Genomic DNA, 576,716 nt, shown 5'->3' on the forward strand with positions numbered 1-576,716 from the left:
TTTTGCTACTGGTATACAGTGCCATTGTCTCACTGGGAATTCCACAAATAATTTGGGGATTCATTCACCCTACATCTCAGGCTCTTGCCATATTCACCCAGGTTGTCAGTGCTGCACCAGCTCGTTCCCAGACAGCTCGGCCCGAAAAACACGTTACCTATATAGAGGATTTGGACAATGAAGACAACATGTTCTAAATCTAATGTCTGCACCTTCTCCAGATTTAAAATAAAGGCAGCGTTTAACTTTCAAATAGCACTGCACAAAGGAAGAGCTTATCAGCTTGTCTCATGACATGCTACTGAAAAGTTTCATTTGTGTATCTTAATGTAAATATAGTTGTATAAGCTTTTTGGGTTTTAGGCACTGCCAAGTTATTTATTACCACCCGCTCCCTTATAATGATGATGACGCCAAAGTCACTGTGGGTGTTCAGAGCTCACAGCTTTGGGTGACATTTGTCTTGCTCTCTGTCGGTACCAGCTGTCTTTTTGGATACCGTAAAGTTATGTTGACTTTATTAACAGCTATAGAAGCTTTAGCCAGGTTGTGACGGTGTGTAACCCTAACAACACTAAGTGGGATACACATTAATAGTCAGTCTATGTACGCTAAACGTATCACTGAAGTAATTTTTTTTCCCTCTCCCCTAATATAAGAAAGGAACAGACATTAGACCTAGACCGGGGTTCGAGGCTTGAAAAAATCCAGTATTATTTGTTCTTCATGATGTGAAATATGTGTTGAAAAGCAACCCAAGATGAAGTCAGCCATGTGTGCCAGTGTGTTACTTGGCATGCCTTTGCTGGCCCCAACTGTAAGGGTCACTCTCCATTTCCTCCATTTTCCACTCCCCTTCACACCATTTGTGGTGAAGCAATGGGATGCACTGAAGTGCACCCTCTAGCCTCGTGTAGGATAGGGACATCAGATGCCACTCCAACCCCCTCGTCTTCCTCCGCCAGCCAACGGTGCGAAGATGAGAGGAGTGTGCTCTGAATGTTTTCTGCCTAGCAGAGGCTAGTTCTCACTTACGAAAATGGCCCCACTTTGACCTGTATATCAGGCACAATGGTGTAGGTTTCAAAGAAACATGGCACCAACAAGTTGGAAAACGTGGGCCATGCGTGGACCGTGTTTGAGTCTGGCAAGCTCCAGATCTGCTACCAGGTTCCAGCCATTATCACAGGCGCAAAAATGCCAGGCCCCAGGTGTAGCAGGGGAAAAAAAATGCCATCTCAGCCAGGATGGCATCCCTGACCTCGGAGGCACTGTGCTGTCTGTCCCCCAAGCTGATCAGTTTCAGCACGGCCTGCTGACATCTCCCCATGCCAGTGTTACAGTGTTTTCCGCTAGTAGCTGGGGTGGAGGTTGCAGCTTCGTAGGGTTTCAGTCTACTCCTGCCATGAATTTTGGCCTGGGAGAGGAGATAGGCCACCCCAGTTTGCACCCGGGGAACAGACTCCACCACATTCACCCTGCCTGTCATTAAAGATAAGCACTGCAGCATCCCTGACCACAGGCGCTTGTCCAAGTGTCGGTGGTCAAGTGGACCTTGCAGCAAAGCGCAGAGCTCTGGGCCCGACTGATGTTATGGGACACATGCAGGCGCAAGGCAGAGACAGCACACCAAGAGAAGTAGTAACGGCTAGGCCCAGCATAGGGAGGTGCCCCAGCTGCCATCTGCTGACGGAAGGCCTGGGTCTCCAGAAGCATAAACAAACACCAACATCTCCAGGGCCAGCAGTTTATCGATGAGGCTGTTACAGGCTTGGGCATGGGGGTGGGTTGTATTGTACTTCTGCCTGCAATGAAAAGCTTGGGAAATGTGGAGTGGCTGGGAAGAGGCGCATGATGGTGCAGGCCAAAAGGGCGCATGAGGGTGAACTCCCCAATGTGTCAGAGATAGGTGTGTAGGTGTCCTTGCATCATATACTTGCACCATATTTGGCTTTGGAAGTTAATTTTGTGCCAAAAAGTGGTTAAGACAGCGATCCCTCAGCTACTCCCGTTACACTGTCTATTGAAGTTACCATCTGTGGAAGTGGACCACCATTTCTAAGATCCCAAAGGAAGCAGGCAAGAGATGTGCAGTTCAGAAAAAAAGATGAGAAAATAAGTTTAGGCTGTAGAGCACAGAGGGATCGGAGAGGACAGAGCTGGTGTCGGCCAGGTATTCCCACAACATGCACCTATACTTGTCCCTCCTGGTGACACTAGGCCCCTGAGTGGCAGTAATTTGTCCAGGGGGGCCATTAACGTGTTCCAGACCTAGGAATAAGTCTTCCAACAGGGTAGAGTTTTGCATGCCTTTGCTTCTACCCACTGTTTTTGCTGCTTAGCTTCCCTCCACATCTACTCTGCTTTCACCCCTAAACATCACCCCAGTTTATGCCTTTGCTTCTACCCAGGTTTTTTGTTGATTTAGCTTCCCTCTACATCTACACTGCTTTAGCCCCTAGACATCACCCCTGTCCATGTGGGGTCGGTGGCCTCGTCATCCACCAACTCCTCTTCCAATTGCGCACTGCCCCCTTACTGCAAACCGCACATGACCACAGCTTGCCTTGATGGCAACTGTGTCTCATGATCCCCACTTAGGTCCAGACAAGTCGGTGGCGGGTCCAAAACCCCAAAATTGGAAGGAAATGGCAGATGCTGCAGTATTTCTAACACCTGTTCCTGGTGCTCGGGCCTGGTCTGTGTTGTACCCTGCACCCTGCTTAACGCATCTGCCATATCCGAAGTTGTGCTGAGCGCATGCTAATGTTTCGTGTCCAGTGCAATGGATGGGATGGGATTTCACATAAGTCTGCCACCCATGGCCACTCATGGTTGAGCAACTGAGGGAGTTGACTTTGATGAACCCGAGGGTTTTGGAGTTGGAACTACATCAAAGGTCTGTGCTGCTCACACACTCTGCTCAACACATGATATGTTTAGTGCCAGCAGTGTGGAGACGTCGCACAACAGCCGTTGTTCCAGCAGGTACAGGCGTTGTAGGAGTGCATAGAGGCTAGCAGCGGCAACTATACACTTTAAAAACTATCCGCACAAGCACCACACTTTCACCAGTAGCTCAGGAACATTGGGGTACCTTTTTCAAAAGATTAGCAGCAATGAGTTAAAAACGTGGCCCAGGCATGGAATATGTTGCAGGCTGCCAAGCTACAGAGCCAATCCCAGGTTACGGCCATTATCACACATGACAACATGCCTGGGCCCAGGTGCAGTGGCAAAAACCACATTGCCGTCTCATCGAGGATGGCATGACTCACTTTGTAGGCAGTGTGCTGTCTGGCCCCCAAGCTGATGAGCTTCAGCACGGCCCGCTGACGTCTCCCCACACCAGTGTTGCAGCGTTTCCAGCTCGTAGCTGGGGTCAATTTAACAGCGGAGGAGGGTGGTGTTTCAGCCCTCCTCCCAGGAATGTTGTGTGGGGAGACAAGTCAGGCCACCACATTTTGCGACCCGGTCCACGCCTCAACTACATTCAACCACTGTGCCCAAATTGAAAGTTAGCGTCCCTGTCCGCATGCACTTGTCCATTCGTAACTGGTCACATGGAACTTTAGGGCTAAGCGCTGAATTTAGGGACCGCCTCATGTTTGGGGGAAAGTGCTGGTGTGGACGGCACAGTGCGGTGGCGCAGTAGACACTCTGCCCAAAAAGGGCAGAGTGTCCCCCAGCCGGGATTCCAACATCTCCTGGGCCAGATTTCTTGAGATGAGGCCGTTGAAGCCTTGGGCATGTGGGTGGGTTGCGCTGTACTTTAGCATGAAATGAAAGGCTTGGGAGATGGGGAGTTGCTGGGAAGAGGCGCATGATGGCGCGGGCAAAAGGAGAAATGGCAGGAAAAGGTGAGGATAAGGGTGAACTCCCCAAAGTGTCAGAGGCAGATGTGGAGGTGTCCTGGCTCCTGGTCTGGACTGCAGCGCCAGCCCTGTCAACAGTGGAAGAGGCAGTGGCCGCCAGGCCAAACGACGATTATCCTGCGCTTGCTCTCACCCACTGAGCCCAGGGCTTGCCTTCCAAATGATGGCACCCGCAAGAGGTGGTGAGATTCCTCTCCGCAGATCTCCAAACCATCTTGGACTTGCAAATTGCACTAAATTTGTCATGTAACTGACATGTATATGATGAGTCTATCCATTGTCTGTTCATTTTGGTGAAAGTCAGCCTGTCAGCTGACAGACAGCTGTGCTTGTCAGTGATGATGTCACCGGCTGCTTGTACCCCCAGTTTTTGCTGCTTAGCTTGCCTCCACATCCACACTGCTTTTGCCCCTACACATCACCCCTATCCATGCCTGTGCCTCTAGCCATAAGTCTGCCACCCATGGAAACTCATGGTGCAGAAAGTGAGGGAGCTGACTCTGAGGAACCCTTGGGTTTTGTAGCTGGTACTCCATCAAAGGTCTCTGCTGCTCACACACCCTGCTGAACATACGGTATCTAGGGTTAGAGCTTGTGGTGACCTCGCACAACAGTAGGTGCTTCAGGCAGATGTAGGCCTTGCTGGAGTGTATTGCGGCTAGCTCCAGGTACTGTAGACTTGGGAAAGTGGGTGTCCAAGTGCCGCACTTTCACCCTTAGCTCAGCTAATTTGGGGTATGTTTTTAAAAATCATTGCACCACTACATTGAACATGTGGGCCAGGCATGGAACGTGTTGGAGGCTGGCAAGCTCCAGAGCCCTCCAACAAGCTAAAAAACCTGGCCCCAGGGGCAGCGGGGATAAACAAATTGCCATCTCATCCAGGATGGCATCCCTGACCTCAGAGGCAATGTGCTGTCCGTCTCCCAAGCTGATGAGCTTCAGCCCAGCCTGCTGACGTCTCCCCACACCAGTGTTGCAGCGTTTTCAGCTCGTAGCTGGGGTCAATCTAACAGCGGAGGAGGAGGAGGGTGGTGTTTCAGCCCTCCTCCCAGGAATGTTTTGTGGGGAAACAAGTCAGGAAAATTCTTGAAACGGGAGAGTTTTGCATCTTTGCCCTTGCTGCCTATGGACATCCCTTTGCCTCTAGCCACCATTTTCCCTGCTTTGCTTGCCTCCACATCCACACTGCTTTTGCCCCTAGACATCACCCCAGTCCATGCCTTAGCTTGTACCCCCAGTTTTTCCTGCTTAGCTTGCCTCCACATCCACACTGCTTTTGCCCCTAGACATCACCCCAGTCCATGCCTTAGCTTGTACCCCCAGTTTTTCCTGCTTAGCTTGCCTCCACATCCACACTGCTTTTGCCCCTAGACATCATCCCTATCCATGCCTCTTCCCCTAGCCATAACTCTGCCACCCCTGGAAACTCATGGTGCAGAAACTTTGGTTGCTGACTTTGAGGAACCCTTGGGTTTTGTAGATGGAACTCCATCAAAGGTCTGTGCAGCTCACACACCCTGCTCAAGATATGGTATTGTAGGGTTTCAGCGTGTGTGAATGACGGACAACAGCCTGTGTTTGGACAGATGTAGGCCTTGCTAGAGTGTTTTTAGGCTAGCAGCGACTCCTGTGCACTTGCAAAAGTGGGCGCACAAGCGCCGCATTTTCAACAGTAGCTTCGGTACATTTGGGTATGTTTTTAAAAAACTTTGCACCACTAGGTTAGACGTGGGCCAAACATGGAACGTGTTGGAGGCTGGCAAGCTCCAGAGCCGCTACCAGGTTCCAGCCATTATCACAGGCGTAAAAATGCCCGGCCCCAGGTGTAGCAGGGAAAAAAAAATGCCATCTCAGCCAGGATGGCATCCCTGACCTCGGAGGCACTGTGCTGTCTGTCCCCCAAGCTGATGAGCTTCAGCACCGCCTGCTGACGTCTCCCCACACCAGTGTTTTAGCGTTTGCTGCTAGTAGCTGTGGTGGAGGTTGCAGCGTCGTAGGGTTTCAGTCTACTCCTGCCATGAATTTTGGCCTGGGAGAGGAGATAGGCCACCCCAGTTTGCACCCGGGGAACAGACTCCACCACATTCACCCTGCCTGTCATTAAAGATAAGCACTGCAGCATCCCTGACCACAGGCGCTTGTCCAAGTGTCGGTGGTCAAGTGGACCTTGCAGCAAAGCGCGGAACTAAGGGCCCACCTGATGTTGAGTGACACGTGCTGGTGCAAGGCGGGGACGCCACACCGGGAGAAGTTGAGACGGCTAGGGACGGCATAGTGAGGTGCCACAGTTGCCATCAGGTCCGGGAAGGCGGGAGTTTCAACAAGCCGGAACGCCAACCTCTCCTGGGCCAGCAGTTTAGCGATGTTGGCGTTCTAGGCTTGCGTGGGTGGGTGGTTAGCGGTGTATTTCTGCCGGCGCTCCAATGTCTGAGAGATGGTGGGTTGTTGTAAAGAAGTGCCTGATGGTGCCTTTGATGGTGCAGGAGAAGGAGATAAGACAGAAACAGGGGAGGATGAGGGAGAAGTCAACAAAGTGGCGGAGGCAGATGAAGTGATGTCCTGGCTCGTCCTCTGGAGTGCATCGCCAGCACTGTGAGCAGAGGCAGTGGCATGAACGGCGGGCGACGTTTGTCCTGCCGTTGCTGCCTGCCACTGATTCCATTGCTTGGATTCCAAATGACGGTGCATTGAAGTGGTGGACAGGTTGCTCTTCTCAGGGCCCCTACTCGATTTCGAGAGGCAAATTGTGTAGACGACACTATATCTGTCCTCGGCGCATTCCTTGAAAAAACTCTACACCTTCAAGAAACGTGCCCTCGATGGGGGAGTTTTTCTGGGCTGGGTACAAAAGGGAACATCTTCGGACATTCCGGGTCTGGCCTGGCTTCGGCAAAGCAGCTGACCTCTGCCTCTGGACATGTCTCTGCCTCTAGCTACCCTTTTTGGTGCTGCACCTGCCTCAACATCCACACTACTTTCCCAGCTTGACATCTGCCTTGTCCAGGTGGGGTCGGTGTCCTCGTCGTCCACCACCTCCTCTTCCAACTCCTGTCTCGCCTCCTCCTCCTGCACAATGCGCATGTCAACTGGCTGCCCTGACAGCAACTGCGTCTCATCGTCGTCGATGAGGGTGGGTTGCTGGTCATCCGCCACCAAATCGACCGGAGATGGAATGGAGGAGACTCTAGTGTTTGAGCATCTGGACACAGATACTCGTCTGTTAGGTCAGTGGAATCGCGAAATGGAGGGGCAGGTTGCGGTACAGTCAAAGGAAGGGAGAACAGCTCTGGGGAGCAGGGACAGTTGGGGTTATTGTTCTGGGAAGATTGGGAATTTTGGGTGGAAGGAGGACAAGACTGTTGGGTAAGAGGAGGTAGAGGCTGACTGGCTGGTGGACAATGTGCTTTAAGCGTTATCCGACAGCCATTGCAAGACCTGTTCCTGGTTCTCGGGCCTACTAATCTTTGTACCATTCAGCCTAGTTAATGTGGAACTTTTGTGCAAAGCGCAGAACTTAGGGCCCACCTGATGTTAAGGGACACACGCTGGTACAAGGCTCAACTCACCCTAAGTGCCAAAAACACTGCTGGTGCAAGGCTCTACTCATGCCAAGGGCCTCAATCTCTGCTGGTAGCTCAGCTTAAGGTCATGTAACTTTGTTTGGAAGGGCTCATGTTAAGGGCTAGAAAAGTGAATTTTGGAAGGTCTTACCACATCACACACACACACACACTCAAAATGACAGTTAAGGGTGAGGGCTTTTGGAATTCCCATTGCCTATTCCATTTGTGGTTGTCATGGGGAACGTGATTTAAAGGGGTGGTTGTTACTGTTTGTTGAGCTTAAATTGGGGTTTGTGTCCATCCATTTGGGGAGTAAAGAAGGTTTCCAGGTATTTTCCCACTTTGATAGAGGTTTTTTTGAATGTGGAAAGTGTGTAGTTGTTAGGCAGTGATGTTGGGGTAATAGAGGGTCTTTGGTGTGTTAGATGCCCCCAGACATGCTTCCCCTACTGTCCCAGTGTCATTCCAGAGGTGTTGGCATCATTTCCTGGGGTGTCATAGTGGACTTGGTGACCCTCCAGACACGGATTTGGGTTTCCCCCTTAACGAGTATCTGTTCCCCATAGACTATAATGGGGTTCGAAACCCGTTCGAACACACGAACATTGAGCGGCTGTTCGAATCGAATTTCGAACCTCGAACATTTTAGTGTTCGCTCATCTCTAATTATTATAAGCAAACGGATATTTTTGACTGGTTAACTCAAAAATGGTATTAAGAATGACTAGTATCACACCAGTATATAACATAGAAAGTGTTCAATGAATGAAAATGGATAATATTGCAGATACAAATGATGCAATAGAATTTGGGATTCCCATGTATATCAGATAGGCTCGGTTCACATCTGCGCCCAGTCTCCATAAGGTCATTCCGTTCGCCTCTCCTCATGAAAAATGCGGAGAGGAAAGCGCTGCAAGCAGCACTTTTCTCTCCACATTTTTCACCCAAATTGAAACCAAACGACCCCATTATAGTTTATGACGTCCACGGGTTTCCTAAACTTTTTTATGCAGATTAGGTTTCCGTTTCCAAGTGGACCCCTTGAACAGAAACCCGTGCACAAATGTGAACTAAGCCACACTTCTATACACCCACCGTTCGATGACTTCCAAAGTTGCTTCCCATGATTCCAGCTTTTTTTTTTAGTACCTTTGGGGAGGGGGCTGTATGAGTGGTCAATGTTTAGCTACTGATCAGAAAGTAACAGATTAGTATACAAAAATATGGAGTGATCAATGACAAAAATTATTTTATGGATGGACAACAAGAAATACTTACAGACTGATCAGTAAGACATTAACCCTGTCAAAATTTTATATTCATTTTCCTAGGAGGAAAATTGTTATTTCCACCATTCTAACAACTTGGGTAAGGATGAAAACCACCCATTTGGACAAACCTCATGTCTTTAGCCAAGTTTGGGAACTACGTTTGGTACCATGTTATCATTTATTTACCGTCTCTCTCTCTCTCTTTATATATATATATATTTATAAACAGAGCAATGTCAAAACAAAGTCAAATATACGTTTATTCCTTTAAACCAAAGTTTGTGTCCATTTCAAAACCTTTGGCCTTTACTGTAGAGTAGTAAATATCATCTAGTCTCTAGTGTTAAAATGTATATGTACAGTGTCATGCAAGCCAAGAGTCTTTCAATTCTTTTTTGAGGGATTTTCACCCCTAGTCTTCCTTAGAACGGTCTTCCAGTTCTGTGAGATTCCTGGATCGTCTTGCATGCACTACTTTTTTTGAGGTCTAGCTACAAATTTTCAATGATGTTCAGATCAGGGGACTGTGAGGGCCATGATAAACCCTTCAGTTTACGCCTTTTAGGCAGTCTATGGTGGATTTTGATGTGTATTTAGGATCATTGTCCATTTGTAGAAGCCATACTCTTTTCAGTTTCTGCTTTTTTACAGATGGTGTCATGTTTGCTTCAAGATTTTGATGAAATTTCATTGAATCCATTCTTCCCTTGGCCTGTGCCATTGGCTGTGGCACAACCCTAAAGCATGATTGCTCCAGCCCCATGCTTAATGGTTGGAGAGATGTTCTTTTCCTGAAATTCTGTGCCCTGTTATCTCCAAATATACCTTTGATCATTGTGGCCAAACAGTGTTATTTTATCCTCATCAGTCCACAGGACTTGACCCCCAAATGCATCAGGTTTGTTTAGATGTTCTTTTGCAAACTTCTGATGCTGAATTTTATGGTGAGGACGCAGCAGAGGTTTTCTTCTGATGACTGTTCCATGATTACCATATTTGTACAGGTGTCTCTGAACAGTAGAACAATGTACCACAACTCCACAGTCTGCTAAATCTCCCTGAAGGTCTTTTGCAGTCACGCGGGGGTTCTGATTTGCCTCTCTGGCAGTCCTACAAGCATCTGTCTCTGAAATTTTTCTTGGACTTCCAGACCTTATCTTGACCTCCACTTCTCCTCTAACTGCCATTTCTTAAAGGGGCTATATCAGCAAAATTATGCTGTATGAGCCCCACATATGCCGGAATAGCCTTTAAAAAGGCTATTCAGGCACCCCCCTGTTTTAAAATAATACCCTAAAAATGATTATTCAAATTATACTTACTGTGCACAGTGGGCGGTCCTGCACTGTCCGACATCATCTTGCTGTCACACCTTCCTCTTCTTTCTTCTTCCAGCGACGCCCTCCTGTCCTGGCTCTTCCACACCTTGATCTTCTTGTCTTCCGGAATGAAGAAGTTCACGAGCGTACTGCGCATACGCAGTACGCTCGCGTAGTTCTAAGGGGTACTGAGAACTACAACAAAAATGGCACTGGCATGTGCGCAGTACTGCTCCGGAGGGAGCGATACTGCGCATGCGCGGGATTTGAACACAACCTGCCGGAAGAACAGAAGATCAAGGTGGGGAGGAGCCAGGACGTCGCTGGAAGAAAAAAGAGGAAGGCGTGACAGCAGATGACGTTGGACAGTGCAAGACCGCCCACCGCGCACGGTAAGTATAATTAGCATATTCGCTTTTAGGGTATTATTTTAAAATGGGGGGGGGGGTAAAATAAGATTAGCAGTGCCTGAATAGCCTTTTTAAAAGCTATTCACGCATATGTGGGGTTCATACAGCATAATTTTGCTGATAGAGCCCTTTTAATTGCATTTCGACCTGGGGAAAGAGTATCTTGAAAACGCTTTGCTATCTTCTTATAGCCTTCTCCTCCTTTGCGGGCCTCCACCATTGTCATTTTCAGAGTGCTAGGCAGCTGCTTAGAAGAACTCATGGCTGCTGTATTTTGGCACAAGGTTAGAGGAGGTTGTGTTTTTATAAAGCTGTAAAATTTGCATCATTTGGCCTTTCCTAATGATGATAGTGAACAAGCCATAACCGTAACTGGCTAATAAAGGTCTGAAACCTTAAAGTTATCTGAGCACACAAATCTACAAATGTTCCCAAACTTTTGTAAGGTACTGCTTTGCCTTATTCACTCTAAAATTGTACTGAAACATAATAATACACTGATATTGCTTAAAGTTATAGACAAGTGTGTTTAATCTTTAACTTTATGCCTTTTAAAGATCATTTAATCTTCAAATTGCTTAAAGGGGTTGGCCACTTTCAGACCAATACTGACAAACAAATGTACAATAAAAAGATATACAATTTTCCAATATACTTTCTGTATCAATTCCTCACAGTTTTCTAGATTTTGGCTTGCTGTCATTCATTCTGTTACTTCTAGAGGATAAAACTCTGACCAATAAAACTCTGTATAATATAAAGAAAATAATATTTGGAAATTCAGGTTGAGGCCATACATTGCCCTAAGGCTGCGTTTTTTATGGTGCAGATTTTGCTGTGTTTTTAAGCCAAAACCAGAAGTGACTACAAACGGAATGGGAAACAAAAAGGAAGCTCGTATATTCCCTTCTGCTAAATCCACTCCTGGCTTTGGCTCAAATCGCAACAAAATCTGTTACAAAATATGCAAAATGTGTCCTCAGCCTAAGGGTATGTTCACATGGCAGAATTTGCATTCCGCGTGTGAACACTGCGCGCTAATGAATGAATGGGCCTAATCAGGAGGGAGTCTTGTGCTACGGACGCCGTGGCTGATTCAGCTGCAGAATCCGCGGCAAGAAGGATCATCTTGCTTCTTTTTTCCGCTGCTAGTGGAAAAAAGAAGCGACATTGAAGTCAATGGGAGCTGGTTTTGGCAGCAGATTTTGAGGCGGATTCCGGGTCAAAATCCGCTGCCAAAAACTCTGTATGAAATAGCCCTTAGAATTGACAAAACTGGAAACTTTTCCCAACTTTTTATTTATTTTTTAATTCAAATCCCAACTTTTTCTTTTAACCTCCCCCAGTCTATCTTTCTTCCTTGCAAATACAATGATGACAATCATTTGAAATCTTAATCTTTTTGGAAAATCATGTTTGAAACAATACTGACATCCACCCACAGAAATCATTTAACCTTGGTATTTCATGGAAACTGAAAGCGAGCAATTGGAAGGTTTTACAGACAAATACAGTATGTGTTTGGGTGGAGATGTGTAATTTCTTAAATCTAAAATAAACATTGTGTTCAGTTTAAATTAAACTTGAGATTTTAACCTTATTCCTATAAAACTCTGCCAGGAAATTGAATGGAAGAATTATAGATCAGGGTTTTTTTTCATAGACATTAAGCAGTTATATATATGTATATAAAATGTCATATCCTGTGGAAAATTACCCACATTCATTACATGCGAACATTTTATAATATTTTAACAATAAGTCTGGGTTAATTTACTTGAGATATAGACTGTTTCTTAGTCTAGGAGTAGAGTTACCACTGTAGCAGCCACAATAACTGTTAAAGGCCGTGGACCCCTTTGCATTGAATATGTTTTACCGCCTACATGAAAATTAAGCAACATTCTTAATCATCTTCATTAAATATTTCCTATTTTGCTGTCTGAGTAACTCCTTCATGTCTGGTATTCTGCTGATTGAAATAGATAAAACCAATGCTACTCACAGCCCACTGATGAGGCTAGACTGTCAGGAACACTCTTCTGACATTGGGGAGAGTTTAGTGCCGAAATTAACCCCTTCCCGGCATCCTCCATACTAGTATGGTGGATGTCGGGTGTTTAAAGATGGCGGCTGCTCGGGAGCCGGGCGGCCTCCATGGCCGAACGGTGTCTGCTGTTTTCCCGGGCGGCCTCCATAGCCAAATGGTGTCTGCTGTTTTAGACAGCAGACACACAGCGCTAATGTGCGTGAAAAATATATCTTTGTACCGTATTAGCCAGTGGATATGAAATCTAAAGATTGATAGTCTTCAGTAGTTGATATCTTTTTAGTGGCTAACAAAAATGATGACAGATTGCAAGCTTCCGGGACTGCTAGGTCTCTTCATCAGGCATGGTATAACACAATTTCTGAAGGCAAGCACATTATACACAAGATCCCAGGTACCTTCACCTGCAGCACACCTAATGTGGTGTATTTAATAATATGTACCAAATGCCCTACAGGCAGTGGCGTAATTAGGAATGATGGGGCCCCGTGGCAAACTTCTGACATGGTTTCCCACCCATCCCCAGAAGACCCCGACTGACCGCACCCCTGCCCCCCACCACCACCACCACCATTCCTGCACTCACTATTATGCCCCATAGTGGCCCCTGCACACAGTATTATGTCATGTAATACATAATACTGTAATAGATTTTCTATTTGGAAAAGAAAGGGTTACAAGAGCCACATTCAGTGTCAGTGAAGTGGTCTCACAGTTCTCACTTAAAATAGTCTTCACAGTCACTGAATGTGGCACTTGTAACCCCTTCTTGCCCAGGCAGCAAGCTTATTATAATTATTGGAAAGGTGAAAGTGCAGCAGGCAGCTTCCAGCACTCTACTGTGTGCTGTACAGCCTGCCCTGCATGCAACTCCGCCCCCTCATTGTCGGGATGCACGCTGCTGAGGCCTTACCCTGCCCGGAAATCGACACCTTAGGGGGCCTCGGGCCTCAAAAAGTAAAGTTTTTATTTTTGGCATATTAGTGAGGGGGCCTGGGCCCCCTAAGGTGTCGGACCCTGTTGCAGCTGCTACCACTACATAACAGGTATATAAAACTGTGTATGCATGAGGACATGAAAAGTCCTCTTTAGGTAAGATAACAACTGTATTTTCGTTTTTCCCTCCCCAATCACTTTTTCATTTTTCAGGTCACAGAGTCACATGATGGTTTATTGTTTGCGGGACAAATTGTACTTCAATATGCTGTGCAATATACTGGGTAGCTGGGAAAAATTGAGAATGAGGTGTAATTGGCGAAAAACCTAATTTGCACCAATTTCATATGGGTTTAATTTTTACAGCGTTCACTGTTTGGCAAAAATGATATGTTACTTGTATATTGCGTGTCAGTATGAACATGATTTATATAGTATTTGTAATTAGAGATGAGCGAACACTAAAATATTCAATATTCGTTATTCGTTTCGAATAGCCGCTCAATATTCGACTATTCGATCGCGTATCGAACCCCATTATAGTCTATGGGTAAAAATGCTTTGTTTCAGGGGAACCCACCATTCGACTCAGGAGGGTCACCAAGTCTACTATGACACCTTAGGAAATGATGACAACACCTCTGCAATGCAACTGGGACAGCAGGGGAAGCATGCCTGGGGGAATCTAAAAAGCCCAAGTCACAGTTTTACCCCAACATCACAGCCTATCAACTACACACTTTCCACACTCAAAAAAACCTCTATCAAAGAGGGAAAGTACCTGGAAACCTTCTTTACTCCCCAAATGGATGGACACAAACCCAAATTTAAGCTACAGAAACATTACCAAGCACCCCTTTAAATCACATTGCCCATGACAACCACAGATGGAATAGGCAATGGGAAATCCAACAGTACCCACCCTGAACTGTCATTGTGGATGTGTGTGTGATGTGGTGAGACCTTCCAAAATTCACTTTTCTGGCCCTTAACGTGAGCCCTTCAAAATTAAGTTAGATTCCCATAAGCTGAGCTACCAGCAGAGATTGAGGCCCTTTAGGTGACTTCAGCCTCTTGCCAGCAGAGTTTTAGGCCCTTTAGCTTAGTTCAGCCTTGCACCAGCAAGGACTTTTTTGCCCTTGGAGTGAGTAAAGCCTTGCACCAGCAGAGTGTTAGCCCTTTTAAAACTCTTTGCCCCTAAAACAGTGGTTCCAGAACCATCACTCTCATTGTGTTGGATTGATGCAGTGGATTGGACTGAGGACCCAGACGTTGACCTTGATTTGGATTGGGAAATTGATAACATTTTGGCATCAAGTCCTGGGGGTAACTTTTATTTAGAGGACCGCAAAGGTGGAGAATTGGCTGCAACCCCTACTACCAGTAATGGTCCTTTAATATCGGACTCTACATTACCTCTACAGGGTTCTGTTCTATTTGTTAGTAAAGAGAAGGGGACCATTTGGTTAGAACAAATTGATGACCTGGCATACCCTCTCTTTCATATACTGGTAGTTTTAATTCACTAGTTTTTGACATGGGTCACTTTATCATAATTTTTTTTTGGTTTTTAGCTGACTTAAAGGTTATATTTTATTATTTATGTGCTAATGAAGTTTGAGGGTTCTGATCAGGTGTTAATAGTCCAAAGTTCTACTTGACCACCGACACGTGGACAAGTGCATGCTCTCAGGGTCGTTACATCTCAATCACGGCACACTGGCTGAATGTAGTTGAGACTGGGACCGGGTTGCAAACTGTGGCGGCCTGCTTTGTCTCCCCACCCAATATTCCTGAAACACCACCCTCCTCCTCCGCCGTTAAATCGACCACAGCTACGAGCAGTGGAAGTCAGCAGGTCATGCTGAAGCTCATCTGCTTGGGGGACAGACAGCACAGTGCCTCCGAGGTAAGGGATGCCATCCTGGATGATATGGCAATATGGTTTTCCTGCTGCACCTGGGCCTAGGCATGTTTGCGTATGTAATAATGGCCGGAACCTGGTAGCAGATCTGGAGCTTTCCAGACTCAAACATGATCCACACATGGCCCACGTTTTCAACTTGTTGGTGCAAAGGTTCTTTGAAACCTACACCATTGTGCCTGATATACTGGTCAAAGTGCGGCCATTTTCATAAGTGAGAAGTAGCCTCTGCTAGGCTGAAAACATTCAGAGCACATTCCTGTCATCTTCGCACCGTTGGCTGGCAGAGGAAGACAAGGGGGATGGAGTGGCATTTCATGTCACAGTCCCACATGAGGCTTGAGGGTGAAGTTCAGTGCATCCTATTGCTTCAGCACGGATAGTGTGAAGGGGAGGGGAAAATGGAGGAAATGGAGAGTGACCCTTACAGTTGGAGGCAGCGAAGCCATGCCAAGTAACACACTAGCACACATGGCTGACTTCATGTTGGGTTGCTTTTCAAGAGACAAAGGCATAGTTCAAATTATGGAGAGCAAACAATACTGGATTGAACAAAAAATTGGATTGAGTTTATATAGCTTGACTGAATTACTGTGTATCCCAGGTAGGTTTTTTATTTTTTTTTTTAAATTCAACGGCAAATAAACATATATGTGAGCGTGAGATACAATAAAAATGGGGGAACTCAAGCAAGTAAATCAAAGCGAAGTGCAATGTTGTACATTACAACTTAAAATATGAACAATAATAAAGTCACGAAGTTAAGCGCTTCATGTCTGACAAAATGAAAAGAGGGAAGGGAAGGGGGATGTAGGGAAGGACGGAGGAATAGCGGGGAAGGGAAGGAGAGGGTGGGGGAGTGGGAACAGGAATTTATAGAACTAACAAATATTAGAGCCAGGGGAGAAAGAAGCAAAACAGAAAAGGCTTAAAGAAGAAACAAAAAGAACATGGAGAAAGAGAACTAGAAACAAGGTAGTAGGGATAGAGAGAGAGAGAATAGAAGGAAACAACAGTCATCCCAGGTAGGTTTTGGGGGGTACAGCATTAAAAAATTGGATTGAGCTTATATAGCGTGACTGAATTGCGGTGTATCACACTTAGCTTTTGGGGGGATAGACCCTTAAAAATTGGATTGAGCTGATATAGCGTGACTGAATTGCTGTGTATCACACTTAGCTTTTGGGGGATAGACCCTTAAAAATTGGATTGAGCTGATATAGCGTGATTGAATTGCTGTGTCTCCCACTTAGCTTTGGTGGGTACAGCATGGGAAAGCTGGATGTTGCGTATATAGACTGACTGAATTGCTGTGTATACCACTTAGCTTTGGGGGGTACAGACTTAAAAACAGGTTTGACCATACATGGCCTGACTGAATGGCTGTGTCTTCCACTTAGCTTTGGTGGGTACAGCATTAAAAAACTGGATTGAGCTTCTATAGCATGACTGAATTGCTGTGTTTCACACATAACTTTTGGGGGATAGACCCTTAAAATTGGATTGAGCGTACATAGCCTGACTGAATTTCTGTGTCTCCCAGGTAGGTTTTGGGGTTACACACCGTGAAAAACTGTATTGAGCGTACATAGCCTGACTGAATTTCTGTGTCTCCCAGGTAGGTTTTGGGGGTACACACCGTGAATATCTGGATTGAGCGTACATAGCCTGACTGAATTTCTGTGTATCCCACCTAGGTTTTGGGGGTATACACCATGGATATCTGGATTGAGCGTACATAGCCTGACTGAATTTCTGTGTCTCCCAGGTAGGTTTTGGGGGTACACACCCTGGATATCTGGATTGAACATACATAGCCTGACTGAATTTCTGTGTCTCCCAGGTAGGTTTTGGGGGTACACACCATGGATATCTGGATTGAGCATACATAGCCTGACTGAATTTCTGTGTATCCTACTTAGGTTTTTGGGGTACACACCATGTATATCTGGATTGAGCGTACATAGCCGGACCTAATTGCTCTGTATCCCTGTTTTGGGGGGACACCGCCTGGAAAGCTGGGTTGAGCGTATATCGCTGGACTGAATTGCTCTGTATCCCACTTTGGCGTTTGGGAACACATACCTTGCAAAGCTGGATTGAGCATCTATCGACTCCTCTCCCTTCAGTATAGCTCTGAGAAGAGCTGTTGTTGTTCTTCCATTTTTCCCTGCCTATCTGAAGCTAATCCTTATGTAGCCCTCAGCAGCACCTCTGTCCCTATGTCTCAAAGCCGGAAAATAAATTGAAGATAGCAGCCGACACTATTCTTATGAATCAGAGATCACATGTTTTCGGCAGCCAATGGGTTTTTTTCAATATTTTTCACTGCCTACGTTGTCGTAGTTCCTGTCCCACCTCCCCTCCACAGTTATTGGTGCAAAAAAAGCACCAGGAAAGGTGGGAGGGGATACGAAGTTTTACTGCGTATGCCGCGTGGTATTCGTTTGCAAATGAATACCTCGAACGGCCTGATATTCCATCAAATACCTATTCGATCGAACGGCGTTCGCTCATCTCTATTTTTAATGTTTTGATACCTAATAAAAAACGAAAAACTTTGCAAAATAGAAAAAAAAAATTGTGTCGCCATGTTGTGACACCTGTATCTTTTTCATATTTAGATGTATGGATATGTATACATCTTTTTATGAGGGATAATATTACATTTTTATTGATACCATTTGGGGAAAGATCTGATACTTTGATCGCTTTTTATTCAATTTTTTATAGGAGGAAAAGTGTTGAAAAAAATGCTTTGGCTATTTTGATTTTTTTTCCCCACTATGCCGTTCGCAGTATGGGATAAATATTTTAATAGTTCGGCCATTTTGGAGCGCAGGGATACCTAATGTGTTTACATTTACCGTATTTTTTGGACTAAAAGACGCACTTTTTTTCCCCAAAATTTGGGGGGAAAAGAAGGGTGCGTCTTATAGTCCGAATGTGGCGTACTAGTGTGTACTAGAGAGACGGATGCCGGCAAGGGATAGATGCAGGTGCCGGGGCCTGAGACATCGCTGCGCTCCTCTGCCCTCCTCTGCCCTGCATGAAGCCAGCAGCGGCAGGAGTGATGCTATTCCGCTCCTCCGTCCCCCCGCCGCTGGCTTCATGCAGGACAGTGGAGCGCAGCGATGTCTCAGGCCCGGCACCTGTGCCAGCGTCTATCCCTCCCCGGCATCCGCCTCTCTAGTACAGCGGATGCCGGGTCAGTATCGGTGGCCCCTTCTCCCCCGGGGCCGGTCCCCACCGGCCCCGTACCTATGAAGTTGCAGGCCGGCTCCTGCGCGGCGATATCGCAGGAGCCGACCTGTTCGGGTGACAGCCGGGAGCCTAATGAGGCTCCCCGGCCTGTCACGGCTATATTAGTATTGCGGCTGGTCTCTATGACAGTTGTATTGCCGTCTATGGGACTTGCAATCAAGTGACCACAGGTTCAAGCCCCCGGGGGGGAATAAAATAGTTAAAAAAAAAAAAAAAAAAAAAAAAAAACGCTTTAAAAATATAAATAAAAGTTCTAAATCACCTCCTGTCCCTAGAAAAAAAAAAATAAAAAAAAAAAAAATATATATATATATATATCATAAACCACCGGGTTTTTTTTCAATACAAGGTGATCTAAGCAATAGATATTCCCCAAAATGGTATAACTAAAAAGTACAGCTGGCCCCGCAAAAAAAACACTCTATGCGTCCCCGTACAGCTGCAGGGTCACCTGTCAATGTGGCCTTGCATCTGTTGCAAAACTACAACTCCCATATATTAAATATTTTACCATTTTTTGCTTCAAAATTTTTTTTCCCTATTTTCCTCCTCTAAAACCTGGGTGCGTCTTATAGTCCGAAAAATACGGTACTTTTCTTTATTTAATTTTATATCTGATCTAGGGAAAGGGGGGTGATTTGAACTTTTGTATTTTTTATACTTTTAAAAACTTTCTTTTTTTTTATTTTACTTTTATAATCAGACTCCCCTAGGGACCTTGAAACCTAGGAGGTCTGATCACTTATACTATTCACTGTAATACTACTATATTGCAGTGAATAGAAAAATACCATCACTTCTATTAGATGCTGCCTCTGGAATCGTGCAATAGAGCTAATGCAATGACAAGCCTGGAAGCCTTCAATAGGCTCCCAGCTGCCATAGCAACTGATGACGTTCAGGAGGGTGTCAATCGTTGAAAAATGGCAGCGCACGTGGCACCTGCACAATTTAGATGCCGTGGTCCCATTTGACTGTGGCGTCTAAAGTGTTAACAGCTGCAATCGGTGCGGGCACCGACCGCTCCAGTTAGCGGCGGGTGCTGGTGCCGGCATCTACCCTGTATGGAGAGAGCTCAGCTCCTGAGTTTTCTCAATAAATCCCCATGTGACTCAGGACGTAGTATTATGCCCTGGGTCGCTAAGGGGTTAAAAGCTTGGGAATGTATATGAATGGAGAAAAGGATGTTACTCAACATTTTCTGCAGCCTTATGTGGAGAATTACACCGTAAATGAAATATAAAAAACAATTGTTTTTTATATTTTATAACCACTGGCTAACACGGTACCAAAACAAACATTTTCCTTTTACCGTAAATGAAAGCAGAGCCACAATAAGGTTACAAATACGTCTTGGCACCAGTTGATATTGGCATTTTGCTATTGCCATTAATGATCCAAAGGTTTAGGAGAGCTAAGTGCAGAAAGTGCAGACTGCTCAAAGGCTGGAAGTATTTGGAAGTATGTGAGTGAAAAAATGCTCCGAGTCTAAGCAGCCTATTTTTAGAACAGTTCCATCCTGCCCACTGGCACGCCAGCCTTTCTGTGAAAAACAAGAGTTTTCAGCTATCTACTGCACGTTGGACCTTTACTACAGCACAAAGTATATAACTGTACTGTAAAGTCCCAATCGGTGGGGGTTAAGGATCTGAAAGAACATACCGTAAGAATTGCCATTATCACTAAAAACCAAAATGAAAACTTGGACATTCAATGTAGACAACTGAAATACTGTACTGTATGTAGATGAGACATATTGTTGAACAATGACTGGGGAAACCTTTGCTTTTGTGTTATTATAGAGACAAAATATTTTTCCCACAGTTTCCGGTACATGTTGAAGTCTGTATTAAAGCCAATCTGTTGTCCTTTCTATAATACTGCAGGATAAGAGACTGAACTGGACATTTTATTGCATTTCTCATATAGCTCCTTGGCCAGTTTTGCCCAAGTAGTGTACCCCATCATCGAGCAGTCACTTCCCCTTATACCAACCTCTGTTGGCAGCCGAGGAGAATGCTAGTTATTCACTGTCTACAATAGCTTTATTATGCAAAAGAATTCCAAGTCCAAGAAGTCATCCCAGTGAAAGTGGAAACAGAACAGCACCCAAAATCTATGACGGATCTAACTTATGTGCAGAGAATGAAGACCAGCAGGAACCTGGTAAAATAAGGATTTCTTAACTCGCTTTGAGCTATTTACCACAAATGTACCCGTACTGGACAGTCTCTTATATGAATATACAGTATATGCTTACCCAGAGACCAATATAATTATTAATGTCGTGAAAGTAAATAATAGCAAGGTCTAGGCTTGTAGTCTGTTGTAATAAAAAAAAATTAAGTTCTTAGGAGGGGTAAAATTCTACATATGCATTAGACATAGCCCAATAGTGTGGGTGTTAGCGTGGGTGATTAATTCTTCAGCATAGATGTTTATTAGAAAGATGACATATCTAGGAAAATAACACATTTCACATTGACCATGCGATTTGGCAGAGTATACGAGATACCACTCCTAGACATTCATGAGAAATTTACAGAAAATGTGGTAACCAGGGGCAACGGGCAATGTAGTGTTGTCACGTTCGGGCAGAGTGGTGTCCCGTTGTATCCCTGATTATCCACAACCCTTTCCACTCTTCCATTCACCCAGGTGCGATGTGCAGGATAACAGTCGACCACACAGGGTTAGGGTGAACAGGTTAAATTTACTGAAGAAACCGACAGTCTTACAGTGCTTTGCAGCAGCAGGTTCACAGTGCAATGTGACAAAGTCCAGTACAGGCACTGAAGAGTTAAGTGAGGCACCAATCACCAATCCTTATGTCCCTTAGCAGTAGTTGGGAGGACGGTTGCTATTAGCAATGTGAAGGTGTACAAATACAGTAGGAAGGTAGATGATAGGACAGGCCAGCCCTTGTGGGAGACAACGATAACTGCGGCTTCGTAACTTGGCTCGTTACGGATAAAGACTCACGTTTGGTGATGTCGGGGTGCAGTGGCTCGGGGACCGATGAAAGGCCACTAGCAAGGCAGGAGGGTCCTTGAAGTAGTTGCCCCTCCTGGCAAACAGTATGCACTGGCAAACAGTATGCACAATACTTTAGGGAGGTAGGAGACCTTGGAGAGTTTCCGCAGCTCGCGGGGCTCTGTCCGGAGAGGTAGAAGGTGCAGGAGTTGATTTCAGGGGTGCAGGCACTTCAGCCCAGCTGTACCGGCGGGCTATATCTTCCAGACCCGGATTTCAGCTTGTCAGGGGTCTCGGCTGAGACCTGCAGTGTCACTGCAACTTCAGAGAAAACAAGTAGGCCTAGACCTCAGGCTTGAGGCCTACACAGGAGCTAAGAGCTGGTGGCAGGTATCTGCCTTCCCTAGACTCTAGGTCTAGACTCCAGGACCTGAGAGGAAGGAAGCTCCTCCCAGGGAGAGGACTGGATAGGGATTGGTGCTCACAACTCACATGTTTAGCAGACACAGGAAACTTAAAGTGACAGTACATAACAATACATTTATAATGCAAAGTACATCAGAACCTATATAAAAGAGATACATCTGCCTAAATACTGACAGGGGTGCCACAGAGGTGCTGGGGAGCAGTGCCCAGGAGTAAGCTACTGGCCACAGGCGCACAAGGGCCCTAACTCACTATCAGTGGCCGCTATGGGTCACTGCACACCCCCGGGCTTTGACAAAAGCCGGCCTCGGCGCAGGGCTCGAGGGCGACTGGTGGACAGTCTAGTCCCCAAACTAGAAGACAGGGGTTCTGGGTCACCTCGACTCAGGATTTACTGCAACCATCAGGCCCCTAGGGGTCCTGCAGGCTAGGCCTAAGAGAACCTGAGGAGGGAAGAAGTTAGGCACTCAAATATATGCAAACAGGTGTAGTGCAAACAAGGTATACATCTTTAAATATCAAAAATATACCTATTGGCATAGATGTGTAAACAGTAGAAAAATACATAAAAGCATAAAAATCAAAGTGCTAATCCAAGGGGGCTCATAGTCTTTAGAGCCCGTGTAAAAGGGGGCAAGGTAAGTAAATTTATAACGTTCATGGCAGAGCCAGGCACACAGCTTAAACGTTGCATAACAAAGAAACAGTCCATAACAAGTGCAAGTCTTTGCAGGCTCAGATGCATTAGAGTCCATGCAGGAGATAAAGAATTTAATCCTTGTAGCGGGCAGGAGGCACACCTCTTGTGCTTCTCTCAGACCTCCTGAGAGCAATCTCGGCAGCAGGGGGAAGTCCGTGAGGTTCTGCAGCAGGCAGAAGTGGTTGTGTAGCTGGCAAGGTTGGTGCAGCTGGAGGCATGGCTGCAGGCTGTAGAACAGATGGGTAGTACCCTGTCAGGAGAAAAGGGGTTTCCTGACACAGTTCACTGATGGGAATGATAGTTCTGAAGGCGGTAGAAGGAGGATGAGGAGGAGGTACCTCTGGAGCAGGAAGAGGGTACCTGATAGGAGCTTCACTCGGTGGCAGCACCGGTGCAATGTACAGTTCTTCCCTGTGACAGGGCTTTAGCCGGTTTCGGTGAACGACTTGGGGAGCTCTTCCTTCTTTAAAGATCTCACATACATCAGGGTAAGGCACAGCTGTGAGGATATATGGTTCTGGTTCCCACAGAGGTTCTAGCTTGTGGCTACGGTGCTCCTTCTTCAGCCAGACCTTGTCTCCAATCTGGAGGGGAACAGCATGCGCTCGCTGGTTGAAATCTTCCTCCTGACGTCGGCGAGCTTCTTCCATTCGGAGATTAACAATTTCTTGTGCCTCTGTTATTCTCCTCTGATGTTCCGTAACCCAGTCATCCCTTGGCAGGGGATTTGTAGAGTCGGGTATCTGTATCCCAAGAGCTCGGTCTTTTGGGAGTTGTCCTTGTCGCCCGAACATCAGGTAGAAGGGCGTGAAGCCAGTGGAACAGTGGACGGTGTTGTTATAGATTTCCACCAGCTCAGCAAGGAGATTAGGCCACTCTTGTTGTTTTGCCACTGAGGCTGTGCGCAGCATGTTGATGAACACCTGGTTAACCTTTTCGCACAGCCCATTGCCTTGGGGATGGTAGGCAGTTGTCCGTAACTTCTTGCACTCATGGTACTGACATAACTCCTGGAACAGCTGGGATTCAAAGGCAGAACCACGATCTGTCAGGACTTTCTCCGGGCAGCCATAGTGCTTCACGTACTCATGGTAGAAGACAGCAGCTGTTGTGCGGGCGGTAAGGTCCTTGACAGGGACAACTGCGGTCCATTTGGAGAAGTGGTCTACCATTGTAAGAGCGTGGGAGTAGCCAGACCTAGTAGGGGCCAATTTTACATGGTCCAGGGCAACGAGTTCGTTAGGCCTTTGAGTCTGGATGGGGTGAAGTGGTGCACGCTGGTCTCTTCTTCCTGCCTTGGTCAAGTTGCAGGCGGTGCACTCCTGGCACCACTTCTCGATGTCGAATCTCATCCCAATCCAATAGAATCGGTGGCGGATTGTAGCTTCGGTCTTATAGACCCCGAAGTGACCAGACTGGTCATGGTAGGCATCCAGCACCATGTTGGCGTCTCTCCTGGGGATAATAATTTGATGAAGTCGTTGGTTGGACACTGGATCTAGGGTGTTTCGGAGGATCAGCCCCTTTTGGAGGAAGAGACGCTTTCTTTGCCGCCACAAACGAAGGAGTTCTAGGTCTGGACAAGATTGACGTAGGCGGACAGGAGTTCTTCCGGTGAGTAGGTAGTCGTGTATCTCACCTAGGCTGCGGCTCTCTTGCTGCAACAGCAGCCACTTGGAAGGTTCCTGTAGAGGATCAATTGAGTTAGATGGTGACCTTTCTGCTTCTACAGCAGCGGTAATGACGTTTTGCTGGGCGAATCTGTTATAGAAAGGCGGCATCTCGACTTCTTCCCATTCATCTGGGACAGCAGACTCTTCTCCATTTTGGAGTCGTGACAGGGCATCTGCGTTTGTGTTCGTCTTTCCGCTTCTATATTTTATAGTGAAGGAGTAGTTCGCCAGCCTAGAGGCCCATCTTTGTTCAAGTGCACCCAGCCGTGCGGTGTTCAGGTGCGCCAGGGGATTGTTGTCAGTGTAGACTACGAAGGACGATGCAGCAAGATAGTCCTTGAATTTTTCAGTGATAGCCCACACAAGAGCCAGGAGTTCGAGCTTGAAGGAGCTATAATTGTTATCGTTTTTCTCAGCTCCTCGGAGACTTCGACTGGCATAGCCGATCACCCTTTCACGGTTGTCTTGCACCTGAGACAGCACAGCACCAAGTCCTTGGAAACTAGCATCAGTATACAGCCGGAAGGGTTGACTGTAGTCCGGGTAAGCTAGGATAGGAGGCTGGGTGAGCAAGGCCTTCAGCGCCTGGAAGGTGGTTTCTTGTCTCTGGGACCACTCTACTGGCAGCTTTCTGTTGTAACTTTCTTTTGGGCACCCCCGAAGCAGTTCTGTCAGAGGCTCAGCAATCTGTGCGAAGTGGGGGATGAAGCGGCGATAATAGCCAGCGAAACCCAGAAAACTTCTGACTTCTTTGACAGTAGAGGGTGTCTTCCAATCCGTGACAGCGGAGACTTTGTCCGGGTCAGGTGATACGCCTTCTGCGCTGACGATATGGCCTAGGTAATTGACATGAGGTTTCAGGAGGTGACACTTGGAGGGTTTGATCTTGAGACCGTGCTCTGTGAGCACGTGGAACACTTCAGCAAGGTGGTGTAGATGGTCTTTGTAAGACTTGGAATAGATGATGACGTCATCCAAGTAGAGCAACACATGTTGGATGTTCACATGCCCTAAGCATCTCTCCATCAGTCTCTGGAAGGTGGCTGGTGCGTTGCAAAGCCCGAATGGCATGCTATTAAACTCATACAGGCCCATGGGAGTAGTAAAGGCAGTCTTTTCGCGGTCCTCCGGAGCCATGGGGACCTGCCAGTAGCCACTTGTCAAGTCCAGAGTGGAAAAGTAAGCAGCAGAGCCCAGTGCAGTCAAGGATTCCTCTATACGTGGCAGAGGGTACGCATCTTTGTGGGTCACAGCATTCAATTTTCTATAGTCCACACAGAATCGGATAGTCCCATCCTTCTTTTTGACTAGCACAAGAGGAGCGGCCCAGGGGCTCTGACTTTCTCGGATGACATTGGCCTCTTTCATTTCCCGCAACAGCTGCTTGACAGGTTGGTACATTGCAGGAGGAACAGGCCGGTGCCTCTCTTTGATGGGAGGATGATCGCCAGTGATGATGCGATGCTGAATTAAGGAGGTCTTTCCATAATCAGAGGGGTGTTTGCTGAAAGCGTGGTGATGACGTTTGGCCAGGTTGATGACACCATTGATGTATTCTGGAGGTGTGTTAGCGTCCCCCACGTTAAGCTCCATCCACCAGGGTGAAGGGCTGGTCCTATCTGTGTAAGGTGTGGTGGTAGCAGCCCGTTGTTTTGCCGTAGCTGTGTCAGCAAGGATATCTGCAGGGCACAGCTGGTGCAATTGGCCAACTGGTGTGAATTTGTAAAGGCTCACAGGTGTGTCACTCATGTTGATGAGGCGTACTGGAATCTTACCGTTGGTGACAGTCACAAGACTGCGTGCAGCTTTAACCAGAGGTTGAGTCTCCAGCTGGATGGGTTCCAGAAGAGCCTGATAATCTTCGTTCTTTACACCAGGGCGTGCGTGGCACCAGACGATCGTCTCAGAGTTGGCAGACAGAGTCACAGGGTGAGTGTCCCGGATCCAGACACGGCAGATCTCTCCGTTGCGGTTAGCGAACCGTTGATGTGCCACCAGCACCTTGACATGGTGTTGTATGGCTTTCCTGTGGGAAGAAGAAGCAGTGGAGAGAGACACGTGCAAGGCACTGATTATTTCATCAAAACAGTTCTTAAGGACATTCATGCCTAGCACTAAAGCAGCGGAGCCCTCTTCTTCTACCCCTGTGACAATGACACCTTCCCAATAACCCACTTGAGGAATAGGCTGACCGTTACTTGCTAAGAGATCAAATCCTTGGCTGCCAATGTCTTTGGATAGGTCTCTGAGGTCCCAGTGTTGAACATAAGCAAACTTCTTTAGGGTAGTGACTTGAGAGCCAGTGTCTATAAGGGCCTCGAATGGGACTCCATTGATTCGGACAGTGATGTACGGACAGGGTGCAATGAATTTGGGCGCCTTGGAGGGACCTCTGTATATTCCTCCCGAGGGTTGGTCCTCTGCCTCGGGGGCATCCCGTTTAACTGAAAGCATTGGTTGCGATGGTGGCCAAATTTCTTACAATAAGAGCAAACAGTTCTATTAGCAGGTGGTGGCCTGTCAGGTGGAGGACGCCTGGGACGTGGATAGTACTGTCGTGGCTCAGGTGAGGAAGAGCGGGACAGGGAAGGCTCCCTAGAGGGAGGCACGGCTTGCACTGTCAGTCCCTCTAATTTTTTAACAGCACTTTCAACTATTCTGTCCATGCAATCTTTCAGACAGGCCACCAGATCAGGTGTAGAAACTTGGGCAGCCTGAGTAACAGCAGGAACAGCTGGAGCGGCAGGTAACAGAGGTGTAGGTGCGACAACCGGTCCACTTTCTAAGTTGGAAGGGTGAGAGTACAGGAGGGGGCTGTAATGGCTAGCGACTTGAAATCTGCAAATGAAACGTCCTGATTCTGCACCGCTAGCATGCGGAGTTGGCTTTGCACTAGCCGGGAGTCTACGCCTTCAATAAATCTGTCCTTGAGCATCTTATCAGCTTCAACCGCACTAATGGAATCAATTTGCTGTACAGCCCGGAAAGCAGTTTGCAGGGCTAAGGCATAGTCTCTCAATGTCTCACCTGGTTGTTGTCTTCTATTGAAGAATCCCAGTCTCACCTCTGTAGAAGATTTTGGTTCAAATTCCCGCTTGAGCCGGGTGAAGATCTTTTCAACAGAGTCTTTATCAGCTGTGGGCCAGGAGCGAGCTTCTTGGAAGGCGACTCCTTCCAGCTGGCCCAGCAGTACGTTCACCTGCTGCACTGGGGATAAAGGTAACAAGTGAAAAGCCCGGAGTATTTGTTCCTTAAAGTCTGTTAAAGTGTGGGGGTCCCCCCGATAACTGGGTAGGTGCGGAGCCCCCAGAAGAATGTTCACTCTGGTAGCTGCAGCAGCTGGTCCATCATCAGGAATAACATTTAATTGAGCATTGTCCGCGTCAGACATGATAGTAGGATAATGTGGTACTGTCTCTTTAAATTTTTCTCGTGCTTGCGGCACTGCGCCGGGTGGTCAACCAATTCACGCTTTCACCCTCTCGCCAGCGCTGCTGGTGTACTCACTGCGCGGCTGCAGAGGCAGATGTGGACGCTCCGTTGCGGTCCCTGTAGCTGGGCAGAGCTCCGAAGCCGTCAGCGGCTGGTCGTGACGTCACTCCTTTTCCAGGAGTGCACTGCGGCCGGCTGAGATGAAGGCACGCCTCCCAACACTAGAGGGGAAGTCCAGGGCTTCAGCAAGATGGCGGCCGGAGCAGAGGCCACAAGAGGAGGAGTCAGCAGAAAGCAAGTACACAGTCTGTGGAGGGGGCGGAGACACTCTGGGGCTTTTGGCTCCAATCCAGGGGGCGGTTCTGGCGCAGCCTGAGGATTTTGGCGCCCGCGGCAATACAGTCCACAGACACACCGGCCACACACCAATGGCGGCGGTTTTAAAGCACAGTACCCCTTTATACACAACAGTTCGTTACTCACTCTGAGATGGCTGGTAGTCCACAGGAGGGGTAGCGATGATGGAGTATAATGTCCAGCAATAAATTGGGGCCCAATTTTCACAAAGTTCAAATCCTGTTCGTGACGCCAGAAAAAGGGGTCTTGTGGTAACCAGGGGCAACGGGCAATGTAGTGTTGTCACGTTCGGGCAGAGTGGTGTCCCGTTGTATCCCTGATTATCCACAACCCTTTCCACTCTTCCATTCACCCAGGTGCGATGTGCAGGATAACAGTCGACCACACAGGGTTAAGGTGAACAGGTTAAATTTACTGAAGAAACCGACAGTCTTACAGTGCTTTGCAGCAGCAGGTTCACAGTGCAATGTGACAAAGTCCAGTACAGGCACTGAAGAGTTAAGTGAGGCACCAATCACCAATCCTTATGTCCCTTAGCAGTAGTTGGGAGGACGGTTGCTATTAGCAACGTGACGGTGTTCAAATACAGTAGGAAGGTAGATGATAGGACAGGCCAGCCCTTGTGGGAGACAACGGTAACTGCGGCTTCGTAACTTGGCTCGTTACGGATAAAGACTCACGTTTGGTGATGTCGGGGTGCAGTGGCTCGGGGACCGATGAAAGGCCACTAGCAAGGCAGGAAGGTCCTTGAAGTAGTTGCCCCTCCTGGCAAACAGTATGCACAATACTTTAGGGAGGTAGGAGACCTTGGAGAGTTTCCGCAGCTCGCGGGGCTCTGTCCGGAGAGGTAGAAGGTGCAGGAGTTGATTTCAGGGGTGCAGGCACTTCAGCCCAGCTGTACCGGCGGGCTATATCTTCCAGACCCGGATTTCAGCTTGTCAGGGGTCTCGGCTGAGACCTGCAGTGTCACTGCAACTTCAGAGAAAACAAGTAGGCCTAGACCTCAGGCTTGAGGCCTACACAGGAGCTAAGAGCTGGTGGCAGGTATCTGCCTTCCCTAGACTCTAGGTCTAGACTCCAGGACCTGAGAGGAAGGAAGCTCCTCCCAGGGAGAGGACTGGATAGGGATTGGTGCTCACAACTCACATGTTTAGCAGACACAGGAAACTTAAAGTGACAGTACATAACAATACATTTATAATGCAAAGTACATCAGAACCTATATAAAAGAGATACATCTGCCTAAATACTGACAGGGGTGCCACAGAGGTGCTGGGGAGCAGTGCCCAGGAGTAAGCTACTGGCCACAGGCGCACAAGGGCCCTAACTCACTATCAGTGGCCGCTCTGGGTCACTGCAAAAACACTGGGAGCTAAGCTGTAATGAAGCCAAGCAATTAACTGGAAAGAAGAAGGGACTTGTAAACAACCTGTAAAGCTCACTCCGATTATAGTGGAAGTTCCAGCGTAACTTCTCTCTCTTGAAGGAACATTCTTTATTGAGTTGTTCCTATTTACCAACTCCATGGCAAATAAGTGTACGGGGTTCAGTGAGACAAGTATGATACTGTCATGATACAAAAGACATTTGTTTCCAGGGCTTGTCTCAGGGGAGCGGCCTTTTCCTAGTGAAGAGGGCTCCAGAGCAGCTTTTCATATGAAGTCAGGGCCACTTTAAGACATTGGTGAAAAGGTTTTATACGTGGACCCCACCATCACCACCAATTAAGATAATCCTTTAATAGTCCCACATTGGGGAAATTTCAGCATGTTACAGCAGCATAGTAATACAGATACAGGATAATACACAGTAATATTACAGACGTAGAAACACATAAGCTGAGAATAGAAGATATACTAGGAGTCCATAGCAGCTAAGGAAAAACGGAAGAGAAAGAGGAAGACCTCATGGTCATCGTCATAATCATTATTAGACATACATCCCAACTTTCAGAGGATATAAAGACAGATTACTGTAGCACACAGCAACTTTTAATGTTAAGGTGTGTCCCTAACCCTGACCCCATCCATTTCTATCATGCCCCTTTGTGCCCTAACACAGTTATAATGCTTTTCAATGTAGAACTTACAATGATGATGCCTCTATTACATAGTAAAAAGTCCCATAAATGGCCCACACAAATAATAATGCTCCCTCAGTGGCCCCAAATAGTATAATATCCCTTAGTGCACCTCTCACTGTATAAGGCTTCTTAGTGGCCCTAACACAGTCAAATATCCTTGCAGTGGCCCCTTAAAACTTGTCCCCACCCACAGTGACACATAAAACTGCCCCTCCAGTGACCCATCACAAAATAAGTTGTGGCCCATCACACAATAATCTACCCCCCAGTGGTCCATCACACAATAAGCTTCCCCACATTGGTCCATTACACAATAAGCTGGTACCAGTGGCCCATCACAAATTATTCTGATCCTTGTTGACCTCTCATACAATAATATGTCTCTCCAGTGGCCTCTCAGACTATATAATACATGAAAAAAACAAGCATACTCTCCAAGCCCCATTCCTACAATCTTGTTTGCAGGCTCCAGCTCTAGTGCTGTCTGTGGCTCAATGCTCATCACACCTCCCTGCCTCATACAGCACTACTCGAGAGCTGAATGGTGGAGCATGGAGTTGATAGATGGAGTTGGAGCAGAACTCCACTGCTACAAAGACTATGACACTGTATGGGTAGACGGATTCTCAGCAGAGGTTAACAGATATGTTATATATTATAATAAGCAGTTCCTATATACCTATCTCTCTAAATGAGCATACACAAGGATCATATCTACTGCTCCAATGCCACCAATAGAAGTCATCCAAAGTTAAATCTGAAGCCCATGTGGTTTGATACTGTATAACCATAAGGGCTATTGCAAAAGGCTGGAATAGCCAGAGCAGTAATTCTGTATCCCCCTAATCTGAAACAACCCTATGCATTTCAACAACATCATCCAGTGTTAGATGTTAAAGCAGTTAAGTCTGCTAATTCTATGCACAAAGAATATCATATAAACTTTGCTGGTGCAGTGTTACCGCTGAGTATGACGGTGGTAACTAGACTGAACACTCGCCAACCTTCTAAAGAGCCTAACCTTACCCCCCAGAGAGCATGTGGACAAGGATCATCCTATGCACATGACGTATTAGACAAAACCCTGTTTAAGCTAGTAGTGGACTTGAAAGGAAACCCTGTCTAAATCTAGAACAATCCCACAATTCGGGGCAGTCTGGGACTATGTTCATCGCCCTACCGATACCTGAAGTGAGTAAATAACCAAATGAACAAAGAACGTCATGTCAATTATACCTACAGATATGCTGGCATTTTCCTTATAGGTAAGATAGGTACACATTGTCCGCAAAGGAAAATTCTGCTGACTTTCTGTGAAAAGCGCTATGGGAAAAAAAATGCAATGCTTTTCTGCTGCGGTCTTTTCTGGAGCACATTTTGACTGCTGCTCACCACATGGGCTTTAGCCTAAGCAAAAAAGGTTGCTTAATGCAAACATATATGGGTGTGATTATTTACCCAGGTGCATAGGACGTGTCTTCTGATGTTATCAAGGTTTACATTACCCTTCCTCTAAGATAACAACTCCTTATGTTCTCTAAGGTCATACATACGATTAATTGTTTTACTCTTAAGCTAGATTCATATGACAGTGATTAATGTCCTTTAAAATAACATTCTATTCAATGTCAGTGAATAGGCCACAGACCGTTAAAATATGGATCATCTTTTTAGCCATTTTCACAGATCTCTCCATTCACTCAAATATATGGCTAATGCTACATTCACATAACAGTGATTAATGACCGTGTGACATCCGTTTTTCTAATGGGCGTCGTCACATGACAGCATTGAATTCAATATCAGTGAATGGGGGCTATTCACATGACTGTTATTTTAGTGGTCTGTTGTAACTGACTGTCATAAAATAAGTCATGTCCTTTTTCTGCCCGTTTTCACAAATCCCTCCATACACTCAACTATATGAGAGATCTGTGAAAACGGATGCCTCTTGTCTGCAAGATGGCTGTTTCATAGCCGTGTTGCACCTCAGTGAATGTAGACTAACAGTTATCTGTATGTTTTATATGCACAGGTACCAAAAAAGTGTAGCACAGAATTATGACCCTGTTTTATAGTTTTAAAAAGGGAAAAAGGATCTCAATGAGAAAAAAAAAAAAACATATTTTTTGTCAAAGAAAAATTAGGAAGCAAAAGAAAAAATGAAGACTAGAGATGAGCGAGTACTGTTCGGATCAGCCGATCCGAACAGCACGCTCGCATAGAAATGAATGGACGTAGCCGGCACACGGGGGGTTAAGCGGCCGGCCGCCGTCAAAGCGGAAGTACCAGGTGCATCCATTCATTTCTATGGAGCGTGCTGTTCGGATCGGCTGATCCAAACAGTACTCGCTCATCTCTAATGAAGACATAGTACTTTATATTGAATAATTATAAAACAGACTTACTTTGCAAGCCTAACAAACCCTTCAATAAATGTAATAGGTCAAATACGGTAAATAGAAAAATTCATAAAAACATAGAAATACTATGCAATACTTTTTTCATGTGGTTTGCCATTATAAAAATTATATTATAATTATATACAGGAAGTATTCAGACCCCTTTAAATGTGTCACTCTGTTTCATTGCAGCCATTTGCTAAGATCAAAAAAGTTCATTTTATTTCTCATTAATGTACACTCAGCACCTCATCTTGACAGAAAAAAAACTGAAATGTAGATATTTTTGCAAATTTATTAAAAAAGAACTGAAATATCACATGGTCATTAGTATTCAGACCCTTTGCTGTGCCACTCATATTTAACTCACATGCTGTCCATTTCCTTCTGATCCTCCTTGAGATGGTTCTACTCCTTCATTGGAGTCCAGCTGTGTTTAATTAAACTGATTGGACTTGATTAAGAAAGGCACACACCTGTCTATATAAGACATCACAGCTCACAGTGTATGTCAGAGCAAATGAGAATCATGAGGTCAAAGGAACTGCCCAATGAGCTGAGAGACAGAATTGTGGCAAGACACAGATCTGGCCAAGATTACAAGAGAATTTCTACAGCACTCAAAGTTCCTAAGAGCACAGTGGGCTCCATAATCCTTAAATGGAAGAAGTTTGGGATGACCAAGACTCTTCCTTGACCTGGCCATCCAGCCAAACTGAGCAATCGTGGGAGAAGAGCCTTGATGAAAGAGGTAAAGTAGAATCCAAGGATCACTGTGGCTGAGCTCCAGAGATGCAGTAGGGAGATGGGAGAAAGTTCTACAAAGTCAACTATCACTGCAGCCCTCCACCAGTCATGGTTTTATGGCAGAGTGGCCCGAAAGAAGCCTCTCCTCAGTACAAGACATATGAAAGCCCACAAAGAGTTTGCCAAAAACACATGAAGGACTTCCAGACTATGAGAAATAAGATTCTCTGGTCTCATGAGATGAAGATTGAACTTTCTGGTGTTAATTCTAAGTGGTATTTGTGGAGAAAACCAGGCACTGCTCATCACCTGCCCAATACAATCCCAACAGTGAAACATGGTGGTGGCAGCATCCAGGGGTGAACCTGCCCCTTTCGCCGCCCGAGGCGAACTACAGAAAGCCGCCCCCCCGCCGGGAGGAGGGGGCGGAGCGGAGGGGGCGGGGCTCAGCGCCGTTCGCCGGCAGAGAGCAGGCACGGAGATGACCTGCTCTCTGCCTGAGCGTGAGGGGAGGCTGCTGGAGCAGTGCTGCTCCAGTGGCCTCCCCAAACCACCACTCGATGCTAAGCCAGTTCAGGACAGCTTTTCCTGGACTGGCTTAGGTAACCAAAAATGCCGCCCTCCCTGAGGCCCTGGCATAGCGCCGCCTGAAGCGCTTGCTTCAGGTCGCCTCATGGGAGGTGCGGCGCTGGCAGCATCATGCTATGGGGGTGTTTTTCAGCTGCAGGGACAGGACGACTGGTTGCAATTGAAGAAAGATGAATGCGGCCAAGTACAGAGATATCCTGGCAGAAAACCTCTTCCAGAGTGCTCTGGACCTCAGACTTCATATGGTTCTCTAATATTCACCATAGAAATGTATAAATGATTTGAAAGATGGGTGTTAGTACTCTCCTTGTCAATAGATTGTGTCCCTATAAAATCTAACAGGCATCTCCATCTCTGGTTGGACAGTATCAGACATTACAGAGGAACAGTAAGATACTGTTCTAAAAAAGGGTGCGACATGATTATTTCATGGAGAATACAATGATTTGATAGGACATATGCATCAGGATAGACGATAGGTACAATTTAAGGCTAATTATTGTGGTACTTAAGGAGTCAAAATTAGAAATGTGATAGACACGATGAGTTTCTTTTGTCGTGTGAAAGGCAAATCCATATCCAGTCAATACCTCATTGACTACACAAATGTCTCCTAAGTTACACTTACAGGCCTTTTTCTAATAACCACAAAGAGGTCACTTAAGGGAAGTGATCAGATACTGTATGTACTTAAAAGTTTATATCCCCCTGTATAGCTACTAAACGAAACTCAGGGAACAAGGGGGAGCTAATACACTTCATGTTTTCACAAGCATCTTATACACTTAAGTACACAATGATCTCCAAGGGTCCGGCTTTCCTTACAAGTCATGTCACATCTCACACAGTTGTTGCAGCATTATTGACATGTGCGTATAAAGCGGAATGGCTTACAGTTTTCCATCTGTACGTCCATTGTACCCACTCATGTGATTAATTTTTAATTCATTCAAAACGGAAAGCTTTGGAAACAAAGGTCCTCTTACAAAGTGTGACTTATCTGTCGGGAACAAAGCAGTAGTGAGCACCAAATCAGAAAACCAAAGACTATCTCATACATTACAGTCATATCAGTTCCTGTTGAGCTTGTGGGTTTGGTTGTATGTTCATCTATTTATCAGCCTTTTCCTGTAAATGTTTTAACGCTTGGACTTTACAATGTGTCTTATCATTTCTGTGGAGAGGTTTTCTGGAAATGGCATTATATTTTATTATTCTGGAAAGAATCCTAAATAGGCCGATCAATTATTTATTGTAGAAATCTATTCGCCACAAGCGCATTGACTGTACTTGACATTGTGAGGAGCTCTGCATATACTGATTATATTATATGTATGTTGTATAGCTATAGCTATATGACATATACACTCACCGGCCACTTTATTAGGTACACCTGTCCAACTGCTCGTTAACACTTAATTTCTAATCAGCCAATCACATGGCGGCAACTCAGTGCATTTAGGCATGTAGAAATGGTCAAGACAATCTCCTGCAGTTCAAACCGAGCATCAGTATGGGGAAGAAAGGTGATTTGAGTGCCTTTGAACGTGGCATGGTTGTTGGTGCCAGAAGGGCTGGTCTGAGTATTTCAGAAACTGCTGATCTACTGGGATTTTCACGCACAACCATCTCTAGGGTTTACAGAGAATGGTCCGAAAAAGAAAAAACATCCAGTGAGCGGCAGTTCTGTGGGCGGAAATGCGTTGTTGATGCCAGAGGTCAGAGGAGAATGGCCAGACTGGTTTGAGCTGATAGAAAGGCAACAGTGACTCAAATAGCCACCCCTTACAACCAAGGTAGCCAGAAGAGCATCTCTGAACGCACAGTACGTCGAACTTTGAGGCAGATGGGCTACAGCAGCAGAAGACCACACCGGGTGCCACTCCTTTCAGCTAAGAACAGGAAACTGAGGCTACAATTTGCACAAGCTCATCGAAATTGGACAATTGAAGATTGGAAAAACGTTGCCTGGTCTGATGAGTCTCGATTTCTGCTGCGACATTCGGATGGTAGGGTCAGAATTTGGCATCAACAACATGAAAGCATGGATCCATCCTGCCTTGTATCAACGGTTCAGGCTGGAGGTGGTGGTGTCATGGTGTGGGGAATATTTTCTTGGCACTCTTTGGGCCCCTTGGTACCAATTGAGCATCGTTGCAACGCCAAAGCCTACCTGAGTATTGTTGCTGACCATGTCCATCCCTTTATGACCACAATGTACCCAACATCTGATGGCTACTTTCAGCAGGATAATGCACCATGTCATAAAGCTGGAATCATCTCAGACTGGTTTCTTGAACATGACAATGAGTTCACTGTACTCCAATGGCCTCCACAGTCACCAGATCTCAATCCAATAGAGCATCTTTGGGATGTGGTGGAACGGGAGATTCGCATCATGGATGTGCAGCCGACAAATCTGCGGCAACTGTGTGATGCCATCATGTCAATATGGACCAAAATCTCTGAGGAATGCTTCCAGCACCTTGTTGAATCTATGCCACGAAGAATTGAGGCAGTTCTGAAGGCAAAAGGGGGTCCAACCCGTTACTAGCATGGTGTACCTAATAAAGTGGCCGGTGAGTGTATATGATAACAGGTTAACAAACAACATTGAAGCTACAGGAGAAGAACAAGACTCAATGATTTTCTCACCTAGTAATAATGTGGTGGATTGTATGATAAAGTGTTTCTGTATGAGGTCAGAACTTCAGGGTGACGATAGTAAAAATATTAGTCGATAGAGATGAGCGAACACTGTTCGGAACAGCCGTTCCGAACAGCACGCTCACAGCACGCTCCCATAGAAATGAATGGAAGCGGCCGGCACGCGGGGGGGTTAAGCGGCTGGCCACCGGCAAAGTCTGCGTCACAGGTGCTTCCATTCATTTCTATGGGAGCGTGCTGTTCGGATCGACTGATCCGAACAGTGTCGCTCATCTCTATAATAGTTGACAAAAGTATATGAGTTGTCGTTGTACTGATGTGAGACTGAAAGAAAAAAGACAAAACAAACAATATTGGAGGTTAGCGGGATAAGCCGCCCTAAACTTCTGATGTGTTTGATTTTTCCCTATATGTGTACCCACTGGTACATGGTACATTGTATATGGATACAATTACTATTATTCTGTATACTCATTTTCAACCAAGAATATTAGAAGTCACTGTAAGACCAAGGTGACTTATAACATAAGGAATGGATGGCAGCCTTGTGTAGTCCATGCTTCACAAGAACCCATACACTCGAATGAATCAACAAACCGGACCGCAAATTGGACAGGAACAGGGCCTGCTCATGGAGCCAGCACAGACCTGTGTGAATGAAGGCATAGAAATTAATAGGTCAATGTGCTATCCAGTAATAAAACGGATAACATACTGACAAACAGAACAACTGTGTGCATATTGCAATAGAGCCAGCCACGTCCCTTGAAAATATATTCAATACTTACCTTCCTGTTTTTCTATGGCATTTATAGGCTCAGGCCACTCACATGTCGCTTCCTTTGCCAATATTCATCAGAATGGATGGAGGAACTCATGACAAGAGTCATCTATAAAAGATCATTTCTGCCAAGAGAGATGAGTAGCAACTGTGCATTGCCGCTTTGTCAGATCCAGTTGGCTCCCAAACCAATAACAGTGCCATGCAGGGGTCTTTAATAAGAGCAGGAATTTGCCATTCGTGCCCAAAACCCAATGAAGAAATGCAGAAACATCTTTAATGATTATGCAAATTAGTCCGCAGAGAGTGAAAATGTAGCTCACAGTAATGGGGCAAATGTTTGTTTTTGTACCGTGTTAGCCAGTGGGTATGAAATATAAAAAACAAAAAACTTGCAAGTAATGGGGCAGCGATTCTATTGGAAAGCTCGAGAACTTGTGACTTGTCTGTAGGCAAATGGTATCCACTGTTGTGCAGGCACTAACCATAAAAACCATCACTAGTTTGTGGTCACAAAAGGATGTTTCTACTTCTAGGAAATACCCCTACGCAGCTTTATCGGTTTAGGAATCATTTTGGACCTCACCTTTAAGGCATAACTAATCTTTCAAACACCTTTTGCTCTTCTGGCAGTATTTGTGACATTGATACATTTTGTAATAAACTTTATTAAGAAAAACTTTGTGTCCTTTCTGTGAAATCCTGCATTTCTTCCACTTGCTTCTTTATTGAGAGTTGAACAATGCCTATCACTGTGTAAAGTGTATGAGCTTGTGTGTATAATGAAGGGAAAACAATGGGGGCAGGCTCAGCATGGTCCTCAGGTGAACAGGAGAAACCCTGGTAGGCCCATGACCCATCTGGGCCCCCGGCCCACCATGGTATGGCACAGTACTCTCTTGTGATTCATAAATATACTCATTGTATATTCCTGGCTCACAGAGCTAAAGGGGCCCTAGTCTTAGGCAAGAGTGAGGCAGCAGGATACTGCTAGGTTGTTGGTGATGTTTGGCAATATTTGTATGTAGCTGTATGGTGGTCCCCAAGAATTCATTGTACTGGTGGGACCTAGGCACCTCAGTCTGACACTGGGTGGGTGGGTCATTTCGAACAGTTATCTTGGGCATTATAAAATGTTGAAATGAGTTTATTGCAGTTCTAACCGTTCTATTTCTAGAGATATCACTATTAGAGATGAGCGAACACTGTCCGGATCAGCCGATCCGAACAGCACGCACCCATAGAAATTAATGGAAGCACCTGTGACGCTGACTTTGCCGGCGGCCGGCCGGCGTCACAGGTGCTTCCATTCATTTCTATGGGAGCGTGCTGTTCAGATCGGCTGATCCGGACAGTGTTCGCTCATCTCTAATCACTATGATATAGATATATATGCAACTGCAGTTGTGTTTTCAATGGGTAATATCTCTGAAATATTAGCATCTCCTCATTCACATGACATCATAAGAAAGTTTCTGCATTTTATAGTGGACTAGACATCACCGAAGTTCCCCCTCCCCCATCCTCATTTTCTCTTCACCACACTCAAGCCCATACACATTGAGAAGCAGGAACAGCTCTCAATACAGAAGCAAGGGAAAGAAGAAACGAATGCAGGATTTCTCAGAAAGGAGCCAGAATTAGAGATGAGCGAACAGTGTTCTATCGAACACATGTTCGATCGGATATCAGGGTGTTCGCCATGTTCGAATCGAATCGAACACCACGTGGTAAAGTGCGCCAAAATTCGATTCCCCTCCCACCTTCCCTGGCGCCTTTTTTGCACCAATAACAGCGCAGGGGAGGTGGGACAGGAACTACGACACTGGGGGCATTGAAAAAAATTGGAAAAAGTCATTGGCTGCCGAAATCAGGTGACCTCCATTTTAGACGAATAGTGGATTTCAAATCCGGGTCATATGAGAATGTGAACTTTGTGACTATGAGACAGGGATAGCTGTACAGGCAGGGATAGCTAGGGATAACCTTTATTTAGGGGGGAATGTTATTAAAAATAACTTTTTGGGGCTCTATCGGGTGTGTAATTGTGATTTTTGTGAGATAAACTTTTTCCCATAGGGATGCATTGGCCAGCGCTGATTGGCCGAATTCCGTACTCTGGCCAATCAGTGCTGGCCAATGCATTCTATTAGCTTGATGAAGCAGAGTGTGCACAAGGGTTCAAGCGCACCCTCGGCTCTGATGTAGCAGAGCCGAGGCTGCACAAGGGTTCAAGCGCACCCTCGGCTCTGATGTAGGAGAGCCGAGGGTGCACTTGAACCCTTGTGCACCCTCAGCTCTGCTACATCAGAGCCGAGGGTGCGCTTGAACCCTTGTGCACACTCTGCTTCATCAAGCTAATAGAATGCATTGGCCAGCGCTGATTGGCCAATGTATTCTATTAGCCTGATGAAGTAGAGCTGAATGTGTGTGCTAAGCACACACATTCAGCTCTACTTCATCGGGCTAATAGAATGCATTGGCCAGCGCTGATTGGCCAGAGTACGGAACTCGACCAATCAGCGCTGGCTCTGCTGGAGGAGGCGGAGTCTAAGATCGCTCCACACCAGTCTCCATTCAGGTCCGACCTTAGACTCCGCCTCCTCCGGCAGAGCCAGCGCTGATTGGCCGAAGGCTGGCCAATGCATTCCTATGCGAATGCAGAGACTTAGCAGTGCTGAGTCAGTTTTGCTCAACTACACATCTGATGCACACTCGGCACTGCTACATCAGATGTAGCAATCTGATGTAGCAGAGCCGAGGGTGCACTAGAACCCCTGTGCAAACTCAGTTCACGCTAATAGAATGCATTGGCCAGCGCTGATTGGCCAATGCATTCTATTAGCCCGATGAAGTAGAGCTGAATGTGTGTGCTAAGCACACACATTCAGCACTGCTTCATCAAGCCAATACAATGCATTAGCCAGTGCTGATTGGCCAGAGTACGGAATTCGGCCAATCAGCGCTGGCTCTGCTGGAGGAGGCGGAGTCTAAGGTCGCTCCACACCAGTCTCCATTCAGGTCCGACCTTAGACTCCGCCTCCTCCGGCAGAGCCAGCGCTGATTGGCCGAAGGCTGGCCAATGCATTCCTATGCGAATGCATACTTAGCAGTGCTGAGTCAGTTTTGCTCAACTACACATCTGATGCACACTCGGCACTGCTACATCAGATGTAGCAATCTGATGTAGCAGAGCCGAGGGTGCACTAGAACCCCTGTGCAAACTCAGTTCACGCTAATAGAATGCATTGGCCAGCGCTGATTGGCCAATGCATTCTATTAGCCCGATGAAGTAGAGCTGAATGTGTGTGCTAAGCACACACATTCAGCACTGCTTCATCAAGCCAATACAATGCATTAGCCAGTGCTGATTGGCCAGAGTACGGAATTCGGCCAATCAGCGCTGGCTCTGCTGGAGGAGGCGGAGTCTAAGGTCGGACCTGAATGGAGACTGGTGTGGAGCGATCTTAGACTCCGCCTCCTCCAGCAGAGCCAGCGCTGATTGGTCGAGTTCCGTACTCTGGCCAATCAGCGCTGGCCAATGCATTCTATTAGCCCGATGAAGTAGAGCTGAATGTGTGTGCTTAGCACACACATTCAGCTCTACTTCATCAGGCTAATAGAATACATTGGCCAATCAGCGCTGGCCAATGCATTCTATTAGCTTGATGAAGCAGAGTGTGCACAAGGGTTCAAGCGCACCCTCGGCTCTGATGTAGCAGAGCTGAGGGTGCACAAGGGTTCAAGTGCACCCTCGGCTCTCCTACATCAGAGCCGAGGGTGCGCTTGAACCCTTGTGCACACTCTGCTTCATCAAGCTAATAGAATGCATTGGCCAGCACTGATTGGCCAGAGTACGGAATTCGGCCAATCAGCGCTGGCCAATGCATTCTATTAGCCCGATGAAGTAGAGCTGAATGTGTGTGCTAAGCACACACATTCAGCACTGCTTCATCACGCCAATACAATGCATTAGCCAGTGCTGATTGGCCAGAGTACGGAATTCGGCCAATCAGCGCTGGCTCTGCTGGAGGAGGCGGAGTCTAAGATCGCTCCACACCAGTCTCCATTCAGGTCCGACCTTAGACTCCGCCTCCTCCAGCAGAGCCAGCGCTGATTGGTCGAGTTCCGTACTCTGGCCAATCAGCGCTGGCCAATGCATTCTATTAGCCCGATGAAGTAGAGCTGAATGTGTGTGCTTAGCACACACATTCAGCTCTACTTCATCGGGCTAATAGAATGCATTGGCCAGCGCTGATTGGCCGAATTCCGTACTCTGGCCAATCAGCACTGGCTAATGCATTGTATTGGCTTGATGAAGCAGTGCTGAATGTGTGTGCTTAGCACACACATTCAGCTCTACTTCATCGGGCTAATAGAATGCATTGGCCAATCAGCGCTGGCCAATGCATTCTATTAGCGTGAACTGAGTTTGCACAGGGGTTCTAGTGCACCCTCGGCTCTGCTACATCAGATTGCTACATCTGATGTAGCAGTGCCGAGTGTGCATCAGATGTGTAGTTGAGCAAAACTGACTCAGCACTGCTAAGTCTGCATTCGCATAGGAATGCATTGGCCAGCCTTCGGCCAATCAGCGCTGGCTCTGCCGGAGGAGGCGGAGTCTAAGGTCGGACCTGAATGGAGACTGGTGTGGAGCGACCTTAGACTCCGCCTCCTCCAGCAGAGCCAGCGCTGATTGGCCGAATTCCGTACTCTGGCCAATCAGCACTGGCTAATGCATTGTATTGGCTTGATGAAGCAGTGCTGAATGTGTGTGCTTAGCACACACATTCAGCTCTACTTCATCGGGCTAATAGAATGCATTGGCCAGCGCTGATTGGCCGAATTCCGTACTCTGGCCAATCAGCACTGGCTAATGCATTGTATTGGCTTGATGAAGCAGTGCTGAATGTGTGTGCTTAGCACACACATTCAGCTCTACTTCATCGGGCTAATAGAATGCATTGGCCAATCAGCGCTGGCCAATGCATTCTATTAGCGTGAACTGAGTTTGCACAGGGGTTCTAGTGCACCCTCGGCTCTGCTACATCAGATTGCTACATCTGATGTAGCAGTGCCGAGTGTGCATCAGATGTGTAGTTGAGCAAAACTGACTCAGCACTGCTAAGTCTGCATTCGCATAGGAATGCATTGGCCAGCCTTCGGCCAATCAGCGCTGGCTCTGCCGGAGGAGGCGGAGTCTAAGGTCGGACCTGAATGGAGACTGGTGTGGAGCGACCTTAGACTCCGCCTCCTCCAGCAGAGCCAGCGCTGATTGGCCGAATTCCGTACTCTGGCCAATCAGCACTGGCTAATGCATTGTATTGGCTTGATGAAGCAGTGCTGAATGTGTGTGCTTAGCACACACATTCAGCTCTACTTCATCGGGCTAATAGAATGCATTGGCCAGCGCTGATTGGCCGAATTCCGTACTCTGGCCAATCAGCACTGGCTAATGCATTGTATTGGCTTGATGAAGCAGTGCTGAATGTGTGTGCTTAGCACACACATTCAGCTCTACTTCATCGGGCTAATAGAATGCATTGGCCAATCAGCGCTGGCCAATGCATTCTATTAGCGTGAACTGAGTTTGCACAGGGGTTCTAGTGCACCCTCGGCTCTGCTACATCAGATTGCTACATCTGATGTAGCAGTGCCGAGTGTGCATCAGATGTGTAGTTGAGCAAAACTGACTCAGCACTGCTAAGTATGCATTCGCATAGGAATGCATTGGCCAGCCTTCGGCCAATCAGCGCTGGCTCTGCCGGAGGAGGCGGAGTCTAAGGTCGGACCTGAATGGAGACTGGTGTGGAGCGACCTTAGACTCCGCCTCCTCCAGCAGAGCCAGCGCTGATTGGCCGAATTCCGTACTCTGGCCAATCAGCACTGGCTAATGCATTGTATTGGCTTGATGAAGCAGTGCTGAATGTGTGTGCTTAGCACACACATTCAGCTCTACTTCATCGGGCTAATAGAATGCATTGGCCAATCAGCGCTGGCCAATGCATTCTATTAGCGTGAACTGAGTTTGCACAGGGGTTCTAGTGCACCCTCGGCTCTGCTACATCAGATTGCTACATCTGATGTAGCAGTGCCGAGTGTGCATCAGATGTGTAGTTGAGCAAAACTGACTCAGCACTGCTAAGTCTGCATTCGCATAGGAATGCATTGGCCAGCCTTCGGCCAATCAGCGCTGGCTCTGCCGGAGGAGGCGGAGTCTAAGGTCGGACCTGAATGGAGACTGGTGTGGAGCGACCTTAGACTCCGCCTCCTCCAGCAGAGCCAGCGCTGATTGGCCGAATTCCGTACTCTGGCCAATCAGCACTGGCTAATGCATTGTATTGGCTTGATGAAGCAGTGCTGAATGTGTGTGCTTAGCACACACATTCAGCTCTACTTCATCGGGCTAATAGAATGCATTGGCCAGCGCTGATTGGCCGAATTCCGTACTCTGGCCAATCAGCACTGGCTAATGCATTGTATTGGCTTGATGAAGCAGTGCTGAATGTGTGTGCTTAGCACACACATTCAGCTCTACTTCATCGGGCTAATAGAATGCATTGGCCAATCAGCGCTGGCCAATGCATTCTATTAGCGTGAACTGAGTTTGCACAGGGGTTCTAGTGCACCCTCGGCTCTGCTACATCAGATTGCTACATCTGATGTAGCAGTGCCGAGTGTGCATCAGATGTGTAGTTGAGCAAAACTGACTCAGCACTGCTAAGTCTGCATTCGCATAGGAATGCATTGGCCAGCCTTCGGCCAATCAGCGCTGGCTCTGCCGGAGGAGGCGGAGTCTAAGGTCGGACCTGAATGGAGACTGGTGTGGAGCTATCTTAGACTCCGCCTCCTCCAGCAGAGCCAGCGCTGATTGGTCGAGTTCCGTACTCTGGCCAATCAGCACTGGCCAATGCATTTCTATGGGGAAAAGTTAGCTTGCGAAAATCGCAAACTGACAGGGATTTCCATGAAATAAAGTGACTTTTATGCCCCCAGACATGCTTCCCCTGCTGTCCCAGTGTCATTCCAGGGTGTTGGTATCATTTCCTGGGGTGTCATAGTGGACTTGGTGACCCTCCAGACACGAATTTGGGTTTCCCCCTTAACGAGTTTATGTTCCCCATAGACTATAATGGGGTTCGAAACCCATTCGAACACTCGAACAGTGAGCGGCTGTTCGAATCGAATTTCGAACCTCGAACATTTTAGTGTTCGCTCATCTCTAGCCAGAATGTGTTAAAGTATATCACAAAATGTATTAGTGACACAAATACTTCCAGAAAATCTGACGTATGGTAAATCTGTCTGAAAATGCTAATGAAAGAAATAACATTTCCATACATGCTGCCATATATTATATACTTATAACACTAGATTATATTTTAGGGGTGGAAAAGGGTGATGAAAAATAGCTATTATTCTAGATCATATATTTTATCCTATTATGTCCATGTTGCTTGTTTTAGTGACTGATCACTAGACATTCCCTGATACTGTCATTTGTCTTATTTTATGTCTTTCTGTTTGAGACAAGGAATCACAGATGAGGGGACGATTTATAAGCTTATATGAATACAGTATTTTTCTTATAATACAACAGGAATTTGGAATCTCTCTACTGGACCCGCCAAGGTCTTGTGCAGTGGGGCATGAATCTTTGATGAACAGCATGTGTCTGGGAGACTACTTGTGGTTAGAGCTACAGCACATTAATGGCCGCACTAAAAGCATTGCAGACTGGCCCGCTCCTCCACCATCAATAAAGCCTGGAAATATTTGTTTTGTCTACGTGAAAACCAACAAAAATATTTTTTGCTACCGCATTAAGCCCTCATTTTCAGGGTTCTGCTTACCGACGCTCAGGAGGAAGCTAAATAATAATAGCCGATTAGGTGCTAAATTCATTATAGGTGCAGGGTCTGTGTATACATTCTTCTTATAACTTGTGTACTAGTTAGCATTGTGGAGATCCATTCTCCACCAAATGTTGCTACATCTCCCAGAAACGAGAACAGAAACCTTTCTAAAGGGGTACAGGATAAGTGACAACCAGCAGATCAGTGGGGTCTGACTGTTCCACCAACCTAAAGAATGGGGGGTTTGTGTCCCCTTTTCTGTTGGGCAGTGCACACTCTGCTCCATTCATTTCAATGAGAATGGGAGAGATACCTGAAGGACCTCCGCTTCTCTGTAACTTCTCCTATCCTTCCCCTGACGACAAAATCCTTTTAAATATTGTTGACCTATCCTTAGATAGGTCATTGATATCAGAACAGTGGTAGCCGAAACTGCAGGTATATGGCCTATTTGCAGCTGATCAGTGGAGGTTCCTTTTCAATCCGCTGATCAGTGGAGGTTCCAGGTATCAGACCCCCGCTGATCAGTGAAGGTTCAAGGTATTGGGGTTGTTTCGGTGGCAAGCACACGGGGTATAGCTAGCTCAGTTTGGATGCATGACACAGGGTTTCTTTTTTAGACAAATCTGCTGCCCATGAATATATGCTAAATGTGCTAAACATTGCTATTTACAGCCATAATTGACATCCTAACATACACCTAACTGCTGGGAATGTCTAACAAGATTACAGGCAATGTCCAACCACACTTTCCTGACAATGATAGGAGGAGCAGGGTCATGTTTAATAGGAACAGGGCTTTGTGAATATACCAATAAGTCAATTCCTGTCTTTTTACCTGCACTTTGCATTGATTTACAGAAACATCCTTTTCAAGCCTTTCTGGTATATGCACTTACTGCAACATACATAAATGGATGATTTCCTGAGCAAATGTCCATGGCTGAGAGAACACAAACAAAATAAAGACAATGTAATAAGGTTCTGTCTTCAGTTTTGTTCAGAATAAGAAAAATTGAATTACTTAACTATGTTAGCAAGAAATGGTTTACATTATCCATAGCAACATGAATCCAATGCTTTACAAAATGTAAATGAATGGCCATTAACAAATACTAGGGCTACCAGCCATTAGCCTTGTTCTATATTGCATTTTACAGTAGCCATACAATACATATGTGGTTATGTTCACACAGGGCCCATCCATTCTACAACTGAAAGAAACTCTTTTATGTCAATGGGAATCAAATTTCTGATCCTTGAAGCTAAGGCCTCACGAGATGATCTGGTTCTTCCCGCAGCACTTTAAACAGAAAGTTCATGGAGTTTTCCTCTGCGGACTTTCTGTTACCATTATAACTATGGTGAAGCCGCCGGCATTTCCGTAGATATAATTGACATGGTGCTATTTCCAAAACCACACGAGTTTTGTAAATTGCAGCGTGTCGGCACTGCGCTTTTTACCGCAAAGTGGGCATGGGATTCGCATGAATCTCATCCACTTTGCAATTACTGTAAAACACTGCATTTTTTCTAGTGGCATTTCTGACCCATGGGGTCCCGGTCTGAAGCTGTTTTCCAGAAAAAAAAATGCTTTTATTCATATGCTAATTAGTCTTCAGGAAGAACAGGGGGCGTTACCCCGAGCACACCCGCGGCATCAGCCTGGACCTTTCTTCTCTGCCCCCTTCATGCTTGAAGATTCCTCCTGCTCCTCTTCACTGCTTCCATGAACAGCTAGTCCTATTAGTGCGTACAGCTCATGTGTGAGATTTTATTATGACTAAAATTACCCATTTACACAATTCCCTCTGCAACAATTTTTTAATTCAAATTTTTTTAAATTTTCTTCCCCACCATCCAGGGATCATAACTCTTTACATTTCTTAATGATCATTTGCTTTCAAATGGTACCTCCTGCTGGCACAATATACCACATAATGTACTGAGAAGACAGAAAAAAAAATCTAAGGCCCCACGTAAAGAAATGCAGATAAAATGCTGTGGAAAAAAAAACATTGCATTTTTGCTTAGTTTTCCTCTGTGGACTTTCCGTCCCTATTAGGAAATAACCAGTGTTTCTGTAGTTATAATTGATATGTTGCAATTTTCGAAAAATCAAGTTTTTTTTATTTTTTTGAAGTTGCAGCTTTTTCGCAGTAGATTTTTTTTCTGTAATGTGTGGATGTGAGTAGCTATAATTCTCATTCAATTTGCAGGAACTGTTAAACGCAGCTGTTTTTTTTTCCATGGTGCCAAAAGCGCAGTATTTCACAACATGGGGCTTTAGTCTAAAGGTATTAAATTGCTTTATTTTCTTCTTTTTACTTTGTGATAAAAGTGATTATTCTGTAGAACATAACGACCACAATGATTCAAAATTTTATTTCTTGTTATATTAAAAAAATTTCAAACTTTTCTAAAACAATATTATCCTTGCATTGCCATATTCTGACCTCTATAAAAAAAAATTTGTTTGCTGGATGAACCGATTTTATTTTGGTTCCATTATGGTATGTCTATGACTTTTTGTTCAAATTTTTGCTGTTGAGAGTGGCCACTTAGATTTTTTTTTTTTATTACCACATTTACTGCATAGGACAAATATAAGTACACTGTGTGTGCGGTGCCACATTTAGCTCATATTGTTTATCATTGCTGACTTTTTTTGTTGCATTGTGCATTCGGCAATATGGCTGACTTAAATTTGGTCGTGCACACCTCTGGTCTGCCCAAGGTTGATTTTAATATGGACTCCCCATTAATTCATTTAGCGTCTCAGCTGCGGAGAGAGGAGGGTATTAGGGTGTATGTACAGCATGACATGGCTGAAATACACTTGCCCTGAATTCACTGGAGACCAAGGCTCAAACAGATGTAAGTCAATGTAGTCTTGGATCCATCTAAAGAGGTTGCCTTGCTACTGGCAGATGAGCTTATACATTTTGATCAAAATGTTAAGAACCTCATTTACATGTCATTTATATACAAATTATGCATAGAAATAATGATCTTGGCACTAATAGTGCTGTTGCGACTTTGTGTTTGTGTGCAGTGCAATTTCCCAGACTTATTTTCAAATTTATTTATTTATTTATTGGTGTGCGTCTTTAAAGTTCACGGGCAAGTCAAGATCATTATTGGCAGTACATCAGAGGAGATGATGAGAATTTATACTTAGATCCCCAAAAATAGTCCAACCGTCTGGCTATTTTATGCAAAGATTTCCATAGTTCACAAAATGCAGAAAATGTAAAACTAGAAGGGTTGTCCAGCCAGATAAAGTTGCTTAAGATTAAAGATCCACCTTGTGGAAATGCAGCTTTTTTTTGTTGCAGATTTTGCTGTGGTTTTTTGAGTCAAAGCCAAGAATGGCTACAAAAGGAATGGGAAATATAAAAGGCAAGTCTTAGGGCTAGTTCACACGTGGGCAAAGGGGAGGTTTTTGACAGCGGAATTCGCTTCAAAAACCTCTCCTTTAACATGGTGGTCTATGTAGACCACTAGCTTTTTTTTTCCTCCTAGCGTTTTCCGCCTGAAGAAGCAACATGACCTTTCTTCAGGCGGAAAACGCCTGAAGAATTGCATAGAAGTGAATGGGAGGCGAAAACCGCGCGGTAAAAAAACGCGCGGTTTTTTGCACACAAAACCGCGCGGTTTTTTGCAAAAAACCGCGCGGTTTTCGCCTGCAGTTTCTATAGCACATATAGGAAAAAAAAACCCTAGCGAAAACCGCTAGCGAAAACCGCGTCAAAAACCTCGTCAAAAACCGCGTGGAATGCAAAAAACAGCGTCAAAAAAACTCCTCGAGGTTTTTTACCTCGCACAAATAAGCTAGGCGGTTTTCACGTGTGAACTGACCCTTATACGTCTACCTTCTGCTCAAATCACACCTGGCTTTGACTCAAAAAACTGCAGCAAAAAAAGCTGCATTTCCACAACATGAGGCATTAGCCTGAGGTACCATAAACAGTAGATTAGCCAGCACAAACGTATTGGTGATTGAGGTACATTACCGTATACTAGATGAAATTGTCTGAATATATTGCATATGCAAGTTGCTAACATTTACTGATATACTTTCATGATAACTCTGCTTCTGGTTTCCCTGGGGTAGAACATGGTAAATTCATGGTAGATTCAGAACCAGAGAAGGGTTCTAGATTAGCTACTGCACACAGTAGCTAATCTAGAACCCTTTTAGAGAGTTTACTTGCCAACACTTTACACTTCTAGGCTGGCCCCCACGTTGCCAAAACACAGCATTTTAGCCATGGCTAATCTCACCCACAGAAAATAAAAACCACAGCGGAAAAGCTGCGATTTCATAATTTTGAAATTTTGCGTTTTGAAATTTGCAGTTTGTCAATTATACCTAGAATAACTCTCGGACGAGCATTTCCATAGTTATATTTGACATACTGTGATTTGCAAAAACGCTTGCGTTTTTGAAATCGCAGTATTTCCGCTGCGGACATTTTTCTACAATGTGTGGGTGGGATTAGCCATCCAATGTAAAACACAGCAGTTTTGCCACAGCATTTCTGCTGTGGCCACCACACTGTGTTTTCGCAACGTTGGACAATGGCCTTAAAGGGTTTTGCCATGTACAAAACAGGATAAGTGTCTAATTTCTGATGGTCCCACCACTGGGCCTGCCAATGAGCGCCGGGGTTTCTTGTACCCTGTATACATCAAATGACAACATGCATGTATTAGGAGTACCGAAGGTAAGCGAAGTACAGCTATACTAGGAAAAACAACTGAAGCAAATGTAAAGTCTCATTTATTTATTGATTATTGAATTGCAGGGAAAGGAGAAGAAAAGGATGACATGTAAAACCTAGACTGTAACTGTAGCATGGGAGATGCGCAGATTGCATGGCATTTCTGGAAACCTAAACTATTATCAATCTAAATAGTCAGAGAACATGAAAAAAAACTTTCCACCGAGAACACACAGCACAAAATATCTTCACATGTTGATAATCCTGCCATTCATGTTCCTAAAAAATATCCTATAAATGTTGGAAGCCTTGCGGATGAGAAGGAACAGATGGGATGGCTGTACTCTAAGCATATGACTCCACTGCTCCCCAATGTAGTAACACAGGAAGGGCTATAGTTTCCAATCATTTATAATTAATACAGTTAATTCAACGTAATTGTTATGGGAGCATACTGAATCCCAGATGTATGGAATTGGTTATGCTTTATGTGAACATAACTTTAGTCTATATCTGTTTGAAACCTTTGAATAATATATTCCGTCTCCTCCACAGGTTGCAAATACTGGGTAATAACTATTAATGGCAGCCATTCCAGTTACAGAATGCACAATGATGTAGATTTATATGTAATTCAACATAACCGAGAAGTGGCTGCATACAACCCAGCTTATAAAAAGTGGATTTTCGAGTTTTGCTACAATTTAATCTTTGTTTCTCTTGTGGGTTATGATGCAAGAAACACAAATGTCAAATGTAAACTGTTTATTGGATGGTTTGAAAGCCAAACAGTGAGCAGGTCTATCAGGGAGGGGTTAATCGGAAATTCAGTTTTGTATTCTTGCCAAGATCTGTTGTCAGCTGAGGCTTTCAGTACGCTCAGGAAATGATCTTAAATTGCATGGAGTAAAATGTTATAATCTGATTTGTGCTATTAGCAGACATGTCCAAACTCCATACCGGATTCAGTCTGCACTTCCAGAAAATAAGTCAATTGTTGTCCATTAGTCGGATAAGAGTTGTACATAAAACAAAGCAGACAGAATGCAGCCTATGTAACCAGTTAACCCTCTTATGACTTGTGCGGTAACACATCCTTCCTGCACACAATGGAATGACGTCCATGCAACATTATTTACCTAGAAAGCATTGTTTGCCCTCTTCTAATTTTAATGTGCATGACTGCCACGTACTATGATAGCTAAATGTCCCCCGGTTATGGCTGCTGAATGTTTAATAGGGGGCACAAACACATAATCTGCTCTTTGATGGGCCCAGGCAATGAAACCCTACTAGCCAAAGGCTGTTATAGAAGTGCATAGTAATAAAAATAAAGAAATCCTATGTACTCTTTCCTGCAAGGGGAAATTAAAGCATTTATGACACAGATCGCATGCAGACAGGCAATGTCCTGGAGAAAGATACAAATTCTGTAATTTTTTTTTTCTTATTGCTAATTTACTAACTCTTACAAACTCTTATAAACCATAATGTTCTGTAGTAAGCATAAACAATATACAAAAATACACAGGAGAGAACATGACTGTAAACCCAGAGGTTAATAATAATAATATATGTATAGATAGATAGATATAGAGATATATATACACACACAACGTTGTGCAAAGGTTTTAGGAAGACGTGGAAAAATGCTTTAAAAAATGGAAGTAGAAACGTAAATAATTACCAATTAATAAAATGCTAACTGAATGAATAAGAGAAAAATCTACATTGGTTTCTGCCAGTTCTGAGTTGATGGCCCTATGAGACGGTTTCAGATTTCGATGGAAAATAAGCATAATGTGTCTGTCATTTGCTGCTACTTTCATGTGCTTGGCAAACACAGAATTTATGGTCCTCCGTGTCGCCTGTTTTTTGGTGCTTCATCAAATTTGGCTGCAACAGAAGGCAGTCTGTACCATCAGAGAGGCGTCTTATGTCTCCATATTTGTTCTGCAACAGGACAATAACCCCCAAAATACAACCAATGTCAAAAACTCTCTTAAGTGTAAAGAAGAAAGAAAAGTCCTGGAATTTTTGATATGGCCTATAGAAGATCTGAGATTAGCTCTCTAAAATGTCCATCCACTGATCATATCAGGTTAGTTCTCCAAGATGTTTGAAACAATCTCCCTGCCAAGTATCTTCAAAAACCCAAAACCAGTTAATGCTGTTTTGAAGGCAAAGGGTGGTCATACCAAATATTGATTTCATTTTAATTTTATTTCATTCGCTTTGTATTCTGTTAAACTCTTAACACTTCTATATCTAATGTAAGCAACTGGACGATAAATTAAAAAAAAAATAAAATCCCCAGACATGATGTTCCGTTCATACAACATTTCTTCAAGTGCATTTACGGGTAATATTTAAGCTCCTTCACTTATAGAGTATACTGTGATTCTTTTGTCCGGTGGCAGCATCAATAGAAAAATGCTAAACCAAATAGACATTTCTAAAATTCAGTAGGGGACATTTCTACAGAGGTGCGGGGGTCACGTTTTATTTATTTATTAAAAAATAAAAATAAAGGGGGGGCAAAACGTGAGCCTAGAAAAGACTTAAGTGGTTTTTATGGCAAAAATATTTCAAAGTTTTCTTAAAGGGTTTAGCGAGAGACTAAATTTAACTTATTTCCAGTCCATGTCGTGTCAGTGCTGCTCCTGTCAGGTTTTCGGACTGGTTCCAATTCAGGGTCAAGTGATCTGAACCAGCACCCAGTACTCAAGTCAATCCTCCTCCTCTTCCATGTTCAGTATTACTATTGAGGGCTGGCAGAATAGATAATATAATAGTTATGTCTGCCCCTTAGTATTGGTAACACTTGTAAACAAGGGAAAGAATATAGGTGGATTGATAGGTGCTGGTTCCAATCATATGACCCAAAGTCAGAAATTGGATATGAAGCAACATTAGAAGATGACCCAGAAATAGGTAAATTATAGTCCCCAGATAGCTCCTTTAGGCTAAGGTTCCATGATGTGGAAAAGAAGCATTTTTTTTTGTTGTTGCAGATTTTACTGCAGGGTTTTTGAGCCAAAGCCAAGAGTGGCTACAAAAGGAATGAGAAATATAAAAGAAGTTCTTATACTTTTCCTTTCTGCTTAATCCGCTCCTGGCTTTGGTTCATAAAAAAACAAACAAACAAACAAACAAACAAAAAAACACAGCAAAATCTACAACAACAACAACGCTTATTTTCCGAACGTGGGGCCTTAGCCTTAAAAACAATGCAAAATGACCTTTTAACCTAGCGTTTACAAGGATCGGTCTTTATAAGCTAATTGGCTTGTATGAGAAGGTAAGGTTTTAGACTGGACCTGAGAAAGGATGTAGATGTTGTACATCCCGATATTTCAAAGGTGTTTGATACAGTACCACAAAGTAAGATTGCTGGAACTAAGGGGATATACTGTATATGCAATTGGATTTATAACTGACTCATTGATACAAAACATAAGGTGCTCATTGACCCTTTCCTACTACATGCATTTTTCGATTTTATTTTTTATTTCCCACCTTCCAAAGCCTGCCAAGGACTTAGTTTTTGCAGGACAATGTACGTTGTACAATATTCCATACAATGTACTGGGAATCTGGGAAAAATTCAGAATGGGGTTTGTTTTTAGGCTAAGGCCCCACTGGGCGGAAACGCAACAAAAAAGTGCAGCATAAAAAAAGCAAAGAAAACGCTGCATTTTCTGTTGCGGAAAAAACATTTTTCATCACGTTTCAGTTTTGTGCTGCGGAAATTCATATGAGTTTTCTGTTGAGTTTTTGCTCGAGTTCCTCATGTGCAATAAAGGTAATTGAAAGGCTATGTTGAAAATCCTAAGGAATTATGGTTCTCTTCTATGTAGGCCAGGGCCGCACATACCGGAAACGCCATGATTTGGCGGCGGCGAAAACGCTGCGGGAAAAATCGCGGCATTTTACAGTACTTGCAAAGTGGATGTGATTCGTGTGAATCCCATGCCCACTTTGCGGAAAAAATTGCAGCGTGGACACGCTGCGATTTCCAAAACTGTTGCGGTTTTGAAAATCGCAGCATGTCAATTATATCTACGGAAACACTGGTGGCTCTCCCATAGATATAATTGTAACAGAAAGTCCGCGGAGGAATACTCCATGAACTTTCTGTTGAAAGAGCTTCAGGAAGAACTGCATTGCGTTCACGTCGTGGGGCCTTAGCCTCAACCAAGCAAAATACTGAGTTTTTGTCTGCGGATTTTGATGCTTTTCTGCAGCACATTTATCATGCTGTGTTTTTCACACTCTCCATAGAAATCTATGGAGGGAAAAACTCAGCGTTTCCGCAACTATGATTGACATGCTGCATTTTTCAAAAACATTTGCGTTTTTGAAAAACACAGCTTTTCCGCAGCGTGGGGCTAGGATTAGACAAAATTGCATTCACTATGCTGGTACTGTAAAATACAGCGTTTTTTTCCACTGTGTTTCCGCCCAGTGGGGCCTTAGCCTTACGCTGGGTTCACACCAGCGTCTGGACTCCATTATCAGGTTTCCGTCATGCCGAGTCCAGCTGTGAGCGCCGGGGAGCGTTTTATGCTCTCCGTGGTGAAACAGTTTCGGACATGCAGTACTCTATCCGGTTTAAAAAAACGGTTTCGCCATGGAGAGCATAAAACGCTCACCGCCGCTCACAGCGGACAATTTTCAAGCCCTGTTTTGTGCAGGAAACGGAAACCTGAAGAACGGAGTGCCAGGCGCAGATGTGAACGAGCCCTTACCTAGGTTTTGTAGGTTGGGACAATTACAGCAATACAAGTTTATATAGTTTTGGGTAAGTTTTAACAAAAAAAATTCTTGGAAGTTCCATATTCTCACACCCATAACTTTTCATATTTTCAAACACAGGGTTGCATAAGGTGTCATTTTTATGCAGAGCCAAATGTATTATTTATTTATACCATTCTGGGCAATGTCTAATGTGTTGACACTTTCAATTTTAATTTACTTTTGGAAGGCAAAAGCGGTAAAAATACATTGGTTTGGCCATTTTGATTTTTTTTTCCCCATTATGGTGTTTACTGTATTTCTTTTTTTCAACTCAAATTTTTATTGCAATTTTTTTTTTACAATACAACAAGATCTGAAACAGACCAATAGTACAGAAAAATACTAACAAAACAAAGCAGGCTGGGAAGTAGTTACATCTCTAAAGCAAGCCTGGGAGACTTCACAAGGCTCTCGGCTGTCATTGATAATGGACAACTGCCATCTTTATTAACACGACATCTGCCTTGCTACTATAGTCAGGAAGGAGTTAATAGTACACCCTCAGTTTGGCTTAGACTTAACAGTGGGTTATCACAAAGGTAAATATTGGGGCTTTTTTTAAAAGATGTTTATTAATGACCTTGTAGAGGGTTTTCAGAGATATTTATTGGATATTTTCACGTAACACCAAGCTCTGTATACTAATCCACAGTGAAGGATGAAATAAATATTACTGAGGGTTAAAGGGAAAGTGGAAACTTGGGTAGAGAAAGAGCAAATAAATTTTTAGGGTAAATATGGGCTAGAAGAAACAAAATTCACAAGACGTCTGCCAAGAGAAGAGGATCGCTGAGGCAGCAGGAGCAGCAGCAGCGCGATCGGTAAGTATAATAAAAAAAAAAATTGTTTTATAATAGGCCACTACCTGCTGGAGTATCTCCAACAGGTAGCGGCCTATTTACCAACCTCCCCGGACCTGATCACTGCCGCCCCCGCTTCCCCTTGTACTATAGGCCGCGGAGGCCGGCAGTAAATAGGCCCAGGCCAGGCCGCGATCCCACTGCCGCTTTTCAGACACCCGAGTATAATAATTGGAGCCCCAGGGGAGGTGAGGGAACATAATAAACAATGTTACTTACCTCTCCGGGATCCGATGTTAATCCTAGCTGGCTTCGGGCCTATATGGTAATGCCCAGACGTCACGTGGTCTGGTATATTACCAAGTAGACCCAAAGCCTGTGCTAGCAGTACCATATAGGCCCAAAGCCTGCTAAGATTAAAGAGGACCTTTCATGGGTTTGGGCAAAGGCAGTTCTATATGAATTCAGTGCACTGTCGGCTTTCCAGCGGTATTTAGAACTGCCTTTGCCCAAACCCATGAAAGGTCCTCTTTAACATCGGATCCCGAAGAGGTGAGTAACAGTGTTTATGTTCTCTCATCTCCCCTGGGGCTCCGATTATTATACTCGGGGGTCTGAAAAGACCCCTGAGTATATAATAATAAAGCTTGAAGGATCCACTGTGGCCCCTGTAACCTCTATTATGCCCCATAGCGGCCCCCCTGCAACCTCGATTATGCCCCACAGTCTACTGTGCCACTGTGGGGCATAATATAGGCTGCAGGGGCTATATATATATATATATATATATATATATATATATATATATATATATATATATATATATATAGGGGTTGGGTGTGTGGAGAAGTGAAGAGTCAAAGATGTCTGTTTCAAACTTTACAGAGTCAAGTCACAGCTGAAAGAAGTGGTCATGGCGGTCCAAAGGGAAGAGACGGGAAATGTGGGGAGACGTCTCCTTTGAGTATTACTGCATTGTATTTATTGTAATGTCATAATGTAATGGCAGAAAATATGAATCACATTTGAAAAATGCATTTTTAGGGCTAAATTTTTTTTTTAGAAAAATCCTGGGTGGGGACCCCCCAGTAAGTAGGGCCCCGCCAAAGTCAATTGCCCAGGGCCCCGCAGAGCCTCAATCCGTCACTGCTGAACACTGAATGAAAAGGTTAATAACTTCCAAGTTAAACACACTGAGGGGCAGTGCAGAAGTATTAAAAACAAAAAACACACTTAAAAAAAACCAAAAAACATTTTATTCCTAAGATCCCTACTGAATCCCTTGTGCCAAAAACATTTTAAAAACTTGAATCCATCATGCTCATCTTCACTAACTTTTAGAAATCTAGTTTCAGTGCCGACAGGTCATATCATAATGGCATATAATGCAATCCTTTGTCCGTTGACCATTCTAAACTGAAGATTTTTGACAACAGTTCATCAGTGTGAGAAACTTGGAAACCTAGAAAATGTTGCACCCCTCGACAAAATTATTAAGTTTCCACTTTGTTAGATGCATCATTTTATAATCCCACTTTTATTATAGGCTTATGGTCTAGATCAGGGGTAGACGACCTTTGGCACTCCAGGTGTTGTAGAACTACAACTCCCAGCATGCATACTTGCTCTACTGTTCTTAAAACTCCCATGGAAGTGAAAGGAGCATGTTGGGAGTTGTAGTTTCACAGCAGCTGGAGTGTCAGAGGTTGCTGACCTCTGGTCTAGATCCAAATAATGTCAGCAATGTCCATTTCAGAAGCCATAATGCCATGAATTAATCCATTATTGAAAATTCTTGGTAATTATGTTATTCATAGAAAAGTCAATATCAAAATTGTTTTGGTACAATTACATTGAAATGAAGTAAAGGAAATTTTACGCCAGTATTTTATTGGAAAGTTCTCTGAGTCCCCTTGCATTGATGTCTATTTAGTCACCAGCATAAATGTGATAAAAAAATGTAAAAGGATTATAAATGAGCCTGAATCTGACTAAAAAGTTTTTTTTTGTTTTTTTTAAAAAAAAGTCCTTTATGCTTGTTTTCTGTAAAACTAATGGCTTATTGCTTACTGAGGTGAAGCCACAAGGGTAATAGAAAGCAATGATAAAGGTTAAAAAAGGTCACATCTTTTGAGAGAATTTCTGAACCAAATCAAAGGAACAAAATATAAGCAAAGTCCTGGCATATAGAATATCGGGATGTGGGACAGTCCATTGTTCATTCCAATTTTCAGTCCTGTACTGAGATCTTTTAATTCTGATATTACATGCCCTGAATAAATAAGAAGTACTGGCAGACCAAAGCAATCTACAGAAGCTTAAAGAAGATTCAAAGAACTTCAAATTAGTGAATAATGAATAAGAAAGTCACAGCACTAGAAGATGTCCTAAAGGGTTTGGCCACTTTCAGACCAATATTGAGAGACAAATGTTATGGTTTGTATAATAAAAAGATATACAATTTTCCAATATACTTTCTGTATCAATTCCTCACAGTTTTCTAGATCTCTGCTTGCTGTCATTCATTCTGTTACTTCTAGAGGATAAAAGTCTGACCATGGTCATGTGACTTACAGTCCATGGTCATGTGATGAGTACACAGGTGCACAGCTGATTACCAGGCAGATGTCTGATTATTGTGCTGTGACTATAACGAGCGACACCTGTGTGCTCATCACATGACCATAGACCGTAAATCACATGACCATGGTCAGAGTTTTATCCTCTAGAAGTAACAGAATGAATGACAACAAGCCGAAATCTAGAAAACTGTGAGGAATTGATACAGAAAGTATATTGGAAAATTGTATATCTTTTTATTGTACAAACAATAACATTTGTTTCTCAATATTGGTCTGAAAGTGGCCAACCCCTTTAAATTCATTTATACTAACGAGTGGCAGTTTTCTATTGTAAGAAACACAACCAATTAAAGAGCAGACTTACTATACTCCTGACTTATGGTTACCGATTGTTAGTTAATATCACTCCGACATTACATGTACACACCACATTTCTTCTATGGCACTAAATGATCTAAAAGATTCAACAATAAAAATTTTATCAAATTTTATTATGCAAATAAAATAAATGCAATTATAAAATAAAAAAGAAAAATGTCAATATGGTATGTATTTTATGTATCAGCAGAGTATTTTGTATTTACAACAGAGCATTTGCAGTGCATGAAACAATATTTATGTACTGCATAGAAACAAAGACAGTATAGTAATGAAAATATAGAACATTCATTAAACAAGGTTGTATATTCTGGTGGTATACTGGAACAGATGCTTTATTGCTCAAGGGCACGACTCCTGTTCCTGCTGAACTGAGCCAGTGTGTAGGTTAGAACTGATATCAGTTCAGTAGGCACAAGAGGACGGGTCCATCATATATGCAGGACAGCAGGAACTGGAAATTGTAGTACGGCTACTAATGCACTATAAATGATCCAAGATAGATCTCAGAATGTTGTTGGAAAAACCTAGATGCCATGGTATGGTTCCACATGTATTCCCTGATGTCCAATATCCAGTGGTATAATTTCTGAAACAAAAGGGTCACTTCCTTGCATTTTCTGTCTCCTGTTTCTGGCAGATGCCCATCCGGTAGTAGCATTTTTTTTTTTTATCTCAGAAATAAAGTATAGTACAGCACTGTCATCCTGTGCCGGCTCCATCTCACCCTCTCTTCAGGTGCAGAACTTAGCCACTGTGAACAAAGAGGAAATTAATCACTGTTCACCAATCAGCTAAGCTCTGCACCTTGCTAGAAAGGCCAACGCCGTGTGTGTAATGCACGCTCTCATGCTCTGCCAGCGAAGATTTGTAATATTCCTTTCCTTTCTTCAGTATATCTGTGTTTATGGTCCCAATTTGTGAAGAGAGTCGGTGTTTCCATTGCAGCCGCCAAGGACATGGCTGTGTGGTAATCCCTGGCAATGTGATTTTAATCTTAACTCACAAATCAGCATGCCAGGAACCCAAACAACCACATCACTACTACAAAACAGCAAATTATACAAACTATTTCCTTTCATCTTCCATGGTCATAATTCCACACACTACATGCAATCATGAGAATAAAGTACTTGGAAGCAGTTGCTATTTTGTGTCAGTTATGGCAATGCAAAACTGATGGGATCTGCTGAAAAGTAGATATTAACTGTATAAAGGAAAAGTTTTAGTATGCTCCTAAAAAGAAAAGACACGTTAGACACATGAAGTGTTAATTATGTGGTGTTCTCAAGTTTCAAGACTATTGTATCATTTGTAAACCCTACTTATCTTCCCTTCCTTCCATAGTGTGATATAACCCCTCACCTCTACTTTGTGTATTGTGGTTTTAGTAGCTGCTGTTAGTCATTGATACATTTTATTGGCTAACTAAAAAGATCAGGAGCAAGAGTAAGCTTTTCAGACTACTTATGTCTCTTCATTGGGCATGGTATAGCACAATATCTGAAGAGTCACATATTTTACACAAAATTTCAGGAATACATGATATAGAACCATCAATATTAGAAGGATACTAAGCGAATTTCAAATTTCAAAAACAGAGGAGAGTCTGGGAGTACAAGCTTAAATCTCACATACATTTATATAATTGGCCATCACTTAAAACATTCTTCCAATTACAAAATATTTTTTCAGAAATTAATATTACAAGTGAATAGAATATATTTTGTAATTTATCCTATTAAAAATGCTTCTTTCTCCATTTATCAGGCTTCTTCCCCTCTCCTTTCACTTAGTCTGTTAGGACTCATAAGTATCTGTTCCTTCCTCACTCTAGAAGTCTACCCCCACCCTGAGGATGACAGTCCATATCTGCTCTATGAATATGGGTTATTATTGATAAAAATCCTAGTGAAGAGAGCAATTAAATAAATGGAGAAAGAAGCATTTTTGTTAATTAAGATATATTACAAAATTTGTTATACTCATTTATGAAAAATTGTTTCATAATTGAAGGTGTGCTATAAAGAGTGGGCCAAATGGATACTCAGCCTCTCAAATATATACACTATTAATATCATTTAAAATGGTCAGTTTACTACCAAGCTCCAATTGACAGCTCATTACATCCATTTATGTAACATAATAATCAACCATAGTTGAAATGAAATGTTAATAGGTTAAAGCAATGTATTTAGCATCTCTGTCCCTCCATATGACCGAACCATACTCATCATGTTGTCTGTGTCCAATGTCAAAGTCTGTAGATAAGAGGAAACTTCCACAAAGACATGCGGACAGCAAGTCTGTCAATTGTGTTCTTTCATTAGGCAACTATCTGAAATATGCTGAACTACAGAAGACCTTCATACCAAACCAAATTGAATATGTGTTAAACTTGCATGTGCAAACAGGGCTGAGGTTACCTCGGGGTATTCAAATATTGCTCCAATGGAGAGTGACTCCAGAACTTCATTTCACAAAGTGACTTCATAAAACTACTTGGAGTAAAGAGCTTTCTTCACAATGCCGTTCTGCGTCTGTATGCAGTCATTGTATGCTTAATATCAAGAACAGAAGTAGATCCTGTCAGGGAGACCTTTCCAGAAAGTGTTTCAGTCCAGTATTTGGTACTAAATATAATACAATGACCACAGATGCATACTAAAGCAGTGTGAATTAAACCTTGATCTGACATCTATACAAAACTAATGTACTATGACTATCTGTTACATAAACAGCCCACAATAGCTGTTTAAGGTAAAAGCCCAGAATACTGTAGTAGTACACTTTAGTATCTCAGGTTTTGCTGTACAGGATGGGAGACACAAAGATATGTAGGCACGTATTGCTTCTTTTTTTTTTTTTTTTTTTTTTTAAAGGTTGTAAATGGATTTTATTTTTAACTACTGCATAGAAGACATTACAGACAGTCTGAGACTAGGATTACTATCTTTTAACTTACACTTGAAATATGCCACACAGACTTCTAGCATTGCGGTAATATGCTGGAGGCCAGGCTCCTACTATGGCCTTGTTCTAGAACAAGTAATCCACCCATAGTTCGCTACTTAATCCTATCCAGTTTAACTTGCATTAACATGACCACACTGAGAGCTTGGCCGTTTCAGTCACAGTATTGTTCTATGGAAGCCAATCCATTAAAACAACATTTCTCCCACCACTTTTACACAGGATACATCCATTTGATCTCTGACAGCAGCAAAGCATCTGTGTGCAAGTTCTTGCTGTTTGGCATCCTCGTTCACCATTAATTCTCCATAGAGATACACACCCATGGCCTGTTGAGAAGAAAAGAACAAATAAACACTTCTATAACAAGAAGATTCTGTAGTCATATACACTTATAAAGTTCCCATCCCATTCACACCCCATTAAGACTACGCCCTTTATTACTCACTATGGTGACAAAATAGTCAAGACTTTTTATGATTTCCATAAAGTAATCCAAGATACAATGTTATACTGTATAGAGCATAACAATCCAAAAATAGCTCTGTGCTTGTATGCTTCCACTAAACACTGTTTCATGCGGGGTCTTCTATGGACTCAGAAATAGCCCACATGGTTTATGAAGCTCTTAACATTTAGCAATGCCTTTCACAATACATGAGTATATTGCATACACAGTATCTGCCTACTAAGATATGTAAGGCAATCGCAAATGTGATGATGCCTGTATGAGGTCAAAGGATACAAAAATGCAATTCCTCTCCTATGTAGGTTACAGTCATGTAATGTTATGAAGTGATAAGGATAAGCCAGTTTCTTTCCTGTGCATTCTTTCAGACACATACTTAGTAGGTTTTGATGTATATCCAGGTCCAGAAGAAATGACAATACAAGTCATTTAGATATAATCATTTTTTAAGGGTTACAAAACCATTTGTAAAAATATGGGACCCTATCAGCATCAAATCCAAAACATAAAGGGCGACCCACAATTGAACATTAGTGCAAGATTTACACAAACAACCCAGAACTCACATAAAACATCTGGAGGAGAACCAAATTGTAAGACTATCTAGTCTCAACTATTGTCCATGGTCATGACTTTACAATAAAGAGGAAACTATGACAACTTGAAGGTGCTGTCTCTGATAAAATGGACTGTCCTAAAGACATTTGGCTAGACTTCAGTGGTCACAAGTTGTTTTCTTTAGACAACACAGACGCCTTTGTTTCGGCCATAAAGTAAATATAGCACTGTACAGTAAGACGCCATAACACCGCTAGTTAAATATTAACGTGGTAGTGTGATGCTAAAGGGATACTTTATTTTTTTAGGACCTGGGAATCTGGTTACTATTAAACAGTTTGTGTTAAGTTTACAACTTATCATCCACCCACAGGATAGGTGAATGGAGCAGTGATCATGCAGGCGCACTAACTCAAATCATCTCTGTGATTGCTGAAGGTAAGTACTGGAGTTGCCAATGTCCAGCAATCCCCCAGAGTTTATAGGACTGTCCAAGCACTTGCATGACTACCGCATCGTTTAGACAGGGGTGTAGGGGACCATATTCATATGATCATTAAGGGAACCAGAAAAACAAACATTTATTAAGTGTCAGTGGAGTAGTTGACAATTTATAAACTTGGCACAACCCTTCCAAAACTGTTCGGGTAAGTTTACACTGAGTTTTTTGGTCAGGGTTTTGAGGCCGTATCTACCTCAAAACCATGACCAAAAAGATGGCTCCCAGTGAAATCAATGGGAGCCGCTCAGGTCTGTTTTCCGGGAGCCGTTTCTTCCGGCTCCTGGAAAAAAGAAGCGAGGTGTTCATTCTTCAGGCCGAGTCGCCTTGCAATTCGGCCTGAAGACACAACCTCCTCCGGACTAGTCCCATTCATTGCGCCTAATCTGGAGCAGAGTGCACAGCTGGATGATGGTGCAGTGAAGCGGCTTTCAATTGTGGCTACCCGGTTTTTGGATCGGTCTCCACCTCAGGTTTTCGATCCAAAAAACCCTGTGTGAACTTACCCTTATGTTTCAGAAAATGTTAGTCAGGGAGTTGCCTGGCGTTCCAAGTAATCGCATTGCGTAGAATTATAAAAGAAATATAGTTATTGTCTTTCACAAACAGCTCCATACTTGTCCATTGGTTGTGTCTGGTATTGCAGCTCAGGGTGGAATAAAATAACCTCTACAAGGAGGCAATTGCTTTCCACGTACATAATATAGATGATGGTTAACAGTTTTCCTTAGGCAAATGCAGCAACATTTTCAACAAGTATATTTAGGCGCCCTATGCCTAATACACCAATTTGTTCAAAGGTCAGAAGCTATAATAGTATTCTGCATACAAAATAATAGGTAGTATCAAAGCACTGATCGTTTCAGTCATGCTTAAAACTTCCCAACCAAAATTAATTTAGGGTGCTGCTTTTTTGCCAGTGATTCAATGTAACTTCTTGTGCAGTGCCTCCTCTACAATTATAGAGAACGTATACATAAAAAACCTCATCTGCCACAGTAATACATGCAGGATTTAAAGGGAGTCTGTCAAATACTTTATGGCTACTAAGCTAAACTGAGTACTGGGTAGAGGTCTGAAAGACACGTGCAAACATATTGCAGATTGACTTAGCAATGCAAGGAAAAATAACTATTATCCCATATACAAATGAGGTGGCAAGAGCCCCAAAGCTGGACCCAAATTATTATATTTAAAGCTGGCCTACATATGCTCAGTGTAGGTAAAGATGATAGACCCACAATGAGGGTACAATAATCAAACTGCTGGTACTACACGATTATGGGACTAGGATGAAATTGTGAAAGATGAACAATACAACTGAACAGATACTTTACATACCTGGTCCTGGAGCAAGAATGTCTCTACATCCTTGTAAGAAGTGGTATACTTATGTTTTATAACCAGCTCACACCATCTATGTCGGACCTGTGCAATAAATTAGTCATTATTAGTATAGAATATTAATATTATACAAATATATACAGTCAAGGTCATAATTGATGGCACCCTAATATTTTTCCAGAAAATGAAGTATTTCTGCCAGAAAACTATTGCAATTATACATGTTTTGTTATACCCATGATTACTTTCTTTGTGTGTAATAGAGCAACACAAAAAAAAAAAAAAAGAATCAGAGGAGCAAAAAGGGAAATTGGACATAATTTCAAACAAAATTCCAAAAATGAGCTGGAAAAAATTGTTGGCACTTTTTTTTATAATTATGGGTAAAAAATTTAGTTTCAAGCAGGTGATGCTAAATCAAAATCATCTGTGGCAAGTAACAGGTGTGGGCAATATAAAAATCAGACCTAAAACCAGATAAAAAGAGATATGTCGACTCAGTCTTTGCATTGATTGTCTATGTGTACCATGCTAAGCACAGATAACAATAAGAGTAGATGAGAACTGTCTTAGGCAGCATTCACACTGAGTAACGCTGGCGTTTTTTGTGCTTATTTTTGCACATAGCGCCGCGTTAACGCCGCGTATACGCCGCGCTATTTTGCGGTCGCGTTAAACGGCGCAAACGCGGCGTATACGCGGCGTTAACGCGGTGATATGTGCAAAAATAAGCACAAAAAACGCCAGCGTTACTCAGTGTGAATGCTGCCTAAGAACTTGAGAATCAAAACTGTGAAATATCAATAATCTCAAGTTTATAAGTCCATCTTCAGAGAGGGTGCTCATCATCTTCCTGGACATAGACAGAAGAGAAAAACTGATGAAATGTTGCAACACAGGATAGTCCGTATGGTGGAAAAGCAGCCCCAATCAAGTTCCAAAGAAATCCAAGCTACCCTACAGGCTCAGGAGGCATCAGTGTCAGTGTGAATTATTCGCCAACATTTGAATGAAATTAAACACTATGACAGGAGATCCAGAAGGTCCACACCGACAAAGCTAGACTGCAGTTTGCCAAAATATACATGAGTAAACTAAATCCTTCTGGGAAAACGTCTTGTGGATAGAGGAGAACAAGATAGAGCTTTTTGGTAAAGTACATCATTCTACGGTTTACCGTAAACAGGGAGAGTCCTACAAAGAAAAGAACACAGTACCAACAGTCAAATATAGTAAAAGTTCAAAGATGTTTTGGAGATATTTTGCTACCTCTGGCATTGGTTGCCTTGACTGTACACAAGGTATTATGAAAACTAAAGATTACCAAAGGATTTTGAGTCTCATTGTGGGGCCCAGTGTCAGAAAGATGGATTTTCATCCTAAGTCATGGGTCTTCCAGAGGGATAATGATCCCACACATTCTTCAAAAAGCACCAAGAAATGGATCGAAACAAAGTACCGGAGAGTTCTGAAGTGGCCAACAATGAGTCTGGTTCAAATTCCACTGAATACCTGTAGAGAGAGCTTAAAATTTCTGTTTGCGAGAAGGCACCCTTCAAATATGAGAGACCTGGAGCAGTTTGCAAAAAAGTGTGGTCCAAAATTCCATTTGAAAGGTGCAAGAAGTTTGTTGATGTTATAAGAAGCGATTGGTTTCAGTTATTTTTTTTCCAAAGGGTGTGCAGCCACACATTAAGTTGAGGGTGCCAGAAATTTTGTCTGGACCATTTTTGGAGTTGTGCGTAAAATTATATTATTTATTTCCTTTGATTTTTGTGTTGCTCCATTACACACAAATATCTGTTGCAGGCTATTACCCACTCTGTAAAGATACATTATAAATTAACCAGCACAGACCTAAAATTGACATGGTGTTAAAAAGTGTTCATTCACCCCAAATTACAGTCAATAAGTTGTTTTTTTTTCTTTGTAACTAGCCTTGTCCACTGTAGTAAATTCTAAGTTCTACTGAGACAACTACATAGAAAGAGAAGCCACAGATAAATGTCACAAAAGTAAAAAAAAATGTCACTTTATAAAATGAATACTCATAAGCAAAAACGGTTTGAAAGAGTCTGCATTAAGCACATTTCATACTGTGAATTGGTCCACGAATTGCCATTTATTGGATTCAGACTAGGAAGCATACTATGTGTCCATATTAAATAATAAAAATGTACTGCACATACCATTTGCTAATGGATTCGGCAAGGATAGGAGTGACGCTAGGTTCACACCTGCGTTCTCCTGTCCGTTCTGAGCTTTCCGTCTTCTGCATGCCAGAAGTCGGAAAGCTCAGACCGGGTCCGGCAGTGAGCGGCGGTGAGTGTTTTAGGCTCTCCGCCGCGAAACCGGATTTTTTTATCCGGACACAGAGTACTGCATGTCCAACTCTGTGTCCAGATTATAAAACCCGGTTTTGCGGCGGAGAGCCTAAAACGCTCACCGCCGCTCACGGCCGGACATCTCTCTCACCCATTCAAATGAATGGGTGAGAGAGACTCCTGCAGGTTTCCGTCTCCTGCCTCTGTTTTAGGCAGGAAACGGAAACCTGAACTACGGAGACCCGAACGCTGATGTGAACGAGCCCTTATTTGTACATTTTATGCACCATATCATATGTATGCAGTATCAGGTCTACATTAATCAGCTTGAATTGACTACCTACATTTAAGATCTATATATTATATAAGCTAGAATGTGCAATGGTTTAATAACCAAGGAAAGGTTGGTAGTATTGACAGCACTGTGGTAAAACGTACCATATACAGCGTGGCTGCACACAGTCTAGTGACATAACTTGAGCCAATTGCATTATGTTATATTAATATACAATGATAGCAGTACATTACACACGTCTGGATATCAAGGTGCATATCCTTAAGCTTGACAGGCTAAGTGACTACCATTACAGGGCATTTTGAGGCAATGAACAGGGCTCTGGAATTAGGAGAGAAGCTACATCAGTGTTTGCCATTATGCTATGTTTAAAGTAAATAGTGCAAGTCATTCATCTTGTAAAAAGGGCTGCGGAGACAGTTGTGAAGGATAAACAAGATTAAATAAGCATCTAACATAAACACAATGTCAACATCCAGAGTTTCTCCTAATGTATACTAACTGCTTAGCGTTCATCTAGCCATTTATTATGTTTGAATGGAAGAGCATCTTGTTGGCTTTGCATGTGGAGTACCTGTACTTGAACAGACCTGCATAGTGGAGTTATGTAGACGGCCATCACCAGCTGTACATTAGCTGGAGCGCACTATGAGCTTAGCTCATGTATTCATATGAATAAAAACGGACTTATGCTCGGTTCACACCTGCATCCCGATCTCCGTTCTCAGGTTTCCGTCTTCTGCAGATGGAAGACAAAAACCTGGTAGACCGTGTCCAGCTGTGAGCGCCAGTGAGCGTTTTGGGCTCGCCGCGGCAAAACCGTTTTTTTTTTTTTAACCGGACACAAAGTTCTACATGTCCGACTTTGTGTCAAGTTAAAAAAAAACAAAAAACGGTTTCGCCACGGAGAGCACAAAACACTCACCAGCTCTCACGGCCGGACACTTTTCAAACCTATTCATTTGAATAGGTTTGAAAAATACCTGCAGGTTTCCGTTTCCTGCCCAGTTTCAAGCAGGAAACTGAAATCTGCATAACGGAGACCAGGCACAGATGTGAACGAGCCCTTATTCAAACACTACTGAGGCAATTTACATGCAAAAGGTACGTGTGGAATAGTCTTTCTAAAGGCTATGCAAGTATGTGCTCATCTAAAAATGACTTTTTAGAGCCCCTATAAAATGTTCAATGAGTGAGAAATTGATTTTTTTCTGTATTAGAAAGCTGTAGAGTAAAGAAAACTTGTCATAGCAGCTGTTAATACTTGCTAGGTCTATACTAGGTCATCACTATCAGATCAGTGGAGCCTCAGCTCCTGTCATACCAGGCAATCTGCAGCATCTTCATTGTATACCAGGCATAGTGCTGTACATCAGATGGAAGCTGCAACTAATTGTATATTGATGATCTATCCCAAAAATAATTCACCAATGCAATCCCCTTTAAACTGGATTTTAACTGGACACAGCCTAATGTCAGATGTGAGAGAAGGATCAGGCTGCTGGGTTTCAACATGTCTGATCTTATTGTTCTCAGAGGAGATAAGCTACCACTAGAGTTTTCTGGCAGTGGCCTTCTATCTCCCCATTCAGAATATATTCAGCTCTATCACGCCAAAAGTGTATGTGAGAGGAGAGTCAGAAGAATAGCTATCATTTTTTATGGCCTTAGAATTCATGTTAAATGGACATGAAAACCATGCACAGTCTTTGAGATTTTAACACCAAGGTCCAATGTCCTGTGCAGTTGAGAGTACAGGCACATACAACCCCATTGTCATACTAAACATTCAACCCGATTTAGGAAGTTCACTACAAGCAATTTTAAAGAGCTTTATACTTAAAGGGGTTTCTCCAGACAAATGATAATGATAACCTCTTATTAGGCTTGGTTTTCAGTATTAGATTGGTGGGGGTCTGAGGGCTGGGACCCCTTCCTTTCAGCTGTTCTCATTAGCTACTAAACAGAGCTGGAAGCACATAGCTCTGTTTTCTGTGTATGTAGTGGCTTTGCTGAATTATTTCAGCTTGGCTCCCATTCACTTACTCCTCCAAGATCAGAGTTATCCTAAGGATAGATTATCACTTTCATTTGTCCAGAAAACTTTTTTAGGCTATGGCCTGACGTCGAGGAAATGCAACTTTTTTGTTGCAGATTTTGCTGTGTTTTTTGAGCATAAGCCAGGAATGGCTACAAAAGCAATGGTAAATATTTAGTAAGGTCCTATACTTCACCCTTCTGCTCAATCTAGTCCTGGCTTTGACTCAAAACCCCCAGCAAAATCTACAACAAAAAAAGCTGTGTCTCCGCAACGTGGTGCCTCATTCTTATAAGGTAAAGCTGCCTGGGATGGGCAATCCTGGTTGGGTACGATTCATTAATACTAGCACAGTGTAGAAATGTGAACCAGTCTTATCCCCCAGGAGCAACGTCAGGGCACGTTAATAGATTATATTAGACAGTACATTTAAAAAAAAAAAATGTTTACCCCGCTGTGGCAAAAAAAGCAGTGAATTGTCAATAAGTGATCATGTAGTGATCTGTGCTTGAAGCTCTTGTAAGGTAAAAGCCGATCCGAGGCATGTGTCTACAACTTGATGCTTAAAGGCACATGATGTGCTTTTCTTTGAGCTGTTACACTCCCCCATGAAGCAGTTTTCCAGCATTATGTTAGCTTTTCTTTGGATACAATAGGCATAATGCACATAATACAACAGAGGTTTTTGCGCAGCCTGAAAGATCCCTCTTTAGGTGCTAACAGTTGAAATATTGCCATATACAATTCATATAAAGGCATCTAGCACGCATAAAACCTGTTTTAGAAATTCCATCTTTCCCTCAAGCACTTTTACTTTAAATTCAAGGCACTTAAAACAAATATTGGAAATTCAGATGCTAAAAACGATGAATTAAAACAAGATCTCCAAAAATCTCCCTGTGGTTTGAAGGAGTATTTTTTTTTTTTTTTAATACAAAGGCACTTCTTGTAAAATGGTTGATGCCATAATCTCTACAACAACACAGGAAATGAAAGCGCTATAAAATACACATATGTCTTTTTCTACATCTAATACACACAGGGAACATAAATTGTGGACGCAATATGAAGACTGGCGTTGTTATTACATCTATATTCAACCTCTTGATACTTCAGGGACAAGTATATCTTTCGAGTAGCCTTTCCACCTGAGATTTGTAAACATATTTATCTAGCTACCATGTATTCTTCAAGCGATTGCTAGCCGGTTACTCCACGAAGATGCCTCCTTTGTCTCGCTTTATTGGACATAAAAAGGCAGGTGGTCTGTTTCACGCCTCCGACTCATATTGGTTCATGACAGGAAATAGTAATGGACATGTCAAAGACTCACATCCACAAATAACATCCGGGGGAACCTCTGTCTATATGGGAACTATGCACGGATAACATCAGACTGGTTCATGCACCATTAAGTTACAGGCCATCTGAGCAGCTAGTACAAGCCTTAAAATGGGATTTATTTTTGAGGAACAACACAGGTCACAGGTTCTAAACAACAGTACACTAAATATTCTCCCTTAACCCATCACCCAAAACTGGTTTACTCTAGAGACCCTACTAAACTGAAAGGCACCAGACATGAAATAGAGTTCAAGTCTCGCTGTTACTGGAAAATGCACAATTTATATGGAAGTTCCACAATCTATGTGAAATAATATATAAGAATATGTAATAAGTTCAGCTCAAAATTGTGTCAACAGGCCGACGACGCTAGCAAACTGCTTTCTGGGAGACAAAAGGTTAAGTCTATCAGGCAATGCCACACTATAAATGTCAGGGCAACTAGTTTGGCCTCATTCTACTCGGCAGACTCATTGGTTACATCATACATAATTTGTCCCCTGTTATCAGACAGTGCACACTGGTACTGAACGGATGTATGCTGCTGGAATAAGGCCTTCAGTTAATGCAAGCTATTTCCTCTGTCCCACACTTGATGGGCTGTCAAGAAATGATGAGAATGTCCTCTCATCTGGCAGCTGGAAATTAAATTACACTAAACCAGTCACTGGTAGAATTTTTTCACAATAAAAAATTGTGAATACAAAAAAAAGTGTGTTCAGCTTACTTTTCAGGGGTTAGAAATGTGCCACGTATGGCAATGAGGACTAAATTATTCTGAACCTATTCATATGCCATTTCTTACTGTGTATAGTATTAGCATATTCCTCAGCAGCGTACAAAGTACTTGTACTACAGCAAACATCACGGAAATTAAGATATTTACGTGGATGGAGGAAGATCTCCATATATACACATTACGGTGCTTGTTTTTCTCATTTGCTGACAGTTATTAATACCATAAAAATCCAGAAAACTGAACTGATACAGAATTCTCTAAGGGCTCGTTCACATCTGCGTTCTCCTCTCCGTACTGCAGGTTTCCGTTTCCTGCATAAAACAGAGGCAGGAGACGGAAACCTGCAGGACACTTTCATACCCATTCATTTGAATGGGTGAGAAAGCTGTCCGGCCGTGAGCGGCAGTGAGCGTTTTATGCTCTCCGCCGCGAAACCGGGTTTTATAATCCGGACACAGAGTCGGACATGCAGTACTCTGTGTCCGGATTTAAAAAAACGGTTTTGCGGCGGAGAACATAAAACGCTCACCGCCGTTCATGGTTGGACATGGTCTGGTTTCCGTCTTCTGGCATGCAGAAGACGGAAACCACAGAACGGAGACCCTGAACGCAGGTGTGAACCTAGCGTAAGATGTTCGACCCCGTCTTTCATGTAATAAGCTGTGTCTAGTGTATATGTAATATCTAATGACCAGTTATAACACAGAGGAAGCAGCTCATGATAGGCCCAAATAAGAAAAATTTGGTAGAAGCAGCAGTCTAAGGCAAAGGAACCACATTGCGGAACACAACTTTAAAAATGCTGGTGAAAAATACACAGTGGAAAGGCATCACATGTTTTTTCTGCAGGGTTTTTCATTGCCTTTTTCTTTGCAGTTTTTATTCCCTTAGTAAATCCATACACAAAACATGAGTGTTTCTGCAAGTAAAATTTTTTCTTTTCCACACTTTGTATTTTTTTTTTATTTTTTTTTTTTTTGGGGGGGGATGTGTGGATGGGACTAGCCAGAATCTCATTCACTTTGCTGGTACTTTATAAAACAGCATCTTTTTCTGTTGTGTTTCCACAATGTGGGTCCTTAGCCTAAAGAACACCACAGGCACCTGTCTAACACCAGTTTCTTCCAACTCCAAAGACATACTTGCTTTAATAGCCTTAGCAAATCATTGTCATAAGAGAAAGAAATAAGCTGCTGCCTGGACATATCTCCTGTGAACCAACACAAAGGTTCGGGCATATCAAAAATACAGATTTGTCTGCTGCCAGGGAACAGTTGTGTTGCCCTAAAATCATTGGATATATTGAATGTGCATATCCACCTTCTGGCCTGCTCGAGCCTCCATGAACTACATGTTTCATCAGATGCCATATGTACAGACCACTCTGTCCATATGGTACAGCACAAGATAGAACATGCCACATCACTGGAGGTATATGGGCATATAACTGAATGGGAGCCCTGTTACAGCTCACGTGCATAACTCATAAAATCTGAAAATATGGTATCAATTGGAAACAAAATGTTACGTCCTGACAGAAATGAAATGGTCATCTCCTGTTGTCCAGATTCCAAATTCTGACTGGAGATCAGTAAAGTCAGTATAGACGGGATTCTGCTTTATTGTATGGTTTTTTTCATTGCTTGTTACCAGTATTCTTAGGTACTATTAAACCTAAGCTACAGATTAGTATGGTGAGACCTCACTCCACATGCTCCTTTGTATATAAAAAAGGGCTGGTCATTCAGGCCATGGCAGCCATAACCAGAGACTGAAATGTCTCACAGCTCTTACTTTCTAGAACTTTCCTGTCACACAGTTTTGCTTTGCCAACAAGCCAGCATATAAAAACCTATCAAGCTGCCAAAATATTTAATGCATTAAAATGCCAGACAGCGTGACAGGATACACATCAATGTTTCCAACTACTCGTGATTCTCCATCACTACAGTCGCACACAAACATCTGCCGCCATCTAGTCAAATGAAGGACCAGGAAGTGTCCGGCTCCTGTTTAGTATGAGGTCCGCTTACTGACTCATACTGTCACATCTCGCTGCCATGGAATAAAGGCAAAAAGAAATGACCTGACACTGGACGTGTAAATGGTAACTGGTGCCACAAGTGCTGTATGAAGGACAAGATATAGATTCCCTTTCCCATTGCTCTTTAAGGAGGAATGAATAAGTGATAAATTCTGTGAAAATCTAGTCACCGTCATTGAAATGGAAAAGTAAACCAAAAGACACGTTCAAACCACCTGTTGCGGGCCAACTTGTAAACATCTTGCCCTGTCTCACCCACCCAATCTTGATTTCATGCCGCATTCATACTGAAATTCTGGAATTCGTATCAATTACATCTGAAGAATCTTTGATTTTATAGGACATGTCTGAAGGCTCACTTCCCAGAATAGACTGTAGTCTAATATATACTGTGTATATACATATATATCTGTATATACACACACATTTATAATACAATACTCATGTAACGCAGAATACACATGATAATTCATTATGCTCAACATTACGTTTTTGTTTTCATGCACATTGTTTATATTGCTTCATCTTTTTGTACTGACACAGTATTAGTACATTAAGCCACAACACAGCAGAGGATGGGACTGTATATTACTGTGCTCAGCATGTACAATAATATAGTATTACATACTGGGCAATTTTTACCATGTCGGCCACCCTGAGATTTAACCCCATGGCACACTATTAGCCCTTGTAAGAAACGCTTTTTATGAATTATATCTCTGCTTAACTAACTATATTTCTAGAATCCAGACAAGTAATAAGAATGGTACAAACAGGATACAAGAATATGCAGAGGAGAAAGAACTCTGTAAAGATGTGAGAGAGAAAGAGATCTGTCATATTGATAAACTGCCCCCGCTGTGTGGTAACTGCCGAATTACCTGGCATTACATAGAAAGCTGGATAAACAACTGCTGTGCCACTACTCTAGGTTCACACCTGTGCTTCAGTTTCTGCTCTTCGGGTCTGCTTGGGGACCCAAAAAATTGGAAACCCAATCATCCTAAAAAGCGATTACCCACAGAATCCCATGGACCCCATAGACTAAAATTGGGTCCGCTAGGTCTCCGCACAAAAAATGCGGAGAGAACAGACCTGGTTGCAGGACTGCAACTGCATTTTTCAAGCTGATTCAAGGACGGAATCCCCAAATGTAAACTAAGCGTTGGTGTGAACCCAGCCTTAGAAAAACAGTAACAAACACTTAAATGGAGTCTACCACCTCCTCTCAGCTTATTCAACTGCATCACCATTTTATAGAGCACATTCAGTGATAAATAACATACCTCTATCATGTATATCACTTTTGATTAAAAAAAAAATTGGGGGAAAAAACATTGAAGTTTTATGCAAATGAGTCAATTGGTGCACTTAAAGTGGACACCTTCAGCCCTTGGAGCACTGTTCCTACTATCTCCTGCCTGTGCCTCTCTGGCCAGTGATAGGCAGTAGCAGTTGAATGTACTTGTGGACAGTGTCATACTCCCGACTCCCTTTAATGTACCACTGCCATCCATAAACACTCAATAGTGTACCAGTAACCACTAGAGACTAACCATTTAATGTATTGTTGCCAACTAGTAACCATGTATTGAGTAACATGTCACTGCCACTTTATGGTAGTTATTCTATAAGATTGTAGCGCATATTGCAGTTATATGTTGTGTTATATGCTATGCTTCCAGGAATATATCGCTTTACAAATAATATACAGGTAGTAGGCTAAGTATAAATTTCATGCAAAAGTATTTGCTGCAGATTTTGCTGCACAATCCACAGTGATTTCAGGGCAAAATTTGCCCCTATACATGGTAACATAGTAATACAGTAGATGAGGTTGGATGAACAGACACGTCCATAAAGTCCAACCATGATTCAGAGGAAGGCAAAAAACCTCATGAGGCTGATGCCAATTGCCACATTTCAAGATTTTTAAAAAAAATCATTTTCCAATTCCAAATCCAGTATGAAACCCTGGATCAACTTGTCTTTATCAAAATCCATACCATTTTTTGCGACAACATAAACTTCACAGCATGCTTGTTTTTCCACACTGAACATGTGGAAAGGGTTTTGAAATCCACACCTAAGTATCGTATGTGATTTGCTGAAAATTTGCACCGTAAATCTGCAATAAATTCACAGAATTCACTAGAAGATAAATGAAAGCTGAATTTTTAACTCTTCTACTATTGCCAGTCCCAGAGATCCCAACTATTTCACATTCAGCAATGCACAGTATCTTATAAAACCTATACCTTTGTATCAAAAACCTGATAAGCACCTAGATGAGCTTTACTAGACATTTTCATTGTATCAGCATAGAAATGTATGAAACACCTACAAGCATCATCTCATATTACAGACTAACAGCAAACAATTACAATAAATTGAAACAAGAGGGTAAAAAATGGGATAATGCACATTACTTTGCTAAATAGCAGATTATGATTGCTTTAAAACTATTAGGCTTCATGAGCCATATCTTTGGCCCCGAGCTAAATAAACAGGCTTGATCCTTTGGTCTTTAAGCCTTCAATATATGAAACACATTCCCAGAATCTGAAAAATCTATGAGAAAAAGAACTTGGCACCAGGAACAGAGAACAATTATGGGGATATTTACCCAACAAAAATGAGGCTGCATAATTCTATTAAAATTTCTTAAGAAGTCATTTATTCTTTTGCATTAGACAATTTGAACTGCCCAATCTGCTACTATTCCCAGTGGTTCTACCAAACAAATCCACAGCATTGCGGTCTTCCCTTATGTCTTCTTAGTAGACATTTACATTATCTATTACACAAGAGAGATTGGAATTACTCTTGCAATGTCAAAAAAAAAAGAAGCTACAACTGTAATTATTTTTATAACTAAACTATATTCTAGATATGTAATATAGTATAATAATAATCTATGAATATATTCTAATTATGTAAATAGTCAAAATGATCCATCATTTCCAATTATTGTCCCAACTACAATGAAATCTTTCAATCTGATTGCAGTTAATGGTGATACAATGATGGGGAGAAGAATACCAACGATTTACATTGCCCTCCTAACAAAATGTAGGTCTATATAAATGGAGAGCTCAGTCCAACATATAGATAATTGATGATTTTTTATATTTTATTTTTTTTTGAGGTATTTAATCTAGACAGGAGACAGGCTCTGAACGTGCGAATCCTCACCCAAAATGGCCTGTAAAGTAAAAAAACAATAGGTATTGTGTCTATTTGCTACAGGAAACACATCCTGTGATAAAATATTTTATAAATATACACAAAACTATAAATACCCACATCACTGAAACTGTGGCAGAAACGTTATGGAATGGTTGTAGATTTCTGGCTGGGAGTGTTCTGAGAGTGGAGCGAATTACGTACACATTTTTTTTTTTTTTTGGCATGAAAGGATGAAATCGGTTTGTTATACAGTATCAGTGCTCCCAATGTGTTGTTCTGGCCCTGTAAGTATACGTTATTCTAACAGTATATTCCTTTTAGTTACTATTATACCTAACACTACATATCAGTCTAATGTGCTAGTGTATATCATAAAGTGAAAATGATTGTGTATTCCTTCCACATAAGGCTGGGGACAGATGTGTTATACTCACAATGGGTAGCTGACACAAATCTCCAGTGGCTAAGAGCAGTTAATATACATAAAAAAAAAAGTCCAGGTTTTCAGATACAGTGCTTGAAGTCAATACCTGAAGTGAGTTCAACAAAAGAGGATAGAAAAAGAATTCTCTACACTATGGCTCCCTTTACGAACCTGGTTTTGGCTTCATAAATAGCACCTGAAATCCTGAATTTGTAAACTCCCCCTGACGCTCTTTCACGTTTACACCAATTTTCTGTATAGTCACTAACTCTTATTTATATTGAGGTCTGGACTATACTTTGGCCACTCCCTGACGCAACACTACTGTTTGTAAGCCATGCTTGTTTGGATTTGTTTTATCTTTGGGGTCATTGCCATGCACAAAAAAAAACAACCTTTTACTATGTAAGGCCGGGTTCACATCTGCGCCCCAGCCTCTGCTTTCATGTTTCCGTCTTCTGCCGACAGAAGACGGAAACCTGGCAGACAGTGGCCAGCCATGAGCGCCAGTGAGCGTTTTGTGCTCTTCATGGCGAAACCGTTTTTTTTTTTTTTAACTGGACACAAAGTCCTGCATGTCCGACTTTGTGTCCGGTTTAAAAAAAACGGTTTCGCCGTGGAGAGCACAAAACGCTCACCGGCGCTGACGGCCGGACACTTTCCAAACCCATTCAAATGAATGGGCTTGGAAATTGACTGCAGGATGCCATCTCCTGTCCAGTTTCTCGGGCAGGAAACAGAAACCTGCAAAACGGAGACCGGGCGATGGTGTGAACCCGCCCTAACAGACCAGCATTAATCCAGGCAAGACAAACTGTCCTTGGTCATTTACTTAAACATGTGGATCACCCCTAGATATTCTTAGAAAATAATATTTACAATACATATAAAACATAACACTTCTATGAATTATAGTTAAATGTATGTTGGACCTGGTTAATATATGACATATCGCATATGAAGTTTACCAACAAAAGAGACAGGGGAAAAGCTAAACCAAGAGGTATAATTGGTGGTGGTCTGCAGAACTGTTATTTATTAGCGAGATAAAGGGCAGTACAATGGTCTGGTTGATGAAAAGAACAACTTTCTTTCATATACCATATTTGTATGGCTTTATGAGTGCTTGTAAATTACAGCTGTGAAATACAATGCCACTGTTTTATAGTGCAGCTCTTTTTATAGGAGGACTACAGGCACAATGAGACATTTGTGTGCATGGCTCCATTCCACCCACACCATTGTTTAAGTCACACAGTCTGGTATACATTGTACACTGCCCTCCAGCAGGCTACACGTACATTCACATTAATGCTGGAAATCTGCTACTCTTACATAACTGCCCCATTTGTACATGCAGTGTGTGTAGTGTAACTCTAGAACTAGAAATAAATTATTTACAAGGATCAAAATTAGACTGTGTTCACATGACACATGAAGTGCTGTTTTTCCAATAGAACAATGAACACTTAGGCAAAACCCAATTATTCTGTAGAAGTAGCAAAGTTTATAAACCTTACATATTAACTATAGTAACAGAACCTTATAAATACTGTATTTAGAAAAAAAAGCCAAACTGCAAGAACTACCGTATAAATAGGCTATTTGTATGTGGAACAAACTCATACAGCACCAACAGTATACCAGTTCCTTGCTGAATTCTTGCATGTCATTTTGGTGCAGTTTTCAGTGGATCCAGAAGTGAATGACTGGTACTTGCTTCCACGTTTGAGTGGGTCATAAAACTGCATTACAAACCACATGGATCCAGCCTTATGGGAAAAAGAGAACTATAACAAGAGGAGGAAGGCGACAAGGATAATATTAAGACATAATCATGAGAAAAACAAAGTACACCCTCTTTAAATTGTATGGTTTTATATGAATTTATATTTTTGGTAAAGGCAAACTGATCCAGGGCTTTATACTGATCGATATGGAAAAATTGGCATCAGACTCATGTTTTTTTGGTTTTTTTTCTTTCCCCTTACTCTGGATCAACACTTGTAGGGGTATAGATAGGACATAATGGACCTGTGACTTCATCCAGCCTCATCTACTATGTTATATTGATATTGTCAGTCACTGTCCCATATAGGGCTCACAATCTAATTCCTTATCAGTATGTCTATGGAGTGTTGGAGGAAACCGGAGTACCTGGAGCACACTCAAGCAAACATGTGAAGAACATACAAACTTCATGCAGTTGAAGTCATTGGTTGGATTCCAGCCTAGGACTCCGGAGCTGCAATGCATCAGTGCTAATAACGGATTATTTAAAAAAATAAAAAATAAAATCCGGTCGTTAGGTTTTAAAATTAGTTAACTTCAGATTAACAACAATTTACAGCACATTCCACCATTTCACTATTTATTCCACATTATTTCATGATTTTTTCATGGTGTGCTTGTTGCATAATCCAGGTTCAGTTAAGTTTTCACTATTGAATAGATAACCTCACATTTGACTCTAGAATACATTGGTATACAGGTACACAGGACCTGGGAATAAACAAAGCAAGCTAATTCACTATGCTTGACATTTGGTATGAGGTATTTGTCCTGATATTTTGGGTTTGGTTTTTGCCAAATTTGGCACTGTACATTATGGCCTAATGGCTCCATTTAAGTCTTGCATGTCCATAGGATATTGTTCACTATGTTCCGTGGTTTGTTCAAATACAACTTTGTAAATGTAAGATATATTACCATGTTCTATTTGGAAAGAAGAGGATTTCGCCTGCCAATCCTTCCAAACAAGCCATACGTGCATAGTCATTTTCTAATTGTACGGTCATGAACTTGAACATTTAACATACCACCTGAGGCCTGAGTCTTAAATGTTACTCTTGGGTTTTTGCAATTTATCTCAGCATGGTCTGACCTTGGGATGTGTTTGTTGGGATGTCTGCTCCTGCGAAGATTGTCAACCGCCCTGAACATTTTCCACTTGTGAATAATCTTATTCATAGAATGATGAACCTCAAATTGTTTGGAAGTGACCTTATAATCCTTCCCAGACTGATGAGCATCTACAATTGCTTCTCAAAAATCATTGCTGATGTCTTTCCTCCTTCCTTCCTTCCAACACACCTGAATGTTCCTGAACAGTAAACTGCCAAAACATTTGCTTTCATAGAGGTTACGTTTAATGAAAATCAATTAATCAAGTGTATTTTATTAATACCTTGCTGCTCATTGCTTTCTTAATCACTGTGGAAGCAATAAAGGTGTACTTTACACATTGCTTCTGCATTTTGGTGTAAGTTTTGTTAAATAAATAATGACCATGCAATTTGTCTTGTATTTTTGTTCATCTAAATCTTTATCATTAAATCTGATTTTAAAACCTTCTAAGGAATAGATTTATTTTTTCATTATGTTGTGATGCATAAAAACATATTATTTAAAGATTGTGTACTTTATCTCATGACTGAAAGGGCTTAAGGAGGCATTATGTAGCAAAATAAGCAAATAAACATACAGATGTCTACATGTGTCATGTTTGGAGCACAGGCATTATTTATGAAATCAGTTAAGATCTAGTGTTTGGGGTGGATACCAGATAATCTCAGAGGCAATACTGCACAAGACTTCCTGCACAATCCATTCTTGCATCAACTCCTTTCCACACCAGGAAACTGCTGAAGGCCTCACAATGACTTGTACAAACTACATAAGTGATCTGTAAGTTTCCATCTGTCTATCACTCTACAACCTCAATATTCTACCTCTTTACCTTCATCCTACAGTACGCTGCCTAAGCACAATACTATGAGTAGCTTTTGTTATTTAATAATGTGTATTTCTGATATAGAGATTGCTACCTAATATTGGTTAGATGATAGAATAGTCCATTAACTATGCAGAGCTCACAATTTCTGAGTTCACATCGGAGTATGGTACTTATGGATGAAGTCAGGTATAAAATCAGTACATTCTTAACTAGACCAAAGCAAAGATCAATTCCAAAAGATCGTGCAATATGTCTGGCATTGCAGATACTGTACTTACAAGTTGTATTCAGGGCAAGATGGCAGCCCTCATAATCGTGTATAGAAAATAGAATAAAAAAATAAATCTGACATAAAAAATAGATTAGATAAACATGGCATATCTCACTATCTGGTTTCAAGAAATGACTAGAAAAAAGGCAACATATTCCTTTTAAGGGAAGCAATATTGTCTCAGACTTAATATGTAGCACACAGTGTTATCCTTCTAGAATAACAACATTAGTGTGCAGACTGAAAGAGCCATAATCAGATAAACTTATTAAAGAAGTCTATGCGAGCCGAGCAGCTGTGTCAGCTGGACCTCTCTGTGATCTTCATTTAGATTTCAAAACCATTATGTAGATACCATATTCACACACAACTCCATTGTGCACACAAGGTTTGTTCACTAGAATTGTGTTCTTGAACCTAAATTATTTCTTGAAAAGATACAGATATTGAATAGATCTAGGGAAAAATATACTGTAGAGTTATAGAGTATTATAAAAGTACAGTTAGTTATAGACCAGGACATAGACAGTGGAGGACCCCGTGGAAGAAATGTTTGTGGGCCCCACTTTGTTGGCAGTGAGCTGTCCCTTATAGCATTATAAGAAGACCTTCACTGTTATTCCAGTTATATCTACCAGTTATTGTAAACCATGGAAATCATTATCAAAGTCCTTTCTAGGTCATCTGGTAAACAGTAGAAAGTGCTGCTATTTTTATTAAGGCTGTGGCAGGTCCCTTCACCTACAGGGCACCTGCATGATGTGTCTGCTCCTGCAATAATTATTTGATCTATTCACAATACTTACATTTACAATATATTTGTGTGTGAGTCAATAATCTGGTTGTCTCTATTAACAAAATTATTGTTTTTCTAATCTACATCTATTTGCATATGGCCAGGTTAAATATGTTTTCCTATCACAATTCATCCCCAATCATATAGATAGGGACTCCAACTGTTGGAACCCGCACTGATCTGATGAATGAGGGAGTTTTGCTTCCCATTCTGAATGAATCAGTGGTGGGCAGACCCCCCTTCCCCCCACCATATTACCAGTGCGGGTTCCTAATGGTTAGCCCCCCACCAGTCTCCATCTTATTACCTATCCTGTTCTAGGAGCTCTTAATCACACGTACATTTTTGGCCAGACCTTTTACACAGTTGTCATAGAACAAGCATATGTACAGTACGTGTTTGGGAGTGTGCAGGTATTTTCAAAGAACAGGCATATTGAAATCCTGGTTGGCCTACCATTGTTCCTGTGGCATCTGCTATAAGGAAAGTTAGTCAGCTGGTTAAGTGTTAAACTGAATTGTTTAGCATTCTTATGATCAAAACAGACTTCAGAATGTCAGCAAATCTGTCATCTGCCAATTATATGCAGAAACATACAGCATATCATGCATATGGCCAGCTTAAATGTTGCCCAGACCTACTGCATAAATATACATTATTACATACAAGCACTTTAGCAGTGATACAAAAGTGGTGAAGCTCACTGCACTGTTTCAAGCTGTTAAAATAGAACTTGCAATATCAGTCCAATCTGAGTGTTACAGACAGTACTTTAAAATGGACTGGGGGCATGGATGGGCTCATATTGGTAGACTAAAAGACCTGTCAATTATATTTGTTGCACAGAGCTAACAATGTTATCTCCACCTTAGAGAAGTCTATGGAGTCCTTGATATCCCCTTGACTGATAAGATGAGAGTGGACGATATGGACTTAGTAAAGGTCATAGTATCCTATTCTTTGGGGGAGCGCACATACTTTATTGACAGTCGAGACTGATCTTTTCTCGTCTGTGTCTGGGATTGTTTTTTGTGTAGGTAATGAAACACGGTGACTTGTAAGTCTTACTTCACTGGCCTGACACACCAGAATGAGATCTGTCCTGCTTTATTCGCTCTTCTCCCTGTTATAGAACTGACATTTCACTGGTATTCAGCTAGGATGAAAATACATTCTAATTACTATATATAGTGAAAGTATGTTTGCATACTAATTAAAAATAACAGTCTGGCAACTGTAAATGTGCATAAACAATGTCAAAACGGCTGGAATAAAAGGAGACAAATCTCTATTGCCCTATAAGGATATTTAGTGCTCAGTTCTTAACTCTACCATATTTGTTCTTTCACCCTTTTTAAGTATCAGAGGATATGAAAAGTCATCAAAAAGAAAAGCTCCTGCGGAAAGGGAGTGAAAATACCTAGTTACGTAAATAAACACATTCCTACATGTCTACATCAGCAGACTATTACAATAGCGTTGTATGCAGTACAAGGCTGACAAGGAGGTTCTTACACAGTGCTTAAGAGCCATTACAGAGTCACCCTTTAGAAACTGGGAGGATATGTTATATATAGGAGGACTCAAACTATTAATTGTTTGAGTAGTAAGTGCATGAAGCAAGGCTTCACCTATATAGCTGGAATGGACCAAATGACACAGAAGAGATTTCACATGATCGGTCGGCATAGCATCATAATCCTACAAAATCTATGTCCAGTCTATTTGGTTTCTTTAGCAATTCCATATGTTTGTTGCCAGAACTCTCCTCAGTGTTGATGGTGTCAATGAACTGTGTGAAATTCATTATCATGCAGTGATCTACAAGAATAACAGCGGGCTATTTGACCCGATGGACATTGCCTGCACCCAACATACAAGGAAAAGCTATGAACCCTCCAGCTGATAACTGACCTGGGTAAATGTGCCTGTGATCACCCCACAAATGAGAAAATGCTTTGCATCTTTATGTGGCACAAATATGCAGTGATATGCTGCCGCCAACAATAGAAGTGTAGTTTGCATCATCCTATATAAAAGATCAATCAGCATGTTGTAAGATGGATCAGTGCTAATTTTCCCTTGCATCAGCCCACGTGATAGGGCCTTAATACTCTAAATAAAAGAAGAAAGCAGCAATTCAAAAGGTGTCTGAACATGTAGACTACCTAATAAAACAACAGAGAATGGTAGAGAGTAATAAAAGATTGATCATCTTTTGCAGCTATTTACACAATCCCTATTTTGTTGTCAATGTAAAGGAAATGGCTATTGACACAGATAATGGATGTAGATTGCCCGAATCTGCTTATGTTGTCTGTGATTTCTAGATTTGATAGCTATTACTCAAGGTATTGTATACATATTAAAGTATACTAATGTACTGTATTTTTCCATCACAACACTATAACAAAAGCAGGAAAACTTGTAATGCGACAATAGAAAGATTTCTTATAAAACTGCAGATCCTTATTGCCCCAAATATCTTTCCAGCTACATTGGCTGCAGGACTACAAGAAAATAGCCACATGTTCGAAACAGAACTCAAGACAGTCCTGAACTCACTGCCTGAGAATATCTGAAAATTCCAAAGCAGTTACTCGAAATTCTCTCCTTGCCTTATTTGTTCTTCATACTCAGTCCAGTTTCTTAACTCCTGCTTCTCCTTCTACACTGCCTACTGTAGTTCTTTCTGGTATTTTAGACTGCGACTCTTTCCAATAGGGCCTATTACATCGCCTGATTGAGCAAGTTATTGAGGAAAAGCCTTTACTGGAGCCCTTGTTTTCACAGTTCCCTGTGAAATGTTGCTGCCGATATGAACAAATGCTAGTTGATCAGCTGATATAATCTATTATGCAGTATAAAAGATTTAAGGGCTATCGCCAGAACATCCCCCTGTATACAAACCAACATACTGCTGAATAATCGATGAAACTGTATAGGGGAGTCCAAACCCACTTATACACCCACATGAGGTCCACCACTAGCAGCTCTAACCCTATCAATAACAACCCCTGCTCTATAATATTATACAACTCATTTTACTTTCTTTAATCCCTCTGTTTATACCTATTTGTCAATTTTATGGAATCGTGAAGTTCAAATATACCAATGAGCTAGCGGAAGATGGAAATGGTTATTAATAGTAATTATTAATAGGAAGAATGACAATTATTCTATAGCATAGATCATGTGAAACTATACATACCTAAAATGCCCTGAAGCCTTTAATCTTTTTCATAGGTCTTTACCAATATATGGCGATTAGGCCTCAGTAGAATGCACAATTAATATTACATATGGCATGTGAGGTTTCAGTTATTTATATCAACAAAATTTTACCAACTAGTAATATGAAGGCATTTATTTATGATACAATCCATTTTTAGTGATAACGTCTGATTTTCACCCTTTGTTATATAATTAATGCTATTTTAGAAAATATTCTGTACCCAATTTTTCAAAGTTATTTCAACTTTGAATCACTTGGTGGTTGCTAATGACATGTCTCAATAACTAGACAAATTCTTAACAAATTACAAATAATTTCATTTTTACATACAGTAACAATACAGATAGATACTTGTAATAAATTATGTAGACACGTTTGCTAACAATTGTCCACTGCTATTTCTACCTTAAGGATATATTAAGAAACAGCTGAATATGACGGACCTTCTGAAATATATACCTATAGCTTGTGACTCATTTCACTGTAGATTTGACGCTGTGGACAAGGACTAAATAAAAATTGGGGTTTTGTACATCCAGAAGGCGATATTAGTCAGTTGGTTCTCACCTCTGCATCTTGATCCTGCAAGCTGTATGTCTTCTTCAAGCATTGCAGTGTCTTTACACATAATGTATTCTCCTCCAACAGCAAATCCAAAAGCAAAACCAGTTGATCAGGAACAATCTGTGAACAAATAAAAGAGGTTACTGCACTAGCTGGTAAAAGCAGCGTAACCATTCATATTCTACTATTCCATTGAAAGTCTGTATACTGTAAAACAAATCAATCACATACATTGAAAGAGACTCGGAACAACACCAACCCATAGTATAATCCATCATACAATAAAAATCACTCATCACTGCTATCAAAAGCAGCGCTGTCTGTTCTATTGAACATATGCGATTAAAAACTGGTATTATACGGTGGCCAATGTTCTGGATGTGTAATGCAGAGGCTCTGGATTCAGGGAAAGAAGTGGAAAGTGAGAAAAATGTCTAGGTCATAACCCAAACATACACTGCTCAGCGTCTTGTCACTTGTTTCCAGAATTGAAGTGACTAGGCCTTGTAATTCAAGGTGAAGAGTGTCTGCAAGTCTTCAGCCTAGAAAAGACAGCTCGCTGTAAACAAGTATGCTATACCATAAGATAAACATATAGATCAAATAAAGATATTTTTCTAAGTATTCATTTAAATAATTTTCAGATTTTTCCATTCATGCTCGTCTCACCTAGGATGAACTAAAAAAAAAACAAAAAAAACACCAGACTTTTCGTGCATATAGAGCATCCGTTTTATGTCAGAATTTTACAGAACCCAGAGATATGTTTCTACAAGGAAGACTTTGAAATGTTACACTGAGGAAATGCCTCACAAACAGAGAGAAAGGGAGCGGTAGATACAAGTACACAATTGTTTTACACATGAGAAGATCCCATCCTCAGTTTCCCATAAATACGCATTTCTTTCCAATGGTCTTATTTTATCCATTACAGGTCTGACGGCTTCATGTCACACTCTCCTCTTGTAAATCTCTGCCAAATGTATGTTCTATCATTGTGAAGGCCAGGTGTTAGAGCCCAATATAAATTACCTAGTTGCAGACAGCCTATGACAGCTCGAACTTTCGTAACAACAATGGCTGCCCTCAGGCTTCCATAATCTTATCTTACCGCCACAACTGACTTTTAAATTATATACCATTTACATCATACTGTAAGAGTTTCAGTTTCTAAAACCATTGTTAAGATTCTGCCCTCTAGGAACAACTCCCTTTTTATTCCATACAACGTAGGTTTAAGATATCAAGAAGAAAAGTTACTGATATCGTTCAGGCCAGATGTGCCCGGCGTATCTGAAGGAGATCAGATATCTACAGTCTAATCTGAGCACCATCACACACAAAAACACAATGTACTGCAAGTGCTACAATTCTTGTTTCACATACGACGTGCTGCCATTTTATCTTACAGAGGATATCATTTTAAGGACTGAAACATGCAAAAGAATGTCAAAATCTAAAAGGAAAACGTTTATTACTTTGCTATTGATAACATCTCTAAAGATACTTGAGACTATAGGCTATATTTTTATGATTTTTCCTCTCACGGATGAAAGATGAGGTGTGCATGCAAGATTATTCTGAAGAAATGTATTTATTGTGATCTGACTAAGTCTCTTTTCTGCACTGGCAATGTATTTCTAAAACTGGATATAACTCATAAGAAAAGAATACTGCAAAGTATGTATTATTTTCCAATAAATTCAATCAAGTATACATAACATGCAAAAAATTACAGAATGAAGAAATTGTCAAATCTGGGGACATAAAAAGTGAAGCCAAATATAATCAGAACTTGGAATATTCTAATCATATTTAAAAGCTATAAATTTAATAATAACTGATGAGTATCATCCGGTTTTATACAAATTTACTCCACTGTTTTTGTTATAGGTCGGCTTTATAGTGCTACAGTCGTACAGGCTTTACAGTAACAAGAAGAAAAAAAAAGTTTTAAATAATATGGAAATAAATTATAATCCAAAGTATTGTTAATAGAAATGAATGGTTCACATTATCATACTCCATTTATTTATTTTTATTAAATATTAACCACAATGAGGATGACGTTCAAACCTCCCCAAGACGTGACTTATCAAGTGCTCTAATACATACACATTATTAGTAAAGTAATCAGAAGTGTAAAGATGATCTCCCATATTACAGAAAAATACGTCAGCAGCTCACCACACCAATATTTCTTCTGTATTAAATTGGAATCAAGTAACTTTAATAGAGAATATCTACCTGTTGCACAACATAAACTTAAAACAAAGATACCAATGCGCTATAACTATAGTCTTACACGGTGAGATATATATATATATATATATATATATATATATATATATATGCTCTATCAAAACATAAATCTAAATTTTTTTTAAAAAAATTCTCTAACTTTTGAAAATACGTAATATTTGGCTTGATCTTTTAGCGTGTAAATGTGTGACGTTATCAGGCGGGAAATTAAACCTAGCAATTGTGAAGAGAATTGAAACAATATGAAAGTTAAAGAAGAAACCTCCCTGTATTATACAAGAAGAAAAAAAACCTGTGGCTGCCGGACACGGCCCATCTGTCTCACAGCATAAAAAAAAAGCAAGACCACCCACAAGTCCCAGGCATGATCTGTCAATCCATACATTACAGCAGGACAATTAATAGCAGGTTCTAGGTCTGCACTAGAGACAGTTGAATACTGACCTTTCCACAGGCATGAAATGTGACATAATTCTGCACTTGAACATCCCCAGCTCCAACCCAGGAGTGGAGATCATACACATCGCACTACAGCTGGCATGCTGAATATCCCATTTGGTTCAGGCTGCACTTCAATGAGGGTATTGAAATCCTCCTCTGAGAGAAAATGTGCTATGGACTAATGCAGCGAGCGATTGATAGTGGCGTGTTTTCTATTATTACTCCATTATCACGCTGGGATCTGTGCCTAAATGAGGCATACTTCCTCCCTGATGCCATTTCCTTTTATCCTGCCTGTAGTCTAAAAGCGGATCAATGGGAGTAATACATATGATGTCACTTCAATTTACAGACACTGCCTCCCTCTTTCTCATAGTTCAGATAGATCAATTCTTCCCAAAAATGGTTAAGAAATGCTTACGGATCTGCTTCTACCAGAAAAGGGTTCTCTGCTATATTTATCCAAGTTACTACAGCGAAAACTGTTTATACTGAATTAAAGGAAGAAAAACGAACATGAAAAGTAGCACGAAACAATGACAGCATAACAATCGCATAAAACAACTAACACACATCTTAACCATTTGTATACCATAAATAGACTATATGCAACTATGTAGACCATGCATAACCCTGCAAGAGATATATATATATATATATATATATATATATATATATATATATATATATATATACACACACACACACACCAACAGTAACCTCTGCCATTTTGATGTTTTTATACACAAACCAAGCCCTCCATTAGCGCTAAGTGAAAGATACAGAACATGAATGATTCACAGCCTACTTTTCCAGTGGGGTTGATGTGAGTTTTTTTATGAATAATCTCTCACTTTGACTACGTCACACTACAGAAAAGTATCACATTTGCTGCAGAAATGTTTTCAACTGAAAATCAGGTCCATTCATGTGAATGTGGTTGTTTCTGTGGTATGGATTTCTGCAATCTTCATTAAGATGTGTGGGACAGTTGCAGAATTTTTACAATAAACTTGCCACATATGAACATACACAAAATGCCGCAGTATGAAAAAAAATATAGAGTATACAACTACAAATAAGATATATTTTTAATATATACATCATTTAATATAATAATTTTTGTGATATACAATATGTAACAAGATATAAAATCTTATATTTAACATACAATATGTCCAAGAAAGGTTTTTCGTACATAGTGGAAAACTAATTACTACATAAATTCATTACAAACACCTCCCATATGTCCCCGCATAGTCCAAGCAGGAACCCTAACCCTACAGTTCTCATATCAAAGTAAGTCTTAGTAAAACTTATATTAGGGACATATAATATACACACATGTGCCATATGTGTATTTTCCTATTTTCATTCTTTTTCTGAAAATAAAATATAATATTAAATAATAAAAAATTATTTGAATAGACCGATGCGTAAACAATTTTAGTAACAAACGAAATCCACTAGAAGCCCCAAAATACCCTAGTCACAGAGCAGTGTAACATTTTGTCTATATGAACATGATAACAACTTGATAATTTTGATAAAGATATTTCATTCATGTTCACTGCATATTGCCATGGTCATGTTATACAGCACATCTTCTGAATATTTGTTTTCTGCTATGGAATTTGGCCCATCACCTAAGAATTGCAACACGAATCTAAAAGGTATAACATCACTTTGGGAAAATATAGTTTATTAGAAAATTTGCTATAATGGAGACCCATGTATACACTGTAGAAAAAACTACACTATGATGGTACCCATGCAAGTTACAAATAGCTAAACTTTATTTTAGGTTTCCTACCCTTTAACAAGGGGGAAAAATATCACACAAAAAGCACCGCGCCTATAAATCACTTAAATACAGTATACTTTGCAGTAGTATGACATTTGCTATCTATTACACCTATTATTCAGTGCTTCTGTTTTGTACTTGTACATTTCTTTGTCCTACCATTTCTACAGTACTCCATACTAGAAAGACTAATGAAGCTTCAAGATGTTCTGTATAGACACAAGTGGACCATCATTCCGGTCGCATGCGAGTACGGTCCCAAACACTGCCTTCGCGAAATAATGAGTTTTGAAAAATACGTTTATTCCATGTAAAAGTTATAATAGAATGTTTAGAAGCAGAACCCAGGGCATGACGATGAAGGTTCTTGTAGTTTGGTTACAAGTGCAGATAAAAGGCTATACAGCAAATACTACTAATGGTCCATTCTACAACAAAACCGTCTGAAGATGAGCTGCCTTGTAATGCCCATGTAATGCAAGAGTTGAATATTATACATATTAGTATTAAATGATTTCCAAACGATAAATGAAAAAAAAAATTGTCTTAATATTTTCCAGTTTCGCATTTGAAAATTGTTTGGGGTGTATTCCAGGACAAGGGACGTCTGGATGAAGACAAGTAAAAGCTGCAGTTTCTGGGTAGTGTCTGGGTTGGAATGTTAAGTACACAGTATCCCTTAGGCAGGCACCAAATTTCATTTTATGGTTCGCTGACTTCAAAGTTAAACCTTTCTACAAATACTCATTAATCTCAATCTTATACTATCATTGTGATTTACAAATATATAAAGAATAAGCCGTCTTCATGGACAAATCAAGCTAGCCTCGGCCTGCCTGTACATGGATTCAAGTGGGCATTCATGCAAGCCAAAGAGCATCACCTACAATTATTGCTGTCTAGATTTTTTGTGTGCAATTTAACTTGCTGAATGATATTACAGTCTTTTATTCAACATCTCAGCAATCAAATTGCAAGAATATATAAATATTTTTTTTTTTTTTTTGGGGGGGGGGGGGCTGGAGGGTTATCACAAACACACATAAAATCTTGGCAAACACAAAATCTTTCCTGAAAAAAAAATAAGAAAAATATTAAGTAATAATACTAAGAAATATAATGATATGTTAATATGTACTATTTCAGTCACTTACACATAAGGGCAAAAGGGGGCGGATTTTGACGCCAAATCCACCTCGAAATCCGCTCCCTCACAATAGAGGTCTATGTAGACCACTAGCGTCTTTTTTAAGCAAGCTGCCCTTTCATCAGGCGGATTCTGCGGCTGATTCACCCCCGGCATCTGTCTAGCGACAGCACCGTCCAGACTAGGCCCATTTATTTGGGCCTACTCTGTAGCGGGAAGCCACGACACCCGCGGCGGGTGCATTTTGGTCTTATTCTGACATGGCTTCCCGTGTCAAAATCAGGACCAAAATATGCAGTCCCTAGTCCCATGTGAACTAGCCCTAAGATTGAATGCCATAGTAAAGCTGGACTCACACTTACTTTGGAGTTTCTGCAGGTATCCACATATAACTGCTTTTTGAGTGAACAGGGTTCTCTATTGGGTTCCAATGTTGATCCAAAGGACAAAAATCCAAAAGCTAGTGTGAACTTAGTGTATACTTTGCCAACAGAAAGGAACAATGTGTGTGTCCAAAGGTATCATAGGGTCAATACACCAAGGCTGTATATTGGGTGTGGATCATGGTTAAGGTCATATCATGTTAAGACTAGCCCAGAAAATATTTTCCATTTGTTTACAACTGTGCTAACCACAAACATGGACAGGGTCATGCTTAAAAGCTTCTATTCAGCCAGTGTTAAAAGTAAGTTGCCTTTATTCTGCTTGTAGTAACAGTTTGCACTTGTAGACTGGTAGCGGTTGTACAGATATCCTTTACAGATGCCAGTCAAATCACAAAAGGCTTTGTTCTACAGGCTAGACTTATTATGTGGCAGTAAGCTAAGACCATTGTAGGCCAAGAAAGCTGCAGCAGGCCTACAGGCTACGTGGCCCTGTATAGCACCTGTAAGGAAAGCATAAGGAGGCATATGTCTTTCTATCTTCATCTTGCTGTCATAAAAATACAATGTTAGTTTGTAGTAAATAATTTGAAAACAAAAAACCCACTCCTGGAAGTCATGTCAGCGCTATCATATGAAGTGTTTTTGGAATATGGCCATTATAACCTTTCAATAGTTAAGAGCTATTCTGTTCTACTCCTCCATACATATGCACACTTGGCTTAACTGACCATGCTTGTGTTCTCTGTATGCAGAGGGGAATAAGATACTTCTAGACATGTCAAGCTTATTTATCTTGAGAAAAATAGGTTTGAGCAAGTTGAACTCTAACTAGCTAACCCATCTTTTTTCTAATATCTGCAACCATCAAGGGAGAGTCAGGACACTGCCATCCACATTAGATGATGAACTCTTATTCATTTCATATATGTTCACCTTTAGGTCATTTGCTGTATCTTATTACAAATAACCAGACATTTGGTTCATGTGTTACTAGTAAAAGTTCTGAAGGTTTATTATTAACTATTTGTTATTCAAATCCATTCATGCATTTGTATATTAGCAGAATGCCATTTTTATTAATGTTGTGACATTGCTTACTCTTTGATCTACATGCACTATGTTTCTTCGTATGTGTATACATCAGTTAGATGATGCGTATGTCTATTGATATATTCTTTGTTCACCTTTATTTGGCACAGATGTAAAAAGTTGCACAGTATAATTTATTCATTCAGTTCATTCCCTGCCCATAATGGAGCTTGCAATTTTCTTACCACAAACACTCAGTTTCATCGGAACCTGCTATCACAGAATACAACAAAAAAAAATAACATTTCTATTAGATGTCCATGTTCACAATAAATGGCTATCCTCTCTCTATAACTTGTAAGCCAGTTTTATACATTTATGCATGACAGAATGTAAGTATATAGTCTGAAATAATAATTTACAAAATGCATAAAAACATATAAAAATACGAGGTACTAATGTCCCTTGAACGTAGGTACAAGTTACAGGACAAGGAAGAGCCTGTTCTTTTGTGAGGAATAGTGTAATGCTGTGGGAAACACTTCAGTCGTCATGCAGACAAACTAAACATTACAATATTTGTTAATCCTATCTTTCGACAATACAGCATTCTTTGCGTTACGTTATGTGTGTGGTCTACAAAGAACATCCAATCCGGGAACAGGTATTAGGGGCTGTTCCTGCAGGTGAAGAAGCTTAAACCACATATAGTCACAATAGTTTCTACCGTTTCAAGTGCCATCTATGATGGAAGCCTGTAAGACTATCCATGGCCGTGAGAGTTATTGAGTACACTGAGTGCTTGCTCTATATTCATTTAGTGCGCTCACATAATACGAGCAACTGTTGGTTAGTCCACAACACTGGAAACACTTTACTGTAGTTTATATTACAATGCACACCTGGAGGCATTTTTAAAGTTAGTTTTTCTGAAGTCTGTGGTGTTGTAATATGAATTAAATTGATCAAATGTCACAGAACCACGAATGGTCTGAGATTTTCTATGGTCTGGGACTTGTCAGGAACCCAGCTATGATTTTCTTATTGTAGCTGGGTTATCAGGCAGGGACACTACATGTGTCAGAAGATATCCCGGCCACAATAAGGAAATCATGGCTGATTTTCTGACCTTAGGAAGGTCCTGTATTCATGATTGTATCCACTGGCAACCGATCAAGACAACTTGTGGCCACAAGATTTTTAGAGAAAAATCTCTGCAAAATGTTTACTTATGTTTGAAAAAAATGTTTAACTTTTAATTACCTACAAATTTAAAACTAGTTATGTACATGGGAATACCCCTTTAAGGCAGATCAGTCTAATGGGCAACAACATATACCAAGGGACTTCATTGACTATAGGAGGGTCTGTCTGGTATCCATTGCTACTATTATTTTTATTACTTGTATAGTGCCAACATATTCCGCAGCGCATAACAGACATTATCAGTCACTGTCCCATATAGGGCTCGCAATCTATCTGTATGTTTTTGAAGTGTGGGAGGAAACAGGAGCACAAATTCCTTGGAGATGTTGTCCTTGGTCAGGTTTGAACCTAGGACTCCAGCACGGCAAGGCCACTACACTAACCAATGAGCCATAGCCCTACCCCTTTTTCCATGATTTCCTGGACAAAAGAAGTTGTGGTTGTAGGACTTGGGGAGCAATTCAGATGAACTCTACCAAAAGGTCCAGATGGTGCCTAATATTAACGTATTTTAAGCCACCATTTACCGGATACCCGGGATAAATTAAAGAACTTCCATGGACTACGATTACAGCATCCTTTTATTGATATTAAATCATTACTCTATACTGAATATATATATATATATATATATATATATATATATATATATATTTTTATTTAACCAATATTCAAATGAATTATAGATTCAGAACATTAATAAAGGCTATATTATAAATCCGAGCAAATTAACATAACAGTGTAGTGTTAAGGTCAGAGGTCTGGTCTTGAATTATTCCCTTTTTTAAAATAAAGGATATTGGATTCTTCAGAATTTTGCATTTCATTCATTTTTTTTTGCATCCAGAGAAGTAGCACTGCTTGCAGATTAGAAAGTCTTGGCAGACTAAACAAGCATTTTTCTAATGCAATATATTTGATGTTATTACTATATTGGGCTAAACCCATGTGTACAATAATGAGTTTTTTTTCCAGATTCTCTATTTATCCAGCACATTACATGTTGTCTAGCTTACATGCTTTACAAGCTAGTATATTATTTCATACTACATTACTCAGCTTCATATGCTGTGCAAAATCTTTGGACCATTACTATGAAGAATTTAATATTATAAACTAATAACATACAACAATGTTCGAGTTATGAAAATATCAGTGTATAAGGCGTTGGCCATTACTGAGCGTTTATAGTAAACCTAGGTAGAACATATACAAGATTCACAACAGCAGAAAGGAAAAACAAAAGTCAGAAATCCAACTTCACAAAGGCTAACAAACTGTTCTATGAGCCTACACAAACTGAAGGAGTAATAAGTATGTCCCATGCACAGAAAACCTTTGTAACCTACAAGCTAGAAAGCAGAAGAGGTTAAAACACGATAGTGTTATCATTGACTATGGCCTTACAACAGATTAACAATTAACATTAAGTAAATGTGTGTCCCTTGCAGTATACGGTAGAATATATTTCAGTGCAGACATTAAAGTTACCTTATTCTGTAAAGAGACTGAAAATGCTCCTTAGATGTGGACAAGACTGGATTTCCTGCCTATGCATGTGTCCTCACCTGGTTCTACCTTTTACGTCGGCACAATATTGTGCGCTGCTGTCAGACCAGGTGTCCACTCCCTTTACATCAGACCAATGGCTTTATAGCTTTGAACCTGCCCCACCTTAACAAAAAGGAAAAAAAAAACCTTCACAGGTTTAAATTTTCCACCCTATAGTTCCCATTATTATAACAGTGTCTACAGACTTTGTTCTCTGAGCCATCAACTCTCACCATGTAATTACATTAATGAAAAGATTTCATTCCCGCGTTAACCCTTATACTCCCGAAAGCCGAAGCAGCAGCTCGCAGCATAGCAGTGATACAAGTAGAGAATAATATGCAGCTCCGATATAAAGTATTGCTATATCAGGACTTCTGTAACCTCAGAAGAATTTCTGCAACAAAGAATTAATGCTGCATCACATCAACACTGGCTAAAGCCTTAGTATATTTTGATTTTGAAGGCTATCCCCTTATATCCACAGGGGAAAAAACATGTTGTGTCCCTTAGATCCTTTGCCAAGTAGAAGCCTGCAGTTTATTAGGGACTATATAAGCTAATACCGTGACACAAAACTCCAGTTTATAATTACATGGCACCAAATACCTTATCAAAAAGGCAAAAAAAAAAAAAGTTGCTTTTCCTGTTTTTAAAATAATGATAACCAGAATACAGATGTACTGTACAACTTCATTGCTGGCTGAAATATACTGGAGAAAAAGCACCAGTGTAATATGTATTTTTCATTTAATGCTGATTTAATAAAAATGTAAGTATGGAGGACCACTGACAATGAAAATAGACATTGTGATTTTCTTTACGTTTCAAATGAATTGACACACCTAACCTAGTGAATACCCAAAGGAGGATCCATTAAAAAGCAATAACAGAGGTTAGAATTAGAGATGAGCGAACAGTGTTCTATCGAACTCATGTTCGATCGGATATTAGGCTGTTCGGCATGTTCGAATCGAATCGAACACCGCGTGGTAAAGTGCGCCATTACTCGATTCCCCTCCCACCTTCCCTGGCGCCTTTTTTGCTCCAATAACAGCGCTGGGTAGGTGGGACAGGAACTACGACACCGGTGACGTTGAAAAAAGTAGGCAAAACCCATTGGCTGCCGAAAACATGTGACCTCTAATTTAAAAGAACAGCGACGCCCAGCTTCGCGTCATTCTGAGCTTGCAATTCACCGAGGACGGAGGTTTCCGTCCAGCTAGCTAGGGCTTAGATTCTGGGTAGGCAGGGACAGGCTAGGATAGGAAGGAGAAGACAACCAACAGCTCTTGTAAGAGCTAAATTCCAGGGAGAAGCTTGTCAGTGTAACGTGGCACTGACGGGCTCAATCGCCGCAACCCAGCTTTCCCAGGATCCTGAATGGAATACACTGTCAGTGTATTCCCGTATACCCGATATATACCCCGATACCCGTTCCAACGGTGTGCCCCCCCACCTTCACCCCAGAAATACCCTGCAAGTCCCCTAGCAATAGAATTGGGGCTATATACACCCACAATTTTTACTACTGGTATACAGTGCCATTGTCTGACTGGGAATTCAAAGAATATATTGGGAATACAAATACCCTCATTTCTTGCTACTGCCATATAGTGCCAGTTTCTGACTGGTAATTCAAAGAATATATTGGGGTTACGTGCACCCACAATTTTTACTACTGGTATACAGTGCCATTGTCTGACTGGGAATTCAAAGAATATATTGGGAATACAAATACCCTCATTTCTTGCTACTGCCATATAGTGCCAGTGTCTGACTGGGAATTCAAAGAATATATTGGGGTTACGTGCACCCACAATTTTTACTACTGGTATACAGTGCCATTGTCTGACTGGGAATTCAAAGAGTATATTGGGAATACAAATACCCTCATTTCTTGCTACTGCCATATAGTGCCAGTTTCTGACTGGGAATTCAAAGAATATATTGGGGTTACGTGCACCCACAATTTTTACTACTGGTATACAGTGCCATTGTCTGACTGGGAATTCAAAGAATATATTGGGGTTATAAATACCCTCATTTCTTGCTACTGCCATATAGTGCCAGTTTCTGACTGGTAATTCAAAGAATATATTGGGGTTACGTGCACCCACAATTTTTACTACTGGTATACAGTGCCATTGTCTGACTGGGAATTCAAAGAGTATATTGGGAATACAAATACCCTCATTTCTTGCTACTGCCATATAGTGCCAGTTTCTGACTGGGAATTCAAAGAATATATTGGGGTTACGTGCACCCACAATTTTTACTACTGGTATACAGTGCCATTGTCTGACTGGGAATTCAAAGAATATATTGGGGTTATAAATACCCTCATTTCTTGCTACTGCCATATAGTGCCAGTTTCTGACTGGTAATTCAAAGAATATATTGGGGTTACGTGCACCCACAATTTTTACTACTGGTATACAGTGCCATTGTCTGACTGGGAATTCAAAGAATATATTGGGGTTATAAATACCCTCATTTCTTGCTACTGCCATATAGTGCCAGTTTCTGACTGGTAATTCAAAGAATATATTGGGGTTACGTGCACCCACAATTTTTACTACTGGTATACAGTGCCATTGTCTGACTGGGAATTCAAAGAGTATATTGGGAATACAAATACCCTCATTTCTTGCTACTGCCATATAGTGCCAGTTTCTGACTGGGAATTCAAAGAATATATTGGGGTTACGTGCACCCACAATTTTTACTACTGGTATACAGTGCCATTGTCTGACTGGGAATTCAAAGAGTATATTGGGAATACAAATACCCTCATTTCTTGCTACTGCCATATAGTGCCAGTTTCTGACTGGGAATTCAAAGAATATATTGGGGTTACGTGCACCCACAATTTTTACTACTGGTATACAGTGCCATTGTCTGACTGGGAATTCAAAGAATATATTGGGGTTATAAATACCCTCATTTCTTGCTACTGCCATATAGTGCCAGTTTCTGACTGGTAATTCAAAGAATATATTGGGGTTACGTGCACCCACAATTTTTACTACTGGTATACAGTGCCATTGTCTGACTGGGAATTCAAAGAGTATATTGGGAATACAAATACCCTCATTTCTTGCTACTGCCATATAGTGCCAGTTTCTGACTGGGAATTCAAAGAATATATTGGGGTTACGTGCACCCACAATTTTTACTACTGGTATACAGTGCCATTGTCTGACTGGGAATTCAAAGAATATATTGGGGTTATAAATACCCTCATTTCTTGCTACTGCCATATAGTGCCAGTTTCTGACTGGTAATTCAAAGAATATATTGGGGTTACGTGCACCCACAATTTTTACTACTGGTATACAGTGCCATTGTCTGACTGGGAATTCAAAGAATATATTGGGGTTATAAATACCCTCATTTCTTGCTACTGCCATATAGTGCCAGTTTCTGACTGGTAATTCAAAGAATATATTGGGGTTACGTGCACCCACAATTTTTACTACTGGTATACAGTGCCATTGTCTGACTGGGAATTCAAAGAGTATATTGGGAATACAAATACCCTCATTTCTTGCTACTGCCATATAGTGCCAGTTTCTGACTGGGAATTCAAAGAATATATTGGGGTTACGTGCACCCACAATTTTTACTACTGGTATACAGTGCCATTGTCTGACTGGGAATTCAAAGAGTATATTGGGAATACAAATACCCTCATTTCTTGCTACTGCCATATAGTGCCAGTTTCTGACTGGGAATTCAAAGAATATATTGGGGTTACGTGCACCCACAATTTTTACTACTGGTATACAGTGCCATTGTCTGACTGGGAATTCAAAGAATATATTGGGGTTATAAATACCCTCATTTCTTGCTACTGCCATATAGTGCCAGTTTCTGACTGGTAATTCAAAGAATATATTGGGGTTACGTGCACCCACAATTTTTACTACTGGTATACAGTGCCATTGTCTGACTGGGAATTCAAAGAGTATATTGGGAATACAAATACCCTCATTTCTTGCTACTGCCATATAGTGCCAGTTTCTGACTGGGAATTCAAAGAATATATTGGGGTTACGTGCACCCACAATTTTTACTACTGGTATACAGTGCCATTGTCTGACTGGGAATTCAAAGAATATATTGGGGTTATAAATACCCTCATTTCTTGCTACTGCCATATAGTGCCAGTTTCTGACTGGGAATTCAAAGAATATATTGGGGTTACGTGCACCCACAATTTTTACTACTGGTATACAGTGCCATTGTCTGACTGGGAATTCAAAGAGTATATTGGGAATACAAATACCCTCATTTCTTGCTACTGCCATATAGTGCCAGTTTCTGACTGGGAATTCAAAGAATATATTGGGGTTACGTGCACCCACAATTTTTACTACTGGTATACAGTGCCATTGTCTGACTGGGAATTCAAAGAGTATATTGGGAATACAAATACCCTCATTTCTTGCTACTGCCATATAGTGCCAGTTTCTGACTGGGAATTCAAAGAATATATTGGGGTTACGTGCACCCACAATTTTTACTACTGGTATACAGTGCCATTGTCTGACTGGGAATTCAAAGAATATATTGGGGTTATAAATACCCTCATTTCTTGCTACTGCCATATAGTGCCAGTTTCTGACTGGTAATTCAAAGAATATATTGGGGTTACGTGCACCCACAATTTTTACTACTGGTATACAGTGCCATTGTCTGACTGGGAATTCAAAGAGTATATTGGGAATACAAATACCCTCATTTCTTGCTACTGCCATATAGTGCCAGTTTCTGACTGGGAATTCAAAGAATATATTGGGGTTACGTGCACCCACAATTTTTACTACTGGTATACAGTGCCATTGTCTGACTGGGAATTCAAAGAATATATTGGGGTTATAAATACCCTCATTTCTTGCTACTGCCATATAGTGCCAGTTTCTGACTGGTAATTCAAAGAATATATTGGGGTTACGTGCACCCACAATTTTTACTACTGGTATACAGTGCCATTGTCTGACTGGGAATTCAAAGAATATATTGGGGTTATAAATACCCTCATTTCTTGCTACTGCCATATAGTGCCAGTTTCTGACTGGTAATTCAAAGAATATATTGGGGTTACGTGCACCCACAATTTTTACTACTGGTATACAGTGCCATTGTCTGACTGGGAATTCAAAGAATATATTGGGGTTATAAATACCCTCATTTCTTGCTACTGCCATATAGTGCCAGTTTCTGACTGGTAATTCAAAGAATATATTGGGGTTACGTGCACCCACAATTTTTACTACTGGTATACAGTGCCATTGTCTGACTGGGAATTCAAAGAATATATTGGGAATACAAATACCCTCATTTCTTGCTACTGCCATATAGTGCCAGTGTCTGACTGGGAATTCAAAGAATATATTGGGGTTACGTGCACCCACAATTTTTACTACTGGTATACAGTGCCATTGTCTGACTGGGAATTCAAAGAGTATATTGGGAATACAAATACCCTCATTTCTTGCTACTGCCATATAGTGCCAGTTTCTGACTGGGAATTCAAAGAATATATTGGGGTTACGTGCACCCACAATTTTTACTACTGGTATACAGTGCCATTGTCTGACTGGGAATTCAAAGAATATATTGGGGTTATAAATACCCTCATTTCTTGCTACTGCCATATAGTGCCAGTTTCTGACTGGTAATTCAAAGAATATATTGGGGTTACGTGCACCCACAATTTTTACTACTGGTATACAGTGCCATTGTCTGACTGGGAATTCAAAGAATATATTGGGAATACAAATACCCTCATTTCTTGCTACTGCCATATAGTGCCAGTGTCTGACTGGGAATTCAAAGAATATATTGGGGTTACGTGCACCCACAATTTTTACTACTGGTATACAGTGCCATTGTCTGACTGGGAATTCAAAGAGTATATTGGGAATACAAATACCCTCATTTCTTGCTACTGCCATATAGTGCCAGTTTCTGACTGGGAATTCAAAGAATATATTGGGGTTACGTGCACCCACAATTTTTACTACTGGTATACAGTGCCATTGTCTGACTGGGAATTCAAAGAATATATTGGGGTTATAAATACCCTCATTTCTTGCTACTGCCATATAGTGCCAGTTTCTGACTGGTAATTCAAAGAATATATTGGGGTTACGTGCACCCACAATTTTTACTACTGGTATACAGTGCCATTGTCTGACTGGGAATTCAAAGAGTATATTGGGAATACAAATACCCTCATTTCTTGCTACTGCCATATAGTGCCAGTTTCTGACTGGGAATTCAAAGAATATATTGGGGTTACGTGCACCCACAATTTTTACTACTGGTATACAGTGCCATTGTCTGACTGGGAATTCAAAGAGTATATTGGGAATACAAATACCCTCATTTCTTGCTACTGCCATATAGTGCCAGTTTCTGACTGGGAATTCAAAGAATATATTGGGGTTACGTGCACCCACAATTTTTACTACTGGTATACAGTGCCAATTTCTAACTAGGAATTCAAAATGCGCAAGGCTCCCGGAAAGGGACGTGGACGAGGCCGTGGGCGAGGTCGGGGGAATGGTTCTGGGGAGCAAGGTAGCAGTGAAGCCACAGGGCGTCCCGTGCCTACTCCTGTGGGGCAGCAAGCATTGCGCCACTCCACAGTGCCAGGGTTGCTTGCCACATTAACTAAACTGCAGGGTACAAACCTTAGTAGGCCCGAGAACCAGGAACAGGTCTTGCAATGGCTGTCAGAGAACGCTTACAGCACATTGTCCAGCAGCCAGTCAGACTCTGCCTCCTCTCCTCCTATTACCCAACAGTCTTGTCTTCCTTCCTCCCAAAATTCCGAAGCTTTACAGAACAATAACCCAAACTGTCCCTGCTCCCCAGAGCTGTTCTCCGCTCCTTTCATTGTCCCTCAACCTGCCTCTCCACGTCACGATTCCACGAACCTAACAGAGGAGCATCTGTATCCAGATGCTCAAACACTAGAGTCTCCTCCATCTCCGTTCGATTTGGTGGTGGATGACCAGCAACCCACCCTCATCGACGATGATGTGACGCAGTTGCCGTCAGGGCATCCAGTTGACCGGCGCATTGTGCGGGAGGAGGAGATGAGACAGGAGTTGGAAGAGGAAGTGGTGGATGATGAGGACACTGACCCGACCTGGACAGGGGGGATGTCAAGCGGGGAAAGTAGTGTGGATGTTGAGGCAGGTGCAGCACCAAAAAGGGTAGCTAGAGGCAGAGGCAGAGGTCAGCAGCTTAGGCGAAGCCAGGCCACACCCGGAATCTCCCAAGATGTTCCAGTTCGTACCCAGCCCCGAAAAACTCCCACCTCGAGGGCACGTTTCTCGAAGGTGTGGAGTTTTTTCAAGGAATGCGCCGAGGACAGATATAGTGTTGTCTGCACAATTTGCCTCTCGAAATTGATTAGGGGCTCTGAGAAGAGCAACCTGTCCACCACTTCAATGCGCCGTCATTTGGAATCCAAGCACTGGAATCAGTGGCAGGCAGCAACGGCAGGACAAAGGCCGACTGCCGTTCACGCCACTGCCACTGCCTCTGCCTCTGCCACTGCCACTGCTGACTGTGCTGGCGATGCACTCCAGAGGACGAGCCAGGACACCACTTCATCTGCCTCCGCCACTTTGTTGACTTCTACCTCATCCTCCCCTGGTCCTGTCTTATCTCCTTCTCCTGCACCATCAAAGGCACCATCAGGCGTTTCTTTACAACAACCCACCATCTCTCAGACATTGGAGCGGCGGCAGAAATACACTGCTAACCACCCACACGCGCAAGCCTTGAACGCCAACATCGCTAAACTGCTGGCCCAGGAGATGTTGGCGTTCCGGCTTGTTGAAACTCCCGCCTTCCTGGACCTGATGGCAACTGCGGCACCTCGCTATGCCGTCCCTAGCCGTCACTACTTCTCCCGGTGTGCCGTCCCCGCCTTGCACCAGCACGTGTCACTCAACATCAGGCGGGCCCTTAGTTCCGCGCTTTGCACAAAGGTCCACTTGACCACCGACGCGTGGACAAGTGCATGCGGACAGGGACGCTACATTTCACTGACGGCACACTGGGTGAATGTAGTTGAGGCTGGGACTGCTTCCCAAACTGGCCCGGTGTACCTCGTCTCCCCGCCTAACATTCCTGGCAGGGACACGAGAAGAACACCCCCCTCCTCCTCCTCCTCTACCGCCTCCTCCTCCGCCACCGCCTCCTCCTCCGCCACCGCCTCCTCCTCCGCTGTTAGATTGACCCCAGCTACGAGTTGGAAACGTTGCAGCACTGGCGTTGGTAGACGTCAGCAGGCTGTGCTGAAGCTGATCAGCTTGGGGGACAGACAGCACACTGCCTCCGAGGTGAGGGATGCCCTCCTCGATGAGACGGCAATATGGTTTGAGCCGCTGCACCTGGGCCCAGGCATGGTTGTTTGTGATAACGGCCGGAACCTGGTAGCAGCTCTGGAGCTTGCCGGACTCCAACATGTTCCATGCCTGGCCCACGTCTTCAACCTAGTGGTGCAACGTTTCCTAAAGAGCTACCCCAATGTTCCAGAGCTACTGGTGAAAGTGCGGCGCATGTGCGCCCACTTTCGCAAGTCGACAGTAGCCGCTGCTAGCTTAAAATCTCTCCAGCAACGCCTGCATGTGCCACAACACCGGCTTTTGTGCGACGTCCCCACACGCTGGAACTCAACGTTTCAGATGTTGAATAGAGTGGTTGAGCAGCAGAGACCTTTGATGGAATACCAGCTACAAAACCCTAGGGTGCCACAAAGTCAGCTGCCTCAGTTTCACATCCATGAGTGGCCATGGATGAGAGACCTTTGTGACATCCTACGGGTCTTTGAGGAGTCCACAAGGAGGGTGAGCTCTGAGGATGCGATGGTGAGCCTTACAATCCCGCTCTTGTGTGTTCTGAGAGAATCCCTGATTGACATCAGGGATAACTCAGATCACACAGAGGAGTTAGGGATAGCATCCGATCCGTCACAGCTGGAGAGTAGGTCCACACATCTGTCCGCTTCACTGCGTTTAATGGAGGAGGAGGAGGAGGAGGAGGAGGAAGAAGAGTTGTCCGATGATGTGATGGTGATACAGGAGGCTTCCGGGCAACTTCGAATCGTCCCATTGTTGCAGCGCGGATGGGTAGACATGGAGGATGAGGAGGAAATGGAGATTGAACTTTCCGGTGGGGCCAGAGGAGTCATGCCAACTAACACTGTGGCAGACATGGCTGAGTTCATGTTGGGGTGCTTTACAACCGACAAGCGTATTGTCAAAATCATGGAGGACAACCAGTACTGGATCTTTGCTATCCTTGACCCCCGGTATAAAAACAACATCTCGTCTTTTATTCCGGTAGAGGGGAGGGCCAATCGCATCAATGCTTGCCACAGGCAATTGGTGCAGAATATGATGGAGATGTTTCCAGCATGTGACGTTGGCGGCAGGGAGGGCAGTTCCTCCAGTAGGCAACCAAGTTCTCACCGGTCCACACAAACGAGGGGCACACTGTCTAAGGTCTGGGACACCTTGATGGCACCCCCTCGCCAAAGTGCCGCCACGGAGGGTCCTAGTGTCACCAGGCGTGAGAAGTATAGGCGCATGTTGCGGGAATACCTTTCCGACCACAGCCCTGTCCTCTCCGACCCCTCTGCGCCCTACACGTATTGGGTGTCGAAGTTGGACCTGTGGCTTGAACTTGCCCTATATGCCTTGGAGGTGCTGTCCTGTCCTGCCGCCAGCGTCCTATCTGAGAGGGTGTTCAGTGCAGCCGGTGGCATCATCACTGACAAGCGCACCCGTCTGTCAGCTGAGAGTGCCGACCGGCTCACTTTGATAAAAATGAACCACCACTGGGTAGAGCCGTCATTTTTGTGCCCACCTGTGTAAAGCACCCCAACATGAAACTCCATGTCTGTACTCAACCTCTCCAATTCCTCCGCATCCTCATACTCATCCACCATAAGCGTTGCACAATTCTGCTAATACTAGGCTCCCTCCACCCTGATTTCCCCCAACTCTGCTGGTTAGAGGCTCCCTCCACCCTGATTTCCACCAACTCTGCTGGTTAGAGGCTCCCTCCACCATGAATTTGCCCAAACTGGGCTGTTTAGAGGCTCCCTCCACCATGAATTGGTCCAAACTGGGGTGGTTAGAGGCTCCCTCCACCATGAATTGGTCCAAACTGGGGTGGTTAGAGGCTCCCTCCACCATTAATTGGTCCAAACTGGGCTGGTTAGAGGCTCCCTCCACAATTAATTGGTCCAAACTGGGCTAATTAGAGGCTCCCTCCACCATGAATTGGTCCAAACTGGGTTTTTTAGAGGCTCCCTCCACCATTAATTGGTCCAAACTGGGCTGGTTAGAGGCTCCCTCCACAATTAATTGGTCCAAACTGGGCTAATTAGAGGCTCCATCCACCATGAATTGGTCCAAACTGGGTTTTTTAGAGGCTCCCTCCACCATGAATTTGCCCAAACTGGGCTGTTTAGAGGCTCCCTCCACCATGAATTGGTCCAAACTGGGCTGGTTAGAGGCTCCCTCCACCATGAATTTCCCAAAACTTGGCTGTTTAGAGGCTCCCTCCACCATGAATTTGCCCAAACTGGGCTGTTTAGAGGCTCCCTCCACCATTAATTGGTCCAAACTGGGCTGGTTAGAGGCTCCCTCCACCATGAATTTGCCCAAACTGGGGTGGTTAGAGGCTCCCTCCACCATTAATTGGTCCAAACTGGGCTGGTTAGAGGCTCCCTCCACCATGAATTTCCCAAAACTTGGCTGTTTAGAGGCTCCCTCCACCATTAATTGGTCCAAACTGGGCTGGTTAGAGGCTCCCTCCACCATGAATTTGCCCAAACTGGGCTGTTTAGAGGCTCCCTCCACCATTAATTGGTCCAAACTGGGCTGGTTAGAGGCTCCCTCCACCATGAATTTGCCCAAACTGGGCTGTTTAGAGGCTCCCTCCACCATGAATTGGTCCAAACTGGGGTGGTTAGAGGCTCCCTCCACCATGAATTGGTCCAAACTGGGGTGGTTAGAGGCTCCCTCCACCATTAATTGGTCCAAACTGGGCTGGTTAGAGGCTCCCTCCACAATTAATTGGTCCAAACTGGGCTAATTAGAGGCTCCCTCCACCATGAATTGGTCCAAACTGGGTTTTTTAGAGGCTCCCTCCACCATGAATTTCCCAAAACTTGGCTGTTTAGAGGCTCCCTCCACCATGAATTGGTCCAAACTGGGCTGGTTAGAGGCTCCCTCCACCATGAATTTGCCCAAACTGGGCTGGTTAGAGGCTCCCTCCACCATGAATTTCCCAAAACTTGGCTGTTTAGAGGCTCCCTCCACCATTAATTGGTCCAAACTGGGCTGGTTAGAGGCTCCCTCCACCATGAATTGGTCCAAACTGGGGTGGTTAGAGGCTCCCTCCACCATTAATTGGTCCAAACTGGGCTGGTTAGAGGCTCCCTCCACAATTAATTGGTCCAAACTGGGCTAATTAGAGGCTCCCTCCACCATGAATTGGTCCAAACTGGGTTTTTTAGAGGCTCCCTCCACCATGAATTTCCCAAAACTTGGCTGTTTAGAGGCTCCCTCCACCATTAATTGGTCCAAACTGGGCTGGTTAGAGGCTCCCTCCACCATGAATTTGCCCAAACTGGGCTGGTTAGAGGCTCCCTCCACCATGAATTTCCCAAAACTTGGCTGTTTAGAGGCTCCCTCCACCATTAATTGGTCCAAACTGGGCTGGTTAGAGGCTCCCTCCACCATGAATTGGTCCAAACTGGGGTGGTTAGAGGCTCCCTCCACCATTAATTGGTCCAAACTGGGCTGGTTAGAGGCTCCCTCCACCATGAATTGGTCCAAACTGGGTTTTTTAGAGGCTCCCTCCACCATGAATTTGCCCAAACTGGGCTGTTTAGAGGCTCCCTCCACCATGAATTGGTCCAAACTGGGCTGGTTAGAGGCTCCCTCCACCATGAATTTCCCAAAACTTGGCTGTTTAGAGGCTCCCTCCACCATTAATTGGTCCAAACTGGGCTGGTTAGAGGCTCCCTCCACCATTAATTGGTCCAAACTGGGCTGGTTAGAGGCTCCCTCCACCATGAATTTGCCCAAACTGGGCTGGTTAGAGGCTCCCTCCACCATGAATTTCCCAAAACTTGGCTGTTTAGAGGCTCCCTCCACCATTAATTGGTCCAAACTGGGCTGGTTAGAGGCTCCCTCCACCATGAATTTGCCCAAACTGGGGTGGTTAGAGGCTCCCTCCACCATTAATTGGTCCAAACTGGGCTGGTTAGAGGCTCCCTCCACAATTAATTGGTCCAAACTGGGCTAATTAGAGGCTCCCTCCACCATGAATTGGTCCAAACTGGGTTTTTTAGAGGCTCCCTCCACCATGAATTTGCCCAAACTGGGCTGTTTAGAGGCTCCCTCCACCATGAATTGGTCCAAACTGGGCTGGTTAGAGGCTCCCTCCACCATGAATTTCCCAAAACTTGGCTGTTTAGAGGCTCCCTCCACCATTAATTGGTCCAAACTGGGCTGGTTAGAGGCTCCCTCCACCATTAATTGGTCCAAACTGGGCTGGTTAGAGGCTCCCTCCACCATTAATTGGTCCAAACTGGGCTGGTTAGAGGCTCCCTCCACCATTAATTGGTCCAAACTGGGCTGTTTAGAGGCTCCCTCCACCATTAATTGGTCCAAACTGGGCTGGTTAGAGGCTCCCTCCACCATGAATTTGCCCAAACTGGGCTGTTTAGAGGCTCCCTCCACCATGAATTGGTCCAAACTGGGCTGGTTAGAGGCTCCCTCCACCATGAATTTCCCAAAACTTGGCTGTTTAGAGGCTCCCTCCACCATTAATTGGTCCAAACTGGGCTGGTTAGAGGCTCCCTCCACCATGAATTGGTCCAAACTGGGGTTTTTAGAGGCTCCCTCCACCATGAATTGGTCCAAACTGGGGTTTTTAGAGTCTCCCTCCACCATGAATTGGTCCAAACTGGGGTTTTTAGAGTCTCCCTCCACCATGAATTGGTCCAAACTGGGGTTTTTAGAGGCTCCCTCCACCATGAATTTGCCCAAACTCTGCTGGTTAGAGGCTCAATCCACCCTGATTTTCAAAACAAATGTTGGTGCCAACCTCAACTTACTACAAGGGCCAAATTCACTGCTGGTGACAAGCTCTCCTCACTGCAAGTGCCAAATACACATGTTTCAAGGTGTTTTCCTACTGTCAGAGAGGTGGTATTGAGTGTGTAAAGTGTGTAGTTGTTAGGCTGTGATGTTGGGGTAATAGAGGGTCTTTGGTGTGTTAGATGCCCCCAGACATGCTTCCCCTGCTGTCCCAGTGTCATTCCAGAGGTGTTGGCATCATTTCCTGGGGTGTCATAGTGGACTTGGTGACCCTCCAGACACGGATTTGGGTTTCCCCCTTAACGAGTATCTGTTCCCCATAGACTATAATGGGGTTCGAAACCCGTTCGAACACACGAACATTGAGCGGCTGTTCGAATCGAATTTCGAACCTCGAACATTTTAGTGTTCGCTCATCTCTAGTTAGAATCTCTTACTAAGGCCATGCTTAGCGGAGTGAAAAATTAGCTCTTTTCTTTCAATTCTGACTTTATTGATGTTGTCATTGAGTCCTCACAATAAACAGCGGTATTCCAATGAGCCTCTACTGAAAGTCACCAGCTGTTTTCCGTCTCTAAAAAACACCATTTATTGCAGTTTATACATAAGGATGGTATACAGCCCTCATCCCATATTATATGCATAATAAGTTGCACATAACACATGGTCATCTGGATCACTACAGGTACGGATCTTTAAGTATATCCCTTGTTACTTCCAGTGCAATGCTTATAGAAAAAAGAAGCCCAGAGCCACATTCTTTACCTGATCTTTAACCCTCATCACCTTGGCTTCTCTTTATAAAAAAAAATCTCTGGCAATAACTTATTTCCTGGCAATGTTATGGTTTACAGTGCTACACAGAATGACTGCTGGAAACAGTGTGGTCACCAATAAAGGGAAAATACAGTATTATCTATGTTGTCAGAGAAGACTGGGCCAGCGAAAAAGGATGACATGCAAAGGAGGATTGGAACAGAAAATGGATAGGGGCTCATTGTCCTTTATTATTATAGTAGAGGTTTCATGTAAAGAGGTTGTATATAGCCAACCCCTTGGTCAGAAAATAAAACTGTAAGCTTCTTAAATAGACTTTTTGCCTTTGGTGGATCATTTTTCAGTATCATAACCGCAATGTAATGTTAATGCTAAAAATGTTTACTTATCATTGCAAACATATTTCTGTGTTGATTTTGTGAAGAAGCAAAAGGTGATCAAATAAAGAACGGAACACCAACCATTCCTCTAAAACTTTGAAGATGTGTACTTTTCTTTTGGAAACATGGTCTCTGGGTCCAGCACCATGCCAGGGAGCATATCATTTGTTACCTTCTTATATTAAAAGGGTTGGTCATGATTGGATAATATATGGCCCAGCTAGATGGCATAAAATAACAAAGGCATTAACCATTAGGTTCCAGCAGCACCCCTTTGGGACTCCCCAACCAAATTTTTGTTTACTTGGTTGAGAAAATGACTTGTTTTTCAATACACATAAGTGCTACCGCTATTTAGTGATCTTAGGAGTTCCGAGACATGCATTGCTGAGGCCAGTGGCCAGTTGGGCTGTTATCAAGTATAGACTGTGGGCAGCACGGATGCTCAGTAGTTAGCACTGTGGCATTGCAGCACAGGAGTCCTATGTTCGGATCTGACCAACTTTTCAAGGAGTTTGTATGTTCTCCCTTGTGTTTGCATGGGTTTCCTCCCACACTTTAAAGACATAGTAATAGTGTAAATTGTAAGATGGTAACTGACAATGTCTGTAAAGCCCTGCAGAATATGATGGCGGTATATATATAAGTAAGCAAAATAAATAAATAACAGTCAAGTCTTCACAGCAACAAAGCAGGCAGCATTAGTGAGGTGGGGTTATTTATTTTAAGTGACTGGTCTTGTATTATCTTATGTCACTTTGCCCTCCAGGCTAGATTTTGACTAATCTCAGATAGCCCCTTTAAAATATTGTTTATCCTGCTATAAAATGTATGACATGCTGGTTGTTTTATGAAATGTGGTCATCAATCATTTGTTCCTCCTCTGATCGCATGCTCACAGTAGAAGTGACCCTAAGACCCTAAATGAATGGGGGACACAGGAACATTGATGTACCATAAATGTTAATAGTTAGAAACCCCAGTAAGTGATGTAGTTTGGTAAAGGACTTAAGAAGGGACTGACTCGCTTGGAGTTTTTTTTTAACAAGTGTTAAGGGTTGCTGTTCATCTTCTCTAGATCCCATTATTGTCCTTATACGTGGTTTTTCTAACAATATGCCTCATCTAAACTGAACTAATGGCAAATGTCAAAAGCTGGAGTTTGTAGATGAGAAATGTTTGCATACTCAAAGGGGTTGTCTGGGAATCAAAAAACATGCCTGCTTTCTCCCAAAATGCAATGCCACTTTAATGGAGCTGAACTGCAATACTGTGACCCCTTCGTGATCTGTCAAGGAATGTTCTCAATATATGGCTAGTAGATTTTTTAATTTTGGCCTGTGCCACTTTTGTTTCTAATACATAGTTGGATGTATGTACTTGGGTCAAACCTCATTGTCACAGACATAAAACATTGTCCATTTTCAGATTTATTTAGCAATTTAGTATTTCTTCACAGAAATGAAAGTCTTCTAAAAAGAGAGTTGAATATTGTGACTCAGATCTACTGGATGACTCATTTTCTCCCTGAAACATTTGAAAGCACGCCCTCCCATTGGAATCTCAAGCCTGTACATTCCCATTTCACCTCATTCTCCTTCTTGCCAGTTGTTCTTAATCAGCAGACGTTGCCTTTTACAGGACTTTGCACCCCAAGGGGGAAAATAGGAAGGGAGTAGCTCAGTCAGTAGCAGAGCACGCTATGGACCTGGCTCCACAAGTTTCTAGGCTCTTACTGCTTCAGGCGTCAAACGTACAACTATGGATAACGGAGCAGAACAATCCTCAAACTATATTTACTGACAGCTGTATATCCCAATAAGTATAACCAATGTTCTGGGGTACTGTAATTCTAAAAAAGTAAATGAAAATCAATACAGCAGCTAATAAATGTAAGCAGAAAAAAAAACATGTGAACTAGTAGTTTACTTTACAAAGAGACTGTCATATAAATGATGTCCAATAACCCATTCCAGCAGCAGGTAGGAGACAAAGTACACATGTACTAAAAAACATACCTTAGTGGATGGTGATAGAGCTATTACTGCGAAAACGAGCTTTATTCTTATATGCAAATTACCTTGTAAGTGCTCAGTGGGGGTTCCCAAGCAATTGAGACCTTATCTGCATACTAATTGCTTTATTAGGTACAATTAATCTGACTTTATTATACTTTTGTTTAAAGGCTAGTTCACACTGGGACATGGAGGAGGATTTTGACAGTGGAATCTACGTCATAATCCTCCTCCATACAATGTTAATCTATGTAGACTGCTAGCATTTTTTTTTTTCTGCTAGCAGAGAAAAAGAAGCGACATGACCTTTCTTCAGGCGTTTTCCGCCTGAAGAAAGCAATAGAAGTGAATGGGAGGCGAAAATTGCGCGGAAAAAAACGCAACACGGTTTTTTCAGCCCATTCATTTTACAGGAGGGGAAAACAGTCTGACTTTTTTTTTTTACGCTGATTTTACATTAAAAAAGCTCCAAAAAAGCTTGGCAAGGTGCAAAAAAAGCTTCCTAATTAGGAAGCTTTTTATTCCAGTGCCAAAATAAGCCACATGTTATTTACGTGTGAGCTAACCCTAACAATAGTAGTTTTTTTTGTTGTTTTTTTTTTAAAGCATACAGAATTTGCAGCAATTTGAAGCAGAATAGTCTTCTACATACAACAATGCAGTAAACAGTATCTATATTGTCTGTATAAATGTACTGCCATATGATACCTAATTGAGACACGGTTTGATACAGATTTCATAAGAGGAAACCTTCCCATATCTCTGCATAGAATTTGAGACATAGCAACATACAGTATGGACCTATACAATTCTTTGCACTTTATTTTCTGGATCTGTACCACACTCATTCATACAATGGCAGAGTTTCCACAAACTCTACATCATAAAGCATCAAAACCCTCATTTATAAATCAGAGCAATATTCTGTAAGTTGTTTAATTGAAACAAGTAAAAAAAAAGAGTTTCCAGAATCTACAAACTGACAGATCATTATTAATAATAATAATAATAATAATAATAATAATACAAAGGCCAGTATGAAACCTGCGAAAGAACTACAAGTTACTTTACGGTATTATATTTTTGTCACAAAACTGAAAATCAGCTTTTTACAACTAGTTGAATAATTTATTTGAAACTGGTAACACGAACTCCTGAAAATGTGCATCTACAAGGACACAGCCAGACATAGCCATATAAAGCTGCCTTCCTCAGTGACCTCTACCTCACAATACAGGCTTGCACATACAACGTTGATAGCTCGTGCCAAGTCCTTAATCATTGTTGCAAAAATCTGCTCTGATAAGTCAGCCAGTTTTATCATGACTTATGCCACAGCCACTCCTTTGGCATCTTTCCCCTCCAAATAAAGGTGAATTTCAGCTTCATTTTTTTTCCATTATTTTAAAGAACTAATAAATATATAAGAAGAATTACAAAATCTCTTAGTGGCTGCACACTTATACTTAACCCTATTAAAAGTACATTGGATTGATACTCTCATGAGGAACAGCTGGCTATAATATGTATATATAAAGGTTTATTTGAAACGTGTGTTATGTTTTCATTTCTACATTGTAGTTAATATCACTTAGGAAGAAATGAAGCATGAAAAAAGAAAAGCATAGATTAAACATTCATTCGATGTAAAAGTGAGTGGACTGAAAATATCGATGGGTTTTAAAAATAATTCTACTGAAGCATTTAATATAAAAAAAACCTATAATATATGATTGCTGCCATGCAGTCAGAATGGAATAAAGCACCATCCATGGCAGCCTTCTAGGAAGAACATTCCAGATACAGACTAAAAGGGGTTGTCCCATCACAAGGATCCTATCTATACTGCTAGTTTATGTGGATTTAAGACTTTTCCAAAATGCATTGCTTTATCAAAACTGCTTTGTTTGGCCGGTATCTTAATTTATTCACTTCATTGTTTACACTCCGTTTCTATGGCGCTTGGGATTATCTGCTCATTTGTCAAGTGATGTAGCTGCCTGCTCTCAGGGGGGGAGAGAGGGGCTGGGAGCAGCTCTGAGCTGTTTGAGAAGCTCCGCTACTTAAATGACACAGATAGGGGAGGTGAGAGCTCTGGGATTTCTAAGCCCTTATCAGTCAGTTTAATTGAATTTGGCTGATAAGGCCTGAGATAGGGAGTCCATTACCTCTGACTCAAAACCAGCTGTGCTACATCAGCTTCACACTGTGTTAATTCATTTACAACCAATCCCGTGCAAGTGAAACCCCGCCCACCTATGTGCCGAGAAAAGCAGGAAGTGAAGAGAGCACAACTGCCTGCAGGTTAGTAAACAAGCGTCATCCCATAGACAAGGTTAAATCTGTCCAATTGAATAGGCCTGTCCTGAAGACATACTTTCTTCTATTCTGACTGCTACCAGTGCCCAAGGATATAGAAGAAAACTTTCTGGCTTTTCTATTGTGTTAGGAATCTCCCCCCTCCCTTCCATCTCTGTTGAAGTCTTTAACAGGCTTTACGGCAACAGCTATTGTAGTTCCAGAGATGGGAAGTTACATCAATAAAAGCTCACAACAGACCGTCTATCCTTAGCACAACATGACCTGGCGGATAGATCATATTTATTAACCTTTCGGATACATCCTTTGCTGGTGTATGATATAGTATTGTTAAGGCTCTGGTCTCATAATAATTCTGGGAGGTCCCGTGTACCAAAATTTAAATTGAGACCAGCTGGGAACATGTGTAAATTTCAAGTATAGTTTTTGTCAGTTTTCTCGAGCAAGTCATAGTAAATATGATAGGCCAATGCATCCCTGTACTGCACACTTTTAGGAAAATGGACGAAGTGGAATTTTTGAAGCAATATGACCTTGTGCAAAAAAGTTTTACTTTTACACTTAGTTTAATACATTTGGGCCAGTGAGTCCAGATATCTCTTTAATCCCTATAAATAAAAAATATCTCCTACAGTTTCCTAACCTGCAACGACAGAATGAAGCATCATAGATAATATTTTATATTCTAAATTAAAATACTTCATTAAAATGTAAATTATATGTTGCGTGGGGCTCCACTCAGTCTATACTTTTCAATAGAAAAACACTTTCCTCCTTTGTTCACCCAGATTTACTCCATGCACCAGTCTGAGCTTTGGTCACACGCATGTCAGGAGAAGAGAACAGAAACTGCACAACTCCCTCAGTGCTTACCATTACCAGTTCTACTCACTACCCTGATGAAACCAAAATGGCAAAACCAGAAGGGAGGATATGGAGAAGAAGACCAACGGTACATACATTATAAACATGGCACTGTTGGCTGCTGCTACATTTTTCCATGAATGGGACAAATAAAGGTGGTTTAAACATAAGCCTAGATGGTCCTGTGTGAAGTCTGTTCTTCTTTCCTGACTCAAGCTCCAATAACTTGGTAAAGTTCAATCTAATATGCTATAGATTAACATTAGCAATGTTTATAGGAGGAGTGTATTCTCCCGCAGCAGAACATAGACCAGAGTTGTCAATCACTACAGCGAACCCACCCACACCTACTCTTCACATTGTGAACAGTACAAATATCCCAGCAGTGGCTAGTGCAGAATACATGGCATGCAATGTGTCCTTCTTTTATTAAAAGCATGCGTAATTCAATATTACCACATATTGATGGCTGTGTTCTCTCTGTGTTTCGAAACAGATTTTCAAAAGTTTGCGAAAAGTCCAAAAACAACACTCACATGTTATAATAACTATTAGTGGGACTGATGTTCTGATGTAGCAACAGCAAAATACATATCAAACTGAACAGATGTAGTTAGCAAATTCTATGAGCTGAATGGGAGACAGAAGCATAATTTATATTTACGTGAAGCTCATTAGTATGATTTGTACCTGTCCCTTCTGGGATTTCTCAAGCCAGACCGAAAGCACACAAGATCCCACATGCCAGGAATCCCACAACCTGATTTATGCTACTGTGTCCTTAAAGACATACATTTACATTACAGCATTCACTGTCTGCTCCATGTACAAATATGGGCCAAATGTAACATTTCTATTACATCTAAAGCCTAGTTACAGTCTCTCTCTCTAGACGCATCAAGAAGGAGTTGTTGGGATTGAACTAAACTTTCTATGTGTGAATGTAATGATTATATAAGTAAGCAATTACAATATTAGAGCAAACAGATGAGGTTATATGAGAAAATTGTACAACTGAATGAAGACTCGAGCTACCTCTTCCAGCCTGGATGTGGTTGGACTTGAAAGAATATAGGTTCTAAATGGCAGATATCACTGAGTGGTTAGTGTCCCTCGTATCACTGGCAGGGGTGACCAAATGTTTTATGCAATGGCTCCTCAGATCATCAAACCAGCCATTTATCACTCTACATTGACTGCAGGATTGAGGCCTTCTTGCATGAACCTGACATCATCAGATTGTAATCTTGCTAAAGACAATAATCCAGGTTTCTTTAGAACACCAGTGCAAACAAAGGAAACTGTGGCTGGTTGACAATGGCAGGAAACATAGTGGGCACCATGATACTAAATTTCCTTCAGGTATGAACCTGAATATGATCCGGGCATAAAAAGAGGTGTTTAATGAATGTGCCACCTTTTTCAATGGATTTTGTTGTGTTCTGTGATAAGATATTATAACACAGCAAGCTACATTTAGCTAAATTTGTACAATGATACACAGATGTAGCAAAACTGAATTTATCTGTTACTTGTACCTGCACAAGTAGTGTAGTGTGATAACTGTAAAAGATTTGTCTAATCTGCCTTAAGGAACATCGTAGAGGCCTTCCTACCCAAAATAGAAATTCATTGGAAGAGTGGTTTCTTCTTGGGTAACATGGAGGGACTATTTATTTTGACAGTTTATTTTTGACTGACCTTTTTGTAACTGATGAAAACTACAAGTTTTACGAAGCCAAAAGTTTTCTGAAGTCTGCAACATAATTGACAGGCCCTTGTGGGCTCACCATATATCAGTCATTACATACAAAATGGCTTGCTTCTGTGCGATTAACATTTTAACATTGTGCAAATTAATGAAACAAAGCAATTACACTAGAAATTCTTTTTAACAACAAACTCCTCAATGAACAGACAATGCAGAATTAACGTTACTATACCGTACTTCATACATTGTGTAGAGCTCACTGGTTTGTCACTCCTTTCCCTTGCACACAAATCCATGCAAGCTTAGAAAATCTAGAAGTTGTCCAAGGCTATATACAGTTTAAACTTGCTTCCAGAGCTACAGCAAACATGAATAAAATTCTAAATACTAAAAGAATATAACATGTATTTTGTATACTACTAATGCTATATTCATACTGTAGTCTGTATTAATATATAGACATCAAAATTCTCTATAATGGTTTAAACAATGATTACCCAGAAAAAAGTGTTAGACGTGGAGTAAAGTCATGGAGTGTAGACGTGGAGTGAAGATGTGGAGAGGAGACATGGAGCAATGCTTTGATTCTAAACAGCATGCTGAAATGTTTTGAAATGTCTTTTGACTCAGACCTTTTACAGAAGACTATGCAGCGAGCAGGAAAAGGTTGTATTAGCTAATGTCTGTAAAGTAATCTGTGGAAAATAGCTGTATATGTGTGTACTCAAGGAGCACAAGATCTATAAAAAGCATCAATCAGCTATATTTATTGAAAGCATGCATTCCTGGGATAGGTAGAAAGTGATTTTATGTAACATTTCTACTGGGGATTAAAACCGACATCGCATCACTGTGAACTATTCCTGGTAGCCAGGACTCAAATTGGTAAATGAACTATTGGTAGTCCAAAGACACATTACAAGGGTCATTACTATGCTGTAATACAACTTCTGACCTTCCAATGTTACACAGAAACGTAAACATATGATAGCACAGGCAAAAAAGGAATGCATGTATCTCATCATGAAAGTGAACCGCAGAAAGAAGATACTAAAATGAGATTAATTTGAACACTAACCCACATAATGTATGTAATTAATATATATATATATATATATATATATACATACACACACACACACACACACACACACGTATTTCAGTTATAAGAAAGCCAAATAAATTATATGAACTTTTACATCAGGTACGCATAATACCGTATATATTGAAGAATACAAACAATTCCTAATATTTACAATAATAAAAACAGACGGATACCGGTCAGACACCTCTATTTGGGACCTAAGAATATTATGATACTAAAATATGTTGCTCCATATGTTACCACCATATAAAGGCTTCTAAAGATCCAGGCCACTACCAAGTAATCCCTTTCTGCATAACATTTGTTCAGTGGAAGAGATTTACCAAAACTAGTGCAGGTGAATCACGTAGGAATCGGCCACAGGAACCATTCAACTTTTCCAGAAACCCTTTAGATCACAAAACCAGCATTAGCTTTGCTAAATCTGCCTTGTGTGCTGTATGATGATATCGATAACCCTTATGGGCCACAGAAAAGGTTAAATTCCTTTTATTTGATAAGAATCAGTCTATATTTTGTGTAACTATCTTGTTCCATTACAAGAATTAGTGCAAATAATACCACGGATGTTCTCGTCCCAGAGTTTTTACTTTCTGCATTGTGCCCAATGATTGCCCGAGACATTACGACAATGAGTGCACTTCCAACACTGACAAGCGAGGGGAGGAGAACATATTAATGTGGTGATGAATGTACATGAACAGTTGCAAGATCAAAGAGCCTATAAATGGAACAGAGTTAAGTTACACACTGACAGTACAAAAATATGACTTCCTTTCATCCCATCATTTCCCAAATTTCCATCACTCTTCATCTCAGTCCCACACTATAACCTTATAAAAGAGGAAATTCAGGAAGACAGTAAATAGTTGTTTTTCCCTTAGCCAATGTGACCTAGTAAGTCTCACATAAAATATTTATTGCAAGTTTTTTTATGGCTGCTTCTAGGGGGAAAAACACGCAATCAAATGGTATTCACATTGTGATACATGCAAAATGTACATCACATGCAATGACATTCAGCATTGCATTTAGTGATGAAGTACAACTTTGTACAGCAGGTCATTTGTTGGCAATGCTACAGATGTGCCTACCCTTACATTAGCTTGAATTTGGTTATGGACTCAATGGATTTGATCTCATGTTGCCATATAGTGTATTAACTTCAAGGGGGTCCACCACTTTCAGACCAATATCAAGAGACCACTATTATTGTTTGTATAATAAAAAGTTGTAAAACATTCCATGATCATATGATGTACAGTCCATGGTCATGTGATAAGCAAACAAGTGCACAGCTCGTTATAGTCACAGTCCAGTAATCAGACATCTGCCTGGTAACGAGCTGTGCACCTGTGTGCTCATCACATGACCATGGACTAAATCACATGACCAAGGACTGATTTTTAGCCACTGGTAGTAACCAGAATGATTGATAGCAAGCAGAGATCTAGTAAACCGTGAGGAATTGACACAGAAAGTATATTGGAACATTGTATAACTCTTTATTATACAAACAATAACATTAGTTTCTCAATATTGGTCTGAAATTGGCCAACTCCTTTAAGGCTTAACAAGCTGCAGTTCATAAGACAACCACTCGATAGATACACACTTAGCATAGCATAGATATCTCTGGTGAATTTACTAATCCATCTACGTAAGTTTTCTGGTGTGGTGCATCTTTGACACGCAGACCATTTCTTGCACCAATGATCCAACACATTGTTCCTTCTGTCATCCGTTAAACACTTTTTATAAAAGTGGAGGCAATGTGATGGAGACCAAGGCTGGCGAGAGTACGGGAAGCCTCAGCTTGACAAATTTAATAAAAGGCATGTCAGAAAGCTGAAATCTATATGTTGAAAAGCTGGTCATCTTGTGACACATGTATCTGGTCATGTCCAGCCAAGAGGCTCAGTAGGAAAGGACACATGTTTATTTATATATCGTCAGTAGACAGACTTGTTTACAAGCTACATTTGCATCTGTAATCCAGGGCATATGTATAGAAAATCCACAGTTCTTGTGAATCACATGCTGAACAAATCTCCTCAATGGGAATATAAAGTATTAAATGGATATATCTTGCAATGCAAATATATTGGTTCTTTCTGCTCTGTCAAACTCTTATCACAGCAAATTGACAACACAGAGACTATCAACACAGTGGATGCAATTATTGATGCATGACTGCAAAATATTGTCATTTTCATATAGATATGAGGAGCATTTCATTTGGATTTTATAGAGATTGCTGTAATTATTTTGCTAAGGAAAATATATTACACTTGAAAAATATCTTGTGCTGTATTTGTTTATACAGGAAGGCAACATTGACTTAATTTGTACTGAACAGCTAACGGTCAGTTCACACTAGCGTTCGGGAATTACGCCCCCCCCCCCCCATGCCACTTAAAATATGTGAAGAGAAAAGTCCTGCAAGCATGACTTTCTTATCTGCCGATCTCGGGTCGAAACCATATGGAAATGGACCACATGATGGTCTATGGAGTTTCCGGGTTTCTGCGGGTAACTGCTTTTTAAGTGGATAGGGTTTGCCAAGCGGACCCAAAGAATGGAAAACTCAATGCTAGTGTCAATCTAATGTAAGCAATCAAAGAGCAAGGAAACTTGTCAGCAGGCTTTGGAACACTTAGGCCTTATTCAGATGACAGCGTTTGTAAATCAGCTCTGAAAAACAGATGAAACAGTCTTTTTCCATGGCTGATTTGCATCTATGGGACACCTATTTTGATGGCTCCATCACAGACTCGAATCTAACCAGTGATGGCATATGACTATCCTTGTTTTGAAATCTGCCATCACAGAATGGTTTTTTCACATTCATATGAACGGCGCCTATACCATTATCATCCCTTTATGAGCTGGTGGTTTAGTGTCCCATGGACCACTGACAGGTTCTCTTTAATGCTCAAGGAAAAACTGCTAAGTGTCAGGTTGTTGTTTTTTCTCCATAGTGTACAAGTGTTACAGCTGATGCATTCAACATCTATACACACACACTGGCTGTCCTCTATCTTGACCATCTAAGAGGCCCCTGTCTTGGATTGCACTTTATTAAATTAAATGATGACGTTTACACTTTGAAATTCTTCAAAGTTATCAAGTATGACGCTTTTTGGCAGCGAAGCACTCAGTTACATGCCGGCATCACATGGACTGGTGCTTATGGAAAAAGCAAACAGAAGGCGCTTCAGAAGCAGCCATTTGAGTCTGAAAATATAAACCACTTCAAACGGGGCATAGCAGGTCTGTGAAGTGAAATAACATCCAGCACAGAGGAGAGTAGCAGAACCCATCCCTCCTCTATACCCATATCAACTTACCTACATCCTATAGCCTCCATAAATGCAAAGTAGGAGCCCAGCATTGGCAGACTTTAATGCAGTTGAACTCAACTATATTCCATTTTTGTCTGTGACTATTAGGTATATTTTTTCATTTAAATATGTATTTTGTGCGTAACCCATTGAAATTGTGGCAAAGGACCAAAAACATGAACAGACCACATATATGGGAAGGGTTCTTGGATTGCCATCACAAATGATTGACTCTACTGAAAAATTAAACTGCGCTCCATATTACAAGGTCAGGAAAAATCCTTACTATACTATAGCACACAAAGACACCATCAGATATAATATGTGCCTGTATTTCCTTTCTATAATCTATTATTGTAATGCAAAATAGTATAAGGGTCCTATGGGATTTCCACTGTGTAATATTATTTAATGTACTATATAAGCTATATGTCAGGATTCTCTATCCAGTTGCTGCACCTTTAACATTACCATGCCAATCTGGGAAGCATTTGCAGTTTGAGAGGTTTCCTGGCTTGGTTCGGTTAGCAGCTGAGGAGGCCTATGTAAGACCACAACCTCGTGACACAAGCGCTGACTAATTTAGTTTGCTATTCCTAGTTTGGCTCTCCATTTTATGTGTGTGTACCAGTTTGCTTTGACCTTTGGCTTTCTCCCTGGGTACCCTATTTGCCTCCTCATTTTGCTTAGATATGCCCATTTGGATTTGTAATCCTTGGGTTGTTTTCTGAATATTGCTTTCGTCTCCTGATTCTGCCTATTACATTCTCTTCTAGTTAGATAACTGGTGAAGGCATCAGGGAGTCTGTCTTGGCTTGGCTTGCAGATGTGTACTAGTTTTAAATAGCTGTCTCTACTGCTCACAGAGATCATCCAATCTCCTGCGATTGCTTTTATTGTGGCATTGCATCTTCAACCATAACACACATAAAAAATAACTATTGCTAAAAAAAAATGAATTGTAGTGTTCCTTCTATTGACAAACTCCTTTGTCCCCTCCATGATCATATCAGAAGACACCCGGTTAGGTATTATAACCCATTATCCTGGTTTCTGTAATGAAAATCTTGCCTGTCTTTAAAGGGATTCTATCTTTAGAAAGGCTATTACAGACATACCTTCTACTTGTTAATCCCCTCAGCCGTTTTTTAATTTCCTGCTTTTCTTGATATGCTAATTAGCCAGCAATGAGCATCGGAAGTTCACTGAACACTGTCTGATGTGTGTAGAGGTGAGAGCAGGGAGGCTGCTGATGATGACTCAAATTCAATAATAATAATAATAATAATAATAATGACTCATCTGTCTTCCCTGCTCTCACCTCCCCCTGTTTACACACAGCAGACAGTGCTCAGCAAACTTCTGGTGCTCGTTGCTGGCTAATTAGCATATCAGTAAAAAGTAATTCAAAAATGGCTGAGGGGATTAACAAATAAAAGGTATGTCTGGAATAGCCTTTCTAAAGGCTATGCAAATATATGCTTAGTTAAAAATTAGTTTTCCCAATGATAGAGCTCCTTTAAAAATATAATTCTACTATTGACTAGGAATATTGAGTCTAACATTACATGGAAATGTATTTTCTGCCATACATAGCATTCACTTCTTCACAGAAACTTATTACAAGTACTGTATTTTTCACAATACATACAGTATACCATATGCACAGATCTTTAACCTGTAGACTTTCCTAGTTTATTGATTGTTCTGCGTGGACCTTTACAAGCCCGTAAATGCAGAGTGTTTAGTTTTCAAAGTAGTTGTTGATCATATATAACCCATGATCATTGCTAAAAAAATTCTACACTTACACTTCTAACACTTAGTTTTGCTAAAAGAATTCTACAAACAAATAAAACTTATATAAGAAACATTATGTAGAGTGTATATTCATGCCTGCGGTACCTCGTCTTTATTGTCCACATGTAACAGAATGCTAAAAGCAGTAACAGAATACCCGCCATGTAAAACTGATACCATACACTACTTTAGTATTTCACACCTTCTCATACACTCCCAAAAGTGCACTGTTAATGATGTAACCAGGTTGCCTCATGCACTCCAATTCTTCAAAGGTGCTTTGCCAAAACAAAAAAAACCAAACCCTATATACATTTCACCAATTTGCTATCATTCCTTCCTGCTCCAACCTCAGCACACGAAACGTCTGACAATGCTCAGTCAAGCAGTCACTGTCTGGAGCAAGTCACCAATAAGAAATAGATACATGCAGATAGGATACCTGTATGTACAGGCTAGTCCGGGCTCCCAAAACTAACTGTGGGAGCAATATGGGAGCATGGTACTGGATGTTGCCTTATTACAAGGCAGAAATACAAGGACTGCAATATAATGAAGACACTACTATGAGCCTTGCCTGGGTTAATACTATAAGTAGTGTCAGTATGGTTTTAAGAGTAGGGTTATGTAACTATGAAAGTATGACCAGCACCAATCCCACAATCTCACATCTTGTATGTGCCACCTGATCCAATCCCTTTTCTTAATACAAATTTGTATAGCATGGGAGACACTAAAGAAAAGCGACAACTAAATTTACCCAATGCATAGTATATTACGTTTACAACTACAGTATTATCACAAATAATGTTTGTTCATGTTGGTAAAAGATATACCTATTTTCCCTGTGGGATGGATGACTGCATTTAACACTAAAAAAAAGGGAAAGTGTATATGGAGGTACAATTCATAAATTCATTTCCCATACTCTTCATATTTGGCATTCCGACTCCATTTGTTAAGTTTTACACCTGTTTCTGTTATGTCTGGGATTTTGTAATGAATTATGCTGGTAGGGCAAAACGTCAAAACACTGATATTTTAGTCTCAATATTTTTTTTATCCTTGGGGCACAAAGAGGCGTCCTAATACAGGTGTGCGAGCAAACACCACAATCGTTTACGACATATTAAAAGTCACAAATACTCAACATTTTTTTCTTGACTGAACAGATGCAACACTGTTCAGCTACATATTCTTGATCATACGTAGGGCATAAACTACATAGTAAGCTCCTTGCTCCTGCGTTCATTTACTATGTACTAAAGGTTCCAGTTATCATAGCACAGGCAGACTAGTTTAGTTACATACATAGTTGAGAAGGATGAAAAAAAGACCAGGTACAGCAGGGCCAACCTATTATACTATCAGGTCGATCTGAGGCAAGGCGATTACCACAAATAAAGATATGTTCACATGGCAAAATTTGGCCTCAAATTTTGAATTTGAGGTGGATTCTGCCTCAAAATCAGCTCCAAATTCTGCCTGAAAGCGGCCTTCATTCATTTCAATGGGAGGCGAAGGCAGATGCAGATTTTTCCTCTAGCTGATTCTAGCAGAAAAAATAAATGTTATCCACATGATAACTCCCATTGAAGTGATTTGGGAACAGAAGATATCGCCTGGCAGGTGCAGAATTTGAAGAAGAATTTGGTCAAGTGGTAGAATTTAGCTTTAAATTCCTTAAGCTAAATTTTTCAGCTAGGAAATATTCCTGAGGCTGAACAAACCCTTAGAGGGGAAATTCCTTCTAGACTCAGAATATATATTGCCTCTCTTTTCTTTTCTTTTTTTTTTTTTTAAAACAGGGCTCTTTGCCTTGAACATTGCTCTTTCCTTGAACTAGGGCCCTTTTAGTAATGTGAACTAGGGATACGTACCCACACAACAGAAGACCTAAGACAGTTGTAGGATGCTGCAGGATGATTGGTTATTGGGGTACCTGCAGTGTAATTGAAAAGATGAGTCTCATGGTGGAAAAATACTGGTTGGTCTGACTCTGCACCTAGCTGTCATCTCAGCCGTCCAATGTGTCTACAGTACATAAAAATAAACTGGGTAGTTTCTTAAATAATCCACCCAGTATATTATACTGACACACAGCCTGGTTGAGATGAATATCTATAAGAAAATAATGTGTGGACTTTGCCATATCCGGATGTGCTGGGATCCCACCTGGCCCACCAGGGAATTCACCTATGGGCTGATCTGAGCCTGTGTGCAGCTAACCAAAAAAATCTGTATCTGTACACTGATCATGTAAGCACATAATGTAAAGGGAATTTGGTAATTCCCTTGCTTTCTATGTAGCCATGTTAATAAATATTTAAATACCATCAGAATGAAAACGTCTTTCATATCAAGGTCATTTTTTATAAAAGTCATCTGATTTTAATCTTCCAAACCATTAACACTGCTGGGTAGAGTAAGTGACAAAAAAATAAGTTTAAACAGAACTACAGTAACTTCCCATTCATAGTGCTAGCATGCTGTAGCTGATAAAATGAACTGTACAAAGATTATCCAGGCTTTCAAAATCGATGGCCTATCATTATTGTCATCAATTTTAGTTTTTGTTGACATTCGACTGGCACAGTCCAGTAGATAAACTGTTTGGCATTGTTCACATGTCAGGCACTTCACTGTATGCTTGAAACAGGACTTGAATAAGACACTGCTGCAGTACCTGTAACCACCACTATCAGGAATATGGCGAGAGAGCAGTGCAGTGCCCAGCATGCAAGCAATGTTGGGCAAATGCAAACCTGGGCAAACAGTTGATCTATGGGGATCCTAACAGTCAGACCCCTGACGATCGAATTTTAAGGATAGGCCATCAGTTTTAAAATGATGCATAACTCATTTAATTTTATCTCGATCATGCTAGCACGTGTTTGCTGTGGATTTCTAAGCCAGGAAAACATACTAGTAATCCTTCTCCAGTCCTTCCTCATTTATCTTGACTGACAGTTCCAGTGTTACCGTTTGTTATCCTTTGTCTTACTAAACACTGGACATGTCATTGAAGAAGAAAGTGGTGAGGGATTATTGACAAAAAGCCAGGACTCTTCCCTGGCTTGGCAATGCCCAACAGACACTTTCCAGCATGGCATCAGGTATAAAGAAAGTGAATTCCCTCCATTACTCTGCCATCATAAATGGCAACATATATGTACCGTATTTTTCGGACTATAAGACGCACTTTTTTTCCTCCCAATATGGGAGGAAAATGTGTGTGCGTCTTATAGTCCAAATGCAGCGTGCGCAGCGTCTGTGCGAATGAAAAGAAGAGCAGCACGGTGCCTGCCTGCTCTGCCCCTCCTTCCCTGTCTGTGTCGCGTGTTTGCAGGAGCGAGATCTGAGAGGCAGGGAAGTAGGGGCGGGCCAGACAGGTGAAGGAAGCGTGGTTTCAAGCTTGCAGAGAAAACCACGCCTCCTTCTCCCGTCTGGCCCGCCCCTCCTTCACTGCCTCTCAGATCTGGCTCCGGCAATGAAACCACACAGACAGGGAAGGAGGGGCGGGCCAAACGGGAGGAGGAGGCGTGGTTTTCTCGGCAAGCTTGAAACCACGCCTCCTTCACCCGTCTGGCCCGCCCCTACTTCCCTGCCTGTGTGGCTTCATTGCAGAAGCAAGATCTGAGAGGCAGTGAAGGAGGGACGAGCCAGACGGGTGAAAGAGGTGTGTTTTCAAGTTTGCTTAGAAAAGCACACCTCCCTCACCCGTCTGGCCCGCCCCTTTTTCTCTTCTTACATAGCTTCACTGCAGGGTGTCTCTTTCCATCCATGGATGAGATTAGATAGAATAGATAGATAGACAGACAGACAGACAGACAGACAGACAGACAGACAGACAGACAGATAGATAGATAGATAGATAGGATAGATTAGATAGATAGATATGTTCAAATCACCCCCATAGCCCTACAATACATATAAAACAAAAACATTACTGTGAAACACATACACATTTGGTATCCCTGTGTCCGAAAGCCCCCGGTTCTATTTACATTGGTGAAATATTATATTATTAGGTTATTAAATATTTCACCAATTTTTTTTCCTTAAAATTTTTTTTTTCCCTATTTTCCTCCTCTAAAACCTTAGTGCGTCTTATGGTCCGGTGCATCTTATAGTCCGAAAAATACGGTATTTAAACTTGTTTTTATCTCACCGGTCCGACTGAATTAGTAGTTTGAGAGACTCCCTTAAACATCTTCAAGAGGACCTTATGTCCTCTAAGATAGGGCGTGTTATATACCATTGCAAAGCTGATGGTGAGTCAGAGATGCAATAGGAAAGTAGAGGAATTACACATAGGAGCCAGTTTCAAGCTCTACAGTCAGATTACTTATAAATAAAAGGTACAACCAGTTTCCCTGTCAATTGTCTTTACATCTAGTTTGTAAATCAAACAATGTATTGAAAGAATGTCTTACTAACATTAAAATGAATTCAATTAAGAGTATGTTTACATGGAGAAATTTTTGTGGCAAAATCCACTGCAAAAAATTCACCTGCTAATTCATTTCAATGGGAGGAAGACACTTTTTCCACCACCTGAAAAAAAGAGGTGTACTGCCCAATCTTTGAATGGAATCTACCTGAACCTCCCATTGATGTGAGATGGAGTAGAACAGGGGTCTCAAACTCAACTCAGCATGTGGGCCGCAGAGCAAGATCCCAGCCAGTCGGCGGGCCGCACTGCGGCAAATTTAGCTCCACCCACTTTTATGTTGACTCCACCCATTCATTTTTCATGTGCCCCCACACTGTATAATCCTCCTACAGTCACCCGTAAACTATATGTCCCCCCTCCATCTTTCCCCCAGTTACATATACACCCTTCATCTGCCCCCAGATTCATGTCCCCCCATCTCTGCCCTCAGATTCATGTCCTCCCATCTCTGCCCCCAGATTCATGTTCCCCCTTCTCTGCCCCCAGATTCATGTCCCTCCATTTCTGCCCCCAGTTTCATGTCCCCCCATCTCTGCCCCCAGATTCATGTCCCTCCATTTCTGCCCCAGTGTCATGCCGTTCTCCCCCCTCCCTTCGTCTGCCCCCAGTGTCATGAGCCCCTTCATTCCACCTCAATGTTTAAAGAGGACCTTCCACCATTTTGCCCACAGGCAGTTCTATATACTGCCGGAAAGCTGACAGTGCGCTGAGTTCAGCACACTGTCGGCTTTCCCGATGTGGGCCCAGTGTGAAGAGCTTACGGTCTGGTACCGTAGCTCTTCTATGGTCAGAAGATCCATCTCTGACACTCAGTCAGAGACGTCCTTCTTCACAGCACAGCCAATCGCGCTGTACTGAGAGAGCCGGGAGGAACGCCCCCTCCCTCCCTGATAATGCTCGTCTATGGACGAGTACTGCGAGCAGAGGGAGGGGGCGTTCCTCCCGGCTCTCACAGCACAGCGTGATTGGCTGTGCTGTGAAGAAGGACGTCTCTGACTGAGTGTCAGAGACGCTCTTCTGACCATAGAAGAGCTACGGTACCGGACCGTAAGCTCTTCACACTGGGCCCACATCCGGAAAGCCGACAGTGTGCTGAACTCAGGGCACTGTCAGCTTTCCAGCAGTATATAAAACTGCCTGTGGGCAAAATGGTGAAACGTTCGGATTCAACTTGGATCCGGCGTCCCTAGGCTTGTGCGGGCCGCACAAAATTGTTTGGGGGGCCGCATGCGGCCCGCGGGCTGCGAGTTTGAGACCCCTGGAGTAGAAGATCTTTCTGCTGATGGCAAGAAGTTACCCACAGAGGATTTTTCATGGTGGGTCTTGTTATGTGAATTCACCCTAACTAACTCAAGCCCCCTCCCCCATCATACTTACTTTTCTTCCTGTCCGGACCTTCTGGGCCCAGCACCTCTTCTTCTGGGCCTTTATATCTAGGAGGTGTATTCAAGCAGCTAATGGAACAGGTTGCTGCAAAATACTCCATGCAAGATGAGTATAACAGTGATCGCAACCCAAAGTGCACTATATAAATGCAATTGTTAGAAAAAAATAAAGAATACGGTAGAATAGTTTAAAGTGTAGCCCTATATCTACATTCAGTACTTTTGACTGTAGCTATACAAGCAGCAGTCTGTATATTATAGCTTACAAAACTGAAAATGATAAAAACTGAACTGTATATACAGCCACGTATGAATATGGCAGTATATAATACATCGCCAAGATAGGATTGTGTGTTATGAGGTTACAGTAGTGAATCACATAACTGGTGTCATGAGGATCAGTCAGCCCCTAAAAGGTTTCAGAAGTTGAAAGTTACTGATGACAGTTCCTTGGTGTTAGAACAAAGCTAGTAAATGAGAAGCAGGCTGCAGGAACAAACAGAAGAAGCGACAGAGGGCAGCTACAAGGAAATGTAGAGTGTGGATAAGATTCTAGTGAAGAAGACCCAGCACTGCGCAATAACATAGTTTCATTAATATTATAGTATATCAATGTGTCCATTTAATGGGTCAGTTAAAATAATGGCACATTAACATCAGCTAGTGTCTGGTAATGTCCATTATTATAGCAAACAAACAAACAAAAAAAAAACAGACAGTATATTAGGGATTGTTAACGGATCTTTTAGTTTCTGTTAACTTTTTTTGACAAACGGGAACAATGGACAGTAACAATGGTAGTGTGAACCCCCCTAAATACTACAATTACATCAGATTTATCCTCTAACACATTATACATCTCCAACTCATTTATAGCAGTCATGCTCTGCCTGTGGAGCACCAGACAAAGCCATAAAATATATAAGGAATTGCTGTTTATGCTCTTTATAAACTTTCAATGAAAAAAACCCATAAACTTCAGAGTAATATGAAAGCCTAAGAGGATAAATAGCATGACGGGTCTGCTGCCTAGCTCCTTCATTCCATATTCTGCTTTTAGCACAGTAATACCAGCTTAAAGTTAAACAGCCAAGTCACCACTGGTATTTTGGTCACCCGGCATACACTGACTAGCAACTACTGGAACATGACCTTTGTAACCAGCCTGCCTCATCGGTCAACCACTCAAGCCTCAGTTTCCATCTAACTGACATGCTAAGAATGGATAAAATGGGCATAACTAGAATGGATGCAGAGGTTGTCAAGAGGCCCTCATACACATGAGGTTGTCAGTGTAGCTTGGTCTCATTATTTGCTCCATTGTTTGTTTCAGCAGTCACTGTATGGAAACCATTTACAAAATACCTTGGATGTAAAGGGATGGTCTCCAACAATGATGTCATAATGTGATAAATTTATTTAGCGTTTTATCATAACAGCACAGAAGGCATTTTGGAAAATAAAGTGCCTACATCCAAACAGCGTCCACCCCATAATGTATGTCAACATTTGACTCTGTACAGTTATAAGCCTAGGGGCCAAATATCCCATTGTAAGACAGAGAGCGCAACAAAATCGTAAGCATAAATACAATAGGATTATCTGGCAAGCAACGTAATAGGAGCTCCTAGCACCCGCTCTCTTCATCTCAGTTTACTTCATGGACTGACATAATCAAATAATGTACGGTAAATGACTAGACTATGAGACAACCACGGATCTTAGGGAGTCAGCTGAATGTCCTATGAATACTACTGCCACAACAGTGAACGACAAGATCCTACAATAGGTTATAGTGAATAATGTATATGGTAAAGATAGTCATGTGCAAGTGCTAAATAAAACATGCTAATGTAGATATGTACAATAGCTAAACGCCATGACCATTTTTTTTTTTAATATGTAAGAGACGTAACTACAGAATAGATGTTGTGATGTCCGGAGCTTTACTTACTTTACATTTTGGAACCTGAGACGATTTCAGTACAAGGACATGAACGATAATTATACCGACTACATAAAATACACTACATCAATAAATGTAAAATCTTCATTTCATGTATTATAATAATTTCACCGCCAATTTCTTATAGTTTGTTGTTTGTTTGTTTTTTTGTTTTTTTTTTTATGAATGGTCAGTCCTCTATTTACAGTGTAAGGGCTAGTTCACACGTGAGTATAAGGGGAGGTTTTTGACAGCGGATTTCGCGTCCAAAACCTCCCCTTATAATGGTGGTCTATGGAGACCGCCGGGCTTCTGTTCTCCGCTAGCGGCGAGCTGCTGCTAGCGGAGAAAAGAAAGGACATGTCCTTTCTTCAGGCGGAAGCCGCGCTGTCTCAGTCGCGCGGCTTCCGCCCCCCGCAGCTCCCTCCTATGTCGGCTCATTCATTTGAGCCGACAGCAGAGGGTTAAGCCGCGACAGCGATGGTCGCGGCGGGCGGGTTTTGACAAGAGAGAGACGCGGCTCGCCGCGTCTCTCTCTGTGTCAAAACCCGCGCGGGCAGTTCACGTGTGAACTAGCCCTAAAGGGGGCAGGAGATCTACATCTACAGGTGGATAACATGCCCAGATTTGAAGATATTTGACAGCAACAAAGTGTTTTCACACGTAACAATTTGTTGTGGGAAAAACAAAAATCAAAGCAATTTATTTAACATTTTTTTGTTGTGTTTTCTTTTTCTTTTTTTTAGCCTAAACCATAACTGGATGCAAAAGCATTGGGAAATATAAAGGAATTAGTAATACTTCTTGCTGCTAGATTCTTTTTTATTTGTAGCTCAAAATATTGCTCTGCAGTAGTTTACTTTTTTTATACTATTGGCCTCAAATCCACATATTCTCATGAACTATGGTAAATATAGTTCAGGGGGATTGTACTTGACATTAGATTTTATTGTTTATATAAGTATCTTCCTAAAGATGAATTGGACTAGTAACTGTGAAAAAAAATGTACACCACTAGGCTATTATTGAAAGGGCAGGACTTGGTTTTTCACCCTACAGAAGCATTATGGCCTTTAAATGGAATCACTCTGACATTAAAAAGCAAGACCACACAGATTCACTTGAAGCCACTTAGCTTTGGGAGGGGTCTATGAGACTAACCAGGCCTAAAGTGCATTCACTGAAGTAGCCCAAGGGAAACAATTAAAAAGAATCCTATACTAAACAGGAAGAATGTTTTATTTCAAAGAAGAGGTACGTATAGACATATACCTGGAACAGTCCCCCAGCATGTCACAAGACCAACAGGGAATGCCTTCATTTTATTGTCGTCAGATCGACGTATGCACATGTGCAGTCGACATGCATTTCAGATGGTTACTTAAGACACAAGTAACACAAGCCAAGATTTATAAACCTGAGGCTGACAATCTAGTAAACTTTACTCTCCACACTGTATATAAATGTTCTATAGGGATCAACACATCACACCTAACTAAATATTTCCAAGTTAAAATAAATGTCAGACTATATAAAGATCTCTATTCAAAGCAGAAAAGACATACTGACTAAGAAAAAAGGTGACGATAAGTTATCATAGTCTATAAGGCTTAGTCTTCAACTAATAATCTAGGTTTCTATAGGTGGTTTTCTTCTTTTAATCATTTTATACTGTGTGGTCTAGAAAAACAACAATACTTATTCTTTACAGTGACTCTACTTTCCTTCCTGGCAGAACTGTAAGATATGTTGAGTTAGGCAAGGATAACACTATAAGATAGTGGTACCCCAATGGAATAGCGTGTATAACTTTCCTGAAATTTCTATGAAACTGTCGAGCTACAAATACATGAAAGAGAGAAACATAGGGTGGAAAGTTTATGACTTATGAACTTAAGCTCTGACATAAAAAACCTAAATGTATTCCCAGTCTTACTGTTTCTTGCCAATAGAAAACACAAATGCATTCAAAGAAGGTCTGCAAGTATTAGTAAATGTGGATCTAACAACAATTGTTTGCCGATATGCACGAATCCATAAGTTTGCTTTATGCAAAAAGCACTGTAGTCATGTCATAGCTTTTCATGGATGTATTTCATGACCTTTAGTAACTTTACGTTGCTGGCCATAGAAATTTGTCCTCATTCTCACAGCATGCCTTCCACATAAACGTGTATGCTCAGTTTGGTCAAGCATATTTTTGCTACAGAAGGAGGGGAGGAAAGTAGCCACCTTCGCAGAGCTTATCCCACAAGAACAAAAGTTGTAGGCATCTCGTTTTCCCAAACATGTGGCATCACAGGATTGTAGGGTAACCCTCTATACACCTCTGACTGTAGGAAGACTCAGTTTTGTGGACAAGCTTGTGCAAATAAATATTTCCCTCTTCGAGCTGCCATCCAAGAGACCATCGCTGTAGAAGTGACGGTAACTATTTGGACAGTTACAGCAGATTTTATTTACTAAATGATATTGGAAGCCTTTCATATTGTTCTATGTACTGTACTTTACTATGCTGCTTCTTTTACTAGAAAGGATGTTTTTCACAGACGTAATGATAACAGAGAAAGGTCTATGTGTACTCACTCTGTTTTCAATGAGGGATCACATCAGACAGTTTTACTATTATTTTGCTCAATTGCCAAAAACATTACTTTCTTCTGCCTAGTTGCCAAAAGTGAAAATTTCCAAAAGCAATTTAAACCCTCAGCATTAATGATATATATATATATATATATATATATATATATATATATATATATATATATATATATATATATATATATATATCTCAAATGGCAATCTTTCACCTAATTGGTGGTCTCATACATATATTTTGTAAACCATTATTCTTTTACCAAACTGCATTAACAATAAAGAAAATAAAACCAAAATCAATAAAACTAAGCAATCTTCATGACACAGCCCATTCAGCATGCTTAGGTGTTTTATATAGCCAGATAAAGGCATGGGCTTATCCATATAAATCACAGCCATGAAAAGGACCTTTATATGCAATCCTCTGTGACTGAATAGTAGCCAAAACTGTTGTTCCCTTGTAGAATGTAACCTCATTCTATTCTGAAATCACTTAGGCAAATGTTCCTGTTCCTGTCCTGCTTAGATAGCTTCTAAACTGTAATCTAAATCATGTCTTGAATGGTCCCTTTGCATAAATAAATAATACAATCCATTTAATGGTAAAAGGATAGATTATACAGCGAGTTCACTCTTCACATCCGTCATCGTACACATTGATGTATGTTAATGTGGAATATAACTAAAAAAAAATATTGATCTCTGTAGCAAGGAAATAATAACTATTCAACCTCTTCCAGTCATTTGGATACTTATGTAAAAAGGTTTTGTGGCAAATGTGTCTTTTTTCAGAATGGTTTATGTGTATAAGTATAGGAGTAACCAAACACAGGAGTGGTCTTCAAAGGGAATCCCCGTCAATGTGATTGACAAAAGCCAATGGTTGCAGCTAACGCATTTTGATGCGACAAACTAAATTTCATACAATAATACTTGGCAAAGCAAGCTTATAATGGTATATAAACACTAGGACAGTAGAATGCCATTGCTGTTTGTATTCACTGAACACACAAATTATTTGATTTTTTATATTATATTCTTATTACTTTACATTGCCGCTATTGTGCTAGGACACAAGAAATGGGAAAATGTAATAAAAATATCAGATCTGAAATCTCATTGAAATGATCAAGACGGTGAAAAAGAAAACAAAATGAAGCATAAAGCCAAGAACTACTGAATAGTGATTGATGTTCCTCATAATCGAATTACTATGATAGACCATGGACTATTGGGCTTTACACAACACAGTTCCATGGTAGTCGTCTGCAATATCCTAAGAGCCAACTATATTATAATCAAGACGTGGAAGCAACCAGTAAAGACCAAGGGAGGCATGGTTAAGGACAAAAACCATGGGTATAAAGTATAGATTCACCACATGTAAACCTACATGTATAGGGACATTAATGATGAGTAAAGTGTTGAGAAAATAAAATTCCTTCCATTTACCTGTCAAATGATCAGCAGGAACAATCTGTTTTACAACAGGCATAGGCTGCTTTATGGCTACTACACAGGCTACAGCATAGACTCTGGTTTTCCACCACTGACTTTCATTGATGGGATGCTCATAAAAGAATATTTACAAACAGAGTAATGTAAAAGAAATAGGTTACCAAATGTAGAGTTTCTATTTAAAACATATTATAAGAATATCATAATTTGGTACAGAGAAATTCTTTATTATTATATTTAATTTTGGTTTCTTAAAATCCACACAGCAGTATCGGCTAAACGTCCAAAAAAACACTACTGCCATTAAAATTCTAAGTCTGTAGTACAACATACTGCTATATTCTTTTATTCTCATCATCCTATTGTACAGAAAAAATGAAGATATTCAATGTGATATTCTCAAATACTAAAATACCAGCAAATTGTCTTCTTGATATGCACTCCGGCTGTTTGCAGCGCCAGACACTCTTTTGTCTGCGTACTTAAAAAAGCTTGGAGCCCTCACAAATATGATCCTAAAATCTTCTTAATACCTCCTAGACTCCCTTAAAAATAATGAGACAAGTCCTTTAAATCTGAAGCCAAATATCTCCATTACATGATTGCCATGAAGTCTGAGTGCACATACCTAAAATAACACCCTACATACAGTAATCCATTAAAACTTTACCAACTGGTTAAACAAAGACAACATTGTCCAGATCATTGTGTGACTGCTTGGTGTTCCCTCTTTACTATGCACACTATGGAACGTACACCACTAGCCAGGCATGTAAACACACACCAGATGCTTTATTAATGGATAGCCATACAAGTCTTTTTAGAATAAAGGTTGAGCGATTTAACAATATCCGAAACAAAATAACCCCACAAAGTAATCCTAATAGGTACAGGATAATGTTCATTTCTTGCCATCTCAGAAGGAAAGCTTATATAGCCCAGGTTTCATGCATAAGAAAAATCACATCTGCCATGATAAATATATTGCTATGGCACACCTAAGGGTGAGTTCACTCTTTATATAGTTTTTTAAGGCACTTTTTGAAGTGAATTCCAAAAAATTAGAAGAGTATAATCCTTTCCATATAATTCTCCTCCCTTTACAGCCCACTCCTGACATTGGCTGCATTAGAATAGACATGACTGAATGGAGCCATAGTAACTAATAGATATAGTTTAATACCATTTTTGTACAAAATCTATATATTAGGATATTGTATGCATACCATCACTTTGTATGTGTGTGGAATGTTCCATTGTCAAGTCAAATTTTACAAATTCCACTAGAAGTTGTGATTACCCAATTTAGGCAAAACTTTTCCAATTGTCCAGATTAACCTTTTGCTTGGCCAAGTGTTGTGCACCAGTTAAAGTGGGGAAATGCTGTTACTGGGAATTATAAGAGGTGCCTGACTGAAAGGAGGGATGTTAGAGAGTGATAAGAAGTAAAGTAAGACAGATGTAATTATTGCGGCAGAGGAAATGGCTTAGACTGGGAGTAAGGAAAGGATGTTAGAAACTTTTAATTGCACATCTTTGAGCCTGCTTTGGACCAGAAGCACTTCATTATGTCGCTTTAATCTACGCTGCTCTGTTCTAGTGCTCGGGGCAGCAGACCAGCCTCCCTGTTGTTTTTGATTCCACAGCAAACTGACCAACTACAGATGGCACTGGATGACTGGTAGGAGTGTTAACACCTTCATTGCCCTGCACCAACGCCATATCATATAGTACTAACTACAGCTCTATAAAAGATACCTATAGGCGTAATATTGCGTTCAGATTTCACTAACATGAAACAACTAAAAATCCCATTTCTGTAGGTGCAACAGGAAATTACTAAAAACTTAAGAGTGTAAAAAAAAGAATATGGCTGGGGACAGACACTACGGCAAAATGGAGCAAGTCAACAAGCCTGAGTTTTAGTGATGGAAACATTTGTACTCTCCTTGTCCAGAAGCAAATAAGTTATTGACTAATGCTAATGGGGACAGTACAAGATACACAAAGTCACAAACTAATAGTAAGTAACTTTTGAGATTCTGTAAAGCATAGGATAAGCAGCAATGCCCCAGGCTTAAGTGGTCTATGTAGATTTTGGCGGCAAGGAAGCATGGACAGTAGTAAAGTGGCATGTCCTCATGAGCATAAATTACAGCTTCAAACTCTTATACCACAGTCACGCAACCTCATGGCATATTACAGGTATATTCTGAATTCATAGAAATTCATTTATTTCATTGGTTTATAGTATTTGCACCAGGATAACATCAATATACAACTTTTTAAAACACAAAGCAAATGTCAGTTCGTGAATGGAGCCCATTGATAACTGTTGACAAAATATGATTTCCTAAAACATCCATATTCTCGATTTATAGAGTCAAATTAAGAGCAATAAGGGATCATATAACATAAGACTAACAGATCACGTATGTTATATATGTTGTATAGGGGGTGGGAAAAAATATAAGGTTTCCACTAAACAGTGGTAATATTATTCATAACCTCAAAGGGCCTTCTAACCTAACCCCATTATATCAAAGTCTGGATGCAGAAAATAAATCTACTTTATACTTGTCAGAAAAGCTGAAGCATTAGGTGAAATATTATCGTACTCTGTCATATACATTGTACAACAGCCACTAAATCACACAAGGCAAAACTTGAGGAAGGAGCAGTTATTGTTTAAGAAAAAAATATGCAATCTAAAAGAACCCTAAAGAATCACATGAAACCTTAACAGTTGCTCAGTCCTTCGCTTTCAGAAGAACGGATGTCTTTATATTTTCTTGGCTAATCCAAATACACAAGATTTGGTTGCTATAGAAAAAGTTTGTTGGGCGGCCTGCCATTTTTTGGGGGCGCCAGTGTATTTGAAGGAAACAACAATCTATGCAGACTCACCTTAGTGATTATATTAAGAAGATCAGTACTTATGTGAATAGTATAAACCCCATTATACGGTCCTATTACATGATACATCATATAATTGCACAGTTCCAAACTACATATCTATCTGTGGCTATGTAAGGTAGTTTTATTTTACCATGCAAGTCAAAAGGTATACAGTATATATAAGAATGAATTATCACACGGCAAACATTTAATCACAGATTCTAACAGTTTTACTGCTGTAGATTTAATAAAATTGTTTAAAAGGTAAGATATCTAATGTGAATTTACTCATTCAGGAAATAGAATGCTTTAATATACACACACACACACACGTATTATACGGCACAAATGCAACCAGCGACAGCAGAATGCACAAAAGATAGAGATTTGTTTAGGTAATAGAAACAACTTCACTACAAAAAAAAAACAACAATAATATTACATAAAGGAGGGGGGAGTTGTTTTTTTTGTTTTTTTTAAAAAAGAATACGATATACGGCATCAGATTTTTACCTTTTCATTAAATTCTTTGTTCCGTTGTCGTTTGCGTCCTGTTCCTCCTCGTCTGTTTCTCTGGTTTAATCGAATCCACTTTGAGACCTGGGTTAGAGATTACAGAGTTTGTTTAGAGAGATACTCTACTTGTGTGCAGATGGCCCATGTGCGTAAGAAACTATAAACAGACGCTACACACATTTTTCCATTGCTTCACTGGGTGGAAAAAAAAAAACTCTTATCCTCTTCAGCCTGAAATTACGTTCCTAAAATATGCATACTTCATATACTTGATAAGTGACAGAATGGAGCCTTATCTCTGGGAAAAGCTGCGCTGAATAAAGAGGACAGTAATCTCAGTAAACTTTGCATTCTTCAGTGAAATCATTCACAACGTATGAGACGAGAATGCAGTCTCTGTTTCCATCCTGTACTCTTATTCTCTAAAGTGTAGGCACGAGATTGTCTTAAAGAACGTTAAGTCACAGGTAGCAGCTGAAAACTTTTTCTGCTGAGTTCTAGAAATGAAGAGACATTCTAATGAGTGTACAGGCATCTACATGGTAACACTCCATGTCATTTATGTCTTACTACATTACCTTGTTTGTCAACTTTACTGACCTTGAAGGGTTAATACGCAGAAATGCTCAAAAGAAATTTTGCTAGCTAGAAGATTAAAAAAAAAATGATGTCTTACTTTTCCAGAGTTGGGATAGGACTTGGAAGGCAGGGAGGAAATTACCTGCATTCTTCTGGAAGACAAAGGATGTGGCTCTGCTACCCCTGGCACTAGGTCTACTCTAACATTTCCTTTCTTCACTGGTTAAGCATGCTTATTACAAGCCTGGTCACCTTGAGACGTGTTAGAAACTGTACAGAAGTGTCTCAGTGACTACAATGTAAAGTTCCCCCTCACGTCTTCTTTTAGTGTTGAAGACAAAGTACATTCCATGTCGCTAACAATTCCACAAGGCACGTCGTCCAGTCCCATACACTTGGGAGAAGTCTCATTACTATAGTTTAGGAGAGGTTCTGTGTGACAGCAACAGGTACAGGACAAAAGCTACAGGAATACAGAGTAAAGGCATCCTCTTCATGATGTCCTTACCTCTTGCTTGACTTGCTGCACTAGTCCATTTCCTGTCCATGTCTGGCTTTCCTCCAGCAAGGGCTACATAAGGAGACACAAGTAAAGAATAGCAATCTTTTCGTCATGAAGGCAGCCAATCAGCAGCACAAATAATATCATGAGGAATGTGTCTAAGACTGTCGTTCATCTTGTGTCTACACAGCCAGCAGTCACATCTTCCCTCATAGCTGACAGGCTGCTCCAGGCTGTGCATCCCAGCACTGAGGAGAGAGATGAGGCCTCCCGCCCTCCTTCCCTCAGCTGCCTGTCTGTCTGCAGGGAAGAATGGTGAGGAGAGTGTACAAACGTGTCTTGTTAGGAAATGAAACACCTCCAGCTTGTGCTCTGTCTGCTGGGGAGGAGCCTGCACACTACAGTGGGCTGGAGGTAGAGGCTTTCCCGGCAATATTTGTTCAGTGTCAGCCTTAAATACTTTACTTGCATGACTGCACTCTCACATTCAAAGTTTTTTGTTGTTTTTTTTTTCTATCTTTCCTCTCTTCTTCAGAGAAACACACTGCAGGATTACTTGTGGAATGCACAGGGCGGCAATGTTTAGACTAGCAGCTATTAAATAATCCGCAAGCTCATCACAGCTCATACACACCTCATGCGGCTAAATACCTAGAGGAAGACACCTTGTGCTGCAACACCCTGCCTCCCAGCTACAGTCCAGACACCGCGCTATGTGGCCTGCTCTTCACACACCTTACATGACTTTCTACAATGTACCGAGGAAAAAATAATGGAAAGGATCAGAAATTACAGAAAGATCACAAGATCGAGCAAGTGTTTCTGATCATTGTCCAGTATAAATAAGTCCAGCGATCAAAGGATCGGAGATTCATAATTCCCTTGATCGCATATGTTATTGATGATCTAAAAATTATTTTTAGTTTGCAGTACATGCACTCATGTAAACCGGCATCGTAAATACAGAAATGAAAAGCAGTCTCATAAGCTACTGCAGGTACCAAAAGCACACAATTTTGGCGCCATATAAATGTATGCCTAAGGGCCGGTTCACACCTGTGTCCGGTCTCTGCTTTGTGGGTTTCCGTCTTTTGCCCAAGAAACTGGACAGGAGACGGAAACTGGCAGTCACTTTTCAAACCCATTCATTTGAATGGGTTTGCAAAGTGTCCACCCATGAGCGCTATGAGCGTCTTTGGTCTCTGGCTTTGTGGGTTTCCGTCTTCTGCCTGAGAAACCCTGACAAGAGACGGAAACCCGGCAGTCTGTGTCCACCCGTGAGCGTCTTCTGGTCTCTGTGGTGAAACCAGTTTTTTTTTTTTAACCGGACACAAAGTTGGACATGCAGGACTTTATGTTTGGTTAAAAAAAAAAAAAAAAAACTGTTTCGCCATGGAGACCAGAAGACACTCACAGGCGCTCACTGACTGCCGGTTTCCGTCTCTTGTCAGGATTTCTCGGGCAGAAGATGGAAACCCACAAAGCGGAGACCGAGTGCAGGTGTGAACCCGCCCTTACATGTCTAAAAGACTTGCTAAACACTAAAAAAAGACTTTACAAAATACTTCTTTGGTGCTCATTTTTAACAATTTATTTTTTTATATAAAAGAATCCTCAGCTCCAATTAAATTTAGATACATAAATACATGTTATATGTAAGATAGATAAATAATATAACATCAAGTATTTTATCCACTCAAAAGATACACAAGTAATTAATTTCCTGAGAGCCTCAATAGAAAACCAAAATAAAAAATCTGACAGTATTTTGAAAAAGATGTGACAATGACATCTATCCAATATCTAAGTTGGTTAAATCTGACTCTTTGGTTACTCTACAAGCACAAACTAGCAAAGGCGGATCCATATGATGACAGACATCAATGGTTTACATTAGAAGTAATGGCCAGTGCGATAGTTAAAAAGCACACATAGAAAAGTTATATCTGGTAGATGTAGTTTTTACTAGTAAGCAGGAAGTCACATGCTCTATAGCAGGGGTGTCCAATACGTCGATTGCGATCTACCGGTCGATCGCAATGGACGTATGGGTCGATCACAGGATGCAGCCAGGCATCCCCGCTGTCTGTTTCTTCACAGCGCAGGCTGAGAGTTATCTCTGGACACTGGCAGGCTGGGGCTGCAGCAGCCCCGCCTGCCAGTGTCCGTAGATGACTCTCAGCCTGCGCTGTGAACAAGCACTTGCAGGCCGCTCTTAGGGATGGAGGGGGCCGGGGTGCTGCTTCTTCACAGTGCAGGCTGAGAGTCATCTACGGACACTGGCAGGCGGGGCTGCCCGGCGTAGCGGCAAAAAAAATAAAAACAGCCAAAAAGCGTTTTTTTCAACACTTTGCCTCCTATAAAAAATTGAATAAAAAGTGATCAAACCATCAGATCTTTCCCCAAATGGTATCAATAGAAACGTCATCTTGTCCCGCATAAAAAGACACCACAACCAGCTCCATACATGGAAATATGAAAAAGTTACAGGTGTTAGAACATGATGACACAAATTTTTTTTTCTATTTTGCAAAGTTTATCATTTTTTTAAAAGTATCAAAACATTTCAAATACTATATAAATTTGGTATCACCGCGTTCGTACTGACACGTAGAACACAGGTAACATGTCATTTGTACCAAACAGTGAACGCTGTAAAAATTAAACCCATAAGAAAATGGCGCAAATGCATTTTTTCTCCAATTGCACCTCATTCTGAATTTTTTTCCAGCTTCACAGTACATTGCACAGCATATTGAATGGTGCCATTACAAAGTACAATTTGTCCCGCAAACAATAAGCCATCATGTGACTCTGTGAACTGAAAAATGAAAAAGTTATGGCTCTTGAAATGTGAGGAGGGAAAAACGAAAATGCGAAACCAAAAAATGGCCTGGTCCTTAAGGGGTTAAAGGGGTTGTCCCATCACAAGGATCCTATCTATACTGCTTGTTAATGTGAATGTAAGACTTTTCCTAAATACACTGCTTCAGCAAAACTGCTTTGTTTGTCCACTATCTTACTTTATTCATTTCTCTGTTGACACATCCCTTGACTTATCTGGTCATAAGTCAAGTGATGTATCTGCCTGCTCTCAGGGGGGAGGGAGGAGGGGCTAAGTGCACAGGAGCGAGCCTGGAGGGGGGGTAGTTTACACTTTGGGGGGGGGGGGGAGGGGACGCCAATACAGACCCGACATCTGCTGTAATAGAGAGGCGGATGCCGGGGAGTGTAGACGCCGGCACAGGTACCTGCAACATCGCTACGCTCCTGCCCTGCATGAAGCCAGCAGCGTCAGGAGCAATGCTGCTATTCCGGAGGGGGGGGGACGACGACGCGGAGGAGCGGAATAGCAGCATCGCTCCTGCCGCTGCTGGCTTCATGCAGGGCAAGAGCGTAGCGATGTTGCAGGCACCTGTGCCAGCGTCTACACTCCCCGGCATCCGCCTCTCTATTACAGCGGATGCCAGGTCTGTATTGCATTGTGAAGGCTGTACGTCCGATGCCTAGCTGCATTAGGAGCGCACACGCACGGCCAGCGGCATAGAAGGGACGACTTCTCGCCGCTGGCTTTGCATATGTAACCCCGCCCACCAATGACGCAACAAAGCCGGAAGAAAGAAGAATTTACAGCAGCGAAGACTGGTGAGTATGCGACGTTGGAATACCGCTTTAGGGTGCATGCAGACTACGTAACGCCGGGCGTGTATGAGAGCCGTACACGCCGGCGTTACAGCAGGGCTGCCGAACACTTCCCATTCACTTCAATGGGAGCGCTCGTAAATGCCGCTGTTACGAGCGCTCCCATTGAAGTGAATGGGAAGTGTTCGGCAGTCTGCCGTAATGCCGGCGTGTACGGCTCTCATACACGCCCGGCGTTACGTAGTCTGCATGCACCCTTAAGCTGCGGAGTGGTTAAGTTAAACTGGAGTCCAGGGGGCATAATTCATTGAATAGAGAGGATACGGGTCTGCTGATATTTGGATGCGTATGCACTACATTACTATATGGCTTTATCCAGAAAGCAGAATGTTGGCATTTTATTTAAAGGCATTCTACCATTAAAATGCTTTTTTTCTCGATAACACATAGTAATAGCCTTAAGAAAGGCTATTCTTCTCCTACCTTTAGATGTCTTCTCCGCACAGCTGTTCGGTTGAAATCCCAGTTTTCTTCAGTATGAAAATGAGTTATCTCGCAGCACTGGGGGTGGTCCCCAGCGCGCAAATAGTCTCTATCTTCTTCCGGAACCCGCCTCTCTACGCGTCTTCTTTCGGAGCTGGGTTTCAACCTTCTAGGCCTCGGGCAGAGCAGACTGCGCATGTCCACAGGCCACGAGAAAATGGCCGCTGGTACAGTATTGTAAACGACCATTTTCTTGTGGCCGCGGGCATGCGTAGTCTGCTATGCCCAAGGCCTAGAACAGGGGTAGGCAACCTTTTTTGTTCGGCGTGCCGATTTAAATAAAAAAATCAAAGATGAGGTCCTCGGAGTGCCGGTCAATAATTGTAAAGCTGACGACACCTACACTAAAGTCATATAGCACAAACCACAACATAGAGGTGCTGTCATACTGTGCTCCAAGCCACATGCGCTTACCACTATTTGCCTGGATACACATGTTCTTTTCCATTAGAAGCAATGTAACATATGTAACCCACAATTAGAGGTAATGTATGTGACTGGGAGCAGAGTGAGGTCATACCTGTAAAGCACTGACACACAATGTACTTGGATGCTCCATCCAGTCCCTTGGCCCTTCAGTTTTCTGTAAGTGAAACACAGATTAATTTCAGTCACTTTTAGTTCCTGGTGGTGCAGTAACCGCAAAACCCTTGCCAGGAATTAATGGGTGTCACACTTACACCAAAGTGGCCGCACTGGTGCCCAGGAACTGGATTTGTCTATAATTGCATCTAGTTACAGTGTCACCACCCAATAGAATCACACTAAGGCTGAGGCCCCACATTACAAAAATGCAGCTTTTTTTATTGCAGATTTAGCTGCGTTTTTTTTTCCGTCAAAGCCAAGAATGGCTAGAAAAGGAATGGGAAATATATAGGAAGCTTCTTATATGTCTCCCTTCTGCTCAATCCACTCCTGGCTTCGACTCAAAAAATACAACAAAATCTGCAACAAAAAAAAAGCTGTTTCTGCAACGTGGGGCTTTAGCCTAAGGCTGAGGCCCCCACGTTGTGGGAACACAGCTTTTTTGTTGAATATTTTGCTGCGTTTTTCTGAGCCTAAGGGCTCGTTCACATCTGCGCCCGGTCTCCGTTCTGCAGGTTTCCGTTTCCTGCACAAAACAGAGGCAGGAGACGGAAACCTGCAGGAGTCTTTCATACCCATTCATTTGAATGGGTATGAAAGATGTCCGGCCGTGAGTGGCAGTAAGCGTTTTATGCTCTCCGCCGCAAAACCGTTTTTTTTTTAATCGGACACAGAGTCAGACATGCAGTACTCTGTGTCCGATTTTAAAAACCATTTCGCGGCGGAGAGCATAAAACGCTCACCGCCGCACCCGGTCTGACAGCTTTCCGTCTTCTGCATGCAGAAAGCTGAGAACGGAGATTGACCACTAGTGTGAACCTAGCGAAAGCCAGGAGTGGATTGAGCAGAAGGGAGACATATAAGAAGCGTCCTATATATTTCCCATACCTTCTGTAGCCATTTTTAGCTTTGGTTGAAATAAACTGCATCAAAATCTACAACAAAAACGCTGCGTTTCTGCAACGCAGGGCCTCAGCCTTACATCTCCTGCACACAAATGGCACAGATGTGGTTTTCATTGACCTATATGTTAAAAATGAATTGACAAGGCGGAAAATGCAGACAGATATAGGGTATGTATAGGACAGATCTAGGACCTGCTCCATAATTTTTAGCTCTTCATTTTGGCCCAGATACACAGCCACAAAAAGAATGGTTGTATATATGGGTCAATTGAAATGTATAGGTCTGTACTCTTATCCAAAGTTGTGGATAAAAAGTCCGGTCATGTACATTACAGCTTGGTAACTCCATGTGCCTCATATTAATAGCAGTTAACCCCATCATGTCCCTCACATTAACCCCCTGTGCGCTTTACATAAGGGATACTGATATGTGAGGCATATGGAGGTAATAAGTGAATATCTTCATTATATAGGTCCTTCATTAGTACCCCCATATGTCTCACACATCAGTAACCCTTATGTGAGCCACACAGGGGTTAATGTGAGGGACATGATGGGGTTAACTGTTATTAATGTGAGGCACATGGAGTTACTAAAACTAAACTAATAACCCCAAATGCCTGACATTAATAAGAATAGTTAGTAACACACGTACCTGGTGTTGTATTTGCTTTCACTTTGCTTCCCGGAGCTTCCTTTCCTCCTCTGGGCTGCAGACGGCAGGAGCTCCTCCTCACACGTAGCAGCAGGTCCAGGGAGCCCTTATCCTGTGCAGTGAGAGGCTCACCTCTGATTGGTGGGCAGTGAGAGAAGGGGGCATGTCCTACACCTCGGCTTTAGCAGAGCTTCTGAAGTGACGCTCTCTCTTAATTTACTGCATGAAGGTTGAGGGCTGGCTGGCGTGCCAGCAAAATATGCCTCGCGTGCCACTCTTGGCACGCGTGCCAGGGGTTGCCGACCCCTGGCCTAGAAGATTGAAACACAGCTCTGGAAGAAGACCCGCAGAGAGGCCGTTCCTGAAGAAGATGAAGGTGGCACTGAAGAGTTCTCTCGCAGCATTGGGGACGCCCCCAGTGCTATGTGAGCGCTGGGGACCACCCCAAGTGCTGCGAGAAAACTTATTTGCATACCGAAGAAATACGGGATTGAACGGCAGCGTGGAGAAGACATCTAAAGGTAGGCGAAGAATAGCCTTTCTTAAGGCTATTACTACGTGTTATCGAGAAAAAAAGCATTTTAATGGTAGAATCCCTTTAATAATTATGAAATAGGAGAATGCTTATTAAAATTAACGATAAAAGGTTCAGCCCACATCTATCAGATAAATATGTTATTCAATTATGAAATTAAAACATAAAAAAAGTATTAAGAAAGTCAATATACCTTTATCGTTATCGATTTATTACAGAATAAAATTTATATACTGTATACTCCCTTGAGAATCAGAACTGGCTATGAAACCGACACAAATGCCTTGATCTTTTCTTATTGTATTTTTATACTACAGTATTTCAATGTGTAAAGAATATTAATACAAATTCTTAAAAGGTCTTATGTATAGAACCATCAAATTGAAGTTCTGCCTTGAAGACTATGTATCGATTACACTATACAATTGCTACAACTCTAATGTGTGTTTTTCCCAGTTATCTGAGGCCCAATGGCTATTTCCCACTTGTGACAAAAAGTACCAATTCTAATGTAACCAGAGACTGGTGGCTCTTAACGGACTTCAACCTGTCATTAACAGCTGCCAGCGATCTGTATCCATGCACAGGATGGACAGCTGTGGGAAATATCAGTTCTAGCTGATGCCAGTTCACAAGGGGATAGATACACAGCCACATGGAGCTGTTACAATGTGAAGATGTCTTACTAGAGAATACAGGCTGCTGTAAATCGCCTCTGTATTCTGTTAACTGTACTCTTTAACTAGAAAAATGCCAGCTTGTATCATACCATAAGAGAATGGAATAACATACAGTATTATGTTTAAAGATTTTTCAAATACAAGAAAGGATGAAAACAATGAGAAGGAACAAATGGCGCAAAGGCACGCAGGCCACGCCCGTGTACCGGAGGCTAAGGGGGAGCCCCGCCCAACATTATAGAACGCAATATAATAACAAACTGGCAGTAGGCCCAGGTGCATGGGACCATAAAACATCGTATTCAAATAAGTGGGGACAAACAAACAGACAAAAGGAACACACAATGGAAATAGTAATTAGGAGGACACATAAGGAAGGGAGGGGGACTCAGGACAACCAGTAACCTCCTAAGAGGAAAAAAAATCAGAATAGCAAGGTAATTCTGAATCAGAAAAAGAGAGAGGAGAACTATGTCAATTCCTGGAACAACACCCAAGGCCACCAGAGAGCGTCAAATTTGGAAGGATCAGGGTAAAAACCAGAGAACCAAGTAGACAATGCACTTCGCCAAACTGGTTCTGTGACATAATGAGGATACACCCACAGCACGTTCCATCCATCCAAATAATTTTGGATCTTCTGCAGAACCATGAATGAGGTGGACTGTGGCTAGAAACCCATTGTCATGAATCTATCATCTGGAAAACAAAGAGGTCACATAGGGTTGTTCAGGGGCTTTATACTGTATTTAGTGCTCACCTAATCTGCCCTTGCTTGACAATACTGCCATTGCTCTCCTACAGTATACATGTCCCCATCCATAAGCGCTGTTCTAGTCTCACCTGCCAGCTACAAGTTGTCAGTACCATAGATACACATTTAAGAGGAACGTGAGATCAGCTGGTACTGTATGTAGTGTTCTCAGCAGACGCACTAACTACCGTATTTTTCGGACTATAAGACGCACTTTTTTTCCCCAAAATTTTTGGGGAAAAGAAGGGTGCGTCTTATAGTCTGAAGGTGGCGCCTGGCATCCGCTGTAATAGAGAGGCGGAAGCCGGCAAGTGATAGACGCCATTACAGGTGCTGGGGCCTGAGACATCGCTGCGCTCCTCTGCCATGCATGAAGCCAGCAGCGGCAGGGGCTCCTCCGTGCCCCCGCCGCTGGCTTCATGCAGGGCAGAGGATCGTAGCGATGTCTCAGGCCCCGGCGTCTATCCCTCCCCGGCATCCGCCTCTCTAGTACAGCGGATGCCGGGTCAGTATCCGTGGCCCCTTCTCCCCCGGGTGGGGACCGGCCCCGTACCTGTAAAGTTGCAGGCCGGCTCCTGCGCGGCGATATCGCAGGAGCCGACCTGTTCGGGTGACAGCCGGGAGCCTAATGAGGCTCCCCGGCCTGTCACGGCTATATTAGTATTGCGGCTGGTCTCTATGACCAGCCGTAATACTAATAGACAGAATGTCCCATAGACGGCAATACAGTTGTATTGCCGTCTATGGGACTTGCGATCAAGTGACCGCAGGTTCAAGCCCCCGGGGGGGGAATAAAATAGTAAAAAAAAAAAAGCTTTAAAAATATGAAATAAATAAAAGTTATAAATCACCTCCTGTTTTTTTTTTTCAATACAAGGTGATCTAAGCAATAGATATCCCCCAAAATGGTATTACAGCTGGCCCCGCAAAAAAAACGCTCTATGCATCCCCGTACAGCTGCAGGGTCACCTGTCAATGTGGCCTTGCAGCTGTTGCAAAACTACAACTCCCATATATTAAATATTTTACCAGTTTTTGCTTCAAAATTTTTTTCCCCTATTTTCCTCCTCTACAACCTATGCGTCTTATAGTCCGAAAAATTTCATTTATTATTATCTGCTTAGTGTCTCCTAGAAGCTCTTTGATGAATAGATACTGTACGTGCAAAATTTCACGTCTTGGCTTCTCTGTTTATTTGCACAGATCCGATACATGAAAATATACAGTATTAGCATCACCACTTTTATTTAATATGAAATAATACATTTTAGTCGGGAAATGTAAAATCTAAGATCAGAATCTGCAATTTAAAAAAAAAAAATAATAATTGGTACATACCTATTTTGAGCTTGTTTTCTCTATGTGCAAAGTAGAAAAAATGTGTTTCTACCTGGAAACCATCAATATGCAAATAAATTGGTGCGGTGAGATTTTACATAGCGCTGTGTAACTATGAGGGGCCCCTTTCCATTCTGTCAGCAATAGCTTAACTAGTGGGTCACTTGTAGCAAAAAATCTTTCAGCTTTCTATAGTGCAAATGTAAATTGGAAAATAAATTAAACCAGTATTAATAACAATTTACTGACTATATTAATATTATCAGAGGTTTTACAGGAATAGAAAAAACATGACTGCGTTTTCCTAGAAACATTTCCACACCTGTCTATGTTACACTACAAACAGCCCATAGATAGGTGTGGCACTTTTATTTTTGTTTGTAAAACAGTATACGTGCACCTTCTCAGAACTAAAACCCTAAATTGCTTAGGCACCTTCCCATGGAAGACAGCAGTTTTTTCTAAACAATGACTAATGGGGATTGAATGGGGAATTATTATGTACTGTGTATTCTAGTTCATTAAAGGGATCCTATCACTCAGACACAATTTTTTTTAGGTACCACGTTGGAATAGCCTTAGAAAGGCTATTCTTCTCCTACCTTTCATCGTCTTCTCCGTGCTGCTGTGTCTGAGTGATAGGATCCCTTTAAGAGGCATTAAAGGAGTGCACACCCTACAAGTGGCAAGAGGAGGAGAACAAGGATGGCATGAGTGGCAGCAGGAGGGACAGTACCTGTAAGTAACTCAGTATAATGTCTGTTGTCTGCACCCGCTGAATACTACATCACCCAGCAGGAGCAGGAACAGGTTTCTTTTGCTACATGTCATGCAGTGCTTGCTTCTCCTACTGCTGTTGGACCTGCCCATAGGGCATATGCAAACTCTCCTTCTATTTCTGAAAGGGACATACTCCTGCAATCCTTACCAAGATTATCCCATCAGTCTGAGAGCTTAAAGGGGTTCTCTCATCTCAGCCTTTCAGCCAGGCTGTAAGCAGTGTCTGCTTCTCACTTCCTGTATTTCTCTCCAATCCCCTCCCTCCTGCTGAACAGGACACCCAATACTTCTGCATTTCAGATAATCTGCAGATTCTTGTACAGAAGGGACTCTGTGTTATCTGTGTGTTTACTTAGAGAGATAACAGACTCAGCTTTATCAGCAAAGTGCTATTAGCTGAACAGATTGTCCTGCCAGCACTGAGTAAGTGACGTCACTTGTCTTATTCTCCTAGGAACGTGGTTATGGCAACACAGTGTAAACAATGGGAGGAATAAATTCACATACCAGGCAAACAAAGCGGCATTTCTAAAGCAATATATTTAGAAAAAGGCTTCAATTTACATAAGGTACCAGTATCACTTCACTAGCCACACCCTGCCTGAACAAAGGTTTCTAGCTTTTTTCATTACTGCTGTATGGTGTACTTCTTTTAATGTGACATCTCTGTCAACCAAACTCCTGTTGTGCTTTTGACCTCATTTCCTAGTATACTGAACTATAAACATTACTTGATTTTTAGTCGCTGACTCAGACTGCACCTTACAACCGATCCTTTGTGGACTGCTTTGAAAGTCTGCTGCGCCCCAAGTCCATCTTTGACTACGCTAGAAATATACCCATACTGACCTTTTGCCTTTACCTAACTACGCTATTGATGATCCCTTCAGAGCTGTGCACTTGTATCCCTTCATGGCCAGCAAGTACCAATACCGAGATTACATCAGAAGATGTGCAACCTGGCAGTTTCCCCACAGCAAAGTCTAGATCCCTGTTCAGGGGTTAAAGGGTGCATACTGGAAAGGCTGCTTACACAATGCCCTTAGAGGTGGCCCATAGTCAATGAAGTTTGGTAGAGCAATAGATCCACAACTTGTTGACTGTTGTATATGGACCCTGATGTCTCCAGCATGACAAAAGAAAATATAAAGCACATTTTTAATTTTTTTTTATGTAGCAGTGGGCCTAGTTGCCTGTAGGATTCCTATGCAGCTTCACAGCTTAAAGATATACATATACGATATGTTTGGCCCTGAGATGTAGTAGAGCACAAAGAGAACATGAAATCCCATAGTACATATGGGCCAACCTAGAAATACCTCTTTTTCCAACTCTCCATGGCTCTCATAAAAGTTTCATAGGGGGCTCTAACACAAATGCCCTTTAATACATTATTTGAAATGCAGCATATACCAAAAGTACAGCTGTGCTCATCCTTAATTTAGCTTGAATTACTTCATGAAGCCTATTGAATACAAGATCACAACATGCTAATAGAGATGAGCGAACAGTGTTCTATCGAACTCATGTTCGATCGGATATTAGGCTGTTCGGCATGTTCGAATCGAATCGAACACCGCGTGGTAAAGTGCGCCATTACTCGATTCCCCTCCCACCTTCCCTGGCGCCTTTTTTGCTCCAATAACAGCGCAGGGTAGGTGGGACAGGAACTACGACACCGGTGACGTTGAAAAAAGTAGGCAAAACCCATTGGCTGCCGAAAACATGTGACCTCTAATTTAAAAGAACAGCGACGCCCAGCTTCGCGTCATTCTGAGCTTGCAATTCACCGGGGACGGAGGTTTCCGTCCAGTTAGCTAGGGGTTAGATTCTGGGTAGGCAGGGACAGGCTAGGATAGGAAGGAGAAGACAACCAACAGCTCTTATAAGAGCTAAATTCCAGGGAGAAGCTTGTCAGTGTAACGTGGCACTGACGGGCTCAATCGCCGCAACCCAGCTTTCCCAGGATCCTGAATGGAATACACTGTCAGTGTATTCCCGTATACCCGATATATACCCCCGATACCCGTTCCAACGGTGTGCCCCCCCACCTTCACCCCAGAAATACCCTGCAAGTCCCCTAGCAATAGAATTGGGGCTATATACACCCACTATTTTTGCTACTGCCATATAGTGCCATTGTCTCACTGGGAATTCAAAGAATATATTGGGGTTACGTGCACCCACAATTTTTGCTACTGGTATATAGTGCCATTGTCTCACTGGGAATTCAAAGAATATATTGGGGTTACGTGCACCCACAATTTTTGCTACTGGTATACAGTGCCATTGTCTGACTGGGAATTCAAAGAATATATTGGGGTTACAAATACCCTCATTTCTTGCTACTGGTATATAGTGCCATTGTCTGACTGGGAATTCAAAGAATATATTGGGGTTATAAATACCCTCATTTCTTGCTACTGGTATATAGTGCCATTGTCTGACTGGGAATTCAAAGAATATATTGGGGTTACGTGCACCCACAATTTTTGCTACTGGTATATAGTGCCATTGTCTCACTGGGAATTCAAAGAATATATTGGGGTTATGTGCACCCACAATTTTTGCTACTGGTATATAGTGCCATTGTCTGACTGGGAATTCATAGAATATATTGGGGTTACAAATACCCTCATTTCTTGCTACTGCCATATAGTGCCAGTTTCTGACTGGTAATTCAAAGAATATATTGGGGTTACGTGCACCCACAATTTTTGCTACTGGTATATAGTGCCATTGTCTGACTGGGAATTCAAAGAATATATTGGGGTTACAAATACCCTCATTTCTTGCTACTGGTATATAGTGCCATTGTCTGACTGGGAATTCAAAGAATATATTGGGGTTACAAATACCCTCATTTCTTGCTACTGCCATATAGTGCCAGTTTCTGACTGGTAATTCAAAGAATATATTGGGGTTACAAATACCCTCATTTCTTGCTACTGGTATATAGTGCCATTGTCTGACTGGGAATTCAAAGAATATATTGGGGTTACAAATACCCTCATTTCTTGCTACTGGTATATAGTGCCATTGTCTGACTGGGAATTCAAAGAATATATTGGGGTTACAAATACCCTCATTTCTTGCTACTGCCATATAGTGCCAGTTTCTGACTGGTAATTCAAAGAATATATTGGGGTTACAAATACCCTCATTTCTTGCTACTGGTATTTAGTGCCATTGTCTGACTGGGAATTCAAAGAATATATTGGGGTTACAAATACCCTCATTTCTTGCTACTGCCATATAGTGCCAGTTTCTGACTGGTAATTCAAAGAATATATTGGGGTTACGTGCACCCACAATTTTTGCTACTGGTATATAGTGCCATTGTCTGACTGGGAATTCAAAGAATATATTGGGGTTACAAATACCCTCATTTCTTGCTACTGCCATATAGTGCCATTGTCTGACTGGGAATTCAAAGAATATATTGGGGTTACAAATACCCTCATTTCTTGCTACTGGTATATAGTGCCATTGTCTGACTGAGAATTCAAAGAATATATTGGGGTTATAAATACCCTCATTTCTTGCTACTGGTATATAGTGCCATTGTCTGACTGGGAATTCAAATAATATATTGGGGTTACGTGCACCCACAATTTTTGCTACTGGTATATAGTGCCATTGTCTGACTGGGAATTCAAAGAATATATTGGGGTTACAAATACCCTCATTTCTTGCTACTGCCATATAGTGCCAGTTTCTGATTGGTAATTCAAAGAATATATTGGGGTTACGTGCACCCACAATTTTTGCTACTGGTATATAGTGCCATTGTCTGACTGGGAATTCAAAGAATATATTGGGGTTACAAATACCCTCATTTCTTGCTACTGGTATATAGTGCCATTGTCTGACTGGGAATTCAAAGAATATATTGGGGTTACAAATACCCTCATTTCTTGCTACTGCCATATAGTGCCAGTTTCTGACTGGTAATTCAAAGAATATATTGGGGTTATAAATACCCTCATTTCTTGCTACTGGTATATAGTGCCATTGTCTGACTGGGAATTCAAAGAATATATTGGGGTTATAAATACCCTCATTTCTTGCTACTGGTATATAGTGCCATTGTCTGACTGGGAATTCAAAGAATATATTGGGGTTACAAATACCCTCATTTCTTGCTACTGCCATATAGTGCCAGTTTCTGACTGGTAATTCAAAGAATATATTGGGGTTACGTACACCCACAATTTTTGCTACTGGTATATAGTGCCATTGTCTGACTGGGAATTCAAAGAATATATTGGGGTTACAAATACCCTCATTTCTTGCTACTGCCATATAGTGCCAGTTTCTGACTGGTAATTCAAAGAATATATTGGGGTTACGTGCACCCACAATTTTTGCTACTAGTATATAGTGCCATTGTCTGACTGGGAATTCAAAGAATATATTGGGGTTACAAATACCCTCATTTCTTGCTACTGGTATATAGTGCCATTGTCTGACTGGGAATTCAAAGAATATATTGGGGTTAAAAATACCCTCATTTCTTGCTACTGGTATATAGTGCCATTGTCTGACTGGGAATTCAAAGAATATATTAGGGTTACGTGCACTCAAAATTTTTGCTACTGGTATATAGTGCCATTGTCTCACTGGGAATTCAAAGAATATATTGGGGTTACGTGCACCCACAATTTTTGCTACTGGTATATAGTGCCATTGTCTGACTGGGAATTCAAAGAATATATTGGGGTTACAAATACCCTCATTTCTTGCTACTGCCATATAGTGCCAGTTTCTGACTGGTAATTCAAAGAATATATTGGGGTTACGTGCACCCACAATTTTTGCTACTGGTATATAGTGCCATTGTCTGACTGGGAATTCAAAGAATATATTGGGGTTACAAATACCCTCATTTCTTGCTACTGGTATATAGTGCCATTGTCTGACTGGGAATTCAAAGAATATATTGGGGTTACAAATACCCTCATTTCTTGCTACTGCCATATAGTGCCAGTTTCTGACTGGTAATTCAAAGAATATATTGGGGTTATAAATACCCTCATTTCTTGCTACTGGTATATAGTGCCATTGTCTGACTGGGAATTCAAAGAATATATTGGGGTTACAAATACCCTCATTTCTTGCTACTGCCATATAGTGCCAGTTTCTGACTGGTAATTCAAAGAATATATTGGGGTTACGTGCACCCACAATTTTTGCTACTGGTATATAGTGCCATTGTCTGACTGGGAATTCAAAGAATATATTGGGGTTACAAATACCCTCATTTCTTGCTACTGCCATATAGTGCCAGTTTCTGACTGGTAATTCAAAGAATATATTGGGGTTACGAGCACCCACAATTTTTGCTACTGGTATATAGTGCCATTGTCTGACTGGGAATTCAAAGAATATATTGGGGTTACAAATACCCTCATTTCTTGCTACTGGTATATAGTGCCATTGTCTGACTGGGAATTCAAAGAATATATTGGGGTTACAAATACCCTCATTTCTTGCTACTGGTATATAGTGCCATTGTCTGACTGGGAATTCAAAGAATATATTGGGGTTACAAATACCCTCATTTCTTGCTACTGGTATATAGTGCCATTGTCTGACTGGGAATTCAAAGAATATATTGGGGTTACAAATACCCTCATTTCTTGCTACTGCCATATAGTGCCAGTTTCTGACTGGTAATTCAAAGAATATATTGGGGTTATAAATACCCTCATTTCTTGCTACTGGTATATAGTGCCATTGTCTGACTGGGAATTCAAAGAATATATTGGGGTTACAAATACCCTCATTTCTTGCTACTGCCATATAGTGCCAGTTTCTGACTGGTAATTCAAAGAATATATTGGGGTTACGTGCACCCACAATTTTTGCTACTGGTATATAGTGCCATTGTCTGACTGGGAATTCAAAGAATATATTGGGGTTACAAATACCCTCATTTCTTGCTACTGCCATATAGTGCCAGTTTCTGACTGGTAATTCAAAGAATATATTGGGGTTACGTGCACCCACAATTTTTGCTACTGGTATATAGTGCCATTGTCTGACTGGGAATTCAAAGAATATATTGGGGTTACAAATACCCTCATTTCTTGCTACTGGTATATAGTGCCATTGTCTGACTGGGAATTCAAAGAATATATTGGGGTTACAAATACCCTCATTTCTTGCTACTGGTATATAGTGCCATTGTCTGACTGGGAATTCAAAGAATATATTGGGGTTATAAATACCCTCATTTCTTGCTACTGGTATATAGTGCCATTGTCTGACTGGGAATTCAAAGAATATATTGGGGTTACGTGAACCTACAATTTTTGCTACTGGTATATAGTGCCATTGTCTCACTGGGAATTCAAAGAATATATTGGGGTTACATGCACCCACAATTTTTGCTACTGGTATATAGTGCCATTGTCTGACTGGGAATTCAAAGAATATATTGGGGTTATAAATACCCTCATTTCTTGCTACTGGTATATAGTGCCATTGTCTGACTGGGAATTCAAATAATATATTGGGGTTACGTGCACCCACAATTTTTGCTACTGGTATATAGTGCCATTGTCTGACTGGGAATTCAAAGAATATATTGGGGTTACAAATACCCTCATTTCTTGCTACTGCCATATAGTGCCAGTTTCTGATTGGTAATTCAAAGAATATATTGGGGTTACGTGCACCCACAATTTTTGCTACTGGTATATAGTGCCATTGTCTGACTGGGAATTCAAAGAATATATTGGGGTTACAAATACCCTCATTTCTTGCTACTGGTATATAGTGCCATTGTCTGACTGGGAATTCAAAGAATATATTGGGGTTACAAATACCCTCATTTCTTGCTACTGCCATATAGTGCCAGTTTCTGACTGGTAATTCAAAGAATATATTGGGGTTATAAATACCCTCATTTCTTGCTACTGGTATATAGTGCCATTGTCTGACTGGGAATTCAAAGAATATATTGGGGTTATAAATACCCTCATTTCTTGCTACTGGTATATAGTGCCATTGTCTGACTGGGAATTCAAAGAATATATTGGGGTTACAAATACCCTCATTTCTTGCTACTGCCATATAGTGCCAGTTTCTGACTGGTAATTCAAAGAATATATTGGGGTTACGTGCACCCACAATTTTTGCTACTGGTATATAGTGCCATTGTCTGACTGGGAATTCAAAGAATATATTGGGGTTAAAAATACCCTCATTTCTTGCTACTGGTATATAGTGCCATTGTCTGACTGGGAATTCAAAGAATATATTAGGGTTACGTGCACTCAAAATTTTTGCTACTGGTATATAGTGCCATTGTCTCACTGGGAATTCAAAGAATATATTGGGGTTACGTGCACCCACAATTTTTGCTACTGGTATATAGTGCCATTGTCTGACTGGGAATTCAAAGAATATATTGGGGTTACAAATACCCTCATTTCTTGCTACTGCCATATAGTGCCAGTTTCTGACTGGTAATTCAAAGAATATATTGGGGTTACGTGCACCCACAATTTTTGCTACTGGTATATAGTGCCATTGTCTGACTGGGAATTCAAAGAATATATTGGGGTTACAAATACCCTCATTTCTTGCTACTGGTATATAGTGCCATTGTCTGACTGGGAATTCAAAGAATATATTGGGGTTACAAATACCCTCATTTCTTGCTACTGCCATATAGTGCCAGTTTCTGACTGGTAATTCAAAGAATATATTGGGGTTATAAATACCCTCATTTCTTGCTACTGGTATATAGTGCCATTGTCTGACTGGGAATTCAAAGAATATATTGGGGTTACAAATACCCTCATTTCTTGCTACTGCCATATAGTGCCAGTTTCTGACTGGTAATTCAAAGAATATATTGGGGTTACGTGCACCCACAATTTTTGCTACTGGTATATAGTGCCATTGTCTGACTGGGAATTCAAAGAATATATTGGGGTTACAAATACCCTCATTTCTTGCTACTGCCATATAGTGCCAGTTTCTGACTGGTAATTCAAAGAATATATTGGGGTTACGTGCACCCACAATTTTTGCTACTGGTATATAGTGCCATTGTCTGACTGGGAATTCAAAGAATATATTGGGGTTACAAATACCCTCATTTCTTGCTACTGGTATATAGTGCCATTGTCTGACTGGGAATTCAAAGAATATATTGGGGTTACAAATACCCTCATTTCTTGCTACTGGTATATAGTGCCATTGTCTGACTGGGAATTCAAAGAATATATTGGGGTTACAAATACCCTCATTTCTTGCTACTGGTATATAGTGCCATTGTCTGACTGGGAATTCAAAGAATATATTGGGGTTACAAATACCCTCATTTCTTGCTACTGCCATATAGTGCCAGTTTCTGACTGGTAATTCAAAGAATATATTGGGGTTATAAATACCCTCATTTCTTGCTACTGGTATATAGTGCCAGTTTCTGACTGGGAATTCAAAGAATATATTGGGGTTACAAATACCCTCATTTCTTGCTACTGCCATATAGTGCCAGTTTCTGACTGGTAATTCAAAGAATATATTGGGGTTACGTGCACCCACAATTTTTGCTACTGGTATATAGTGCCATTGTCTGACTGGGAATTCAAAGAATATATTGGGGTTACAAATACCCTCATTTCTTGCTACTGCCATATAGTGCCAGTTTCTGACTGGTAATTCAAAGAATATATTGGGGTTACGTGCACCCACAATTTTTGCTACTGGTATATAGTGCCATTGTCTGACTGGGAATTCAAAGAATATATTGGGGTTACAAATACCCTCATTTCTTGCTACTGGTATATAGTGCCATTGTCTGACTGGGAATTCAAAGAATATATTGGGGTTACAAATACCCTCATTTCTTGCTACTGGTATATAGTGCCATTGTCTGACTGGGAATTCAAAGAATATATTGGGGTTATAAATACCCTCATTTCTTGCTACTGGTATATAGTGCCATTGTCTGACTGGGAATTCAAAGAATATATTGGGGTTACGTGAACCTACAATTTTTGCTACTGGTATATAGTGCCATTGTCTCACTGGGAATTCAAAGAATATATTGGGGTTACATGCACCCACAATTTTTGCTACTGGTATATAGTGCCATTGTCTGACTGGGAATTCAAAGAATATATTGGGGTTATAAATACCCTCATTTCTTGCTACTGGTATATAGTGCCATTGTCTGACTGGGAATTCAAAGAATATATTGGGGTTATAAATACCCTCATTTCTTGCTACTGGTATATAGTGCCATTGTCTGACTGGGAATTCAAAGAATATATTGGGGTTACGTGCACCCACAATTTTTGCTACTGGTATATAGTGCCATTGTCTCACTGGGAATTCAAAGAATATATTGGGGTTACATGCACCCACAATTTTTGCTACTGGTATATAGTGCCATTGTCTGACTGGGAATTCAAAGAATATATTGGGGTTACAAATACCCTCATTTCTTGCTACTGCCATATAGTGCCAGTTTCTGACTGGTAATTCAAAGAATATATTGGGGTTACGTGCACCCACAATTTTTGCTACTGGTATATAGTGCCATTGTCTGACTGGGAATTCAAAGAATATATTGGGGTTACAAATACCCTCATTTCTTGCTACTGGTATATAGTGCCATTGTCTGACCTTGAATTCAAAGAATATATTGGGGTTATAAATACCCTCATTTCTTGCTACTGGTATATAGTGCCATTGTCTGACTGGGAATTCAAAGAATATATTGGGGTTACGTGCACCCACAATTTTTGCTACTGGTATATAGTGCCAATTTCTAACTGGGAATTCAAAATGCGCAAGGCTCCCGGAAAGGGACGTGGACGAGGCCGTGGGCGAGGTCGGGGGAATGGTTCTGGGGAGCAAGGTAGCAGTGAAGCCACAGGGCGTCCCATGCCTACTCCTGTGGGGCAGCAAGCATTGCGCCACTCCACAGTGCCAGGGTTGCTTGCCACATTAACTAAACTGCAGGGTACAAACCTTAGTAGGCCCGAGAACCAGGAACAGGTCTTGCAATGGCTGTCAGAGAACGCTTACAGCACATTGTCCAGCAGCCAGTCAGACTCTGCCTCCTCTCCTCCTATTACCCAACAGTCTTGTCCTCCTTCCTCCCAAAATTCCCAAGCTTCACAGAACAATAACCCCAACTGTCCCTGCTCCCAAGAGCTGTTCTCCGCTCCTTTCATTGTCCCTCAACCTGCCTCTCCACGTCACGATTCCACGAACCTAACAGAGGAGCATCTGTGTCCAGATGCTCAAACACTAGAGTCTCCTCCATCTCCGTTCGATTTGGTGGTGGATGACCAGCAACCCACCCTCATCGACGATGATGTGACGCAGTTGCCGTCAGGGCATCCAGTTGACCGGCGCATTGTGCGGGAGGAGGAGATGAGACAGGAGTTGGAAGAGGAAGTGGTGGATGATGAGGACACTGACCCGACCTGGACAGGGGGGATGTCAAGCGGGGAAAGTAGTGTGGATGTTGAGGCAGGTGCAGCACCAAAAAGGGTAGCTAGAGGCAGAGGCAGAGGTCAGCAGCTTAGGCGAAGCCAGGCCACACCCGGAATCTCCCAAGATGTTCCAGTTCGTACCCAGCCCCGAAAAACTCCCACCTCGAGGGCACGTTTCTCGAAGGTGTGGAGTTTTTTCAAGGAATGCGCCGAGGACAGATATAGTGTTGTCTGCACAATTTGCCTCTCGAAATTGATTAGGGGCTCTGAGAAGAGCAACCTGTCCACCACTTCAATGCGCCGTCATTTGGAATCCAAGCACTGGAATCAGTGGCAGGCAGCAACGGCAGGACAAAGGCCGCCTGCCGTTCACGCCACTGCCACTGCCTCTGCCACTGCCACTGCTGACTGTGCTGGCGATGCACTCCAGAGGACGAGCCAGGACACCACTTCATCTGCCTCCGCCACTTTGTTGACTTCTCCCTCATCCTCCCCTGTTCCTGTCTTATCTCCTTCTCCTGCACCATCAAAGGCACCATCAGGCGCTTCTTTACAACAACCCACCATCTCTCAGACATTGGAGCGGTGGCAGAAATACACTGCTAACCACCCACACGCGCAAGCCTTGAACGCCAACATCGCTAAACTGCTGGCCCAGGAGATGTTGGCGTTCTGGCTTGTTGAAACTCCCGCCTTCCTGGACCTGATGGCAACTGCGGCACCTCGCTATGCCGTCCCTAGCCGTCACTACTTCTCCTGGTGTGCCGTCCCCGCCTTGCACCAGCACGTGTCACTCAACATCAGGCGGGCCCTTAGTTCCGCGCTTTGCACAAAGGTCCACTTGACCACCGACGCGTGGACAAGTGCATGCGGACAGGGACGCTACATTTCACTGACGGCACACTGGGTGAATGTAGTTGAGGCTGGGACTGCTTCCCAAACTGGCCCGGTGTACCTCGTCTCCCCGCCTAACATTCCTGGCAGGGACACGAGAAGAACACCCCCCTCCTCCTCCTCCTCTACCGCCTCCTCCTCCTCCTCTACCGCCTCCTCCTCCGCCACCGCCTCTTCCTCCGCCACCGCCTCCTCCTCCGCTGTTAGATTGACCCCAGCTACGAGTTGGAAACGTTGCAGCACTGGCGTTGGTAGACGTCAGAAGGCTGTGCTGAAGCTGATCAGCTTGGGGGACAGACAGCACACTGCCTCCGAGGTGAGGGATGCCCTCCTCGATCAGACGGCAATATGGTTTGAGCCGCTGCACCTGGGCCCAGGCATGGTCGTTTGTGATAACGGCCGGAACCTGGTAGCAGCTCTGGAGCTTGCCGGACTCCAACATGTTCCATGCCTGGCCCACATCTTCAACCTAGTGGTGCAACGTTTCCTAAAGAGCTACCCCAATGTTCCAGAGCTACTGGTGAAAGTGCGGCGCATGTGCGCCCACTTTCGCAAGTCGACAGTAGCCGCTGCTAGCTTAAAATCTCTCCAGCAACGCCTGCATGTGCCACAACACCGGCTTTTGTGCGACGTCCCCACACGCTGGAACTCAACGTTTCAGATGTTGAATAGAGTGGTTGAGCAGCAGAGACCTTTGATGGAATACCAGCTACAAAACCCTAGGGTGCCACAAAGTCAGCTGCCTCAGTTTCACATCCATGAGTGGCCATGGATGAGAGACCTTTGTGACATCCTACGGGTCTTTGAGGAGTCCACAAGGAGGGTGAGCTCTGAGGATGCGATGGTGAGCCTTACAATCCCGCTCTTGTGTGTTCTGAGAGAATCCCTGATTGACATCAGGGATAACTCAGATCACACAGAGGAGTTAGGGATAGCATCCGATCCGTCACAGCTGGAGAGTAGGTCCACACATCTGTCCGCTTCACTGCGTTTAATGGAGGAGGAGGAGGAGGAGGAGGAGGAAGAAGAGTTGTCCGATGATGTGATGGTGATACAGGAGGCTTCCGGGCAACTTCGAATCGTCCCATTGTTGCAGCGCGGATGGGTAGACATGGAGGATGAGGAGGAAATGGAGATTGAACTTTCCGGTGGGGCCAGAGGAGTCATGCCAACTAACACTGTGGCAGACATGGCTGAGTTCATGTTGGGGTGCTTTACAACCGACAAGCGTATTGTCAAAATCATGGAGGACAACCAGTACTGGATCTTTGCTATCCTTGACCCCCGGTATAAAAACAACATCTCGTCTTTTATTCCAGTAGAGGGGAGGGCCAATCGCATCAATGCTTGCCACAGGCAATTGGTGCAGAATATGATGGAGATGTTTCCAGCATGTGACGTTGGCGGCAGGGAGGGCAGTTCCTCCAGTAGGCAACCAAGTTCTCACCGGTCCACACAAACGAGGGGCACACTGTCTAAGGTCTGGGACACCTTGATGGCACCCCCTCGCCAAAGTGCCGCCACGGAGGGACCTAGTGTCACCAGGCGTGAGAAGTATAGGCGCATGTTGCGGGAATACCTTTCCGACCACCGCCCTGTCCTCTCCGACCCCTCTGCGCCCTACACATATTGGGTGTCAAAGTTGGACCTGTGGCTTGAACTTGCCCTATATGCCTTGGAGGTGCTGTCCTGTCCTGCCGCCAGCGTCCTATCTGAGAGGGTGTTCAGTGCAGCCGGTGGCATCATCACTGACAAGCGCACCCGTCTGTCAGCTGAGAGTGCCGACCGGCTCACTTTGATAAAAATGAACCACCACTGGATAGAGCCTTCATTTTTGTGCCCACCTGTGTAAAGCACCCCAACATGAAACTCCATGTCTGTACTCAACCTCTCCAATTCCTCCGCATCCTCATACTCATCCACCATAAGCGTTGCACAATTCTGCTAATACTAGGCTCCCTCCACCCTGATTTCCCCCAACTCTGCTGGTTAGAGGCTCCCTCCACCCTGATTTCCACCAACTCTGCTGGTTAGAGGCTCCCTCCACCCTGATTTCCCCCAACTCTGCTGGTTAGAGGCTCCCTCCACCCTGATTTCCACCAACTCTGCTGGTTAGAGGCTCCCTCCACCCTGATTTCCACCAACTCTGCTGGTTAGAGGCTCCCTCCACCATGAATTGGTCCAAACTGGGCTGTTTAGAGGCTCCCTCCACCATGAATTGGTCCAAACTGGGGTTTTTAGAGGCTCCCTCCACCATGAATTGGTCCAAACTGGGCTGTTTAGAGGCTCCCTCCACCATGAATTGGTCCAAACTGGGGTTTTTAGAGGCTCCCTCCACCATGAATTGGTCCAAACTGGGCTGGTTAGAGGCTCCCTCCACCATGAATTGGTCCAAACTGGGGTTTTTAGAGGCTCCCTCCACCATGAATTTGCCCAAACTGAGCTGTTTAGAGGCTCCCTCCACCATGAATTGGTCCAAACTGGGGTTTTTAGAGGCTCCCTCCACCATGAATTGGTCCAAACTGGGCTGTTTATAGGCTCCCTCCACCATGAATTGGTCCAAACTGGGGTTTTTAGAGGCTCCCTCCACCATGAATTGGTCCAAACTGGGGTTTTTAGAGGCTCCCTCCACCATGAATTGGTCCAAACTGGGGTTTTTAGAGGCTCCCTCCACCATGAATTGGTCCAAACTGGGCTGTTTAGAGGCTCCCTCCACCATGAATTGGTCCAAACTGGGGTTTTTAGAGGCTCCCTCCACCATGAATTGGTCCAAACTGGGCTGTTTAGAGGCTCCCTCCACCATGAATTGGTCCAAACTGGGGTTTTTAGAGGCTCCCTCCACCATGAATTGGTCCAAACTGGGCTGGTTAGAGGCTCCCTCCACCATGAATTGGTCCAAACTGGGGTTTTTAGAGGCTCCCTCCACCATGAATTGGTCCAAACTGGGGTTTTTAGAGGCTCCCTCCACCATGAATTTGCCCAAACTGGGCTAGTTAGAGGCTCCCTCCACCATGAATTGGTCCAAACTGGGGTTTTTAGAGGCTCCCTCCACCATGAATTGGTCCAAACTGGGCTGTTTATAGGCTCCCTCCACCATGAATTGGTCCAAACTGGGGTTTTTAGAGGCTCCCTCCACCATGAATTGGTCCAAACTGGGGTTTTTAGAGGCTCCCTCCACCATGAATTGGTCCAAACTGGGGTTTTTAGAGGCTCCCTCCACCATGAATTGGTCCAAACTGTGCTGGTTAGAGGCTCCCTCCACCATGAATTGGTCCAAACTGGGGTTTTTAGAGGCTCCCTCCACCATGAATTTGCCCAAACTGGGCTGTTTAGAGGCTCCCTCCACCATGAATTTGCCCAAACTGAGCTGTTTAGAGGCTCCCTCCACCATGAATTGGTCCAAACTGGGGTTTGTAGAGGCTCCCTCCACCATGAATTGGTCCAAACTGGGGTTTTTAGAGGCTCCCTCCACCATGAATTGGTCCAAACTGGGGTTTTTAGAGGCTCCCTCCACCATGAATTTGCCCAAACTGGGCTAGTTAGAGGCTCCCTCCACCATGAATTGGTCCAAACTGGGGTTTTTAGAGGCTCCCTCCACCATGAGTTTGTCCAAACTGGGGTTTTTAGAGGCTCCCTCCACCATGAATTTGCCCAAACTGGGCTGTTTAGAGGCTCCCTCCACCATGAATTTGCCCAAACTGGGCTGTTTAGAGGCTCCCTCCACCATGAATTGGTCCAAACTGGGGTTTTTAGAGGCTCCCTTCACCATGAATTGGTCCAAACTGGGGTTTTTAGAGGCTCCCTCCACCATGAATTGGTCCAAACTGGGGTTTTTAGAGGCTCCCTCCACCATGAATTTGCCCAAACTGGGCTGTTTAGAGGCTCCCTCCACCATGAATTGGTCCAAACTGGGGTTTTTAGAGGCTCCCTCCACCATGAATTGGTCCAAACTGGGGTTTTTAGAGGCTCCCTCCACCATGAATTTGCCCAAACTGGGCTGTTTAGAGGCTCCCTCCACCATGAATTTGCCCAAACTGGGCTGTTTAGAGGCTCCCTCCACCATGAATTTGCCCCAACTCTGCTGGTTAGAGGCTCCCTCCACCATGAATTTGCCCCAACTCTGCTGGTTAGAGGCTCCCTCCACCATGAATTGGTCCAAACTGGGGGTTTTAGAGGCTCCCTCCACCATGAATTTGCCCAAACTCTGCTGGTTAGAGGCTCAATCCACCCTGATTTTCAAAACAAATGTTGGTGCCAACCTCAACTTACTACAAGGGCCAAATTCACTGCTGGTGACAAGCTCTCCTCACTGCAAGTGCCAAATACACATGTTTCAAGGTGTTTTCCTACTGTCAGAGAGGTGGTATTGAGTGTGTAAAGTGTGTAGTTGTTAAGCTGTGATGTTGGGGTAATAGAGGGTCTTTGGTGTGTTAGATGCCCCCAGACATGCTTCCCCTGCTGTCCCAGTGTCATTCCAGAGGTGTTGGCATCATTTCCTGGGGTGTCATAGTGGACTTGGTGACCCTCCAGACACGGATTTGGGTTTCCCCCTTAACGAGTATCTGTTCCCCATAGACTATAATGGGGTTCGAAACCCGTTCGAACACACGAACATTGAGCGGCTGTTCGAATCGAATTTTGAACCTCGAACATTTTAGTGTTCGCTCATCTCTACATGCTAACAAAACATTATTGTTTTGAAATATCAAAGGACAACCATGGCACATTTCTCACTGTATAATTTCACCCTATAAATTGTACACAGTGCCACAAAGAGTAAGGTTAAGGGTTTCTATGATCTTGTCAATCCCAAGTAGACATTACCATGTGTGACTGCAGATGATTGCATTAGCAAATCTACTGTGTCTGCATGATCAATAGGACTTGAATTCAATGAATCTGAATACTTACAAGCAAGGAACAGTTCACATGAAGGATATCAGAAATGGCACAGAGGTATAATTACTGTAATGCTTCTCAATGGGGGAAGCATTTCCACAAGTTAAATATGTAGAAAAAAATGTTACCTGTTTTGCTGTGTTATTATGAATTAATCACCTTTCTTTCAGCTTATCACTTTATATATTTTCTGCTTTGAAATACAGTTATTATACATTTAATATGTCCATGGCTTTAAGGTGTGATAATCTTCCCACACTTTTCACAGTGCATTCATTTCTCTGTCACTGTGTGTTGTACAACAGCAGTACAACAAGTCTGATTCTTGAGCAATGTTTGTACATGCATAATGTATGGATATCTACAATAGTAGATCAAGCCCTGCAGGGTTTCTTTTCTTGATATGTTGCATTGTGCTGATCAAACATGAACCAATCCTGTCACGCAGTCTTAATCTTAAGTGACAAGGATCAACATCCAACACATAGATAGACAATTTGGCTGGGATCCAGATATTTGACTCAGAGTGTATGGGTGTTTTGAGGCATTGATAAAAGATGACAACATATGAAATTAAAGGAGCTCTATCATTGGTAAAAGTCATTTTTAACTAATTACATCCTTGCATAGCCTTTAGAAAGGCTATTCCACACCTACCTTTTGTATGTAAATAGCCTCAGAGCTCGTTCACATCTGCGCGTGGTCCCTGTTCTGCAGGTTTCCTGCACAAAACAGAGGCAGGAGACGGAAACCTGCAGGACTCTTTCAAAAACATTGATTTGAATGGGTTTGAAAGATGTCCAGCCGTGAGCGGTGGTGAGCGTTTTATGCTCTCCGCCTCGAAACCGTTTTTTTAAATCGGACACAGAGTCGGACATGCAGTACTCTATGTCCGATTCTAAAAAAATGGTTTTGTGGCGGAGAGCATAAAACGCTCACCGACGCTCACAGCCGGACCTGCTCTGACAGGTTTCCGTCTTCTGCATGCAAAAGACAGAAACCACAGAACGGAGACCGAACGCTAGTGTGAACCTAGCATCAGTAGAATTTGAATAAGTTCGTTTTTATTCACATGCTAATTAGCCTCCTCCGTGCACAGAAAGTTGTCAGCCAGCTCGCCTCTCCCTGCTGTGTGCTGTGTGTGAGAGCAGGGAGGAGGAGTCAGCAGCAGCCTGTGCTGTATATACAGAAGACAGTGCATGAAGAGACTTCCGGGGGTGCACGGAGAGGTTAATTAGCATATGAATAAAAACTGACTTATTCAAAATCTACTGAGGCAATTTACATACAAAAGGTAGGTGTGGAATAGTCTTCCTAAAGGCTATGAAAGGATGTGATTAGTTAAAAAATGACTTTTTCCAATGATAGAGCCCCTTTAAATCTGCCTGAGACTAGGTACCCAATAAGAAAACGTCTAGAAAAACCTAAACTTTTGGATAACTTTTTAGGATATGCCATGTCTGTACATGACAAATAACGTTCCTTCTCACCATTATGTGACTTGTATTCTGCATTCAGTCCAATTTCAGAACAAGCCAAGAGTTTGTACTGTTAATTTACTTTATATATAGGTGATAAGTATTTGATCCATGAATGGTCTCATTGTCCTACTACCTGGCGCCGCTTTGTGTGGCTGCCTTGATACAGTGCTCGAAGCTGGGAGCAACCTTTATCTTTCCTTTTTTCACTCTTTTTCTCTGTATCTTCAAGAATCCTGTAACTAAGCAAACTAGTACTATGAAATAGCAATATAAATCGAATGGAAGATCCTGTGGAGTATTTTGTTCCTTTTGTTTCTATTGTTAAGCATGGACAATGACTCAAGACCTAGAGTTTTTCCTGTGCACATGTGCCTGTTACCATCCCCCCAGGAGCTAAGGACAGCATGGACACCATGTGGCATGGAGGAGAAACCTACATGGAAGTGTGGACTTCTTCTTTTCAAGGAGATGATTTTTTTGGAGTCTATTGCTGATGTGTGAAGATGCTACAGCTGACTGGTATTTCCTTCTTTTACTGCGGACACGTGGGACTCTGTTACAACCTGGGAACCTACCATCACCCACCTACCCCATGTGTTTATGGAAGCTTGGCAAGAGAGCAGCACCCTGTCTACCTGGATGGCTTCAGACCTCTCTGGGCAGTAGAACACAGTGGTAAGAAGAAAGGAAGAGGAGGGCTTGTGATGAAGGATATTTGGGGCATTTTTTTGTGGTTAATGGACAATAGTGCTGATACAACATACCGAACTATCAGCTGTGAGCAGGAGATCTCACCACCTACCAAAGGAACTGCCACATATTATTATGATAGCTGCATATGTCCCCCACCTCTGCAAAAAAAACATTTTTTGCCTGTTATATCTACATGCTGCGACCCCCCCTCCTCATGTCCTCCAACCACGGTCGGGCTGTATTATTAACATTACTTCACACAGAGAACTAAATGATCCTGCAGTGTGTCTGTGTTTCTTTCTTTTTTTAGTTGCTATGATTCCTAGGATTTCTCTATCTGCCATGAGCTTGTGTGTGTTTTATCTCTTGTTATATACTACTGTACCATCTATGAAACTGTATCACTGAAATTTCCCCATTGTGGGACTATTAAAGGATTTTCTTATCTTATATTGCAGGGATCCCCACCTGTCACAAGAACAGGGACCCCAAGTTGATCTTTGAATGATGCTGTCATCACACAAATGCACTACAGCTGTACTCAGCTAACTCCTTCCGCCCCTTAGAGGTTGAATTTAATAGCAGCATGAACGTACATTTACAACCCTATCTTTTCGATCGCTAACACATTTCGATCAAGCCCTCTAATTTACCCAGATTAATTAGGTTATTTTGCATTAACACAAGTTTTTCTTAGTGTCTGCGAATATTCCAAAACCCAAATGGTGAAGTGGGAATGATATTGCTAATTTGGCAACCGTTTTGAGCAGTCTGCAAAATGTGTAGATCCCATACGTGAAACTTGTATAAAACAGCAAAGGAAAATATTGAAATAATGGAAATAATGAGTTGTGTAATGTTAAGAAAGAAAATACTGCTAGAGTGCAGGTGTAAAATTTTATTGGGGCTGCTTCTGTTTTATTGCACTTATTACAGAACTTCATGTACTTAAATGTGGCGTCACTGTTTTTGGAAAGTATTGTGGACCCAACTGGGAGCTGGAACACTTACATAAAACTGCTTTGATATACTGAATTCTTATTTAAGAAGCCTCATATGCTTCTCTGTGGTACATTAACTTTTGCTAAAGAAAAACTACAAATTGTAGTAAACATAATGCCACAGGACATTCCCTGTAGAACGTTGCTGAATTCTGCTCCATTACATACAGCTCTTACAATCTTTTTTAAGCTGCAGAACTTCACTAAATAAAACTAAATGCGATGTTTCTAGTAAAACAGAAAATGTATCTATTTAAATGACCAATATTGCGCTGACAAAGGAAAAGCAAAACAGGTAACTATGCGGAAAGTAAAAGGTTTTATTGTTTATTGCATATTAAAACTTATTAGGCCAGCCATTTGCATTGGAAAATTATGCAAAATTACTTTTCCACAGAATCAGTGTCATATACAGTATAGTACCTATACCGCAAGATAAAGTGCTACTCAGACAGCTGAGATGATTTGACGGTTTCATGTTTTACTTTAAGGCCCCGTTCCCGCAGAGTAATGTGTCGCTCACGTAAACACGTGTCAGAGCAAGGCGCTTCAAAACAGATCCCATTGACTTCAATGGGTGCCGGCTTACGCGCGCTACACATGGCTTTATAACCCATTGATTTCAATGTGTGGCGCGCGTAAGCTGGCACCCATTGAAATCAATGGGATCTGTTTTGAAGCGCCTCGCTCTGACACATGTTTACGTGTCTAAATGAACGGCGCGTTACTCCGTGGGAACGGAGCCAAAGAGGTTGTCCAGGATAAAAATTATTTTTTTTTATATTAGGCTAGGGAAGGTGGAAAAAAAAACAAAAAACCCCCCACAACCTCACCTGTCCCCATATACTCTGATGCCTCCCAGTGCGGTCTGATCCTGCTACTCATCTGTTTTCTTTTTGGCAGATGTCCTCGCCAGCTGTACCGGTTGCTGACACCAATCCGGAAGAAAACACCGGAGCAGCAGGACCGGATCATGTTTTTTTTTTTTTTTCACCTTACGTAGCCTAAAATTAAAAAAATATATATATATTATGGGCAACCCCTTTAATATCCAGATCCTGGGCCTATTTTTAGTGGTCCCCTTAGCTCAGATCTTTTCTGCTCAATCAGTTCCATTTACTTTATGTTCCAAAAATGAAATCATCCACCAAAGATGTTCTTGATAGAACAAGGACTCCATGGATCACTAAATCCTTCTCGTATCTCTAGTTTACACATGCTTGTTGACGTTCTCTTGTATGTAATTTGAAGATAAATTCATACAGAATAGCAAACATTGGAAAATAATTGTGAATGTGACATTGGTGGTTTTATTGTATCTGCTAATAAGTATATTTTATTACCATATCCGTTACATTAACCCCTTAGCAACTACCCTATAGCAGTTTTATAGCGACCATTAGGGAACTTCTTTGGCAGGACTGTAATGACACAGAACTGCAAAAATGGCCTCTGCGCAGAGGATTAGGCAGTCACAGGTTAGGTTCTCTCAGACACAATTAGGCACCCAGAGGGGAGGGCAGAAATATTTTTACGGTTTCTATGACACCTACAGAGGAAATATACAGTGTAAAAATATATCAATAATGCCTCCACCTTCCAAAAATTTTATCTGGTGAAAAGTTAAATAACAAAAATTCAACATAAAACAAAAACTAATAATATGTTAAATTATGATAAACCATATAAAAAAAAACCTTAATTATACCATGCCAGCACAAAGCACTATTCCCACTGAAATTCTACTAACTCGGTCATATAATATAGCAAATGCAAACATATGCTACAGGATACCAATATAAATTCAATTTAAGGTGCTTCTATGTGACTAAAACAGTTTAAACTTGAAAAATGTCATCTTTCTTACACTCCAAAAAATATGTTTTATAAATGAAAAAAAAATCCAAATTCTAGAAGTATGAAAATGTAAACATCATTGAAACCCATGTCTGTCACAAAATAAAATACTAAAATTTTAACACCATAAAAAAAACTATGTTCAATATTAAGGGGTAAAAGTGGCTTAGTATTCTGAATGAGAGAACATATACAGTGTACTAAATATCTTTGTACCGTGTTAGCCAGTGGATATGAAATATAAAAATAAAAAATAAAAATTTGAGAATCTTCAGTAGTTGATACCTTTATTAATGGCTAACTAATAACGATGACATATTGTGAGCTTTCGGGATAACTAAAATATTCCCTTCATCAGGCTGGTATAACACAATATCTGAAGGCAAGCATATTTATACATGAATAGAGTGTTAGAATAGAGTGTTCTAACACTCTATTCCTGTACTAAATAGTAAGAAAACACAGAATATAAGTACATAAGCAATAATATTATTATTTAGAGTGCAAAGTGAAAAGCAATAAATATTTTACACAAGATAGAAAATATCTAAATTTATGTAACACAATATGTTTGATAAAGAAAATGAAGGTTTATCAAATAAAGTTAATGAAGTGCATTAAAGAGGACGGCCATTTCCTAATAAATATCATGTCATAAGATAAAAGTGATGACACGAATGTCATGTTCACAGTCTTCAATTAGAAGAGTTATAACATTCTGTGAGGGACAGAGGCACATATGAAAACAATTGTGGGTAAAGTAATGGAGGCTGAGAACATGTGATGTATCACTGTTGGGTCCACGTTTCCACTGTTTCTGCATGTGTAATAATATACAATTACTAAACTAGTGGTAGTCTATTTGTGCATATACACAGGCGGAGGTGCTATATTGACCAGCCTTATAAAGTAGGCTATAAGTGTTTACATGCATCCCCATCCCAAAGCATGTTACAACAACAAATGGCATTAATATGTGTCTTATTTTTTAATTTTATTACATTGAACAGCTATTAGGAATTTGCCACTCCCTTCAAGCATATACAAAGTTTGAGATGTCTGTCAGCAATAGCTATCAACAAATGTACAGCAAAGTTTCTAATAGCCAAAGAGAAACCATACTGCCTTATAACCCATCTTCAATCACATTGACATTGCAACCCCATAAATAAGGGTATCTGATGAAGCAAATGGATCATTACTACTCATGGTATTATCACCAATCTGATTGGATTATTGACTTTTGACCTGTACTGTAGCTTCCTTACTGGAGGAACCAAATGTGAGTAAATAAAATCTGCATTCAATTTTGTGAACATTTTAGTTTTTCATTAAATAGCTATATAAACAACAGATAACTTGTACTCTCTTCATTGTATTATTCAGAAGTCTTACAATTATATTCTAAACAAAAATCCTTAAACAGTTTCTGATTAACGTCAAGGTGTCTTCCGTTCCCCTCGCAATGGCCATATCCCTGTGTTAGTCTTCAGTGCATAGGTCTACTGAACAGATTTATTGCAGAAATCAGTCCTGAAAATCAGGCCTATATGTGTGAATGAGGATTTTTCCCAGATAGCACACTGACCCATTCATTTCTGTCGGCCCATGCACATGATCATACATTACACGGATCAGTGTACAGGCCACAAACAGACAGGACAGCTGCTATTCCTACCCGTTTATGTGTCTGTGCATCCGCAGACCCAAATCATTGAATGAATGGGATCGCGAAAGCATGGCCGGTGTATGGGCGGCATAAGGATGACATCTGTGTGCTGCCTGTGCCATTCAATCACACACAAGTCCGTGTCCAAGGGGCCGTAATGAATAGAGATGAGCGAGTACTATGCAAAATGGCCGTTTCGAATAGCACGCACCCATAGGAAAGAATGGAAGACTTTGCCGGCGGCCGGCCACTTAACCCCCAGCGTGCCGGCTGCATCCATTCATTCCTATGGGTGCGTGCTATTTGAAATGGGAGTTTCGAATAGTACTCGGTCATCACTAGTAATGAACACTTTTTTCATGCCCTGAATTATAATTTAGCCCATTTTTATTTTACACAAAGACACCTAAAAAAACTGTAGATATCAAAACCACAACCTACTAAATATATGTAAAATGAGATACTTTTGGAAACCTGTAACTCATGGTAAAGTTCAGTGACTTTCCTTGCACACGCTGAACCCTTTATATTGTTCCAGTCTTACTATTAGTCACATACTTTATAAACTACATTTTGCAAAGGTAAATATTCCTGTCACATTTCTAACAAGCCGAAAAGTAAAGATAATGGAGCTGCACATTGTATCATTCACATTATTTCTGTAATATTCACTATTTTTCGTACCGTAACCAGAATTTCTTGAAAATTTCAAGCAAAACTTTTTCCTAAGGAAAATATGACTGCTGGTATTTGTCATAGCTGAAAGCATTAGATTGGAAGGACATGCTACAACACAGTAGTTTTTTTAGGACTAGAAGGAGCTAAAGGACCTGATTTCTCTTTGAACTAAAGCTTCTAAAAACACTAAAACTAAAGAAAAAAAAATCTATCAAATGGCTTCTAGTTCAATTAATTCTTAGGCATGCCAAGGTCCTCTCCCATTAATTCTACAGTTTATACTATTGTTGAATTAAAAAAAAAATAGAAAATTACATGTTTTAAAAATAAATGGGCGTTTTTCTAGTTTTCTCTGTAACGTCTATATTAAAAATATACAATTTTTTACACCTACAGTCTCACAATATACACTATTGTAGAGATCTTAATTCAGCCATCATCTCATTATCATCGCAGGCAGGATTACAATAAAAGGAATCATATATGTCTATCTGACTAAAAAAATTGTAAGAAAAATTCTAAGAAAAAACAGCATCTCATAAAAAAAACGTTGCAGAGAAAATTACAGCAGTTTTTTTTTTACCCAATGTTTTCCAGCTGTAATTTGCAACATTGGGCTTTAGTCTAAATAAGATCTGAAATTTACCCTTGCCACTAGCTGGTATAAACTTTAGTTTGTGGAGAATGGACATCCCAAGACTCTTCACAAATATTAATTGCGGGAGAGCCGATGCCAGCGGCTCCAGAGTACAGAATCCAGTTCTTAATAAATTCTTCTTATTGAATTATCTCCAAACTACAGTGCCATAAAGCATCTCTCTAAATGCTGTTAGCATCAGTTTATGCAAAGTGGCATAAGAATGTACAGGATACTGATTTACATACAGAAAAATTTTGGGCTTCCCAAAGATTTCAGAAAAGATGGTGAACAGGATTTAAGTAGTCCTAGTAAGTCCACCAGGCTGGCTAGTATTGAACTACAGGTGCCACCAACTATGGCTTGGAGTATCTTATGAAAATGTCTGTGTTGTAAATCATACAAATTATATCATCTTCAGAAAATAAAGCCAGACAACAAACGTTTGCATTATTTTGCAGGGTTGATTAGTAAAGGATGAATTCACTAACAGGTTGGTGCTAAGCTATAACGCTACATTACCATTAGAGATGAGCGAACACTGTTCGGATCAGCCGATCCGAACAGCACGCTCCCATAGAAATGAATGGAAACACCTGTGACGCTGACTTTGCCGGCGGCCGGCGTCACAGGTGCTTCCATTCATTTCTATGGAAGTGTGCTGTTCAGATCGGCTGATCCGAACAGTGTTCGCTCATCTCTAATTACCACCTTGGAGGGAAGGTCAATCGCCACAATGTTAGAATTTATGTCTCTGAAAAACCATGTGCCTATACCACAAATGAGGGAGTTGCCCAAAGTAAATGTGTTCAGTACAATGAGCAGGTGCAAAGCCTATGTTGCTATATTTTTTGCCAAAGATACCATCACTGGTCACTCCTTCCTGGGCATGTTAAAGGAATAGCTTATAACACAGATGATACAGAATAGGGCACCTCCACATTTCCATTTGGATGTTTACCCCTACCCATACATTGTTGGATCAGCCCTGCCAGAAACAAAGATTCTCCACAATTGCCAGACCTAACACCTTGCAGCTTCTCTGTATGGAGATACATCAAAGACTCCCTCAACCACATTACTCTAACAGCAGAGTCCATATGTGAGGATATGCTGGCAAACGTCTGGACAGAACCTAGGCATCTGCCATATCACCAATAGAAATGACATCAAACCTTTGTAGTGTATAAATAAAATTTGGATAGATAGCGTGTCTTTTCATGTTAATAAATTTGTGCTATATTCTCCTGGTTATAAATACAGAGGCTATAATTTTGCATCACCCTGTATTACAGTGCCTTGTTCTGATGAGTTAGAAATTTAGGTGACAAAGCAAAGATGGCGGCTCTTGTTTCTCCACAACGTACAGTATGTCAGTATTTTTCTGCTTCAATCTTGAGTAGCTCTCTTCTTAAATCCTCCACTGTGGCAGTAGCAGATATAATTTAGTATACTTACTAATAGATTCGTTCAGAGGCTTCAAAACTACTTAGAATTCATTTTCTTTAACCTAGTTTGCAATTTTTATGATATATTCCCCAAATAAACCCATATGATTCAATTAACTTTGACATGCTATACTTACATGTATCTGTTCAACCCATCTGTATTATCCATGTTTAGGATCAAAAGACCTTGATCAAAGTCAAGCCAAATTCTATTCTTATAAGAAAAGTCATTTTTGAGGAAAGAAATGCTACAATAACCAGGCAGCTCATATTCTAATCACACTATTTTAATACAGCTGTTTTTCAGTATGGCAAGCACCTTTAACTAAAACAGATTGCTCAATCTTAGCATATTGTCTTCTGAATATACTCTTGTAATGTAATATGCACTTTTGTGTGGTTTACTACTGCATACATAGTTAAACGCTTTATAAACAGGTAACACTTAGTATATATGTTGTTTTTTGATTTCCAAATTCAGTTACATCAGAAATACACACATTTTCTGGAAAAAAAAATGTATAATAGATTAGCATCTGCTATCTGCAATTGGTTTAAAGGGGCTCTATCAGCAAAATCATGCTGATAGAGCCCCACATATGCGTGCATAGCCTTTAAAAAGGCTATTCAGGCACTGTAAAAGTTAAATTAAACTACCCCCCCGTTTTAAAATAATAACTTAAAAAAAGAATGTGTTCTACTTACTGAAGGTGCACGCTGGGCGGGCATTCAGGGTGCGCCATCTTCTTCTTCCCCGACTCTTCTTCCTCTGACGTCTTCGGGTCCCGTCCTCCTCCGGCGCTTGCTCGCGGACACTGATAAAAAAAAATAGCCCGGGCGCATGCGCAGTAGCCGTAGTAGAAGCCGCGTGCTACTGCACATGCGCCCGGGCTATTTTTTTTTTGTCAGTGTCCGCGAGCAAGCGCCGGAGGAGGACGGGACCCGAAGACGTCAGAGGAAGAAGAGGCGGGGAAGAAGAAGATGGCGCACCCTGAATGCCCGCCCAGCGTGCACCTTCAGTAAGTAGATCACATTCTTTTTTAAGTTATTATTTTAAAACGGCGGGGTAGTTTAATTTAACTTCTACAGTGCCTGAATAGCCTTTTTAAAGGCTATGCACGCATATGTGGGGCTCTATCAGCATGATTTTGCTGATAGAGCCCCTTTAAGACTTGGAGATATATCTATGTATGTATGCATGTGTACTTTCTTTGTCTGAAAGATCAATTCATAATAAAGGAATTTCTTCAGTGCACATGGTACACAAAATAACCACACGACTAGACTGGCACCAAAGGAAACAATCTGGATTGCTTAGGTAAGGCTAAGGCCTGGTTCACATCTACGTTTGGTATTCCATTCGGGAAGTCTGCTTGGGGACCGCCTGAACGGAATACCGAACACATTGACAAGCGGTGAACAATGAAAATACATGGACCTCATAGACTATAATGAGGTCTGTGTGTTTTCTGCTTGGTCTCCGCATGCGGAGAGGAAAGTAGTTCATGAAGTACCTTTCTCTCCGTATGTTTCCTGTGGACACCACGCGGAAAACACACGGACCCCATTATAGTCTATGGGGTCCATGTGCTTTCATTGTTCACCACTTGTCAATGCGTTTGGTATTCTGTTTGGGGGGGTCCACATATGGACTCCCTGAACGGAATACCGAACGCAGTTGTGAACCAGGCCTAAGCTGTAACTACATCCAGTATTAAAGTAATACAGAACAAAAAAGCTTGATCATCTAAGAATGTGTGAGGAGAATCCATGAAATGGAAGAAATAATCACTCCTACCTTATATCTACACCTTTATATATACAGACATTTATATAGATACACATTCCTTTATATAAGCTAAAACACAAAATACATTCAGACTAAATACGTATATACTTTACACTAGTAACCTTTAACACCATACATAAAATAGGATGTGTGAGTCTAGACAGTTCAAAACTTCTGATAATGTCAAGGAATGTATTTATATATAGTAGTCTTGACAAAATGTCTATCACTGAAGGATAACATGTGTCTAAAGACGTCAATGGAATGTCTGTTAACTGGGCCATGGATAATCTGGATAAGAAGGAAGTACTCGTCTGAGGGAGAAAAAGTGGTTTGACACTTTATGTTGACAGTGACTGGAGACCTATAGATTAATAGGATTATGCCTAGGCTTGTAGAGAAAGCTTGTAGCTCAGGGATCAACTTTGATCAATCAGATCAAAAGTGACTTTCACCTTCCCTGAATTCTTCAGTAATTGCAGCCTATACAAGAGTGAAAAAATAAATGATAGAAAACTGATCATCTAAAGGGCTCATTGACTACACCTAGATTCCCTTACAAAACACTACTGTAAATGTGACATTCATTTTCTAGCAGAAAAGTCTCTTCATAGATTTAAATGGATTTTTTCTAACAATTGACATTTATCACCTTCCCAACTGGTAAGTGATCAGAGAGATATTATCCCCTGAAAGCAGAGTCCCTAACTACTCACATCTACACCTTGTACGACCACAGTGAGGATGACTTTGAATGAAGTGAATTCAGGGTTGAACATGCTTGCTGACCCTACATTCAGTGTCTAGGGCAGTCTTTTGCAAAGTGGGCGATAACGCCCCCTTGTGGGCACTGGAGGCCTATAGGGGGGCAGTAAAGGGCACAGAGAAGATTGGGGGGCGTTGAAGCGGTTTAGGGGGGCGATGGCTAATTTAAAGGGGTGGTATCATAACAATGATTCTATCTATACTGCTTGTTAATGTGGATTTAAGACTTTTCCTAAATACACTGCTTCAGCAAAACTGCTTTGTTTGTCCACTATCTTACTTTATTCGCTTCATTATGGACACTAGCACCTGGCCCCCTGCTCATTGCTGAGGGAGCCACATGACGTAGCTCCCTGCTGTGTGGGGGGAGAGACGGGGGGCCGAGTGTACGGAGCGAGCCTGTCTCTGCACCACCATACACATCACATACACATCACCTAGCTCCCTGCTGTGAGATAGAGGGGGGGGGGGGTGTGGAATAAGTGCTGCTTACTTATATAAAGCAGTCTAAATCCTACTGGGCTAAAGGACCTGGTCTCTCTGTTCACTAGGATAAAGCTTTATTATATAGAGCAGGCTGCTAGTGGGCAGAGGAGCCAGGTCCTTTAGGAAACTCCGTACAAGGTAAATCCAAGTCTACAGGACCTTTTGATGACATCACAGGCCCTTCAGTCATCCCATAGGATCACGCTATGTGGTGGGCGGAGCTACACGCTAATTTGGGGGGCGCTAGAAAATAATTAATTCTCGAAGTGGGCGGTAGACAAAATAAGTTTGAGAACCTCTGGTCTAGGGGATTGACAACAGACATCAGAGTAAAGTGTTTCCATCATCCCTATAGACATTGGATATAAGTAGTGAAGGAATTGAACTGAAGGCGTTGGTAAAAGGGGATTGCTGATCAGACATTTATCACCTCTGTGGATAGGTGATAAATATCAATTTTGGGAAAACCTATTTGTAGGCACCTTTTTAAAACTGATCTGATGAGCTGTTGCCCCAGGAGTACAGCCCTCAACATGTTTAGTACTGCCAGTTATGGGTACTGCAGTGGTGTTCTATTCAAGTCTATGGGATACTAATGCTGTACCCACAACCAGGGTTGGACAGATGAATTCCCTAGTTTCCCTCCTCCACCCAGCTCACCCTGGCATGGCAAAGTGCACTCATTGTACTCATCATTTTCTCAACCAGGTTATTTGCCAGTATAATATACTTGGAAGATTACTTGAGAAATGATACACGTAATTTTATATACTGTAAAGACACGGAGCAGCTGAGATGACATCTAGGTGCAGAGTCTGGCCAAGCATTAACTTTCCCGGCCCCATCTTGTATCTTGCTACTGCCTGAGGGCTGCTTCTGTGTAGGGTCCTACTTCAAGACAAGAGACAGGCAGCAGGCTACTGAAAGTACCCAAGACAGAAACAATCAAAGGTAAGGGCTAACAGGCTACTTCCAGAGAAGAAATTTAAGTTGGCAACATTTTAGGAATTTGAGTGTCAGATAATATTTGCATTTAGATGTATAGTGCGCCTCTAGAATGAATTTTATTGGTATGCAGATATAACTTTATAATTTCCAAAGATGGATAATTCGCTTTAAGGCTAATACACAGTGGAAAAAAGGCAGCAAAAACGCATTGCATTTTTTTCACAGTATTTTTAATACTTTGCCGTGTTTTTCTCTGCATTTTTCTTCCCCTATTAAATGTACAGGGAAAATGCTTGCAATTCCGCAGCTAAAATGAACATGCTGCATTTCTGAAAACAGGTTTTTCTAATTGTTTTTTTGTTTCTGCTAGTTCATGCATTGAATGTAATATGTATCGCTGCATTATCCCATAACATAATATAATTAGCAGGAAGATGTTTGTACCCTGACTTTTCACTCCTTAAAGTGTACTTCCAGTTATAAAACAGCATTCATAATGAATAGTACAGGGCAATATAAGAAGCTTTACACTGCATTCCAAATTATAATGTAAATCGATTTAAGTGTCATAAATATTTTATTTTTTAATTGTTTTTCAATTGAACTCATGGGTGGTATTGTCTCAGGGCTTTTGGATCACTCAAATCAGTCCCAAACACCTGTGATAATTAGTTTGCCAGGTGAGTCCAATTAACCCCTTCCCGACATGCGCCGTAATAGTACGGCGCATGTCGGGTCTGTAACTATGGCGACCGCCCGGGAGCCGGGCGGCCGCCATAGCCGCCGGGTGTCTACTGCTTTAAGCCATGGGCGCCGCCATTTTGGCAGGGATCGCCGGCTCCTGGAGCATGCTCCAGGGCTGACGTCCCGTTGCCATGACAGCCGGGAGCCTTGTACAGGCTCCCAGGTTTGTCTGCAAATCCTTTCTTTTGCAGGCTGGTCTATGCAGCCTGCAAAAGAAAGGATGCTTTTTTACAATGCATTGTAATGCATTAGCATTGTAATGCATTGCATTACTGATCAGACCCCCTGGGGTTCAACACCCCTAGGGGGTCTAATAAATGCAAAAAAAAATAAAATAAAAAAAAAGTTAAAAAAATATAAAAAAATATAAAAAGAATTAAAAGTTCAAATCACCCCCCTTTCCCTAGAACACATATAAAAGTAGTTAAAAACTGTGAAACACATACATGTTAGGTATCCCCGCGTCCGAAATCGCCCGCTCTACAAATCTATAAAAATATTTTTCCTGTTCGGTAAACGCCGTAGCGGGAAAAATAGTCGAAAGTGCCAAACCGCCGTTTTTTCACTGTTTTGATTCTGATAAAAATTTGAATAAAAAGTGATCAAAGCAATAACATTTCCCGAAAATGGTAGAACTAAAAAGTACACCCGGCCCCGCAAAAAAAGACGCCCTATGCATCCCCGTACACTTCTGTATAAAAAGTTACGGCCGTCGGAATATGGCGACTTTTAGAAAAAAAAATTTTTAACACAGTTTTGGAATTTTTTTTAGGGGTCAAAATGTAAATAAAACCATATAAATTTGGTATCCCTGGAACCGTACCGAAACACAGAATACAGGGGACATGTCATTTTGGCTGCACAGTGAACGCCGTAAAACCAAAGCCCGTAAGAAAGTCGCAGAAATGCATTTTTTCTTCAAATCCACCCCATTCTGAATTTTTTTCCTGCTTCCCAGTACATTATATAGAATAATTAATGGTAGCATCATGAAGAAAAATTTGTCCCGCAAAAATTAAGACCTCATATGGCTCTGGGAGCGGAGAAATAAAAAAAGTTATGGGATTTAGAAGGAGGGGAGTCAAAAACGAAAAACGAAAATCAAAAAATGCCATCGGCGGGAAGGGGTTAAAGGAAACTACTTAAGAAGGACGTTCCACATTATTAAGCAGTCCACAGCTTTCAAGCAATATTGGAAAGAAAAAGGATATCTCTGCTCCTGGAAAGTGTAAAATAGTCCAAAACCTTGCACTATGTATGAAAACATAATATATTTCATGAAAACTTCAATATGTTCATTGTACTGTAAATATATGTTTGGCTCATTCAGAGCACAGATGGGTTTGTGCAGATAAAGGCATAATGAGAAAGGTTTCTGCCAGACAAATTCATCTGATTAAAAGAAAAGCTGCTAAAATGCCATTACAAAGCACCAAACAGGTATTTCAAGGTGCTCAAGTCTTTCAGGATCTTTCAGAGGTTTGCAGCTGGGCATAAACCTACTATTTGGAAACCCCTAAAGTGCTCACAAGCAAAAATGGTTGCAGTGGGCCCAGACATGCATGAATACTAATTTTAAAACAAACAGTCTTTTTTACTGAAGAGTGCCATGCAACCCAAGATGATCCAAGATGGATGGAGTGGTGGATGGTTAGTGGATGGTCACCATGTCAAATAAAGAAACACTATACCAAGAAATCCTATTAATATTATAAATGTGAAAGTTTGAGAGTTTGGATGTTTGTGTGTTTGGATGTTTGGATGTTTGTTCCTCAATCACGCAAAACACGCTCGACCGATTTGGCTGAAAGTTTCCACAAACTAGTTAATACACCCGATTGCGCAATAGGCTACTTTTCGTCACAATAGCACACATACGTTTGTGCCAGGACCCCCACAAAACCCAAACTCACACCACCATGTCTGCAATCTCACACACTTTGGACCATAGCAAGCCACAAAATTCATATTGCCCTCTACAGCCTAGCCCCTAACCCCACACAATCTTATATACATATACTTTACCACTTTGCCCCTCACCTTACCGATACTCCAGGAGGCTCTCTTTAACGCTCCGGAGCAGCCATGTTTGCCGACCCCCACCGCTCTGACAATCCGCGACACCGCCCACCCATGTCAATACCCCTAGGAGGTCTAATAAATGCAAAAAAAAAGTTTTAAAAAAAGTAAAAAAAATATAAAAACAAAGGATTAAAAATTCAAATCACCCCCCTTTCCCTAGTACACATATAAAAGTAGTTAAAAACTGTGAAACACATACATGTTAGGTATCCCCGCGTCCGAAATCGTCCGCTCTACAAAGCTATACAAATATTTTTCCTGTTCGGTAAACACCATAGCGGGAAAAATGGTCAAAAGTGCCAAACCGCCGTTTTTTCACTGTTTTGATTCTGATAAAAATTTGAATAAAAAGTGATCAAAGCAATAACATTTCCCGAAAATGGTAGAACTACAAAGTACACCCGGTCACGCAAAAAAAGACGCCCTATACATCCCCGTACACGCACGTATAAAAAAGTTACGGCTGTCGGAATATGGCGACTTTTCAAAAAAAAAATTTTTTAACACAGTTTTGCCTTTTTTTAAGGGGTCAAAATGTAAATAAAACCATATAAATTTGGTATCCCCAGCATCGGAACGAAACACAGAATACAGGGGACATGTCATTTTGGTTGCACAGTGAACGCCGTAAAACCAAAGCCCGTAAGAAAGTCGCAGAAATGCATTTTTTCTTCAAATCCACCCCATTCTGAATTTTTTCCCTGCTTCCCAGTACATTATATAGAATAAATAATGGTGGCATCATGAAGAAAAATTTGTCCCAGGAAAAATTAAGACCTCATATGACTCTGGGAGCGGAGAAATAAAAAAGTTATGGGGTTTAGAAGGAGGGGAGTCAAAAACGAAAAACGAAAATCAAAAAATGCCATCGGCGGCAAAGGGTTAACTTCAAATACTTCTGTCCCAAAGTCACTATGTAAAGTTTCTCACAACACCGTATAGCAGCTCTAATACAAATTAACTTCAACACAAAAGTCTCACGTATTCTCTGAATTACAGAAACAACAAGATACAAAGTTACATTTCATATCCCATACCTTATAGACACTACGAAAACCTTACCCACGCCTGTATCTACCCACTTCTACAATCACCGCAGACGAAGTCACGGGTACCAGCTAGTGAATAATAAAAATTGTAGCAGATGATCTGTCCCCTATTGTTTGTTCCATGAACAGCCAGAAAATGTGGAAATCTTGAGGAAGATAAAGATTTAGGCTCTCAGCGTGATATCCGAGGTGGCATCTGATGGTCCATTCCGATAAAAATACAGCAGGTCCTATTCTGTTTTGTGCCATTGAAACAGAACGGATCAGATGCCCACTTAGAGGTATGTGCATCACGGAATACACTCTGATGTCACTCCGAATATTGTCTGAGTGTATTCCACTGCAAAATCATCCCCACCTCAGATGCACACTCTGTTTGCATAGGTTCCTAATCTGCTGTTTTCTGCTAATGACATAAGTTGACCTTCAAAGTTGTGCTTCAATTGGCACTGACTAACCCAATTTGAGAATATAAGAGATTCCCTAGGTTTGACTATTTATTCCCTACATACTGACCACGGACAAGATAGAGATACCAAACTCTAACAGGGAATATAAAATCCCAGGTACATTCACCTGTAACACACCTAATGTAGTGTATTTAATAATGTGCACCAAATGTCCCACTGAAAATCTGTATGTTGGAGAGACCGGCCAGAAACTCAGAATGAGAATCAATTCACATCGCCATACAATTATAGAACAAAGAATGGATCTTCCCGTGCCAAAACATTTCTGCCAAGAAGATCATAATATCACCAATGACATGAAAACTTTGATTTTAAGAGGGAATTTTAAATCAAGACAACAGTGACTGATTTATGAGTACAAATGCATGACCCTATTCAAGACTCTGGATAGTGGAATGAACCTTTCACATGGGTTCATGTCTTTCTATACAAATCACTGAACTAAGACAGCCATAAAGATAAAGAACCTGGGAACTGGGAATTGATTATTTGTTTTTATATGTACAGTATATAGTAATAAGCCTCTTCCCCCTCCCTCCTGAAATCCTATCCCTGTGTCCCGTTATACATAAATATGCAGCCTGCAGAAAGTGTTTTTAGATATATCAGAAGAAGAAGCCAGAGAAAGCTTCGAAACGTCATATTCTGTCATCATTATGAGTTAGCCATTAAAAGAGGTATCACCTACTGAAGACTTGCAAGTTTTTTTTATTTTTTATATTTCATAACCATCGACTAACACGGTACAAAAACAAACATTTTCCTTATATTTATTCCCTGTACAGGGATTTTGACCTCACTGGTGGAAATCCTCAAGTCACCGTTGTAGAGTAGTTTTGGATTAGCAGTAACTATACATTGTAATAAGAAAATGTAGTCTGAGCCTAGGCAGGAGAGATCAATGGTAGTCAGCAAGCTAACAGAAATAGAGACTTCAGAGTTGGGAACATAGCAGGGATCAATTACTATAGATGTTTATCAAGAACCAAGTTTAAGTGCAAGGCAAGAAACAAAATAAGAGTCAGGTCAGGAACTTGATCAGAAATGTACACAGAAACAAAAAGGTAACAAAACAGGCAACAAAGTGCCTTACCGGTATACCAAGTATATATAGTAGATCTATTACTGCATGACAAGCTAACAATATAATGTAAATGGAGATGCACTATACTTTTCCCTGATGGTATACAATCAACAAAATTACTTTTACAAGGGAGATATGCTGTCACTATAGTCTGACAACAGTTTACTCTGCGCTTTCTATTGAGAATACATGAACATTTGTGTATATAGGGAAATTGTAAAGAATAGGAATTACCCAGACAAGTGTTCAGTTATGGAATTAGTATGCTAATCTTAAAGGGGCTCCATCATTGGGAAAAGTCATTTTTAGCTAAGCACATACTTGCATAAGGTGGCTACATGCCTTCGACTGTCAAACAAACCATTTCTACAGACCCACTATACACATATACACTCAGATTGGCAAAGCATGTACATAGTCTCATAGGGAAGACTTATAACCCTTGAGTACCATGCTGTTGGGGACAGTTGGTACATCTCCATAAATATTAGATGGTCAGCCAATCCTGCTGAAATTAGAAAGCTCATCTGATGTTCATCTAATGTTTACAAATATTAAGTATGTTTACTATATATATTTTTTTTTTTATTAACGCATCAATTATAAGACAAATGAAGAAAAGTTTATTTATAAGTTACTTCTTTGTCTTGTCTCACAGAACTCCCCAAAGATTTCTAGATTCCATTACCTATTGTCCTATACTAGGTCACAGTTGAAGACTGTACATGACAACTGCACTGCACTCGTGCCAGACCTTTGGCAGGTAGCAGTTGTAGTAGTTGCTATACTGCCTGCTAGGTGGGTCATGCCAGTGCTGTAGTGTACAAAGGTATATTGAAATAAACCAGGTGGCATTGACTCCCACACCTACGATAGTACTGATCCCCTCACCAGCCGCACTTCAGACTGTCCATTCTCATCTTTTGAACCTGTCACAGAAGAGGAAGTCTCCCAGCTACTTTCTTCATCTCGCCCCACAACCTGCAGTAGTGACCCCTTCCCCTCATACCTTCTCCAATCTCTGTCCCCTGATGTCACTACTTACCTTACTAAAATATTTAACCTCTCTCTCTCTTCTGGAATCTTCCCATCCTCCTTCAAGCATGCTGTTATAACCCCGCTACTGAAAAAACCCTCCCTGGACCCATCCTGTGCTGCTAACTATCGACCCGTCTCTAACCTCCCCTTCATCTCTAAATTTTGGAACGCCTGGTTTATTCTCGGTTAATCCGTTATCTCTCTGCTTGACCCCTTACAATCTGGTTTCCGTGCTCTGCACTCTACTGAAACAGCTCTCACAAAAGTCTCTAATGATCTACTAAAGGCTAAATCCAATGGTGACTTCTCTCTTCTTATTCTTCTGGACCTCTCTGCAGCTTTTGACACTGTTGACCATCAACTTCTCCTCACTATGCTCCGCTCAGTCGGCTTCAATGACACTGCGCTCTCCTGGTTCTCCTCTTATCTCTCAGACCGCACTTTCAGTATATCATTCGCGGGCTCTGTTTCCTCCCCTCTTTCCCTTGCTGTTGGGGTTCCTCAGGGCTCGGTCCTCGGCCCCCTGCTCTTTTCTCTCTACACAGCCCCCATTGGACAAACCATCGCCAGATTTGGCTTCAGGTACCATCTTTATGCTGATGACACCCAATTATACACATCTTCCCGTGACATCACCCCTGCACTCATACAGAACACCAGTGACTGTCTCTCTGCTGTCTCTAATATCATGTCCTCGCTCTATCTGAAACTAAATCTCTCTAAGACTGAACTACTACTGTTTCCACCATCTAACAGATCTGTCCCTGATATATCCATTGCAGTCTCAGGCCTTACTATAACGCCTAGGCAGCATGCCCGCTGCCTCGGGGTCATATTTGACGCAGACCTTTCCTTCACCCCTCATATTGAATCACTCGCACGTTCATGTCACCTCCACCTCAAAAACATCTCCAGAATACGCCCTTTCCTTACCAGAGATACACTAAAGACACTTATTGTCTCTCTGATTCATTCTCGCCTTGACTACTGTAACTCCTTACTAATCGGTCTTCCCCTCACTAAACTCTCTCCTCTACAATCTATTCTGAATGCAGCGGCCAGGCTCATCTATCAGGCTAGACGCTACAGCGATGCCTCCGGTCTGTGCCAGTCACTACATTGGCTGCCTATTCATTATAGAATAAAATATAAAGTTATTACTCTCATCCACAAGGCTCTCCATAATGCCGCACCTCCCTACATTTCTTCCCTCATCTCTGTCTACCGCCCAACCCGTGTTCTCTGCTCACTCAGTGATCTAACACTTACATCCTCTATTATCAGAACCTCCCACGCTCGTATACAAGACTTCTCCCGAGCTGCACCACTTCTCTGGAATGCTCTACCCCGGACAATAAGATTAACTCCCAACTTCTACAGTTTCAAACGCAAACTAAAGACGCATCTTTTCAGACAAGCACAATGCACAAAATTGTCTGAACACTGTATAAGCAATGCCGCCCCTGCTACCTCTTGTGTCACCCCCTCTACCTCATAGATTGTAAGCTCTTTTGAGCAGGGCCCTCAGTCCCATTGTGTGAAATGACGTTCTTTGTTATGTATGTCTGTATCTGAACCCTATAAATTGTACAGTGCTGCGGAATATGTTGGCGCTATATAAATAAAATGTATTATTATTATTATTATTAAATAAACATTTCTAACATAGTCCAAATAAATTTCACAATTATTAAATGTATGACACTTGATACTATATAGCTTACTACATGGTAAATCTCCCCGGTATGCAGACTCCCTGCAAGATACAAATTCATTGCCAGTCTGAAGAAGGATTCAAAGTGACAAGCATGAGTAAGGTAAATGAAATGTCATAGGCAGGCATGATCATTTTAATGACATCTTAATCGCACAACATCAGAGGCACATCTACATCCCACATTATAGAGCCTCAGCTGCCAATAAGTAAAAGAGAAAAAACGAGTTAAAAGAGAAGCAATCCCATATACTAGTGTTAGGTGGCCAACATTAAATAAAACTAATCCCAGTATTGAATAACAATTAAATATGTAGCCTATTCATGCTCCTATTTGACAAGATCTTTTATTACAGACACGGTCAATTATTTATTAAAACAGAATTCAATTGAAAGTAGGAATTTCCATGAACAACCTGCTAAACATGGAGGACAACTAAATCTGTCATGCTAGCTAAACCAAACAAACATGTTATGAAACCTTAAAGGAAAGGAAAACTCTACACTAAAAAAAAATTCTGAAGTGGTCACTTCAGTATGATATACAAGGCTTGGTGGGTTTATGTACATTATGGCTGTTGGGAAGAAAAATACCTTTTCCACGTAATAAAAAAAAAAAAAAAAATGTTTAGAGAGAAAGATAAAAGTTGTCCTGTTTGAAGTGACGCATCACAGAATGTCGCTTTCTACTTTAATAGCTAAGAAGCTGCAATACTGACCACTGAGTTTCACCCTTTCAACCCTTCTTGACTAAGATCTTCAGGTACCTCCAACATCTATTCCATATTTTGACCTTTTAGAATGACACAAGTTGAGACAAAAATTTTCGTCAGCTATTTTCTATTTTCAGCTTCTTTAGGGATATCATGAAAACTGGGGTACATCATTTCCCAAAAGTGAGTGTAACTTACAAACTCCGCACCAAAATGGGCAGGCCACCACTCTAAGGGTAGGCCATTGGGGTTGAGCCGATCTTGAGATTTCAGGATCGATTTCAAAATCCGATTTCCAATCATTTTCCAGCCGATCCCGATTGTGAAATTTGCTCGATCGCTGATCGAGATCCGATCTTTTCCAATCCCGATCCTCAACCCTAATCAATGCTTCTCTATGGGAAAAGTCACGTGAGGGTTGAGACGATCTTGAAATAATCTCCGACCTCGATCCCGCTGGAAAAGATCAGGTCGGAATTCCAATCGCGATCGGAAAAATTTACTCGATCTCGATCTTTTCTGATCCCGATCGCTCAACCCTATAGGCCATCATTATGTAGCCTTACCCCACATTCACACAACTGAGTTTCATCTTTCATCATGCCAGAAGAGGGACTCCTGGCATTGTAGCTATCTATGATACTAGTAGTCCCTTCCTCCCAGCAACATACTGTCTCCTACCAATTATAATAGAGTACAGTATGTCACTGGGAGATGGGGATAACTATATTGCTACGAGCTGTTCCAGCATACTGTTCAGACTGGTAAATCCAGCCAACACAGGGAGAGCTGGTTGTGTGAATATGGGGTTAGACAACCCCGTTATTGGCTCAACAGTGGTGTGAATAAGGCCGAACAATTCAATACTTATTGCTTATGCATGAGGTAAATGTTGCTTTAATAAGATTTCTGAAAATTATAGGTTCCTATATTCTACCTAATGGAAGGCACATTTAGAATGCACATTGGAGTCTCCTTTGAAGAATAACCGTTATGGAACTTTACAATCAATAGATCCAGACTTTCTGTCTCTGCAGATCGGTTGAAATAGTCTTAATATTAGGTGCCATAGTGTTCTTCCTGTATTGATATTGTAATGTCTAAATTATCTAGCGAGCGTCTTGTTATTAATCTTGTGTTGTTTTCTACTGAACTGCGGTTAGGTTAAAATCTGTTGTCTTTATTTTTAACCTGCCCTTCTATTTATTAAACAGTGTACTCCAGTACATCTTATACCATTTCTTTTATGTTGTATTCAGATAGTAATTGTGCTAGTAAAGTAGTATAGAGGAGGATAAAACTATATGGTGTAATACCTGAAGTCATAGTAACTGAAGCCAATGCTGATCTGTGTCGTGTTTTGCTACAGCTATATGGTGTAATTTAGAGACCGAGTGCCCAAACTGCAACCCAGAACCCACTAATTTATCGCAAAGTGCCAACACAGCAAATTAACTTTAATACTTTGCAAATCCACAATTGCGAACAGTTACGAACCCGCAATATATGGTTGTGTAAATGAGGCTTTACAGAGCTTTCATTAATACAAACAACTTTGCACAGAAAGGTAATAGTTTGCATTTGGTATACTTTAGAAAAATTCATGTTCACTATTTACAATGCACAGGATCTGTTTTATAGTGACAGTGCAATGTTATTACAGCCTGTACTAATATCACATCTGCTATAAAACAGATATTGTGTGATAGAAATAATGAAGGGGCCCCAATATAGTAAAATCTGCCACACGGTGGCACCCATGCTGTATAATCTGCTCCACAGTTGTCCCCACGCTGTACAATGCGCTCCACAAAGACACCCAGACAGTATTATATGCTCCACAGTGGGCCCCAACACAGTATATATGCTGCACAGTTGGCCCCCACACAGTATTATATTCTCCACTTTGAACCCCCACACAGTAGTATATGCTCCACAGTGGGCTCCCACACAGTATTATTATATGCTCCATTTTGGGCCCCCATACAATATTACATGCTCCACTGTGAGCCCCCACACAGTATTATACTTAGCTGTAGTCCCATTAAGAACAGCTAGGCTTCCTCCTTCTGCAGGCACTGGTGACTTACGTCTGGCACTTGCATAGGGGCAGAGGTCCCACGGCCCACAGTGACAGTTTTCAGCTGTATGTGCATTTGCACATACAGCTGAAAAAAAACAATTGCTCATTAATGGGGAATCTTGTATCGGATTCCCCGTTAGTGAGCAATCAGGGTGATGGCGCGAATGCCAACAGAGAGGGCTCCGAGTGCCCCCTCTAGCACAAGTGTCATAAGTTCACCAACATGGGTCTAGACCACTAAAGTCCATGGAAGCATTGTGTGACAATTAAGGGCATAGCTATAAGGGTGCAGACGTAGCATATAAATGTAGTGAATAGGCAGGCAATAATCAGATTTCCTTGAACTGTTCTTTTCTGATCATTGCCCCATATTATGGTCCATGTAAGGCCACGTGTAGAAAAACTCAGCCATAAAAAAAAATAAATAAAAAAAAATGACAACACCAAACACATAAGCATAATACCAATTTTTTTTGCATTTTTCAGTGTGTTTTGCATCTTGGCTTCTCCCCATATAGGAATATAAAGTTTCTGCAGCACATTTTTCAGCAATGTGGGGATAAGATTAAATAAAATCTCATCTCAGTCAATAGAAATAATGTGCTGACCTGCAAGAGTCACTGGCTCCATGTGAGAGTAAGTGTAAGCGAATCAGTGGATACATATTTAGCTAACCCCCTATACAAATAGTGATGTCACAGTATACAGATAATGCGTATAGTAATGTCATAGTGCAAAGAAAATCTCAGCGAAGTTACAGTACATGAATTATACTAGTAGAGATGTCATGGTATGGAGATAATGCATACAGTGATTTCATAGTGCAAAAATAATCCCAGTGAATTAGAGTACATGAATTATACTAATAGGGATGTCATGGTACAGAGGTAATGCATACAGTGATTTCATAGTGCAAAGATAATCTCAGTGATGTTATAGAACAGGAATTCTACTATTACACCATGTTCCAAATTCAAATTATTATCCAAATCAGAGTGTCATGGAGATTTAAATTTTTGTTTTCAATTAAACTCATGGATGGTTTTGTGTTTCAGGACTTTTTGAATCAAATTCAGCGTGATCATCATACTTTGAAGAGATTTGTGGCTGATTCAGAACAAAGATTGATTCCTGCTAGAGATAAGCAAGTAGTATTCGATCAAGTAGGTATTCGATCGAATACTACGGTATTCTAAATACTCGTACTCAATCGAATACTACTAGCTATTTGCAGTGAAGATTCGATTCAGAACCAGCGTTGATTGGCCGAATGCTATACAGTGTATAGCATTCGGGTAATCAATGCTGGCTCTGCAGGACGAGTAAAAGCAAAGTGGAAGGAGTAGGACACGACGCGGGGAGAATGATAGAACCGCAGGATAGTATTGCAGCATCCCTCCTGCAGAACCAGCGTTGATTGGCTTAATCCTATACAATGTATAGCATTCAGCCAAACAACGCTGGTTCTGCTGGAGGCTCATCTTTGAGGAGGCGGAGTCTAAGATCAGACTATTAGGAGCTATTATTCTGCTCCTCCGCCCCCCCCAAGAGCAGCATCGCTCCTGCCGCTGCTAGCTTCATGCAGGGCAGGAGCATAGCGATGTTGCAGGCATCTGTGCCGGCGTCTAACCGTCCCCGGCATCCGCCTCTCTATTACAGCAGATGCCCGGTCTGTATTGGCAGCCCCTTCCCCCCAAAGGGTAAACTACCCCCCCTCCAGGCTCGCTCCCATGCACTTAGCCCCTGCTCCCTCCCCCCTCAGAGCAGCAGATACATCACTTGACTTATGACCAGATAAGTGAAGGGATGTGTCAAAAAAAATGAATAAAGTAAGATAGTGGACAAACAAAGCAGTTTTGCTGACGCAATGTATTTAGGAAAAGTCTTACATTCACATTAACAAGCAGTATAGATAGGATCCTTGTGATGGGACAACCCCTTTAATTTTTGATTAAAAAAATTGTTAAAAAAATAGTTGTACTAGTTTATACTACATAATATGTATGTATTGAATATATAAAATCAATAAAAATGTGGAAACGAAAAAAAAAGTTGTTCACATCAATGTTACGACAAATTAGTAAAATGACAAAATAATAAAAATTTAAAGTGGAAAAAAAGATTTACTGTAGCTCTGAAAATATCAATTTCAGTGTGACACTGAAAATTTTACTTTAGCATAACCAATAATTTAACATATTTTCTGCGACCGAAGCTGCAGGTATTCTACTAGTCTAATATAAACGCAGATCAGATAATATGCATATGCTTGTAGAGAACTCGGTTATCTGTTTGTTTACATAGAGAGATAACAGATAAGGCTTCATCAGCAAACTGCAATTAGCTGAACTGATTGGGCAGAGCTGTAGATAACAGTGAGAACAGTGAGTGACTTGTTCTATAACACAGGTGCTGCATTATGGAAATGCTGCGTGAACAATGGGAGGAATAAGTTCACATTGTAGGAAAACAAAGCAGTATTTTTAAAGCAATATATTTAGGAAAAGTCTTCAATTTACATAAGCTACCAGTATACATAGGATCCTTGAGATGGGAATAACCCTTTAATACTGTCAGTACTGCCCCCTCGGGGACTCATCTCACCTCATGGCAGATGCGGCCCTCCACACAGAGGCTGTGCACCCTGTAGGGGTGCATATTTTTCCTCTTTCTGATAATGCATAAAATAACACAATGGCATTGGAATAATGCCACAGAAGAAGGAAAATGCATACAGGCAAGGGGTCTTCATAGCAAAATTTGGAATGGCTTCTTAATGACATTTCCATCACATATACTGTAGGTGTCACTAATTATTGATTATCTCTTTGTGTAGAGAGATACGGCCATGAATATGGGAACAAAGGTATGTCAACTTCTAATAATAATATAATATATACAGTCCTATGAAAAAGTTTGGGCACCCCTATTAATCTTAATCATTTTTAGTTCTAAATATTTTGGTGTTTGCAACAGCCATTTCAGTTTGATATATCTAATAACTGATGGACACAGTAATATTTCAGGATTGAAATGAGGTTTATTGTACTAACAGAAAATGCGCAATATGCATTAAACCAAAATTTGACCGGTGCAAAAGTAAGGGCACCCTTATCATTTTATTGATTTGAATACTCCTAACTACTTTTTACTGACTTACTGAAGCACAAAATTGGTTTTGTAACCTCAGTGAGCTTTGAACTTCATAGCCAGGTGTATCCAATCATGAGAAAAGGTATTTAAGGTGGCCAATTGCAAGTTGTTCTACTATTTGAATCTCCTCTGAAGAGTGGCATCATGGGCTACTCAAAACAACTCTCAAATGATCTGAAAACAAAGATTGTTCAACATAGTTGTTCAGCGGAAGGATACAAAAAGCTGTCTCAGAGATTTAACCTGTCAGTTTCCACTGTGAGGAACATAGTAAGGAAATGGAAGACCACAGGGACAGTTCTTGTTAAGCCCAGAAGTGGCAGGCCAAGAAAAATATCAGAAAGGCAGAGAAGAAGAATGGTGAGAACAGTCAAGGACAATCCACAGACCACCTCCAAAGAGCTGCAGCATCATCTTGCTGCAGATGGTGTCACTGTGCATCGGTCAACTATACAGCGCACTTTGCACAAATAGAAGCTGTATGGGAGAGTGATGAGAAAGAAGCCGTTTCTGCACGTACGCCACAAATAGAGTTGCCTGAGGTATGAAAAAGCACATTTGGACAAGGCAGCTTCATTTTGGAAACAAAAATTGAGTTGTTTGGTTATAAAAAAGGCGTTATGCATGGCCTCCAAAAAGAAACAGCATTCCAAGAAAAACACATGCTACCCACTGTAAAATTTGGTGGAGGTTCCATCATGCTTTGGGGCTGTGTGGCCAATGCCGGCATCAGGAATCTTGTTAAAGTTGAGGGTCGCATGGATTCCACTCAGTATCAGCAGATTCTTGAGAATAATGTTCAAGAATCAGTGACGAAGTTGAAGTTACGCCGGGAATGGATATTTCAGCAAGACAATGATCCAAAACACCGCTCCAAATCCTCAGGCATTCATGCAGAGGAACAATTACAATGTTCTGGAATGGCCATCCCAGTCCCCAGACCTGAATATCATTGAACATCTGTGGGATGATTTGAAGCGGGCTGTCCATGCTCGGCGACCATCTAACTTAACTGAACTTGAATTGTTTGTCCAAAATACCTTTATCCAGGATCCAGGAACTGATTAAAAGCTACAGGAAGCGACTAGAGGCTGTTATCTTTGCAAAAGGAGGATGTACTAAATATTAATGTCACTTTTCTGTTGAGGTGCCCATACTTTTGCACCGGTCAAATTTTGGTTTAATGCATATTGCGCATTTTCTGTTAGTACAATAAACCTCATTTCAATCCTGAAATATTACTGTGTCCATCAGTTATTAGATATATCAAACTGAAATGGCTGTTGCAAATACCAAAATATTTAGAACTAAAAATGATTAAGATTAATAGGGGTGCCCAAACTTTTTCATAGGACTGTATAATATAATAGTAATATAATTTTCTGTTTTCCACACTAGATGTATTCCTTTTTATACCTGACTCAGTCAATGTAAAAAACATCTATTACTGTACCTGTGTTGATCAAACAGGTTTAATATACTTCTGGGTATTAATTAGACACGGTTGTTTCAACAAACTTTGCATAAATTAATAGCTTTAAAAGAAACTTTGTAATGTATCTTATTAGAGAAAAAAAACCTATTTCTACTCTTATGAAGCTGCTTTCTTGCTTTAGTCTCCAAGCTAAAAAACAACTTTTACTGTGAAAATCACTGTTCTATCCATCTGTAGATGGATTGCAGGTAACATGATTTGGATAAATCATGTCTATAAAAGTCTATGGAGCGGGGAGGGGAGGGGTGCAGGAAATAAAGAGAAGAAATACAGGCTTAGTCTGATGCTAGTCCTTTCTAACACAACCAATTCACATCAATGTAGGTCAGTACTTCTCTGTATATGTCCTGAATGGCCCTTGAGCTGTTTATGGTTAAGAGAGAATCACTTACACAGAAAATTCTTCCTGTACTTTTTGCAGTGTATAACAACTAGTCACAAGTTCAGAGAGGAAAGAAAACAACCAGTGCAAAATGCATAGGCAGAATAATGCAAAATATAGATCATAAAATAGTCAGAAATACTCATATTCCGCATATTCACACATATGGTATGCTATCCAGAAAAGCCAAATAGAGATGGTAGTGGTCTGAGTGACAAGAGCAGTGGTCCCAGGGCTGAAGGTCCACCACCAGTACACCAATTGCCTGAAAGTTGTTTTTCTCCAAATCTACAAAATATATAATAAAGCTATACTATAGCGACAGCTGAATATGCTTGGGGGAGATGGTATACTCCCTTTAGGTATATATCCTAACCCCTGGTTCACATTAGAGTTTGGATTCCATCTGGGGAGTCCGCATGAGGATCCCCCCGAACGGAATACCAACGCAACTGCAAGCGCTGTGCAGTTAAAGAACACTGACCCCATAGACTATAATGGGGTCTGTGTGCTTACCGCGCACTATCCACACAAATGATACGTGTGGGCAGTGCACGGCAAGCACATGGACCCCATTATAGTCTATGGAGTCTGTGTGCTTTAATTGCACAGCGCTTGCAGTTACGATTGTATTCCATCCGGGGGGTCTCCATGCGGACACTAACCGGACGGAATACATATGCAAATGTGAACTGACCCTAACATGGGTTCCCTAGTTAACTGTACAGAAATCTAGAGGTACAAAGTTCCTGATGCCATATACACACTGATAGGCTGCCATGAAACACTTTCTGTACGTGAAGTAGCATTAACTGCTGTATATGCTGGAGTGGGCAAAACCAAGGCCATATTTGGAAAGCATCAAATCAATGTGTATAAAATACCCAGCCTCTCATCACATTGCAGAAGTTTCCAGCCTAATATATGTAGGTGGGAGAGTGGGAGCTTGGGAATGTGAACTTGATCCAACACTGATCAGTGAGGCAGCAAACCCTCATTGTTCTTTAGATACCACACATAACTCAGCTCAAGTAGGGATAAGCACTGTCTTTTACATATAACACAGCTTTTGTATTCTGCAGCCCTGCAACTCACTAAAAACATGAAGGATTTACAAACAATACATCACAGGCATTTGAAAAGGCAAATGTTCCCATCAGTCACACCTGCCTGAAAATAAGCCTAAGAATAAGTGTGTATCTCAATTCTAAGTGATACATTGCAGCATGAGATACTAGGTAACTATGGTGAAAACACTATTGTGTATCACAGTTTATCATGTCATGCAATAGTGGAAGGAATAATCTGAAAAGTTGATCTTTACAGTACTTTATGTAGATAGTACTAAGTCTAATGACAAGATGGTTTGCCATCCTTGATGGAACAATGATTTTTGCATTATATCAACAAATTAAAAAGTAAAATGCCAGGACATCTACCTGTGAACTGAATCTCAAGAGAATGTGGGTCATGGAAGCAAGATGACTCCAAGCATACAAGTCACTCTACCAAAGAATGGTTAAAGAAGAATGAATTTGAAATTTTGGAACTTTGAAACTACTCCCTCCTAGAAATTTTGCGTGAGGACCTGTAGCAAGTAATAGAGTTGAAGCTGTATTTTGTGAATGGGCTAATATTCCACCAAGCTCATGTACAGGATAATCAACAATTACTATAAATATATGCAGCTATCGCAGCAAATCAGAGTTATACCAGATACTGAAAGAAAAGGTTCCCATAATTTTGCCATTCACAGACATGATATATTGGATCATTATTTCTTATAAACAAATGACCAAGTAAAATATTTTTGACATATTTCTTTGATTTGGTTCTTTACTTTCCGCTTTACATGTATGTCAAATGTCAGATCGAGTTAAATTATCCAGTAAACAATGAATAATAGATTATGGCAGACTTTGGGAAAATATCTGCAAAATGATTTTTGTACAATACCTCTAAAACTTTTACTATGATACATAAACTGCATACATAAAGTAAAAAAGAAAATGCATATGAAGAGTCAGATGGAAGAACGATCAAGGTCCCAAAATTTTTTTTTTTAAGTAAAGTCAGTTAACCCTTCTCGGCTGAGAAACTAACTTAAAAGTAAGGAAACTTTTCCATGACTATACAGGAGACTGGCTACCAGTCTCCCACCTTGGCAATAACAACGGATGGCACAGTACCTGCTTTGGAGGTCCGTTCTGGACAGGTCAGCTCTGTCAGTGTGGTGCCACACTTCTAGTCCTCACACACAGACTATTATCAGGCCTTGATTACCCAGCTGACCTCCCTGGTGTGGGTCTTTACCATACACCCTTTAGGAGCCTGGCTGGGATATATCTGTCTTCCCAGACCACACCCTTCACTCTCTCACAATATGAAGAGTCAGATGGAAGAACAGTCAAGGTTCAAAAACATAAATTTTAAGTAAAGTCAGTTTTAATACTTGGAAACTTATAACTCTACTTCTTATCAAAATTTATTGTTGAAACTTTTATATATTGTCACAAAACATACAAAAATGATGTTTTTAAAGTTTCTAGGCTTCATCCTCAAAACTGCTGTTCTTAACCTTGTCACCAGAGGGAAGTTTGCTGAAGAAGTCCTGCGCAGCCTGACCACAGAATTTCTTCAAATCTTGCAAATCAGTATATTTGGCTTTGCTAATGGGCAAAAAGGAATTGTATTTCGCCCCAAGCTTGTGCCTGTGCATGCAGCTGACTTTTTTCCTCTTGTAGTTTTCTTAAGGCTCTCCTGCTCTTTTTTTTTTTGCCAGAACAGGACTTGTTGTCCAAGGACCATTGTAGGAAGTGCGGTACTTCATTAGTCCTTCATTCTGTGTCGCAGGACTCTGATCGCTTTTCCATCTTACGCTATATTTGCAAGCCTAATATAAACATGGATTTTGATTGCTTTTCCAACTTTTAACTGGCAGCCTATAAGTTCAACCACCATACACTACAGGGCACCATCATCTCAATTTGACAAATGTTAGGACCTTAATCGTTCTTCCATCTGACTCTTCATATATATGTATAGTTTACATATTTACAGTTTTCTGATTCATCCCCTGTTACTGTTAAAGATGATAAAATTGAAAATATTTAATATTCACCTGTGGCATCCCTGGAGGGTTGAGCCAGATTTGGTAGATGACCTCAACAGACAAGACATTTCTATAAGAGCAGAGGAGAAAAAAAAAACAACTCAGCATTTTGCACTTAGAATCATGACACATGAGCAGCTACAGCTAGTTGTGAAAGGGATCCTATCATTCAGACATGATTTTTTCTAAGTACCACGTCGGAATAGCCTTAAGAAAGGCTATTCGTCTCCTACCTTTCGTCGTCTTCTCCCCGCCGTTCGCCTACAATCTCGGTTCTTGTCAGTATGCTAATGAGCTCTCTCACAGCACTGGGGGCGGACCCAGCGCTCAGACAGCACTGGGGGCATCCCCAATGCCACGAGAGAACTCTCTCCAGCGCCGCCTCCTCTTCTTCAGCAGCGTCATCTCCAGCCTCTTCTTACGGCAGTGGCTTGTAACTTCTAAGGCTTTGGGAAGTGCAGCTTACAATACTGTGCAAGCGGCCATTTTCTCGTGGCCTGTGGGTATGTGCAGTCTGCTCTGCCCAAGGCCCGAGGCCTTAGAAGTTATAAGCCACCGCCGGAAGAAGAGGCTGAAGGTGGTGGGTTGGAACTAACGCTCAACCTGACATCAACCTGACGCTCAATTACTCCTTCTCTGAAATAAATTTCCTAGACACAGTCATCAAGTTACAGGACAACAAAATTGAGACATCACTGTATCGGAAACCAATTAACCGCCCTACCTACCTAAGATGGGATAGCTTTCATCCGAAACACATAAAGAACTCCATTGTCTACAGCCAGGCCATCAGATACCATCACATATGCTCAAACCCTGCAGATAGAGACAAACATCTTGGAGGCCTCAAAAACACATTCTTGAGGCAGGGTTACCATCAAAGAACAATTGATAAACAAATCACCAGGGCCACGAGAATACCAAGATCGGCTTTATTAAAATACAATACCAAACAGGAAAACAACTGGGTGCCCCTGGTCATCACATAACCCCCACCTGTAGACGCTGGAATCACACGCAAATTACATCCACTACTGCAAAAAGACAACCGACTAAAATCCATATTTCCAGACCCCCCTCTCCTGTGCTATAGACAGCCACCAAACCTCAGGAATATGGTTACTAGCAGCTCACTGTCACCTCCAACTAACACAGGAACATTTCCATGCGGACAGAAAAGATGCAAAACCTGCCCTCACATACTGACCACTGACAGGACAGAGATACCAAACTTTAACGGGGAATAGAAAATCCCAGGTACATTCACCTGTAACACACCTAATGTAGTGTATTTAATAATATGTGCCAAATGTTCCATTGAAAATCTGTATGTTGGAGAGACCGGTCAGAAGCTCATAATGAGAATGAACGCACATCGCCATATGATTAGAGAACAAAGACTGGACCTTCCTGTGTCAAAACATTTGTGCAATGAAGATCATATCACCAATGACATGAAAATTTTGATTTTAAGAGGGAATTTTAAATCAAGGAAACAGAGACAGATTTATGAGTACAAGAGCATGACCCTATTTAACACTCTGGAGAATGGAATGAATCTTTCACATGGGTTCATGTCATCTTACAGAAATCACTGAACTTAGACAGTCATAAAGATAAGAACCTGGGAACTGTGGAATTGTTTACGTGTATATACAAATAAGCCTCTTTTGCAACATGTAGGTTTTTGCTGTCCGCTTGAAAAGTCGGACATCTTTGGGAACGGACAGTTAAGGACACCCATGGACAGTAAAAGAACGCACCCGATGTCCATTTAAATCAATGCAAAATGTCACGGACACAGCTAGTGTCCGCTGCTAATGTCCACACAAGATTTTGAACGGACATTAGCAGCAGACACTAGCTGTCGGACACGATGGTAGTGTGAACGTTCCTTTACAAACGTAATTTTGCCTATCATTTGCATTGTGCTCAAAGTAATACTTTATTATAACTGTTAGAACTGGGGTTTCAACACTCATCCGAGACATCTTAGGAAGTCTTTGAGTTACGCCGTAAACAACATGCATTTACTATCACAATATGATCAAAAAACAAGTTAAATGTTTTGGGTTTTTTTCCACTAAATCAGGAACATTCTCTCTGTTTCAGGAAATGATCATTCATTCAATGTCTGAATATTATGGAAATAGAATTTCCACAAAGAGCTAGCAGTGAAATTTAAACCACAAATTCCTAAAGCTGGCAACAGACTACACATAGCTTGGCAACATAATATCGGAAAATGGCTCTAGCCAATCATGGGTCTTGGTAAGTGGTTACAGAGCATAGAGTGTAAATATAATAGTATTAAAGCCGAGGCTGACAAAATGAGAACCAGGAGTTCAGTGTATAAAAGGATAAAGTATTCTATTTTAGCAGATGACACAGTTTACTACTAATTGTTAGATCACATTTCAAAAATGAAACTATGGCCTTTTATTTCTAAATACATGTTTTTGCTACTATAAATGACACTAATAATTATAGTCATAGATTCATTGAAGAGTAATGTATTACTTTTAATAAATATTCCAGTGGTGGCTAATATGACTCTACAGTATTCAATATATCCTATGTAATGTGTACATTAAACCTTTTGTCTTTTTTTTTTCTTTAATAGAGAACATGGTATGCTGATTAAAAGACTATGCAGAATTAGTAGGAATCCACAAATAAGTATTACACATACATATATGAACTACTGTAGTTTACTCAGGTGCCAACTTATGATATACCACTTCTATGAGTTATCGTTGCAGGCCTAAATTTCCTTGGCAACTGTACTACTTGACTTCTGGTAACACACAGACTGTGTTGTTATTGTTTCTAATTGTAGCCCTAACACTTGGCTTGACTCTTAAAATGTTTGCCTGTATCCTGTTACGGCCTCTGACCTTTCTCCCAATATAGTTTATTTCCCCTTTTCACCTAACCTCCAGTGTGATTGACCTTGTCAACAATTTTAAAGTGGTACAAGAATAAAGAACAGGCTGAGCACTAACTCTCAAATCACATTAACATGAGAATTTGGTACAATAAAGCAGACTTTAAGGATAGGTGCCCTCCTAAAACTCAATACAAAATTAAAAACAAAATAATTCTTTCAAAAACCCAACATTAAAAAGGATAGTAAGGAAACATTTGAAAGAAAAAAGTACAATTACACCTATTTCAGATTTATCAGAGATCAATATGATTAAAGGGGCTCTATCAGCAAAATCCTGCAGATAGAGCCCCACATATGCGTGCATAGCCTTTAAAAAGGCTATTCAGGCACTGTAAATGTTAAATTAAACTACCCCCCCCCCCCGTTTTAAAATAATAACTTAAAAAAGAATGTGCTCTACTTACGGAACGTGCATCCTGGGCGGGCATTCAGGGTGTGTCTTCATCTTCTTCCCCGCCTCTTCTTCCTCTGACGTCTTCGGGTCCCGTCCTCCTCCGGCGTTTGCTCGCGGACACTGATAAAAAAAAATAGCCCGGGCGCATGCACAGTAGCTGTAGTAGAGGCCGCGCGCTACTGCGCATGCGCCCGGGCTATTTTTTTTTTATCAGTGTCCGCGAGCAAGCGCCGGAGGAGGACGGGACCCGAAGACGCATTAATGCAATAAATAAATGTTTCTGCTACAAATATTTATGTCTGAATAAAATTTAAAATAAAATTAGAAAACCTAAAAGAACTGTCCCACAAACTTTTAGTAGTCTCATAGAAGTGCCCTTGGTAGCAGTAGACAAGTTTGACCACTGCTCCATTCAAATGGGAGGACACAAGACCCCTATTCTCGTGAATGATTGGTGTCCTAGTGGTGGGATTCCCGGTGGTCAGATACTTATTCCCTATCCTGTAGCTAGGGTGTTGTATAGCCAACGGGCCAGAAATGCAGCGTGGACACTGCAGCGCTTTGAAGAAAGAGGTCACAGAGTTTTCCTCTGCGGACTTTCTCTTACCATTATATCTACGGGAAAGCCACTGGCGTTTCTGTAGCTATAATTGACATGCTGCGATTTTCAAAATTGCAACGGTTTCGGAAATTGCAGCGTGTTTGTCCTGTGATTTTTTCTGCAAAGTTAGGATAGGATTCGCATGAATCCCATCTACTTTGCAGTACTGTAAAATGCTGCGATTTTTCCTGCAGAGTTTCCGCTGCGAGCAAATCACGGCGTTTCCGGCCCATGGGACCCTGGCCATAAAGAGTATAATACCAACATAATAGGTAGGCATACAGATACATAATTTAGATCTTAAGGTTAAAATTAACTTGTCACACAATTAGTGATAACAAAATTTGTTAAAACTTAGAAACTAATTTTCTACAAACAAAAAATCTTTATGTGTTTGGGTCCATTTAGATGAGCCAATGACCAGCTGAATTAGCATTCACAAGAAATCATTGTCAGCCAACCCTCCCGTGATTGAACAAGTGCAGATGTGTATTAGTACGATTGTTCATTATGACCAATTTTTTGTGCAACTATTACAGGTAATTGCCTTGTCTAAAGACATCTGAACAAGCACCTTAAAGGTTAAATAGGGCAATACTAACTATGGTTAATTCCAGTTAAAAACAGGGATACCTGTTTGACTAAAAATTTTATTTTTAGTTTTGGTTGGAATTGCTGCAGCCCAACAAGTGCTACCAAAATCTGTCAGCACAGTGACTAAATTGGCTCTTTGAAGAACATATTTCATGTATTCAATCCCACTGGAAATTAAGAGAACTTTTATTTTCAGCTGCAGTCATAAAATTAACAACTCATGTCAACTGTTTCTCTTGCCGCATCCGGTCATGAAAGAGCAAGACAGTGGTGCACATCTGTAAGACATCATCTTCCTGAGAGAAAGCAAAGAGCAATGCCAAGCAAAAACCCACTCAAAATTGCTTTTAGACATTTTGAGAAATGGAAATTAACTTTTTATTTGGATTTTTATCAAGCTAACATTATTAAACACTGATTTTCTAAGATGATTTTTTTTGTAATGAGACTTTTAAGATATGTGAATTTCTTAATGCAAACATTTAAAGTTGCTAGAAAGGTTTCTTTAGGCCTCATATGGAAATATGTATACTGTGTAGTATTTAGCTTGCACATCTGTTCCTGAAAAGTACTTGGCCATAACTGTAAGACTATCCTTGGCTTTGAAGGTTAGTGTTTGAAACCATAGCAAGTATAAACAGACAGCATTTTATAGTGAAGCTTAACTCAATGAAAGATGCAAAAATTGCAAATGTGGACATGTCCTTTTCAATTCTCTTTTATAGTGAGCCTTTTGGCGTCTGCCCAATAGTGTGTGGTGTTTAGTTGACTTATTTTACAACACCCCTGTATGTTTATTTCTGTCAGTCTAACATTTATCCAAAACTGCTCAAAGTTTTGCATTTACTACTCTGAAAATACAATGGTCATATCATTTTAGATGAGATAAAAAAAATAACGTTGTTAACATTCAGATGACACATACTAGATACAAATTCATCTTAGTGTCGGAAATCCGTTCGGGGAGTCCGCATTGGGACCCTTCCAAAGGGAATGCCAAATGCATTGGCAAACGGTGTGCATTGAAAGTACACGGACCCCATAGACTATAATGGGGTCCGTGTGCTTGCCGCAAGAATTCGGCATGAGTCATGCAGACAGTGCGTTTGGCATTTCTTTCGGGGGTCTCCATGTGGACACTCCCGAACAGATTACCAAACGTAGATGTGACAAAGGGGTAAGAGTACATAGACATGCCCTCCTCCATAACTAGTGTGCTCAGGTGTTTGTGTCACACCCATTGGTAACAGGTGTATACAACTTGTAACCTAGATAGATAAACATCTGTAGTAGTAGTAGTACAGGTCATAATAAAGAGCTCAGTGATTATCATAGGACACCACCTTTACCACATTTAATTTACTAAATCTGCCTTATCTGTAAGTGCTATTTTTGGAAGTACCCAGGAGTAACAACTGCTCAGTCATAAAGCAATAGACCTGACAAATCCGCAAAGTAGATCTTGACTGTAAAAAAAAAATTCCCTGTGGTCTGCTGTATTACTCACAATGTTCTAAACTGCTTCGGGAAGTAACATTAGCACAAGAACTGATGCTTGAAATGTAGCAAATATTTGATGGAAGAATTACTAAAAACATTAGAAATATTGCACCTGCTGGCATATTGTTAATGCCCTTTATGCTTGCCTGAAGGGGAAGTTTTACACTCATGACTGTGCATCCAACTTGCACAGAGTTCTGACCTCACCCCATTGAACACCTTTGGGATGAACTGGAATGCTGATCACGAGTCAGATCTTCTCATCCAACATCACAGTCTGAGCTTGCAAATGCTCTTTTGACTGAATGGGCACAAATTCCTTCAGACACACTCCAGAACCTTGTGGGAAACCTTCCCAGAAGACTGGAGTCTGTTAAAAGGAGGCCCAACAGCACATTAGCGCTCATGATTTTGGAAAGGGATGCCCAACAAGCTCATATGCTGTAGGTATGATTTTAGGCTATAATGTGTATCACATCACAATTGACTATACAGTAGTAGTATTACTTACTTCAAATGTTCAGGAACAGTTTCCAATAACATATGTAAAAAATCCTAAAAGACAAGAAATAAATATAATTGAGGACAGTTTCTATAAAACTTCTAGAATACAACTAACAACAGAAATACAGGCCTCATGCACTTACAGCTTCATACAAGTTTTGGTTTTATAGAACCTTAACAGCTATTGGAATCTTTGGGCGCATACTGATTTTCTGGTCTTGAAAACCATGAGGTATTGTTACTGAAAGGTCAGAACCTTTTCACATTTCAAAAGATTTTAGTTACAGTATAATGTGTTAGTAGTTAGAAATTCATGATACCATTTATTATCTAGAGCCTTAGTAGTGAAGTAGTTGCAAAGCATTAACCCTTTCCCACTTTGCGCCAAAAACCCCTTAGATTCCATGATCAATAGCGATCATGAGATCTGGGTGACAATGACAATCAATGGCATTCTGGCTGCCTTTCAATACAGCACATTTCCTATTGCAATGTATTGCAGTACATTGCACTGAGGATTTAGAGATCTTATCCCCTTGTGGAACAAGAAAATTAAAAAAAAAGTTTAAAAGTATAAAACAATGTATAACATTACGGGCACACCTGCATTTGGTGACCGTTCGAGGATTACGTCCCCTATTCTGCATAAAAAATATAATCTATGGGGTCCACGGATCCGAAGAATGGAAACTCCAGCACAGGTGTGAACCTAGCGTAAAAGATGATAATTAATCTGCGTGGTAATTGGATCCCCCTTTAGCCTTAGCACTGATAGGAGAATATCCACACCCCAGGGACAGGAAACAACAGGAATCCATGATTTTAGAAGGCCCTTCCTCTACTTGCCTTCAGTAATTTCAGAGGATCAGGTGACTTTAGAATGCAAACACACAACATCACAGTGAAAAACGGTGAAATAATAAACCAACAATGGGTGGACCCTGGTGCTGCTGAGAAGGTTGAAGGGAAATCCAATTACTGGTAAGATTAATTATCTTTCCCCCACACCTTCACAGTGGCATCAACAGGAGGAGTAACAGGAAAAAACTATTAGGGTTGGGCTGCAGCGGATAGCACCTTGTGGTGAAAGACAATTTATTGTTAGCAATGGAATCTAATTTATGGATGATCAGATATTCTCAAAGTTCAACTTTGGCAAAAGGAGGGAAGGGCAATTTCTTGAAGACAGTAGAATTTAGACACTACTTTAGATAGGATAATTGAACTGGTGTCTGTAGGAATTATGAGTTAATTGGGGTCTCCATAACACACCCTTCTGAAGGTTCCTTTTCACTTGCCACCAACATAGGGAGTTCTTTATTCTTAGGTATTACCATGAGCATATAAGTCCACACTATGCAAAAGTAGTAAAGTAGTGTTATCTATCCTGTATGGTGAATGCCATAAAAAAACAGTAAAAACAGTAACACATAATAAAACAAAGGTTAATATGGTATTGTACAAATATGGTATTGCTATATTCGTTCTGATACACTGGACAAAGGGTGCAGAGTGAACACTGTAATAACAAAATGCAAAAAATAATGAGTGGATTGTAGTTTTTCACATGGACCCCTAAATAACCTAATCAAAACATTATTTGTACCCCGAAATGGTGCCAAATTAAAGTAAAACTCATCATAAGTCCTTACATAGCTATGTTGAAAGAAAAATAAAGTTATGAATTTTGGTAGATATAAAAGTTGCCGAGCATTAACATCAAAACTACCCTGCATCATTAAAGGATTAAAGGGGCTTTCCAGGACCATGATATTGATTATTTATCCTTAGGATAGGTCATCAATAGTAAATTAGTGGGAATCCAATACCTGGCACTCCAACGGCCAATGAGAATTCTCTCTCAGGCCAGAGGCACTATGTTCACTAGTCACATGGTCATGTAGCTACTATACTATGGTATTTTTATATGTAAGCAGTGCAACGGCTACAGCACCAAATGATGTGACCTCTTAAAAAAAAAAAAAAAAGATTATCAAGGGTGTGGGTGATGGATCCCCACTAATCTGATATTGATGTCCTAGGCTAAGGCTCAGTTCACACCTGCATTCAGGGATTCCATTCCCCTTTCCACATGAAAAATGTGGAGAGAAGAGCACTGCAAGCAGCACTTTTCTCTCCACATTTTTTTGTGCGGAAACCACACTGACCCCATTATAGTCCATGGGGTCCATGGGTTTCCTAAGGTAACTGCTTTTTTATGAGGATTAGGTTTCCATTCAGGGAGGTCCGCGTGGGAAACCTGAACGCAGATGTGAACCTAGCCCAAGTATAAGATATCAATATCATAGTCCAGGAAGACCCCTTTAATGATCCAATTGGCAGTAGCATCAGGTGCTTCCCTTTGCATGTAGACTTTTTTTTTTTTTACCAAATGTGATATGTAATGTGATGTGATGTATTATTATTCGATCAAATATCAGGCTATTCGACATATTTGATTTAGAACGAATACCAAGTGGTAAACGCAGTAAAAATTCGTAACTCCTCCCACCTTCCCTAGCACTTTTTTTTGCACCAATAACTGTGCAGGGGAGGTGGGACAGGAAAGAGGAAAACGTAGGCATAAAAAAAAAAATAGCAAAAAGTCATTGGCTGACGAAGTCACTGGGGAAAGTCACAATTGAAAGAAAGGGGTGAAAGAATGACTACTGGGGGTGGCAGGGCTGAATTGGCAGAGAGGGGCACAAAAAAAATCTCTGCTTGTGGCCTGAAGCAACAGAATGGGGCATAAACTTAAAATGCAGTTGCCCCAATTTATCTAGAACTCAAAAGAAAGCATAGACACACAGGTTCTATCATGAAGTTACAAGTAGAAGAGTGGCTCAGCAAGTAACAGTTGGGGTTCATTGTGTACACTCTATGCCACCAAAAAGGCTAACTGAGCCGATAAGGTTTTGTTTTGTTTATTTGTGCCTTTGCAAAGGCAATTAATGCACTACAAGTGAATAAAGCCTGAACTTGTGTGCAACCCAGTGTCTGTGTCCCTGTTTCCTGCACGGCTACCGAGCATCTACCTGAGCGATTCCCCACACTCTCTTAATATCCTCCTCACTGAACACCATGTGGGTGCAATACACTCATGCATATACTTCTTGGCAGTTTTTCAACTATTCCATCCTTTTGAGCTGTTTTTAGCTTTGACTTGCTTGGGATCAGGCTAATTTCGACTAAGTACTAGTTTTATAGCAATTCCATGATCATAAACAGTATCACAACTTCTGTCTCATTTGCATTGACAGATTGATGGCTGACAAAGCAATTTTCGGTGAAAGAAGTCTTGTATTTATATCCCAAGGAAACAAGACATAATCATAGCAAACAGTGGAGTTCCCCGAGACTAAAAGGAATAAAAACAAAGAATTTTGTAGGCCCAAAGATGCTTGTTTCTTTTGTTTTATTTCAAAAATTCCTCAGGGGTGGATATAATTTCATAGGTTTAGGTTTTTAAAATAATACACCAATACTCAATCAGAAAGGATTCCAACTATAACAGGTAAGCATTTTTTTTAATACTTTATAAGTCTTTTTTGTCAAGATTCTTGAGGGATGGCAATAGATTTGAAGTGGACTGCAGTTTTTCAGATTTCCATATGTAACTGTATCAAAGTTTGAGAATTTCCTGGCTTAACCTGTAATATATTTTAAAACTGCACATCTAAGCATTACCACATCTTTGACCATAGTGCGTCATATTCATGGAAAGAAAAATATTAGTACATATTTGAAGCTAAAGCAACCGTCAGTATATACTGTAATTGAAAAAATACTTCAAAGTTTTTTTTTCTTAGAAAGAAAACTTGCAGTTAATTTTTTTAGCACATCACAGGAAAAAATGATATGTATGTATAAATATATATATATATATACATACACACTGTATATATATATATATATATATATATATATATATATATATATATATACTGTGTATATATATGACTGTATTTATAGAGTGCAAATAATTTTAATATTGCATGTGGTGCTTAACCGTCTAATGGCTTGTAATAACACACGGAAATAAACTGCTTGCTGAAGTAGTCAACCAGGTTTTTACCATAATCTATTAAACCCAGGTTATAACAATTTGGGAGAAATATGTTTTTTCCTGATATATTACCCTGGTGTATTAAAAGTTATGTGTAGCCTTTTGTAAATGAAGCTTACAATATTATCTGATCTGGTCAACCTACATATTCAAAAGGAAAGCTGTCCTTTGAAGAAACTGGTTAATAGAGGGATTCCAAAGTTGTGGATTTCTTTATAAAGCTGCTGCCTAAATGTGTCTTACGTTTCAGATCAACCATGGCACCACCTCAAGCACCAAGTCTAATTGCTGTATTTGCCTCCTCTATTACTATGTCTAGCTACCCACCAGTCCATTATATTTTCTTAGCCTGAAAGGACAGATAAATCTTTAAAGGAGTTTTCCAATGCCGAATAGGATAGGTGAAAATTGTATGACTGTTGGGGGCATGACTGCTGGAATCCTCCACCATCACCAGAACAGAGATTTTAGGTCTGCTGTTCCAAAGGCATTTGAATGGTGCAATAGTTTTGTAGCACTATTCAAGGTCTATGGAAATGAGGAAGATAGCTAATGCCTATGACATTATATAGGGCAAATGTGACAGTAAACAGATTTACCATTCCAATATAGCTTGAGACACTTGTTAAGTTGAAGCATAGCCAATAGAAATAGTGACATTTTTGCATATGAAAAAATAGCAAACATACACCAGATGTGAAGTGAAATATAAAATGCCATTATCAATTGCTCAGAGGTATACACCTACAGTATTTCTCTTTTTGCATGTTAATTTATACATAAAATGAAGAATAACTAAATTAGATAGAAAGATAGCACAAGTGTCTTTCAGCAGCTCTTCCTTTACGTAACATGTAGAGGTTTGCCCAGGCAGCAGCAAACAGACTTCAGCAACATTTCTAATTTATTACATCATTTGTTGTTAAGGTTATAAAACTTGTTCAGTCTGAAAAAATCATGCAGTAGAAGCTCTAAATATAAGCTTGACAAATACCATCACCACCCAAACTATAGTTTTAGCAGAGAGGGTGTAGGCACAACAAAGCAAAAAGAACTAATACGTTAAAATAAGTGAAAAAGTGAAAAAAGAAAGTACTTAGCACTATGTTGTAAGACAACTAAACATAGAAGGTTTATTTAAAACATACTTTTTTCTTTTTTGCTACAGTGATGACTTCTTGACACAGGGACATGTGACTGCTACAACCTATCATTGCCTGTAGTGGGTCACTGCTCCAGCTAGGCTACATCAGTGGACAGTGAGATGAGAGTACACTATTGTGCAGTATATCATTAATAATCCCTTTTGCTGTAGAACCCTTCTAACATGCTTTTAAATTTGCTGTAAAAAGTGATTTTCTTTTGCTTTTAATAGATTAGAGTGATGTTAATGTTCTTGAGTTGATATACATATGAGACTATACAGTTAAAACACGTTAAGGTTGAGGCAAACAGAAACACTGCTTTTTTTTGTTGAAGTTTTTGTTGTGGTTTTTTTGAACCAAAGCCAGGAATGGATTGAGCAGAAGGTAGAAGTATAACAACTTTGCATATATTTCCCATTCCTTTTGTAGCCATTCTTGGCTTTGGCTCAAAAAATTTCCACAACGTGGGGCCTTAGTCTAAGGCTAAGGCCCCACTGGACGATCCACAGCACTAAAGCGCTGCGGGAAAAACCACGGTGTTTCCGGCCCATGGATGAAAAACTAAACATGAAAGCTTTATATAAAATGTGCTGCTATTATATTTTTAGATTTAGTGGGTCACTGACCCACTGTAGCCAGTGAAATGTTGCAGCAGTCACATGTTTTTATGTTAAGATGTCATAGCTGCAGCAGAGCGACTGGGTATTGGGAAGCATTAGAATAGGACTAGCAGGGGATCAGTGAGGAATTAGGAGAGTATGACTTTTTATATTTTTGGACCCCATTCTGAACTTAGTTAACAAAAATATGTTTTGTAGGAAAACCCATTTAATACACTTGTAAATTTGTGAAAAAAATATATATCTAGAGCTCTGAAAGTCTTGTTAAAGTTGTTGTATTTGGAATACATTTTATGATATTACAGTGCCAAAAAGTAGATAATTTTTCTATTATGACAATTGCTCTTTTCTTGACTTGCCAACCAAAGTTCTCTAGAATACTGAGATTCCTTGCATCTAGGTAGGTGTTCCCCAGAAGGAAAACATATGAAAATATGAAAATCTTTGCCCACTTCTATACATTTTTATTCTAAGTTAAAAATGTGAACCCAGTTTTTCTGGAAGTAGAAAACATTTTCATGGGCTCCTCCTACGGTATAATGTCAAGACTCATTGCCCTCAAGTATTGTAAACATATCATGTATGTATTTTGAGTACATAAATGTACTGTATGTGAGTGCAGAGTAAACATACGTTTCCCTCATAAGAAGTTGGTGGTACTGGGCCTTACATCTCCTTTACACAATGTTTTTTGTAACAATCTTTTAAAAGCACGTAAAAAAACCCCCCAAAGACCACAAAACACTGAAGTTCATAAAAATGCTATTGGTATAAGACACCAACCTTACAAACAAGCAGTTTTTCTCGACTCTAAAAAATAAATTTATTTTTTTTGGCAGGGTAAGCGTGCCAGGCTGGCGCGTACCATCCTGACGCTCCCAAAGACTCGGGGCGGCCTGGGTCTTCCGGATCCTCGCCGCTACTATGAGGCTGCCCTTTTGCACAGGGTCCTTGACTGGTGCCGTCACTCTCCCTTCAAGCAGTGGATATCTTTGGAGGGTTCCTTTTCCCATGTCCCGTTGCATCTGCTCCCCTGGCTTGACTCGGTCCCTGTCCCTGCCCTCGCCTCTCACCCCACGATTGGACCTACCCTTCGGGTGTGTCGACTGCTCTTTCGCAAGGACGGCCTTTCTCCCTCTCCTTCCCCCCTCCTTCCTGTTTTGGGCTCTCCGTCTTTCCCTCCGGGGCTTTCTCCAGGCCCTTTTCGATCATGGTTGAGGGCTGGGGTGCAGAGGGTGTTCCATTTCCGGGCCAATGGTCAATGGCGCCCCCTGAGTGACATTCAATTGGACTTGGCTCTCCCTTCTCTGGGGCCCTGGGGAGGCCTGCAGCTTACCCATTTTCTCTCCTCCTTCGCCGACTCGTCCTCCTTTGATAGATCTCTTACGGTCTTTGAGAAAGCCTGTGTTGGCTCTGGTCTTCAACGCCACTCCCTGTCGGAGTTTTATGCCCTTTTGGTCTCCCCTCCTCCGAACCACAGACCCTCTTTCCTCTCCAAGTGGGAGGCGGATCTTAACCTCTCCTTCTCGGATGCGGACTGCTCTAGAATCTTGGAGCTCGCTCACAAAAGTTCATTGGCCTGCAAATACCAAGAGGCGGGCTACAAGATCCTTACCAGGTGGTACCATGTCCCTTCCCTTCTACATAAATTTTTCTCGTCTGCCTCTCCTCTTTGCTGGCGGTGTGGTTCAGAGGAGGGGACGCTCCTCCATGTTTTCTGGAGCTGCCCAGCTCTGAGGGAGTTCTGGGATGGTGTTCATCGCTTGACTTCCCAGATCTTTCAGATCGACCTGCCTAACTCCCCGGCCTGCTTCCTCCTTCACTTGTCTGGGGTCGCCCGCAAGACCTACCGGAAGTCAGCTTATAGGCACCTGATTAACGCAGCTAGGGCCTGCATCCCGGCCTTGTGGAAGTCCCCTCATCCCCCGTCTCTTTGCCATTGGGTTCGCAAGGTGGAGGACCTCCAAGCTATGGAGGATCTCACGGCGTCCTTGCGCGATGCCTATGACGCCTTCCTTGGAGCTTGGACTCCTTGGATCCTTTTCCAGGGCTCTGACCAATACAGGTCCATTGTGGGCAGTGGGTGAGGTCTTGGAGTGGGTGTTTCCCGGGACTCCTCCCCCCCTACCCCCCTCTCTTTTTCTCTTCCCCTTCTTTTCTTTTTCTTTCTCCTCTCTGTTGACTTCCCTCTGTTTCTCTTTCCCCTCCCCCCTTCCCCCCCCTTGTCTACCTCTCGTCCCCCCCCCCCCTCCTCCTCAGGCGGTTTTTCTCCCGCTTTGTTGTCCCCCCCCCCCTTTTTTTTTTTTTACTCTCCCTCATTTTTTGTATTGACTCTGTGTTGGCCCCTCCTCCCCCGTATTGTTGGTTGTGGTGAGGTTTGGCCTCTGATTTTGTCGGGCGACCCCGCTTTTGGTCGGGTCCCCCGTGTTTTGCTATGTGTTTGTTTTGGATTCATATATCCTTTATTTCCTCTTTTATGTGACCTTGCTTTCATAAATAAAGAATTTATAAAAAAAAAAAAAAATAAATTTATTTTCGTACTTTACAGATGTCTCAGTGAAGTGACTACTGGGCTTATACACCTTGGTCAATATGTATAGTAAGAACCTCATATTCAGTTTTATAGATTTTACAGCGAAGAATAGATCAATGTAAGATACTGGAATGTGCAGTCCATGTCTTTTTTTTCCGAAAATGTTGGTGCATAGCAATTCTGATATTTTGTATTGCCTTTGCACCAGAACGCCTCCCATTTGGTCCATCTGTTTTTAATTAGCAGTAGACTGCATAAGGGAGCCCTTTGACTATTTCTCAGACCTTTGACTGAGGCCATATGGTAAGGTGAACTTTTTGAGTGTGATCTGCCATTGCTGTGGTGTTGTCCCACTGGGGTACTGTGGCCCGGTGACCTTGCCTAGTAGTAAGGGTGTTGCTGAGCTGCTCCCCCTGTGAGTGCTGTGTTGCAGCAGTGGTTGCTGTGCAGCGTCCCATCCAGTAGAGTAGGGACTAGAGATGAGCGAGTAGTGAAATAATCGAAATTCGATTTGAGTAGAACCTCAATATTCGACTATTCATCCGAATATCGAATCCCATTATCATCTATGGGAGAAACATGCTCGTTTCAGGGAAACCAAAATTCGACCAATTGGAGTTGCCAAGTCCACAATGACACCTCAGGAAATGATGCCAACACCTCTGGAATGCAACTGAGACAGCAGGGGAAGCATGCCTGGGGGCATCTAACAGGCCCAAGTCCCAGGATTATTATTATTATTGCTGCTGCTGATTTAGCCAGCCAATGACTGTATACATTTTTTTTCCCAATGCCTATGTTGTCCTAGTTCCTGTCCCACCTCCCCTGCATAGTTATTGGTGTAAAAAAAAAGCGCCAGGGAATGTGGGAAGCAAATTGAATTTTTACTGCATTTACTGCGTGGTATTCGATCGAGTACGAGTATTTAGAATACCGTAGTATTCAATCGAATATCTACTCGATCGAATATTACTCGCTCATCTTTAGTAGGGAACCATTATCTGTAAGGAGAAGTGGGTTTATACATATTGATCAATATGTATACTAAAAAACTGGTGTTCATTTTTTGTAGATTTTGTTGAGAATCAAAGATCAACGTATAATATTGAGATATGTGCCATGTCTTTTTCTGTAAAATGCTGAGACAAAGTTATGTTTATGTTCTTGAATGCTGAATATGTAGTGGTACACTAGGGGTTAAACTTCAAGATTGAAAAAAAAAAATCTAGCAATATGGACATTTGTTTTCTTTAGGTGGCAATTATTATTATTTTTCATTATAAAAACATAAAAAGGTGATATTTATGAATACCACAGCTCAAATCGTAAGGAAACCAATAGCCAAGTTAAATCCTCCCATGGGTTCCATTATTTTCCACAAACTCTACAAAAACATAAACTGGATTCACTACTGAAATAAACCATTGACACTTATTTGTGTTTCACATATAATCAGTTTAATTCTACTTATTATGAACCTGAAAAAGAAGCAACAAAGAAACTATTGAAAGGGCAGAGAATGGAGCATGTGTGTTTTTGAAGCCTCCCGCTTGTGGCCCCAAAGCAGAATTTATACCAAGCAAGCAGGACCTAAAATTAGAAACATGCCATACAATTTAAATGAAAAAAATAAATGCAATTGATTAATGTATTACATCTGAAGTCATTTCCTTTGCACCTGCAGTTCACATCTAGAGAAAAACCAAAGCACCACTTAAAACAAAATGTGTATTCACGGAGTGGGAAGATTCTTTTTTCCAACCATACAACTGCAGTATAATATACACATGTAACCACTCCCTTATAATATTGCATCTTCTCAAGCAAATTACACATATACAATATCTGTAGAAAAGCCAAGGGAATGTTTCTACCTTCTAATCATTCAGTAAGGTATAAACATATTTTAAAGAAACTACAGTTTTTAATTAACAAAAAAATGTGTTATAAATAGAGATGAGCGAACACTAAAATGTTCGAGGTTCGAAATTCGATTCGAACAGCCGCTCACTGTTCGTGTGTTCAAACGGGTTTCGAACCCCATTATAGTCTATGGGGAACAGATACTCGTTAAGGGGGAAACCCAAATCCGTGTCTGGAGGGTCACCAAGTCCACTATCACACCCCAGGAAATGATGCCAACACCTCTGGAATGACACTGGGAAAGCAGGGGAAGCATGTCTGGGGGCATCTAACACACCAAAGACCCTCTATTACCCCAACATCACAGCCTAACAACTACACACTTTACACACTCAATACCACCTCTCTGACAGTAGGAAAACACCTTGAAACATGTGTATTTGGCACTTGCAGTGAGGAGAGCTTGTCACCAGCAGTGAATTTGGCCCTTGTAGTAAGTTGAGGTTGGCACCAACATTTGTTTTGAAAATCAGGGTGGATTGAGCCTCTAACCAGCAGAGTTTGGGCAAATTCATGGTGGAGGGAGCCTCTAAAAACCCCAGTTTGGACCAATTCATGGTGGAGGGAGCCTCTAAAAACCCCCAGTTTGGACCAATTCATGGTGGAGGGAGCCTCTAAAAACCCCACTTTGGACCAATTCATGGTGGAGGGAGCCTCTAAACAGCCCAGTTTGGACCAATTCATGGTGGAGGGAGCCTCTAAAAACCCCAGTTTGGACCAATTCATGGTGGAGGGAGCCTCTAAAAACCCCAGTTTGGACCAATTCATGATGGAGGGAGCCTCTAAACAGCCCAGTTTGGGCAAATTCATGGTGGAGGGAGCCTCTAAAAACCCCCAGTTTGGACCAATTCATGGTGGAGGGAGCCTCTAAAAACCCCAGTTTGGACCAATTCATGGTGGAGGGAGCCTCTAAACAGCCCAGTTTGGGCAAATTCATGGTGGAGGGAGCCTCTAAAAACCCCAGTTTGGACCAATTCATGGTGGAGGGAGCCTCTAAAAACCCCAGTTTGGACCAATTCATGGTGGAGGGAGCCTCTAAAAACCCCAATTTGGACCAATTCATGGTGGAGGGAGCCTCTAAACAGCCCAGTTTGGACCAATTCATGGTGGAGGGAGCCTCTAAAAACCCCAGTTTGGACCAATTCATGGTGGAGGGAGCCTCTAAACAGCCCAGTTTGGACCAATTCATGGTGGAGGGAGCCTCTAAAAACCCCAGTTTGGACCAATTCATGGTGGAGGGAGCCTCTAAAAACCCCCAGTTTGGACCAATTCATGGTGGAGGGAGCCTCTAAAAACCCCACTTTGGACCAATTCATGGTGGAGGGAGCCTCTAAAAACCCCAGTTTGGACCAATTCATGGTGGAGGGAGCCTCTAAAAACCCCAGTTTGGACCAATTCATGGTGGAGGGAGCCTCTAAAAACCCCAGTTTGGACCAATTCATGGTGGAGGGAGCCTCTAAACAGCCCAGTTTGGACCAATTCATGGTGGAGGGAGCCTCTAAAAACCCCAGTTTGGACCAATTCATGGTGGAGGGAGCCTCTAAACAGCCCAGTTTGGACCAATTCATGGTGGAGGGAGCCTCTAAAACCCCCAGTTTGGACCAATTCATGGTGGAGAGAGCCTCTAAACAGCCCAGTTTGGGCAAATTCATGGTGGAGGGAGCCTCTAAACAGCCCAGTTTGGGCAAATTCATGGTGGAGGGAGCCTCTAAAAACCCCAGTTTGGACCAATTCATGGTGGAGGGAGCCTCTAAAAACCCCAGTTTGGACCAATTCTTGGTGGAGGGAGCCTCTAACTAGCCCAGTTTGGGCAAATTCATGGTGGAGGGAGCCTCTAAAAACCCCAGTTTGGACCAATTCATGGTGGAGGGAGCCTCTAAAAACCCCAGTTTGGACCAATTCATGGTGGAGGGAGCCTCTAAACAGCCCAGTTTGGACAAATTCATGGTGGAGGGAGCCTCTAAACAGCCCAGTTTGGGCAAATTCATGGTGGAGGGAGCCTCTAAAAACCCCAGTTTGGACCAATTCATGGTGGAGGGAGCCTCTAAAAACCCCAGTTTGGACCACTTCATGGTGGAGGGAGCCTCTAAACAGCCCAGTTTGGGCAAATTCATGGTGGAGGGAGCCTCTAAAAACCCCAGTTTGGACCAATTCATGGTGGAGGGAGCCTCTAAAAACCCCAGTTTGGACCAATTCATGGTGGAGGGAGCCTCTAAAAACCCCAGTTTGGACCAATTCATGGTGGAGGGAGCCTCTAACTAGCCCAGTTTGGGCAAATTCATGGTGGAGGGAGCCTCTAAAAACCCCAGTTTGGACCAATTCATGATGGAGGGAGCCTCTAAACAGCCCAGTTTGGGCAAATTCATGGTGGAGGGAGCCTCTAAAAACCCCCAGTTTGGACCAATTCATGGTGGAGGGAGCCTCTAAAAACCCCAGTTTGGACCAATTCATGGTGGAGGGAGCCTCTAAACAGCCCAGTTTGGGCAAATTCATGGTGGAGGGAGCCTCTAAAAACCCCAGTTTGGACCAATTCATGGTGGAGGGAGCCTCTAAAAACCCCAGTTTGGACCAATTCATGGTGGAGGGAGCCTCTAAACAGCCCAGTTTGGGCAAATTCATGGTGGAGGGAGCCTCTAAACAGCCCAGTTTGGGCAAATTCATGGTGGAGGGAGCCTCTAAAAACCCCAGTTTGGACCAATTCATGGTGGAGGGAGCCTCTAAAAACCCCAGTTTGGACCAATTCATGGTGGAGGGAGCCTCTAAACAGCCCAGTTTGAGCAAATTCATGGTGGAGGGAGCCTCTAAACAGCCCAGTTTGGGCAAATTCATGGTGGAGGGAGCCTCTAAAAACCAAAGTTTGGACCAATTCATGGTGGAGGGAGCCTCTAAAAACCCCAGTTTGGACCAATTCATGGTGGAGGGAGCCTCTAAAAACCCCCAGTTGGGACCAATTCATGGTGGAGGGAGCCTCTAAACAGCCCAGTTTGGGCAAATTCATGGTGGAGGGAGCCTCTAAAAACCCCAGTTTGGACCAATTCATGGTGGAGGGAGCCTCTAAACAGCCCAGTTTGGGCAAATTCATGGTGGAGGGAGCCTCTAAACAGCCCAGTTTGGGCAAATTCATGGTGGAGGGAGCCTCTAAAAACCCCAGTTTGGACCAATTCATGGTGGAGGGAGCCTCTAAAAACCCAAGTTTGGACCAATTCATGGTGGAGGGAGCCTCTAACTAGCCCAGTTTGGGCAAATTCATGGTGGAGGGAGCCTCTAAAAACCCCAGTTTGGACCAATTCATGGTGGAGGGAGCCTCTAAAAACCCCAGTTTGGACCAATTCATGGTGGAGGGAGCCTCTAAACAGCCCAGTTTGGACAAATTCATGGTGGAGGGAGCCTCTAAAAACCCCAGTTTGGACCAATTCATGGTGGAGGGAGCCTCTAACTAGCCCAGTTTGGGCAAATTCATGGTGGAGGGAGCCTCTAAAAACCCCAGTTTGGACCAATTCATGGTGGAGGGAGCCTCTAAAAACCCCAGTTTGGGCAAATTCATGGTGGAGGGAGCCTCTAACCAGCCCAGTTTGGACCAATTCATGGTGGAGGGAGCCTCTAAAAACCCCAGTTTGGACCAATTCATGGTGGAGGGAGCCTCTAAACAGCCCAGTTTGGACCAATTCATGGTGGAGGGAGCCTCTAAAAACCCCAGTTTGGACCAATTCATGGTGGAGGGAGCCTCTAAACAGCCCAGTTTGGACCAATTCATGGTGGAGGGAGCCTCTAACCAGCAGAGTTGGTGGAAATCAGGGTGGAGGGAGCCTCTAACCAGCAGAGTTGTGGGAAAGCAGGGTGGAGGGAGCCTCTAACCAGCAGAGTTGGTGGAAATCAGGGTGGAGGGAGCCTCTAACCAGCAGAGTTGTGGGAAAGCAGGGTGGAGGGAGCCTCTAACCAGCAGAGTTGTGGGAAAGCAGGGTGGAGGGAGCCTCTAACCAGCAGAGTTGTGGGAAAGCAGTGTGGAGGGAGCCTCTAACCAGCAGAGTTGGTGGAAATCAGGGTGGAGGGAGCCTCTAACCAGCAGAGTTGGGGGAAATCAGGGTGGAGGGAGCCTAGTATTAGCAGAATTGTGCAACGCTTATGGTGGATGAGTATGAGGATGCGGAGGAATTGGAGAGGTTGAGTACAGACATGGAGTTTCATGTTGGGGTGCTTTACACAGGTGGGCACAAAAATGAAGGCTCTATCCAGTGGTGGTTCATTTTTATCAAAGTGAGCCGGTCGGCACTCTCAGCTGACAGACGGGTGCGCTTGTCAGTGATGATGCCACTGGTTGCACTGAACACCCTCTCAGATAGGACGCTGGCGGCAGGACAGGACAGCACCTCCAAGGCATATAGGGCAAGTTCAAGCCACAGGTCCAACTTTGACACCCAATACGTGTAGGGCGCAGAGGGGTCGGAGAGGACAGGGCTGTGGTCGGAAAGGTATTCCCGCAACATGCGCCTATACTTCTCACGCCTGGTGACACTAGGACCCTCCGTGGCGGCACTTTGGCGAGGGGGTGCCATCAAGGTGTCCCAGACCTTAGACAGTGTGCCCCTCGTTTGTGTGGACCGGTGAGAACTTGGTTGCCTACTGGAGGAACTGCCCTCCCTGCCGCCAACGTCACATGCTGGAAACATCTCCATCATATTCTGCACCAATTGCCTGTGGCAAGCATTGATGCGATTGGCCCTCCCCTCTACCGGAATAAAAGACGAGATGTTGTTTTTATACCGGGGGTCAAGGATAGCAAAGATCCAGTACTGGTTGTCCTCCATGATTTTGACAATACGCTTGTCGGTTGTAAAGCACCCCAACATGAACTCAGCCATGTCTGCCACAGTGTTAGTTGGCATGACTCCTCTGGCCCCACCGGAAAGTTCAATCTCCATTTCCTCCTCATCCTCCATGTCTACCCATCCGCGCTGCAACAATGGGACGATTCGAAGTTGCCCGGAAGCCTCCTGTATCACCATCACATCATCGGACAACTCTTCTTCCTCCTCCTCCTCCTCCTCCATTAAACGCAGTGAAGCGGACAGATGTGTGGACCTACTCTCCAGCTGTGACGGATCGGATGCTATCCCTAACTCCTCTGTGTGATCTGAGTTATCCCTGATGTCAATCAGGGATTCTCTCAGAACACACAAGAGCGGGATTGTAAGGCTCACCATCGCATCCTCAGAGCTCACCCTCCTTGTGGACTCCTCAAAGACCCGTAGGATGTCACAAAGGTCTCTCATCCATGGCCACTCATGGATGTGAAACTGAGGCAGCTGACTTAGTGGCACCCTAGGGTTTTGTAGCTGGTATTCCATCAAAGGTCTCTGCTGCTCAACCACTCTATTCAACATCTGAAACGTTGAGTTCCAGCGTGTGGGGACGTCGCACAAAAGCCGGTGTTGTGGCACATGCAGGCGTTGCTGGAGAGATTTTAAGCTAGCAGCGGCTACTGTCAACTTGCGAAAGTGGGCGCACATGCGCCGCACTTTCACCAGTAGCTCTGGAACATTGGGGTAGCTCTTTAGGAAACGTTGCACCACTAGGTTGAAGACGTGGGCCAGGCATGGAACATGTTGGAGTCCGGCAAGCTCCAGAGCTGCTACCAGGTTCCGGCCGTTATCACAAACGACCATGCCTGGGCCCAGGTGCAGCGGCTCAAACCATATTGCCGTCTCATCGAGGAGGGCATCCCTCACCTCGGAGGCAGTGTGCTGTCTGTCCCCCAAGCTGATCAGCTTCAGCACAGCCTGCTGACGTCTACCAACGCCAGTGCTGCAACGTTTCCAACTCGTAGCTGGGGTCAATCTAACAGCGGAGGAGGAGGTGGTGGCGGAGGAGGAGGCGGTGGCGGAGGAGGAGGCGGTAGAGGAGGAGGAGGAGGGGGGTGTTCTTCTCGTGTCCCTGCCAGGAATGTTAGGCGGGGAGACGAGGTACACCGGGCCAGTTTGGGAAGCAGTCCCAGCCTCAACTACATTCACCCAGTGTGCCGTCAGTGAAATGTAGCGTCCCTGTCCGCATGCACTTGTCCACGCGTCGGTGGTCAAGTGGACCTTTGTGCAAAGCGCGGAACTAAGGGCCCGCCTGATGTTGAGTGACACGTGCTGGTGCAAGGCGGGGACGGCACACCGGGAGAAATAGTGACGGCTAGGGACGGCATAGCGAGGTGCCGCAGTTGCCATCAGGTCCAGGAAGGCGGGAGTTTCAACAAGCCAGAACGCCAACATCTCCTGGGCCAGCAGTTTAGCGATGTTGGCGTTCAAGGCTTGCGCGTGTGGGTGGTTAGCAGTGTATTTCTGCCGCCGCTCCAATGTCTGAGAGATGGTGGGTTGTTGTAAAGAAGCGCCTGATGGTGCCTTTGATGGTGCAGGAGAAGGAGATAAGACAGGAACAGGGGAGGATGAGGGAGAAGTCAACAAAGTGGCGGAGGCAGATGAAGTGGTGTCCTGGCTCGTCCTCTGGAGTGCATCGCCAGCACAGTCAGCAGTGGCAGTGGCAGAGGCAGTGGCAGAGGCAGTGGCAGTGGCGTGAACGGCAGGCGGCCTTTGTCCTGCCGTTGCTGCCTGCCACTGATTCCAGTGCTTGGATTCCAAATGACGGCGCATTGAAGTGGTGGACAGGTTGCTCTTCTCAGAGCCCCTAATCAATTTCGAGAGGCAAATTGTGCAGACAACACTATATCTGTCCTCGGCGCATTCCTTGAAAAAACTCCACACCTTCGAGAAACGTGCCCTCGAGGTGGGAGTTTTTCGGGGCTGGGTACGAACTGGAACATCTTGGGAGATTCCGGGTGTGGCCTGGCTTCGCCTAAGCTGCTGACCTCTGCCTCTGCCTCTAGCTACCCTTTTTGGTGCTGCACCTGCCTCAACATCCACACTACTTTCCCCGCTTGACATCCCCCCTGTCCAGGTCGGGTCAGTGTCCTCATCATCCACCACTTCCTCTTCCAACTCCTGTCTCATCTCCTCCTCCCGCACAATGCGCCGGTCAACTGGATGCCCTGACGGCAACTGCGTCACATCATCGTCGATGAGGGTGGGTTGCTGGTCATCCACCACCAAATCGAACGGAGATGGAGGAGACTCTAGTGTTTGAGCATCTGGACACAGATGCTCCTCTGTTAGGTTCGTGGAATCGTGACGTGGAGAGGCAGGTTGAGGGACAATGAAAGGAGCGGAGAACAGCTCTGGGGAGCAGGGACAGTTGGGGTTATTGTTCTGTGAAGCTTGGGAATTTTGGGAGGAAGGAGGACAAGACTGTTGGGTAATAGGAGGAGAGGAGGCAGAGTCTGACTGGCTGCTGGACAATGTGCTGTAAGCGTTCTCTGACAGCCATTGCAAGACCTGTTCCTGGTTCTCGGGCCTACTAAGGTTTGTACCCTGCAGTTTAGTTAATGTGGCAAGCAACCCTGGCACTGTGGAGTGGCGCAATGCTTGCTGCCCCACAGGAGTAGGCACGGGACGCCCTGTGGCTTCACTGCTACCTTGCTCCCCAGAACCATTCCCCCGACCTCGCCCACGGCCTCGTCCACGTCCCTTTCCGGGAGCCTTGCGCATTTTGAATTCCCAGTTAGAAATTGGCACTATATACCAGTAGCAAAAATTGTGGGTGCACGTAACCCCAATATATTCTTTGAATTCCCAGTCAGAAACTGGCACTATATGGCAGTAGCAAGAAATGAGGGTATTTGTAACCCCAATATATTCTTTGAATTCCCAGTCAGACAATGGCACTATATACCAGTAGCAAAAATTGTGGGTGCACGTAACCCCAATATATTCTTTGAATTACCAGTCAGAAACTGGCACTATATGGCAGTAGCAAGAAATGAGGGTATTTGTAACCCCAATATATTCTTTGAATTCCCAGTCAGACAATGGCACTATATACCAGTAGCAAGAAATGAGGGTATTTGTAACCCCAATATATTCTTTGAATTCCCAGTCAGACAATGGCACTATATACCAGTAGCAAGAAATGAGGGTATTTGTAACCCCAATATATTCTTTGAATTCCCAGTCAGACAATGGCACTATATACCAGTAGCAAAAATTGTGGGTGCACGTAACCCCAATATATTCTTTGAATTACCAGTCAGAAACTGGCACTATATGGCAGTAGCAAGAAATGAGGGTATTTGTAACCCCAATATATTCTTTGAATTCCCAGTCAGACAATGGCACTATATATCAGTAGCAAGAAATGAGGGTATTTGTAACCCCAATATATTCTTTGAATTCCCAGTCAGACAATGGCACTATATACCAGTAGCAAGAAATGAGGGTATTTGTAACCCCAATATATTCTTTGAATTACCAGTCAGAAACTGGCACTATATGGCAGTAGCAAGAAATGAGGGTATTTGTAACCCCAATATATTCTTTGAATTCCCAGTCAGACAATGGCACTATATATCAGTAGCAAGAAATGAGGGTATTTGTAACCCCAATATATTCTTTGAATTCCCAGTCAGACAATGGCACTATATACCAGTAGCAAGAAATGAGGGTATTTGTAACCCCAATATATTCTTTGAATTCCCAGTCAGACAATGGCACTATATACCAGTAGCATAAATTGTGGGTGCACGTAACACCAATATATTCTTTGAATTACCAGTCAGAAACTGGCACTATATGGCAGTAGCAAGAAATGAGGGTATTTGTAACCCCAATATATTCTTTGAATTCCCAGTCAGACAATGGCACTATATACCAGTAGCAAGAAATGAGGGTATTTATAACCCCAATATATTCTTTGAATTCCCAGTCAGACAATGGCACTATATACCAGTAGCAAGAAATGAGGGTATTTATAACCCCAATATATTCTTTGAATTCCCAGTCAGAAACTGGCACTATATGGCAGTAGCAAGAAATGAGGGTATTTGTAACCCCAATATATTCTTTGAATTCCCAGTCAGACAATGGCACTATATACCAGTAGCAAAAATTGTGGGTGCACGTAACCCCAATATATTCTTTGAATTACCAGTCAGAAACTGGCACTATATGGCAGTAGCAAGAAATGAGGGTATTTGTAACCCCAATATATTCTTTGAATTCCCAGTCAGACAATGGCACTATATACCAGTAGCAAGAAATGAGGGTATTTGTAACCCCAATATATTCTTTGAATTCCCAGTCAGACAATGGCACTATATACCAGTAGCAAAAATTGTGGGTGCACGTAACCCCAATATATTCTTTGAATTACCAGTCAGAAACTGGCACTATATGGCAGTAGCAAGAAATGAGGGTATTTGTAACCCCAATATATTCTTTGAATTCCCAGTCAGACAATGGCACTATATACCAGTAGCAAGAAATGAGGGTATTTGTAACCCCAATATATTCTTTGAATTCCCAGTCAGACAATGGCACTATATACCAGTAGCAAGAAATGAGGGTATTTGTAACCCCAATATATTCTTTGAATTCCCAGTCAGACAATGGCACTATATACCAGTAGCATAAATTGTGGGTGCACGTAACCCCAATATATTCTTTGAATTACCAGTCAGAAACTGGCACTATATGGCAGTAGCAAGAAATGAGGGTATTTGTAACCCCAATATATTCTTTGAATTCCCAGTCAGACAATGGCACTATATACCAGTAGCAAGAAATGAGGGCATTTATAACCCCAATATATTCTTTGAATTCCCAGTCAGACAATGGCACTATATACCAGTAGCAAGAAATGAGGGTATTTATAACCCCAATATATTCTTTGAATTACCAGTCAGAAACTGGCACTATATGGCAGTAGCAAGAAATGAGGGTATTTGTAACCCCAATATATTCTTTGAATTCCCAGTCAGACAATGGCACTATATACCAGTAGCAAGAAATGAGGGTATTTGTAACCCCAATATATTCTTTGAATTCCCAGTCAGACAATGGCACTATATACCAGTAGCAAAAATTGTGGGTGCACGTAACCCCAATATATTCTTTGAATTACCAGTCAGAAACTGGCACTATATGGCAGTAGCAAGAAATTAGGGTATTTGTAACCCCAATATATTCTTTGAATTCCCAGTCAGACAATGGCACTATATACCAGTAGCAAAAATTGTGGGTGCACGTAACCCCAATATATTCTTTGAATTCCCAGTGAGACAATGGCACTATATACCAGTAGCAAAAATTGTGGGTGCACGTAACCCCAATATATTCTTTGAATTACCAGTCAGAAACTGGCACTATATGGCAGTAGCAAGAAATGAGGGTATTTATAACCCCAATATATTCTTTGAATTCCCAGTCAGACAATGGCACTATATACCAGTAGCAAAAATAGTGGGTGTATATAGCCCCAATTCTATTGCTAGGGGACTTGCAGGGTATTTCTGAGGTGAAGGTGGGGGGGGCACACCGTTGGAACGGGGATTTGGGGTGTATATATGGGGTATACGGGAATACACTGTCAGTGTGTTCCATTCAGGATCCTGGGAAAGCTGGGTTGCGGCGATTGAGCCCGTCAGTGCCACGTTACACTGACAAGCTTCTCCCTGGAATTGAAGTTATATGTAAGCCCAATATATTCTTTGAATTCCCAGTGAGACAATGGCACTATATGGCAGTAGCAAAAATAGTGGGTGTATATAGCCCCAATTCTATTGCTAGGGGACTTGCAGGGTATTTCTGGGGTGAAGGTTGGGGGGCACACCGTTGGAACGGGTATCGGGGGTATATATCGGGTATACGGGAATACACTGACAGTGTATTCCATTCAGGATCCTGGGAAAGCTGGGTTGCGGCGATTGAGCCTGTCAGTGCCACGTTACACTGACAAGCTTCTCCCTGGAATTTAGCTCTTATAAGAGCTGTTGGTTGTCTTCTCCTTCCTATCCTAGCCTGTCCCTGCCTACCCAGAATCTAAGCCCTAGCTAACTGGACGGAAACCTCCGTCCCCGGTGAATTGCAAGCTCAGAATGACGCGAAGCTGGGCGTCGCTGTTCTTTTAAATTAGAGGTCACATGTTTTCGGCAGCCAATGGGTTTTGCCTACTTTTTTCAACGTCACCGGTGTCGTAGTTCCTGTCCCACCTACCCTGCGCTGTTATTGGAGCAAAAAAGGCGCCAGGGAAGGTGGGAGGGGAATCGAGTAATGGCGCACTTTACCACGCGGTGTTCGATTCGATTCGAACATGCCGAACAGCCTAATATCCGATCGAACATGAGTTCGATAGAACACTGTTCGCTCATCTCTAGTTATAAATTAAAAACCTTTCCTATAAAATATAATTGCCTCCCTCTCCAATCCAAATCCTCCCATCTTGTATCTGATGTATACATAAGAGGCCTGTGGTTAGCTCTGCTGTCCTGCTTCCCTGTGATTGTGGTTTGAGTCCAGACCAGGGCAACATCTGTATAAATTCTGCACGTTCTCCCCCATATTGGTGCTGGTTTCCTCCCACAATCCAAAAAGTATAGGAACTTCTCTTAAATGTTTGTGAATGTCATATGGGCTTCACCAACACTGTGAGTGAATCACTCTGATGCTGTGTAACAGATAATAAAACAAACAAAAAAAAAACCCTTATGGCTACAAAGGCTCCAATTGGAACATGGTGAGTTTAATGTATATCATTGATTGTTCAGGAAATCCCATATCATGACCTTGTATTAGAAAGAGTTCATTTTGCTTCCTTATTGTGCTATCAATTCAATTCTAACTTTATTATAGGATTGCATAAGGTCTTGGCACGGTCAACACATACAGCACAACACATGCTCCTATCTTCACTTTTGGAAAGTTCTATATGTTAGGGAGGGGAGGCTAGAAGCTATAAATGTTCAGTATAAATTATGATAGTGAATCCATATGACTTCTGACGTCTGCTTGGTTTCCTTCCTTGCATATCTTGGGCTGTCACTCTGAATGACATTGGGTTCCCCCAAGCTGGAGTTAGTTATTGTTTATTATTTTTCTTTTTCTTTTTTTTTTACTGGTTTGGTTGTACTTTCTTGTACTTTTCCAGGCAAAAAATCATTTTACAAAAAATGTCTGTTAATGCTATTAGTGGGTTAATAAATGCCACCAAATACCTTTAGCAGTGTTTTGAGTGATTTCGGGGGTTCTCAGTGAGCTTATTGCATCCTCTGCATTTGTTTATATCCATTACTTCCTCTTCTGTGTTTCCTACAAGTTACAGGATGCCTTACTTCCTTTTCTCACACACTCCCCCTCCTTTTTTCCCTTGCTAGCCATCCCATTTCACTTCTTTCTGATGGCGCCAGGAGGCTCACGCAAGTGCAATAGCTCGCTGTGTGTGTGTCACTAATGACGACCTGACAGGAGATGGCAGGAAGTAAAGGTAGGTATGCCGGGTCTGATGTAGTGAGGGGAGGGAAGTGAGGAGACTGGAGACTAGGGCTGGGGACAGGAGGAGTGTAGTAAGGAGAGGGGACGGGAAGTGAAGGAACAGGAAGTGAAGGGACAGGAAGGGATGGGAGGGGGGGCTGGGGACTGGAGGAGAGAGAGGGAGGATATAGTATGTGACCCCTGTCTCCGGAAGCGGCGAGATGAAGAGTCACAGGATACTATAAAGATGTGCCGCAGCGATCATGGTAAATATTCACTTTTGAATAATAAAAGTGATTTATAAAGTAGATGGTTGGGGGGGAAGTGTTTAGTTTAAAGTAAAAATGTCTTTTTATCCCGGACAACCCCTTCAAATCAGTAGTGTGCAGCAATTGTGTTCTCACTACCATAAACTTTTTTGGGTTACCTCCTGTGAAATTCTACAACTGTAATGATAATTAATTCAGTAGCTCAAGGTCATTCGTGCTTTGGTCCCTGTAGCAGTGGCTTGAGCTATTTTGGATCTACTATTGACTTTCTATCCACTAAAAAAGAAACGATAAACGTTACACCATATTGATGATATACATTGAGGATAATTTTACACCACAGCCAAGACCTAGATGAGGCATCTTTGGTTGTGCTTATTTAGTAAGATTATGTTTGTCCAGGCGTCTTTAGCTTCAGTAGTTTTGTAAAAATGCGGAATAACATAATAAGACTGTCATCTACACTTCAGTAAGATGTTTTAACAGGGTGTAGGAGACTTGAAAGACTCAGTGTCTTAAAATATCAGGATTCTTCCTGCCAACTTATTAAAGTCAAAGCCCTTGCCCTGCCTTCACAATAAAATGCAAAGCCAGGGAAAAGCTGGAGATAGAGGTAGCTGCTATGCACACTAGCTCGCTCCTGCATCTATTCTCACAAAGTTTGATTTTTTTAAACTATTTTAAATGTTGGAAAATGAAGAGTGCTGCCAGGTAATCACGTGTCCCAAGCCTTTCTTACTGAGCCAAGGCAAAAAAATGAAGAAAGTCTCTTACTTTCCAGGCCAAATCCTATAAACAGAAACATTTGGACCTGGTATTATTGTTAACCCCTTGGCAACATAACAAGTGCTTTAAGATAGAATAAAAATAGAAACTCTCAGTCAAATCAGTTTTTTGTACTTCAACAATTCTTGAAACTGACTAATATGTATTGCTTTATTTAACTAAGAGCATATCAAGATTTTTCAGTACAGTAACTATAAGATACAAAGCCGGGCTGTTTTTAATATTTAAGAAATATCAAGTAATTTAAAAAAAGAAAGTGGAAGTGGAAAGCGACAGTCGGTGTAATTGGAGGAATGCAGAGGCTGCAGGTGCAGTGCCTGAGGGAAACGTTGCCTCCAAAATGGGGTTTTTCAAGCTTAAAGGGGTTGGCCACTATATAGGTAAAAGTCTGCAATGTGTAGCACAAACATAAATAATAAACTTACTCATAGACATTCATTAGCATTTTTGCTTCTGTCTCTTTATTTTTAAAGCCACGCCCCCACTAACATGGCTCTGCCGGCTCCCTGACATGCCTGCCTTGACCACCGTGCGCGTGACATGGAGGGACATGTGACACAGTCTGACCATGTCACGTGACTGTGTGCGCGCCTGCGCTGCTCTTATGATATGTGTTAACCCCTGAGATGCCGACATCTCAGGGGTTTCCTTATATTATGGGCATCTCGGGGGGGGTTCTCTATGTATCCATGTGTCCCTACACGTACCTGGTCGATCCTGCCAGGAATGGAGGCTGCCAGCCCATGTGTGTGCACGGGCTGACAGCCTCCTATACACTGCAATACATGCAGGGTCGGACTGGCCTGCCGGAGCACCGGGGGATCCCCCGGTGGGCCCCCGGGCCCCGACTATATTGCTAATCATTTTAGCATAGGCAGGGGCCCGATCATCAATGGGGTGGATCGGGTGGTTAGGGACCCGATCGGGCCCCTGACATTTTAATCGGGCCCCTGCCCATGTCAGAGGAGGATTAGGGGAAGCGCTTAGGGCGCCTCCCCTAATCCTAAGAACCAGCGCAAGGAGAGCAACCGCTCTCCTTGCGCTTGTTCAGGCATCTACGTATCAGCATAGGCGGCGTCATCACGCCGCCTACGCTGATACAGAGACGTCTGACAGAAGAGGATGCGGCAGCAGCGGGAGCAGCAGCGCGCGGTTGGTCGGTAAGTATAATAACAGTTTTTTTTGGTTTATAATAGGCCGCTGCCTGCTGGAGTATCCACCAGCAGGCAGCGGCCTATTACCAACCTGGACCTGTTCACTGCCGCCCCCGCTTCCCCTTGTACTTTAGGCCGCGGTGGGCGGTAGTGAATAGGCCTGGGCCAGGCCGTGACCCACTGCCGCTGATATTATACTCGGGGGTCTTTTCAGACCCCTGAGTATAATAATCGGAGCCCCAGGGGAGGTGAGAGAACATAATAAACAGTGTTACTCACCTCTCCGGGATCCGGTGTTACTCCTAGCTGGAATATTACCATATAGGCCCGAAGCCTGTTCTAGCAGTAACATATAGGCCCGAAGCCTGTGGTAGTAGTAATAACCTGTTACTGCGAGCACAGGCTTTGGGCCTGTATGGTACTGCTAGCACAGGCTTTGGGCCTATATGTTACTGCTAGCACAGGCTTTGGGCCTATATGGTAATATCCCAGACCACGTGACGTCTGACACATTACCATATAGGCCCAAAGCCTGCTAGGAGTAAAATCGGATCCCAGCGAGGTGTGTAACAGTGTTTATTATGTTCTCTCACCTCCCCTGGGGCTACGATTATTATACTCAGGGTCTGAAAAGACCCCCGAGTATAATAATAGTTCATGGGTGTGCAACTGTGGCGCATAATAGAGCTTGAAGGGTCCACTGTGGCCCCTGTAACCTCTATTATGCCCTACAGTGGCCCCCCTGCAACCTCTATTATGCCCCACAGTCTATTGTGCCACTGTGGGGTATTATATAGGCTGCAGGGGCTGTATATATAATATAATATATATATATATATATATATATATATATATATATATAGGGCTTGGTTGCATGGAGAAGTGAGGAGTCAAAGATGTCTTGTGTTTCAAACTTTACAGAGTCAAGTCACAGCTGGAAGAAGTGGTCATGGCGGTCCAAAGGGAAGAGACGGGAAATGTGGGAAGACGTCTATTACTGCCTTGTATTTATTGTAATGTTGTGATTTATTGTAATGGTACTGCTAGCACCCCCAATCCCCCCGCTGTCTGAGGTGGACAATCGAGAGATGCCCCCAAATCTTTCAATTACTACAACTCCCAGCAGCTCCAGATGCCCTGGAACTGTTGAGAGTTGTAGTCCACCCACCCCATAGATAATGTCCCACTCTATTGTTATGCTGGTGCCCTTTTCTAGAGCTCCAGCATAACAATATCCAAGTTTCAGAAACCGCTGAGGACTTAGGATATGTTCACACATCAGTATGCCATCCGTCCGTTTGAATTCAGTTTGACACTTCAAAACGGACTGATACACATACTGATCTCTACTCTGTTTCCAATTGCTACTTGTAATCCCCTTATCTGTCCTCTAGGGGACGGAGAGCGTTTGCTATCAGCATAAAAAGGTCTCAGTATACAATCAGTATGTGCATCAGTCCGTTTTGAAGTGTCAAACTGAATTCAAACGGACGGATGGCATACTGATGTGTGAACATACCCTTATCTGCCTGACAATGCCTGAAAATGGCTGACACCTGGCGGACTTCATTATGTTAATGAGGTCTGCCACTGTCTGTGTGTAACCGCCATTTTGATAGTCCACCTCTCCGTCATTCTGGTCCCATTGTGGACCTGTATGACGGAGAGCTTGCCGCTGTTGTGAACCTAGCATAAGGCTATGGCTACACTATAACTTCTGTCATACAACCAAAGATGTGTCGCCCTGTGATTCTTTCACTCATGTTAGTGAATGGAGTCACATTGCAACCTGAGGGACCCAATGCGACTCCATTCACTAATGTGAAAGAGTCCCAAAGGGACACCGCGATCTTTGGTTGCATAAAAGAAGTAGTGTAGCCATAGCTGTTTTGCACACTGTATTGTGCGTGAAAATGCACTTTAAACGTGTATAATGGCAAAAACTGGACGGGCGATATTACATATGGCAGTAGGGTGGGCCCCTGGAAATAATCCCACTGGTGGGCCCTAGGCACCCCAGTCCGATCCTGAATACATGTGTATTGTAGCGTATACTGCTGTGTCCTGTCCCTGTCCGGTCTCTGCGAAGCAAAAGAAGAGCAGCGTTGTCTGGCCCGCCCCTCCTTCCCTCCTGTGTTGCTTTATTGCCGGAGTGAGATATGAGAGGCAGGGAAGGAGGGGCGGGCCAGATGGGTGAAGGAGGCGTGGTTTCAAGCATGCCGCGAAAACCACGCCTCCTTCCCTCCTCTGTCCCGCCCCTCCATCACTGCCTCTCAGATCTAGCTCCTGCAATGAAGCCACACAGGCAGGGAAAGAGGGGCGGGCCAGATGGGTGAAGGAGGTGTGTTTTCAAGTTTGCTTACAAAACCACGCCTCCTTCACCCGTCTGGCCCGCCCCTTTTTCTCTTCTTGCATAGCTTCACTGAGTGAGATCTCACTGAGTGAGATCTCACTGAATATATATATATATATATATATATATATATATATATATATATATATATATATATGGCATTCAGGGTCTAAACTAATGTGGTGGATCCCAGAAGAAATACTGTAGACTCAAATGTGGTCAACTCTAATTTCAGATTTCACTGAGTGAGATCTCACTCAGTGAGATCTGAAATTAGAGTTGACCACATTTGAGTCTACAGTATTTCTTCTGGGATCCACCACATTAGTTTAGACCCTGAATGCCATATATATATATATATATATATATATATATATATATATATATATATATATATATATATATATATATATATATATATATATACACACACATGCATGTTCAAAACACCCCCATATCCCTAGATTACATATAAAACAAAAACATTACTGTTGAAACACATACACATTTGGTATCCCTGTGTCCAACCCCCCCCCCCCCCCCCCCCCCCGATTCTATTTACATTGGTGAAATATTATATTATTATGTTATTAAATTTTTTACAAATTTTTTTGCTTCAAATTTTTTTTCCCTATTTTCCTCCTCTAAAACCTTAGTGCGTCTTATGGTCCCGTGCGTCTTATAGTCCGAAAAATACGGTATGTACTGAAGCAGTGATCAAAAGATCACTGCTTCAAACACCCATGGGGACAGAAAATTTAAAAAAAAAAAAAAAAAAAAAAAAGTAAAAAAACCCCAAAAACTTAAAAATATAAAAAAAATATGTTAAAAAAAAATAATAAAAGTCCCAAAAATCCAATTTTCCCATATAAAATGTTTTATTATGAAAAATAAAGATTTTTTTTTTTTTAAATACATACTTGGTATCACCACGTCCCTAAAAACCCGAACAATAAAAATAAAACATTATTTAACCTGCACGCTAAACGACATTAAAAAAACGTAGAAAAAACACATAAAATAATGATTATTCACCACCTAATCAGGTTATAATTGTCAGATGAAAACCAAAATGCCCTTCAACAGCTCTTTTTTTAAACAGAAAAATAAAAATGTTATGCCTTTCAGAAGATGGCGATGCAAAAATAATAGATTTTTTCCCTGAATTGAATTTTATTCTGTACAATTAGCAGCGAATGGAAAAAGAATATAAATGAGGTATCGCCGTAATTATACCGACCCGCAGAATAAAGGTCACATGTTACTTATGTTGTATGCAGCACGGGGAAAAAAATAAATGCTAAAACGCAATGTCAGAAATTAAAAATTTAGAAAATAAGTTACAGGCACCCCAAAATGGTGGCATTGAAAAGTACACCTCATATCGCAAACATATATGGCGACATTGCCAGGAAACAAACAAAAATTTAGCTTATACAATGTGAAGACAAAAAACCCAAAAATCGCCTAATCATTAGAACACAACTGGCTGTGTCAGGAAGGGAACGTATAAGCTGTGCGAGCGAATATCAGCGGACAACCCAGATTTACAGTTTATGAGAGAGAATACGCAAGTGCTCCCCACCCCCCATCAGTGTTATAGCTAGTGGGAAATTGGGTTCAATGTCTTGTCACAGTAAGGACACATGCATTTTTATGGGCCCAGGCACACAATCGCATTTTTTGCAGCTGTGTGTCCTTGCAATCTACATGCATGTGCTATAATTGTCTGCATTTACAGCACTGACGCTCCTATTCATTCGGGCCTAATCAGGATGCCGCGACGGAATGCCAGTGCTGCACCTTTTCCGCCATGTGAACATACCCTTAGGGTTCTCCGTGGGCCTCTGTGTTTTTTTTGGTTTGTTTGTTTTTGTAATAGGCCATCACCTGCTGGAGTAACCCAGCAGGTAACTGGCCCTATTTACTTTCCGATACCCGTTCCTCTTCACAGCCACCTCTACTTCCTCTTGTTCCCTCCATGGGGCCCTGTGAGCTTCATATCATGTGCTGACAGCAACATGATATGGGACACACAGGGCCCCGAAGGGAACAAGGGGAAGCAGAGGCGGGCAGAAGTAGGAGTGGGGATCAGTGAGTAAGGTCATGAGCCCACAGCATGAGAATATGTTTGGAAACCCCATGAGATGCATTTTATAAGATTTGCCTGGTGGTTCTGTTTGGACCAAAGACGTTCAAACTGAAACTTCTATTATTATGCTCGTAAATATAATGATCCCTCTGGAATCCTGTATGTCTTCAGAACTCTTTAATAATTTTACGTGGGTCAGGCCGACGTCAAAATGCATAATTATACCGGCATAACCATCGTCTGCTGGAATCCAGGAGAGGTAATTAGCACTGTTTTATATTTTTGTCACATTCCCATGGCCTCCAATTATTATACTCTGGGGTCTGAAAAGTTCATGGGTGGTGTACTCCAAATATCTGACATTATACTGTGTGGAAGCGCCACTATGGCCATTATATTGTGTGCAGAGGCCACTATGGAACATTATGCTGTATGGGGAGGCCATAACGGAACATTTTACTGTCTACAGTGTTCACTATGGAACATCATACTGTGTGGAGGGACTGCTATGGAACATTATACCATGTTGAGGGGTCGCTATGGTACATTAAACTGTGTGGAAGGGCCACTTTATGACGGTATACTGTGTGGAGGGGCCGCTATGACATTATACTATCTGGAGTTTGGCCACGGGAGAGGGGGGGTCGGGTTGGGTGGGCTGTTGGGTGGGGGGGGGGGGCAAGGGGCACTGGTTGCGGAAGCGAACGCAAGGAGACTTAGTGGAGGGGGGGGAGTGCCACACAGGGTGGATTGGGCGGGGGGTGCCTTGAGAGGGGGGGCCATGGGCCCGCGGGAGGAAGGTGCGGGGGCCACGGGAGGGGGGGTTGGGACGCGGGCAGGGAGCCCAGGGATCCGTGAGATAGGGGTGGGGCCACTGAGGGAAATGGCGCCTGTGAAGGGGGTGCCCCAGGATGAGAGGTTGGGGGCCAGAGGCACGCGACAGTAGGGAGCAGGGCCATAGGCGCAGGGACAGGAAGGGGCAGATGCGCGGGTGACAGGGGGGAAGGCAGAAGCAGGTGGTAGATATGCCGCGCGGCCCGACGAGGGCCAAGGGAGGTGAGGGTGCATGGCGGATTGTAACCAACACAACTTGGCTAAATAGAAGTGGCTCAGCACCAACGACAACCCGCAGACGAAGTTGCAGGCAGATGCTAGTACAGCTATATATATATATATATATATATATATATATATATATATATATATATATATATATATTATTCTGTATACATTACACAGTATATGTTTGAATGTATACATATAGCTTCAGATGGGTAATAAACATTATCTAGTGTTTAGATTGGAGGCATCTGACCATTTTCAGTGTTTCTGTCACTGTCTGTGGAGGAGCTGAAGTGAATAAAGCTGTGTGATAACGTCCTATGTGTGGAAAGATGCAGAGCTGTCATGTGACCTCAGCTCCACCAATGGAATGCAGGCAGGAGCTTTACTTTCAGTTTGTTGATTGTCCCGCCCACACAAGCTGGCTGAGCTTACACCGCAAAATCTAATTCTAATGAGGAACAGGTAAGATAAAAATCATTTTTATAGCACATTTGTCCTATAACCATCTTTCTGAATTGTCTGGGGCACTTTGATTTTTCCAGCTTAAGGGTGGCCAACCCCTTTAATAATAGATGGCTTAAACTTAGGATACGTCATCAATATCTGATCATTGGGGATCCAACATCCAAGACCCTGCATATCAGCTGTTTGAGGAGGCTGCAAGTGACAGCTGCGACCTCTTCACTACTCGCCAAGCATAGTGCCATATATTTATACAGTGGCTGTGCCTGATATACCTGCCATGGGTAGAAGACTAAACTCTTAAAATACAGTGTTATATAATCAGACTTTTTTCTGGGTATTAAGTGAGAGGAAGATCTTACTGCAATGCTGAACCACCTCAGAACACGTCCCTGATGCACAGGAATGAAAAGCAATTTTTCACCAAACTCAAGTGGCCATTTTACAAACAAACTATAGCACTGTGTACACAGCTCATTATAAGGCAATAGGGTTGGTTTCATAACACTTTTGGTGCTGTCAGACTCCCTTTAGCATCTATACTAGATTGTTCACTTCAACTGCTACCATAATCATATACAAAAAAAAAAAAGAATAAAAATATCATTGTATCACACAAGCAGTTCTATAGAACAGTAAACTGGTATTGGAAGATATAAAAGATAGCAGATACAAGTGTACAAACAAACAAACAAACAAAAAAGATAATTGAGGTAGAGAGGCATTTTTGGATAACATGATTAGAATGTGAATATATGGCACTCTGCATGTTCAGACCGCATTAACAGAATGGTAGTTTACAAAATACAGAAGAGCCACGTCAAACAATATCTAGGACAACAAATACAGTTATGGCTTTAAGTGTTGGAAACCCTTAAATTTTTACACATAATATAATTTCTCCCAGAAAATTCTCTCAATTACACATTTTGATATACGCATGCTTGTTTCCTTTGTCTATATAAGAATAACACAAAAATAAAAATAAAAAAAGAGAAAAAAAGGCAAATTGGACACAAATCTCCAAAAATTGGCTGGGCAAAATTGTTGGCACCTTTTCAAAATTTGTTTGTAATTAATTTTGTTTCAAGTATGTGATGCTCATTCAAACTCACCTGTGGCAAGTAACAGGTGTGGGCAAAATAAAAATCACACTTGATAGCAGATAAAAAACGAGAAAAGTTGACTCAATCTTTGCATTGTGAGTCTGTGTGTGCCATACTAAGCATGGAGAGCAGAAAAAGGAGAAGATAACTGTCAGATCACTTGAGAACCAAAATTATAGAAAAATATCAACAATCTCCAGGTTACAAATCCATCTTCAGAGATCTTGACATTCCTTTGTCTACAGTGTGCAACATAATTAAGAAGTTTACAACCCATGGCACTGTAGGTATCTCCCTAAATGTGGATGAAAGAGAAAAAATGATGAAAGGTTGCAACGCAGGATAGTCCGGATGATGGATAAGCAGCCGCAACCAAGTTCCAAAGAAATTCAAGCTATCCTGCAGGCTCAGGAGGCATCAGTGTAAGCCTGAACTATCCATCAATATTTGAATAAAATGAAATGCTATGGCAGGTGACCCAGGAAGAACCCACAGCTGACACAGACACATAAAAAGCTTAACTGCAGTTTGCCAACATGTACATGAGAAAGCCAAAATCCTTCTGGGACGTCTTGTGGACAGATGAAACCAAGATAGAGCTTTTTGGTAAAACACATTATTCTACTGTTCACAGAAAACGGAATGGGACCTACGAAGAAAAGACCACAGTACCAACAGCCAAATATGGTGGAGGGGCAAAGATGTTTTGCTGCTTCTGGAACTGGGTGCTAGTAATTTTATGTCATTTTTATCTTTTTTTCCAACACACAAAGGACATATACATGTGTATAACGTGTAATTGCAATAATTTTCTGGGAGTTTTCTCTGATCAATGCTGCCAGGTCCCTGCTGTATAAAATAGCACATACCCGGCAACTTGTGAGGCCGATCTGCTTCAGAGCAGCCGCCATACTTAATCACGTGCACCAGGACGTATATGTACATCCTGGTGCACGTAGGGGTTAATATCCTGTTGAAGAACAGAAAGGAGGCTTTTGTTATAGCCTGCTTGTCTTATAGCTAGTCTAAATACTGTGAGCAGGAGGAGGGAGGTATGGCTTAGGTGCTCGGAGAATGAGGGAGTTCTATGTATACAGTAGTATTTCCTAGTTCTAACTGTATTATGAAAGAAATTAAAACCAAGAGGAAGGCAGAGAAAAAGCTGGGATAACATTTTGGGGTGATATTCTGTGTTTAGTGTTCCATTAAATGAACCATTTCTTACTCATTCCTTCCTTCTTTCCTGTGTTTACAGCTAGACTTTTCTACTTATCCATACACCTTGATTGCTGGATGAAGTAAATTATGTTGTATTTCTACAATAAAAATGATGTGACTTTGAAAAGATTACCTGAGAAAGTATTAATTGTCCATGACATCTATTCACAAATTCCCTCAGAAAAGAAAAGTAACAATCTGCACCTATGGTATTTGCAAGATATCGTAGTAAAAAATAACCCTGAAAATGAAAAGGGAAAAACAATTTATTTCACTCATTTACTGATTTGTAAATTACCCCCTATTTTGTAGATAGGGGGATAATCAGCTTTTTTTTCACCTCCCCCAGCATAATTAAAAAAACAATCCCTTTAAGTGGCAGATCGTAGAGTCCCTGAGGGGTTGGCACCAATGGCTGCACTTTCCTTGGCTGCAATTACCAGCAGAACAAGAAGAAAGATTAGCCTCCTCCAATTCCCATCCCTTACTGCTTCTACAATCAATGAGTTCAGTGGCAGGCTGTGCCAGTTTACTCACACTCACTGTGACAATGTCTGTTTGGAGGCAGGACTTAGGACTGGCTGCTTCCCATCCCTACCTTCTCCCTAGCTGTGCCAGCAAAGTTGTAAGTTTGGGGGGCAGCTGGCAGCCTAAAGGATCTGAAACTATAGATTCCTTAAAGGGATTCTACCATTAAAGCAACATCTCCGTTTGAGCGCTGGGGCCTGCCCTCATTGCTGCGGAGAAGTAATTTGCATACCAGTTAAAACCAGTATTTCTAAGGAACGGCGCCGCGGAGACCACGTCTAAAGGTAAGAGACGAATAGCCTTTCTTAAGGCTATTCCAACGTGATAATTAGAAAAAAATGTTGCTTTAGTGGTAGAATCCCTTTAAAGGAATATTTGTTGTTGCATCAACTATTATAATTACAAAGTAGCATAATTGATAAAGTTGAAAAAGGACAGAGGCCCACCAACTGTAGAGGAAGATTTATAAAGCCTTCCTCTACAGGTGATGGGCCTCTGTCCTTTATAAACCGTTATAAGGCAGACCCCATATTAAGAAAATACAGTCTTCCCTCCTCCAAATATGGCAATGAGAATAAATGCATCTCATCTCTAAAAATTTAAAACCCATAACTTGTACAAAAAGTGTCCTAACAGATCTGTCATATCCTACATTTTTGTTAGAGTCACTTATTCAGTTATATAATTATATTTACTAGCCCTTTCGGAAATGTAAATAATTTGCCACACCAAAGGTCTGTATGCAATTTGAATACAGAATATCTATAAGATTTACACAAATCAGTAAATTAGAGTTAAACCTGTAATTACCAACCTTTAAGTAATGCACTTGCATGAATGTTTTGTCTGCATTTAAGCCATGTCGTACCATGGAAGCTCCAGATTCACTGACTTCACCAGTAGATTCTCCCTGTGGTCTAACAGTGTGACAAAAGTTGACATAATAAACAGAAGGCTCTCAGTTTGTACATTGTCCAATATATTATGCATAATATATACAAAAATTAAAACTAACTTAAAAGTTACCACTTTGCATAAAAGCAGCTTTTTTGTTGCAGATTTTGCTGCTGTTTTTAGATCCAAAGCCAAGAGTGGCTACAACAGTAATGGGAAATATATGGGAGGCTCTTATACTTCTCCCTTCTACTCAATCCACTCCTGGTTTTGCCTTAAAAAACAAACACTCCAACAGAAAAAAAGCTGCTTTTCAGCAATGTGGGGCTTTAGTTTAAGGAGGTCTTTAGGGCTAAAACTGCGCATGACATCATCAATATCAGATTGTTGGAGGTCCAACGCCTGGTACTCTCACCTATCAGCTGTTCTCTACAGAGAACAGAGTATACCGCAGAATACAGATAGGTATGTTCTCTATCAGGTTACTGCAGATCAGTGGTCAGATGAATGTGAGCTAAACTGTAGTGACTCAGTTCAGCCACAACCCAAATAAGGGAGCTGTCTGCTTCCTGCTTGATTTGTTGTGTATTAACTATTTAGAACAGTTCTGGGTGTCAGACCCCAACGATTTGACATTATTAAATATTGTTTAAAGGGATCCTATCATTCAGACACAATTTTTTCCACTTCAGAATAGCTTTAAGAAAGGCTATTCTTCTCCGCGCTGCTGTTCGCCTACAATCCGTTTTTTTCTCGGTATGTAAATGAGCTCTCTCACAGCACTGGGGGCGTCCCCAATGCTGCGAGAGAACTCTCTCCAGCGCCACCTCCATCTTCTTCAGCCTCTTCTTCCAGCAGTGGCTTGTAACTTCTAGGCCTCGGGCAGAGCAGACTGCGCAAGCCTACAGGCCACGAGAAAATGGCCGCTTACAATACTATGCAAGCGGCCATTTTCTCGTGGCCTGTGGGCATTTGCAGTCTGCTCTGGCCAAGGCCCGAGGCCTAGAAGTTACTAGCCACCCCCGGAAGAAGAGGCTGAAGAGGACGCTGCTGACAAAGATGGAAGCAGCGCTGGAGAGAGTTCTCTCGCAGCATTGGGGACGCCCCCAGTGCTGTTTGAGCACTCGGGCCCGCCCCCAGTGCTGCAAGAGAGCTAATTTGCATACCAAGAAAAAACAGGATTGTAGGCGAAAGGCGGCGTGGAGAAGACATCGAAAGGTAGGAGACGAATAGCCTATCTTAAGGCTATTCCGACGTGGCACCTAGAAAAAAATTGTGTCTGAGTGATAGGATCCCTTTAAAAAAAAAATAAAAAATTAAAATGAAAAACTCAGAAGTTTACAGATTATTTGTTTATTTGGTAAACCACAAACTGGACTACTCATAAAATCCTATAACTCTGGTCAATAAACATTTAGCATCTAGTAATATAACATAGCAATATCAAACAGGATTTACCATTTTAATTTGCACATGTAAAGAAAATTGTTCTACATTTTGTTTTGATGTGCAAAAGGCATATGTGGAAATTTAAACAGTATGGCTCCCAAAACACGACAAAGCCTAAAGCATAGGGTACAGGTATTGCATTACATCTCCAAGTACAGGTAGTGATTTAAAAGCTCATGATACAAAGCCTGACAGAATGAAAGACTCTTTTCATCTCTACTCAAGGAAGCTGATAAGAAGGCAATAGATAACAAAATGTCTTAAAAAGTTTAAATAGCTAGATTCAACCTTGTGAGGTGCATGTTTTAGGCTGTACACAGTATACAGAACACTGACAACCTGTCCAATCCAGACAATCTTGCGCTCTACCTGACACTTCTATGATTTCTGACATGTGAAAAAAAAATCGTAAAACATTCCAGGAACCCAGTTGGTCTTAATTAGCCATTTTGGTCTCAGATCTGATGTTCTTCTTAACTTTATAATGGGTAAGGAATATGTAAATGCATGCATGATTTTCAAAGAAACCTAAAGGCATAATCTGGCAATAATGGCCAAGCCAGAGTAACTCCTTCAAGAGGAAAGAGAGTATTTCATTTGTTTGAAAACCATGCATTATTCTATAGGGAGCTACATTCCAAAAGGTAGCGCTAGGAGCAAGTTCCTCTTTTTCAACAATGAGGTCTTCTTTGCATATTGCTTACCCAGAGATCTTAGGGGAGCATCCATGCTGTATTAAGTCCCTGTACCTTCTCTCCCTAATGAGATACCTTACCCCTTTGAAAATAAATAATAAAATACATTATAAATCCAGTCCAACATCTTTTGCATTGTAAAATCATTCCATAACGCCATTTTTTAACAATCAAACTACAGCGTGTAGGTGATTCATTTTTAGACACAAGTTGTAGGGAGAGGGAGAAATCTGGTAGGCCATGTCACCACTATCTGGTAGGCCATGACAACAATGTGGAGGTCATCACCATTCAAATTCAGTCTTTTCAGATAAGAAGGCAGATGTATGACACATCACACTGTTAGAAAATCCCCCCTTTTCAAAAAATAAAATAAAATTTAAAATGGAGAAAATTTGCTAAGAATCTACACTTTTTTTGTTACATAAGCTGATGATTTGCAGACTGCTAAAGACACTTTCGACTAAAATAGTTGCACATGGCGTTTTTACGTTGCCCTCCCCACTTTTCTCAAAATGGCTAGGCAAGGCCATCAGCAGCGCCACATTCAATATTATTTCTGCCACTTTCTTTGTCTAGGCGTATGACCTAGCAGAGAGTGTGCCAAATCCATGAGAAGGTGCAACACTTGTCATGAATCAGTTAAATCCCTCACATCACAGAGATCATCTAGACCAGTGCATTATTCAACTCTTTGTGAGCTTCCTGATAACATGTCTATAAGGTCTACAGAATGTGTTTTTCGGAACTTCTCTTTACTGAACTTTCACCAGACTCCTACCAAATTGCACATTGATGCCCACACCCTAACCTACAAGTCAAGAAAGGTCAGGAGTTTTTACGAACTCTTGCCATGAGTGCCAAAGTGACAGGAAAGATTCAATATGGTCGTTCTCCTCTGCCAATATCGCTTTATTCTGCATAATCTGAAGGAATTCCTCTCACAAAGCTAACATGGGGGGCATGAAGGGATTTCCATTATTGCTACAGATAGAAAGTGGCAAAAAAAGGATTTCTTGTGCTTAGAGACAGATCATGGTAACAGCGAGAGGATCTGAGTAAGCCCATACAATCTAGGAACCTTCTCCCAAAATTCCTGAATCAAGGGACAACTCCATCAGATACAAACCATTGTGCCCTTTTTGTCTCTGCATCTCCATCATGCATAGGACATCCCTGGGTACAGGCACTGAACATCCTCCGGGCAGTAATATCTGTTAAAGAGGATCTTGCACTTCTTTTCCTTAAAGGGGTTGGCCACTTTCAGACCAATATAGAGAGACAAATATTTTGGTTTGTATAATAAAAAGTTGGACAATTTTCCAATATACTTTCTGTACCAATTCCTCACCGTTTTCTAGATCTCTGCTTGCTGTCATTTATTCTGTTTACTTCCAGTGGATAAAACTGACCATGGTCATGTAATTCACAGTCCATCGTTATGTGATTTACGGTCCATGGTTATGTGATATGCAGTCCGTGGTCATGTGATTTACGGTCCATGGTTATCTGATTTACAGTCCATGGTTATCTGATTTACGGTCCATGGTTATGTGATTTACTGTCCATGGTTATGTGATATGCAGTCCGTGGTCATGTGATATGCAGTCCGTGGTCATGTGATATGCAGTCCGTGGTCATGTGATATGCAGTCCGTGGTCATGTGATGAGCACACAGGTGCAGGTACCAGGCAAATGTTGGATTACTGTGCTGTGACTGTAATCAGCTGTGCACCTGTGTGTCTATCACATGACACTCTGGACCATAAATCACATGCCCATGGTCAGAATTTTAACTACTAGAAGTAAGCAGAATGAATGATGGCAAAGGGCGGGTTCACATTTGCGCCCGGTCTCTGGTTTAGCCAATCTAGCCGGTTTCTGTCTTCTGCCCTGCAAAACTGGACAGGAGACAGAAACTCGGCGGTCAGCTTTCAAACCCATTCACATGGGTTTGCAGAGGTGACTGTCTGTGTTTGTCTTCTGCCTGTCTGCTGGGAAACCGTTTTTTTTTAACCGGACACAAAGTCCTGCATGTCCGATTTTGTGTCTGGCTAAAAAAAAAACGGTTTCCCTGCGGACAGGCAGAAAACGCACACGGGTCATCATCTCTGCAAATCCATTCAAGTGAATGGGTTTGAAAGCTGACTGCCAGGTTTCCGTCTCCTGTCCAGTTTTGTGGGGCAGAAGACAGAAACCAGCTGGATTGGCTAAACTGGAGACCGGGCACAGATGTGAACCCGCCCAAACAGAGATCTAGAAAACTGTAAGGAATTGAAACAGAAAGTATAATGGAAAATTGTACAATTTGGTATCATACAAACAATAACATTTGTCTCTCAATATTGGTATGAAAGTGGCCAACCCCTTTAATTTGGGATGTAACAGATAGATGGTAGGTCAGAGTACAGATTAAAAGAACATTCCAGGGACCAAGTGAAAGGAAAATAAATGATCAAAGTCTACAAACATCATATAAAGTGGAAAATAAAATTATATTGACATGAGGAACACCAGTGTTTTTGAGAGGACATTCTCAACCAGATTTATATGTCACACACCTACCATTCCTTTTGAGAAAGTGTGGTTGACTCCAAGATGGAGGCATTCAGGTTTTACACTTCCTCCACAACTTTTGTTACATTTTATATAGGTGTTTCCTTATTTTTGAGACACCCTATATGTTTTTATACCCAGAATCAAAAATGCGAAGTACAGTTTCTAGGCAACAGTGGAGTAATTTATTGTAAATGGGCTCTAGATAATTTGGAGAATGTTGTGGTTTCACCGAACATCTATAAACAACCCCATTGCAAGACAGCTGGGGCTAATTTCTGCAAAGGCATAGCTACCCCCAACAATAACAGCCGTGTTCTAAGGATTCTGGGAGCAGGCCAGAGGCGACTATCTAACTGCCATCTATAAAAGAAGAAATTGGTTTATGAAACCATTCAAAGCATTTATTAAAATGTATATCTTTTTTTTTTTTATGTAGCTTGTGAGCCCCACATAGAGCTCACAATGTATATTTTTTCCCTATCAGTATGTCTTTGGAATATGGGATGGAAATCCATGCAATCACGGGGAGAACATACAAACTCCTTGCAGATGGTTTTATGCCCTTGGCGGGATTTGAACGTCAGGACTCCAGCGCTGCAAGGCTGCAGTGCTAACCACTGAGCCACCGTGTGTCCCCTAAAATTTATATGTTTATTATTATTATTACAGTTTATCTTTATTTACTAGAACCTGGAGAAACCCTTTAAGTAACTGTTAAATGAATTAACTATAACATCAAGTCAAAATGATCATTCACCATATTTTGTAATATAATGTCTATTGCCACCTGCTTCTCTGTTTTGGATACTTTAGTTTTCCAGGCAACATAGCTGATAACTTTTCCTTAGGATATCATTAATTAAAGGCAGGCATGGGTCGCACACCAAGGTCTCAGTTGAGAAACTGTTTGAAGAGGCTTCAGCACACAGCTAAATGCTGCAGCCTCTTCCATAAAAACCAAGCAGGGCGCATGTACATTTGTGTATCAGCTGCAGTTGGTATCACAGCTCAGCCCATTCACTTGAGCTGCGATCAGCCATATGGCACATCATGAATGTGACATCAAATGACCTGATAAGCAAAAACGGCGTTCAGTAAGCACCACTTCAAACAGCTGATCAATGGAGTTCCTGGGTTTCGAATCCAAAGGATAGGTCATCAGTTTAAAATTCCCAGAAAACCCCTCTAAGGGTGCATGCACACTACGTAACGCCGGGCGTGTATGAGAGCCGTACACGCCGGCGTTACAGCAGGGCTGCCGAACACTTCCCATTCACTTCAATGGGAGCGCTCGTAAACGCCGCTGTTACGAGCGCTCCCATTGAAGTGAATGGGAAGTGTTCGGCAGTCTGCTGTAATGACGGCGTGTACGGCTCTCATACACGCCCGGCGTTACGTAGTGTGCATGCACCCTAAGGGTGAGTAAGTGTGGCACTTAAAGGTGCTGTCCCAATAAAATTTATCAATCCATGGAATGGACTAATAAGTATATGATTACTATGGCATTTAATGTTGGCACCCCCACCAATTCTATGAAAGAAGTGAATATGCCAGCTGCCACTCCATTCAATCTCTATGGGACTGATGGAGAAAGCCAATTACAGTGCTTAGTTATCTTTCTTGACAGTAACCTCTATTACAAAATTGTCTGACCACTGTATAACCAATGCCGCCCCTGCTACCTCTTGCGTCACCCCCCTCTACCTCATAGATTGTAAGCTCCTGCGAGCAGGGCCCTCAGTCCCATTGTGTGAAATGACTTTCTTTGTAATGTATTGTTCTGTATATATTTTAACCCTACAAATTGTACAGAGCTGTGGAATATGTTGGCGCTATATAAATAAAATGTATTATATTATTTATTATTATTATATTCTTAGTTCGATAGGCTGGAGTGACAGCACACATGAGGGACCATCATTTCTGTCAAATGGGAGCATGTATCCCCATTCTTATGATAAGTGAAAGTCTCAACAATGAGACACTTATAACCTTTCCTGTGGATTAGTGATAAGTTGTCATGGCGGAATAACCGCTTCAAAGGTTTGTCCAGTTTAGAAAATCTATTCCTCTAATCAGAGAGATCTATGTCTGGGACTGAGACTTTTGTCTCCCATTTTCCTGTCCTGTATTATAAAGACAATTCAATGACTTTAATGAGAATTATGTAATGCTCAACATCCCCAGTGCTGGTGCATCAAGGAATGACCCTATATCAGCCATGTTTACCCAAAAATTAAAGTTGATCACTGAAAGATCCAGTGTGACATGGTCCGCTATACATGTTGCTCTATCTTACTAGGAAGTTTTCTCACAAACTTGGAAAGATTTGGGTGTGTTGGAGATGAGGGAGACCGCTACCTAATTGGTATTATCCTGGTGTGGTGGGGGGTCTGAGGACTGTGAATGGTTGGTGTGTGTTGATTCAGGGTGCTCCTATTTCAGTTCCGTTATATCCTATCTTATTACATTGTCCTTTTTTTAATATTTAGGTTCTTTATGATGTGTACTGCTTTTTTATTTATTAATTTTAATCTTTTAATTTATATTTTAGTTTTGAATCTGCAAAATAAAAACTTTTTAAAAAAGGAATATTCCAGCATGGCAAATGATAATTGCAATCAAACATAATATTGTACAAATTGGAGAACCCCTTTAACATGCTTATATAAACAGCAAAACATCAAAGGAAAAGCAACGTTGTAGCAGACTATACCATTTCACTAAGAGGTAACTCATTTAGAATTTCTCAGTAGCAACACAGTGTTTTACCCAGGAGCGTACCAATCGTGGTTGCAAGGAGTGCGACAGCAACCGGGCCTGGCAAGGTACTGGGCCCGCAGCCACCTGGAGATGGCCGGGCCCCGTACACCTATGACAGCGGTCAGGGAAAGCCTGGTTCCTGGCTGCTAGACATACTAGCCAAGGGGAGGTGACTTAAAATAAGCATTCTCCAGTGCTCTTTTTCGTCTCGTGACTGTGGCCTGTGATTAGGCCCCAGAGGTCACATGGGGCACAACAGCATAATGACATCAGTGCGCCCCCACATCGCCGCTGAGGACTAATCACAGAGATAGCACCAGAGCAGAGGGGGGCTGATGGGAGCATATAATACTGTGGGAAGGGGGGAGCACTGCTGGGCATATAATACTGTGGGAGGAAGGGGCACTGTTGGGAATATAATAACTGTGGGTAGGGGAGAACACTGCTGGGCATATAATACTGTGGGGGGGGGGGGCACTGCTGGGCATGTAATACTGTGTGCGTGGAGTGACACTGCTGGGGGAAGGCTCCGGACGAAAGTCTGTACCCGGGCCCACAAGACACGTGTTCCACCACTGGTTTTACCTGAATACAGTATACATTTTATGGGAAAAGATTGCAAGCTCTTGCGAGCAGGGGCCTCAATTGCTTTGTGTGGATTCTTATTACTCTGTAATGTCTCATTTTGTCTGTACTTTAATCCTATGATTTTGAAAATGCTGCAGAATATGTTGGCTCACTATATAAATAAAATGTATTATTATTATGCCGATTTGTCATCATCTTTTCAGTTAGCTAGTAGAAGAGATTAACTACTGATCATTTTTTCTCTTTTATACGTGTTATAGTGACCTTAGATATCCCTTTGTGAAATAATCTGGCAGTAGGACGTATATCTGCTAAGTTGTATTTTTATAGCACAGATCACACAACTATTACAGCCATCAATACACCATTGTTGGGGTTTTTTTTCTTAATGCCAGAACTGTGTCAGCTTTGTCTCACATGAGCTTGTATTTCTTCACGGCATTATCAGGAAATCAAGAGCTGTAAAATACAAGTCTCACAAACAGCTTGAGCCTCAGGCAGTGCAGAATTTATTGTTGGCAGACTTCCTGTCGACAACCACTCCCAGGATTTTCTGGGAGAAATCCCCCAATAACTTCTTGTGAAAATTACCAGTTATCTTGACAGGACAATAAAAAACACAGACAAGCAGGGGGATGGGGGATACAGAGCTTAGGAACGGATAAAATTCAGAAAGGATACATTGGCTTGTTTACCCATAATGGGTTAAAAATCTAGTTCAGCCACAAATGCTCTCAAAAGAAGGAAAACAAGGAAATCTATGTCCAGATAAGTGACATGTCTTGGAGTTGTGACTGTTATTCTTTGGTTCTTATACTGAAGACAATGGGCAGCTATTAGTCAGTGTTGTATGTTAGCAAGTGATAAGCTTTTTCCCTTTGTGACTCTCAACTATCAAGCCTGTGCATACAGATCACACACCAGCATGACATTGCCTGTGCCTGACCTGCCCTATTCATTACTGAATCTTACCACTGGCATAAGCAGCATACCACTGACCATTTTAACATGCTACACTTGTTTCTCAGTGGGATTCAGTCCCCTAAGTCCGACTGTCTCGTGGCAGAATAGAGACAGAAAGACAGCAAGGGCAGGGTGCGGTTTACGGAACAATATGTATTTCTTCCTTGCTAATCCAAAGAGTGAGTAACCTGAGAGGGGAAACTGGCCTGCAGGCATGTTTTCCTGGCCTCTGTGTCTCTGACAGGGTATGTTAGTGGTTACTGAACAGAACAAAGGCGAAGGCGGCATTCCGGAATTAATCTCTATGCTTGGGAGGTGTGTTCCCTTTCCTTCATCTACTCCCTGAATTAAAATCTTGTTTTGGGTATCGGGGTAGAAGGTTGGGTCTATGTTCCTGGGTCTCTGGCACTTCTCTTGTCTCGTTTTGCCCAGAAAGCAGAGTTAGATAGCATCTGTTTTTTTCTAAGAATGTCTGGGATCTAGTTTTCTACATCCCATTGATTTTCTTTAGGCTGCCAGTTCTATATTCTTGTTTCCCTCTGTCTGCGGTTACAAAATGAGGCAACAATGAAGACTTCAAACGAAGGACTTTTGTTTAGGAAACAGGGATCTGAAGATGATTTTTTCGTTTTGACCCAAGTACTTGAAACACAGCACGCTGAACTTCTCTTCATTGAAGAACATATAATAACAGAAACTGCATATGAAGGAAACTAAACCATTTACAGCACTATATGCCATACACAAATGTATTCAAGATGGTTCCACTTTTGGGTCTTCCTATCTGGAGAATAAATAAACAGCCATGCAAATCATAACTCCCATAAACTAGAGACACGGCATATATAAACAGCATGCATGGTTACCTCTCTACCTCATCTCCTTCTCTTTGGAGTATGAAACAGAAGAATGGGGATCTGCTAACATATGGGTGTTCCAGGAAAAGATCCAGAAATTATTAAATTATTATATATGTGTGTGTGTGTATATATATATATATATGTGTGTGTGTGTGTGTGTGTGTGTGTGTATTTCTGTAAAATATCCAAAATGTGGCTGTCCTTAAATAATGCTGCCTTTTACATTGGAAAACAGAGATGCATAAGAAAGAAGGAATGATTATGAAACACACTAAAAATTAAGTTTTAATGATACTCTTTAAAAGTCGACCACAAATGAATTTATAAAAGAAAGCTCAAAGGCTCTAAAAAGTCTAATACCCTAACCAGAAAGAGTAGGGACATACCAAGGTGTTTCACTGTGCAGAGGTCAACCCCAACCCCAGAGCAAAAAAACGCCAGGGTATATAATCATTGGTCGACCTACTAATTAATAATACACAGTGAACGACCTATTCTTATGTCTCAGATATTAAGCGTGTAGAGCAGTGGTCAGCAACCTTCATCAGCCTCACCATAAGGTTCAGCCAAATTATATTTGGAAGTTTATAACCAACACTCCACACACATACCACCTCCAGAACTGGCTAGTGGGTCAGTAAAAGACCGAACCCGAGAAGTGCTGACTAGTGATCTAGCTACATTATTTGGGAGAATGTAATGTAAGCTCTTCAGTTAGCAACCTAGTCAGCACTTAAGAGCTTACATTACTTTCTCCCAAATAATGTAGCTAGATCGCTAGTCAGCACTTCTTGGGTTCGGTCTTTTACTGACCCACTAGCCAGTTCTGGAGGTGGTATGTGTGTGGCGTGGTGGTTATAAACTGCCAAGTGTGAGTTGGCTGAAGCTTATGGTGAAAATCTACACGCTTAATATCTGAGACATGGAATAGGTTGTTCACTGTTTAATATTAATTAGTAGGTCGACTAATGAATATATACCTGGGCGTTTTATTTGTTCTGGGATTGGGGTTGACCTCTGCACAGTGAAACACCTTGGTATGTCCCTACTCTTTCTGGTTAGGGTATTAGACCTTTTTGTAGCCTTCGAGCTTTCTTTTATAAATTCAGTTGTGGTCGGCTTTTAAAGAGCATTATTAAAAGTTAATTTTTAGTGTGTTTCATAATCATTTCCTCTCATTTATGACTTTTCAGTAGAACACACATATTCATTGATTCAAATTGATTCAAAAACCGATGCATGTCTGTGCCTTGATGGGCAAGAGCTGCACAGAACTGCACCCTGGGTTGTACGCTGAGCAGCCTTGGTTTATAGCTTTGTAGATTGCTATAGGAAATGACAATAACAGCAATAGCTCCCCCTCCCCATTTTAGAGTATTTTACAGTAATCCTAGTATGAGCTGTAGAAAAACATGGGTTCCTGTGCGGCACAACTGCTAATTATTGTGTTTATTCAACTGCCATGTCCAGGACAGCATCACCTGTAAATATAGACTCGCTTCCTCCATATCTTATATCATACTAAGGGTGACTTGTACAAGCATCAGTGAAGAATAACAATAGCTGAACAGCTGCCACATAGGTGGTACTGAGCAACAGACATTTTGTTTCCCAAAGTTATATACAATTTGCTTATGACTCTCCACTAGAGATGAGCGAGTACTGTTCGGATCAGCCGATCCGAACAGCACGCACGCATTGAATTGAATGGACGTAGCCGGCACGCGGGGGGGTTAAGCGGCCGGCCGGCATCAAAGCGGAAGTACCAGGTGCTTCCATTCATTTCAATGCGTGCGTGCTGTTCGGATCGGCTGATCCGAACAGTACTCGCTCATCTCTACTCTCCACGTGACACACAAGAAACTACAGCAAAGACTAGACCTCTTTTCACACTGTGGTATCCATCAGGAGGATACTGCCAATTCTGCGTTAAAGCACAAGACAAGGAGTTCCCACTCTGTATAGGATTATAACTTTTAATCCCTTGGGGACACATCCTCTTTTTTTCCCCAATAAACCACCATTTAGTCCCAGAGGTTAAGGGGAAAAAAAACACACCGCAGATTGTTACACATTTTTTCTTAAACATGGGACTATCCCATATGCCATCATAAACTGCAGTATAAGTACATAGTGGGGCTCAGAATGGAAAGAACACTATTTGGTTTTGGGAGGTAAGATTTTGCTGGAATAGTTTTCAGGTGCCATGTTGCATTTGCAGAGACCCTAAGGTACCAGGAAAATGGAAGTCCCCCAAAAGTTCAGCTTCAAAACAAGAACTAGATGATAAAAATGGAGATCTTGCGACCACAGAAAGACATACTCCTGGCTGGTCCCAAATACCACATATACACACACAAAAAAATACAATCCACTGATAATATATACACGCATGTGTAAAGTTTTTCTTCCATCACACCATACTTACCCATGCAAAAACCAAAGACTAATAAAGCTCTGTATGCTTTTTTTTACTGGATGTCTTTGAATTGAATAGTGTGGTCTAGTTCAGTGTATACTGCCATAAACGTCACCAAATACAAAATGCTAAATGTCATATATCATTTGATGGGCAGTGTGCCCCTAAACAATGTGGGGTTTGTTTTATTAAACCATCCACATGTCCATCTTCTTTGTGAAAAAAAGGTTACTGCCCACAGATATGTTAGCAGGGCCAAAAGATTCTATTTCACTTTCTGTGTCATGCAGCACCCCTCAAGCCTGTCAATATACATAGCACATTGCTGTATAATTTTTTTTGTCTGAAGTCCTTCTCTATGGCATTTATAGGATTTCAATAGGAATAGTGTACAGAAGTTGTATGTTTAGCCAATACTCTCTATATATCCAACTCAGTACATTTAGTATAACATACAAGGGACTTTTAAGACAACCAAGAAAACTAAGCAAAGAGATAAATTTAAATTTTATACCTTAGTATTTGTAGATCCTCTTGCGAATTGCTGAGCTCATGATTAAGACAACGCCACCGCAGCAGAGCTTTTAGATCCTGATGTTCTTTGGACTCTTCCCCCGATAACTGTTCATAGAGACAATCAGAGACAATAATGCTGCAGATATAGACTTCTGATTGTTAGGGATGTATTAGGATATTACTATTAATGTAATTTCCTAATATACTGATTACAATTTATCAGCAAGTAGAATAATATTCAAAAGAAGAATAAGAGCATTAAAGGGGTTATCTGGTTTCTAAGAATGATGGCCTATCCCAAGTGTTAGACCCTCAGATCTGATATTGATGGCCTATCCTAAGGATTGGTACTGTAGGATTGAGTGTAGGTACTGCAGCGCTGCCCCATAGAGTTCAATAGAACAGCACTTCAGTAATCTATACATGCTGCTACAGTTTTTATGGTGAGTGAGCAAGACTCTCCTGTGCTGTCTTGGTACCAGTGATCTGTGGGTTTCGCAGGTGTTGGACCACCGCAGAGCTAATATTGATGGCTAGCAATAGGCCATCAATCTTAGAACCCAAATAGCCCGGGTTGAAATTTAATTCAAAACTACAGAAAATGTAAAATTTTCTTCATCACATCTTTCCAGGGCTAGAAAGAAGGTGAAACAGTGGTAATTACATATAAACAACTAAAAAAGTATCCTGAGTTAAACTGAAGGATAGCTGCCAAAATGCCAATCGTAATGAATAATAATGATCCCATTGATGTCTTTTGGAAATGTAATGACATGATGTCGGCTAGTTGATCATATGAAAACATGACAGCTATAGCCATATACTCTGCACTCAATTAAAGTAATCTTTTTTCCCCAAAGTCCTTGAAAAATGAAAGATGAGATTTCTGCCCCTTTGTTCAAATATAATCTCTTAAATCTACATTTCCTGCTATTACAATTAAAACCAGAGACAAAAATAAAAAATACATCTTGAATTTATAGAACACAATACCGTGGCACTATATAATGGAAACAATTTCTTAGTTAAAAGGGAGAAGGGCTAGAGCATTTCCATGTTATTGCTAAATATGGGTTAGTGTTGTGACGTACTTGCAGATAACACTTGAAGATGGGGACAACAGGCAGATGTGCTTCACTCTGCACTGCTTCACATTGGCTACACATTATCTAAGTGTACAACTCTAATTCATAAAGTCATGGAAAGTCCCAGATTCAATTCTAATTATTGAGAACGTAATGTTTATAATGCTAAATGAACTGTGGTCAACATGTACACTAAGAACGCAAATGGAATGAATACATTCTACAATTGGCAAAACTGTCACTGACAAACACTTGGGGATATTGGTGGACTGTAAACCTAAATTTAGCACCCAGTACCAGGCAGGTGCTGTAAAGGCAAATAAAATGTATTTATTTATTTATTATGCTTACTTATATAGCGCCATCATATTCCGCAGCGCTTTACAGACATTGACAGTCACTGTCCCATATAGGGCTCACAATCTAAAATCCCTATCAGTATGTCTTTTGATGTGTGGGAGGAAACCGGAGTACCTGGAGGAAACCCACGCAAACATGGGGAGAACATAAAAACTCCTTGCAGATGTTGTCCTGGGCGGGATTTGAACCCAGGACTCCAACGCTGCAAGGCTGCAGTGCTAACCACTGAGCTACCGTGCTGCCATATCATGGGATGAAAACATAATTTTGCCAATATGCAAAGTAGAGGAAAGACCACAAGTGGAAAACTGTGAGAAATTTGTACACCTGTGTATAAGGAGGACAGAAGTTAATTAAGTTAGATATAGGTATAATAAATAAATCAAAGGACTACAGACTAAGTCTGCTGGTGTTGCTGCTTGTGAGCAGCCTACAGGTATTAAAGCTGTCTCCAAGGCCAGTCCCCACCAGCCCCATACCTTTCTTGTTGTAGGCCGGCTCCTGCACAGCGAGATCGCAGGAGCCGACCTTCTCCTGAGTCAGCCTGGAGCCTAATGAAAGCTCTCAGGCCTGTCATAGAAATATTACTTTTCTTTTGCCCTATCAGTATGTCTTTGGAGTTTGGGAGAAAATTAGCACAAACATGGGAAAAACATACAAACTTCTTGCAGATGTCATCCTTTGCAGGATTCAAATCCAGAACTTCAGCGCTGCAAAACTGTAGTGCTAACCACTGAGTCACCGTGCTTCCTTAGGAATATTACTATTGTGGCTGGTCTATGACCAGCTTCAATAGTAATGTACAGAATCTCCCATAGACTGCAATTCACTTGTATTGCAGACTATGGGACTTGCAATCAAATGATTGTAGGTCAAGCCCCCTTGGGAAGGTGGGACTAATATATATATATATATATATATATATATATATATATATATATATATATATATATATATATATATATAGTAGTAAATATATATACAAAAAAAAAAAATCTAAAGTTCTAAATCACCCCCTTTCCCTAGAACACATATATAACTAGAAAATTACCATGAAACACATACACATTAGCTATCCCTGTATTTGAAAATGCACGGTCTACAAATTTTTAAAAATATTTTCCTGTAGGGTGAACGTCGTAGCAGGGAAAAAAAATTCAAAAGTGATGAACTATCTTTTTTTTTTTTTTTTTTTTTTTGCTGTTTCGCCCCTGATTTCAATAAAAAGTGATCAAAGCAATAGACATTCACCAAAACAGTACAACTAAAAAGTACACCTGACCTCACAAAAAAGGATGCCCTATGGCCCCAAGGCCTTGTACTGCTACAGTACACTATCAAGGTGGCCCTGCAGCTGTTGTAAAACTACAACTCCCATATTTTAATTAATATTTTACCACTTTTTTTTTTTTCTTCAATTCCCCCCCCCCCCTATTTTCTAAAACCTAGGTGCGTCTTATGGTCCAGTGTGTCTTATAGTCTGAAAAATACGGTATTTCTATTTTCAACCTTTTAAAGCATTTAACAATTAAAGGGGCTCTATCAGCAAAATTATACTCTATGAGCCCCACATATGTGTGAATAGCCTTTAACCCCTTCCCGACATGCGCCGTAATAGTACGGCGCGTGTCGGGTCTGTAACTATGGCGACCGCCCGGGAGCCGGGCGGCCGTCATAGCCGCCGGGTGTCTACTGCTTTAAGCAGTAGACAACCGGCTCTAATGCCTCCGATCGGTCCCCGGACCGATCGGAGGCATTAACCCCTCCGGCGCTGCTGTCAAAGGCGCCGGAGGCGCCATCTTCCCGGCGGCGCATGGGCGCCGCCATTTTGGCAAGGATCGCCGGCTCCTGGAGCATGCTCCAGGGCCGACCCCCCGTTGCCATGACAGCCGGGAGCCTTGTTAAGGGCTCCCAGCCAGTCTGCAAATTCTCTCTTTTGCAGGCTGGTGTATACAGCCTGCAAAAGAGATGATGATTTTTTGCAATGCATTGCAATGCATTAGCATTGTAATGCATTGCATTAGTGATCAGACCCCCTGGGGTTCAACACCCCTAGGGGGTCTAATAAATGCAAAAAAAAAAATAAAAAAAAAGTAAAAAAAAATATAAAAAAATATAAAAAGTATTAAAAGTTCAAATCACCCCCCTTTCCCTAGAACACATATAAAAGTAGTTAAAAACTGTGAAACATATACATGTTAGGTATCCCCGCGTCCGAAATCGCCCGCTCTACAAATCTATAAAAATATTTTTCCTGTTCGGTAAACGCCGTAGCAGGAAAAATAGTCAAAAGTGCCAAACCGCCGTTTTTTCACTGTTTTAATTCTGATAAAAATTTGAATAAAAAGTGATCAAAGCAATAACATTTCCCGAAAATGGTAGAACTAAAAAGTACACCCGGCCCCGCAAAAAAAGACGCCCTATGCATCCCCGTACACCTATGTATAAAAAAGTTACGGCCGTCGGAATATGGCGACTTTTAGAAAAAAAATTTTTTAACACCATTTTGGAATTTTTTTTAGGGGTCAAAATGTAAATAAAACCATATAAATTTGGTATCCCTGGAACCGTACCGAAACACAGAATATAGGGGACATGTTATTTTGGCTGCACAGTGAACGCCGTAAAACCAAAGCCCGTAAGAAAGTCGCAGAAATGCATTTTTTCTTCAAATCCACCCCATTCTGAATTTTTTTCCTGCTTCCCAGTACATTATATAGAATAATTAATGGTGGCATCATGAAGAAAAAATTGTCCCGCAAAAATTAAGACCTCATATGACTCTGGGAGCGGAGAAATAAAAAAGTTATGGGGTTTAGAAGGAGGGGAGTCAAAAACGAAAAACGAAAATCAAAAAATGCCATTGGCGGGAAGGGGTTAAAAAGGCTATTCAGGCACCGCTATTCTTATTTTACCTCCCCCCTCCCAGTTTTAAAATAATACCCTAAAAACGAATATGCAAATTATACTTACCCATGCACAGTGGGCGATCGTGCACTATCTGAAGTCATCTAGCTGTCATGCCTTCCTCTTTTTTCTTCTTCCAGCGATGCCCTCCTGTCCTAGCTCTTCCACACCTTCATCTTCTGTTCTTCTGGACTGAAGAGGTTCGCGAGCGTACTGCGCGACGCGTTTTTTGATGCGTTTTTTACAAAAATTCCATTGAAGTCAATGGGACTGATATTTTTACACGTGTATTCTATGCACGTGTATTATGCTAAAATAAACGCACATAAACTCCGTGTGCATGGGCCCTGAAGGGCATTAACAAGACCATACTCACAAACTGCACAACATACTTAAATCTGAGCGCAGGGTATATATTCTACAGATTCAAGGCAAATAGAGAGATAGTAAGTTGTAAGAACAGTCACACATTACATTAAAATAAACTTACGTAAGGTTTAGTAGTTCATTTTGCAGCAGATAATTGTAATACAGACACTGCTAAGTACTATTAATTCTAATTCCATAAGAACCAAATAACTAGCCTTACTATGCCAAAACAGTGGGAAGACAAAAAAGATGGATGTGCCATAGATCCAAACGTGTTAACAGTATATGACGGTAGCAAATGTGAGTCAGATATTAGTCCTTCCAAGTGGAACTATAGGCCATGAAACATCAAAACATGTTATTGTAAAAATATGGCTATTATTCAGTATTCCCACAGACAAATGAAATTCCATTATAAAATGATAGGGTCTGTGTGTTCTGGAAAGCATCTAACAACATAAAAATAGTATAGCGTTGTCACAAATAAACAGATCATCATCACCATTTATACTCTATCCCTACACCATGTGTTCTGAAAATCAGCTTTATATCACTTAAAATGGGACTGGTCCTGGATGAAACAGCAAGAGCATCGGGCATTAGCCTACATTTTATTGATTGCTCAACTCTTTAGAATGTCATAAAATTAGTAAATCAGTTTCTGGATAGGCCTTGTGTAAGTTCTGCAGTGCAGCTTTCAAGCATGCAGTCTTCACTCCTCTAATATCAATTGGCTCTCTTGTAAAAGAAGATACCCAGAAAGTCACTGTCTGACCTCTAATAGAGCCTTGATACATAACTAAGGCATCGATAAAACCAAATACACCTATCACTACATAATTTATGCCCCTCATCAGTACATATTAGGGGTCTGGTTGCACAGATGAGATGTCCCCTTCAGTTACCTCCTCCCAGTTGCCAATTTATATTCATTGAGCTAAAATTGATACCATGTCTACCTGGCCTTGTAAATCATTTTAAAGATCATATTCATTATGAATGGGTTGTATCGGCACTCATCTGTTTATGAAGTGAACTGATAGAGTATGTAATATGTATATCATATGTGCATTCTTCTTTTTTGTATCTTGTGCTAGCCACAACTAAGGTATAGACATTCTGAAGTTGGTACCTTTTTATGGCCAACTGAAAATATCCCAAAGCTTTCCAGAGTACGTTGGTTTCTTCATCAGGCATAGTATAACACAATATCTGAAAAGTCACATATCTATACACAACAGGACATAGTAATGCTGCGGTAAATGAGACCAGTGATGTAAAAGAGATCTAGCAATAAAAGGTGTAAATAGCTACAGCAATAAACACTGGAGCAGTTCCTAGATAAAGAGTGTGAACGTTTTAATGTCCTTGGATTGCGATCTAGCCCATCATTGTGATGTAGAATGCTATAAATCCACAAGACATATTCATCCTTGTTCTGAGTATGACAAAGGTTGTCATAAGTTTATACTCATAGACACTTCTATCTTCCTGAGATTTTAAGTTTCTTTTCATACCAATATTTTCACTGATCAGAGCTACAGTAAGGGCTAGTTCACACGTGAACTGCCCGCGCGGGTTTTGACACAGAGAGAGACGCGGCGAGACGTGTCTCTCTCTTGTCAAAACCCGCCCGCCGCGACCATCGCTGTCGCGGCTTAACCCTCTGCTGTCGGCTCAAATGAATGAGCCGACATAGGAGGGAGCTGCCGGGGGTGGAAGCCGCGCGGCTGAGCCTGCGCGGCTTCCGCCTGAAGAAAGGACATGTCCTTTCTTTTCTCCGCTAGCAGCAGCTCGCCGCTAGCGGAGAACAGAAGCCCGGCGGTCTCCATAGACCACCATTATAAGGGGAGGTTTTGGACGCGAAATCCACTGTCAAAAACCTCCCCTTATACTCACGTGTGAACTAGCCCTAATGTTTTGGCACAGTTAGACCTGACCTCTTCTCTTTGTACGATAATGTTATTTCTTCATCATTCTAAACTTCTGCCCTGTTTCTCCTACATACACTATGTGATCAAAAGTATCCAGACACCTGGCTGAAAATGACTTATAAGTTTGTGGCGCCCTCCATCGGTAATGGAGGGGGCTTGCACCCCTTGTTGTTTTGCGTGGCACTATCTCAGCATAGGCCTACATTGATGTTTCAAACACCTTGTTGCTTCCCACTGTTGAAGAGCAATTCGGGAATGGCGATTGCATCTTTCAACACGATCGAGCACCTGTTCATACTGCACGGCCTGTGGCAGAGTGGTTACACGTCAATAACATCTCTGTAATGGACTGGCCTGCACAGAGTACTTACAGGTCATTTTAGATCAGGCCAAAACAGAAGGTTTGATTAGCAGAAAAGACTGGGAATTCATGTGCCCACACCACTTTTTATAGCCTGCCCAATGTGCACAAGGGGCGGAATCCCCTCAAGGGATGTCCAATTGTCTTGCTCATCGATGGCATTATACAGGGCATCAGCACATAAGTTTACCTGGTGCTGCGCCCTTTTGTGACATCTTTGCTGTCGTATGTTCGAGACACGATGGGAGGGCATTCAGGTACCATTAGGCACTTTTTTGGCGTCAAAGCATTATAAAGCGCCATACCATATGACAAGCTATGTGGGGCTGTATCTTATTTTCTGGGCACACGGCAGTTCAACTAGGCCCACATAACCAGTTCACTATGAATCTTCTGGAATTTATCTTAATACATAACTTTTTTTTTTTAATGTAGATTGTGAGCCCCACATAGGCTTTCCCTTTGTATTTGGAGTATGGGAGGAAATCCACGCATACACGAGAAGAACATACAAACTCCTTGCAGATGTTGTTCCTGGCAGGATTTGAACCCAGGACTTGAGCTAACCACTGAGCCACCATGTTACCCCAACACATAATTATTTTGTGTTTGACTGGTGCTTCTTCCACCAACTGCAGGGTGCTGCCATAGGCAGCACTGCAGCACCTACTTATGCAAACTTATTTTTAGGTGGGTGGGAAGAGCGCAGGGTTTTTACTGAGCCACACTGGGAATAGATGGTTAAGATCCTCATATGGCTCAGATATATTGATGATATTCTAGTTCTGTGGATTGGGACTACTGAGTGGTTTTGGACCTTTGTTGAGACACTCAATTCTAATAATCTTAATCTGAAACTGACAGCTTGCATTGACCCTTGTTCTATTATGTTCCTTGATCTTAAAATCTCTGTTGGGGGACAGAGGTTAATTCAGACCACATTGTTTCGTAAAGAAACATCAACAAATAGCCTCTTGAGGTGGAACAGTGCGGTTCCTGCCTCCCTCAAGAGAGGGATCCCTAAAGCACAGTTCCTGCAGGTCCGCAGGAATTGCTCTAGTCAGCAGGACTATCAAATTCAAGCGCAATCATTGGAAATATGGTTCAGGAACCATGGCTACCCTAAAAGAGTCCTGCAATAAGCAAGGGATTATGCCTATAGCTGCTACAGGAAAACACCATTGGTGCCTAAACCCAAGGAAGAACAGAAGGGGTTGATCAGAATGATTGGTACATTCGATCAAGCCTCTGCAGAGGTGACATATTAAAAACATAGTTTTAATACATCTATTTGGATAGACCCTTATTCCTATTTTTGAATTAAATTAAATCTTTTGTTATTGTTTCTCTGCAGAGGTTACCAAATTTTTCCGGTCATTTTGGGATATCCTGAAACAAGATTATCCTATGATTAAGGATGTGGTCACTACACATGCTTACTCACCTATCCTGGGCTCTTCCGTGGCATCCTCCAGCGCATCCTACTTTGTCTACTTTCTAGGCTATATGAAATGTCTTCAGAAGTTCAGGTCACCACTAGAGATGAGCGAACAGTGTTCTATCGAACTCATGTTCGATCGGATATTAGGCTGTTCGGCATGTTCGAATCGAATCGAACACCGCGTGGTAAAGGGGGAGGGGGATTCCCCTCCCACCTTCCCTGGCGCCTTTTTTGCTCCAATAACAGCGCAGGGTAGGTGGGACAGGAACTACGACACCGGTGACGTTGAAAAAAGTAGGCAAAACCCATTGGCTGCCGAAAACATGTGACCTTTAATTTAAAAGAACAGCGACGCCCAGCTTCGCGTCATTCTGAGCTTGCAATTCACCGGGGACGGAGGTTTCCGTCCAGTTAGCTAGGGGTTAGATTCTGGGTAGGCAGGGACAGGCTAGGATAGAAAGGAGAAGACAACCAACAGCTCTTATAAGAGCTAAATTCCAGGGAGAAGCTTGTCAGTGTAACGTGGCACTGACGGGCTCAATCGCCGCAACCCAGCTTTCCCAGGATCCTGAATGGAATACACTGTCAGTGTATTCCCGTATACCCGATATATACCCCCGATACCCGTTCCAACGGTGTGCCCCCCCCACCTTCACCCCAGAAATACCCTGCAAGTCCCCTAGCAATAGAATTGGAGCTATATACACCCACTATTTTTGCTACTGCCATATAGTGCCATTGTCTGACTGGGAATTCAAAGAATATATTGGGGTTACGTGCACCCACAATTTTTGCTACTGGTATATAGTGCCATTGTCTCACTGGGAATTCAAAGAATATATTGGGGTTACGTGCACCCACAATTTTTGCTACTGGTATATAGTGCCATTGTCTCACTGGGAATTCAAAGAATATATTGGGGTTACAAATACCCTCATTTCTTGCTACTGCCATATAGTGCCAGTTTCTGACTGGTAATTCAAAGAATATATTGGGGTTACGTGCACCCACAATTTTTGCTACTGGTATATAGTGCCATTGTCTCACTGGGAATTCAAAGAATATATTGGGGTTACGTGCACCCACAATTTTTGCTACTGGTATATAGTGCCATTGTCTGACTGGGAATTCAAAGAATATATTGGGGTTACAAATACCCTCATTTCTTGCTACTGCCATATAGTGCCAGTTTCTGACTGGTAATTCAAAGAATATATTGGGGTTACGTGCACCCACAATTTTTGCTACTGGTATATAGTGCCATTGTCTCACTGGGAATTCAAAGAATATATTGGGGTTACGTGCACCGACAATTTTTGCTACTGGTATATAGTGCCATTGTCTGACTGGGAATTCAAAGAATATATTGGGGTTACAAATACCCTCATTTCTTGCTACTGGTATATAGTGCCATTGTCTGACTGGGAATTCAAAGAATATATTGGGGTCATAAATACCCTCATTTCTTGCTACTGGTATATAGTGCCATTGTCTGACTGGGAATTCAAAGAATATATTGGGGTTACGTACACCCACAATTTTTGCTACTGGTATATAGTGCCATTGTCTGACTGGGAATTCAAAGAATATATTGGGGGTACGTGCACCCACAATTTTTGCTACTGGTATATAGTGCCATTGTCTGACTGGGAATTCAAAGAATATATTGGGGTTACAAATACCCTCATTTCTTGCTACTGGTATATAGTGCCACTGTCTGACTGGGAATTCAAAGAATATATTGGGGTTATAAATACCCTCATTTCTTGCTACTGGTATATAGTGCCATTGTCTCACTGGGAATTCAAAGAATATATTGGGGTTACGTGCACCCACAATTTTTGCTACTGGTATATAGTGCCATTGTCTGACTGGGAATTCAAAGAATATATTGGGGTTACAAATACCCTCATTTCTTGCTACTGGTATATAGTGCCATTGTCTGACTGGGAATTCAAAGAATATATTGGGGTTACAAATACCCTCATTTCTTGCTACTGCCATATAGTGCCAGTTTCTGACTGGTAATTCAAAGAATATATTGGGGTTACGTGCACCCACAATTTTTGCTACTGGTATATAGTGCCATTGTCTCACTGGGAATTCAAAGAATATATTGGGGTTATAAATACCCTCATTTCTTGCTACTGGTATATAGTGCCATTGTCTGACTGGGAATTCAAAGAATATATTGGGGTTACGTGCACCCACAATTTTTGCTACTGGTATATAGTGCCATTGTCTCACTGGGAATTCAAAGAATATATTGGGGTTACGTGCACCCACAATTTTTGCTACTGGTATATAGTGCCATTGTCTCACTGGGAATTCAAAGAATATATTGGGGTTACAAATACCCTCATTTCTTGCTACTGCCATATAGTGCCAGTTTCTGACTGGTAATTCAAAGAATATATTGGGGTTACGTGCACCCACAATTTTTGCTACTGGTATATAGTGCCATTGTCTCACTGGGAATTCAAAGAATATATTGGGGTTACGTGCACCCACAATTTTTGCTACTGGTATATAGTGCCATTGTCTGACTGGGAATTCAAAGAATATATTGGGGTTACAAATACCCTCATTTCTTGCTACTGCCATATAGTGCCAGTTTCTGACTGGTAATTCAAAGAATATTTTGGGGTTACGTGCACCCACAATTTTTGCTACTGGTATATAGTGCCATTGTCTCACTGGGAATTCAAAGAATATATTGGGGTTACGTGCACCCACAATTTTTGCTACTGGTATATAGTGCCATTGTCTGACTGGGAATTCAAAGAATATATTGGGGTTACAAATACCCTCATTTCTTGCTACTGGTATATAGTGCCATTGTCTGACTGGGAATTCAAAGAATATATTGGGGTTACAAATACCCTCATTTCTTGCTACTGGTATATAGTGCCATTGTCTGACTGGGAATTCAAAGAATATATTGGGGTTATAAATACCCTCATTTCTTGCTACTGGTATATAGTGCCATTGTCTGACTGGGAATTCAAAGAATATATTGGGGTTACGTGCACCCACAATTTTTGCTACTGGTATATAGTGCCATTGTCTGACTGGGAATTCAAAGAATATATTGGGGTTACAAATACCCTCATTTCTTGCTACTGCCATATAGTGCCAGTTTCTGACTGGTAATTCAAAGAATATATTGGGGTTACGTGCACCCACAATTTTTGCTACTGGTATATAGTGCCATTGTCTGACTGGGAATTCAAAGAATATATTGGGGTTACAAATACCCTCATTTCTTGCTACTGGTATATAGTGCCATTGTCTGACTGGGAATTCAAAGAATATATTGGGGTTACAAATACCCTCATTTCTTGCTACTGCCATATAGTGCCAGTTTCTGACTGGTAATTCAAAGAATATATTGGGGTTATAAATACCCTCATTTCTTGCTACTGGTATATAGTGCCATTGTCTGACTGGGAATTCAAAGAATATATTGGGGTTATAAATACCCTCATTTCTTGCTACTGGTATATAGTGCCATTGTCTGACTGGGAATTCAAAGAATATATTGGGGTTACGTGCACCCACAATATTTGCTACTGGTATATAGTGCCATTGTCTGACTGGGAATTCAAAGAATATATTGGGGTTACGTGCACCCACAATTTTTGCTACTGGTATATAGTGCCAATTTCTAACTGGGAATTCAAAATGCGCAAGGCTCCCGGAAAGGGACGTGGACGAGGCCGTGGGCGAGGTCGGGGGAATGGTTCTGGGGAGCAAGGTAGCAGTGAAGCCACAGGGCGTCCCGTGCCTACTCCTGTGGGGCAGCAAGCATTGCGCCACTCCACAGTGCCAGGGTTGCTTGCCACATTAACTAAACTGCAGGGTACAAACCTTAGTAGGCCCGAGAACCAGGAACAGGTCTTGCAATGGCTGTCAGAGAATGCTTACAGCACATTGTCCAGCAGCCAGTCAGACTCTGCCTCCTCTCCTCCTATTACCCAACAGTCTTGTCCTCCTTCCTCCCAAAATTCCCAAGCTTCACAGAACAATAACCCCAACTGTCCCTGCTCCCCAGAGCTGTTCTCCGCTCCTTTCATTGTCCCTCAACCTGCCTCTCCACGTCACGATTCCACGAACCTAACAGAGGAGCATCTGTGTCCAGATGCTCAAACACTAGAGTCTCCTCCATCTCAGTTCGATTTGGTGGTGGATGACCAGTAACCCACCCTCATCGACGATGATGTGACGCAGTTGCCGTCAGGGCATCCAGTTGACCGGCGCATTGTGCGGGAGGAGGAGATGAGACAGGAGTTGGAAGAGGAAGTGGTGGATGATGAGGACACTGACCCGACCTGGACAGGGGGGATGTCAAGCGGGGAAAGTATTGTGGATGTTGAGGCAGGTGCAGCACCAAAAAGGGTAGCTAGAGGCAGAGGCAGAGGTCAGCAGCTTAGGCGAAGCCAGGCCACACCCGGAATCTCCCAAGATGTTCCAGTTCGTACCCAGCCCCGAAAAACTCCCACCTCGAGGGCACGTTTCTCGAAGGTGTGGAGTTTTTTCAAGGAATGCGCCGAGGACAGATATAGTGTTGTCTGCACAATTTGCCTCTCGAAATTGATTAGGGGCTCTGAGAAGAGCAACCTGTCCACCACTTCAATGCGCCGTCATTTGGAATCCAAGCACTGGAATCAGTGGCAGGCAGCAACGGCAGGACAAAGGCCGCCTGCCGTTCACGCCACTGCCACTGCCTCTGCCACTGCCTCTGCCTCTGCCACTGCCACTGCTGACTGTGTTGGCGATGCACTCCAGAGGACGAGCCAGGACACCACTTCATCTGCCTCCGCCACTTTGTTGACTTCTCCCTCATCCTCCCCTGTTCCTGTCTTATCTCCTTCTCCTGCACCATCAAAGGCACCATCAGGCGCTTCTTTACAACAACCCACCATCTCTCAGACATTGGAGCGGCGGCAGAAATACACTGCTAACCACCCACACGCGCAATCCTTGAACGCCAACATCGCTAAACTGCTGGCCCAGGAGATGTTGGCGTTCCGGCTTGTTGAAACTCCCGCCTTCCTGGACCTGATGGCAACTGCGGCACCTCGCTATGCCGTCCCTAGCCGTCACTACTTCTCCCGGTGTGCCGTCCCCGCCTTGCACCAGCACGTGTCACTCAACATCAGGCGGGCCCTTAGTTCCACGCTTTGCACAAAGGTCCACTTGACCACCGACGCGTGGACAAGTGCATGCGGACAGGGACACTACATTTCACTGACGGCACACTGGGTGAATGTAGTTGAGGCTGGGACTGCTTCCCAAACTGGCCCGGTGTACCTCGTCTCCCCGCCTAACATTCCTGGCAGTGACACGAGAAGAACACCCCCCTCCTCCTCCTCCTCTACCGCCTCCTCCTCCGCCACCGCCTCCTCCTCCGCTGTTAGATTGACCCCAGCTACGAGTTGGAAACGTTGCAGCACTGGCGTTGGTAGACGTCAGCAGGCTGTGCTGAAGCTGATCAGCTTGGGGGACAGACAGCACACTGCCTCCGAGGTGAGGGATGCCCTCCTCGATGAGACGGCAATATGGTTTGAGCCGCTGCACCTGGGCCCAGGCATGGTCGTTTGTGATAACGGCCGGAACCTGGTAGCAGCTCTGGAGCTTGCCAGACTCCAACATGTTCCATGCCTGGCCCACGTCTTCAACCTAGTGGTGCAACGTTTCCTAAAGAGCTACCCCAATGTTCCAGAGCTACTGGTGAAAGTGCGGCGCATGTGCGCCCACTTTCGCAAGTCGACAGTAGCCGCTGCTAGCTTAAAATCTCTCCAGCAACGCCTGCATGTGCCACAACACCGGCTTTTGTGCGACGTCCCCACACGCTGGAACTCAACGTTTCAGATGTTGAATAGAGTGGTTGAGCAGCAGAGACCTTTGATGGAATACCAGCTACAAAACCCTAGGGTGCCACAAAGTCAGCTGCCTCAGTTTCACATCCATGAGTGGCCATGGATGAGAGACCTTTGTGACATCCTACGGGTCTTTGAGGAGTCCACAAGGAGGGTGAGCTCTGAGGATGCGATGGTGAGCCTTACAATCCCGCTCTTGTGTGTTCTGAGAGAATCCCTGATTGACATCAGGGATAACTCAGATCACACAGAGGAGTTAGGGATAGCATCCGATCCGTCACAGCTGGAGAGTAGGTCCACACATCTGTCCGCTTCACTGCGTTTAATGGAGGAGGAGGAGGAGGAGGAGGAGGAGGAAGAAGAGTTGTCCGATGATGTGATGGTGATACAGGAGGCTTCCGGGCAACTTCGAATCGTCCCATTGTTGCAGCGCGGATGGGTAGACATGGAGGATGAGGAGGAAATGGAGATTGAACTTTCCGGTGGGGCCAGAGGAGTCATGCCAACTAACACTGTGGCAGACATGGCTGAGTTCATGTTGGGGTGCTTTACAACCGACAAGCGTATTGTCAAAATCATGGAGGACAACCAGTACTGGATCTTTGCTATCCTTGACCCCCGGTATAAAAACAACATCTCGTCTTTTATTCCGGTAGAGGGGAGGGCCAATCGCATCAATGCTTGCCACAGGCAATTGGTGCAGAATATGATGGAGATGTTTCCAGCATGTGACGTTGGCGGCAGGGAGGGCAGTTCCTCCAGTAGGCAACCAAGTTCTCACCGGTCCACACAAACGAGGGGCACACTGTCTAAGGTCTGGGACACCTTGATGGCACCCCCTCGCCAAAGTGCCGCCACGGAGGGTCCTAGTGTCACCAGGCGTGAGAAGTATAGGCGCATGTTGCGGGAATACCTTTCCGACCACAGCCCTGTCCTCTCCGACCCCTCTGCGCCCTACACGTATTGGGTGTCAAAGTTGGACCTGTGGCTTGAACTTGCCCTATATGCCTTGGAGGTGCTGTCCTGTCCTGCCGCCAGCGTCCTATCTGAGAGGGTGTTCAGTGCAGCCGGTGGCATCATCACTGACAAGCGCACCCGTCTGTCAGCTGAGAGTGCCGACCGGCTCACTTTGATAAAAATGAACCACCACTGGATAGAGCCTTCATTTTTGTGCCCACCTGTGTAAAGCACCCCAACATGAAACTCCATGTCTGTACTCAACCTCTCCAATTCCTCCGCATCCTCATACTCATCCACCATAAGCGTTGCACAATTCTGCTAATACTAGGCTCCCTCCACCCTGATTTCCCCCAACTCTGCTGGTTAGAGGCTCCCTCCACCCTGATTTCCACCAACTCTGCTGGTTAGAGGCTCCCTCCACCCTGCTTTTCCACAACTCTGCTGGTTAGAGGCTCCCTCCACCCTGATTTCCACCAACTCTGCTGGTTAGAGGCTCCCTCCACCATGAATTGGTCCAAACTGGGCTGTTTAGAGGCTCCCTCCACCATGAATTGGTCCAAACTGGGGTTTTTAGAGGCTCCCTCCACCATGAATTGGTCCAAACTGGGGTTTTTAGAGGCTCCCTCCACCATAAATTGGTCCAAACTGGGCTGTTTAGAGGCTCCCTCCACCATGAATTTGCTCAAACTGGGCTGTTTAGAGGCTCCCTCCACCATGAATTTGCCCAAACTGGGCTGTTTAGAGGCTCCCTCCACCATGAATTGGTCCAAACTGGGGTTTTTAGAGGCTCCCTCCACCATGAATTGGTCCAAACTGGGCTGTTTATAGGCTCCCTCCACCATGAATTGGTCCAAACTGGGGTTTTTAGAGGCTCCCTCCACCATGAATTGGTCCAAACTGGGGTTTTTAGAGGCTCCCTCCACCATGAATTTGCCCAAACTGGGCTAGTTAGAGGCTCCCTCCACCATGAATTGGTCCAAACTGGGGTTTTTAGAGGCTCCCTCCACCATGAATTGGTCCAAACTGGGGTTTTTAGAGGCTCCCTCCACCATGAATTGGTCCAAACTGGGGTTTTTAGAGGCTCCCTCCACCATGAATTTGCCCAAACTGCGCTGTTTAGAGGCTCCCTCCACCATGAATTTACCCAAACTGAGCTGTTTAGAGGCTCCCTCCACCATGAATTGGTACAAACTGGGGTTTTTAGAGGCTCCCTCCACCATGAATTGGTCCAAACTGGGGGTTTTTAGAGGCTCCCTCCACCATGAATTTGCTCAAACTGGGCTGTTTAGAGGCTCCCTCCACCATGAATTTGCCCAAACTGGGCTGTTTAGAGGCTCCCTCCACCATGAATTGGTCCAAACTGGGGTTTTTAGAGGCTCCCTCCACCATGAATTGGTCCAAACTGGGCTGTTTATAGGCTCCCTCCACCATGAATTGGTCCAAACTGGGGTTTTTAGAGGCTCCCTCCACCATGAATTGGTCCAAACTGGGGTTTTTAGAGGCTCCCTCCACCATGAATTTGCCCAAACTGGGCTAGTTAGAGGCTCCCTCCACCATGAATTGGTCCAAACTGGGGTTTTTAGAGGCTCCCTCCACCATGAATTGGTCCAAACTGGGGTTTTTAGAGGCTCCCTCCACCATGAATTGGTCCAAACTGGGGTTTTTAGAGGCTCCCTCCACCATGAATTTGCCCAAACTGGGCTGTTTAGAGGCTCCCTCCACCATGAATTTACCCAAACTGAGCTGTTTAGAGGCTCCCTCCACCATGAATTGGTACAAACTGGGGTTTTTAGAGGCTCCCTCCACCATGAATTGGTCCAAACTGGGGGTTTTTAGAGGCTCCCTCCACCATGAATTTGCCCAAACTGGGCTGTTTAGAGGCTCCCTCCATCATGAATTGGTCCAAACTGGGGTTTTTAGAGGCTCCCCCCACCATGAATTGGTCCAAACTGGGGTTTTTAGAGGCTCCCTCCACCATGAATTGGTCCAAACTGGGGGGTTTTAGAGGCTCCCTCCACCATGAATTTGCCCAAACTGGGCTGTTTAGAGGCTCCCTCCACCATGAATTGGTCCAAACTGGGGTTTTTAGAGGCTCCCTCCACCATGAATTGGTCCAAACTGGGGGTTTTTAGAGGCTCCCTCCACCATGAATTTGCCCAAACTGGGCTGTTTAGAGGCTCCCTCCATCATGAATTGGTCCAAACTGGGGTTTTTAGAGGCTCCCTCCACCATGAATTGGTCCAAACTGGGGTTTTTAGAGGCTCCCTCCACCATGAATTGGTCCAAACTGGGGTTTTTAGAGGCTCCCTCCACCATGAATTTGCCCAAACTGGGCAATGGAAATGGAGATTGAACTTTCCGGTGGGGCCAGAGGAGTCATGCCAACTAACACTGTGGCAGACATGGCTGAGTTCATGTTGGGGTGCTTTACAACCGACAAGCGTATTGTCAAAATCATGGAGGACAACCAGTACTGGATCTTTGCTATCCTTGACCCCCGGTATAAAAACAACATCTCGTCTTTTATTCCGGTAGAGGGGAGGGCCAATCGCATCAATGCTTGCCACAGGCAATTGGTGCAGAATATGATGGAGATGTTTCCAGCATGTGACGTTGGCGGCAGGGAGGGCAGTTCCTCCAGTAGGCAACCAAGTTCTCACCGGTCCACACAAACGAGGGGCACACTGTCTAAGGTCTGGGACACCTTGATGGCACCCCCTCGCCAAAGTGCCGCCACGGAGGGTCCTAGTGTCACCAGGCGTGAGAAGTATAGGCGCATGTTGCGGGAATACCTTTCCGACCACAGCCCTGTCCTCTCCGACCCCTCTGCGCCCTACACGTATTGGGTGTCAAAGTTGGACCTGTGGCTTGAACTTGCCCTATATGCCTTGGAGGTGCTGTCCTGTCCTGCCGCCAGCGTCCTATCTGAGAGGGTGTTCAGTGCAGCCGGTGGCATCATCACTGACAAGCGCACCCGTCTGTCAGCTGAGAGTGCCGACCGGCTCACTTTGATAAAAATGAACCACCACTGGATAGAGCCTTCATTTTTGTGCCCACCTGTGTAAAGCACCCCAACATGAAACTCCATGTCTGTACTCAACCTCTCCAATTCCTCCGCATCCTCATACTCATCCACCATAAGCGTTGCACAATTCTGCTAATACTAGGCTCCCTCCACCCTGATTTCCCCCAACTCTGCTGGTTAGAGGCTCCCTCCACCCTGATTTCCACCAACTCTGCTGGTTAGAGGCTCCCTCCACCCTGCTTTTCCACAACTCTGCTGGTTAGAGGCTCCCTCCACCCTGATTTCCACCAACTCTGCTGGTTAGAGGCTCCCTCCACCATGAATTGGTCCAAACTGGGCTGTTTAGAGGCTCCCTCCACCATGAATTGGTCCAAACTGGGGTTTTTAGAGGCTCCCTCCACCATGAATTGGTCCAAACTGGGGTTTTTAGAGGCTCCCTCCACCATAAATTGGTCCAAACTGGGCTGTTTAGAGGCTCCCTCCACCATGAATTGGTCCAAACTGGGCTGTTTAGAGGCTCCCTCCACCATGAATTGGTCAAAACTGGGGTTTTTAGAGGCTCCCTCCACCATGAATTTGCTCAAACTGGGCTGTTTAGAGGCTCCCTCCACCATGAATTTGCCCAAACTGGGCTGTTTAGAGGCTCCCTCCACCATGAATTGGTCCAAACTGGGGTTTTTAGAGGCTCCCTCCACCATGAATTGGTCCAAACTGGGCTGTTTATAGGCTCCCTCCACCATGAATTGGTCCAAACTGGGGTTTTTAGAGGCTCCCTCCACCATGAATTGGTCCAAACTGGGGTTTTTAGAGGCTCCCTCCACCATGAATTTGCCCAAACTGGGCTAGTTAGAGGCTCCCTCCACCATGAATTGGTCCAAACTGGGGTTTTTAGAGGCTCCCTCCACCATGAATTGGTCCAAACTGGGGTTTTTAGAGGCTCCCTCCACCATGAATTGGTCCAAACTGGGGTTTTTAGAGGCTCCCTCCACCATGAATTTGCCCAAACTGCGCTGTTTAGAGGCTCCCTCCACCATGAATTTACCCAAACTGAGCTGTTTAGAGGCTCCCTCCACCATGAATTGGTACAAACTGGGGTTTTTAGAGGCTCCCTCCACCATGAATTGGTCCAAACTGGGGGTTTTTAGAGGCTCCCTCCACCATGAATTTGCCCAAACTGGGCTGTTTAGAGGCTCCCTCCATCATGAATTGGTCCAAACTGGGGTTTTTAGAGGCTCCCCCCACCATGAATTGGTCCAAACTGGGGTTTTTAGAGGCTCCCTCCACCATGAATTGGTCCAAACTGGGGGGTTTTAGAGGCTCCCTCCACCATGAATTTGCCCAAACTGGGCTGTTTAGAGGCTCCCTCCACCATGAATTGGTCCAAACTGGGGTTTTTAGAGGCTCCCTCCACCATGAATTGGTCCAAACTGGGGGTTTTTAGAGGCTCCCTCCACCATGAATTTGCCCAAACTGGGCTGTTTAGAGGCTCCCTCCATCATGAATTGGTCCAAACTGGGGTTTTTAGAGGCTCCCTCCACCATGAATTGGTCCAAACTGGGGTTTTTAGAGGCTCCCTCCACCATGAATTGGTCCAAACTGGGGTTTTTAGAGGCTCCCTCCACCATGAATTTGCCCAAACTGGGCAATGGAAATGGAGATTGAACTTTCCGGTGGGGCCAGAGGAGTCATGCCAACTAACACTGTGGCAGACATGGCTGAGTTCATGTTGGGGTGCTTTACAACCGACAAGCGTATTGTCAAAATCATGGAGGACAACCAGTACTGGATCTTTGCTATCCTTGACCCCCGGTATAAAAACAACATCTCGTCTTTTATTCCGGTAGAGGGGAGGGCCAATCGCATCAATGCTTGCCACAGGCAATTGGTGCAGAATATGATGGAGATGTTTCCAGCATGTGACGTTGGCGGCAGGGAGGGCAGTTCCTCCAGTAGGCAACCAAGTTCTCACCGGTCCACACAAACGAGGGGCACACTGTCTAAGGTCTGGGACACCTTGATGGCACCCCCTCGCCAAAGTGCCGCCACGGAGGGTCCTAGTGTCACCAGGCGTGAGAAGTATAGGCGCATGTTGCGGGAATACCTTTCCGACCACAGCCCTGTCCTCTCCGACCCCTCTGCGCCCTACACGTATTGGGTGTCAAAGTTGGACCTGTGGCTTGAACTTGCCCTATATGCCTTGGAGGTGCTGTCCTGTCCTGCCGCCAGCGTCCTATCTGAGAGGGTGTTCAGTGCAGCCGGTGGCATCATCACTGACAAGCGCACCCGTCTGTCAGCTGAGAGTGCCGACCGGCTCACTTTGATAAAAATGAACCACCACTGGATAGAGCCTTCATTTTTGTGCCCACCTGTGTAAAGCACCCCAACATGAAACTCCATGTCTGTACTCAACCTCTCCAATTCCTCCGCATCCTCATACTCATCCACCATAAGCGTTGCACAATTCTGCTAATACTAGGCTCCCTCCACCCTGATTTCCCCCAACTCTGCTGGTTAGAGGCTCCCTCCACCCTGATTTCCACCAACTCTGCTGGTTAGAGGCTCCCTCCACCCTGCTTTTCCACAACTCTGCTGGTTAGAGGCTCCCTCCACCCTGATTTCCACCAACTCTGCTGGTTAGAGGCTCCCTCCACCATGAATTGGTCCAAACTGGGCTGTTTAGAGGCTCCCTCCACCATGAATTGGTCCAAACTGGGGTTTTTAGAGGCTCCCTCCACCATGAATTGGTCCAAACTGGGGTTTTTAGAGGCTCCCTCCACCATAAATTGGTCCAAACTGGGCTGTTTAGAGGCTCCCTCCACCATGAATTGGTCCAAACTGGGCTGTTTAGAGGCTCCCTCCACCATGAATTGGTCAAAACTGGGGTTTTTAGAGGCTCCCTCCACCATGAATTTGCTCAAACTGGGCTGTTTAGAGGCTCCCTCCACCATGAATTTGCCCAAACTGGGCTGTTTAGAGGCTCCCTCCACCATGAATTGGTCCAAACTGGGGTTTTTAGAGGCTCCCTCCACCATGAATTGGTCCAAACTGGGCTGTTTATAGGCTCCCTCCACCATGAATTGGTCCAAACTGGGGTTTTTAGAGGCTCCCTCCACCATGAATTGGTCCAAACTGGGGTTTTTAGAGGCTCCCTCCACCATGAATTTGCCCAAACTGGGCTAGTTAGAGGCTCCCTCCACCATGAATTGGTCCAAACTGGGGTTTTTAGAGGCTCCCTCCACCATGAATTGGTCCAAACTGGGGTTTTTAGAGGCTCCCTCCACCATGAATTGGTCCAAACTGGGGTTTTTAGAGGCTCCCTCCACCATGAATTTGCCCAAACTGCGCTGTTTAGAGGCTCCCTCCACCATGAATTTACCCAAACTGAGCTGTTTAGAGGCTCCCTCCACCATGAATTGGTACAAACTGGGGTTTTTAGAGGCTCCCTCCACCATGAATTGGTCCAAACTGGGGGTTTTTAGAGGCTCCCTCCACCATGAATTTGCCCAAACTGGGCTGTTTAGAGGCTCCCTCCATCATGAATTGGTCCAAACTGGGGTTTTTAGAGGCTCCCCCCACCATGAATTGGTCCAAACTGGGGTTTTTAGAGGCTCCCTCCACCATGAATTGGTCCAAACTGGGGGGTTTTAGAGGCTCCCTCCACCATGAATTTGCCCAAACTGGGCTGTTTAGAGGCTCCCTCCACCATGAATTGGTCCAAACTGGGGTTTTTAGAGGCTCCCTCCACCATGAATTGGTCCAAACTGGGGGTTTTTAGAGGCTCCCTCCACCATGAATTTGCCCAAACTGGGCTGTTTAGAGGCTCCCTCCATCATGAATTGGTCCAAACTGGGGTTTTTAGAGGCTCCCTCCACCATGAATTGGTCCAAACTGGGGTTTTTAGAGGCTCCCTCCACCATGAATTGGTCCAAACTGGGGTTTTTAGAGGCTCCCTCCACCATGAATTTGCCCAAACTGGGCTGTTTAGAGGCTCCCTCCACCATGAATTTGCCCAAACTGGGCTGTTTAGAGGCTCCCTCCACCATGAATTTGCCCAAACTGGGCTGTTTAGAGGCTCCCTCCACCATGAATTGGTCCAAACTGGGGTTTTTAGAGGCTCCCTCCACCATGAATTGGTCCAAACTGGGGGTTTTTAGAGGCTCCCTCCACCATGAATTTGCCCAAACTGGGCTGTTTAGAGGCTCCCTCCATCATGAATTGGTCCAAACTGGGGTTTTTAGAGGCTCCCTCCACCATGAATTGGTCCAAACTGGGGTTTTTAGAGGCTCCCTCTACCATGAATTGGTCCAAACTGGGGTTTTTAGAGGCTCCCTCCACCATGAATTGGTCCAAACTGGGGTTTTTAGAGGCTCCCTCCACCATGAATTTGCCCAAACTGGGCTGTTTAGAGGCTCCCTCCACCATGAATTTGCCCAAACTGGGCTGTTTAGAGGCTCCCTCCACCATGAATTGGTCCAAACTGGGGTTTTTAGAGGCTCCCTCCACCATGAATTGGTCCAAACTGGGGGTTTTTAGAGGCTCCCTCCACCATGAATTTGCCCAAACTGGGCTGTTTAGAGGCTCCCTCCATCATGAATTGGTCCAAACTGGGGTTTTTAGAGGCTCCCTCCACCATGAATTGGTCCAAACTGGGGTTTTTAGAGGCTCCCTCTACCATGAATTGGTCCAAACTGGGGTTTTTAGAGGCTCCCTCCACCATGAATTGGTCCAAACTGGGGTTTTTAGAGGCTCCCTCCACCATGAATTTGCCCAAACTGGGCTGTTTAGAGGCTCCCTCCACCATGAATTTGCCCAAACTGGGCTGTTTAGAGGCTCCCTCCACCATGAATTGGTCCAAACTGGGGTTTTTAGAGGCTCCCTCCACCATGAATTGGTCCAAACTGGGGTTTTTAGAGGCTCCCTCCACCATGAATTTGCCCAAACTGGGCTGTTTAGAGGCTCCCTCCACCATGAATTTACCCAAACTGAGCTGTTTAGAGGCACCCTCCACCATGAATTGGTCCAAACTGGGGTTTTTAGAGGCTCCCTCCACCATGAATTGGTCCAAACTGGGGGTTTTTAGAGGCTCCCTCCACCATGAATTTGCCCAAACTGGGCTGTTTAGAGGCTCCCTCCATCATGAATTGGCTCAAACTGGGGTTTTTAGAGGCTCCCCCCACCATGAATTGGTCCAAACTGGGGTTTTTAGAGGCTCCCTCCACCATGAATTGGTCCAAACTGGGGGGTTTTAGAGGCTCCCTCCACCATGAATTTGCCCAAACTGGGCTGTTTAGAGGCTCCCTCCATCATGAATTGGTCCAAACTGGGGTTTTTAGAGGCTCCCTCCACCATGAATTGGTCCAAACTGGGGTTTTTAGAGGCTCCCTCCACCATGAATTGGTCCAAACTGGGCTGTTTAGAGGCTCCCTCCACCATGAATTTGCCCAAACTGGGCTGTTTAGAGGCTCCCTCCACCATGAATTGGTCCAAACTGGGGTTTTTAGAGGCTCCCTCCACCATGAATTGGTCCAAACTGGGGTTTTTAGAGGCTCCCTCCACCATGAATTGGTCCAAACTGGGGTTTTTAGAGGCTCCCTCCACCATGAATTTGCCCAAACTGGGCTGTTTAGAGGCTCCCTCCACCATGAATTTACCCAAACTGAGCTGTTTAGAGGCTCCCTCCACCATGAATTGGTCCAAACTGGGGTTTTTAGAGGCTCCCTCCACCATGAATTGGTCCAAACTGGGGGTTTTTAGAGGTTCCCTCCACCATGAATTTGCCCAAACTGGGCTGTTTAGAGGCTCCCTCCATCATGAATTGGTCCAAACTGGGGTTTTTAGAGGCTCCCTCCACCATGAATTGGTCCAAACTGGGGTTTTTAGAGGCTCCCTCCACCATGAATTGGTCCAAACTGGGGTTTTTAGAGGCTCCCTCCACCATGAATTTGCCCAAACTGGGCTGTTTAGAGGCTCCCTCCACCATGAATTGGTCCAAACTGGGGTTTTTAGAGGCTCCCTCCACCATGAATTGGTCCAAACTGGGGGGTTTTAGAGGCTCCCTCCACCATGAATTTGCCCAAACTGGGCTGTTTAGAGGCTCCCTCCATCATGAATTGGTCCAAACTGGGGTTTTTAGAGGCTCCCTCCACCATGAATTGGTGCAAACTGGGGTTTTTAGAGGCTCCCTCCACCATGAATTGGTCCAAACTGGGGTTTTTAGAGGCTCCCTCCACCATGAATTGGTCCAAACTGGGGTTTTTAGAGGCTCCCTCCACCATGAATTTGCCCAAACTGGGCTGTTTAGAGGCTCCCTCCACCATGAATTTACCCAAACTGAGCTGTTTAGAGGCTCCCTCCACCATGAATTGGTCCAAACTGGGGTTTTTAGAGGCTCCCTCCACCATGAATTGGTCCAAACTGGGGGTTTTTAGAGGCTCCCTCCACCATGAATTTGCCCAAACTGGGCTGTTTAGAGGCTCCCTCCATCATGAATTGGTCCAAACTGGGGTTTTTAGAGGCTCCCCCCACCATGAATTGGTCCAAACTGGGGTTTTTAGAGGCTCCCTCCACCATGAATTGGTCCAAACTGGGGGGTTTTAGAGGCTCCCTCCACCATGAATTTGCCCAAACTGGGCTGTTTAGAGGCTCCCTCCATCATGAATTGGTCCAAACTGGGGTTTTTAGAGGCTCCCTCCACCATGAATTGGTCCAAACTGGGGTTTTTAGAGGCTCCCTCCACCATGAATTGGTCCAAACTGGGCTGTTTAGAGGCTCCCTCCACCATGAATTTGCCCAAACTGGGCTGTTTAGAGGCTCCCTCCACCATGAATTGGTCCAAACTGGGGTTTTTAGAGGCTCCCTCCACCATGAATTGGTCCAAACTGGGGTTTTTAGAGGCTCCCTCCACCATGAATTGGTCCAAACTGGGGTTTTTAGAGGCTCCCTCCACCATGAATTTGCCCAAACTGGGCTGTTTAGAGGCTCCCTCCACCATGAATTTACCCAAACTGAGCTGTTTAGAGGCTCCCTCCACCATGAATTGGTCCAAACTGGGGTTTTTAGAGGCTCCCTCCACCATGAATTGGTCCAAACTGGGGGTTTTTAGAGGCTCCCTCCACCATGAATTTGCCCAAACTGGGCTGTTTAGAGGCTCCCTCCATCATGAATTGGTCCAAACTGGGGTTTTTAGAGGCTCCCTCCACCATGAATTGGTCCAAACTGGGGTTTTTAGAGGCTCCCTCCACCATGAATTGGTCCAAACTGGGGTTTTTAGAGGCTCCCTCCACCATGAATTTGCCCAAACTGGGCTGTTTAGAGGCTCCCTCCACCATGAATTTGCCCAAACTGGGCTGTTTAGAGGCTCCCTCCACCATGAATTGGTCCAAACTGGGGTTTTTAGAGGCTCCCTCCACCATGAATTGGTCCAAACTGGGGGGTTTTAGAGGCTCCCTCCACCATGAATTTGCCCAAACTGGGCTGTTTAGAGGCTCCCTCCATCATGAATTGGTCCAAACTGGGGTTTTTAGAGGCTCCCTCCACCATGAATTGGTGCAAACTGGGGTTTTTAGAGGCTCCCTCCACCATGAATTGGTCCAAACTGGGGTTTTTAGAGGCTCCCTCCACCATGAATTGGTCCAAACTGGGGTTTTTAGAGGCTCCCTCCACCATGAATTTGCCCAAACTGGGCTGTTTAGAGGCTCCCTCCACCATGAATTGGTCCAAACTGGGGTTTTTAGAGGCTCCCTCCACCATGAATTGGTCCAAACTGGGGTTTTTAGAGGCTCCCTCCACCATGAATTGGTCCAAACTGGGGTTTTTAGAGGCTTCCTCCATCATGAATTGGTCCAAACTGGGGTTTTTAGAGGCTGCCTCCACCATGAATTGGTCCAAACTGGGGTTTTTAGAGGCTCCCTCCACCATGAATTTGCCCCAACTCTGCTGGTTAGAGGCTCAATCCACCCTGATTTTCAAAACAAATGTTGGTGCCAACCTCAACTTACTACAAGGGCCAAATTCACTGCTGGTGACAAGCTCTCCTCACTGCAAGTGCCAAATACACATGTTTCAAGGTGTTTTCCTACTGTCAGAGAGGTGGTATTGAGTGTGTAAAGTGTGTAGTTGTTAGGCTGTGATGTTGGGGTAATAGAGGGTCTTTGGTGTGTTAGATGCCCCCAGACATGCTTCCCCTGCTGTCCCAGTGTCATTCCAGAGGTGTTGGCATCATTTCCTGGGGTGTCATATTGGACTTGGTGACCCTCCAGACACGGATTTGGGTTTCCCCCTTAACGAGTATCTGTTCCCCATAGACTATAATGGGGTTCGAAACCCGTTCGAACACACGAACATTGAGCGGCTGTTCGAATCGAATTTCGAACCTCGAACATTTTAGTGTTCGCTCATCTCTAGTCACCACTAAAGCCTGGGATTGCACTTCAGTTAGGTTAAGTAGGAGATGCTTATATTATCACGATTTAACACTACAGCATCATCACATGCATTGTAGCATCAAAGAGCAAGCTGGATTCCATCTCTTCATAAAGACTTTTAGTTTATAGATACCTTTCTATATGTTAACTTTTATGTGTTGCAGCTAACATAAAACATGCTCATGACAATAACTCAGGAAATATATCCAGCATGGTATCCCCCAGGGTAAATTTTCAAAAGTAAATAAATAAATAAATAAGGAGAACGTTTAACCCCTTAGAGACACAGCCCAAAAGTGACTTAAGGACCAGGCCTCTTTTTTCAAAACTGACATGTGTCACTTTAAATGGCAATAGCTTTGAGACGCTTTAACTTACACAAGTGATTCTGAGATTGTTTTTTTGTGACATATTGTACTTCATGTCAGTAGAAAATTTTTGTCGATATTTTTTGCCTTTGATTATGACAAAATAGGAAATTTGATGAAAATTTGGAAAAAAGTGCAGTTTTCAAACTTTGAAATTGCAAGCCTTTCAAATGGAAAGCCATACTACCCAAATTTTTTGATAAATATAATTAACCATGTCTCTGATTTATGTAGAAGTCAAATTTTAATCACCCTTTCATTTTTTTCAGATATTATAAGGCTTACAAGTCAAGCAGTGATTTTCCAAATTTTCAAGAAAATTTCCAAAACACATTTTTCAAGGGACCAGTTCAGTTTTGAAGGGAACTTGAGAGGCCTCTCTTGTAAAACCCCCCATAAGTCACCCCATTCTCAAAACTGCACTCCTGAAAGAATCCAAAACAGCAGTTAGAAAGTTTCTTAACCCTTTCAGCATTTCACAGCAATTAAAACAAAATGGAGGTCAAATTTACATTTTTCAATTTCTATCACTAATATATTCATTTAGCCCTAGAATTTACACATTTACTAAGGGTTAAAGGAGAAATTGCACCCCACATTTTGTTACGCAATTTCTCCCGAACACGGCAATACCCCATATGTGCTGGTACCCTAATGTACGGGCACACGGTCGCTCTCAGAACGGATGAAGCGCTAATTGGATTTTGTAGGCCAGATTTTGCTAAAATAGATTGCAGGCACCATGTTCCTTTTGCAGAGCCCCCAAGGTGCCAAAACAGTGGAAACCCCCAAAATGTGACCCCATTTTGGAAACTAGACCCCTCAAGGAATTTATCAAGGGGTATAGTGAGCCCTTGACCCTACAGGAGTGTAACAGAATTGGCTCAACAAAAGGAAAAGTGACATTTTTTTTGCTATAAAATGTAGCTTTAACCCCAAATTATGCATTTCCACAAGGGGTTAAAAGAGAAAATGCACCCCACAAATTGTCAAGCATTTTCTCCCAACTACAGAAATGCCCCACATGTGGACGTAAAGTGATGTATGGTCACACAGTGGGATAGAACAATAGTTGGAGGGTAGATTTGGCTGAAATTGGTTTTAGTTACCATGTCACATTTGTAGAGGCCTTGAAGTGCCAAAACAGTGGAAACCCCCAAAATGTGACCCCATTTTGGAAACTAGACCCCTCAAGGAATTTATCAAGGGGTATAGTGAGCCCTTTGACCCTACAGGAGTGTAACAGAATTGGCCCAACAAAAGGAAAAGTGACATTTTTTTGCTATAAAATGTAGCTTTAACCCCAAATTATGCATTTCCACAAGGGGTTAAAAGAGAAAATGCACCCCACAAATTGTCAAGCATTTTCTCCCAACTACAGAAATGCCCCACATGTGGACGTAAAGTGATGTATGGTCACACAGTGGGATAGAACAATAGTTGGAGGGTAGATTTGGCTGCAATTGGTTTTAGTTACCATGTCACATTTGTAGAGGCCTTGAAGTGCCAAAACAGTGGAAACCCCCAAAATGTGACCCCATTTTGGAAACTAGACCCCTTGACTTCAGTGACGTTAGTGTTAAATTACACCTCTTAAAAAATTTACCAAGAAGTATAGCAAACATTTGGATGCAGCTTGTATGGCAATAATTTATTATCCAGAAATTACTGCATAACCGGATGAAAGTAATTGTGTGCAGAGTACGTGATGGTATAAGGAGGCGATATTCCATGGAAAATAAATTCTAAAATTAATATTCCATGGAAGTGTGGTACAATCTAAAGCACTCCTTCATGCACAGGCCAGGTTTATCAGGGCAGGTGTCACACTGATAAATGGTGTCTCTCCTTAGTCCTCTTTTGTAACACACTCTGCATCTTTTCTGAGTTTTCCCTTTTTTAGCAGTTTGGGGGACTTCACCGGGAAAATGTTGCCCTGGTACAATACAGGAACCATGAGTTTCAGAAGTACTGGGGCCTGGCACTTCTAGGTCCCCAAATATCAGGGACTTGATAATTGCCTCCTGAAACTCAAGGAAAGTTCCTGTGTGGCCTGCACATCGTGATAGCACGTAAGAGTTATACAATGCCATCTGAACCATGTGCACAACCAGCTTTTTGTACCACACTCTTGTTTTTCGCATGGCACTGTAGGGCTTTAGGACTTGATCAGATAGATCAACCCCTCCCATGTACTTATTGTATGCCAGGATGTAGTCTGGCTTGGAGACAGTGGTACTGGTGCCACGCAGAGGGACAGAGGTGCTGCCGCTGCCATTAGCTGTGGTCAGTACAAGGACATCCCTCTTGTCCCTATACTTGACCAGCAGCATATTCTCATTGCAGACGGCACTACTCTCACCCTTTCTGAGGCGCTGCTCAATATGTGCCCTAGGGAGGCCTCTTTGATTTCTGCGCACAGTCCCACAAGCTGCACTTCCTCTAGAACTCAGGGACCTAAAGAGTGGGATGCTGGTGTAAAAGTTATCCACATAGAGGTGATAACCCTTGTCCAGCAGTGGGTGCATCAAATCCCACACAATTTTCCCACTAACTCCTAGGATTGGGGGGCAGTCTGGGGGCTCAATCCTTGTGTCCCTTCCTTCATACACCCTAAATTTATAAGTGTATCCTGAACTGCTCTCACATAGCTTATACATTTTAATGCCATACCGTGCCCGCTTACTGGGCAAGTATTGGCGGAATTTTAGCCTCCCTTTGAAACTGATCAGAGACTCATCAGTTGCAATGTTCTGATCAGGGATGTAGGACTCTGCAAATTTGGAACTAAAGTGGTCAATGACTGGCCTAACTTTGTATAAGCGGTCAAAATTTGGGGCATCTTGGGGCGGGCACTGGGAATTATCATTATAATGAATGAACTTTAGGATACTTTCAAACCGCTTCCTGGACATAGCCATTCGATAGATTGGAGTGTTGTGCAAGACGTCTGTACTCCAATACTGACGAATTTTAGGTTTTTTCACTATGCCCATATGCAGAATAAGACCCCAGAAAATCTTCATTTCTGCTGCATTTACTGGGGTCCAGTTCTGTGGCCTGGCATAGGAAGAGGTGGCATTTTGTTCCAAAAATTGTTCAGCGTACAAATTCGTTTGGGCCACCATAAGATCTACAAACTCATCAGAGAAAAAGATTTTGAAAAAGTCATTTTCTCTGAAGCCCTCAGTCTCAATTTGTATTCCTGACCGGGCAACAAAGTCAGGAAGCTGAGGCTCATAATTTTCTGGGGGTGGGGTCCACATGGGCTCTACAGGTGGGGCAACTAACTCAGCAATTGTTCTGGGGCGCCTCCTTTGGGGTTGCTCATCACTGGAGGAGGAGGAGGAGGAAGAAGAGGAAAAATAAAGGAATGGGGCATTTTCCTCTTCTCCCTCGCTGGCGGTATCAGTGTCAGAGGCCAGTATGGCGTACGCCTCTTCTACTGAAAACCTTCTTTGGGATGATTGGGACATTTTTGTGTGTGTGTGGTGTTTTACTTGAGTATATAAAACTTTATTTCTTGAAACTTTATTTCTTGAAACTTTATTTCTTTGAAACTTTATTTCTTTGAAACTTTTTCAGTGTGGGGTGTGTGTTGTGCTTTAACACGTGTATTTTATGTAAAAAAAAACCAAAAAAAAAACCTTCCCTTCTATCAAAAATGGAGCTATATATAGATTGAAAAAAAACTGAGCCAAAAATCACAAATGTGACCAATAACGTATATTTTATTACTGGTCAATTTGCGGTGGCGAGTTTTACAAAAAAAAAAAGCTTGTGCACAAACAAAATTCTCTTTTCTACCTACTAGAAAAAAAAACTGAGCCAAAAATCACAAATGTGACCAATAACGTATATTTTATTACTGGTCAATTTGCGGTGGCGAGTTTTACAAAAAAAAAAGCTTGTGCACAAACAAAATTCTCTTTTCTACCTACTAGAAAAAAAAACTGAGCCAAAAATCACAAATGTGACCAATAACGTATATTTTATTACTGGTCAGTTTGCGGTGGCGAGTTTTAAAAAAAAAAAAGCTTGTGCACAAACAAAATTCTCTTTTCTACCTACTAGAAAAAAAAACTGCCCCCAAAATCACAAATGTGACCAGTAACGTATATTTTATTACTGGTCAATTTGCGGTGGCGAGTTTTACAAAAAAAAAAAAGCTTGTGCACAAACAAAATTCTCTTTTCTACCTACTAGAAAAAAAAACTGCCCCCAAAATCACAAATGTGACCAATAACGTATATTTTATTACTGGTCAATTTGCAGTGGCGAGTTTTACAAAAAAAAAAGCTTGTGCACAAACAAAATTCTCTTTTCTACCTACTAGAAAAAAAAACTGAGCCAAAAATGTGACCAATAACGTATATTTTATTACTGGTCAATTTGCGGTGGCGAGTTTTACAAAAAAAAAAGCTTGTGCACAAACAAAATTCTCTTTTCTACCTACTAGAAAAAAAAACTGAGCCAAAAATCACAAATGTGACCAATAACGTATATTTTATTACTGGTCAATTTGCGGTGGCGAGTTTTACAAAAAAAAAAGCTTGTGCACAAACAAAATTCTCTTTTCTACCTACTAGAAAAAAAAACTGAGCCAAAAATCACAAATGTGACCAATAACGTATATTTTATTACTGGTCAATTTGCGGTGGCGAGTTTTACAAAAAAAAAAAGCTTGTGCACAAACAAAAAAAAAAGAAAAGGAAAAAAAAATGCAAAAATGCAAAAAAAACCTAACAAAAAAAAAAAATAAAATTTGGAGAAATGCCAAAAAGGGTTTTCTCAAAAAGGGGAGGGAGGTGAGTCTCTTTTCTGCACAGAATGCAGAGTTTAGGACCCAGAAGCTGGAGGAGCCAGACAGTCTCAGATGCCTCGGTCAGGAAAGGGTGGAGAGGAGATGGGAGGGGGGACGGGAGACGGCAGAGGGGAGAGATGGGCAGTAGAGGGCTGGCTGGGAGAGGACCTAGGACGTCTGGCAGAATCTGATCGAGGTATGACGCAGCGGTAACGCAGCAATCTCACGCACAGGGCTCACAGGGCAGCACGGGTTCTGCTCTGCTCGCAATTCCCAGAGGGAGTGATGTAAGCAGAGCAGTGCCCGAAGTTTACACTGCCCTGCACGCCATTGATTGGTCAATCTGCCATGATGCTGGCAGATTGACCAATTAAAACATCTGGAGGGGGTCGCACCACTGTACGCCCCCCAAACACTCGACAGGGATTGGTGCAAGGTGTAGCTCCAATCACTGTCACTTTTGTACCGATCTGTCGGCACAGATCATTGGATCTGTGCCGGCAAGCTGCAATTGGACATTGCGAAGCAATCGTCCAATTGCAGCGATCCACGTGGCAGGGAGGGGGTTAAATCTTCCGATTCATGTAAAGAAAGTTGTCTGCTGTCATGGACAGCAGCAACCTTCTTACAGTTTCCGTGTCTTGAGACACGGAGGCTGTTTATAACCATGACGTATTATTACTTCATGGTGCGCAAAGTACCTCGCGTCCATGACGTAATAGTACGTCAAAGGTCGCTAAGGGGTTAAAAATAGACCAAGGTGGGGATTTATTATTACTAGGGTTGAGCAATCGAAATCGGAAAATATCGGATTCCGATCGGCGATAGAGTAAATTTCACGATCGCGATCAGAATTCCGATCTGATCTTTTCCAGCGGGATCGAGATTGGAGGTTATCTCAAGATCGGCTCAACCCCAAAAGTGACTTTTCCCATCGAGAAGCATTGACTAGGGTTGAGGATCGGGACTGGAAAAGATTGGATACCGATCGACGATTGAGCAAATTTCACGATCGGGATCGAGATCGGCTGGAAAATGATCGGAAATCGGATTTTAAAGTCGTTCTTGAAATCTCAAGATCGGCTCAACCTTAGTTATTACTGATGTACCTTATAAATATGGCACAGGTGTTTCCTTCTATACAATATGCCCTATTGCAATGTCATCAACAGGGCACATGAGATTCTGATAAATGTGGTGCAAGAGCTTTTATAAGTATATGCCAGACTTGCCACTGATCTCAACAGAATAGTGGTGAAAACATTTTTCTTAAGAGTGTCACACACTAGGAAAAATTACAGAGGTTTTATAAATGTGATGTTCAGCCTTAAATATTTAGTATTTAATTTTTATTGTAAACTAGCTGGTACCCGCGACTTCGTCTGCGGTGATTGTAGAAGTGGGTATATACAGGCGTGGGTAAGGTTTTCGTAGTGTGTATAAGTTTCTCTGCTCCCAGAGCCATATGAGGTCTTAATTTTTCCTGGGACAAATTTTTCTTCATGATGCCACTATTATTTATTCTATATAATGTACTGGGAAGCAGGGAAAAAATTCAGAATGGGGTGGATTTGAAGTAAAAATGCAGTTCTGCGACTTTCTTACGGGCTTTGGTTTTACGGCGTTCACTGTGCAACCAAAATGACATGTCCCCTGTATTCTGTGTTTCATTACAATGCTGGGGATACCAAATTTTTATGGTTTTATTTACATTTTGACCCCTTAAAAAAAGGCAAAACTGTGTTAAAAAATTTTTTTTTTGAAAAGTCGCCATATTCCGACAGCCGTAACTTTTTTATACGTGCGTGTACGGGGATGTATAGGGCGTCTTTTTTTGCGGGACTGGGTGTACTTTGTAGGTCTACCATTTTCGGGAAATGTTATTGCTTTGATCACTTTTTATTCAAATTTTTATCAGAATCAAAACAGTGAAAAAACAGCGGTTTGGCACTTTTGACCATTTTTCCCGCTACGGCGTTTACCGAACAGGAAAAATATTTGTATAGCTTTGTAGAGCGGGCGATTTCGGACGCGGGGATACCTATTATGTATGTGTTTCACAGTTTTTAACTACTTTTATATGTGTTCTAGGGAAAGAGGGGTGATTTGAATTTTTAATCCTTTTTATTTGTTTTTATATTTTTTTTACTTTTTTTTAAACTTTTTTTTTGCATTTATTAGACCTCCTAGGGGTATTGACATGGGTGGGCGGTGTCACAGATTGTCAGAGCGGTGGGGGTCGGCAAACATGGCTGCTCCGGAGTGTTAAACAGAGCCTCCTGGAGTATCGGTAAAGTGAGGGGTAAAGTGGTAAAGTATATGTAAATGTGATTGTGTGGGGTTAGGGGCGAGGCTGTAGAGGGCAATATGAATTTTGTGGCTTGCTATGGTCCAAAGTGTGTGAGATTGCAGAGATGGTGGTGTGAGTTTGGGTTTTGTGGGGGTCCTGGCACAAACGTATGTGCGCTATTGTGACGAAAAGTAGCCTATTGCGCAATCGGGTGTATTAACTATGTTTGTGGAAACTTTCAGCCAAATCGGTCGAGCGGGTTTTGCGTGATTGAGGAACAAACATCCAAACATCCAAACACACAAACACACAAACATCCAAACTCACAAACTTTCACATTTATAATATTAATAGGATACTTCAGTCCCACTTTTTTCTTCCACAAATGATATTAAAAAGATTGAAAAAAATTAAGCCATTAAACTAAAATGTGGGATATTTTCCAAAGTAATATGCCAAAATGACAAATACAGTAATATGAATCCTTAATTGTTTAATACCTCAAGGTAAACCTGTATTGAAGCATGAACTTATAGCCACATTTTCTTAAACAAGGTTTTCTTATAGCCTGCTTTGTCACACATGAGCATCAGATTTGTTGCAAAAGATTACCTTCAGGACTTTTGCTAAGAATACATCTTCTAGATGTGTAGCGAATCCTTCACTTATCCATTCTTCAGTCCAATCACGTGCACCAATGGCCAACCCAAACCAGGCATGTGCAATTTCATGGCAAACACGTGAAATGCAGAGCTGATTTCTTCCAGACAGCACACTTTGAGATAGATAGATAATATGAGGGCTGGGCCACAAAAGAGAGAACAAATTATATATTAGACATTAGCTTGTTGCAGCATGAACAACTCATCTATTATGCCCTCTTTATTAGCTGTGTCACATTATTGTTCACATATAAATGCCAGGTCCTGACAAGCAAATCTATGATACAGGCACATTCTTTGAAAAAGACAATTGCATTATATATACACAAATATAAGCAAAAAATTGTATATATTAAATATAAACAGTATATACATACAAACACAAACTGTAAATATACAGTACTGTGCAAAAATTGTAAGCAGGTGAAAAATACTACAAACTAAGAATGCGTTCTTCTTTAGTTTTACTTTTTAATTTTTGCCAACTAACAAAATGCAAAGTGAATGAACAAAAGAGAGATGTAAATCAAATTCATATTTTGTGTGACCACCCATTGCCTTCAAAACTACATCAATTCTTCTAAGTAGACTAAGTAGGTTTCAAATACCTTGGAGACCTAACCACAGATCTTTTGTGGATGTGGGCTCATTGAAATCTTTCTGCATCTTCATGTATTCCACACAGAGTCAATGATGTTGAGAGGTCTCTGTGGTGGCCATATCATCACTTCCAGGATTTCTCCTCTAAAGGGTGGTCACACCAAATGTTGATTAAACTTTTGATTCATTCACTTTATTTTTGTCAATTAACTAGATAAACGGTTAAGTTCTACTTTTAATAGTATTCTTACTGTACATTGCAGCATTTTCTTGCGGTTTTTCCAGCTCTTTAGTATCACATTATTATAATTCTAATGCCTGAAGGCCCATGCACACGACTGAGTGTGCCTGTCTTTGGGGCTCCACGAAAATGCAGGAATCGGGGCCCAAAAATTTGATCTGTATTTCTCAGCCCAAACCCAGCCAGAAAGCCAGGACTCCTTGTGATCCATGAGTCTCTGCCTTCTTATTGCTCTATTGTCCATACTATATGCAGTGCAGTACAGTGAAGCCACGTGTAGGTAAGGCACTAAGATACACAGAGGGCCTGTCTACTGACTGGATTCAGGATCAAATGGCAAAGGCTTAATCTTTCACAGTAAAGTCCTTTAATGCAGGTTTTGTGCACTGGCTTTACATAATATGTTTCATCTGATTGCCTCATTTTTCTAACAAAAGATGAGCAATTGCCCATCAAATTACCACCCAGGTCTAACAAACCTGCTCGTTGACTCAACCATCTGATAGTGAGTGACAGTGAAACGTGTGAAGTACTTACAGCAATGAAAAAAAATTCACTCAACTTATAACCAATGCAATCCCTGTAGCATGGCAAGCATTGATGTACAATACAGTCATTCCTAACTATTCTTAATAAAAACAATTCTTATAGGGCATATTTATATTATTGGTGTGCACTTTCTACAAAGGTAAAGCTTTTCTAATAAATTCTTTTTTTCAGTGCCTTCATAAAACTTTCATGCAAAACATTGTGCATACCTGCAGATTTAGTGGTTTTATGAGCATACGATAGCGACTATATATTTATGTGGCATGCATGATCATAATAAGAGGGAAATTTGTAGTTGCCCAAGCCTAAGGCTGCAAGGTAAGGAGGCCCCAGAATATAAAGAAAAGCGGAACTGCAGGACCACGGATTCAGAATTAAACCAGAGTGTGTGATAGTTAAAGGGGTTGTCCGGGATAACTTGAAATCCCTACGCTAAACTAAACACCCTTCCCCCTCCTAGTTTGTAAATAACATCATCAATCAAAAATGTAGATTTACCCATATTCCTGGGGATATGGGTAAACACTGGATCATACACAGGGGAACAGTGATGATCTAGGACTAATAACTTTTAGGGCTGCAGAAAATGGCTTTCTTCCAAACAGAAGTCACTGTAAGTTAAAGGTAGTGTAACATGTTGGCCACTGAAATTAAATGCTGTCAATGTAACGTGATTGGAGCCACTAAGCAGGTAAAATATCAGTGTTATTTTAGTGACATGACCCTTTTAATAGTCAAATGAAATTTAGGAAATTAGAAATATAAAACTATTAAAGAGGTTTTCTGGAACTAAATTGATTTTTCATACTGATGGCCTATCCACAGACTAGATCATCAGTATGGGTTCGGTGGTGGTCTGACAACCAGACCCAGCAACCAACAGCTGTTGCAACAACCTCCGGGTGCCATATGCTGCTAGTGAACAGGCAGCAGTACCCAGCTCCTCTCTTCTTCTCGGCCTACTTGCAGTAGTGACCCTTCCCCTCACACCTTCTCCATTCTCTGTCTCCTGCTATTACAACTTACCTTACTAAAATAATTAAACCTCTCTCTCCTCTGGAATCTTTCAGACATGCTGTCATAACTGTACTGTTATGTCAGTCCTGGTAGCTGCAACGGGGCTAAGGGATAGCAGTAGGGAATCTCGCCCTGCACTACTCCCACTAGCTAACCCGGTCCCTGCCTCACGGGTGTAGGTCGGCTGTTCTCAGGCTAAGCCTGACCCCGACAGCTCCTCTCTCACTGACACCGTAGGCCTAGAGGGAAGTGGGAGAAGGAATGCCCTATAAGATCTCTAGGGACTGGAGACTAAAAGGGGTCACCCCTAACGAACAAGTGAAGCTGCTACTGACAGGGACTGACAAGGGTGTGCGCTGACTAACAACACAAGCAGCACACAGGAAACATGTAGGAAAGGAATTCCCCAAACCAATATGGGAAGGAACCTTACACTAGGAAACAAACACAGGGAAACTGAGTAGAAATCAAAGGATAAGGCAATTCACTCACACAGTCAATTATACACAGAGGGAGGATTGGTGAACACAGAAGGGAAAACACACACACCAACTTGTTCACCCAAAACCTCCCAAAAACCAACCACGGAACTTCCTCTATCCAAGATAACCACCTACTCCTCCTGCTAAGGCCTAGCTCTGTAAAAGCGACACTCAGCACAGAACCATGGGAGGCATGGGTTTAAATACCGAGTAGAGACCACTCCTCCCAGGTGCAAATGGGAGGACAGACTAATCAACCAGGAAAGAAAGCAATGAACCTAAATACTCCTAACAGGATCCTCCCCTCAAGGAGAAGACTCCGGATTCTCTAGGAGCATCCTTCTTCGGGAACTCCTTGTGGAATTTCTCCACGAGTCTGGGGGCTGACATATCCGACTCCAGAACCCAAGAATTATCCTCAGGACCGTATCCCTTCCATGCCACCAGATACCGTAGCTTCCCCCGAACATATTTGCTATCCAGAACTCGGGATATCTCATACTCCCCGGACTCAGAAACTGGTGGAACCTTAACAGGAGACGTTCCCTTCTTGGCCTTCTTTAACAAGGAGACATGGAACACCCGGTTTATCTTCCACCTTTTAGGTAGTTGCAGCTGCGCCGCCACTTCATTTACCATCTTGATGATCTTAAAAGGACCCACAAACCTGGGACCCAGCTTCTTGCAAGGAACCTTCAACCTGATATTCTTGGTGGACAACCAAACCATCTCACCAGGGAAGAACTGCAACTCTCCTCTCTTCCGATCCGCCTGGACCTTAGCCTGGTGCGACGCCCGCACCAGATTCTCTCGGATACGGGACCATACCCCTTGCAGCTTTTTAGAAAATAGCTCCTCCTCCGGAACTGGGGAAGAAATGGAAGAAAATACTCCGAAAACAGGATGTCTACCACCGGAGCAAAAAAAAGGTGTGGTACCTGTGGCATTGGAATCATGGTTGTTTAGGGAAAATTCTGCCAGGGGGAGAAAGGCAGCCCAATTATTCTGGTTCTCTCGAACAAAACACCTCAAAAACTGTTCCACATCCTGATTCTTCCTCTCTGTTTGTCCGTTAGACTCTGGGTGAAACCCGGAGGAAAACGACAGTGTAACTCCCAACCTGCTGCAAAAAGCCCGCCAGAATTTAGCCACAAATTGCGGTCCCCTGTCCGAAACGATATCCTCAGGAAGACCATGCAACCTTACAATTTCTTTAATAAACGCCTCAGATAGTGTCTTGGCACATGGCAGCCTGGAAAACGGGATCAAATGGCACATTTTCGTGAAGCGGTCAACGACTACCCAAATGACCGTGAAACCCTTAGACACCGGAAGGCCCGTGATGAAATCCATAGACAGATGAGTCCAAGGTGCCTTAGGAGGTTCCAATGGATGTAGAAGACCGTGGGGACGGGTATGCGACGCCTTGGCTCTTGCACAGACCGAACAATTTTGAACAAACTGTAAGACATCCTTACTCCACCCTGGCCACCAAAAATTCCTAGACACCAATCTCATGGTCTCTGAAACCCCCGGGTGACCAGCAAGAACCGACTCGTGACACTCCCTCAGGAGACTTTGTCGGAGAGTAGTTGGAACAAAAAGCTTGTTTCTAGGTATCTTGGAAGGTGCAGCGTGTTGCGCTTCGATCAAGGCCTTCTCCAATTTCGCGCCCAATACTGCTACCACCACTCCATCCCCAAGAATAGTGGCAGGCGCCTCTCGTTCCTCCTCAGTCGACATATACCGGGATAAAGCATCAGCCTTAACATTCTTTGAACCCGGCACATAAGTCACGGTAAAATGGAACCGCGCAAAAAATAGAGCCCATCTGGCCTGCCGTGCATTTAATCTCTTCGCCGACCCAAGATAAACCAAATTCTTGTGGTCAGTAAATACCTGGACTGGCCTTCTGGCCCCCTCCAGGAAATGACGCCAATGTTCGAACGCAAGTTTTATTGCCAGTAGTTCCCGGTCTCCGATGTCATAATTCCGTTCAGAGGCAGAGAATTTCTTAGAAAAGAAGGCACAGGGATGCGTACCCTCCTCGAACTCCTGAGAAAGTACTGCTCCCACCCCCACCGAGGAGGCATCCACCTCCACTCGGAAGGCCAACCTCTCATCCGGCTGTCTCAAAATGGGAGCGGACGAGAATCGCTTCTTCAGTTCTTCAAACGCAGCTAGCGCCTCTGGCGACCACTTAGCACAGTCAGCCCCCTTCTTAGTCAAGTCCGAGATAGGTTTCACAACCTCAGAAAATCCCTTGATAAACTGGCGATAATAGTTGGAGAACCCCAAGAACCGTTGGACCGCCTTTAGGTTCTCGGGTCGCGGCCACTCCAAGACTGCCCTGACCTTCTCAGGGTCCATCTCAAACCCCTTGTCCGATAGGATATAGCCAAGGAAACATAATTTATTGACCGCGAACACACATTTCTCCAGCTTAGCACTTAATTGGTTAACCCTCAGGAGATCTAAAACCTCTCTCACTCTCTCCCAATGAGTCTCCAAATCCGGGGTGTAAATGAGTATATCGTCCAGATAGACCACAACCCCCCTCCCTATGACGGCACTTAGTACATCATTAATAAAATTCTGAAAAAACGCAGGCGCATTGGTTAGACCAAAAGGCATCACAAGATTCTCAAAGTGTCCTAGGGGTGTGTTAAACGCTGTTTTCCACTCATCCCCCTTCTTGATTCTCAGCAAGTTATATGCCCCACGTAAATCTATTTTACTAAACCAGCGGGCTCCCGTAATCTGGCTGAATAGATCCGAGATCAACGGAATGGGATAGGGATTCCGCACCGTGATTTTGTTAATCTCCCTAAAATCCAAACAAGGGCGCAACCCTCCATCTTTCTTCTTTACAAAGAAAAACCCCACTGCTACTGGGGACTTAGATGGGCGAATATGCCCCACCTCTAGACTCCCCTCAATATACTCTTTGAGCGCCTCCCTCTCCGGAATAGTGAGATTGTACAACCGTGTCTTGGGTAGCACTGCATTTGGTATGAATTTAATCGAGCAATCATAGGTGCGATGTGGTGGTAATGTCTTGGCTGCCCTTTCCTCAAAGACCTCCCTAAACTCACATATTTCTTGAGGCAAATTGTCTATAGACAAAGACATAACGGATATGGGCAGACATCGACCATTACACCCCTGCCCCCAAGAAACTACTGACTCGGTCTCCCAGTTGATAATAGGGTTATGCTGCTTCAGCCAGGGCCACCCCAACACTACTTGTGCTGGTAATTTAGACAACAAGAACAAGTCAATCTCTTCCCGGTGGCCACCCACAACAAACTCCAGACCCTCCACCTGTTTGGAGATGACAGCTTGCTGTAGAGGGGTCTTATCAATAGCCCACACCGGTATCTGAGACTTCAAGACCAAAGGACTCACCCTTAATTGCTCACAAAACTCTGAGTCAATAAGGTTGACTGCCGAACCACAATCAACCAAAATCCGGCACTTCTGCCCATTTACCCATCCTTCAAGGGTCAACCCGGCAGTCTGAGTACAGGAAATATGCACACCTCCCTCCTTAGTAGGTTTTCTCCCTTTACCCTCAATAGACCTGGGGTTATTACTCTCCTTGGCGAACCATTCTCTGGAGGGGCATACCCTTGCTACATGTCCCATCCCTCCACACACAAAACAGCGTACTGTGCGGGACCCTTCACTCTTGGGTCTAGCACTTCGCACAGTGGCCCCAATCTGCATGGGTTGGTCCCCCGGGTCCTCTCTAAAAACGGAGAATTGAGGAGGGTTAAGCCCCCCAGGACTCTTGTCTCCACGCTCCCGGAGGCGCCGTCCAACTCTAATTGCCAGCTGCATGGCCTCATCTAGATCTCCCGGAACAGGGTGAGAAACTAGATGGTCTTTAACCTGGTCCGAGAGCCCTGTCTCAAACTGACTAAGTAGAGCGGGGTCATTCCAGTGTACTTCTGCTGCCCACCTACGAAACTCTGTGCAATATTTCTCTATAGCATGATCCCCTTGCACCACACGTCGTAGGTTATACTCAGCCGTGCGTACCCTGTCTGGGTCGTCATACAGTAACCCCATTGTGGAGAAAAACGCCTCTACAGTTAGTAAGCAAGCTGAGTCGGCTGGTAACGAATGTGCCCAGATGAGGGGATCATCTCTCAATAAAGTAATAATAATCCCAACTCTCTGTACCTCAGAACCGGAGGAAAACGGCCGTAGCCGGAAATACAAAAGACAGTCCTTTTGAAATCGGAAAAAATCTGACCTCTTACCTCGGAAGGGTTCAGGTAAGCTGACTTTTGGCTCCAGAGGCCGACCCACAGGGGCGCTACTCACCTGCCTCTGTATGCCCTCCACCTGAGAGGCTGTGTGTTGAGCCAACTGCTGTACTTGAGATACGCCAGAAGCTTGGATGGCATCCATTCGTAGCTTGATCCCCTCCATCTCAGTGGAGATCTGCTGCACCGCCTGGTACAACTGTTTCAGGTCCGTCATAATACAAACGAACCCTTTTTTTTTTTTTTTTTTTTTTTTTTTTACCGGCTGAGTGTACTGTTATGTCAGTCCTGGTAGCTGCAACGGGGCTAAGGGATAGCAGTAGGGAATCTCGCCCTGCACTACTCCCACTAGCTAACCCGGTCCCTGCCTCACGGGTGTAGGTCGGCTGTTCTCAGGCTAAGCCTGACCCCGACAGCTCCTCTCTCACTGACACCGTAGGCCTAGAGGGAAGTGGGAGAAGGAATGCCCTATAAGATCTCTAGGGACTGGAGACTAAAGGGGGTCACCCCTAACGAACAAGTGAAGCTGCTACTGACAGGGACTGACAAGGGTGTGCGCTGACTAACAACACAAGCAGCACACAGGAAACATGTAGGAAAGGAATTCCCCAAACCAATATGGGAAGGAACTTTACACTAGGAAACAAACACAGGGAAACTGAGTAGAAATCAAAGGATAAGGCAATTCACTCACACAGTCAATTATACACAGAGGGAGGATTGGTGAACACAGAAGGGAAAACACACACACCAACTTGTTCACCCAAAACCTCCCAAAAACCAACCACGGAACTTCCTCTATCCAAGATAACCACCTACTCCTCCTGCTAAGGCCTAGCTCTGTAAAAGCGACACTCAGCACAGAACCATGGGAGGCATGGGTTTAAATACCGAGTAGAGACCACTCCTCCCAGGTGCAAATGGGAGGACAGACTAATCAACCAGGAAAGAAAGCAATGAACCTAAATACTCCTAACATGTACTACTGAAGAAATCCTCCCTTGACCCGTCCTGTGCTGCTATCGACCCGTCTCTAACCTCCCCTTCATCTCCAAAATCTTGGAACGCTTGGTCTATTCTTGTTTAATTCACTATCTTTCTGCTAATTCTCTTCCTGACCCCTTTCAATCTGCCTTCCGCACTCTGCACTCTACTAAAAAATTCCCTAAAAGTTCTCCAATGATCTCCTGACACTGCACTCTCCAGGTTCTCCTCTTATCTCTCAGACCGCACTTTCAGTGCATCATTTACAGGCTTTGTTTCTTACCCTTTTCCTCTTGCTTTTGGGGTTCCTCAGGGCTCGGCCCTAGGCACCCTGCTTTTTTCTCTATACAATCCCTATTGGACAAACCAACCGCAAATTTGGCTTCTGGTACCATCTTTATGCTGATAACACCAAATTATATAACTCATCCTGTGACATCACCCCTGCACTAATACAGAACAGCAGTGACTATCTCTCTGCTGTCTCAAATATAATGTCTTTGCTTTATCTGCAACTGAATCTCTCAAAGACTCTACCACGGACAAGCAGATTAGCTCCCAATCTCTACAGCTTCAAGCACATCTTGAAGACACGTCTTTTCAAACAGGCCTATCACAATTCCTAATCTAAATCATTTCACAGTTAGAATCCCTAAAAACTAACCCTTCACTGTTCACACTCCCGTATTATCCCATGGGACTGTAATCTTATATGTCTAGGTACCATTTTCACGTAAAAGGTCTCTGGTGATGGTTCATACAGAATAATTGATATGTTTAATGAAAATAACCTTTATCACAAAAACAGCTGGCTGGACCACTGTATAAGCAATGCTACCTCCTATGGCACCACCGGCCACTTACTATGCTGTCCCTGCTACTGCTTGTATCACTCACTTTACCTCATAGATTGTAAGGGGGCGTTCACACTACCATTGGTGACTGTCAGGAGTATCCGTAGCTATTGTCCGTTACAAGATTTTAGCAACGGACAATTGCTGAACCATCAGTAATCCGTTAAAATTTCTATTCATTTCAATGGGATTTTATCTTGTGTTCATTAGTGTCTGTTTACACTCAATCTGTCAGAAGTCCAATTTTTCCAGCGGACAAAAAATCCTACATGTGGGACTTTTGTGTCCACTTGAAAAAACGGATTATTGACGGATGGCAAGTGTCTGTTATTTTTTTAACATTAAAGTCTATGGGCAACGGACTTATAACGGACAGTAACTGATAGCCTGTATAAAAAAAAACAGACACTAACTGATGCTAACAATAAGGCCGGGTTCACATCTGCGCCCCAGCCTCCGTTATGCAGGTTTCCGTTTCCTGCCTGAAACTGGACAGGAGACGGCATCCTGCAGTCAGTTTTCAAACCCATTCATTTGAATGGGCTTGGAAACTGTCCGGCCGTGAGTGCCGGTGAGCGTTTTGAGCTCTCCGCGGCAAAACCGTTTTTTTTTCACCGGACACAAAGTCGGACATGCAGGACTTTGTGTCCGGTTACAAAAAAAAAAAAAACGGTTTCGCCGCTGAGAGCAGAACACGCTCCCTGGCGCTCATGGCCGAACACTGTCTGTCAGGTTTCCGTCTTCTGTCTGCAGAAGACGGAAACCCGACAGACGGAGATCCGGCGCAGATGTGAACGAGCCGTCACTGATACTAGTGTGTCCGTTTTTTAAAATTGATCTATTAAATGGATCAGGTAAAAAAACAGACACATTAACAACAGTTAGTGTCTGTTAATATCTGTTATGATAGGTGTCCGGTTTTTTTTTGGTTTTTTTTAACGGACATCTTCATAATGGAATTCAATGGTAGTGTGAACCCTGCCTAAGCTCTTACAAGGAGGGCCCTCAGTCCCATTGTGTGAATTGACTGTTAATCTGCAATGTCTCATTTTGTCTCTACTTGAGTCCTACAATTTGTAAAGTGATGTGGAATATGTTGGGGCTATATAAATAAAATGTATTATTATTACGATTATATTTTTTCAGCCTCCTGCTGCGATCTCTGCCTCCCATTGAAAACAATTGGAGGTACATTCTTGTACCTGTCACAGATTCATGGGCGGAATCCGTCCCCCAAATCAGTGGCAAATTCCTTTGTGTGATCGTACCCTAATAGTTCTTATATCCTATCCACAGGAGCCACTTGCAGATACCCGTTGTCTTGATCAATGGAGTCCCTGCAGTCTAATCAATCAGATACTTGTTCCCAATCCATAGAATAGGACATAAGTGTCATAAATGGTGAAAACTCTTAACATCGGAAGAAACTATATTCTACTTCCCATGTGGAGTGCAGATTTGCTTCTTCTACTGTAAATTCAGTGGGCAATAAAACATGACAGATGTTCCATGTCATGTGTTTTTGTTTGCGACAAGCACATGGATTTCTGTAAACCACCAAAATGAGAGTGGAACAGGCTCAGAAATTTCTGAAACAAATCTGCTGCATATGAATTTACCTTAAGGGTCCATTCACACAGAGGAAGTTGGCGCTGATTCTGGTACGGAATCCGCGTCAGAAGCAGCTCTGAAAAAAGACTCCCATTGACTTCAATGGCTTTTTTCCCATTGATTTCAATGAGTTCCGCGCGGAAAACGGAACCCATTGAAGTCAATGGGAGGCTTATTTTTCAGCGTTGATTCTGATGCAAGTTTTGCGCCAGAATCAGCACCAACTTCCTCTGTGTGAATGGACACTAATGCTCTGGCCCTAAATTCGAGACTAACACTAATATTTTTCCCTTTCTGTACATACCCTCACTAACCTCCAATATACCTCATTGTTACTTGACACCTTCACTCTTACACTGACCCTCCACCATGTTCCAGTCCCCTCACTCTATTAGAAGTCAACACTTTTACGCCATTCTTAAACATTAGTTTAAAAGCAGAATCTGTCATGTCAATGAATAATAGATCACTCTACAAACAAATCTTGAGTATAGATGATCATATCTGCAAGAAGCAGCATAATAGAATGGTATGTGAAAATGGTGAGACTGAGCTTGTTTTCTCGTAAAATAGATGTGACCAGAACATGGCTTCACCTAGAAACATAGAAAGACAACCGCAGACATGCACCTTGTAAAAAACATTCCATGCATACCGTTGGTTCAATTGTCACCTTTTGGCAAGGTATTAATAAGGCACTTGATACCTAATAAACTAACACCCACATGAGAACGTTCCACACAGAACACGTAAAGGTACAGGTAAATGTGACAGGGATCCAAGACAAACACTATTATACTATTACATGTTCTACTATTTCAGTGGTTAAGTGACTAATACTTGGCCGCCAGAACAGGGTGTGGACTGATGTTATCTGTATACAAGCAGTGCATTTGAATTGGCAGTCAACACTCAGCCTGTGTCTAACAAGATCCAGTTTACCTGCCGTCTCATATTTTACTTTTTAAATGCCTTAAAGCACAAAAATCCCAGTGACCTGGACAAAAACATTCTGGGTAGATTTCACAGTCTGGAATAAAATAAATATTGGAAAGTTTGTGCTTTATCCCTTTAACTAGTGTTAATGCACCTAACCTGCATATTTTGCAGGCTTCTATAAAAGGAGTCAAAGTTCAAGAACTAAATGCAATGTTTACTCATATTTTAATATAACATGCATTAGACTGCATGACTTTCTCCAAACCTTTCTTTAGCTCTGAAAAACAATGAACAAAAAAAATGGGTCAGGGCTATAGAGAAGAAGCTATTGATTGAGTCAGAAAATTCTCATCCCATTCCAGATGCCACCATAACACATTATTTTTAGCAAATAAGTGTATTTATTGTGCAAAAGTAGTACAACATAAAAAAAACTTTATAAACTAGGAATCATCCAAATCGTACTAACCAGAAGTAACATGTCATTTACGATGCCCAGTGCACTATGCAAAATTTAGAACAGAATAAGGCTAGGTTTACACCAGGGGTGAACCTATCCCTTTTGCCGCCCGAGGCGAACTACAGAAAGCCGCCGCCCCCCCCTACCGGGATTAGGGGGCGGGGCGGAGGGGATGGGGCGTGGCGGAACGGAGGGGGCGGGGCTTAGCGCCGTTCGCAGGCAGAGAGCAGGCACGGAGAGGACCTGCTCTCTGCCTGAGCGTGAGGGGAGGCTGCTGGAGCAGCGCTACTCCAGTGGCCTCCCCAAACCACCGCTCGGTGCTAAGCCAGTCCAGGACAGCTTGTCCTGGACTGACTTAGGTAAGCAAAAATGCCGCCCTCCCTGGGGCCCTGGCATAGCGCCGCCTGAAGCGGTCGCTTCAGGTCGCCTCATGGGAGGTGCGGCGCTGGTTTACACCTTTTACCACCTCCAACAAATTCAGATATTTACATCAATTACTAGTTGCTGTTCTACTGATTCTGGCACAGTTGGAATATTTTCTCTAGTCCCCACTGTTCCCAAGCAATCAATGCTGTTATCTTTGAGGTCTGCTATGATACTTAGGTTCTATACTGTCAGAAGGGTGGTGTCAGGCAGGATCAGACAAGGGATGTGATTCTGAATTTCTGACACTGGAGCCCTAAATCACGCAACCCCCAACCCCCTCCCCTCTTTGAAACTGTCCTTCTGACATTACAGAGCTTAACTATCACTTTAGACACCAATATCAACTGTGCTTGTTTCTTGACTCAATATAGTGGTGGCCATTAACAGATTCTAAGATCTAGAATTGGTGTAGATAATGAGTTAGTGGGTGAGTTTCACTAGCAGACAACCACCACATGGATTTATAGATGTGCTGTTCATGTTCCCTTTACTATCGCTAATATAACCAACTATAAACAACAATTTAGAAATGAAAATGAATTTGAGCTAAAATGAAATAAAGAAATGCCATTTAAATAAAGGCTACATAAAACAAATCCCTCCCAAGAAATGAACTTTCCTATACAAATGTTTTAGAAAGCATCAGATTTACTTTCAATACATCCCCTAGCTATTGATTTGGGATTAAAAATAACTGTATTTTGTAAAGACAGACTGAAAAGTGTGACCTTGTTCTGTCTTTTCTAGAGGCCAGTTCACTTGCAACACTAGAACTACATCCTTAAAAAAAAATAAACAAGTTTTAAAGGGGCTCTATCACTGGGAAAAGTCATTTTAACTAATCACATGCTTGCATAGCCATTAGAAAGTCTATTTCACACCTACCTATAGTATGTAAATTGCCTCAGTGGTTTCTGAATAAGTCCGTTTTTATTCACATGCTAATTAGTCTGGTGCACGATACATCGTGCACACCTCTCCTGTTGTTTCCTATGGGAGACTGCTGCTGCTGCTGATGACTCAGATTCCTGTTTGCCTCACACACATAGAAGATAATGGGAGAGAGGAGGCTGCTGGGAACTTCCTGAGCTGGCTGGAGGCTCATTAGCATATTAATAAAAACGGACTTATTCAGAAACCACTGAGGCAAATTACATACTAAGGGTAATTGTGAAGTAGCATTTCTAAAGTCTATGCAAGGATGTGATTAGTTAAAAATGATTTTTCCCAGTGATAGAGCCCCTTTAAGTGTAATATTCTGCCATTTTGATACTGTAAATAGCTATGTGACGTGCGACACGTAATGACATTTTTTCTTAATATATGTGGACATATCAATATCTGACCTTCATTCAACTAATAAAAATCAATTAAACTGGTTGCCTGGGATTTATTTTCAGAATTTTGACTAGGCGCATAAAGTGTTAGAGCCTCTTCAACATGGCATTGCCCATATACCACAGATCCTTAGATCCTGGTCCTCGGTCACATTTGAACAAGACATCTGAAGGGTCAATGTCTGCAGTCAGATAAAAGACTGTTTGTGGGCATAACAGTCATGTCTCCACTGGCCTATGACACCTACTCTATTTCTGAGCAGGCTCCATCAAAGTACTGACATCTGATGTACTATTATGGAGGATGATGGCAAGGGGTTAAAGTATAATAACAAAAGGAAAAAAAATAGCATTAAATGGTGTGGTGGGATGTCGGGTGATTCACAGTGGGATATGGTCCCAATCCATATATACCATTATACCAAAAGGAAAAAAATAGCACACCTCACCTACATACAGGAATGTCAAAATTTTGTGGCATGTGGGATAGTATTCTCTGGTTCCTGGATATGCCCCTTGGACAGGGAAAAGATAACTCCAATTATGAAAAATCCAGCCGCAGGAGAAAAGTAGCTCTCAAATAAAATTTTACTTTTAATAAATCAGGTTGAAAATGGTTTGGCTGCCACTGTTTACGCATTTCAAGGCAAATAGCCCCCCACTAAGGGTCAGTTCACACGTGAACTGCCCACGCAGGTTTTGACACGGAGAGAGCCGCGGTGAGCCGCGTCTCTCTCTTGTCAAAACCCGCCTGCCGCGACCATCGCGGTCGCGGCTTTCCCCTCCGCTGTCGGCTCAAATGAATGAGCCGACATAGGAGGGAGCTGCCGGAGCTTCCACCTGGAGAAAGGACATGTCCTTTCTTTTCTCCACTAGCGGCAGCCCGCTGCTAGAGGAAAAAAAAAGCCTGGTGGTCTACATAGACCACCATTGTAAAGGAGCGGATTTTGAAGCGAAATCCGCTGTCAAAATCCACCCCTTTGTTCACGTGTGAACTAGCCCTAAAACTGAAAACTAGTAAATAAGTCATATGGACACATGCAATATTTGAGACAGGCAGTAATAAAATGTAGCAAACACCATCAAAAGGGAAAAGACACGTGGATGTGAACAAGGCTATAAAGAAGAATCAATATATATCAGACAAAATGGCGAAAGACATTGTTTACCTCCATTTAGCAGCTTTTCCTTTTGGATGACATTGACATATTTTGGTACTGGTTGTCTTAAATATCACAAATGTACAATATCTGATGATGACAAACTGCACCCGGAAGAGCAGCAAGCTGACTTCAGATGGGGGCAGTGTGTCATCTTCAGACCTACACAGAACAGTTAGTGGGTGGTGCTGAGCAGCAGTTAGCAGCAGCAGATAATGCAGCCCCTTTGCCTAGGGATAAAAGTATGATTTTTACAAGAATGTATCAGAGTTCCTGTATAAGAAATACATCATTGTAAACTTTGCTGACAGCCCTACAAGGTACTGAGATTAGTTTATATCTCAATGTTCTGATGGCAGACTCTCTCTAACATGATTTAGTAAATGTTTTATTTTATTTGACAGCTACTTTTTTCCTGGGGCTGGATTTTTCATTATTGAAGGGGTTAAAATGTTTACTTTAAAGGTGGTCCCCATAGTCCAAAATCTGGGTGCCAAATGAAGGAATTACTTTATTTGTAATTTTTTACAACATTTACATTATTTCTTAGATTTTTAACTATGCACCAAGCCGTACCTTGCAAAGATATTCTTATTTAAGGCTGAGGCCCCACATTGCCTGAAAAGTTTCAGATTTTTGTTGCAGGTTTTGTTGTGGTTTTTTGAGCCAAAGCCAAGAATGGCTTCAAGGAATGGGAAATATATAGCAGGCCCTTATACTTAATCATTCTGCTAAACTCACTACAGACTTTGGGTCACAAAACCGCAGCAAGATCTGCAGCAGAAAAAGCAGCTTCACGTAGCAGACCTCAGCCAGAAATGCTGCGGAAAAGCATTGAGTTTTTTCCCACGGAACTTTTCACACAAAGTCCACAGTTTTTCTTCTTTACACCCCCCAAACCGCCATCATTACCTCATAGTGCCTCGTATGAGCTATCCCCCGGGTTTCTTTATAATGTTAACCCACTGATGCCATAAGCAGAAAAATAACTATTATTCTCTATGCAACTTAAAGGAGTTTCCCAAGACTTTTAAATGAAGACCTATCCTTAAGATCAATTATTTAGCCTGGAAAAGGTCCTTCAAGTTAAGGTGGTAGAAAGCTAATGGAAGAAGTCAATCTCTGCACACCCCAACCCAGTCCCTCCTCTGTAACTGCCCTAGTATGGCGATTGTGGTGACTTTAGAAGGGATGAGGGATGTCATTCACATTTTACTACAGTGCTTTAATGGGGTTTCCTCATTTATTTCAACCACCTTTTCTGCTTGCAATACTAACGTTTTCTAAAATGGTCTCCCATAAATGAGATGTCTAGATGACTTTGTATGTGGTATCTGTCATTAAAAAGGCAGGATGCTTCGAAGTATAGTATCTGTTACTCATTGAGTGCTACAGTAAAGCAGCAGAATCCTGCGCACATTCAACAAGTCTATAATCAGTAATATAATAACGAGTAGCTGCATTTTCATATTGGAGGAACGCTACAACTAGTTTAAATGTGTTTTTTTATAATTTATTTTGATTCAAGTTGCTTGACGTTCCCATAATGTTTTTCTATATGGAGGAAGGAATTTCTATTTAATCTTTACTAGAGGGATAATTATAGCAGACTTGGCGTTCTGTGTTCCTCCACATAGTACTTTAGAGTCAATAACTCAGTAGGAGACATCCCTGAGGGTATCCCTGCCACCTTGGTATCAGTATTGTCTTGCACATTTGTTCGTCCTATTTCCTGTCTATAAAAGTTCCTGACTGCTTGATGTGAGAGCTTGTTGGACCAAACACAATGTAATCTGAAGCTTAAGCATCTGTATTTTAGAATCAAAGTTCTACTTTCTTCATAAAAGAAAGATACGCTAGAAAGTGGTAACAGGCCATCAAACAGCTGCTTTGTTGGTTCCTGTGTCTTTTTCCTCTACTACGCAAAGGTTACAAGTTTGTGGATGTGTTGACAGACTCTCTACAGAGCTTCCAATAAACATTTAGACAGGGTCATCGATAAACATACTGACAGACAAGTTAATTCTCACATACACAACCCTCTGCCTATCAAATACACATTTCTATGATTTTCCCTTTTCGCTCTTGTTTTTTTCTCTTTGTCTAACCATTCCCATGAGTTTCTTTAAGCACCTGTGTGCAAACATGTATATTTACCAGAGGAACATGTTCCCATCATTTTGGGCACAAATAGCTATTGAAGCTAATGGACTGACTAAAATCATTTTACTAAAGAAATGACAGATGTGTATTGCTGACTGATATACCGTATATACTCGAGTATAAGCTGGCCCGAAAATAAGCGGAGGCATCTAATTTTACCACAAAACACTGGGAAAACTCGTTGACTAGAGTGTAAGCCGAGGGGGGAAATGCAGCAGCTACTGGAAAATTTCACAAATTAAAATGGTCGGATTTTTTGGGTGCAGTAGTTGCTGGGTGCTGGGGAAGGGGAGGGGGTATTTTGGTTGTCTGTCTGCCCCTTCCCTGAGCTTGAGGACTATTTTTTTTCCCCCACTTGGAATTCAGCCTGGCTGAATATAGGGTATCTGCAGTGCTCCTATTAACCCCTTCCCAACGGAACAGGAGCACTGCAGATCCCCTATATTCAGTAGACCGGGCACTTTCAGACACAGGGAAACCTAATGTGTATAATGTGTTTCACAGTCATTTTCTACTTTTATATGTATTCTAGGGAAAGGATTGATTTAGAACTTTATTTTATTATTATATTTTTTTAAAGCTTTTTTTTTTTTTTTTTTTTTACTAATTTATGGGAGATTCTATACATTACTATTGCGGCTGGACATAGACCCCCCCCTCCAAAAAAAAAAACAAAAAAAAAAACATATACATATATATATTTATTTATTTTTTTTATTTTTTTTTTTGCTTGACTTGAGTATAAGCCAAGGGGCGCTTTTTCAGCACAAAAAACTTGGCTTATACTCAAGTATATACGGTATGTGACATGTATTAGATCTGAAGTTAGTATAGTATTGTATTATAGTAGATCTGAAGAACAACAGCTTGTATGATCCCTTTTGAATATAACAATTGTGGATACATTTTTTCTTATAAAACAATGTTCTACCATTCCTATGTTATTTCAACTAGAAATTTATCAGCAAATTAACCATTGGTATGCTCTCAAACTTTTCAAGCAGTTCTTCTTGTGTATGACTATGTAAATACATATTCCTTTGACAACAGGAGTGGTAAAACCCAATTGTCAATTTATTCCTAAATTTCTAAGAATAATAAAAGAGAAACAGAACTATACAGTGTTGGAAGCAAAGATTTTCCAGATGTTTTTATGGAAATACAAGCATTCATTGAAACAGACTTGTCAGGAGCAGTGACAGGTCATCTTTAACTCCTTAGCGACCCTTGACGTAACTGTACGTCATGGGTCGCATGGGGATGTATGGAGCGAGCTCACACGCTGAGCTCGCTCCATACACGGCAGATGCCGGCTGTATCATACAGCCAGGACCTGCCAATAACAGCAGCGGTCAGTGCCCGAGCCGATCGCTGCTGTTAACCCTTTACACACTGCGGTCAAACGTGACCGCAGTGTGTAAACGGCGCCGGCGGCATGGGCGCCGCCATGTTTTGCCGATCGCCGCCCTCCTGAACGTCACATGAGGGCGGTGATCGGTTGCTATGACAGCCGGAAGCCTATTGAAGGCTTCCAGGCTTGTCTCTGCACGAGATCTATTAGACGATGCCAGAGGCATCGTCTAATAGAAGTGCTGCGATTTTGCTATTCACTGCAATACTGTAGTATTGCAGTGAATAGTATGGGCGATCAAACCCCCTAGGTTTCAAGGTACCTAAGGGGTCTGATCATAAATGTAACAGAAGAAAAAAAAAAGTTTTTAAAAGTATTAAAAAAGTTAAAAAAATATAAAAGTTCAAATCACCTCCCTTTCCCTAGATTAGCTATAAAAGTAATTAAAGAACATTAAACATAAACATATTAGGTATCCCCGCGCTCCAAAATGCCCGAACTATTAGAATATTAAAACATTTATCCCGTACTGCGAACGGCGTAGCGGCAAAAAAAATAAAAACAGCCAAAAAGCGTTTTTTTCAACACTTTGCCTGCTATAAAAAATTGAATAAAAAGTGATCAAATCATCAGATCTTTCCCCAAATGGTATCAATAGAAACGTCATCTTGTCCCGCATAAAAATACACCGCACCCATCTCCATACATGGAAATATGAAAAAGTTACAGGTGTTAGAACATGATGACACAAAAAAAAATTTAAATTTAAAAAGTATCAAAACATTTCAAATACTATATAAATTTGGTATCACCGCGTTCGTACTGACACGTAGAACACAGGTAACATGTCATTTGTACCAAACAGTGAACGCTGTAAAAATTAAACCCATAAGAAAATGGCGCAAATGCATTTTTTCTCCAATTGCACCTCATTCTGAATTTTTTTCCAGCTTCCCAGTACATTGCACAGCATATTGAATGGTGCCATTACAAAGTACAATTTGTCCCGCAAACAATAAGCCATCATGTGACTCTGTGAACTGAAAAATGAAAAAGTTATGGCTCTTGAAATGTGAGGAGGGAAAAACGAAAATGCGAAACCAAAAAATGGCCTGGTCCTTAAGGGGTTAAGGAATCTCACCATGGATGGTGCAAGGAACCAGCTTAAAGGGAATGTCCCATCACAAGGATCCTATCTATACTGCTAGTTTATGTGGATTTAAGACTTTTCCGAAATGCATTACTTTATCAAAACTGCTTTGTTTGGCCGCTATCTTAATTTATTCACTTCATTGTTTACACTCTGCTTCTATGGCGCTTGGGATTATCTGCTTATTTGTCAAGTGATGTAGCTGCCTGCTCTCAGGGAGGAAGGGAGGGGCTGAGAGCAGCTCTGAGCTGTTTGAGAAGCTCTGCTACTTAAATGACACAGATAGGGGAGGTGAGAGCTCTGGGATTTCTGAGCTCTTATCAGTCGGTTTAATTGAATTTGGCTGATAAGGGCTGAGATAGGGAGTCTGTACCTCTGTATGTAATGCAAACTCACTCAAATACAGCTCTGCTACATCAGCTTCACACTGTGGTAATTCATTTACAACCAATCCCGTGCAAGTGAAACCCCGCCCACCTATGTACCGAGAACCAGGAAGTGAAGAGAGCACAACAGCCTGCAGTTAGTGAACAAGCGTCATGGGAATACCCCTTTAATGTATTTATGTTGCTTTATGTTCTGTAGTTCTTTTGTTAGATTGATATGTTAGATTGTATAGATCTAAATAAAGGGGTGTTAGCATTGTAACTGTTTATAGAAGACATGATAGAAAATGTATTTAATAAAATGACATTCCCAAAATGTTCACTCCCTATATAATACAAGTTTCAGCAAAAATAACATATTCTTTTACAATGAGGCTCTGGGATGCCAGCCAACAATTTTCTTTTGTTTAACGGCAGTGACTAATAACAAAATACATGTTTATTCACGTACCATATGATGATCTAGATGAAAGTGTTGCCAATGAGAGTTTTCTGTTAATTCAGAGCTCCTTCAAATGACAATGGCCTCATATCAATTTAAAGGGGTTATCCATTTTCTAATACACTGAGTGGTCAAAAGTCATGGGAAGGCACCGGATGCGCCGTTAATAGTGGGTCGCCCCTCCACAAGCCCTGTTAACTGCAGCAAGACAACAAGGCATGGACTCCACGAGGTGTTTGAAGAGTTCTGGAGGGATATTGATCCTTTCAGTCTGCACTGCAGCCATCAATTGGTCCTGTGTAGTTGACGCTTGGTCCACTGAGCGGACACTGGTATCCACAGCATCCCATAAATGCTCTATGGAGTTGAGGTCGGGCGAGTAGGCAGGCCAATCAAGGGTCACTGGTGTGTTCATTAAGCCAGTCCCGTGCCACCAACGAGCAATGACATGTTGCATTGTCCTGTTGGTATACAGCATCCCCATCAGGAAACTCCAACACCAGAAAGTGGTGCAGATGGTCTGCCATAAGTTGCACATATCAAGCACCGGTCATTGATACCTGCATCCGGACAATGGGGCCCAATTGCAACCATGTGAACACGGGCCAGAACATGACGGAACCACCTCCCACCTGGTCACGTTCCTGTTGGCATGCAGCATGGCTTCATGGGGCATAAGCCACACTCTCATGAGCCCATCGGCTCTGTACAACTGGAACCGTGATTCATCAGGACCATGCCACATGTCGCCACTATTCCATGGTCCAATGACGATGGTCACGGGTTCATGCCAGTCTTCGAGCTCTGTGTTGCCTCATCAGCAAAGGGACACGGGTTAGATGTCGACTGTTGAAGCCTATGCAGTGCAGTTCTCGGCGTACAGTCTTGGTGGAAATGTGGTCCTGGTGCCTCACATTCAAATCAGCAGTGATCTGACCCACAGTAGACCGTTGAGTGCCCTGTATGAGTCTGTGGAGGTGATATGACATCCGTTCATCAAACCTTCGTGGTCGACCGGTGTGCTGGTTTACGTGGCTTCCAACTTTGTCTCCGCGATATTGCAGGTCCACCCGAGACACTGTTGACCTCAGAAACCCAAATTCCCAGGTAATCTCCAAAATGCTATGCCCCATGCGTCTCGCACCGATTATCATCCCACAATCAAAGTTAGTTAATTCGAGACATGCTGCCATGTTCACGAGACACCTGTCTGCATCAGACTGCTCAAATATCCTGCAAAACTAGAGCCATAGGCCACATCGCGTCACGCTGTTTGAGCGTCATATCTGACACAACCGACACTGGGACACACTTTCCCGTGACTTTTGGCCACTGAGTGTATTAAAGGGAATATATGACCAAAAATTACCTTTGTTTTTTTTAATAGTAAAAACATTATAAAAAATTGGTAATTTTATTTTTAATTTTTCGTGTCACTATATGTATCTATATTTCCAAGTCATTGTATGTATCTATATTTTTTTTTAAGGTACAATATCCTACAATCCTAATCTGTCCACTAAAGCCTTATAGTAGCCTTACACTTGCTAATTCTTTTTTCATTGCAGCAGTAACCTCATTTAGGGTGGGTTCACACCTGTGCTCCAGTCTCAGTTATGCAGGTTTCCGTTCCCTGCCCGAAACTGGACAGGAGACGGAAACCTGCAGTCATTTTTCAAATCCATTCATTTGAATGGGTTTGAAAAGTGTCCGGCCGTGAGTGCCGGTGAGCGTTTTGTGCTCTCCGTGGCGAAACCTTTTTTTTTTAACTGGACACAAAGTCGGATATTCAGGACTTTGTGTCCCGTTAAAAAAAAAAAAAAACGGTTTCACAGTGGAGAGCACAAAACACTCACCAGCGCTCTCGGCCAGTCACGGTCTGCCAGATTTCCGTCTTCTGTCGGCAGAAGACGGAAACCTGAAAACGTAGATCAGGTGCTGGTGTGAAGACAGACAGGATCATAATAGAAGTTCACACCTCTGCAGATAACATCCATAGTGGTCCAATATTACAAGCACTACTGTGACAGTGTCACAGCTTATCCTACTCCCTTGAGGTACTCTAAGATGAGGTACTCTAAGTGCCGAGCAATAACTGTAATGACCCCTAAACTAAAGTCATATAGATGACTTGGTCACTAGTACTTTCACTTCCATGTAAAACTGTGTTCACATGGTGCATTTTTGAATTATGTTGGACAACTGTTTTTGTGCAAAACGATAACATTTAAATGCAGTTTTAGTTAAACACAAATTAATTTCTGCTGCATATTAAAGAGGACTGTAAGGGAATTGCTAGGACAGCAATTCCCAGTAACTGTTTAAACCCTGGGACGGGGCACAAGAGACAGTGAGCCCTAAGCTGAAGCCCCCAACTTTTCCTTCCTATTGCCAGACCCTATGCTAGGTAATAGGCGACAACCACGAGGACAGTCCCTCCCTGAATACGTGAAACACAAAACGCAGACAAGACGAACAACAACAACGGAAGGTCAGCTAGCCAGGGTTCGGTAACAGGAGAGCGATGCAGTGCCAAATCGAAGTCCGAAAGAATAGTCAGTGAAGAAAGCCAAAGGTCAAGGATAATAGTGTAAGCAAAACAGGGACAGTAAAGAGCAGGTATGCACACGGCAATAGCAAGCACTGGTGTGAATGGGAGCCAAGGCTACATAGGGAGGAAGAACCCGCCCATGGAGTTGACAGGAAGGCAGGCTGTCAATCACCGGCAAGACAAAATTAACCACTTAATGGACAGAGGCAACAAGGGCAGAAGACGGGTGTGGTGCAATCACAGAACTAGAGCAGAGTTCACTCAGTGCAACCAAAAACATTAAGCCAAGACCCAAACTGCACCCGCCTCCTGCGCCGCTGCACACAAGCAGAGGGTAGTGCAGTGACCCGAACAGACAGAGATGTTACAGTACCCCCCCTTTTGTGAGGGGCCACCGGACACTCACTAGATAAACCAGTTCTAGAGGGATTCAAAATTTTCTCTGCCTTGTATTTAACATCTGTATGAACAATGGACACTTGCGGACCAGGTAAATGTTTATTTACCTGACATTTTTGATACTGTTGGATTTTAATACCGGAGGGGCGTTCCCAACTTTTAGTCGCTGAGACCTTCCCCTCACTGTCACAGTCTAAGGAATGCAATGCAGTACAGTGGAATGAGCAGTGATCTCCCCACTTTACCAACTGCTTTTTACCCCAATCAAAAATAGGGTTATGGAGCTTCAGCCAGGGGAACCCCAAAATAACATCAGCAGACAGATGCTCCATAACAAAAAGGCTTATGACCTCTCAATGTGTAGAACCCACTTGCAATGGAATTAAGGGGGTCTTAATTTGAACCTTTCCCCTGGCCAGTGGGGCAAAGTCCGCTCCAGTAACAGACAGAGGGGTATCAAGTGGCAAAAGCTCAATGCCCAAAGATGAAACAAACAAGTATTTAATAAAGTTAGCTGCAGACCCAGAGTCAACTAGGGCCTGGCCAGAAACAGACCTGTCTCCAGAAGACAGAGACACAGATAGCATCATCTCCCCCAAATACCTGGTTGCCTGAGTGGTTCTTTTGATTACCACTCAGGCACTGAAGTTTTTTCGCTGGTGTCAGGGGTTTGATTGAGCAGTCTCGGATGATATGATCTGGAGAACCACAGTACAGACACAGGTTATTCCTGAGACGATGCTCTCGTCGTGCCTTGGCGTCCATAGCTCCCAGTTGCATGGGTTCCTCACCAGAAGTGATGGGAGGAAAGGTGAGTTTTTCAGAGGAGAGAGAGGAAGAGACAGAAAATTTGGAGGAAACAAGTCCTACTCTCTCTTTCAAATTTTCCCGGATCTTACGGTCAATACGGACCGCCAAAATCATGGCCTGCTCAAGGGTAGGGGGATCTGGGTGACCAACCCAGAGCTCCTTCACACGGTCACACAAACTTTGCTTAAAGTGAGCCTTTAGAGCTGACTCACACCAACCTGCAGTTACACTGTACTTACGGAACTCTGCGCAATACTCCTCTGCAGAGCGTTTTCCCTGCCGCATGGTGAGGAGTTGAGATTCCGCAAGCGCAATGTGGTCTGGTTCAGCATAAATAGAGCCCAGGGACTTAAAAAAATTTTCCACATCAGACCACTCATCAGCATCAGGAGGGAGTTTAAGGGCCCAAGCTTGTGGATCCCCCTGTAGCAGAGATATAACCACTCCCACCATTTGGGCCTGAGTCACATGTGGATTAATCCGAAAATACAAGCGACAAGACTCCCTGAAAGTCTCAAATTATTCACGGTCCCCTGAGAAACGATCCAGGAGTAACATCTTGACCTTATAAGGTGCCGAAACAGCTGGGGATGATGCAGCAGCCTCAGTTAGGGTCTGAACCTGTTTAGCTAGCTCAGCTACCAGGCCTGTCAATCCCTCCAACTTGGCTGCAAGGCACTGAATAGGATCCATGCGGTCTGTAGGGAAGCAATGGATGTAGGTTTTTGGGCTTGCTATTATGTAAGGGAATTGCTAGGACAGCAATTCCCAGTAACTGTTTAAACCCTGGGACGGGGCACAAGAGACAGTGAGCCCTAAGCTGAAGCCCCCAACTTTCCCTTCCTATTGCTAGACCCTATCCTAGGTAATAGCCGACAACCACGAAGACAGTCCCTCCCTGAATACGTGAAACACAAAACGCAGACAAGACGAACAACAACAACGGAAAGTCAGCTAGCCAGGGGTCAGTAACAGTCGAGCGATGCAGTGCCAAATCGAAGTCCGAAAGAATAGTCAGTGAAGAAAGCCAAAGGTCAAGGATAATAGTGTAAGCAAAACAGGGACAGTAAAGAGCAGGTATGCACACGGCAATAGCAAGCACTGGTGTGAATGGGAGCCAAGGCTACATAGGGAGGAAGAACCCGCCCATGGAGTTGACAGGAAGGCAGGCTGTCAATCACCGGCAAGACAAAATTAACCACTTAATGGACAGAGGCAACAAGGGCAGAAGACGGGTGTGGTGCAATCACAGAACTAGAGCAGAGTTCACACAGTGCGACCAAAAACATTAAGCCAAGACCCAAACTGCACCCGCCTCCTGTGCCACAGCACACAAGCAGAGGGTAGTGCAGTGACCCGAACAGGCAGAGATGTTACAAGGACATTTCATGTCCCCATGCATATGTGGTTTTATACACTGCTAGAAAATAGACCGTGCGCTGAATTCAGTGCACTGTCAGCATTCCTATTATGTACCCGGGCTGGAGATATCGTGCTGTTAATTTCAGCACCGATATCTCCACACTGTCAGATGGGTGTTCCTGACAATCTATTGTCATTGCTGGGCTGTGAGATATGCCCTCTCTGACAGTACTCGCCCATAGACTTGTACTGGGGTGGGTCCTGAGAATTCAGCGATGACGTTAAACTGTCAGGAATACTCTTCTGACAGTGGGGAGAGATCAGTACCAAAATAAATGGCACTGATACATCCCACCCCAGGGCACATAACAGGAAAGCCTACAGTGTGCTGAATTCATGTGTCTGACAAAAATACTAATAGCAACCCCAGCATGTTTTTTTTTCTTATCAATTTCACTACCTTATTGAGTGCTCTGTACAGGGAACTCACAGTATGCTGAAGTGAGCTCTCCTTCTTCACCTCCAGACACCTTTTAGACATTTTAGGGATGCACAGGGCAGGAACTCATCATGGATACGATCTTTGTTCTCTACAGTGATGTGCTCCACCTAATCTACCTCTCTCTTTCTCCCCCTTCTCATTGGTGGGCGGAGAAAGTGTTAAAAGAGTAGGGAGTGAACTTTACACTGTTGTAGCAGAGACTCTTAGGGTAAGTTCACACACAATTCCGCGTGTGCATATTCCTTCGCGGCTGCCGAATGAATGGACCTAGTCCGGAGCGTGCTGCCGAGAGGCGGACGCCACGGCTAAATCAACCGCAAATTCCACCTAAAGAAAAGGCAGCTCGAAAGAAAGAACGCTAGTGGTCTCTATAGACCACCATTGTGAGGGGGTGGATTATGACGTGGATTCTGCGCCATAATCCGCCCCCTCTGTGCCCTAGCCCTTAAAAAGAGCCTCTGCTCCCTCTTCATTAAATAATGAAGGATCTCATCCCGGGAGTCAGGACAGATTCTGGATTTTCTGCTGCCTGAGGCAGAAATTGAAATGGCAGGAAGTGGAGAGCCAGGGCAGATGTAACACGAAAAAAAAAACATACTCACGTGACCCCAAGCACTTCAGAGTCTGCCACCAAAGCCCATTTGGTCATGCACCATTTTTCGGCCCCTGGAAGCAAAGTGTTCCACATGTCGTGGTGGCAAACATCGGAGTACCGGTAACAAATGAATACGTTTTGCTTTTTTGATGTTTATCTAATTTCTGGAAAACACTTTAAGAATAAAGGCCTATAGAGCACACAGTATAATGTCCCATAGTGGCCTCCGTAAAGAATAATGTCCCATAATGTCCTTTCCACACAGTATAATGTCCCATAGCCAACCTTTCCACATGGTATAATGCCCCATAGTGGCCCCACCACATAGTATAGTGTCACATAGTGGCCCCTCCACATGGTATAAGGCTACATCTAGTTTTTGCTAACCTCTTGGACAATAAAGTAACAATAGCATCTTTGCAAATTCATGACGACTATATAGTCTGGTAGTTCTAGCATGCTCCAAAAATTAATTAGGCAATAAGTAAAATAGCTAAAAAGAAAAAAACAAGGTAATAAAAATTGAAATTGTATACTTGGAAGATGACGTTTGCGTAATCTTTCTAAGCATGTGTATGTACGAGACACAAAGTTTCACTATGTATGTATTTGTGTTTGTGTCCATCAATAAGATGTCTGTTATGCTTTTGCTTTCCGAACAAAGATGCCTTTATCAAGTCTCAAAGACTGTAGGACAAACCATTCATGCTGTCAAGCCCTCTAATACCCTTTCAGCAAATAATGAAATCCACCAGTGACAAATGTCAACATACTAATGTGTTAAATGCAGAACAAAAGTCACATTCAGCGACGGCACCTCATTTCTCATTATATTAGACCTCTAATTTGAAGCTGGTTTACAACATCCCATGGGTTATACATCAGCATACAGATATGCATTATTATGGATGTACAATAATTATAGTTACATACAATGCCTATTTGAACTAAAATATCACCTACAGGGTTACATTTGCTACCATGTGTATGGTAAAGAGGTGCTTATACATTTATGGCATTTCCACAGGACATCAGGATAATAATGGTTCTGTGACCCCCATTTAATAGTTAACAGTGGCAGCTTTCCCGAAAGAAGAGACAGAACTGGAGGTTTAATTCATTAACTGCATATATTTGTACCACAAAACTTCTTTTAAGTGGGCAGCACTTCCGATTCAGTGATTCCAACAGAACTGTGACTACAACTTCACTGATGGGAATTCTGGCTGATATGTTTGTGATTGTGAATCTATTGGCACTTTTACATTGAAGCTCATCTATTTCATCTTCCCACTTAAATTACTATTCAGGATAGAAGTCTTGGATACTGATAAATCTGTCAAGATAAGGATCAGGGAAAAAAAATGGAGATTGGTATCAAGTTTAGCATGCAGATAAATTGTAACTACGCTATTGCCATTTAACCAGTTGTTCAAAAGCGATATAATTGAGCATTAAAATCCAATTGAAAGAAAAAGTGATTATCTAATATTAAAATTAGGGCCACCAAAAAGGCAAACCACGCTACAATCTTAATCCTAATATGCATTTTAAATGGCATCTTGAGTTCCTGTCATCCCTTCCTTAGAATAACATGGAAGCTAAAGAATTACAGGGGCTGTGACCCTAGATGAAAAGTAATCAAAAGACATAAGCAAACACTAAGTTTGTGATTATTTATGGGGACAGGGAGGTGACATACACATAGCTGTAGGTTAAAATCAGGGCAAAATCCTGAAATTTAGGGAAAAAATGTCCCAAACACCCAATCCTAAGGATACAGAAAAATGAGCCACCAGTAAAAATGCAGTACTTGCAAGTGCATGCTACGGATATATCCACATGCTCAGGCCACGAACGACTTTGAAACCCTGCCTACTCCCAAGCGCCCCATAATTTTGAACATAATATTTCACATGCCCGTTGGCCACCATGGATAGATAAGATATCAACCATGTGCAACAACCCGAGCTTGAGGAGTTTTTGTTGACCAATAGGAGAATTATAAGAACTACAAGTACAGTATGTATCTCATATAATAAGTGTTACATTTTCTGACATGTAAATATCTATTATATAGCATGTGATCCTTACATTTCTAACACACTGAATTCCAAGATGGCAAAGTACTTAATAAATTAGCAGAATTGTTTCATATAGATACTGTCGGACCCTGATCATGAGCATTTTGCTATTTTACAAGAAAGATCTTCATCTTACCCATGAAAAGAACCATTAATTTGCTTCTAGTTAAAGTAAAATGTCTTCAATCAAATTCATTTCCCATCACCTCCACTTACAAAGTGTAAAGGCAAAGTGATTCAATTTTAGTATCAGCCCTTTCATATATCACAGCCATGTCTTTCCCTTTCAACTTAGTACTTTTACATTAAAATGTCATTTTTTATCACAAATGTTCAAATTCCACTTATTTGGATCCTTGGAAGCTGACATCTATGGATTGAAACAGCAGAATGAAAAACAGAGCATGATCTAATCTTCAAGACTGGTATCTGCTCTCATTTGCAAGTCATTTGCTGTAAAAACATAAAGCATGATTTAAGGTGCATTGCCTCCCGAGTAGTTCTCTAATTCCCCAGCTGTTTCCTCGCTTTACATCAGGGTAGAAGTGAGCTGAGAGAAACATTCTCCAGACATTCACAAACTCAATATGAATACATAAATTGATTTGCCATCTTACTTGTTTCTTTTTTTTCGCACCAAACGTAAACATCTTTATGCTTCATACATAAGCAAAGGAAAATTCATACTTAGAAGTCCAACATCGGAAAGGCAAAACATGACATGTGGTGAATGTACCATACAGAGGATTGTATACCATTAGCCACTACTAAAAGCCTGGTGCAATGAAAGAAGTAATACATCTGTGTATTACTGCTAACCATAAGGCCACTTGGTTTGTTTCTTGGAAAATAATTTCACTAGACATACCCAAAGTGGTAAGCAATTTTTATGCTACTTTTGAATATGCTGGCCCCTGAGATGGGACCTATTTTGGAAACTGCACTCCTCAAGGACTTTTTCAAGGGATGTAGTGGGCATTTATACCCAACCCAAGTATTGCATTAAATTCTGAAATGGAAAGAATGAACAACTGATGTGAAAAGTGGAAATTGTAATTCTTTTCATAAATACGTTATTTCAGTGCGCAATATGTTGTGCCAAGATTGTGTCAGAGACAAACACTCCAAAAGCTGCTGCATTTGGGATAGACTGCTTAAGGGCCCCTTCACACGGAGTTTACACTCCATGTATTCTGTATACGCTCGGCTCATTTAGTTCATGCGTAAAAATACACGTGTAAAATGTAGTTAGCCATTGAGTTCAATGGCTTGTTCTTGCGCACAAAAAGACGCGCGTTATACGAACATGCCATTGAACTCAATGGCTAACTACATTTTACACGTGTATTTTTACGCATGTAAAATGTACAGAATACACGGAACGTAAACTCCATGTGAAGGGGCCCTAACAGTTTTTGGAGTGTGTGTCTTCACTAACACAAGCTTGGCATAACATATTGCCCGTATCACATTCAGAAAACAAAATGCAAAACTTGAGATGTAAAAATGGTTGCTACGTCCCTTTATAATTCCAAGTACTTAACAAAATTCCAAATTACCGGCAGCACCAAAAGTCTGCAAAAGCAGCATGGTATCTAAAAACCAGTCCCTCTAAATCTAAACTACAAAAGCCAAAAAATGCAGCGCTTCTTCCCTTCTGAGATCTACTTTGTGTCCAAACATCAGTTAAATGCCCACATATACCAATTTTTTTTATACCCAGGATAACCTGCTAAACCCATCAAAAACGCAAACCAGGCCTCAATTTTTGAAATTGACATGAGTCACTTTATAAGGTAATAACTTCAAGATGCTTTAACTAAGGCCTGGTTTACATCTGTGTTCGGTATTCCCTAAGCAGACTCCCCGAACGGAATACCGAACGCATTAAAAGGGGGTGAGCAATGAAAGCACACAGCCCCCATAGACTATAATGGGGTCCGAGTGTTTTCTGAGCAGCGTCCGCATGAGTAATGCGGAGAGAAAAGTACTTCATGAACTACTTTCCTCTCCGCATGACTCGTGCAGAGACTGTGCGGATAACTCATGGACCCCATTATAGTCTGTGGGGTCCGTGTGCTTTCATTGCTCACCGCTTTTTAATGCATTCGGTATTCCGTTAAGTGGGTCCCCAAGCGGACTCCACAAACGGAATACCGAACACAGATGTGAACCAGACCTTACATACAAGTGATTTTTAGATTGTTTTTTTTCTGACACATTGTATTTGACATTGATGGTAAACACTAATAAATATTTTTGTATTTAATTATTTAAAAAAAATAGGAAATTTCAAAATGTGAAATGCTCTGCTTTTTAGTCAGTTATACCAAATTATATACTAAGTATCATCTACCATATCTCTGCTTTATATTGGCATCATCTTTTCATTGACCTTTCATTTATTTTAGATGTTAGAAGGCTTAAAAGTGAAAATGCGATTTTCCAGATTTACAAGAAACTTTCGCAAACTAATCTTTAGGGACCCCTTGAGGTCTCATGGGGATTATAAAGACCTATATATTAGAAACCCCCCTGTAAATCACAACATTTTCAAAACTAAACCCCTCAAATAGTTCAAAACAGCATTTGGGATGTTTATTAACCCTTTAAGTTTTTCACAGTAATTAAAACAATATGGAGGTAAAATTTAGACATTTCATTTTTTTTTCACTAATACATTCATTTAGCCCTAACCTTAACATATTCATAAAGGATTAAAAGACATAATGCATCTCACAGTTTGTTGTTCAATTTCTCCAGAGCACAGAAATACCCCACATGTGGGTGTACACTGATGTTTGGGCACACTACAAGTGCAAGGGATGGAGCAACACTGGACATTTGAAAAGCAGATTTTGATGGAACAGTTTTCAGGTGCCATGTCTGATTTGCAGATCCCCCAGAGTACCAGGACAATGCAAACCCCTTTTGGAAGCTACACCCCTCACAGAATTCATCAAGGGGTATAGCGAGCATTTTGATCCCACAGCCACTTCACGGATTATATTAACCTCCAAATAATCACTAAATTCCTAGAGAAATTCCATGAGGGGTGCAGTTTTTAAATGGAGTCATATACTGGGCCATTTTTGGGTAGCCGCTCTTGCAGTTCAATACAGGAGCCAGCCGGCGGCCATTTTGGGGTGGCCTCTCTATGCTCCTGTATAGAACTACAAGAGCAAGAGAAGCCAGTAGAGGCGGAATTGCTGCAGAAGAAGGAGGCGGCATAGGAAAGAGATCTCTGGCAGCAATGGGGATGCGCTCATCGGCCTTTCAGCGCTGGGGCCCGCCCTCATTGCTGCGGAGAGCTCATTTGCATACCAGTTAAAACCAGTATTTCTACGGAACGGCGCGGCGGAGACCACATCTAAAGGTAGGAGACGAATAGCCTTTCTTAAGGCTATTCCGACGTGGTAATTAGAAAAAAAAGTAGTTTAATGGTAGAATCCCTTTAAGGGGTTTCTGATTGTCTTCTTCAGAATATAGAGTGTTGGAGTAAGTAGAAGGCTGGGGAGTGTTTCATATTGCTTGCAAGATCCTGGATATTCCCAAATGCTTACATATGAGAAGACAATTAAAATGTTTTAACCTATTTTACGTGTCTTTAACCCCTCCCCCTATGAGGAGGAGTTCGATTTTCATTTTTGACTCCCCCCCTTCCAAGGGAGGCTGGAAAAAAATTCAGAATGGGGGGATTTGAAGAAAATGTGCATTTTTACCGACTTTCTTATGAGCTTGCTCTGGGTGCTGCCGATCCCTGGCAAAATGGTGACGCCCACGCACTGCCAGTAATATGGCGACTCGGTCAGCCTTGACAGAGGTGCCTGAAAGGTTAATGCCCACGAACAGTGCAGGCACCGATCGCGGGCATTAGCACCAGGTCTCTGTTGTATAAAACAGCAGGTGACTCAGCGGCCGCCCAACTACCGAGCGACTGCCATATTTAAACAACCGACATCCACCGTACTAGTACGGTGGATGTTGGGAAGGGGTTAAACAAAGTTTTGGATTGAAACATCCAACTGCTGGACACTTTATACTTTACAAAGACTTTAGTTAGACTAAAGTTAAACTTTAGTTAGTGTTTGTCTTTAATTGTCCCACATTCTATTAATAATCTCTCTAGAAATACAGGTAATTCCAAAAGTTTCTTGTACTTCATTCAATTTAGGTTGCTGGATATGTTCTTTTAATGGAAAGGAACATCACTGAGATCATCTTTATGGTCTAGAAATAGCCAAATACTAGAAACAGTACGTCCTGTATTACATAAAACTACATCTGACCATATTAGGCCATGTTGCAAACCTGATTCCAAGTGCAGTTAATAAACTCTGACAGCAGGAATAAATCTGAAATTCAATTCCTCCATGCAGTTATAGAGGAAATGATTATTAGAAGAACATCACTCGCAAACTAAACCAATGTCAGCTACCAATGTTAATAGCTTGCAATGTGAATATAAAATTTTGGACAATATTATAAAAAAAGAAAAACCCCTCAATGCTGTTATTTGCAATTACATTTTGATGCATGCCATTTTTCAGATATTATTAAAGGGGAGCCATCATGTTAAGAAGTATTCATAGATTGTAAGCTCTTGCGAGCAGGGCCCTCAGTCCCATTGTGTGAAATGACTTTCTTTGTAATGTATCTTTCTGTCTGTATTTGAACCCTACAAATTGTACAGTGCTGCGGAATATGTTGGCGCTATATAAATAAAATTTATTATTATTATTATTAAAAAATATTATTATATTTACAGTGGTTTGACCAAGAATATAATCCTAGTTAAATATATAGACAACCAAAATCAGATATTTTGTCAGTTTGAACAAAATAAATAAAAGACAGCATTTCAGAGTTAGCAACGTAACAACTCCCTGTCAGCAAGCCTATTGAAGCTCAATGTTAACCTTGTTAATAACCATAAAGTAATCTTCTATTCATGGTGAAGCATGCATGCATGACAACCATAGATTCTGTCAATGACCAGCTTGAGTTTAAAGCATACTACTAGAGATGAGCGAGTACTATTCGAAACGGTAGTTTCGAATAGCACTCTCCCATAGGAATGAATGGGAGCAGCCAGCACGCAGGGGGTTAAGCGGCAGAACGCCGGCCCCATCTGCGTGCCAGCTGCATCCATTCATTCCTATGGGAGTGTGCTATTCGAAGCTACAGTTTCGAATAGTACTCGCTCATACCTACATACTACCAATTACAAAACATTTCACAGATGAATAGTACATGTGAATATAAGAAACTTTGTAATATATCTCATTAATCTCAGAATGACACAGGACGTAATAGCATATACTAGATGCCAAGGTCTTGCTCATCTGGATGTACAGTTGGCTTCTGGAACGGGAGTTACCTGTAACTGTCAGGGGTTTCAGCTATAATGTCTCCCATAGGCCCCCCACAGCATGTTCGAGGTGTGCCATTACCTATTTTTGGCAGCCCCAGGTCTGACCAGTAACCCCAGGCCATCAGGAGCCCTCATGTCTGGTTGATCTTGCCAAGATTAGAGGAAGACAGCCTATGCGTCTACATAGGCTGACTACTTGTATACACTGCTATACACATGTATTGCTGTATATACTACTGATCAAAAAGACCCGGCACTAATGCCCGCAATCAGAGCCCGCCTTGATCACAGGTATTAAGACCCCTGGTGCCTCAATAAAGGTGACCAAGGCGCCATATTGAGTAGGATCACTGGCGCCCGGAACAAGATAGGGGGCTGAGGATCCATTGCCATGACAGCCTGGTGCCTATTGAAGGCTCCCCGGCTTGTCTGGCATTCATTTGTATGACAGACTGTTTTATGCAGGGATACTGTATATGGTCAAAAAAGGAAAAAATTGTAAACTAGGTGCCTGGAAAAAATCTTAACCAGAATATCTCCTAATATTGTGTAGATTCACCGTGTGCTGACAAACTAGCTCTGGCATGGATCCACAAGACTTCTGAAGGTATCCTGTATTATCTGGCATTAAGATGGAAGCAGCAGATTCTGTAAATTGCAAGGAAAATCTGAAACTAAATAGTGAATCTTAATCTTTTTAACCCTAAAATCCCAATGGGCTGATGACTGTGAATGCACATTTACAGGAAAACCTACAGTATTTGCCAATTATAAGTATGCCTCCCATCAGCTTATATATGAGCAAATGCTCATCTCTTGACTAACTGCATCTTTTATGAAGGGTAAAAGATGGATGTGAAGCTGAAAATAATGGAATTGCAAGGTATGTGTCTAAACAATTGGATTAATGACCATTCAGGGACATACAGGCCCAATAATTTCTCCACGTAAACTGAACTAAACAAGCACCGACTAATATGCAGTTTTGTTTTTTGGTGCTTTTTAAAGCAAAACTAAACTCTCAGACAACTTTTGATTTCCTCTCAGTATGTGTCATGAATAAAAATTGTATTGTAGTTTCTTAACAAATTTTGGATCCTTTCTGTGAAATCCTGCATTTTTTCACTATTTCCCTTGATTCTGTATTAAGAGCGGTTTCTGCCTCTCACTGAATGTTACAGTGTACAAAGCTGTGTAACATGTATAGAAAAGGAGAGTAGGGGGAAGGTCACCTAAAACTGTTACATCTTGGACAATATAAAAAGTGCAAACTTGCTTTCTTCTTTCTGATGACACCAAGGCAAGTGCTATCAACATTCTTTACAAAGATATCACTATTAAAAACACAGTTGGGATTCAGATTTTTATATCACATATATTACACAACTGCATATAAATATCCATATCCCGTCTGTGTTTTCAACTAATGATATCTCTGGAAATAATTAAGATATTCACTGTAACCTTAGCACCATCTTAATCTCCTCTTTCATATGACACCTTAAGCAAATCTGTATGTTTTATAATGTCCGAGATATAACTGTTAGAAGTGACCCCCCCCCCCCTCCTCCATTTTCTCTACAGGTTACACAGCCCTGTACTCTTGAGAGGCAGGAGAAGCTCTCAAGAAAGAAGCAAGGGAATGAGTAGAAAAAAATTGCAGGATTTCACAGAAAGGATCCAAAATTTGTTACATACATGAAAAACATAAAAACGAATTTTCCTTGAACTTTTTGTACCATCTTTTGAGTTTGATTGTCATCTTTTACTCCCTGAAATAACCCTCCATAACAGTGAAAATGGGACTCATAAAGTTGTGGTTTATAATGCATTCCATGTGACTGAACACTATATACGTGCTAACAGAGCTGGCTAGTACAGTTTTACTAACAGTGTAACAGCTGAGAAAACACATTTGATTTGGCTTTGGACTTTTAACCATCATCTATAGGGAAAAAAGATTACGTACAATGCCAAGATTGGTAAGTATTGTAAATCTTTTAGTAAACCCTGATTTTATCATTTTTAACATCTATCACCAAATGCTACTTTGTACCTAGTGTTAGATGATGGACTACAGTTACATCAACTTTCTTAAACCTTCAATGTAAGATGGAGGCGGAGCTAGATACCTGAATGAATATTATTACCATGTTGACATTGGCCAACTCAACCCATTCATATACATTTCAGAATATTATTGGGTTTATATAGCAGGACATATGCAGAACACACACAAATACTTAAAGTTTTTTTATACACGTTACATTCCTCGGGCATGTTTGTACTACTGTAAATTCTCAAGGATGCTGTCCCATAGACTTCTGATGGATCAGACTTCCGTCAGTCAGAAATAATATTTTCACATATTTATTAGTGGCATGAATAATAACTTCCAACTAGTAGGTGACTGGAGGTACTAGGCGTCCAGGCCAATAGATTCTGATACTTTATCAAATATGCAGAAGAAGAATAGGCCGACTGCTGTTCCGTCACTTTTGTGGGCACACTCTCTGTGTTAAAGGACTGACGTCTTATCTGACTGGCTGCAGCAGTCACATGGTTGTAACCATCTCAACCAGTGATAGGTTGAAACAAACATATATATTGCTAACTGAACTGTAGCTGCTGAGGAATGGTTTTTCATTCTCAGCCTGCCTTTCATCTCCCTGCATGGTCTATTGGAATAAATGTACTGTTTTACTGAGTTATGAAAAACAACGAAAAATGGTTTGTTTCCCATAGCAAGCAATAACCAATATCCATCTATACGGCATACAGACTTGATGATCAGCATGATCATACCAATTGCTTCACTCTTTCCCTGCACAGTGGTGTTCCTGGCTACTTGTATATGAATGGAACTGAAGCTGGCCCCATTCCCTTGAACGTAGTTGTGCTGTAGTTCTCTGTCAAATTGATGTTTGCGACATTAGTACAAATCTTAACTTTTCATCAAACTTTATATAAATCAATAGGTATGATTTGTTGAGGGGGCTTAAAGGGGTTGGCCAGGATAAATTAAAAATTTCCCACTAAGCTAAACCCCCAACCCCCGCCTAACTTCTAATTTACTCTCATTAAAAAAAAATGTATGTTTACCCATATGCTTGGGGCGGTCTGATCACATAGAGGGATAATGTAATACCACTCTGAGTCTTATTAGAGGGGTATTCTTATGTAATACCCCTCTGAACATAACCAGGAAGTCTATTGGCACTGTGACCAGATGTTTATCATACCAGGTTGCAGCGCCAAAAGAGTTGCACCAAACACATACACAAAGTCATCAATCAAGTTTACATTTCACCTAATCCCTGTCTTGTCGATACCTGATCTTTATAGAGTAAAATACTCCTCTCTAGCAATATCCGTTACATGCTAAAATAATAGTAATAATGATTATCACTAGTGTATTGCAATCTATAGTTGAAGTCAGCCTATGCAGACGCATAGGCTGACTTCCTCCATCGCTAGCAGGATCAACCAGGCACCAATCTCACCGCGGAGGGTTCCGGGGGGAGGGCGCAACCCTTTGGAAGCCATGGTTATGTCTGATCACAGCATCCAAAGGAATAAACCCCCCGATAGGAGTTCATCTCTGACTGGAGGTTATGGAGCTGTGACTGACCGCTAACACCCGCTTCCGATGCTGCCCAATCAGACAGGGAGGCACTGGCCAGGTGCGCAGGACATAATAGTACATCCAAGGTCGCTAAGGAGTTTTAAAAAAATAGATCTGCTAAATGGAGAACAGAAGCTTGATCTAGATGGAGACTTTACAGCAAGTATAAATTTTGTGCATCTTGGTTTTATTATTTATCAGAGATGTTGTGCATCTAAGGTTCTGTTCTACTGTGGGTCACAATTTTATTTCCAAACATGAATGCACATACTTTAGTATTCAACCTAACATTGTACATTAGAACATAAACAGAACATGTGACACAATCGCACCTGTACATTCAGCACTGGCTGAGCTAAAGCTTGGATGTAAATTGCAGATGCCAGACCCTAAGTCTTAAGCAGATGATCAAAAGCTTAGTTAGCACAATGTCCACCATTAACTAGAAATGCTTGTGACATTTATAGAATGAAAACACTTACTGGTCAGAATTCAGGAAGTGACATGGAGTAAATAAACAATGCGCCTGCCATTTTTTCTTTAATCAGTCAAATAGACTTTCCAGCTGACATCAATGATTGCAAGCATATGGGAACATAGTTATATAGCAAGCATCAGGGATTACATGTAACCTGAGTATATGGAGCTTAAGGAAGATTACTACTGCTCTTTTTAGTAAATACAAGGGCTTGCCACTGGCCAAGACTAGAGACATGGTTATAAAACTCAGAGTGGAAATATGCAGATAAAATAGTTTCTCCAAATCTGTATAATAGCAGTAGTCAGAACTAGAAGGCAGAAGATTAAATTATCCAATGCAATAAGCCCTTCTGTGTCTTCACATCTCTATTTAGCACCAATCAGACAATATTGAATCATTTCATTTTTATATTCAAAAAACAGCATGACTCCAGAGCATTGCTGCCAAATGCTTTACAGGCTACTACTTCAGCTAAGAGCTTGATAAAGTCATAATGTTATTAATATTTCAGCTACTGATTTTGAGGCTGAAGTCCCAAGTAGTGTAAAAGCCACGGTTTGGCCATGACAGAAATGCTGTGGCATAAACCAGTGTTTGCAAAGTAGATGGGATTCTAGCGAAGCCCTTTCACACATTGCAAAAAAAAACCACAGCGGAAATGCGGCGATTTCCAAAACTGTTTCATTTTTAAAAATCGCAGAATGTCAATTATACTTAAAGAAAAGCTGGCGGTTTCCATATAGGTATAACTGAAGCAGAAAGTCCACAAAGGAAAATTCTGCATAACTTTTTTATATAAATCCACAGCCCTCTCAGTCAATGCAAAAAAATGTAATGTTTATTCAACATATATCGAGTAGTTTATCACAAAAACAGGTAATATAGCAGCATCACAAGTAGTTAGTGTTGTAGCTAGTGGTGGATAGACATGTCCAAATGGATGTTTCGGTCCTAACTTGGATCTTTTTCAACAGTACATCATGACTGTATGAGATGATCTAATCCTCTAGCTGGCAGGAATGATCAATGACATAGTCAGCCTATGTAGACGCATAGGCTGTCTTCCTCTAATCGTGGCAAGATCAACCAGACACAAGGGCTCCTGATGGCCTGGGGTTACTGGTCAGACCTGGGGCTGCCAAAAATAGGTAATGGCACACCTCGAACATGCTGTGGGGGGCCGATGGGAGACATTATAGCTGAAACCCCCAACAGTTACAGCTAACTCCCGTTCCAGAAGCCTTCTGTACATCCAGATGTGCAAGACCTTGGCATCTAGGATATGCTAAGACGCAGCACTTTGGCGAACACTGTAGCTTCTTCACTACTTACAAAACACAGCACCATACTGTTGTATAGCAGCTGATATCGCAGCTCACCTATTCATTTTAATGGGATTGAGCTGCAAATAGACCATGTAACTGATGAACATAACATCACATTGAAGTTTCACTGCCACTTCAAACAGCGAGTGTGGCTCCAAAAAATGTTCCTAAAACAAGATCGATTGTAGAGCTGCTTAGATTATAAAACAACTACAAGTTTCTACAAAATAAGGCAATATAGATTAACATTTAACAAAATGCTTAAAGTGTATCTACTGCATTGTTTTTGTCTGTATGTATGTTTTACCTAAACAGCCAAAATATTGTGCTATATGGAGCGGGCTCTGCCCAGAACTTACTAGATCGTTCAATTCTTGTGACCTTCGCCTTTCTAAAGACATAAAGAAGACACATCTTACTCCTGCTGTTTCTGTCTCCTACTCCTCACTTTATGGACCTTCAACGTGATTTTGTTTCTTAAATTGAATCTCAAGTTATAAATAACTTTTATGAATAGTACATAAAAAAAATAAGAAATTTTCTAATATATCTTAAGAAATATGTTTTCTTCTCCACTTTTCAGGCAGTTACTTTCTCCATATTAGTCTATGAAGAGGAGAGGGGGAGTAGAAAACACACTCAAATATAATTGCTGTTGTTAATTGCTTTTTTAACACTGCTAAGTTGTAGATAAGAAGCTGATAATACACAGAATGAGGTAATAAATCAATTAACCAGTCTGTAGGAGAATTCTGCTAAGACACTCCAAACTCCCTAAAGTTGTGTGTGGGAGTTGAATACAGAGATGGATATAATCTAAACTAGAGATGAGCGAACACTGTTCGGAACAGCACGCTCACAGCACGCTCCCATAGAAATGAATGGAAGCAGCAGGCACACGGGGGGTTAAGCGGCCGGAATGTAGAATAGTGTGATGCTTTAGGCTGTTTTCTATGCCTGTTATTAATATGTCATCCATGCGTTTCCATTGACATGTTCCATTTTTGAAGGACTGTTTTGATGTGAAAAGCCAATTAGACTCTTATTGGTCTAAAGGAAGTCATGTGATGGCCATTCACCAAACAGCCATGTGAATAGAGCCTTAGTGCCGTTATACAATATAAATTTTATGTACATACACAAATAGCCAATTCACCATGACGTCTTTAAACCATATGCTGAACAGCAGAAGGCACTGTTGAAAAATTACTGTCAAAACTTATTAAGTGCTCACCAAACAGTATGTGGCCTTTAGACACTTGATAATTATCTCCAGTGATGCCCTGGCACCTAATAATGCTACCCAGTGGACCCAGAGAAGAAATAATGTTCTCCAGTGGTCCCCAGGCAAGAAGTAATGCTCCTCAGTGAGCCCAGAAAACTAGTAATGCTCCCCAGGAACACTTAGCCATCCTTGTTAACTCACAACTCTCTCCTGCTCCATTTTTGTCTGTAGCTGAACACAGCAGGTCTGCATAGATTGGCAGACATCACTAGCAGATGTCTGAATGGTGAATAGGAGGCTAAAAGGCTTCCTTCTGACCAATGTATTCAACTATATCAGTTAGACCAATATAGTCGAATGATGAGATGCTGCCACCTTCTCAGCAGAGTGTCGGACACCACTGGCGGGTTTCCATGCCATCCCAGTTGGAAATAGCTGGTTAAGGATATGCCCACATGGTAAATATATGCTGCAGAATTTTGGATGAGGTTTAGTTCATCTGCATCCAGATGCTGGAAAAAATATCTCGTATAGATGCTGCGATATAATACAGGGTGGGGCAAAAGGTATAAACCGGTTTTAAAGGGATATAAAACAAAAACAACTCAACTTACAGAAATTATGTTTATATTGCTTAATTCAGTTCAGAATCTAGTTTTTTTACATTAAGTTTTAAAGATGATATCAGGAAGATGGCGGCCCTCAGCAGCAATGAAGGCGAATTCTGAAGTTTTCAACAGCGCTTCTGCACATTTGGATGGGTATTGCCGTAACTTCCTCCCTGATTCTGTCCTTAAGTTCTTCCAGGGTATGTGGACGATTTTTAAAAACCTTTTCCTTTATGTACCCCCAAAGAAAAAAGTTACAAATGCTCAAATCTGGTGAGGGCCAGACATGACGAAGAAAGAAGATGACAGACAATGGGAGGAGGCAGATGAAGAAGAAGGACGCCCCCATTGCTGCCGAGACCTCATTAGCATACCGGTAAGTACCGCTATTTCTAAGGAACGGCGCGACAGAGACCACATCTAAAGGTAGGAGAAGAATAGTCTTTCTTAAGGCTATTCCAATGTGGTAATTAGAAAAAAGTTGCTTTAATGGTAGAATCCCTTTATTCTTCTTGGAATTTGAGTTACAGAGCAGGGTGTAAGTCTGGTCTTACACGGCCGTAATGATTTTACGGTCTGCAAGTTGCTGATCAGCAAAACTAGTTGCTGATCACCAACATAGACACCGCAGACGCCCGTGAACTGCTGCACTCGCCCATAGAGTTCTATGGGCTGCATAGTTCTACGCTGCATAGGAGTAAAAGTAAAAGTGATGTTTCCAGTTAAATTTTTACTTGAGTTATTGGGGACATCCAAGAGCAACAGTCATAGGTTTAAAAGCAAATGTTGGTGCTATATAAAGTTTTTATTATTATTATTATTATTATTATTACTAATTATTACTGTTAAAAAACATTGGTCTTACCTGGCCATTCCTAGACTGGAGAAGTTAGAAGGCACTATCAGTATATCAAGTCGGGAGAATGGGTGGATTCCTAGCACAGAATAAGCTGCCTCGAGGCAATGAAGAAGAACAGGAACCAACATCTCTTTACACTGTTTTATAAGGCCTTCTGGAGCAAAAACACGATGAGGTATACAAGTCTGTAAGTGGGCCTCAATACTTTTATATCGACAAGGATACTCCAAATGTCTGCATTCTTGTTCTGAAGATCTGTTAGATAAGAAACACAACAAAAGGTGATCATCAATATTTTTCCATGTTTCTATACAAACAGCATTTATTTATTTTAGATTTTTTTTTATCAAATAATTTTTTTTTATAAGTAACAAGAATTCACAGTGAATCAGTTAACTACTATGACTATTGACAACTGACCCTCACATATACAGATGTGTCCCTCTTTAATGTTTTCTACCTGACTGTAGATGTCTAGAATGGTATGTCATAAGATGACCCACTTATCTAAGATGATGACATCATCATCCCTGCGGGATTGGTATTCCATAACCTAACAAGAGACTGAACCTGAAAGAAACATGTCAGACGACATGGTTACATTTGACCATAGCATTTAAGGGGTTAATTGTCCACAAACAAAGCTGTCTGTAATCCTGGCCACTACTGCCAGGTCCCTGCTGTATCCAACAGCCATGACTCAGTTGGTATGGAGCTCTGGTGTAAAACGCCATGCAAAGGTTTAAATCCTTTTAGTGAGGGATGCATATTTAGCAGAGATGAGCGAGTACTATTCGAAACTCCCGTTTCGAATAGCATGTACCCATAGGAATGAATGGAAGCGGCCAGCACGCCGACTTTGCTGGCGGCCGGCCGCTTAACCCCCTGCGTGCCAGCTGCGTCCATTCATTCCTATGGGTGCGTGCTATTCAAAACGGGAGTTTCGAATAGTACTCGCTCATCTCTAATATTTAGGTATTGTTGGTACTTAAGTAGTTAATATCCATTCTCTCCCACCGCATCAGCAACTGGAGACCCTTCTGGGATTACCATCAAACATGAAAAGAATTGAGAGCTCACATTCGAAGTACTTTAAATAGAATTTAGAGGACGACATATCACAACCGTCAGCCTTGGAAGTCCTTCAATCTCTTTGTTGTGCTCAAATTTTACGGGCGTTCACTCAGAACGCCCGTAAAATTTGAGCACAACAAAGAGATTGAAGGTCTCCTCTCTCATATTCATACCCTTGACAGACAACATAAGAGATCAAATTCACAAATTATGGTCAAAGTCAATTTTCACCTCTAAATATAGATGTTAAACTTTTTGAAATACTGCTTGCCAACAGGCTGAAACAAGTATTGTAACTCTTGGTGAACCCTGAGCAAAAAGGTTTTGTCTTGGGGAGAGAGGAAAGACATAGTACACTTTGAGTGCTCCATCTGATTCCGTGTCCCTAATCATAAAATGGTCCCTTAAGGATGGGTTCACACTACTTTTGGATGTCCCTTCTGATTATGTCCATTAAAAAAAAAAAATCAAATGGATCAGTTAAAAAATCAGCAACATTATCATCAGTTAATGTCCGTATTGATACTGTTCGCTTTTTTTTGTTTCTGCTGTCTGAGGCTGGGCAGAAAAAAAACAGACCGTGATAAAGGAAAGTATAGCAGACGACCATCCATTACTGTCTGTTATCCATGGACTTTTATGCTAATAAATAACTTGATAAATAATGCTTGACGTACGTCATGAAACCGTTATTTTAAATAATGGACATGTGATGGATTTGGTGTAAATGGACATTAATGATCACCAGATAAAATTCCATTGAAATCAATGGAATTTTTAACGGACTTGTAACAGTTCTGCTACTGTCCATTCTTAAAATGTTGTAATGGACAATAGCAACAGACACTATGACGGTCACCAGCAGTAGTGTGAACAACACCTAATTTTCTTATCTACAGATGACAAAAAGGCATTTGACAGGGTGGACTGGACTTTTATTAACGTTTTATTTGTTCATCAAATACAAATTGATAAATGTGTGCTCAGATACAGCAATACAGAAGGGTAATGGTACAAAGCACACAGGTATAATGGTAAACAGGTTAGCACACTTATACTCTGTTCATACAGAAGTGAATCATCATGCAAAAGGGATGGAAGAACTGTAAAAAATGATAAGCCCACGATTCCTCACTTCAGCCCTGGATGGCTGTAAAGGGTAATAAAGAATTTTAACTCTATAGCTCTTTATATCAATCTTTTCCAAATGTAGGAAATGGCACATTTGGGTATTTCCTTCTAACCTGGATGGCACCCACGGAAGCAGTCAGTTTGTCATCGAGCAGCTAAGACCATCAGTAGCACTTTGTCTACCACCAGGGGTATAGGCAAGCTTGTGGGGTAGGAATGGAACAATACCGGCATTGTGTCATCTGCTATCATGTATCCACTGGATCATCTCTCTCCAAAAACATCTCACATGTCGGCATCGCCATAGGGAAAGGCTACAAATCTTCCACCAAAAGGGCACACTTGCGGCAGATCATTAATCAGTTCGGCATATTCGGGAGTGTGAGTTTGTTAAAAGCACAGATAGCCCAGTACAATATCTGATAATGCATCAGACTCGAAGTTTTGGTAGGACACCTTTGACCCTCAACCACCCCTCCAACATTATGTCAGTAAGGTGGTGTCATGGAATTGACAGCAAAGAAAAGAGAAATATAAAATTCAAGATGATGTCTGAACAGGAACAGAGGAGAAGCTGTACTGCAGGGGATGAAGGCAATACACATGTAAAAAGCTTGGAGTGTGACAGGCAATCAGGAATATTTAATTATTTTTATTTATTTATTTTATCTGGAATGCTTCCATAAAATTGCATTTTGTAATGTTGACCGTTTACTATACAGGACATAAAAGAATGACATACAATTGAACTGTTTTGAATACTTGTTGGAAAGTTACCACATTATAGTCATGTATAACTAAAGCAACATTTTTCTTTATTATTATTTAAAGGTGTGGTCTTTTAAAATTCTTGAGAATGAGGAGTGACTGATGAAGGATTATCTCTTGTCTCTTTAGCTATGCGCTAATATTTTAGACATCCTGGTTCAACTTAAGGCATGAGAGATACATCTGACATTAACTCTTGAAGGTGCTGCAACGCTCATGTGAGCATTGTGACTTTTTCACTGCTTACATTGCACATCATTTGTTTCATAGCGTCAATGTACTGTACTTACAGCATCATCCCATTCACTTATATGGAGTGAGACTGAATACATAGCACTGCTACTATCAAACAAATGGTGTCAAATGGACAGGGCCTTACAGGCATTATTCCCCTTTCTGCTATGTGCTGTAATGCCTCCAAGTCCCTGTGCACGTGGTATACAAACCAGATACCCCAACGGTCTAGTGAATGTAACTGGCGATTTCAATAACACTATGGTCTTGGACCTCCTTCCCAACTTTCACCATTATGTTGAAGGAACGACCAGAGATGAAGTCACACTAGCTCTGCTGTTTGCAAATTTAAAGATTGCCTATAGGTCTACCACCCCTAGGCCTCTCAGACCTCAAAATGATTTTATTGAGGCCTGACTACAGGCCAATAGCGAAGCACCAACTCACTCAGAGAAGACTGATTAGGTCCTAGAAGTCGAGGTGGTGGAGGAACTACAAGTACACTCCTGTGAGATCTACTGCTTGACCCCACCAGTGACAACATTGACTGGTAACCAACTATGTCAACTTGTTCCCTCTAAAGTCTGTAGTCAAAGGTGGTTCCAGAACAACAAACTATGGGTCACCAGAGACATAAAACACAGGAAAACAAGCATTTTCCAGTAAAGAAAGGGATGCAATCAAGGCCAACCAGAAAGACCTCTGTGCTGAGATGAGGAGCTGTAAACTGGCTGCCAACAATATGAGAGCTACCTGGTCAGGTCTAAAAACTATTGCAGGACTTAAATCAAAGGTGAATCCAGTGGTCAGTGACAGGTGGTTGCTCCCAGGGTCCTAAAATATTGTGCAGCACACCAGGGAATGGTGTGGGTGTCTGTTCAACATGAGCCTGATAATGCAAAGGGTACCTATCCCTCTGGAAGACGTCATGGATTTTACTTGTTACCAAGAAACCTGGTCTCAAGGAAATGTCCATCTATTGCCCGATTGTGCTGACCTCGCTGATCATGAAGATCTTTGAGAGGATTGTGCCATCATCTTTCAGGAAGAGCGTTGTTCCTTCCCTGGACAACCTGAAATTTGCTTACAGACTGGGTGTGGGAGTTGAGGACACAATAAACCATCTACTACACAAGGCGTACTTCCATCTTGATGGTAGAAGGTTCTGTCAGGATGACTTTCTTCAACTTCAGCCGCCTGTTCAATGCCATCAAACCGAGTTTTCTTGAACAGAAAATTAAGAGGCTGAATGTCCAGCAATCCCTTTTGAACTAGACAACGGACTAACTAGTCAACAGACTCTAGCTGGTCAGCTGTTTCTTGGACAGCCTTATCAATTGCATGGGGGTACCACACAGGACTGTTCTTGCACCCTTCTTGTTTAAGTTACACAGCACAATTCATGTTCCTTCTTGCTTTATAAATTCTGGCATGACTTTGTAGTCATGGGTCACATTTCATGGACGGGGACAACACCAATTATAGGAGAGTGGTGGAGGAATTTGCAGAGTGGAGTAGAAAGAACTGCCTCCAGCTAAATGTAGGCAGAACCAGAGAGATGGTGATTGACTTTGGCAGAAAGAACACCTGTTCACGTGCCTTAGCCTTAGGGGGCTAGGAGATTGAAAGAGCATTGTTCTACATGTACTTAAGTATCTTCACAGATAATAAGCTGGACTGGCGGACAAATGTAGATAGGGTGTACAGAAGGGTGTCAACAGAATGTTCTTCTTGCTCCAATTACAGTCATTCGATGTATGCAGCAGTCTCCTTGTCACTTTCTATTATTCTGTTGTGTCCGGGCACTATTCTTCAAGAGCCAGGTGCGTAAATGGAAAGTCACTAAACAACTGGGACGTTGTAAGATATAGGAGTCTCAAAAAGCTTCACGATTCTGGGCAACTCATGTCATCCCCTGCATTGCAGCATGCCCTGTCAGCAGAGCATGGTGCTCATCCCTGATGTCATATCCTGCTTCAATAGAACTGTCACTAATAAATTGGATCAGAATGTGTACTAAGTAGGTCATTCCCTTGGTCCCACGCACAAAAACCATCCCCTGCCATCCATCAATAGACATAATTGCTTCTCCTTACTTATGAAATCCCTTGTGGATTAAGAACGTATCTATCTGTCTAAGTAGTGAAGAGGTAGCAACGTTTGGATGAGCACCACAGCCCGTTCAAACAGTTGATCAGCAAGGTACCCAGGAGTGACAGATCCCCACTAATCTTTTATTGACGACCTATTCTGAGGAGAGTATATATAGAAAAAAGTTTTTGGCCGGATACCGGTCTTTTTCAAAGTCACAAAGTAGGAGATAAAGGGCTAGTTCACACTGAGATTCCGTGTGTGCACATTCTGTTGTGGCTTCCGCGACAGGATGCTGGTGCAGTGCACGGCATCCCATCGCGGCTTTCCGTTCTGAATTAGGTCCAAATGATGGGCCTAGTCCTGAGGGAGGGGTCACGAGGCTGATGCCGTGGCTGAATCTGCCTGAAGAAAGGGCGGCTTGCTTTTTTTTGTGCGAGCGGGAACAATCCGCTAGCGCAAAAAAGAACGCTAGCAGTCTACATAGACCTCTATTGTGAGGGGGCGGATTTTGAGGTGGATTCGGCATCAAAATCCGCCCCCTCTTGCCCCGTGTGAATGAGCCAATAGAGGGTCTGAGTAAAGGTGGTGCTCTGCACCTTTTCACAGATCCTCTTAATCTACTACTTTGCAACTCTGCAAAAGGCTAATATCTAACCAAAATGTCAGTTACACAGTTGCAGCACCTGACACCATAGTCTTATTCTCAATATAAGTAACTGGTTTACTTATTAAAGCCTTCTTGCAGTGGAATATGCAGTAGTTTTTCTTTATATGTTTAGCAGACTAACTCCGACTACATGCACCCATCTTTGTGAATCTAAAGTGTGACACCATTTATATTTTGAGTCTTTTGAGACTAGGTCATCAATAGAAGAAAAATATAAAAAATGAACAACTATTTTAAGTTGTCATAGTTTCCTATCTATCAAACTCAGCACTGGGATCCTACTGTGTCTGCTATTATCTACAGCTCTTCTTGGCAGGCCAATCCCTTCAGCTAATTGCAGTTTGCAGATAAAGCCAGTCTGTTATCTCTCTATGTACACACACAGATAACACTGAGTCTGTTCTCTAGAAGCAGGAAAGTGTTACATACAATAAAGCCAAACAATGTACTCTAAATAAAACAAACCAGTCTCAAAAAACAAATACACATAATGACCAAAGAAAATCAGAGACAAACAAAAAAAAAACTATAAAAATGTAATAAATATTTATTGAATACCAAAGAATAAAAACACACAAAATATAGGGAGACAAACAAAGGTTCACTACAAAGTAGCGAACAAACAACACAAACACCCTCCCACTTATGAGTGAGCAGGGAATACTCATATAGCATCCATAATAAAGTATGGGAAGTACCAAAAAGTAATAAAAAGTAAAAAATATGGGCAAGTAGTGAAAGCATGTAAACACATACATAACCCACTATTAGTACATACCCACAGACATAATGCTAATATCGATAGCAACCTCTGTGCACCACCAGTGAGGTGAGACTAATGGTTACACACCTGACGCGCGTTTCGCCAGAGATGGCTTCATCAGGCGTATAACCATTAGGCTCTGAACTATGGAGTGCTGCTGCATTTGTGAACACTACATATTAAGGTAGGTGTTGCCTAGCAATATTATAGTCATGAGAATAAACTCCATTATGTCATTACCGTGGATAACAGAGTCTTATGAACAGCTTTAATTATTTATGGGGTTAATGTGCTATGGTAATTCATTGTATGAAATTGCAGTTGTATGAATGTAGGAATAGATCAAGATTGGCTTCAGTCATAAAATGTAAATAAGCCTTGAAAATGATATAATACAAATAATATAGTAGTTCATATAAATGAAATATCACATATCCATTTTAACCCCTTCCCCTTTATACCATACTACTATTGCAGAGTCGTCTGAGTACTTCTGTAAATAGCAGCTAGATGAGTTGCCCATAAAGTCAGCATTGTACAGTGTGAAAAGGAAAGGGGCAAGAATTGTACCTTGTGGTGCCCCCGTATTACAGATCATGATGTCTGACACACAGCCCTGGGCTCTCACATACTGAGGTCAGTTTTTGAGGTAGTCTAGGATCCAGTCGGACAGGTGATGGTCCACTCCAACAAGATCCAGATTGCAGTAATGAGAAATGCTCAGGCTACTTTGTCATAGTATTTGGTCAGTAGTACGCAGTAGTAGTATTTTTAGTCCAAAACAAGAAGCGAGTCCAAAACATAGAAGTAGCACAAATCTTTCCATCATAGTTTGTCTATCTGTAAGATCCCCTCCTGACTTTGGCTTTAATTTTTTTTTTTTTTTACAAATACAGCTAAAAAATACTGACCGTGTGAAAGTGGCCTTAAAGAGAACCTTTCATGATTTGGGGCACAGGCAGTTCTATATACTGCTGGAAAGCTGACAGTGCGCTGAATTCAGCGCACTGCCAGCTTTCCCGATCTGTGCCCCGGGTAAAGAGCTTTCGGTTCCGGTACCGTAGCTCTTTACAGTCAGAAGGGCGTTCCTGACAGTCTGTCAAGACTGTCCTTCTCCACAGCAGCGCCTATCGCGCTGTACAGTGTGAGCGGGGAGGAACGCCCCCTCCCCTCCTGACAATACTCGTCTATGGACGAGCACTGTGAGCAGAGGGAGTGGCGTTCCTCCTTGCTCACACTGTACAGCATGATAGGTGCTGCTGTGGAGAAAGACAGTCTTGACAGACTGTCAGGAACGCCCTTCTGACTGTAAAGAGCTACGGTACGGGACCGATAGCACTTTACCCGGGGCACAGATCGGGAAAGCCGACAGTGTGCTGAATTCAGCGCACTGTCAGCTTTCCAACAGTATATACAACTGCCTGTGCCCCAAACCATGAAAGGTCCTCTTTAAAAATATTTGCTTTCAGGATAATCAACACTACCACCCACAAGCATACATTTCTGTGATCTGCTTTGTGCAGTCTCTGTTTTATACTTTTTCAGTTTCTTTTTTTTTTTTTTTTTAGGTGCTTTTCAGATCACAAAGACACCAATAGATCACTAAACTTTCTTCAACCCCCATGCTCGGTAACTGTGTAGTAATTTTTTTTAATTTGGTGCACAAAAAATTATCTGCAGACTAGGAAAAAATAATAGGATAATTTAGTTGAACTTAAAATTGCCAATCAGAATTGTACAATATGGTACACAAAATGTGAATAAAAATAAAATCTCCCTGCTAGATGCTTTCATTATAGTATATTCTCACGGCAGAAATTTTTGGAACTGTACGGGCAGAAATCCATATGCTGCCAAAACAATTCCATTCAGATGAATATATCCTTATTGGTGCTTCACAGCATGATTGGAAATATATTAACAGTACACAACAAGGGGTAAAGGTTCTGCGTGTCCTGGTATGGCTCATTTAGGATTTCACACATGACAGTAATGCTAAAACAAAAACCACAAAAATGGATGCTACAAATAGCAATTGGTACATTTTGGCTTAATAAAAAACAGTTTCCATTGTCCTTATTTTAATAGTATGTTTTACAGAAAAGAATAAAAAAGATCAGTATATTTTTGGAACCCAGTTTTAACAAAATAGTAATTGCTCAGTAAAAGAATAAATTGACTACAAGAAATATAATGAGTAATGGATAGCTATAGATGGCCACCAGATATTTACACAAGTCTGAATTTTTACTTTCATTATAATTAGAGATGAGCGAACACTAAAATGTTCGAGGTTCGAAATTCGATTCGAACAGCCGCTCACTGTTCGAGTGTTCGAATGGGTTTCGAACCCCATTATAGTCTATGGGGAACATAAACTCGTTAAGGGGGAAACCCAAATTCGTGTCTGGAGGGTCACCAAGTCCACTATGACACCCCAGGAAATGATACCAACACCCTGGAATGACACTGGGACAGCAGGGGAAGCATGTCTGGGGGCATAAAAGTCACTTTATTTCATGGAAATCCCTGTCAGTTTGCGATTTTCGCAAGCTAACTTTTCCCCATAGAAATGCATTGGCCAGTGCTGATTGGCCAGAGTACGGAACTCGACCAATCAGCGCTGGCTCTGCTGGAGGAGGCGGAGTCTAAGATAGCTCCACACCAGTCTCCATTCAGGTCCGACCTTAGACTCCGCCTCCTCCGGCAGAGCCAGCGCTGATTGGCCGAAGGCTGGCCAATGCATTCCTATGCGAATGCAGACTTAGCAGTGCTGAGTCAGTTTTGCTCAACTACACATCTGATGCACACTCGGCACTGCTACATCAGATGTAGCAATCTGATGTAGCAGAGCCGAGGGTGCACTAGAACCCCTGTGCAAACTCAGTTCACGCTAATAGAATGCATTGGCCAGCGCTGATTGGCCAATGCATTCTATTAGCCCGATGAAGTAGAGCTGAATGTGTGTGCTAAGCACACACATTCAGCACTGCTTCATCAAGCCAATACAATGCATTAGCCAGTGCTGATTGGCCAGAGTACGGAATTCGGCCAATCAGCGCTGGCTCTGCTGGAGGAGGCGGAGTCTAAGATCGCTCCACACCAGTCTCCATTCAGGTCCGACCTTAGACTCCGCCTCCTCCAGCAGAGCCAGCGCTGATTGGCCGAATTCCGTACTCTGGCCAATCAGCACTGGCTAATGCATTGTATTGGCGTGATGAAGCAGTGCTGAATGTGTGTGCTTAGCACACACATTCAGCTCTACTTCATCGGGCTAATAGAATGCATTGGCCAGCGCTGATTGGCCGAATTCCGTACTCTGGCCAATCAGTGCTGGCCAATGCATTCTATTAGCTTGATGAAGCAGAGTGTGCACAAGGGTTCAAGCGCACCCTCGGCTCTGATGTAGCAGAGCCGAGGCTGCACAAGGGTTCAAGCGCACCCTCGGCTCTGATGTAGGAGAGCCGAGGGTGCACTTGAACCCTTGTGCAGCCTCGGCTCTGCTACATCAGAGCCGAGGGTGCGCTTGAACCCTTGTGCACACTCTGCTTCATCAAGCTAATAGAATGCATTGGCCAGCGCTGATTGGCCAATGTATTCTATTAGCCTGATGAAGTAGAGCTGAATGTGTGTGCTAAGCACACACATTCAGCTCTACTTCATCGGGCTAATAGAATGCATTGGCCAGCGCTGATTGGCCAGAGTACGGAACTCGACCAATCAGCGCTGGCTCTGCTGGAGGAGGCGGAGTCTAAGATCGCTCCACACCAGTCTCCATTCAGGTCCGACCTTAGACTCCGCCTCCTCCGGCAGAGCCAGCGCTGATTGGCCGAAGGTTGGCCAATGCATTCCTATGCGAATGCAGACTTAGCAGTGCTGAGTCAGTTTTGCTCAACTACACATCTGATGCACACTCGGCACTGCTACATCAGATGTAGCAATCTGATGTAGCAGAGCCGAGGGTGCACTAGAACCCCTGTGCAAACTCAGTTCACGCTAATAGAATGCATTGGCCAGCGCTGATTGGCCAATGCATTCTATTAGCCCGATGAAGTAGAGCTGAATGTGTGTGCTAAGCACACACATTCAGCACTGCTTCATCAAGCCAATACAATGCATTAGCCAGTGCTGATTGGCCAGAGTACGGAATTCGGCCAATCAGCGCTGGCTCTGCTGGAGGAGGCGGAGTCTAAGATCGCTCCACACCAGTCTCCATTCAGGTCCGACCTTAGACTCCGCCTCCTCCGGCAGAGCCAGCGCTGATTGGCCGAAGGCTGGCCAATGCATTCCTATGCGAATGCAGACTTAGCAGTGCTGAGTCAGTTTTGCTCAACTACACATCTGATGCACACTCGGCACTGCTACATCAGATGTAGCAATCTGATGTAGCAGAGCCGAGGGTGCACTAGAACCCCTGTGCAAACTCAGTTCACGCTAATAGAATGCATTGGCCAGCGCTGATTGGCCAATGCATTCTATTAGCCCGATGAAGTAGAGCTGAATGTGTGTGCTAAGCACACACATTCAGCACTGCTTCATCAAGCCAATACAATGCATTAGCCAGTGCTGATTGGCCAGAGTACGGAATTCGGCCAATCAGCGCTGGCCAATGCATTCTATTAGCCCGATGAAGTAGAGCTGAATGTGTGTGCTAAGCACACACATTCAGCACTGCTTCATCAAGCCAATACAATGCATTAGCCAGTGCTGATTGGCCAGAGTACGGAATTCGGCCAATCAGCGCTGGCTCTGCTGGAGGAGGCGGAGTCTAAGATCGCTCCACACCAGTCTCCATTCAGGTCCGACCTTAGACTCCGCCTCCTCCGGCAGAGCCAGCGCTGATTGGCCGAAGGCTGGCCAATGCATTCCTATGCGAATGCAGACTTAGCAGTGCTGAGTCAGTTTTGCTCAACTACACATCTGATGCACACTCGGCACTGCTACATCAGATGTAGCAATCTGATGTAGCAGAGCCGAGGGTGCACTAGAACCCCTGTGCAAACTCAGTTCACACTAATAGAATGCATTGGCCAGCGCTGATTGGCCAATGCATTCTATTAGCCCGATGAAGTAGAGCTGAATGTGTGTGCTAAGCACACACATTCAGCACTGCTTCATCAAGCCAATACAATGCATTAGCCAGTGCTGATTGGCCAGAGTACGGAATTCGGCCAATCAGCGCTGGCTCTGCTGGAGGAGGCGGAGTCTAAGGTCGGACCTGAATGGAGACTGGTGTGGAGCGATCTTAGACTCCGCCTCCTCCAGCAGAGCCAGCGCTGATTGGCCGAATTCCGTACTCTGGCCAATCAGCACTGGCTAATGCATTGTATTGGCGTGATGAAGCAGTGCTGAATGTGTGTGCTTAGCACACACATTCAGCTCTACTTCATCGGGCTAATAGAATGCATTGGCCAGCGCTGATTGGCCGAATTCCGTACTCTGGCCAATCAGTGCTGGCCAATGCATTCTATTAGCTTGATGAAGCAGAGTGTGCACAAGGGTTCAAGCGCACCCTCGGCTCTGATGTAGCAGAGCCGAGGCTGCACAAGGGTTCAAGCGCACCCTCGGCTCTGATGTAGGAGAGCCGAGGGTGCACTTGAACCCTTGTGCAGCCTCGGCTCTGCTACATCAGAGCCGAGGGTGCGCTTGAACCCTTGTGCACACTCTGCTTCATCAAGCTAATAGAATGCATTGGCCAGCGCTGATTGGCCAATGTATTCTATTAGCCTGATGAAGTAGAGCTGAATGTGTGTGCTAAGCACACACATTCAGCTCTACTTCATCGGGCTAATAGAATGCATTGGCCAGCGCTGATTGGCCAGAGTACGGAACTCGACCAATCAGCGCTGGCTCTGCTGGAGGAGGCGGAGTCTAAGATCGCTCCACACCAGTCTCCATTCAGGTCCGACCTTAGACTCCGCCTCCTCCAGCAGAGCCAGCGCTGATTGGCCGAATTCCGTACTCTGGCCAATCAGCACTGGCTAATGCATTGTATTGGCTTGATGAAGCAGTGCTGAATGTGTGTGCTTAGCACACACATTCAGCTCTACTTCATCGGGCTAATAGAATGCATTGGCCAATCAGCGCTGGCCAATGCATTCTATTAGTGTGAACTGAGTTTGCACAGGGGTTCTAGTGCACCCTCGGCTCTGCTACATCAGATTGCTACATCTGATGTAGCAGTGCCGAGTGTGCATCAGATGTGTAGTTGAGCAAAACTGACTCAGCACTGCTAAGTCTGTATTCGCATAGGAATGCATTGGCCAGCCTTCGGCCAATCAGCGCTGGCTCTGCCGGAGGAGGCGGAGTCTAAGGTCGGACCTGAATGGAGACTGGTGTGGAGCGATCTTAGACTCCGCCTCCTCCAGCAGAGCCAGCGCTGATTGGTCGAGTTCCGTACTCTGGCCAATCAGCGCTGGCCAATGCATTCTATTAGCCCGATGAAGTAGAGCTGAATGTGTGTGCTTAGCACACACATTCAGCTCTACTTCATCAGGCTAATAGAATACATTGGCCAATCAGCGCTGGCCAATGCATTCTATTAGCTTGATGAAGCAGAGTGTGCACAAGGGTTCAAGCGCACCCTCGGCTCTGATGTAGCAGAGCTGAGGGTGCACAAGGGTTCAAGTGCACCCTCGGCTCTCCTACATCAGAGCCGAGGGTGCGCTTGAACCCTTGTGCAGCCTCGGCTCTGCTACATCAGAGCCGAGGGTGCGCTTGAACCCTTGTGCACACTCTGCTTCATCAAGCTAATAGAATGCATTGGCCAGCGCTGATTGGCCAGAGTACGGAATTCGGCCAATCAGCGCTGGCCAATGCATCCCTATGGGAAAAAGTTTATCTCACAAAAATCACAATTACACACCCGATAGAGCCCCAAAAAGTTATTTTTAATAACATTCCCCCCTAAATAAAGGTTATCCCTAGCTATCCCTGCCTGTACAGCTATCCCTGTCTCATAGTCACAAAGTTCACATTCTCATATGACCCGGATTTGAAATCCACTATTCGTCTAAAATGGAGGTCACCTGATTTCGGCAGCCAATGACTTTTTCCAATTTTTTTCAATGCCCCCAGTGTCGTAGTTCCTGTCCCACCTCCCCTGCGCTGTTATTGGTGCAAAAAAGGCGCCAGGGAAGGTGGGAGGGGAATCGAATTTTGGCGCACTTTACCACGTGGTGTTCGATTCGATTCGAACATGGCGAACACCCTGATATCCGATCGAACATGTGTTCGATAGAACACTGTTCGCTCATCTCTAATTATAATAAAACAGAAAAAAATATCAAACTAACAAAACATTAAGAGGAATCATGGATAGTTATAAATTAATAATACATCACCAATTGATCATCACTGTCAAATTATTAATTATCACAAAAATAAAGTATACCTAACTATGTAATTCCAAATTCCCAAAGACATAACTAATACTTGAAAATGTAAATTTAAGAACTTGCTGTTCAATAGATAGTCCACGGTCTTATAATATAGAAAAAAAAAAAGTTAAAACAATAAAAAGGAAAAATTAAGTTAATATAAACATAGAGAGAGAAAAGGAGAGTGGATGCACATCCTACAAAGATAAGATAATTCTAAAAAGGCGGATAACATTATAAATGTTAAGTGAATACCAGAAACAGTTAATACCCTATATTAAGTAACATAGGCACTGAACATACAGTATGCAACATTCCATGCAAAAAAAATGCCCTGTAGACTTATTGCAAAGAAAGCAAAGAGATAAAGGACCTGGGACCTGATATAAGCTGCTGCAAGAGCAGTGTGACATAGTATGTGAATATAAATTCATAACAGTCGTGAAGCCATGTCATTTACCAGGATAAAAAGTAGCCTATATTATAATCAAGGTTACAAACTATCTATGTGCCGAATTTCATTCAAATCCATTCAGTCGTTTTTGCGTGATTGAAAAAACAAACACACAAACATTCACATTTATAATATTAATAGGATAACTTAAAATTGAAATGGATGAATTGTAAGATTAGATGTGGCTTTTTACATCCGTGCAGAACTGTAGTTGTAAATGTTGGATGTAATACATGTACTAATATTCTTTGCAGAAGCTTTCCTCTCTGGTTAATAGAGGTACCTCTTGAGAAGAAGGCCATTTCTGAGGACAAGGGTTGTCCAAACATGTATTTATGTTAATGAAGGGATTTATCTTAGTTGATAAATAATAAATAAATAAATAAGTCTGTAACTCCATATTATCCTTTTTTTTTTATTTAAAATTTGATTTTTATTGAAGAAAAATCTTTTAACAATGCTAGTTTGGGTATTGATGCTACAGCTACTTTTTCAGTTTTTGTACCTTCACATGTCAAACGCCATAACTTTACTATTTTTTATCAACATAACCATATCGGACCTTTTTGTGTGAGAAGTTATATTTTTAGATGGTACCATTTTGAGGTACATATAATGCTTTGTGTTTGTATTAATGTTTTGAGGGCTGCATAAAAACCTGCAATTCTGTCATCATCTGTGTTTCATTGTATGTTATTGAAGTAACCTAGTAGGTTTTGTTTTTTGGTGGGTTTTTTTTAGGTCACAAGGATTATGATGATTTTATATTTGTATATATCAGTAGGTTTTTTTTCTAATTTGACCACTTTTACTAATAAAACCTCATAACCTTTTTTATTTATTTATTTTTTTGTATAGAGTTTAGAGAGGCTTCTTCTTGTTAGGAAAGCTACAGATTGTATTGCACCATGTTATGGTATATATGACTTTCTGGTCACTTTTTATTCCTCTTTGGGAGAGACAGGATGACCAATACACTGAACAATTCTCATATTGTGCATCTTTTTTTTTTTAAATGTCTTTAATACATGTTTATGTGGTAATTTTATTTGCCTCCAGTTTTCCTTGACAAATCTATTCTTTCTAAAATGAGCTCACTCCAGCTGTGTTCAAACAGTGTGACAGAAATGACATGTTTCAAGCACCATTCATGGCTAATGAGTAAGTTTTAATTTTGCCAAAGACAGCTGGGTAGCTCAACATTATTTATCCAGTATTTTCAGTTTGTTACAAATACAGAATGTTGCAGAATTATTCACACAAGAATTTCACATAAACCTACTTACTTGTACCATTTGATTTGCTTTTGGATTGTTATTTTTGTGTTTAACCCCTTCCCGCTGCATCCATATTCTATGTTTTTTTATTTTTGCTTTTTACTGCCTGCCACCCAAAACCCGTAACCTTTCTATTTTTCTGTTCACAGAACCCTATGAGAGCTTTTTTTTTTTTTAATTTCAAATTGGATTTTACAACGGCACCATTTAATATTCAGTGCAATGTATTGGGAAGCGTGAAAGCATTAAATTTTAAAGAAAAACTGTAATTTTTCATGTCTTTTTTTTTTTACAGTGTTCACCAAAATATAAGAATTATATTTCCTATAATTCTGTTGCGGATCAGTAGGATCACAGTGATAACAAATTTATAGTTTTTCAAGTGTTTTAATACATTTTTTAAAAAAAAATAAAAAAAACTTTGAAAAAACAACAAATGTTTGTCGCAAAATTGGAAAATCCTTAACTTTTTTTAAAAAAAAGTTTTCTGTGTATGCAGCTGTTTAAAGGGACTCTATCAGCAAAATCATGCTGATAGAGCCCCACATATGCGTGAATAGCCTTTAAAAAGGCTATTCAGGCACCGTAAATGTTATATTAATCTACACCCCCCCCCCCCCGTTTTAAAATAAAACCCTAAAAAAGAATGTGATCTACTTACGCATCCTCCTCCGGCGCTCGCGAACTGACATTGATATAAAAAAAAAATGCCCTGGGCGCATGCGCAGTAGCCGTAGTAGAAGCCGCATGCTACTGCGAATGCGCCCAGGGCATTTTTTTTTTATCAATGTCAGTTCGCGAGCGCCGGAGGAGGATGGGACCGGAGGACATCGGAGGAAGAAGAAGAAGACACACCCTGAATGCCTGCCCAGCGTGCACGATGCATAAGTAGATCACATTCTTTTTTAGGATATTATTTTAAAACGGGGGGGGGGGAGGGTAGTTTAACATAACTTTTACGGTGCCTGAATAGCCTTTAAAGACTATTCACGCATATGTGGGGCTCTATCAGCATGAGTTTGCTGATAGAGCCCCTTTAAGGTGTTTTTTGTGGAGCATAATGTAGTTTTTATTGACGCATCTTATGCGCTTTAACTGCACAGCGCTCCTCCTCAACACTCCTCAACTGCACTTCGCTCCTCCTAAACACTCTCCTTCTGCTACTTGTGGATTTGGTGACTCTCCATTAGTCGAATAGTGGTTTCCACTGAAACTAGCATTTTTTCCCATAGACTATAATGGTATTCGATCGAGTAGTCTAATATTGAGGCTCTACTCGAAACGAATATCGAATATCGAATATTTCACTACTTACTCATCTCTAATTATCTTATCTAATCTATGTATGTGGGATTTTTAAATTTCATTTATGTAGGGGCCACTCGGGGACATTATAGCACTGTGAGGCTCATTATTTTACATGTTGAGGCAATTAAATTACATGTAGAGACACTGTGGGGGGTCATTATATTACATCCTGGCGCACTGAAGTGTGAGGTCCATAATACTACATGTGGGGGAACTGAAGGGGCCATTATGCTGAGTGTGAGGGCACTGACATGGACATTCTACTGAGTTCGGGGACACAGAGGAGGCCACTACACAAAGAAAGCTCCAAAAAGCCTTATTTTTTTAACATTTACAAGTGATTGCTACTCTGGGGGTACAAGTGTATAACAATAAACCAACAACACCAACCTTTTCTCATCCATGTTTACTGGAGTAATACTACTTTCAAGAAAGGAGCATGGGTTATCCTTTACTTCTGTCCAACTTCCAACTGCAATGGTAAAAGTGGAGGCTGGCATAGGCATTGTCACATAGTAGAACCAGCTATTGATACCTGCATATAAAGAAAAATAATAATCAATTCAGATCAAATGATCAATGAGTATCTTCAAAATTACGCTTACAACTGAAGAAAATAATAGATCAGACAACTAAAAGTAAATATGTTATTAAATGTGCTGGACTGTTTCAGAAGACTGGCAGATATGATACACTACATCTAACTCTGTGATTTGCATCTTTTAAAAGAGGTGCAATAATGAGAAAAAGGGCTCATTGGTTGTATTATAAATATAAGGTGAGGGAATTTATATAAGCGATCATTATGGGGCATTATGAATATAAGGGTGGCAGTATTTATGTCAGGGGGAATAGTATATGGGGGCAATAAAGGCATGTCTAAGGTGGTACATAGGCTTTACGAAATGAGTTTTCCATCTCATTTTTATTGATGACCTATCCTGGAACCACCATAAATCAGGATAGGACTATAGTGCACATGTAAGGACAGTACCCTCTCTGCTGTTTACATTGCATGCTGTTCTATAGTGATCATCCAATGTAATTACAGACCTGCCCCATAGAAATGTATAGGATGAGGCTGAAGTTCTATTGCATGGCTGCTCTGAAATGAACACTACAATGTAAACAGAGAAGGGGTTACAGTGCTTGCATGACCAATATGGGGTACTATATGAGGGATCACACAGAGGCTTTTTAATAATGCAAGGGAGCACACAGGGATATTATTCATTTAAAGATTCAGATGGGGGGCATTATTTATTTCCAGGGGACTTAGATATCATATACTTTATAAATGGTAGAAGGATGAGGAATTTATGAAGTTGAGGAAAATGTTGGTTAGGTGCTTGGAAAAGTGAGGAGCCAAAGATGTCTGTAAGCCAAGTCACTGCTGGAAAAAGTGATCATGGTGTCCGAATGGAAGAGAAGGGAAATGTTAAAGATTTCAGTCCGAGACCTCACCTCTAAGTCACTAAATGCTTGCTCCATTGTATTCACATAATTGGTCAGAGCCCTGTGTAGAGCCTCTATCTACCACTATGCTATATACCTGAGTTGGAGGCCTACTTGGTTGTGTTTAGCCCTCCTGCGCTGAACCCCTAACTACGCCTCTGAGCTTGAGCTAAATATTTCTGACTTGTAGACATGTGGTCATTGCTTATCAGAAAAATGAACACCGATTAAATGTACCATAGTTTAGGCTGACTAAATATTAGTAAATTTAGGCCAGTGTTCCCTCAGTGCTGAATCCATGACAAAATCCCAGGCCACCCCGTCTAACACTGCCATTGGCTGAAGGATATGTCATTAAAGGGGTTGTCCCATCACAAGGACCTCTTGTTAATGTGGATGTAAGACTTTTCCTAAATACACTGCTTCAGCAAAACTGCTTTGTTTGTCCACCATTTTACTTTATTCAATTCATTGTTGACACAGCCCTGACTTATCTGCTCAAAAATCAAGTGATGTATCTGCCTGCTCTCAGGGGGGAGGGAGGAGGGGCTAAGTGCACGGGAGCGAGCCTGTGTTTCTAGCTATTCCTGTGTCTACACCACATGTGATCTAGCTTACAGCTCTCAGATAGAGGAGAGGAGCTGCTTTCTGAACTCGTCTTCTGTTCTCCCATTTATCAGGTTAGCTAATTCAATTGTGTTCATTATGGCAGAGACAGGCAGTATTGTGCATAGAGTGTTTGAGGTCCTTTGATGACATCACAGGCCCTTCAGCTTTCCCATAGGATCACGCTATGCAGTGGGCGGAGCTACATGCTAATTTGGGGACAGAGCTAAATGGCAGGTTGCATGAAACCCCGCCCACCAAATGACACAGGAAACAAAGAAGAAAGAATATTTTACAGCAGTGAAGACTGATGAGTATGCGACGTGGGAATACCCCTTTAACTGTATACTATCCATCCAATGGTATATAAATAGGGGATGTGGCATGTAAGAAAGGGAATGTCCTAATATAAATGTTTATTAATCATATTTGAGGTAAAATGTTTAATCGTGATTTTGATTAAGGTCATCATTACATAACCCTAGCATAAAGGCTACTAGAATAAAAAGCAAAAATTTCAAGTACTCAAGTGCGTATGTACTGTATTTGGTGCTTACTAAAGTACTGTGAGTAATCATTTGCTGAATCAATAATCATTTGTGCCATGTAACCCCCCGACAATATGTGAGGTACAGATACCGCAACGGAGAAATTAGCAAAAATAAATAAATAAATAATAATAATCATAATAAAAAATTAAATTCAGTCAATTCTATGTTTCCCCTTACTGCCATGCGCCAATTCATGTGACTAGTTTACATATTTGTTAAATATAACACAAGACCAATCAAACATTGTAAACTATAATAAAATTTTCAGTATAATTTTTGTTGCCAGCAAACGGGTTGTATTTTCCATTTCACTACTTAGGGAAAGGTCAGTATGAGTCACATGGCCCTAAGAAATAAAGTCAAAACTTTCGTCAGACAATGAAAACAATGTCTGATTTTAAAATTAGAACACGCTCAGACAAAAGCTGTTGGTTTGTATATTTTTTTAGTATGTTATGTTGAGTGTCATGGGAACAATATATTTTCACTATTCAGACAAAATAAGGAGACAAGTAGTCCTCCTGTGTGCAGAAGAAAATATCCATAGTGTAAACTGTACAGTAATATAATCTCAAGCAGCTATTTCATTGAATACACCTTTTGTTGCTTATTAACTATGACTATTGCAAAAAAGATTGTAGCTACAAAAACAACAAAGCAACTAATAGTAACTGTGTAAAATATATTTTATAGGTCCAGACCTATAGGTCCAAGAACTACAACAAATATTCAATGTGCCAACATAACCTATATATTTAATTTGAAAAACACTTGCAGATTACAGCACAGTAGATGTCGGGACTTTAAACATGGCACCCACTCACAAGCTGAGCAAGTGCAATAGCCATGGGTCTCTGCTGTTTTATACAGCTGAGGAACACCAATACCCACCCACCACTCTGACCATGAGCATTATCTTTTCAGATACCTTTGGTCAAATGCAATTGAATCTGAATCTCAAGAGCAGTGGCACTTAGGCACCATCACGTCTGAAAAGATTGTGCAAAACAATGTTAATAAGACAGACAGCTCTGTACATAATATACTATGGGTATTGAAAACAATCCCAGACATCTGATCCATACAAAGGGTGGCCCTCGTTGATCAGATATTTATGACTATCCTGAGAATAGGCTATAAAGAAGAAAATCCTGGGCAACCCCTTTAACCTCCTCCTTAGCTAATCAACCTTAGTTTGGGAAGCGTATATGGCTATATGTAGAGTACCTGAATATTATGTTCATAGGTGTTTGATGTCTAGATATGCTGTATAACTATTGGTGAAGAGTATAATAATACGTTTCCTTTTTCGGGACAAAGTATGGAGGAAAAAACACACTTCCATAAAAAATGAGATGCTGCTAAAATGTAAAGAAAACTAGAATGCATAAAATGTAGCTGCCAACAAGTTCTAAATGAGTGAATGTTTTCAACTATATGTGCTCTATATTCTATTGTGAATAAAATATGGCGTTATGAGATTTCCAAATGATTGCATTCTTGTTTTATTTACATTTACACAGCATCCCATCTTTTTTAGAACGGAGGTTGTAGAAATGACTTTTTCTTTTTCAATAATACGTTTGTACACATTTACAAGGGCTTAAAAGAGAAAATACATCCCATCCCAATTCAAAGCATGGAAATAGCCCAAATGTAGATTGCTTTTTAAGCACAAAATAACACACCTTTAGGGCCCATTCACACTACGGATACGCTAGCGGAAGCGCACGTGTGTACTGGTCGGAATGAGCCGAGCGCCGGGCCCCTTCACACGGCAAGCCGTACACGCGAGCACTTCCCATTCACTTCAATGGGAGCGCTCGTAGAGAAAAAAGCAGCCCATTCATTTCAATGGGGAGCGCTCGTATGCCGGCTCCCATTGAAATGAATGGGATCTGCTTTAGATGCGCTGATTCAGAACGTGTTTTAACGTTCAGAATCAGTCAGCGTATTCGTAGTGTGAATGGGCCCTTATAGGCTTTTTTTAGGGCAGATTTTGCTGGAACAGTTTTCAGGTGCCACATCACATTTGCAGAGCTCCTGAAATACCAGAACAATGGAAACCCTCAAAAGTGATCCCAATCTGAAAATTATACCCTTCAAGGAACTTACTAAGGATGATAGTGACCATTTGATCCCAAAATGTTTTTATAGAACTGAAGTGTGCAAATGAAAAAATATATTTTCTGATTAAAAGGTTGCTTTATCACAAGGGAGAAAATGTACCTGATAGTTTGTTACGCAATTTTTCCTGAATATAGAAGTAGCCTACATGTGGACATAACAGGGCACAGAACAGAAGCAGGAGCCATGACATACATGCCAAGCCCTGAAACAGTGTTAGACTGGGGTGCCTAGTGCCTGCCTGAAGAATTTGTTCCAGGGCCCTTCCATACAGATAAATGCAGCCTTCCATTTGCAAATTCCTAACACTGCACTAGTACACATTTTTTCAGTATTAGCTTGTTGCTTAACCTCACCTTTGACCATTTGTGTCCTGTGGTATTCTCAGTAGTCTGCTGATGTGCTGGGATGCTAGTTTTCTATGTCTTATCACTGAATCATATTATTCATATATATCTACCCCTGGTAAATGTATTGTTTATGTATGTCTTAATAGGATACTACTGGATATGTGTATATGCAGGTAAAGTCAGAAGGGGGAGTTCAGCATTAAGACCATTAACTTCCTGCAGCCAAAAAACAGATATCCAAGGAAGAGGATTTTATTTTTTTTAAGTTGTAGTTAAACAAAATAGTCAGTTATCTAGAAGAAAGGAGGAAATTGTGACCAGAGTTAACCTCAGAGGCACAGCTGTACAAGGCGAAGACATTTATCTTTTCTGAAAAGGAGTTGTTCATTCCCCACTTCAGGTTAAGGGGATATCGTCACTCCTTAGGGAGAGACCACCATTTAGGTGTGTGGAGTCTTATTAAGCCATAGACGCTCCTCTGTGAAGAGGATCATGGGAAGAATATGCAAATCTGTCTTCCATGATGTAAATAGGAAGACAGTGCCTCAGTCATGCAGCCCAATAGAGGGCGCTCCCTCGGCTGAGAAGACTGGCTTGGTAAAATCCCACATCATTTTCAGCAAAGGCCTCTATTGGGCTGCATGACTGAGGCACTGTCTTCCTATTTACATTATGATAGACAGATTTGCATATTCTTCCCATGATCCTCTTCACAGTGGAGCGTCTATGGCTTAATAAGACTCCACACACCTAAATGGTGGTCTCTCCCTAAGTAGTGATGATATCCCCTTAACCCTGTCTAGAAGCCTCTCACCTCTGCCAAGTCAGTCTTCTCTGCGCCGGGCTGATGAGATCCAAACAGATCGAAACAGATGTCCTTGGCTAAGAGACTGTACTTGGTAAAATCCCACATCATTTGCAGCAAAGGCCTCTGGGAAGGTCGGGCATGATGTTAAAAGGAGCGCCCTCTATTGGGCTGCATGACTGAAGCACTCTCTTCCTATTTACATCATGGAAGACAGATTTGCATATTCCACTTCAGGTTAGTGAGAGAGAGGAGCATCATGGCAGAGAGGTGTGGCTAAGCACAAGCCATAACAAACTGCATGCACAGTACACTCGTGTAAGCGGCCACAAGAAAATGGCTGCGACATACATAGTCGGCTTCTCCGATGGCAGAGCCAACTGCGCATGCCTGGGATTTAGATCCCGAAGACACCAGCGCTGGAAGAAGACACCACAGAGGACACGGCGGAGAGATGTGCCAGTAGAAGATGGAGGTGGCTCTGGCAAGTTTTCTCGCAGAAATGAGGTTGCCCCCAGTGCTGTTTGAGCGCAGGGGAATGCCCCTAGTGCTCCGAGAAAACTCATTAGCATAATGAAGAAAACTGGGAATATCTACCGTACGGCGGTACAGAGAAGAGTTCTAAAGGTAGGAGAAGAATAGCCTTTCTAAAGAATATTCCAGCATGGTGTTTGTAGCATATGAGAGTCTAATGATAGAATCCCTTTAAAGCAGACTCTCACTGTTCATAATACCAGCTCAACTCCTGAGCTGGTTCCATGTCAGTGCTGTACATGTAAGTACAATTGCTCTGAGACATACATGTATGGCACACAAAGAGGTTAAAGAGGAACTTTCATAGATTTGGGCACATGCGGTGTTATATACCGCTGGAAAGCCGACAGTGCCCTGAATTCAGCCGGTACCGTAGCTCTTCACCGTTAGAAGAGCGTTCCTGACAGTCCTGTCAGGAATGTCCTTCTCCACAGCAGCGCCTATAGCGCTGTACAGTGAGACCGGGGAGGAATGCCCCCTCCCTCTGCTCACAGTACTCGTCCATAAACGAGCACTATCAGGAGGGGAGGGGGTGTTCCTCCCCGCTCATACTGTACAGCGCCATAGGCGCTGCTGTGCAGAAGGACATTCCTGACTGACTGTCAGGAACGCCCTTCTAACAGTGAACAGCTACGGTACTGGCACCAATAGCTCTTCACCCGGGGCACAGATCGGGAAAGCCGACAGTGTGTTGAATTCAGCGCACTGTTGGCTTTCCAGCGGTATATAACACCGCATGTGCCCAAATCCATGAAAGGTCCTCTTTAAATAGAGTTTGGTAGTTGTTCCTTCTGACACAACAAAACTACACCACAAGGTCTCCTCCTGACTTCTAGTTATTGGGCCTACAACTGGCCTAGTAACTGAGAGGAGTTACAGACTCACTGACCTCAGCGTTTACACTAGACTGTGGACTGACTGACTGCAGTATTTACAGTAGGCTTTGGACTGAGTGACAGCAGCATTTACACTAGATTTGCACTGGCCGACCGCAACTTACATAACACTGTGGAATGGCTGACAGCTGCATTTACACTAGACTGTGGATTGTTTGATTATAGCATATATCATAGGCTGTAGACTGATCATTGCAGTGTTTATCTCTTTTTGGACAATGTATTAAACTAATGAGAGATTTCTGACCATAAAACCATTATAGCTGCCATAAGGCACACAGAGACAATGCAGGAAGAATGTGTGTGGCCCCGATCTAGCAGCTTTCTGGTGATACTGGTATTGTGGAGCCACATTTGGTCTTGGAGAATAAATGTTTATCAATGTAACTACAAAGGGGATTTCTATAAGAAGCAGCTTCAGGTTATGTCATGTTAGAAATATCAAATGGAAGAGTAAGCACTTTTGACCTCCAACAATGGAAAAACAAGCGGAGGCTGATTCATGGCTGTCCATAGAAATGACGGGATATATCTAAATAGCCGAATGAGCATTCAGTGTCAGTGATGTCCAAAAGATATGCGAAGGATAAGTACTGTGGACTTCCAATAATGACAACAAAGTCCTGGTTCATCATTGTCCATGCCAGGTACCGCTCTAGTGAAATGTGAGGTTCAGGAATTAAGACATATCTTCAAGTGTCAGTGATGCCTGTTGTTGAATAAGGAAATATTTTGAGGTGCTTGTTCTCTATTGAATATGCTTTAAATACTCTAATTTCCATATATACAGTTAGGGCCAGAAATATTTGGACAGTGACACAATTTTCACGAGTTGGGCTCTGCATGCCACCACATTGGTTTTGAAATGAAACCTCTACAACAGAATTCAAGTGCAGATTGTAACGTTTAATTTGAAGGGTTGAACATAAATATCTGATAGAAAATGTAGGAATTGTACACATTTCTTTACAAACACTCCACATTTTAGGAGCTCAAAAGTAATTGGACAAATAAACATAACCCAAACAAAATATATTTATTTTCAATATTTTGTTGCGAATCCTTTGGAGGCAATCACTGCCTTAAGTCTGGAACCCATGGACATCACCAAACGCTGTGTTTCCTCCTTCTTAATGCTTTGCCAGGCCTTTACAGCCGCAGCCTTCAGGTCTTGCTTGTTTGTGGGTCTTTCCGCCTTAAGTCTGGATTTGAGCAAGTGAAATGCATGCTCAATTGGGTTAAGATCTGGTGATTGACTTGGCCATTGCAGAATGTTCCACATGTTTTGCACTCATGAACTCCTGGGTAGCTTTGGCTGTATGCTTGGGGTCATTGTCCATCTGTACTATGAAGCGCCGTCCGATCAAGTTGGCAGCATTTGGCTGAATCTGGGCTGAAAGTATATCCCGGTACACGTCAGAATTCATCCGGCTACTCTTGTCTGCTGTTATGTCATCAATAAACACAAGTGACCCAGTGCCATTGAAAGCCATGCATGCCCATGCCATCACGTTGCCTCCCCCATGTTTTACAGAGGATGTGGTGTGCCTTGGATCATGTGCCGTTCCCTTTCTTCTCCAAACTTTTTTCTTCCCATCATTCTGGTACAGGTTGATCTTTGTCTCATCTGTCCATAGAATACTTTTCCAGAACTGAGCTGGCTTCTTGAGGTGTTTTTCAGCAAATTTAACTCTGGCCTGTCTATTTTTGGAATTGATGAATGGTTTGCATCTAGATGTGAACCCATTGTATTTACTTTCATGGAGTCTTCTCTTTACTGTTGACTTAGAGACAGATACACCTACTTCACTGAGAGTGTTCTGGACTTCAGTTGATGTTGTGAATGGGTTCTTCTTGACCAAAGAAAGTATGCGGCGATCATCCACCACTGTTGTCATCCGTGGACGCCCAGGCCTTTTTGAGTTCCCAAGCTCACCAGTCAATTCCTCTTTTCTTCGAATGTACCCGACTGTTGATTTTGCTACTCCAAGCATGTCTGCTATCTCTCTGATGGATTTTTTCTTTTTTTTCAGCCTCAGGATGTTCTGCTTCACCTCAATTGAGAGTTCCTTTGACCGCATGTTGTCTGGTCTCAGCAACAGCTTCCAAATGCAAAACCACACACCTGGAATCAACCCCAGACCTTTTAACTACTTCATTGATTACAGGTTTACGAGGGAGACGCCTTCAGAGTTAATTGCAGCCCTTAGAGTCCATTGTCCAATTACTTTTGGTCCCTTGAAAAAGAGGAGGCTATGCATTACAGAGCTATGATTCCTAAACCCTTTCTCCGATTTGGAAACTCTCATATTGCAGCTGGGAGTGTGCACTTTCAGCCCATATTATATATATAATTGTATTTCTGAACATGTTTTAGTAAACAACTAAAATAACAAAACTTGTGTCACTGTCCAAATATTTCTGGCCCTAACTGTATATACAAATTCACTCATTCAATACTAATAAAACGCTTAGCATGTATTCTATAATCACTATAAAGGACACCTTCCCACACAAAGACAGTATAGGCTATTACAACCACAAGGCATGTAGGCATGGTATAACTTGACTGCAAAAATCACTGTCCTCAATATATTTACATAAGATTACACCATCAGGACCATCCATTGTAGGTGTTTTGTAAATTATTAGGCTTTGCATTTCCCAAATATGATAATTTCCTTGGAAACCACAAACCATTTTGTATTGCTTGTGAAATTCCCTTGTTCACGCTGCAAGACTTGACTCCAGCATTTAAGCTTAGTAAAAAACACAGCATTCTCTTGATTTGTTTAAGCACAGTAACATGCATACCGTGTATCTGGGGTGAGGGAATAAAGAGGTATACAGGAAGGGTGGGACCATGTGAACTGAAGGCTGAATGAGCTAATCTGTTTTAAGTAAATACATTCCATTTTTATGCTCACTTGGAGGTGGAAAAGGGCTGTGGAAAATCTAAAATTACCTTATAATTACTGAAGTATAACATGAGTCATTCAGAAATAATGAATAGAAAATCAGTGCCCTTTAAACTAACAACTCTGCCATTAGGCACAAATGACTAAGCTTTGAGACCGCTGCTGCCAACTACTTGGAATATCATTGTCACTTTGACATCCTGTCAAGATACTCAAATGAGCCTTCTACAACTTTACTTTGAAAGGCATAGATCAACAATTCATCCTAGACCAGTGGTTCTTAACCTTGTTTGAGGTACCGAACCCACCAGTTTCATATGCACATTCACCGAACCCTTCTTTAGTAATAAATCAAATATGATTTTTTTCCAAATTCAAGACATAGGTATATGTTTTTTTACTGGTACACAAAATGAACCGTGCATAGGGCCTAGGGTTTATTCGAACCCTGGTTAAGAACCACTGTTCTAGATATTTGGGACCTCTATACAGTACTCATAAAAGTAACAAAAAGTGGTTAAATCACTGGATGGTTTACTCCCTTCATTACTAGGCCAATTTTTACAATTGTAGGTATGGTCTATTTAACGGCAAATAACTACCTGCATTTTTTGTCATCTTACATATATGACTATTGATAGCATATTGTAAATACAAGCGCGTTTACTCCATGTGAAGGCTCCTTAACATATAAACAGTAACAGAAGCCACGCTGTCCCAGAGCAGCAGATCTTCACGGGTCTTGGCTTTCAGATCCTCTCAGATCAAGTACTGATGACCTATTTTAAGAATTGTCTATCAATATTAGAAGCTGGTTAAGGGCTCGTTCACAACTGCGCCCGGTCTCCGTCCATGCAGGTTTCCGTTTCCTGCACAAAACTGAGCAGGAGACGGAAACCTGCAGGACTCTTTCATACCCATTCATTTGAATGGGTTTGAAAGATGTCCGGCCGTGAGCGCCAGTGAGTATTTTATGCTCTCCGCTGCAAAACCGCTTTTTTTTTTTTTTAATCGGACACAGAGCTGGACATGAAGTACTTTGTGTCCGATTTTAAAAAAACGGTTTCGAGAGCATAAAATGTTCACCCGCGCTCACGGCCGGACCCAGTCTGACAAAGTTGCACCTCCTGCATAGCCCTGCACCTGATTGTATATTGTACAAAAAAAAAATTAGATACAAATGCATAACAAAAAATAAAAATAAGACAAAAACATGAACCCACATACATTATTCATGACAAAACATGAAGATGGTTCCTCACCCTGAGCATGGTGATTTGGAGCAGCGAAGTTCTCTCCACTCATTAATACAATACAGTTGCTGGGACTTCGAACAGTGGCATTCCATGTAGACATTGCCACAGGTGGCTCTTGACATGGAAAAAGCGCTCTGTTGTTAATAGGTGATCCAAAGGTATAAACGCAAGGCCTTTAAAAAAAAAAAAAAAAAAAGAAAGAAATACATAACTTAATTTCATGATTTCATCAACAGCAAATGTTCATTTTCCAAACAGGTCAAACAATTTCAAACTCTCCTGTGAAATATTGCAGTGGGTTTACTTTTTGTTTTTGTCTATAACATTTTTTTCTATAACAAATAATTCAAAACGAAATCTAAAACAGAACTACATAGCAAACAATTATATATGTATATAGTTTATCATTGTAAACTCTCAATCTATGACCCAGTAACAGAAGAAGTTGTCTCATGTCTCCTTTACTCTTCTCACTCTACTACTTGCACAATTTCACCAGACCTCCTTCGATCTCTGTCCTCAGCTGTAACAACTCATCTTACTAAAATTTTTAACCTCTCTCTCTTCTGGAATGTATCCCTCGTCTTTCAAACAAGCTGTCATAACTCCACTATTGGCTCAGTCCTAGTCCCCCTCTTTTCTCTCTATACAGCCCCTAGTTGACAAGCCATCAGCAGATTTGGCTTTTAGTACCATCTTTATGCTGATGACACCCAACTATATACCTCATTCCATGACATCACCCCTGCACCACTACAGAACACAAGTGACTGTCCTCTGCTGTCTCTAACATCATGTCTTTATCTGAAACAATCTTTCAAAAAATAAACTCTCCCCTCTACAATCTGTCTGAATGCAGATGCCAGACTCATCTTTCTGTCAAACCAGTACACAGATGCATCTGCCAGTCATTGCACTGGCTGCCCATCCACCATATTATACAATATAAAATTATCATACGCACCCACAAATCCATACATAATGTTGCACCACCCTACAGCTCTTCCCTCACCACGGTCTACCGCCCTATCCGTCCTCTCTGTTCAGCAAATGACCTTAGACTTAGATGTTATCCCAACACCTTTCTCGAGCTGCACTGCTGCTCTGGAACACTTTACCCCAGACAATCAGATTAATACCCACCTACAGAAGCTTCAAAACTGCCATAAAATTACAACTGTTTAGGCAGACTTATAACATGACCTGACAAGACTTCAAAAAACAAAACCACACTGCTTTTGAGCCTTGCACGCCAGAAATCTGGGCCACTGGTAATTATTATTCCCAGACTATGCTCTTAGGGTTTGTTTGTTTTTTATGTATTTTTTTTTTTTTTAAACCACTCATAGATCTTTAGGACACTACCTTCCAAAAGGTGAAACTAGAGCACTTTCCTCTTTTCCACCAATGAGGTCTTATTTGCATATGCCTTACCCAGAATTCTTAGCAGGGCATGCATGGTCTATTAAGTCCCTGTACTTTCTCTACATAATGAGAGATATTACCTCTTCTGACCTGTATCTAGACCTCTCACACAGCCAGTTAGTACCCTACTCTCCGCTGAAGACTGACAATAATCTTAAAGCAGCTGTCTGCAGCTGGGTCCCTCTTCTTTTTGAAAGAGCTATTATGGTTTGAAATTTATTCCCAGATTATGATCTTATTTTTTTTTTAAACCATACATATATTTATAGGAAGCTACCTTCCAAAAGGTAGCGCTAGAGCACATTCTTCTTTTCCACCAATTAAGTCTTATCCTGATATTCCTTATCAAAGACAACTGAGTAAAAGTGTATATTTGGCATTAAACATTCACACCAACAGCTTTGTTAGCTATTTGACTTTTTCATTTTCCAGATCTGATAATTCCCTTGGAAACCATAAAATGTTTTGCATGGTTAAAAAAAAAATTCCCATATTCATGCTTTTAGGCCTTTAGCAGGTACTGGAATGTCGCTGGCTTCAGAAGATGGTCCTGCAGATGTCAGTTTGTCAAGCCCAAAGCTCACTGCAGTTGATGTCACAGGGAACAGTGCAATAGGCAAGAGCATGCATTCCTGGCCGAAGCCTATACATAACGTCCAGTGGGCCAGGAGGGGGTTTACTGATGTCAGGGAGTGAGTTGACATAGATACGTGGAACAACATGGTATACTTGGCTCTTCTCATTATGGTGGATCTTGGAGCAAGGACTCTCCTTCACTGAGAGTGATACCTACTGAGTGATGTACAGAGGTCATCACTTTGGTGGATTAAAGATCAGAATCACTACAGAGTCCACCGTGAGAGGGGACAATCAGTCAATCCAATTTTATCAATGAGTGTCTATTACCGACTCCCTGTGGACATTATTTGGTGCTTCTCTTACAATCTTGGTGGATGGTAAGATTACGTTAGGAGTTATGTTGGTGCTAATATTTTGTGATACTGCACAGTATGCTAACTTGTGGTCTGTCATAATTGTCCTGTGTGTTAGCTTGCAGTCTTTTTTAGTTGCTCTCTGTACTAGCTTACCTGGGACTGTAGTTACCAATCATACATAACCTACTACATTGTTATTTTGCTGTTGGTGATACAGCCATTTAGCCACTAGAACTGAATTGTATTTTCAATGGCTTTACAGTCAGTGTGGCTATTTAGGTAATAATTGCATTATTACTGTATATTATAGTGATTATTCTCCATCTGTGAAGCATGACAGGCAATGAATGCCAGCATGCATTCATGCATATGTACAGTACGGACCAAAAGTTTGGACACCTTCTCATTCAAAGAGTTTTCTGTATTTTCATGACTATGAAAATTGTAGATTCACACTGAAGGCATCAAAACTATGAATTAACACATGTGGAGTTATATACTTAACAAAAAAGTGTGAAACTTTGTTGGCCGAGTGAAGGCAAAAGGGCCAACAAGTGCTAAGCATCTCTGGGAACTCCTTCAAGACTATTGGGACACCATTTCCGGTGACTACCTCTTGAAGCTCATCAAGACAATGCCAAGAGTGTGCAAAGCAGGAATCAAAGCAAAAGGTGGCTACTTTGAAGAACCTAGAATATAAGACATATTTTCAGTTGTTTCACACTTTTTGTTAAGTATATAATTCCATATGTGTTAATTCATAGTTGTGATGCCTTCAGTGTGAATCTACAATTTTCATAGTCATGAAAATACAGAAAACTCTTTGAATGAGAAGGTGTGGCCAAACTTTTGGTTTGTACTGTATCTTTTGTATAGTTTTTAATGTAACAATTAAAATGCATTCTGTTGTTGTTTTAGTAGCCTTATTAGGTTCTGGTACACAGAATTTCCCAATACAGGTAGTCCTTGGGTTACGACGTTTCGTGGTTACGACTAAAGATGAGCTAAAAAGTAAAGCTCCCTCGTAACAGAAAGTTGCCAGCTGGCCAGCGTTGATTGGCCGAATGCTGTACACTGGCCAATCAACGCTGGACAATGCATTCCTATGAGAAAAAGGAAACTCCCGCATAAACGCAAGCTGCCAGCTCTCCCTGTACAATACATGATTTAGTGTGCAGCGGCTTAGACCCAAGGAAGACTGTACTGTACTGTATATGGTACAGTCTTCCTCGGTTTCGAGCCGCTGCACACTAAATCACGTTGATCCGTTCCTACGCAGCGTCATAAGGTATGTTTCCGACTTACGTCGAAATTCGGTTTACGACGCCGCGTAAGAACGGATCAACAGATCATATACCTGTATATGGACCAATGTCAACAGAATTAGGCTTTAATCTACAGTTTTTGCTTCTGTCTTACACATACAATGACATTTTACATTGTTTTCTTCAATGAAAACACCAGGTTAGGAACCACCAGCACAATTTCTTGGTGCATTAGTTATCTTGCTCTTAAATAGGTCCTGGGCCTTTTGACAGCTGCTATCGCATATACCCCGGTATTTACGCCACTGTATAAGGTGTTGATTTCTCCTACTTCATCTTAGTTGGAAAAATTTGTATTGCGATTCCCAGTATATGTTAAGGTGACTCTATTGCCTTTAAGGCACTCAATATATCCAAGATGCAAAGAAAGTTGCCTTATATGCTTAAGTGGGAGAAAGAGCTAGGCATGGTAAAGGCCGAAATCATCCTGGTGGAGGGCTAGATGGTATTTGACTCCAGACAGGCTTTTGGTGTAGTGCATTTCAGCTTCTCTGTGCTGGAACTAAATTTAGGTTACCTATTAATGATATGGCCTTACTTAGCATTGGCATATCTGAGATCTCTGGAGTGGCACACTGGACAGTAGTACATATTTATGGCAGCTAGACAGAGAATCGCTGCTAACTGGAAATCGGATACCGTACCTTCCCTTTCAGATGTCTGTGCCAAAATGAACATGTATATGCATTATGAGTGTGTGACTTCCCCAACAGGTTCGACACTTAGATAGGCTTAAGGATAACTGGTACTTATGGTGTTCTTGTTCCTTTTTTATGCATATTGTCTATGTAGTGTAATAGTGTCCCGAATGTTCAAAATCTGTACTACGTTGTAATTAATGGCAGACTGTTGTTGCGTTCAGTATTACATTCAGGGAGTCCACTTGGGGACCCCCCAAACGGAATACCGACCACATTAAAAAGCGGTTAGTAGAGAAACCACATGGACCCCATAGACTATAATGGGGTTTGCGTATTTTTCCACGCTGTGTCTGCATGAATCATGCGGAGAGAATAGTGCCGCTTGTAACAAAAACAGTTTTTCTGTTAGTTTTATAAATCTGTCCCTAGAGAGTGACATGTTCTAATGTAATACAGAAAAACATTTAGAATATAAAATAAAAAAAATATGTATATGTATAAAACACAGATGTTCAAAAATCCTCAGTGCTCACTTTTACTGTTCAGACAAGGAAGGATTTCAGACAGCTCCTCATGTGCCAGTCTAGAAATATATACAGACAGCCGTATAGTGAGTTGGACTTCCTGCAATACTTGTCTTCTTAAGTGTTATGTCTGAATAGAGAGGGATGGGAAATCGCCGCCTTTGATCCTAGGCTAAGCTATGTAATCCTGTTAGAGCCCAATGTGCTATAAATCTGACCTTCTCTGCTCTGATCCATATTTGAAGCAAAGCATAAAAGACATGCCAGGCATATTCACTGTGCGTTAATGGCAGCTGAATCTAGTCGTGTCATGCAAGTTGACAGTAGCTGGTAATTCATTATTTTACAAATACTGACCTTCCCTGTTGGTCTTCGGTCCATTTTATTGACCTCCCATTTGCTGTGGTTTTATACCATATCCTTATAGCCGAGGGGAAGTCAGTGGGCATATTGACCCCACATTTGCTGATCTGCAGGCTCCAAGTGTCAGTCACAAACCTGAGTTGCCCACATCCTGGTGCCCGGCTGCACTGTGTGTAATAGGATAGCTGTTCCTTCCATCGGCTCGCAGGTAAGGCCACAAGTTCAGGTGGCATTTGATGGCTGAGAGTTGACTGCTGCTCACAACTTGGCAGAGTAGGACTCATGAATTTTTCAGGGACACCGCTGATATCCACCTCCTCAACCTTTAACACAGATAAATCACAGCAGTCCAGCACCAGAACAAAATCTCCACTCCCATGATTCCCTTTGTCACAGCAGTTCTCTGAACTAGTAATCCCAGAAGTCTGCTTGCTGTTGCCATCGCTTTCACTTATAGTACTCAAAGTGGAGTCTTTCACACTTCTCTGTAATATGGATTTCCCTGAATGTGACATTGAGGACTCCTGTGCTGGGTCTCTGCAGGCCTCACCTGGTTGAGAAGGACAATCCTTTCCAGTCTTTTCATAAGAGCTGTTGGGTTGAAGGAATAAAACAATATTCCCTGTTATAGTCTGACTTTCGAAGAACACATCCAGGTCCAAGACATAGTGTTTTACTAGAATGTGACTTGTATTCGCCATCAGTGGCAAGTCATCTGTTCCTTGCTCCATCCTCAGTGTCACATAAATCTCAGGCAAGCCTTCAGCAGCAATTCGACATTTAATATACAGGTTCTGTAAAATTAACAGATCGATACATGTTATGTTATATATACATATATATGTATAAAAAGTAGAAAGAAAATATAGTATAAAGTACAGGAAAAGCACAAGAGAAAGTATTCTGGTTAGATAATTCCTAGTTAAATATTATTGCCAAGACTGGGCATTGTAGAGTCTATGGGCTAGTTCACACGGGGTTCTACTTGTACACATTCTGCAGTGCACTGGCATCCCGTTGCGGCATTCCGCGATGGATTAGATCCAAATGAATGGGCCACAGAATCAGCGGCAAGATAGGGCAGCTCGCTTCTCTATTCCACTACTAGCTAGTGGAAAAAAGAAGCAAGCGGCTCCCATTGAAGTCAATGGGAGCAGTGGATTTTCAAGCGGATTCCACATCAAAATCCACTGCAAATTTGCCCTGAGTGAATTAGCCCATTTTATGCCATGTTTGCCAATTTTCTGTTATTCAAGGCAAGAAAAAGTGACACTTTTTTGTACAAATCATGACTAGCATTGAAAATACGAGTCTTCATATATCTCCCCATATGTGTTCCAACACACAATTTCAAGCTGCTGCTTTACACATTAGACACACACACCTACTTCCCTCTATGTCTTATGTTCTCCCCATCCCAAATATAACAAGAGACATTCTTTGGATTCAATTGGCCACAACAGCCATTTTATTAACAATAACAACATACTTACTTTGGTATCTATGACCAACTATATAAACATGGGTGAGAACTTTGGAATTAGTAAATTGGCCTGACGTTTCCCAAACACTAAACACATAATATTATTACCAGCTGGTTGATATCTGAGTGCTGCCCATACCGCCACAGACCCAATGATTTACTGCAAAATGGACAGGTAGAGGACTTGTCCTGAGCTCACAGCCCCATGATAATACAAGGGCGTATGTATAGGGCCATAGAAAATAATGGGTCAATGTGCTAGCCATGGAGAACAGAGCATGCGTTCACAGAATCTTATTTTTCCTGTCTGCTACTAGCAATATCCCCTCCATGCTGTGCTCAGAGAGTGCTCTTTCTGTAACCTAACCTACGGCCCATGTCCTAGTCATGTTCCTTATGTCTAAAGCTTTTGGCCATGCTCTGATTCCACTATATAAGTGTAGGGTAAATAGTAATTTAGATGGGAGTTTCCTGAAATTTGAATGAAAATTTTTCCTGCATTACTGGAGTAGTTCTGCAACTAAAGAAGCAATTTAGCCCCAAATCATTATTTCATGAGCATTACTTGATATTTAGGGGGGCTGGGAAGAGTCATGAGCATAGACTATGTATCAGCACAAGAATGAGGAATTAGAAAAAGAAAGAATGTTTCTGTAATAACATACACTACAGAATGGCTTTTCGGCAAAGATTACCCTACACATCAATTTCATGGTTTGCAAGGAAATAAATATTCCAGCTATTAGTTCACTAAACTTGTGTGTCACAGTTCACTACCAGATCAGGCTATTGAGGCTGCGTTCACACCCAATACACAGTTACTGTCAGTTCCCTCCTCTTTTTGCTACAAAATGTCAGCAGGAAAATGCCATTTAAAACAGATCCCATTGTTCTTAATCTGTTCTGTCTTGAACCAAATAGAACAAATACGTCGAGTTTTATGACAGGCCTCTTTGTTTGCCCGACAGAAACATTGCATGCAACATTTCTCTCTCTGGACAAGGTTGTGGTTATTAATGTCCATCGTTCTGATCCAGCCTGGCCTTTGGCAAAGGAAATTGAATCCTAAACTCGATGGTGTGATCACAACCTAAGAATATTGGTTCAGGCTAAGACCCCATGTGTCGCACTACATCACTACAGTGGATTGACCAGAAGGAAGAAGTATAAGTGCTCCCTTTATTGGCCACTCCTTTTGAAGTCACTACTGCTCCACTTTGGCTCAAATAAATGCAAAAAAATAAACAAAAAAAAAAAGCAGCTTTTCTGTAATGTTGGGCCTCATCCTCAATGGGATTCAGCAGCAGATTTTTTACTTGCTGCTCTTGGTTAGACAAAAAAACAGGAACGCAGGGCTACAAGGCAATACCACTGAGCCAATGGTTTCACACCAGATCATTGTTCCACTAATATTCTGAAGAATACCTGTACAGATATTCCCACATTATAGGACTGCGGTATTATAAGTGGTATATATTAGAGGGAAGACACTTTTGTGAACATTGCAAGGCCATGAAGCTATAAATCATACTTCTGATTATAGAAAATAACGTGCACAGTGTCTCCTTAAAGCCAGGTCACCTTTGTTCAGGGCCTCTGCCTTTAGTTTTTAACAGTATTATATATTTTTTTTAATTTCTCATATGCACTCTGGCCACTAAGCCTAATTGTCACTTGCCAATTCTGTAGGGGTGCAGCATTCATCTCACTTACATCACAGACAGGATTACAATAGAAGATTGCACCTCTATAGAAAATACCACTGAGCCATCACTACTGACAATACATGATGTCACAGTTTATCTACTCCCCTTTCCTGCAAAGTCAGCTCTAGTTTATTGCTGCCAATGGCCATGAACTTGCTGTAAAACAGATCACTAAACTGCTGTTAACAAAGCAGACAAGAAACTCAGGCAAGATGGCAGCTCCCATAATCATGGATAGAAAAATAAGAAAACACAGTCTACAAAAAAAAAAAAAAAACAAATTAGAAAAAAGTGACATATTTCACTACCTGGTTTCAATAAATGAAAAAAAATAAATGCACTTAAAGGGGCTCTATCAACAAAATCAAGCCCCACATATGCGTGAATAGCCTTTAAAGAGGCTATTCAGGCACCGTAAATGTTATATTAAACTACCCCCCAGTTTTAAAATAAAACCCTAAAAAAGAATGTTATCTACTTACCCATCGTGCACGCTGGGCGGGCATTCAGGGTCCGCCGTCTTCTTCCTCCACGCCTCTTCTTCCTCCGATGTCCTCCGGTCCCGTCCTCCGGCGCTCGCGAACTGACACTGATAAAAAAAAATGGCCATTTTTTTATATCAGTGTCAGTTAGCGAGCGCCGGAGGAGGACGGGACCGGAGGACATTGCTGGAAGAGGAGCCGTGGCTGAAGAAGAAGACGGCGGACCCTGAATGCCCGCCCACTGTGCACGATGCGTAAGTAGATCACATTCTTTTTTAGGGTTTTATTTTAAAACGGGGGGGGTAGTTTAATATAACATTTACGGTGCCTGAATAGCCTTTTTAAAGGCTATTCACGCATATGTGGGGCTCTATCAGCATGATTTTGCTGATAGAGCCCCTTTAATATAAGTTACTTCCTGTCAGCCATAGCATATTAGTTCTCACAAGGCAAATTTCTCTTTCACCTAGTTATAGCCTACAATAGCCTGTTTAACATTAATCCTGTCACCTTTTGCAAGTTTGCATACAAAGATTTTTCAGATATTTTATTTCTGCATTTACACAGGGCAGATGTTTGCTAAAAAAAAAAAAAAAAAAAAAAAAAAAAAAAAAAAAAAAGGACCAGAAGTCCAAAAAAACAGTCTACAGTTAGAGAGAAAATGCTTGTGATTCTGCAAAAGATGCATGTTGTAGACAATGCAGCTTTTGTTTTATCAATGAAATGAAATCTCATTCACCTTGCTGGTATTGTAAAACACAGTATTTTTTCTATACCACAGGAGCAAAAAATGCTAGGGGCAACTCAGTGGCACAGTAGTTAGCACTGCAGTCTTGCAGTGCTGGAGCCCTGGGTTCAAATCCTGCTAGGAACAGAATCTGCAAGGAGTTTGTATGGATTTCCTCCCATACTCCAAAGACATACTGATAAGGAAAAATGAAAAATGATCAAAAAATGCTGTTTTCATAATGAATTTGTCCTTTCTGTATTGAGCTATAAAACCTAATCGATTCATTGTTACTGAACAGACTTGTTCCTGTTTATCATACCTGTGCTGCCAACTTTAGTATACTTATATAACCTTAGTATACACTCACCGGCCACTTTATTAGGTACACCTGTCCAACTGCTCGTTAACACTTAATTTCTAATCAGCCAATCACATGGCGGCAACTCAGTGCATTTAGGCATGTAGACATGGTCAAGACAATCTCCTGCAGTTCAAACCGAGCATCAGTATGGGGAAGAAAGGTGATTTGAGTGCCTTTGAACGTGGCATGGTTGTTGGTGCCAGAAGGGCTGGTCTGAGTATTTCAGAAACTGCTGATCTACTGGGATTTTCACGCACAACCATCTCTAGGGTTTACAGAGAATGGTCCGAAAAAGAAAAAACATCCAGTGAGCGGCAGTTCTGTGGGCGGAAATGCGTTGTTGATGCCAGAGGTCAGAGGAGAATGGCCAGACTGGTTCGAGCTGATAGAAAGGCAACAGTGACTCAAATAGCCACCCGTTACAACCAAGGTAGCCAGAAGAGCATCTCTGAACGCACAGTACGTCGAACTTTGAGGCAGATGGGCTACAGCAGCAGAAGACCACACCGGGTGCCACTCCTTTCAGCTAAGAACAGGAAACTGAGGCTACAATTTGCACAAGTTTATCGAAATTGGACAATTGAAGATTGGAAAAACGTTGCCTGGTCTGATGAGTCTCGATTTCTGCTGCGACATTCGGATGGTAGGGTCAGAATTTGGCGTCAACAACATGAAAGCATGGATCCATCCTGCCTTGTATTAACGGTTCAGGCTGGTGGTGGTGGTGTCATGGTGTGGGGAATATTTTCTTGGCACTCTTTGGGCCCCTTGGTACCAATTGAGCATCGTTGCAACGCCAAAGCCTACCTGAGTATTGTTGCTGACCATGTCCATCCCTTTATGACCACAATGTACCCAACATCTGATGGCTACTTTCAGCAGGATAATGCGCCATGTCATAAAGCTGGAATCATCTCAGACTGGTTTCTTGAACATGACAATGAGTTCACTGTACTCCAATGGCCTCCACAGTCACCAGATCTCAATCCAATAGAGCATCTTTGGGATGTGGTGGAACGGGAGATTCGCATCATGGATGTGCAGCCGACAAATCTGCGGCAACTGTGTGATGCCATCATGTCAATATGGACCAAAATCTCTGAGGAATGCTTCCAGCACCTTGTTGAATCTATGCCACGAAGAATTGAGGCAGTTCTGAAGGCAAAAGGGGGTCCAACCCGTTACTAGCATGGTGTACCTAATAAAGTGGCCGGTGAGTGTATATTCACCGTATTTGGCCTAATCCTTGGGGCACTGCACCATAGTTCCTGACTTGCCTGGTCCGTTGCTATCATCAGATAGCATAGGTGTATCACATTGCAGTGGTCTCTAAAATGGAGGCACCAATGAATTAGTTGAATATATTCTAGTTCGCTGAGCATCACATTATAGTTTCAAAAGTATTTATTGTATAAAAGCATAAAAAGATACATTGTACAGGTAGAAAATGAGAATAGTATAAACAGGATAGAGGGCAGGTCCACCAGATATGATGGGTATTATCCAGAGCATTACAGCCTCGGAAATAAAGGGGTGTAACCGTAGGCTAAATGGGACTAGAGAAGTTGTATGTAAAACCTTTAGAGGAGACTCTACAAGGGTAACGTTCCGACTACCCTTGCTGATAAAGGTGCAACAGTCAGTCCACTGAGCTGTGGTTTGGGAGGTCTCCAGGTCCTACTCCCAGGCCACCATAAAGTCCAATTTGAGGTCAGAGGGTGGGACGTTCAGTATAGCATTTATGAAAGAAAGAGACCCTCGGACAGCAGCTCTATATCAGCACCACATTTTAGCAGGTGATCAGTCAACCAGAATCTTCCTCTCCCCTTGCCCTGCCTCCCTCACTCCACAGCTCTGCTGCTCTGGACTCACTTCAGCATAAGGTTGCAAAGACATCCAGTAATAAAAATTAAAGCCAATATATGGGAATAGTCTTGTCTGGTGTTTGAGGTTCATGTCTGCCCTTAATCTCATTTTCGGTGGTACTTTACCTACTCTGACTCTTGGTTGACCATGATCCTGGCAGCCTTGTTTCTGGCTATTGCCTTTGCCTTGTCCCTTGGATACTTTGACTTGTACCTTTTGTTCTACAACCGGATCTGATCCTTAGCTTGGTTGTGTTGTGGTCTGAACAAGGAGACTGCCAGGTCACTTAGCGAAGCATCGAACCACTGTGACACCATGGACAACCAAATGGTGGTGGTGAGATACTAAGGGCAATGGACACACGATAAAATAAAAACAGATTTGTGCAAAAAAAAAAAAAGTGACTTTTTTATCACTTATACTTTACGCCAGATAACTGGCATACAAGGTATAATAAATCTGCACCATTATCTTATTTTAACTCTTGCAAACTAATAAAATTATTGTAGTCATATTTCTATTAATATTCTTTTTAGCCTTTTCTTTTGCAGTACTGAAATAAGTAATATTTGCCTTATAAAATCAAGTGTTCCTCAGTAATTTAAAGTGTATTAATTTTAAAAAATCATATTTTAAAGCCTGCAGTATAAAATAACTCGGGGGAATTTATACTCTACTATAATATTTATTAATATCATGACTCTCACATCAGAGCTTCTTGTAAATTATGAGAAAATGAGCCAATTTACTAGAAGTGCATTCTAAGTATTCCTCAGAGACTACACAAGAAGATTTTTCAAGTTTATAGTTAAATACTCAAGGTACTGTATATCACTTTATTTTTGTAGCAGAAAACCCATTAGCATTCTGGGTAACCACCTTGTGATAGCAAACAAAGACTCTTCTTAGAATATTAAATATGAAAGAATGAAAAGAACAGAAATAAAAACAGTATAAAATGTAAATGTAACAAAAAACAATCACAAAGTATTTAGACAGCTAATATTAATCAGAATATGTTCCCGACGTATGCGCTAGTCTGCGTGTGTACACAGTCTCTAACAATAATCAGATTTTGTAACTAGTTAGTGAGGGGTTTGTTAACAGATGCAAAAAAAAGCCTGCAAATGGATAGCCATACATTAACATAGAGATCAATGTAAATGGCTGTAAAAGGGAAAAAAACAACAACAAAAAAACGCACAACAGACCGTAAAACCTTTTTTTCCATTCTTTTTAGGCAAAAAAAGGTAAACCAGTAGTATAACGCAACGCTTTTTGTTGCAGATTTTGCTACGTTTTTTGAGTCATGGGTGGATTTAACAGAAAGGAGAAGGCAGAGTGCCACACAGGAAAATCAAGTGCTGTAATACTGCTGTGTGGATACCGTTAATTAGTTCAACTAAATCATTCATAAGCATGTGGGAAATCCTTAAGACATGTCGTGTTGGGTTTTCCATGAGAACCGGCTTAGAAAACACTGTTTGGATTAACACTGTAAAAGGTTTTTATAGGGTTTATAAAACTTGTTTTTGAAAGCAGCTCAATCGTCTTATTAAATCATACAATAAAATTCATATTTTATTAATGGGACTGGATAACATTACGGTACGTTCACACGGAGTTTTTTTGAAGGTGGATTTTGACGCAGAATCTGCTTCAAAATCTGCCTGCAAAAATGGCTCCCATTGACTTCAATGGGAGCTGCTCACTTTTTTTTTCCGCTAGCGGAAAAAAAGAAGCGAGATGCTCTATCTTGCCGCGGATTCAAAGGCTGATTCAGCCACAGCGTCCGCGGCTCGAGACACACTCCTGTTTAGGCCCGTTCATTCGTGCCTAATCAAAAGCAGGATGCCACGTCGGAATGTCGACGGCTAGCCGCGCGGAAGGTGCACAGCGGAAACCATTTTCCGCCATGTCAACATAACTTTAAAGGGCCACCCCACCCAAACTAAACTTCAACATTATGATTACATTGTGTCAGTCTCTCACCTGTTCTGCTACTTGCTGCTTCTATCTCTATATGTGGGGATGTTGTTTAGCAGCAGTGTACCTCCAGTTTCACAATAGAATCACCTCTCCATCATTCTTGTCCTTCAGAGGACTAGAGAAATGGAGAGGAGAACCACTAAAATAGCAGTAAGACACGGATTTGCGATGGACTCCATTGGCTATAATAGGATCCTTCTCATGTCTGTTGTTTTAAGATTGGAACCGGAAGAGGAAAAGGTCCCCCATGTCAGGACTTTTTCAAGCAGACCCTGTGATGGCGTCTTCAATGGAGACTCTACCGCAGATGTGAACATAGAATAAATCAGACTTCAGGAATGTGATTTCTCCACTTGAGTGTATTGAGAGGTACATGTCACCAATTTCCGGCACCAAGACTTCCGGTAGGACCATTCCATATAGACCATTCACAGGGGAGAACAGATACTTGTTTCACAGTTACTGTTGCAGATTAAACAGGGTCCTTTAATGCACTTATAATGAAGAAGTTGACAGTGCAAACCCACTCTGACTTTATGCTGAATCCCTTCCCAGCATCCGCCGTAATAGTACGGCGCCGCCGGGAAAGACTTCCTGCAAACCGCTGTACTACTACGGCGGCTGCATGGTGCGTACACAGAACCTGTGTGCGCACCATGCCCTGCGAGTGTCAGCCGTATGTTACGGCTGACAATGCCCTGTAACACCCGCTGGGTCGGAACTGGGTCCGATCGCTGGTGTTAACCTCTGAGATGCCGGCGGTCAAACATGATCTCCGGGATCTCAGGGGTTTCGGTTTCGATCGGTCCCGATCGGCACCCCCCGCACCAGTTTCGGGGGGTGCCGGTGTTGATAATGGGCAGCCCGGGGTCTGATCAGTGACCCCGGGTCTGCCCCATGCCATCCCCTCCACGTACCTGGTTGATCCTGCCAAAATGGAAGCTGTCAGCCCCGTGCGTCTGCACGGGGTTGACAGCTTCCTGTACCCTGCAATACACGTGTAACACATGTATTGCAGCGTACATCTAGTTAAGCTGTGATCAGCAGATCACTGCTTCAATCAGCCATGGGGACAGAAAAAAAAAGTTATAAAAAAGTAAAAATAAAGTTTAAATAAGGTTAAAATAAATTAGAAATAAATAAAGCCCCCAAAATCCCATTTTCCCATATAAAATGTTTCTTTATGTAAAATAAAATAGAAAAAACATTACATATTTAGTATCACCACGTCCGTAATAACCTGAACAATAAAACTAAAACATTATTTAACCCAATCGGCGAACGTCATAAAAAACCCCACAACAGCACAAAATAATGATTATTCACCACCTTTGCCTTACAAAATGTTCAATAAAAAGTAATCAAATGGTCAGATGAAAACCAAAATGCTACTAATAAAAAGCAGAGGTCATCCCGCAAAAAAATAAGCCCTCAACCAGCTCTGTCTACCGAAAAAAAAAAAAAGTTATGCCTTTCAGAAGATGGCGATGCAAAAATAATAGATTTTTTTCCCCAATTTAGCTTGTGCAATGTGAAAACAAAAACCCCAAAAGTCGCCAAATCATTAGGACATAAGTGGCTGTGACTAGCAGGCCTGAAACAAACCAAACCAATACGACAAACCAACAAACAGTCCCACAAATGGTTCGACAGCGACTGCAGAGCACTACGCCATACCCTAAGAACAGCCTCCAACCAAAAACACAGGGACTCCAACAACAAGGAGGTGAGGGAAGCCTACAACAATCTATGCAAGCAATACAGAGGCACCCTCAGAGAGAAGAAACAGAGGTACCTCTCCCACAAAATAGAGCAACTAGAGGACTCCCTCCAGGACAGCTCATTCTGGGAGACCTGGCACCACATGGGCACAAAACCCAAGAAAAACTCTCTCCACATCCAAAATGGCAATATCTGGCTCAACTACTTCAGAGGTCTCTACAAAAACATCCCAGAAGACCTAACTCCAGAACAGCAACAGATAATCACCAAACTGAGGGACATGGAGAAAGTCATCAAAGACTTCCAGAACCCTCTGGACTCACCAATCACCATAAAAGATATACAGGAAAGAATTGCTCTGCTGAAAGGCAAAAAGGCCAGTGGCCCTGACGGCATCCTACCAGAGATGATCAAATACAGCCCTCCAGCAATACACGTGGCACTGGCAAAGCTATTCACCCTCGTGCTCAATGCTGGACACTTCCTTGAAGACTGGAATAAAGGCCTTATAACCCCCATCTACAAGAATGGGGACCAATATGACCCCAACAACTACAGAGGGATCTGCGCCAGCAGCACGCTGGGGAAACTGTTCAACAGCATCATCAATAACAGAATCCTCACCTTCCTCACACAACACGGGGTCCTCAGCAAGAGCCAAGCAGGGTTCATGCCAAACCACCGCACCACACACCATATCTACACCCTGCACAGCCTCATCAAGACGCACGTCCACAACACCAGAAGAGGCAAGATATTCGCCTGCTTCGTAGATTTTAAGAAGGCGTTCGACTCAGTATGGCACCCAGGCCTACTCCTAAAACTCCTAGAGAGTGGAATAGGAGGAATAACGTACGACGTCATCAAGAGCTCCTACACCGGAAACCAGTGCAGTGTGAAGGTGAATGGGAAAAGGACAGCATACTTCCAACAGGCCCGAGGGGTCAGACAAGGCTGTAGCCTGAGCCCAACACTCTTCAACATCTATATCAATGAACTGGCTACAGCCCTGGAGGCCTCACCAACCCCAGGCCTCACCTTGAACGACCGGGAGGTGAAGTTCCTGCTATACGCCGTTCCTACTCCTGGCCCCCACCGAGAAAGACCTCCAAGAAAGCCTGTCAGTGCTGGAAAAATTCAGCACCACATGAGCCATACCCATCAACCAGAAGAAGACCAAAGTCATGGTATTTCAGAAGAAGGGCCACAACAAAGCCTCCACCCCACAATTCACACTGAACGGATCCACACTGGAGAAAACCAACAGCTACACCTACCTGGGGCTGGAGCTCAGCCAATCAGGAAGCTTCAAAGCAGCAATAAAAACTCTGAAAGCAAAAGCCTGCAGAACCTTCTACGCCATCAGAAGACAACTGTACCACCTCAAACCACCGTTGAGGGTCTGGCTGAAGATATTTGACGCAGTCATCTCCCCGATTCTTCTCTATGGCAGCGAGGTTTGGGGCCCAGCCACCTACCCACACCAGTCAAAGTGGGATTCCAGCCCAACAGAGAACTTCCACCTGGAGTTCTGCAAATACCTGCTCCATGTCCATCGCAACACCTCCAACATGGCCTGCAGGGCAGAGCTAGGCAGACTCCCCCTATGGCTCACCATACAGAAGAGGGCGCTAGCTTTCCAGGCACACATCCAGGGGAGCAAGCCCGACTCCTACCACCACCAAGCATGGCTAAGCCACCTGAGCAAACCAGACACCCACCAACCAAACAACAGCCAACCACCAAACCAAAAACACCAACAGATGATAACCAAGGCCGAAATAAAGGTGACCACAGAGGCAAAAAGAGAGCGGTACATTGAAGAATGGAGAAACGAAATAAATAACTCCAAGAAACTCACCATGTACCAATCCCTACAAAGGGACTACACCATGGTCACCTACCTGGAGAGAGTACGTCACCCCAAACACAGACAGACCCTGAGCCGGTCCAGACTGAGCGCCCACAACCTAGAGATAGAGACAGGGCGTTACAGGCAGACGTACAAGCCACGGGAGAACAGACTGTGCCAGCACTGTGACCAGGGGGCCCTAGAAGACGAGACCGACTTCCTGCTACACTGCCCCAAATACTCAGCTGTGAGGGCCGTATACTACCAAACACTCTCTGTCCACATCCCAGACTTCATATCTGCAGATGAGAAGAGGAAACTCTACATCCTACTGGGAGAAGAAGAGGCCACTGTGGAGATCGCTGCCCAATACGTGTCCAGCTGTCACCAAACCAGATGAGACTCCACGGACTGTTATATTTATCCCAATACACTCGCCCCACCCCGCCCCCACCTCCCCATATAGCAGTCACCAATTAAGAGGAAGACGAGACTCCATGGACTGTTATAACCCAAACCACCCACCCCACACCCACCCACCCGAATCCAACTCCCCCCCCCACACACACTTTACTAGCTTTGGCAATGCCAAATATCTATTCGGACGTGCCAATAAAGCTTTTTTTGAATTTGAATAGAAGGAAATGTATAAGCTGTGCAAGCGTTTTCAGGGGACACCCCAGATTTAGAGCTTATGAGAGAGAATACACCAGCGCTGATCCCCCAGAATGCCCCTCTTCTCCATCGGTGTCTTAGGAGCTAGTGGGAAAATAGAATGGGATTTGGTGTACCCAATTTACTCCGCACAGCTTACATATTCACTTCTGGGTTACTAATGCTCACTACATCACTTGATAAATTCTTTGAGGGGTGCGGTTTTCAAAACAGGGTCACTTTCTAGAGGTTTCCACTGTTTTGACACCTCTAGGGCTTTGTAAATGCGACATGCTTCCTGAAACTGATCACAGCCAGATCTGCCCTCTAAGAGCTCCTTGGCGCGCCTTCCCTTTTTTTGACTTTTCAGACCCCAGAGTATAATAATTGGAGACTCGGGGGAATAAAAATATAAAAAACTACTGTTTCTTACCAGTCCCCCGGCTCCTACGCTTTCGGCTACCGCTGCCGTCCTTCTTCAATGACGTCGGACATCACATGACCCAGGACGCAGGTCGGGTTCATGTGACGTCAGACAACTAGGAAGGAGGCCTGGCAGGATCGTGGAGAGGTAAGTAACAGTGTTTTTTATGTTTCTTATCTCTCCCGGTCCTCCGATCATTATACTCGGGAGTCTGCAAAGACCTCTGAGTATAATGATAGTGTTTGTGGGGCCCATGGTGTCACTTACCGATCCTGGCCTAGCCAAGATCAGTAACGGCCTATTAAAAAAAACAAAAACGCAACGGTAGTGGCTGTCACCGGGCCCCCTAATGTACCGGGCCCTGTGGCAGCCGCTACCACTGCTACCACAGTAGTTACGCCACTGCATTTTAAAGTGTAAAGAAAGGATTTACTAAGACAGTTATGTGATGACACATTGCTATGATATATGACTGCTAGAACGCCCACCAATCCTAAACATTAGGAGGGTGCAACTCAGGTAAGGGGATTGTGCAACTAGACACTCACTGAATACTCCCTATGAATTGTCAGCGAGCTTGTGTAATTGCCACTCCGTTCACTTATATGGAGCTGTCGAAGTAAATAGAGCATCAGTGATACAAGTGCACTTGCGCTTCATCCACAGCGAGGATTCAAGGGGATATTAATCTCCGTTCTTCTGATAAATGAGATTCCAGCAGTTAGAACCCCAGCGATCCTCAGGTGTCTATTGTGGTAAAACCCCTTTAAAGTACTGACGACTCTTCAAAGTTACTCTGTGCAGAACAGCATGCCTGATCACCAGTGTAGGAAACTGCAGCACCACGCATTCTCAGGATTTATGCATGCCTCAGCAGTCAGCGATATCTGATCACTTTCTGAGTGGGAAAAATCCCTTTTATGCTGGGCCATTAATCTTTTCATTCTTGTTCCACAAATCCGAATATTAAAAGTGTTCTGTGTACTATAGTCCAAACCTAGTTTGTGTGGTACTGACCTCTAAAAAAGTAAAGGCAACGCAATAAGCAATTTATGATAACATATTGAGATACAGAAATTAAATCCTAGATCTCTGAGCACACATTATTTAAAGCACAATAAATATTGGCTCAAAGCTGTGCAAATTTTTCACTTAATATAGGGAGAAGCACTTGAGACATCTCTTAGGAGACAACAAAAGACAAAGGAATTAATAAGTGAAAAGCTTGTGTATGGTATAAGTACCATATAGGTGGAGGAGGTCATAACATTGCCCTATTGTTCATCCTTGAGTCTGCAAACAAACTATTAAACATGATGGTTCACATTAATGACCCGTCTCATAAAAACATGACAAGTTATCCTTTAAAAGGGTTGCTCAGGATAAAACAAAAATGTTAGGAAATGCCATAAAATGACAAAACATTATTTACCTCCAGTGGTATACTCTAGTATCGCAGGACATGGGACCACTATAGCCAATTTTATTGAACTTCCCACAATTATGCTATTTTTGGTTTATCCTGGTCACCCCCTGTAACCACTTACTGCCACTCACACTTTAGCTGCAGCATTTATGGTATATCTTATGGAAGGAGTATTCCCATCTGCAGAATCATATTTCATTTTATAGCTTAAAGAGGACCTTTCATGTCCTCTAACATGGATTGTATTATATACTGCTAGAAATCTGACCATGAGCTGAATTCATCACACTGTCAGCTTTGCCGCTATGTGCCCTGACGCCAAAGATATTGGTGCCATTAGTTTTGGCACTGATAACCCACCACTGTAAGAAGAGCAGGCCTTACAATATAGTGTCGTCGGTGGACTGTGGGGAACACTCCCCTCAAAAGTACAAGGTTATGGAAGAGTACTGTTGGGGGGGGGGGGCGCTCCTTACAGCCCGGCAATGACACTAAACTGTAAGGCCCACCCTCTGAACAGCAGAGGGATAGCGACAGCACACTGTCAGCGTTCTAGTGATAAATAATATCGCTCAGGTCAGAGGACATAAAAAGGTCCTCTTTAAGTTAACTGAAGTGTTTTACCCAATAGATTTCTTTAGTAGTCTCCTCATTGTTTACATCTCATTGCCTAGGTTTACGACCACCTATGCTATCCAGTAGCAGTGGTTAAGCTGGTGACACCAGTCCCTGTTCATAGCCAACTCAGTTCTGTTCTCTGTGAATGACAGCTAATGGAGCCCTGTCAGCTCTGTAAAGTGACTGTCTTTCTGCTGTCTCAAATATCATGTCCTCGCTCTATCTAAAACTAAATCTCTCCAAGACTGAACTATTACTGTTCCACCATCTAATAGATCTGTCCCTGATATATCCATTGCAGTCTCAGGCCTTACTATAACTCCTAGGCAGCAGGCCCGCTCCCTCATGGTTATGTTTACCTCAGACCTCTCCTTCAGCTCCCATATCCAATCACTCGCACATTCAATGTTACCTCTATCTCAAAAACATCTCCAGAATACGCCCTTTCCTCACCAGAGATACACTAAAGACACTTATCGTCTCTCTGATTCATTCTCGTCTTGACTACTGTAACTCCTTACTAATCGGTCTTCCCCTTACTAAGCTCTCCCCAGTACAATCTATTCTGAATGCAGCGGCCAGGCTCATCTATCAGTCTAGACGCTACAGCAATGCCTTGGGTCTGTGCCAGTCACTACATTGGCTGCCTATTCATTATAGAATAAAATATAAAGTTATCACTCTCATCCACAAGGCTCTCCATAATGCCGCACCTCCATACATTTCCTCCCTCATCTCTGTCTACCGCCCAACCCGTGCTCTCCGTTCACTCAATGACCTAACACTTACCTCCACTATTATCAGAACCTCCCACGCTCGTATACAAGACTTCTCCTGAGTTGCACCACTTCTCTGGAATGCTCTACCCCGGACAATAAGATTAACTCCCAATTTCTACAGCTTCAAGTGCAAACTAAAGACACATCTTTTCAGACAGGCCTATCACAATTCCTAATGTAAACCTTTCTGTAACGTAATTAGAATCCATAAAAATGAACCCTTCTCTGTTCACGCTCTCCTATTACCCCACTTGATATGATGCTATTTCAGGCCAACCTTATATGTCCAGGCACCCTCTGCACGTTAAAGGACACAACTGGTGACGGCTCCATAAAGTTTTGTGTGTGAAATAACAGTAACTTCTAAAATTGTCTGATCACTATATAAGCAATGCTACCTCCCATGCCACCCCTGCTACCTCTTGCTCACCCCTCTATCTCATAGATTGTAAGCTCTTGTGAGCAGGGCCCTCAGTCCCATTGTCTGAAGTGGCTATTTCTTTGTAATGTATCTTTTTGTCCGAACCCTACAAATTGTACAGCGCTGCGGAATATGTTGGTGCTACATATATATATAAATAAAATGTATTATTATTATTATTAACGTGCACATAATTGCTTTGCCCTGATAAGGGCCAAAACAGTGGGTTTGATCGGTGAAGTATCAGTGTGTAAATCCAGAGAAAACTGTGCAGTCTAGTCTAGGATGCACGCTGCTGGTCTGAACTGTCCATCACACAGATTAAACTCACCCAACATCTTGTCAATTAAACCATGGAATGGAGAGAAAGGAAAGCATGTGAAAGTTTTAGGCCTTACTCACATGACATTGAAAAATGTCTGTGTGACAGATGTTTTTTTCACAGCCAATACATGGCCGCTTTACAAACAATGAGAGTGAATGAATCATCAAATAGACTTTTTTTTTATTTTAAAGAAAATGTTCTATGTTTGTCTGTATGAATGAACACATAGAGCCAACAGAAACCAATGTATCTGTTTTTAGCACATATAAAATGGATTGATGTCCAAGTGACATCTGAAAAAAATGGATCAGTGGGCTGAGTCAAAAAAAAAAAAAAAAACTTTTTTTTTTTTTTTTTTTTACAGTCTGTTAAAAACAGAACAAACTGTTCACGCTCAGACATCTAAAATGTTCAAACTAAAAACAGAAAAGTTGCACGACAGCTGGCAACGATACACACAAGTGTTTTTCTGTAGCATTTTACTATATTTTACAATAAGGCTGTAGTGTAAAAAGTGGTGCAGGAAATACTTTACTATTTATCCATAAAAATATTAAAATAAATTACTTTGAATATTAAGATAAGCTGCCGAAAGTCAGATTGTAGAAAACGTCGGTATTTATTATAATGATTGTATACAATTCATCTGCCATCTAGTGTCCATAGATCATACCACAGAACCTACATTAGAAAATTAATCTTTAAAGTCATCATTGAAAATTTTATGTAATATTTACACAAAAATCTATACAATTAACATATATAATAAATGAAATTAGAGTCCTATACTATTGAAACGTTTATAGTTGGTAAAGGGATGGTCATTAAAGGGTATATGTTACCAGAGCCCAGTGTATGAACACAGTCCCACAAATACTGTAGATTGATTCAGGTAACCTAACAGCGCTTACCCTGTGAAGGGGTTTCCGTAACCACTTCTGTACCGTGCCAATTTCTGGTCCAGGAAATCAGGTTTATTTCATTTTTATCATATGCATTATTCAACGAATTTCTGCGTCTTTTTTCAATGAAACATAGGCCTTTTTTAAGTTGTTTTTATGTCTTTTAGAAAAAAAATTCATATCCAGGAAAATATAACCAAAAGTGGAGGGAAAATGTGTGTTTTTGTCTTTTCATTTAATAGCAAAAAGTGCTACTAAAAAAACTTTTTAAAACAGCTTTTCCTCTCCATTATGGTAATTTTTTATTTTGTATGGTGTCATTGGGTGTGGAGCTAAAACCTTTAATAGGGGCATTATATTGACATATTAATTTATGTATATTTTTTTTTTCTTTTAACATTGTGCCCCCAAAGGTCATAGCAGATCTTTGAAAACATCTGATGAATTTTTTTTGTTAGTGAGGCTGAGGTCCCCTGTAACTGGGGCTGGTACATTTAGCCCCAGTTGCAGGAGGAATATAGCCTCCTGCCTGTTACTACAGAGCTTGATCTGGGCCCTGTAGGACCCAGCAGCTCTAAAAGACTCTAATACCGGCAGATCACGTGACCGCCAAGTCAGAGGGGAGCCGCAACATGATGGCACCCACAGCTGTGGGTACAGCGCTCATTGAGTGCTGTGTACACGGCAATCAGGGATGGCAGGTACGGTAATAAACCATCCCTGCCTTCTCTAGGGGAGCTCGGGCTGTAGTCACAGACAGGTCCCTGTTTCAGAAGCTGCTGAAAACTGCAAGGACGTACCAGTACGTACCAGAACAAGAGAGTGATCACCCACATTTAAATAGTCTATGGGAGGTCTGGAAAAGGTTAAAATGTATATTCACATGACAGGTTTCTTGCAAAAATTTCTGCAGCTCTCCCATTATCTGAATACGCTATGCAACAATTACATGCGTTTGCTGAAATAAAAACAACCTCATCATTCACATCTATATTTTGCACGCTTATTCTGGTCCTTTGGAAGACCTAAAAAAAAACAAAAAAAAGGACCCATTCTAAAATGTACTCAAATAGAGATAAATGACTATATAACCGGGGTCTGGCAGATGCCCATTTTTTAAACCTTAAAAGTTGGGTTTTCTGCCGGATCTGTGGTGGGGACTCTGCCGCAGATGTTTACATAGCTTTGTGGATGTATAAGGATCATCAGATGCAGATATTTCTGTAGTAAATCTGCAGCATGTGAATATACTACAACTGCTCTGTGAAGACAGGTTAACACTAGCGCCAATCTTTCCGCTCTTCTGGACCGTTGGCGGACCAGGAGTTAAAATAGCGGACACATACCGTCCTCATTGACTATAATGGGGTCGCTTGGGTATCTGTTGTTTTTTAGACGATAGTCACACACTTTTATTTTTTTTTTGTTCGTAGTCTCTTAATGGAGACTTTGACGCAGAAATGAAGGTAGCCTGAGGTCTGTTGTCAGGAACTTCACTAGTCAGGGAGTTGTAGGGTAGGGGGTTGCTCATGTTCTTTAATCTGAGAGTCCACATGGATAAAACTTTGCTTCATGTAAGCAGCATGAAATCTCTGGTATGTCATAGAGCCCAGCTACAGTGACAGCCCTGCTTGGAAGAGGTTCATCAGCAGAGTGACTGACCTGTAAGCACACAGAGAAGCTGATACCAGGCTGGTACATCATCCTGCAGCCTGGCCGCTGTGTACTTACTAGCAGGAGTCTCCGCTGCTCACATAACAATACCTTTCATGAAGTAAAGCTTTATCTGCTGTCCACATCACAGCACAAAGGTCCGGACATCACAGCTGCTCCTGTGATGTCTCCTCAGCACTCTCCACGCTCCCGGCTCTCAGGCAGGAAATCTCGCAGTGCAGTCATACTCTCGCGAGACTTGTCTGCACACTGAGGCCTGCGGACTGAGGCCTGCCCCAAGTCAGTTCAGTGTGTAGAGTAAGGGGAGGGTTAGAGCCACACATGGAATAATTGTAAACGAAAGACTGCTGCTTATGTCTCTTGTTTCCACCTCTGTGTTTCCCTTACAAAATTCACCAAAAACTTGTTATTCCAGCCCCAACCCCCTGAGGTGAATTCGCCTGCAGGAGATCTGGTGCAGAATTTTGTGACTTAAAATATTCCATTTGCCTGAATTGGGTTGTTTTGGCAGCAAGAACATGGATTTGGAGGGATGAGACAGTCATAGAAATATCTGCAAAATATTCTGCCCTTTGTGAATTCTCCCTAACAATGGGGAAAAAACAGGCAGTAAAAACTTTGCAGGGTTTTAATCGCATCATTTTTCAATCAGTTTTTGCTGGGGTTTCCTGTTTTTTCTTCCCCTAATACATGCATAAGGATATCGCTTGTGATTCGGCAGCCATAATGATCATGAGCTTTCAATAACACATGTTTTTTTCTGCAATGTGTGGATGAGATTAAATTAAAGAGTTTTTATATACCACTAGACAGCCGAGAGTGCGCTGAACTATGGACGAGTATTGTCAGGAAGAGGGGGTTGTTCCTCGCCACTCAGCGTCATGGAAGGGCGGTAAGGAATGCCCCCTCACGGTACAGCGCTGCGGACAGACTGTCAGGAGAGCTGTTCTGATTTAGACTGTCAGGAACGCCCTTCCGACAGTGAAGAGCTCTTGGTAAATGCACCGATAGCTCTTCACCCAGGGCACATAACGGGAAAGCTGACAGTGCACTGAGCTCAGTGGACTGCCGGCTTTCTAACGGTATATAAAACCGCATGTCCCCGAGGACATGAAAGGGCATTCCTGACAGTCTAACTCAGAACGCCTCTACTGACATTCAGTCCACAGCGCTGTACTGTGAGGAAGCTTTTTCATTACCGCCCTACCATGATGCTGAGCAGTCAGGAACAACCCCTCCCCCCCTTCCTGACAGAACTTGTCGGCTTTCTAGCAGTATATAAAACCAAATGTGCCTGAGGACATGAAAGGTCCTCTTTAAATCTCATTCATTTTGCCAATATTGTAAAATGCTGCGTGTCTGCTTTAGCCCTACTTTCCTCTTGCATGTGACACTAGTGTCAATGCCACTCTAAGGCTAGCTGCACACGACTGTGTAAGTGGCCATTTTCCTTATGGCCACGGGCATGCGCAGTTAGTTCTGCCCGAGGCTTAGACGTTTAATCCCAAGCGCCGGAAGAACACGCGTGAAGAGGCCGTTCCTGAAGAAGATGGAGGCGGCGCTGGAGAGTTCTCTCGCAGCATTGAGAACGCCCCCAGTGCTGTGAAAGAACTAATTTGCATACCAACGAAAACCGGGTTTCTACCGAACGGCGCCGCGGAGAAGACATCTAAACGTAGCAGAAGAACAGCCTTTCTTAAAGAGGACCTTTCATGGTTTGGGGCACAGGCAGTTCTATATACTCCTGGAAAGTCGACAGTGCTCTGAATTCAGTGCGCTGTCGGCTTTCACGATCTGTGCTCCGGGTGAAGAGGTAGCGGTCCCGGTACCGTAGCTCTTCACAGTCAGAAGGGGGTTCCTGACAGTCAGGAACGTCCTTCACAGCAGCGCCAATAGCGCTGTACTGTGTGAGCGGGGAGAAACGCACCCTCCCCTCCTGATAATACTCGTCTATGGACGAGCACTGTGAGCAGAGGGAGGGGGCGTTCCTCCCTGCTCACACTGTACAGCACGATAGACGCTGCCATGAAGAAGGACGTTCCTGACAGAGTGTCAGAAACGCCCTTCTGACTGTGAAGAGCTACGGTACCGGGACCGATAGCGCTTTACCCGGGGCACAGATTGGGAAAGCTGACAGTGCGCTGAATTCAGCGCACTGTCAGCTTTCCAGCAGTATATAGAGCTGCCTGTGCCCCGGAACATCAAAGGTCCTCTTTAAGGCTATTCCTGCATGTTAGTCACAAAAAATTGTGTTTTAATGATAGGATTCCATTAAGCAATAAAATTGGGCTTTCCCGTATTACTTCAAAGAACGTGTCTCACTTCTGAGCAGTCCCAGATATTACATATTTACACACATAACAATTTAATACACTGATGTTACATACATACTGTCTAGAGTTGAGCGAGTACTATTCAAAACTGCCATTTCGAATAACACGCTCCCATAGGAATGAATGGAAGCAGCCAGCGTGCAGGGGGTTAAGCGGCCGGACGCCAGCACAGGCTGCGTGCTGGCTGCGTCCATTAATTCTTATGGGAGCGTGCTATTCGAAACGGTAGTTTTGAATAGTACTCGCTCATCTCTAAAACTGTCATTTTTGTTACATCTGTTGCTGCTTTAAAGTTGCTGTGTCAACATAAGGAATCTTCCTGATTGGTTGTTACTGCTTTAAGGTTGCCATGACAACATAGGGATGCTTCCTGAGCAGGTCTTTATAAACCACTCCCCTGGCTAATTAGTTTTCAACTTCCTGCTTCGCTCCTGGCATTTTTTTGCTGCTCTAATCTGTGTTCTTGGATTTCTCTCTGTCTTGATACTTTGTTGTGACGTTCCTGATTGGTTTCAAATATTGGCTTTGTTTTCTGGACTTCTCTTTGTCTCGTGATTTTGCTCCTCGCTGCCCTCTTCAGCTGCTGACCCATGATTGATGACCATTCTGTTATCTCTGTCCCTGTAGTAGTATGTGGATTTGGTGTTTGGTTTCTGCTGCAGTGTGTTTATTTGTGGTATACTTTTGTTCTGGTGACCATTCAGATTGGGATTCAGTGAAAGTCCATCTCTTCTTGCGAGGAGCTCTGGTGAAGGTTTCTGAGGCCGGTCTTGGCTCGCATTAGTGTATTACCTTTAAGTAGCATTTTCTACTGCTTGCAGTTGTCATCCCATTTCTGCTTCTATTCTCCTGAAGACCAGTACATTTCTTACCTTTCAACTGAATCCCAACACATACACAATATAATTCACTTAGGATATATACAAGTGGAGTTCTTTCATCACACTGACGTACATAGGATCTGTTCAGGTTTGATACTTATTATTATGGAGAGGTCGGAGTTTCTTATTAAAGGGGTTGTCCCATCTCAAGGATCCTATCTGTACTGGTAACTAATGTAAATTAAAGACTTTTCCCAAATATATTGCCTCGGGCAGAGCCGACTGCACATGCTCGTGGTAATTTTCCTGTGGCCGCTTACACAGTAAACTGGTGTAAGCGGGCATTTTCTTGTGGCAGAGCTGACTGCGCGTGCCTAGAAGGTTGAAGCCAGCACCGGAAGAAGATGCAGGGAGAGGCCGTTCCAGGCGAAGATAGAGGTGGTGCTTGAGATTTCTCTCACAGGATTGTGGACGCTCCCAGTGCATTTTGAGCACTGGGGATCGCCCCCAGTGCTGTGAGAGAACTCATTTCCAGATGATTTTTTCCAATAGATCCAAGGGACCGCTATAGGGTACAATGTTGCCCTGCCTATATGCAAATGCTTATAGGGCTAATTTTGAAGAAAAGTACATTTACTCCAAAAACTTATTTTGCCAGCATTGCCGCTTCTGTAAGAGGTATATAGATGACATTTTTTTGCATATGGGAGAGCCCTTTGAACTCCTTGGATTGGTTCCATTTGTTCCTGAATTCAGTATGGGGTGAACTTCAGTTCACAATACACAGGGATCAGACTAGAATTGGTTTCCTAGACACCACAATTATTCGACAACCTGATGGTAAACTTCAGACAGATTTATACACAATGCCAATGGACAGAAATAGACTGCTACACTTTTCTAGCTATCACCCCTTATCCATAAATAACTCACTACCCATAACACAATACAAAAGGGGAGAAAGGATAGTTTTTGACAATACACGCAGAAACCAAAGGCTACAGGAGATGCAGAGAAAATTTATTCAAAGAGGCTATCCATCATAAGTAGTATTACTGGAGAGGATTCATACACCAAAAACCCCATGACAATCGAAATAGGATACCTTTTATCCGTACTTTGTATCCCTTTGCTTATGTGTAAACTGTATTTTATTGAAAATTTTACAAAAGAAAAAATAAAAGGAACAAACAGACAAAACCACAAGGTATATCAATAATGCAAAATGAGGACCAACCATGGGCAGGTCTAATAGCACGGGAACAACCACACATCGCCCGAAGTGGGCCAAATAAGACAAACATGGACCATGAGCATACAACACCAAACAACACAGAAGGCGCTTCCACAGGCGCAACATGGCCCCAAGGGCAGGACCAACAAGATACAAAACTGAAGAGGGACAATACACCACAAGGATGGAAAACAAAGGGGGAGAAAGAAAACAACAAATGGCATAGAAGCAAGAAGAACAAGAAGACACCAAGAAAGACCCCGAGAAGGAACAAACCAAAAAAAAGTTAGTATCCCTTTGCTTATAAAATACACAGGATTATTCATTCCCATTGACCGTTGATACATAAGGGTTATTCTAATATACCATCTTTTTCACAGCCTTTTGTACCCTTATTTAGAAGGGCAGACAATTTAAAAAGAAACTTGTGAAGGTGGACTTGGTTTCATTCTGTTCTACTTTCATCAGGCCCAACTCAAATTCCAGATGATCGAACATATACCCAAACTGAGATGGGGTGGAGACTGTGTTAAAATACTGAAACAAAGGATGGCTTATTGCATCCACCGTTTCCAAATTTTGGAGCCAAGAGGTCTCAATAGGGATTATGACATTCGTAGTTTTTGCTGATTTGTTTATTCTATTGTCATGTCACTGATATGATTTTTTTCTCTTCACAGAATCACTAAACTCATAGGAGGTTTTTTGGTGCCTGGGCAATCATCACTACCAGATCTCTTCACCATTTCCCTTTAGTGTACATGCACTTGCATATGTCTTATTTTACAATTTTCTTCTTTGCAATTTTTGGTCATTTATTCTCCCCTTATCATTGAGCTGTTTAAACCTCATGGTTTGTTTGCCTGGTATATATTCATGTTCATGGAGCCATCCATTCCATATCCTTATGTTGGCATATTAGTACATGTAGTCTTGTCTATCCCTTTGTAATTTCCTGCATTATTTGTATGTGTCATGTTGTTATACTATTTTATGAGTATTTAATAAAAGTTATATTTTATATTTTTGTACAATTGTGTGGTTGACTTGTTTTGTTGCTATGGTTATATACCCACACATAGGTTTCTATATATGCCTCAGCTGTTATTTACTATAACTTTTACAGTGCCTGAATAGCCTTTTTAAAGGCTATGCACGCATATGTGGGGCTCTAGCAGCATGATTTTGCTGATAGAGCCCCTTTAAATACTGTGAAACACCTACACATTATGTATCCCTGTGTCCGAAAATGCCTAGTTTCCAAATGTATAATATCAATTCTCCAAAAAGTATAACTAAAAAGTACACCTGGCGCCACAAAAAGACACCCTATGCATTCCCATACATGGAAGTATAAAAAAGTAATAGGACAGATTATGGTGACTTTTAGAAAAAAAACATTTTTTGCAGTTTTGGATTTTTGTTAAGGGGTTTAAATGTAAATAAAGCCATATACATTTGGTATCCTCAGAATCATATCCAAACAAAATACAGGTGACATGTCACTCTGGCTGAAAAATTAACGCCATAAAAACGAAGCCTGTAAGAAAGTTGCCCAAATGCACATTTTCCTCAAATCCGCCGCATTCTGAATTTTTTTCCAGCCTCCCAGTATATTGTACAGAATAATTAATGGTAGCATCATGAAGACAAATTTCTCCTGCAAACATTAAGACCTTATATGGCTCTGAAAGTGAAAAAGATAGGCTGAGTTCACACTGGGGTTTTTTGGGCCAGATTATGACGTGGAATCTGCCACTCCTGGAAAAAAGAAGCGATATGCTCTTTCTTTGGACGCGGTTGGACGTCTGCCTGAAGACACTCCTTCCCTACTAGGCCCATTCACTTGGGCCTAGTCTGGAGCGGCATCCAGTCGCGGCTACCCGTTTTTTGGTCCAGAATCTGAGCCAGCCTCCGTTCCAAATTCCAGACCAAAAAACCCTGTGTGAACTAAGCCTTATGGGGTTTGGAAGGAAAGTCAAAAACAAAAATCAAAGAAACAGTTTTTGCTCTGAATGGCTAAGGAGTCATGCACCACCGTCTTCATACTTGCCCAAATAAAACCACCATACCATGACCACTGCTGTTATACTACAAAGTGTCTCCATAATATTACTACACTGTCACTGAATAAAAATCACTATAAAAAGATCCATATTACTACCATAAAGTGACTGTAAAGTGGTGAATACCAAGTCTATACAGGTGCACTGAAGACCATAAAAGTAATTACAAATTGTCTTTTCTGATTGTAGTGGTACATAATGGCTCAAACCACAATGAGGACTTAACTCAGTTATGACATAGCTAGTCTGCTTCTAGCTCCTCGCTGGTCCTACATTTTCTCAGCCCACATCACGCCATTCTGCTGCTATCCTAATTCTGTGCCTGTTGTTGCCAAATCTGCCCCTCTTAGCATGCCTGCTGTATCACACAATGCTTACAAATGCTGTACGTAAGTAAGCCACAAGAAAAATGGCCGCTTCCACAGTATTGTAAGCGGCCATTTTCTTGTGGCCGGCGGGCATGCGCAGTCGGCTTGCCCTAGGCTCGAGGCCTAGAAGTTAGAAGACACTACCGGAAGAAGACGCGGTGAAGACCTTGTTGCAGAAGAAGATGGAGGCGGCGCTGGAGAGTTCTCTGGCAGCATTGGGGACGCCCCCAGTGCTGTTTGAGCACTGGGGCCCGCCCCCAGTGCTGCGAGTGAGCTCATTTGCATACCGAGAAAAACTGGGATTGCAAGCGAATGGCGGCGCAAAGAAGACAAGGAAAGGTAGGAGACGAATAGCTTTTCTTAAGGCTATTCCAACATGTTAGGGAGGAAAAAATGTGTTTAAAAGATAAGATCCCTTTAAGGGTATGTTAAAATGGCATATATTTGCTGTTGATTTTGGTGCGGATTTCACCCCGAAATCAATGGCAGATTACTCTCTGATTCTGCCTTCCTTTGAAAATAGTGGGAGGAAGAGATTACTATAAGTCTAATGCTTGATCTTGTCATAGATTCTGCGTTTAATTTGTCCATGAAGTCTGCAGCTCGAGACTCGCTGGTGATTAGACCCATTTATCAGCATTCCAACGCGGAGAATTGGAGACAGAAATCCACCTCAAATTCCTCTTCTTTTTCCATCATGTGATCTTGGCCTAACACTAATTTGTGTTCAATATTTAAAGGGTTAGTCCAGGAATTTCACAACTCAGGGTGGAGACCGAGAAATGTGAAACATTAAATAAAATCATACTCTCCTATCGCCAAAGCTCCAGTGTCAAGTGCCTCATAGTTATGAAATTGCTGGATGACCCCTTTAACTGGAGCATTTATTATTATTAAAGAGGTTATCCAGGCAAAAAAAGATTTTTATAATAGGCCAGGGGAGGTGGAAAAAATAAAAAAGAATAATAGTCACCTGTCCTGGTGCTCTAGTGTCCTCCCAGCACAGTCCAGTCCTGCTTCTTCGGGGTCTATTAGAAATGAAACTCCTTGCCGACTCTCTGGGATCACTTCTACTGTAGCTTCTAATTGCCCTTAGTCATCACGTGAACATTGAGGCCAATCAGTGGCCTCAGTAAGTGACGCCCAGACATCACAGGTAGTGATGTCAGAGGATGCTGATTGGCCTCAGCGGTCACGTGTCACACGGACTTCCGCCGGAAAACGACAATGGTCATACAGGACCAGGCCGCACTGGGAGGCATCGGAGCACCAGGGAAAGGCGAGTATGATTTTTGCTTGGGCAACCCCTTTCATTTCAATGAGAAGTGTGCTACAAAAAGTTCCATAAGGAACAGAAAATGAGTTTCCATGGACTTCTAAGGTAGCATGCCAAATAAAATTGTAAATTGCATTAAACAAATCCTCTACATTCTGTTTACACGTTTTAGCTTTCTGTATTCTTACCATTGTATATTTGATTTACTCTCCCACTGGATATCCATTGATGTAGAGTATGCTGGCACTTGATCTATAAGTAAACTCCTAGTAATGAAAATAGGTCTCCAGAAAACATCCTTTCATAGTGAGTGGCGTATTAGATTGTGCTTAATCTGTTATTAGACGTAACACCCTAGATAAACAAGGGATATATACACCTGTTCATACTTTCCGCACTTGGTTGTACATGCTCACATTAATATTATCTGATTGTTTGCTTTAGAGTTACTCGAATTTAGAATTGGACAGATTATTGGCAGTGCAGTTATTGCGTTTTTCCATAGTTTTACTTCTATTAATTGAAATAAAATGCACATAAAACATATACCTTCAAAGTGAAAAGAGAGATGAAAAGCGAATGTAATACAAATAGTTTCACCTATGTATGAGTTCATGCTGTTTTCATTGCTTAGTCATTAAAGGGTGGCATTGGGCCAGAAAAGCACTCAGTATATTCTGTGTTATCCATCTGCCCAGTGCTTATTTGTATAGTGCAGCCTCTGACTCGTACTGTAAGCAATGCATTGTATTAGAAATTGGTGGTCTGCTTTCTACTAACCAAAATGTATGCTTAAAGGCACACTTCATCAAACGTTTCCCAAATATCAATAAGCAATATGAGGCAATTATATCGAATTTGTTTTTTGAATGGGCGGTTGGGTAGATAGAATTTCTTATTAAATTGTTGCCATGTATACTTCTTACTGTCTGGCATATGACAGCAGAGAGGGTCGCTTGGCTCCAAGGCTGACCAACAGTGTGACCTGGGAAAAGTGAGGACTGGCCGCTCAATTGGAACACTACACCTCCACTATTGATAGTGCCCCATATGGCGCCTAGAAGTGTTACAAGTTCTGTGTCCATTAACTTGTGAGGGGATTGTTTCTATGTGTAAAGGCGGGCATTGTTTTGGGGTGCACTTAGCTGTTCATGGTTGTAGTCACAATCCCCAAATATAGAAACAACAATACATTTTGCTTATGTGTGACCAGTGAGAATTGAAGCACTAACTATGCTCAATTAGTTTTTCTGAGGGGGTGGTTCATTGGCACACATGGACCCATGGTTTACACATCTTTATGATCCCTTTTACAACATGATTTTTTCTATAATTTCCACCATCCACCTTACTGCACCTTTACTGTCATCACTATAGTGTGGTTTCTCTGTATAATAATACTGTCATCTCTTTTATAACTCTGCCCCTGCTATTACTTCTAGTACCCTTGTAGAGCTTTTGACTTTGTTTTCCTATATGCACAATGAACCATGCCTCCATGAATCTTGCCATCTGATTGACTGCTGTCAGGTATAATGCTGCTACAGCCACTGAAACTGATGTGGTAGGTTTACTAAAGATACACAATCTAATGCAGAGACTTTTCATCACTACCTTTATACTGCTTGGTGCTTAGTCCATGCCTTGATTTTTTCCTGCGGACCCCCTCTGTAGCCTGCTAACCCACTAAATGACTCTACTAAGGCCCTCTTAGACTGGGTTCAGACAGGGTTTTTTGGTCCGGAGTTTGACTTGGAGGCCGCCTCAGATTCCATACCAAAAAATGGCTAGCTACGCCTGGATGCTGGTGCAGTGCACAGGCATCCAGTCGCGGCATTCCACTCCGGATTAGGCCCAAATGAATGGGCTTAGTTGGGAGGGAGGTGTCACAAAGAAAGGGAATGTTGATTCTTTTTTCCGCGTCTGAACCCGGCCTTAGGCTTCATGCACCCATGTGCAGTCTGTGGTTCAGTGAAAATGGCATGGGTGAGACATAGATTGGTATCAGTGTGTCATCTGTGGTTTTCACTGTCCCATACATTCAGTTCTTCAGTTTGGCCAGGATCTAGCCATATTCTGTTCCAACAGCCTTGGACAGATAGGAGGAGTACACAATCAAAATAGAGACAGCCCAACCCAATGTACAAATCAAAAAATAAAGTTAATCGGTACTGAAGTACACAGATATGGGCTCACACAACTTGATCAGAACGTGAATTCGAACCTCAAGTTAATGGTAAAGGAAATACATCAGCAATGCAGTCCAAAATCCATGTTGATGCCTATACCTTAACTCTTGGAAAGTACTGTTGCATCTTTTGTGTGTGAATACTTATACTGTAGGGGTATGTTCACAGGGTGGAATTTGGCACTGCGTTTGAGGTGAATTCCCTACAGAAGGCTCCACGTAGTGGGCCGCAGGAAAAACGCGCTGCAGGAAAAAACGTTGTGGCAGCGTATCACAGTTTTTCCCACAGCGCTTTCGCACTTTTCACAGAAGTTTCCGCTTCCGCTTCAATTCTACCTAAAGGGAAACTGCCGGCATTTCCTCAGGCGTAATTGACGTGCTGAGATTTTGCGTTTCCGCTGAATGTATTTTTCTGCAATGTGTGGATGGGATTCCCTAGAACTGTTATCAATGGTAGTTTGGAACAGCCTGCTGAAAAAATCAGTGTCCTGCCACAGAACCCACAGTACGAGACATACAAATGATCAGCCCCATTGGGGCTCATATTAAGTTTGATTTTCACTCATTCTTCCAGGGAGAACATCAATGCAAAAGAAATTGAACACCCCAAATGCATTTACTCCCAAAGTTTATATTAACTGAAGTTAGTCTGACAATTCGAACAGCCCCTCCCAGCTACTTACAACCTTGACTACTTTCTAGAAGCTTTAGGCCGTGGCCCCATGGGACGTAAACGCCGCGATCTGCCCAAGGCGGAAATTCTGCAGGAAAAATCGCAGTTTCACAGTAATTGCAAAGTGGATGGGATTCATGCGAATCCCATGCCCACTTTGCGGTAAAAACTGCAATGCAGATACGTTGCGATTACTAAAACCAGTGCAGTTTGGGAAATTGCAGCATGTCAGTTATATCTATGGAAACGCTGGCGGCTTTCACCATAGACATAATTGTAACAGAAAGTCCGCAGAGGAAAACTCTGCGAACCTTCTGTTCAAAGCGCTGCAGGAAGAACCGCGTCTCGTGGGGCGTTAGGGTGCATTCACACAGAGTAAAATGGAGTGTAATTTGGAGCGTTTACGGAGCGTATACGTAGCGTTTACGTAAACGCTCCGTAAACGCTCCAAATTACACTCCATTTTACTCCGTGTGAATGCACCCTAAGGGTGAATTCACACTGAGTAAACGCTAGCTTATTCTGAACGTAAAACACGTTCAGAATAAGCGGCGTCTAAAGCAGCTCCATTCATTTCTATGGGAGCGGGGATACGAGCGCTCCCCATAGAAATGAATGGGCTGCTTCTTTCACTCCGTGCAGTCCCATTGAAGTGAATGGGGAGTGCCGGCGTATACGGCAAGCTCTGCTCATGCCGGAGCGTACACGGGGTGGGAGGGAGTTAGTCTAGTCCGAAATGCTTCCCAAACCTTGTAGGCCTTTCATTGCAGCAGAAACATACCACCACAAACTGAAGAAGCAACACAGAGATATGCATCGTTTTATGGATATGCAGCTCACCCTGCAAGTGCATGGAAGGTAAGTCGAATGTGCCAGATTTGCCTTCAGACAGCTGCAAGGATACTGCTCGCCTCTGCCCTTACCCATTATTGACATTCTCAGCTTCTGTCTGCATCATTGATGTCTGTAGTCAAGTATGGTAATTTGAGCCTGTCCCAATGTACTTGTATGTCCAATTTGTATATTGTATAAAAATATGATTATCTCTTCATTGCAGAGCATATTGCGTATGCCCACAGGCCACAAGAAAATGGCCGATTACACAGTATTGTAAGCGGCCATTTTCTCGTAACCTGTGGGCATGCGCAGTCTGCTCTGCCCGAGGCCTAGAAGTCTGAAACTTGCACCAGAAGAAGAGGATTAAGAGGCCGTTGCTAACGAAGATGGAGGCGTCTCTGGAGAGAGTTCTCTCGCAGGATTGGGGACGTCCCCAGTGCTGTTTGGGCGCTGGGGTCTGCCCCAGTGCTGTGAGAAAACTCATTTGCATACTGACAAAAACCAGGATTCCTATGGAATGGCGGCGCAGAGAAGACAACAAAAGGTAGGAGAAGAATAGCCTTTCTTAAAGCTATTACAATGTGTTTGAAAGATAGGATCCCTTTAAAGAGAGTTTTATGACATGTCCCAAAGCACTTTCCTCCTCATTAGCATAGGAATAAACAAAAATTTATTTGAAAATGATCTGAAAAGCTGAATAACAGAGATATATTTGGAAACTGTATAATCACCTCTAGAAGGTACTATGATTAGGTTTATTTAGGTTACTGCTGAAATTTTACTGTCGGGATCGAGATTGAAGGTTATCTCAAGATCAGCTCAACCTATTCATGTATATATTATGAATAGGGTTGAGTGATTGGGATCGGGAAATATCGGATACAAATCGGCAATCGAGAAAATTCACGATCGGGATTGGCTGGAAAATGATCATCGAAAATAAGATTTTAAAAATGATCCTGAAATTTCAAGATCAGCTCAACCCTACTACACATGCATATTCCTCCACCTGAGGCTTATACCAGTGCATGCACAATTGGGTATTTTGACCATCAGTGTGGGCTTTTTCCACGATCTATAATTAATAGAGACTACTTGAGGGTGTCATATTCATGGGAGGGATCACATTCTATATGTATTCCATTGAGCTGGAGAACGCTGTATCCCTATAATAGTTGTTTCAGCCAGTAACAGGAATGATCGCAGGAATAAGGAGGGGGTTAATTCAACATTGAGTGAACACACAAGACTTTTAAGTGATATTAATAAAAGTTATATTTTAATGTGCATAAATCGCACTACATCTTTTTTCTTTGCAATTCATTTTTGCACAAATACCTTTTCATTATTATTTTGTTTTGACCTAGTAAAAATCAATCATTCTTGACGACGGATGGATTTCTTTTCCATCAGAGTAATTTATTGGACATTCTCAACTAGTGATAATCGTTATTGATATGACTTTAGTATATAACTGAGAGCAGTAGGAAAGTGGTCACAAGGGTTTACAGTTATTATCTGGTACAGCTTTAGATGAGGATAGTGTAAATGCTAGATTCTCAATGTTTGCTGTCAAGTTGATATCAGGTCCTATGGGATGAAAAGAATGAAACTACAACTATAATTTTACCACTGAAAATCAATAGTACCAGAAGATGGAGTGTACTCATTGTATGCATCAGCAGCTTGACTTTTGTTTAAATGTCCCATTGTCCTTTTATTCCTTCTGCATCTTCAGTTCAATATCAGAATAACATAATAATTCATTCTCCCCCGACTCACAAATATATGAATCGTTGTACTGAGGCTTTGAGTAAGCAGATCTCACCAGTTTAATGGCAGATTATATGGTTCCGTGCAGCTAATTCCTCTAACTGCATAAGTTTTTCTGAGACAATACAAGATTTTGATGCACTAGTATCATACCCTGGTTCTTCTTCATACTCAATTTCCAGTGTTCCTCTCTCCTGTTGGAGATGCCTCTCGGAAGTGGTAACGTTACTCCATATCTTTTGGAACTACCCTTTCATTCGTCTCATTTGGTTGGAAGTGAAGACCATGACTGATGGATGTACTATTCGTCCAGGGTTTTTCTCTAGATCCTTTAATTTTCATCCTTAAAGGGGTTGTCCCATCACAAGGATCCTATCTATACTGCTTGTTAATGTGGATGTAAGACTTTTCCTAAATACACTGCTTCAGTAAAACTGCTTTGTTTGTCCATTATCTTATTTTATTCAATTCTTTATGGCCACAGCCCTGACTTACCGTATTTTTCGGACTATAAGACGCACTTTTTTCCCCCCAAATTTTGGGGGAAAAGAAGGGTGCGTCTTATAGTCCGAATGTGGCGCCTGGCATCCGCTCTAATAGAGAGGCGGATGCCGGGGAGGGATAGACGCCAGCACAGGTGCCGGGGCCTGAGACATCGCTGCGCTCCTCTGCCCTGCATGAAGCCAGCAGCGGCAGGGGCGATGCTATTCCGCTCCTCCGTCCCCCCGCCGCTGGCTTCATGCAGGGCAGAGGAGTGTAGCGATGTCTCAGGGCCCGGCACCTGTGCTGGCGTCTATCCCTCCCCAGCATCCGCCTCTCTAGTACAGCGGATGCCGGGTCAGTATCGGTGGCCCCTTCTCCCCCGGGGCCGGTCCCCACCGGCCCCGTACCTGTGAAGTTGCAGGCCGGCTCCTGCGCGGCGATATCGCAGGAGCCGACCTGTTCGGGTGACAGCCGGGAGCCTAATGAGGCTCCCGGGCCTGTCACTGCTATATTAGTATTGCGGCTGGGTCTATGACCAGCCGTAATACTAATAGACAGAATGTCCCATAGACGGCAATACAGTTGTATTGCCGTCTATGGGACTTGCAATCAAGCAATCAAGTGATTGCAGGTTCAAGCCCCCGGGGGGGAATAAAATAGTAAAAAAAAAAAAAAAAAAAAAAAAAGCTTTAAAAATATAAATAAATGTTCTAAATCACCTCCTGTCCCTAGAATATATATATAAAAGTAGAAAATCATATATCATAAACCACCGTTTTTTTTTTTCAATACAAGGTGATCTAAGCAATAGATATTCCCCAAAATGGTATAACTAAAAAGTACAGCTGGCCCCGCAAAAAAAACTCTATGCATCCCCGTACAGCTGCAGGGTCACCTGTCAATGTGGCCTTGCAGCTGTTGCAAAACTACAACTCCCATATATTAAATATTTTACCATTTTTTGCTTCAAAATTTTTTTTCCCTATTTTCCTCCTCTAAAACCTAGGTGCGTCTTATAGTCCAGTGCGTCTTATAATCCGAAAAATACGGTATCTGCTCATGAGTCAAGTGATGTATCTGCTGCTCTCAGGGGGGAGGGAGGAGGGGCTAAGTGCATGGGAGCGAGCCTGTGTTTCTAGCTATTCCTGTGTCTACACCACGTGACTTAGCTTCCTGTTAGCAGATAGGGGAGAGGAGCAGCTTTCATTTCTTCTGTTCTCCCAGTTATCAGGCTAGCTAATTCAATTGTGTTCATTATGGCAGAGACAGGCAGTCTCTGTATGTAACACAGAATGGAGTTGCTGCTGCCTGTACTTCATAGTCCAATATGGGTGGGCGGAGCTACATGTGAATTTGGCGGCGGAGCTAAACGGCAGGTTGCATGTGAAACCCCGTCCACCAAATGACGCAAGAAACCAGGAAGAAAGAAGATTTTACAGCAGTAAAGACTGATGAGTATGTGAGGTGGGAATACCCCTTTAACCTACTCCCCAGGCACCTGGGTAAAGAGACTTATGAACTATTTTTGTATATATGCACTGCAATGAAGACTCTGGTGGCTCTTCACTGGAGGAGTACTCATCGTCCTACAGGCCCTGTCCCGGTAGCTCGTATTAAAGATATTAGGCGTTTGGAGTTTCCCACAGCTAGGCCTAACAACACGGTGCAGGCCTTCCAGTCCATCTGTCCCTGAGGGATACATACTGTATCCTTCATGGTCTGATCTCTTTTCTCATCTACTTCCTCCCCTTGTCTTCTGTTGGCTCCCGCATAGCGACTGTCTGTCCCCTTATCTGTCTGTAGATTTAGCATTAAGGATAGTTTTATTGCATTATTTGGTTGTTGCTGTTCTTATTTTTCATATATATTGTTATTCTGTTTTTGAAAACCTTTGAAAATCAATAAAAATTACAGTTCAAAAAAAAAAAATTCACATTAGCTAGCAGATACATAAAATCACAATTCGGTTGACAATTCTTAATTGTCTTGAATTGTGACGGGGTTAATTTAGGTAACTCATGCAAAACAATCTTTACACTGCCATCTTGTGGCTGCAGCAACTAGTACAACTATAATAAATCTTAACAGGAAGCTGACAAAAATACAATAAATGCTAATGCCTGATGGCAATCTAATAAAACGGAGACCATATTGGCCAAGAAATGAAACCAGTTAGCAATTGAGGAAATGCTACTTGGCTATACCTATAAATAACAATGATTTTAAATAGGACCTTTCACCGCTTCCACTAACTACAAATCCTTCAACAGGCTAGACTCCACTAATTCAGGTTCATGTGGAATTTTTTCTCCAGCCCCCACCATTCCTAAACAATCAGTGCAATTTCAGCACCTAATCTGCAGATTTTAATCTTCTGCCAGGTGGGAAGTCCCAAACCTCCTGCTCCAGCCTAGGACTGCCCACCTGACAGTAGAGAGACTAATCAGTGTATTGGGTGCTGAAAATAACTTCATGTCTGCTCAGGAAAGGTGGAGTCTACAAAAAAATTTTTTCAACTGCTTCAGAATCAATGCGTATTGATGGATGCAAAGAATTGATGAAGGTGGTGAAATGTCCTCTTAAAATAGAAAATGATAATTACTAATGAAACTGTACTGCACTGTCATTTAAGCTACGTCCTGATTCACATCTGCGTTCGGTATTCCATTCGGGGATTCCACTTGGGGACCACCAAACAGAAACCTATACGCATCATGCAGTCCGCACCACTTTTCTTTCTGCATGTTTCATGCAGAAACCGAGCGGAAATCACATGGACCTCATTATAGCCTAAGGGGTCCGCGTGTTTTCTTAGCTAACCACTTTTTAATGCGTGTAGGTTTCCGTTCAGGGGGCCCCCAAGCGAACTACCAAATGCAGATGTGAACTGGGGGACTCATAGATAAACTACAAAAGCAAACGGAAACATTTAGCTACAAAAATGAAATGATAGTAATATTAATATCATTGTATAACATAATCCCTCTTCCCTCATAAACTGTAGGCCTTGCGGGCAGGGCCCTCTATCCCACTGTGCCAGTTGGTCATTGTTAGTATTATATCTACCTGTATATTTTGTGCACTGTATGTAAACCCCCAATTGTAAAGCACCATGGAATTAATGATGCCATATAAATAAGCAATAAACAATAATAAATAATATTTGTACCTGATGATTTAATGAAAATAATTTCATTTAAAAATTCTATAAGATAAGCCCCACCCATTATTGATGACCTATACCTAGAATAATGTGGGTCTGAAATCCAACACCCCTATTACTGTTTGAAGTTCACTGTTTGTAGCCTCTCCACTGCCTACTAAGCACCGTGATATACCGTACTTTTCGGACTATAAGACACAGGGTTTTTCCCCAAAATTTGGGGGAAAAGAAGGGTGCGTCATATAGTCTGAATGTGGCCGCCAATACAGACCCGGCATCCGCAGTAATAGAGAGGAAGCAGGAAGCCAGCAGTGGCAGGAGCGATGCTGCTATTCCCGGGGGGGGACGGAGGAGCGGAATAGCAGCATGTCCCCCTAAAGTGTAACCGCGATCATTATACCGCTGGCTATAATGTAATGTAAGCGTGAACATCTGCTTAGTGCAGGCTACACTGAGAAGCACAGTCTAAGGCTACATTCACACTGCTGCATTAATTTCAGCAAATGGGGGCTACTCACATGACTTTTTCTTTTTGGTAGAGTTGGAAGGGACGTCATGGGCCATCGGGTCCAACCCCCTGCGAGTGCAGGTTTTCCTAAATCATCCCAGCTATATGTTTATCCAGATTCCGCTTGAAGATTTCCATTGATGGAGCGCCCACCACCTCCCGTGGCAGCCTATTCCACTCTCTCACTACCCTCACTGTCAGAAAGTTTTTCCTAATGTCTAATCTGTATCTCTTTCCCTTTAGTTTCATCCCATTGCTTCTTGTACTTCCTTGTGCTTATAGTCTGAATGTGGCCGCCAATACAGACCCGGCATCCGCAGTAATTTTGAAGGTCCGTTGTCACAGGCTGTCAAAATACTGTATACGTCATGACCTATATCCTATCCATCCATGAAATGTATGGAGGATCAGTGAAAACATACTCCTTGAGTATACCTCTTTCTTGGGATTCCCTCGGCTTCTCCCTATAACCTCTATATAAAATTCCCAGATTATGATTCCTAAAGTGGTCTTGAATTGGCAGCAGTAGCACAGGGTAGCAGCAGAACATAGTCAGGCGCTGCCCAGGAATTATCAGCAATTGACAATACTAGACATACAGAAAAGTCAAGTTACAACAAGCTACAAGAGATGATCCAAAGAAACAAGAAGAAATATCAACAAAGACAAGCCTGGATCTGAAACCCACTATAATTTCGGGGGTTTGCTGCTATCCTGTTCCTCCCAGTGGCAGCACTTGCCAACTCATCTCTTTGGTTGGGTCTTGTTGCCATGCTCTTCTCCATCCTTGTTCAGCATCCTTTTTTTCTTCCAGCGTAGCTAGTGGTACCTTTAGGGCTAGTTCACACGTGGGCAAAGGGGAGGTTTTTGACAGCGGAATTCGCTTCAAAAACCTCTCCTTTAACATGGTGGTCTATGTAGACCACTAGCTTTTTTTTTCCTCCTAGCGTTTTCCGCCTGAAGAAGCGACATGACCTTTCTTCAGGCGGAAAACGCCTGAAGAATTGCATAGAAGTGAATGGGAGGCGAAAACCGCGCGGTAAAAAACCGCGCGGTTTTTTGCACACAAAACCGCGCGGTTTTTTGCAAAAAACCGCGCGGTTTTCGCCTGCAGTTTCTATAGCACATATAGGAAAAAAAAACCCTAGCGAAAACCGCTAGCGAAAACCGCGTCAAAAACCTCGTCAAAAACCGCGTGGAATGCAAAAAACAGCGTCAAAAAAACTCCTCGAGGTTTTTTACCTCGCACAAATAAGCTAGGCGGTTTTCACGTGTGAACTGACCCTTAGGGTTTGTGCAAGGTCTCTTGATGTCTCTAATTGTGCACGCATCATTTGTGTATCCCACCTAACCCTGCTAGCCCCTCCTTTATAAGTGTGCACAGACGTTTCATTGTTTAATTGTCATTCTCTCTCTATTCCCTTAAATAAAGAGATTCTGATCAAAATCCTGATCAAGAAAATCCCGTGTGAACCCAGCTTAACATAGCCAGGACCCGCTGCCAACAGTAGAGATCTGTGCCTGCACTGATTGCAGCTGTTTACCCTATAGACCAGGGGTGGGCAATTAATTTTCCCATGGGGCCGCATAAGAAATTGAAACTATGCTAGAGGGCCGTGCCATGGCAATTTAGCTCCACCCACTTCTACATTGACTCCGCCCATTCCCAATCATCTTTCCATGTGCCACCACAAAGTATAATCCTCCTACAGTCACCCGTACATTATATGTCCCCAGATTATAATGTTCCCTTTCAACTGCCCCACAGTATTAAGTCCCTCTCCTGGTGCCCCAGTGTAAACTGGTGGAAACTAGAGGGGACATGAAACTGGAGCAGCTGGAGGGAGACATCAAACAGTGGGGGTAGTTGGAGGGGGGCAATAAATTGACAGCTGGAGTGGGACATGAAACTGGGGGCAACTAGAGGGGGACATTAAAATCGGGAAGCTGGAAGCAGACAATAAACCGTAGGGGTAGCTGGAGGGTGACATTAAACTAGGGGCAACTAGAGGCAGACAGGTCCCCCTACAGCTTCCTCCACGATTTAATGCCCCCTCCAGTTGTCCCCAGTTTAAGTGCCCTCTTCATCTACCTGCAGTTTCATGTCCCCCCCTCCATTTCTCCCTCAGTTTCATATCCCCCTTTATTTGCCCCATTTCATGCCCCATCTCCATCTCTCCCCCAGTTTCATGTCCCCCCTTCATCTGCCATCTCTGCCCCCAGATTCATGTCCTCTCTATCTCTGCCCCCAGATTCATGTCCCCTCCATCTCTGCCCCCAGATTCATGTCCCCTCCATCTCTCCCCCAGTTTCATGTCCCCCCTCCATCTGCCATCTCTGCCCCCAGATTCATGTCTCCTCCATCTCTGCCTCCAGATTCATGTCTCCTCCATCTCTGCCCCCAGATTCATGTCCTCTCCATCTCTGCCCCCAGATTCATGTCCCCTCCATCTCTGCCCCCAGATTCATGTCCCTCCATCTCTGCCCCCAGATTCATGTCCCCTCCATCTCTGCCCCCAGATTCATGTCCCCTCCATCTCTGCCCCCAGATTCATGTTCCCACATCTCTGCCCCCAGATTCATGTCCTCTCCATCTCTCCCCCAGTTTCATGTCCTCCCGCCATCTCTCCCCCAGTCTCATGTCCCCCCCTCCATCTCCCCCCTCCATCTACCATCTCTGCCCCAGTATAACATTCCCCTTCCATCTCTGTCCTAAGTTACTGAGACACACAAACAGACAGACACATATAGACACACACACACACACACACACACTCTCCAGGATGCATCTCACCTTACATCTCTCAATACCTTATGACACACACCACGTCGCCATCTTCCTGCCGGCACTAAGACACGCCCCCCCTAGACACGCCTCCCTAGTCAAGCTGTGCGGGCCAGACTGAATCAGTCAGAGGACTGGATATGGCCCGGGGGCCGGGCTTTGCCCAGGTCTGCTATAGACGCTGGTGGGACCGTGGCATATAAACTGCGCAGGTGCCATTGACGCCGTCATTTTTCACTTATCATTGCCGTCCTCTCCACATTTTTCTATCTTCTCTGGACAGAAACCAGGCAGACTCCATTATAGCTTATGAGGTCGCTGGTTTCTATGGGTAACCGCTTTTTTAAGTGGATTAGGTTTCCATTCGGGGAGTCTCCAAGCAGACCTCAAACGCAGATGTGAACCTAGCATAAACTGGAATCATCTGAGATGTGACCTTATTTTGAAAACTACACACCTATAAGCAATTTATCAAGGGAAGTAGTAAGCATTTCTATCCCTGAAGTGTAGTAGTTATCTATTTTCCAGAATACGCCATTTCAGTGTTTACTATATTATGCCCGGCTTGAGACAACAGAGGTGAACACTCCAAAAGCTGTTGTACCTGGGATAGTCACCTTACCCCTCGTTCACATCTGCGTTTGTTAATTCATTCGAGGAGTCCGCATGGGGACCCCCCCGAACGGAATACCAGATGCATTGCCAAGCGGTGTGCAGTGTAAGCATACGGACCCCATAGACTATAATGGAATCCGTGTGCTTTTCGCGCAGTGTCCGCATGGAACATGCGGACAGAAAAGTAGTTTGTGATCTACTTTCACGTCTGCATGATTCGTACGGGCAGCACGTGGAAAAATTGCAATTTTCACTCTTCAAGATCACTGGCACATTAATTTCTGGAAAATAAATTACTGCAACACTATAGGGATATAAATGCTGGTTAACTTGAGAAGTGTAATTTTAGAAATGTGGGTCTGTATTGACACAGATCGCTCAAATTAAGAATTTTAGTTTTTGTTATGACTTGGGGATTAGCCTCAGAGCATCTGTATTTGCCCACGAGTGCACTGTAAAAATCTACATTAGGCTTCAAATGTGAATGGGTGAGCCCTGTCATATTTCTAGGTAAAAGATTAGGGCCACATGTAGGGTTTCCCTAAAATCAGGAAACCCAACAAAAGTGGAAAGCTGACTTTTTCCACAGCTGTACAAACTGGGCACGATCTATTTGGCACTGGAATGGCATATTTCTAGAAACATTTCAGTTTAATTGTCATTGTGTAATTTCCAAAATGGGCTAGCTTTTTCTACGGTGAACACCTTTTCAAGAAAGTAAAGCCAAAATGGCTGAACAGACTATATTAACCATTCTACAATTGCTAGAATGGTATAAATGAAAACTACAACTTACTGCTCTGCAAATGTTCAAGGATGATTAAAAACAATTCCACCAAAATCTACCCCCAAAAACCTAATAACACTTCTTCCCTTTTGCACCCTGCCATGTGCCCAAACAGCAGTTTTCTTTCACATATGGTGTACTAGCCTCTGCCCGCAACTTCGTCTGTGGGTTGTTGGCGTCTATAATCTACCTATTTTTAGCAAATTGATGCCGTCGATGGTTTGCCTGCTGCAGTGTTTCAGCAGCTCTTAAGCTGTCCTGTTGCTGAACTTGTTCCTTGCACCGTGCCTGTGATTGTTCTGGCATCTCAGCAGCTCACTGGGTAGCCATATAATGAGCGTGGTGTTGGCATCGATGATCCGCATGCTCTGGCGTTTCGGCAGCTGTCAAGTTAGCCTGTCACTGAAATTTTTCCTTGTACCATGCCCGTGATTATTGCGGCATCTCAGCAGCTTGCTAGGATGCCATATAATGAGCATATTCAGCAAATTGCTGCCATCAATGGTTTGCCTGCTCTGGCATTTTGGCAGCTCTTAAGCTGTTGTGCTGTTGAACTTGTTTTTCCTCACCATGCCTGTGATTGTTCCAGCATCTCAGCAGCTCCCTGGGAAGCCATATAATGAGCGTGTTGTTGGCGTTGCTCCGGCGTTTCGGCAACTCTCAAGCTAGTCTGCCGCTGAACTCGTTCCTCGCGCTGTGCCCATGATTGTTGCGGCATCTCAGCAATTTGCTGGGACGCCATATAATGATCATGTTGTTGGCGCTGATGATCCGCCTGCTCCGGCGTTTGGGCAGCTCTCCAGTTGGCCTGGCACTGAAGTTGTTCTTTGCACCGTGCCTGTAATTGTTCTGGCATCTCAGCAGCTTGCTGCAACACCATATAATGCATGTGTTGTTGGTGTTGATGATCCCCCTCAGCTCTGCTTGAGGAGAACTGCATGACTTCTGGCTACCTTCACAGCTCTCGTTGTTTGCTACAAATTAGATTTTCTTTTTCCCGGCATGTTTAAAATTGACAAACTGCCAATTTGGATTAAAGGTGTTAGCCCATGTCAGTTTGTCTGCATTGCCTGGAGCAGATGAGATAATATGCAAATGTGTGTACACAAACCACTGAAGGTTAGTTGTGTGTTTACACAGAGACATAACAGACCTGGCTGACATAAGCTGCTGCAGGAGCAGTGTAACATAATATGTGAACATAAATTCATAACAGTTGCGAAGCCGTGTCATTTACCGGGATAAAATGTAGCCTATGTTTTAATCAAGGTTACAATCTATCTATGTCCAAATTTCATTCAAATCCGTTCAGTCATTTTTGCATGATTGACTAACAAACATCCAAACTTTCACATTTACTGTATAATACTAGTAGGAAGGCCTTCTATACTTGGGGTAAACTTTTGTAACACAATGTGGGGTGGGCTGCCTCTCCCTATTTATACCTGCTATGCCATTAGCACAGGGGCTGAGTAATATTTGTGTTGTGTATCATGCATGCTGTTTTATTTTGGTGTGTTAGTTCTGTTTTGTAGTTCTGAGTTTTATCTGTGTGCATGCATACTGTTCAGTTGCCTTATGCCAGAGTGCTTGTCTTTCCTCTTTTATACTAATCCTGTTGTGCATGTTTATGTATCCCTGCTACCTCTTTGTCCTGTTTCCAGTCCAAATTCAGCCTATTTACCATGTTTGTCCTGGTTTTAGTCTGTGTACACATTATGCACTTTATCCTGTTTCTATGGTGCTCTGCACCACAATTCTGTCTGCCTGATCAGCTGCTACCAACCAGGAAGATGTCAGTGGTAGTAAGTAGCTTGGTGGACTCCTCACATAGAAGACCACATCCTTGAATGGAGGGTAAAAGAGTGAAAGCCAGAGAATTTGCTGCTAATTTTTTTCAAAATTTTTGTCAAATTTCTGATTATTATTATTATTTTTTTTAAATAAATAAGTGCAGAACAAAAAAACAAAATTGGCCAGTACCTTGTGTCATGAAAAACTGTCTCAAGGTTGTTTGGGCAAGTTAAAGCATTCCAGAGTTATTACCACATAAGACTAGGTTCACATCTGCATTGGAGTGTCTGTAGGACCTGTTCTACTCCTCGCTGTTTTGAGACCTGTGCTCAGTGAATTAATAAATGAGTCCACAAATGTCACATGAATATTATTCTTGTGCCGCCTGTGTTGTTTTCCCATGGAGTCACAGATGCATACATTTGTGTGAACATAGCCTTATCCTACATTTACATGAACATTGTACACGGCCATCACACAGCTGCATTACTTTCAATGTCTGTGAATGGGGGGCAATTCACATGACTGTTATTTTGATGGTCCGTTGTCATGAACCGTCAAAATATAGGTCATGCTCTATTTTTGTCCGTTTACACGTAATCCTCCATAAATTGTAATATATGAAAGATTTGTGAAAATAACTGTCCCTTGGGTGCAAAATAGCCATTAAAAAAGGACATTTTTCATAGCCATTTTGCATTTCTATTATGTGACTGTAGGCTAAGGGTTTACCTAGCTCAGAGAAGGAAAGACAGTGAAGCAAGGCTACTGGCATACTAAGGGTATGTTTACACGGCAGAAAGCCTAAGTAGATGGAGCCGGCATTGGAGAGTTCTCTCGCAGCATTGTGGATGCCCCCAGTGCTGTTTGAGTGCTTGGGCCTGCCCCCAGTGCCGCGAGAGAACTCATTTGCATACTGACGAAAACTGGGATTTATACCGAAAGGTGGCGCGGAGAAGACATCTAAAGGTAGGAGAAGAGTAACCTTTCTTAAGGCTATTCCGACGTGTGAAGGAGAAAAAAAAAAAGATTTTAATGGTAGAATCCCTTTAATATAAGAATGCACGTTTTGATAAGTGTGGAAATAAAGAACCAATTCCAAACAAGACAACTTCATCTAAATATGATGTTTGACAGCTGTTAAAAAACAGAAACACCTTACTAAGTCATATCATTTTTATAGATGTACTCAGATCTTCATCTCGTGTATCTGATAAAAAAGAACCCAAAGAGTACTTGGGACTAGTAATAGCTATTTTTAAAGATCTTTAGAACTTTCCAACACACAAGAATATCTGAAAATCAGACTTTATGACTAGATACAGAATTTCAGCAAATGGAGTACAAGAGGTCATCAGATTAGAAAGAAGAGAAGCAGACAGTGAGTGTCTGAAAGAGAATCAAGAACTGTCTTTGTTCAGCATATAGTAGAACCTTCAGGGACATTGTTGTTGGAAGTCCACTGCCATAAACAAGGATGTTGATGAACTTGTGTATTGAGAATGAATATTTCCCATCAGTCTGCAGAAATCAGAGGTGCATTAAAAAGTACCGGTCACCAAGTACAAACTACTAAATACCATACATTATAGGATTCTCACTGTGTCCCTGATCAAAATGGTATTTTTATTTTTAAAAATTGTTTTCTTGTTTAAAAGATATGGCCTCTGGAAGATTATAGCTGTGATTCTCCAAGTTGGCAGTAACCTTTTGTATGTCTTGCCAAAAAATAAATGAAGCCGGCTGCATCCAGAGTATATATAGAAGATTCCGCGGCAAACGTAAATAAAATATAACTTTTATTTCATGTTTCAAATAAAAAGGTTACAAAGCAACCATGGTGTCAAGTCTATGAATAAAGTGACGCGTTTCGGGACATTCGTCCCTTCCTCTCGGAGCCGTTTGCCGCGGAATCATCTATATATACTCTGGATGCAGCCGGCTTCATTTATTTTTTGGCAAGACATTCTATTACGACGGGTCAAAGTACACCTGCTTGCCGTGCTCTCCAAGATTAAGTCATACTACATATGATGAGCTGAATATTGACTTTTTGCTTTTCTTAGTAACCTTTTGTATTTCTATAAGAAATGATTTACAGTTAGGTCCAGAAACATTGGGAAAGTGGCTCAAGTTCTGGCATTTTAGCTGTTTACCAAAACACATTCAAGACAAATTTATATAATCAACTAGCCTCTGCCCTTGACTTCGTCTGCGTGTTGTTGGCGTCGATGATCCGCCTATATTCAGCAAATTGCTGCCATCGATGGTTTGCCTGTTCTGGCATTTGCTCCGGCATTTCGACAGCTGTCAAGCTGGCCTGCCGTTGAACTTGTTCCTCGTGCTGTGCCCATGATTGTTCCAGCATCTCAACAGCTCGTTGGGAAGCCATATAATGAGCATGTTGTTGGTGTTGATGTCAGCAGCGGTATTAATCAGCACCTAGTCTCACTTGAGTAACAAACAATGTGCGTTTATTTAGCACAACAAACAGCTTACAAACCTATAGTAGAATCCATTTCTGTGAAGAGAGACTGCAGCTCCTGCAGCCATGACATGTGGAGAGAGAGAGAGAGAGAGAGAGAGAGAGAGACACACAGGAAGAAGGGGAGGAACATCCTATCTATGAGTGTCTTTTTTATTTTTTATTTTCAGCAGAACTTTGTTAATAACTTAACAATATGAACACAGACAGAATGTCTCATCATATAATACAGCAGTAGTAGTTGTTGCCTTACATATAAACATATATGCATTATTCCAACAGTTGATCATCCACATGCTCTGGCATTTCGGCAATTCTCAAGCTAGCCTGGCACTGAAGTTGTTCCTCGCACCATGCCTGTGATTGTTCCGGTATCTCAGCAGCTCAGTGGGACGCCATATAATGAGTGTGTTGTTGGCGTCGATGATCCCCCTCAACTCCGCTTAAGGAGAACTCTGTGTCTTCTGGCTACCTTCATAGCTCTTGTTGTTTGCGACAAATTAGATTTTCTTTTTCCTGGCATGTTTAAAAGTGGGAAACTGCCAGTTTGGATTAAAGGTGTTTTCCCATGTCAGTGTGTCAGCACTGCCTGGAGCAAATCAGATAATATATAAATGCATGTACACAATCCACTGAGGGTTAGCTGTGTGTTTACACAGAGAGGGATAACAGAGCTGGCTTTATCAGAAGCTGAGATAAACTGCAGCAACAGCAGTGTAATATAGTATGTGAATATAAATTCATAACAGTCATGTAACCATGTCATTTACCGGGATAAAAAGTAGCCTATGTTTTAATCGAGGGTACAAACTTCAAAATTTCATCCAAGTCCATTCTGCGGTTTTTGCATGATTGAGGAACAAACACACAAACATCCAAACACACAAGCATCGAAACACACAAACTTTCACATTTATAATATTGGTAGGATTACTAGATTACTACAGACTCCCAGCATTGATTTGAGAACTAATTGGAGGAAGGGTTTAGGAACTACAGCGCTATAATATGTAGTTGTCTCTTTTTCAAGGGACCAAAAGTAATTGGACAATTATGTCAAAAGCTATATAATGGACTGCATGGGCTATTTCCACATTAATTCATTATCTATTAAACAGGTAAACGGTCTGGAGTTTGTTAATGGTTTGGCACTTGCATTCAGTAGCTGTTACGGTGAACCCACAATATGCGGTCAAAGGAGCTCTCAATGAAAGTGAAACAGGCCATCATTAGGCTGTAAAAAAGAAGAAATGTATCAGACAGATAGAAGAAATGTTAGGAGTGACCAAATCAACAATTTAATAAATTCTGGTAAAAAAAAAAGTGCACACTGGTGAACTCAGAAATTTCAAAAGACCTGGACTTTCATGAAATACAACAGTGGGGGGATGTTCGCAGAATCCTTTCGATGGTGAAGATAAAGTTCTTAAAGAGGACCTTTCACCACTTTTGGGCACATGCAGTGTTATATACTGCCAGAAAGCCGACAGTGCGCTGATTTCAGCGCACTGTCGGCTTTCCCGATCTGTGCCCGGTATAAAGAGCTTACGGTGCCGGTACCATAGTGCTCTATGGTCAGAAGGGCGTTTCTGACCATTAGCCAGGAACGTCCTTCTGCCTCGCAGCGCCAATCGCGCTGTACTGTGGAGCAGGGAGGAACTCCCCCCTCCCGCTCCTGATAATGCTGGTCTATGGACGAGCTGTGTGAGCAGAGGGAGGGGGCGTTCCTCCCCACTCCACAGCACAGCGCGATAGGCGCCGCGAGGCAGAAGGACGTCCCTGGCTAATGGTCAGAAACGCCCTTCTGACCATAGAGCACTACGGTACCGGCACCGTAAGCTCTTTACACCTGGCACAGATTGGGAAAGCCGACAGTGCGCTGAAATCAGCGAACTGTCGGCTTTCTGGCAGTATATAACACTGCCTGTGCCCAGATATGGTGAAAGGTCCTCTTTAACAATAAACACCCATGTGAACAACATTCTCAAGGAAGCGGGTTGTATCAGTATTTAAGTCTATCATAAAGCAAAAACTACATAAAAAACTGATCAAAAAGCCTTATGTCCCCACAAAATACAAGGTCTCGCAAGCCTACATTGAAATAAAATGTAAAAAGTTATCAATGAAGGAATGAATAGAGGAATAAAATGTTATTGGTTTAAGACTAAAACGTGTTAGATTGCTAAAGGGCTAAAATGCACATAATGCACTGGAGTGAAAGTAATATTTATTTCAGCCATACATTCAAAATCTGCAATTAAAAAAGTGGGGTTTTTGCTTCTTTTTTTTTTTTTTTAAATAATTGTTGCCAGTATGAGTTAAAGGGGATTTGCCACCATGGACACCCATCCCTCGTCTTGTGGACTGGGGTAAATGTCCCCCAGTCCCTCTAAGAAATCCCTGCGAACAGAGCACCTCTCGCTTTCATAGGTCTGCAGGCACATTACAGGCCCTTCAGCCCTACAGAAGTGAATGGAGCACAGACACTCCTCCAATAAGGAGGCCACAGGGGGAACAGAATTTTACAACTTTAATGTGTGTGGGGACCCTGGATCTGGGCACCAGGCTTTCTGTCCAGGAGAGTTCCACTTTCAAGTGTATCAGTGTGCTATTCATGCCAATACAGTTGAGGCCTATGACAGAGCAGGGAGCTGTAAAGTCCTTGCTCTGCCATGCAAGATGTTCCAGTACAGGTTATGATGTCACTGCATTGTATCACTTGCACCGGACCTGCTCAGAGTGCAACAGCAGGAGAAGGTGTCAGCTGCCCCACTCATCGGGGACTTATTACTGAACAAGGTCATATTATTTATAAGGGGTATTATTTATAGTGGAGGGAACTATTATATTTAAGGAGAGCTATTATAAGTTAGGAGCAATTATTTAAAAGGTGGCTATTATAACAGGCAACTATTATAAATAATAGTCCCCCTCAAAAATAAAAGTTGTCCCCATATAAAAATTCCACTTTAAAAAAGCCCCCCTTAAAAAATATATTTCTCCATCATGATAGTTTTCCCTTATAAATAATAGTTCTCCTGTGTAAATAATAGGTCCCCCCATAAATAATAGTCCCCATGAATAATAGTTCCCCCTTATAAGTAATAGTTCCACTCCTTATAAATAAAGGGGAACGGTTATTTACAACCAGAAGGGGGCTATTATTTAAAAAGGGGAACTATTTATAAGGTAGTACTGTTATTTATAAGCAGGGAACTATTATTGGTAACGGGGACTATTATATATAAGGGGGCATTATTATTTATAATCAAGGAATCTTAGCCCCCCCCCCTTATAAATAATAGTCCCTGCTTATAAATAACAACCCCCTTATCAATATTATTGATAAGGGGGCAATTGACTGTGAATTATAATATTATTTATAAGAGGGTACTACTATATATAAGTGCAGGGGGATGGCCAAATAATAATAATAATAATAATAAAAATATTTATATAGCGTCCACATATTCCGCAGCGCTGTACAATTTGTAGGATTCAAGTACAGACAAAAAGATACATTACAAAAGAAATAGTCACTTCACACAATGGGACTGAGGGCCCTGCTCACAAGAGCTTACAATCTATGAGGTAGAGGGGGTGACACAAGAGGTAGCAGGGGCGGCATCGGAGGTAGCATTGCATATACAGTGGTCAGACAATTTTGTAATAGAGTTTACTGTCATTTCACAAACATAAAACTGTATGAACCGTCACCAGTCGTGTCCTTTAACATGTGGATGGTGCTTGGACATATAATGTTAGTCAGAAATGGCATCACATCATGTGGGGTAATGTAGGAGCGGGGATAGAGGAGGGTTCATTTTAGGGATTCTAACTATGGTACAGAAGGGTTTACACTTATATTGCATGGGGCCACTAAGAAGGACTTATACTATGAGGGGGCCATTTTAATTTGAGTGAGTCAGGTATGTCTAAGTGGTGGTGATGAAGGGGGGGCACATTTGTGAAACGTTTGCAATGGGCCCACCAATGTGTTTAATCGACCCTGGCTACAGCTGGAGGAATGAGGTTTAAAGGTCTATTGTGGACACTGCTGTTGAAGTGGTACATGCTAAGGATCACCACAGGATGTGGGGACACTTTTAAAGGAGCACTAGTTTGGGGTGTGACAGCTGCAAACTCTGTTTTTTTGAGGGAGACCTGCAGTTTTAGACTGATCTCCAGAAACTTAGGGAAAGAAAGACATCTTAACGCCTACAGTTGCATAGCTCATCAGCACTAAGTGCATTTACTATATCAGGGACTTGCACATTGGGCTTTGGTTGAGAAGTTGATGGAGTGGAGCACTGGAGATTCAGAGACCAGCGCACTGGGATATATTAGAAAAATGACGAAGTTGAACCTTGAAATGCCACAGTCATATCTTTGCAAAAGACTTCTATGATGCAAACAGGGGTCAGAAAATAGATTAAAATACTGTTCTATGTTTGTTTGTTTTTTTTTAAATATTTAGGTTATTGCACAACCTTGTGTGTTGCAGTAGCCATTAGGAGCTTGAAACTTCTTAAAGTGACAGTGACAGTAGTTGTGTGGATAGGCAGGAGAGGTACTTAGCCTCTATTTAGACTGTGCATGGCCTCGAGACAGTGTGGTATGGCTTAGCTTACTCTAGCCATTGTTACATTGGTTGTATTGCACATCGTACTGTGTTGCTATATGACTTGCACTGTGTTATATGTTGATTGGTGCGAGTCACTTGGGCTGATGCAGGTTATTGTGCAGCGATTGGTTTGGGAAGTTTCTTTTTATTAAATCGGCTGCTACCGATATTTTACTTCCTGATTCCCACTACTGTCCAGTCTGGTCTCTACTTGTTCCTTCAGCATTCATGCTCTATAGGCAGAAGCGGAGGCCAAACATGACAGGAGAAGGGATTGGAATAATCTAATAAGTAATGGATGAACTTGTGCAACATCAGGAGAAATGAGTGAAAACAACAATTATACTCATCTCTCCTGGGTGTCCAGAGGTCCGCCAACTTCCTCTTCCAGCCTGCATCCGATGTCACATGCACATGATGGAGGACTGAAGAAGACATCAGGTACTGCTGAACTCCGCAAAAGATACTCATGAGAGGTAAGGCAAGGTGAGTATAAGTTTTTGTTATTTATGCTCATCTCCTCCAGGCCTCTCCACATTATACTCCAGGATCTGAGGAGACTGTAGCGCAGGGGTGGGCAATTAATTTTCCCATGGGGCCGCATAAGAAATTGAAACTATGCTAGAGGTCCGCACCATGGCAAATTTAGCCCCATCCACTTCTATGTTGACTCTGCCCATTCCCAATCATATTTCCATGATGTGAACTATGCCTTTGTCTCTTGAAAAGCAACCCAACATGAAGTCAGCCATGTGTGCCAGTGTGTTACTTGGCATGACTTTTCTGCCCCCAACTGTAAGGGTCACACCATCCGTGCTGAAGCAATGGGATGCACTGAACTTCACCCTCAAGCCTCGTGTGGGACAGTGACATGAAATGCCACTTCATCCCCCTCGTCTTCCTCCGCCGGCCAACGGTGCGAAGATGACAGCAGTGTGCTCTGAATGTTTTCAGCCTAGCAGAGGCTACTTCTCACTTACAAAAATGGCCGCACTTTGACGAGTATATCAGGCACAATGGTGTAGGTTTCAAAGAACCTCTGCTCCAACAAGTTGAAAACGTGGGCCATGTGTGGACCGTGTTTGAGTCTGGCAAGCTCCAGATCTGCTACCAGGTTCCGGCCATTATCACATACGCAAACATGCCTGGGCCTAGGTGCAGCGGGGAAAACCATATTGCCATATCATCCTGGATGGCATCCCTCTCCTCGGAGGCAGTGTGCTGTCTGTCCCCCAAGCTGATGAGCTTCAGCATGGCCTGCTGACATCTCCCCATGACAGTGGTACAGCGTTTCCAGCTCGTAGTTGGGGTCGAGGTTGCAGCGCAGGAGTAGGCTTTCAGAGAAACCCTGCCATGAATTTTGGGCTGTGAGGGAAGATAGGCCACCCCAGTTTGCACCCCGGGCCCAGACTCCACTACATTCACCCGGCCTGTCACTAAAGATAAGCAGCATCCCTGACTGGAGGCGCTTGTCGATGCGTCGATGGTTAAGTGGACCTTGCAGCAAAGCGCAGAACTCTGGGCCCGACTGATGTTATGGGACACATGCAGGCGCAAGACGGGGACAGCACACCAAGAGAAGTAGTAACGGCTAGGCCCAGCATAGGGAGGTGTCCCAGCTGCCATCTGGTGACAGAAGGCCTGGGTATCCAGAAGCATAAACGCCAACATCTCCAGGGCCAGCAGTTTTTAGATGAGGCCGTTAAAGGCTTGGGCATGTGGGTGGCTTGTGCTGTACTTCTTCCTGCAATGAAACGCCTGGGAGATGGGAATGGTTGGGAAGAGGCACATGATGGTGCAGGCCAAAAGGGCGGACAAGGGTGAACTCCCCAATGTGTCAGAGACAGATGTGTAGGTGTCCAGGCTGGTGTAAACAGTGGAAGAGGCAATGTCGGCAACGCGGGGCGATGATTGTCCTGCGTTTGTTCTCTCCCACTGAGCCCAGGGCTTGCCTTCCAAATGACAGCGCATGCAAAAGGTGGTAAGGTTGCTCTTTTCAGAGCCCCTTGCAAAGTGTGCAAACCGCACTAGTGACACTAGGCACCTCAGCGGTGGTAGTTTGGCCAAGGGGTACTGCTAGCCTCCTGTGTGACAATGAAATCATCTGTCACTTCGTCATCCTCCTCTTCCTCAATCAATATACGCTGTGAAGCGGACAGGAGTGTGCACTGATTATCCTGCTGGAATGGTTCTGCTCCTATGCCGACTCCTCAGCGTACAATGCGTTATCCCTGATGGTGATGAGGGATTCTTGCATCACACACAGGAGCGGGATTGTTAAAATCAGTAATGCGTCATCAAAGCTGACCCTCTTGGTGGACTCCTCAAAGACACAGAGAGATCTCGCATAAGTCTGGCAACATGGGCGAGTTTTGCATGAGTGGCTAGTACATGGAAAATCTTTGGCCTTGCTGCCTCTGGACATGCCTCTGCCTCTAGCCACCTTTTTTCCTGCTTAGCTCGCCTCCACATCTACACTGCTTTCCCCGCTATACATCACCCCTGTCCATGCCTCTGCCTGTAGCCACCTTTTTTGTTGCTTAGCCTGCCTCCATATTTACATATCATTTGTGCGATTTTTTTGCTCTCCTGTATCAGAACAAAGGATGAGATTTTTAACTTATACCGGGGGTCAAGGATTGCAAAAATCCATTATTGTTTTCGTTCCATGATATGAACTATGCCTTTGTCTCTTGAAAAGCAACCTAACATATAGTCAGCCATGTGTGCCAGTGTGTTACTTGGCATGACTTATAATGAGCTTCTAACCAGCACAGTTGGGGGAATCAGGGTGGATTGAGCCTCTAAGCAGAAGAGTTTGGGGGCATTAGTGTGAATTGAACCTAGTAGGAGCAGAATTGTGCAACGCTGATGGTGGAGGAGTATGAGGAGGAGGAAGAATTGTAGAGGCTGAGCACACACATCAAACTTCATGTCAAAGTGCTTGACACTGCTGGAAATGAAAATGATTGGTCTATCCAGTGGCTGTTCATTTTGATCAGCGTCAGCCGGTCAGCACTGACAGCTGACAGCTGGCTGTGCTTATCCGTGATGATGCCACCGGCTGCGCTGAAGACATTTTTCGATAGCACGCTGGCGTCAAGGCAGGAAAGGACCTCCAATGCATAGAGCGCAAGTTCCAGCCTCAAATCCAACTTGGAGACCAACTAAATGTAGAGAGCAGAGGGATCAGAGAGGACAGGGCTGGGGTCGGCCAGGTACTCCCACAACATGCGCCTATACTTGTCCCTTCTGGTGACACTAGGCCCCTCAGTGGTGGTAGTTTGGCCAGGGGGTGCCATTAACGTGTCCCAGACCTTGGAGAGTGTGCCCCTGGTGGGTGTGGACCGGATAGCAGTTGTTAGCCTGTTGGAAGAATTAGTCTGGCAACATGGGCGAGTTTTGTATGAGTGGCTAGTACACGGAAAATCTTTGGCCTTGCTGCCTCTGGGCATGCCTTTACCTCTAGCCACCTTTTTTGCTGCTGCGCTTGCATCCTCATCTACACTGCTTTCACCCCTAGACACCACCCCAGTCCATGTCTCTGCCTGTATCCACCTTTTTTCCTGCTTAGCTTGCCTCCACATCTACACTGCTTTACCCGCTACACATTAGAGATGACCGAGCACCTGTGATGCCGGCCGGCTGCCGGCAAAGTCAGCGTCACAGGTGCTTCCATTCATTTCTTTTTTTTTTTAAATGTAGATTGTGAGCCCCGCATAGAGCTCACAATGTACATTTTTCCCTATCAATATGTCTTTGGAATATGGTATGGAAATCCATGCAAACACAGGGAGAACATACAAACTCCTTGCAGATGGTTTTTTGCCCTTGGCAGGATTTGAACACCAGGACTCCAGTGCTGCAAAGCTGCAGTGCTAACCACTGAGCCACCGTGTGGCTCCAGGTGCTTCCATTCATTTCTATGGGAGCGTGCTGTTCGGATCGGCTGATCCGAACAGTGTTTACTCATCTCTACTACACATCACCCCTGTCCATTTAGGGTTGGTGGCCTCATCGTCTACCAACTCCTCTTCCAATTGCTCACTCTCCTCTTACTGCAAACCGCACATGACAACAGCATGCCCTGATGGCAACTGTGTCTCATCACTGAGGACAGAAAATGCTGGTTGCGGGTCCACAACCACAAAATTGCCAGGTGATGGCGGATGCTCCAGTGTTTGGGCATCAGTATACCCAAAGTCGTCTGGTAGCTCCTGGGATTCGGGAAGTGGTTCAACAGAGGGAGAGACAGTAAATGGACCCGAAAAGAGATTCTGGGAGGGGGCAAGGGTGGAATGACTCTGTTGGGAAGATTGGGCATGTTGGGAGGAAGGAGGGGCAGACTCTTGGGTGTGAACACGACTGCAGGTAGTGGCATTGTAACACTAGCCATTGTAACACCTGTTCCTGGTGCTCGGGCCTGGTCTGCGTTGTACCCTGCACCCTGCTTAACGCAGCTGTCATATCAGCAATTGTGATGAGCGCATGCTAATGTTTCTTGCCCAGTGGAAAGGATGGGATAGGATTTCACATAAGTCTGGAATCTCATGGTGCAGAAACTGAGAGAGTTGACTTTGATGAACCCTCGGGTTTTATAGATGAAACTCCATCAAAGGTCTCTGATGCTCAACATACGGTATCTAGGGTTTCAGCGTGTGGTGACCTCGCACAACAGCCGATGCTTCAGGCAGATGTAGGCGTTGCTGGAGTGTATTGACGCTAGCACCAGGTACTGTAGACTTGCCAAAGTGGGAGCACAAGCGCCGCACTTTAACCAGTAGCTTGTGTAAATTGGGGTAAGTTGTTAGAAACCGTTGCACCAATAATTTGAAAATGTAGGCCATGTGTGGACCGTTTTTGAGTCTGGCAAACTCCAGATCTGCTATCAGGTTCCGGCCATTATCACATACGCCAACCTGTACCTGGGTCCAGGTGCAGCGGGGCAAAAAACATTGCCATCTCATCCAGGATGGCATCCCTGACCTCGGAGGCACTGTGCTGTCTGTCCCCCAAGCTGATGAGCTTCAGCACGGCCTGCTGACGTCTCCCCAAGCCAGTGTTGCAGCGTTTCCAGCTCGTAACTGGGGTCAATTTAACGGTGGTGGAGGAGGAGGAGGAGGAGGGTGGTGTTTCAGCACTCCTGCCAGGAATATTGGGCAGGGAGACAAGGCAGGCCGCGACAGTTTGCCACCCAGTCCCAGCCTCAACTACATTCAGCCAGTGTTCTGCGATTGAGATGCAGCGGTCCTCTAAATAAAAGTTACCCCCAGGACTTGATTCCAAAATGTTATCAATTTCCCAAACCAAATCAAGGTCAATGTCTGGGTCCTCAGTCCAATCCACTGCATCAATCCAACACAATGAGAGTGATGGTTCTTAAACCACCGTTTTAGGGGCTAAGAATTTTAAAGGGGCTAACACTCTGCTACTGCAAGGCTCAACTCACCAAAAGGGCCTAAAACTCTGCAGGTAGAAGGCTGAAGTCACCTGAAGGGCCTCAATCTCTGCTGGTAGCTCAGCTTAAGGGCCTGAAACTTAATTTTGAAGTGCTCACGTTAAGGGCCATAAAAGTGAATTTTGGAAGGTCTCACCACATCACACACACACACACACACACACACACACACGCACAATGACAGTTCAGGGTGGGTACTGTTGGATTTCCCATTGCCTATTCCATCGGTGGTTGTCATGGGCAATGTGATTTAAAGGGGTGCTTGTTAATGATTCTTTAGCTTAAATTTGGGTTTATGTCCATCCATTTGGAGAAGAAAGAAGGTTTCCAGGTATTTTCCCACTTTGATAGAGGTTTTTTTGAGTGTGGAAAGTGTGTAGTTGATAGGCTGTGATGGTGGGGTAAAACTGTGACTTGGGCTTGTTATATGCCCCCAGGCATGCTTCCCCTGCTGTCCCAGTTGCATTGCAGAGGTGTTGGCATCATTTGCTGAGGTGTCATAGTGGAGTTGGTGACTCTCCTGAGTCGAATGGTGGGTTCCCCTGAAACGAAGCATTTTTCCCCATAGACTATAATGGGGTTCGATACTCAATCGAATAGTCGAATATTGAGCGGCTATTCGAAACAAATATCGAATATTTGACTGTTCGCTCATCTCTAGTTACTATCCTACTAATATTATAAAAGTTTGTGTGTTTGGATGTTTGCATGTTCGTGAGTTTGGATGTTTGTTCCTCAATCACGCTAAAACGCCTTGACAGATTTGCGTGAAATTTTCCACAAACATAGTTTTCGCTTGGGATTGAAACATAGGCTACTTTTGGTGCCACTAAACAACATGGCTTCCTAGCAGGAGACTCACAAAAGCAGGACTCCTAGCCCCAGCTATAGACTCACACACACTGCCTTTCCTGTCACAACCTGCCTGCACACTCCTTACTGTCGCCTCATGGGTAGCCCTCACTCTACTCACTCACATTTACATAACGATTTCCACTACACACAGAGCCCTGTTGCTCCTGCCTGCAATTAAAATGGACTAGGATTGCAGGCATTAAAACTTGACCCCCCTCCCCCTCAAACACCCCTTCCCCTTACCTTCAATGTGGCAGACCGGCTCCTGCCTGCTGACCTCACAGGAGCCGACCTGTTCCATACTGAATGCTCCCACACCTGTGTTTACAATACTACTATCCTGTCCATAGCCCAGCCGCAATAGTAAGGCACACAATCTCTCATAGACAGCAATACACTTGGATTGCCTACTATGGAGGCTTGCAATCAAATGATTGCAGGTTCACAACCCCTCAGTGGAACGAAGACAAAACGTAAAAAAAAAGAGAAAACAATAAAAAAATCAAAAAATCTTCCAACAACACATATGAAACTCCAAACTACTGTGATGCATATACATATTAGTTACCATTCCGCCCAAAAATGCCCCGTCTACTAATAAACTATTTGCCCTACACCCTCAACGTCACACTCACACGTAACAAACCACCATTTTCGTTCACACTTTGGACTATCATTTCAATAACAGCTCATCTAACCAATACACATTCCCCAGAATGCTATATCTACCGTTAATCTGGACCCGCCATATTGTGGTTGCAAAAAAAAACCCTTAAGGAGCATTCACACGGCATAAACACGCGTGTATTTTGCTAAAATACACATGTAAAAATACACGTGTCAAAATAAGACTCCCATTCACTTCAATGATATTTTTTACATGCCTGTAAAATGCCATTGAAGTCAATAGGAGTCTTAAAGAGGACCTTTCATCATATCTGGGCACATGCAGTGTTATATACTGCCGGAAAGCTGACAGTGCGCTGAGTTCAGCACACTGTCGGCTTTCCCGATCCGTGCCCGGTGTAAAGCGCTATCGGTCCCGGTACCGTAGCGCTTTACAGTCAGAAGGGCGTTTCTGACCATTAGCCAGAGACGCCCTTCTGCCTCGCGGCGCCTATCGCGCTGTGCTGTGAGAGCTGGGAGGAACGCCGCCTCCCTTATAATGCTCGTCTATGGACGAGCTGTGTGAGCAGAGGGAGGGGGCGTTCCTCCCCGCTCCACAGCACAGTGTGATAGGCGCCGCGAGGCAGAAGGGCGTCTCTGGCTAATGGTCAGAAACGCCCTTCTGACCATAGAAGAGCTACGGTACCGGCACCGTAAGCTCTTCACACCGGGCACAGATCGGGAAAGCCGACAGTGCGCTGAACTCAGCGCACTGTCAGCTTTCCGGCAGTATATAACACTGCCTGTGCCCGGATATGGTGAAAGGTCCTCTTTAATTTTACACGTGTATTTTACAGACATACACACACGTTCACTCCGTGTCAAGGCTCCCGTACACTCAGTTCACACCACCGTCTGCTCTCCGTTCATGCAGTTCCATCTTCTGTTGTCACACAGCAACGTTGTCACACGGCTGATGCTGGGTTCACACTACCGTTCGGCACTCCGTATTAGGTTTCCATCTTCTGCATGCAGAAGCCGGAAACCTGTCAGACCGGGTCCGGCCATGAACGGCAGTGAGCGTTTTATGCTCTCCGCCGCAATACCGTTTTTTTTGAAAATCAGACATAGAGTACTGCATGTACGACTCTGTGTCCGGTTTAAAAAAAAAAAAAGGTTTTGTGGCGGAGAGTATAAAAAAGGTCCAGTATGTACATTTCTACTTTACCATAGACCAGCTAAAAGTAACAAAATAAAAAGCCTCCAAAAATAACAACAAATTGTCTGTATTACTACATACACACTTTTATAGTTTCGCACGTCTGTGTCCGCCCAATTCTCAAATCACCGCAGACGAAGTCGCAGGTAAAAGCTAGTAGCTTATAACTGTGGCTATCTGTATCAACTGTATTACTACGATATAGTGAATTATACATTTTTTATGTAATGCCCAAGTCTTACCACAAGAGGGAGTCCTATTACAATGTCATGGATATATGTTCATCTACTGTATGTTCACTGCACTTAAAGTGTTAGGCTAGCTGTATTTTTGCCTCCTGATTGTGTTGCTCACCACACAATACTCTATTTGTGTATATCAAATTTTCTATCTACTATAACTTGAAAAAGGGCTATTTAACATAAACTTCATTTGCACATTTCATAGAAACACATTTGCATCAACTGTTTTTGATTAAAGTCACAGAATCTAGAAATCTAAAATTATGCCACGTGTATCATCCAGCATAAGCTTGTGTTATAAATATGTAAATTTGCACTATTAGTAAATCTGGGCTATTGACTGGCTGCAGCACAATTGCGCCAGACACTAGTACACAAAGGCACTGGACTGCAGGAGCACGGAGAAGGTAAATACAGAATGTTTTACATTATTATTCAATAGCAACGCTTTAAACTTTATAACTCACGTAGTTACAGTTTGCGGTATTACCATATATGTGTATTATTCAAAATAAGGTTGGTTTCATATACAGTCTGCTGTTTTAGTTATTTTTTTCTTCATTTCTATACAGTCAGTTGTTACGAGCATTAATTTTCCCACATTGGTTTCTTGGACAGCATAGCTTTGCAGCGGCTGATACAGTCATCCTTGATGCTGAAAAAGCATTTGATAGCTTGCATTTAGTGTAAATCCAAGTTCACATGAAAGATGGATCCGCAGCACTCTTCCCATATATTAAAACTTCATCTTTAATTCCATTTCATAAGACAATACATACTCCATACAAAAGATAGAAAAAACAAAAAAATACAAAAAAGACGCCATAAAAACCGCTGTCAGTATAACATCGCTATAGGCAGTACGGAGACTTACAAGTCATTCCTGCTCCGCTAGGGATTATGGGTAAAAAATATGCAAATCTATTCTCCTGGATGGAATTAGGAGAACAGAGTGCACTCTGTACACCACCCTATAGAGGGCAGCATCCTTAACATCATGAACGACTCAGTTATAAAGTCTTTTTAATCATGATGTGGATTTAATTGGCAAATCAGTATTTTCTGTCCCAAAAGGGACAGATTCCCAGCTATGGACAGCGCTGTTTCGGCCTATTGGGCCATCCTCAGCATAGCGTAGGGATACTGATATGGCAGAGTGAGAGACTATAGACCAGGGTTTGGGGACACTCGTCCACATCAGGGAGAGTGTTCGCCTACATAGGCAGTACGGAGACTTACAAGTCATTCCTGCTCCGCTAGGGATTGTGGGTAAAAAATATGCAAATCTATTCTCCTGGATGGAATTAGGAGAACAGAGTGCACTCTGTACACCACCCTATAGAGGGCAGCATCCTTAACATCATGAACGACTCAGTTATAAAGTCTTTTAATCATGATGGCCCAATAGGCCGAAACAGCGCTGTCCATAGCTGGGAATCTGTTCCTTTTGGGACAGAAAATACTGATTTGGCAATTAAATCCACATCATGATTAAAAGACTTTATAACTGAGTCGTTCATGATGTTAAGGATGCTGCCCTCTATAGGGTGGTGTACAGAGTGCACTCTGTTCTCCTAATTCCATCCAGGAGAATAGATTTGCATATTTTTTACCCATAATCCCTAGCGGAGCAGGAATGACTTGTAAGTCTCCGTACTGCCTATGTAGGCAAACACTCTCCCTAATGTGGACGAGTGTCCCCAAACCCTGGAATTCCAGAGTGAGTGTTTCTACACAGAGATGTGTTTCTGACCACTTTCCCCTACAAATGTGCTAAGGGTGTCTTCTGCCCTGTTTTCTCTTTGACTTAGCATTAGAGCCACCATCTAGACTATTGTGCTCTCAGGCATTGTTTTGGGAATAAGGATGAAAAAAACAGCCATCTTTTTGGACAATATTCATCTTTTTATGTTCTGCTTCAAGGAAGATTTGCCATGGGTGCTTGATCTGCTTTAGGTGCCTTTGATGTGGTTTCTAGCTGAACATGGTTAGGGGGATATCGTCACTCCATAGGGAGAGACCACCATTTAGGTGTGTGGAGTCTTATTAAGCTATTAGCGCTCCACTGTGCAAGGGAACATGGGAAGAATATGCAAATCTGTCTTCCATGATGTGATTAGGAAGTCCCCCTAACCCTGTCTAGAAGCCTCTCACCTCTGCCAGGTCAGTCCTCTCTGTGCCGGGCTGATGAGATGCAATAACATCAAAACAGCTGTGCTTGGCTGAGAGACTGTCCCTGGTAAAATCCCAACATCATTGCAAACAAAGGCCTCTCTGAAGGTCGGGCATGATGTTAAAGCGAGCGCCCTCTATTGGGCTGCATGACTGAGGCTCTGTCTTCCTGATTACATCATGGAAGACAGACTTGCATATTCTTCCCATGTAGCTGAACATGGTGATCGTGTTTCTGCACAACTCCAGAAAACTGATCATATAACAGAGATGCCAATGCCCAAACACTTTGGAATGTGTCTGGGCATTTAAATAGGATTTTCCTCAATTTCACTTTATAATCTCAACAATCCTCCCATATACTGTATGTTAAGCTTGGATATTTCTATAGGTCTGCCACTGGCATAACTTAGATCTATCTCTTGGGTGGAATAATCTCCAGAATTTTCATAGGCCACAGATAACAATTTATTTAAGGGATGACATGATTGTAAATATTGGTCAGATGTTTCATGCTACTGAGCCACGTTGTTTCACCATGGGCGAATGAGTATCTAAGTCTGACCTCTGTCCTTTTCAGCACATCCAATATATTCTGATTAAGGCCTTCTGTTTGAATGTGCTTTTAGGAACAAGCTTGGGGACATTGCCTAAAAAATTGGACAAGGTTATGTTTTGGAGTGTATCAGCCACCTCAATTACTTATTTATATAGGTCTTTGAAGGATATCTTACTATAAGTTTCCCCAGAGAAATTCTTTAATGGTTGGGTGAGATAGCTGGTGGTTGAAGTGATAGGAGATAAGCTTTTGCATGGTCGGGTTCTTGTAAGGTTCTAATCTTTAGTTTGATTCAGCTTAACACTGTTCCTTCAAGTATCTGTTTTTAGATGGAAAAATAACACACACTGACTTCTTAAAATATTAACGTCAATTAAGACTGCTAGGAGCCCCCAGTACCTGGTTGATCCTGCCAAGCAGTGGCGTAACTACCGGGGAAGCAGCGGAGGCAGCTGCCACAGGGCCCGGGACATTAGGGGGCCCGGCGACAGCCGCTACCACTGCGTTTTGTTTTTTTTAATGGGCTGTTACCGGCTGGAGTTAATCCAGCCAGTAACGGGCCCTACTTACTTACTGATCCTGGCAGGGGCTGGGATCGGTAAGTGACAAATGTTATCAAATGTCCCCAAAGGTCTATTATGACCTTAAGGGGGCACAATGTAAAAAAATAAAACAAAATGAATAGAAAAGTTAAAAAAAAAAAAAAAATGTAAATAAAATAATTTAAAAAAGAAATAAAATAATATGTCAATAAAACTCCCTTATTAAAGGTTCTAGCCCCACTCCTGATGACCCCATACAAAATAATAATTACCATAACAGAGAATAAAAACTATTTTAAAAAGTTTTTTTAGTAGCATTTTGTACTATTAAAAAAAAATGAAAAGTGTAAAACAGACACGATTTCCCTCCTCTTTGGTTTATATTTTCTTGGATATAATAAAAAGTAAAACACTTTCAAAAATAATAGCAACATAAAAATAAAGCGCTATGTGTCACCGAAAAAAGATGCAGAAATTAGTTGAACAACACATATGATAAAAATGTTACAGCCCTCAAAATGGAATGTACAAAAAAAAAACAAAAATTTATCTGGTCCTGAACAAGAAATTGGCCCAGTACTGAAGTGGTTTAGGTACTTTTAGGCTGTGACCCCAAGGAGTTATAGGGGTCTCGCAGACTCTTAAAATTATTTGTTTATCCTAAACAAAGTCTACCAGTTTTAAAAGGCTGAGTAACCCCTTTGGAAAATGGTGAGGAATTTGGTGTGGAATTTCAGCATGCTAGCAGAAAAAGGAACCCATTGAAGTCAATGGGAGGCTTTTTTTCAGTGCTGAAATTCCACACCAAATTCCTCACCATTTTCTTCTGTGTGAATGGACCCTAACATCCCCCCCAAAGAGCCCCTGAACACAAGAGATGTAATTTCTAGTCAGTTGATACATTAGGCCATTTGCCACCTGTATGTTGAGGCATTGTACATTAATAGCAAGGCTCCAGTTTAATTTGTAGCACTTGTGACACATTCTTGCTGTAATACCTTAGATTTCGGTCCAAGGGATTCTTCTATCTAAATACCAGAACTGTCTTGGCCAAGCAGGTAAAATATAGAAATGAGAAGTGATCTAGTTTACAGAACCAGAAGATAAATATTCTTGATAAAAGGTACTATAGCTTTCATAAAAGAATCTAATAACTAAGAAGTGTGGCAAAACAACCCGTATTATGCAGGTTAATAACATGTATTCCTGACCCATAGCCAAAGAGACCTTTCACCGCTGTGTACAGCCTTGTTTATGATTAACTATGGTCTGGAGTGCTACAAGTCACAAGCATTGTCTCTGTAGAGCCTAAGGCACTCCATATAAGTTATATATGTTTATGTCCTTGAGACTTTCTCCATGTTACCTACAAAAGTAGTATTTGCACATTATGCAAAAAAATTATTTACCTGTAACATGTCATAAGATAACACTGTAGTCAATACTAGGTTGTTACTTGTAATGCTAGACTTGTCTTATTCTCCTGCAAAACACTTACCCAAAAAAATAGTCAATTGAGAAAGTTAAAACATGCCTGACAGAAATACTTAAAATTCCCCTCACAGCATGTGTCTCAATACACACTACATGTTACTAATCTCTACCATAGTACCAAATATTTCATTTTGCATAACTGGAAATTATCCACTGTCTCCAACATCCATGGAGCATATTTAGAAGGTTTTCATATACAATATATACAATGGTGACTAATATGGCAGGGTTCTTCTGACTGCCAGCTCCTTCTTTATTTTTGGCCATCAGCTTTAGAGACCACTTTAGCCACACTGTACTAGTCAGAGACACCCCCCCACACACACACACACACCACTGCCTTCAGCTAGACCAGGGGTAGACAACCTTCAGCACTCCAGCTTTTATAAAACTACTACTCCCAGCATACATACTTGCTCTGCTGTTCTTGAAACTCCTATGGGAGTGAAGTGAATGGAGCATGTTGGGAGTTTTAGTTTCACAGCAGCTAGAGTGGTGAAGGTTTTTGATCACTGCTAGAACATGCAAGAGTAAGGGGAGTGTCCAGTGGCATAACTAGGAATGGCGGGGCCTCGTGGCGAACTTCTGACATGGGGCCCCACCGACCGATGCTGAAGACCTCGACCAACTGACCCCTACTGATGCCGCCCCCCCCCCAGCACATTTCTGCGCACACTATAACACCCCATATTGGCCCCTGCACACAGTATTATGTCCCCATACTTGCCCCAGTGCACAGTATTATGTCCCCATACTGGCTCCAGTACACAGTATTATTAGAGATGAGCAAACAGTAAAATGTTCGAGATTCGATATTCGTTATGAATATCATCTCAATATTCGACTATTCGAACGAATATCAAACCCAGGGATGAACCTGGGCTTTCTGCCACCTGAAGCGGACGTCAGAAAGCCTCCACCCTCCCCCGGGAGGAGGGGGCGGGGTCGCAAGAAAGGGGCGGGGCCAGGCGGAGCGAGCGGTGTTCGCAGACAGAGAGAAGGCAGGGAGAGGACCTGCTCTCTGCCTGAGTGTGAGGGGTGGCCGCTGGAGCAGCGCTGCGTCCAGCAGGGCCACCCCAATACACCGCTCATTTCCCGTGTCGGGCTGCAGACATGGTGATGCTAAGCCAGTCCAGGACAGCTTATCCTGGACTGGCTTAGGTCAGCAAAAATGCCGCCCTCCCGAGGCCCTGGCATAGCGCCGCCTGATGCGGTCGTTTCAGGTCGCCTCATGGGAGGTGCGGCGCTGATCGAACCCCAGTATAGTCTATGGGAGAAAATGCTTCGTTTCAGGGGATCCCACCATTCGACTCCTGAGAGTCACCAAGTCCACTAAGACACCCCAGGAAATGATGCCAACACCCTGGAAAGCAACTGGGACAGCAGGGGAAGCATGTCTGGGGGCATCAAGTACCTTTATTATGTCGGGATCCCCTGTCAGCTTGCGATATGCCGGAGCGGACTTTTTCTCATAGGAATGCATTGACCAGCATTGATTGGCCAGTCTACGTCATTCAGCCAATCAACGCTGGTTCTGCCTGAGGAGGCGGAGTCTAAGAGCCGTCCACAGCAGTTTCCATTCTGGTCCGATTTTAGACTCCGCCTCCTCCGGCAGAACCAGCGTTGATTGGCCGAATGCTGTAAGACTGGCCAATCAATGCTAGTCTATGCATCCCTATGGGAAAAAGTCAGCTCGCGCATATCGCAAGCTGACAGGGATCCCGACAAGATAGAGCCCCAAAGAGCTAGGTGAGTGACATTCCCCCCTAAATAAAGGTTAACCCTAGCTAACCCTGCCTGTAGATCTGTCCCTGTGTCACATTTATATAGTTCACAGTCCCAAATTAGTCGAATGGTAAATCCACCATTCGTCTAAATTGGAGGTTATCTATTTCCGGCCGCCAATTCCTTTTTCCGATTTTTTTTCACTGCCTACCTTCTTGTATTTCCTGTCCCACCTCCCCTGCGCAGTTATTGGTGCAAAAAATGCACCAGGGAAGGTGGGAGGGGAATCAAATTTTTTGTGAGTTTGCTACGTGGTGTTCGATTGGAATCGAACACCTTGAACAGCCTGATATTCGATCGAATATCAGTTCGATCGAATATCAGTTCGATCGAACGGAGTTCGCTCATCTGTGCCAGTAGGTCACTGTCAGTATTGTACTTTTTTTTTATGTTTTGGGTACTGTATGTAAACCCTCATATGTACAGAACAATAGAATCAATGGTGCTCTATCAGTGGCGTAACTAGGAATGGCGGGGCCCGGTGGCGAACGTTTGACATGGGACCAACGCCAAAGACCTCGACCAACTGACCCCTAATTCCCCCTCCCCCCCCCCCCCCGCATTTCTGTGCACACTATAATGCCCAATAGTGGCCCCTGAACACAGTATTATGCTCCATATTGGCCCCTGCACACAGTATTATGCTCCATATTGGCCCATGCACACAGTATTATGTCCCTTACTGGCCCCCGCACACAGTATTATCCCCCATAGTGTCCCCTGTACACAGTATTATGTCCCATATTGGCCCTTACACACAGTATTATGCTCCATTGTAGACACCCATGAACAATTATTATACTCTGGGGTCTTTTCAGACCCCAGAGTATAATAATCAGAGACTCAGTGGAGATAAAAACATAAAAAAACACTGTTACTTACCTATCACCCGTCTCCGCTGCATTCTCCACCTCTGTCGGCCATCTTCCGGGACGTCATGTGACTGGGGGGCCTGCGTCGCGATGCATATGGACGCAGGTCACGGTCATGTGACGTCACGCAAATAGGCCGGAAGCCTGCCCAGAGCGTGGAGAGGTAAGTAACAATGTTTTTTATGTTCTGTTATCTCTCTTGGGCCTCCGATCATTATACTCGGAGGTCCGAAAAGACCCGAGTATAATAGTGCTTGTGGGGCCCGCGTCTACCCCTGCTACCCCGGTAGTTACGCCACTGTACTCTATAAATAAATAAATAATATAAATTAGCCCCACGTTGGTGCTCACTATGGCACTGTCACACTTTTGGATTATATGTGTTACTCATTCTTACTGAATTATATTATATTATTGTAAACATGGCCACCCCAATGTTAATCCTGTTTATACTGTTCTTTATTTATTCACTTAAAGGATTTCCCCTGTTATTAAAGAAGCACAATTAAACATTACCTGTAGGTATAGAACTGATCTCAGTCTGCTTAGACACAGATTTTTGGAGGAGTATACCAGGTATGGGGTTCCTGTAGACACACAGTAACCAGTACAGCTGTAGTTTTGTTTCTGTTTATTAACCGCACTGAAAATTTGCGCACTAGCCAGAAGTAGGTTGACTTCAGGTGGCTGGCAAGTTTGAAGATTTTTTTGAAGCAAAGGAGTGGATTTGTATGGGCAACAATTGTATCACCATAGTCACATTCAGTGAATGGTAATTATTACTTAGTCACTGGCTGATCAGCCAACTTGCTAGTGATAATGGTCTGTAGCATATTAGCTTTAAATTCAAGATCTAAAATAAGATAAGGTCAATTATTGGCTCATGTTTACTGATATGGGCTTATTCCAGCATCCACCAAGATAAATATATGATAGCTCCAAGGATAGCATTTGCAAACATTGGTCAGGAGAGTTAGCCAAATGATCACAAATCTTATGCACCCACTGCTAATCTTTAATGGGGAAAAAATAAAACGGTGCAATATGAAAATACAGTAAAATGTAAAAGTGAACTTTAAACTTGAACATGTCCAAGTCGGCTCCCAATTGGGTATACCAATATAATATATATAGGCTGTACACAGTGCTGTACAGATGATTTAGGTGAGTACAATGCAGTAATATTTAGTGACTTACAGGTGACGTCTCTGACTCAATTCAGATTTTTATTTGATTACAATTTTGAAAACCATGTGCCATTTTCATTCCACTTCACAATTATGAGCTACTTTGTGTTAGTCTATCTCACAATAAAATATATTTAAGTTTGTGGTTGTAAGGTGACAAAATGTGAAAAAGTTCTTGGGGTATGAATACTTTTTCAAGCCACTGTATTTTACGTGGAATCCTGAATCTGTCTCCCATTTTATTTATTAAGAGGCAGAGATGTTTCCACAGATTCCACGACCACTCAGCCACAGAACCCACAATGCAAGATACTTTGTTGATTATTCCCATTCAATTACTGCTAATCCGCAAGTAAAAGCCATGTGAGAAGCCAATGGGTAGAAAGTTGAGAGGAATTTGAGGCAGAAGACCAACTCAATAGCCTTCAACAATTAGTCTCCTAAGGGCCCCTTCCCATGGCGTAAGCGCGCCGCTCATTTAGTCCCGTACACGCGAGCGCTTCAAAACACATCCCATTCACTTCAAAGGGAGCGCGCATAAAGCTAAATGAGCAGCACGCTTACGCTAAGGGGCCCTAATAGTGACAAATAGAGTAAATCTGTCAGATGGGGGTTAATAGATCAATATATGGTCAATTTAAGATTATGTAATAATAAACATTAGTAACCTTATAAACATATTTACCAGGCTAGATAAAGTTACACCTTTAACAAACCTGTCTAGTGACTACTCAGAATCCTGCCAAGCAAGCTTTTTCCTTCAGTTGTTTTGCTCCTTATCTTTGTCTAAGCAGCAATTTATCTTTAAAGAACTAACAAAAACAAGGAAATTATTGCTTTCTTTACTTACTAAATATGGTGTGACCACATAAATTGAAAAAAATAAAATATAGAATACATACTAGTTAAATTTGTATTTTTTTTACAAGCTGTAAAGGCCCATCCACACAACTGACTGATAGACTGCACACAGAATAAACTGAATTGGGTCATACTCACTTCCGATGGTTTCATAAGGACTGAGGTCCTATTGTGGTCTACTTTTCCAGAACAAAAAAAAAAAAAAGATTTTCAAAAAATGCTGGTATCTCCTGCTTTTGTTTACTTGTTTCTGTATCCTGCTATGTAACTTCCTCACTAACTGCCCTCACCTTACTCGCCCCTCCTTCCTCACTCCCCACTACCATACCTACCTTCCCTGTCTCTCTAGTTATCCCGCTCTTCCATACCTACTCAGCCCAACCCCTGACCCACATTATAGACTTACCCAACACACATTTCTGTGAGACAGCCCTCCCACCTCCTGTACTGATTCCGTTTGTGTGAGCTCTTCTCCTCCAGCGATGATCCACCTGTAGAGTTTAAGATACTCCAACTCTGGTTGATTAATCCCCTGGTTGCTATGGTCAGTAAAAAAGCACATAATGTTAACAAAAAAAAAGTCAATTATCCCTATGTTCATATAAGTCCCCGCTATCCAAAATTAGCATTATTTATCCCGTACAGTGAACCATGAAAAATAGCAATAAAAAGTCATCAAAAAGACATACATGCAAAACATTAGTGCCAATAAAATGTACAACTTGTCCAGCAAATAAAGAGCCTTTAAATATCTCCATCAATAAAACAGTATAAAAAAAGTTATAATAGTCAGAATACAGTGACCCCTGGAATTAATTTTCAAAAAAAGACATTTTATTTGTAGAAGCGATAAAACTTAATAAAAATAATATGAATATAATATTGCCGTAATCATAATGACTCACAGAACAAAACTGCCATGTCATTTGTAATGCAGAGTGAACACAGTAAAAACAAAACGCAAACAATTATCATAAAATTATGGGTTTTTAATATGGACTCCCCAAAAAAGGTTAAAAAAAGCTGATTAAAACATTATACTCTTTCGCTTGCTGTTGGGGTTCCTCAGGGCTCGGTGCTAGGCCCCCTGCTCTTCTCTCTCTACACAGCCCCCATTGGACAAACCATCACCAGATTTGGCTTCCTGTACCATCTTTATGCAGATGACACCCAATTATACACATCTTCCCGTGACATCACCCCTAAACTAATACAGAAAACCATTGATTGTCTTTCTGCTGTCTCAAATATCATGTCTTCGCTCTATCTGAAACTAAATCTCTCTAAAACTGAACTACTACTGTTTCCACCATCTAATAGATCTGTCCCTGATATATCCATTGCAGTCTCAGGCCTTACTATAATTCCTAGGCAGCATGCCCGCTGCCTTGGGGTTGTGTTTGACTCACACGTTTCCTTCACCCCCTATATCCAGTCACTCACATGCTCATGTCACCTCCACCTCAAAAACATCTCCAGAATACGCCCTTTCCTTACCAGAGATACATTAAGGGGATTCAACCATTAAAAAACTTTTTTTTCTAGGGAACACGTCGGAATAGCCTTTAGAAAAGCTATTTGTCTCTTACCTTTGGAAGTGCCGCGCCGTTCGTTTGAAATACCAGTTTGTACCGGTATGTAATTAGTTCTTTCGCAGCGATGGGGGCGGGCCCCAGCGCAGGAGATGCGATGGGGGCGTCCCCATTGCTGCTCGAAAACCTACTCCAGCGCCGCCTCTGTCTTCTTCTGCATCCTCCCTTACCTTCTTCAGCTTGACGTTGGACGCCTGCGCAGTACGCTCTGTTTGGCGAACTTGCAGTGTCGGCACTATGGCCGCTGGCATGCGCAGTACGTTCGGCGAAGTTCGTCAAACAGAGCGTACTGCACAGGCGTCCGAGGTCCAGCCGAAGAAGGAAGGGGAGGATGCAGAAGAAGACAGAGGCGGTGCTGGAGTCGGTTTTCGAGCAGCAATGGGGACGCCCCCATCGCATCTCCTGCGCTGGGGCCCGCCCCCATCACTGCGAAAGAACAGAGTGTACTGCTCAGGCGTCCGACGTCCAGCTGAAGAAGGAAGGGGAGGATGCAGAAGAAGACAGAGGCGGCGCTGGATTGTAAGCTCTTGTGAGCAGGGCCCTCACATCCCATTGTGTGAAATGTCTATTTCTTTGTAATGTATCTTTTTGTCTGTACTTGAACTCTACAAATTGTACAGTGCTGCAGAATATGTTGGCGCTATATAAATGAAATTTTTTATTATTATTATTATAATATGTACCCTAAAATTGTGTGAAATGAAAGTACAACACATCATGCAAAAAATAAGCTCTCACTAAGCTATGTCAACAGAATGGCTTTCAATAAAGCTTAGGACTTCTCTTCCTTTTCTCCCCTCTTATCCCTTCCTTATCCCCTACTAGCTGGTACCCGCGACTTCGTCTGCGGTGATTGTAGAAGTGGGTATATACAGGCACGGGTAAGGTTTTCGTACTGTGTATAAGGGATGGGATATGAAATGTAAGTTTGTATCTTGTTTTTTCTGTAATTCAGAGAATACGTGAGACTTTTGTGTTGAAGTTACTTTGTATTTGAGCTGCTATACGGTGTTGTGAGAAACTTTACATAGTGACTTTGGGACAGCAGTATTTGAAGTTAACCCTTTCCCGCCGATGGCATGTTTTGATTTTCGTTTTTAACTCCCCTCCTTCTAAACCCCATAACTTTTTTATTTCTCCGCTCCCAGAGCCATATGAGGTCTTAATTTTTCCTGGGACAAATTTTTCTTCATGATGCCACCATTATTTATTCTATATAATGTACTGGGAAGCAGGGAAAAAATTCAGAATGGGGTGGATTTGAAGAAAAAATGCATTTCTGCGACTTTCTTACGGGCTTTGGTTTTACGGCGTTCACTGTGCAGCCAAAATGACATGTCCCCTATATTCTGTGTTTCGGTACGGTTCCAGGGATACCAAATTTATATGGTTTTATTAAAAAAATCCCAAACTGTGTTAAAAAATTATTTTTTGAAAAGTCGCCATATTCTGACAGCCGTAACTTTTTTATACGTGCGTGTACGGGGATGTATAGGGCGTCTTTGTTTGCGGGACCGGGTGTACTTTGTAGTTCTACCATTTTGGGGAAATGTTATTGCTTTGATCACTTTTTATTCAATTTTTTATCAGAATCAAAACAGTGAAAAAATGGCGGTTTGGCACTTTTGACCATTTTTCCCGCTACGGCGTTTACCGAACAGGAAAAATATTTGTATAGCTTTGTAGAGCGGGCGATTTCGGACGTGGGGATACCTAACGTGTATGTGGTTCACAGTATTTAACTACTTTTATATGTGTTCTAGGGAAAGGGGGGTGATTTGAATTTTTAATCCTTTTTATTTTTTTTTAATATTTTTTTTACTTTTTGTAAACTTTTTTTTTTGCATTTATTAGACCTCCTAGGGGTATTGACATGGGTGGACGGTGTCGCGGATTGTCAGAGCGGTGGGGGTCGGCAAACATGGCTGCTCCGGAGCGTTAAAGAGAGCCTCCTGGAGTATCGTTAAGGTGAGGGGCAAAGTGGTAAAGTATATGTATATGTGATTGTGTGGGGTTAGGGGCGAGGCTGTAGAGGGCAATATGAATTTTGTGGCTTGCTATGGTCCAAAGTGTGTGAGATTGCAGAGATGGTGGTGTGAGTTTGGGTTTTGTGGGGGTCCTGGCACAAACGTATGTGCGCTATTGTGACAAAAAGTAGCCTATTGCGCAATCGGGTGTATTAACTATGTTTGTGGAAAATTTCAGCCAAATCGGTGGAGCGGTTTTTCCGTGATTGAGGAACAAACATCCGAACATCCAAACTCACAAACCCACAAACTTTCACATTTATAATATTAATAGGATTACTTGTCTGTTGTTTGATGTGTGAACCTTTATTAGAATGTCAGTGTAGTACAGGCTGTAATTTGTAATGTACGATTTACTGTATGTTGTGCTTTTGTTCTACTTGGTATAAATTCAGTATTTAGTATATTGGGATACAGTTTGCACTAGTCCCGGTCCCTGTACGTTTACGATTTACCAAGTGATTGTAAATAAAGCAAAATTTAATTAGAAAAGGTACAGTAAAGCCTTCATGTACTATTAGGATTGCCGTATTATTCCTCTATACAAAGCATTGCCTTAGTATTAGAGATAAGCAAATTGCTTCAGCAAAACTCAAATTTGGACTAACTTTTCCAAAAGTTTCAGATTACAGCAGATCCAAAGGATAGGCCACCAGTATTACAATGGTGGATAAACCCTTTTAACAATTCTATAATCCATGTGTTCCATAAAACTTCAGCACCATATAATCTTGTTATAATAAAATCTCTGAGAATTTATGACTAAGGCAGTAAGCATGCTTTGACTGAAACCCTATGGATGAATTTTAACTGAAGACTAAAGGGCGGGTTCACATCTGCACCCGTTCTCCGCTTTAGCCAATCAGGCAGGTTTCCGTCTTCTGCCCCGAGAAACTGGACAGAGGACGGAAGCCCGGAGTTCAGTTTTCAAACCCATTCGCTTGAATGGGTTTGCAAAGTGACTGCCCGTGTGCGTCTACTGGCTCTCCGCGGCTAAGGGCTCGTTCACATCTGCGTTGTGCTCTCCGTACTGCAGGTTTCCGTTTCCTGCATAAAACAGAGCAGGAGACGGAAACCTGCAGGAGTCTTTCACACAGAGTCGGACATGCAGTAAAAAATCCGGTTTTGCGGCGGAGAGCATAAAACGCTCACCGCCGCTCATGGCCGGACCCGGTCTGTGCTTTCCGTCTTCTGGCATGCAGAAGACAGAAAGCACAGAACGGAGAGTAGAACGCAGGTGTGAACCTAGCGTAAACCGTTTTTTCATTAACCAGACACAAAGTCCTGTATGTCCGACTTTGTGTCCTGTTAAGAAAAACGGTTTTGCTGCGGAGAGACAGAAGACGCACACGGGCAGTCACTTTGCAAACCCATTCAAGTGAAAACTCACTGCCGGGTTTCCGTCCCCTGTCCAGTTTCTCAGGGCAGAAGACGGAAACCCGCCGGATTGGCTGAAGCGGGCACGGGCGCAGGTGTGAACCCACTGTAAAAGCTATAGATTGTTATAACACTATACATGATGCTGCAGTTTTATGCAACACATGGATTATGGTTTATATAGAGGTTTTGGGTCGGAGGCTCCTTCTATCCAGTGTGCCTAAACTACACCTGGTTTGACGCTGACATCCATACAATTTGCTGAGCAGTATATAGACTTTTACTAATTCTGGTGCATCTCACACCAGCATATTAGACAGTAGTCCTTATAAAGTCCTAATGAATTCTCCCCTCTGTGTGACCATAGCCTTATGTATGGAACAGTGATAAAGTGTCCTGTGACTCTGCAGAAGAAAGTGACGAATAAGAATCTGCCGCCTGGCATATCCAGGACTGGGACAGACTTCAGCCTGTTTTCGCTTTGCAGCGGACTATGTACTGAGCTGAGGAGGGGGAGGTAAGGGCACATGTATTTCCTCACACGCCCTGCGTCCTCCATAACAACTCCTCACAAATTGTGCAAGGCGCTGCGGTGATTGGAGAAGAGCGCCATTGTAGTGTCTGCCTCCCGCACACCCACCGCCTGCCCTCGACCTGACAGCCAGTTCCTGGAGGGGAGGGAGCACAGCCGCCCATATAAAAGTGGCAGTGTGAGGGCACTCTGCTGCCCTGTCCATCCCGCAGCCGGCTACACCTAACCACAGGCTCAGCCACACCTGTGCGCTCACTGCAAGTGCCAACATGTCGGACCAGGCCCCCTTTGACACCAACGTAATCACCATGACCCGGTTCGTGATGGAGGAGGGCATCAAAGCCAAGGGCACCGGAGAGATGACCCAACTCCTAAACTCTCTGTGCACTGCCATCAAAGCCATCTCTTCTGCTGTCCGTAAGGCTGGGCTGGCCAACCTGTGAGTAGTCTCAGACATCCATATATACATGCCTTGTCTAGCCCACTTCTGTACAGCGCAGGAACAGTGAAACATATATATATATATATATATATATATATATATATATATATATATATATATATATATACATTCTAGCCATTCAGACCACCATATGCATTAGAGAAGACATTATTTAGAATTTGACAAAATTGTGGAAGTTGCATATGGATGTGGCATGGTCATGGTACAATGCCCATTCTGGATATGGATATATATATAATATATCTGGTACATAAACGCATTCTGGGGTACCATGAAGAGCATGTCAGGAACTTGTAGCAGGCACGGATATTTCTCAAAATTCCGAAGATGCCACTGACTTAGTTATCGTTTGAATAGTGCTGCAGACTACGCCACTTGTGCGAAAAGTACACACGATACCTGGTGAAACGTAACCCAATGCCAGTTTGACATATTTGCTCACTTTTATTACAAGTAAAAAGTCTAAACCTTCTTCCTCCGACACATAAGATAACTGTTCTTGTATTGAAAAAATTGTTGGATATGAAGCATGATTGCCATTCTTCTTAATGGCAATGCTGGGCAAACGGCTGATAAATCACAGTCCCACTCCTGACATCCCTGGAAAAAGATGGCCATACATACTCCCATGCATCTGAATTGAGATCTACATCAGTCAGGAACTTGTGTAGGTTTCAGGTATAATTCACACCAGCTGGTATAAGTTATAGTAAATATGTTGGGCCAAGGCATCCCAGTCTGCCTTGCCTCAGACCCACTTCACCCACTTTTTTGAAGGAATAATGTAGCATATACTTGGCACAAGAAAGAACTATGCATCAAATATGCCATATTTACAACCTTCTACAACAGAAAACTGGTGTAGATGGGTTAATAAATGCCCCTCATAGTATAATGTGATCTTTCACATGATTGCCATCTTTGTAATACCAAGATAGTGCAAGACCACTATAGAATAGCAGATACTGGAACAAAGCGCCTATCCTTTCTGGCTTACAGGAGGGGTTTCTGTTTGACTCCAAATATTCTATTGGGGCATATGGACAAGGGTCGCCTTCATGAGATAACCCATTAAATGTTGTCACCCAGAAACTAAAATAATAAATCTCCCCCAAAATTGGTCGGCTTCATAGCAGTAAATTTTGAGTATACTCAAGTTTGGTGGAGACAATGCAGATTTTCATAACAGAATTGCATACTGAAAATCTGCAGTGTTAGACCGGGTTTACACTGGGGTTTTTTGGACCGGATTTTGACACAGAGGCCACCTCAGAATCTGCTCCAAAAATGGCTAGCCGTGACTGGATGCCAGTGCAGTGCATACAATGCAGCGGCATTTCGCTCTGGATTAGGCCCAACTGAATGGGCCTAGTCGCGAGGGAGTGTCGTGCCTCAAGAATGGGCATGTCGCTTCTTTTTCCGCAAGTGGCGGAAAAAGGAACCCATTAAATTCAATGGGAGGCGGTTGTTTGAGCCAGATCTTGACCCGGTTTCCGCGTCAAAACCCGGACTAAAAAACCCTATGTGAACCTGGCCTTACAATACCAGCCAGATATTACTAAATCTTATCCACACGCTGCAGAAGTAATCTGCAGCAGACATTGACCTGTGGTGCAGCTTTTAAAGTCACATGTCAATTCATTCTGCGGTGTGGACCAAACCTTTTGCAATGCATTAGTTGAAATCTCCAGCAACTGTGCAATGAAATCCACCGAAAAAACAGCACAATTTGGTAAAATGCTGCAAATTTATTCCAAAAGGGGGTCCAGTTTGTACATAATAACATATGTATATGGCAGAAATGTCTTATTTACTTTTGCTTATTTGTATAGCATGAACATATATTCCATAGAGCTTTAGAAACATTGTCAATCACGGTCCCATAAAGGGGCTCACAGTCATCATTCCCTATCGGTAATGTGTTTGATTGTAATCTCCCCACCATATGCCTTGACCAAGTCTGTTGGGGGACCAAGTGCAGATGAACTTAATGCCATCTGTTACCATAATTTGGCTGCACCCTTTTTACCAAAACAAATCTCAACTGTATTTGGTACAGCACATAAGACAATTCATAATTCATTTAAGCCTGACAGCTGTCTAAGGCTGAGGCCACACGTTGTGGAAATGCAACTTTTTTTGTTGCAGATTTTGCTGTGGTTTTTTGAGCCAAAGCCAAGAGTGGCTACAAAAGGAATGGGAAATATAGAGGAAGTTCTTATACTTCTTCCTTCTGCGCAATCCACTACTGGCTTTGGCTCAAAAATCCTCAGCAAAATCTGCAACAAAAAAACTGAGTTTCTGCAATGTGGGGCCTCAGGGTGCATTCACACTAAGTATACGCTCATCTCATTCTGAGCGTAAAACACGTAAAGCAGATAAGCTCATATCACATTGAAAGCAATAGGGAAAAAAGCAGCCCATTCATTTCTATGGGGAGCGCACATATTGCCGGCTCCCATAGAAATGAATGGGATCTGCTTTGTACTCGCTCATTCTGAACGTGTTTTACGCTCAGAATGAAATGAGCGTATACTTAGTGTGAATGCACCCTTAGTTGGAGAAATAGATTCTCCCCTAATATGTCATTGGCATTTCAGCTGGCAATTGTCTCATATATTTATCTCACTACATGGATATAAAGAAACATAACAGGGGTTACATTGAGTCCAATGATTTTTACACTGTCTACCAATAAATATTTGGACACCCAGTAAAGTTCTGCGGAGGTGGAGTTATGGTCTGGGGGTGTTTTTCCTGGTATGGACTGGGCCCCTTGGTCCCAATGGATGGTAAACTCAGTGCCAACGCCTATTGCACTATTTTAGATAACAGTGTGCTTCCTACATTATGGCGGTTCTATGGGTCAGAGCAATGTTACTTCCAGGATGACAATGCCAGCTGTCATGTAGCGAGGTTTACCATGGCTTGGTACAGTGACAATCAGGTTAACCGATTGGACTGGCCTGCCCAGAGCCCAGACTTGAAGGGGTGCAGCAGCCGACCAAAATCGGTGAAAGAACTTGCCTGTCTTCTCCAAGCTGAATGGACTAACATACCACTAGCCATCATACAAGGACTTGTGGAAAGCCCCGGAGGGTTGAGGATGTAATTACCGCTCATGCCGCTCAGACCACAGGTGTCCAAATACTTATTGGAAGACAGTGTGTAGGATGCCACCAAAGTGGCATCATGGGGCCTGAGTTGTGACAATTATGCATCACATTCACAAGTTATCATTTACCTCCTGGTGACATCTTATTTCTCTATAGCGGCTGATTCCTACAGGTGAGTCTGTTTGGACTTCCTGCACATAAAGAGAAAAAAACCTCCCCCTCCATTACTCCAAAATGTGTCTGATACTAATAGACATGAAAGATATGGAGTAGTGATCAAAACAGCAGGCATTAGTACAGGTCGATTAATGATTGGACTTTGCCATGCCTGGCACGGGGGCATTGGCTGGATGCCCTCAGTCTTTGTATTATGAGCACATTTACTATTTATTAACAGGGCATTGAAGAATACACCTGCAGGTCTATGCGGGCTCCATCTTGTCCCTGTGCCTTTTTGTAATACATCTATAACTAATGTATGCAGTATGCTTTTCTGAGGAAACAAACGTCTGCCTTCCCGTGGCTATGCAAACAAGGACTGAACATGTGAATGTTAACACTTTAATATCTGCAGCTCATTTGGACTGTCATTTCATCTAAGCTACTAGCATACCAAAAAGCAAACACAAATATAACTATATACAATGGCACCATTCTTTAAGTCTTTTGAAATCCCATATGCCCATCTGAGTCTGACCTGACCACATATCCTGTACAAACAGGCTTTTGTAACATCAACCCATATAATGTCAGAGAAATGAAATGCTGCTAGTGTGCAACATGTTTCTCCATACTTTTATGCAACAGGGAAAGTGCAGAAACCATAGTTTTTGTATGATGTTAATATGTTATCCAGAATCCATTTAATTCAACAACCAATAGTCCAGAAATCCCTGTAACATACCAAAAAACTGAAAAATAGTCCCGTATCAGATTAGTACATCATCTCCTAGTTCTACACTGGAGTCCCCGGTAATGGCCTTCTATATAGTGGCTTAACCCTGGTCTCTGTCAGTGTCAGTAAATGGAATCCTGCATCAGTTTTGGAAATCACAGCATATCCGCTGTGTGTGTTTTACTGCAAAGTGAGGATGGGCTTTGCTAGAATACCATCCACTTTGCTTCTACTATAAACCGCTGTTTTTTTTTTCCATGGTGTTTACGCCACGGGTAAACTGCAGTGTTTATCCTATGTGAGGCCCCGTCTTTAGGGTAATTTCATATGGAGGAATCTGGCTCTGACTTTGAGGCCTCTAAATTAATTCCATTCTGGATCAGTCTCCTATTCCAGGATGCTGAAAAAAATAAACATACTGCTCTTTCTCACTGCGGACTCTGTGACTGATTCAGGCCCAGTTCACATCTGTGTTCGTTATCCCACTTGGGGAACCCCCAATGGAAAGCGGTTAGTCTATGGGGTCCGTGTGGTTTCCACTCAGTGTCCGCACAAATCATGCAGAGAGAAGTACTGCAGTCAGCACTTTTCTCTCTGCATGTTTCATGCAGAAACCACATGAACCTTATTATAGTCTATGGGGTCTATGTGGTTTCTTAGTTAATCGCTTTTTAATGCAAATAGGTTTCCGTTTGGAGGGTCCCCAAGTGGACTCCCCGAACAGAATACCAAACACAAATGTGAACTTGGCCTCAGCCATAGAACCCGTGGCAAGAGATGATTAGCTTGATTGTTTCTGATGATAATCGGCAAGTAAAACCGCAACGGAAGCTTAAGCTTTCTGCCACGGGATGCACATAGCCATAAAATGTACAGGAATGTAAGGCAGAATACCGCTTCAAATTCCTTTTCACTTTCTGATGTAAGAGTTGGGCATTAAGGTAGAACAGTTAAAGTTCTCTTAAATTGGCCCTGTACAGGATTAGATTCAGGTTGGCAGGCTCAACAGATAATATAATGGTACAAGAGCATTCTGACTGTTCCTTAGTGGAATGTGTTGTGGAAAATGAGGATCTGGCATGTTGGATTTTAATTTGTCTGATCATTTACTTGTTTAAAGTCTATGCCAGCTTTAGGTCAGTTGCACAGTGTGCTTCTTGCTGGCCATGAATTAAAGGCACGGGTGGTGTATGGGGAGACACATGGATGTCACCCATGTAGCACCCATGCACCAGGTGTGCTTCCGTGTTCCTTTTCAATAAATGAATAGGAGCTACGGAAGCAGGGCTGCAAAATAGGACAGGAATAGGACCTGTTCTATATTTTGCGGCCTGGCCTGTCGGCCCGTACACGTGACAGGTGTAGATCAGTCGTGTACGGGCCCATAGAAATGAATGTGTCGGTGTGCTATCTGGGAAAAACTTGGATAGTACACTGACCAGACATATGAACATCTACAAGAGGCATTACACATGGGTTAGCATGGGGCTAAATGTTTGTCTGGCTAACAGCAATGTTCCCCTGCTCCCCTATAAATATACACATTGAGCTTCGTTGAGTGTGGTTGTATTTTATTCGAAGGAGGGAGATAACCCTACCTGACTTGTTACAGCAGTCATATACAGGAGTTATAGAGAGATCTATGGGAGCTGTACAGACAGACGAGCTAGTGACTTCAAAGGAGAAAGCTACATGCATACATGGCCACCCTGTCTTGGCTAGATAGGATCGTAGAAATGCCACTAGGAAGGATGAGAGCTGTTGGTCTGAGACATCTGGTATCAACACCACATATATTCTGGCTAATAAAAAATGAGAAGCTATTACTTTAGTACATGATGTGTGGATATCATGAGTCAATGATAAAATTGTGAAAGGACTGCTCTAAAAGGCCAGGAATAATGTGACCAAGTAATATGGCAATTATTCCTCCTGAGTGGAGTTCAATTATTAGTTGGCAAAAGGTGGGTGGGCACATCAGATATACATTAGATTAAGGTCAGCGGACTAGTCAGCTATAACTGACAGGAGTTGTTGGAAATAGAAGGGTGTGTCTTTTAGTTTTCAAGGCACACGTGCAACCACTAGAGGTATTTGGTAGCAGTTTCTCCCTCTATAGCTATTGAGAAGACATTCATTTGTATAGGAGGGTTTAGGAAGAAATGCTTTGGTCAGGTATGTAAGTCTAGGTTCACACTAGCGCTCGTTGCCTGTTCGGGGTTTCTGTCCCTGAACCCGCTTAAAAAATGCGGAGAGAAAAGTCCTGAAAGCAGGACTTCTCGTGCGGAAACCTGGCAGACCCCATTATAGTGTATGGAGTCCATGGATAACCGCTTTTTACGCAGGTTAGCTTTCTGTTTTTTGGGTCCCCAATCAGACCCAATGTGATGGAATTGCTAAGACAGCAATTCCCAGAACGGTTAAACCCTGGGAGGGGCACAAGAGACAGTGAGCCCTAAGCTGAAGCCCCCCACTTTCCCTTCCTATTGCCAGGCCCTATCCTAGGTAATAGGAGACAACCACGAGGACAAACCCTCCCTGAATACGTGAAACACAAAACGCAGACAAGACGAACAACAACAAAGGGAGGTCAGCTAGCCAGGGTTCGGTAACAGGAGAGCGATGCAGTGCCAAATCGGAGTAAAGAGAATAGTCAATGAGAAAAGCCAAAGGTCAGGTATAATAGTATAAGCAACAGGTACAGTAAGAGCAGGTATGCGCACGGCAATAACAAGCACTGGTGTGAATGGGAACCAAGGCTAAATAGGGAGGAAGAACCCGCCCATGGAGTTCACAGGAAGGCAGGCTGTCAATCAAAGGGCAAGGCCAGATTAACCACTAAATGGACAGAGGCAACCTAGGCAGAAGACAGGTGTGGTGCAAATCCAATTAAGGACTAGAGCCGTGTTCACACAGTGCAACTAAAAACTTTACGCAGATTATCAAACTGCACGCGCCTCCTGCGCCGCAGCACACGAGCAGAGGGTGGCACAGGGGCCCGAACAGGCAGAGATGTTACACCCAAAGAACAGAAAGCCAAATGCTATTGTGAACCTAGCATAAGGTGTTTGACTACCCTATGAGTACGGATTCTGTAGGGGTGGGGGTGGGTAGTGGAAATAATGTCTGTGGAAAACTAAACTACGTTGTTTGCCATGTCTGCATTCCCCTGCTGCAAAAACAGCCACTGAAGCAGAGCTGTTTACCTATTAACCTTTGACCTAACCTAGACAAACACAAGAAGGAATACAGATAACAGGTTTAACATGTATAATGGACAGAATTTGGTGCAACACCTGTACCCCTAGGGTTCTTGAGAATTGAATAGTGATACATATGACCCTAAAATCCACCTATATTGCGTCAGTGTGGAACTATCCTGTAATATAAGGCCTGCAAATAAAAAAGAAATATTGAATGGAACAACCATATGTTTTACTCACCTAATGGATAAAAGGAGTATATCCAGCACCTTGTCCAGCCTTATAAAATGGAGTTTATTTCGGCATGTTTTAAAATCGCAAGTAGAAGTCCTGCTGATATGTTTCAGACTTCTCAAAGGGGTTAATAGTACCAGTAAACACCAAAGTGGTATGTGTAGTACAGGGTAACACAATAAGTAATAGGTAATGAATAGAGTATCTTCAAAAAGCAATATATATAAGAACCAAATATAATCACCAAGCGCAAGGTTTATCAGGCAACGACAAAGACAAACCCATTTTTACCACATCACACTGTTACCAATAGACCTACTATGCCACTAAATAACGCGCATGATATGTGTATTTGCTGAAACTGGACAACCCCTTTAGTAATATAACAGTTCCTAGTAGCTTGAAACTGATGAATTAAACTCCATTTTATAGTGTTGGACATGGTGCTGCTGGATACCCCTCTATCAAGTCACTCATGTACCCCAGTAATCATTCTATTCACATCCACTGAAGCCCCTGTGAGGTGAAATGCCAGGCTGGGGTTGGTCACAGACAGCTTGTGCAGTACAACACTGCAAATGCCTATGTGGCTCAGGGCGTTGTCATTGCCTAGCCAGTCCTTAGCCTCAGTCCTTAGCCTCTGTTATAATTCCTGCCTTTTGTTTCAGAGATTTTATCTTTCAATATGTCAGATGAACCCGGAATGAAGTTCTATACTAGGAACACTGTTTATCATTGCATGCATGGCTCTTATGTAAATGCATGTTGTTGTTTTTTTTTACTTATTTTGCTACTTTGCTTTCCTGACTAAATGGCATTTTTATTGGAGAAATTTTGACTGTTCACAAGAAAATAATCTATTCTAATAGACAGGAAGGTGTTAAGTTTGTCTGACTGCTACAGAGAGACATAAAATGGACTGTATGCTTCATGTGTAGGCAGAATTTATTTTGCTTATTCTGTTTATATAGAATCCATTTAATTCAATAACCAGTAGTCCAGAAATCCCTGTAACATACCAAAAAAACCCAGATAAACCGTTTGTATCAGATTAGTACATTATGTCATAGTTCTGCCCTGGCGTACCTGGTAGTGGCCTTCTATATAGTGGTTTATCCTAGGTCTCTGTCAGTGTCAGTAAATGCTCGCTGAACCTGCTTCTATAAGTTAGGTTCTGTTCATTGTGTATGTCAGATCTGCAGTCATTGCTGCACTTGCTCAGCCTTCGGCCACTGAGCTGACACATGATACCAACGTCACAGAATGAAATCCTACAACTATCCTCCTTCTGTTTATAAAGCCAGGTATGATAGGTATAGATGAGGGAATAGATGGAAGGCCAATTACCATGAATTTATGCTTTAAGGATGGCAGCGTATGATGTAATAATGCATTCTGCACACTTTTTTTTTTTTTTTATAATAATGACTGCTTCTTCTTAGATATGGAATTGCTGGATCCACCAATGTAACCGGAGACCAAGTGAAAAAGCTGGATGTTCTTTCCAATGACCTGGTTATCAACATGCTGAAGTCTTCTTTCAGTTCCTGTGTCCTGGTGTCTGAAGAAGACCCACATGCTCTTATTGTGGAAGCTGATAAGAGGGTGTGTACACGTCTGTATACATTTCAGTTACACCATATTGCTAAAGTCCATGTCTATAGTGGGGAATCAGCTGCACAATGACCTGGCTTCCTATTGTGACAAAACAGTCATGATGCAATTTCTAATTTACTAAAAACGTTTCACATCCCTCTGCTGTAACTGAGACATATGAATGTTTAGGAAGTATACATGTATTGCATTTTAATACTCTGTTCCAAAAGACTAATAACATGTGTTCCCCGATTGCATTTACTATTTGCAAGCATAAAAAAATGTTCCAGAATTCTGGTGGAAGTTGCTCCAAAACATGGTGTACATGCCAGTCATCAAATTTATTCTTGTGGGGGCTAAGAGAAGTCATAAAAGTAACAAATATATTAGCTATACGCAGCAGTTTTTGCACAAAAGCTGATTTAGGGAGCCTTCACACGATGTAACGCTGCGCTCATTCTGATCGTAAAAACACGTTCAGCATGAGCACATAAAAAGCAGCTCCCATTAACCTGAATGGGAGCCGGCATATGTGCGCTCCCCATTGAAATCAATGGGAGGCTTTTTTCCCTATTGCTTTCAATGTGATACACGCGTAATACACTGAAAGCATAGGGAAAAATGCCTCCCATTGATTTCAATGGGGAGTGCACGTATGCCAGCTCCCATTCAAGTCAATGGGAGCTGCTTTTTACGCGCTCATGCTGAACATGTTTTTACGATCAGAATGAGCGCAGCGTTACATTGTGTGAAGGCTCCCTTAGGCTAAAGCCCCACGTAGCAGGGCACAGCAAAAAAAAAAAAAACGCTGCAGGGAAAAAAAAACAGTAGCATTGCATCATGGTTTTCTCGCTGTACTTTTCAAAGTAAAACCTCTCCAGACTTTTTGTATCAATTAAACCTATAGGGAAACTGTTTGTGTTTCTGTAGGTACTTGCTGCATTTTCCAAAAAGGCAATGGTTTGGGAAAACACAGCATGTCCACTATGCGTTTTTTGTTTTGTTTTTTTCCGTAAGTTGTGGATAGGATTCTCTGGAATCCCATCCACTTTGCAGTAACTGTAAAACGACACATTAAAGCATGTCATCCTTAAAGAATGTCAGCCATAAGGAACTGTAAGTTAGGGGTGTTCACAGACTTGACTATGTAGGAGGTACCTGGGGGGAATTTACTAACCCATGTATACACCTTTTCTGGCATAGCAGGGGGTAAATGTGCATCCTTTGCACACAGGCCTTCCTTGTGCCAAAGATGTACCACATTGTTCCATCTTTACCCTGTTCACCACTTTTATGAAAGTCAGAGGAAGAGGGTGAAGACCAAAGCAGGCCCGACATGTTTATTATAACACACCAGAAAGCTAGCATGAGATATACTGGTTCCTTACTGGTAACAATCTATAATAGTCTGTTTTTTGTTTTTTTTATTTTGACACCTAACAACTTAATTACGAAATTGCAGGCCTCTTTAACTTGACTTTGTCAATGGTTTTAAGTACTTTTTGTTGTTAGATATCACATTGAAGCATGTATACTTCCTATATATAGAATGTTGTTTTAACTATGTAACCACCTCTTGAGTACCCCACTGTAAGTGTGCAACATGTCTTGAGATGCACCAAATTTGTCAACTTTGGTACAATTTGTACTGTTTTCAACATTGTGTAAAATATTCCGTGACACTATTGATAAATATCCCCAAATGTTCAAGTGTCATGATGATTGTTGCTCATTTCCACCATACACGTGACTGCTGAGGCCAATCAGCGAGGGCCTGAACGTCACTACCTGCGACATCGAGTCCTCTTCCTAAGGACTGCTGAGGCCGCTGATTGGCCTTAGCGATCACATGATCGCTGTGGCCAATCAGCAGCTTCAGTGGAACTCCATGAGAACCAGGGCCTGTGAGAGGACACCAGAGCAACAGGGACAGGTGAGTCTGCCCCTGACTAATTTAAACTTTACAAGGTTTGTCTATTTTTGCCTGGACAACCCCTCTAATGCTGAAAGGAGTTTTCTAGGATTGGAATATTGATGGTCTATCCTTAGGTTGCTTATATAAAATACTAGAGGGAGGACCCGGCTTCGCACGGGTATATTACATTTTATGTTTGTGTAGTGGCCCCATAAGAAATGTCCAATTTTGCACTGATGTATTTTGTATGTGGTTTGTGTGTATGTCCATAAGCGTCATGTGATTATGTGTATCTCATTTTGGATATCAGTGAAAAACCTGTGACCAGTTGTTATGGATACCTGGAGTAAAGCTGTATCTAATCCTTCACCGTGTAGTACTGTGTTTAGACGCAAGTATCTAATCCTTGTTGGTGTGGTACTGTGTGCAGATGCACATGTCTAATCCTCCGGCGTGTGATACTGTGTGCAGATGTGTGTATCTAATCCTCCCCCGTGTGGTATTGTGTGAAGAGGCACGTATCTAATCCTCCGGTAAGTGAAACTGTGCAGACGTGCATATCTAATCTTACGGCATGTGGTACTATGTGCAGACGCGCGTATCTAATCCTCTGGCGTGTGGTACTGTGTGCAGACAGGTGTATCTAATCCTCTGGCATGAGGTACTGTGTGCAGATGCGCGTATCTAATCCTCCCCCGTATGGTGCTGTGTGCTGAGATGCGAATCTAATTATCTGGCATGTGGTACTGTGTGCAGAGGCATGTATCTAATCCTCCAAAGTGTGGTACTGTGTTCTGATGCACATATCTAATCCTCCCCTGTGTGGTATTGTGTGAAGAGGCGTGTATCTAATCCTACAGCATGTGGTACTGTGTGTAGACGCGCGTATTCAATCCCCCGGCATGTGGTACTGTGTGCAGACGCGCGTATCTAATCCTACGGCATGTGGTACTGTGTGTAGACGCGCGTATCTAATCCTCCCCCGTGTGGTACTGTGTGCAGATGCGCGTATCTAATCCTCCCACGTGTGATACTGTGTGTTGAGACGCGTATCTAATTCTCTGGCTTGTGGTACTGTGTGCAGAGGCATGTATCTAATCCTCCAAAGTGTGATACTGTGTGCACACACACGTATCTAATCCTCCCCTGTGTTTTATTGTGTGAAGAGGCGCGTATCTAATCCTTCGGCATGTGAAACTGTGTAGACGCGCGTATCTAATCCTACTGCATGTGGTACTGTGTGCAGACGCGTGTATCTAATCCTATGGCGTGTACAACTGTGTGCAGATGTGCATATCTAATCCTCTGGAGTGTGGAACTGTGTGCAGACGCGTGTATCTAATCCTACGGCATGTGGTACTCTGTGCAGACGTGTGTATCTAATCCTGTGGCGTGTACAAATGTGTGCAGACGCACGTATCTAATCCTCTAGAGTGTGGAACTGTGTGCAGACGCGTGTATCTAATCCTACGGCATGTGGTACTATGTGCAGACACGTGTATCTAATCCTACGGCATGTGGTACTGTGTGTAGATGCACATATCTAATCCTACGGCATGTGGTACTGTGTGCAGACGCGTGTATCTAATCCTATGGCGTGTACAACTTTGTGAAGACACGTGTATCTAATCCTCCCCTGTGTGGTATTGTGTGAAGAGGCGTGTATCTAATCCTATGGCATGTGGTACTGTGTGCAGATGCGCGTATCTAATCCTCCCCCGTGTGATACTGTGTGCGGAGACGCGTATCTAATTCTCTGGCTTGTGGTACTGTGTGCAGAGGCATGTATCTAATCCTCCAAAGTGTGGTACTGTGTGCACACACACGTATCTAATCCTCCCCTGTGTGGTATTGTGTGAAGAGGCGCGTATCTAATCCTTCGGCGTGTGGAACTATGTGTAGATGCGCGTATCTAATCCTACTGAATGTGGTACTGTGTGCAGACACGTGTATCTAATCCTATGGTGTGTACAACTGTGTGCAGACACACGTATCTAATCCTCTGGAGTGTGGAACTGTGTGTAGATGCCTGTATCTAATCCTTCGGCATGTGGAACCATGTGCAGATGCACGTATCAAATCCTTAAATGTGTGGAACTGTGTGCAGAAGTGCGTATTTAATCCTCTGGTGTGTGGGACTGTGTGCAGACCCGTGTATCTAATCCTGTGGCGTGTGATACTGTGTGCTGATCTGTGTATCTAATCCTCTGATGCGTGTATCTCAGTTTGGATATCAGTGTTGTATTGTGCATGTGGAGTGACTGTGTGTATTGCAGTTGGAATATGAGTGAAAGTCTTGCAGGTTTGTATTGGCTAAGGGGGGGCACTGTGTTTGGAATGCTGTATCTCAGCAACGGTACGTCCGAGCGAGTTGGAGTCTCGTCTTAAACCTTCCCGGATATCTGAAGTATCTCTGTACCAAATTTGATGAAGATCGGTCCAGTCGTTTGGTTCGCATTAGAGAACAGACAGACGGACAGACAAGAATTCATTTTTATAATATAGAGAGATGATATGCTTTACCAACCTACTTTGGAGGTAATGTTATAGAATACGCTTTCTTTTTCTTTTAGGGTAAATATATTGTCTGTTTTGACCCACTGGATGGTTCCTCAAACATTGATTGCCTTGCATCCATTGGCACAATTTTTGCCATATACAAAAAGGTAAGATCATCCATTCATTTTAAACACATAGAACCATAACTAAAAGGCCTGTAAAGCTGCATTTTAATGTAAAATCATATGCAGATAAACAAGAGTATTAGCAGGAGGTCATATAATTATATGATCTAAGTGTAGTATTTTCTCTAAATGTAAAATACATATAACGTATAAAAGTACTATGCTTTTAATCTTAAATAGACTTACCGAAACTTGGATGTGTTTTGAGAGAACAGTGCAGTGGTGTAGATGTGCAGTGGTAAATTTCTAATTAGCCAGAAGGTGGCAGTATGTGCTACTGTATTTGCAAGTACACTACTGGAATGCGCTGTTGTGGTCTGTTCTTACTGTGTGGCACATAACCAATGTATGTAAGTTTAATCACATTTTCTTATGGAGCACAGCAGGGTTTATTGCTATCCCATTCTGTTAACTTTTTGTGAACACAATGTATTTTCTATGCAGGAATCAGATAGAGAGCCCTGTGAGAAAGATGCTTTGCAGCCAGGACGTAACCTTATTGCAGCAGGATATGCTTTATATGGGAGCGCCACCATGCTTGTCCTAGCCACTGAATGTGGTGTCAATTGCTTTATGCTTGACCCTGTAAGTTACAATTTACCTATTTCCAATTGTGTTACAGCTGCTGTTTTATCACAGGATCATTGAGCTATGTATGTTGCACCTTATTCTGCTGTAAAACGTATTTGTCTGAGTTTTTTAATATACAATAAAATGTCTTTTTAGGCAATTGGAGAATTTATCCTGGTCAATAAAAATGTGAAAATTAAGCCAAGAGGCAATATCTACAGTCTTAATGAAGGCTATGCTAAATACTTTGATGCAGCCGTTACAGAATATCTCCAAAAGAAGAAGTTCCCAGAAGTAAGTGTGTAGTTCCATTTTTTTAAGAAAAACATTAAATCCCATAGTTGCAATCTGAATTTTCAGTAATATCAAGAAAAAAATATCAGAAAATAAGTAAACATATTTGTAGCATGAAACAAATTAATCGCAAGAGAGATACGTGTACTGCCAAGTCTCAGAGATTTTCAGTACAAAATAAAGATATAAAGAGTAAATAATTTTTTTTTTCATTTATTGGTTTTAATATTGCACCTAAAAACTGACTCACTCTTGAAAAATATTGGTGCTAACATATATATTTACTATCAACAATCTTTGCATAAATTAATAGTGCAAGTGAATATAAGGCTAAGATCACATATAGCCTTACAGAGTGTCCTATGTAGAGTGGGGATGAGTAGGGGGAGTAAGTGAGAGAAGAGACAGAAATATCAATATAGATTGGTACTTCTCTATGTTTTCCCTGATCTCCCGATGCTTCTGAGTGAGAGAGGGAGATTTAGGGAATTGATTCTACTCTACTTTGGCTCGATGTGCACAAACCTGTACTTTATCATTGTGCTAGCTTGTGTTTTTCAAAGCTAGCACAGTGACTCACTGTTTGCTATGGCCCCATACACATGCCCATGTATCATCACAGCTTTCAGTCTCTTAAAAGATTATTGAATTTTGTGATTTTGCTACAGGATGGTAGTTCCCCATATGGAGGGAGATATGTTGGTTCAATGGTGGCAGATGTTCATCGGACATTGGTTTATGGAGGAATCTTCTTGTACCCAGCAAACGTAAAAAGCCCAAAAGGAAAGGTAAATAATATAATTTTTTGTGACTGCAGAAAGCACTGAGCATTATATGTTCCTTTGATAGTTTATAGTCTCACAACTTCTTGTTTCAAGTCAAAGTGTAAAGCTATGTTTGCATTTGTGTCAAAGGCAATGCAGCACTATTTTTCCTATCACAATGAGTCACTGTGAAAATAAACCAGGATGCAAATGACAACAGAAACCACTTAAAGGGATTCTACCCTATCTTCTGCTGGATCCTCCCCTTCTTTCTTCAGCAGCGTCACCTCTGTCGGCTCTTACACTAGTAGAGCCGACTGCGCATGCGCGGCCATAGTTCTGAGGCCGCAATTGCGAGCATGCGCAGTCGGCTCTACTAGTGTAAGAGCCGACAGAGGTGACGCTGCTGAAGAAAGAAGGAGAGGATCCAGCAGAAGATAGAGGCGGCGCAGGATCCTGTTCTCTGGCAGCCGTGGGGACGCCCTCATCGCATTTTCAGTGCTGGGGCCCGCCCCCATCGCTGCCAGAGAACTAATTTACATACCGGTAAAAACTGGTATTACTAAGGAACGGCGCGGCGGAGATCCCATCTAAAGGTAGTAGATGAATAGCCTTTCTAAAAGCTATTCTGACGTGTTATCCACAGAAAAGTTTTTTAATGGTAGAATCCCTTTAATCTATACATTTACACTCAGTGACCAAAAAATAATGCACTGAAATAGAAATAAGTCTCTCTTTACATAACACCAACATATTCTGCAGTCAGATTGCTTCAAAACTTGGCATACAGTTATATCTTAGGCAGATATGTAAATGATAAAATGTCTGGTTTGAATAGACACTACCACAATTGCCACAAGAGGGTCTAAAAGTACTCTCCTCTTCACTGCCTTATAAAAAGGCTCTCAGATGCTCCTTTTGGGTAGTGCACCGCTTGGTCAGATATTGTTGACTGCTAGACATGCCTCTATGATGCACTTGGAAAACATTGTGCTCCGTTGGCATAGTGGTTTTGATAAATTGCCTATCGACTAAGGGCTAGTTAACAGTTTTTTGGCAGCGGATTTTGACGCGGAATCTGTGGAATGGAAGCCACTCACTGCTTTTTTCCGCTAACAGGTAGTGGGAAAAAAGAAGCAACATGCTTCTTCCCGCGGATTCTGCTGCTGACTCAGCCATGGCGTCTATGGTGCAAGACTCCCTCCCGATTAGGCCCATTCATTTGGGACTAATCCGGTGCGGAATGCCGTGACAGGATGTCACTTCACTGCACCAGCATTTTGTTGCAGCAAGCCGCACAGTATGTTCACACACACAATCCATTTTCCACCGTGTGAACATACCCTTACACATTCAGCTGTTAGGAGATATTGGGAGCAGTGGATACAAGAGGGCACACACACTATGAACAGATTCTGGTTTCCCACCAGTAGAGAGGCTTGTTTGTTCCACTAACAAGCACCTCTAGCAGTTTCCTTGTCCACCATCCAGACATGTGGCATGTTCTTTACACACCCCTGTCTTTGCCCAAACCATTTCCAGGCACTTAGCAGAAGAAAATTTGCTGTCATGGCAAAATGCTACAGATTGTAATAATTGCATACTATATATCATAAGTTTAATTCGATTCCAGCAACTCCTTTTTTTACGTGTGGTGTGTTTTTTGTTTTTGTTTTTTTTTTGGTCAGTGTATTTGGATTGGCTGAACTGTATTCTGATGACTTGGGCATTATTAGATCCATAGTATGTCTGGATGTGGTTGATGTTCTTTATAATGTGACTCTTGATTTGTTTGACAGTTGAGGCTCTTGTATGAGTGCAACCCCATGGCCTATGTTATGGAAAAGGCTGGAGGTCTAGCCACCAATGGACTGGAGAACATTCTGGATATAGTACCAGACAACATACATCAAAGGATGCCCATAGCCTTAGGCTCTCCAGAAGATGTGAAAGAATACATTGAGATTTACAAGAAACATGCCAAGAAATAAATAACTGCTGGACAGAACTACTGGCAAGAGGACCAAAGATGTGAATTTCTGTAAGATTTCAAACCTACTCAGGACAACAACTTTCTTACTTTTATACAAAGTGCCAGTCTGCTTAAGACCTAAATAAATTTTTATATTAAGCTTCTAAGCCGTCTGTCTATATTTGTCAATAAATACTAAATTCAGTCATAAGTAGTGAACTAAGGAATTACCGTATATACTCGAGTATAAGCCGAGGCCCCTAGTATTACCACAAAAAACTGAGAAAACTTATTGACTCGAGTATAAGCCTAGGGGGGGGGAAATGCAGCTGCTATTGGAAAATTTCAAAAATTAAAATGGTCGGAGTTTTTGGGTGCAGTAGTTGCTGGGAAAGGGGAGGGGGTGTTTTGGTTGTCTGTCTGCCCCTTCCCTGAGCTTGAGGTCTGGGTTTTCTGCCCCCCTTCCTTCCCACTTGGAGTTCAGCCTGGCTGAATATAGGGTATCTGCAGTGCTCCTATTAACCCCTTCCCGACGGAACAGGAGCTTCAGATTCCCTATATTCAGTAGACAGGGCACTTTCAGACACATGGATACCTCATGTGTTTCACAGTAATTTTCTACTTTTGTATGTAATCTAGGGAAAGGAGTGATTTAGAACTTTTATTTTTTTAATTTTTTTTTTTATTGCACTATTTTATGGGAGATTCTATACATAATATTGTGGCTGGTCATAGACACCCCCCCCCCCCCCCCCCCATTTAAAAAAAAAAAAAAAAAAAATTTTTTTGCTGACTCTAGTATAAGCTGAGGGGGGCTTTTTCAGCCCAGAAACTGGGCTGAAAAATTCGGCTTATACTCTAGTATATACGGTATGCAATGTCTTACCTTTTTACAAAATCACAACCAGTAACACAATCAAATGTTTGTACTCTAACTTTTGTGCCTTAATGTCAAAGATTTTTAAGCTACTGTAAAGTTTTTGTACTCAGTAGTAGTCATCAATACTATTGTTAGCAAGGAAACTGCAGCAGTAATCCATAGCTGTGGTACCAGGAAATTGCACTGCCGTTTCTATTACTCGAATAGGAGCAGCCTGCATTCACTTCCCGGCCACAAACTTAAAAGGGTTGTCCCATAACAAGGATCCTATCTATACTGCTAGTTTATGTGGATATAAGACTTTTCCTAAATACATTGCTTTATCAAAACTGCTTTGTTTGTCCACTATCTTAATTTATTCACTTCATTGTTGACACTGGCCCTTGGGATTATCTGCTCATTTGTCAAGTGACATAGCTGCCTGCTCTCAGGGGGGGAGGGAAGGGCTGACAAGCAACGGAGCTCCTCATATAGGGGAGGGGGGAGGTGAGAGCTCCGAGATTACTGTGCTGTCTATCTTCAGCTTTTCCACTTATCAGCCGGTTTAATTGAATTTGGCTGATAAGGGCTGAGATAAGGAGTCCATTACCTCTGTATGTAATGCAAGCTGACTCAAATCCAGCTCTGCTACATCAGTTTCCACATCAGCGTCATACTGTGGATCATAGCAGATAGCAGAGCAAGTGAAACTCCGCCCACCAATGTGCGAGAAATCCAAAAGTGAAGAGCACAGAGCCTTCAGGCTGCAGAACAAGAGTTATCGGAATACCCCTTTAAATTATGTTTGCTGGAACAGCTGATCTGTGCAGAGTCCCCACAGATCACATACAATGATTTATCTGTGGCTAGGCTATCAGTATAAAACTCCATTTGGGGCCTGAAAATGCCTTTAAAAGCCAAATTTACATACCATTTATTTTCATACCTTGATCATAAAGTCTCTTATTTTCAATTGATCTTAGCGTGAAAAATTGCAGAATTTCACAGAAATTATCCAAAATTTGTTAAACTATATTACAAAATGTTAAACCTACCAACCCTCAACACTAGGGTATATCATACATGATACTTACAAAGAGAACATATTAGACCTATTTGGTATCAGTATCAAGTAATGAATATAACCACAAAAATAGCATTTTCAATAAATAGATGAATTTTATTAGAATTATGAAAGAAAAAAAGACAATAAAAACAATTAAAATCGCATCGATATGAGTGGAGGTCGTACTGCCGCACAGTATATAGTAATCACACACATGTATAAATAATCAAATACAACAGTGTTTAGATGAAAGGAAGTATATAATTGTATGCATCAAATACATACACAGTATGTAGATACCATCAGTACCAAAGCTTATGGTGTGAATTGAGATTGTCTCACACTAAATAGATTAGGTATCCAAGGGGTTAATACATGGTTGGAATGTATTTCAAATGCTCAGAATATAGTCCTTAGTAAGGTAATATAATGTCAAACCAAAGTAGCTGGAACCCTCTGACATACTCCTTAATAGGGAGGTATGATCTAAATATAGGGTCCCCCAAACCATCAAAATGTCATTATTAGTAAATAGATGTAGTAGGACTATAAGAGGTAGATATATTGCATCAAGTTACCACTTATAAACACCTCAAAATGGACTCATTTCTGTGTGAGATAAAGAACCTATAAAAGTGACACCATATACAAAACTAGTGCAACAAATAATTGTATATCCATGTGCTTACCACTGCGACCTCCACTCACAGCCCTGACACGTGTTTCGCACACCCTGCTTCATCAGGGGGCTGATGATATATTACAAAATGTATTAACGACACAAATACTGGCAGAAATCAAAAGATATCTTTTCTGCGCCGTTGTTCGTTTAAAATCCTGGATTTCACCGGTATGCAAATGAGTTCTCTCGCAGCACTGAGGGTGGGCCCCAGCGCTCAAACAGCACTGGGGGCATCCTCAATGCTGCATGAGAACTCTCCAGCGCCGCCTCCATCTTCTTCAGGAACGGGGTCTTCTTTGCGTCTTCTTCCGGGGGTTGGCTTCAAACTTCTAGGCCTCGAGCAAAGCCGACTGCACATGCCCACCGACCACAAGAAAATGGCCGCTTACACAGTATTGTAAGCCCGCCATTTTCTTGTGGCCAACAGGCATTCGCAGTTGGCTGCGAAAATCGGTATTTTAAACGAATGGCTGAAACGGGGATTTCTACAGAACGGCAGCGCAGAGAAGACTTCTAAAGGTAAGAGACGAATAGCCTTTTGTAAGGCTATTCCTACGTGTTAGGGACAAAAAATTAGATTTTAATGATAGGATCCCTTTAATAATTTTATGCTACTTTTGGTTACCACATGTGTTTTGGGGTATTTAGTACATATATCTACCGTATATACTCGAGTATAAGCCGACCCGAGTATAAGCCGACCCCCCTAATTTTACCACAAAAAACTGGGAAACTTTATTGACTCGAGTATAAGCCGAGGGGGGGGAAATGCAGCAGCTACTGGAAAATTTCAAAAATTAAAATGGTCGGAGTTTTTGGGTGCAGTAGTTGCTGGGGAAGGGGAGGGGGTGTTTGGTTGTCTGTCTGCCCCTTCCCTGAGCTTGAGGACTGTTTTTTCTTCCCCCACTTGGAATTCAGCCTGGCTGAATATAGGGTATCTGCAGTGCTCCTATTAACCCCTTCCCAATGGAACAGGAGCACTGCAGATCCCCTATATTCAGTAGACCGGGCACTATCAGACACAGGGATCCCTAATGTGTATGTGTGTCACAGTCATTTTCTACTTTTGTATGTAGTCTAGGGAAAGGAGGGATTTAGAAATTATATTTTAGTTAAATCTGGGGTTTTTTTGCACTATTTTATGGGGGATTCTATACATTGATATTGTGGCTGGTCATAGACCCCCCCCTCACCCTTCTAAAAAAAAAAAAATAAAAAAATAAAAAATTTTTTTTGCTGACTCGAGTATAAGCCGAGGGAGGCTTTTTCAGCTCAAAAACTGGGCTGAAAAATTCGGCTTATACTCTATAACGGTATATGGTTTCTTGACTCTAGCTTTCTTTAGGGGTTGCTTGTTTGGTTTTGGGTTGAAATAAAACTGAATGTGTGTCCTTTAGATTCCTCACACATTTTACCATTTAGTAATCCATTATGGAATTCTGCAAGAATTATGGAATTACTTAAATAGTTTTTTTTTAATAAGAACAGGTGTCTATTACATGTACAGTGCAAGAAATGTAAACCAGTGGATAGGTAAAGCAATGTGTGTATGCTGTATTCCCTGTTTAGAGTACCTTCCAGCTTTGTAAACCTGCAACACACTAAAATCAGTATATATCTATTGCGTTTTCCAGTAGCTCCAGTGGGTTACACAGGGTCCTCCATAACCCTTGACCCGTGTCTTTGGGATCTCTTTATTGTGATTTATATTGTACCTGGATTTTAAACATTTGCAGCTTTTAGTTGTAATTTGAGGCTGTTACCCGACCTTTATCCAAATGTCACTGAGCATGTGTCCATATCACTATGCTAAAAATATAACTGTGTCTTGCTTGGCAAAAGTGAGAGACAGTCAAGGGTTTTATTATAGAACCTGATAAAGTAATGTTCATCTCCATATAACAGATATTGGGGCAGAATTATGTAAATTGTCTTAGCTGTCCAGAGCAACCAATCACAGTGCAGCTTTCAAAAGCGCTATAAGAAATGAAAGCTGCGCTGTGATTGTTTGCTGTGGGCAACTAAGACCGTTTTAGTAAAAATGTCCCATTGTTATATATTTCATAGTTTCAGCCATAAAGTGCACTGTCACATTCTACAGAAATATCAGCTAGGAAATATCATCTTTACAGTATTTTTCTTCTCATGAATCATATAAGTAGTTATAATTAAAAGGATTGTGTATTCAGATCTGTGCACAACAATAAATGGAGCAGTAGGAGCTGAGCAGACTGATATATAGTTTGTGGGAAGAGATTCAGTATAACTAGTCATTTTTTTCATAAGATGCAAAAACAAGCACTTGACTAATAAAAAGTCACTTTCTTTTTTGATATTGGAGAGCTAGGGTTTTTTTTCCCCATTTAGATTTGTCCATGCTGGAATTATAGGAGTCCAGTGGGCGGCTTTATTAGTGATAGACAGCCATCCTTATATATACTAGTATGTACCTAAATACGTATCTGTCAATCACTGAGTACTACCGCCTTCTAGACTCTTAACTCAGAATGGAAGCCACCTACTGCCAATCACCAGTGGGGGGTTCTGGATTTCTCATGGTCAATATTTGGGTGCAGTAAAGATTGATTTGTGGTATTAGTATTTATTAATGTAGGTATATCTTTTATCCTTTTTCATGTGCCTGAGAGTTACCTTGCTTGCATATTAGAGGGATGGGTCACCAAGCTTCATGACTGGGTAGATTTGATTATTGATTGTAACTACTTTTGGTCACCGAACCTTTTTGTCACCTTCCTGCTCTATTTATAATCGAAAATGAAGTGGGCGAAAACTGGCTTTGTTCCTGCTTGGCTACTCATTCTAGAACGTATCCCCATCCCTGGCTTTTTACTCAGACAGCTCCACCAGCATCTGGTAGTCCTCCTTCTGCTTTAGCTTCTGATGTTATGCTTGCCTTTGTGGGGGAACAATAATATCTTATGAAAAATTGTGTATAGAGGTGGGGGCTGAGATGGTTCTATCTGTCCATCTCTCTCTCCCAGAGAGATGCAGTTTGGATCTTGCCAGACTGGTTATGTAAATACTATGCTCTGTGTATTGGGTGATGCTATCTTACAAAGAAACTAATTAAAATGGAGACAGTTCGGCAGGAACCACGGGCATTGTTAGGAAGGATCAAAGACCAAAGACCCTTTTTAAGATAAAGGGACAAGAGAAGGGTAATTAAGTTAATTGTCTCCAACAAGGATGTCTATTGTCTTTAGAATACCATGAGATAGACATCTAGGATGTGTATTTGAGACATGTGCTGATGGCTGCCATTTTGATTGATACATGCGGCTACCATGTGCTCACAAGACTCCATTTTAGAGTAAAGCCAGCCCTCAGGGGGGTGTGTCCTCTCTCCAGTTTCTTATCCAATAGATATGCATCAGGGCTATTGTTACAAACTTCTCCACCAATAGATGTTAGGCTAATTATACTAGCCAATCCTGTTCTGTCTATGCCATGTGATATATACTTTGTTCTAGCCACCATTAAACCAGAATCCATTTTGATACACGACCACCATGTGTCTTGTGGTTCTCCAGGCTAAGATGGCGGAGGCCGATCTTGGCCTGTTAATTAATTTTCCTTTACAGACAGCATATCTCTGGGGTATTATGATTTTCCCCCGACAGAAACTGGCGCCCAACGTGAGGGCGTTGATGATCGTTTGATGTGCAGCCGATAGTGTACTGATCCACTCACCAACCGATTTGGAGACGGGCACGGAGGACCTCAGATGAATAAATCAGCGCTGAAAGAAAGGTAAGCGTTTGCTTTACCAAATAATTAATCTGAGTTTCTACGTGTCCCGGATCCTGTGTGTTGATAAGTGAGGTTAGTGCTGCATATAGTATAAAATCAACGCCATTTTTATATAGCTCGGAAGAACCAGTAGAATATATTGTCTGTAAAGGGGGTGGGAATGTTATACCTCATTCTTTGTATACTGTCCATGCTGTCATTTGATTGATACATCTGTTATAAAGTGTATAGGGAGGCATAGAAGGGAGAGTCAGTCTCCATCCTTAATACTGAGTGATTGAAAAGTCCTTGTTTAAACATTAAGGACTGAGTAGAATCCGCGCAAGTACGTGTAAAGATTCAGGGGTGTTCAGAATAGGTTTTGCCTTGAGCACAGATACCGGAAACTTGTACATTAGAGATTAGTTCAGTGAAAACAGAGTGACTGTTTGGGAGATCCCACTAAGAGAGGTCAGTATGTATGACCCTCGAGTAGTCAAGGGTGACCCTCTATTGTCTTAATTGCCCTAGAGGAGTGGGAAGCTCACAGCTGACTGGCCATCAGCTAGTATGGGGAAGGGACCCTCTGAGATATGGTACACCCCATATGAACTAATAGAAAGAGAGAGAGAGAGAAGTTGCCGCCCAAGTAAAAGAAAAAGGGAAAAAAATAAATAAATAAATAAATAAAAAATCCTTAAGAGAGCAGGGGTTCCTAAGATAGGATTGTTTGATAGTAAATGTTGGGAACCAATGGAGATTAGATCATGCAGGACAGATACAGGAGCATAAGTTACAAAGAGGAATAAGCTCTGATTGAAGAACAGAATGGGGGGAGTGCAGAGTCAGCCAGTATGGAAATCAACCCAAAAGATAGTTTAAGGAAAGAGCAGTTAGAAATGGAGGTGAGAAACTGCTGATAAGATGTTGGATAGTTGGAAAAACAAATTAAGTAAGGAATGGTTACAGAAATAAGGTATTAAGTGTGTGTATATTTTCCTTAGTGTAAGGAAATGCATAGTGGACACACACTGTCCAGTTAAAAGATCAATGCGTTCTGCACATGGCATTGTGTTGTTAGTGCCATGTGAGTGATGATGAAGGTCAGGCCCCTCCCCCCAGTGTGACTCGTATATATCCACAGCAGAGGTATCATGGTATACAGGTTTGGTAGCAAGAAGGGGGGAGGGGAGACACGGCAGGTAGCTAAGATTTCAGCTATGAGTGATACGATGTAACATAATTGGTATAATGTATGGAGAATTATGAATATATGGTTTAATAATTTGTAACTGTATAATGTAAGCTGTTTTTAGAAATGCCAGTATTTGATTTTTAAACCTTGTGTAACAGTGGTAAAAACTTTGATTGGAATCTCATAAAGAAAAAATGTTAAAATTCTGGCCCTTAAGGCAAAACCTCAAATATAGTTTAAAAGGTTCTGAACATCTGTGGTAATTAGAAGAGAGGGGTTTGCCATAGACGTATTCAAAAACTGCACAAAGATATTAATATGTAATGTTGGTATCAGTATTGGCTGTTTAAATCATATTTAATGTCTTTAAAATTGGATTAATGGCATAAATTTTAGATAATCATTATTATGTTTATTTTTCAGTGATATACACATTGATAAGAAGTCGAAGCCATCTAATGACATGTTTGTTTATTTTTCCTCAATATTCAGCTGTGCAGGAATTATAACTAACCCTGTGATTATTTGTAGGAAAATAATTTATCATAATCTTTATGATTTAATGGATGTGTGTGTGTCTGGAGCTCCAGTGTGAAGTATGCATGTATATATGGAAATGAATGGGCCCATATGTGTGTCAAGTATATGTACAGGTTACATGTGTTTGCTATATGCACATGCTCTGTTTGTCCATGTTTGTATTGTTACATTTTTAGTCTCCACAGGGAGCAGATGAAGAAATTGAATGCTGATAGTCCCACAGAGGGTGGTGACAAGTAGATATGAGTTTCTTTCCATTGCTGAATACATATATGTGTGTTTTGGTAAATATGAGATGTACTTAGTCATTGTTATTTAGATGATCCTTCTGATATGGGATTAGGCACCATAAGGGGTAGGCAATGCATGTGAGCTATCTTAATATGTACACGCAGGTAAAGATAAATCGTAGTTTTGCAAAACAAAAGTGGTGTTTCTGCGGCATTGTTTGCTACAAGGTGATAGACATCTGACTAAGTAGATTAGAAGTCACTCGAATATCTGCTCTGTAATGTGTTTTTGTGTATAAATTCTTGTTATGACGGGGGAGGGGGGAGATAGATTGATCCCTTAAAGTTTTTGCCTTTTCTGCTGATATATTTTGAGCATTTAATGAATTAGTTGTAATTCTGAAATAATTAGAAGTTGTAGAGAATTGAATTTACTTAGGATTGTATAAATAAGTCTGAATACAGGTTTGGCAAGTTTTAGCCAGCAAGCCACTTACAATGGCTGGACCCTTAAACAACAGAATGTCTTAATTAGTGTCAAAAGTCCTATTGTATAACGGCTAAAGGGCAAATAGAGTATTGTATTGCCTTGTATAGCTTAAAGTGAGACACTGGAAATCTAATTAGAAGTGTCTCTTATTGTCACCTTAACTAAAAAGAGTCAAGAGAAGTAATAGGGGATGTGACACTGCCCGAAATAGGCAGAGTATTAAAAGATTAGGCAAATGTTTTATGGGAAATTAAGTGAATATTATGGTGATATGTTGATAATTTTAATTTTTTTTTTTTTTTTTTGTGCTACAGATAGACAGACCTGAACCTGATGTGTTTTCCTCTATCAGAACGGTGGTAAGGCAATCCTCACACAGATAGACAGATGTCATATTTCTTTGGCAAGATAGAGTAACATGGAATTTGCTCTACATCCTCCTCAAACATCTCATTTCAGCGTTATTTGACTTTTGAATCCTGCAACTCTTATACCAGTAGGAGTTCATGATTCAAAGGGGGAGTAGATAATGAGATATTTAGTAGATGAGATATTTTTAAACTCCCTCTCAGAAGAGGCGGCTTCGGTCATGTCACTGACGCCCCATTGGAGAATCCTGACTATGAGATGTTTGTGGACGGTTCCAGGTACCTAACAGAAAAAGGCAAATTTGAATACAGGGTATGCTGTAGTCATTATACATGACACCATAGTATAAGAAGCCCTTTCACCACACATGTCAGTATAAGAGGCTGACCTTATAGACGCCTGATAGCACAGCAAACATTTACACTGACTCCAGGTATGCGTTTGGCATTGCACATGGTTATGGTCCAATATGGAGGTCCAGGAACTTCCTGATGGCACAGGGCAAACCAATTAAGAATGGAAACTTAGTAAGTCAGTTGAGATATGGCCATATTGCTCCCTAAGCAGTTGGCAATTGTGAAAGTCAGAGCTCACACAAAGGGAAGAGACCCTGAGAGTATTGGAAATGAGAAGGCTGATTGAGCAGCGGTGCTACCACCATGGAAGGGTCTCAACCAGGTGAGAAAAATAGCAGACCCCAAGGGGCTGTACTCTTAGGTGACTGGTGAGGAAATTGAGAAATGGACAAAGGCTGGTGCCAGAGAATGTGAAGGAATGTGGAAAATGGGGGATAGACTGTGTCTGCCCGCAGCAGCATACCCCCAAATGGCTGGTTTGGCCCACGGTAAGGTGCATGCCTCTCGAAATGCCATGGAGTCACTAGTGGGTAAGTTATGGGTTGCCTCAGGATTTGGAAGGGCTGCAGGGAATCACATAAAAGCATGTCACATATGTGCTCTACACAATCCAGGACAGGTAGTTAAGACACACCGCATGCACACCAAAACCCCTGTATCCATTACATACAATTGCCTGAATTTACAACGTACAAATGTGTTGGTCTGTGTGGAGATTTGGTCTCAGGTTGGATCAGCCGAGCAACGACGCAGGTAACTGCCAAGAAATTGATATCTGAGCTTGTGTGTAGATTGGGGATACCTGAGAGGATAGAGTCTGATAGAGGTACACATGTCACAGGTGAAATAATGAATAAAATAATGTATGTATTGGGGATTGAGCAGAGTTCAGGCAAAGTAGAAAAGGTTTAAGTGCACACTCAAGGTGCTTTATGGAAGGGTGCTTAGACTAAGGGTTGTATTTTCCCCAGACTTCACAACTTAAGTATGATAAGTACTGCCAGCTATGTCCAGAACTTGTGTCAAAGACTGAAAGTAACACATGAACAGGCGTTTTCTTCTATTCTAGACCCTGTTTGATCTTTTGATTTTTTCCAGGAGCACATAGCTTGCAGGTGGTGATTGAGTGATAGTGAAAAGACATATCAGAAAGACGGCCCCTCCTAAGTGCTGATGACAACTGCCACCTCCGTCAAATTGGAGGATACCTGCTTCCCATTATACAAAGATTCCTGAATCACGGCAGGAATGAAGAAATGGACATTATTTGTTTGTTTTTTTGTTTTGCTTTCCTAAAAGGATAATGGGGATATGGCAAAACATTGTACAAATTGCCATGGGCATATTGTGTATATAGTATTTTCTTTCAAATTAATTTTGATATGTTTTAATAGATGTTATGATAAAGATAGATATAAGTGGTAGACATTTATAAAAAAAAATATCAGATGGGGAATCCAGCAGGGCTGGCATTTAGGGAACTAAGTGAACGTACTCATCTGATATGAAAAATAATAAATGTCTTAATGGGGGAATTGTGGGGGAACAATAATATCTTATGAAAAATTGTGTATAGAGGTGGGGGCTGAGATGGTTCTATCTGTCCATCTCTCTCTCCCAGAGAGATGCAGTTTGGATCTTGCCAGACTGGTTATGTAAATACTATGCTCTGTGTATTGGGTGATGCTATCTTACAAAGAAACTAATTAAAATGGAGACAGTTCGGCAGGAACCACGGGCATTGTTAGGAAGGATCAAAGACCAAAGACCCTTTTTAAGATAAAGGGACAAGAGAAGGGTAATTAAGTTAATTGTCTCCAACAAGGATGTCTATTGTCTTTAGAATACCATGAGATAGACATCTAGGATGTGTATTTGAGACATGTGCTGATGGCTGCCATTTTGATTGATACATGCGGCTACCATGTGCTCACAAGACTCCATTTTAGAGTAAAGCCAGCCCTCAGGGGGGTGTGTCCTCTCTCCAGTTTCTTATCCAATAGATATGCATCAGGGCTATTGTTACAAACTTCTCCACCAATAGATGTTAGGCTAATTATACTAGCCAATCCTGTTCTGTCTATGCCATGTGATATATACTTTGTTCTAGCCACCATTAAACCAGAATCCATTTTGATACACGACCACCATGTGTCTTGTGGTTCTCCAGGCTAAGATGGCGGAGGCCGATCTTGGCCTGTTAATTAATTTTCCTTTACAGACAGCATATCTCTGGGGTATTATGATTTTCCCCCGACACCTTCTTCTTTGAGAGTCTTGCCCTGACTGCTTCCTCTGAGGTAAGAAGTGCTTCAGTGTCTGTAAGTTAGCCAAAGAGGGATTGCAAAGCGGCTAGGTTTTATTTCCCAACAAAGGATGTGTCGAATGTATCAAAGCGGTAGGGCACCTTTGCTGACACAGCGGAAAAGAGTGCAGAACACCGGAGTATCATTGTGGCCACAATGTTATGAAGAGTATAATAAGGACATGTGTTTCTACAACATCAGAGTGTAATTGATGTAATATGACAGGATTAATGTCTTACTGATTGGTTTGTATTTATTCTTTGCTTTTCATTTATGGATATCTTATTGATGTGTCTCTTTAATTGATCTTATACTATGCCTCATTTCAGTGCTATCTACATATGCAGCATCCTAGTGGACAATGCTTGTTCTCAAACCAAGTTTATTCGATGTAATCAGGGTGGAGGAGGTTGAAGGAGTCGCTGAGTCCAAGGATTCCTCTGATTTCACAAAGTGGACCTTAAGACATAGGGATCTAAAGATTTTTTGCAAGTCCATAGCAAGTCTGTAACACTTCCATTTGAGCTGGACTCAAAGATTTGGAAGAAATATTAATGATGAGTGAGAGGAGAGGGGGCCTATTACCTGCGATCAAGGTATTATGGATTTGGTGGTGGAATCAGTCTGTTCCACTAAATCCTCATCCCCGGCCCTTCTGTTGGCCTAAAAAATGGTGGCGTTTGGAACGAATGTTAGGCCTCTTGCTTTTGTAACTTGAAGACTCTGGTGATGAAGGACAACAACTAGAATATTGGTGAGTAGAATAATAGCTGTCCTGCAATTTATAATTGCGATTTGATTGGTATTCTTCCAGATCCTGTTGGAACTTGCATTTCTTTTGGGACTCTGTCTCTTCCATATTGGTTCAGGGATGATTATAATTAATCTTTTGATTGGGTGAAGTCTTCAGTTATTTTTTCAGGAATTTTTTTAGGAATAAGATAATTAAGTCAAAAGATCACTAATTCGGAATTTTTTTGAACTGTTTACAGTAATCCTTGTCGTCTTAGAAAATGGTAAGTACTGCAGAAATACAAAAACCACATGATATAAGCTGAACCTGATGTATTCTGCCAGGGTAGCATTATGAAGTTCTTGGTTGATCAAGCAACAAGAATTTCTTTCCCAGTCTGGCTTTGAGTCTATCAGGGCCGTCTGGAGGAAATGTAACTTGAGAGAGAATATAATTTGTTTGTTCTTGATAATAGGTGAAAACGGGAAGTGACATTTTTCACAGTTGCTCAAATACAAAAGACACAAACATGTAGAAGGCGACAGCTGCACTCTGTACTAGGTGAGATGCTGAGATAAGGTGCCAACCCAGAGAAATAGCAGCAACGAGTCTCCCACACCTAAGTCAGATGCTCTTAAGTCTTCTTTATTAACGTAATGGCAGAAAACATGACATTTCAGGCATGGGACCTTCATCAAACACTGCAAGGCCCATAACATACAAGGTATTGGTATACTGACAGTAAAGAAGGGTAATTATGCAGAATAATCACAAAATCACAATGTAATATAAACAAATACAACATCCTGATAGGCAAGAAAGAATATCCCAGAGAATGTGAAATGTGGGACGTCATCACAGGTGGCATCCTGGTTCCTGTTATTAGGTTGCTGATGCCACTGATCAGCCTCAGTAGTTGTGTGGCACGGCATCGAACAGTGGCTTGGCACCCTACCTGAACACCCTATCTACTGGAGAGTGCTGTTGATGCCTTCTACAAAAATAAAACTCTTTAAAGACTAAGGGGAAGGTAGCTCGGTAAATGCAGTGGTGCAGACCCAACCAGTCAGAGACAGGGACACAAATCTTGTAGAATTTTTTTTTTATTTAAAAAAAAAACAAACAAAAAACCCCCAGCAAAATAAATAAATCTTTACGTCAGGCACAGGATAAGCAAAATAAAATACAGCCTTAACTTCAAGCAAAAAGTAAACAAAACCTGCTTGTCTGAGCGCTTACTAAACAGAAAATACTAACTGTAAATGTGGCTTACTAGCAGCCACACGAATCAACCAAAACAGTAGTACAATAACGTCTCACCAGACTCTCAGGGTTTCAAGACAGATCCAGACACTACCTCTCCTCCCAGGATCTGCCCTGAAGTGCAGGCTCTGCAGCTTTTTATAGCCCAGTAATGAACTCAGGACCCACACCTGGGCTGCAGCTTATTCAAGATCCGCACTGGACCAGACATATGTCAGGAGTCTGGGGGAGACATACCGTGACTTCAGCACTCTGCCTGTCGCCTTCTCACAGGACTTATATACTGTAAGTTATAAAGAAAACATGAAATATTGGTAGGAACTACAATCCCTAGAGAACAGGGGTGAACGGAGAGTACTTGCTCTCTGTGTGAGGGGAGGGGAGGCAGCAGCGCTGCTTCAGTGGCCTCCCCAATCCACCGCTCCGTGCTAAGCCAGTCCAGGACAGTTTGTCCTGGACTGGCTTAGGAAAGGAAAAATGCCGCCCTCCCTGGGGCCCTGACATAGCGCCGCCTGAAGCGGTCGCTTCAGGTCGCCTCATGGAAGGTGCGGCGCTGCTAGAGAATTATCTAAATACAAGGCTATACCTGCCATGAGGTGACCCGAGGAGGTATATTTGCTGCTACCTATTGGTTTAGTCCAACAGGTAGTGGCTGATATTTTACTCACTGATCCCTGCTTCTGTTTAGTTCTTTCTCTGCTTCTTCTTTCAGAGGGCAGTGCAGCATTCTTCAGCGTCTGCACACTAGAGGCAGAAGCAGAGCTCAGACAAGACAGGAGCAGGGATTGGTAAACCATTGGAGAAATTGGAGTAAACCATTGTTCGCTACCTTGTGCGGAATGAGGAGAGGTAGGTAAAAACAATCAGTTATACCTAACTCTCCTGGCTGTTCAGTTGTACCTCATCACCCTCTTCAGGACTATTCCAGTCTGTAAGTGATGTAACACTCGGTGGGGCATGTGACATCCGACGGAGGCCAGAAGAGGACGCCTGGGACCACTGGATGCCCAGGAGAAGTCAGACATTGTGAGTATATGTGGTTGTTGTTTTTACTCACCTCCCCTGGGCCTCCCCTTAGTATACTGTAAGGCTAATATATCACTGTTTGGGGGCCAAAAAGAAGAGGGCAATATTATGTGTGAGGACCTAAAAATATACTGTTGGGGTCAATAAAGGAAGTAGTATAGTGTGTGGTGATCAGTTAATGCAACAATACACTGTGGTGGGTCAGGAAAGCTGGCAATATGAACTGGAGGTTAATTTCAGTGGGCAATATACAGTGGGGGCTAGTAAAATGGGAAATGTACTAAGTGGGGGCAAGCAAAGTGGGTGTTATACTCTTTGGGTGCCACAAAAGGGGGTGTTACACTGTGAGGGCAGAGCCGACTGCGCATGCCCGGCAGCTACAAGAAAATCGCCGATTACACAGTAAGCTGTGTAAGCGGCCATTTTCTTGTGGCTGCCGGGCATGTGCAGTCGGCTCTGCTCAAGGCCTGATGGCAGAGCAGACTGTGCATGCCTAGAAGATTGAAACCCAGGACAGAAGAAGATGCAGGGAGAGACCGTTCCTGAAGGAGGCGGCGCTGGAGATTTCTCTTGCAGCATTGGGGACAGTGTGCGAGAGAAGTCATTTGCATACAGACAAAAACTGGGATTTCTACCGAACGGCGGCGCGGAGAAGACATCTAAAGGTAGGAGAAGAATAGCCTTTCTTAAGACTATTTCTATGTGTGATCAAGAAAAAATGTGATTTTAATGATAGAATCCCTTTAAAGAACAATATGTATACAACTTTTTAGTAGAGAAAGCAAAGAGAGGACAGGGGACAGAAGTTTGTTTCTAAGATATGGAATCCACTGACTCTGGGGAGGGGAGGGGGGGAACAAGTTCAGAAATTGAGTAGGGGAGGGGAAGATAGCTAGACCAGAGAGACCAATTGAGAAGATGAGGAATTGCAGAAGGAATTCCAAACATACTGCCAGCGAGGCCCCTGTATAGTCTTCTGAGTCCCTTCCTCATTTTCTGCATTTTCCTCTTTTTTTTGAGAGACCACTCACAGTAAAGTCAGAATAAGTAACAGATGTAAGTCAGATAATGAATCTCTCAACAAGGAGACTGAGATTTCAGCCCTCAAAAAAGCCTGGAGTTTTTGTCAACCACCACAGTTAACATGTCTCCAGACATTATAAATACACTGATGTGCAAAATGTCCGAAATTTGGGATCACAGAGGAGGATCTGCCAGGAGTGGTGGCTTTAGCACATCTTCTTACAGAAAAGTAAAGAGAGGAAGGTCTGAGACCATCACAGATTTAAAGAGAACAAGATTGCCGCCTCAGGAAGAAACCTGTTGTATAGACATTTTTATAAAAGTGGTTTGAGAGTAGATTGGAAATGGCCATTAGTAGAAGTAGAAAACAATGTAGTAATTGTGAGACATGATGGAGATACGAGGATGCTAATAAGTATATTGAGTGATGAGGCGTCATGTAAGGTGTTATAAAAAGGCCCGCCTGATGAATAGAAGTACTATTTGCAGTCGCTGCTGATAGGAGATTTAAACTAAGATTTTTCACACGAAATGATTGCAACTTTGTGTCCCAGTTTCCCACCTTTTACACACTGCCAAAGGTACGAAAGACCTGATTCTCCTCAAAAAAGACAACTTATCACCTCAGGAGTAAATCTGATATGTCAAAACTCGTGATAGGAGTGCTGAGAGTATTTGTAATATTACTTCCTTTGTATATAAGGTGACAAGTTAGAAAAAACAGAGTTGCTTCTATAAGTACTTGTTATTTGTAATGTTACACAATTATATAGTGAGTTCAACCAAGGGATGGCAAAGGGAGAAATGTAAAACTCTGCTACATGTGCAATAATGCAATGAAAGTGATAGATCTCTTTTTAATACCATGTTAGGTTCCATATCAGTTACATTAAAGGTGTGTCTTGGAGCTATTAGTGCTTGCCCTATGTCACAGTTGCTTCCATTTATGACTACAATTTCTATAACCAGCTCTAGACGCGGAGATGACAAACCCCTATGTGTAAGAGGGTGAAACAGCCCCTGTGTAGTGAATGTGCAATGTGTAATTGAGTTGTTTTCATAACCTGACATTTTGTTGTTTGACCACAAGAGGTCGCTGTTGCAAGATAACAAGTAAAAGGAAAAAGGCTGTATGCCCCTGGAAGATTGATGTGGAAACCCTGATCGTTGTAGGAGGATTCTAGGAGCCATTTGGAGAGAGAGTGTGCTGGAACCTGGAGGAGAAAGAGAGCTGTGGAGACATCACTGTGCAGAGAGGGTCCTTGGAGGGAGAAGCCAAAGCAAGAATAGCTGAGAATTTGAGACTTTCAGAGTCTGTCCAGACACCATCCTAAGGAGAAGATTACGGTCAGAGACTTGGCTGGGAAGTGAGACTGTCAGTGAGACCGCATGCTGTCCGAGGAGCTCCTCTTCAACCTGATGCTAACAGAGACTAAAAGGTACCCAACAGAAGTAAGCGTGCACGCACCACACTGCAAGTTGTCCCATATTGCTGGGGACTGAGTGAAGGCCTGTAGTTAGTTAGTTAGGTATAATCATCCCCCCAGGCTGCAATACTGGTGAACTATCTACCTGTCTGGTAAAAGGACTAAGTCACAGAGGATTTCTACAGAGTTATATCTCCCAGAGAGGGACTTTTAAGGAAGTCTGGGAGCAACATTTAGTTTAACTTTACACTGTTTGGCTTGCAAGCTAACTAACCATTATACTTGCTTAGTTGTACTTGGTTTGGGGGAAATTTAGTAGTATTGTGATAAGATTGTAAACCCTGGTGTTACACCGCCGGTGCCTGTGTCACACACACTGAATTGTTCCTGTGTAATAGGGTAATAACAGGTAACAGGCAGCTGCATAGGCGCAGTCTGCAGGTAGGTAAAAGCTTGGAGTATATTGAAGGCCACACTAGTGGGCACGGTGCTGTATAACACCAGGGTCCCAGCCTCTAGGCTGTGTAAATGTAATACCTGAGAGTGTTCTTTTGGACAAAAGAGGTTAACTAAACTAAGTAAAATCCTATATTGGTATCTTGTTCGTGACTTCGCTGTATCCTGGGGAGCCCACCTCGGTACACGGCTTACAACTTGGCGTAGTCGGCAGGATACAGCGACCATCATGGACGGGAATGTGGTGGGAGAGAATCCCCTGGCATCAGCTGGGGTGGTCCAGAGTGCCCCTGCACAGCAAGCCCCAGCGCTGGTAATGCCAGCCCAAGTGGGGTACTTATCAGCCGGGGCACTAATGCAGCAACTGCCAAAGTTTGACGGTAATATGACGTTGCAGGACTGGACTGAAAGGGTACGAAGTATAGTTAGACTGAGCAACCTGATACCGGAACTGCCTGCAGGGATAGCATTAGGGGCCCTAGAAGGTGACGCTAGACGGACAGTGATGGTACGGCCCGAATCGGAAAGAGACACTTTAGAAAAAATATTTTCTCTGCTAGAGGGAGCTCAGGGAGGGCGTGCCAAGGTAGCACAGTTGCGGAGCAACTTCTTTAATCGGTCACAGAGGGAGGGTGAGACTTTAATGCAATACTCTAACGCCTTACAAGAGATGCTGAATGAAGTGCAGCGACGGGACTCAGAGGCTATGGGAGCCTTCAAAGAAGTGGACCGGCTGCTACGAGATCAATTCATCCTAGGGTTATCCAATAAGTTGTTACAGGATAAACTGCAAGAGATGATCCGGGCAGATGCCAACCTGACATTCTATAATGTTTACCTGGCTGCTGTAGAGAGGGAAGAAGTGCCCGTGGCTGTGAATGTGAAGGCCGTGAGTAGCACCCAAGTGACAGAGACCCGAGGAAGTCCTGAAGACCCAGGCTCCTTAAAGGATGTAGTCCAGGCTCTACGGGCAGAAATGAAAGAACTCCGACTGGAGGTGTCCCAGATGCGAGCAGATCAATCCATGGTTCCAGAAATGACAGCATCGTCCTACTCTCCCCCGCTGAGAGTACACCGTGGCCGAGGATCCACCAACTGAGGCTCATCGGCTGGGCGGGGATCAAGGGGATCCCTCTGTTGGAGTTGCAGACAGTATGGCCATCTCGCCAGAGAGTGTAAGGGAGGGGTGGAACCCGAGCCGGCTTTAAACTCCCGACCGCCGCAGTAACGGGGCGTCCTGTGGCGATTCACCAACAATCAAGCCCCGTACGTGATGAATGCGACCTATATGCTAGCAGCCCTATTATGGAAGCTGAGCTGGAGGGCCAGAAGGTACGCTGCTTAGTTGATACTGGATCGGAGTGCACCCTGATGCCCCTGGAGTTCTTCGAGAGACACTTCGGACATATGATGGAGCCAGAGGATGGAAGTGTCATCCGGTTGATAGCTGCCAACAATGGTGCGATGGACGTACAAGAGATCGTCTGGATGCGGGTCCGGCTGTTTGGGCAAGACATTGGCAAAAAGGGGATCGTGCTGGTAGACCATCCGTCCAGGAGAGGACTCGATGTGACGCTGGGCATGAACGTGCTGAGAGACCTAGATCATCACCTTTATGCAAAGGAAGGACCTAAATACTGGCAGCGGGCCACCACACACTGGCCGACTCAGAAGGTCCTACAGCAGATGGTGAGGAGCTGTAGTTTGCAGAAGAGCACCATGTCAGGGAGCTCCATTGGATACGTGAAGGTGCCGCTGAGTGCCCCAATGAAGATTCCACCGCGACAGGAAAATATTGTGATGCTTCCGGTGGGGTCTGGACGACCATTAAATGGACTAGAGGTCTTGATAGAGCCTGCCCTGCAGGAAGAAACGCAGACCCGCCCTCTGGTAGCCCGAGCACTTGCCTCTGTGAAGGATGGGTGTGTGCCTATACGCTGTCTCAACGTTTTGGATAGTGAGTTGATCGTGCCTGGGAATACCCTGCTGGCTGAAGTTCACGTGCCCGGGGATGACATCCTTTGCCGGAAGAGCTTCACGTTACAGCCCTATGGGAGGTAGTCTTGGACCTATGCTGTGAAGGTCCAGCAAAGGCAGGCTCCAACGGCAGAGTGGAATGGCCAATGATCATGTTTCTGATGGGAGTAGATCGCCGGTCTCTGACCCCGGGACAACAGAAGCTTCTGGAGGACACTCTGTGGGAATTCCAGGAGGCGTTTTCAAGACACGATGAAGACTTCGGGTGTGCTACCGCCATTGAACATGAAATCCCCACTGGCGACGCTGCGCCTATTCGGGAGCGGTACAGGCAGATTCCCCCCAAGATGTGTCAGGAGGTGAAAGAAATGGTGGCTAGTATGCTGGAGAATCAAGTGATCCAGGAGAGTAAGAGCCCGTGGGCTGCTCTGGTGGTCTTGGTGCGGAAGAAAGACGGAAGTCTCCGTTTCTGCGTAGATTACCGGAAACTAAATGCTAAGACCGTCTGTGATGCATACCCCCTTCCACGGATTGAAGAGTCACTATCCTCCCTCGGTCATGCCAAGTATTTCTCAACGCTTGACTTGGCCAGTGGATATTGGCAAGTGCCAGTGGCCGAAAAGGACAAGGCCAAGACAGCGTTTATCTTACCCATGGGACTCTGAGTTTAACAGAATGCCTTTCGGTCTGTCCAATGCCCCAGGGACATTTCAGCGGTTGATGGAGCTCTGTTTGGGTGACCTAAACTTTGAGTCAGTATTGATATATTTGGATGACGTTGTAGTGTTTGGGTCCTCATTTGAAGATCATCTCGAAAAGCTGCGGCAGGTCCTAGGGCGATTGCGTGATCATGGGCTAAAAATCAAGCCCAAGAAGTGTCAACTATTCCAGCAGCAAATAGAGTACTTGGGACATGTAGTCACTCCGGAGGGGGTACAACCAGCGCCCAGCAAGGTGGAGGCCGTCCAGAAGTGGCCCCAACCAAGAACCCTGCGTGAAGTACAAGCCTTTCTAGGGTTGGCCGGTTATTACAGGAGATTCATACCCAAGTTCTCTCATCGGGCTGGCCCCCTAAATGAACTACTGAGAGGCACAGCTGGTGGACCCAAGAATCGCCCCATTGAGTGGGGGCCATGACAGCAAGAAGCCTTTGAGGGGTTAAAGAAAGCTCTGACCAGTACCCCGATCCTGGCCTATGCACAGTTTGATAAGCCATTCCTGTTGTACACCGATGGAAGTCTACATGGTCTGGGAGCTGTGCTATCTCAAGTTCAAGATGAACGTGAGAGGGTGATTGCCTATGGCAGCCGGTCCTTAAGGGAGTCAGAGCGTAACCCCGACAACTACAGCTCCTTTAAGTTGGAGCTTTTGGCACTTGTATGGGCCATGACTGAAAGATTCACAGAGTATCTGACGGGTGCAGAAGTGATTGTGATGACGGACAATAACCCTTTAGCACACTTAGAGAACGCTAAGTTAGGTGCCCTTGAGCAGAGGTGGATGTCCCGCCTTTCCAAGTATCAGTACCGTATCCAGTTCCGATCAGGGAGAGAGAATGGCAACGCTGATGCCCTCTCCCGAGTCCCTGTGGGGTTGCCAACCAAGAGTGGAGAGGAAGGGCTAGAAGACAGTGAAATCCCACACCTCGGCAGAATACCGCCATTCCAGAACATAACCCATTCAAGTGGGGTGGCTTCCGGGATGCCGATGGTGCTGGGGAAGACGTTGGAAGATTGGGAAAGGGTTCAAAATAGCTGTCCGGACCTATGTAAAGTGAAAGAGTGGATCCGGACTAAGATCTGGCCACGGCCGAATGAGCGGGCTAGCTTAACCCAAGAGGGTCAGAAGTTACTGAGACAGTGGGATAAGCTGGTTGTCGTCCAAGGACTCCTATGTCGGACCATATACATACAGTCAGAGCTGCAGCACCGGCAACAGATTGTCATCCCGATGTCATTGGGACCAGTAGCCGCTCAGGAAGACCATGAGAGTGGGGCCCATTTTGGGAGTGCCAAAATGTACTAATGGCTCCAACGATTTGTGTATTGTCCAGATTTGGGAAAGATGGTGACCAAGGCATGTCTTCAATGTCGGTCCTGCGGGCTGAGTAAAAGTCCCGAACAACGTGCCCCTGTACAAATTATTCAAACATCTGCCCCCCTGCAAATTCTAATGATTGATTATGTACAGATTGGGTACTCTACCTCAGGACATTCTTACTGTTTGGTTATGACGGACCATTTTACAAAGTATGCAGTAGCTGTACCCACCAGAGATCAGACGGCTGAATCAGCTGCCGAAGCGGTCTGCAAACACTTTATACAAGTGTTTGGGTGTCCACAGAAATTCCATTCAGATCAGGGGGCGTGCTTTCAGGGGGCTTTGATGAGTGAGTTGTATCAGCTCTATGGGATCGAACGTTCTCGCACGACCCCATATCATCCACAGGGGAACGGGGCGTGCGAGCGGTTCAACCGCACCTTGATACAGATGTTGCGGACGCTAGAGGATAGTCAAAAAGCTCGGTGGCCAGAGTATCTACCTGAACTGATGTGGGCCTATAACAATAGAGTACACAACACCACTGGTTACTCTCCACACATGTTGATGTTTGGGAGGGCAGGTCAAGAGATTGAGGATCTCCACATGCCACATCCAATGCAGCCTCCTCCAAGGAGCACTACCGAAATAGTACACCCCAACCCAGGGCCGGTGCAGAGGGATGAGTACGCCCCAGGTGATCGTGTGATTGTCAGGGCCAAGAGGCCAACGGGAAAATTGGATGGGCGGTGGGAGGCGGTACCATATGTTGTGAAGCGAAAGGTAGACCCTGATATTCCAGTGTATGAGATAGAACCAGTAGGGACTGGAGGACCCTCAAGGAACCTTCACAGTAACATGTTAAGACGCTGCAATTTTGAACACTCGGTGGCTGACAAGGAGGTACGGGCTCCTAGCATTGTTATCAGGGAAACCCCCTTAGACGATGAGTGGTGGGTTGTCCCTGCCCCAGCTGATCCAGGGAACCAAGTCGAGTCTAGTTTGCCGCCCAGGGAGGGAGTTGTACAACCTGCAGAACAGCCATCATTGGGTGTGCCGGGTGCCCCTGATTCTGTGACTCTGCGTAGGACAGCCAGGTCCAATGCCAGGGTACCCCCACAGCGCTATGCGCAAGATGAGTTTATATGGGAAAGGTTGCCAGGGACGTCAACCTCTAGTGGGGTGGCATGTAAGAGGGTGAAACAGCCCCTGTGTAGTGAATGTGCAATGTGTAATTGAGTTGTTTTCATAACCTGACATTTTGTTGTTTGACCACAAGAGGTCTGTTGCAAGATAACAAGTAAAAGGAAAAAGGCTGTATGCCCCTGGAAGATTGATGTGGAAACCCTGATCGTTGTAGGAGGATTCGAGGAGCCATTTGGAGAGAGAGTGTGCTGGAACCTGGAGGAGAAAGAGAGCTGTGGAGACATCTCTGTGCAGAGAGGGTCCTTGGAGGGAGAAGCCACAGCAAGAATAGCTGAGAATTTGAGACTTTCAGAGTCTGTCCAGACACCATCCTAAGGAGAAGATTACGGTCAGAGACTTGGCTGGGAAGTGAGACAGTCAGTGAGACCGCATGCTGTCCGAGGAGCTCCTCTTCACCCTGATGCTAACAGAGACTAAAAGGTACCCAACAGAAGTAAGCGTGCACGCACCACACTGCAAGTTGTCCCATATTGCTGGGGACTGAGTGAAGGCCTGTAGTTAGTTAGTTAGGTATAATCATCCCCCCAGGCTGCAATACTGGTGAACTATCTACCTGTCTGGTAAAAGGACTAAGTCACAGAGGATTTCTACAGAGTTATATCTCCCAGAGAGGGACTTTTAAGGAAGTCTGGGAGCAACATTTAGTTTAACTTTACACTGTTTGGCTTGCAAGCTAACTAACCATTATACTTGCTTAGTTGTACTTGGTTTGGGGGAAATTTAGTAGTATTGTGATAAGATTGTAAACCCTGGTGTTACACCGCCGGTGCCTGTGTCACACACACTGAATTGTTCCTGTGTAATAGGGTAATAACAGGTAACAGGCAGCTGCATAGGCGCAGCCTGCAGGTAGGTAAAAGCTTGGAGTATATTGAAGGCCACACTAGTGGGCACAGTGCTGTATAACACCAGGGTCCCGGCCTCTAGGCTGTGTAAATGTAATACCTGGGAGTGTTCTTTTGGACAAAAGAGGTTAACTAAACTAAGTAAAATCCTATCTTGGTTAAATTGAATTGGACTCACTTCCTTTGTTCGTGACTTCGCTGTATCCTGGGGAGCCCACCTCGGTACACGGCTTACAACTGTACCCTCATATGCAAATTTGCTCCAGAGCTTGTGAGAGGACACAATTATCTTCAAGACGGTGGAAATGATTCATTGTCTAAGGAATCTTTTTAACAGATTTCATTTTTTTTAAATAAATTCTTTATTAATATTGTATAAAACAAACAAACGGCCCTGGGTGGTGTTTCAGGAATCGTCAGAGTTTTCCTCTTTCTTATCCTGAATGGAAGTACTTCCTGTTTTTCCTTTCTTCTTCGAAGGTTTTTGTCTCCCTTATGCGTCTTCCTGGTCTTTGTCTACCCTGTGTGTTCTCTTGTCCATTTGTTTCTTATGCCTATCTGAAGCTAATAGTTTTATGATCTCGTATACTTAGGCTCTCGCACTCTTGTCAGCGTATCATGCCCTAAACTGCAAGGTGGAGCCACCCTGGCCTTTTGTCCATTGGCGAGGCCTGCCTGCCTTGTGCCTTTTTTATATTGTGTACCTTTTTTCCCCCTTCTTATTGTTATCAAAAAATCCTTAATAAACTTTGATTACACATAAAACAAATAAAAAATCCAAACCGTACAAAAGCTGCCTCCAAACAAGCAGGAGCTGGTTAGCAATCCAAATAGAGTGCTATAATAAGCAGCATGGTAAGGTGTGAGACACCTGTATTGATAATCACAATAAGGGGTAGATGTATAAGCAAAGACTAGGGGGAGAAGGGAAAGGAAGAAGGCCAAGAGTAGAGAAGTGGGATAAGGAGTTCCAGGTGAGGCAAAGTCCACAAAATATGGCTTAGGTCTCTATAATCCTGCAAACCCTGGAAAAGAATCTTCGGCGTCCAGGACATAATGAAGGACTGATGCATGTTCCAAAGTCAAACAGTGAGATCCTCCATGCTTTGGATTTCCTCCACCTTATGGATACAATGAAGGAGAGTGGAGGGTGGAAGACTTCCATAGCGCAGTAATGCAGACCCTGGCCACACAGACCAGATGTTTCTGGCAAGATTTGCGGTAATTGAAGAGGGAGTAGTCAGAGAGGCGAAGCAGCTAGAAAGCTGGAGTCTGGGAAGGTGGGGTGGGTGACCTGGTACACCTTACAAATTACATGGTGAACCCCTCCCAGGAGTCCTTCAACCCGGCAAACTCTCAGAAGATGTGCAATAGAGTTCCCTCCTCCATGCCACACCGCCAAGACCTCGAAGAGGCAGACAGGAAGATTCTGTGCAGTTTGGATGGGGCAGGGTATCTCCTGGTTAAAAATTTATAACCTGCCTCTTGATATTGTAATTGATTTTAATCAGAATGACCTAATGCTAAAATTTACATTTGAAAATATTTAGAAAAACTTTTCTTTCCTAGCCCTTATGATATAGAAAAATAGGGATAGTATTTCGGATATGAGTAATTTAAAAAAACATCTGCCATTCTGGAAGATTTACCACCAGGAGATAAATAGTCTGCTGCACTAAGAGTTACTCAGGACTGCTTCAGAAAGTGTATACACAAGGGACAGTACTTAAGGATCAGGAGAAATTGTACAACCACTTAGTGTAACGTGCAGGAACTAATGGACAAAGACAACCTGTAGAGAAAATATAGAAGTGAACATAATAATCAACTTAGTTCAATAATCAGAGCACTTGTCTGTGGCATAAGTAGCAAAGACTGCGCCCCATAGCAAATTATTGACTTGGGCCGCCATAGCAGCTCCCACACAGTATAACGTCCCGTTTACACACACTATAATGTCCTAAAGTGGGCTCCAGACAGTATAATATACCATAGCGGCCCTTCCTCACAGTATAATGTTTTTTTCTTACACAGTGTGTGGATGAGATAACTCAAATATTCATTCACTTTGCAGGTATTGTAGTGTTTTTTTTTCTGCTACGTTTCTGCAATGTGTTGACTTAGACTGAGTTCATATAAGGTTTTTGGACCGGATTGTGACGCGAAACCCGCGTCAGAATCCGGCTAAAAGAACTGCCTCCCATTGACTTCAATGGGATCCATTTACTTCTTTTTTCCACTAGCGGTTTTGTGCCACTCACGTAAAAAAAAACCCCAAAAACAACATGCCCTTTCTTGCTGTGGATTACACAGTAGAATCCGCTGCAGACTCCACGGCATGAACACTCCCTCCCGACTAGGCCCATTCATTTGGACCTAATCCGGAGCGGAATACCGCAACTGGATGCCAGTGCACCGTTCTTTGGACTGGATTCTGAGGTGGCCTCTTCATCAAAATCCGATCAAAAACCGCCCGTGTGAACCCGGCTTTAGCCTTAGGCTACATGCACATGGTTGTATGCATGAAACGGTCCATGGTGAAACAACACAGACAGCATATAGATAAGATCTGTGTGCCACTCATGTCTGTATAGACTCATTGCTGCATATATGGGCCCTTGATAAAACATGTGTACGGAGCCATAGAGATGACTAGCTCAGAGTCCTAGCAAACTGACAAAGCACATGGTTGTGTGCACAGATACTAGGTAGGCACTCTTTTACCTTGCAGGTGGTGACTATTCTATTTCATATTACCACATGCAGTTACTTACACATATGTTATTTTTATTGCTTATGGATACAGCACATTTGGTGGAAAGAAGAACACTCCTGATTCTTATCTCTTATTTTATGGCTATATTATTCTACTTTCTCTGCTCACATGGTTAATTACAACAACACTATACATTTGATATGTAAATATACACAACAGTTGGGACACTGTACATTTACTATTACTATGTAGCATTAAAAGTCCATGCCGGTTATTCCTCCACCCCTTGGCAGCCTGTGGCTTACTGCTTTGATATTTAACTCTGCAGGGTCACATTCTCTGTAGCATTTCTTGAAGGCCACTGGTGAAGCACTTAGGAACATTTGGATAGTTGGAGCAGCTGCAGGAAGGCAACAACCCGCTATTTAGTTGATCGCCTTTATTCTGTGGGAAAAGTCCCTGATTTTCAACAAAATGTCGGACAGAAGCCCATTTGAAACAGACATGTTAACCCTTACTCGGTTTGTCATGGAGAAGGGAAGACAAGCCAAAGGTACTGGGGAATTGACACAACTTCTCAATTCAATGCTGACAGCTATAAAAGCCATTTCTTCTGCTGTGAGAAAAGCTGGCATTGCTCACATGTAAGTCTTTTCAACTAGGAGCATGACCTTGTGTAACAACATGGAAATATGTCTATATTGGACTGAATTTGTTACTGTGATGTCAGAACAGCTTTTTTTTTTTTCCAGAAATCCTGCTATTATCACAAAATAAATGGAAGAACTTGAGTGGGTATATGTAATGTATTGCTTCTAAGTTCTTCAATAAATGGGAGTATATTCAATGATATCATTAAATATTGGGTGCAGGCTGGGTCACACGGTCTTTTTGCCTTTAAAAACAACATGCTTTTCTAATTGCAGCAATGACTAGTATAATTTACTATGCATTTCAGATTAGTAGCACATTTAGTAGCCAGTAAACCAGAGCTTTTCACTTTAATGGTTAATACCTTACAGCTGAAATGGAGAGTAACATGTAGGACATTATTGAAATTAAAAAATCATGCAGTTCTTATATAAGAAAGCATTGTGTTAACCCAGACGTAGGGTGGTGCCAAACAATGTACTAAATACAGCTATACCCACATCCAGTCCCTGGGCTACTGCTGCTTTCACTTCTGTATGGGTGGTGATAGACTGTATACCTGATACAGGTATAGCCACATCCATGCCTGGGATGCCGATGCTTTCACTTCTGTATGGGTAGTGACACACTGTATACCTGATACAGCTATAGCCACATCCAGTCCCTGGGCTGCTGATGCTTTCACTTCTGTATGGGTAGTGACACACTGTATACCTGGTGCAGCTATAGTCACATACAGTCCCTGGGATGCTGATGCTTTCACTTCTGTATTGGTAGTGACACACTGTATACCTGGTGCAGCTATAGTCACATCCAGTCCCTGGGCTGCTGATGCTTTCACTTCTGTATTGGTAGTGACACACTGTATACCTGGTGCAGCTATAGTCACATCCAGTCCCTGGGCTGCTGATGCTTTCACTTCTGTATGGGTAGTGACACACTGTATACCTGGTGCAGCTATAGTCACATCCAGTCCCTGGGATGCCGATGCTTTCACTTCTGTATTGGTAGTGACACACTGTATACCTGATACAGCTATAGCTACATCCAGTCCCTGGGATGCCGATGCTTTCACTTCTGTATGGGTAGTGACACACTGTATACCTGATACAGCTATAGCTACATCCAGTCCCTGGGCTGCTGACGCTTTCACTTCTGTATGGGAAGTCTCACACTGTATACCTGGTGCAGCTATAGTCACATCCAGTCACCAGGCTGCAGCTGCTTTCACTTCTGTATGGGTAGTCTCACACTGTACACCTGGTGCATCTATAGGGAGGGACGGAGGAGCGGAATAGCAGCATCGCTCCTGCCGCTGCTGGCATCCTCCAGGGCAGGAGCGTAGCGATGTCGCAGGCCCCGGCACCTGTGCCGGCGTTTAACCCTCCCCGGCATCTGCCTTTCTATTACAGCCGATGCCGGGTCTGTATTGCGGCCACATTCGGACTATAAGACGCACCCTTCCTTTCCCCCCAAATGTTTTGGGAAAAAAGTGTGTCTTATAGTCCGAAAAATACTGTATCTTGAATTTTCTGGGCCTAATGCAAAATCTGTAATGGGGCCCCTGGCCACCTTATGCCATTTAGGATGGTGGCATATTTTATGTGAGAGGGACCTTTGGGGCCCAATTAGGATCCAGGTCCTGGTAGAGATTGTTAGTTCTGCACCCCCTATAGCTACATTCCTGGTTGCACCAGTTACAACATGTATCACCACCCTATAAGTGAAATTACATTCAGCTGTATATCATTACTGGCTGCGTGGTAACAGCAGAACTGCATGGCCTGTAATTGAATATAGTTAAGACTAAGGGTATGTTCACACATCAGTATGCCATCCGTCCATTTGAATTCAGTTTGACACTTCAAAACGGACTGATACACATACTGATTGTATACTGACACCTTTTTATGCTGATAGCAAACGCTGTCCCCTAGAGGAGAGATAAGGGGATTAAAAGTAGCAATTGTAAACAGAGTAGAGATAAGGAGGACATAAGGACATTTATTATATCTCCTTATCTTTACTTTGTTTACAATTGCTACTTTTAATCCCCTAAGGGCTCGTTCACATCTGCGCCCGGCACTCCGTACTTCAGGTTTCCGTTTCCTGCCTAAAACAGAGCAGGAGACAGAAACCTGCAGGAGGCTTTCTCACCCATGCATTTGAATGGGTGAGAAAGCTGTCCGGCCGTGAGCGGCGGTGAGCGTTTTATGCTCTCCGCCGCAAAACCGGGTTTTATAATCTGGACACAGAGTTGGACATGCAGTACTCTGTGTCCGGATTTTAAAAAAACGGTTTTGCGGCGGAGAACATAAAACGCTCACCGCCGCTCACGGCCGGACCCGGTCTGTGGTTTCCGTCTTCTGGCATGCAAAAGACGGAAACCACAGAACGGAGAGTAGAACGCAGGTGTGAACCTAGCATTATCTGTCTTCTAGGGGACGGAGAACGTTTGCTATCAGTATAAAAAGGTGTCAGTATACAATCAGTATGTGTATCAGTCCGTTTTGAAGTCTCAAACTGAATTCAAACGGACGGATGACATACTGATGTGTGAACCAAGCATAAGACTGTATATCACCTACATAGAAGTGGAAGCTTCCATAACCCAGGGACCCAGTACAGCTATGGTCACATTGTCTGGCACCATCCTTACAATGTAGGTTTAGCCACTGATTACATAATTGCAGTAGAAAGGCTGGATTTACATATTGGGCTTAGGTTAGATTACAGTTGCATGTTACAGGTCTTTTCTTTTAGAGAAAAATGAGTGATATTTGCTGACAGTATTGAAATATAACTTTTTCAACAATGAAGGAGATGTATCAAAACTTACACAAAGGAAAAGCAGAGTAGTTGCCCATGGCAATGAATTAGGTTGCTGTTTTGATCTTACAAATGGGTTGTGGGACTAAACATGTAACATGTGGAATGCAGTTGGCAGCCTTGGACAACTATTCCTTTCCGCTTGCTTTGACACGTTGTCAGGCCAAAAAAAACTGCTTTCAGATTTTAAAGCTTTTTTTAAGCAGATTTTGAAGATTGAGCATTTTTGAAAGTGTTTTTTCCCTCTTAGCACAGGCCAAGGCCCCATGTTGAGGACATGCAGATTTTTTTATTGCAGATTTTGCAGCAATTTTTTGAACCAAATCCAGGTAGAGGTGTTAAAACCTCCTTTATATTTCCCATTCCTTTCATAGCCACTCTTCGCTTTGGGTTAAAAAAAAAAAAAAAACACAACAAAATCTGTAACAAAAAAAATCTACCTTTCCACAATGTCCTCACTCAGTTTTTTTTCTTACTCCTGCTCATTGCTATAGGAGTTTCAAGCAAAATCTGCCTGAAGATAGGGCATGTTGGTTTTTACCTCTAAGGGAGCATTCACACGGAGTAACGCGGCGCTGATTCTGGCACCATAACTCGCATAAGAATCAGCGCTGATAAAAAGACTCTCTTTGACTTCAATGGGTTTCGTTCAATGCGTGTAACATTGGGGTTTTTTTTGTAAGTATTTTGAGACAGAATCCACCTCAAAGTCCTCCTGCAAAAAAAACTCTGAACTTTTTTTGTTTCATTTTTCATTTTTTTTCAGTTCTTGATCTTATGGTTTTACGATAACATAGGACGATTTTTAGAGCACCTTTCACCACCTCCACCAATTCAGAATCTTTGCATAAGTTAATAGGTGCTGATTCCAGTAAAATTGGATTTTTTTTCTCAAGCCCCCACCAATTCTAAGTAACAAGTGCAGTTAGTTTTGGTGCCAGAAGCGCTAGTTAAGCTCTGTAATGTCAGAAGGGCAGTGTCATACAGGAAGCTTCATTCAGAGTTCCAATCAGAGGCAGCCAGTGTCAGAGTTCAGAATCACACCCCTCGCCAGTTCTTACCTGACATCACTCTCCTGACAGCATATAGCATATGTGGCACCAAAACCAACAGCTTTGATTGCTTGGGAGGGGAACCTATTAATTGATGTAAAGAGGTGGACTTGTTGGCGATGGTGAAAGGTCCTCTTAGCATAGTGCGATATAAATGCTAAAACACCCACTGACCTATTTTCAAGTATCCATAAGATTGAGTTTAGGAAAAATGTGTGATATGATTGTGATGTGTGAATATGCTCCAACAGATCATAACACATGGGGCTACTGTGGAGCATTATACTGTGTGTGTGGCCATTGGAACATTATACTTTGTGTGGTCACTGTGGAGCAAGTGCAGTACAATGCAGGTCCACAAAGAAATTGAGGGATTTGGAGCATTGTTCCATGATTAAATTCCTTACAAAGGATGAAAAGAAGCCTAAAGAAATCCATGAAGGGATGATGTTGTATATGGTGATGATGCACCTTCCTAATGCAAGTAAAGTTTTGGACCAAATAGTTTAAGTGGGGGGTAAAAGGAAAATGTTTGTTTTGCTACCGTGTTAGCCAGTGGTTATAAAATATAAAAAAACAAAAAAACTTTGCAAGTCTTCAGTAGGTGATACCTTTTTTAATGGCTAACTCATAATGATGACAGAATATAACGTTTCGAAGCTTCCTCTGAGCTTCTTCTTCAGATATAACTAAAAACATCTTCTAGAGGCTGCATATTTATAACTGGACACAGGGGTAGGATTACAGGAGGGAGGGGGGGAAGAGGCTTATTACCATATACTTATAAAAACAATCAATTGCCAGATCCCAGGTTCTTATCTTAATGGCTGTCTTAATGATTTGTATAAAAAGACATAAACCCACGTGAGATGTTCATTACATTGTCCAACTTCTAGAAGATGTTTTTAGTTATATCTGAAGAAGAAGCTCAGAGGAAGCTTCGAAACGTTATATTCTGTCATCATTATGAGTTAGCCATTAAAAAAGGTATCACCTACTGAAGACTTGCAAAGTTTTTTTGTTTTTTAAGTGGGGGTAGGGAATCAACTGAAGGTGACTCCATTCAGGGCAGCTTGCCAAAGCACATTCAAAGGAAATGTGCCATAAAGTGAAGGCCATGATTTTGGAAGATCATAAGGTCAAAGTCAGTGTTATAGCTAGGGAATTAGGCATTTCAGTTGGCGCGGTTTCCAGTGTCATTCATGATGATTTGAGGATGTCAAAGGCCAGTTCCCGATGAGTAAAAAAACATGTTGCCAGAAATTTATCTGAGAGAATATACACATGCTTAGAGAAAATCCAGGAGACTTTGATTCTACTGTTGTTATGGGTGTTGAAACATGGGCCCACTACCATAATCCTGATACCAAACAAGAGTCCATGTCATGAAAAGACAAGGGGTCACCAACTCCAAAGAAATTTTATGTAAAGTAGTCAGCTGGAAAGGTCATGGCAACAGTTTTTTGGGATACAGAAGGTGTTTTAATATTAGAATTCATGCCACACAAGACAGCAATTACTGGAGACACCTATTCTACAACAATCAAGGCATTACGTGAGGCGTTCAAAGAGAAGCGCCATAGGAAGTTGTCAGCAGGTGCGTTGTTGCTTCACGACAACGCCCAAGCTTACAAATGACAAGCTGTTACAGCCCAGACCTGGCTCTGTGACCTGAAAAATTTCTGCATGGGCAATGATTTCTGGTAATGTAATCTAAGAGGCAATAACAGGGTTCCTACAGTAGCAAAAATTCTCTTCTATTCTGAGGGCATCCAGTCACTGGAGGTGAAGTGGAATAAGTGTGTTGGTGTCCAAGGGGATTACACTGAAAAGTACAAAGTTTAATTTTCTCAGAAAATGTTGTTTTCATATTCAGGTAGATAACTTATTGAACATCTCTCATATGTCTGTGAAAAAACATATGGTAAGCACTGGATATAAACTCCCAAGTTTAACAATACACTGCACTGCCACATGTTTTTTACGCTTTTTATGTATAAGGTTTTTTTTTTTATACATGAGAGAGACTAGACTACTAGTGACAGGTGAGTATGTTGTTATTTTTCTTTTTTTTTTTTGTATTTTTTTTCACCTTCCCTGGCCTCATATTAAAAAAGAGTTTACCCTGGACAACCCTTTTAATTAAATTAATTGCCTCCTTATATTATGCCCCTAATTCCACGAGACATAAATACTGCTCCCCTAATGACCCCTTATTTAATCCCTCATTTCTCAAATCTGACATGTCACTGTATGTATTAGAAGTACGAAAAACAAATACCAAACAAATAAAGCATAAAAAATTGTAATTTATTAGAATATATTGATAAAAATACAATAAGTTATTAACACAGTACAAACAACAAGACCACATGAAATAACAAACATTCCCACCCGCCTCTAAATTCTAGAGCAGCAAAAATATATATAAGTTTATGTCAAATACACTTTCACATATATATCAGTAAGATTTGAATAAGGCAATACAACTATCGAGCGTATATGAAAGAACTTACATGAAAAAGAAAAAAGCAGCATACAGGGGAGAGGAAACTGAAAGGCAGTGTTCTGACGCATTTCGCCTAATACTACCCCGCAGGTGATAATTGTACTTCCTTATGCAAATCATACTGATTTATATGTGAAAGTGTATTTAACATTAACTTATATGTATTTTTGCCGATTTTTGTCATTACGCTGGCGCACCCCATGTGACCACTGGATCCAATCACACGTGCCCCAGTGAGGTCTGGGGCACATGACCTCAGAAACCGGCCAGAAGAACATAGTAGAGTGGATGTTGAGCCCGACAGGTCCCCTTTCTGTTGACATGTATAGAAGTTGGGGAAAGCCTGGTTTCCCAACCACTAACATGGTGGTCCGGGACCCCCGCTATTTCCAGCTGGCCATGGGTTCCGTATCATTCCGGGCTAAGTCGCATCCCCTGTGACCATGATCATCAATTTTGGTTGATATGTTTTGCGTTTCATTATTAAAAAATAGGAAATTTGGTGAAATGGGGGGCAGAGTCTTGTACGAAGACTCAAACACTAGTGTGAACCTAGCGTAAGTGACATTATCTATAGGATAGCATGTTACTCAGCAGCTCATATGTGGGGAGTGAAGTGGATGGAGTCATTTTAGACGTCCTCAAACTAAATGAAAGCTGAGATGTGTTATGATTTTTATATCAGGAGATTGTATTCATGTCATCATTGTATGAAGGTTGCCTTGGCTGCCATCCCATTATCTCAGCCAGTTTAAAAAAAAAAAAACAATCTAGGTGAAAGGTCATAAGTTCAGGAGGTGACACAAAGCAGGTGTACTCTCTGTACTCTCTAACCAGGGAAATAACACATTTTCCTAAAACAAATATGAGATATGCCACAGAAAAACATGCTGTGCAATTTTTCCTAGTTCTTGAATTTGTTTTCTGAATATTGAGCTACCTGAGGGGTGGACATATTTCCTGTGCACCTGGTCCGTCTGTACTGGGCCCCAGGGAGGTAGGGGGGCCTCTCATCTGTCACAAAAGGTGTCCAATACAGATGATATGTGAGGAAAGCAAGGTCTGCTCCACACATGGAGAGAGAGCGCCCCCTCTGTCTGCCACATATAAGTGTTAGGATTCTATATGCTTCACCCACCTGCCCAAAGGACAGACAACAGTATGTCCCAGAAGACACTGGGTCTGGATCAGAGTCTCAGACAAACTGGGACAACAAGGTAGTGGACTAGTCTCTATGGAGAATGAGTGGAGTTAGTGTTTATATACTGTAAATCATATTGTGCACTGTACCAAGGGAACAGGATATATTGTATATGTTAGAAGCTTACAAGGGGTATTGTTGATAATGTAGGCGGTCAGTATTCTGTGCCATCTGCCTTATCTGTACTGTGCATATTCATTAGTTGTGGTCTGCTCTGTTGGCCCAGTGTCATCTCTGTGCTCCCCCTGTATCGCCTCCTTAACTTCCCACATTTTCTGTCTCTCTGAGCTCTCTTTTGTATTGTTTGTGCTGACTCCTTATCCATGTCTGTTTTAACATATTATAAAGTACACCTTTCATGGGATAGGCTATCAATATCTCTGGAGGTACAACATCCACCACCTCCAAGGGCATGCTAACATAGATTTAGAGACAGATTCCAACACAATCTTAGCTCCAAATTCTGCCCGAAATCAGCCTCCGTTCACTTCAAGGGGAAGCAGACACTTAAGTTTTGAGTTAGCGGAAAAAATCAGTCATGCTCAGGAAAATTCCATCTGAGAGCTCTCACTGAAATGAGGTAGAAAACTTCCGTCTAGCTGGCACAGAATTTGAGATTCTATTGATTCCACTGAGTGAACATGTCCAAAAATCAGTTGCTGTGGTCACCAGAGCTACACAGTGTACTGAGTTGAAAGCAGACACCTCTGCATACAGTGTTGCGGCCATGACAAGTTGTCTGCTTCCATCTCCATACGCTGTACAGTTGATCAGTGCAAGTGCTGAAAGTCAGACCTCCACCAATCGTAAAGCTGGCCATGCACATGGGATAAAGGTCAACTGTGAAGCTGACAATCAATATTTATATATTTGTACAAAAGAGCCCACCATCAACATAACCAATTAAATTGCCTGATCAGGTAAAATGGCAAATGATCGGCAAAATTTGTCCAATCGTAGTATACATTTATAACCCATGGCGGAAAATTTCTAACACAATGGATAATTTATTGGCACACTGAAGTTTGCTATCGGCCATTGTGATCAGTCACTTGCAGTCATTTTTTTAACGACCGTAGGCCAAAATGCCCAAGATCTTTTCTTTCATAAGTATGGGCAGTTTTAAGATGGAGAGGGGCCCAGACAGAATATTTCCCTCTGGTGTCAGTGTCTGCTCCTGGGTTAACTATATTCAACAAAAATTGATTCCTCTTTCACTGGGGTAACACTGCACATTTACTCTAGTTAGAGTAAATTTAAACAGGCATAGAGTGTCTGTCTAAAAGGTTCCACTGTCTATTAGTTAGCCTAGTAAGTGTCAAAATTGTGGGAAAAATGGTGCATTTCAAGCCAAAGCCCTTCCTACTAAGGCTGGTTGCAGACGACCGTGGCCATGTTCAGTGAGCTATCCGTGTATTTCACGGAAAGCACACTGACCCATTCATTTCTATGGGTTCTTACACATGACCATTAATTACACAGTCACGTGCGCGGGCCAACAAGTCCTATTCCTGTCCTATTTTCCTATAGCTCCTATTCATTTAATGAAAGGAGCCAAGAAAGCACGGTCTGGGCACAGGCGGCACACAGGGGACATCGGCATGTCCTCCATATGCCTCATGTGCCTTTATCTAATCTAATTCAAGGCCGGCATCACACGGTTATGTCCAACTGGTCTAAGGCCGGGTTCAGACGGGGGGTTTGGTCAAGATTTTTTTTTTTTTTAATGTAGATTGTGAGCCCCATATAAGGATCACAATGTACATTTTATTTTTTTCCTATCAGTATGTCTTTGTAGAATGGGAGGAAATCCACACAAACACGGGGAGAACATACAAACTCCTTGCAGATGTTGTTCCTGGTGGGATTCGAACCCACGAATCCAGCACTGCAAGGCTGCAGTGCTAACCATTGAGCCACCGTGTTGCCCCAAGATCAGGATTTTGAAGTGGAATCTGCATCAAAATCCTTTTAAAAAAACGGCCTCCCATTGAAATCAATGGGAGCCGGTCATTTCCTTTTTCCGCAAGCAGTTTGTTTCCGTTCGCGTGAAGTGACATGCTCTTTCTTCAGGCGGATTCCGCGGCTGAATCAGCCATGGACATCCGCCTCGTGACACCTCCCTCCTGACTAGTCCATCTATTTGTTTTTTACAGTACTGTTTTTTTACAGTAGAAAAAGAGAAACCGCACTCCATGGCAAATGAAGGCAGTCTGGTACCGTGCCAGTGGAAACAGGGCTTAATAGTCCTTAATAGAATGGCAGGCAAACCAGTAACTGGATGGTGTTTCAAGTTTGAGCTTTGAAAAAATCAATATTGGTTTTGCCTGTGACAGGTCCAAAATGTCAAATTCCATGGGCTATGGAGGGACCCATGAGGGGTCCTGTTAAAGTTTTTACACCTCATCCTAGTAACTACAAGTTAATTCTCTGACAGTTCCTACTGTAAAAACATATTTTTAAAAGATTTTTACCAATTTTTGACATGCTTGATCTTTTGTACATTTAGGTTTGGCATTGCTGGAAGCGTGAATGTAACTGGGGATGAAGTGAAGAAATTGGATGTCCTATCTAATGATCTTGTGATTAATATGCTGAAATCCTCATATTCCACATGTGTTATGGTCTCTGAGGAAAACAAGGAAATCATCATTACACCCAAAGATAAGAGGGTCAGTGATCCATGTATAGCATTGTGTGAACAAGTTTATTGTGATATTCAGTAACTACATGCGGCATAAAATTTTATTTAATATGTATAAATTTGGATTCCAAGACCAGAGCAATTCAAGCTGACATCTACCCACTACCGGCAGCCTCAGATTCTTGTGGACTGTAAAACGAAGTGTAAAACGTAGGATAACTATAGATCAGGGGTAGGCAGCTCCAGCTGTTGTAAAACTACAACTCCCAGCATGCATATGTGATCTGTTGGAACATGTTGGGAGTTGTAGTTTCACAGAAGCTGGAGTGCCAAAGGTTGCTGAACTCTGCTCTAAATCATACATGAACACATTTACAAGACACCAATCCGAAATAAAAACACCCTATACAGTGAGAATTCCATTTTTATGACTGGGCTGCGAACTAGAATTGATCAGCTGATGCATTACTGTTCTGAAACTCGTGTGCTTTGTGTTTCAATCTCTCACTTCTTACGTCTGTTTTTCCCTTCAGCGCTAAACAATTTTTGCTGCAAACTCTACCAACCTACTAATTTATTAACAAAAAGTGATCTGCCATGTTATTATCTTTGATTCCTATTCCTCCCATTTCTACTGTTAGTAGACTCTTACACTCTGCTTGAATGAGTGCAGAGGCTGCTGTAAGCACAAGACTATTCATACCTCCCATATAGGGAAGGAAAGACCTTACTTTTAACGCAAAGTCCTCTATCCTTCTCCATGCTTTACAATGGTAAATAGATTAACATCCAAAGACGTCTCTCTCTGGATATTATCTACATAGTACACCACAAGCTATATTCTGTTTCATTATGTGATTTAACTTTGGTCTAAAAGAATCTCTATCAATGCAAAGAGAATATTTGATGAATCATAGGTACTATACCTCTCTGAGCATACAGAAAATGGTCAGGTATGCTTTATTACCTACCAAGTTCCATCTACAGTCACTCAATAGTTGCATATATGTCCGTGTCATGAATGTGTGTGTAGGCAGTGAAGTAGCCAAGCAGCATAAAACACACATTTTTAGTTCTGAATTAAAGGTTGAATTTACACGCTAGGTTATTTCATATATTTTAATATGAGTTGAAAGATATTTTGTGAACATTTTTGTAATATACTTAAACCACTACGGAAACCCGATGAACCCAGTTGTAGACAGTGTGGTTCAAGTGGATCCATCTCAGATTAGATTCCCATTATAACAGACTTGTGAACTCCGCATAACCTGCTTTGTAGGGGATATACCGTACAGTATGTATACTGATTTCTAGAAAACATGGCAATGAATACGATATTGTCTATACCCAACAAGCAGGGTCCAAAAGCTGTTTAATTGCAAGATATAATCACTATTCTTTATCTTTGCACTGTTTAATGTGTGTTACATAAAGGTTCATATAAGGTTTATTTGGTGTATTGTTTTGAAAGACTTCACTTGTTTTGTTGCTTATAAGCAAATACAAGTATAAGTTTATAAGCAAATACGAATACGACAGGAAGAGGCCCAGGTTGCCATGAATCATTTACGAGCCATGTGACTGATACAAAGACACCATTGTAGGGATACCTAGAGTAAGAAGCAGGCACAATGTCTCTACAAATAAAGCAAAGTTCACTTTTCCAGCTGTTCTGGACTTATTGTCTTTTGGGTTAATGATTCTGGGTGGTAGTGAATATCTGAGTTCTTCAGGGTAAATATCTACAAGGGTATTGTTGGCTTCTTTAAAGGCATGAGCTCTGCTTGAATTGGCACACTTGCTACTTGCATATTAACCTTGTAAACCTCCAATACACTCTAAAATTTGGAAGTTTGGAATATACTAGCATTTGTTTTATAGCAATGTACATGTTTTATACCATCTCAATGCCAAAAAGTTGGAGTAAAATGTATTGAAAACAAGAATGCAGTCATTACATACAAGCATAAAACATAAAACACATATCATAGGTGAAATATAGAGATTTTTCCATTTTATGTAGATATAGATGGCAGCAGGTTCAGTCTGGCCCACTGGGGTAACAATGAATTTGCCAATACAAGCTTTTTGCAGTTTAGTTGACAGAGATATGTAAGGGCTGTTTATTTGCAGGGCAAGTTGTAGTTTTTACTGGTACCAATTTTTAGTGTATATGACTATTTGACCACATTTTTTGCTATTTTTTGTGTAAGCGAGGTGACCAAAATACATTAATTTGTGCATTGCGGGATATTTTTCTTATGGGGTTAACTGTATAGGATAAATAATGATATTTTTGGATAGTTCGGACTTATATGCATGTGGAAACACCTAACATATGTATTTATGTTATTTCTTTTACATTATGTGCTTTTTAAAAAGGTGGCGGGTATTGAATTATTTATTTATTTATTTAATACTTCGTTTTTAACTTTAACTTTTCTCCTGTATAGGCAGACAGGAGCCAGTTGTTCGGCCTCCTGGCAGTCATAGCAACGCCTTGTGCTACACGATCTTGTAGTAGGGGATTGGACGCTTCCGGGACCTGCCCCAGTGGACGAGAAAGCAGATGTATTGAATACAATGGTGAAGCAGGAACTCTCAGCTGCCTGCTTGACCACTGTGCCCCTGTGTGCTCCAGCATCGGGAGTTGTAGGTGTGATGTGATGACATCACTAACATCACGCCTGCAGCTTCTTAAAGACTGCAGGAGTAGAGTCTGCTGATAGAGCAACAGGGAAACAGGAAGCAGTGGCGTAACTACCACTGTAGCAGCAGAGGCAGCTGCCACAGGGCCCGGGACATTAGGGGCCTGGTGACAGCCGCTACCGCTGCTATCATTATACTCGGGGGGGGTCTTTTCGGACCCCCGAGTATAATGATCGGTGGTCCAGGAGAGGTAAGAAACATTAAAAACACTGTTACTTACCTCTCCACGATCCGGGCAGGCTTCGGCCTAGTCGTCTGGCGTCTCATGTCCCCGGCCTGCGTACCGGGTCATATGACGTCTGACGTAATTGAAGATGGACTACTTCGGAGGCCGACAGCGTAGGAGCCGGGAGATTGGTGAGTAACAGGTTTTTTTTGTTTTTCTCCCCCTGGGTCTCTGATTATTATACTCTGGGGTCTGAAAAGACCCCAGAGTATAATAATTGTTTATGGGTGTCCACAGTGGGACATAATACTGTGTGGAGGGGCCACTGAGGGACATAATAGTGTGTGCAGGGGCCACTATAAGATAAGATAAGATATTCCTTTAATAGTCCCACAATGGGGAAATTTCAGTGATACAGTTTCATAGATGGTACAGTAGTATATAACAAGAGAGAAACACATAGAAGCTCATGGCAGATAGAGAAATCCTAGGAATCATAGCAACTAAAACGAAAGAAACACAGACACACTGCAGGATCATTTAGTTCTCTGTGCGGAGTGATGTTACAGCCGAATGTGGTTGGAGGACACAAGGAGGGGGGTCACAGCATGTAGATATAACAAGCAGAAAAACATTTTTGCAGAGGTGGGGACATATGCAGCTATCATGATAACATGTGGCAGTTCCTTTGGTAGGTGGTGAGATCTCCTGCTCACAGCTGATAGTTCGGTATCTTGCATCAGCACTATTGTCCATTAACCACAAAAAAATGCCCCAAATGTCCTTCATCACAAGCCCTCCTCCTTACCACTGTGTTCTACTGCCCCAAAGAAGTCTGAAGCCATCCAGGTAGACAGGGTGCTGTTCTCTTGCCAAGCTTCCATAACTCCTGGGGTAGGTGGGTGATGGTAGGTTTCCAGGCTGTAGCAGAGTCCCACGTGTCCACAGTAATAGAAAGAAATACCAGTCAGCTGTAGCATCTTCACACATCAGCAATAGACGCCAAAAATCATCTCCTTGAACGAAGTAGTCCACACTTCCATGTAGGTTTTCCTCCATGCCGCATGGTGTCCTGGGGGGATGGTAACAGGCACATGTGCTCCAGGTCTTCAGTCATTGTCCATGCTTTAACAATAGATACAAAAGGAACCAAATACTCCACAGGGTATTCCATTCGATTTATAGTTGCTAATTCATAGTGCTAGTATGCTTGGTTACAGGATTTTTGAAGATACAGAGAAAAAGAGTGAGAAAAGAAAGATAAGGTTGCTCCCAGCTTGGAGCCCTGTATCGAGGCAGCCACTACGGGCTCCAGGAAGAGGAGGAGTGTGTATAGGGGTATAATACTGTGTGCAGGGGCCACTAGGGGTATAATACTGTGTGCAGGGGCCACTATAGGGTATAATACTGTGTGCAGGGGCCACTATGGGGCATAATAGAGTGTGCAGAAATGCGTAGGAGGTGGGCGGTTGAGGTCTTCAGCGTTGTCATTCGGGGGGGGGGGGGGGGCATGTCAAAAGTTCGCCACGGGGCCCTGCCATTCCTAGTTACGCCACTGACAGGAAGAGGTGAGTATCAGTGGGTTTTTTAATGTTAAACTTTGGGGGCAGATGGAGGTGGACAATAAACTAAGGGCAGCTAGACGGGGACATTAAACTGGAGGCAACTGACTGGAGTTGGCCCTAGTTTAATGTCCTCGTCCAGCTGTCTCTAGTTTAATGTCACACTCTAGCTTTCCTATAGTTTTATGTCCCCCCCTCCAGCTGCCCCAGTTGGGAGGCATGGCAGTCTTGCCCCTGAACCACCAAGATGTTATGAATGATGTGTAGTAAATTATGAGTTAATTTACATGCCATAAGGTGTGTAGTATAATGAGCAACCAGCAGATGGCACTGCAGCTTAAATTACTAATGTACCTATCTGATCTGGCAAGTAAAAAAAACCGTATGACAAGTCTTATGAAGCCTCATATGATCTGTGTGTAAATGACAATCTGTCGATAGTGTATCATATTTTCCCCATTTTACAGATATTTTGCACAGTGTATTAATAGATGCCAGTATATTTTATAACAAAATGACAAGTGCTTAATAAAATTATTTCTTCCAGGGTAAATACATTGTTTGTTTTGACCCTCTTGATGGTTCTTCCAACATAGACTGTTTAGCATCGATTGGAACAATATTTGCCATTTACAGAAAGGTAAGGGTTTCTTATTATAGGTTACTGAACTTTGCATTGTGGGACAAAATACAATTTACATCTTAAAGCTAGCCATACACTTTGGATATGTGTCAGACAAAAGTTGTTTCAGTCAACAGCTATCTCTCCTGAGCCCTCATACTCATACACGCTAGGCTCAGTGGTAGAGAACAAAAAGGGTCGAGCATATGGAAACCCAAGTGCCTGATCCTTCTCTCCTCTGACACCCCATATACATCGGCTCAGCGGTTCGGTACATATTATTACCATATGTACCTAGAACTGCTCATGTTACAGGGTCTTGGTATCTTTGTCATCCATCTGTTTTGTCTATAGTAGTTTTTTTTATGAAAATCTCATGGTACCGTATTTGTAGTGAATTACAGGGAAAATGGGTTTAAACATTTACTAGGGGTTGGTTGTAATCCAGAACTGAACAGCTGTGTTTGTCACAGTGGAATGTCATGGGTATCGTGACTTTGGGAGGCCTATTTATACTGAACACAGATATTTCATAAAGGACAGTTTATATTAAGCTCATATGGAGAATGATATCCATAGATGATTATAGGGGTTAATTATGTATTAATGTATGTGTATGTATTATGAGTTTTATCAATGATTCTGTCATTGCATTGGATATTGATAGGAACATTAGAAATTGGATTATCGAAATGATCATCACTTTGTATTTGGTATTTACAGATATTCTGTTTCATAATGTACTGATCAGTCAGGGTCCCAGAAGCTGGACCCCCACTTATCTTTGTGTGCATTGTTGTTCCATTCATTCTCTTTGGGACTGTCAAAGATAACCAAGTGCTGAGAGCATATATTATATTTTATATCTTATGTCCCCCTGCTTCCACCACAGAACGACCACACAAAGACTGTCATTCTCCATTATAAGTTGAGGGACATGCGGAGACATCCCAGTGTGCGCTCAGCTGTGTACTGTACATACCCTGGAGAATGGAGAGTTACTGTGCATGGGGCGTGGAAATGAGGCGTATTTATGCTGATTGTGTAGTATTGGAGTTCACGTCTAGAGCAGAATACTGTAGATATTGTACAGATAGATATGGGAGCCTGAACAACACACGTAACTTCATGAGGAAAATTTTAAAATCCATATCAATGTTTATTCAGATACAAGTAGTTAGTGTACAATGAGTCTCGCAGCACTTCATCAGGTACATGGGCTGGAGGTTGAGGAAACAGTGGTGGTACTCTTTTTGAGTATAGAATGCATAGTATGATAGTTTAATGTATCTGAATAAACATTGATATGGATTATAATATTCTCTCTGCCTGGATTTTTCACTGAGAGATGGAGTTTAGCTATGTAGTCCATTTTAAAGAGAACCTTTCACAACCTCCATGAGCTCCAACCCTTTGCACCCTTCAATAGGAGATACAAAAAAATTCCACAAACATGTAAAACTATATTTATTAATTATTAATGCATATAAAATACATAAAACAACACAATACACAGATCCCTGAATGAAGCCTGCATAGGTGAAACGCACATTAGGCGGACACAGCAACAAACGGTTTTGATACTTACATTGTATGTGTTAGTTATTACTAGGGTATGGGGGCACTCGTCCACATTAGGGAGAGTGTTCGCCTACATAGGCAGTACGGAGACTTACAAGTCATTCCTGCTCCGCTAGGGATTATGGGTAAAAAATATGCAAATCTAGTCTAGGATGGAATTAGGAGAACAGAGTGCACTCTGCACACCACCCTATAGAGGGCAGCATTAGTTATTACTGTCATTCATTTGGATATTGCTCCCTCCTTTTTTATCTATATACAGATAGTAATGATATGCTCTGTGTTATGTGTGTTGGAGGTTTGAAGAATCAATTTAATGCTATATAACACTCTCATATATGTAACCAATGACCCAGGGGTGAACCTACCTGTTTCGCCGCCCGAGGCAACGACAGAAAGCCGCCCCATACCCTGGAGAAGGGGGCGGGGCCGAGAGAAGGGGGCGGGGCCGAGCGGTGTTAGCAGGCAGAGAGCAGGCACGGAGAGGACCTGCTCTCTGCCTGAGCGTGAGGGGAGGCTGCTGGAGCAGCGCTGCTCCAGCGGTCTCCCCAATCCACCGCTCGGTGACACTAAGCCAGTCCAGGACAGCTTGTCCTGGACTGGTTTAGGTAAGCAAAAATGCTGCCCTCCCCGGGGCCCTGGCATAGCGTCACCTGAAGCGGTCACTTCAGGTCACCTCATGGGAGGTGCGGCGCTGCAATGACCTTTATATTCTGTTATTGGTGTTCACATTTTGGGTTGTTGCTGTCACCCTTTATTGTAGGCATTGCTATTTTCATGAGTGTTATATAGCTCTCTCTACCCCTCAGTATATGTATCTGTGTATTGTGTTCTTTATGTGTCTTATATTTATTAATAAATATATTATATTTTTACATGTTTGTGGGATATTTTTTGCATCTTTAAACAGTAGTATTTAATCCTATATGCTTATTATATTTTGGCCTCACTACATGGCCAATCTTTCAATAGCAGCTACTCTTCTGATTCTTGTACAGCTGGAATTTTTCCAGCCCCCACCATTCCTGAGCAATCATTTCATCACAACTATTTATTATTATTATTTATTTATGATGTTTACATGTATAGCGCCATCATATTCCGCAGTGCTTTACAGACACTGTCCCATATAGATCTCACAATCTACAGTCCCTATCAGTATGTCTTTGGTGTGTGGGAGGAAACCCACACAAACACGGAGAGAACATACAAACTCCTTGCAGATCTTGTTCTTGGCAGGATTCGAACCCAGGACTCCAGCGCTGTAAGGCTGTAGTGCTAACCACTGAGCCACGATGTACTCTCTGCTGGCAGGTGGGCAGTTTCAGTCTTTCTACTCCAGTCCAGAACTGCCAACCTGACAGCAGAGAGTATAACTGTGATTAATCTAACAGAAATTATTGCTCAGGAATGGTGAGAACTAAGAATAAGAATTCCAATTGTGACAGAATCAGTGAAATGGTGCTTATCAAAGGATGTATTAGCTTGGTGAAGGCAATGAAAGTCCTCTATAACTACTGTACTCTTCATCTATCCACTCCATACAATATCTGTTATACCCAGCAAGGGCTAGGCTGTAGTTTCCCTCCACCAGGCAAATACTTGAAAGACAATTCCTGCAATGCCATGAGTTTTGCCTGCCAGCAGATGACAGCTATTTATTCTTAACCCCAGGATATAACACCGGGAACCATCTCCATCTCCATCTTTTTATTTCTCAGACAACAGAAACCGAACCCTGTGAGCAAGATGCTCTACAGCCTGGACGAAACATTGTAGCAGCTGGCTATGCGTTATATGGAAGTGCAACACTTGTGGCGCTCTCTACTGGTCAGGGGGTGGACTGTTTCATGTTAGATCCTGTAAGTATGGCAGAATGTGATCTGTTAACAGGATAAACAATAAGCAATGGTAATATGGATTTCATTACAAATATATTTTTTCTTATTGCAGGCACTGGGAGAATTTGTATTGGTTGACAAAAATGTTAAAATAAAGAAGAAAGGAAAGATTTACAGTCTCAATGAAGGATATGCGAAATACTTTGACCCTGCAATAACAGAGTACTTACAGAACAAAAAATTTCCTCCAGTAAGAAATATACCTCCTTCATATTTGTTTATAAAAATAACAATACAATAAAGACCGACTAGCTGATTGAAATCAAAATATTTTTTATCTTGCTAAAGTATTAGCCAGAATAAAGTGGATAAGGGAAATCCCTACTGAAGGTTTATCTCTATTATGTCATAGCGGGAAGCCTAGGCTGTCTGCCAAGCCCTGTCTACTTCATGTTACAAAGAGAAAGTTATGGGGCCATGTAAACAAATGTTCCTCAAGATCACATCTACAAGCTGAAAGCATGAGTTTAAAGTGTACCTCTGCTTCAGAGGTCTCCAGAATTATACTGTATAACATAGAACTACCTGATCTTCAATTCCCTAACATTAACTCTTTGGCAAATTAATCCCTAAGTATTGTTGCTAAACTATATATAATAAAACATTGTGACGATCTATGGTGTGTGTATATATATATAGAGAGAGAGAGAGAGAGAGAGAGAGAGAGAGAGAGAGAGAGAGAGGCGGCCAAAAAAAACGCACCATTTCACAAAATGTAATGATTGTAGCGAAAATGATTTCTTGTCTTTTTTCCATTTCTATCCTCTTCTCTCCTGGATGACGAGTATTTGGCAATTTTGCACATGTCACGTGACATTTTTCAGTCGATTTCGTAGTAGGAGGTATACGTATCATCTGCAGGGACTCAATTTATACGCATCACATACAATTGACAAAATCCACTGGTGGTGCATTTTTTTTGGCCACCACTGTATATACCATAGATATATCTATATCTATAGATATATATACTGGTGCCTGGGATTGTGGCATTTTAGTGGACTGAGTCATAGAACTTATATAATGTAGGTTTTGAAAGTGCGGCCTGGGTGAGATGTCATAAGGTTATGTATATTGTAAATCAGGTTCTGTCATAATTATATTAAATTTGATAGGCTGCAAGAGGCCACCTCTACTAAGCCTTGCTCAATTTATAGAAAGGTAGTGCAAGAGACAGAAAAATACCCAGAAGTTGCAATTTTCTGCACAAATGAGGATTGTGCCAAAATTGACACCATTTTTCTGGCGTAAAACCTTTAAAATTTAACCAGAATAAAGATACAACACTAAGTAGACAATCTGTTTATCTTCCTCCGACAGGACGGCAGCGCTCCATACAGCTCCAGGTATGTTGGTTCAATGGTTGCGGATGTCCACAGAACTCTTGTGTACGGCGGAATTTTCATGTATCCAGCCAATGAGAAAAGTCCAAAAGGAAAGGTAACTAGCCACACTTACACCTAATCTAGTCTCTAGTCTCTATGAGTTTACAGTAATGTGTCTGTTAATACTAGTCACTTAGCTATATACCAGGGGTAGCCAACCTTTTATGTATGGCGTGCTGATTTAATTTAAAAATCAAGAATGAGATATTTGATGTGTCGCACAATAAATTAAGTCGTCAATCTGTACAAACGTTATTATAACGGGACTTGCAGCTGTAATACAGAGAGTGCATTCAGTATTACAGCTGTATAAACCTGAAAAACTTAAAATAGTACAATAGCATACCAGAACCCCTATATACAATAGAAAGCTCCTTATTTCACCCTATAAACAGTATAGTGCTCTATATTGATCTCCTATACACAGTACTCTGTCTACCAATAAGTATTTGGACACCCATACAAATGAAGATATCTGCGGTCGTGATGTACGTCACACCTTCTGCCGTTAAATAGGAAACAGCATTGGCATTAGTGCATTGGCATTATTCGCATGCAAGATGCCACGAAGTGCAGAGCTGTCCAGTTTCAAGAAGGGGGTAATTGTGGGGTACCACAGAAATGGTCGATCCTTAAGAGACATAGCAAGTGAACTGAATTACCCAAAATAGACAGTGACCTATGTGATTACAAAGTGGAAGTTGAACGGTGAGTGTTAGAATGTGCCCCGAGTCGTCAGACCCCCGAAACTGGGAGATAGAGACCGACGAGTGCTGGCCAGAGAAACCGCACCCAACCGATGGCTCACATATACACCAGGAGTTTCACCAGGCATCCGGGAGTATTGTGTCCATCAATACCATCCATAAGGAAGCATCTGCTGGGTTCTACCAACTATTGTATAGGAATAAATGTTGTTTTTCTATTCTACCACAGGTGTCCAAATACTTATTTGTAGACAGTGTATAATGCGCCATATTGGCCCATATACACAATATAATTCTCTTTATCAGCTCCTATACGCAGAATAATGCTACATATTGGCACCCTATACACAATATAATGCTCCATTTGTCCCCTATACAAGGAATAATTGGCTCCTATACATAGTATAATGCTAAATATTGGACACAATATAATGGTCCTTATCAGCTCCTATACACAGCAATGTATAATGCTCCATATTCATCCCTTTACACAGTATAGTGCTCCATATTAGCACCCTATACATAATATAATACTCCATTTGTCCCCTATACAAGGTATAATGCGCCACATTGACTCTCTATGCATGGTATAATGCTCTATATTGGCCCCCTATACACAGTATATTGCTCCATATTGGCCCCCTATACACAGTGTAATGTCCTAGTATAGGTTCCACATAAATTATGTTGCCCCATTTGTGGCCGCCCACCAAGTATTAAGCCCATTAGCGGCCAGACATACAGTAGTTATTACTATTATTATTGTTATTATTTATTTATATAGCACCATTAATTCCATGGTGCTTTACATTGGAGGGTTTACATATAGTACACAAAATATACAAACAAATACAATACTAACAATGACCAACTGGAACAGTGGGATAGACGGCCCTACCTGCATGGACCATCTATAGTTTAGTGCCCCACACAATATTTCTTACCAACCTTATGTTACTAATGACTGCTCCATCCCTATTTTCTCTCCTTCCCTCATCCGCACGTAACGATCCGTCCATAGCTTGGCAGTGAGTGGAGAACCTTGTGACTATATACATCACTGAGCCTCTTTTATAGTATCCCACTGTGCTCTTCAAAATAATATAGGAGCTCTGGAGGATGAGGGACATGTATAGTCACATGGTCCTCCATTTGATGCCAAGCTATGGATGAGATTGCTATGTGCAGGTGTCGGAGGCTGACAGAGTGGAGCAATCATTAGTATTATACAGCATGCAGGTGGGAAGCTGTTGTACCAGGGGGTAATGGTTTACATGCCACTCTTGGCACGCATGATGGGGGTTGCCGACCCCTGTTATATGCAGTGCAGAAACAACAGTCATATGTGGGTCCTGTTGCGTTATGGGGCCCTGTGTCATATAAGGGAACAGTAGTATTAAAGGGGCAATGTAGAGGTACAAGTGGATACCAAAAAAATGTCTTACAATGATAATGTATCTTTGATATTTCTATTATGTATAGTTTATACACAAGTCTCTGGAACACAATAGCATGTGAAAATGAATAAATATGGAGCAACACGGTGGCTCAGTGGTTAGCACTGCAGCGCTGGAGTCCTGGGTTCAAATCCTGCCAGGAACAACATCTGCAAGGAGTTTGTATGTTCAACCCGTGTTTGCGTGGATTTCCTCCCATTCTACAAAAACATACTAATAGGGGAAAATGTAAATTGTGAGCCCTATATAGAGCTCTCAATCTATATTAAAAAAGAAAAAAAAAAGAATAAATATGTTGTAATGAATGGATACACACTCCGTCTGTTGAAAAGCATATGTACGCAATGTATGAATAAGGCCTAAGTTATAATGTGGGTGAAGCCCCTTTAGTTTTTTTTATAGGTCTAAACATAATAAAAGCGTAACAGTATTTTTTATTGGGGTTTCTACAAATCTCTGTTTTTGACAATTTTCAGTTTTGTGACCCTGATATGGTTATGAAATGTTGCTGCACTTTGTAAAAAAAAAATTCATTGTGCCAGAGGAAAAGTCACTTTGCTTGTACATTACTTCAGATCCTTAGTCAGTAATTCTGGTCACCCACCCAGAACAGTTGACAACTACTGATAAGTGTAAGACGTAAGGAACAGAGCTACCGCAAAATATCATGACATAGTAAAAACATGCCTGTCATCACAGACGTGATCTCAGAAAATCCTTGTGTGTATAGAAATTGTGGAGCAAAGTTGCCTTGCACAACATTTCAACAAGCTAAGAGCTTATCTTGCTATAAACTATGAATAACCATGGATTTGTATCCTATTTTCTCTTATCTTATGATTTTAATAAATTGTACTTGTTACCTAAGCTTATCAACTAATATAAAGATGCATTAAAATTTAGAAAGAGTCACGTGAGAATCGGTAACATTACAGAGACATTCTAAGATTTTCTCATCTCGTAAACCCCTTCCAGCCCCGTGCACAGAGGAATCCTGCCACGCAGCGCCGCACCTCCCATGAGGCGACCTGAAGCGAGCGCTTCAGGCGGCGCTATGTCAGGACCCCAGGGAGGGCGGCATTTTTGATTACCTAAGTCAGTCCAGGACAAGCTGTCCTGGACTGGCTTAGCACCGAGCGGTGGTTTGGGGAGGCCACTGGAGCAGCGCTGCTCTGGAAGCCTCCCCTCATGCTCAGGCAGAGAGCAGGTCCTCTCCGTGCAGAGAGCAGGTCCTAACGGCGCTAAGCCCCCCCCCTCCTTCGCTCTGCCACGCCCCCTTCATGCCGTCACGCCCCTTCGCTCCGCCCCCTCCTCCAGGGGGGGGCGGCTTTCTGTAGTTCGCCTCGGGCGGCGAAAGGTGCTGCCACGCTATCTACTGCTAGAAAGAGGCCTCACCTTGAGCCTATATGATCATGTGCAAGCCATGGGGCCAGGAAGAGATGTTGGTGGTTATGAACATAAAAACATATTAATATAAGTATTTCTGTTTGTAACTTCTGTGTTTAAGATGTTCCAGTCTAATTATACAAGACACTTCTCAGGTGTCATAAGTACAGTATATGGTGAATATCCATTGAAAAAGTGGCAGTATGTTTCAGAAACACTTTGTAGTGTCCAAAACGGAAGAAATAACCTATTTGAAAAGGCAAATAGATCCCTATCTTTTACATATTGTATTTTCTACTATAGAGATCTGTATATGATGCCAAATCCAGTAAGGTTCTGTTTCTTGAGAGGAAGATTCCTATAGCTTGCTATGGCACATGTGTATCTATTAGGGCCCCTTCACACGACGTAAGCGCGTCGCTCATTTAGACATGTATACATGTGTCCAAGCGCGGCACTTCATAACAGAGCCCATTGATTGGCATATACGCGCGCTTCCCATTGAAATCAATGGGCTCTGTTTTGAAGTGCCGCGCTTGGACACGTGTATACGTGTCTAAATGAGCGGCACGATTACGCCGTGTGAAGGGGCCCTCATCATTTTTGAGCAGTCACACCCACTATGTATGAATTGCTCTTCATTATTGTTAAGTCTGATTTTGGTCGAAACATGATTAAATCTGATCAAGGGCAAGCCCAGAAGTATTCCAGCTGTGTTGAAAACCAAAGGCGGATTTACAAAATACTAACAAAATAATAAAAATTTTAATTTAGATTTTTAGGAGCAAAACAGTAACAATATAGTTATATGACAAGAATCTGCATAACTAATCATATGCTAAATAGTTGCAAGTCAGATTTATATATGAGGTAGCCAAGATTACTGTCTATAAAATATTGGTAGTCTCACATTTGAAGCTGTAGTGGATGGTGAGATATGGAAACTGAAAGACAAAAGCTCGAAACATTGTTAACCTTTTGCTCATCAGTGTATATACTGAAATCAGAATGTCCTGTTAACTGTCCTAGACCACAAAAGATATTACCAAATATATTATGTCTTATTAGAGGGGCCATTAATTGAATGGGCATCCCGTATGTAGATGAGTTGTGTGGTAGTATTATCAGAAGGACATATATCATAAAAACATCCTTTGGCATATGTTTGCCCATTTGTCATTGGTGAATATGTTGGCACACAAGTATGTTTTTTCTGCATATTTGTGGAGTAATTATGTTTTTAAAATAATTCAGACAAGACAATGTCCGCGTGATCTGCCGCTGTATCCACTCAGCACGTGACGGCACTTTAAGCGTCTTGCTGACTCCTGGCCTGATCTTTGCTCCTCTGATAGTATAAATGAACTATATATTTTTTTCAGTCTTCTAAGAAAAGTTCTGTGTTTTCTTCCTCTGATTGCTCTCAGTGACGTTGCAGCTTTATCACATAATGTTCTTGTTTACTGAACTCAGACTACACAGTTCACCTGAAGCACAAGTTACTTGGCACATAAATGACCTGTTGTTTTAGTATGGAAGATCTGCCTTGTGTTACTATTTGTGGCCGTCCTCCCACCACATAACATATGACAGTATTTACAGTATGTTTGCAATTTGTAATGCAGGCTTTACCATGTGGAAGTTTCATGGTTGGTTTATGAACAATTTTCCAAAGTTATTTTATTCTGAATTCATGATGAAAATGACTTTAGATCCATTAAGAATGTATGCAGATGTAGCGGTGGTTAACTTGCATCTAAAAACCTCCTGCAGTTATATCTTGACGCCACTGGAAAAGCCCTGTAAAAGTTTTGCGATAGTAAGTACCTAGTTAGATAAGAAGGTACCCAATACTAAGAACTGGCATAAATCAAATCAGTCTGCAGAAAATGGTAAGACATGCTAGTTCATATTTATTAGGCATTTACCTTCTGATAGAACTAAGCATTCTTTAAAGGGAAGGTTAAATCCAATGGCCAGAGGTGTTTCTGAGCCCAGTAGCTGTAGCTACAAGCCACACAAATGGTTGAATATTAACCTCAATAGAAGCTATGACCAAGGACTTAACTATAGAGGGTGCAGTGGTAGTAGTCGCTACCTGGCCCTGGACCTTGAGGGGGCCCAAAGTCACAATGTCCCCATGTCAAATAAAATATACCACAGGCCTGGATACCTTTCTTAAACAGAAAAACATTACAGGTTACAGGTAAACCTTTGATAAAGACAAGGTGATCCAGGGTTTAATTCTGACTGCTGGATTTGGGAAAGTAATTTTTCCTCTGACATGGGGCAACTGGCATCAGTCTCATGGGGTTTTATTTTGCCTTTCTCTGGATCGACACTGTAGGGTTATAGTTTGGATTTGATGGATCTGTGTCTTCAATCTCTTTCACTATGTCACTTTTCTAAATTCCAAAGATAGGTAGGGGTCCCATTACAGATTTGAGTCCAGGAGCTTTAAGTTAAGTCTTCACTACAAACTCTTACATACAGGAGACATCCATCAATTCTATGGGCTAATCTTTTAAGAAAGTATAGTGTGCAGTGCCAGTTTAACATACAGTAACAGTTTTTGTCTCTGTCCTTTACAGCTACGCCTGTTGTATGAATGTAATCCAATGGCCTTTATTATTGAGCAAGCAGGCGGAATGGCAACCACTGGAACTCAGCCAGTGCTGGATGTGCAGCCGGAGTCCATCCATCAGAGGGTGCCACTGATTCTTGGCTCCTCCGATGATGTTGAAGAGTACTTGGCTTGTGTGAAGAAACACCAGAAGAGCAGCTAGTGTGCTTAAGAATTGTTTTACATTCATGTACCTGTGTTTCTTATGCATAAAGGAAGTTCTGAACAGCCTCTGAGTGTGCCATTGATAAATGTCCTTTATTATACAATAATATATCATCTCTAGCAATTATTTGGCCAATCATCAGGAATTACTGTTTCAACCACTACTTTTACTAACTGTTAATAAAAGAAAAGTTTTATGTTATACATAGGTAACATATGATTTGTTTGCCTTTCAGCAATTTATGATCATAAAAGGTATACAGAGATTCCACACCACATCATTTCCTCTGTATTTGCCCATTTTCTTTTATGATGGAGTCTTCCCAACATTTTTCATTATTGGGTATTACAAATCCTTATGTAGCCTGTGTCTATCACTGTTACTCAAGATATTCTTTATAGTCTATATATATGGCAATATAAATAATTTCCTCCACTTTACAGGATGTTTATTTCAGATTATAGGGATTGTCCTCCTTATTAAAAGGTTCCCCAACACTCACTGGGGCAATCTGGCATCAAGGGTTAATTTCCCTGCAGCGCCACCACAGGACAAGATAATCATTACCAGTTATTATAAAAATTGATGGGCTGCTCATGTAGTCACAGACATGTTGGATTCTTCACAGTGATGGATGTTCTTTACAGCTCCCCTCTGCTCTGAGTGGAGGTCCCCCTCTATTATCTAAACCAGACAATCCCTTTAAATGATCAGAAATTTGACAGTTCTTTGGCTAAATATAAATTATCTTTAAGGTGATGACACAATTGTCTTCAAGTAATAGAAATCTGTTCTACCAGTCAGACAATTTATTATAGCATATGTCCTGAATCTCAGTAGTAAAATATTACCTATGTCATACAAGATTTTTGATTATATGTTTCACAGAGAAAACATCAGAGATCAGAACACCCCATTCTACGAACAGAAGCCGCTGAATACAAGGGAGGAGCGCTCTGATGATGCCATCATGCCTCACTTCCTTGTCAGCTGCTGTTAACTTCACCCACTGGCAAAATGGGCAAGAATTCTGCATTCCCTGTGTGTAGCAATGTGCAAGCATAACATGGGAAGTGTTTACAGGAAGGGATGTCTCCAAGGGTTAATCTTCTCACATGAACTAGGACGAGAAGTGCTGACTCAGTGACAGTATGAAGCAATGTCACACATCACATGTTGGCAGAGAAGGAACCAGCTGACCTCATTAATGTACTTCCAATTCGTATTCATTTGATATAGTTATAAATGAATCATGTGTAGATCTTATCACAACCTGAGACGTGTTTGGTATTCTCGCAGTACTAGATGTTATTAGCAATTATACCTACAATATTTGTGATCCTATTCGAATTATTGGGTTACTATGTGGCACATGTAGCGTAATTCAGTTCATTTGCTTTCTTTGTCATTTTTAAAGAATCCAAAAGTGAACAACCTTAACAATGTATAGTAGAGGTAACTATGTTAATGTGTTAGGATTTACATGTATGGACTGGACTAAAACTCTGAACAGTGAGTGCTGAATCCTTACCTTGAAGAACGGATAAGTACACTATTAAACAGGACCTTTTTGCAGGGCTTTGGCAGTGCTCTTCCTGTACCTCCTTGCACAAAGGCAGAGGTAGTGGTCCTGCTGCTGGGTTGTTGCCCTCCTACAGCCCCCTCCACATCTCCTGGTGTACTGGCCTGTCTCCTGGTAGCGCCTCCAACCTCTGGACACTAGACTGGCAGACACAGCAAACCTTCTTGCCACAGCTCACATTGATGTGCCATCCTGGATGAGCTGCACTACCTGAGCCACTTGTGTGAGTTGCAGAGTCCGTCTTATGCTACCACGAGTGTGAAAGCACAACCAACATTCAAAAGTGACCAAAACATCAGCCAGAAAGCATTGGTACTGAGATGTGGTCTGTGGTCCCCACCTGCAGAACCCTCCTTTATTCAGTGTGTCTCGATAATTGCCAATAATTTCCATCTGTTGTCTATTCCATTTGCACAAGAGCATGTGAAATTGATTGTCAATCAGTGTTGCTTGGAGTTACATTGTGTTGCTGAAGTGTTCCCTTTATTTTCTTGAGCAGTGTATATTAAATTCATATAAAATTAGCAGTGTGCAACACTGAGATGACTAACACTGCATAAGTGCAGATTCGGGATGTGGTAAGCATGTCACTCAAGATGTCTCACTTTTGTGGTAATACATCATAGAACAGGAGGTTATTTCATTTTCCTTTTGTTTGCATAAAATATTGCAGACGTAGCAGGTTTTATTGAGAATTCTAAATTTCCGTTTGAAACACCTACACCTAAGTGCATTGACAGAACTGATATTACAAATTTCAATTTGTCAACCCTTGAGATAAAGCAAAATCAGTTTACTCATTCAGGGGTCAATTAATGCCACCATAGCCCCCCCCCCCCTCACGCAGATGATCCCTATGACAGAATGATGTCCCATAAAAGTCCTCTACACAGTATAATGTCACATAATGGCCCCCACGCAGTGTAATATCCAACAGTAGCCTTTCTACACATAGTTGAACATACATAGGGCTGACCGGACATGTACTCATTATGAATTCTCATCAAGGGTTCATTACCCATGAACTACTGTTATACTCTGTGGTCTCTTCAGACCCCAGAACATAATAATAGCAGTTCTGGTTTGGATGTGTTTGGTTCAAACAAAAGTGAAGCTCAACGGTATTTGCAAGTCAAATCTCGTGGGATTCATTGAATAGTCATGTCCAGTAGACTCATGTGCTCCTCCATGGTAATCAAATGTATAAGTTCATGCTGAAACAGTTGAATACTGGATTGGATTATAATGGGGGAAAATCGGCAACTGCTTGTAGCTTCGAACCCTGGGCAACCGCTCATTTCACCCTTATTATAATCCTCCCCTGTACTCAATCAAATCTAAGCAGTTTTGTTATGAGAACAGTCCCTGGAGAAATTAAAGGGATGGTCCAGAAATTATAGCAAGGCAGGCAGGTAAAAAATATTTTTTAAAAAAAGACTGTACTCACCTGTCCGGGTGCTCCGATGTTCCCCACCGCGGTCGGGTCCAGCAGTGCCCTGTGACTTGTCCTGGAGGAGGCCCTTGCCGCACATGACAGTTGAGGCCAATAAGAGGCCTAAGGAAAGGAACCGGGACGTTCCAGTTCCTTTCCTTACGTCGCTGATTGGACAACACCTTTAATGCCCTAAGAACATAACCTCTTTTTTGCTTTCATTATACAACAATTGTTATTCATTTTTATTATGTCATATTCCAACAGCCATAAGTGTTGATTTCCAGTGTTGCTCTGTTTTCGCTTATAATCAGCGAGCCTTCCAGATTATAGTAGGGGTCAGGCAACTTCCAGGATGTCAGGTTGAATCTCTTTATACCTGAATAGAGCTCAGATCCCTGAGACACTAGGTTATGCACTAGGGGAAGTCTCCACAGCCATTATTCATCTGGATTAGTTTGGAAAACCATGACATCTTTGGTATGGTAGTGGTCTGATTTTCATTAATACTAGAGATGAGCGAACAGTGAAATATTCGATATGCGTTATTCGTTTCGAATAGCCTCTCAATATTCGACTATTCGAACGAATATCGAACCCCATTATAGTCTATGAGAAAAAATGCTTCGTTTCAGGAGAACCCACAATTCGACTCAGGAGAGTCACCAAGTCCACTATGACACCTCAGCAAATGATGCCAACACATCTGTAATGCAACTGGGACAGCAGGGGAAGCATGTCTGGGGACATCTAACAAGCCCAAGTCACAGTTTTACCCCACCATCAAAGCCTCCACCATCAATTACACACTTTCCACACTCAAAAAAAACCTCTATGAAAGTGGGAAAATACCTGGAAACCTTCTTTCCTCCCCAATTGGATGGACAGAAACCCAAATTTTAAGCTAAAGAAACATTAGCAAGCACCCCTTTAAATCACGTTGCCCATGACAACCACAGATGGAATAGGCAATGGGAAATCGAATAGTACCCACGTTTTCAACTTATTGGTGCAACGGTTTTTAAAAAAACGTACCCCAATTTACACAAGCTACTGGTTAAAGTGCGGCGCTTGTGCTCCCACTTTGGCAAGTCTACAGTACCTGGTGCTAGCGTCAATACACTCCAGCAACGCCTACATCTGCCTGAAACACCGGCTGTTGTGCGAGGTCACCACACGCTGAAACCCTAGATACCGTATGTTGAGCAGGGTGTGTGAGCAGCAGAGACCTTTGATGGAGTTCCATCTCCAAAACCCAAGGGTTCCTCAGAGTCAGCTCCCTCAGTTTCTGCACCATGAGTGTCCATGGGTGGCAGACTTATATGAAATCCTATCCCATCCTTTCCACTGGACACTTTCCAAACTCCATAGAATCTCTAAGAAAGTCTAAATACTTTGAAACCTTGTTTTCTCAACATTAGTATGGACAGAAATAAAAATTTAAAGAAAAAAAAACATTAGCATGAACCATTTTAAATCACGTTGCCCATGACAACCACAGATGGCATAGACAATAAGAAATCCAACAGCCCCCACCCTAAACTGTCATTGTGTGTGTGTGTGTGTGTGTGTGTGTGTGTGTGATGTGGTAAGAACTTGAGCCCTTCCAAATTAAGTTAGAGTCCCTTAAGCTGAGCTACCAGCAGAGATTGAGGCCCTTGAGGTGACTTCAGCCTTTTACCAGCACAAAATTGGTATACAATCCATGAGTTAGTGAAGTCACTCATTCCTGTATACTGCCATATAGGACCTAATATACGCTCAATATATCTAGCCTCTGTGTATACAAAAAAAAAACACATTTGTAAACATCACAAAATACGTAAGGCTAGCACTAAGGGACTTGGACGAGGACATGACCGGGGGCGTGGAAATGCAGCTGGGGAGCAAGGTTGCGATCAAGCTACAGCTAGAGGCAGAGGTATGTCCAAAGGCACAGGACAGCTGCTTCACAGAAGCCAGGCCAGAGCCAGCAAGGCCCAAGATTTTCCCTGTACTAGCCACTCGCCTAAAACTCGCCCATGTTGGCCACCTCCCTTGATGTTGTGTAAATTTTGCAATGTATGCATGGAGGACAAACTGAGTGCGTTTTGCACACTGTGCAACTCAAAACTAAATAGGGTCTCTGAGAAAAGCAACCTGAGCACCTCAGCCATGCGCCGTCATTTGTAAGGCAAGCCCTGGGCTCAGTGGGAGACAGCAAACGCAGGACGACGCATCTGCCTCTGACACTTTGGGGACTTTACCCTCATCCTCCCCTTTTCCTGCCTCTGCTCCTTTTGCCTGCACCATTATGCACCTCTTCCCAGCAAATCTCCATCTCCCAGGTGTTTGATCGCAGGCAGAAGTACTGCGCAACCCACCCACATGCCCAAGCCTTAAAATGGCCACATCTCAAAACTGCTGGCCCTGGAGATGTTGCAAGTTTAGGCTTGTGGAGGCTCAGTGCTGCTATTTGTACAAGACTTGGGTTGTAAGATGGTCCCTGTTTTGGGGGGGCACGGCCTGCAAAGCTGGGTTGAGCGTATATAGCCGGACTTAATGCTCTGTATCCCTGTTAGGTATATGGGGGGACACCTCCAGTAAAGCTGGGTTGAGCATATATAGCTGGACTGAATTGCTCTGTATCCATGTTTTGGGATGACACCGCCTGCAAAGTTGGGTTGAGCGTATATAGCTGGACCGAATTGCTCTCTATCCCTGTTTTGGGGGGACACTGCCTGCAAAGCTGGGTTGAGCATATATAGCTGGACTGTATTGCTCTGTTTCCCTGTTTTGGGGGGACACCGCCTGCAAAACTGGATTGAGCGTATATATAGCTGAACTGAATTGCTCCGTATCCCTGTTTTGGGGGACACCCCGTGGAACGCTTGACTCCTCTCCCTTTAGTATATAGCTCTGAGAAGAGCTGTTGTTGTTCTTCTGTTTTTCCCTGCCTAGCTGAAGCTAATCCTTATCTAGCCCTCAGCAGCACGTCTGTCCCTATGTCTCAAAGCCGGAAAATGAAACGAAGATGGCTCTGACTATTCTTATAAATGGGAGGTCACATGTTTTCAGCAGCGAATGGGTTTTTTCAATTTTTTTTTCGATGCCTCCTCGTAGTTCCTGTCCCACCTCCCCTGCACAGTTATTGGTGCAAAAAAACGCGCCAGAGAAGGTGGGAGGGGATACGAATTTTTACTGCGTTTGCCGCGTGGTATTCGATTGGAATCGAATACCTCGAACGGCCTCATATTCGATCAAATAGCTATTCGATTGAACGACGTTCGCTCATCTCTAATTAATACCCTTTGTATCATGGAAACTGGAGAGAAGAAGTAGGCCAGTCTGAAACTTCTTGGAATGCACAAAGCATCAACTTCAAGGGGTTGTTTTCCCAATACAGGGAGCAGAATGCTTTCACCTTGGTATTGACCCTGGTGGCTGTGAGATCTTGAAATATGGGACAAAAAAACTATACAATCAGACAAAGAAAAACCCCAAACTCAGCAAAAGTAATATAACACAAATCATGAATTCTTTTTACCAGTCCCATGTTTAGGTAGGCAAGCAGTGAACAAGTGTTGTCTAAAAGAATGCAGGAAATGGTGCAGAGCAAAGAAAAACTTTGCTTATTCAAATCTGTTCAGCAAAGAGCCCTGTTAGTATTTATGCTAATTAAGGTCTATTAGACAAGTGGGTGGTAACATTGTGGTTTCTTTGGGGACAGGGTCTCTGTGTGCTGTTGGTCATGCAGTGTTACTACCCATTTGGCTAGTACACCCTAATTTACATAAACACTTATGGCTGAACGGAATTACAGAAACAAAACACGAAACTGTTCAGAGTGCTGTCACCTATCAGATGAAGTATATCATTAGGCTATTGAAACCTGGTCACAGCTCCTCTTTTTATGTCATGTGTTCCAGTGCCTGGAATATGGAATGGCTATGGTGGTCAGGTGGGGATGAAGTTGTACAGCCCGTCATCATTTCCTGTACTGCAAAAGCTTAGAAGATGAGTAAAGTATTTTTCTTGGATTTAATTACTGAATTCTATCTACTGTTTCTTTTGGTTGGACACCCCTTTAATAACAGCAGCATTGCATTTACCTTTTTATACTGCCACCTTTTCTCTTTCTATTCTCACTTTGCAAGCATATTAGGGGCAGAAAACCCGCGATGGACAAGACCTTGCACATAAGGTAGGTATAGAGGTCTCACTTCGTGGAGTTGGAACACAATTTACTCTTTATTCAACAGAAGAATCACAACGCGTTTCAGAATTGCTATCCCTTTATCAAGTGCATACAATCAGGAGACAGACGCACGTTGCTTGTGTGGGGTGTGAGCTCATCAGTCTATTCTCACTTTGACAGAGAAAGCCAAATGAAGGTTGATGATTTCTATGGACAACAGCACTTTTTTTTTTTCTTAATAATTGTTTTTCTTAGCTCCTCTCATGGGCTGTTCTTCAAATCAGATGACACACGACGCTGTGCACATTCCACAAACATTTCCTTTCTGCTTGGTCATGAATAAAGGAAACAAAGCTCTGTAACGTCCAAAGGTTGCAAGTGTTATCCAGACGGGTCAGCACTATGAGAGAAATTACTTGATGAAAAGCATTAGGAAAGTCAATTTTACATCTGGATATCTTGTAGCTTTACTGGCTGTTTAGATATAACAATACACCCATATCATTTCATATACTGTACTGTACTGTACGTAGACTATTTTGGATATGAACAGTATTGCAGGACATCCCCTAACATGAGATTAAACACCGCATCTCCACTTTGCGGAAATTTGACTTTCGCGGGTGGCCTTGGAACGTATCCCCTGCAAAAGTCAAGGGACCACTGTATACATCTACCATCCTATGTAATTCTGAATGTACTTTGGATGCCTTAGTCCGTACATGCATGTCTAGGACATACAGAGTCCTTAATGCTCCCTACAGTCCACAGGGAGATCAGGTATTTTATCCGTCAGGAAGAAAACATCCTGTATGCTCTTCATAACATCAAAGGTACAGAGATGATAACAGTAGATGATTATAGCAAATCAATGATACACTATAAGCATACAAAAGATAAACAATATCCGGGTGTATAATGCCATATAGATACAGAAAATAAACACCAGGAAAAATATATGTAAGTATATGTATATGTAAATATAAATTTTATTAATATAAAAGATACATGTATGAATAGACAAAAGACAAAAATAAATAAATAAATAAAAAAAGACAAAAAATAAATATATGTATATTTTTTGTCTTTTGTTTATTCATACATGTATCTTTTATATTAATAAAATTTTTATTTTGTTATACAGTGTTGGCCAAAAGTATTGGCACCCCTGAAATTCTGTCAGATAATACTCATTTTCTTCCAGAAAATGATTGCAATCACAAATTCTTTGGTATTATCTTCATGTAATTTGTCTTCAATGGAAAACCACAAAAAGAATTGTCAAAAAACAAAATTGGCTATAATTCCACACTAAACATAAAAAAGGGGGTGGACAAAAGTATTGGCACTGTTTGAAAAATCATGTGATGCTTCTCTAATTTGTGTAATTAACAGCACCTGTTACTTACCTGAGGCACCTAACAGGTGGTGGCAATAACTAAATGACACTTGCAGCAAGTTGAAATGGATTAAAGTTGACTCAACCTCTGTCCTGTGTCCTTGTGTGTACCACACTGAGCATGGAGAAAAGAAAGAACACCAAAGAACTGTCTAAGGACTTGAGAAGCAAAATTGTGAGGAAGCATGAGCAATCTCAAGGCTACAAGTCCATCTCCAAAGACCTGAATGTTCCTGTGTCTACCGTGCGCAGTGTCATCAAGAAGTTTAAAGCCCATGGCACTGTGACTAACCTCCCTAGATGTGGACGGAAAAGAAAAATTGACGAGAGATTTCAACGCAAGATTGTGCAGATGGTGGATAAAGAACCTCGACTAACATCCAAACAAGTTCAAGCTGCCCTGCAGTCCGAGGGTACAACAGTGTCAACCCGTACTATCCGTCAGCGTCTGAATGAAAAGGGACTGTATGGTAGGATACCCAGGAAGACCCCACTTCTTACCCAGAGACATAAAAAAGCCAGGCTGGAGTTTGCCAAAACTTACCTGAGAAAGCCAAAAACGTTTTGGAAGAATGTTCTCTGGTCAGATGAGACAAAAGTAGAGCTTTTTAGGAAAAGGCATCAACATAGAGTTTACAGGGAAAAAAAGAGGCCTTCAAAGAAAAGAACACGGTCCCTACAGTCAAACATGGCGGAGGTTCCCTGATGTTTTGGGGTTGCTTTGCTGCCTCTGGCACTGGACTGCTTGACCGTGTGCATGGCATTATGAAGTCTGAAGACTACCAACAAATTTTGCAGCATAATGTAGAGCCCAGTGTGAGAAAGCTGGGTCTCCCTCAGAGGTCATGGGTCTTCCAGCAGGACAATGACCCAAAACACACTTCAAAAAGCACTAGAAAATGGTTTGAGAGAAAGCACTGGAGACTTCTAAAGTGTCCAGCAATGAGTCCAGACCTGAATCCCATAGAACACCTGTGGAGAGATCTCAAAATGGCAGTTTGGAGAAGGCATCCTTCAAATCTCAGGGACCTGGAGCAGTTTGCCAAAGAAGAATGGTCTAAAATTCCAGCAGAGCATTGTAAGAAACTCATTGATGGTTACCGGAAGTGGTTGTGCGCAGTTATTTTGTCTAAAGGTTGTGCTACCAAGTATTAAGCTGAGGGTGCCAATACTTTTGTCCGGCCCATTTTTGGAGTTTTGTGCAAGAGCAATGATTTGACTTTTTTTTTCATTCTCTTTTGTGTTTTTTCATTGCAAGCAAAATAAATGAAGATATTAACACCAAAGAGTTTGTGCTTGCAATCATTTTCTGGAGTAACACGAGTATGCAGTGCTCCAAGCTGGGAGCAAACTTTTCTTTCCTTTTTCACTCTTTTTCTCTGTATCTTCAAGAATCCGGTAACCAAGCAATCTAGCACTATGAATTTAGCAACTATAAATCGAATGGAAGACCCTGTGGAGTTTTTTTTTTGTTCCTTTTGTTTCCATTGTAAAGCATGGACTCAAGACCTGGTTCAGCTGGTTTCCACATGTGCCTGTTACCATCCCCCCAGCTAGGACAGCATGGCTCAACATGCGGCATGGAAGAGAAACCTACAGGGAAATGCGGACTTCTTCGTTCAAGGAGATGATTTCTGGCGTCAATTGCTGATGTGTGAAGATGCTACAGCGGACTGGTATTTCTTTCTATTACTGTGGACACGTGGGACACTGTTACAGCCTGGGAACCATCACCCACCTACCCCAGGAGTTATGGAAGCTTGGCAAGAGAGCAGCACCATGTATACCTGGATGGTCTCTGACTTCCTTGGGGCATTAGAACACTGTGGTAAGGAGGAGGAGGACGGCTTGTGATGAAGGACATTTGGGGCATTTTTTGTGGTTAAAAGGACAATAGTGCTGATGCAAGATACCGAACTATCAGCTGTGAGCAGGAGATCTCACTACCTACCAAAAGGAACTACCACATGTTATCATGATTGTCCCCCACCTCTGCAAAAATTTCTGCTTGTTATATCCACATGCTGTGACCCCCCTCCTCGTGTCCTACAACCAAGTCGGCTGTATTATTATTATTATTATAATTATTATTAACATCAATCTGCACAGAGAACTAAATGATCCTGCAGTGTGTCTGTGTTTCTTTCTTTTTTAGTTGCTATGATTCCTAGGATTTCTCTATCTGCCATGAGCTTCTATGTGTCTCTCTCTTGTTATATACTACTGTACCATCTATGAAACTGCATCACTGAAATTTCCCCATTGTGGGACTATTAAAGGAATATCTTATCTTATCATCTGACAGAATTGCAGGGGTGCCAATACTTTTGGCCAACACTGTATATATTTTTCCTGGTGTTTATTTTCTGTATCTATAAATCAATGATACACCTAAGAGGCCAAAGAATAAATCCTCCACCGGACCACAAATAAAGGTAATTACAGGTCAAAGTTTAGCTGCCAAGGGGATGAACTCAATGAACTTTCCTTGTACTCTTTCTGATATCTGGGATTGGCACATTTAGTAAAGTTTGCTCAGGTTTTTCATGAGGTTAACTCCCATGACTGACAGCATTAGATAATAAACCTGTATTCAAAAGCACTATACCAGTGGACATTCCCACCATATACGGTATATGGTCCCTCTATCCCCACATCTCCTAAAGCACAATGGATAGTCGGGACAGGATCCAATACCATTGTATAAAGACCTCGACCAAGGCTATGTTGATGGAGATTTCGCAGTTGCTTCCACCATTTTTGACCAATGAAATGATGAAGGACTCATCCCTGGAGGGAAGCTCAGATTTTTCAGAATCGGAGCAGCCAACTTGTAAGGCTACTATAAAGAATAGCACAACTTTAGCCTATCCTAAAGAGTTGGTGTAAGAGATAATATTGAGCATAAGATAGGGGGACACTGTTGAGAGGGAAGCCAAGGAAGGGGATCAACGGGCACAGAGTTAAGCGCTAACGCTTCCAAAGCCACCCACTGTGGGGTATTACATCTCGCGTGAGCCTGTGCTGACTGCACCAGTCTAGTCTCTTGATAGTATCAAACCATATGAGGTACTCCCAACCCTCCTCTGTGGTGTGGTGCATGCAACATCCCAGATCCCACCCATCACCCCTTTGTGTCCCATATAAGTTTAATATTATAGTTTGCCTCATTGATATAGGGCCATGAATAGGGAGCATGCAAAAAGCATAGAGTAGGTATGGCAATATGTTAATTTTGACCATTGCAGTCCTACCCAAACAAGACACCATTGAAGTAGCCCAGCATCGTAAATCTTCATAAATATAGAGAAGCCACAGCAGATAATTTGCCTCATAAACCCAAATAGGGCAGTTTCTTTTGATTCCAAACAAATTCAAGGTTCAATTTTAAGAGTTTTACCACCTCCGCAGGCATATTGAGCACTTCTAGCTAAAGGAATTTGACTTTAGGGTGGGTTAATATGACCAAGTAGAATTTTCTGCACTCTGTATATTAATATAGATGGAAAACCATAAACTTCCAGCCATTACTTGACTGTTGGGAGGTAAATAATTTTGGCCAGTTGTGGCCAAAAGTTGTGAGACTGAGACAAACTTTGTTTTTCACATAGATTGCTATGGATAAGAATTCTAGAACTTTTTACAATTTTAGTAAGGAATAAAAATAAGAGCTCATTGTTGAAAAAGATGAATTTGTTTCTAGTGCCGCCTGTTGGAAGGTTGCCCCCTATAGATTAATACCTGGTTTTCAAAAGAAAACCTAAAGGCATATACACACATGGCAGGGTTCTTAAAGGGGTATTCCCATGTACATAATTATTTTTAAAATTGTAGATAATTAAAAGTTAAACATTTTTGTAAATATAAGTAATTAAACATTTTTCAGAGTTTTAAAGATTTTCCCTAAATATCTTGATCAGTTGCCAGTGGATACGACCATGAATGCAGGAACTTTCTAAGGTCAGAAAATCAGTTATGATTTCCTTATTGTGGCCGGGATGTCTTCTGATACATAATTTCCCAGCTACAATAAGGACATCATGGCTGGGTTCCTGACAAGTCCCAGACCATACAAAGTTTCTGCATTAGTGGTTGTAACCATTAGCAACCGATCAAGACAACAGACTGACACCACTAAGAAAGTTAGAGAAAATCTTTAAAACTCGGCAGAATTTTTAATTACTTATATTTGCAAAAATGTTTAACTTTATCTACAATTATAGATATGATTATGTACATGGGAATACCCCTTTAAGCAAAATTGCAAGTGATGCCACTCTGTTGGATGAAAAACATATGAATGGTCTCATAATGTTATACTGGTGGCTTGACACAGATCTTGTGTTGCAACCATAATATTTAACAAAAGAAATAATATCATAATGGTTGCCAAACGCTGGAAAAAACATTTAAAGGGGTTGTCCCATCACAAAGATCCGATCTATACTGCTTGTTAATGTGGATGTAAGACTTTTCCTAAATACACTGCTTCAGCAAAACTGCTTTGTTTGTCCACTATCTTACTTTATTCAATTCTTTGTGGCCACAGCCCTGACCTAGCTGCTCCTGAGTCAAATGATGTATCTGCTGCTCTCAGGGGGGAGGGAGGAGGGGCTAAGTGCAGGGAGCGAGCCTGTGTATCTAGCTAATCCTGTGTCTACACCATGTGACCTAGCTTCCTGCACTCAGATAGGGGAGAGGAGCTGCTTTCATTTCTTCTGTTCTCCCAGTTATCAGGCTAGCTAATTCAATTGTGTTCATTATGGCAGAGACAGGCAGTCTCTGTATGTAACACAGAATGGAGTTGCTGCTGCCTGTACTTCATAGTTCAATATGGGTGGGCGGAGCTACACGCAAATTTGGGGGCGGGGCTAAACGGCAGGTTGCCTATGAAACCCCGCCCACCAAATGATGCAAGAAACCAGGAAGAAAGAAGATTTTACAAGAGTGAAGACTGCTGAGTATGTGAGGTGGGAATACCCCTTTAAGCTCCACCTTGTACACGCCTAAATCTTACAAGATGTAGCACTGCAACATAGAGAACTGGGGGCCATATAAGGAAGGTAGCACAGCAATAAACTTTTGGCAAAAATGACGGAACTAAATGACTTTGAGCATCAGTAAGCAACAATGTGGATAAACTAGTTTGTAGCTTTGTGCAATGGTGTACACGAGGGGGCATTTTCATATTTAAAACCACTTCTTTAGGATTAGCAGGTCTTCAATTTCTGTAACCTCTATCTACTATGAGAATGAAGCCCTTCAGTTCTTTCCATGCACAATGACATGAGTGGAATGAGCAGAAGGGAGAAATATAACATCTTCCTTTATATTTTACATTCCTTTTGTAGCCCCTTCTGAGATTAGATCAAAAAACCCGCAACAAATTCTGCAACAAAACAAGCAATTCTTAAGCAACATCGGGTCTCAGCCCCAGAGACATAATAAAGAAGATTCCCAGTAATGTGACTTGGTAACATAACGACCGCTGAGCAATGTGGTTCACTTACTTTTTGCCGATCAGAGGAATGCTAGTAAATGTAAATGTTAGTGTTTTCTTCTCTGTACAAAGGTGCATTGCACTGGTCACATGCATGCTACTTAGTGTGTCATACAGCTAATCTAAGGATTTACTAGCGCAGCATTTTCAGCAGGTAAAAACTTCACCAGATTTAATTTTTGACCCTAGTAGGAAGATCTTAAAGGAGGAGGGGGGTTTCCAGGGCGTTCAACAACACTTACTTCCTCCATGTTTCTTCATGTAGGTTTCTTCCCATACTACAGGAGCTGACATTACTATTATAATGATCTAGTCTGTTAACCCCATAGGACAGGTCATATCTGTGAAGGCAGGAGAGGTAGGCGGAGGAGTAACTCGGCTGGGTTCTGTTTCTGACCCTGTGACTTAGGGTCGGGACCGGTCCAGATCCCATAAAGAACCCTGGGGAACGCCAGAGAGAAACGCCCGTCTTAATAAAATCCCACTGGTGTTCTCAATTGTGAACAAATCAGTTTTCATAACCAGAATAACCATACATAAAACAACTCATTTACTTCAAATCATGGCCACTTCTTCTCCACAGACAGGAAGCTTCATAGAAAAAGGGGAAATAAATCCAAACTAAAATCTTATTTTGACACAGATATAATGTAAATTAAATAACATCAAAACAGAAAGTACAAATGCTTACAAAAATAAACAAGTAATCCATTTCAATGAAACATCTAGGGTAGTTTCCATGCCAGGCAATGCTGGAATCTTGTCAGCCTGTTGCCCAACAAAGCATTATTAGTGTGCAGCTTCATCTTTTATTAAACAATTCAGATATGGATACACGTTCTGTAGATTCAATAGGAAAATGAGACTGAGCAGTCCTGACCAATAGTCTACTGTAGTACATGCAGTGGCGTAACTAGGAATGGCAGGGCCCCAAGGCGAACTTTTGGATGCTTTCTGGACATCTTTCAAGTCAACAGTTTTCTCCATGATTTTGTCGCCTACTGAACCAGACTAAGAGACCTTTTTAAATGCTTAGGAAGCCTTTGCAGCTGTTTTGGGTTAATCAAATTTTCTGTGATGACTTTTGGGTTTTCCTTGGCTGTAAGCCATAATCATCAAAATTAACAGAAATTAACACTTGTAAAAAAATTCACACTCTTTGTAATAACTCAATATAATATATGTATTTCACTTTTTCAATTGAATTACTAAAAAAAATTAATTACTTTGATGATATATATAATGAGTTTCTGTCTTGTCCTTTATATGCGAACAAACAACTGGACCAATCCTTACCAAATTTGGCACACAGGTACATCAGGTGTCCGGGACGGTTTTAAATCATGTCTCAGCACTATAGTATGTACAGTTCCTGAGATACAGTATTCCCAAAAAATTACCTGCATAAGCCAATACAAGCCTGTAAGTCTTTCACTCATATTCCAACTGCCATGCACACGGTCACGTCACTTATCAGCCAACAGAAGCTCACAGGCTCTTAGTCTCCACATGCACACAGTTTTACTCCAGGTTTCCATAACAACCCAGCCATTTTTCTTCAGTAATGTAGGTAAGGTTTAGAGGGGCAGGGTGCTGTGGATGACACACAAGGTCACATACACAAAGCTTTACTCCAAGTTTCCATAACAAACGATCGCAGGTTTTTCACTCATGTCCAAACTGAGATACACATGACGCTTAAGGATCAGTGGAAACTCACAGGTTCTTCAGTCTTGACATACACACAGCTTTACACCAGGTTTCCATAGCAAGTAAGCTATTTAGGACCTGTATTAGTCAAAAGCAATCGCAGGTCCTCAAATATTCAGTCATATGACGTGTATCAGCCAATATAACTTCAGGTAATCTACCAGATTTCCCATAACAGTCAAATAGACTAACGAAGAAAAAGTATACTCCAGCATGCCAAAAAATAAAATGTAAGTTTTGCTTAATTAAAAAACATACATGGATCCACACATGTAAAAACAGTAAGCGCTTACGTGTTTCGGGAGGTAATAAACATTCCCTTACTCATAGCTATGAGTAAGGGATTGTTTGTTACCTCATGAATTTTATTTTTTGGCATGCTGGAGTATACTTTCTTAGTTATTCTTGAGCTAACCCCGTGAAGCAGTCCGGGGCTTTTCTCCGTGCAGCCTTCTACTATGGTTCATGTGGATTATACTTACCTTGTTCATTCCTCTGTGGTTTGATCCTCACTACTACTTTGGCATTACAAATAGACTGTACCTATACTGGACTGCCATACTGGATGTCAGCATTCTTAGAAATTGAAATGTATTTAAACTACATATATTCATACAAAATAGACCAGTGTCAATTCTTATGGGGGTACTACACAAGCAAGAATTGAAATATACCTGTGCAAAGCTGGGTATATATATATATATATATATATATATATATACACACACACACACACACACACACATACACACACACAGGAAACAAAAGTTTACTGACACTAAAAGCTAGAGGACCAGACCTACAGCGTCTTGTATTTGTGTAAAGAACATAAATTATTCATCTTGTCTTCCAGTAAGTGTCCCTTTTTCTGTCTTCCTTATGACTTACTTTTCATTATCATTACAGGAAATAAAACATTTTGCTGAATAGAAAGGAAACATCAATTACTGAAACCTTGTGAACCCTTCAGGGTTCTTGCTATTCTAGGAGACTTGACAACTTCGCTATAGGCTACCGCTGTACAAGGTCTTAAATTTGTAAAGTGCTTACCACTATTATACACTTGTATTTTTGCATTACTTTAAATAGTTAAGTTTACAAACTTTACTCAGTTTCCTGTACTCAAAAGTACACAGCTCAACAGAATTCTAGTACCAGTTCTTAAGTATTCACTTGCTTAACCGCAATATTAGCCAGTGTCACTACACAGCTTAAGAATTTACAAAGTAAATACAATGCCAGTCATATGAAAAGCAGCTGTACATCTCACTGGTATCAAGATCTTTTCTGTTACAGAAAGAAAAGATAGGTCATGTCCTGTGTACCACAGTAATACTAACAGGGTAAGATGGAATGTACAGCCATTTATTGGAGCATCACACAACCACAATTTGATTCGTTTGAGGGAATCCTGAATCAGTGTCAGGAGAAAGGCTAGCCATGTTTAATTTCAACATTATGACCTCAGTCCTCAAAGGTAAAAAGTCACCAGGCAAAGGTGGTTAGAGATTTCCCCATTCCTGCTGAGAATTGCATACTTGACCAAAAGCCGAGGGTGCCCGTGTATACAATGGTCAAATGCCAACTAAAGCGTAGAGCGTGTTAAAAAACCATGAATAAAATTGTCTTAAGCGTTTTGAAAGTTTGAGACCAATTTTGACAGATTTCAAACTTTTGCCTATTAATGGTGTTGAACGAATAGTATTCGAATCCTAGTTTCAAATACCTCACTCCCATAGGAATGTATTGAAGCCGGCCAGCACTTAAAGGGGTATATCACATCCTCAAGTCTTTGCTGCTGTAAATTCTTCTGGCTTTGTTACGTCATTGGTGGGAGGGGTTACATATGCAAAGCCAGCAGCCAGAAGTCGTCACTTCTATGTCGCAGGCCGTGCGTGTGTGCTCCTGATGCAGCTAGGCATCGGACATACAGCCTTCACAATGCAATACAGACTCTGCATCCGCTGTAATAGAGAGGCGGATGCCGGGGAGTGTAGACTCCAGCACAGGTGCCTGCAACATCGCTACGCTCCTGCCCTGCATGAAGCCAGCAGTGGCAGGAGTGATGCTGGTACTCTGCTAAAATGATTCTTGTTTAACATGTCAGCATTATGCTGCAATATTCAGATTAGTGATTCTTTAACAGCCATGGTTAAGTTCAGTTTGTAATAAGCCTTCAGCTTTTTCCATTAGTTCATTTTTGCACACAAAACACATGACTATTAAGCAGTCTAGGGTCTAAACTACCCTGCCACTCAGGCATGTTATTTTGGCTGTTCTACAAGGAGCTGTAAGGTGGATTATACTGGCAGAGTGAGATGTGGGAGGTGGTGTTGTATGCAGTATTTTCTAAACGTGCTAGAGAAAAAAAAAAGCCAAAAAACAAAACCACCCCACTCTATCTACATATTAGTTCCAGCACAATGCATTCGTAAGGCAATAACACTGAAGTTGCTGCTACAGCCAGTCCAACTTACCTAGTGAATTATAGGAGCGGTGAAGTCCTACCAATTGACCTTTAGCCTTAGGCTAGGTTCACATCTGTGTTTGGGTTTCTGTTCAGGGGCCTGCTTGCGGCCCATGAATGGAAACCTAGTACACAAAAAGTTACCTGCAGACCTCATGGGTCTTAGTTTCCACCCAAAAAAAGGGCAAGAAAGAGAAAACCCCTGCTTGCAAAGCTTTTCAAGCAGAGTGGAACGGAATCCAACACTGGTGTGAACCCAGACTTAGGGTTGGTTCACATCTGTGTTGGTATTCCAACTGGGGGAAGTCTGCATGGGAACCCCTGAATAGAATACCAGAGGCAGTTGCAAGCACTGTGCAGTAAAAGCACATGTACCCCATAAACTAATGGGGTTTGTGTGCTGACTGAACACTGCCTGCATGAATCAAGGGGGAGGTGCACGTATGTGGACACCAGAGTGCCAGCACAGATGTGAGTGAGGGGTTCAGTATGTTTGACCACCAGCTATAGTAGGAGGTTGCTAAACTTTATACTCCAAGCATTAGAATGCATTACCAAAGATACCTTTCCAACCAATTGTGATCTGTATTCATGCATACAGATAGTGAATAGTGATGAGAAACTAACTCATACAGTCTCACCACATGCAATAGGATTAAACAAGTTTTATTTTACATTATAAAAACATGAATCAAAATAAAAACATTTAAACAGTACTAAAATACAGCTTCATAGTGGTTCCCAGCAAGTAGTTGAGATCCTGCAGCATATTCACAGCTGTTGAACAGAGTAACACATGAGAACAGGTGCCTAGTGTCTTAAAATGAGAGTCTTTGTAAAACTAAACTAGAGGATAGCTAGCAGCTGTGGCAACACCGCAGTGATTTTTCCTGTCTTTGGCAAGGTAGATGTAACCTTCGTTTCCCCATTTCTCACTCCAGCTAAGAAAAAAAAACAAACAAAAAAAACAAGTGTTACATACACAGGAACTTGAACAAGGTTATTTCTATAAAATGCTATTAAGTCTATTTTGTCTAAACATAAAGGGTTGATATTATGTATGATCTGAGACTTTAGAACTTCACTTAATATAAATTGATACCAGTGAGCTATATAAAGAAGTCATCCTTAAGACTTCAGAATTTACAGATTCGAGATTAATGTAGATTACCTGTAGTGGTACTTTGTTATACCAGGCAGACCAAGACTGACAGTCAAGCTAATAGAACATTAGGACCCCTTTAGAGTTCAGACTGCCCAAGCATAATCCACACTGCATCTGCCAATTGCACCCTGCAACTAGTCCTTCTCACACGAGAGCACTTGGACATCAATGAAGTCACATTTCTAGTATATACACTGACCACCTTTTGTCACTTCCCTACAGTTTTTACTTTGTCAACCCCATGTACCTGTTTTTAATTATCCAGTATCTCTTCCCATCAACATCTTCTCCTTCAAATCCATAGCCAACAACAAGGACACCATGATCCAGGTTTTCACTGCTGCAGTCAGGCTCATAGTATATACCTGTAAGACATATACAGTTAGGAAATGCAAAGCAGTTACCTACAGATCAGCATTAATCTGCACCACTGAGTATGGTAGTCTGAAACTCACCACTCTGATAAAACTGAAATGATTGATGCCCAGCATCAATGGCCACAGACACAGGACCAACTGAGGCTACAGCTTTCATCAGATCCTTCTCACTTCCGGACTTTATATCCATGAAACCGGTGTCATTTGCAACACTGTTATCAGGATTGTACTGACAGTCCTGGTCCTAAAACAATAAGCAGATTGTTAGGCATTTCTTACAACAGAACAGAGTCAATGCTGGAGAATTAAGATGCTTGGCCTCAACTGACATTTTGTCGTGTCCCATAAGACATAATTGAAGTCTATGCCACTTACCACAAAGAGGACCTTTCGCCATCTCCACCAATTTAGCATGTTAATAGGCACCACTATACTGATTCAAGTGCAGGCTAGAAACTTTTAGAATTCATTCCAGAGCAGCAAGTGCAGTTAGTTTAGGTACAGATGTGCCATTTAAGCATTTAATTTTTTGTAGGTCGATGAGTGTGCAACACTTCAGAGCCCTCATGGTTCAGCAGGGAAGCAACAGTGGAACTCTAAATGCAACCTCACACCAGATGACCACATTCATTGTCACCTGGTCCATTTGTAGCACAGTCCCATCCAGAGCTGCTTTACAGTGAAGAGGCCAGAGTGCTCACCCAAATACTGAATGTTTGACACCCACCAACCCTGACCCATCTAGATGATAACTCTTAAACTCAGAAGACACCTTTTAAAGGTTTTGCCCTGGGAGCTTAGGTTCACTTAAATGATCCAGCTGACTTAATGGACCCATAAGTTTTGGCCTCGTCCCAATCGCCAAGTATTATTGAGAGCAGTGCTGACCCAGTACCACCTCTTCTCATATCACCACTAGTTTGCTGTGAGATGAAAGCAGCACTCCATCTCATGATGGAGCAAGTTCAACAAATGAACCTCAAACTCCAGCCAAACCACTTAACATACAACCCCAAAGGGCAACAGCATGCTTACCTTGCCAACATATGGGTAAGACTCTTCAGAATCAATGCCATGGTTGTCCAAAACATATTGAAAGGCTTGATCCATGAAGCCTCCATTGCAACCTTGATTGCCTTCTGGTGTAGAGCAGTCAACAAGGTTCTGCTCACTTATGGACACTAGTTTTCCAGTCTTTCTGAAGTGTTGTCCTTCCAGAGCTCCAGTGGCACTAAAAGCCCAGCATGATCCACACTGGCCCTATACATAAAACATGCTAGGATTAGAGAAAAACCTGAAGTGTGAAGTTGAGTCACTTATCAGTTCTATTAGATTTTGCAAACTACACAAGCTAAAAGAACCAGCGATTTGAGACAGATTGCATAATAGTTTTATTAAATTGTATATTACTTTCATAACAATGGCCATGAATTAGAGGATCATTGCTGCTTCTAACTGACCATGCTTTTCAGCCATCTGTGAAGCAAAACAAAGTTGGCCTGTGGAAGGGAGTCATTGTTTTGGCTTTACCAACTCCAGACCTGGCAATTTTTTTATATATATATATATATATATATATATATATATATATATATATATATATATATCTCATACACACACTCTTCTCAAACCATCCTTTAACCTTGATTTATATTAGATATGATATGTCTGAAAGCCAGTGTTATACATACCTGATCTTTAACAGGGGTTACATATCCTTCTTTACGCCAATCAACACTCTTAGGGGCTTCATAGTTGTTTGGAGGCATGAAGGTTGACCCACTCTTCCTATCGGTCTTGTGTTTGTAGCCGTTCATTAATTGTCCAAACTCTTCATTAGTCTAAGACAGAAGTTAACAAGCACACAAGATAAATTCTTACTGCATTTATATAACATGCTAGTTTTAGGAAAGGCCACAGATGGAAGGCAATCATTGTCACATCACTGACCTTCCATCAAGACACCTTTCCCACACAGATGCAACACAACATTACTACTGCCAAGTTAGGGCAATGTATGTCTACCTACATAGACAGGCCAAAGTTGTTCCTAATGTACTCACCATATCACCGAAGTAGTTCATGCCAAGCCTGTAAGTGTGCCTCCCCATTGAATATTCCAAGTTGTGAATTTCAATGGCTTTCAGATTTTTCTCCCATACCAAGCGCCTCCAGCCACTTTCCCTCTGTAAAGGAAGTCAGATTTTCAGCAGCAAACCCTTAAAAGTTTCATTTTAGAAATGACAGAGCAAGCACAAGTCTTAAATCTTAAATATCAATAAAGCAAACTAATCCAGTCAAGCACAAGCATGTCTGAGTACAGCTGAAACCCCATTAACTTGATCAGAAGTTTACAGCAATGCTAGGAAGACTATGGACAAGCAAATTCTGGAAACTCAATTGAGCAAGAAACAGACTTCTGCAAGTGAATGCCACTCACATGCTGCTTGAGGTTCATTGATGTTGTAGCACTTACAAGCCAACACAATGTGCACCAGATAACTAGCTTTACATTAAAGGGATTTTAAGGTCTATAATGGCTATTAAGGGGTTAAAAATGCACCCACATACTTTAAGCAGTGATTTATTGTTATCTGTGGCACTTCCTAGTATCTTCTGCCTTTGTTTACAAGGTGTTAAGCTTCCTTCTATGTCACTTCCTGTGTATCTGCTATGCTACCTCATTGTCACTGCCCCCCTGCTATCCCACCCACTGCTAGGGCCCTCCTCCCTAAACTGTCCTGCCCACTGCTAGTCCTTCTTAAGTAACAAGTCTACTCCCTCCCACATTGCATCATACTTACCTAGCTTCCAATCGGAGAGCTCCTTTCCTCTTCACTGTGTGCAGGCTGGAAGTACCTGTGAGGCCTGCGCAGTACAGTGGAGTGCCATCTCTACTGCAGCCTTGCAGTCACCTCCAGACTGCACACAGTGAAGAGGAAAGGAGAAGTCTTAAGTCAGAATCTAGGCAAGTACTGGTGTTCATTTAGCGGTGAAATAGAACATCACCAGATCAGAATATGGGCAATGCTTTTAATACAAGTTAGGCGGGGGCAGGAGAGTTTAGGGGAAGGTTTGTAGTTTATCATGAACAACCCCCTTAAGCAACATTAAATTCAGGGTAGAATTCACTAAGATCACAAATATCCAGCAAAACCAAGCAGTAACTACAGATATTGTCCAACATTCAGCATGATTGAGACTTACATAGTTTGCACAACTGGTCACTATAAACATTGAGATACTTACCGCATCATAGGATTTTGAGTAGAAACTTAGGAACTTCTCCCAGTGTGGATCCAACAATGGGTCACGTGCAGGAGCCGCAAGAACAGTAGTTAAACAAAGGCCGATGGCAAATATGTATAGAGTCATGGTTGCTGCAAGAGAACAAGATAAAGGGTTAACAGCATAGCAAAGTTTACAATAGGACAAAGTACATACACAAGATGGAGCCTTCGGGAGTATACACAAGTAACCTGTCCTACAAAGCAGGAGTAGCCCAATAGACCCTTAGTATATAGAGGCTGAACACTGCATGTCCTCAATTGTCCCTTATGTGGCCAATTGTGCCCTGATGACTACCCATCTCATACCAGTGTGCCACAGAAGGTGCAAACCTAGCACAGCCCCCATTACTGATATACAAGGGACAGGTTCACCTTGTTCTGCACCAGCCACATGAATGCTATACCTGCTCAGTCTATAGGCTACACTGAACGAAAACCAAGTGGAAATGAAGGACATTCCCAAATGCTCCCTCCCCCAACACCCACCATGTGCTCACAATAAACAACCCCCCACCCCGGGGCCCCGTATAGGACAGGAAGCTCCAGGTTACGTCAGCTGGATGTGCAAGACCAAGCCCAGAAGGACGGGAAACATGAGGAATCAGAAGCGCTGACTCATCAGCCGGGGCAGGGAGGGGACGAGCACAGCAGCAATACCGGCCAACTGAGGAGCAATGGTGGGTAGGCAGCGACAAGTAGGACAGCTAGTGACTGTGCCAGGAGAGGGAAGGGGTTATAGCACTGCGGGAAAAGGAGGAGACGGGAGCCTTCCCACTGGATACACGCTCATAGCGATAGACAGGGGCACACACTACAAGTACCAAACACTACCCGCGGAGGAACCAGCGACCCATCATATACGGTCCTCGTATCATCGCCCTTCTCCACCCACCACTCTGCCCAGCACCTACCTCGCTGCAGGATCTCTTGCTAGGAATTGCAGGCATTGTCTGGCCCGGCGATCTTTTATAGCACGACTGTGGCACCGCCCACACTACGGTTCCCGCATCAGGATTGGTCGATCCTTTGCCCGCGGGGCTCATGTGACTGGAGAGCGCGTGACTTGCTTTGTTGTTGTGATGTGGAGGGGAGGGGTATAGGCCGTGTGATAACTATAATGCTATATATGCATGTATTATATGTGGTGGTGGTATCATAGCATGGAGAGTATCATAGTAACCCTGCCAGTGTATGGCCCTAGGTTTAGTGGTGGTGCTATATCTGGTAGTAACATAGTATTCCTGCCAATGTATATAGGTCCTAGGTTTAGTGATTGTGCTATGGTAGTAACATAGTATTCTTGCCAGTGCATGGGCTCTAGGCTGCGAAATGAAATTATTATTATTATTATTATTATTATTGTTGTTTACTTATATAGCATCATTAATTCCATTACATTTGGGGGTTACATACAATACACAAGTTATACAGGTAGATATAATACTAACAGTGACCGACTGGCGCAGTGGGGTAGAGGGCAATGCCCTTGAGGGCTTACAATCTATGAGATGATGCAGAAAAGGTTTTTCATTGCGTTATGAGTCTTTTGCTATGGATTCTTTTCCCATGTTGCTTGGATTTCTAAAAAACGTGAGCATTTTTGTATACACGGCTTTTCAGCAGCAGGTTTTTTTTCTGCAATATGTGGATGGGATTAGCCTACATTTAATGCACTTTGCGGGTACCGTAAAACACAGTTTTACAGTTTTTTTCGTCACTGTGGGGCTTTAGCCTAGTCTTAGGCTTGTTGCAGATTTTGCTGTGTTTTTTTTTTTTTTTTAGCCAAAGCTAGGAGTGGATTGGACAGAAGGTAGAAGTATAAGGGCTAGTTCACACGTGAGTATAAGGGGAGATTTTTGACAGCGGATTTCGCGCGGGCAGTTCACGTGTGAACTAGCCCTAAGAACTTCTTATATATTTCCCATTCCTTTTGTAGTCATTTTTGGCTTTGGCTCAAAAAACACATAAAAAATCTGCAACAAAAAAAGTTGTGTTTTCGCAAAGTGAGGCCTCAGCCCAAGATTGGGTTCACACAGTACATAGTCACAGTAGATTAAGAAAAGTTCACATCACACTTTCATCATCAGTTTAATTGATGATTTTTTTATGAATACAAAAAACAATTCTAAAAATGGATGATAACTGATGGAAAGTGGTGGCTAGACCCTCAACTATCTTTAATTGATGCCCTTTCCTGACAATAGGTCATCAGTTGGTAAGGCATAAAAGCCCCTTTAACATAATCTCATCCACGTGTTGTCTTTAAAGCTTGCAGTGTAAATTGATCTGTGCTGTGAGGTTTTATCCATAGCATGTATGCTGCAGGTTTTCGCCATGGCTTGGACTTTTTTTTTTGCAGTGGTATTCTGAGAAGTCTTGCTTCACATCTAACCATATGCTTTTGTTTTCACATCTGACAAACCTGTGACATGTTAGGGTGCATTCACACTGAGTAAACGCTAGCTTATTCTGAACGTAAAACACGTTCAGAATAAGCGGCGTCTAAAGCAGCTCCATTCATTTCTATGGGAGCGGGGATACGAGCGCTCCCCATAGAAATGAATGGGATGCTGCTTTCACTCCGAGCAGTCCCATTGAAGTGAATGGGGAGTGCCGGCGTATACGGCAAGCTCTGCTCATGCCGGAGCGTACACGCCGGCACTCCCCATTCACTTCAATGGGACTGCACGGAGTGAAAGAAGCAGCCCATTCATTTCTATGGGGAGCGCTCGTATCCCCGCTCCCATAGAAATGAATGGAGCTGCTTTAGACGCCGCTTATTCTGAACGTGTTTTACGTTCAGAATAAGCTAGCGTTTACTCAGTGTGAATTCACCCTTAGATTTGTCCCACAGACTTCCATTTGCAGGTGTTGCTTCCTACTTCTGAAATGTGAGACCATTGTAAACTTTTGAAACATTGACCACAACATCATATAGAAGAGCTTGTCATTGTCTAAAGACAGTCCCGTGTTTCCAGAATGGTAGACAAGGAACTAGAGCCAGGAAACTTGTTTCTGTACTTACCCAGAAATATTGCATAATTCCTGTGGTGAACATTTCTGCCTACGTATCTTCAGGAATTGTGACTATGGTCATTTGCACACCACGTGCTATGGTGGGTTTGTACACTATGATTGTACAATTTATTATCTGTGATTTTTTTGATGGTGCTGCTATTTTGCTGCATGTAAATGACTGCTAACTTGTGTTTTTGGTTTACAATGATATAATAAATCTGTAAAACCTTGTGTTATGATGTGGGTATTATAGCTGAAAGGATTTATTCAGACGGCTGATGTTCAATGCAATGTGTTCTTCATGGATAGCATGTGGTCCCATTGATTCCAATGGGCATATACTGACATCCAATCTTATTTGAATGCTCTGTGCAAAAAATAAAAAAGAGACATGCTCTTTTTTAGACTGTTTTCTGGACCAAACATACCCATCAATGTGTGTATGGGTTGGCAACAACCACAGACAGCAAATAAATACCATTTACCAATTTACCATTTACCAATAAATACCATTTACCAAATAAATACCATCTCATGGATCAAAGACATGGAAATATACTCCAACTTGGTTAAAATAAATGGTTGAACTGTTTTTTAATGATCAAAACAGATCCATAGAATCAAAAGGACAGTATGTAATCTGTGGATTACATGGACAGCGTATGCTTATGTATAATGCAAGTCTGAATTAGACCTTAAAAGAAATGCTATACTGGACCCACTTTATCTAAACCTGGCCCATAGTGATGCTAGGTTCACACCCGCATTTGGCTTTCCATTCCTCGTGACCGCTTGGGGACTCAAGAAATAGAACCCTAATCTGCTTAAAAAGCGGTTACCCACGGACACCATAGATTGAAATGGGGTCTGCCCGAAAAATGTGGAGAGAAAAGTCTTGCTTGCAGGAATTTTCTTCCCGCATTTTTAAAGGGGATTGGGGAATGTAATCCCCTAGCACAAATGTGAAGCCTCTTAGGTGTTTACCCAGTCCATAATGTAGAAATATATTGTAACATTTACATATTTAACCTTTAAAAATGGAAAAACAAATATTATAAAAAAAAAATCTTACATGCCAAAGATTAACAGATAACTCTACAAGTATGTTTTCCATCAGTTGTTATAAAATTACTACATTTCTAAGTAAAAAAAAAAAAAAAAAATAGAAACAGGTTAGTAAGAGCTGGTAAGTTTGTCTCAGTAGTTGTTTTGTAGCTGTGCCCTTCCCCCACCCTCTATCTGTGAAACCTTATACTGAGATAAACAATGGCTTTAGTCCCACTTATCTAACACTCCATGAAGTTGTCACATGACTGCCAATGCACATATGAATGTAATGTAAATAGATGGTAATGAGACCTTAGCTGTGACAGATACAGACATGACTACTACCTGTAGCCTCTATACTTGTGCCAATATTAGGAAAAATATTTTCCTTCGGATTCTGACTGTAGCAATTGCTAGAGTCATCCAGTCTGCATATATATTAAGCTAGGTTCACACTAGCATTGTGTCTCTGTTGTTTTGGTCCGTCAGAGGACCAAAACAAAGGAAAGGCGGACTGCTAAAATAGTAGTAACCCACAGAACATGATGGTCACCATTGACTATAATGGGATCCGTCAGATGTCTGTCTTTTTAAAACTGAAACCAGTGGAGGTAAAAATGCTCCATGAGACTCACTAAGCGCTTCCTGTGACATTCCTAGAACACAATTCTTTAGATACCTCCAGACTCCGCATGCACTCTCTTCTCTGTTCCCTGAACAGCTGAACAATATTTCTGAATACCTGCTTATCGGAGTGCTTCGCTCTCAGGACCCTGGGGGTTTAATATCTACCCTATATGCACTCCTGATCCAGGTAAAAGTTTCCTTGTCGGATGCCCGAGCTGTGATGCGATGGCTCACTGATATTCTAGCCCTCACAAATGAGATGTTTCAGGACATTCTTGAATCTCCTCAGTGTGTGTCACCCTCAGCTAATAGACTAATTCAGACTTACATTCTGCACCAATGCTACTTGTCCCTCTCCCATCTATATACAATGGGACAACTGCCCCATCTAGGCTGCCTCAGGTGTCCTTGTCGCAGTCGGCATTTTAGCACATGATTTGGGTTTGTCTGATCATACAAAGTTACTGGAAAGAGGTTGTGGATCTCCTGGTGGGAGTTCTGGCTATACCTATACCATTCACCCCAGAGGTCTTCCTCTTTGGCATATTAGATGAGGAACTATGGCAGCACCATGTTAGAATCTTCCTATAGGAGTCTTTATTCTATGCCAGGAAAGCGATCTTAATACGATGGATGGCTTCAAAGACCCCATCAGTGTCTCTGTGGAGGAAGCTCATTCATTCTGTTCTTCCCTTTCATCAGATTGTATACAAAGGGAGGAGGTGCCCTCAGAAGTTCCATAAGGTGTGGGGGACATGGTGCAGTTCTGTAACTCAGTATACAGCTCCCTCACTCTGAACTGCCATACATTCACTTTTGCTATGAGGAGCGGGGAGACGCCTGGGGTATACACAACCTTTCATCATTCTGTGATGTGTTCTTGCTGACGTCATTGATTTGTAGATTGTATGTTTCTGCTTATCAATAATCAAATTGTACTGTGTTGTATATGTTCTGTATATTTATCCTCTTTTTTGAGCCTGTTTAATGGGTCTACCTAGTACTGTCTATTCGGTAGGTGGGCTGTGGACTGCCTGGGATGGTAATGGGGCATTTTGTTTGCGTCTGTATCTGATTGTTCCTTGTGGACAAACTGTTACATATTTTGCCCCTTTTTTTATTGTGTTTGGTACACAATCTTAAATAAAACTAATTTTTTTAAAAATTGCTCCGCGCAGGTATTTTTCCTCTGACAAATTTCGCCCTACACTGGTGCTACAGATGTATTTTTGTTCAACTGTAATTTTTATTAAAGATATTTTCAATACAAAAAACAGAAACATAGAAACAGGAGGGGAGAGGCAGATACCCAGGATTCCAAACAGATTGAAATGCAATCACATGATCAAAGCCCAAGGGTCTACTAAAGAAAGAGAAAAAAAGGTGGTGGGAGGGGGTGGCAAACAAACAGGAGACAAAAGACAAGAGAAAAGAACAGAGGGGGGGGGGAGAGATAGGAATGGGGGAGGGAGGTCCAGGATCAAAAACCCTGCAGGGTGCAGTAAGTGTCCCAAGGTGTCCAAATAGTCTGGAAGGCATTAAGGGTTTATTATTAAGACTTACAGTGAGATACTCAAGGCTCCATATATGCTTCATCCTGGACAAAATACAAATGTGCTTTATTAGCATTACCAAAGAAAAACATTTGGTGTTGCCAAAGCAAAGAGGGGGTTGGGGGTGGTGGAGGGGGATGGGTACGGGATTCGTGGGTTGGGGGTCTGAGTGTCCTTAGGGTCTCAACGATCTTGTTTGAAGCGTGTGGGTATCAGTGCATATGGGATAGACGGGGGGGGGGGGGGGCTTAGTGGTCTTTTGGGTGGGGGGTTTATAGTCCATTGGGGGTGGGGGGTTTGATAGTCCAGGCGTTTCATCTTCCTCTTAGTTGGTGGCAGCTGGACACGTATTGTTATGTCAGTCCAGGTAGCTGCAACGGGGCTAAGGGATAGCAGTAGGGAATCTCGCCCTGCACTACTCCCACTAGCTATCCCGGTCCCTGCCTCACGGGTGTGGGTCGGCTGTACTCAGGCTAAGCCTGACCCCGACAGCTCCTCTCTCACTGATTCCGTAGGCCTAGAGGGAAGTGGGAGAAGGAATGCCCTATAAGACCTCTAGGGACTGGAGACTAAAGGGGGTCACCCCTAACGAACAAGTGAAGCTGCTACTGACAGGGACTGACAAGGGTGTGCGCTGACTAACAACACAAGCAGCACACAGGAAAAATGTGGGAAAGGATTCCCCCAAACCAATATGGGAAGGAACCTTACACTAGGAAACAAACACAGGGAAACTGAGTAGAAATCAAAGGATAAGGCAATTCACTCACATAGTCAATTATACACAGAGGGAGGATTGGTGAACACAGAAGGGAAAACACACAAACCAACTCGTTCACCCAAACCTCCCAAAAAACCAACCACGGAACTTCCTCTATCCCAGAACACCACCTACTCCTCCTGCTAAGGCCTAGCTCTGTAAAAGCGACACTCAGCACAGAACCATGGGAGGCATGGGTTTAAATACAGAGTAGAGACCACTCCTCCCAGGTGCAAATGGGAGGACAGACTAATCAACCAGGAGATAAAGCTGCCTACCATCAGTGCGCACGTGCAAGTCAGAAGGTGTGCACCAATACTCACGACAGGACAACCCCGCAGCGCCAGGATGCCACCCCAGACACTGCGCAGCCAAAAACTCCCCAGGTAAGAAAAATAGAAAGTAAAGAACCTAAATACTCCTAACAGGATCCTCCCCTCAAGGAGAAGACTCCGGATTCTCTAGGAGCATCCTTCTTCGGGAACTCCTTGTGGAATTTCTCCACGAGTCTGGGGGCTGACATATCCGACTCCAGGACCCAAGAATTATCCTCAGGACCGTATCCCTTCCATGCCACCAGATACCGTAGCTTCCCCCGAACATATTTGCTATCCAGAACTCGGGATATCTCATACTCCCCGGACTCAGAAACTGGTGGAACCTTAACTGGAGACGTTCCCTTCTTGGCCTTCTTTAACAAGGAGACATGGAAGACCCGGTTTATCTTCCACCTTTTAGGTAGTTGCAGCTGCGCCGCCACTTCATTTACCATCTTGATGATCTTAAAAGGACCCACAAACCTGGGACCCAGCTTCTTGCTAGGAACCTTCAACCTGATATTCTTGGTGGACAACCAAACCATCTCACCAGGGAAGAACTGCAACTCTCCTCTCTTCCGATCCGCCTGGACCTTAGCCTGGTGCGACGCCCGCACCAGATTCTCTCGGATACGGGACCATACCCCTTGCAGCTTTTTAGAAAATAGCTCCTCCTCCGGAACTGGGGAAGAAATGGAAGAAAATACTCCGAAAACAGGATGTCTACCACCGGAGCAAAAAAAAGGTGTGGTACCTGTGGCATTGGAATCATGGTTGTTTAGGGAAAATTCTGCCAGGGGGAGAAAGGCAGCCCAATTATTCTGGTTCTCTCGAACAAAACACCTCAAAAACTGTTCCACATCCTGATTCTTCCTCTCTGTTTGTCCGTTAGACTCTGGGTGAAACCCGGAGGAAAACGACAGTGTAACTCCCAACCTGCTGCAAAAAGCCCGCCAGAATTTAGCCACAAATTGCGGTCCCCTGTCCGAAACGATCTCCTCCGGAAGACCATGCAACCTTACAATTTCTTTAATAAACGCTTCTGATAGTGTCTTGGCACATGGCAGCCTGAAAAACGGGATCAAATGGCACATTTTCGTGAAGCGGTCAACGACTACCCAAATGACCGTGAAACCCTCAGACACCGGAAGGCCCATGATGAAATCCATAGACAGATGAGTCCAAGGTGCCTTAGGAGGTTCCAATGGATGTAGAAGACCGTGGGGACGGGTATGCGACGCCTTGGCTCTTGCACAGACCGAACAATTTTGAACAAACTGCAAGACCTCCTTACTCCACCCTGGCCACCAAAAATTCCTAGACACCAATCTCATGGTCTCTGAAACCCCCGGGTGACCAGCAAGAACCGACTCGTGACACTCCCTCAGGAGACTTTGTCGGAGAGTAGTTGGGACAAAAAGCTTGTTTCTAGGTATCTTGGAAGGTGCAGCGTGTTGCGCTTCGATCAAGGCCTTCTCCAATTTCGCGCCCAATACTGCTACCACCACTCCATCCCCAAGGATAGTGGCAGGCGTCTCTCGTTCCTCCTCAGTCGACATATACCGGGATAAAGCATCAGCCTTAACATTCTTTGAACCCGGCACATAAGTCACGTTAAAATGGAACCGCGCAAAAAATAGAGCCCATCTGGCCTGCCGTGCATTTAATCTCTTCGCCGACCCAAGATAAATCAAATTCTTGTGGTCAGTAAATACCTGGACTGGCCTTCTGGCCCCCTCCAGGAAATGACGCCAATGTTCGAATGCTAGTTTTATTGCTAGTAGTTCCCTATCTCCGATGTCATAATTCCGTTCAGAGGCAGAGAATTTCTTAGAAAAGAAGGCACAGGGATGCGTACCCTCCTCGAACTCCTGAGAAAGTACTGCTCCCACCCCCACCGAGGAGGCATCCACCTCCACTCGGAAGGCCAACCTCTCATCCGGCTGTCTCAAAATGGGAGCGGACGAGAATCGCTTCTTCAGTTCTTCAAACGCAGCTAGCGCCTCTGGCGACCACTTAGCACAGTCAGCCCCCTTCTTAGTCAAGTCCGAGATAGGTTTCACAACCTCAGAAAATCCCTTGATAAACTGGCGATAATAGTTGGAGAACCCCAAGAACCGTTGGACCGCCTTTAGGTTCTCGGGTCGCGGCCACTCCAAGACTGCCCTAACCTTCTCAGGGTCCATCTCGAACCCCTTGTCCGATAGGATATAGCCAAGGAAACATAATTTATTGACCGCGAACACACATTTCTCCAGCTTAGCACTTAATTGGTTGACCCTCAAGAGATCTAAAACCTCTCTCACTCTCTCCCAATGAGTCTCCAAATCCGGGGTGTAAATGAGTATATCGTCCAGATAGACCACAACCCCCCTCCCTATGACGGCACTTAGTACATCATTAATAAAATTCTGAAAAAACGCAGGCGCATTGGTTAGACCGAAACGCATCACAAGATTCTCAAAGTGTCCTAGGGGTGTGTTAAACGCTGTTTTCCACTCATCCCCCTTCTTGATTCTCAGCAAGTTATACGCCCCACGTAAATCTATTTTACTAAACCAGCGGGCTCCCGTAATCTGGCTGAATAGATCTGAGATCAACGGAATGGGATAGGGATTCCGCACCGTGATTTTGTTAATCTCCCTAAAATCCAAACAAGGGCGCAACCCTCCATCTTTCTTCTTTACAAAGAAAAACCCCACTGCTACTGGGGACTTAGATGGGCGAATATGCCCCACCTCTAGACTCCCCTCAATATACTCTTTGAGCGCCTCCCTCTCCGGAATAGTGATATTGTACAACCTTGTCTTGGGTAACACTGCATTTGGTATAAATTTAATCGAGCAATCATAAGTGCGATGTGGTGGTAATGTCTTGGCTGCCCTTTCCTCAAAGACCTCCCTGAACTCACATATTTCTTGAGGCAAATTGTCTATAGACAAAGACATAACGGATATGGGCAGACATCGACCATTACACCCCTGCCCCCAAGAAACTACTGACTCGGTCTCCCAGTTGATAATAGGGTTATGCTGCTTCAGCCAGGGCCACCCCAAAACTACTTGTGCTGGTAACTTAGACAACAAGAACAAGTCAATCTCTTCCCTGTGGCCACCCACAATAAACTCCAAACCCTCCACCTGTTTGGAGATGACAGCTTGCTGTAGAGGGGTCTTATCAATAGCCCACACCGGTATCTGAGACTCCAAGACCAAAGGACTCACCCTTAATTGCTCACAAAACTCTGAGTCAATAAGGTTGACTGCTGAACCACAATCAACCAAAATCCGGCACTTCTGCCCATTTACCCATCCTTCAAGGGTCAACCCGGCAGTCTGAGTACAGGAAATATGCACATCTCCCTCCTTAGTAGGTTTTCTCCCTTTACCCTCAATAGACCTGGGGTTATTACTCTCCTTGGCGAACCATTCTCTGGAGGGGCATACCCTTGCTACATGTCCCATCCCTCCACACACAAAACAGCGTACTGTGCGGGACCCTTCACTCTTGGGTCTTGCACTTCGCACAGTGGCCCCAATCTGCATGGGTTGGTCCCCCGGGTCCTCTCTAAAAACAGAGAATTGAGGAGGGCTAAGCCCCCCAGGACTCTTGTCTCCACGCTCCCGGAGGCGCCGTCCAACTCTAATTGCCAGCTGCATGGCCTCATCTAGATCTCCCGGAACAGGGTGAGAAACTAGATGGTCTTTAACCTGTTCTGAGAGCCCTGTCTCAAACTGACTAAGTAGAGTGGGGTCATTCCAGTGTACTTCTGCTGCCCACCTACGAAACTCTGTGCAATATTTCTCTATAGCGTGATCCCCTTGCACCACACGTCGTAGGTTATACTCAGCCATGCGTACCCTGTCTGGGTCGTCATACAGTAACCCCATTGTGGAGAAAAACGCCTCTACAGTTAGTAAGCAAGCTGAGTCGGCTGGTAACGAATGTGCCCAGATGAGGGGATCATCTCTCAATAAAGTAATAATAATCCCAACTCTCTGTACCTCAGAACCGGAGGAAAACGGCCGTAGCCGGAAATACAAAAGACAGTCCTTTTGAAATCGGAAAAAATCTGACCTCTTACCTCGGAAGGGTTCAGGTAAGCTGACTTTTGGCTCCAGAGGCCGACCCACAGGGGCGCTACTCACCTGCCTCTGTATGCCCTCCACCTGAGAGGCTGTGTGTTGAGCCAACTGCTGTACTTGAGATACGCCAGAAGCTTGGATGGCATCCATTCGTAGCTTGATCCCCTCCATCTCAGTGGAAATCTGCTGCACCGCCTGGTACAACTGTTTCAGGTCCGTCATAATGCAAACGAACCTTTTTTTTTTTTTTTTTTTTTTTTTTTTTTTTTACCGGGCTGAGTGTACTGTTATGTCAGTCCAGGTAGCTGCAACGGGGCTAAGGGATAGCAGTAGGGAATCTCGCCGTGCACTACTCCCACTAGCTATCCCGGTCCCTGCCTCACGGGTGTGGGTCGGCTGTACTCAGGCTAAGCCTGACCCCGACAGCTCCTCTCTCACTGATTCCGTAGGCCTAGAGGGAAGTGGGAGAAGGAATGCCCTATAAGACCTCTAGGGACTGGAGACTAAAGGGGGTCACCCCTAACGAACAAGTGAAGCTGCTACTGACAGGGACTGACAAGGGTGTGCGCTGACTAACAACACAAGCAGCACACAGGAAAAATGTGGGAAAGGATTCCCCCAAACCAATATGGGAAGGAACCTTACACTAGGAAACAAACACAGGGAAACTGAGTAGAAATCAAAGGATAAGGCAATTCACTCACACAGTCAATTATACACAGAGGGAGGATTGGTGAACACAGAAGGGAAAACACACAAACCAACTCGTTCACCCAAACCTCCCAAAAAACCAACCACGGAACTTCCTCTATCCCAGAACACCACCTACTCCTCCTGCTAAGGCCTAGCTCAGTAAAAGCGACACTCAGCACAGAACCATGGGAGGCATGGGTTTAAATACAGAGTAGAGACCACTCCTTCCAGGTGCAAATGGGAGGACAGACTAATCAACCAGGAGATAAAGCTGCCTACCATCAGTGCGCACGTGCAAGTCAGAAGGTGTGCACCAATACTCACGACAGGACAACCCCGCAGCGCCAGGATGCCACCCCAGACACTGCGCAGCCAAAAACTCCCCAGGTAAGAAAAATAGAAAGTAAAGAACCTAAATACTCCTAACACGTATTGGGCAGCGATCTCCACAGTGGTCTCCTCCTCTCCCAGTAGGATGTAGAGTTTCCTCTTCTCATCTGCAGATATGAAGTCTGGGATGTGGGCAGAGAGTCTTTGGTAGAAGACGGCCCTCACGGCTGAGTATTTGGCGCAGTATAGCAGAAAGTGGGTCTCGTCTTCTAGGGCCCCTTGGTCGCAGTGCTGGCACAATCTGTTCTCCCGTGGCTTGTACGTCTGTCTGTGTCGGCCTGTTTCGATCTCTAGGTTGTGGGCGCTCAGTCTGTACCGGCTCAGGGCTTGTCTGTATTTGGGGTGGGGTATTCTCTCCAGGTAGGTGGCCATGGTGTGGTCCCTTTGTAGGGATTGGTATACGGTGAGTTTCTTGGAGTTATTTATTTTGTTTCTCCATTCTTCAATGTACTGCTCTCTGTTTGCCTCTGTGGTTGCCTTTATTTCAGCCTTGGTTATCATCTGTTGGTGTTGGTTTGGTGGTTGGCTGTTGTTTGGTTGGGGGGTGTCTGGTTTGCTCAGGTCTCTGTGGCTCAGCCAGGCTTGGTGGTGGTAGGAGTCGGGGTTGATGCCCTGAATGTGCGCCTGGAAAGCTAGCACCCTTTTCTGTATGGTGAGCCATAGGGGGAGTCTGCCTAGCTCTGCCCTGCAGGCCATGTTGGGGGTGTTGCGGTGGACATGGAGCAGGGATTTGCAGAACTCCAGGTGGAAATTCTGCTAGCAGAAAAAGGAACCCCTTGAAGTCAATGGGAGGCTTTTTTTTCAGCACTGAAATTCAACACCAAATTCAGCGCCATTTTCCTCCGTGTTAATGGATCCATAGAGTGAGCGAACAAAATGGACCACCTGAGAGTAGTGAAGCCATTCAGTGAAGGGAAGATTCATGGTAGCTGTGAGATAATCAAAGGATGTGAGCTCCAGTGTTAACCATATCAGCAATCTGGAAAAGGGCGACTCTGGACCACATCCTGACCATATCAGAAGACAGACTATCCGGCAGGAGAGAATTAAACAGGATGAGGAGCGAAAAAACACCAGGGGGAAGCTAGTGCAACAGGTGTACCAGACAGATCTATTAAAGCGAATGGGGCCAAGCAGAGTAGGGGCGGGGGGAAGTGGGGCTAGAGACAACCCACAGCAGCACGTTAGTATGTATGGGTGCAAGCCAGAGCTTCTCGATTTCAACCCAGTTAGTGTATGCCAGCATAGCCGCCCAAAGTAGGATACAGCGTAGCTACACTGCCCAGTAGTAGTGCAATAGGTGCGAAAAAGCCAGTCCCCCACACCCCCTCTCCACCAACATAACTAAGCGGGGTATAAAGCGCTTTATCACTGGTGATACAGATGTATTGAGCATGGTCAGCTGGTTTCTTCCCATAGATTAGCACTAATGGCTAGGGGTCCAAATAGCACCGTATTTTTAATGGATAGTACACTGACCCATCCTTTTCCATTGTGAACTGAAGAAAAAAAAAACCTCCACCGCTCATCTATAGATACAGAGTTAATTCAAACTTGCCACAGCGCATGGAGGACTAAGGAAAAAAGATGCAGTTGATTTCCAAAAGGTAAAAGCACCAGTCTCTCTACATATATTCACTTACATAAAATGTAACCTTTATTGACATGTTAAAAAAAGAAAGAAACAAAGATGGCAGAACAACCGTCCTGTACGACTAATGCCTGGTTCACATCTGTGTTTGGTAATCCATTTGGGAAACCCACATAGGAACTCCCCGAACGGATTACCAAACGCAGATGTGAACCAGGCATAACATGTTTCAGAGCACATGGCTCCTTAGTCATAGCCTATTGAGCTGTACTACTACAAAGTGCTTAAAAACAAAAGAACACACCTCCTTGTGATTAACTCTAAATTATCCAAATGCCATTAGGCTAAAACACAAGACGCTGTATGTTCCTCCAACAATATACAATCTTTGTAGAAATAAATCATGCCCAAGCAATAAATGTGGTACTCACTAAGACATGATGTCATAATAACCACAATGTTGCCAAACACTAGAAACATAGGTAAATGTGGATCTGGTGATGTGAATTCTTTTCCATGGCTCCAAACACACATGGGTTGTATTCTTAGGAAGACAAGAAAGGGACAATCACATTCCTGCAGCCATTTGTTCCCTACCAGCCCAAATTCCTCATGCTTGTAAAGGGAGTGATTGGTATAACAATTGTCTGCCTAATAAGCCATAGTTGGCTGTTAAAAGGTATACCGCAGACCCCACGCTGTATTGCAAACAGCCAAAGAACCTATATAAGGTGCATTCACACTACTGATACGCTGCCTGATTCTGAACGTTAAAACACGTTCAGAATCAGCGCGTATAAAGCAGTTCCCATTCATTTCAATGGGAGCCGGCATACAAGCGCTCCCCATTGAAATGAATGGGCTGTTTTTTTCACTACGAGCACTCCCATTGAAGTGAATGGGAAGTGCTCGCGTGTACGGCTCGGACTGAGCAGAGCTAGCTATGCGTGTTTTAACGTTCAGAATCAGGCAGCGTATCAGTAGTGTGAATGCACCCTAAGCTGCACTACTATGTCACTGGATGTGCTGTAATCCACCCTCAACTTGGAATACAGATAACAAAGATATATATATATATATGATATTTGGTACGAATTGGATATTTACAGACACAATGCATTTTTTTCTTGTGTAATCTGGAACCTTACCCTTAGATTGACTTACTATTCTTCTATTTACCATGCACTGAATAATAGTAGCTACACCAGTTCTTTACAAGGCAGAGAAAAATATTCATGTAAACTACAGTATTTACTGAATACAAAAGTGTAGGGGGAGGACCATTTGTTTCCTGAGCCCCCCTGCTGGCTGCCCTGTTTAAATAAAAGGAAAATGTTCGTTGTTGTACCGTGTTAGCCAGTGGGTTGGAAATATAAAAAAACACGAAAACTTGGTGATCTTCAGTAGTTGATACCTTTTTAATGGCTAACTCATAATGATGACAAATGGCTAACGTTTCGAAGCGCAAAAGGCTCCTTTGTCAAAGCAAATTTAATCTGTTTAAATAATAATAGTAGGCTTGCTTTGGCTGACAAAAGGCGTCCTCAAGACCCTCAGAGAATGCAGATGCTGAGGTTACAACACTTCCAACTTTCCAGAACATTATCAATAGAAAACTTACTTCTTATAGTTTAGGATGGACAGATGCTCGCATTTACTTGTTTCAGAAACTCAAGCAGCCTTTCAGCATACTGATATATCTCCACTGAATGTTCATAAGGCTTTTTGTATACATGCTGACATGTTTGTACAAACAATCCCGAAATAAAGTATGTCTGTACCCTTCATGTAATGTATATAGACTATTTACAGTACACAATCCTATGTAGGCTAAACAGCTGAGCTCTTACTTAGAATGACGCAATGTAAAAAAAATAGCCCAGCAACTGTGAGAAGAAGGCCAGGCTAGGACAGATGTGGACATCAACAAAGCCAACAAGCTGAGATCCTGAAAACAGCAAGGAAGTTAATAAAGGGGATTAGCCAGCCATTACAGTTTATTTATATCAGACCACCCCTGTTTGCATGGACTTCCTCCTACACTCCAAAGACTGATAGGGAATGGAGATAGTGCCCCTGTATGGGACAGTGACTGACAAAGTCTGTAAAGTGCTATACACAAGTAAACATTTGTGAAACAGTCACCTCCATAGAGACTGCTGATTATTTTATAGAAGAGCTTTTCATATCATATAAATGTATAGCATTTTTGCTTGTACTTATAGCAATATAATTTTTTCCTTTTAGGGTAGCTTGATACATACAGGTTTGTGTATGTTTGTGTTTGTTTACCTTTGTGTGAAATTACTTTCTTTGTAATGTATCTTTCTGTCTGTACTTGAACCCTACAAATTGTACAGCGCTGTGGAATATGTTGGTGCTATATAAATAAAATTTATTATTATTATTACCTTCCTCAAGATCAACGGGTGAAAAAAAGTTCTAAAATTCACTCATCACCCATCATCCATATTAATAAATTTGATGGACATATTGTATATTTTAGCTATGTAATATGTTTACAGAATATAGAAACAAATGTCTGTTATTAGTACATTCCAATACCCAATGGAATGATATGATCTTCCTAGAAATAGACACTGACAGCAGCGGGTTCCTGTCCATGAAAAGTATGTGAACCCTTTGTCTATTAACCGTTAATGTGGTAACAGTGAGATACTAGTCATTTAGGCACGTCCACCGTGACGCTTCAGAAAATAACTAGTAGTAGTAGTGTGCCAATTCACCAGTTATTTCAAGCCATGAAATTTGTATCCTTGTCTCTCTTGATGGATTAAATAAATATTACTGTGTACCGCTAGTTTTATCAGTAAATGGCCCACACAGGGTTTCCCATGGACAAAAACTTTTAGTAGATCAAGTTTCTTGTAGCGTTAAATAGCATCAGAAGTCAGGGCAAATGCAGGATTTTGGTAGTGGCAAAAGATTTCCATTTGCAACTTTTATTGAAGGGCAAAAGAAAATGTGAACATTGTTTGTATTAGTGGCAAATGTTTACACCTGCTGTAAATCCGTAGTACAGATATTACCATATACTATTGAATAGTGATAGTAACTAGCAGTGGAATAACTACAGTCTTGTGGGCCTGGGGTAGATTTTTGTCTGGGCCCCCTACCCCCTCCCTACAGCGAATTCTTGATAGTGATGGTTACAGATGCTACAGAGGTATCTCAGATACTTGAAAGGGATACAGCTTTAGTACTCATAAGTACAGTTATCAAGAATATAGTGAGTGAGCAGCACACCGCCCAGCATGCAAACAATACTGGAATGTGTGTGCTGTGGGAAACAGCTAATCTGCAGGATTTAAACAGTCTATGAGATGCAAGAGATCAGTGGGGGTCCAATACCCAGGGCCCCTGCTGATCAAATATTTGAAGATATTTGAAGATGCTTTAACAAGCACAGTAACTCCTTCACTATTTACATTGTACAGTATCTGGTTTATAATCACCATTCAGTGTTACTACAACCTGTAATAATAGTGCACTGTTGCTATAAAACAGATGCTGTATGATGTAAATAGCGAGGGGGCCCAACACAGTGTAATATGCTCCACAATGGCCCCCACACTGTATAAAATGCTCCACAGTGGCCCCTACATAGTATAATGTGCTGCTCACAGTGACTCCCACACAATATAATATGCTCCACAGTGGCTCACACACAGTATAAAATGCTCCACAATGGCCCACACACAGTATAATGTGCTCCCCATGGTGACCCTCACGAAGTATAATATGCTTCACAGTGGCCCCACACACACTGTAATATTATCCACAGTGCCCCCCCACACAGTGTTAAATGTTTCACAGTGTCCCCCACAGAGTATAATATGTCCCCCACAGTGGCCCCCACACAGTAATATGCTCCACACAGTATAATATGCTCCCCCAATACCCCCCTAGTGCTGGTGCTAATATTATATTTTAGGGTCTCCTCAGATCATAGAGTATAATAGTTAGAGGCTTAGGGAAAGTCATTACAAACACCTATGCTCACCTTGTCTCACCTCTCCTGGGCATCCTTGCTCCATCTAGCTCTCTTCTTCAATTCTCTTCTGCCTGGTGACTGAGGTGACACGCCACAGACGTCACTGCTGGGGCCTGTGATTGGGCCTCAGCGTTTACATGGGGCGCATTGATGTTATTATGCTGGCATACCCCATGTGAACCAATCACAGTCAGTCACAGGCCATAAGAGCCCTGGAGAGGATGCTGGGAATGATCAGAAACCCAGGAGAGGTGAGTATAAGTATTTTGTATTTTTATCACCTCCCCTGGACTGGCACCTATTGGAAAGTGTCGCCGGGCCCCTTTCCATTAACAATAGGTATAGCAGATGGAGTACCAGGCTTTCCCCAGCTGCTATCATGGTGGTCTGGGGCCCTGGCCATTTTCAGCTGGCCGTGAGCCCCGTACACCTCCAGGTCTAGTCACAATCACATCACCTGTGACTGCAATCGTTACATGTAAATCGTTCCACTGTACGTTGTCCACTGTATGCGGTATGCTGTCCATACCTAAGAGCTAGAGAGAGTTCAAAGAAGACATAGAGTATCAAAGCTAAATTTAGTGAAAAGAAAGCTGAGGGAGAATATAATATATCTATATAAAGTGTAAATAGTCCTTATAAAACCTAAACAATTATGCCACAATTTTGTCACAAAGTTTACTTTATTGTCAGAACTGCAAAATAAAGGAATATGCTCCAGCCGGATTTGACAACCCTTTATGGTTCAATATATTTTTATGGAGAAAAGGTTTATATATAAACCAATACAAAGCAAGTGTGTGTCAGCTGTACAAGCTTCAGCATCTGCAGAAAAATATTCAATAGAGTCATAGCCGGAACATACATTAAGGAAATACAAGTATCTGGTGTCTAACCTAAAGCTTGCTTAAGCAAATACCTGACAAAGAATAGAGGGATAAGCTGGGGGAAAAGATAGGGCCCTGAGATCTTTGTGAAGGGGAGTAAAATGGTTGTGCCCATTAAGTCTCTGATTCTTGGTATCGACATGCCACAGGTACTGAAGAGTGCAGATGACAGGCTGATCAGAAGGGCCAGCTCTGTCCTGGGGAGCCCCCTGGACCCAGTACAGGTAGTGGGTGACTGAAGGATACTGTCCGTGGTGAGCTCCATGCGGGAGAACAAATCCCACCCCATGTATGAGACCTTGATGCAGTGGCGTAACTAGGAATGGCGGGGCCCCGTGGCGAACTTTTGACATGGGGCCCCCCCCGACACCGAAGATCTCGACCGAGTCCCTCCTACGCATTCCTGCGCGCTCTATTATGTTCCATAGTGGCCCCTGCACACAGTATTATACCCAATAGTGGCCCCTGCACACAGTATTATGCCCCATAGTGGCCCCATTACACAGTATTATGTCCCATAGTGGCCCCTGCACACAGTATTATACCCAATAGTGGCCACTGCACACAGTATTATACCCAATAGTGGCCCCTGCACACAGTATTATGCCCCATAGTGGCCCCATTACACAGTATTATGTCCCATAGTGGCCCCTGCACACAGTATTATACCCAATAGTGGCCCCTGCACACAGTATTATGCCCCATAGTGGCCCCTGCACACAGTATTATACCCAATAGTGGCCCCTGCACACAGTATTATACCCAATAGTGGCCACTGCACACAGTATTATGTCCCTTAGTGGCCCCTGCACACAGTATTATGTCCCTTAGTGGCCCCTACAGGACTAAATACTGTCACGTCACCCGCTGACCGCTATACCAGGACAAATTGTGGATAAAAAATCTGGCCCTGTGCATTACAATTTAGTAACTCCATGTGTCTCATATTAATAGCAGTTAACCCCATCATCTCCCTCACATTAACCCCTGTAAGCCTCACCATAAGAGTTACTGATATGTGAGAGACATGGAGGTAATAATAAAGTATCTTCATTACTATTACCCCCAAATGTCTCACATATCAGTAACTCTTATGGTGAGGCACACAGGGGTTAATGTGAGGGAGATGATGGGGTTAACTGCTATTAATATGAGGCACATGGAGTTACTAAAACACAAGTAATCACCTCATATGCCTGACATTAATAAGTAACCCCAGTACGTACCTGTGTAGCTTTAGTTTCATTTTCCTTCTTCCTTTCTTCCTCCAGTGCAGACGGCAGAAGCTCGGCAGGGATAAGCCCCGCCTCCTCCTCTCATTGGTGGGCAGAGGACAGCAGAGAAAGGGAGGGGGGAGAGAGGGGGAACATCTGAAGCGCTGACAGGAGCCAGAGCTGCAGCTCCTGTGTCTCAGCCGTTGCTGCAGCTTCGGGGCCCCCTGTTGGTGGAAAGTATTCCACCAACAGGGGGCCCCGATCATTATACTCGGGGGTCCGAAAAGACCTCCGAGAATAATGATAGCAGCGGTAGCAGCTGTCACCGGGCCCCTAATGTCCCGGGCCCTGTGGCAGCTGCTACCGCTGCTATGGTGGTAGTTACGCCACTGCCTTGATGGCACTTAGCAGCACTGTAAGTGACCGTCTGCTTCACCCCAAGTGTGAGAAGGAGCGCTATCGCAGGTCCTTCCTTCCAACCGCGACCAGGCTGTATAATCTACATCAGACCAAGCGAAGATCACTCTGCAACTAATGATTATGACTATGAAGTCTTCCTTCTCTCTTCTTCTGTTCCTTAGCTGCTATGGGCTCCTAGTATATCTTCTCTTCTCAGTATATGTGTGTCTGCTTCTGTAATATATTACTGTGTATTATCCTGTATCTGTATTACTATGCTGCTGTAACATGCTGGGATTTCCCCACTGTGGGACTATTAAAGGATTATCTTATTTTATGAGAGGGGAAAGAGTAGGTAGCGGTGAGGATGGACAGGGGTAACACCAAATTGCTAACCCTTTGAAAAAGAGTTATATGCAGTATCTTCCTATATACTGGATCTTCCCAACTACCACATGTGAATGGTCTACAATATTCAATTGGTACTCCATTCACTTCTATGGGATGCTAAAGATAGCTATCTTGGAAACCTTACAGATTCAGCAGTAGCTTGCTGCCTGAGACCTTCTGCTATGTGTGCTGATTTTCTTGGTTCACAGATATAAGGGGACCTCAGTTCAAGGCAAGGACAGGACTAGTCAACAGGCTGCTGAAGGGGCTTACAGGACTGAGATAAGGACTAGGCAGCTAGCTATTACTGAAATTTGCTAATAGGTGTCAGGTAATGTATGCATTTGCAGAGGTTGTACTGTGGGCCACAGAATGTGTCCTGGGATGTTCACATGAATCTCCCAGGATATGGGTAAGTATATATATATATATATATATATATATATATATATATATATATATATATATATATATATATATATATATACACTCACCGGCCACTTTATTAGGTACACCTGTCCAACTGCTCGTTAACACTTAATTTCTAATCAGCCAATCACATGGCGGCAACTCAGTGCATTTAGGCATGTAGACATGGTCAAGACAATCTCCTGCAGTTCAAACCGAGCATCAGTATGGGGAAGAAAGGTGATTTGAGTGCCTTTGAATGTGGCATGGTTGTTGGTGCCAGAAGGGCTGGTCTGAGTATTTCAGAAACTGCTGATCTACTGGGATTTTCACGCACAACCATCTCTAGGGTTTACAGAGAATAGTCCGAAAAAGAAAAAACATCCAGTGAGCGGCAGTTCTGTGGGCGGAAATGCGTTGTTGATGCCAGAGGAGAATGGCCAGACTGGTTCGAGCTGATAGAAAGGCAACAGTGACTCAAATAGCCACCCGTTACAACCAAGGTAGCCAGAAGAGCATCTCTGAACGCACAGTACGTCGAACTTTGAGGCAGATGGGCTACAGCAGCAGAAGACCACACCGGGTGCCACTCCTTTCAGCTAAGAACAGGAAACTGAGGCTACAATTTGCACAAGCTCATCGAAATTGGACAATTGAAGATTGGAAAAACATTGCCTGGTCTGATGAGTCTCGATTTCTGCTGCGACATTCGGATGGTAGGGTCAGAATTTGGCGTCAACAACATGAAAGCATGGATCCATCCTGCCTTGTATCAACGGTTCAGGCTGGTGGTGGTGGTGTCATGGTGTGGGGAATATTTTCTTGGCACTCTTTGGGCCCCTTGGTACCAATTGAGCATCGTTGCAACGCCAAAGCCTACCTGAGTATTGTTGCTGACCATGTCCATCCCTTTATGACCACAATGTACCCAACATCTGATGGCTACTTTCAGCAGGATAATGCGCCATGTCATAAAGCTGGAATCATCTCAGACTGGTTTCTTGAACATGACAATGAGTTCACTGTACTCCAATGGCCTCCACAGTCACCAGATCTCAATCCAATAGAGCATCTTTGGGATGTGGTGGAACGGGAGATTCGCATCATGGATGTGCAGCCGACAAATCTGCGGCAACTGTGTGATGCCATCATGTCAATATGGACCAAAATCTCTGAGGAATGCTTCCAGCACCTTGTTGAATCTATGCCACGAAGAATTGAGGCAGTTCTGAAGGCAAAATGGGCTCCAACCCGTTACTAGCATGGTGTACCTAATAAAGTGTCCGGTGAGTGTGTGTGTATATATATATATATATATATATATATATATATATATATATATATATATATATATAATATAAGTAAATTAGAAGTTAGGCGTGGAGAAGGGGTTTAGTTTAAGGGGTTAATGTTTATTTCCTCTTGGACAACCCCTTTAAGACTATCTTTAACTTGAATCTTGCAGCAAATGATAGTAGTGTTAATCTCAAATTGTTCAGGCCGAGTTTGAAAGCATTATAATATTTTTGCTCCAGTGTCCAGTTTCAGAAGGCAATGCTAATCTGGGTCCGAAGTCCCATAAATATCCCACCATCTAAGAGCTCAGCCTTTTAGCCCAATTATGTTTAGGACGTCAAAATTGTATAAATACTTGAAAGCCAAATTCAAGAGGCGATCCCAAGTTCAATCATTTGATATATTAAAAACAAGTTTGGGACTTGGGTGCCTACGCACCACCAGTAAAATTCATTCTGATAATATCTTCCACTCCGGGAACGGCTACATTACCTCTATTTGGTGGGTTGGTATGATTACAAAGATACCTAAAAAATTACTAAAATTTCTTTGAGGCACCATATTCTGGATCCCTTAGGTTTCTTTATATTTCCATGAATGGAGCTATATAAGGCATATTCTTTTTGTGTGGTAAATTGTAATTTTTTTTTTAACATTTTAGTGAATATCTGACTTTTCATCACTTTTTCTTCATTTTTTTTGTGGAGATGAAGCAGCGAAAAAACTATGATTTAGTAATGTTGATTTTTTTCCCGATATGGTAATAAATATTTTTGGGTTTTTCCAGTTCAGGTATTTTGGTTGCCTAAAAAATGTTTATTTTAAAATGTAATATAGGGAAAAGGGACAATGTCCATCTCTGTGTGTTTTTAAATATATTTATATATATATATTTTTTCACTTTTATGTTTAGATCCCCTATGGGGTATGAACTGTATGAGGCCTAGTCTTCCATCTGAGAGGCCTGAGAACTGACATAGGAGCTGATCACTGCCCCCGAATAACGCTCGCGGAGACCTCAGGTAGTATGGCAGTTTCTATGCACCACTGCTCTTTAGATGCCTAAGTTTCAGTTGACTGAAGAATCTAAAGAGTTATTTTCCCTGAATCAGAATGTCTCCGATTGTGGGCACTGATGTCAGATCTCCGCTGTGCAAGACAGCAGAGACCAGGCAGTTTTGGTGCCCCCTCAGTACCCCCTCAGGCCACCATGTTTAAAGTTGTATTGTTTGGTTGGATATTGGGAAGGGGTTACAGGAGTTGTCCAGAATTAGAAACACAGATGTTTCTTTCAAACATGCAGGGTTCCTCTGTCCGCTTGAGAAGTCGGACATCTTCTCTTGCGGACAGGGAAGGACGGGCACGGAGTGCAAAAGAACGCACCCGATGCCCATTAAAGTGAATGACAGGTGTCACGGACACATCTAGTGTCCGCTCCTAGTGTCCGTGACAGATTTTGAGCGGACACTAGGAGCGGACACTACATGTCGGACACCGACGGTAGTGTGAACGCTCCCTTAAACAAACCATTTAAAGCAGCCAAATCCCACCAAAATCATGAGGTTCGGCTGACCTTAAGGAACTTCTCTAGGTGGGGAAGATTTATGCTAAAGGGTTATTATTATTATTGTTTATTTATATAGCACCATTAATTCTATGGTGCTTTACATTTGGGGGTTACATACAGTACACAAAATATACAAGTAGATATAATACTAACAATGACCGACTGGCACGGTGGGGTAGAGGGCCCTGCCCGCGAGGGCTTACAATCTATGAGGGAAGGGGGATATAGACAGAAGGAGAGGGGGAGACTGTACAGATGGTTGTGGTGATAGTGTTATTGGAGGTTGTAGGCCTTCCTGAATAGGTGAGTCTTCAGGGCCTTCTTGATTAAAGTGTGTTAACAAACCCCCCCCCACACACACACACACAAAAAAAAACACAACAAAGGGATCCCCATTCAAATGCTTATTGGTTCCCGGCTGATCTCCACTTCCAGACCTGTCTTGACAAACAGGAAAAACCTGCTTAGACAGTCACTGGCTGTGGCAGGGCACTGCTCCTCACCAGTCTATGGCTGTGTATCTAGAGCAACAAATAGAAACCAGTGGGGCAATAAGGGTAATGGATTGTTGTGAGAATGGTAAGGTGGAAATCACTTCTTTTCTTTTTTATTGATATAGTAAAGAAGGCAACACATTTGTGTGCCTAGAATTACTCCCAGAGCCTTGTAGAAATGCTTGACCTCTGAAATTGGTGAGGTAATGTTGATTCCTTCTTAAAGACTGGTTTGTCGAGTGTTCAGCAGGTGAGGCCATACATACTTTTAGTACCTAATCATTAACCACCTAAATACAGACAAGGATGTAAAGATTTCCTCCCATCGTATAAGCCATTACATATGTATTTCTAAGTGGAACATTTCTCTACAGAAAACATAGCTGCTTCTAGAAATTTTAGGAATACTCAAGATCCATAGGAGAGTAAGTAAAAGATCCCATCCATTACTCTAGATTACTTGTACAACACTTTTAGGGTTTGATATTATTTTGAGCCAGATGCCATTATAATGGTGGTAATATGATTTTTAATAAACACTACAAACTTATTCATATGCTATAGACTGATATAAGAAAATGTGCTAAATAGAGATGAGCGAACAGTGTTCTATCGAACTCATGTTCGATCGGATATTAGGCTGTTCGGCATGTTCGAATCGAATCGAACACCGCGTGGTAAAGTGCGCCATTACTCGATTCCCCTCCCACCTTCCCTGGCGCCTTTTTTGCTCCAATAACAGCGCAGGGTAGGTGGGACAGGAACTACGACACCGGTGACGTTGAAAAAAGTAGGCAAAACCCATTGGCTGCCGAAAACATGTGACCTCTAATTTAAAAGAACAGCGACGCCCAGCTTCGCGTCATTCTGAGCTTGCAATTCACCGAGGACGGAGGTTTCCGTCCAGTTAGCTAGGGGTTAGATTCTGGGTAGGCAGGGACAGGCTAGGATAGGAAGGAGAAGACAACCAACAGCTCTTGTAAGAGCTAAATTCCAGGGAGAAGCTTGTCAGTGTAACGTGGCACTGACGGGCTCAATCGCCGCAGCCCAGCTTTCCCAGGATCCTGAATGGAATACACTGTCAGTGTATTCCCGTATACCCGATATATACCCCGATACCCGTTCCAACGGTGTGCCCCCCCACCTTCACCCCAGAAATACCCTGCAAGTCCCCTAGCAATAGAATTGGGGCTATATACACCCACAATTTTTACTACTGGTATACAGTGCCAGTGTCTGACTGGGAATTCAAAGAATATATTGGGGTTACGTGCACCCACAATTTTTACTACTGGTATACAGTGCCATTGTCTGACTGGGAATTCAAAGAATATATTGGGAATACAAATACCCTCATTTCTTGCTACTGCCATATAGTGCCAGTGTCTGACTGGGAATTCAAAGAATATATTGGGGTTACGTGCACCCACAATTTTTACTACTGGTATACAGTGCCATTGTCTGACTGGGAATTCAAAGAATATATTGGGAATACAAATACCCTCATTTCTTGCTACTGCCATATAGTGCCAGTGTCTGACTGGGAATTCAAAGAATATATTGGGGTTACGTGCACCCACAATTTTTACTACTGGTATACAGTGCCATTGTCTGACTGGGAATTCAAAGAATATATTGGGAATACAAATACCCTCATTTCTTGCTACTGCCATATAGTGCCAGTGTCTGACTGGGAATTCAAAGAATATATTGGGGTTACGTGCACCCACAATTTTTACTACTGGTATACAGTGCCATTGTCTGACTGGGAATTCAAAGAATATATTGGGAATACAAATACCCTCATTTCTTGCTACTGCCATATAGTGCCAGTGTCTGACTGGGAATTCAAAGAATATATTGGGGTTACGTGCACCCACAATTTTTACTACTGGTATACAGTGCCATTGTCTGACTGGGAATTCAAAGAATATATTGGGAATACAAATACCCTCATTTCTTGCTACTGCCATATAGTGCCAGTGTCTGACTGGGAATTCAAAGAATATATTGGGAATACAAATACCCTCATTTCTTGCTACTGCCATATAGTGCCAGTGTCTGACTGGGAATTCAAAGAATATATTGGGGTTACGTGCACCCACAATTTTTACTACTGGTATACAGTGCCATTGTCTGACTGGGAATTCAAAGAATATATTGGGGTTATAAATACCCTCATTTCTTGCTACTGCCATATAGTGCCAGTTTCTGACTGGTAATTCAAAGAATATATTGGGGTTACGTGCACCCACAATTTTTACTACTGGTATACAGTGCCATTGTCTGACTGGGAATTCAAAGAGTATATTGGGAATACAAATACCCTCATTTCTTGCTACTGCCATATAGTGCCAGTTTCTGACTGGTAATTCAAAGAATATATTGGGGTTACGTGCACCCACAATTTTTACTACTGGTATACAGTGCCATTGTCTGACTGGGAATTCAAAGAGTATATTGGGAATACAAATACCCTCATTTCTTGCTACTGCCATATAGTGCCAGTTTCTGACTGGTAATTCAAAGAATATATTGGGGTTACGTGCACCCACAATTTTTACTACTGGTATACAGTGCCATTGTCTGACTGGGAATTCAAAGAATATATTGGGAATACAAATACCCTCATTTCTTGCTACTGCCATATAGTGCCAGTGTCTGACTGGGAATTCAAAGAATATATTGGGGTTACGTGCACCCACAATTTTTACTACTGGTATACAGTGCCATTGTCTGACTGGGAATTCAAAGAATATATTGGGGTTATAAATACCCTCATTTCTTGCTACTGCCATATAGTGCCAGTTTCTGACTGGTAATTCAAAGAATATATTGGGGTTACGTGCACCCACAATTTTTACTACTGGTATACAGTGCCATTGTCTGACTGGGAATTCAAAGAGTATATTGGGAATACAAATACCCTCATTTCTTGCTACTGCCATATAGTGCCAGTTTCTGACTGGTAATTCAAAGAATATATTGGGGTTACGTGCACCCACAATTTTTACTACTGGTATACAGTGCCATTGTCTGACTGGGAATTCAAAGAATATATTGGGAATACAAATACCCTCATTTCTTGCTACTGCCATATAGTGCCAGTGTCTGACTGGTAATTCAAAGAATATATTGGGGTTACGTGCACCCACAATTTTTACTACTGGTATACAGTGCCATTGTCTGACTGGGAATTCAAAGAATATATTGGGGTTATAAATACCCTCATTTCTTGCTACTGCCATATAGTGCCAGTTTCTGACTGGTAATTCAAAGAATATATTGGGGTTACGTGCACCCACAATTTTTACTACTGGTATACAGTGCCATTGTCTGACTGGGAATTCAAAGAGTATATTGGGAATACAAATACCCTCATTTCTTGCTACTGCCATATAGTGCCAGTTTCTGACTGGTAATTCAAAGAATATATTGGGGTTACGTGCACCCACAATTTTTACTACTGGTATACAGTGCCATTGTCTGACTGGGAATTCAAAGAGTATATTGGGAATACAAATACCCTCATTTCTTGCTACTGCCATATAGTGCCAGTTTCTGACTGGTAATTCAAAGAATATATTGGGGTTACGTGCACCCACAATTTTTACTACTGGTATACAGTGCCATTGTCTGACTGGGAATTCAAAGAATATATTGGGAATACAAATACCCTCATTTCTTGCTACTGCCATATAGTGCCAGTGTCTGACTGGGAATTCAAAGAATATATTGGGGTTACGTGCACCCACAATTTTTACTACTGGTATACAGTGCCATTGTCTGACTGGGAATTCAAAGAATATATTGGGAATACAAATACCCTCATTTCTTGCTACTGCCATATAGTGCCAGTGTCTGACTGGGAATTCAAAGAATATATTGGGGTTACGTGCACCCACAATTTTTACTACTGGTATACAGTGCCATTGTCTGACTGGGAATTCAAAGAATATATTGGGAATACAAATACCCTCATTTCTTGCTACTGCCATATAGTGCCAGTGTCTGACTGGGAATTCAAAGAATATATTGGGGTTACGTGCACCCACAATTTTTACTACTGGTATACAGTGCCATTGTCTGACTGGGAATTCAAAGAATATATTGGGGTTATAAATACCCTCATTTCTTGCTACTGCCATATAGTGCCAGTTTCTGACTGGTAATTCAAAGAATATATTGGGGTTACGTGCACCCACAATTTTTACTACTGGTATACAGTGCCATTGTCTGACTGGGAATTCAAAGAATATATTGGGAATACAAATACCCTCATTTCTTGCTACTGCCATATAGTGCCAGTGTCTGACTGGGAATTCAAAGAATATATTGGGGTTACGTGCACCCACAATTTTTACTACTGGTATACAGTGCCAATTTCTAACTAGGAATTCAAAATGCGCAAGGCTCCCGGAAAGGGACGTGGACGAGGCCGTGGGCGAGGTCGGGGGAATGGTTCTGGGGAGCAAGGTAGCAGTGAAGCCACAGGGCGTCCCGTGCCTACTCCTGTGGGGCAGCAAGCATTGCGCCACTCCACAGTGCCAGGGTTGCTTGCCACATTAACTAAACTGCAGGGTACAAACCTTAGTAGGCCCGAGAACCAGGAACAGGTCTTGCAATGGCTGTCAGAGAACGCTTACAGCACATTGTCCAGCAGCCAGTCAGACTCTGCCTCCTCTCCTCCTATTACCCAACAGTCTTGTCTTCCTTCCTCCCAAAATTCCGAAGCTTTACAGAACAATAACCCAAACTGTCCCTGCTCCCCAGAGCTGTTCTCCGCTCCTTTCATTGTCCCTCAACCTGCCTCTCCACGTCACGATTCCACGAACCTAACAGAGGAGCATCTGTGTCCAGATGCTCAAACACTAGAGTCTCCTCCATCTCCGTTCGATTTGGTGGTGGATGACCAGCAACCCACCCTCATCGACGATGATGTGACGCAGTTGCCGTCAGGGCATCCAGTTGACTGGCGCATTGTGCGGGAGGAGGAGATGAGACAGGAGTTGGAAGAGGAAGTGGTGGATGATGAGGACACTGACCCGACCTGGACAGGGGGGATGTCAAGCGGGGAAAGTAGTGTGGATGTTGAGGCAGGTGCAGCACCAAAAAGGGTAGCTAGAGGCAGAGGCAGAGGTCAGCAGCTTAGGCGAAGCCAGGCCACACCCGGAATCTCCCAAGATGTTCCAGTTCGTACCCAGCCCCGAAAAACTCCCACCTCGAGGGCACGTTTCTCGAAGGTGTGGAGTTTTTTCAAGGAATGCGCCGAGGACAGATATAGTGTTGTCTGCACAATTTGCCTCTCGAAATTGATTAGGGGCTCTGAGAAGAGCAACCTGTCCACCACTTCAATGCGCCGTCATTTGGAATCCAAGCACTGGAATCAGTGGCAGGCAGCAACGGCAGGACAAAGGCCGCCTGCCGTTCACGCCACTGCCACTGCCTCTGCCTCTGCCTCTGCCACTGCCACTGCTGACTGTGCTGGCGATGCACTCCAGAGGACGAGCCAGGACACCACTTCATCTGCCTCCGCCACTTTGTTGACTTCTACCTCATCCTCCCCTGGTCCTGTCTTATCTCCTTCTCCTGCACCATCAAAGGCACCATCAGGCGTTTCTTTACAACAACCCACCATCTCTCAGACATTGGAGCGGCGGCAGAAATACACTGCTAACCACCCACACGCGCAAGCCTTGAACGCCAACATCGCTAAACTGCTGGCCCAGGAGATGTTGGCGTTCCGGCTTGTTGAAACTCCCGCCTTCCTGGACCTGATGGCAACTGCGGCACCTCGCTATGCCGTCCCTAGCCGTCACTACTTCTCCCGGTGTGCCGTCCCCGCCTTGCACCAGCACGTGTCACTCAACATCAGGCGGGCCCTTAGTTCCGCGCTTTGCACAAAGGTCCACTTGACCACCGACGCGTGGACAAGTGCATGCGGACAGGGACGCTACATTTCACTGACGGCACACTGGGTGAATGTAGTTGAGGCTGGGACTGCTTCCCAAACTGGCCCGGTGTACCTCGTCTCCCCGCCTAACATTCCTGGCAGGGACACGAGAAGAACACCCCCCTCCTCCTCCTCCTCTACCGCCTCCTCCTCCGCCACCGCCTCCTCCTCCGCCACCGCCTCCTCCTCCGCTGTTAGATTGACCCCAGCTACGAGTTGGAAACGTTGCAGCACTGGCGTTGGTAGACGTCAGCAGGCTGTGCTGAAGCTGATCAGCTTGGGGGACAGACAGCACACTGCCTCCGAGGTGAGGGATGCCCTCCTCGATGAGACGGCAATATGGTTTGAGCCGCTGCACCTGGGCCCAGGCATGGTCGTTTGTGATAACGGCCGGAACCTGGTAGCAGCTCTGGAGCTTGCCGGACTCCAACATGTTCCATGCCTGGCCCACGTCTTCAACCTAGTGGTGCAACGTTTCCTAAAGAGCTACCCCAATGTTCCAGAGCTACTGGTGAAAGTGCGGCGCATGTGCGCCCACTTTCGCAAGTCGACAGTAGCCGCTGCTAGCTTAAAATCTCTCCAGCAACGCCTGCATGTGCCACAACACCGGCTTTTGTGCGACGTCCCCACACGCTGGAACTCAACGTTTCAGATGTTGAATAGAGTGGTTGAGCAGCAGAGACCTTTGATGGAATACCAGCTACAAAACCCTAGGGTGCCACAAAGTCAGCTGCCTCAGTTTCACATCCATGAGTGGCCATGGATGAGAGACCTTTGTGACATCCTACGGGTCTTTGAGGAGTCCACAAGGAGGGTGAGCTCTGAGGATGCGATGGTGAGCCTTACAATCCCGCTCTTGTGTGTTCTGAGAGAATCCCTGATTGACATCAGGGATAACTCAGATCACACAGAGGAGTTAGGGATAGCATCCGATCCGTCACAGCTGGAGAGTAGGTCCACACATCTGTCCGCTTCACTGCGTTTAATGGAGGAGGAGGAGGAGGAGGAGGAGGAGGAAGAAGAGTTGTCCGATGATGTGATGGTGATACAGGAGGCTTCCGGGCAACTTCGAATCGTCCCATTGTTGCAGCGCGGATGGGTAGACATGGAGGATGAGGAGGAAATGGAGATTGAACTTTCCGGTGGGGCCAGAGGAGTCATGCCAACTAACACTGTGGCAGACATGGCTGAGTTCATGTTGGGGTGCTTTACAACCGACAAGCGTATTGTCAAAATCATGGAGGACAACCAGTACTGGATCTTTGCTATCCTTGACCCCCGGTATAAAAACAACATCTCGTCTTTTATTCCGGTAGAGGGGAGGGCCAATCGCATCAATGCTTGCCACAGGCAATTGGTGCAGAATATGATGGAGATGTTTCCAGCATGTGACGTTGGCGGCAGGGAGGGCAGTTCCTCCAGTAGGCAACCAAGTTCTCACCGGTCCACACAAACGAGGGGCACACTGTCTAAGGTCTGGGACACCTTGATGGCACCCCCTCGCCAAAGTGCCGCCACGGAGGGTCCTAGTGTCACCAGGCGTGAGAAGTATAGGCGCATGTTGCGGGAATACCTTTCCGACCACAGCCCTGTCCTCTCCGACCCCTCTGCGCCCTACACGTATTGGGTGTCGAAGTTGGACCTGTGGCTTGAACTTGCCCTATATGCCTTGGAGGTGCTGTCCTGTCCTGCCGCCAGCGTCCTATCTGAGAGGGTGTTCAGTGCAGCCGGTGGCATCATCACTGACAAGCGCACCCGTCTGTCAGCTGAGAGTGCCGACCGGCTCACTTTGATAAAAATGAACCACCACTGGGTAGAGCCGTCATTTTTGTGCCCACCTGTGTAAAGCACCCCAACATGAAACTCCATGTCTGTACTCAACCTCTCCAATTCCTCCGCATCCTCATACTCATCCACCATAAGCGTTGCACAATTCTGCTAATACTAGGCTCCCTCCAACATGATTTCCCCCAACTCTGCTGGTTAGAGGCTCCCTCCACCCTGATTTCCACCAACTCTGCTGGTTAGAGGCTCCCTCCACCCTGCTTTCCCACAACTCTGCTGGTTAGAGGCTCCTTCCACCATGAATTTGCCCAAACTGGGCTGTTTAGAGGCTCCCTCCACCATGAATTGGTCCAAACTGGGCTGGTTAGAGGCTCCCTCCACCATTAATTGGTCCAAACTGGGCTGGTTAGAGGCTCCCTCCACCATTAATTGGTCCAAACTGGGCTGGTTAGAGGCTCCCTCCACAATTAATTGGTCCAAACTGGGCTAATTAGAGGCTCCCTCCACCATGAATTGGTCCAAACTGGGTTTTTTAGAGGCTCCCTCCACCATGAATTGGTCCAAACTGGGCTGGTTAGAGGCTCCCTCCACCATTAATTGGTCCAAACTGGGCTGGTTAGAGGCTCCCTCCACAATTAATTGGTCCAAACTGGGCTAATTAGAGGCTCCCTCCACCATGAATTGGTCCAAACTGGGTTTTTTAGAGGCTCCCTCCACCATGAATTTGCCCAAACTGGGCTGTTTAGAGGCTCCCTCCACCATGAATTGGTCCAAACTGGGCTGGTTAGAGGCTCCCTCCACCATGAATTTCCCAAAACTTGGCTGTTTAGAGGCTCCCTCCACCATTAATTGGTCCAAACTGGGCTGGTTAGAGGCTCCCTCCACCATGAATTGGTCCAAACTGGGCTGGTTAGAGGCTCCCTCCACCATTAATTGGTCCAAACTGGGCTGGTTAGAGGCTCCCTCCACCATGAATTTGCCCAAACTGGGCTGTTTAGAGGCTCCCTCCACCATGAATTGGTCCAAACTGGGCTGGTTAGAGGCTCCCTCCACCATGAATTTCCCAAAACTTGGCTGTTTAGAGGCTCCCTCCACCATTAATTGGTCCAAACTGGGCTGGTTAGAGGCTCCCTCCACCATGAATTGGTCCAAACTGGGCTGGTTAGAGGCTCCCTCCACCATTAATTGGTCCAAACTGGGCTGGTTAGAGGCTCCCTCCACCATGAATTTGCCCAAACTGGGCTGGTTAGAGGCTCCCTCCACCATGAATTGGTCCAAACTGGGCTGGTTAGAGGCTCCCTCCACCATGAATTTGCCCAAACTGGGCTGTTTAGAGGCTCCCTCCACCATTAATTGGTCCAAACTGGGCTGGTTAGAGGCTCCCTCCACCATGAATTTGCCCAAACTGGGCTGTTTAGAGGCTCCCTCCACCATGAATTGGTCCAAACTGGGTTTTTTAGAGGCTCCCTCCACCATGAATTGGTCCAAACTGGGCTGGTTAGAGGCTCCCTCCACCATGAATTTCCCAAAACTTGGCTGTTTAGAGGCTCCCTCCACCATGAATTGGTCCAAACTGGGCTGGTTAGAGGCTCCCTCCACCATTAATTGGTCCAAACTGGGCTGGTTAGAGGCTCCCTCCACCATGAATTTGCCCAAACTGGGCTGGTTAGAGGCTCCCTCCACCATGAATTTGCCCAAACTGGGCTGTTTAGAGGCTCCCTCCACCATTAATTGGTCCAAACTGGGCTGGTTAGAGGCTCCCTCCACCATTAATTGGTCCAAACTGGGCTGGTTAGAGGCTCCCTCCACCATGAATTTGCCCAAACTGGGCTGTTTAGAGGCTCCCTCCACCATGAATTTGCCCAAACTGGGCTGTTTAGAGGCTCCCTCCACCATGAATTGGTCCAAACTGGGTTTTTTAGAGGCTCCCTCCACCATGAATTGGTCCAAACTGGGCTGGTTAGAGGCTCCCTCCACCATGAATTTCCCAAAACTTGGCTGTTTAGAGGCTCCCTCCACCATGAATTGGTCCAAACTGGGCTGGTTAGAGGCTCCCTCCACCATGAATTTGCCCAAACTGGGCTGTTTAGAGGCTCCCTCCACCATGAATTTGCCCAAACTGGGCTGTTTAGAGGCTCCCTCCACCATGAATTGGTCCAAACTGGGTTTTTTAGAGGCTCCCTCCACCATGAATTGGTCCAAACTGGGCTGGTTAGAGGCTCCCTCCACCATGAATTTCCCAAAACTTGGCTGTTTAGAGGCTCCCTCCACCATGAATTGGTCCAAACTGGGCTGGTTAGAGGCTCCCTCCACCATTAATTGGTCCAAACTGGGCTGGTTAGAGGCTCCCTCCACCATGAATTTGCCCAAACTGGGCTGGTTAGAGGCTCCCTCCACCATGAATTTGCCCAAACTGGGCTGTTTAGAGGCTCCCTCCACCATTAATTGGTCCAAACTGGGCTGGTTAGAGGCTCCCTCCACCATGAATTTGCCCAAACTGGGCTGTTTAGAGGCTCCCTCCACCATGAATTTGCCCAAACTGGGCTGTTTAGAGGCTCCCTCCACCATTAATTGGTCCAAACTGGGCTGGTTAGAGGCTCCCTCCACCATGAATTTGCCCAAACTGGGCTGTTTAGAGGCTCCCTCCACCATGAATTGGTCCAAACTGGGTTTTTTAGAGGCTCCCTCCACCATGAATTGGTCCAAACTGGGCTGGTTAGAGGCTCCCTCCACCATGAATTTCCCAAAACTTGGCTGTTTAGAGGCTCCCTCCACCATGAATTGGTCCAAACTGGGCTGGTTAGAGGCTCCCTCCACCATTAATTGGTCCAAACTGGGCTGGTTAGAGGCTCCCTCCACCATGAATTTGCCCAAACTGGGCTGTTTAGAGGCTCCCTCCACCATGAATTTGCCCAAACTGGGCTGGTTAGAGGCTCCCTCCACCATGAATTGGTCCAAACGGGTTTTTAGAGGCTCCCTTCACCATGAATTGGTCCAAACTTGGCTGTTTAGAGGCTCCCTCCACCATGAATTGGTCCAAACTGGGGTGGTTAGAGGCTCCCTCCACCATTAATTGGTCCAAACTGGGCTGGTTAGAGGCTCCCTCCACCATGAATTTGCCCAAACTGGGCTGTTTAGAGGCTCCCTCCACCATGAATTTGCCCAAACTGGGCTGGTTAGAGGCTCCCTCCACCATGAATTGGTCCAAACGGGTTTTTAGAGGCTCCCTTCACCATGAATTGGTCCAAACTTGGCTGTTTAGAGGCTCCCTCCACCATGAATTGGTCCAAACTGGGGTGGTTAGAGGCTCCCTCCACCATTAATTGGTCCAAACTGGGCTGGTTAGAGGCTCCCTCCACCATGAATTTGCCCAAACTGGGCTGGTTAGAGGCTCCCTCCACCATGAATTGGTCCAAACTGGGGTGGTTAGAGGCTCCCTCCACCATTAATTGGTCCAAACTGGGCTGGTTAGAGGCTCCCTCCACCATTAATTGGTCCAAACTGGGCTGGTTAGAGGCTCCCTCCACCATGAATTTGCCCAAACTGGGCTGGTTAGAGGCTCCCTCCACCATGAATTGGTCCAAACTGGGTTTTTTAGAGGCTCCCTCCACCATGAATTTGCCCAAACTGGGCTGGTTAGAGGCTCCCTCCACCATGAATTGGTCCAAACTGGGGTTTTTAGAGGCTCCCTCCACCATGAATTTGCCCAAACTCTGCTGGTTAGAGGCTCAATCCACCCTGATTTTCAAAACAAATGTTGGTGCCAACCTCAACTTACTACAAGGGCCAAATTCACTGCTGGTGACAAGCTCTCCTCACTGCAAGTGCCAAATACACATGTTTCAAGGTGTTTTCCTACTGTCAGAGAGGTGGTATTGAGTGTGTAAAGTGTGTAGTTGTTAGGCTGTGATGTTGGGGTAATAGAGGGTCTTTGGTGTGTTAGATGCCCCCAGACATGCTTCCCCTGCTGTCCCAGTGTCATTCCAGAGGTGTTGGCATCATTTCCTGGGGTGTCATAGTGGACTTGGTGACCCTCCAGACACGGATTTGGGTTTCCCCCTTAACGAGTATCTGTTCCCCATAGACTATAATGGGGTTCGAAACCCGTTCGAACACACGAACATTGAGCGGCTGTTCGAATCGAATTTCGAACCTCGAACGTTTTAGTGTTCGCTCATCTCTAGTGCTAAATATTAAACATATATATGGATTTATTAAGCAGAAAACACATTTTTGACAAGGAATAGATTCTAGCTATGATTTCATTCAGGTGCAACAAAGAAATGAGTTTATCTCATCTCCACATTTCCACAATATGGTTTGATATATCCTGTGGCACATCCTGTTCTAAAATCAAAGTCATCCTGTATCTTTAACCCTTAAAGTACTATCATGGTTTCTATCATCATGATATGTCAATGGTAGTGTTTTCTGATAGACACCAGTGGCCTAACTACTGGGGAAGGAGCGGAGGCAGCTGCCACAGGGCCCGGGACATTAGGGGGCCCGGCGACAGCTGCTACTGCTAGTTTTTTTTTTTGTTTTTTTTTAATAGGCCGTAACGGGCTCTACTTACTTACCGATCCAAGCCCCTGCCAGGATCAGTAAGTGACACCGCGGGCCCCGCAAACATCATTATTATACTCAGGGGTCTTTTCAGACCCCCGAGTATAATGATCGGAGGCCCGGGAGAGGTAAGCAAACATAACAAACAGTGTTACTTACCTCTCCACGCTCCGTGAAAGCTTTGGGGCCTACTTGTGTGACGTCTCAACGTCACATGACCGGGGCCTGCGTCCTTATGCATCGCAGGCCCCTGGTCACATGACGTCCCTGACGTCATTGAAGATAGCCAACAGCGGGGAGCGCAGGGATAGGTAAGTAACAGTGTTTATGTTAGTATCTCCCTCTCGGTCTCTGATTATTATACTCTGGGGTCTGAAAAGACTATGGGACATAATAGTGCGCGCAGGAATGTGTGTGTGGGGGGGTGTCGGTAAGGGTCTTCAGTGTCGATCGAGGGGGGGGGGCATGTCAAAGGTTCGCCACATGGCCCGCCATTCCTAGTCACGCCAATGATAGACACCATGATAGTACTTAAGGGTTAACCAGAATGTTTAGGACACAGGATGTCTATGGGATCGTGCCCTTTTTTGCATTATTTTAACCAGGGATTATTTATTTAGCAAGGTCTTAGTAAAGTGCTCAGCAGACATACCGGTATTAATAAAAGTTATGTATATTTACCATGTATGTGAACACTAGAGATATATCTGGAGGCTTTGTAGTAAAGTTACACTGGAAATAAGTTAGTAGGTTGTAGCCATTGTTACAGGGCTATAAAGCAAGATATTGTCAGTCTTATGTGAATCTGTATTGACCACACTACACATGGGGAGGCCTGTACTAGGTGAAGTTTACGTCACACAAGTGTATATTTAAAAAAAAAAAAAATAGGAACAATAAAATCAAAATGTGTAGGGCTATGTTAAAGAACGTCTATACAGGGATGACTGAACGGGGTCCTGAGCTTTGAGGTGTACACACTCATTATTAGAAAGCTTACAAATAGAGCTGATAGACCACTGCTGTAGTGTTACGGTAGTTGTTGTACACCACGTCAGCCCTTTTACATAGGCCAATGATTAGGAAACTGAAGGTTCCTAAAAAAAAAAAAAAAAAGGACATTGTTCTATGTAAACATACCCCTGATCATCAAACAGACACATTTGTCAGTTTTTTATATTGTGTATGTGGGCATAGGAATGCTCATTGGTGGTAGCATATCTCCCTTTTGAAGGTAGGTGTGTTATTGTGTGTTTGGGAAGGGGGGAAGGGGTTAAACAAACAAAGGATAGTTCACTGAAACCCTCCTCCAATGCTTACACTGTAAAATAAAAGTAAAATCATGCACCAATCTCTACAGTGCTTGTTATAGCCAAAATTCTGCTATATAAAAGGGGCTCTTTATTTATTATGCACAGGACATCCATAAGGGAATAATAAGTAAGATAAGATAATCCTTTAATAGTCCCACATTGGGGAAATTTCAGCATGTTACAGCAGCATAGTAATACAGGTACAGGATAATACAGAGTAATATTTTACAGACGTAGACACACATAAGCTGAGAAGAGAAGATATACTAGGAGTCCATAGCTAAGGAAAAATGGAAGAGAAAGAGGAAGACCTCATGGTCATCGTCATAATCATTAGTTCTCTGTGAGGAGTGATCTTCGCTTGGTCTGATGTAGATTATACAGCCTGATCGCGGTTGGAAGGAAGGACCTGCTCACTTGGGGTGAAGCAGACGGTCACTTACAGTGCTGCCAAGTCCCTTCAGGGTCCCATACATGGGGTGGGATTTGTGCTCCCGCATGGAGGTCACCACAGACAGTATCCTTCTGTCACCCACCACCTGTACTGGATCCAGGGGGCTCCCCAGGACAGAGCTGGTCCTCCTGATCAGCCTGTCAAGTCTATTTCTGTCCTAAGGCCCTAAGAAGTGTCCCCTGGACTCCGAAGGCCCTCAGCCTCCTGAGCAGGTAGAGTCTGCTGTGGCCCTTTCTGTGCAGCGCCTCCAGGTAAGTAGGTAAGGTACCTCCTCCCCAAAGGTGTATTTAGAGCCTCCTTTTATTCAAGACAAACAAGAGAATGGATCTCTGGCCTGGTTCACATCTTCGTTTGGTAATCCATTTGGGGAGTTCACATGGAGACCCCCGAATGGACTACCGAACACAATGGCAAGCGGTGAGCTTATGAAAGCACATGGACCTCATAGGCTATAATAGGTCCTTGTGCTTTCCGCGCAGTGACAGAAAAGTACTTCATGATCTATTTTCCTGTCCGTATGACTCATGTGGAGACCGTGTGGAAAAGACATTAACCCCATTATATTCTATGGGGTCCGTGTGCTTTCACTTCTCACCGCTTGTCAATGTGTTCGGTAGTCTGTGCGGACTCCTCGAACGCAGATGTGAACTGGGCCTCTCTTGTGATGTTAGGTGGGCTTTTTTCTCATCTAATACTGCAGTGACTATATCACCTGGCATAACATGGCTGTTGGCTACAAGCTCGACAGGTAGTTGGGGCATAACATGGCTGTTGGCTACAAGCTCCACAGGCAGCTGGGCGTCTTGTTTCTTGTAGCAATAAGTAAAGGTGTGATTGATCACTTGATACACAGCAATGTGATCTAGAGTGACTCTTCATGCAACATTTAGTGATGACACTGCTAATTACTCCTCCAATGTTCAGGACGATTGTGTTTCCTGTTTCCAACAAAGACTTGGCTGCTGCTTGTTGTTTTGCGAGCTTAGTCAGCTTGTGGAGCTTGGGAGTGTATGAGATAAGTCATGACCTGACTGTCTTCAGGTGAATACACAAATTGTATGTTTAAAAGCCAAGATCTTAAAGGTTATATGTCTCCAGAAAATTACTTATTTTTTGTCAATTTTTGTTAAACATATTTTTAAAAATTATTGGTATGTTTAAAAAATAAAAATATGTTTAAAGAAAATTCCTAAAAATCCTGCAGTACTGACTCTGGCCACCGAGCCAAATAATATGCGGAGACTTCCTGTTTTCTGTAGGATATTTCTTTGCAGTTGCCCCAGTGGTGAACCTAGCCTCTCTGCTGCCTGAGGCAGATGATCAAAAGACGTCCCCCTCCCGTATTGAGTCCGGGGGTGGGGGTGGGTGGGTTATTGTTCATCTTTTGATCATCTGCCTCAGACAGCGGGAGGGGGGGTGAGGAGGGGGGGACTGTTGGGGGTGCTAGCGGTAACATTGCAATAAATACAATGCAGTAATATTTTGTGCAGTAATACTCACAGGAGACTTCTTCCCACATTTCCCGTCTCTTTCCTTTGGACCGCCATGACCACTTATTCCAGCTGTAACTTGACTCTGTAAAGTTTGAAACACAGACGTCTTTGACTCCTCACTTCTCCACGCACCCAACCCCTATATATCCCACAGTGGCCCTTGCAGCCTATATTATGCCCCACAGTGGCACAATAGACTGTGGGGAATAATAGAGGTTGCAGGGGGACTGCTGTGGGGCATAATAGAGATTACAGGGGCCACAGTGGACCCTTCAAGCTCTATTATGCCCCACAGTTGCACACCCATGAACTATTATTATACTTGGGGGTCTGAAAATACCCCTCCGAGTATAATAATTGGCGCCCCAGGGGAAGTGAGAGAACATAATAAACTGTGTTACTCACCTCTCCAGGATCCTTTTCTATGGCAGAGAGGGTTGGGGCCCAGCCACCTACCCAAACCAGTCAAAGTGGGATTCCAGCCCAACAGAGAACTTCCACCTGGAGTTCTGCAAATACCTGCTCCATGTCCATCGCAACACCTCTAACATGGCCTGCAGGGCAGAGCTAGGCAGACTCCCCCTATGGCTCACCATGCAGAAGAGGGCACTATCATTCTGGACTCACATACAGGACAGCAGTCCTGGCTCTTAACACCACCAAGCCTGGCTGAGCCACAGAGCCCAGAGAAAAACTGATATCCCCCAACCAAGCATCGGCTTCCCATAAAACAACTGACTCTTGTGGGTGTTGAGAACCTGTACAGCAGCCACTGACTTCCCCACTCCACAATGCTCCCTGTACTTTGAGACCATTGTGTGAGAAAAGTGCATTACAAATGATATCATTGTCATTATACATGATAGCTGTGAACATCAATGTGCTGATAAGTGATAGGGCTACTCAGCGCCACATCTCTAATGAGGCTAGGTGAGGCACCTGCCTCGGGCGCTGGTTCAGACATCTACGTATCAGCGTAGGCGGTGTCATCAGGCTCCCTACGCTAAGACGCAGTGTTCTGCTGGGAGAAGAGGATATGGCGGCAGTGGGAGCAGCACTTATGTCGGTAGGAAGAGGCCACTGTGGAGATCGCTGCCCAATACGTGTCCAGCTGTCACCAAACAAGAGGAAGATGAGACTCCATGGACTGTTATACCAACCACCTGCCCCACCCCACCTCCCCACATAGCAGTCACCAACTAAGAGGAAGATGAGACTCTACGGACTGTTATACCCCAAACCTCCTGCCCCACCCCACCTCCCCATATAGCGGTCACCAACTAAGAGGAAGTTGAGACTCCATGGACTGTTATACCCCAAATCAGCCACCCCCTTACCCCATACTCTCACCCTCGACTCCAACTCCCCCCCCCCCACTTTACTAGCTTTGGCAATGCCAAATATCCATTCGGACGTGCCAATAAAGCCTATTTGATTTGATTTGATCCGATGTTATTCCTAGGAGGCTTCAGGCCTATATGGTATTGTCCCAGACCTCACGTGTTCTGGGATATTACCATATAGGCCCAAAGCCTGTGCTAGCAGTACCATACAGGCCCAAAGCCTGTGCTAGCAGTAATAGGCTATTACTACTACCACAGGCTTCGGGTCAAAATGGTACTGCTAGCACAGTCTTTGGGCCTATATGGTAATATCCCAGAGCACGTGAGGTCTGGGACAATACCATATAGGCCTGAAGCCTCCTAGGAATAACATCGGATCCTGGAGAGGTGAGTAACACAGTTTATTATGTTCTCTCACTTCCCCTGGGGCGCCAATTATTATACTCGGAGGGGTATTTTCAGACCCCCGAGTATAATAATAGTTCATGGGTGTGCAACTGTGGGGCATAATAGAGCTTGAAGGGTCCACTGTGGCCCCTATAATCTCTATTATGCCCCACAGCAGTCCCCTTGCAACCTCTATTATGCCCCACAGTCTATGGGTGTGCAACTGTGGGGCATAATAGAGCTTGAAGAGTATAATAATAGCGGTAGTGGGATCGCGGCCTGTCCCCGGGCCTACTCACTGCCGGCCACCATGGCCTATACTACAAGGGGAAGTGGGGGCAGCAGTGAGCAGGTCCGGTGAGGTTGGTAAATAGGCTGGAGTATCTCCAGCAGGTAGCGGCCTATAATAAAACAAAAAAAAAAGTTATTATACCTACCGACATAAGTGCTGCTCCCACTGCCGCCATATCCTCTTCTCCCGGCAGTACACTGCGTCTTAGCATAGGGAGCCTGATGAAACCGCCTACGCTGATACGTAGATGTCTGAACCAGCGCCCGAGGCAGGTGCCTCACCTAGCCTCATTAGAGATGTGGCGCTGAGTAGCCCTATCACTTATCAGCACATTGATGTTCACAGCTATCATGTACACTCACCGGCCACTTTATTAGGTACACCTGTCCAACTGCTCGTTAACACAATTTCTAATCAGCCAATCACATGGCAGCAACTCAGTGCATTTAGGCATGTAGACATGGTCAAGACAATCTCCTGCAGTTCAAACCGAGCATCAGTATGGGGAAGAAAGGTGATTTGAGTGCCTTTGAACGTGGCATGGTTGTTGGTGCCAGAAGGGCTGGTCTGAGTATTTCAGAAACTGCTGATCTACTGGGATTTTCATGCACAACCATCTCTAGGGTTTACAGAGAATGGTCCGAAAAAGAAAAAACATCCAGTGAGTGGCAGTTCTGTGGGCGGAAATGCGTTGTTGATGCCAGAGGTCAGAGGAGAATGGCCAGACTGGTTCGAGCTGATAGAAAGGCAACAGTGACTCAAATAGCCACCCGTTACAACCAAGGTAGCCAGAAGAGCATCTCTGAACGCACAGTACGTCGAACTTTGAGGCAGATGGGCTACAGCAGCAGAAGACCACACCGGGTGCCACTCCTTTCAGCTAAGAACAGGAAACTGAGGCTACAATTTGCACAAGCTCATCGAAATTGGACAATTGAAGATTGGAAAAACATTGCCTGGTCTGATGAGTCTCGATTTCTGCTGCGACATTCGGATGGTAGGGTCAGAATTTGGCATCAACAACATGAAAGCATGGATCCATCCTGCCTTGTATCAACGGTTCAGGCTGGTGGTGGTGGTGTCATGGTGTGGGGAATATTTTCTTGGCACTCTTTGGGCCCCTTGGTACCAATTGAGCATCGTTGCAACGCCAAAGCCTACCTGAGTATTATTGCTGACCATGTCCATCCCTTTATGACCACAATGTACCCAACATCTGATGGCTACTTTCAGCAGGATAATGCGCCATGTCATAAAGCTGGAATCATCTCAGACTGGTTTCTTGAACATGACAATGAGTTCACTGTACTCCAATGGCCTCCACAGTCACCAGATCTCAATCCAATAGAGCATCTTTGGGATGTGGTGGAACGGGAGATTCGCATCATGGATGTGCAGCCGACAAATCTGCGGCAACTGTGTGATGCCATCATGTCAATATGGACCAAAATCTCTGAGGAATGCTTCCAGCACCTTGTTGAATCTATGCCACGAAGAATTGAGGCAGTTCTGAAGGCAAAAGGGGGTCCAACCCGTTACTAGCATGGTGTACCTAATAAAGTGGCCGGTGAGTGTATAATGACAATGATATCATTTGTAATGCACTTTTCTCACACAATGGTGTCAAAGTACAGGGAGCGTTGTGGAGTGGGGAAGTCAGTGGCCACACGAACATGGGAAGAACATACTAACTCCATGCAGATGTTACCCTGATTATATGTGAACCAGGACCCCAGTACTGCTGGCCATTACACTACCCATATATATGTAGATAAGACACAGAATCCAGTAGTCACAAAAGGTGATGTCACAACTTATCTACTCCCCACCCTTCCGTCCAATGACCTATTCTCAAGTCACAGAGCATGCCTAGAATACTCCCCTATAGAAGTCAAAAGAGTCAGCTCCAGACCAGTGTGTCTTTGGCCTTTGGGACATCTCCTGCAAACAGGGAATCACAATCTATTTTAGGCTTAGAGGTAAGAATTGGAATGACAACATTTTTAGGAACTTTAAAAAAAAAAAAAATTATTATAGATAATAACATGGAGAATACAAAACAAAAAATTCTTATGTTTAACATGAGAACATGATTGAAACAATAGGCCATTTCCTGGCAACACATTACCTTTCATTATGTGTTTATGTTTAAAAAAAAAAAAAAAAAAAAATAGCTTGAAAATATTATAAATATAAAACATTTATCTCAAGCCGAACTATAATTTACAAATTTATATGTAATTATAATTAAATATAACATATATATATCTTTTATATGTAAGGAAAGAAGGCCATGCTTACAAGCTTATAGTATCCAAGAAAAGGGATATAGCTATAACAGGAGAAAGGATATCGGCCGAGATTCCTCTGAAGCAGAAATTCTGCATGGAGATTTTAAAATGTATAAGGAAGGCATGGAGGAGGTGGAGAAAATCATAGGGTATAGTTTTTGCAGTGTATTGTGGTACCTAGAGCTCTCTTAAGGTCTTGTATACTGGTAGACTATAATGGGGCAGCTTTTTGAGGCCCCATTCACATCAGCATTCAGGTTTCCAATCAGGGAGTCCACTTGGGGAACCTATATGTATTAAAAAGTGGTTACATAAGAAATGCACACGGAACCCATAGACTATAATGCAAGTAGAAGTTTTCTCTCTGCATGTTTCATGCAGAAACCGAGCAGAAACCACATGGACTTCATTATATACTATGGGGTCCGTGTGATTTCCTTAGGTAAACGCTTTTTAATGCGTATAGGTTCCCAAGCAAACTTCCCGAACGGAAACCCAAAGCTGATGTGAATGGGGCCTCAAAAAGCTGACACAAAAACTACACGTGCTTAACATTGTTGTGTTTGGGCTTGGAAGAACAGTTCATGTATTGGCTGGGTTTACCACGCCATATACAACTTGGCTGAACTGAACTGTAATACTGAGCTCGGTTCAGATGGACATTTTAACCAGTCCAAATGGTGTCAAATGTCCCCAATGGAATAAACACTAAAAAGACAATCTGTACTGTCCTGCCTACGGTTTATTACACTACAGTTTCAGGTGTACATAGCTTATATCAGCTTGCTCTATTATCTG

At 42.6% G+C, this 576,716-nt stretch overlaps 4 protein-coding genes across 4 annotated transcripts; 2 read left to right on the forward strand and 2 right to left on the reverse strand.

Annotated features, from left to right (window-relative positions):
• Positions 1-61,489: 61,489 nt before the first annotated feature.
• On the reverse strand, positions 61,490-382,776 carry AOPEP (aminopeptidase O (putative)). Its single transcript, XM_075277719.1, has 16 exons — positions 382,674-382,776; positions 363,164-363,963; positions 357,963-358,129; positions 346,849-346,993; positions 329,316-329,564; positions 287,034-287,223; positions 252,211-252,317; positions 239,321-239,423; positions 238,112-238,219; positions 204,856-204,899; positions 198,315-198,375; positions 139,065-139,127; positions 137,975-138,061; positions 85,436-85,552; positions 64,431-64,517; positions 61,490-61,892 (listed from the first exon to the last, which is right to left on the reverse strand). The coding sequence occupies exons 2-16, from the start codon at positions 363,898-363,900 to the stop codon at positions 61,752-61,754; spliced, it is 2,406 nt and encodes an 801-aa protein (XP_075133820.1). The 5' UTR covers positions 363,901-363,963; positions 382,674-382,776; the 3' UTR covers positions 61,490-61,751.
• Positions 382,777-436,942: 54,166 nt separating this feature from the next.
• On the forward strand, positions 436,943-454,645 carry LOC142208930 (fructose-1,6-bisphosphatase 1-like). The gene is made up of 7 exons (XM_075277813.1): positions 436,943-437,215; positions 446,130-446,292; positions 450,772-450,864; positions 451,327-451,467; positions 451,609-451,746; positions 452,415-452,534; positions 454,310-454,645. The coding sequence occupies exons 1-7, from the start codon at positions 437,046-437,048 to the stop codon at positions 454,499-454,501; spliced, it is 1,017 nt and encodes a 338-aa protein (XP_075133914.1). The 5' UTR covers positions 436,943-437,045; the 3' UTR covers positions 454,502-454,645.
• Positions 454,646-481,388: 26,743 nt separating this feature from the next.
• Positions 481,389-508,394, forward strand: LOC142208922 (fructose-1,6-bisphosphatase isozyme 2). The gene is made up of 7 exons (XM_075277802.1): positions 481,389-481,681; positions 491,789-491,951; positions 496,911-497,003; positions 500,288-500,428; positions 500,520-500,657; positions 501,788-501,907; positions 507,994-508,394. The coding sequence occupies exons 1-7, from the start codon at positions 481,512-481,514 to the stop codon at positions 508,186-508,188; spliced, it is 1,020 nt and encodes a 339-aa protein (XP_075133903.1). The 5' UTR covers positions 481,389-481,511; the 3' UTR covers positions 508,189-508,394.
• An 18,714-nt stretch (positions 508,395-527,108) lies between these two features.
• Positions 527,109-532,254, reverse strand: CTSL (cathepsin L). The gene is made up of 8 exons (XM_075277823.1): positions 532,202-532,254; positions 531,250-531,380; positions 530,064-530,186; positions 529,692-529,841; positions 529,036-529,260; positions 528,079-528,244; positions 527,871-527,988; positions 527,109-527,399 (listed from the first exon to the last, which is right to left on the reverse strand). The coding sequence occupies exons 2-8, from the start codon at positions 531,373-531,375 to the stop codon at positions 527,300-527,302; spliced, it is 1,008 nt and encodes a 335-aa protein (XP_075133924.1). The 5' UTR covers positions 531,376-531,380; positions 532,202-532,254; the 3' UTR covers positions 527,109-527,299.
• Positions 532,255-576,716: the final 44,462 nt, after the last annotated feature.

This window comes from Leptodactylus fuscus, chromosome 1 (assembly GCF_031893055.1).
Source record: "Leptodactylus fuscus isolate aLepFus1 chromosome 1, aLepFus1.hap2, whole genome shotgun sequence".
Taxonomy (NCBI): domain Eukaryota; kingdom Metazoa; phylum Chordata; class Amphibia; order Anura; family Leptodactylidae; genus Leptodactylus; species Leptodactylus fuscus.

What these genes read in the sequence shown, in the direction of transcription:
- AOPEP (XM_075277719.1), bottom strand. Translation starts at nt 363,900, where the DNA reads ATGGAGCAAGGAACAGATGACTTGCCACTGATGGCGAATACAAGTCAC. An exon ending in TGCAAGTGCATTACTTAAAG is followed by an intron (nt 238,220 to 239,320) that starts GTTGGTAATTAC and finishes TTTCATTTTCAG; the next exon opens with GGTTATTTTTTACTACGATA. An exon ending in ACAAAGAATTTAATGAAAAG is followed by an intron (nt 85,553 to 137,974) that starts GTAAAAATCTGA and finishes ATTTGTTCACAG; the next exon opens with ATTGTTCCTGATCAACTGGT.
- LOC142208930 (XM_075277813.1), top strand. Translation starts at nt 437,046, where the DNA reads ATGTCGGACCAGGCCCCCTTTGACACCAACGTAATCACCATGACCCGG. An exon ending in AAGGCTGGGCTGGCCAACCT is followed by an intron (nt 437,216 to 446,129) that starts GTGAGTAGTCTC and finishes GCTTCTTCTTAG; the next exon opens with ATATGGAATTGCTGGATCCA. An exon ending in ATTGCTTTATGCTTGACCCT is followed by an intron (nt 451,468 to 451,608) that starts GTAAGTTACAAT and finishes ATGTCTTTTTAG; the next exon opens with GCAATTGGAGAATTTATCCT.
- LOC142208922 (XM_075277802.1), top strand. Translation starts at nt 481,512, where the DNA reads ATGTCGGACAGAAGCCCATTTGAAACAGACATGTTAACCCTTACTCGG. An exon ending in AAAGCTGGCATTGCTCACAT is followed by an intron (nt 481,682 to 491,788) that starts GTAAGTCTTTTC and finishes TTGTACATTTAG; the next exon opens with GTTTGGCATTGCTGGAAGCG. An exon ending in TATTTGCCATTTACAGAAAG is followed by an intron (nt 497,004 to 500,287) that starts GTAAGGGTTTCT and finishes TTTATTTCTCAG; the next exon opens with ACAACAGAAACCGAACCCTG.
- CTSL (XM_075277823.1), bottom strand. Translation starts at nt 531,375, where the DNA reads ATGACTCTATACATATTTGCCATCGGCCTTTGTTTAACTACTGTTCTT. An exon ending in ACTCAAAATCCTATGATGCG is followed by an intron (nt 530,187 to 531,249) that starts GTAAGTATCTCA and finishes CTTCCTTTACAG; the next exon opens with AGGGAAAGTGGCTGGAGGCG. An exon ending in TGAACTACTTCGGTGATATG is followed by an intron (nt 529,842 to 530,063) that starts GTGAGTACATTA and finishes CTTCTGTCTTAG; the next exon opens with ACTAATGAAGAGTTTGGACA.